A 467,833-nucleotide genomic window follows, 5' to 3' on the forward strand; every position below is an offset into this window, starting at 1 on the left:
TTATTAAGATCTTATAACGATTTTAGATTAGTCTTTTTTAGTTATTTAATTTTAAGTTTTGTCATTTAGCGTTTATAAATTGACCTAACTCTAACCATAAAAACGTTTAAAAGTCAGTTTTACAGTTGGGAAAATTTTTAAATATATTAAACTATTGAAGAATCTTCAAATGATTATTTTATTTAATTTAATGAAAAGGAAAAGAAAACGAGTTATAGAATAACTGTAGTTTACTATTTTGCTAGATTTAATAAAATACAATTTTAAATTCAAAACATTTATACTTGTTATTGATAGGTAATTTGTTATTTTACAAATAAAATATTTATTTTAAGACAAACTAATTTTTTTTTAATACGTGAAGTACATAGGGAAGTTTGACTGTACTTCTGCTGCAATGTCGTCGGCCTCTTGACATTCCCCTTCCCCTGCTCCTCCTGATTTTCCCCTCGAGTAGGTGTTGCAATAGTTATCGTTGCTGCTGTGGTTCCCCTCATTCCATTATTTTAAATTCGCTGGGGAAAAACTAACGTTTGGCTTGTGCCACTGCCACTGCCATTGAAACTGCAAGTTGACTTTGGCAGTGCAAAGTTTTAAATAAACATCGCTATCGGTTTGTTTGAGGGTAAATTTGCTTTAGCCAGGGCTGAACTTGGTTTTTAGTTTGCTTAGGTTTGGCAAAACTGCACTGCAAAACTGTACATTTTAATTGACGTAAAAACCACAAGCTGATTATTAAAGATAAAAACAATTAAAGAAAAAATCGTTGTATTTAGATATTATCGGGTTTAATTGTAAATATTACGTAATTTAATAATGGGAAAACAAAATGATTTTATAACAAGATCCAATTCGGTTTAATTTATTTTTATATAATAACGTTTTCCCATTAAGTTTGTCTATTGTTAGGAATAAGAGAAGAAATTATATTTTAGATTGTTAAAATAAACGGTATTTATGTTCTGAATTTTAATAAAATCAATTCGGGTTAGATACAGCTACTGTCACGTTACTTTTTGGGTAAAACAAATAAATATAAATGTTTTAATTCAGCGAATTAAATTCACAAGGACTTTTAAAATAAATATTTACATCTTTCATTTGGTAAAGCTGTGAAAATGATGTAGGCAATTCGATTTCAATTATTGATCCTTAATAAACTCAATCTCTCTCCGTTGTGTGCAGTGTAGATTTTCCTCAAAACTAATGCAACAAACAAATTACTCGAGGCGACGAAAAACTACACATCCCAAAGCGGTACGAAAATAGATCAGGGGGAAACGATCGGCGGAGGAAAACTAAGCGGCGCGACGTGGTTGCAGTTGTTGGAGTTGTATTTGTAGTTGTTTGTCGTGCGCCAAGGGGCGTGATGGAAAGGGGGCGTGCGGGGACCCAGGATCCCCAGCAAACTGCATTAAACTACTTTCCGTGCAGTTTATTGCTTCGTCTGCGCCCGTTTCTACTTTTAGCTATTTGAAAAAAGAAGTGCGTGTGTGTGAGTGCCGAGTATCTGTGAGAATCTTGAACTTGTGCTTCTTTCACTCTTTTTGTGTTGTTTACATTTGGTCGCCGCTTTTTTACTCATTTTAGAGCCGATGGGTAGCGCCCCATCGAACATGCGACATTTTTCAGTTGCTTCCCAATTTAAATTCAGCTGCCTTTGTTTCAGCTCGCCGCTCCAGACATTTCCCCACATTTCCACTTAAATGCTCTGGGATGTGGTCACCGAACGATGCTCCCTTTTTAGGACCCGATCCGCGATCGGGGAGATATTGCGCATTCCAGAAGCTACTTAGACGACATCGAATTACTTTGGCATTACTCATTTCTTGCGATTATTTTGAGTTTCAATAGAGGATTGAGTTCTAGTTAGTTTTTTAAACTTGGCAAGGGTTTTTACCCCGAAAAGTTTTTATAAGATAAATTCCACATTTTTATACCAAAATAAATTAAAAGTATCGTCGAACTCCAAAATTAAGAAATACTAAGCTAACAGCAATTCTTTATTTATTTTATGATATGCTATTGTTTATTTATTCTTATTGAAAGATATTTCCCGTTGTCTCAGTTCATCTTAGGGCATGTTAAAGCAAAAATTTTTTAAGATCTCTATTGATACCAAACCATTTTAACAGTTTCGTACATCCAATTTTTTTTTTAATTTGCGGGGCACCTTAATTATCTTATAAGTATGCTACAATATTAACATGGATTTTTAAGACAAACCTTAAATGAATTTTAGTATTCCTCTATTTGTACAAGATCTAAGAGTTCTAATTGGAACGATCTTGGAATTATAACATTCACAAATCCAACTTTACTTGCTGAATTCAGTCACAATTGCGGTGTTTAAATATTTAGTTTAGGAACTTCTTGCAATCACTGTTCAATGCTCACAATTGTATATGGCCACTTCTCATTGGGTATTCGTTCGCTTTCACTTTCACTTTTTCACTGATAATCCAATGTGGCAATTAATCCGATTGGCGCTGCTGTATCCGTATCTTTTGTCCGCCGTAACCGAAACCGTATCCGTACCGAACGCGCGCTGGAATGCAATTGAGACGTGCGGATCGCCGAGCAGGCGGCAACTGCATCCGATGGATGTGAGAAGTAGAAGTATCAGAAGTAAGGCAGCGCAGCCGCAACAGCCCTCGGCAACAGGAGGGTATATATGGAGCGCAGATACACAGATACGCAGATACATCCGTGCGTTCGGATGTACGTGTATCTGCCCCAATGCTAACTAGACGAAGAGCCAAAGACTGGGCTAAAAATAGTTGCGGACAGAACGTGCAGTCAGCGCCGGTCCATCACTTTTGTTAGATTCCGTTTCCAGAGCTGGGTTGCCCCATTAAGACATTTTCTAGCCAAATTTTAGATAGATTTAAAAATCTTTAAAAACAAATTTTTTCTACTTATTTGTACACTATTTGAAGCATCTCAAAGTGATGTCCTTTAATTAGTACTGTCTAATTTTTATAAAAGTCACAATTCGAAATGTAACTCAAATTTAAAATCTTTTGTTTTAGTTGTTTTTTGTTTAATTGGCAATTAAAAAAAAATATTTTTTTCCAAAAAAGTGGCATCTCTGATCCCCAAAAGCAGACGTTGCGTCTATTTCGTTGCACCCCGCGAAGCGTTCTCGCTTTCTAATGGGATGCGCTCCAAGGAAGAGGAAGAGAGCGAGGGGGGGTGAGGGGGGCCGGGATGGCAGTCGCCCAAAGTTTGCCAGCGGAACCAGAGTGTCGCTTGCTTGGTTGCCATTTAATTGCACTCCGATCTTAGCAGTCGGACTTCACTCGATGTTAAGAGGGTGAATGTTTGAAAGTATACCTCGAATGCAGACATGGAGCTTCTGAATTTAGGATTTATACTTGTACAAAACAATTAAGAGTTATTAATGCATTTCCTATGAAGTGCTAAGATTTAATGAAGATAAAAAACTACAAATTCCATTACCACTTTACAGTTTGAAATACCTAATAAACAAATGTAATTTGATTTAGTTTTAAGCAAAAACCAAAATATTAAATGTTGCTAAATAATTGCTAAATAAGTAAATTTAAAAATTAAATTCAATTGAGCAGATTCCTTAACACGACTTTTTAATCATATTCTCTGAAATTGCAACTGATTTTAGATAAATTAATAAATCTAATAAGTATATTCGATTATATTTCTAGAGTTTTAGACTTTTTTTCTTATTTTTATACCCTTGCAGAGGGTATTATAATTTCAGTCAGAAGTTTGCAACGCAGTGAAGGAGACATCTCCGACCCTATAAAGTATATATATTCTTGATCAGCATCACTAGGCGAGTCGATCTAGCCATGTCCGTCTGTCCGTCTGTCCGTCCGTCTGTCCGTCTGTCCGTCTGTCCGTCCGTTTATATGCAAACTAGTCTCTCAGTTTTAAAGCTATCTGCATGAAACTTTCCCAAAAGTTGTCTTTCTATTGCAGGTAGTATATAAGTCGGAACGAGCCGGATCGGACGACTATAGCATATAGCTCCCATAGGAACAATCGGAAAAATAAATGAAAAAAATTATAACTTTGCTGTTTTTTAATTTTTTGTTTAGTTCTTCGACATTTAGTAATGGTTAAATATTTCCGATTTACGGTTTAAATTTCATCAAAATCGGACGACTATAGCATATAGCTCCCATAGGAACAATCGGAAAAATAAATGAAAAAAATTATAACTTTGCTGTTTTTCAATTTTTTGTTTAGTTCTTCGACATTTAGTAATGGTTAAATATTTCCGATTTACGGTTTAAATTTCATCAAAATCGTACGACTATAGCATATAGCTCCCATAGGAACAATCGGAAAAATAAATGAAAAAAAATTATAACTTTTCTGTTTTTTATTTTTTTGTTTTGTTCTTTGACATTTAGTAATGGTTAAATATTTACGATTTACGGTTTAAATTTCATCCAAGTCGGACGACTATATCATATAGCTCTCATAGGAACAATCGGAAAAATAAATGAAAAAAATTATAACTTTTCTGTTTTTTAATTTTTTGTTTAGTTCTTCGACATATAGCAATGGTTAAATATTTCAGAATTATGGTTTAAATTTTATCAAAATCGGACGTCTATATCATATAGCTCCCTTAGAAATAATAAAAATATATAAAATAACTATCAAATAATTGAGCTGCAAATCATCATAGCTTCAATGTTTTTAAACATATACGAAAGTAAATCATAATTTTAATGTTTTCAAAAATGTTTATTTCTTGCAATAGCTGCAAGGGTATATGAACTTCGGCTTGCCGAAGTTTGCTTTCTTTCTTGTTATAGATGGTATGACAGAAATACCATATCGTTTTATTTTCAGTCTAGGTGGATCTATTTCCAATTAGCCTATATCCTGGTGACTGTACTCGCAGTCCAGCTTCACCGCAACCACAACCCCAATAAAACATCCTAAGCCCGAGTTCAATGCACCTAGGGTGGGATAACGCAACGGCAACAAGTCTGCCGTGCAGGACTGGATACAATTGCAGTTCGTTCAACCCGGGGCCAAGGATGGGGCGAGGTGAGCACATGGAGATGGCATCTATGCGACGGAAATGGACTAATTTTTCATGTTTTGAAATTGGATGACAGCAACAGGAGGACAAACTTCTTGCGAAGGCAGCGACGCATGCGCAGCGCGGAGTTTGTTCACCTCGCGGATCGAAGAACAAGATGCATCCGTGTACTAAGTAGTTATAGTTACGCACGGATTGTATTACACGTCGTCTGAATGCTTCGTTGGAACTGCTCCTCCTCGACCCCCCGAATTCGGCTGATTTTTCCAAGCAACTGTTTCAATTTCTCGCTTTCCCTGTATTTATCTTCGGCCGCTTTAATATCACTTCCACTTTCACCACGCGGCTCCTCTTTGGTTCCCCTGTCGTGTGAATGATTTGTGACACCTTCCTGATGACTTTTGATGGTGCGCCTGCGCGCGCTGAATCCCCTCAATCTTGGAAGAACATTTAAGCAGACCTCAATCTGCAGAGGCTTTTCATTTCAATGGCCGCTTGTCGTTTTGATAAATTATTGTGGGAACCACACATAAGTTTTCGAGTATTTGAGACCTTATTACAATATACCGGAGGACTATAATATGCAATTTTAATGTACTTTGACCCTAAGTGAGCCAAGCAAAATTTTGAAGTTTTTAAAAGTCGCTAAAAATCAACAAGAAATGGAAAGAATTTTAATAATAACCTTTAACCCTGTTTTTATACTCGTGCAATTTTATAATATTTTGCGACGAAGTAAAGGACCCAAGAAAGCATATATATTCTTGATCAGCATCACTAGGAGAGTCGATCTAGCCATGTCCGCTTCTATGCAAACTAGTCCCAGGTTACAAGCTATCTGTATAAAACTTTCCCAAAAGTTGTCTCCCTATTGCGCTTAGTATTAATATAACAAAAATTATAACTCCGGTGATTTTAAATTTGTTTAATATACTTTAAGATAAAGTGATGGTTAGATATTTTAGAATTAGGGTTTTAATTTTATTTAAATCGGGGAAATATATTATTTAGCTCCCAATGCATAAATATATACAAAAAAACCTTCGTTGTTTTTTCAATTTTCCTTTCTTGATTTAATTGAACTCGATACCTCCTCGAGAAGTAGCCTTGTAACTAAATGGACAAATTTAATCAGTGATACAACTAGGGCAGATATCTGTTATTCTGAACCACAAAGAAGTTTGGCCTGGTTGTAAATATAAAACGATGTATAAAACAAGCTTAGTCAGAGAGCTATTTACAGCAACGTTTACAGCAGTCAACACAAACATTTTTCAGTCTTGATTTTTCGAAATTTCTATTGAAAAAGGGTATTTCATGTCAAATTCGCCCTTCCCTTAAAATTTGATTGAAATATATGCTTGTGTGGACTTTATAAAATACCTTATTTACAGGGCGCCATTAAAATGTGTATTCTGTTCGTTTTCGGAACTATCAGAATTGGTTGCAGAGCTCGCCGATCGTTTGGTTTGTGTATTGGCTGAAGTGTACTAAATGTAATGTTATTATGTACTAAAATATTTTGTCGACAATTTTACAAAGAAACTTATTAACATTCTGAATTATTACTAGTTTCAGAAAAATATAAGATGGTAAAGCTGCTGAGATAAATTTTTAGTTATTCTGTGGCGCTATATTTTAAAAGTGTAGCAATTTCAGTATTGAATAATATCCTCTGTGATTGGTTGGTTTGTATATTGGCTAATGTGGATCTTTTGTATAGCAACATGCTGCTGGATTCATAAGTTGCAATATTTTATCGCTTAAGTTTCTCATGCTCATTTTAGAAGTTTAAATGCTGAAGGAATATAAAAATGTTATATGATACATTGTTGTTTTTGCTGATTTGACTGACATCAAAGTTTTAAAGTCTTAGAATAAGTTGGTCGAAATTTTTATGAGTTGAAAAGCACTCAACACATCTTTGAAAAAATGGATATTTAAAAAATAAATGGAGTTCATCTGTTTATGCAGTAAGTCTAAGTAAATATGAAAACACCATTTCATTCCATCGGTTAGTAAAACTGTCTTTATTTTATCGATTTATATATCTTTTTCTCCATACTTTACAGCATCGACTAAGTCACAATATGATAAGTTAAAAATACGGTACTAAGAATATTTATATTTAAATATATTTTTATAGCTGCATGGCATTCATTTTGGGAAATTTAGCAAATTTTCTAAACAAAAATTAACGATCAGTCTCGCTTGTTGGGCCATATTGTAAATTAAAACGATTTATACAATTTCAAAAGACGATATTACAGATCTAAATGCAAAAAAAAACTGTGAAATGAATGAATTCCGAATTTTGTAATTTTTGGAACGATTTGAAATACTTTTTGAACTTAACTTTAGGTAAACTAAACTCTTAATTATCTATGATTTACATGCTAAAACTACTTAGGTCCGAAACTACCTCAATAATCTTAAGTAAAACGACTCAATGTGAGTCAGGCAAGGAACATTTTGCATCTGCATCGATTTGGCGCAAAAAAAAAACTTGATTATCGTTTTAACATTTCCATAGACATCAGATAAGGCTGGTAATGTCGAATGATGGCACTAGGGGGTTTCGAGGATCCCAGAATCTCTAGAACTTCTCGTCGTCGATGTTGCTCCGGCAATTATTCAAAGCCGTCTGTCGTTTTAGCGTTCCAGTCTCGCAATCGTTATAGGTCTTGGCCAAAACCTTGGGCGTATTATTGTGGTGCATGTTGTTGCGGTTGATCGTGCCATTGCCGTTGCCCAAATTACTGGTCTTGGCCTGCACACGGAAGCTGGACTGCCGCTTTGGTCGCTGTTCGTAGTACTGAAATGAAAAATATTCATTAGACAAAGCCAAATGGGAATAAAAAAACACATCAACGTTATTTGTGAACTTTAAATTGAATTTCAAAATAATCAAACCAAAATCGCTCTTAAAATTGAGCTTTAATTTAATCAATTTGGTTTTTATTTTTCAATTTTTTAAATAATTTAAATCTATTTTTTGGTCTAGTAAAATGACTATAACCTATAAGTTCTAAGAGTTTTTTTTATATGTTAAGTTTCCAAAAATAATCGACGAACACTTAAGCTTTAAATGTATGTAATAGGACTTTTGACATATTCTTCTTTAATAATAGATTTTCGAATCGATTCAAGGTTTTAATCAAACAGCTTAATTACGATATTTATGATTTGTTGTTCGATTTTTTGTTTTGTTTACTTACATCCTTTGTAGGCAAGCTGGAATACTGATTGGGATATGTGTCGAAACTTGCCGTTGTCGTCGTGGTTTTATTTAAGGCCTCCTCGGCACTTAAAAGGAATCGCTTCTTAGCAAAATGGTAGGTAGCTAGACAACACGCCACAGTTATCAGCAAACAAAGGCAAATTACGATGGGCAGGGTGGCGCTTGAGGCAGTTTGAATTTCTGCAAGATTACAAATGGATTAGTATTTTCGTTAAAGACAGTGCCATTAGACATGTTTGCTATCTACTTTTGAAATTACATAATTCGAACAGCAGAACATGTCGCTATGGCATTTTAAGCGAGTGTCGGCAGAGCGCCGAACACTTTCCTATGCCAACTAGATAGGAAAGCCATTTAAAATAAGAAACTTACCCTCGCATTCGTTGGGCACACATGCAGTCTTCTCGAACTCGGCACCATGACACTCCTTCGAACCGGGCTGTTCCACCAGGCAACGGCGATGCCGCAGGCGTATGCCATCGCTGGAGCAGCTGGACCACTCGCTCCAAGCACTCCAGCCCAGGAAATCTTTGGTAAAATTAGACAGGAGTTTAGTACTTAATGTGGGAGAAGGAAACCGGGGGATGACCCACCTTCGCAAGGCACCATTTCGCACTTCTGCTCGTCGAGGGCGCGACCTTGGCACAACCGTTCGTGGCCTGCAAGGCAGCGGCGAGTCCTTCGGCGCAATCCCAATCCGCAGGTGACCGAACAGGCGGACCACTCCGACCAGCAGCTCCACTCTCCGTGTTCCACCTCGTTGTCCAGGCTGTTGCTTGCCAGCTGTTGGTCCTCCGCCGGACAGGCTTGCAGATTGCATACCCTGGTCTGGGTTCCACGTCCACGTTGTCGCTGCTGGGTTCCACCGCCGCAACTGGCGCTGCATGGTGACCAATCTGCCGCATCCGAATCCGCCGAGTCGTGGTCACCCTGCCGCTGGCAGCTTCCATCCGCATGACAATTGCGCGACTCCTCCTTGGCGAGGCCAACTCTTACGGAACTGGCATCCGGACTGGTGGCTCGGCACACGTACCGGAAGCGCCTCTCCGTGTGCGGTTCACTGTAGTTCCCGCTGCCCGGCACCGTCAACCAAGGCGTCCAGGCGCTGAGTTTGCGCACCTCCTGGCAGCTCTGCATGTTGCACTCCTCGTAGTCCAAGCGACAGCCCGGACACTCTGTTCCGCCATTGAGTGGAGCCGGATCGTTGCACTCGCGCCGCCGCATCCGGAATCCACCGCCGCACTGGGCACTGCACTCGCTCCACTCGCCCCACGGTCCCCATCCGCCGTCCACGGACTGCGGCTTGGCCACCGGACAAGGTGGCAAGTGGCGGCAGTACATCTCCGACTGCTCCGATCCCACACAGGTGCGTCCCCCATAGGCCGGACGAGGATTTCCGCAGGTGCGCCGCCGGATCTTCACAGCAATGCCGCACGTCTGGGAGCAGGGCGACCAGGCCGACCATTCCGTCCAACCGCCATGTTGGGTACAATTCGTCACCTGGGTGCTGTAATGAATATAACATATATATAAGTAATGGTTTAAAAGGAAACGCCCCCTAAAAGTTACAAAAGTTCTACAATTTTTCATCACTCAGTTTGTAATCACCATTAAGTTTGTGATCTAATTTAATTTGAATAAAGTATAAATATCGTCAAAATCATGTGTCCACAAGGAAGTTTTTTCTTGAAAAGCTAATATATAGCTTTTTTAAGTTTGGCTTAGTTTTTGTTACCTAAAATACTACGATATCTTTAACATTTCACTTCAATTTAGGTTTAACATATTTATTAATTAATATGTCTTAACTGAAGGATTCAAAATAAAACAAAGCATGCGAGTAGGGTCAGATTTATATTTTTGATATTCACTTATAAAGTCAATAGTTTTTTATAGGAGAGAAATTGAATGAAATCTCGCCATTTTATGTACCAATTAAATCTGTACACTATCAAACACATGCCTTAATTAAAAATAACTTTTCGTGATTAGATTCTAGAATTTGGTTTGAATTGAATATCAATATTAAGTACATGCTGTCAGACGAATATAATACAATATGGAGTAAGCCCTTTATAAATTAAAGTATATCAAAACACTATAAAAAATTATAAAATTAGGTTAACCCATAAGTAAAGTGTAACCACTCCATTGAGTTTATCATATTATTTAACATATTGTATAACATTTATTAACATACCTAATGCCCTCGCAACTGGAGCCTCCATGTTGCGGCTGAGGATTGTTGCAGCTGCGTTGCCGGCACTGGCAATTGCTATCCGGCTGCTCGTGCTGCTGGCAAACGGCCCAGGAACTCCAGGTGGACCAGCCGCCGTCGATGGGGGCATTCAGCACCGGGCAGGTGATCTGAGGGGCCTGGTGCCAGTGCTGCCACACGGAGGAGTCCTGCGGCTGGGGCATGCAGCGCTCCACCAGCTCGTTCCAGCCGCAATAGGGATCCATGGAGTTGAGGCAGCTGGACTGGGACACATGGCGACTGCAGTGCTGGGCGGGAATGCGGGTGAGGGCCAGGTCGGTGCCCAGATAGAGCGAATCGGTGACCTTGAGGTAAGCCATATTGAGCAGGGCACTGGTTCCAGTGTCATCTGCCTGCCAGAGCTCCACCAAGCAGGTTTGCGCTCCTTCGCGGCCGTACTTCACCGACAATTTCTTGATGTGATTACCACTGCTGGCCACGAATAGCACATGAACCTGTTCCGTCTTCGTGTTGATGATGTCCAGAGCCAAGCGGCCGAACTGCTCCAGTTTGGAGTGATACAGCGGCTGGGCTCCAATGGGCTGCACTGCCTCATCCATCAGCTGGTAGCGGGAGCTCTCCAGCCATTGGCTAACACTAGTTGTTGAGCCGCACTGGAACTGACTTCGCTGCTTCGCGTTCACCGTCTGCCAAGGCGCATCCGCGTGCTCCTGGTGCTTGAAGTGTCCGTCGAAGGCCTTGTTTATGGAGCTCAGATTGTACGCACAGACAGCCGACCCGTAAATACTTGATCTGCGGAAGAACATTTTCGTTAGTTATTTTTTAATAATTACAAAACATTTTCGAATCCGTTTTAGATTCATTAATTATAAAATTAACAAAATAATCAACATATTCTAAGCTTTAAGAATTTAGAATTTTCATTATTTTTAAAGCCTTAAAGGTTCACTCAGAGAACACCAAAAAACTAAAAGACCTATTAAAATTACCTCTATTTTAGAAAGTGTACAGATTAAGTTAAATGTGTAATTTTAATAGTTGTTAGGTCACTTGGTTTATTTGTGTTTTCTGAGTCAAGATGGTAAAACCACATGAATTTTGGCGAAAAGACTAAAGTCTGGCGATAATTTTGAAATATTTAAAATATTTTTCCACCCTTTATCTAAAAAGAATTTTTATTGACTTTTTAGCAGCTTGAAAGTATCTTAATTAAGATGTGCTTTAAATTTAGCAAACAAAATATACTTCATTTTGAAAATTCGCAATTAAATTATTAAATTCATTAAATTTATTTCATTTTTGGCATTTTAAATTTAAAATAATTTTTGTTTAATGTATGTCTGCATAAATTCTGTAAATAAAACATACCCCGAAGTTCTGAAGGTGGCGTAGAGAATGGACTCGGATTCGGCGTAGGTCATGCCCTGGATCTCGTCAAAGTAGTAAGGATATTCCCCTGGCAGCGAGCAGTTGAGGCGAGCCTTGAGGAACGAGGTCCAATTGTCCTTCAGCAGCTGACCACCGCCGCCAGCATCGTTTTTGCAGACCCGAGCAATCCTCGAGTAGATCACCTGAAAATGTATCCAAAATGTGTTGGTTTGGTAATGGTGTCATAGGAATTGAATGGTTTTCACTCACCTTGCCACAACTCATGTGCTCAGCGGCCGATTCGCGCAACAGAAAATAGACAAAGTTGCCAGCCTCGAAGCTTCCCACGAATTGGGCTCCACTTAACCAGTTGTTATTGTACTGCTTGGTGCGGAGGAAACGCTGAAAATTCGATAATAGAACCATTATATCTAAGTGTGGGCAGGGGTGTGGTTTTGCTTGGCCAGCAAATAAAATTTATAAAGTTTTTTTTAATTTTTCTTTTTATCTTGGAAACGAAAGAAATGTGAATAACAAAATTACTCATACGCAACGTGTACTATCGGTAAGCTCACAAGCTTCGATTTAAATGCGATTTTTATAATCTTTCGAAGACAAAAATAAACTTAAATTACTTAAATGCCTTTTTTATTAATCATGAAATTTAAAATAAAATATTTACTCATTTCCAATGTGTGCATTGAAAATGATATAAGCCTCTGATAAACCGAAGGAACTAAAATTAGTCATTTAAATATTTTTTTATTAAAACATTTGTAATATTAATTAATAATATTGAATTACTCAACCGCAAGGGGTATTACCGAAATATTCCTCTGTTGAAACTTAAAAACTAAAGTTCGTCATTCAAAACAGATATGAGATAGATCTTTACTTCTTTTGCCTGCTCTACCTAAATTACGCATCCGCAGTGTGGTCTGAGATAATATGAGTTATACCAATAACTGTGGCTTAAGAAGGGCGGGGTACTCACCTCATTGGACTGCACTCCTGTGCGCAGGATGGCCACATCGCTGCCCGAGAAGTCGGTGGCGATGCCCACGAACAGTTGGCCATTCGCCTGCAGCAGACTGGTGCTGTTCGCCTGCGGATGGAATGGACACTTGACCACGCCGCTGTCCACACCCGTGACGTTGAGGTTCTCCATCTGCAATAAAAGGGGCGGGGGTAAATGTAAATGGCGCGTCAGAGTGGCGACTCCAATGACTTGGAACAGCTTGGAACAGCTTGGACGACTTGGACGACCACTCACCTGGCGCCACGAGCAGCTCGGCTGGAAGGCGTTCGTCCCACACGCGTACAGCTGGTTCTCACCGTAGCTGTGGAGCACGCGTACGTAGTTGCGACACCATCGCTCCAACTGGCCTTTTGCCTGGCACATGGCAATCTCCGACGGCGTGGCCCCCCAGCTGGACCGCTCCAGCGGCTCCAGATCGAAAGACATGCGGTACAGGGTGTCCCTGCAAAGGAGCCAATCAAAAATTGCACATATTTAAAGACACAGCAAGAAATAAGCAGCATAAAAAAGTCAAATCCGTTTTAAAAATATATTTTAACTAAATTGTTTATTCGCTTTAAAAAACGTTGTAAAGTTAAAGTTGAATGATACGGTAAGTTTAAGTATTTATAGATTTTATTTAAGTATGTTTTTCTAAACAGTTGATCAAGTAAAAAGTTAAGTTAAATCAATAATATAACATAAGTATTGATGAGCACATCATCTTAACAGTTTGCGATTTGAAGAGGAATGCATCCTATTTAATGACATTTTTCTTCTCAGTGTAAGACTGTTGAAAGGCGGCCGATTGGCCAGCAATAACAGTTAGAGAGGCGGCCCACAATTGTTTACAAATAAGGCAGACTCCGGCTCCAGCTTCAGTTACGGCCGCCTCGATCCCCCTTTTGGCCATCAGCTGTCATAATTTTGAACTGGTTGGCCGCCAGTGCATTGAACTGCAAGGCAAACAGGTAACGAAACATGGCCCCGGTACAGTAATCCCCAATTGCAGTGGGCCATTGGGAAAAGCTCGGAAAAGTTCGAAAAATCTAGAGATTGTGGGCGATCTTGAAGGCTGAGATATCGACACAGACGCAGGCGAGTGTTAAGCATCGATAAGATTGACATGGGTAAATTAAGTCTAACCATTATTTTGGAGTAAGGGAAATTATAGTTTAAGAGTCCATGCTACAAGTTGCATGGTAAAATTTTCATGGTACAATTAAAAAAAAAATGTAGTACCACATTTGCTTTTATACTTATAAAACCTCAACTATTTAAGACTTAAGAAAAGTACCCAGCTGCAATCAAATAGTATGGTACTTTGAAAGAAAGTGTTTACAAATTTTAGAACTTTGTAATTTTTTTCAGTCGATTGTACACTTTGAAGTACTACTGTACATCTAGCAGTAATTCCAACACAGCCACTGTGCTACGCGCATTTGGCAAAACGAACACGAAGATCAATAGATCAAGTGCATTCGAATGCGCGAGAAGCAATTGCTAAATGGTTACATCTCGAGTTGGACAGCGGCATTTTTCCAGCTAAGAGGTGGCGACGGCAATGGCGATGGAGATCTGGCCGGAGCATTGGTATTGGAATTGGGATTGGGATTGGAATGGAGAACGCCGCCGTGCTTGGGCTTGAGAAGGAATGCCGCCGACCAGACGTCGCCAAAGAGGCGAGCAAAAAAGAAAAAGAGATCACTGCCCACAGTCCGACCATCTAATGGTCACTTGCGGCTGTTTAGCGGCCTTAGGATATAAATTGAATGCGGAGCTGGCCAAAGCCATTATACACTTGGATAAAAAAGTAAAATTTCAGTATTGCATGGCCATCTAAATTACTTCAAAACAAAGTGTTACAGAAATCTCTTTTAAATCTCTTTTTTAAAACTTTAAAGAAACAGAAAGTTTTATTAACATTAATATCTATTGAAGCCAAAAGTCATGCTTGAAGTGAGCTAAAATCCTATTATTCTGCCAAAAATAACAGTTTAGTCATATCAATTTCATCAAAAATCATTACTATCTGTATTTAGAACAGTTTTCCTAAAGATAGATCTTAAGCTCAGAAAATATATGACATTCCGAAACTTAAAAGTCGGTTAAGTGTTTTGTGGCTAACAAAAGTCTAAATCTATACTGACTTCTAAGGCACCTAGGGTAAATAAACTATTTTTCGATATATTATTACTTCTTTGGGACTGTGAACGCATTTTGCTCTGTGTAGATACTGGATCGTCAGCCAGCTCGCCCAATATCAATCATTTAGATTGCAGCTGGCGCAAGGCGCGTGGCACTTCGGCCCCCGTCCAGTTGCAACTCAGGTAAACTATATGTTTCGCTCAGGTGGTAACCAGAGCTCCACGCGATGCCTGTGCGTCTTAAGCGGTACGTGATGAGGTAATAAACACGCCAACATTTGCGAAAACGCAGCTCAGCCACCGGCAAACATCGTCGCCCTTTGCAAACATTCGAAGTGGGGACCCCAAACGCAGCTGTCAATAGCAAAGTGCAAAGGTATTGGCAGATGTAAATATCGTACGGCTACCACGGCTGTTTCACGCTTAAATTGGTAACTTTAATTAAGTGGTAATTAATTGCTCTGTCAAGATACTACAAGTTAAATGTGAGAGTTAATGGAAATATTTTTAAACCGTTTCATAACTGTCCAATATTTTTACCAAACATATTTTTGTAGATTTTAGAACATTTATATTTATGGCAACAATTGAGGCCTTGAAATGATCTTATACACTTTTTAATTGCCAACATCCTCTGTTTATTGAACCTTTGTTCTTTGCTTGTTTAATACTTCTCGGGTTCAAAGTATTAAAAAGTTTTCTAAGAAGTGAGCTTTATGGACTTTCGTTGTCAATATAGAAACATTCGTTTAAGTTTATAGTCCTATATAAGTCCGCGAGTGCACTTTTAAACGCCATATCGCTGCATTATAACCCAAGGCTTAGCTTTTATCACTCAATGGGTGGAGCGCAAGTGTTAGAGGAGTGTTTTTTTTTATAATCTAGCAGTGAGTCGTTACCGGAAATCGAATAACCTCTTCAGGCCCCCAGACACTAATTCATTCGAATATCCATGTGAAATTTACACGACAAAAGCCGGGGAATGTGAGTGCAAAAATGCAAAAAGAAAAAAGAAAAAAGCGTTTATTACTTGCATGTCGTGTGTAAATCTCGCCTAGACTTAACGGCTGCGAAAAATAATTACTGCTGATTGTGCTCGTCACAGTGTACAGTTCTTGGTAAGTTAAGTACCTCGACAAGTGCGGCCTCAAAGGTGTGATTACATTTGCTATGCCTGATTATAAGTGCAAAACGCAGGGCACAATTTTAGAAAAACATAAGGCACTGATTCTAAGAATAGTACATAAATCATAAATAGGTAACGCAAATCACCGACATTTTGCAAAGCGATATGCTTTTAAAGTTACATTTAATACTACCCTGACAAAATAAAAATTTTTTTAACTGCTAATAATACTATACAAATATTATAAAGTCTAAATCCCCAAACAAATAAACAAAACAAAATATTATTTAAGTACAGAGATAAATAACAAAATGTTATGTTATTGTTGTTATGAAAAATAAAATTTGTATTTTGAATACTTTGTTATTGCCAGAAAAATATGCAAGTCTTTTTTTTATTATTTAGGTCAAAATTGATTGACTAAACAAAAAGTATTAGTTGCTTTTATCATTAATTTAAAGTAAGGCCGTTACGGAATATTACGAGCACAGCAAACAATATTAAGGTATTTTAAAAGGGCATAACAAATTCAGAAACTTTCTGTTAAGTCTAGCACGATTCCTAAGTGCACTGGAAAATAATTTGTAGACTGCAATTTTTATTTGTGAAATAACATAATTTTTAATATGTCTATTTTATATTACTTTTTTTTATTTTACTTATATACATATAATAAAAAAATACCCCCATTTATATATTTTTAAATCGATTTAAAGAACTATCTACATTTGTTTTCTGTGCAGTTGGCAAGTTCAATGTGCTTTTTTTTTTAGCAAAGCCAACGAACACCACCCATCGAGCGATAAGCAACGGCCTTGTCAATTAGCATTGGCTTTCGTAAAACCTCCCCGCACCCCTTTTTTGAAGTCATCATCAGTCGCCTCACCTGATTTTATCTTTCGTTTCACCTGGCAGCAGCGAAAATTCCGCTTAGGTGTGAAAAAAGGCCGCTACACATGTATCGCTTTTCTTTCCCCGCTTTTATTTTTGTATTTTGACTTGGTTCTACTCGTATCTTGTTTACTGTTTTGGTTTGTTTTGTTAGTTGTTTAATTTGTATTTGTCATTATTCTTTGCCATTTGCTATCTTTGCCGAGCGCGTGCGTGCAAATATGCCGGCGGTGATACATGGAAATACCTGGATATTTGCTCGCTCGATCACCGCATGCAGGTATCAGTATCTTTCTCTAAGCTTCCTGTAGTCTTTTAGAAATTATCGCAAGTTTTTTGAAACAGCAAATAATGAGCCTTAAGTCCTGAACAATCAATATTTCGTGGGAAATTAATTAGGTGCCAAAATGTTTTTAAGAAACTTAAAAACCTGGTTTGCATTGCAAAGAAAATATACATGGAGTGAAAATTATTTATATATTAATAATATATACCACAAATATTCTTTCAATTTTAATTATAAAGTTATCTTAATCAAACGAAAGAAATACATTTAAGCATAAGTTAATAAAAAATATTTGTAAAAGCCTTAAGACAGCTTTTCCTAAACCAAACCTTTAAAATGATCAAGCGACTTTAATTGTGCTTTAGAAATATAAATGGTTTAAATATGAATTTGTAGTACCAAGACATAATGTGAATTAAATATTTTTGATTTAAAGTAGTTCTGTTTATTAAACGGAAGAATGAAATTCAAGAATAAATTTGGTTGGTGCAATAGTTTCTTAGACCCAGTTAGACCTTACTTATGCAGTCAACCGATACAATAAAAAACCTATAAAAATCGGGTAAACCGAAACGCTTTTAAATTCGCCATGACCCATTTACATCACCGACTTATTCACATAACAGACTAAAATAATGATCTACATGTGTATCCGAGAGTGTGTGCACCATTGAGCATTCGCATTTCGCATATTTCGCACACCTTGCGACGCCGTCGACTTTTATTTGAACGACAACCGCGACAAGATAACAAAAAGGCCTCTTTGTAAGCTCAGTGGAGCAAGTGGAGTTGGGGCTTGAGATACGGATATTGGTATGTATGTATATGCTGGGACTGGGGCTATTAAAAATGCGGCGACGCCGCCTGTCGCCTATTGCCATGGCAGTTACCTGGGAGTCGCTATATTTATAAGTTGCTCAAGTGGTCGCCGGTGCGCCAGGTGCGTGGGCGTTCTGTCTGCCGCTCCGGCGGCAAATCTCGCTGACCGGGCTTAAATGGGTTACTTGTAATTAAAATTGCCGTAGCACTGGCCGTCGCTAATCTCTGCTAAAACTACAGCAGTTACAGACGAACTTCAAAAAGGCTTTATCAACCATTTTTCAAAACTAAAATTTACATAAATATTTTGCATATACATTTAAAAAAAACAAAACAATTTGTATTTATATTAACAATGTAAGTGTCTTGTTCAGTGATCTTCTTTGTTAGTAAAATAAAAATCGTAACCAAGAACAAGAATATATAAGATTGTACTTTAAAATATTTTTTAAAAGAATACAAATGTTATAACAATTCTTGTATTATTTTCAGCAATAAGAAATTTGATTTGTAAGCCACCTTCAAGATTTTCGCTACTGAGGTTCGACTGTATCTATTTTCTGAGCTCCTCCTACGCTACCGCATTCCTAGCTCTCAATCTCAATCCGTGGTCGAATAGCTGTATGTCAGTCTGAAGCCGCTCAAGAGGTTTCTAATAGAAATATGCAAAATGCTTGCCAACAGTTCGCAAAACGCCCTGCTGCCCCCCTTCGGTACGCCCCTGCTTTTTAAATGGGACTGGTGCAACACGGTTTGATTAATTTTGATTTCAATTTCGGCATCCGTGTGCTCCAGTAGCCGTCGAGCTGACGTCGACTGTCACAGGTGCATTTTGGTATCTTGTAGTTCAGAGATTGAGTTACAAGTAATTTAAGCATTTTGGGTGGTTCCCAACCAACAAACATTGTGATTTATTATAGCTTTATTTATAAAAGCAATAGCCAGATAATATAAAGCATAAGTCTAGCTTTTACTTTTATTCTTAAGGAAATTGTTTGTCGTTTGCTTAGGTTTATTGTCTTTTGTACAGTCCTTTCGGTACCAAACAGTTCCATTGAAATCATATGCCGCCTGCCCATGAAGACCTCCTGACTTCGCCCACTAGGCGAAATTCGAGTGGAAAAACAATATTATGCTTAATGCACAACACATGAAAATAATTTCCTTGTTTATATTACTTTTTGTTTGGCCATATGTATAAACATTTCCAATGCTTCCCAGCAGGTCATTTGCATGCTCCATTTGCGACAAGGCACAACACAATGAGCAGCGCTTAGGCGACCCCTCCGAAAAATAATACATATAAATATGTACTGGTAATGCAGGAACTCACCAAAAGGTTGCTGCTCGAAGGCGAGCTAACGAAAGCGAAAACAAAATGCAATATTATTTTAATGCAGTCTATATCAAATTTCGGCCAGTTGCATGGGACTCCAAACCCAAATGCACTGCAACAAACACTACGATGTGGATTCATGCTGGCATTATAATATATTGTGAAGTTTTTCTTCCCTTACTGATTAGTTTTTATCTATAATATAAAAAATAAATATCTATCTATCTATAAAATAAAATAAAATAATATAAATTACATTACACTTTGAAATGAAGTTATACTTAAGCAGCCTTTATTCCTAAATAAGAATGTTTATTCAAAACTATTTATTTAATAATATCTAGCTACACTACTGCTTAAAATGGCTAATTAACTCAAATTTACATGTAGCATATAAAAATGTAATATAAGAAATGATATTAAACACAAGCCATACAAAATCAATGACTTCATGACTTTAAACTATAGTACAAAATATTGGATTTCCTACGTTTATTATTCAAAGTTATTCCTTTATTACATTTATAATTTTTTTTAATAATTAACAAAATTTGATCAAGATTTAGGAATTAATAGTTTTTCTAAGGGAAAAACTTCCAACTTAATAAAAGTTTTGGACTATTATGTTAATAATATTTTCTCAGTGTGCCCTAGCCTCTCTCCAGCCTTCCGTACATGACAGAAAATTACGCGATGGTTACCAACCAACCAAGTTGCCTCGTCACTCGTCATGGGACACGGGCAAAAGACTCGAGCAGTACCATTCCCATATTCATTCCCATTCCCAATCCAGTCCCGATTCCATGCCCATTCCACTCTCGATTGCATTCCCATATTCCAGAGCCCGTCAACAGGCGGCTGGCAGTAATCCGATCTTGCAGTCGTGTCAAGTGTGCTGCAGTCCAGATACAAGGAGCATGCACTCACCAGCACATCTGCACACGACAGCCCTCTCACAGATACTGTATTACCAACACCAGCACCCCAGCAGTTGCCCATCTTAACCACAGAAATCATAAAGACCATTGTATAACTAAAGGTTTAGATATGTTCGGGCGGATTGCCACAATTAAAATGCGGTCTGCGATTAGAGATAGTTTACGTTGCGGCCACTCCGAGGGTCATTCGGTGGCTTTCGACTTGCGGGACTTCAAAGTGCGCTCAACGCTTCTTTTTTATTTGAAAGAAGCCTTATCGCATCCACTTTAACAAGGATGATGGTTAACGTTAGCTGGTTTACTACAGATTAGAACTGAAATCGAGTAACCACCTTTGGCAGTTTTACCTATCACCTACCACACTGAAGCCAATCACGCAATCTTAACACTTAAATACAATTTTAAATTTGAGATTGTCCTTGTCTCATATTTTTTATCTAATGAAAAATTAAACATATAGATTTTGTTAATTTTGATTTCCAGGATCATCTATAAAACGGATCTAATATTCCTAAGAGTAATTAGCTCAGAAGTGAGTTCAAGCCTTCTTCTGTTCGTGTATTTTGAGACTTGCCAAACAGTAGGTTTCTCTATAATCATCCAAACAAAAAAGGTGATTGTTACAAAGCACTGATTAAATTTTGTGACAATCAGCTGCATTTTATTACCAATATTTTTAATCAAGCCCCACAAACTTTCACAATATAAAAATTTACTATCCATCGACCGATTAAAAGCATTAAACACAGTCTTAGGGCAAAAAAAAATCCCAGCGGCTGCTGCAATCTAAAAACCCGTCTAGGGCCCCATGATTAGTTGGCTTTATCAACTAAGCCCACACATTATAAAAATAAATTACGTTTTATGTGGTTAATAAAGCCCACTTGCCTATCTGCCCACCTACTTATAGGGAGCACCATAATTCTCTATATGGAGCAACTGGCCTTCGCTGGAATCGGTTTTTATATCGGGCCACTCTTATCATTGTACCACAATTCAGAGGTTGGTTAATATGAGTGTTAAAATGGTAGGGTAGAGTAGGAGTCGAAGTGAAATTCGTAAGTAATAAAGAATAGAAAGAAACTGAAAAACTCTGACAAATGATTGACGACAACGGGCATGATAAACGACTTCCCCTGGGGCAGCAATGGGTTAAGGGCCCGGCACGTATTGGTGGGTTTATCAACATGACGACGACGACACTATAGACATCTGCGTCCATGTGTGTATCTTATCGGGTTTTCCACTGGAGAGGTGTCGCATCTATGCGAAGCAGAAACAAATAAACTTCAAGTCCCGCGTTCTCAGCGCGTAAATGAAAAACAAACTACAAGAACAAACCAAGTAACCCGGCTACAGATACAGATACACGCGCACTCGTATATTAAATTGCTCAACAAATAAATGGAGTAAACTACTTCTCTCGCGGCCCTGCAATATTATTTGGTTACCTTTTCGTTCCTTTCGTTTTCCCCTCTTTTCTTAATTTTTTATTTTTATTTTTACACTCAATTATCTTTATTTATTCCCTTGCGTACAGCAGGTACTTCAGATAAGTTCTGTGCGAGGGTTTTTTTTCGAGCGAAGATACGTTCAAAATTTTTTTATAGCAGTGCGTGCACTTTCGTTTTTATACGCTTTTGTGTATGTTTTTTTTTAACTTGCGTAATATGACAAAAACCAGAAAAAGAACATTATCAGCACCGGTTTTACGTATGTGTTTTTTTTTTCGGATCGTTTAATTTTACGTAAGTGGTTTAGCTGATAACCCAAAACCAACAAACGCTCAGTGAAGATTTATTTTCGGGGGTATTTTCCCTTTCAGTCACTATCGCTATCAATGTTAAAAATAATGACCCACTTATCGGTGCTACTTATTAAAAAGTGACTCTTAAAAACAGTATCTTTGGGACTTTACTGCATAAAAACAGTCATAATGACTAGGTACACGGTTTAACAGTGACTCAATTGGCCGGAAACTAAATCAGTAATAACTATAATACCAAAAGGCTCCTGGTTTTTACCTGGCGCCGACTATCACTTGACTTCTGGCCACGTCGAACAGCATTTCCGAATACCAACTCGTTTCGGGATCGTAGAATCGTTTGGCCGTCGACATTAAATCTGAAAGTAAAAATAATATTATTATATTCAGTCGGTAATTAAGAAATAATAAAACAGCTGGGGAAGCGTAACTATTGGATGATTTATAAGAAAACTATAGTCCATTAACCATGAAATGATGGCAATAATTTTTATGGCTATACTAAATGTACCACAGTTTTACGGAGAGAAATTAATTGATCATAAATTTTCACGATTTTCGATTCCACCTGGTTCATTAGTAACATATTTATTTTGTAATGTTTAAGTATGACTAAATAGCTCTCACTTTTCACTGGTAAACAAAAAGTTTTCATGGAATATTTAACATTACCTTATGTTAACGCTATACAAAAAATTAAAATCATTGTCAACAAAACGTTGAGCTGAGCTCGCACTTTAAGGCAGACTTCGAAATACATTCCGTTGCAAAACCAGAAAAAAAAGAACAAATATTTAAACAAAATGCAAAACACGAAGCCTTTTCTGATTAAAAACAGCAGATATACTGATGTATAGGGGTGTCATAAAAGCGACTGGTTGGGGAATTCTTTTTAAACGCGATCATTGTCGACATCCCGGATAAATATACGAAATGGCGGATAGCTGGGCAGATGGGTGGATCAGGTAATGGCACCTGTTGATCGTCCATTGCGCAATCGAGTGCAGACTCTCAGAAGCCACTTAAAACTCTGACAGAAATCAACCCAATTTACAGTCTCACTCAAGTGGCCGACTTGATTGATTGCCTTTCAATTGACACAGTTTCGGGTAATATTTGATAATCCCCACCTCGAGAACCTACCTTGATATGAGATGTATCGCGAATCGTTTTCCAGCAACTCCACATTCGACAGCGTCTTGTAACCGCTGCCCGCTGATAACTGTGGGCCTTGTAGGGTTAAGAGTGATAAAAGCAATAGAAGCCACAGTTGGCCTAGCATTTTGGGAAGTTTCAATATTAACATGCTGGAAAGGTAAAAGTAAGAAACGTAATGGTTAAAAAAAAGTACAAAATAACATTTAAATTAGCAGGCATTTTTCTCTCACTGCTTTCCATAAAATTACAATTTTGATTTGATTTATCTTAGCATTAAGTCAAACTTTACAGTTAATCTTAATATTATCGATTCAAATAAACAAGAGAAAAGAGAGTTCAATTTTGCAATAAATGTATTTGTTTTGAACCAAAATAAAATAAACTAGAAAAGATAAACATATCTCAACCAATTGATTTTGATGCGAATTTTATATTAATATTTAATATTATTTATTATTTATAAAACACTTTTAAAAGAAAGAAGAAAATAACAAATTTTAACAAATAAACAATATGTTATTATCCTTATTATTATCTCCGGTGGAGGAATTTTATGTTATGTTTTTTAAGTTATTTTTTTCATATATCCTATTATTCTTTGTGGCTTGTAATGAAACAATACCTACAAAAATGTAGTTAACTACATTACGAAATTAACATATCAACATATTTTGATTTCGCTTTTGGTACATATCTGTTGTAACATTTTCCACTTCCTCAAAATATATTAAAAAATGTAAAACAGTAAAAATGCCGATTAAAAATGAGATTGTTAAAACTTACTTCATTTAGTGTCACGTATTGTGCAAAAAAGTAGATTAAAATTTATTCCATTCAACTTTTGCGGTGAGCAGATTGTAAAAGACTGTTGGTGGTAAATTGTATAGTATAGGCATGTGCTTGATAAGCAGGGGCAATTCGAGTAGGGCGCGTGTTTCTTATTATTCAGATGATCATTTCAGATCACAGATCTTCACTTTTCACACAACAAGCACTCACAATTTTTGAATTTTCAATTCGTTATTTGTATTTTCTTAAAGAAATTTTCAAAAGAAAGGCGAAATGGCTTCCCCTCGAGCTGGGTTAAAAACATTGACAAAAGACACAGATAGACACCAACAACAGCACAGTCGACGAATATAGCGAGACGGGTTTTTTGCTTCAGCCTTAATTTCCTACTCTTTTGATTTTTCAGATATATGGTCGTCGCGCATGCCCGGCGATCGGCGAAGTTAGCCGCGCAAAGAGTCACAAGAAACTGAACTATGGAGCGCACCGAGATCTCCAGTCAGCCGATATTATATTGCGCGAAGAGAGCGAGATAGGCAGAGCGAACGAAATGAAAACAAAAACGTAAAAACGAAGCCCGAACGCAAAACAAACAACAAACCTTGGAGCAAAGGAAAGAGCGGAGAACAGGCTAAAACGCCGACGCGTACTCGCTGCCCACGTCGCAGCGCAGTCGCAGCGCAGTCGCAGCGCAGCCGACGCAGAAAACCGGCTTCGAACGCGGACTCGACTTCGGCTCAACTTCGGCTGGGCTTCGACTGTACACTTGGGAAAAATAATACACACTTAACGCCAATCAAAAAACTTTTGAAATATATTTGAAGAACTTTTTAAAATAAAAAAAAAATTGGCACTATCTTAAAAAGTTAAGAATACCTTAAGAACTAAGAGTGCAAAACAAAATGTAACCAGTAATAATTAATTTTTTTTATAACTATTTTAATTGAAGCTATTGACACAAGCCGTTCTAGTGTTCAGGACAAAAGCCTTAAAAAGCAGAATTAAATGCAAAAATTACAAGAAATAGATGATAATTTAGACAAACAAGTAATTATAAATGATTAATAGGGGTTTGGAATCACTCAATAGACGTGTCTGAAAGTATGCAACAAAATATGTTTAAGAAACAATTCTGCTGCTTACTTTTCGAAACCTTCTAAAGTAATTTTAAAACCCAAGCACACTCTTTAAAAGTGCAATCAATTCTAGTTTATAACTTTATTTCTTAACTTCATTTAATTATTTAAACTAAATAAACTATTTTCCGAAAACCACTCCCAAACTTAAACATTTACTATATTTAATCTTTACCTAAACCACCAAGAAAAAACAGTTTTTTTTTCTGAGTGTCTACTTGGGAGTAAAGAGGCGCGGTTACGGCAGCCGCAGCGAAGCAGTGGAAGCAGCAACTGGGCAGGGCGCTCATATATCATGCGACAACGATAACGACAACGAGAACGACTCTTCAGAATCTGAATCTCCGGGATCGGGATCGGGATTGGGATCTGCGGTTCAGGCTAGCGGAAGAACCAACTGGAGGGTGGGACGGGCACTTGCTGTGCCTCGATTTGGTAGCCTGACAAATTGACATTAGTATTGCAGACGTCGCGGTTCGAGGACACGAGATATTCCCTCAGACCAGACACTAACTGATCCTATCTTTTTTGGTTTTCAAGATTTGTGCTCATCAGCAAAACAAAATTGATGAGCATTGAGCATTGATCATAGAAACGGCAACAAAAAAAATAAACTGAAATAGATCTGAGCGAATATTATATTTTATTTTATTTAATTTTCAAGACACATTTGGAACTAAACCATCAGTATTTTTTTGGGTGTATGAATTGAAAAATTGGGAGATTATGAACATTACTTATTTATTGGCAAATATGGTGTTTTTATCAAATGTATAAAAACACCATCATTCTTAAGTATTATAAAAGCATTATGTATTGTAGATGTGCATAAACTGTGGGTGAGATAACCAAATTGGTTTATGGTACTTGAAGCATTAATCCCCAGAACCAAAACACTTTAAATTAGGAAATCACAAAAGATATTAAGCGTTTTCTCGGGATTAGTTTTGCTCCTTTGCTGGGTAAAGATTTGTATTATTTTTTAGTGTTCTTGCCAAGGTTTCGCTTTTATTCAAGAAGTTTTAACTGCACGCGGCTTTGTTGTGAGCTGCAACAGCATCCCAAGCTGGGCTATTGAATTCATTGTCAACCTTGACTCGAGAGTGAGTGTGAAAACACAGCTGGCCTCGGGAACAAATACAAACCATCAAATGGACCGTCGCGTCGGTGCAGTAACCTCACGTTAAATGCAACTGCAACACGATCCTCCGATTTTGTTTATGCCACAGCACGAACCCGAGGGATACACAAACATGAAGAGCGACTCACAGGCAGACGGATCCCATTCGATCCGATCCGGGAGTTAAGTGTGGGCAGACAACGATCGACATTAGCATAGGCCCAAAACAACATTGCCAGCCCATGACAATTTACGGCTACGGCTACGGCTACCTAAGCCACTGCCGGGCTGGGTTTCTTGTCTTGGCCCACAAGACACAGTGGCCAAATATGCTAATTCTGTTGGTATCACAGCCGAAACCATTTTCCCCGGGACCCCTGATTATTTACAGCTTAACTTTCCGACCGACAATTGTAATGTTAATGTGGCATCGGCGGGATATATCAGGTAGGTCTAAGTGTGTTCCCTTTTATTAACCAAATATCTTCGGCAGCTACCGTGAGTCACTTGCCAAAAATCGAAAAGGGAAGTGTCCTTATCGAGGACAAATCCCTTAATCGCCAGACTTCCTTTTCCGGGACAGTTTATGGTTTTCACCTGTCAATATTGTTATTAACCCACAAAGGGTTTCATTTATGTATCAGCGTTTATGGCAAAGAAAGGGAGGGTTTTCAAATGGGGGAGATTGACAGTCAGTTGGTTCAGTTGGGACGGTTTGTCAATATTTGCATTTGTCATTCGTTTGAACCAAAAGTGAATTATTATGGCTTTGACAGAAGATAAGAAAGGGGTGAGCAGTAAGCTGAATGCACAGAAATAAAAATTGGGTCATGTTAGATAGAAAATTAAATTTTAATATCACTTAAAATAAAAGGAATATTTTTTTTTGAGTTAAACATTTGGACACCGTTTAAAAAAAAAAATGTTTGCCTCAATTAGTTTTTTTTACTAATTTTATTATTTTGTAGGCCCGTTAATAAACAAGTCGTTAGGTTTGATTAAAAATTTACATCCAAATGGTCTTTTTAATTAAAATAAAAAAAACAATATATTTTTCCGTGTGTTTCAGATTATTTGTAACCGAGTTTTTTCATTTTTGGGGTCCGAAACCCTTTAAATCAATTTTTGTTTGAAAATGCTTATGAATTGTCCAATTGTTACGAGAATTTATCAGGACAGTTAGAATAATGAATAAGAAAATGTCATTGTTCCTAAAAATACAACAAATGTATTAAGTTGTTTCAGTAATATGATCTACTTTGATATCCAATTATTAATAAATGAAAGTCTTTGTTGCATGTTTGGAAAGTATAAATAAATTAACTTTTACTGCATAGAATGCTCCACAGGATGTCCACACTTTCCAGCACTAAAATTCATCTCCCAGCCAATAAATTCATAAAATATTGAATGAGAAAACGCAGTCCAACTGCGAATGTCTGTCTGGACCAATCAAGCCCGCTGATGATCATCGATTGAGCATGCAAATTGAAAAGACCTTAAAATAGAATTGAATCCAATGAAGGAGGATTCAAATCAAAGTGAGAGTGCATTTCGATTTTTATTGGGGACACAAGGCAAAACATAAATTGTGGCTCGTTGGCAAACAATTAAAATGCGTTGGTGTTGCACAGTTAAGTTTGGGGTGATTAAAAACTGTCAGGGGGCGAGGCAGTGAAAGATGAAAGACCCAATACGAGTATGCTAAACAACTTTCCACGACCGAAGAAAATCATAAAATAAAGTAGAAATCTCTTTTATTGGCCTTCGACCAAATGTCATAAAATATTACAGGCCGTAACATAAATTCTGACACAATAAAAAGAATTCAATTGCGCGACCCTCTCGAATTGGAATTGAAAATTAAATCGACAGCGGCTGCCTCAGCTTATCAATAGCCGAAAACTATTATTAATATAAGGTTCAAGCTCAAGCCAAGCTACATTTCAGGAAATTTATGACATCGCACGAGGCGATAAGCGAATAGGTCACCAAAATATTCCAACTCGAGTTCAAAACACAGCGGCATCTTTGTAAGCAGTTTGATTCAAATTGGAATTACATTTTTCATTTCAAAATTGTGTAAATATTCCAAATCGATACAAATAATGTGTCGAAAATAAATAAATAAGCAAAATATGGTAATCATCAACAGCCAAGTGATCGAAATAACCATCTTAAAAGCTCAGTCATTAATTTGTGATTTTTTTTGGTCGTTTAACTTGTAAATTAAGCGAATAAAAAACGATAAATAAAATTTCATTAGGGGCATTCACATATAAACTTTTGACAAACATTTTCTTACAATATAATAAATATTTAAAAAAATATATATATTAATTAAAATATGTTACCAAAACTTATTGACAATACAGAAAATATTTGCAATAAATCCAATTGTTCAAGAAAAACATTTATCCAAATTGTATTATTAAAAAAAGTGAAGTGCTATATATTTTGTATGCCCGCTCAATCTTTTTTCAAAGATTTAAAAACAAACCCTTTAAAAAAATGGCTTTGAATTGATTTTCAAACAAAAACCATACATTAAACAGAATACCCCTTTTGTGCTCAAAAGTCCAATAATTTCCATATTATATAGCTTAAGCCGCGATTTCATTTAGATCTCGATTTATTGCAATAAAACAAATTTATTATAATCTTTGTATGTAAAACTTTTGACCAACTCCGCGTCTGCCAAGGAAAAATTAATAAGTTTTAACACAATTCCTACTGGATCGGTAGCAAGAGGCTGAAGGGGGGACCTATGCAAATGTTTCGCTTTAGCATTTGTAATTTATGAAAACATTCAATTCAACGAACTCCACCTGCTGTGGCTCTTAATGATCTCAGTTAGGAAATTATATATTCCGATCATGCTGCGAGCCAAAAAGAAAAACATTTCGAACACTTCGAAGCGGTTGGAATATTCGGAACTCCACCAAAATGGAAATATTGCGCCTAGATTTATTACCCAAATGATCCATGAGTGATATTTATGTATTTGTTTTATGTTTCTGCTGCTTTGGCAAATTTAAAAAATAACAAGAAATTTAGAGCGAGCTGTCTGCCATATTTGGAGGCAAATCAATTTACAACTTTTGCCTCGGCTTCAAAGCAAACAGAAATGTTTTTTTTGATTTCGCTCGGAACGTTCTTTATTTAGACAGATTAATGAGTGGCCTGGTCGAGCTGTCTGGTGTCATTTCATGCCTCTCAGTTGTCAAATTAAGGCCTATGCAATATGTGTTTATTATACTTATGTTTAAGTGTATTAAACTGCAAATGTCGCGTCGCCTTAATGGTCTCACTTCAGCTTTTCGCCTCATCTGACAACGTTACAATGGAAATTAGCTGCAAATTCTTTTAAGTGCAAATTAAACGATCTCAAGTGCTGAATGAGGCAATCGCATATGAAACAATATTTGTCTTTGGTTCTCAAGTAATGGCTGTCCATATAAAGTGGAGTATTTTATAGAACTCTCAATTATTTATTTTCTTGAAGACTTTTTTTGGGTTTGGGTTTGGGTTTGGGTTTTTTTTTAAGAGCTCGATATTGATTTGAAGAAGTAATGTGGCCCAAAAAGTATTTCATCAATATCTTTATGTACTTATGGCCTATGGATAATAATCGAATTTAATGAACAAAAAATAGCGAATGAACTAATCGCTAGACTCCAATTTAAAGTTACAGAAAACTGTATACTAGCAATTTACTGATTACCCATAATAAAATTTGTAATTGTATAATTGCAGCTATTTCCGTTTCAAGTTTAAAGTTAATTACCATTTTTATTTAATCCAGTTTACCAAGTTCATTAATCAAGGAAGTATTAAGTGCCTTAGAAAGTAAGTTAAATCCAGTTTAAGCCACATTCTATGGTGAGTGTTTAATTTTAGTGTAATAGCTCCCACTTTCTGGGGACATTTCATTTGGCTGCCCGGCTAATAGATTTGTGCCAGTTTTTAGCATTTGCCAGACCAACCGGTTGAACAGTAGCTCGACTTTTACATGGGTCTTGTAGTTCTCCTTTATGGTTTAGTTGTAAAAAAAACAATACGACACGAATGAGTGAAGGTAAGTTCTGAAAGATTGTAAAGGTTTTGCCCTTCTTAAAAGAAAAGAAAAGGCCACACACGCTGAGGTTTTTGCTTTTTATTTTTCAACTTACAAGTAAAACGAAATTAGAGAAATTTTCTGAAGAGCCATACAAATGTGTAAAGGTAAATAGAAAACTTTCGAGTGGTAAAAGCTCTGCACAAATCATATATTTAACAATGGCTACTTATTGCTAGGTCGAGCAAAAAATTGTACAACTTTTCAGAGGGCGTGGTGGGATCGACTAATCCAGAAGCCAAAAGAAGTTTATAAAGAAACGGATAGCAAAAATTTACATAAATTTCTGTTTGGCACACCTTGCCTCACATTTGAATGTCTTCATTTCGGTTTAATTTTCACTGCTGTGGGTGTCGCACTCCAGAAATTATATTTATGTGCGACAGTGAAAGCCATAGAAATATGATTCGCCCTGCGACCATATAAATCAACCTGAATGTCCCCTGCCACACGAATGCACACCCTTTTTTTTTGGGTTTCCGCTTCATGTAGTTGTTTTTGGTGTGGTGTTGGCTATTGTTGTGCTGCCCAAAAGGATTAAATGGTCGTAAATGGCACCCAAAACGCGTGTGGTCTTTTATGCGTTCGGTTATGTGAAATCAGAGAGCAGGAGAACTTGTTTCATAAAGCAAGTTCAAGCGTAATTCCATTGAAATGAACTGGGATAGTTCAAGGAACACTTGAGACACGCCGCTATAAAGCTTGATCATATGAACATACATAGTTTCAAGGGGAAAAGGTATTAAAGAGATCACCTTAAGGTGTTTAATTTTTTTTTGTTATTTATAACAAATATTTTGTATGCTTTTATAAGTTTTAGTTAACACGAAATCGATTGGAAAATAATCCATCTTTGCTAATTTTGAAATTCCTACTATATTAATATATAATTAGAAATAAAACTGATGTGCGAAGAAAACGTCTCAAATAAAAATAATTTTTGGTCTTGATGAATTCATATTTTTTAAAGACGATAACAAACTCAATTTTTAAATCATAAGAATATTCAAAAATAGCTTAAAATAATAAAAATAAAACTAACTTCATATATTATATTCAAATCGATACATTTTTTTTATTTAATTGTATTTATGAAAACTTTTAACAGACAAACGAATAGATTTGCTCAAGTGATTTTGCAATCAAAACCAATTCATAAATGCATTAAAAAATCATTTATATAAGACCCCTCCCCCTCTGATGTCAGCCAATTCCAACTAATTCACAATAGTCATAGAGTACGAAAAATTCCAATAAACTCGAGGAATTTGTACTGCCAGTTAGCATAGTGACAGAGTCAACAACAAAAGGCCATTAAAAATAATTTGAATAAATCAAGGGAGGGGAGAGAGAAAAATTAATGTTTAGCCACTGCAAATGTCCAGCCGTGAATAAGGCAAAAACAATTCCCCCAATAGAATATTTCATTTACACGAACACACGATCAAAATCAATAGACGCGAGGCTCCAACCGGAGGTGCGGATAATTTATTAATGTGATTAGCATTGCCATTGTGGACTCGACAGAAGATCTCATGGGCTGTCTTTGTTTCGCCCAGATGAAATCATAATAGTGGCTAAGCTTCACCTGAAAGGTGTGAAGAAACATAAAGAGATGTCGAAGAAATATGAATACATTAAGTTACAAATTGTGTGATACAAATATATTTGACAATGGACCTCCCGCATATCTGTGTTTTATGATAATTTAAAGTAATTCAAGTTTATTAAATCAGTATTATGATAAATCAGAGGCACAATCATAGAACCTTGCGTCAAAATCACTTCCGTATTGAAAACCAAAATTCCCTCGGTTATAAGCAAAATTCACGTATTGTGCAAAAAATGTCCGATGAAGAGATCTCGAATATGATCTCTAATATTCCCGATGAGGTGATAGACTACCTGGTGCAACAGCGGAGGCGGGAGCGTGATCTTAAGATCGAGAAGGAGGTGATCAGGAAGCGCCTTAAAAAGGTGCAGGACATGATGCAACTGCTGGAGGGACGCGACGATGGAATCACTTGTACAATATCTGCAGGAAATGTCTACCAAATGAGCACAGTGCAGCAGGTGAGGGACCATCTGGCTGCCAACCTTTCGAGCACCATGGTAGATTTCGTCAAGGCCCACCGGAAGCTCCTCCGACTTCAGAGCGATATTCGTCAGGATATGGAAACGGTCTGGCACAATGTCAATAATATTGAAACTGTCTAAATTTTGGTTTAAATAAAATGGTTTCTATATTATTTATATTTCTGTTAAATCTTTTCGGTTTTATAAAGTAACATTACCAAATTAATCTAATAGATAGAAACAATGTGGAAAATCGTTTTACCATAAGCCTCTAGAGTTTTTTAGATGTCATATTTATCAAAACCTTTAAGCTTCAATTCCCTGCTATATAATTTTCAATATAAACTTGATAATAAATAACAAACATGACAAATATAAAAATCACAAGAATGAAAAGGAATTCAATCGGCAAAATCTTAAACCACTTAAATAAACAAATACTGTATCTTGCAGCTTTAATCTTCATAAGTTATTTAATTATCAACATTTTCCACTCCTCTGACCTCATGTTTTCCAATTAATTCACGTAATGTTTCTCAGGGAAGTCGAGGAGTTTGGCGAGTCACTGATCGAGTTGATAGTGCTGACGACAGAGCTCAAAGACAATGGGGAGTCAAATGGCAGTTTTCAACTTGAGCGACAACATGGATCATTAAAGGCATTAGTGTCAGGCAGAAGTCAGCAAGCCAAGCAACCGTATAAAATTTCGACTGAATTTTCATAGTTGAATTTCCCTACGAGCTGATGCACTGGCGGGGTGGAGGGGCACGGAGAGGGGGTTAGGTGTTGCAGAGGTGGAGCAGAGGCGTAGCCGAGTCACCTTGTCATAATTAAATGTGTAATATTTGTCTTCGCTTTCGACACCTTTCTCTGTTCCACGAACTGTTCGCAGCCCCACTCTCATCTCATCTCCCCATTTTTCAATCAACGCCTCCACATATGATCGTGTGGTTGTTGTTTAACGAGCCATGCCCTTTAGAGTGGACCTTTGAATATTGAAGCAATATAACATACGACCAGAAAATGTAGCCTGTAGTTTTAAAACTTTCGCAGTAATTTCTGTAACTTAAATGCTTTATTTATAGTCATGACTCCTAAGACTAGGAACCTTTTACAAAAAATAAAAAAAAAATCATTTTTTACTATGGTGCCACATTGATGTAAAGATGCATAGTTGAAATTATTTCCCTCTATAACAAAGTGTTTCAATTCGAATTCTTAAACATAAGATATGTGGTATGATTCCCAATTTGGAATATAAAACCTAAATCTCTAATTTAAACCATTTTTTTTACTCAAGAAATATTAAGACATTTTACTTATGTTTTGAAGAAAAGTTCAACCTCAAAAGAAAGGGCAAGGGGGATTTTTCACCGGCTTTCTGGGGGATACACATGTAACACGATAGGCGTAAATTGGAAAAATCATGGGCATTTCATCAGTTTAAAAACTCTATTTCTTTTTTATATTTCCAAAACTGGTTTCGCTTCAGTCGTTTCAAAAGCGAAAAGTGCGTCGTCTTTGGAAAAACCCCCTCTGTATATTTTTCCCTCTCATCTGGAAGCCCATTTGGAGCCATTGTTGTTTGTGTTTTGTTCGACTTTCTTTTGTGTTGGAGTTGTTTTTATTGTTTGGTTGCATTTTGCTTTGCACTACGCTTCGTTGCTGCTATTGTTGTTGTTGTTCTGCAGATGAGGTTGTTTGTTGTTGTTGCGTTGGCACGTGCGTTAAAAGCATGCCCATGTGGAAATTTACTGCTCCATAAGCTTATTACTAAAGCTTATTACTCTAGGTATAATTAAAATTAAACGAGTTAAGGGCTTGCACCATTTTACGCTGTTAAATTATCTTTTTAAATTATCCACAAGAATTTTCAGGCATTTTTGGAGTCACTACAGAACTCCCCACAGAATGTAAAACAAATTTTTAAAGATTCACTACATATTTTGTATTTTGATTATTTATTTATGATATAGATAAAGTAATATATATATATATATATATCTCTGAGGTGTCTCTAAGGTATCTCTTAGTTTGAGATTCCTTATAAGGAATAGTATACTTTAATCTAAGCTGACTTCAGTTATATGTACGGTTATTTAATTAAAGCGAATATAATATATAATATAATATAATATAAAAACTATATAACAACTATATAACAACAGCTTCTCTTCTATTGATCATCTCGGATTTGCTATTGGGCATCCCAATTTATATGCCCAGGCATTGATTGTTTTGTTTGGGGGCTTTGTAATCTTTCGAACATTTTTCTCTCTTATTTAATAATCCATCAATTTAAGTTACGAAAAATGAAGTAATTTCGGTGCGACTGTTGATTTGTTTGGCATTTACGGCGGAGACGAAATCAGCGGCGACGGCGACCCCTTTGCGACTCGTGCTCAATGTTGTTAACAAGTCTGATTAATGTCCCCGATTAGCATAAGTAAACATTAAGCAAATTATGTATGGAGTACGGGTTCGGCTGCGGGTTCGTTTGCCGCCCGATTTCGTGGTTCAATATTAGATTTCTTGATTTGTTGTCTATTATTTCACTAGTGTTTTTTTTCGCTAATCAGTAAACAGCCAAGCGCCAACGAAATATAGGAACCGCCAGTGGGCCCCAAAGTTAAATAAGTGCTGGAAAAACTCCAACACCAATAACGGCTGTAAACAACCTTTAACGTTAATTAAAAGTGTACACAAAAATTTGCATTCACGACAAAATTGGTTAACGAAACGTTGATACAGTAAAACTTCTCTTTTCTAAAATATTATAATTAAGACGCAATAAGCTTTAAGCACTTAATTCTACTATATTTAATTATATTTTTCATAAACTTAAAAAAAATGTTGCTTATAAAAAAATAACCAAAATATTTCTGAAAACCACAGCGAATCTTTTTTGAACAACTGATATATTAAAAAATAACTGACAATATCTGTAAATAAATAATTTGGACCTGTCTTAACATAAAAAAAAAACAAATGATAACCTAATCGAAATGAACTTTCAGACAGTTAATTTATTTTATTATTGAATTTCATTTTAAAATCTAAATATGTGCATCTGCTATACCAATGCCTGATTTTTGGTTGGACAACTATTTAAGCATCAACAAATAAAGCTAAGTCTTTAAATTTAAAACAGAATGGAATCAAGTTTTAGTTTTTTTGATCTACACCTGTAATTGCATAGTTTTTGAACTAGTTTCTTTTAGCAAGAGTTGCCTGTACCCGTAGCATACACATAAAAAATGAGCTAGGCTGGCCAGCTCGCCTTTTTGATTGAGTTTGTCGGCGAATTTATGCGCTGACCGCTGCTGGCGGCGATTTGGCGGTTTTGGCGTTTTGGTGTTTTGGTGTTTTGGCGTGTTGAAGCTGAGCGCCGTCCCAACTGTCAGCCGTGATAAATGCCGCTGGATATCGGTATTCTGTATTGGCCGCATAAATAATTCGGATGTAATTGGAAAAAGCCGCTGTGATTATTTTGACATTCGTGCCAGCTCGCAGGTGAATAATTTCAGCATATGCCAGAATCCAAGAGTTTTCAATTAACATTTTTTCGAATTTCCCATCATGGCTGTGACCTTTCCGTTGATAATTGCAGTGGCAATTAGTTTCTTTATGATTGCAAAGCTTTTAGAAACTGTGATAAGATTATTGAATTAATTCAGTAATTGTAATTGCACACCATTTGCATTGCTTACGTTACTTAATGGAAGTAATTTTTTCTATCAGCCATGTTGTAGAATTAATTAAGCTCATATTAGCTCACAGAAAGACAATTACTGATTACTATTATATAGTAATACTTTGAAAATATGAATAAATTTTGAGCTTTAATTTAATAAGCTAGAATTGTAGTTAAACGAGTTCTGAGTTGGGGATTGTAAATACATTTAGATACAACATTAACTTGAAATTTCGATGGAAAAAAACTGATTTGCCCCATAAGAGCTCTTAATTAACCCACTAGACACATTTGCTTTATCGCACATTATTGTTGTCAATATTTCATATAAGATACTACCTATAAGGAAGTTGATTTCCCACTCACAAGTCAAGTTCAATGGCAAGCAGTAGTTCGTAGGCATTCGTTATGCTGTCACTCACCTTTCTCTACCGATTCATTCATTCATTAGTAAAATTAAATTGCTTTTTTTTCGGTTTGGCGGCGGCATGGAATTCCCCGCGAATTTGTTCGCTGTAACGAAATGAAACCAAAATAAAATGTAAAACTGTTTGATTAATGGCATTTACCAACTGGTGAGCAACATTTACGATAATGATTGTTCGACCGATTGCGGGTCGAGAATAGCCAAATAGGTGGACTGCTTTGCGGGCCATGGGCATTAATCAAAAATACAAAGCTTACGAAATCGAAAGAGGCCAACAAGACGGTCCGTCTTCGGATCGAAAGAAAAGTAGGCACGTTCTGTTCGTGCGACACTTGCCAAGCGCCCCCATATTGGGGAGAGCTTATATTTATGCCCATTATAATATGGCAACGATCCCACTCACATTATAATGATTGCCATGATACCGCAGAGGTGGCATTTTGATATGCGATGTGCTGCCAACGCCAATGACGCCCCCATCGCTCTCAAACCTGGCCTAATCTTTGTCTATGGATATGGCCAAAGCATATGGCTTTGTCTTAGTCTTCGATTCCGCATCGAAATCGAAATCCACAAGTTTTCACATCGCTCCGGTGGCGTTTTTCGTGCTAAGCGTGCGTCTGTGCTCATTAATAAAACCACTGCGATGCGATCCTATCCCCAGCTGATATATATCCATTCACACAGATATATTTGTATATCGAAATGGCACGGTGGGGCCAATGAACTGGAAAAGCGCACCGAGTTGCCTTGCATTGGAAATTCGATCCCAAATGCCTAAACAAATTCCTTTACAGTAAATGAAAGTGAAAACCCAGCTTGAAAGTTGGCCGATCTTGTTACAAAATTGTGAACCGTTGTTGAATAGAATTTCTAGGCTGGCAGACAGAACGATTGCAAATCAATTCTCCTAACATATTGTTGTAGTAACCAAAGAAAAGATATATTATTTCACAAAATAAAGTCTTATAAACAAATAAAAATTAATTAAAAATTCAAAAAAAAATTTCTAACTTAATAAGAAGAACCTCAATTTTGGGATTAAGGATTGTACTAGAATTTTAATCATTTGCTAATCGACTGTATTTTATTTATAAATATATCAAATTAAAATAGTAGCTTAATTCCTCTTTAATTTTCTTATAATTTCTTTAACTTTTTAAATCACTCACTTAACCTTTAATTAAATATATTTAGAATAAATAACAAAGAATTAAAATTATTTAACTGAATTCAATGAAGAAAATAAATAACTTTTACAAAATGAACAAAAAAATGAAGAAAGTTTTAAATCATTAGATTAAGGATAAGCTTAGCCTATCGATATCTGATACCCATATATCAAATGTATTAGTTATTAATTGCCATTAGCTTCCAGGAACTCACAAAAGCATAAGTCAACAGCTCCATTGTCTGTTGAATTTCACCCCATTTCCATTAGCCATGGATCCCACTGTGCCGCCCGCACAACTTCGCCGAAAAAAGACTTTAAAAATAAACCCCAACCTCGGGCCACTGCGTTGGTGTTGCAGTTTGCGATTCGAGTTTGAGTTTGAGTTAAAGATGGAGCCGAAGTTGGAGGTGCAGTTGCAGTTTCGGTGCTGGCCTGGCCAGCGATTTTAAACGGATTTATACGGCGAGTGCCGCCAGTTTTCGTGGCTTTTCAGTACGAATTTCCTAAAGGGTTTAGTTTTTGTTTCTGGCTGCACTGCAGTTGCGTGGGCCAGGCCATTGAGCAGCGTCTTTTTCCCCATTTTTTTTTTCCGTTGTGAGCCGGCTGCTGCTGTTGTGGCCATAAATTTGGTGGTTGAGGCTTTTTTTTCTTCATTTCTGTGGCTGGTTGGTGGCTGCCGTGAAAGTTGCGTAAATCAGCGTGAAGTAGAAGAAAAGTTCAATAGTATTGAAAATAATTGTAGAAAGTTTTTATTTTTTATTCGCCCCCACCTTCGCCCTCCCGGCCGCAAAGTGTTTATGCAACGACCAGATACATAGATAGATACGCCCGAAGGCGTGTTCCAGCCTCGGCGATCGAACCTTAATGACTTTCGTTTGTCTCGCGATATTTGTTCAATTTTAACATAAACCAATTGAGATTTCAACTGCCAACGTAGCACTCGAATCTTTTGTTCTATAGAAGAAAAATGTAATCGTAGTTGGTTATCAATTATGGGACATACATTTTAACATGACAACCTAACAAAGACCAGAAATAATTAAAAAATAATTAACATGAAATATGTTGATATGGTTAAATATGTTATATGATTTACAAAATTTGTTGTTAATGTATACAAGTTAGTTATTTTAAAATATATAAATATTTAAATATCGAATTGCAACTAATTTTATAGTTCTACTTTTAAAGAAGTACAGTAGAACCCCAAAGCTTAAAAGGTGTTGCAATAGAACTCAATGTCTTTTCCAGTTTGCCTCCATTTCTGTTGATATGTTAATAACTAAATTCTTTTCCAAGGCAATTAGCTTTGAGGCATATCAGATCAAGAGTTTTTACTTAGAACTTGTCTGGGGCAAGATCTAAATTCTAAACCTAGGCGCCATGTCAACCGGGAATCGTTTAACATGCATATATGGTTACGTAATTAGCATCAGGTTTATTTATTCTAAAATCGTTTCAAGTTAATGGCTCGCAGGCAGATATGATAATTTGTTAGTTGTCTTAATCAACTTTACTCACCTCTGACGAGGCTATGTTAAATTTAAATTTAAATCTAGGGTCAACTCAAAGATCTCAAGTAAGATATCCAAAGGTTTAAGGTTACAGTTATTTGTAATTGGATATGTTATTTTTGATTTTAATTAAAAACAAGACACAACTTGAGTTGCTCTGAAATTTTATTTTAAAGTCTTAAGTACTCATGTCCTTGTTATATACTAAAATTACCTTAAGCCCAAATGATCTTAAAAAAAGGTATTATTTTTTCAGCGGAATTTCTCCTTTTTTATAGCACACATGATTATGGGTTTGCCAAGATAAACTCATTAATAAACCAAGACTCTGATTCGAGCACATTAAGCTGTCCATTAGCGTAATACATCAGCCGTCAACAGTCTGTAATTTCGATCTGAAATTAATGTAGGACAGAAAGTTCCAGCGTGGTCGACTTATTTCGTATTCCCCAGCGATAACTGACACCTCTTATCCGAGCTGGTGGACCACAAAACCGGCAGCCACCATCGGGCATACGTGTCCGACATCCAGGCATTAACCGTGTAAGCTTTACTCACCGATCCAGTCCCAAGTGGCCCGATCCCAGGCCCAATTCAGCCACATCCGTGGCCAGCCAAGTGTCGCAGCTGACCCACATTCCTGGGGAAAAAACGAGCCACCAAACTACTACCCAAATGAAATGTTAATAAAATGAAATCAAAAAATAAATTACACAAAATGGCAAAAAGAAAATCTCAGCCTCGCCTCAACTGACTGACAGAAACGGTTCGTCGTCGTCGTCGATGCCAAAAAAAGGAAACCAGTCGACAACTTTATGATGGGAACAAACCGAAACCAAAATCGCCAGCAGAAATAACAACAAAAATGGTTTTTTAAAATCGAAAACTGCGTTGACGTCCGGTACAGGAGCAATTAGGCGGCGGTCTTATCAACGTCGCTCAGTTTCGTAAATAAATCTCAGCACCCAACTACCGTAAGTAAATTTCGTACCGAATTTCAAAGCAATTAAGGGGCGACAAGGTCGAAGTATTAATGCTCTTATGGCTTTGTAGTCAACATTAATGAAATAATGAAAACTAAACTAACTAGTCAATAATTATTTCAATGCTTAATTTATTCTTAGTCAATAAAAAAGGCTTTTATCCATTTAATAGTATACAATGTGGAATAATATTTTATAGCTGTATGAAATTCATTAAAAAAACAAAGATGATTAGAGATCAGCCAAAACATATTCAGCTTCATATCGATACGAAGTCTTTTCTGGAATTTAAAGTTTTTTATTTTATTTCAAGCTAGCAAGGATACCCAAAAAAAATCTCTCATCGGGTTTTAAAAAAGGAAACATCTGAGAACTAAAAAAGTAACGTTCAATAAAAAGACCAAAACACGATACCCCAAACAAAAAATGAAAACATAAAGTTTGCAGTGCCTTTGAACGACCTTCGCCATTATTTTTGTTTCTGTTGTTTTCTGATCGGTTACCTTTAAAAGTATTTCGCTGTTGTTGCTATTTTTTCCTTCAACATACAAGTGGCTTATATATACTGCTGTATATGTGTATATAAATTTGTTGCGGATGCATAAAACATGTTACCAATCTCCATGGAGTTGCCTTTGCCTCCAGGTAAACCCAACTCAATTTAACCCATTTTTCAGCGTTCGCAAACCGTTGGTCAATTTATACAAGTTTTTTTTTTATAAAAATTTATAGCTTTTATGGCAAAAAAAATATATTATATATAATAAATAATGGATTATAGTAAATAATTAACTATTGGTTAATCACATTTTTTGACTATATGATTTAAATTGAATATGACATAAATTAGACAAAGTTTTCTATTACTAGTAAACATGTAAAGGTTTGTTTTTAAACTATCAATACTAATTTATTCAGAGACCAACAAGTTTTGAATATTAATTCTGATTAAAAATATTTTAGTTTAATATATGTAATACATAAATTGTATTTTTTAAATACATTTTTAAATTGTGATTGTGTACTAATTTTATTTGGAGCATATCCTTTCCAAAACAGAATGTTTGGTTTTGGGAAATGCAAAGCTGATGGTCGTTTTCCGCCCAATGATCGCAAATGGGTTAAGCCGCCCCAAGTGAAACAAACTCAGCTGACGGTGCGTGCTCATCCGCTGGGCTAAGTTTCCATCAAGACGGGTTGGCAACATGAAGCCAAGAAGATTGGCAACAACGCTCCAATGTTGCAAGTTTCCAAGAGTGGCGTGATTTCTCTCCCCCGAAGGTCCATGTGTTTGTGAAGCATTTGAAGGTCGCACAAAGTTTGTCCGCTGGGAGAAGAGAGGACCATCCTCTCTCTTGGCACAGAAAAAAATATATAAAATATTTGTTAGCAAAATTTATTTTATTAAATCTAAAAAATTGCATACGAACAAAATATTAATGAAAATCCATTTTTATTATAAAACAACTTATTTGATCTTATAGTACCAAGAAGGTTTAAAATTTACTGATAAACGTTATCTTGTTTAAAATAAGTAATCTCTTCAAAATGATACAAATAAATAAATAAAAAATGAAAAGGTTTTTTAAAAATATTCCATACTTAGTATCGCCCATCAGATTTCTTTATGTGCATCAAAAACGCGCCAAAAAAGTTTGGGCGAGCCTGAAGCCGCTTTTAGTTCAATTTTCAGTTGCACCCAATGAATCTTGAGATTTATGGCCTTATGCTAGGCTATACATTTTTTCCGTTTTGGTGTTTGGCCGTTTTAGATCTAAGCCAAGTTTGGGATCTTTCAATCTGATGATTTATGGATTTGGAAACGCTTCCAGCGCTTTGGAAATTGCCTTGATTGATGCTGGCAACACTTTACTTGCAAGAAGTGCCAGGAGAAAAGCGTATTCGAAAGAAAATGCCTAATCTCGATGAATTATCTTGATCGGGAAAAGTGCGAAAATGTATTGTACAGGAAAAATTGAATACTCATGGTAAACTCAAAATTGTACAAAAGCTCTGAAGACATTTTGAAATTCCGTTAAAAAATAATGGTATCACTAGTTATTATTTATACTCCCTCTATACTTTAAACAAATATTTAATAAACAGCTTTTAAATACTAGTATACATTACTTTCAGTTTTCAACAAGTATTTAGGCGAAAAAAAAATGTCTTAATTAATTTCTTTATTAAAACTACACTTTTTACAAAATCAAGGTTTTCTGTATTTATTGGGATACATTTTTAAAGAACATTTCGAATTGAAACTTGCAACTTAGCCGCCAATAATGATTGATTTGGCCAATTTGTCATTTAAAACGTTGGAGCTGGGATATTTATGCGTTTATTTATTTGATTCGAGTGACAAGTGATATGCGTGTGATTGGAGTCCATCGCAATGCGAATTGACACCGCCTTTGCACTTGGCTGCCACAAAAAGTTGGTCGAGTGGCCAAAACCCCCCGATCTCCAATTCACATGGCCGCTGCATCTGAGCTTGGAAGGCGTATCGGGTTTCCACTTTGCCTTCGCTTTCAGCTGCAATCATTTTCAGCTCACTTCCAGTGTATCTCAGCTTGTCAATTTGTATCTCAACACGACTGGCTGATAAAATGTTAAACTAAGTGACAAGCTCCGGTCGAAAACCAATGACAGAAAAGATGAGAGGCAGAGGCGCCCAGGGCCGTTCACTTGTCTATCGTTTTTTGGTCATTTTTGGTAATCCAACAATGTTTCAGGTCTCAACACCAAAAGAGCCGGGCGGCCCTTCATTTGCCATTTAGGGCACAATTTAGTGGGCTTTTTGAAGGTCGCATCACAGCGCTTCCCATGTAAATAATGTCAATTACTTCGCTCGTTGGTCTTTAAGCTTTTGCATTACCTCAGTTGTCACGACCTTAGGTATCACCTCAACTGGCGCGGTAAAAAAGTGTTAAAAGTAAGTATTACCTTCTGGTTTAACTGTCTTTATTTCTGTACGACCTCTGCTGTCTGACGTGCATATTGTAAATTCTGCAAAAATACGGCAAAAAGTTACAAAAGAACAATTTGTTAAAACTGCCACTGAAATCACGAAAGTAACAAAAGTTAATCAACCGAAGGTCGGTAAAGGAAAAGTTCTAGACACAAGAAGTTGGCATTTGTTTTATGTAAATTATCGTGCGAAACAAAATGGTTGAAAACAGCTTAGTTTAAATTTAAATAATAAATTGATCTTGATATAAAGCGATTGGCTTAAGTTAGGGAAATTTAAATTTATAAAATGGGGAATTATTCTACTTATTTAAAATAAGTAGAAGTGATTTAAAGATTAAGTATTGTAAGTACTCAATTTAATTAATTTCATTTTATTAAGGTATTTAGTTAATGTATAAACAGTAATTTGTCATTTCGTATATATTAATATTTTTTCATAACCAACACCGGAAATAAAATTTCACATCTGTGGGATTACATGGCCTTATAAGCTCTACGGAACTCCAATCTTTGGCCAACATGTGCGATGGCTTTACTGTCGAGGGACTTTGACTGAGTTTAAAGATGTTTTGTTTTACATTCGAAACAAAGCTGAGGCATTCATTGAATAGCAAAACTGGCACATAGATGAGAAGTACATGCGCTATTTATACATATGATTGTGTTTATTCACAAGTTGAGTGTTATTGAAGCAGGAAGTGCAGAGTATGGCAACATTTTAGTCCATCTTCTCGTCTCTGTTGAGGCAGTAAATGTGAGGCATGCTGCCAGATGATTTAGTAGGCGTTGCAAACATTCGCCATATGCGTGCAGCATGCGGCCGGCAGCCACTTAAACATCTCTCATGCCACGGAAAACAAAAATAACAAAAACATAAACAGAAATCAACAGCAGAAGAACAGCGCGACTTTCCTCACTTCCCCCGACTGCTGAAAACTTTTCTTGCCAGCACTCTGAGAAAATGAAAAGCAAACCTTAAAGAACGTCAATAAAAAAATATTAAAAAAAATGTTTAAGCAAAAATAACACAGAAACTACAAAAAAGTTTTTTACTTAAAGGAAGGAATGATTATTATTAGAATGTAAATATAAACAGAGAACATTTTCTGTTAATTTGTATTCGATATTTTTGTCTTTAAATTATTATTGTATTTTTATAATATTTATAAAGGGACGTAATTAACTCTTTTTACTTTTGCTTCAACAATATACAAAAAATTAATTTTAAAAAAAATTGCAATTATTTACGGTACCGTTTTTTTTAAGATCATTACGTTCTTTAACATTAAATTAATTGTTAGTTGCTAACACATTTTTGTAAGTGTTCTTTCCTGTTGGATTATGAGGACTGTCCCCCTTTTGAATCCCTTTTAAGCCCCTTAACTTTTCAGTTCGGGCTCATTGGAGGCAACGCATGCGCAAATTGCTCGCCGACTGCTCTGGCAATAAATTCATAAAAAATCATTAAGCAGAATTTAAGCATCCACAAGATGCAAACTTCTTCGCGCGTATGAGCAGGGATTGGAAAAAGGGATCGGAACTGGGATCGGGATTGGGATCGGGATCGGAGTTGGGATGGGATGGGCTGTAAGAGCTCTGTAATATCGACGCCGGAGCTGCCGAGATGTCGCATTAATTTCAAGCTTAAGCAAAGCACTGTTGGACATTCCCTATATAAATGGTATCTCAAGCACATGGACCACTCGTAAATTTGGCTCAGCGGCAACGAAACGATCGACTTGAAAGAAAAACAAGGTGACTCAGGATGAAGACGTTAGACAAACCCATAAACTATATTAGATAAGTGCTTTTATCACCAATTCTGCCCGTTAATGGTATGGCTTTAAAATGTACATTTAAAGCTTTGTTTACTATCACAAGACACTTTAGCAAATATAAATGTTTTTTTAAGGTATGTGGGGTAGGTCGACACTTGCGACTTTATATTTCAGATTATATTGTCTAAAAAATAGAACAAACCAACATTTAGCTATATCTCATAAAAAACAAAGAGCTGATAAATAGTATACACATAGTTACCATTACATATTTAGCCAGAATTTTATGATGAACATAAATATTTTAAAATGTTTTATTGTGATAGATATGGATATGTAAGATTTAAGGGGAAACATCATCAAAAATGTAATTAATAATAAACACGATCTATATATTTCGAAACTTTGTTAATATAAAATCTTTTAGTTAAGTTGTTAATTATAAATGTTTTTATAATTTAAAAATCGTGTATTAATATAGTATTTTCGATATTGTTGGCAGTCGAGGTATTAATCCACCCGATTGTAGTGCCCATCCAAAGTCAGCAATACCGATTGAAGTTTTACAACTGAAGCGCGTGTATTTAAAAACAAGAAACAGAACAGAAAATTTGCATGCTGGGCGTGAAGAAGATTGGAGAAGAGTCAAGGTTCCGCAAGAGACAACAAATGACACCACAAAACAGAAACGGAGTGAAAATAAAAATTATTTTAATTTTATGCTGCGTTCTGTGACGGTTTTTTGGGTGTTTCTTTTCCTTCTTTTTTTTTTTTTTTGTTTTATTCTAAAGCCCAGCTTGGGAAGGCGTCAAGCGAATTGTTTGTTTATGCGAGTTGACAGACCAAACAAACCGAATATAAAATTTGAGATGAGCCGAGAGTCGAGGGAGTGGCAAATATGCCGAGCTCGATGCAGAAAAGATACCGACGTCGCGGACTGAAAAGATATAAGTTATAGAGATAAAAAATGTGCATATGAGAAATTTATGCGATATTCGCGTTGTGAATTAACATTCAGACATCTTCAAATTAATGTTGACACTTGTCTCCTCCCAAGATCACTTTGACCTTCCCCGCACCACTCGATTTTATCTGCCCCAAAGAACTCATTAGAATCCCCTTCCAATTTAACTCAAGGTTAAATTCGCTCGTCCTCAACCCTCAGCAAATTTATTATTTTTTTAATTTTTTCCTCTGTCTTCTCACTCCTGTTCTTCCTTTAGAATCCAGCGTTTTATATATACAGAAGCTTCTCTTTCAGATCAAAAACAAAAGAAAAATAATAAAACAAATCTGAATTCTGATAATTCTTTTCAGCTGCTGCTCCATTCAGTCAGCCGTATCGGCACTTAAGACATTTTTTCTTTTTAATTTAATTTGTTCTCAACTTCTATAATCCATTTTTCATAATATTTAACAAGTAAACAAGAATTTTAGTAGAAATATATATTTTTAAAATTGTATTTGCCATTTTAAAAAGCATTGTTCTTTTTGAATTAAAAGTTTTAAGTAAGAAATGAAAATAAATAACCCACGATCTGCCACTTTTCTTTTATTAAACTGATTCTTTCTCGTTTAGAGTTCAGAGTCTAATGTAAATCCTTTCATTTCAAGTACCTCCAACTCCCTGCTTTTCATTCCTTTAAAAAGCCATCCACCCGTTGGTTTGTTTATGTTACACCATTTAGGTTGAACCAGGCTTTCTGACGCAGATCTTGTTGCCTGCACTCTCTCTGGCTTAAGTGGCCGACGTCATCACTCCACTCCACTCCAATCCACTCCCATCCAACCGACCCCGACCCCAACCCATTCCATCTGATCCGATCCGATCCGATCCAATCCTATCCTATCCTATCCGACCCGACCACATGTGGAGTTTGTTGTGCACACACACACACCATGGCCAAGCTAAGATCTCCATGACTGTGGGGATTGCAACGCGGTTTTTTCGCTCTCACTGCACGGAGAAAAATATTTATATTTCATTTTTGCATTGTAACACTTTAAAAAAATTAAAGACCATGATTATATGAGAAATAATTATTTAAATCAGTGTATCTTGAAAAGGAACTACAGAAATTTATTTTCTATAGCAATGAGTCTAAGACTGCAGTCTAGTTTCATAACAATTTCTTTTTTGGGGATACCTTTTTTGGTATTTTCTTAATAAAAGCCTTTTGATTAAGTGTTTTGCAAGTTTTTAGGATAAGTACCTTTTCAAAAATATACATTTTAAGATCAATAGTACAGAAATGAAGTCTGTTTCAATCTTTGTGCAACACATTGACACATTTAAAATTGAATTCCCAGTCATTTTTCTTTAAGTGTATTCTGTATTCTCGCAAATGTTTCCCATTTGCAACCGCAGCTCCGGGGTCTTAAAAATGGCTCTCTGGAGTTAAATCGCGGCTGCCGATCTTCAGACTAAGACAACATTTCTATTATTTATACCCGTTCACAGGCTTTGCAGTTTTCTTCCAGTTTTCACACTTTCCTCAGGCGCTGTGAAAATGGTTGCTGCGGTGCATGTAGCAATTAAAAATAATTTGCTTAGCTTGTTTTGCGTCAAAAATCATGAAAATACATCATAATAAAAGTAATGTTGTTATCAAAGGTGCGGCTTTTACACTGATATACGCGATATCTATATCTTTATGTTTGTTGCATATTATTTGTTTTCATTTTTTAGCGTGTCCAGTGAATGAGCATCATTTGTTGAGAGAAATTCGCCTGGAGAAACTATTGAGAAATGGGGGAGATTGGCTGGAATTAACCTTTGATTGGGTGGATTACTATTTTCACATTAAAAATCGTATAAAAAATAGTAAACTTTTATATATATATATATTAAAAAAAAAGGAGAAATAGATTTTGTCTGTCATTAAAGACACCGTTTTGCAACAAATCATATAGATTCCTCTAATATGCATTAGATAACTTTTCGGACCACAGCCCAGACCTTCAATATAAAGTCCGGAACTGGTTTACTCTGAGACAAGGACGGATTGAAGTGGCTCTTGAAACAAAACAGCACAGAAAATATATCAGCAAATTCAGCCAAATGTAAACTTATTTCCTCCGCCCGAGTGGCTTTGATTGAAAGGCAAATAAGCTGCCGGATTCAATGAAAACAAAAACTACTCACCATCCATACACTGGGGCTGGAGCTGGAAGAAATGATGGAAATCCATTTGACGACGGCGCTGACAGCGGCAACAACAACCACATCGGGGAGCATAAATCATTTGCACAGACAGAAATGCAAATCTTTGCAGATTAAAACAAATACAAGGCGGCTGTATAAATAAACATCAGGCGAGCCAGACACAAAAACCTAAACCTGTCAAATCCGCGATATCGTGAAGATAAACCCCTGAGCCGGACAGTCCCCCCTTGAGTGCGTTTTCCCCACCCATAATATTTGTTTTAATTAAATGCCAATCGACGAACGTAATTGCGGCACATTAGGTAAAAAAAAAAAAAAACAAAAAAAAGATTTAAAAATCTCAGCAAATCACACGAAATATTTTTTAAAATATCTTTGACGTTTTATCTGCTCAAGTTGCAATCGAAGCGGACATTAATTGACCAGCAGAGATTAGCCTGGCGACTTGAGAGACTGAGATACCATCGACCATATAGAGATCATGGGGAGAATGGCCAATCGCTAAATTTGACAACTCTTAAAAGGTCAAAAAGATTGCACAGTTTTGAAGATAAACATAAAGAGGCTATTTTTGGCATTTACTAAATGCGTTTATTTTAGGAAAAAAGTTTGCAATAGTTTAAAGGTACATTTTAAAACGAAGTGTACGTTACAATTTACATCCATTAATATTAATGAAATGTAATGTAGTTTTTTAATATCAATAGCCCAAATTACCCTACTATGGACTATATTACTAGATTATAAATTTAAAGTTAATAATAAAAGAGATAATACAAAACATTTTACACTTCACCAAGACTTTCGTTGGGTAAATTGCATAATTCTCAGTCTAAAGTAATACAAAGTCTGCAGTACTATTACCTACAAAAAAATAATGACCAGTCATTACTGTTAATAATGGTTTAACTTAAAAAATAACTATATACAAATAGCACATATAAAAAACAAATAGCTGCCGCCCAATAAAAATACTTAATATCAAATAAAAGACAAGCTAAAAATACTGGTGAATAATGTCCTATAATATTCTATCAGTCATTACCATCAATAATAACCTGAAAATGTATTTTCGCTCTGTTATTAAATAATAATTAAAATAATTATTGTGAATGCTTTGACGGCATGAAAAACAAGCCGAATGCACCCACAAAACAAAATAAAAAAACTATAAGTAAATGAAACCTTGACTTTAAAAATGGTTGAACTTTTGCAATGTCTACCCAAAGGAATTGTGGCTTGATCCGCAACGATCATATTAAAATTGCCAATTGAAGGTCCACCGCACATAACTCCCCTCAAGACCACTAAAAGCCATATATCCATCGACTCACTTGCCATTGTGCCGACTTTTGTTTCGAGGCAATTAGGCGAGAATATTTTTATTTGTTATGGTAATTACATTTGCCGTATTTCATGCGCCCAGTAAAATAACAGCCAAGCCATGGCAAGCGATGGCAATATTTTGTTGATTTGAGCTTGAAAACTTGAACAACAGCGAATGCCGAAAAGGTCAATGATGACCAAAGCTTTGAAGTCGATTTTTTGGGGCGTCGCTAAGTGATTTCTAATAATCAGTTTCAATCGTGCCTATAGAAGGTTGAATCAGATTTTTCAAAAAAAAAGTTGAAAGGTCAATTTTTTCGAAAAAATTACTTATACCTGATTACAAATATACCATTTTAAATTCGGTTTATAAATTAGTATAATAATACTCATATAAAAATGTTCATAATTTATAAACTTTATTAGCAGTAAATAATTCTTTTATTTGGGACTTTTATAGTAAGGGCTTCAAAATGATTTTGAGAATAATATATTTTTGTGATAATGATTTGTATTCATTTCTCTGTAAATCAGAAATCTAATAAATCTTTATTCTCCAATGAAAAATGTACTTTTCCAGCCACACCAATTGAAGTAAAGTACTTTTAAAGCCCACACTCAATATTTCATTGTAACTAATGAACGTTTCGTGGTGCATTGACAATTAATCAAAATTTAATTAAATAGACAAAATGCCGCATTAAAGTATGCACTTTACATTGTTGCTTTTGCCATGGCAAACAATTTATTGTGCTTGCATATTCAGATGCAAATCTGTCGCCAACGTGCAAAATGTTAAATTGTTTTTCCAGCCACCGGGCAGGCAAGTGTGTACTCGTATTCGTACTCATACTCGTACTCGTACTTGTACTCGTACTCAAACCCGAACTCAGCCCCATACTGGTACTCAAACTCACACTTATCGGTATGGTTTTGGGCCAGGTTCAGTTTGTGTGTGGGCCGCAATTAGTGAAGAAGGTTGAATGTGTGCGGTCTTAGAACGGCTTCTAAGCTCCCAAGTTAACTTAAAATGTAGTACAACGCTCCTAGGAAAGTGGTAAAGTTGCTTGGGTGCTTTGTTTGGATTGTCGCTTATGCTTAGTTCTTGATTAACATACATTATTTCAACAAAATTGAAATTAAAACTCCGGTTATGTCCGCATAAAGATAATATATTACCTAAATTGTTATAGTAATGTATATATATATGCAGGGGTACTAGAAATCCATTTAAGCAAATTTCAAACCAAATCAAATGTTGGTGTTTTATTTCTGAGCTGTTCTGGCTACTTTTGATGAAAAGAAAAGAAAGAAAACTTTTAATTAACCAGAGTTAATTTTTAAAAAAAAATTCCCAAATCTACCATTGAATATGCTCTGAATTTTACACAATTTCTGTCATCTTAAAGTGCCTGTAAAAAAATACATCATTATTGAAAACAATTTTAATTTCTCTTGGAATCTACAGTCCACTCTGGGTGTTTTAATTCATAAGTATTCAAAAGGATATTTAATAAAATTGTTTAAAGCATTAAAATCAACATTTTTGTGTTTTTAAATTTCTTCTCAAACTTTACAAAATTACTATAATTCCAGTTGTAAATTTTTGAAACCGCGGAATTCTTAGCTGATGTAGACTTGTATGGGATTTCACTTATGAGCACCCAATTATTATGGAAAAGTACAAATGATTATTGGAATTTTTCTGCTGTGCATCTGTGTTATTAAATATGAAAAGTATAAAAAAATATGAAGAAATGGAACAAAATATATGTAAAAACTTTAATAGAGACCGTTTTTTATGAACCAAAAGACGAACCAAAACTTGAAATTTAAGCGGAATCAAATACATAGCAGGAAAAACTGAGTCAATCGCTGAGCTCAGCTGAAGCATATATTCAGACGTTAGTGATTCGAAATAACCCCTTCAAGCAAGGCACACTCATCCATGGCCACTGACTTAGAGCTAGAAGAGCATTTGGAACAGCGATCATTATCAACGACATGCGATCGAAGCGTGCAATTTGCGGATTTATCGATCTCCAATAGTCGAATGCGATCTGCATAAAAGGTGGGGACGGAAAGACGGTAAGACGGAAAGTTGGCTAGAGCATGCAACGTTTCATGCAAGAATTCTCAAACATGATTTCGTGCTCTCGGCCAGATGCATTCATTAATGCATAATTATAGACAATTAAGTGCCGGCCAAGTAGAAGATGCCGAAGAGTGGGGCTCGCTAATGGTGACGCGGGAAATTGCCGACCAGAGGAAATTGCAACAATTCGATCGTAGCCAAAAAAGTGTCTCAGATGAGCTGCAATCGATACTCGAACGAACGTATCTTTGGTTGGATAGCTTGTATCTCGTATCTATTGTGGTTTTCCTTTAGCATTTCATGCAACGCGTGAGCGATTTGCCTGTTGCAATGGCTCGATCGATGCACAGGAAAAAAAAACCACACCTATTTTCCATTTTAAGTGACCATGATTTAAATAAGAAATAAGAAATTATATAGTTTTATTGGTGAAAATATATTCTTCCAGCAGAAACTGATACAATGATACATATTTTTGTAGCGATATAATATCAGGATTAAACTAATCAATTTTCTTTCTGTGTCACTCGTTGTTTGTTTAAGCTTTTAACGCTTTTCAGCTTGACTTGATTTCGGGGCGATGTCGAACTCGTTTTCCCACGTTGGAAATTCTTCGATTTGCGTGCAATCGCAATCTCAACTGACACCTTTTCAGATTCCCCCCTCCTGACGTTCTCCTTTCCACTTGAGATAAATACCTTGCCACAGAGCAAAAGATATTTTGTAGCCACATATGAGCATAAAGGAAATTCTTTGCCAATTGCTTGATTGCCGAGTGCAGCGATTAGAGAAAAGAATTCTATGGAAATGCCTTATATGAAGGGTAAACCTGCTTTATGGGTAATTCCAGCTGAAATATCTAGTGAAATTTTGATAAGCCCCTCGTCAACTCTCTAATTTCTTCCCACACTCTTGCAAACTTTTACAAATTTTGCAATCCCACAAGCTATCCCACGTTCCATAAAAAATTAAAAACCAAATAGACAAAGTCCCAATGATTGAACAATGAGAATTCGATAAAAAAAAATGTACAAAATCATTAAGAAAACAACCAAGCAGATTTTTCACACATAAAACAAGCTCAAGACATAGAAATAACAAAAAAGAGGAATATAAAAAACAATTGCGAAAAATAAGTAAGGCCATTGATGAGAAATCTCAAAATGTGTGCCACTAAAATGACAAAATTTCTCAGTAAAATAGGTAAAAAAAAAAAAAAACAAACCAACAAAAGCAAGCGAAAAATTGGCATACATTTATAAGCCGAACATCCCACAGGCGATTAGATATGCCTAGATGAAAGATGCGATGGATAGTGGCAGAATAAATCTGCGCTATCGAAGCTAATCAATTTCGGAGGGCTTTCTAATATGTAAATTAGTTTATGGCTACCTTGAAACGACTTCCACCTCTGGTTTATCTAAATGCGATCAAATATTTCAACCAGCATAGGATTCTCATTTTCCGAGACAGCAGATATGAATGTATTTTGAGTCAAAGAACAAGCCAAAGTCGGTGACAACTGGTTCCCACTAAAGATCAACATCGCGTGCTTTCCGGTTCATTTTCTGGGTCCCCCCAAAAAACCGTGTTAGAAAAAGCACTACTAACTGACTCACTGCTGAATACATGAATACTAAATTAAAATTTGTACAAATTTCAAACGCGCTGCTTAATTAACGCGAGTGATTTTGCCTAGGCCCAAGGGTTCATATGTACCAAAATCACGAGCTCAGTCCGGGTTCACTCAACTCTGGCCAAACAAATTCATAATTTTCTGATGAATGTCTAGCGGCTCATTAAATCCATGCCCGTCTTTTCACCATACGTTTTTTAATGTTCAAAGTGAGAGTGACCGTGAATATTTGTATGTTTTTCGAGCATTTCGGCTTGTGGTTCGTATGATTAATGTTAATTAGTTGCCACGGGAAACCATGCAAATTATTACCGAAAAAAAGGTAATAATTAAGATGTATATTTGGTCTTTGCAGAAAAATTATGATTTCATTTGTAGATAATCCCATTTGCTGTAAGCTCTTCAGCGGTCTGAGGTCAGCTGGTGGCCATCTATCTTAAATGGGTCTCGCAGGGAGACAAAAGACTCGAAAGCAGATGATTTATGTTGGCATGCGAATTTGTTTGGTATTCGACATAGATTCAAAAGAAAAATGGGTTATGTTATTAATCAATGCTTAAATGTGGGTTAAATTATGAAAGTTTTCAAAATGGAATCGGCTAAGAAACTTGTGTAACTGTTTAATTAATTTCACTAAAATGTGGACATATTGGTGTTTGTTTTCAAGCTTACACAAAAGTAAGTCTGTAGCTTAACCTTAATCGCTTCGCAATCGATTAATTTCACTTTTAATTTAAAGGTGTTATAACACTTGGTGAATTTCTGAGCTCGGGTTTTATGAGTATTAACTTTTGTTCTTAAATAATTAAAAAAAAATTTTAATCGAAACCCACAAAATAAAACTCCGGACAGCTCTTCACAATTCAGACACAATATTCCATTTTAACTCAACAAATAGTGTGTATAAATAAGTTTCAAATGATGCTCCGCTACGCACAAAGATTTCGAAAATTGCCGCCCTGCAATTTGCAGAACAATAATAATTGTCAAAGCGAACTCATCAGCATAATTAAGCCGTCAATAAACGATGTGGAGGCTGGACAATTTATGTCATAACCCAGCGATCAAGAGTGGATAGAAAGACGGGGAGAAATACAAGTTGAGAGGGATAAAGATATTTAGAAGCTTGGTTTGCAGAGCTGCAGACGTAGATACTTACTAATATGTTTTTATTAAATAATTTGGGCCATTAAGAAATGTCCAACAAATTTTAAATGTTAAAGATATATATATTTTTAATTTAAGAAAGAACCATTTAGGATTGCGAATTACATTTAAATAAATAACATCTTTTCTAAATTACAAAACAAATGGGTAGAATCACTGCTTCTTAAAATTTTAAAAATATCTCATGAAAGTAAAAAATTAGTTTTCAGTTTTTTTTTTGTATCAAAATTTTTACACAATTAAAGTCGTAGATACATTTTCTGTGCAACTGAATATTTATAAGTATTTATTTGGGCTGGACCTTTAATTCTTTATCATGTTATTTATTTTTGAAGGTGTATATGTTTTTTTAAATTCCAAGTCTAACCACTTCTGTCAACTTTGAATATATATACACATGTATATAATTTAATAAGTTCAGATGGAATGGTTGTATTTAAATTTGTGACTGGACATCTATTATCTTGACCGGAACTGTTCCAGGGGGCACTGCCATCCTATATGGCGTTGCATAACCGACAACAATGTGCACCGTTACTCGACTTGCTAATGAGGAAAAGAAAGGTGGAGAAGAAAGGAGAAATGCTGCAAAGTAAGCAACGCACGTAGCAGTGCTCTTCTGAACCGGAGATCCAAAAGAACCAGAAGCACGAAGAAGAAATGTGTGCATATTAAGATAAGAATGCAATGGTCAGCCGGAGAACAGTCGCAGAATGAGAATGGAATACTCGGAGAGTTTCCAAGTGGCCCAGAAGAATGTTTCCAGGCATGTATCGGTTGTACCTACATGCACAAGTCAGTGCAACTGGTTGAAGTTTGGAGCTTGGAGCTCGAAGCTTGCCTCCCCCATTGCATCCCAAGATTCTGCTTCTAAGCCCGTCAGTCTGGTTTTCTTCTCCCATTTTCCTTGCCGCATCTTTTGCGGCATCGCCTTAAGCCCCGAAATGGGTCAATTTAGTGACAAGCGATGCCATGCGATGCCATGCGATGCCATGCGATGCTGTTCCACAAGTCCCAGTCTCTCGGGCAGTGACAAGTCGCCATCTCCGGACGATTGAACTGCACCACAGATGACATATGCCACACAGCGAGAAACTAGATCACTTAACTGAGATCAACACTAACCATCAAATCTTTCATATTGTATTTACACATTCATTATCAGAGTAATGGGCAGATACAGCCTTATTTAAAAATTAAATTTATTTTTATAACATTTTTATACGAAACTTAAAATTATTTTCTGTGCATATAGGCAGCAGAAGATGTCGAGTCATGTAACATGAGCTTTCTCTCATCGATAGCGAATAGCTCAAATAGGCGATGGAAACTCTACAGATTCTATGTTAGATGCACAAATAGGACACGTAATGATTTTTTTTATTGAAACAATTAATTTGATTGTGATTAAAGCACAGAATTTCTTGAAAAATAAAAATAAAAATATTAATTTGACTTTGAGATCACAAAAAAATGTATTATCTTTTGCAAAATTATTATTCATATAATTCCACAGCTATAAAACATTTTTTAATTTATTACATTTTGTGTCTCAAATAGTTTCGCGTTTCTACCAAGTTATTTCAAAAGAAACATAAATAGGCATTTTAAAATTATTTCATTATAAATTTTATTTTGACAAAAGTAGAGAAATTTGAAGCAAAGCTTCCTCAAGTACCAAATTTTTTCAGAACATACACATATACGAGTTTAACAAATATTTTTAAAAATTTTATTTCATTTTATTTTTTGTTTTTTTTTTAAATATATAGATAAATTTGGAATATAGAAAGACAATTTAACAAATTAATTTTAGATAAATGTACAAGTTTTTAGAAATTTGTTATCAACATGGCTAAGAAATTGTTTTTTAATTTGTTATAAAAATACCTAAAAAATTATGTCATTCTTCAAACATATAAATGTTTATTTTCCCCATCGGAGTAATAAGCTGCAGTTAATTTTCCCTAGCGGATATTCGCAAGACGATAAACTTTGTTTACAGGAAATAAAAATATTATATTATTTTTACTAGAACATCTTTAAGTTCAAGATCGCAGTTTTTTGAACAAAGAAACAGTTTCTTGATAGCAAGAAAGCGAGAGAAAAAACGAAATTTTAAAGTCGAGACTGCCGGGCTTTTTAGGAAGTCAAAAGATATATGCCATTATCAGAAGCAGATAGTGTGGGCACCAAGAAACAAAGCGAACGTAAAATATTTTACATACTGCCCAGCAACATTAATGCCACTCATCCACCCACCATTGGACCTGAAGGTAATCAATTAAGCACGGGAATTATGGGGTCAATACAAGTCCGACTACTGGTCGACGTGGGTGCCACTTTATTATAGGACTTACCGCATTTGACTTATTTGACTTTATTGCATTCTGCTGACCAAAAACAAAAGCCAACGATAATAGAGGGGCGGGAACTTCAAGGCGCAAATAAATTAGACCAACATGGCCGGGTCTCGGGTCTCGGGTCGCTGCCAGCTTTATCAATCGAACAATTATATCTTGAGCGGCGACGGTTTTCGGGGGCCCCACTTTTTTTCTTTCCTGCACGCAAAACGAGTCACGATCCGGGCCAGGAAAAAGGAACTATGGTAACAGCCAGAGATTGGCAACCAGCCCAAAAAGATGACGCCAATTCAACCCAAACTGAACCGAAACCGCCTTAACTTATTAATTTAACCCACTTTTCCGCTCGTGTCGCAGCCTAATAAAGCAGCCAAGAGAAAAGATTGTCTTAGTAGATCTGGAAAGCTTTCAAATAATGAAGACTAGAAAAGAAAGTTAGGTCATCGAAAAGAAAAAAAATAAGAATTTTATTTTAAACAAATTTTAAATTAATCTAACATAAATACATACAATCTGAAAAATAAGATTTGAATATATAGCCATAAAAAATATAGTTTACAAAAATATGACTGTAGAAAAAATGATTGAAACTTTTCTATTATCCAAACTGAGTATACAACGGACTTCAAGATTTTTATATATTGTTTTTAAATTTTTTAACATCGTTTCACTCGAATTCTCTTAATGGTCAACAAGTTTTGCCCGTTACCCAAGGGTAATATGCCTGTACTCTCTTGTGTACAAACCAGAAACTTTATTTGCTTGTTGTCTAGGTCACGTTTTGATATAGTAATATTCGTTTTAGATTGCAAAGTAAAAATTAACAACTTAAAAAATTTTAAATTCCTATTAAAAATAATTTTTAATTTCTAGAACTATTTAAAAATAAGCAGTAAGACAAATTTTTATTTGTAATTTGTCTGTTTTAATAATTAAAATAAAACAAACTATATCCTTTTGAAAATCGGACAGAATACCTTTTTGATTTGTTTTTATTTTCGGGTACCATTTTTCGCAAAACGTAAACAATAAGTTTTGTGGAAATCGAGAGAATCCGAAAGAGACGAGCTTAAAAGAGAAGCCTGAAAGAGTCGCAGAAAGAGTCTCTCAGAAGAGACTTTTCCTGCAAAAGAGAGCCTTCGGAGGTTTAAGCGTGTGTGAGTGGGAGTTTTTAAACCAGTTTGTTTGGCGGTGCTCCGTCTCTTTCGGTCTTTGGTTTGTTTTATGCGCTTTTGCTGTGCCAGCAACTTTTTAATTTAAAAGCCGTTGTCGCGTTTTCCATCGTTTTTCTTTCTCCTTCTTCGGCTCCTTCTTTCTTATGTCTTGTTTTGTGCCCCTCTGTCTTTGTCGCACAATCAAAACAAACGCGCTTTTCGATCGTTCTTTGTTTTTGTTTTCAGTTCTTCTGGTTCCTGTTGTTGTTGCGGTTGAAGTTGTGGTTGGTGTTGTTGCTGTTCTTCCTCTTCTCAGCTCATTAAACTTTTTACTGCTACTGTTTCCCTGTCGCCGACTAGGGGGATAGTCCACTCACACACACACATAAAAAAAAATTGTGTCCTTTTAAGCCAGATTTATTTAAAATAGTTTGCCAACATATGTATGATTTCTTATTTAAAAATATTTGTATATTTTTTTATTTTAAAAGCAATGTAATGTATAAATATACAATTTTTTGTAGCTTGGGTACAAAATGCCAATTTTTTTGCTATAAATGTCATTATTTTTTTTTGTATATTTTGTACATTTATAAGGCATTGCAAAAAATTTTTGCTATAAATTATCTATATAATTATTATAACTATCCTCAAAATAATAATTCACAAAATTATTTTCAGTGCACACACATAATTAATTTTCATTGCAGCGAACTGTTTGGGGCACGCTCAATCGTTCTGATAAGCCGTCCTATTGGTTTCGTGTTCTAAACGGGTTCCACAGTAATTGACTTTCCTCAAATCAAATTCGTTTTTACCCACCCTATTCGTACAGTTGAAGAGTATACTGAACTAATCTATAAGAACATTGAAGACCCCAAAAGGGTCTAATTCAATCTGGGTAGTATTTATTTTCTGCCATCCTCAATGTTTTTAACCGACCAGATAATAATGTAGGGACATGAAATTGTCAAAAATTTCCCTTTTATTCATTGTAATATTCCTAAGTCTTAAAAATCCGTCAAATTTCTTCACTGATATCTTTAGCCTTTCACTTAAATTCTGGGTATCTCAAAGTCGAGTTTCCTGTTCATCTGGGAAAATGGTCCCACATCCATTCAATCTCTGTTGGTTATCTTTGAACCTGGCTTTGTATGTTTAAGCCGGATAGTCTCATTTAATGTTGTTCACAGTAAGATTCAAACGATAGACGTTGGAAATTATTTGTTATTCTCTTCTTCTAAGAACTTTTGTGCCGCGGTGAGATGATGGTCGAGTAAATTAGGTTAAGCTCAGCCCACGGATTTAACAGTCTTTGTTGGGCTTGTCGGCCTAATTGATACATCTACGTATAAACAAAGTTTGGATGTAACTGCTATCTAAAAAACAACTTCTTCCCACTAGAATGAGTACCATAAAGTGCTGTTTGAAACCTATTTACGTTTGTGAAAAAACAATTTTCTAAGTTTAATGTCCAATCCTTCTCTATAAATTGTAAAACCATAGTAGTATCTTTTTTTTTAAACAAAATCAATTTATCTCTGCAAGAATGCAACCTTATTTTGTAATAAGCTCCCTTACTTGTTATATGTTTTAGGAAATCCCATATGTATTATATGTCTTTTAAAATTTCAAATGAAAAGAAATTAATAGTTAGCCATTGTGAAAGTAATATGCCAACTATCTAATTCTTGTGAAACTCGTTGGGTTTTCCAAAGTCTGAAGCTTTGGGTACTTCTTTAGGCCAAAAAATAACACTTATGCCTCGTTGGGAACGCTTCAGCTGTGGCACATTTATGCAGATTTTGTTCGGTTTAGGCAGGCATATGTATGATGTACATATGTACATACATATCTTATCTGGCTGTACCACCCACCCACATGGTGCTACACACCGTCCGCATAAGTTGTGTTACTTTATGGCCAGACTTGTGTCAATATAGTTATGAAGTGTTGCACAGAGAAAAATATTACATAATTTAATTAAATCTAGAATAATTGAGCTTAATAATGTTCAAGAGACAAAAATATATTTTATTTAAGGCTTAAGATATTAAACATATGTTTATAATAATATTAAAGTAATATATAAAGTAACATATATTTATAATAATAAGTTAAGAAGTATAAGGTTAAATTTGTATTCTTGCACTATATACTTTAATATTATATAAATATGTGTTATATATGGCTATAAGTCTATGTAGTTTTATAGGAAATAGAGGGTACAGAACGATTCGAAAATTCTATATCCCGAATGCTTCAATCCTTCATTTGCTTGGCAGATAATGGTTCAATTCATGGCACGTCGAATGTTTGTACAGTAAATGTATGTATTTTGTATTAAGAAAATATTCATAATATTATTTGTAGTTTTTCCATGTGCTTTGCCCGCCAGAGAAGCTCTGAGCGTGATCTGTAAGCGATTTAGAGATGGAAAATGCAATAATATAATACAATCTAACAATTGTGGGCACGCCACCCTGCTGCCAATTCTCCGATCTGAAAAACCAGTTGGGGAACTCATGTAAGAACCGAGCGACATCGACCCACGTCAAAAAAGGGACATGGCCAACCTAAATGCAATTGGAGAGACACGCTGGTCGTTGGTGATCCTCCAGGCATAGGATGTGGGGATATGTGCCGTCTGTCGCTCCTGACTGAATGGATGCGCGTCGAGTGCGCCGATCTCATGACAACCTGCAATCAAGCGCCAGCAGGCACTTCCAGAAAGGACTGGGATTGGGCCATGCCCCCAATACACACAAAACAATGCTAGCAGAGGTGAAGGTATAAATCTTAAAATATTTAAATATATCTTAAAACATTTGAAATGATTTATAAACGAATTAAAAGAAAGTATCGTTTTTACATTTTTGATTCGATTGTTTTTTGTTGTCATTAATTAATGTATATTATTCAAAAATATAGTGTCTAAATTTGAAGACAATTTTTTATACTTGTTAATTCAGTTTAACTTTTTTTGAAACGCTCCAAACCGATGGCTGCCATTGCAATATTACATTATAAAACAGAATATTAATTAAATGTCGCACTAATTTTAAAGAATAAAATTATAAAAGCTTGCTTTTGACACACGAATTAACATAATACACTCTTATTATTATTAATCATAATCATTATTTTAATCGGCCAGTGTTAAATTCTGATAACAACCATAAATAATAATTTGAAAAATTTTTATTTTGTTATAAGAGACTCAATAAGAATTCGAAATAACTGCAACCGTTATTGCTAATAAATATAAAACACACCAGTTGTTTTATCCAATCAAGTGAATCCTCATTTTATTTAATTTTCTTTTCTGGGCAACAGATGTATGCAACCAATCGCGTAGGCAACTGGCAACAAGCAACATGCAACTGGCAACATGCAACAGACGACGGAAAACATTCAACAATACGACATTTGCACGGGCTTTAACTTAAATTATGCGCCAAACAAATAAGGTCTCGCCCAGTCTCAACTTCGGAGCCAGTCCCATAATGATGCCATGAGGCCATCGGCAAGTTGTAAATGTTCCTGCACACAAAAAAAAATGGGTTAAGCAAAAAACGAACAAAAAAAAATCGTTAACAATTATTAACATTCATGTATGTATTATATAACCCTTACAAATTTTAATTGATAAATTAAATATTTTATTACTATTTAAGTTATTTGATTACTATTTTTAATGGATATTTTTCCGAGTGTGCGACAGTGGCTGTGATGTCGCCAGTTGCACAAAGTCATGGCCACAGTTGTCGGGTTTTTTAAGCTGCAATGGGGTTCCCGAGCGGATGGCAAAAAAGAAACAATGTCAGCAGCCACAAGAAACAATTAAGTTGGCTCGACACAATGAGGAAAGCTACGATCAGCAAGACAGTTGGATCAGCGTGTTTATGTGCTGCTGCCTGAATTGGGATTCAGAGGGAGCCATGGCATCATAATTGCAGCTCCAGTTGTAGTTTTCCTCTAGAGAAAATTATATGAAGACATATTTCTATAGAAAATTAAGTTTTTAAATTTTAAAATGTCTTTGTATGCAGTTAATAAATAATAATATAATATTTTTAATTATTCTTTGAAGCATAATTAAGATTTTTATAATTTATACTCAAACCATAGTTTTAAAATTAATCCTTTTTATGTAGTCAAGTTATTTAAGTAACAGAAGACATCTTTATAAGATTTCTTTTTAGCTTCAAGACACACACGAAATTATATTTAGTATTTTATTTTTCAATTAACAAAGGTCGAAATATTAATATAATTATATTATAATTAAACCACAATTTAAAACATTTATTCTTCCTCAAAACTGTTCAGTAAAATTATATTCATTAAGAAATAAATTTATATTATTAAATTTATAAAGGTTTATATTAGAGAGTATTTGGTAGGTTGCTTAAAGCTTTCAATATTGTCCAGATAGTGTTTCGTATCTGGAACATCTAACAGTGGGGAGCTGGAAAAAACGTCTTGCTCCAACAGCTGCTGCGGCACGAGCCAAGCGTCATTAAAAAACTTCTGGATGGCAGAGGGCAGTTTTTTTTTTCGATTAAGTGACAGGTTAAATGCTAAACCATAAGTTTTGGCCACAAGCACAGCCGGCAATCACCGAGCACGAGCCGAAAGTTTTGCAGCCGGCCAAAAGCAGGAGCCAGGAGTCAGCACAGAGAAAAAATAAATAATTAATAAATAAAATACGTTTTTAAATTTACTTTATGAAAAAAAAAATGATAAATTGTAGCGATCAAGTAGTTTCTTCCATAACTTATTTTTGAATAATTTGTATTTAAAAAATTAACAAAAAAAAAATTGTTTAACCTATTTTTGGTTTGACTTTTCTCCGTGTGAAGACAGGAATAGTCGGAAGACGGGTGAATCGAAACCGGTTGAAAAGCTCCCACAGGCACCTTCTGTCTGTTGCGACGACGTGCGTCGGCCAACCATTAGTCGCAATCTTTGGGCAATTGTCGCTGATTGTTGTCGTCCGCTTTGCCTTGGGCTTGTTCCCAGATGCAGATGCAGATGCCGTTTGCAGTTGCAGATGCAGATACATTTGCAGTGGCAAATACCGGCTGACCTAGCTTGATTAGCTAAAAGTGCGTGCGAATTTCCACATAGGAAAGCATCTAGAGCAATTGTAAGCACCATCAATTCGTTCAAATTAACTTATCTTCAATGTTTAAGGATTGTGTCTAAAAAATAACACTGAAAAATTCAAAGAAAAATTAAACATTAAATTATAACAAGAATAAACGCAATCTTTTTGTTACAAACAGACTTTAGAATTTTCTATTTCAGGCTTAATGAATTCTACTCAAAAAATGTAAAGCCTGAAAGCTGAAATTAGTTTTTCATCTCATTCACTGCAAACGCTGCTGTTTTTTATTTTTGTATATCAAAATATTCTAAAAAGATTAACAATTATAAAAAAAATGTAAGGTTTGTTTGGTTTTATTTCGCTAAATCGCTTTGTAAATTTAAAATTCCCGCCCAGCCTGAACCAGGGCTGCTTCTCTTCAGCTGACTATCGATTTCAACCTGAGTTTCGGTATATTCCTGAGTATTGTTGCTTTTTCTTTTTTGGTATATTTAGGTTGCTAAGCTCCGGTCACACTGATAAAAACAACGCGAGGATATTACAAAATAACATTTTAAGACAATTATAATAACAAAACAATAATAATTGACGTCACCAGCGAGAGGACAACGGAGAGCACAACGCAATGCCGTCGAGAACGAGTGCAAGTACCGCCAAAGCCAAGGAGGACTCCCTTAGTCCCCGGAAAACGGTCAGCGGGCCACGGAGCAAGCGAATTGCCCTAAACAGCCGCAATCGAAGTCTTGGTGGTGAAAAAAAACCCATAGCTGCACAACCGCAGCGCGCATTCCCGCCAAAATCCGAGTATGAGAAGTTTTACGAATCGGTGTTCCTGGCGGAGGAATCCCAGGCGGAGGAAGTGAGTTTCAAATTGAATAATCATTCCCATATCTCAAAAACAGAGGACCATTTTCTTAGGGGATGTATTTTTAATTCCCTTGCAGGCATATGTACATATGTATAGTTTTGCTTTTATGTTTATTAAAATCACATGGCAGAAAAGAAATGATTTTACCAAATTAGTTATACTAGGAGATATAAACTTGTAACTAACGTTTGTTATGATTTTTAAATTGTTTAAGTTTCATACCACTTGGGCGACTTTTATTTCGTGTATGCCCTAGAATATATTTAACCAGGTTATAAACTTTCCAGAGACTTAGGATTTTAAATATATTTTTTATCATTACAGGGACTTTCGTTTATTCAAAATAATTTCCTGTCCCTTATTAGTTTTAATTTAAGGTTTGTTATGAAGCTAAATGCCAAAAAGTCAATCATACATACATTTCTTACCAATTTGATACATTAATTCTATTTGGTCTGAATGATTCAACATATTTGACTTTGCAGCTTGGCAGTAAAATTCATGAAATGACATTTCCATTAAGTCAATATCATTCAACATAACAGTAATCTTATCAAAATCTGTGACGGATAGAAAGTCTTCAATTTTTGGGTTGCTTTTTCCATGCACTGAGAACACAACAACTCCAGTCACTTCGGGCATATTTTTGTTTACCCATTTCTCCAGCATATCAAAACGGTCCGCTACAGTCATCTCACCAGTCATCTCAAAATACTTCATGAAGCAGTCGATTCCCAATTTTAAGGCTTCCGGGCAGTCAATACTTCTTTTCTTATGTAAAATCTATAATCAATACATTATCAGCAACTCAAACGTTAATTATTAAGAGCAATGGTGCCTACCCCAATAATGCGCGAATACAAATATTCATTTCCCAGATGAAAGGAGACAGCAAAAAGTTGTACCAATTCCGCAGGCTCCATTGCATCAATTCGAATTAAACAAACTTGTTCGCAAATTTTCTCTACTTCGTATGCCAGCCACATATTCGCACACTTAAAAAGCGATAGCAGTAGTATTGTTTCAAGACAATCCAACGCTTCGGCGTCTTTTGTGTAGATGTAGTCAAGAAATATCTCAAAAATATCGGGCGTAGTGTCCTGCAATACGACTTCTCCGGTTTGCAAACCTTCTCTTTGAAATAGCATTTCAAAAAACTGCGAGGCACAGGCCAAAACGATCTTGTGGCATTGAAATTTGAAGCTCCCAATGCGGATGACTATATCCGAGAAGAGGCCATGTTTACGCAGATCCAAAATTCTATTAGACCTGCCGCAAATAAGAAAGAATACATTTTGGATTAAATACAAACGTATTTTGAATTTACCCTTTGGTGGAGAAAGGATTATTTGAAGGATTATTCATATCAAACGGTTGTCTAAATAATAAATAAATAATTTAACTTTCTTATCTTAAGACTCTGCAGTATTTGGAATAGAGTGGCCAAATTAAAATATCGAGAAAATATATCGCATATTACCGTCAAAGCACCCGCTCTACAGAAAGATCAGAAAGATAAAGTTATTGGATGCACACTGGCGGCCACTAGAAGTTTTTTTTTTTTTTTTTTAATATGGCCACACCGCTTCATAATCTGAAAAAGGGGAACTACCGTATATTTGAGCTTCTCATAATATTGTGCGTCGAATCACACAGTTAAGGAGCGATGAAACTAAGCCACATTTATTGGGAAATAATTATGAATGGAATAAACAACGCCCTTAAGAAAAGAATCCACGGTCCACAAAAAAAAAAAAAAAACAGTCCAACACAGAGGTGCTTACATTTTTCAAAGTACAAATAGAATGACAGCTAAGGAATACAAATGCTAACGAAATATACCTATAAAATTGAAAAGTATTAATTTTCAAAAAAGCAGAAGGCACGGTGCGCGTCGAAAAACTATGAAACTAGCCAGAACCTTGTTATGTTTACCTGTATACCTCTAAGTCAACTAATAAATTTTTAGAAATCAGAAAAAAAAATATTTATAATCAAAACAAACAAATTATTTTCATACTTCACTCAAAGTCTACTGAAAAGTCTTAAATCGTATCTGAAACTCAATTTGATCTCTTCTTTTACATGTTATTCAATCGTGACTATTTTATTGACACCAAATTCATAAAAAACAAATAAGGCCAATATAAAGTTGAAAATAATAAACAGTTATGTTTTCTGTTATTTAAAAAGGCCAAGTGGAAGGGTGCACCTATGATGATATGTTGTGTATGTGCTAAGAAAATCATGCTTTAGGTACATATATTGGTAGTAAATAAGGTTAAAAGCTACGAATAAAGCTACATATTTATTTCAGGAAGAGACTACGGATTGTCCAAAGCCAGGGCCGCGCTCAAAGCGACCATTGCATGCCCTTCTAAGCGATGATCAATCCCAGACGGAAACTGCGCGACCTGCTAAGATTCCCGCCCTGAAAAAAACCACTGAGTCAGTGGATCGAGTCAATGGCATTTCCCCAAAGCCCAAAGGCAAAGCCCGTCAATTCGAGGATTACTACACTAAAACGGAACGGCATGTCTGGAAAAAGGATGCAGAGCAAATGTTATTGCAGCTGTGGGCGCAAAACTTAAAGGAGATCCGCGGAGAATCAAAGAATGTCCCTATCTACCGAAAAATGGCTGAACAGATGTCCCAGTTTGGGCCAAGCCATACGGAGATCAAAACGAAAATCGACAATATGTCGCGAAAGTATCGGTAAGTTATTCAGAACTGCAGTGATAGTAGATAAATTGTTCTATTCCATTACTATTAACAGTATAGAAGCTGAGAAAGTCCGGGAAACCGGAGTTCCTTCTAAGTGGGACTACTTCCACAAGCTTCAAGCACTCCTAATTGGCACCAAATCCGTTGATGTCTTTGAAGACATTATGCACGACAATCCAGGTAAACATATGTTCTGTAAATACAACAATTCTCAAACCTATATTTTAACTTACAGCTGAGACCATAAACTACGGCCAGGATGCGGAATTTGAGGACGAAGAAATGAGTTTGATGAAAGATGAATCGATGGTTGATGACCAAAAGGATGAATCTGAAAGTGAATTGTGTGCCAAGGAAAGCATCAGAAGAGTGCGGGCTCCTCCCTCTCCAATTATCCCCGACTTCCAGGATGAAGTGGACGAAGAGCAGATGGAAGAAACAGCTCCATTGCCTGTTCCCAAATATCACACTAAAAGAAAGATGCCGATTAGCCATTCGAATAGACTCCTTCAAATAGAAGAGGAGAAACTGATGATCGAGCGTGAAAAGCTGCAGGTTATGAAGGAAGCGCTTCTTGAGCTAAACTCATTCCACAAAGACATAGTTAATTTGTTTAAGTACAAAAATCAGTGAAATAAACATTAAGTGTTATAGCCGGAAATGTTTTGTGCTCTCTAAACAAAATTCAAAATTTAAAGATGTCGACATTCTGAGTTTTTTTGTAATTCATCGGTTTGAACATATTTTGATAAAGTTTAAAAATCGAATAACTATGTCTTATACCGATCTGAAAACATTTGAATTATTTTTACTATTTTTGTTTTTAGATTTGCTGTGTATGTGCAAGTATCATTTTATGTAAAATAAATAAATACACATAAAAAAAAATGTTAAAAAAATGGTTTCGTTAATCTTGTTATATTAAAGCAAAGGTTTATTATTAAGTTTGTCACAAGTTTGTAACGCAGTTAAAGTTAGCTTAAATTAATCAGCTTTATTAGACGTTGATATGACCATGTCCGTTTTATTCCTTGGCGTTTGCGAAATCAGTTTAAAAGCAAGAGTCTTAAAACTTTGCATTCGTTTAAAAGATAGATTATTGAACCGCAACCATTATTTGTTTATATGTACACTGGTCATAATTTAAAAAATGGTACCGATTGGACGATTTTTTATGGAAAGTGATCTAAAACAACGTACCGATTTGACGATAATGTTATAGAAAATGATCTAAATTTGGTTTGTTTTGAAAACATGCGGAGATTTGACATTATTTGCCCTATATAAAACTTCGGCTTGTCGAAGCCTTCGATTTTGTTTTTTATATAGGTTTTAAAATTGTTGTGAATCGATCAATAAAATTTGTTTTAAATTATATTTATTCTAGAGTCAGAAATTCCACTTTTATAAATATTTTACATTAGATCTGATAATATCACTTTATAAACTTTTTTTATAAATATATTGCCCATACCGTAAAGCGCCAGAGCGGTTAAATTGGGAATCACCGAGATTGGTTGGAAACTCAACTAAATGTATTTATTCATCGACCTCGATAAGTTGGTTCCCCACGAACTAGTTCATCTCTAGAAACATCGATAGGCAGCGTTAATAATAACAAATTAGATTCAGACGAAATAAGACAAAATGATTGAGGCGCGCACGCTGCAGGACGAGTCGAAATACCAGGAGACGACAAAGGAGGTCGCGCAGAAGGTGCTCAGCGGCGAGTACCGGTTGCTCCGTCGGAAACAGGGCAGCACCGTGTGGAAGGTTTACCGGGAAATAGTGCGGTCCGACGGGGCCATCATCAATGGCCTCTACTTCTGTACCGGCTGCAAGCGTGTGATGCGATCCTTCAACACCTCGAATCTTCGCACCCACAAATGTCACGTGGATTTCCTGCGGCAGAGTCTGGATCCCAATGCCAGGACGTTCTCGGATGTGACGCCTTCAGTGCAAGAGGTATGCATGGGCACATGGGCCACTTCCTCGTCAGATGAACTCAACTATACGGGGTACCTTTCAGAATGCAAGTCCTCCGGCGCGGCGTCGCAATGGGAACTATCCCCAGCCGGCGGAATGGTCCTTCCACGCCACCGAACTGCTCCTTCAGTATTGGGCACAAAATGTCGCCGATCTGCGGGATACTAAAAAGCGGGTCAGGGTTATCTGGAAAATAACTGGCGAAATGAAGACCCTGGGGTTCACTTTCACGGAAATTAAAAACAAATTGGATGATGTTGCCCAACAATATCGGTAAGAAACACAAAACTTTAAGACTGTCTTAAAAAAATACTATTTTTTTACATTCAACCCTCTTTATGGTCTTATTACTGGTAGGGCATTTAATTGTGCACCGGTTTTCTAATAATTTAAGTGTCTTGAACATTATTAGTATATGCCTTTAATATCTAAAATTCATAACTTTATTTCAGGCGAGAAGTCCACATGGAAAAAACGACCGGAAAACCATCACAGTGGGAGTTTTTCGAGACCGTTAAGGGGATAATCGATTCCGACATTAAGCCCGTGGAAACCAAGCCTAGGGAATCGAACAAACCTGGAAATGGAACTATCATGATAACCATAAGTAAGATTGATGGCTCTTTGAAGGATAAAAAAGTGGATAACAGGCCTAGGAGATCGGATAACTCTGGAAATGGATCCATTCAGATAAACGCTCATAATAAATATTCGGAAAAACATATTACATCTTCGAAGGATAAAAAGTACTTTACGGAGTTAAACGATGAGCCAACGGAACCGGACGATGAATACTTATGCAATGACCTGGAACAATCACAGGAGGACATGGATGAACTAAGCGAACTAAAGGACAACATTATAAGGGAAATAGAGGAATCCTCTACTGTCCATTCCCAAGAGAACTACGAAGAAGAGCTCGACCAACAGAATGCGACGATCGAAGAAATGAAAAGAGCTAAGCGTAAAAGATCAGCTAGAATGTTGGAAATACAGGAGGAAAAGCTGTTAATAGAGAGGAAAAAATGTAAGCTAATGAAGTTTTTTGTGAACGAGATGTCGGCATTTCGGAACAGCTTGTATGGACTTCTTAATGATTCCAAAGAAGACTCCAAATCATGAGTACTTATCTGACGGTATATGGATCAGCTACACAATAAGTTTCTTAATGTCTTTAAATACATGTTTAATTAATCATAATATACATTTTTGATTACTTTCAAAATCATTTATCGAAAATAATAGGAGTTTTGAAATTTGCAACAAGTCAGAATATAAAGCTATTACATTTGGTAGAAATTGAAAAGAATTTATTTCACAACGTGCTCAAGAATTTTGTATTTTGGCAATCGCTTCATTTATTCATTTAAGACCAATTTGATTTATGCGAATAAAATACCTCAGAATTTGTTTAAAATAAAATGATTTTTCGATTTCTGTATCATAAGTAATTGAATGGGCATAATTTTTGGCCTGCATTTTTATTTTAATAGAAATATTAATTTGAGGCTCAAATTTAAAATGTTCGATAATTTTATATTTTTGGGATATCGATTTTGATCAAATCGAAAGGTCTACCAGTGATGCCACCTTGTTTTTCGCTCCGGCTGTTGTTTGTGCTATGACCATACGGATTGTAGGGAGAAATATGTTTGTTATAAACGCTCCCGAGGAAGAGGAGAAGTGCTCGGAAGCGCAGCTGGACATCCTGCTCAAGATTAACACCGGCGAGTACCGGCTAGTGAAGAAGAATAAGCGCAGCTCCGTGTGGAACGTGTACCGGGAAATAGCCCGTTCCGATGGAACCAAGCTGAAATGGAGGTACTACTGCATCGGGTGCAAGCGGGTCATGCAGTCCACAGGGGGCACAACCTCAAACCTCCGCATCCACAAGTGCCATGTGCGTTTCCTTAAACATAATGCCAATTCCACCGGTGGCAATGTCTCCTACAACCACGCCCCCGCGCCCACTGCCGCTGCTCAGGCGCCGCGCAACCAGAAATCGACAAGCAAGCGACGTCCAACCTATGCCACCAAGTGCGATCGGTTCTACGAGGCCTCCACGGATCCGCTCACCCAGTACAGCGACCTAGAGGACGAAATAGAGACCCATTTGGAGGAGGAGATCGCCGTGGAGGTGACCGTAAGTGGGTGGGATAGGGAAAGAGCTTGTCTGTTATTTTTGATACTATTTGGGTGATGACAATGGAAGATTCAAGAACTACAATGGCCTTTTTGTATTAAATTGGCTTAGAAAATCCATGTTAAGATGTACTAGAAGAATTTAAAGTATAGTTCCAAAATTGATCGGATCAAAACGTTTGGAAAGTTGCGCCCTTCTAGTCATTTCATCTCATCTTAACTCATTAAGATAATATATTTCTCTTTTAACATTTGAATTATTTATCTGGTTACCAAATGGTAGCTTTAGCAAAACAGATCCCATTCAAATGATTCAAAACCAAAAAAAAAAATCGTTTACATATATAAAAATGAACTTAAGAGTGAGTAGATTCGGAATAGGATAAATATTCTTCGAATTAGTTTTTACAGGATATATGAATATTTTGTTTGTTAAAATTTCTTAACTTATCCCAATCAAATTAAATGAAATTTTGTCTCAAATTTTATTAAATCGACTTTAACCTACAGGCAGAATTGGAGCGTGACTTCGAATCCACCAATTCCCGACCCCTGCTTAAATTGTTTTCCGAGGATAACTTGTCGGCTGAACCAGATTTGGAAGACGGTGAAACGGTGGAGATGGATGAGCAGGTGCCCATCGAGCTGGACCTAACAGACATCCAACAACCTGCGACGGACTTTAAAAATGAGAAAATCCAGCCCAAGTCAGCGGAAAACGGCGTCCAGTTCGACGCCAGCGCCCTGTCCGAAGCTGAATCCTATGCCAAGTCCTGGGCACACGCTTTCCTGCGGTTGAGCGAGGAGCAAAAGTTCTACGCCAAGCGATCCATAGATGAACTTCTCGTTTTGGGGCGGCTAGAGCGGCTCAACATTTCCACGGTTACATCCTTGACCACAGACCTGTAGCACCTAACCGTGTGCTTGTAAGATATCTTCTTAGTCTAACACACTTAATAATACAGAATAAATTATATGCTTAAGCCACTTTAACTGTGTTTTACATCTTAATTTCGTAGAAATCCAAAAGGGTCTCTGATAGCTTCTTGGATAACTTCACCTTTTGCTCCCAAAATCGTTTAATCTAATCTAATTTTCCAAATCAGATAAATATGCTAAACAGTGTTTTTCAATTTTTTTATTTTTTCCAATACGTTTTTAAAGTTTTTTTTTTTACTTTTCTTTTGTTGCCATCTTGCTTTTGTTTTATATTTTTTGCTTTGCTTTTAGTTTTTTTTTTTAGTTTGTTTGCTGTGAATTACATGATTTCATTCTCACTTGTTTGTTTGCTCTGCTTTGCTTTTATTTTTTGATACTTTTAATGGGGCCTTGCATCCGTTTGATTCTTGCATTTCTCGGTTTAAAATGATGTATAGATGGAACAAGGTTGTGTGTGGGTATACATTTTTAATGGTAATCTTCAAATACGAGAAACTTAGAATTAAAGGTTCGCTTAACGCACAACGTAACAACGTTCGAGAGAAGGATTTCAAAAATAAATACAATTTTAAATAATAATTAAGTTAAGGGGTATACAGGCGCTGGTGTCTTAATTGCTGAGCGTATTTGAATTTATTTTTGTTGATGTGGTTCATATAATACAATTCGACATTTATGCAATTTTCACCGGCCATGTTAGAAACTTGGTTTTTTGAATTTAATAGAAATTTTCATGTTACTGTTGTATGGATGCTTCTTCATTATTTAAACAATTCGATCTTCTGTGCCCTATGTAACAAAACAAAAAGCAAACAAACCGAAAAAAAAGCGGCTGCTCATTTAGCAAAGTGCTGCCTTATTTGCTGATGTTGTTGCTCCAATTTGCAGCGATTGCTGATGTTGATGTTGCTGCTGCTTCTGCTGCTGCGACGATTGTTATATGCTACTGCTAATGTTTTTTGACGGTTCGACAGTCCTCTTTATGCAGTGCTCTCTGTGGTGGTATTTTGCAGCTCTTGAGCGCCGTTCTAAGGATTTTGTGTGGTAATAGCGAGGGGTAGAAATCATAACGATAAGTTAACTTAAAAATTCAAATGTCAAAAGTAAAAAGCAGTTTTTGGTTTTACATTAATTGTGTGTGTGTGTTTGTTAGCCAATTAGTTACAGATAACTAAAATAAAAGAATGTTAGACCCAAAGCCTCTTAAGTTAAGTGTTAAGGTCCCTCCTCTTGATTGCTGTGTCTTTGCTTTTTGTGTGGGTGCGAGTGGCTGTTGATGTTAGTGGTTAATTATGAATACATCTGCAATGCATTTTAGTTAGTTTTTCAAGTGACCGCCACCTTGTTGTTATGGTTGCCGCCGGTTGTTGCCGATGTTTACTAGTTAGATGTTATCGTAGTTTTGCTTTGGCGAAGATGTTTCAACTGTTTTTGTTCTGGTGATTAGTTCATTACCTGCTGTGGCTGCTGCTCCAAACCACCGCCAGGGCCATTCGGTTTCCGATTCTGGCGACGTGGACGTGGCTGTTGAGGGCGTGGCGGTCCCTGACCTTGAACTGTAATGGAAAACAATGGATTAATCAAGGATCAAGTACAAATGAGTTTTATCGTAATTTATTGGACTATTTCATAGTTCAATTGGGCACTCCGAAAAATTATGTTTTCGCTTTAGCGCCCATTTAAATTTAAACACAACTCTTTGCTTTTCCAGAAAAATATATATACTTAATCTCATGTTGTTTGGCTAAAAATTAGGTAATGTTTGTAAACATTTTGTAAAAATTAACATTTTATTGAGAAAGCGAATTTCTGTTTTCATCAATTTGGTTTACGGCAACTTTCTCTGGCAGATTGCAACTAAAATCTTAACATTACATTGAGAAATTGAACCTAAATGGGTTACAAGCTATGACGATTTTCCAATTTAAAATGTGTTTTTAAAATTGCCAAAAATACTTCGTCAAATATCACTATTTCTTGAGAAATATACGTATGTATATGTTAAAATATGAAGGAAATTAGTTCGATTTTCCTATTACATTTTATCTTAAAACTTTTTGTTTTGCGCATGAAAAGTTATGAACATGTAAGAAAGATCTTTGAATGATTTTTCTATTAAATGCATGCGCCATTCCCAAATCGCTTATACTCACTGTATTCCCCGCCATCTCGGCGTGGTGGTGGTGGTCCGTTGTTGTAGTTGCGTCGGAAGAAGCGCCTCTGGGGTCCACCAGGCGGGCCGCCACCGCGACGCGGTCCCTGTCCTTCTCCCCGCTGCAGACCCTCGGGATTCTGATCGTGAACGCCGGGCTCGGCGCTGCCATCACCGCCACCCAGACCGCGACGTGGCTGACGCGTATAGTAGTGGTTGTAGCGCCGGGGGCCACCAGGGGGTCCGCCGGGGCCGCCTCGAGGGCCTCCACGAGGTCCGCCGGGCGGTCCACCGGGTGGGCCTCGGCGGAAGTTCTGGCGGGGCTGGCGCGGGCCGGACTGCAACTGCTGCTGCTGCCCGTCAACGGACGGCGGCGGCTGCTGCTGCTGCTGGGCCGGAGACTCCAGCTCCTCGCCTTCGACTTCGCCATCCTTGCGACGATTCTTCTTCATCCAGGGACGGAAGTTACGGCGCTTGTCTGCCGCAAACTGACTGCCTCGCACCGGCTCGCCGGACGGGCCCGTGACGTTGGCCGCCTCGTTTCCCTTCTCGCCAATGACCACGTCGAACTCAACGACCTCACCGTCGCCCACCGAGCGGACCGCCTTCTTGGGGTTGTTCCGGGCAATGGCGCTCTGGTGCACGAAGACATCCTCTTTGGTGTCGTTGCGGTTGATGAAGCCGTAGCCGCTCTTCACGTTGAACCACTTGACGGTGCCGGTGACTTTGGTGGCTGCAATGGTAAATGACGGTTACTCTATATGGCTAAAGGAACAGTTCGGTCGTATAGGTACCTCTAAGACACAATCCCTTTACATTTAAGTCAAAAGGGTATTGTATTCAAAGTAAAGAAAAATGATATAAAAACAATATTGGATTTCCCCTTTAAGATCTGCACTATAAAACTCATAAAATCAGAATTATTAATCGTTTAGAATCGGCTACATAGTATGCTGTTTTATGAAATAAACAAAACTTAAAAAAAAGTAAAAGTGATTAATAACTATTAAGCCCCTACGTTTAAGTGTTGTAAGAACACAACCAAATTGAACTAAAATTAAATACATTATAAAAAAAAGAACTGATTTGTATTATCCTTAGATTGATTATTGATTATAAAAGAACTAAATGTAAAATTAAACATTAGTATATGATTAGATGTGTAGGTTTTGAAAGAACTACGCAATAGTATAGTACCAGAACTAATCAAATACGTAGTACGTACTTTTTTAACTCATTAAAGCGTGACAAAATGCCAAAAACTAGACCGTGGAAGAATTTTACTATCAGAAACTTCGGGTTAGCAACAGATATTTATTATTTTTTAAGAACAGAATTGGATATTACCTATCGTTACTCAGGTTACCAAAATTTCGATCCTAAAGAGTTTTATTACTTTGAAAAACGGGAATATTTTTGAATATGTTATTATTATATTAACACCTCGGAATTCTGCACAGGAGCCAATTATTATTTAAAACCCTCAAATAAATTAAATGTTGGTTGCATTATAGTCTCGTGTTTTGGAATCGCCTTAAAGCCAGGCATGTGTGTGTGTGATGCGGTGTGTACAAATAGATGTACCAAAACAATGGACACACACACCCGCACCGGCTGTCTGCCATCTCGCTCGCACTCCTGCTGCGCGCGCATTAACAAATTGGGTTGCCCTGGCTGCCTGTGTGTGGGTGTACGTCTATGATGGGATTTTCGGGGGGAAGGAGGAATTTGAACGCCGGGGGGTGAAGATGGGTGGGTGGGTGGTTGTATAGACAGACGACCGGCAAAAGGCAGAATTTTCAATTTGGTTAGCCGGCGGCGTACATATGTATGTACATAAATACACGCTGCCTTTTAGCCGCACAAAATGGCCGACGCGCGTATATTTTAAGACCCAAACACACACACACACAAACGCAGGGAGGCATGTTTCTTCGTTTTTTTTTTCTCTCCTTATTTTTTTCCGTAGCTATTTTGGTAGCAGCCATGTGTTTGCGATATGAATGAAATGGGTTGGATTTTGGGATTTCCTCCTAGGTTCTCCTTACCAATGACTTCCTTGGGCGGCGGAGCGGGCTTGCCCTGCTGTCCCTGCAGCTGCTGCTCGTCCTGCGACTCCTGCTCGAGGTCCTGCTCCTGCAGATTCTGCTGCTCCTGCTGGTTTTGCTGCTGCTCAGCGGCCAGTGGCTTGTTCTCTGCATCGGCCATCGTTTATCTTTTGGATGTTATGTTAATAAACGAAAAGCGGGAAAATGAGCGAGGTTGTTGTTGTTGCTGCTGCTGTTGTTGCTGTTGGTGTCCGTTTTCCCTGCTGTTTTTCGGGGTCTCTGGCACTCTCTCAACTGCCACTAACCACTTTTGATGTTATTTGTGAGTGTGATCTTAAAACACTCGCCACTCGCAGGGTTTTCTTTGCCTTAGCGATTATATTTTGTTCGCAAGCTCCGGAAGTGAAACATGACAGCCGGAGACAGGGTTGCTCCACCAAGACCTATCGATAGCGGCTATCGATATGGACGGTCACCAGCGAGCTGTTAAGCGCAGGCTGTTAGCTCACAGCACCACTGTTAAAAATACGGTACATTTAAATAAATTAAATATGTTAACATTTGAATAACTTTAATTTAATTAATTAATACTCATTAATCATTATAAAAGTTATTTAAGTTGCAATACCTTTACTAAAACACTAGTTTTTTGGATTGCCACATTTTGTAACGCATTGCCGGTTTATAGATTTGGTATTCAATATAGTCACACAAGAGAGAGTCCCCCAGATTCCTGGTCTTAACTTAAGCCCTTAGACTCCGAAGCCTCCAGAGGTGATGGGCGTGCTCCAGGGTGAATCCCAGGCAGCTCATTCCAATGCCCACTGACCAAAGATAGAAGGCGCCCTGCAGAATGTCCAGGGTGAGCACCACCCGCTTGTTCCGCCGAACTGCCGCCTCGTTGGTGACCGGATCCGTGTCTGTCTGATCCCCCAGATCCTCGTAGAACTCCTCGGCATTCGGCGACGTTAAATCCCGGTTGATCAGATCCATTTGACGCCAGTGCTCGAAGAAACCGTGCTCGTGGAAGCCCGAGAAGAGCGACTCAAGCCGCTGCAAGAAGGGCGATCCTCTGGGCAGGATGTAGGTGCAGATCATGGAGCGCAGGTACTCCTTGACGATGTGATAGGCGGGTCGCTCCGCCTGCGAGTTGTAGGTGAGGGCCAGGAAGTCGCGGGCGTGAAAGTCGCGCATGATGAACGCCGACCGCCGATCGCGACGACTGATTACCAGTTGGTAGTAGGATGTGGTCAGTCCCAGGGGCAACTGGCGAATGCGGCTCTCCAGCAGACGGTACTGGTGCGCCGACAGGGCGGGCTTCACCGCCTCGTACATGGTGGTCACCGCATAGACGTGCACATCCAGGTGGGCCAGTTCCGCCACCCGGTCCACCTGTGCCGCATAACTGGGACGCACGAATGCGGACTCCAGCTTGGCAAAGTAGATGGTGGTCAGGACGTAGCTGAAGAGGATCCAGCCCATGAGGAAGGTGCGCATCGAGCTGAAGGATGAGAAACGTCCCGCCGGCTCGCCCACGTGCGTTTTGCCAAACATTTCGAGAATCTCGTACCAGGTGGCCTGGATGTGATTAACCTGGCGCCGGGGAATGCCCCTCTGAAGCCTCTGCATCAGCCAGAAGATCAGCACCACCGCCAACAGGGTGACCAGCAGCAGGTGCCACACGGATCGCCGGAATACACGCACGAAGATCAGGTACTCCGGCTGGATTTCGGAGGCGGGCACCACCAAGTACAGTACGCGACGTGTGTGCGGATACAGCACCTCCACCTCCGGCCAGATGCAGTCGAGCACGAAGCGGGAGTTGGGTCCGAAGTGGGTGAGCCCACCGACCAAATCCCTGACCACTCCGGTGAAGTTACCATCGGGCAGGCAGCGGCCGTAGGACTCGTTGTCCGCCGGCAGGACATAGGTTACGGAGGCATTCAACATCCGGGCGGCCACACGGGCGGCTACTCCATCCACCGCCTTGTAGCCGGCCCGCTCCACGGGATTCCTGGGCACCGCCATCAAGGGATCCGTGAACATGGAGAAACGCAGGGGATAGCCCCTCAGATCCTTCATTTTGTGAGGGAAATACGGATCGCCTCGCGACCGCCCAGTCACCTGAAGACCCCCCATCGCAAAGGGATCGAAGTCAAAGAAGCCACCATCCGCATGGGTAATGGCCAATCCGTAGAGCAACTGCTTGGCCCAACTGCCGCGGAAGAGAGTCAGTAGCTGATCCTGCCTGGCATCGGGCCACATGAATAGGTACTTGTGCAGATGTTTGCGTGGCTGGCGGGGATTCAGCATATCCAGGATGCGACGGACCAAGGAATCCCCCTTTTCGCCCGCCGGAATGTGGAAGATGCTCAGGCTGTCCGTGCGGCGCATGGGCTCCAGCTCATGGGCCTCGATGTTCCGTGTGACCACCGGCAGTCGACTGGCCACGCAGCAGTACAGCTCCAGTTCCACAGCGGAGTGTCCCGGATCAAATGCGGCCGGACAGCTGGCACAGCGGTACAGATAGGTCACCTGGACACTCTGCTCCACGGCAATGCGGCAGGCCATCTCGGCCAGGGAACGGATTCCGGGCAGGCAGAACAGGAGCAAAAAACCAACCGATGTCACCATTCTGTTGAAGGCAACTAACCAGGCAAATCTCTTTTTGGATGACCCCAACCCGTGCTTGTGGGGAAGGTTTTTCCCTGGGGTGCCGTAGTCCCCAATTAGGAAGTACGTTGCGTGAGAAGTTCATTAGTTGCCATACATTGGGGTGCATAACTTGTTTAAGAACCAGGATTTTAAATATGAAATATGATGAAAATAATCTTCTTTATGTCAACGAAACTATTAAATTCATAATAATTCCATTAACACTGGGCTTTAAACATTATTTTCTTAAATACAAAATAAATTGCATTTAAAATACAAATTCAAATTTAAAATATCTTTATTTTAAGAAAATTAAAATGAATTATAATAATATAAAAATAAATGAAGCAAACTTCGTCAAGCCGAAGTTTATATACCCTTGCAGCTATTGCGAAAATTAAACTTCCTTAAAACATCTAAATTTTTAATTACATGAGTACCCAAATAAGATTTTCACCTTACTTATTCGATCGTTCGTTTGGCAGCTAGAAAATGATATTCTGAATTATTAAACCATTCATATATCCAAAAGATTTAGAAAATATCTGGTATTAAGAGAAGTTACAACTATTTTTCATTTATTTTTTTAGTCCGTTTTTGATCAAATTGAAAACTTAATTCTAAATTAATAAATATCGAAAAACTAACAAAACCAAATTGTAAAACCAGCAAAGTAATAATTTAATTTAATTTTTTTTCCGATTGTTCCTATGGAAGCTATATGATATAGTCGTCCAATCCGGATTGTTAAGCGTTTCAATCAGATAGCTTTAAAACTGACAGTCTAGTTTGCGTAGAAACGGACGGACGGACAGGCGGACATGGCTAGATCGACTCTCCTAGTGATGCTGATCAAGAATATATATACTTTATAGGATCGGAAATGTCTCCTTCACTGCGTTGCAAACTTCTGATGAAAGTTATAATAGAGGGGTTGATAATCTAATCACCTGAACTTAATTATGGGTTAATGAATACGTATGCTGATAAGGTGTTGTTTGTTCTAAATCTGCATAATCGCGTCTAACATTTAAAGTCATTGTGAAAGACGCTGCAATATTCACTTTGACCCGACGAATCTTGAAATACCCTTGCGTTTAGAATTGCTTAAGAATCATTGGATAACACATTTTATTACTTGTGGAACACAACCGGAATCACAATTAGTTAATTTATGGTACATTAAGCAAACGAATTACATTTTATAATCAACTTAATAAAATTAACAAATCAAATCAAAGTAGACCTTGATTTGAACTTAAAGTAATATAAAAGAGTATAAACTAGTTTAGCATGAATTGTTTGAAGTAACGTGTCGTAAAAAAAAACGGGACGAAATTGTTTTTAAAATTTCTAAATTTACAGAAACAAATTGTTAAAAAGATTTTGTAAAGTAATTTTTAATGCAACTTTATTAACAGAGCTTTGAAATGAGTGACTCTTTCAATCCACCAGTAAGTTATTTGAATATATCTGAGGACTTATGGTTTATATCATCGTGCTGTAGTGTTTGAACACCTGCGAGATGTATCCACGTCGGAGGAACACGGAATTTTATAGATCTCCGGAGCCACGAGCCTCGTGCCAAAGCCACCAGGCGGAGCACCCACGAGATGTGCTGAATATAACCCCAGGCCAGAATCGGGAGGTCGCCCGTCGATTGCCACGAATACAGCCGCCAAATAACTCTGACAGTAATATGCTCCGCAATGGATATTTTTCATAAATTCATCAAAAGTTTTAGTTTTAAAAGGCTCTTAATACAAATTTGTTAATAAGAATACCAGAAACCAAAAATCAAAAGAAATGTAATAAAATTAAGGAATACAAATTATCAAAAGCCTATAACTCAGCTTTATTATACAACATAACAAACATATAAAAAAAAGGTCGATAATTTTTAAATATTTTTTTGTATTGAATCGTCCTTTTTCTCAGTTTGTGCAACGAGCCAAAGAGCGCTTGTCCGAAAAAAAAGGCATTTTTCACTTCTCATTTCCACCTCGTCTTGGAGAACCCAATGCATCTACAACGAGTGACTATTTCGTGCGGTATATGGTTTCTCTTTGATAACGAATCAGGAGCCGCCATAACCGTCAATGGTGACCGCTACTGCGGCATGTTGGAAGACTTTTTCCTCCCCCAAAAGGAAGGACAGCATACCACAATCCAAACTTCTCCGCAATGGTCGCCATTGAGGACCATACTATTCAAAAAGTGCTATAAAATTAAGTCGATCGGATGACACACTGCAATTTCTACCGATGAATTGTGGTGGTCTTGTGATCAGAAGTGTTCTAAATAAAAAATTATATTTTTTAGTTGTTACATACCTATTTAACTTTTCTAAATGCATGTGAATCCAACCGTAGAGAGTATTAGATTGCATCGTTATCTGTAGCTATATAGATGAGTCTAAGTGAAGACCTTTGAGCTGGGAGCCACAGGTGTAAGGGGGGATCTATATAACGATATGTTCTGGTTTGGACTATGGGTCTTTCGATGGCCCATTGTTCTTTGTTGTCTGCCCGATTTGTTGTCCCAGCAACATGAATAATGCTCCTTGTTTGCAATTTGGTATTCCATTTTTAGCATCGATTGATAAAGATGCGCCTGAACACTCGGCGACCCCGCAAAACAAAGCCGACTGCAAGCTTATCAAATATCTGCCTAGTAACACCTTAATTGCCAGGTGATCTTTTCACAACGTAATCCTTGAACACAACGTTGAACGGTGGAAAATCAAAAACATCGAGTCCGAATACCAACTTATAAAAATAAAAGTATTTACACAGTAAAAAAATGTGAACGGTATAAATATTAATTAAATTATTTAAGTCGTATACCTATTAAATCATGATTTAAATTTTTTTAAAACATATATATATAATATCAGGGCATCAAACCGGTTTCGTAACCGATATCCTTAACCGGTAAAACCGAATCAAATCCATAAACGTGAACCGAACCTATATAATATGTTTTTGCCTAACGTTTCCGGATAAATATACACCGAAATATATAATCAGAATAAGCGTTACCGATACATCTTAACTATTTAATATGCCAAATCCAGCAAGGAATTTTCTCTTAAAGGATTTTTTCACAATGCATATCATTGAAAAAAAGAAATAGAAAAATAAACAAAAAATGATTACCAAATACAAAATCGCAATTGAAATAGTTATATTGATTACAACCGTTACAGTAACCAAAACCGATATTAGATTCGGTTTTAAGCCCTGTATAAAACAGCTAAAGATGCATATAGTTATAATAAATTATAATATCAAAACCTTAACATTATTTTGTAAGCTAATAATATCAGCCGTTTTATCTTTATGGATTAAAAACACTTCAAATATTTTCAAATTTAAGTACCAACTAAAGAACGCCTGAGAGTTTGACTTTTCTTTGACTTCCATGAGTAAATTGAAATGCCATCGCCTAGTAAACAGCTTTAGCAACGAACCAAATGTTATTCTCGAATTTAGATAGTGTCTTTTGTTATGCGAATCTCTACCTAATCGGAGACCTTATCGCGTGCAATTTATGGAATGCAGCAATTGCGATTTTCGGCTCCAGGGGTCGATCAGATCCGGCGGAGTGTCAAGGCTACGGATGCGACCGGTCGTTGGCCGCATTGCAATCGTCGGATCTCGGTGGCCGGGGTATAAATACGGGCCCCAAGCACTGCAGCAGTATGATTCGACAAGATGAAGTCGTTGACGGCGATCGCATTACTAACGGTGGCTCTGCTGGCCACTCTCGGCCAGGCTAAGCACCTGGACTCCAAGGTGGCGGACAAGGACTTTCTGGTGAAGCAGCAGTTCGTCTTCCAGATCATGCAGCACATCTACCAGGACGACGTCTTTGTTAGCCCCTTTGCGGCCAGCTTCGTGGAGTACAAGCCGTGGGAGCACGTCACCGACTATGTGCACCCAGAGATGCTGGAGTTCTTCTTCGAGCTGTGGCAGCACGAGCCCTTCACCGATGACATGGCCTGGTCGGTGATGTACGAGAAGCACGAGGAGTACGCGGTGGGTCTGGTGCGCCTCTTCTACTTCGCCAAGAACTGGGAGACCTTCCAGCATGCCGTCTTCTGGGCCCGCCAGCATGTGAACAAGCAGCTGTTCGTGTACGCCTTCACCATCGCCAGTCTGTTCCGCGACGACATGCAGGGCGTGGTCCTGCCGGCCCACTACGAGATCCATCCGTGGAGCTACTTTGACAGCCAGGCCCTGGAGTGGGCCGAGCACTACAAGATGCACGGCTTCCATCACGTCAAGCAGATGGACAACATCTACAACGTGGTGATCAAGACCAACTACTCGAATGCCCACGGTGCCCTCAACTACGACCACGATCTGGCCTACTACCTGGAGGATGTGGGTTTCAACGCCTTCTACTACTACTTCAACCTGGACTATCCGTTCTGGACGAAGGGTGGCGAGGAGCACGTCCTCAATAAGGATCGTCGCGGTGAGCTCTACCTGTACGTCCACTGGCAACTGCTGGCCCGCTGGTACATGGAGCGTCTGTCCCATGATCTCGGCGAGGTGCCCGCCTTCAATATGTATGTGCCCACCGAGTCCGGTTATGCCAGCAACCTGCGCACCTACTACGGAGTGCCCCAGTGGCATCGTGAGAACCACCACAACTTCTACCATGGCGACAACTACGAGCACATCGAGTACGTGGAGATGTACACGCAGCGCGTGATGGATTGGATCCACAAGAACGACAAGTTCGACATGGAGACCATCAATGTGCTGGGCAACATCATCCAGGGAAATGCGGACAGCGTGGACAAGAAGTTCTATGGCAGTCTGGACAAGCTCTATCGGTACATCGTCAATGAGGGACACCACTACGGCAGCGGACACGAGAGCTTCCCGGGTCTGTTCATGCACTACGACACTTCGCTGCGCGATCCCATCTTCTACGAGGTGTACAAGACACTGGTCAGCCACTACTGGCACCTGATGGAGACATATCCGGAGTACACGAAGAAGGACTACACCTTCGAGGGCGTCAAGATCGACGGCGTGCACATGCCCGAGAGCCTGACCACCTACTTCGAGTACTTCGACTCGGACATCAGCAATGCCGTCAATGTGGAGACCTCGGTGGAGGGTGCCACCGATCCGCTGTACCTCTTCGGTCGCAACTCGCACTACAAGGGTGCCAGCTATGTGATCAAGGCACGCCAGCAGCGCCTTAACCACAAGCCCTTCGAGTTCACTTTGGACGTGAGCGCTGACAAGGCCCAGGATGCCGTGGTGAAGGTCTTCATTGGACCCAAGTACGATGAGCATGGACATGCCATTCCGCTGGAGTACAACTATCAGAACTTCTTCGAACTGGAGCACTTCAAGGTGCATCTGGAGGCCGGCGTTAATCACATCAAGCGGGCCAGCGGTGACTTCTCCTTCTGGGTGAACGACCGCACCACCTATCTGGAGCTCTACCAGAAGCTGATGGACGCCACCAACAGCGAGTACAAGTTCAAGCTGGACCAGTCGGAGGCCCACTGCGGTGTGCCCAACAGGATGATGCTGCCGCGCGGCAAGAAGGGCGGCCAGATGTTCCAGTTCTTCTACATGGTCTTCCCCTACCATCAGCCCGAGGTGGCCCAGTTCACCGGCTACGATCCGGTGGTCAGCTGCGGCGTGGGACACGGTTCCCGCTACGTGGACGCCCTGCCCTTCGGCTTCCCCTTCAACCGACCGGTGAAGCACGACTACTACTTCGATGTGCACAACTTCAAGTTCGTGGACGTCAAGATCTTCCACCGCGACGAGCACACCAATGTTGTCTAAATCGAAGATCCAAGATCCCAGATCTTAGACCCATCGGAAACGAATCGAATACGAATAGAAATATGAATACGAATACGATCATCAACGAACTAACGATCCTTATATGTTATATCTTTGTCTACATCCACTTCCCCCCATAGAAGCCGTAATTTAACTCAGTTTTCCCTTAACTTGTCAGTACACCTTGTGACCATTCAGAAATAAACGTATCCAAACAACAAGCTTACCTGTTTGCACTCCTTTTTTTTTATAATTTTGCAGTTTTCATTAAAGTTTGGAACCCGTAGTTCCTGTGGGTTGACTGCTTAGATCTCCACAAAGATCAAAGTGAAAATACAAAATAGTTTCAAAAACTACACTTACAGTTATATGTTTCAAAATACAACAAAAAACAATACTAGTTTATTGTACTCACAAAAACACAAGGATAATATTATTTAACATTTTCTCAAATATAATTAATTACACCGTTCGGAAGAAATGGGTACATCTATACAAATTTTGTAAGATTGTAAATATGAAAAATATATAAAACTAAACTACTACTACATTTACTATGTTACAATTCGAAAAAGAACGGAGGGAAATGTTGTAATGATTTTTGGCGAACACATTTTCAATCTATGTATATCAAATTAAAATTTTAAATTTTGTTTCTAAGACAACAGTGCGACCATCTTCGATTCTAAATTAATCGATATGTCGGCACCGCCAAGTGCGGAGTTATCGGCCTATCGTCAGCATCTGGCAACGCTCTTCACACAGCTGATAAGCTTAAAGCCCCAATTGTTCTTGTTTTCTCGTCGGGAGACGAGCACAATTGTTTATTAATTTTGCAAATATATTCGTGAAAAACAGAAAACAAACATGAACAACAACAAGTGTTAAACAATTACTTGTAAACATAAGGCACACCGGATTGCCAAGCACTAAATGCAGTAATGGATAAAACAAAAGCAAAAGTGAACTAAAAAAGATAAAAGGTGATAAAGGTTAGATTTTCGTTGTGGTGGTTAGGAAGATAGAAACACAAGTGATTCATTTTTCGCGAAAAGCGTTCGGAAAAGCGTTCCAGGCTGCGGAAATGCTCTTTTAAAGCGGCCAAAGACTGAGTGGCGTCACTAAAAACATCGTATGATCCGGTCGAGCCCTCTGATTGGCTGAAAGCGCTTACGCATGCTTTCCCGCTAGCGCGTGTGTGTGTGTACAGGGCACAGTGGGACACATTCAATGAAAAAAGCTTACAGGACTGAAATATATTAAAATTCACACATATTGTTATTTGTTTAACTAACTCAATTCTGAAAACTTTCGATTAAATTGATTTAAATAATTTCCATTTAAATTTAGAAATTTTTCAAATAGGATATAAAATTTTGTTTAACTTAAACTCGCGACTCGTCCCACTGTTGTTTTCGCTGTGTAATTGCGCCGCTTAGAAATTTAATAAACAAACCCATATGTACATACGTGGGCCCGCCAGTATTTAATTGCACAACGTTATTGTTGTTTTCATCAGCAGCATAAGCGATGGACACAAATCCGATGAACTTTATGGAGGCTCCGCTGGACGAATCGATGGATTTGTTCAAGCCGGAGGACGCCTTCGACATGATCAACGAGGTGCTGCACTCGGACATGCTGGACAGCTTCCTGAACGAAATGGACCTGCAGCCACAGATGTACGACATGCTGATGATTGACGAGACGCCGCCGCGAACGCATCCCCCAACGCAAACGCCGGCTGTGGAGCAGCAGCCGCCGCACGTGAAGAGCGAGCACTCCTCGCCAGTGCACATCAAGGAGGAGCTGCAGCAACAGCAGCAGCCTCCGTTGCTCGTCTACAAGCCGGATCCCCTCATGGCCTCCAACTACAATCTCCCCCAGCAACAGCAGCAGCTGCAGCCGGCTCTCCTGAAGGCCACCCAACCGACGGCCACCGTCCACCACATGGATACCCAGCGATTGCCGACGAACAGCACGGTTTACTCGCCAACTATGAGCAGTAGTTTTGTCTACCGCTCCATTTCCCCGCCCACGCCGCCAGCGGAGTCGTCGCCCCAGAGTGTGAATGTCATGCAACCCGTTGCTGCAGCCGCCACTCCCTTGACCCTGCAGTCGCATCCGCAACCCTTCATCATGTACGCCCAGCCAATGGCCACGAGTCCCGCACTAATGCCCTCCGCCTCAGCCATGCCCGTGATGATGGAATCCCCGACGACGACGACGACGACAACCGTGGCCAGTCCGAAGACCTCTCCACCTGTGGCTCCACCGTCGAGCAGGGCCAGCAAGGTGAGAGTGGCGCCCCTGGCACCATCTCCCGGCGCCATGGACCAGGTCCAGGGCAAGGTGCCCATCAACCGGGTGCAGCCCAAGGTGAAGGAGGTGAAGCGCTCCGCGCACAACGCCATCGAACGGCGGTACCGCACTTCGATCAACGACAAGATCAATGAGCTGAAGAACTTGGTGGTGGGCGAGCAGGCCAAGCTGAACAAATCCGCAGTGCTGCGGAAGTCCATAGACAAGATCCGGGATCTGCAGCGCCAGACGCACGATCTGAAGGCAGAGCTGCAGCGCCTGCAGCGGGAACTGATGGCCCGCGACGGCTCCAAGGTCAAGGATCTCCTGCAGCTGGGCACCCGGCCAGGACGAGCCTCCAAGAAGCGTCGCGTGAGTTGCTCAACCATCGCCACGGATGCTGGACTCACACCGCCGCGCAGCGACGTATCGGACCCTTCGCTTTCGCCCCTGCACTCGGACATCTCGCTGCCGCCGTCGCCCTACGGCGGATCCACCGCCAGCTGCAGCAGCGGTAGCAGCAGCAATGATGAACCGCTTGTGGTGCCCAGCTCCATGCGCGGCATGGCCACCCACTCCCGCCTGGGACTCTGTATGTTTATGTTTGCTATCCTGGCCGTCAATCCCTTCAAAACCTTCCTCCAACGTGGCCAGTTTGGCAGCAATGACGGCATGGGCGAGCTGAGCGGTCAGAGGCGCATTCTCTCGTACGACGTAGATGGTTAGTTAGGCTACTATATTTTATATTTCCCTAGCTATAGCTTTACTTTATTTGCATTAGGTGAAGGCTTTTCTGGCTGGCAGCAGAGCTCATGGATATGGCTTTTGAACTTGACACTGATGCTCGGCTGTCTGGTGAAGCTGCTGGTATACGGAGATCCGCAGTTGGACGCCCAAACGGATGCCTACTGGCAGCACAAGCAGCGGGCCGACTCCCACTTTGCCCAAGGACAAGCAGCCCAGGCGTACGCCAGTTACTTGAACTGTTTGCACATGTTCGGATTGAGTTTGCCTGCATCGCGATTGGAGTGTTACCTGCAGACCACATGGCAGTTCTTGCGGTTCCTCTTCCACCGCCTCTGGCTGGGCCGGGTACTGTCGCGTCGGACAGGAGGACTGTTCAGCAACGCCGCCAGCCGGAAACAGGCGCTGGCTTCAGCGCGGGAACTGGCACTGCTCTTCAATCGACTAAATCAACTGCAGTTGACTGGGAATGGAAGTCGCGGTGACGGCAACGGCATCATGATGGCGCTCTTTGCCAGCAACATGGCTGAGGTGGCTCACAATCTGCTGACACCGCGCGAGACCATCTGCATCCACGTGATGACGGCGCTGCGAATGAAGCGCAGCGCGCCCAAGTGGCTGCAGCAGCTCTTCGCCCGCTACTACATGAGTCGTGCGCGCCAGGAATGCGGTCGCACCCGGGCTGCCGAGCAAACGCAGGAGTTGCGTTGGGCCTTTAGTGCCTATGGATATCGCTACTGCAGCACGCACGTCTTCAGCTACGATCTGAGCGACTCCGGCGAGCAGGATGGCTTTTTCACGCGTCTTCGGAATCCCTGTGACCCCGCTGCCCACGTTATAAAGGTGCTCTTGCATTTAACTAAACCTTTAGACGTTTCAAAACTAACTAGTTTTTTCTATTCCCGCAGCAATACCGCGAGCATTTGCTCTTCAAGGCCATTCAGTGTCTGGTGGGAGCTGGTCACAAGTCGGGCGGGTTACCCGCATCTACAGCCGGTGGCGAGACGGAGCAACTGCAGCAACAGCAGCACAGCGGCACTATCGTCAGCAATGTTCTTAAGTACACGTCGCTGCTGAGGGACACCCTGTGGGCCGATGAGGATGAGCGCGATACCAATGTGGTGTGGTGGGCGAATGTCCTGGAGATCGCTGTGCACTGGCTCCTTGGCGAAGATACGTTGGCCGAGCAGCTGCACGACAGCATCAAGCAGATGCCCGTCCAGCTGCAGCAGTGCAGTGAAAACGATCATTTGCCCCGGGCCCTGCATGCGGTGCTCCGAGCCAAGATGATACTATTAATGTGAGTGAGAATAGTGAACTTGCAGAATGGTTGTTCAGTCAATAATGTACTGTGATTTTGTTCAGGAACAATGGTAACGCCCTGGACAAGAGCCTCAAGCACTCGGTGAACAACCTGTGCAACGAGTCAAGTGTTAAGCTTCAAGAGTGTCTTACTGTGAACAGGATCACCAACGCCAAGGGTATAAAGTTGGTAAGAAAGACTGCACCCTAATACACCAGCCAGTGGTGACCGGATGCCAGCAGACTCTTCCTCCAGAGATGACACGCAGGTGCATTGTAGTCGCATTGTCTGTCCCACTTGCCTCAGGCAATACAACTTCAGTGCAAGCTCTGTGCATTTCACAAACATCGTCGACCGTCGCTGGCAAAGGTCGCCTGGAATTCAATAACCCATATTCATTTTGTCCATTTCCCATTTCGCAGCTTTTCCAATTGCTCACCTGCGATTGGTTGCTCGAAACTCGGACTGCTTTGTGGGAACTGGAGCACATGAATATAGAGGATGATGGCTTCTACCAAGTGCCCGGTGATGTGCTCGAAAAGTTCCAGACCGATTTGAATTCTTTGCGCAGCATTGTGGAAAATATACCGGTACGTTATCTATACTTTTTCAAGTGGTTTTCGAAATTTGATACCCAATGGGTTTATTTTTAATTAATTTTAATTGTTCACGGTTTTGGGTATTATTCTTTAAGATTCAAAAGTAAATTTTAGTATCTTGCAAAATAGATTTTAAAATTTAATGTAAAAGTCAAAGAAAACGTTGGAAAAACGGCTTAGAAAACTGCCCATTTTCATCAATAGTTAGAAGATCGAAAGTGCTAAGTTTTTGAAAACATTTTTAGGAGCGACTAAAAGTATGCAATAAAATAATTATTTTAAATCCATATTGAGATGGGTACATTACGAAAAGCGACATTCCTATTTTTCATTGCATATTCTGGGACGCCATTATAAATATTGTTTTGGCGATTTCTGAAACATCCCCTTTTGCTTATGTTCCTATTAACACACTATTTATTAACTAAACATTGCAGAACGCCCAATCGAGGATATATTTGTACGAGGCGGTATGTCGTTTGATGGCCGGCGCCTCACCGTGTCCAACGCAACAGCTTCTGGACAGGAGTCTGCGGTCGCGCTACGCCAGCTCGTCCATCTTCTGCGGCAGCAAGGATCGGCGGCACCAGAACTTCGAGGGCGGGGAGCGGGAGCGGGCATCGGCCATGTACGTGGCCTGCAAGTATCTGCCGCCGGCACTTCTCAGTTCCCCGGGTGAGCGTGCTGGCATGCTGGCCGAGGCGGCCAAGACCCTGGAGAAGGTGGGCGATAAGCGGAAGCTGAAGGAGTGCTACCAGCTGATGAAGTCCCTGGGCAACGGCATTGGCAGCGTTAAGGCTTAGGACAGTCGTGGAATGCATAACCATAAGTGACAAGATCCTGGGATCAAAGCCCGAGCAAATCTACATTGGATATCCAGCTATTCGTATCTCTATTTACTCTCCCCAGGAAATGGGAGTTTTTAGGCCTCTTTACGCTTTTCCCCTTTTTTCCCCGCCCATTTATTCTTAGTTTGTAATTCAAAACTAATTTAATATGGAAATTAGTATTTGTTTAATATTTACCGTAAAGGATAAACATATTTATAACAATAAATATTTTAACAGTTTGACAATGCGTTTTACTAGTTGTGCATGCACTTAATTTGTTCAATAATAAATGTATGGAAGACCTATTATTATCAACTGCAAAACGTACACCTTTCCTTAATATTATTCCAAGACTTCGAGTCATTTTGCATCGCCTGTGGGCCCGTTTGGCAAGAAAAACTTTATCAGGTACTTACATAGGTAAAAGTGTTTAAATTAATTCATAAATCGTTAAAAAATTTAGAAAATACTGAAATTTGACCAAAAATCGAGTGATTTAAATATTTAAACAATTAACATGAAATTTAAATAATTCAGACTATCTACTATCTGCAAGTATATTGAATAATTCTTAGGTGTTTTTTCAAGGATTAAGATTATTTATAGGAAACTTTTTAAAAATTGTATTTTTCGGATAAAAAAAGCTGTTAAATGGGCGATTTATTGGTAGAGCCTAATTACTGGAGTACTGTTCTTAGTTTTCTTGGTAAGTTTTGATATATTGAACAATAAAAAAAACACTAATAATTACAATTAGCTCAGCAATACTTTACGGATTCTCATGCCACTTGTATTTTGTGGCATCCTGCATTCGACTTTCGTCTGGACACGGTTGAACCGCTACCATTAATCATGATGGACTCGCAGAGATGGTTAAACCATTCAGAAGACAAAGATGTGTATGACTACAAAAGAAAACGGGATGAGCTTGAGGGAAAGGGAATCGCCTATAACGATTGGACTCTTAGGCTGACTGTCGCCATAGAGAAGTCCCACTGTGAGGTGAGTTTTTAATGGAGACGATGACTAGTCAAAGATGGTATCGCATTTGGAGTGGGTGTCTGGCTGACAATGATGACAGGTGGCTCCATCAAAGGACACCCGCAAGTGGTCAAGATCCATTAAAATATTTTTCAACTAAGAAATTAGCGTAATATAGTAGATCCATTTAGTTTATAGTGAAATATGTATTACCTTTTTTTGAGAGTCCGCTGTCTTGACGAAGTCAAAGGTAAGCAGAAGCTTGTTGTTGGGATCCTTTCGTATGGCTGATAGTTTTTCTAGAAACCTATTTGCATCCGCGATGGGCATCTGCCATCTCTTACCCAGTTTTAGGTGGTTCAGCTTGAGGCAGCTTGTTAGCAGGGATGAGAGTTGACGACTTGCGTTCGCAGGCGAGTCAATGCAATCCAGGACCAGGCACTCGAGCTCCGTCAACTGACCCAACTGGTCCACCGACTGAGCCGGCCAATTGTCGCAGTCCAGAGCTCTCAGTCGGCTGAATGACAGAATATGATGCACTTGGTCGCCTCTCACACGAACCGACAAGAGCTGCAGCTTTTGGAGGCTACCAGCGCGTCTGGCTATCGATCTATAGAAGTCATTGCTAACTTCCGCCACTCCACGGGCGATCAGGCGCAGTGATTGCAGGGCTTTGAAGTCGCCCAGGTCGGAAAAGTTGACATCAAAATTATCCAGCGTGAGGTGCTCCAAGCTGGGTAACTTATCCGCCAACTGGGGCACCTGATGCGATCGTCTCCGATCTCGTCCGAAGTTCAGCAGGAGTCGTACCACGCTCTCCTTGTTCTCAAACATCTGCTGGAAGGCTACGTTACTCAGGTTCGGGTCGACGCCATCCAAGTCCAGGGTCTCCAGCTTAGTAAAATGCCGCAACTGCTCCTCTGCAATGTTTACTTAGACTTATTCTTTGTTGTAAAAAAGGGGAAAAACAGCTCCCTTAGGCGGTGTGTAAATTTGTCATATAAACTAAACTATTCTTACATAAATTTTAAACTATTGGGTACACAACATGTGTCAATAATAATACCACGAGTGTATTAAAGTGAAACTTATCTGGTTTAAAAATAGGCCCTTAGTCTACAATTTAAGACTTTTCGGTGTAGTAGTTAAACTAAAAATTATAGGGGTTACATTATTAAGTATTAATACTTTTTAATACTATTTGTAGTTTGATTTAAAAATACACTAATTAAACCTTTATTACAGTCTTTTTTGGGTGTACATATAATCTAAAATTTTCCTAATGAATTTTTACATTTACATTTTTGATTAGTTTTTAAAAATCCTAAGTTATTTAAATTTCTTAATGACTCATAAAAACAAATTAAATTTCTAAAAAGTAATAATAACGATTTAAACTTTTTTAACTTTAAATGTTGATAGGTTAATAGAAATACAAATTCAAGTTAATACCTTATTTTTTTAACTCGATATATTTAAGCTATAATTAATATAAAAAAAGCTAGTATAAGCTTCATGGAAAAAGCTATATTTTTTTAAGTTTTAATAGTCTTCTTTAGGGACCTTCCAAAGTTAATTTAAATTTTTGAGCAATTTTTAAAAATATTAAATTATTTTAATTTCTCACAGACTCATAGAAACAAATTAATTTTTCTAAAAACCGAAGTAATAATAACGATTCAAACTTTTATATTTTAAATTATGATAGGTTAAAAGAAATACAAACAAAAGTTAAAACCCTATGTTTTTAATTTGAATTATATAAGCTATAATTAAAAAAAAAAAAATAGTATACACTTCATGGAAAAAATGAAAACTTTTAAAAGTTTTAATAGTTTTCTTTAGAAACCTTCCAAAGTTATATTTTAAGTAGTGAATTTTGAGTTATGAAATGAGTTATGAGTTATGAAATTTATTATTTAAATGAAGAAGCTTGTACTAACTTAAGAGCTTTATATAGGTATACTCACGCTGTGCAGATCTGGCATCTATCAGAGTGAGATCGATCAGACTGGGCAGCTCCAGGAGCAGCTGCATGATGTTGCCCCTGTCCGGAATCTCCGGCGGCGTCGCTGTGACCGCGTGCATGAATATGATAACCGCCTGCCGCAGATTGGGGCAGTGGCGCCCGAGCAGGTCCAGGAAGGGGTAGGTGAAGGGCTCGTCCCAGCGGCCGTGGGGCACCTCACATCTGGACACTTCCGATCCGCACAGCCGTAGCAGGAACTCCCAGTCCGGGATGGTTTTCAGTATTCGTGCATTGATTTTTCCGTAGCGCGTTCGCAAAACGTCCCTTAGCACATCCCGGAAAAGAGGGTGGGCGCGGCCCAGATTTAGCCGATCCTCCAGCGCACTCAGATGTGCAAAAATCTCCAAGTAGCACTCGTAGTTCAGATCTAGGATGCTGGGGCCCTTACTCGTTTCCTGGGGTTTGCCGCCGAATAGACACCCCAACCCCAACTTTTCCATTATGTTTTAAGTTTTCTTATTTATTTATTTTACCGTTCGGCGGCAAACAGTTTTTCCATTTTCTTTTATTTGACTGGCTATCGATAACGGAGCAGCTGACGATATATTTTGCGCTGGAGTACTTTATGAAGATAAGCCCCCTACATTTATAAAACGATAGTTCCATATAAAACTCCCGCCCTGAAACAAAATAGGATAATTTCTGAATTTGATATTATTAACAAGTTTTTTATTTTGTAACAATATACACTTTTTTGTATATAAAACATTTTAGAAAAGTACGTTTTAGTATCTGAAGCATTGCCTTTAAAGCTTATCACTCATACGTTCTGTGTTTATTGACAAAAATTTAAATCAATAATTTAAAAAAAAAACTAAAAAATTTTTGCGCGAAGCCCTTAGGTTTTCTAAAAAAATAAACTGGTTTTCTGATTATAGCTTATAGTTCGCGAAAAAAATTTGTTGGCCTTTAAGTTTATCACTCATACGTACTGTTGCCTCTGATTAAAAATATATTCTTATCCAGGTTACAAAAAATAAATTCGGGTTTTCAACCAAAAAAAATTGTTTTGTTGTTATCCATATTTGGACTCATATTTAATCACGACCAATAAGTTGACATATTGACAATAGGTTGACAGATGGGAGAAAGATTTCTTCGCACAAAATTCAAGCTGGCTTACGTGTCGAATGAGTAATTTTTATAAAAGCTTTGACAACTTTGCGCATCGCCTATATCTTAATATAATACAATTAAGATATAGGCGATAGATTAATACAATTTTGTTGGTTTTCAAATACATTTTCTGTGGACAAAAACTGCTATAATTAAATTCACTTCTTTTTATCTAAGAACTTTTTAGCATTTCAGGAGCAGATTCCCGAGTTCACAAGATCTTTTTATTACGCCAGTATCTACTCCATTTGGCGATCTCTGCAAAATCGGTTTATTTTTGTTTACACTGAAGAGCTGGTAGAAAAAAAAGATGACTATCTGAATGGGTACATATTCCAAGGTTGTAAATATCCACTAAATTCAAAGAATTGGATTGCCATTATTAATTTATAATAGCAGATCAACCAAATATTTTACTGATAACCTCCGAAAACCTGAACTCAAGCACTTTCGATATTAAAACAAACCGATTTGTCGGTCCACGAGACTTTGGTCCAATCCCGGGACCTGTTGAATTTGATCTACTTCAAAAATATGATGCCGCGAAGGAGAAGATTACCAGGGACGTTGGGAAGAAGAGTACAATGTTGGGCAAGATGCGAAACCTTCAAGGGCGAGAGGTAGTCATTGGCATCTTTGACTATAAACCTTTCATGCTATTGGATTATGTGAGTTCTTAGTTTGTTTTTAAAGAGCATTTCAAGTGATATTGAATCGTTTTTCTTTGAGCCAGAAAAAACAGCCGTTTTATTATGATCGCTCCGAAAATACAACGGAAGTAACCATCGATGGTACAGAAGTGCGACTAATGATTATATTCTGCGAACTATATAACTGCACCATTCAGGTGGACACATGTAGGTGATAGAACTTAACTGAAGCAAAATTCGATTTAATATGTTTTCATACACAGCCGAAACTGCCGACTGGGGTGACATCTTTCCAAATGCCTCGGGTTATGGTCTTGTGGGGATGGTTCTTGATAGACGAAACGACTACGGCATAGGTGGCATGTACTTATGGTAAAATTTCTACATTTTTAAACAAGAATTAAACTATAATATTTACTTTTATTACTAGGTACGAGGCATATGAGTTTATGGATATGACCCACTTTCTAGGCCGATCTGGAGTCACCTGCCTAGTTCCCGCTCCCAATCGCCTAATCAGCTGGACCCTCCTGCTCCGACCTTTCCAGGCCGTCCTTTGGATGTGCGTGATGCTCTGTTTGCTGCTTGAAAGTGTGGCCCTTTGTGTGACCCGTCGTTGGGAGCACTCTTCAAGTAACTTTTTCAATTCGTGGATCGAAAGCCTGCGGTTCGGTTGCATTAGTATTCTAAAACTGTTCGTTAACCAGAGCACCAGCTACGTGACCAGCTCGTATGCTCTGAGAACAGTTCTGGTTGCAAGCTACATGATCGACATTATCTTAACAACCGTCTACAGCGGCGGACTGGCGGCCATTCTGACATTACCCACTCTGGAGGAGGCAGCAGACTCTCGGCAACGTCTCTTCGACCACAAGCTTATTTGGACAGGGACTTCACAGGCCTGGATAACCACCATTGACGAACGGTCAGCGGACGTAAGTAAAGAGTTAGAGGCTGGAAAAAGATCTGTCATATTAAATTATGTATATCAAATACTTACAGCCAGTTCTACTTGGTTTGATGGAGCAATACAGGGTGTATGATGCCGCTCAGATTTCCGCCTATTCGCACACGGAGCAAATGGGATTTGTGGTGGAGCGTATGCAGTTTGGCCATTTGGGAAACACAGAGCTCTTAGCCAACGACGCTTTGGATCACCTGAAGCTTATGGTAGATGACATTTACTTTGCCTTCACAGTAGCATTTGTTCCTAGGCTTTGGCCACATTTGAGTGCCTATAACGACTTTATCCTTGCCTGGCACTCATCAGGCCTTGACAAATTCTGGGAGTGGAAAATCGCCGCGGATTACATGAACGCACGTCGCCAAAATCGCATTGTGGCTTCGCAGAAACTGAACCTGGATATTGGACCCGTCAAACTGGGCATTGACAACATCATTGGCCTAATTCTGCTTTGGTGTTTCGGTATGATCTGCAGCCTTCTTACATTTTTAGTTGAGCTGTGGAGAGGTCATACAACGTCCGTACTTTAAGAGATTTTTATTTTCTTGAGCTAAAACCAATTGCAGAACAGAAAATATTTCTGGAAAATGAATATTAAATCGATGGCCGCCTAGCTAATCCTTGAAATTAGAGCTTTAAGCTTGCTGACCGCCAAGTATTTGGGCATCTTCAGTACTGCTATGTGTTTTAACCTAACTACTGCCCCTCAAGTGGAGCACCTGATCAGTAACGCGAGTAATCAGGGGATCGAGCTCATTGTCCCGCAACTCCTCGCCCCACAGATCGTACAGAGTGTCGGTGGCCAGTTTTACCGAGTTCGGAACGGCAGAAGTGTTGAATGTTCGGAGCGTTAGAAAGATGACGGTATCCTCCACGATTGGGCTGTAGGTATCACAGATTGTGTGCAAAGCCCGAGCTCCATTCGGTGCGATCTGTGAATTACATTGCGCTTAGATCATTTAAAAAACTACCCACACATTAAGACTTACTTCGTTAAGATTTGCTATTAGGAAAACCTTTCCGTCATTGACCTTTGCCTTAAACCGCTCAATTGCCAGGCCATAGTCATTCATATTCGAGCCGAAATCCTCCTTGTTCATGTGAATCAGTTGGCTAGGACCACCTGTTGAAGATTGTACGTGAAAAGTAAAGTGTAAGTAAATTAAATATATATTTTTAATACAAATATTAATAATACCCGTAAAATTCTAATAACAAAAGGATACAAATGTGAATAATTTCAAACCTAAAAATATAGTTATCCATTTCAACATGTGGTCTAAATGGTACATTTAGTAAGTCGAAAGCAAACTGTTCAAGTTCGTTTTTAACGAGGTTTTGTTAACTTACCAAAACACACAGAAGCCTCGGCAGCAATCGCATCGATCAGTGTTTGGAGCTTGGGGTCCTGATGCAGGAACAAAAACACACTGGGGTGCTTGTCCCTCTTGTTAATGAGTCCCTCGATCCCCATTTGTAGGGCTTTCCAGACCTTCTCTGGCTGTTGGGGCTTATTTCCACGAAGAGCTTCAAAGGCACATTGCTTTTCCGCCGCAAATACATTCGATCCGTAGACCAAAAATAAACCCACTAACACACCGGCTAAGGCTAACCAAATATAGAGTCCATTGCTTCCTTGGGCTTCGTTGCTGGGGTGGTGCTTCTCGTTTAAAATGGAACTGGGAGTTGGAATACTGCGTCTTCGGGACACATCGCCGGCATCATGAGACTCAGAATCTTCCTGGATCTCGTCGTCTTCTTCTTGCTCGCCGGCTGAAGATGTGCCTTCTTCGTAGCTGGCTGCCGACTCCTTCATGTACGACCTGTTTTTGTCCACTTCGTCCTTCGCCTGGGAGGCAGGGGGAGTCCTGGGCGTGTCGCCGTGCAGTGGTCGCCTCTTAAGATCACTCATTTTTTCAAAATTATACAAATAAATAAAATGGAAATGACAACAAAGGAAAGCTCAAAATAGGGATGACATTAAATATCGGCATTTCTCAAATAAATATCGATAGTATAAGACCTGAGGTATTAAATGTAATTTTTCTATGAAAATTTAAGGTGGATATAGAAAGTGTTATTTTAAAAATGAACCTCACCTTAAAGAGTCTTGTGATGCTGTTAAACCAAAGCTTATGATTCAACGAGTAATATATATATTTTTCTATGTTAAAAAGATCTTAAAATTTTATAACACAAAAACCGGAGATAACTTTCCATTTTGCACTTGCTTAGCCCGGAGCACCTACAAAAAATAATACATTACCAGTTTTAGAGATAATTTAATATGGCAGATTGAATTTTTAGTGTGCAATAAATAATACAATTTGTACAAAGTAATTAGGATTAGCTTAAATGGAAGCCTAGTTTAACCTGCTTAACTATTCCATTACGCTGTTGGGACCGTATTCAATGTAAGACGTCTTAACCTGCCCAAAACAAGGATTTCGTCTATTGCTTTTTTGGCATAGAACTTCTGGTCCTCGCTGAGTTTTCGATATTCGAGCGCCCAAGTCTTGGCGAATATGTCGGACTCCTCAGCACCGCTAACATCCAGGGGAAGCACTATGTGCGGAAGTTGGGCACGAGATGAAGCTGCGGGGGAGTCCTTGCCGCTAGCGACTCCAACGACAAAGGCGGCTATATCGGCAGCAGTAGGTTTCGATTCCATTTCATCCGATAGGGACAGCTGATTCTCCTGCTCCTCCATGGCCTTAGAGCGAACCTTCCTCTTTTTGCATTCAGATTCACTGGACGAATTGTAGTTGTAGCCGTCAAACGACTGATTCTTGAGATACTGAAGATGGCACCTGTGCCGTCTTAAATTCGTTGTGGTCTTGTGGGGGAAGGACATTAAACTCTGGCAGCCAACGCAGAATAATACATGCTCCAGGATGCTGCCATCGTCCTTCTCGATTTTGCGGTACACCCGCCACACGGTGCTACGAGTGCTTTTGTCATTAACAGCCAGTTTGTATTCACCTCTTTCAATTTTGTTGTGAATATCCTCAAATCTGAGCGCCATTCTGCTTATTTTATTAAGTTATGATTTGATTTGCTCAGAATCACTCAGCGATGATTCACAAGTAGCAGGAACACGACCTATTGATAACTCAGTTGATTTGAAAATTTCGGTTAGAAGCTGACTTGGTTTTGCCTTGTGTATTAAAGATGGGAAACTCAGTTAAAAAATAAAAGAACCAGAAAAATATCACTTTATATTTTAATGGTGATATCGGTTAATGTATTATATATTTCATTCATATAAATATATAACATATAAGCATTTAAGAAGGTCCTAATTCCTAGTGAGAAAATTAAATTCCTTGTTTTTGATTAATGTATTTTAATAATCGATAGTTAGTGATCGGTATATTTTCCCAGGTGGCAACGCCGCTGTGTGGCACATTGCGCCGGCAATTTACATACAGCAGTTTGTTTTTATTATTTTTAGAAGATTTTACTAGTTTCCTAACTGTTTTCAATGGCGGCTTTGTGCTTGGACTTTCTGGGCTTCCAGGTATGCTTTATTAATTGGTTAAAACAGTAAATAGCTGGCATATTACATGGACACAAGTTCCTAAACAGGAAGCGCTGAAGAAGATGCGAGATGTGGACGACAAGATTATATATGCATTGAATAATGCCCTGCCCACGGAGTCGTTCAAGGGTCAGGGTCAGGTGAACACCGAGGGCACCTGTCGCGATCTGTACTCGAAACTCCAGCAGTCGCACCTGTCCAGGGTAACTCGCCACTAAACGTTTCCTCCGCGGGTCAACCGATACTACATAAATACCTCCTTGCAGCAAGATAGCATACGCAGTTGCATAACCATATCGGCCAACAATCTGAAGCAGCTAAGGGAAAAGCGAGAGGCTCAGCCAGATGATGTGGATATTGATAGCCAGTTCAAAGCCGAGCAGCGCAAGGTAGGTGTTGGCTCAACATCCATAACAAACAACTGATCTCATATCCATTTTAGCTGCGTGTTCTTCAGGCCGAGCTGAATGTGGAGGACATTATCAAGGAGCGCACCTACAAGACCTTCAATGAGCGATGCCGATCCTATTTCCATGCTGGCCAGTAGGCCCTTAAACATGCAATAACTAGTTTTAGATGGATTTATTAGTGGTAGACTAATGGAACTGCCCAACCAGGAGGCATTTACATGCACTTGGCTGTATACTGAGTTATTTACAACAAGTACATAAGACTTCACTATTAATAACGCATTTTTATTCGTCGACGGGCAGGTTGTAGGTGGCATAAACCGATCGAATGGGAACGCTTTTAAGGGTCGCCAAGGCTCCCAATACTAGTTGCGTAGCATCCTTCAGATCGTTGTATTCGTGCAGCAGTTCTATGGTTTTCTTTTTCTCAGAATCCGAGACTTCCTTGTGCTTATTGGCTGTTTTGCGCACTTTTTTCTTGGAATCCTTCATATTTAAGTGAATTGCAATTGGATTGGAATGCTTGCAATCGGGGGATATCGTTATCGATTACGCATCAGCTGTGTGCACTGCATTCCCGACCGTCTGGTAGCTCTGTTCCTTAAAACGTGTGAAATTTTCAAGTTTCTTTGCATGATTAAATCGCGGAAAGGATTCGCAGGAACAGGTATGTTGCGCTCCAATCAGGTGTCGGTGGGAGGAATAATACTGGATTGGTGGTATCCTTGTAAAGGGCGTATCCAATAACTCGAGAAATTGGTAATGCTGACCTAAGCCCGCACCCATACACACGCACGCAAACCAGCCGTGTGCACACACAATGAAATGTGAAAGTGTTGTGATTGTGCATATTGCCAGGAAAACTGAAAAGTTCATTAAATGTGAATGCGCTAAATGCATAATATAAGCCAAACAACGTAATCTCGATTATCTCAGAGATGTAGGATTATTTAAGCGCAATCACCTAGTGAATGTGCAGTTTCAGTGTTTCAAAATCAAGTTCCGAATTGGATAGGAAAACCCAGTCATGAATGCCACTTTCCATGAGACCATTTCACCCTTTATAGCGACTACAAACCTTAGACTCTTATGTTAATCTATAGCTTTTTTGATCCATTTTTTTTCATTTTTTCAATTGCTAAGATATCCGGGTTTTAAAATTCATTTTGGGATTGGGTCCCGATCATAAACATTCACTTTCCATTCGAAAAATTCCCGATCTTTAACTGTTTCTTTTGTTTTTTTAGATTTTAAATTGCTAAGACGGCGAAATGTCAACCACCCACAAGCAGCGCTATAAAAATGCCGCCTTGGACTCCACCGAGATGAGGCGTCGTCGCGAGGAGGTGGGCATCCAGTTGCGAAAGACCAAACGCGAACAGCAACTCTTCAAGCGTCGCAATGTGGTCCTCGAGCCGGCCACATCCTCGACTTCAGCCGGAATGGAGAGCAGCACCAGCAACGATCTACAGGTGGGTAATTCTCTGTCCCAAATATGCAATAAGTCAAAGTATCATTCTTTCCAGGCTGGCGACATGCATATGGCTGACAGCAGCACTGGACCAACGCATTTTCCGGGCGGCCAGAGCGAACCAACTGGCGGAACCGGAGCACAGCCATCAGTTATAAACGAGGAGATGATCCAGATGCTGTACAGTGGACGCGAGAGCGACCAGCTGGAGGCCACGCAAAAGTTCCGCAAACTGTTGTCCCGCGATCCCAATCCACCCATCGAAGAGGTCATACAGAAGGGGATCGTGCCGCAGTTCGTTACTTTTCTGCGGAACAGCTCGAATGCCACGCTCCAATTTGAGGCCGCCTGGACGCTGACGAACATTGCCTCGGGCACCTCGCACCAGACCAAGATCGTAATCGAGGCCGGAGCAGTGCCCATCTTCATTGAGCTGCTCTCCAGTCCCCACGACGATGTCCAGGAGCAGGCTGTGTGGGCTCTGGGTAACATAGCCGGCGACTCGCCAATGTGCCGGGACCATCTGCTCGGCTCCGGCATTCTGATGCCTCTCCTCAAGTGAGTAATGATGGAGATTTCTTCCTAAATTGGTGTCACAATTTGTTCAATCTCTTGCAGCGTCTTGGGCAACTCAGATCGCATAACTATGATCCGGAATGCGGTGTGGACACTGTCTAATCTGTGCCGCGGCAAAAACCCGCCCGCAGATTTTGCCAAAATTGTGCATGGTCTGCCCATACTGGCACGATTACTGGACTACACCGATGCGGACGTGCTTAGCGATACTTGCTGGGCTATTAGCTACCTGTCGGATGGACCGAACGATAAAATCCAGGCTGTAATTGATGCGGGCGTTTGTCGTCGCCTAGTAGAGCTGCTACTGTGAGTGTTCTGGTTTCTGCTTTGAAAATTAACAAATCAATAATTGATTCTTTCTTTCTTTGTTGCAGACATCCGCAGCATAACGTTAGCACAGCCGCGTTGCGGGCTGTGGGCAACATAGTAACCGGCGACGATCAGCAGACCCAGGTGATACTGGGCTACAATGCCCTGCCTTGCATTAGCCACCTCCTGCGCTCGTCGGCGGAAACCATCAAGAAAGAGGCCTGCTGGACAATCTCGAACATTGCGGCCGGCAATCGGGAGCAGATCCAGGCCATAATCAGTGCCAACATATTCCCGCAGCTGATGATTATCATGCAGACGGCAGAATTCAAGACGCGCAAAGAGGCAGCTTGGGCCATTACCAATGCCACCAGCAGCGGAACCTCTGAGCAGATCAACTACTTGGTCCAGGTGGGCTGTGTGCCTCCAATGTGTGATTTTCTGACCGTCGTCGACTCGGACATCGTCCAGGTGGCACTGAATGCTCTGGAAAACATTTTAAAGGCGGGCGAAAAGTTCCAAACGCGACCAAATCCCTATGCCATTACCATCGAGGAATGCGGCGGTAAGTGAAATTATCAAAGCGAACAAAGGGATGTCAATTTAAAAACGTCTTTACTTTCGTTTTAGGTCTGGATAAGATCGAGTATCTGCAGGCTCACGAAAACCGAGACATCTACCACAAATCGTTTTACATAATCGAGCAGTACTTTGGCAACGAAGAGGAGGACAGCCGGGTTGCACCTGTGGCGGGCAGCCAGCAGTTCGAGTTTGATCCGGACACCATGCCCAGCAGCGGCTTTAACTTTTAGCACCACATTCGGCATGACACTATCAACACTATCGAAAAACGAATCCTACTGAGGTCCTGAACACACAGAAAACACAGAACACAGGCAACGGGAAACGATGGCTTGCCTTCTTGAATTTAAATGGAGGCCAGAGCACGGGCACGAAATATCGGCCGCAGGAGAAGTGCAGTCACTACTAGCATTTAAGTGAAGTTGGTCATTCAGTCGGCGCGTTTTTGTCCCTTTGTTATACATACTCGTCTGCGTGTTATTTCAGCGGTTAAAACTTTATCATTTTCGATGTGGTCCAGGACCAATCATGACCTTACTCGAGCATTTTCCGCAGCTGGCGAGGATCGCTTTCACCTAGTTCGTATGTACTAATTTAATGTGTTATACAAAATAATGTATATGATTTTGCTTTACTCAATTTGAGTTTGTAAATATTCTTCACTAAGCCCAATTACGTTGAGACCCCCAAAATGGTGTTGTTATACATTCATACAAACAAACAAACAAACAAACGTACTTTACGATAATGATAACAAATAACAAATAACTTGAAATGTTTTTATTTGATTTTGTTACGCAAATTGCCGCCTGTAAATTCGTTTAAATTATGAAACATTATTATTTAATTTTGAGGACACATCAATAAAGAACAACTAGACCACAACTATGCAGTATTCAGTATGTAAAAAGCCAAATACTTTTAAATCGAATCTTTAAATAGTTTGAGTTTTGTCCCATAGTTCCATCATAGCTTCAGATTTAAACTAATTTTTTGAACCCTCGGGAATTTCTCAGGGTAATACTACAAATCGAAATTTATCCTATATTCCCGACACCGTCAAATGTGGTAATGCACTTAAGCGCGCTTGACGAACTGCACCTTGTAGGGTTTCGGCGTAAGAGTAATCCCGGGCAGCAGGACCATCGATGGCGTCTCGCCCGCCGGCAGCACAATGCTGAAGTGCTGCACGATCCGGACCAGAAACGAGAAGATGCAGGCACGGGCCAGGGCATCGCCCAAGCAACGACGTCTGCCTATGCCGAAGGGCATAAAGTACTCGTCCTTGAAGCACTTGCCAGCTGGATCGATAAACCTTTCCGGACGGAACGCGAGCGGATCCTTCCAATGATCCTTGTCCAGATGCACCGAGCGCAGGCTGATCAGAATGGTGGCATTCTTGGGTATGTCGTAGCCACCCAGCTTGGTGGGCCACAAAGCCCTCCGCGGACCGGTAATCGGAGTGATGTGAAAGAAACGCTGCACCTCCATGATGAAGGCGTCCATATAGTCAAAGGATTCCCGCCGGCTCAAGTGAGGAAATGCATCCGAACTGGCGGCGGCCACACTGGCGGTCACCTCGGCGAAGAGCTTCGCCTGGACATCCGGCCGCATGGCCAGCACCATTAGGGCCAAGTTGATCGTATTGCTGGTGGTCTGCGAGCCGGCTATGAAGAAATCCAGGATGGTCATCACCAACTGCGTCTCGTTGAAGCTGCTGCTTTCGCCGCCAGCACTGCGATCGCTCATCTCCTGCAGGTAGGCATAGATAAGATCGCTTTCCGTCGGCGACGGATCCTTTGCCAGCTGCCGACGATGCTCCTCGATGGTGTCCATAAAGAAGCCATACAGTTCTGTGTTCAGCTGCTGGATGAGATTGTAGCCAGTGCGATCGGGGGCCACATGACGCAGCCATGGGAACTGGGCCAACAGGCCGCCGCAGATGTCAAAGAGCTTGGAACGTCTGTTCATCAGGTCGAGCAGTCGTCGCAGGGTGCCATCCTCCTGGCTGGCGATCCGCTTGCCGGCAATCAGGCACCACAGCACATTGAGCACACTTTGGGCCAACCAGGTGACCGGTTCGATTGGCTGCTCCCCCGTGCCCTCCAACTGGGTCAGCAGCTCCTCCGCCTCCAGTTCGATCTGATGCTCCATCTGGCTGCGGCCGTAGCCCACGTGGCGCATCTGCTTCATGGCGAAGTGGCGGTGCTCGTACCACAGCTGTCCGTCCGTGCAGGTGATTCCCTTCCGGGTTCCCATGGTGCGCAGGCGCAGGAAGAAGTTGTCCGGCCGTCCTTCGAACACCTCCTGCAGCTGCACCTCCTTGACCATCTCGTGACCCAGAGCCACCACCACGTACTCTCGTCCCAGTTTCATCCCCACCAGGTCACTCCGGAAGTCCTGCGCCCACCGCTCAAACAGGATGTGCTGGCCGCCAAGGGCACGGGCCTCCTTTCGGAACTGCAGAAAAATGGAGGATTAATCGGTATATATCCGAAAAGGTGCATATGTCAGCTTATACTATGTGAAATTACACTAGTCTACAAAATTAAATTTATTGCTTGTTGGCTTAAATCTTCAAGCAGAATCAAGTACATTACATTTATTGTTGCTGTTCTTGAGTTTGAGCAATTTGTTTTAATTTTAGCAAACTTAAGCATTTATATTTACCAACGAATCTCTAAAAACGTTTTAATTATAACAAAATTAACTCCAGATGACCTAAATAAGTCTACCAGAATTCGAAGTAAAATCAAATAAAATGAACATGATAAAACAAAACATCATAACTGACCTTTAATTTAAAAAAAAAATGTTTAAAAAAACTGTAATGCTCCACAAACTTAATTTTCATCTTTGAATAAAACTGTCAAATTAATTTAGCAAGTTAGTGCTGTAAATGAATTCCATAAATGATTTCAAATTTCATATTCATTACGTTTAACTTTATAGCTAATCATAAAATTGATTAAAAACCAAATTTTTAATTTTGTTTAATAATAATATACCCTTTTATCGGATATACGCTAAAGAATTGGATTAAAACATGTTGATTTTAAAGATGATATTTTAGTTCTTACCTGTATGGTGTTCCCAAGCCATGGCCAGAATCGAGGTCCTGTTGAGGAAAATAAATGTTAAGTAAATCGCTAAATAAATTTTAAATAATTTTAATATTTTGGACAAAGAATATTCATTGATTTATATATTATTCTCTAATATTTTATTATAATTCAATAGATTCAAATCTTCAGAATAAATTTTGACTTAATATGAATCATTGATTTAGTTGGAGATTCGGTTTCACTAAACCCTGAAACTGCCCACTTCAATTAAGTGATTTCTACCTTTTAGTTATCTTATCGGTTCTACAAAAATCTGTTGGGTTGTAAATCACGAAATCGAAAGTGAAAACTCTATCTTGTAATCTATTTCTTAAGCCCCTTAGTTATTAACTATCAATATGGCGTGCGTACAAAATTGCATTTCATAACTAAAAGGCAAACAAATTGTACTGTTTTTTTCAGAGTGCTAAAAAATCTCTAAGAAATATATATAACTCAATTTGAATTGCAAATTTTCGATAGTGACAAATAAAATTCAAACACTGCCTATATAAAGGAGTGACATCCATTGCACCCATAATCCCAGTCCAAATGCATAACAAACTGCATTTGTAAATGGAATAAATGAGCTCGGCCCTTGTTAATAGCGAATTCAGACCAGTTAGGCAAGGTGTCAGAAATGTGTGACGATTTTATCAATGAGATTTATTTGCAATGTGAGACGTGTGCCGTCTGGTTCTCCGCCGATTTATCCGATCACCATTACAAGTTGCTAATGAGCTCTCAAATTGGTGGTGGGGCAGGTCGCCTGTTCGTTGGCTAAATATCTATCAATATCCATAAACGTCTAAAAAAAATCTATTTGGTTAATTTACAAAAAGTAAAATATACAGAATGTCGTGAATATCTACATTTATTTAACCCTTACCTTTTGTAATAAATATCTTTTATTTATTTTAGAAATTAAATACTGGCATCTCAGTTCTTTGAAATTTGGAAAATTCCCCTATCTTTTAATATGCATGCTTCCTCACGTATCCCTAAATATTCTCACCTGGGGGAAAATTCTTGGGACGCCGCACAGAACTGATAAGTGAATAAATCACAAAACCAATTAGAATCGCGCACAGAAATATGAGGGCACTCATTTCAATATATACATATGTCTTTAGTGACCACAACCGCCGAAACCGTCACCGAATCAAGGCTTTTGTCCAAGTAATTGATATATTCACTAGGGAGCCAAAGTGTCAGAGCGTCCGTACGCCACGCCAGCTCTATGCCAACTGATTCCGAACCCGAATCCAACGAATAAGAGAGCCAGACCCAGAGACCCAGACAAACCCACGCGCCTGGGCTGCCGCCTTTTCATGTGGGTATATTGATAGTGCAAGCAAAAAAAAAAAAAAAAAAAAAAATGAAAATAAAAATAAAATGAAACTAAAAACGGGCGAAAAAGCCCGTCTCAGTTGATAAACCAAATACACACATGGCGGTATATAAATATTAGTAGTTGTGTGTCCGAAGAAATTCGAGCAACAATCACGTCCAAAACGTGCTTGGCCAAGAACTATTTGTTGTTTTTAATTTACTGCGACCTCTCTTTTCCAGAGAGCAATGTAGAAATCGAGATTAGTTAAAATTAAGATTATTCGAAACATTCTTATCTAGGCAAATATTTTTTTTTTTTTTTTAATTTGTACATTAATTTAATTGATGTGGTAGAAAAATGATGAGCTTATCCAATAAGTAGTGTTTGTACATCGGATATGAAATTTCAATCGCCGGCGCCAGCAACACGATACGATGGATTATCTTTGGAACTGTATCAAAATGTTGGATTATAGTAAATATTAAAGGAAGACCGAGTTCTTAGCAATTATGTAGTCAATCTCGCTCGTCCAGGGATTTTTAAAGGCCCGCCACTCGCTCTGCAGCTGAATATAGCTGTTGTCCTTGCACCGGAAGCGGTAGACCTGTGTGGTGACCTTTTCCGGCATCTGCATCACCATCTTGTGGGACTCCATCAGGGCGGCGATGTCTTCGTTGTGAAAGTACTCGTAGAAGCTTGTGCCTAGTATCTCCTGAGGCAGGAAGCCGATCACGAGGGTGGCACTGCATTCAGGAAATAGAAACGTTAATAGGGATTAATTTTCCAAAAATTCGAAGAAAAATTATAGGTATAGAGGGTTTAAATATTCTTATATTCACAAAAAAACCGATACTTTGATAAAAAGAAACCAGAGTTTTAAGTACTTTGATCGTTTCCTAATTTTCCATAAGAAATCAAAAGAAAAACATGCGACCTATAGGTGGGTTCAAAAATTCGCTTTTAAAAATTTTTATAAGTTAAAAAATATAGTTTTGTAGGAAAAAAAAAATTTCATATGCATACCAAATAATTTACTTGTATTTTGATCAAATTATTAAACTAAATTAATTTATAAATCAGTGCTAACAAAAAATGAAGAATAGCTATAGGCGAGTTCACCGACTATTAGATACCTGTTACTGAGCTTAGTAATTTTAATATAATAAATAAGCCCCCTAATAATAATACAGTGTTAGGTGGTCTGATTTGGAAAATGTTTTTATGATAGATTTCGATCGGATAATGTACATATACATAACTAGGATCTACATTTTAAATTCAAAATCTCTAGCTTTTATAGTTAACGATATCTCGACGTTCATACGGACAGACAGACGGACATGGCTAGATGGACTCCGATAATATTAATACTTTATAGGGTCGGAAATGCTTTCTTCTACCTGCTACATACAACAATTACTAATTTTGCTCAACGAGTAAGAAAAGTTCAGCTTTTCATCGTTTTTAAAGGGTCTTTACTGGGTTCTTACTCATTGTAAACTAAGCCTTTTTTGAAACGTCTTATTTTTATCTATAAACTTTAAACCAATCAATTTGACCTACCGCTGGTCGATGAACAGAAACTTTCCCTCGCCGGAGTGCCGCGAGATGAAGAGCAAGTGGCGAATGTTCGGATGATTGTCCAGCGAGGCGGGTAAGGTGGAGTTGCGGACGTTGGGGGGAATACGACCTATTGCCACCAAGCAGGAGAGGTTCGTTGTATGCTCGTCGCTGTCTCCGTCCTGATCTTCGTCCTTGATGGGTGTCCATGATTTGAGGTAGCCCGTGCACTGGATCACCCGGTACTTGTGGCCCGTACTCAGCCTGGACTTGCGTTTCGTAGAGCTACGAGAGCTGGAAGATGTGTCCGACTCCTCCTTGATCTGGTTGTTGTTCGCGGCGCGTAGCTTCATGCGGCAGAAGAAGGAACGTCGGGCACCGGGACACAGGCGGCACAAGCTCTGCGGAACGTCGGTCTTTACGGGCAACATGGCTATAAGGGGTACAAAATAATGCCTTCTTAATATCGTTTAAAAACTTAACCTTGTTGGTAACTAACTTTTCGCATCGATGAGCCTTTCCCTGGGACATTGCTCCAGCGACGACAGTTGCTCCTTGACCTTGCCAATATCCTTAGGGTGCAGGACATCGAACCAGCTCTGTCCCAGCAGATCCGCCGGGGTGCTGTTTAGCACACTGGAAACCGAGTCGGAGACGTACAGGATGCGTCCCCGGTCACAACCCACCACAAAGAGGAATCCCTCCGACGCCTGCAGAATGATCATCTTGAGCTCCTGGTCCGAGAGAAAGCTCGGTCTGTAGTCGGATCCGTTGAAGGGATGCAAGCTGCCGCTGCCACGGATGCCCCGTAGATGCTGTACTGCCATCCGGAGCACCGTCAGCTTGTCCAGTTTACGCTGCATCGCAAAGCACATGGGGATCATAGAGGAGAGCTCGTTGATGTACGTGTTCATCTTATCCCGCCGTCGCTTCTCTATTTCACTGTGGTTCTGTCTAAAAGAGAAAATTTTGATAATGCTGGACTTAATTGGGTTTCACAGAGTTACACAGAACAATATTGGGTTTTTAATTAAACTACGTTAGATAAAATCTGTGTTAATATTTAGTCAAGTACAAATTGTAATTTTTATATTCCTCTATATCTATGTATGAACAGTGTTGGCATCGTATAATAATTTAACTTGCTATGTTGGTTTAATATGATTTTACAAGTATTTTTAAAATAAATAAAAACTAATTTTATATTTTAAAATCCAATTTTGCTATTTTTTACTGTTTTTATTTTAAAGCTGGGGTCAAGATTCTGAAAAAAAAATATCCTTTCCGCGGACAAAAAAAGTTTACTTTTTGTAACGGTTATTTGTTTAAAAAACTCAATAAATTAATAAAAACAAATTAAATTAAAACAAACATGATTTTAAACCAACTATGTATGTAGGCTGTGAATCATTTACGTACTTGCGATTTTCATCTGAGGTTCTCGCGGACTTCTCCCCGTCGAAAGTCTCATCTTCGATCTCCTCCAGATTTTCGCTGAAAGTGGAAAATACATGAATGGATTAAAATCAACCCCGTTATTTTCCGTTATTCAGTGTTTTTGTGGGTGGCTTTCCCTTGTAAAAAGCGTCAACTGTTGCTTACTCTTCCCTTAACACAGACATACAAACTTACCTGGGCAATTTGTGTGTGTGTGTTGGTGTTTTGGTGTGGGTGCTTAACGCACACTCTCGCTTTTTTTTATATAATGTGTGTAATTTGCAATGCACTTTTCAATGGAACTTACCTAAACTCTTGACCTTCCATTGCGAATCAATAGCGCTTCTTTATGGCAAATTAAGTTCTTTCTGATGAAAACCCTTCAGTTTGTTTACTAACATTAACGTCCAATAATAACATTTATAACGGAAGTGTGTGCAGGCCGACGATTAATATTTATTGCAAGCTTTTCCTGCATCTTCAGCTTGGAAGCTCTAGTGTGAACGCGGCTGGAAAATATACCATCAAGCTTTCAGAAGTATTCTCGAAATATACCATTACTATAAACTTGCACAGAGTAATATAATTTTGATCGGATGTTTGTAACGCCAGGAAATATATGATCAGTTTCATTTTTGTTATTTTTGATACCATTTTTATTATTTATTTAAATATTCTGTATTGAATTAAAATCTGCAAGGGTATATATGTAAGCTTCGTCTAGCCCAAGTTGGTTTACCTCTCGATGTTCCTAAAATATACCTGTTTATGAAGAAAATATAAGGCGCGTATTTTTAACGGTATTACCATATTTAAATTTTACTAATATATTCAATTTCTCATATATTTTCAAAAATCGCTTCTTAAAAACACAGGTGTTAGGTACTTTTTAAATATTTTCGTGTATTTATAAAATATGATGTCATAAATACATACGTATAAGTTAAGACAAATTCAAACAAACAAAACATAATTACTAAGTACACAAAACAATTGCAAGTTTCTCGTTAACTCAACCACAGCTTAAATGTGATACATTTTATCCAGGCAAAGCGTAATGACCTGCATGTAGCGATCCCAAAGACATCGAGTCTCCTGATCCCTGCAAAGGAATTAAAATAATTTATCATTAAAAATCAGTAAGAAGTCTTGTTGACAAGATCTAACCTAGATATTTCTAGATCCAAGACGCTCTGCGTTATGGAGGCCAGGAACTTGTTTACTTGCTCGCGATTCCAACCATTTTGACGCCAAGGATCAATCAGTTTCTCACAGAGATCAACAAACAGGTCGCGCAACTCCCGATTGCGGTGCAAATTGCAGGCAATTGTGATTAAGGCGCGCCAGTACGAACTGAAAACAAACCGAATTACACAAAGGTAATGGTTGTATACTTTAAAGTCCTTACCGAAAGTTGCCATCCAGCTCGTGAAAAGCACGCTCTAAAAGAACAGGTTTGAGGCGCATGCAGACGAGACTAAATACAAATTAAACACTATATTAAAGCCTTTTGGGACTATTATTCTTTCTTACTGCTTAATTTCCTTTTCCTTATCCAGAAGACAACGCAATTCCCGCAAGTCCAAAAGAAACTCTTTGTCCATTTCGGTATCATAGTATTCCGGGCCAGTGTGCTGCAATCAATCAATTAGTTCCACAAAAAACAGGAAGAAATAAGTCATGCCTGATAAGTGTAGGTCCAGTAGATCATGATGGCATGGGAGCAGGTTAACAAATCACTGAAACTCAAGTATTGCAGCTTCTTTTTGGTGGTTTCAAAACGCAGGCAGGCCAGGAAAACAATGCAGGCATACTTTCTGTAACATTTAAGAAGTCGGTAGCTTAGCTAATGAAACTAAGTAGCGTGAAATGTGTTTCTCACTTGGCAAGATCGGTTGATATGAAAAAATGCTGTTTTATGTTGTTGGTCAGCGTGCCCGGCATTTCCTCCACTGCCTTAAATATTCGCTTCACGTTATCAAACTGCCGTCTGTTGATGAATGACAAATAACTTAGATCTTCTGTCTATACAATTTACCAATTTACCCACCGAACCGACTTTAGCTTGACGCACGTTTTCTCGGACACCTCGTCCAGATCCTTGCGGTAGCGCGAGGTCAGCTTCTTGCCGAGAATCTCACGGGCCACCACATCATCGATGGAGTAATACTTCTCGGTAATTAGGTCACGCATGTGCGGCTCCAACTGGAAACAGGATTGCTCCATAAGTTTTGTGGGTGCGTTGAGATAAAGCTCAATCAGGGAATAGGTGCGGTAGTGGTCCAGTACATCGGAGGCAATCAGATCGCTGGGAGCGCCCATGGAGTGGCCAAATCCTTTTTGCTTCAAATAGGACACTGCCTCGCTGGCTGGAAAGGCAAAACGAAGGATTTACTTTATGGGCAACCAGTTGGGAGCCAGGAGCTCTGAACTTACAAGAAAACCCCTCGATCCATAGCTGGTAAATCTCTGGATCCACAAGGGTATAGTTACTTATGAAGACGTCCACATCGGCCTAAACATGAGAAGTTTTTATCAGAGGGTGCGTGCATGAAAACAACAAATCGTTGCAGTTACCATTTTATTTGTAAAGTGACCGTTTACTGGAAATGCAGTTCAATGGTGTATCGATGTTAGAGATGGCATATCGGTAAAAAAAAAAACAACAATTTTTTTATATATATTACTTGTTTTATATTTTTAATTTTAAGACAAAGCAATTAACCAATGAATATTATTTTTTCTATTGATTTGAAGCAAAATGTATTCCTAGTTAATTTAAATCGTATATGTAATATTTAGGATTGGATTTTCCCGAAATATAAATTTAACATTAATATTTCAGTCTGGGACAAAACTGAAAATAGTTTGTAGAGAGCCATACAGTTTTAATTCCTAATTCTCATTTCATTTTCATAAAGAACAGGTGTAGATTGTAGTAAAAATAAAAGTTAAGCTTTTGAATTAAAAAATAAAGTAATGTGACAAAGCTATCATCACGAAGCGTCAAGATGGACTCCAACTGAACAAAAACAATTTTTGTTAAATTAAATTATCTTATTCCATTTCCTCGCATTTCATTGAAATATGTTGTAAGCTGTAGCACAAATAGCAGTTAAACTTTCGAATTACGAAATCCAGTGGTGGGACAAAGCTAATAAGCACGAAACGCTGCTATCGATAGCGCCGATAGCAAGCGATAGCTGCATCGCGCATGACAACTCTAGTTATCATGAGGAAGAAGAGGAGGATATCAACTTTTAGAGACGAATTTTAGTAAAGTTTAAGCTTAAAAAATGTAAATTGCAAAGAACCAAAAGCTGTAAATAGGGCAATGCAACGAGAACGCGACCAACGCGCAATTCGCATGTGAGTGGTGAGCGCGGGAAAAACGCGGATCGCGGCGGCAGCAGCAACAACAACAGACCGACCGACCGACTGTCCGTCGTCGGACGTCGAATATATATCGTATCCAATTGCAATTGTTGCAATTCGATGAACAATTCAACCGCATTAACATTATTGGCCCGAAGAATAAGTGAAAGTGAACTGGCATAACAATAATATGGAACAGGTCGACTCCTCCACCGAGCTGCACCTGAACAGGAAAGACCTGGCCGCGCTGGCCGATGATGTTGTGAAAGAAGAGGTGATATTAGAAAGCCCGGGCCATCACCATCATCATCATCACCATCAGGTAAAAAGGAGCAACAAACGAGGTGCATTTTGGCGCTGGCTTTGGCGGGGTGGTTTGGAATGCTTTTGGTTTTGGTTCCAGACTGTTCAACTGTTCAACTGTTCAGGTTCAGGTTCTGTATGTGAATCCGAAACCGAATCTGGCTCGACAAACCGCTCCGCTTCGCTCTGCGCAGTTGTGGAAAGTGGGTGGTTGGGCGGCTGGGTGGCCTGGGGGTGGCGCAACTTGCGCCCTACGAGCGCTCCATGCGACCCACTGGGCCACAGCCATCCCCCTGCCACCACCGCCTCCTTCCACCTCCTCCACCCACCGCATTTGTGGCGCACAAATGTTGTGTATACCGATTTTCATTTTTCCCATGCTGTGTTGTTTACTTACATTCGAATTTTCCTCTCCGATTCCTGTGCAAATCGCCACAAATTAAATCGCTAACGCCACCAATTGGCCGCTGGACACTCACCCACATACATGTGACGAACGTGGGAATATGTGCGCTATGGTAATGCAGTTGGACTCCAAGGTTCGCATGGTCACATCCTCCTCCAACGACAACAGCGGCAGCGGCGGCGCCAGTGGCGGAACGAGCGGAGCGGGCGGAGGCGGAGTGGTTTCGGTACCCGTATCCCTGCCTATCGGATCGATGATAACCGGCACCACCTTCAATGTGATCACGCCCGACCAGCTGCCCCACTTCAAGCCGATGCTGTGCGTCGACAACAATGGCTACCTGTCCGGCAGCACGGTCAGCATGGGCAACGACCTCAAGACGATCGTCATCCAGCAGCAGCAGCAGCAGACGCAACCGGGCGGCGGTGGTGGCGGCGCCAACAGTGCGGGCACCAACACGACCGCCACCAATACGATTGGACTGAACCACGATGGCTCCGGGAGCAATAATAGCCACGACAGCCTGGCCACCTTGGAGCACACCGCCGGCGGAGCGAGTGGCGTTGGTGGCGGCGGTGGCGGGACGGGCGGTGGCTCCTCGGGCTGGTCGGAGAATCCGTCCACCCAGCACATGGAGGTCTTCCAGATCCGCTGTAAAACCACCTGCGCCGAGCTGTATCGCAGCAAACTGGGCTCCGGCGGCCGCGGACGCTGCGTCAAGTACAAGGACAAGTGGCATACGCCCAGTGAATTTGAGCACGTGTGCGGCCGGGGCTCCAGTAAGGATTGGAAGCGCTCCATCAAGTACGGCGGCAAGTCGCTGCAGTCCCTCATCGACGAGGGCACGCTCACGCCGCACGCGACCAACTGCAGCTGCACGGTCTGCTGCGACGACGAAGCAGGTGAGTCAGGTGAGATGAACAACAATTATTACACTCTTTGAAATGGCGGACCTGTTCGCAGGTCCTCCATGGTGCCACAAGTACAGGGGGCTCGAGCATATCACAAGAATTTGATCACACTTCAATGCCCGTTTTCTCGACTTTAACTTATGACCAACTTTTTGCTACTTGCAAGGATTCTCTGACATTATTCTGTTAATTTCCCTTTTTTTAATAAATTTTGAAGCAATATAATCAAATCTAGATTAAAATAATTAATGTTATATAGACGTGGAAAATAATACCATCCTGGAATAGCACTTCTAAAAATCATTTACACTAATTAAAAAAAAAAAATGTTATGCAAGATTGCAAAATTTTCAGTTGACGAAAACTTTATTTTTCAATTAAATTTGCAATTCTAGAGAAAGTTCGAAATTAAACTTAAAAGTAAGAAAATATTTGTTTTAAAAAAAAATCATTAAATCATTACTTAAAAGATTTGTAATCCCACGGATATGTTAGCAAAGACTATTGGCCTTACATCTTGACAGTTAATTAAAAATAGTTTAAAACATTGTTATATCTTAAATAATTTAAAAAAGTCTCATAGCCTCAAATGTCTTTTAAAGTTATTAATTTGGTTGTTCGTTTTTGTTTTAATCACTTTGATCGGATCATTATTCTCGAAAGAGGTGCATATAGTATTTTCCATTCGGTATTCAGATTGAACTGCCCTTGTTTATGCTTTCTCCAGTTATGCCGAGCTCCATGTGCCCCACAATTGAATGTAAAACATTTGTTTAACCCCCTTACACGCTCGTCTTGCTTAGCTTCCGGCCCTGTCCGACTCTTCACGCCCTACAAGCGGCGGAAGCGGAATCAAACTGATCTCGATATGGAGCCAGGACCCAAACGCAAGCGTAATGCCCATCATAGTAACAACAACAATAGTAATACCAATAACAACAACACAAGCGGGAGTGGAGCCAACAATTGTGTAGATGTGACCGCCGCCGCTGTGGCCGCAGCAACAGCCAGCGTGGTGGACGAGAACAACATGTTCCTGACAGAAGAGAACATCACGTCCAAGGACGAACCGTGGGCAGCACTTAACGACAGCCTGGACACCTCCACCGAGCTGGTCGACCAGTCACAGATGGGCAACACCTACGAAAGGGAAACGTTTGTGGTAAACATCAACGATGGCTCCTCCATCGCCGTCCTGGACACCAGTCAATCGATGAAGAACATCGAGCATGTCTACTGCACCATGGTCAAGGCGACCAGTGACTTTAAGCGCCTGCTCAACGACATGAAGCAATCGTACGAGCGTCGCCTCGAGGTTCTGCAGAAGGAGCGAGATGCGGCGGTCAGTGCAATGCGTGTCCAGGTGCACGCGGACATCGACGACCCGAATATTTCCGGATCCCTGCATGGCAATGAGATCATTTCGGCCAAGAAGGTAAATGTTCATTGATTGCTGTCCACAAAACATAAGCCATTGGGATATAATTTCAACCGACATTTTACCAAAAGCTTGTTTATTTAAAGAAATACAACCTAACCTTAACCTTTGCTTGTATAAAACTTCATCTAAATCCACTCCATTCAAATTTAAAATAACACTAATCCTTATTATTTTCTTTTAAATAGTGCGCCAACTGTAACCGCGAAGCATTGGCCGAGTGCTCACTGTGCCGTAAGACGCCGTACTGTTCAGAGTTCTGCCAGCGCAAGGATTGGAATGCTCATCAGGTGGAGTGCACAAGGAATCCACAAACGACAACGCAACAGGTCATGCTGTTGATCGACGATCAGTCCTAAGCAACGTAACGAATTGTACATACAAATTTTACTACTAATTAATACGATTATAGGAAGTTCCCCCTAAAGTCCTCTCTGAACGGTCCAGGCCATCCACCTGTAGTCCACTCCCAATCCCAGTCCCAGTCCCACTCCCCTCGATTCCCATTAGCAAGCCTACATCCTCTTAGACTTATGTCCTATATTAATGTAATTCTTAACGTACATATAACTATATAAATATATATACATTTTACTATTGAACGTAGGGCAAGCCGGCAAAAAAAAAAAAAAAAACAAAAACAAAAACAAGCGAAACGAAAATAAAATTAATTAAAAAAAGAGAAAAATGTAGCAAGCTAAAATCAAAGCAAGTGCAAAGGCATAGATAATTAATTAAGCTACGATTTGAAAATAACAGAAAACTAAACCGATTACTTGTAATTCAATTTAAATTAAATTAAATTAATAATAGTTGCAAAGCGCATAGCATAACTAACAAGAAACCCCAAGCATCCAAATCCCCAGCACCCCATACAAAAAGAAAAAACACACACACACAATCACCCACAGTGAAAAAAAAACTAGAAGAACCTAAGCGAAGATAAAAAAAAATTCTGAATTACCATACATATTCGTCTATGTATACACTTTTCATTAGACTCTAAGCGCATAGTTAAACTTTTAACATTTTACCATTATAATTTTATGGATACTACTGCCCGTTACAAGCATCCAATAAAGATTTCAAAACAACAAAAACAAGCAAAAACATCCACAGTACGAAGTAAACGCAATCCGAATTCCAATTACATATACTCTATGTATGTATGCCCGCACAGTAATCGAACCGAAATGTAAACATATAGCTGAAAATCGAAAAACAACAATTTACAGTTTGTTAGCCGTGTGTAAATGTGTCTCGTAGGGTTTTCCCCGTTCGCCCGTTTGTAAAGTTTTTTGCCTTCGCCCCCCCTCCCAGCTGATGTAACAATTCTTATAGTCTGTAGTCTTCATATGCTAATACATTTATATATGTAGTTATATATATATAATGATATCTTTAAACGACTAGCTATATATTCCGATTCACGCACACACCCGACACCTACACACAGAGAAAAACCACAGTCGAAACACACACACACACACACACACATACACATTTCACTGGCGACTTGCGACATGTCGCAGATGCAAAGCAATTTACTTTCGATTTTGAGGCCCCCGCCTGAGCAAACCAATTTGAAATCTTTATTTTCATGTCTGTAATGGTTTCGGATGTTGCATTCAATTAAAACCAAACAACGCTGTTCAGCTACACTGAAACAAACAAAACTCACACAGAACACAAATCAAAACTTGAGCGCAAGTGCAGATAGAGAGATAGCGAGCGAGCGAGAGAAGTGCAGATGAAAAGATCAACAAAAATATATACATACATTTAAATGTACAAAGCCTACCTTTGTGTCGTGTTACTTTCTGGTTTCATCAGGCTTATTTATTTGTTTATTTTGGGCACTAAATACAATGCTTTCTTATATAGGCCAACGACCAAAGCTTCTTATCAACATTGTTACGGTGCTGCCAATTTTGAAAGCAATCCAAACTGGACTTTTTTCAAAATTTCTTAAGGAGTGTGATTTAATTGAAAACTGAACATCAGCATGGACATCACTGGAGTTGTTCTAGCTCCTTTTTTGCCCGAGAAAGAATGAATCCTTTAGCTCTTTATTAAATTTAAATAGGCATCACCCGTGTAAGCTATCCGATAAAGAATGACTTCTGGTAGTTATGGAAAACGTGGTTTAATATTTGACATAATTGACAAAAAGTTTTTAACCGTGTTGATATACCTAAAGGATTTATTGAAGGAATAGTAATCAAAGGCAAAATCTATAAATATTGCTTATAACATACGCATTGGTTTGAAAATACCCAGGCTTGGCTCTTGAAGAAAAGTTAAGTTAGGTTTCGGTGATTTTCTTATGGTGAGCTAAAAGTAACTTGATTTCTGTAGCAAAAATAAGAAAAATAATATAACTTTTAGGTGACATTAAAAATTATTTCCGTGAAATTTAAAGCTCATTAAATAAAATGGGTAACGTTTTTCGAAATTAAAAGAGCAAAAAGTTTATTTGTGGGCATCACCAAAAAGGATGGGGCGAAACTGAATTTTGACTTAAACAGAACAAAAAGCATTATGGATTTTTTTTATTCGTGTCTTAAAACAACACATACTAAATAAATTGAATGGCCTTCATAGTTCTTTATTGTTTTTTTATAAATATAATTAAATACGTATTGAAAAAAAGTAAACCCAAAGGAAATTATTTCCGACCCCAAACCAGAGATTGATAACAAATTCCATAAGGAATTATATCAATAAAATTAACTTGAACTTGTATATTCGGCTTTCTAAAACACAAGTTCCGTAAAGCTCAAAAAATTAGTAATGGTCATAATAATAACAAAAAGACAAAAACTTTTTCAACTCCGTAGTCAATACACAATGAATAGGAGCTGTCCTTTTTTTTATGCAACTAAATACTCTGCATGCAGCTCAATCTGGGGGATATAAGAATGAAATCGGGTTCGCCTCATTCGTTACCTTGATTTTTGCCAAATAAAACAAAACTTGATATACTTTATATGTAGTTGTTAGTTATTATGCACATGTTTCATTTATTATTGCATTTCATGTTGCTGTGTAGCGTTATTATCGAATTATCAGTATGCTTACTATTATTGTATTCTATTACCAAAAATAATTTCTTAAAACTTGTTTACTCGTTTAATTTATTTATAGGTATATTATCAATTATTTTAAGTTTGCGTTCTGCAACTGCTCGGGGTAGAGTGTTTGCTATGTAATTAGATTTATACTTGCCAGCGGTAACACGATAACTTGTTCAATATTTCACTTTTTGCTCAAACTACAATTACGTGGAACTCAAAACTCCAGCGGGAAGAGCTACAGTAGAATGTTTTAAATATATATTCGTATTCGTGGGAGTGGGTGGGATGGGGAAGGTGTACATAGAACGAAACCCATATTTCAACATACTGTTGTTTATTTTGCTGTCTAGATTTTCGTTTGTTGCTATTGGCATTAGTAACTAATTTGTGTGATAAATTTACGATTCGTTTTTGCGTATTTGCGATTGTGTTTTGTGTGGTTTTAGGTTTTACTATGTATTAAGACTTTGTTTCATAATAAATTGATACAAAACAAACGTATAATTAACGTGCCTAAAAGTTATAACATTTCTCAATTGACTAAATAATAAATGTATGGGTATTTTGCTGCTGCCCAATGAAGTAAACAATATATATATATAAAGAATTGCCAAATGGGTCCTTAATGGGATTCTGGTTTACAAACACAACGTTTAAACGGTTAAGATTAGGATCGAACAAAGCCAATGGAAGGACATGGGAGGATTAGTATAGCGTTTAAACCTAACCCGAGGCGCGGGTGACGCTTTAAGCAAATCTTTTTTTTTTTACATACAATACATCGTTTGTTCGCGTTATCATATTCTTCTTTTTGTTTGGAATCACAAATGTTAGCTAGTATTTAAATACACATGTAGGTAAGACATTCAAAAAGAAGAATTGGGGGTTTTCGTTTAGCGTGGAGTATGCTCTTGGTGATGGTGTTAGAGAGACGACGGCTGTGTTGGTGATAAAATGGGTGGCAAAGTGCGGCAACCTTCAAGCTGCTTCTGCTCCTTGATCTGCTCCGGATCTGTTTCTGATTCCTGCTTCAGCTCCTGCTCGAGTTTCACTCCAAATTTCGCACCTCGAATCGCTTGTACGTGTAGTTGATAAAGACCCAGTCCTTGGCAATCTCACCGCCCTGCGGTATGGGCGCCGATGCTGCAATCGAAAATCATTTACTTTCCGTCTACTCGTTCGGTTAGGAGTATGCTTACGTATCTCCAGCGACACATCGGGAAACTCGTCGAAGTTGGACGTATCGTCGATTGAGCGCACCTCAACGGGTATGGCTGCGGGACGTTCGCGTATGTGCTCCCAATCCACACCCCGGAAGAACGGCACTGACTTCAGATCCTCGAGACCGCGCTGGGAGCCCAGCCGGCGATCGGCCTCGCAGCAAAAGTTGATGATCGTCTCCTTGGCCTCCTCCGAAATGGGGATCTCTGGGGGAAATATCAGCGTCTCGCGCCAATTCATCACCTTGCGGTAGGTGTCCTGTGGATTGTCCGAGCAGAATGGGGGATACCCCATCAGCATTTCGTACATGATGACTCCCAGGGACCACCAGTCGCAGGCGGGCCCGTAGCCAGTCTGCAGGAATACTTCGGGTGCAATATAGTCCGGCGTTCCCACCGTGCTGTAGGCAAGAGCTCGTCGGTTTCGTTTCCATGACTCGGCACGTCTCTTCGAATCCATGGGACTGCAGGAGCCAAAAGCAAGATTACTTTAAAACCCAAAGTGTAGAAAGCTTTTCTTAGTTTACCTGGCACAAGTGCCTATGAAATCTGATGGTTTCGCCTGAGACAAATCCCGATAAAAGTCTGTTCGATGTGACTTCTTTAGGCCAGTGCAAAGTCCGAAGTCAGAAAGCTGAAAAATTCGTGTACTATTAGTAATCGCATCCGAGTGATCTGAACAAATTCCTGCTCACCTTGAGATGTCCTCGCGCATCCAGCAGCAAGTTATCTGGTTTGATATCCCTGTGTATGAAACCGAGTTTGTGAATCGAATCGATCGCCAATGCCGTCTCACTGATATAGAACTGTGTGCCTTCCTCAGATAGCGTATCCTTCTTCATCAAAAGCGTCATCATATCACCGCCAGGCAAAAACTCCATAATCAAATATAAATTGACCTGATCCTGTGAACCCAAAAAGATTATTTAGTTCTGGTTTTTCACTTATTCAAACTAAAAAAAATAATAAGTAAGGATACCACGAAACGTTAACCTTGATCCTACGGCGGCTTATTATATGCATAATTCTGTAGAAATCCTTTAGCTTTCCTTTCTGTATAAATCCTAGTTCAATGCAAACTATTTTCAAACTTTATATAGTTTTGTACAATATGTACACATAAGAAAAAAAAAATCGATTGAATAATACATTCGATACCAAGAGAGAAATTAAAAAAAAAAACTTTAAAACGGGACAGATAAAGGGACATGTCCATGACATGCTGCTGACTAAGAATATATATGTTTTCTTTTTACTGTCGGAGATATCTCCTGTTAATATACGGAAAATATAAATAGACTATGGTTCATCATAACCAGTATTTACTCTTTACTTAAAACCATTCTATTGTTCAACTCTGATTTATGTTATCTAACCATATGTATGTAACACGTTCATAGGTAAACAACAGTTTATTGTAGGCAGGTACGCCTGTGGCAAGAACTTTCACCGAGAAGGAGTGAAGAAAAAAGAAGAGAGAAAAACAACAACAATGACAACACAAGAAAGGGAGAGAGAGCGAGAGAGAAAGATAGACGTGACCATATGATTGGCAAGACGCTTTTGGCATTTGCACTTGTATTGGTTTATTGATTTTTTTGTCCGTGTTTTAACACAATTCTTTTGTTATGCGCGCTGCCCTCCGCCCCCTTTCTTCCACACACCGTTGTTGTTGCAGCTGACGTTCGTCACTCACCTGGAAACTGTAGTACATCTTGACCACCCACTGGTGATCCGCTTCGACGAGGACATCCCGCTCGGCGCGTACATGTGCAACCTGCTCCTTTTCGAGCATGTCGGCCTTGCGCAGCACCTTCATGGCGTACACATGTCCCGTGTCCTTTTTCTGAACCAGACGCACCTCGCCAAAAGCGCCGCGTCCAATGACTTTCAGCGCTTCGAAGTCCTCTACGCCGAGGCGCAATCGTTTGAGCCGGAGGTATTCCGTCTCCTTTTGGGCATGCTGCAGCCGCTTCTCCTGGCGCTGCGCCTCCGACAGGCTCTCGTCCTTCAGCTGGGCCTCCAGCTTCGCCAGGCGCTGCTTCCGTTCGCCATACTGCGTCACCAGGTTGCTGTAGTAGTTTTCCAACGTCACCTTGGCCTTGGTGGCCTTGTCCAGTGTGTGGTCGCTGAATCTGATCGAGGCACCGTCCGCGTCCTGCGTTCTGCTGCTCATCATCTAAGCTGGGGTTTCCGATCCTGGTCTCCGCGGTCGTGTAATTTGTGTGCCCTACTGTGTCGGTATTTTTGCCGTGTGTGTGTGGTGAGGAGTTATGCACTTGCCAAAGCACACACACTGCTTTTTTCGACCGTTTCTTGCCTTTTTCCTCGGTAATTTGTTGAAATTCCTCCCTCTGCTTCTTCTTCTTTAAGTGCCATTCGCATTTTGCACCCCCAACAAAGCAAAGTTGGCTGCGTTTCGGTGGGGGCTATCGATAGGTAATCGATACATTATAGTACTTTGGGGCTTTTGGGCAAATACTAGTGCTGACAAGTAAGCTTTTATGAGATTCTAGCTTGCTAGCTTTTTTTAACTGACTGTAGCGCGAATACGGTTTTTTTAAATCTTAAATTTGCGTTTTCACCTCTTTAATTTATTTAAGTCGTATGTAAAGCTTTTGTAACTTAAAAAAAGTGGTTGTTAGGTTTTACATCCCCTTGATTCCAAACAAACTTAGAAAATGCATGTGATTATCTTTCAGCTATCTTTCGTTAAAAAAAAAGCTTTTTATCTCTAAAAGTTGGCAGCACTTTCAGCTACCCAATTAGTAAATAAATAGAACCAACCGACTTGGCGGTGAATTTTCCATGTTAGAATTAATCCAATCAACTGACCTTAGCCATTTGGTCATTTATTGCCTGTGACAGTTCGAGACAATGACCAAAATCAGCTAATAATGGCCCGCATTACCAATATCCTGGACTTGGATCCCAGTAGTTTATTGTACATTTTCAAGCTCCTCAACTTGGAGGACCAGTTGCACTTGGCACGCTGCTGTCGCCTCTTTCGGGACGCCTTCCTCCACCTGCACCGCCACCATTTCCAGGAAGTCATCGACAAGGACACCAGTTTAAGGACTCTGGAGGATTGGCACACCTTTCTGTGGCTTTGTGGAGGTCGCATCCGTACCTTGGAGTCCCACTTCGACGATGATCATCCACTGCAACTGCTCCCGCTTATCAGTAGGCATTGCTTTCGACTGGAGGGTATATCCATACACAATGCAACGGTGGCCCGGACGCAACCTTTTCTGCTGAGGATGTGTTCTCTGAGGAAGGTGCATGTGCGCAACTACAAGAGCACCAGCAAGGACTTGATCCGGGCAATAAGGGTAAACCTGCCGCTCGTCACCAGCCTGAGCCTTGAAAGCTTCGATCGCCGGGAGTGTAAGAAAAACTATTTATTTCCAATTATGAAAGTACCAGTAATACCGTTTTCTTCCCTCGACAGTACAAGAAGTGCGCCACTTTAGCGAGCTATTGGAACTGGGATTGTACGACGAGGTCACCGCCTCGGAGTTCGCCACCATTGTGAAACCCATGCGGCAGCTGCGTTGCCTTCAGCTGCGCAATGCTAAACGCTTTCTAAACACCAGCAACCTCAGGATGCTGGCCACCAACTGCCGAAAGCTGGAAAAGCTGACGTTCCACGACTGCGAGGCTGATCTGTTGGTCCTGCCGCAGTTTGCGAACCTCAATTACCTGCAAATCTACTGCCCTGAAGAGATGAAGACGCGTTTTTTCAAGGCACTGGCCAAGAGCCACTGCTCCACGCAGCTGGAGTACCTCATCCTGCACCGCAAGCGCTGGATTGACGAGGAACAGGCGCAGTACATCAGTGTCTTGAAGTCGCTTCGGTGGCTTGTGTGCAAGCCGAGGGACGATCTCTGCGTTCGCCATTTGTCGGAGTTGAGACGACTAGAGTGCCTTTCCGTGCAGGCCGCTCGAGAAATCGGGGAAACGCAGCTCTCCCTGCTTGTGACCAACAACGAGCGGCTGCGGTATCTGAACATCTGCTATTGTCTGGGCATGACAGACGCCTTCGTCCTGGAGACTCTGGGCAGTTTGTCCAGACGTGCAGTTCAGCAACCCTTAGAGCTGTTTGCCGCGGCCACTGACATCAGGCATGACATCATGGAGCGGGTGAGTAATCCACTGATTGTATACGCAAAAGTCCTTTATTCAATGCGACATTTCGGGCATTCTTTTTCAGCTGCCGCATGATTTTCCACTGAAAATGCTCTGTTTGAACTTTGAGTGCAGCGAGGGAATGACCAGCAGCGAGCACTTTTATGCCGACGAACCGGAATTCGATCGCCAAGCTGTATGAGGCCTTTTCGTCCAACAACGAATGTTTTCTTCAATCATTACCAAAAAACCAAATTAATACTTCTTTATATGCAGCTTTATTCGTGATCTTATCACTTTAAGTGGTATATTTTTTGTTATTGCACAACGATGTATTCAACTTTTTCACTACAATATTAAAAAGTATATTATCCTTACTTAACTATGTGTACTATTCTGTCTGAAAGTAGGTAAATGTATTTCAAAGTTATTCGCAAGAAACTTAGAATCGTTTGAAAAAATTAAATGATTTTCGTTTTTTGTTGAACAAATGTTATCTATGTTATTTTAAATAGTTTTAAAACGTATAAACAAAAATCACTTAAACTTGTTTACTTTTTTAACTTCGATTGACCCGGCGACTTCACTCGCGCGCTGTTATCGAACCATCGATGACTCATCGCACATCGCATTGTTTTCGCCCCATCACTAATATTTATAGTCTTGTTTTGTGGCGAACAGAGGGATAAGTAAATTAGCTGAGAAAACTCGTGTGGAAAACGCAACTAGAGGGCCGCCAAGATGCTGTCCATGCTGCAGGAGAAACGTCCGCTGAAGCGCACCCGCCTGGGTCCGCCGGACATCTACCCGCAGGACGCGAAGCAGCGCGAGGACGAGCTGACGCCCACGAATGTGAAGCACGGCTTCACGACGACGCCGCCGCTGTCTGACGAATTTGGGACGGCCCACAACTCGAATGTGAATGCCAGCAAGGTGAGCGCCTTCTTCAGCGGCGTGCTGGCCAAGAAGGAGGAGCTAATGACCCTGCCGGACACGGGGCGCAAGAAGCAGCAGATCAACTGCAAGGACAACTTCTGGCCCGTCTCGCCGCGGCGCAAGTGCACTGTGGACGCCTGGTTCAAGGACCTGGCCGGCAACAAGCCACTGCTCAGCCTGGCCAAACGGGCGCCCTCGTTCAACAAGAAGGAGGAGATCTTCATCACGCTGTGCGAGAATCAGGTGAACATGCAGCGCGCCACCTGGTTCATCAAGCTGAGCGCCGCCTACACAGTGAGCTTCACGGAGTCCAAGAACAAGAAGCGCAGTATTTACGACCCAGCCGCCGAGTGGACCGGCAACATGATCAAGTTCATGAAGGAGCTGCTGCCCAAGCTGCAGGAGTACTATCAGCAGAGTGAGTTTAGTTGGTGGACCGTAGCATTTGACACTCCCCACTTGACACTTTTCGTTTCCTTACAGGCCACGACAAGTCTCCGGCAAACGGTGGCACTTTGGCCAGCTTGACTGCCTCTGGAAATGGTTCGGGTAGCAATGGGACCACCGGCCCCAACTCCATTAATTCCGTCGCCGGCAGCAGTGCTCCGTCGAACGTAATCCCCGTTCCCAGCATGGCCAGTCCCCTGCCTCCGATCCATAGTCCTGCAAATGGACAGCAGGTAGCAGCCGGCGTGGTGGGAGGAGTGGGTTCTGGCAGTGTGGTGCCGGCAGCGGGAACTCTGGGAGGAGTCGTCGGCGGGCCCGGGTCTTCAGTGGTTGGAGGCGCCCCTGGGCCGGGAGCTGCTGTGCCGCCAGGCTCCACCATTTCCGGGATCGGGAGCCAGTTCGAAGACAGTCGTAATGCGCTGAAGTACTGGAAGTACTGCCACCAGCTGAGCAAGTACATGTACGAGGAATCGCTGCTGGACCGGCAGGAGTTTCTAAACTGGATTCTCGACTTGCTGGATAAGATGCGCACCCAGGCGAGCTTTGACGAGCCGCTGAAAAAGCTGGTGCTCAGCTTTGCCCTTCAGTACATGCACGACTTTGTTCAATCGGAGCGTCTGTGCCGGAAGATGGCCTACATAGTGTCAAAGAAACTGGCGCAACTGCTCAACACTGTGGTCGAGCAGCAGGCCATCAAGGACCTGGACGAGCAGAAGCTGCAGCACGATCCCTACGAGCTGGCGTTGCAGGAGCAGATGAGCTGTCCCCATCACCGGGACATTGTGCTGTATTTGAGCACGATCCTGCAGATCATAACCATCGAGTGCCCCACGGCACTGGTCTGGAGCGGAATAGCGGCTAACCGAGCACCTTCCTCGCTGTTGGGCAGTCCACTGGACCATCTGCCGCTGGCGCCCTCAGTGCTGCCGATGCCCACGCGGTGTCCGCGAACCAACCAGGAGATCAGGCGTCAACTGCGTGCAGCCGAGTCGGACATTGTGCTGCGCACCCAGCACGCCGAGCAGCGCTGGTTCGCGGCCAAGTGGCTCAGTGCCGGCAAGAACCACTACACCAGTGTGCTGGCCACGCTGGACCACCTGGACACGCACTGTTTCGATCGCATGGAGCACAACAACAGCATAGACACGCTCTACGCCCACATATTTCCCAGTCCCAATGCCAGTCGTCGGCGCGAGGAGGATCAACTGGAACCGCGTCCAGCCTACGAGCCAAAGCAGGACAAGGACACGGTGCGCATCCTGTGCGAGTGGGCCGTGTCCGGTCAGCGCTGGGGTGAGCACCGGGCCATGGTGGTGGCCATACTGCTGGACAAGCGCCAGATAGACGTGACCAGCACGCCGGCGGATCAGCAGTCCAGTGATAAGGACGACAAGGACTCGCTGGCCTCTGGCGCCGGCTTGATCGATGGCCTGCCTGTGTTCCAGCACGTGCTGATGCACTTCCTCGATCATGACGCTCCCGTTCTGGACGAACATGCGAGCAGCAGCCAGCAACGCACCGAGTTCACCAATCTCGTCCAGCTGTTTAGCGCATTGATCCGTCACGATGTCTTCTCGCACAACGCCTACATGCACACACTCATCTCGCGGGGCGATCTTCTGCTGGAGTCCGTGCTGGTGATCAAGTCGGGAACGACGGCCACGAAGACATCGCCACCACCACCGGCGCCGCCACCGACGACAACGCACGGATTCGATGACGACGGCTTCGGCGGAGGCCTTGACTTCAAGCACAATGAGTTTGACGATTCGAATGTGGACGATGACCTGGACAAGCTGGTGCAGAACATCAAGGAGAAGGGCCAGCAGCACGAGGCGCCCGACAGCCCCAAGATCGGTGCGCCGAGCGACGGCGAAACCAGCTCAGGTGGAAGCATATCGCGCCACTATGTGTACACCAAACACTTTCCCATACCGCAGGACGATCCCAGTATGAGCAGCTACAGCAGCGAGAGCAACCAACGCTACATCCTGCTCTTTGGAGTGGGCAAGGAGCGGGACGAGAAGAAGCATGCCGTGAAGAAGATGTCCAAGGAGATCGGCAAGTTGTTTACCAAAAAGTTCAGCATCGATGTGGCCGCCGCTGGCCATGTGAAGAAGCATTCGCGCAACGAGTTCAATTTCGAGGCCACCACGTCCAAGTGCCAGCAGATGGCCTACTTCGACCAGCACGTGGTCACCGCTCAGTGTGCGGCCAATGTGCTGGAGCAGCTCAATGGCTTCGCCTTGGGTAACAACAACTACCTGCCGGTGCAGGAGCATGTGGCCTTCCTGTTCGACCTGATGGAGTTGGCCCTCAACATCTACAGTCTGCTGGAGCTGTGCGACAGTCTGCTGAAGGAGTTGCCCGAGGTGGAGCATCAGCTGCAGCTGAAGAAGTCGAACCTGGTGCGCAGCTACACCACCTCGCTGGCCCTCTACATTGTGAGCATCCTGCGGCGCTACCACAGTTGCCTGCTCCTTTCGCCCGAACAAACGCTGTCGGTTTTCGAGGGCGTCTGTCGCACCATCCGCCACGTGTCCAATCCAAGCGAATGCTCCTCGGCGGAACGCTGCATCATCGCCTATCTGAGCGATCTGCACGAGTCCTGCGTTCTGCTGCAGGGCAAGGAGCAGTCCACGGAGTACTACCAGCAGCTGCAGTGCATCAAGCGCTTCAAGGACATCTTCAACACACCCGAGCAGCTCAGGTGAGTTTAGATCGTGTTTTTAACTTAAAAAGGCTGTGATGGAGAAAGGATTGATTCTTGTCAAGAGCATCAGTACATATATATTTAGACAATTTATGGTAGAACTTAGATTCTCTTATTGCTTAAATATGTTTAGGTTTCTAGTAAGAAATAAGTTTTTATAGTAAATATAATTTAAAGCAGGAAATTAAGTTATAGCTTGTTTGAAATTTCTCTAGTTTAGACAACCAACTAACTTCGAATTCCTTTGTTTTCAGCCTGCCCCCGCAGGGCTATAATCCGCAGCTGCTGCAGGAGCTGTTTGTGGCTCCTCGCCGCGGTGGCAAACTGGATCCCCACTGGCTGGGAACGCTGCACGAGTCGCCGGCCAACGTGTACAGCTTCGTGTCGAACGCTTTGATTGCCGTCTGCCGAGAGACGGACAACGAGCGGCTGAACGACGTGGCATTGGCGTGTGCCGAACTCACAGCCAGCTGCAATGTGCTGTCCGAGGAGTGGATCGCCGCCCTGCAGAGCCTGTGCAGCGGCAGCAAGAGTCCGCGATACCCGCATCTGGGCGGGCAGGTGGACATTGGCCAGGGCAAGACGCACAACGCCCTGGCCGTCTTTGTTTGCATCCTGGTGGCGCGACACTGCTTCTCCCTGGCGGACTTTGTGAGTAAGTTTGCCCTGCCGACGTTGGCGCGATCGGTGAGCGCTGGCGGAGCCGAACTGAGCGTGGACGCGGAAGCGGGAGCTCGTCTCACCTGCCATCTGGTACTGAAGCTCTTCAAGACTTTGGAGATCCCACAGCCGGGCATGTACTCCGTGAGCACATCCCCCAATCCGTTGCACGCCGTGGGCAATGACTTTAGCATTCGATTGAGCTGCGATCGTCACCTGCTGGTGGGTGCCCACAAGACCATACCCATAGCCGCAGTGCTGGCCGTGCTCAAGGCAATCCTCATTGTGGTGGACAATGCGGCGCTCAAAACTCCCTTGGCCGTGGGCAGTGGATCTTCCTCCTCCGGCGGTGGTTTGGGCGGCGCCTTCGGGAGCGGCAAGCGCAGTGGCTTCAATACGCCAGTGCATCCGGGCAGCACGCCAAAAAGCAACGAACTGCGACCTGCGGACCTAAGCCAAATCCTGGGCACCAGTGACCTTCAGCTGGGCAGCAGCTTGACCAGCGAACCAGAAGCGCTGCAACAGCCGTCGGTTGGCGGCATGGAGCAGATCTCACTGCTGGAGTTCGCCCAGGCGGTGCTCAAGCAGATCTGCGCCCAGGAGCATGTGCTGGAGCGGTGCCTCAAGAACGCCGAGCAGCTGTGCGACATGATAATCGACGAGATGCTGACCGCCAAGCAAGCGCAGCGCGTCCTGCACATGATCTGCTATCCGGAGGCTGAGTTCAACATCATCTCCGAGCTGGACCAACGCTCGATGATCGTTCGCATCCTGGAGAATCTGGGCCAGTGGACATTGCGAATCTCGTGGCTGGACTTGCAGCTTATGTACCGCCAATCGTTGAGCAACAATGCGGAGTTGAATGTCTGGCTTGATACGGTGGCCCGAGCGGCCATCGATGTCTTCCACATGGAAGAGGTCGTTTTGCCGGGCGCCTTGAAGGCGACGCACAAACCCAAACCGTCCACCTGGTTGGTGGCGCCGCTGATCGCCAAGCTGACGCCCGCAGTGCAGGGCAGGATTCTGCGCGTGGCTGGTCAGGTTCTTGAGAGCATGAACTACTTCTCCAAGGTGCCCAAGTCGGATTGCAATAGTTCGGGCAGCGGTGATGAGCGGGAGAAGAGCAACAGTTGCCACAGTAGCAACAGCTATGGACTGGGTGGCGTTGCGGCTCGCAACAAGAAGATGCCGCTCAACTACCAGCCCTTCCTGGGACTCATTCTCACCTGCCTCAAGGGCCAGGATGAGTACAAGGAGAACCTACTGGTCTCCCTCTATGCTCAACTCTCCCAGTGTCTGCAGTCCTTTGCTGAGGTACGTCTTCTTCTTTGGCCTCACTTTCACGTATTATAACATTAATAATTTGCCCTTCAGCTGGACACAATCGGTGGCGTTGATGAGCCGCAGGCTCGGGAGGAGATTCTGGATGCCTTGCAGTTACGTTTCTCCCTGGTGGGCGGCATGTTCGAGGCCATTCAGAAGAACAGCACACCCACTACCGATTGGGCCATTCTCTTGGCCCAACTGGTGTGCCAGGGTGTGGTTGACCTCAGCTGCAATCGGGAACTCTTCACCACCGTGGTGGACATGCTGGCCACCCTGGTGCACTCGACACTGGTCTCGGATGACGAGCGGCACTACATGAACCTCATGAAGAAGCTGAAGAAGGAGATTGGCGAGAAGAACAACGCCTCCATTCGGGTCATCCGGCAGCTTCTTCCGCTGTACAAGCAACCCACCGAGGTGAGTGTTTCACCCGATTCATCACCATTTAATGCGTTTGTAAACTGATAAACTGATCACCTATGCCCAGGTAATTGCCTGTGAGCACGCCGGCATGGACACCAAGGGCAACAAGATCTGCGACATGGACAAGAAGCAGCTGCGCATATCGGACAAGCAGCGCATCAGTGTGTGGGACATCCTGGAGGGCCACAAGAACCCGGCGCCCCTCTCGTGGGTGTGGTTCGGGGCAGTGAAGCTGGAGCGCAAGCCGCTCACCTACGAGGAAGCGCACCGCAATCTCAAGTACCACACGCACAGTCTGGTCAAGCCCAGTAGCTACTACTATGAGCCACTGCCACTGCCGCCCGAAGACATTGAGCCCGTGCAGGAGAAGATTTGCATTGTAAGTCCTTCTATTATTTCTTTAAAACACTTACTAAACCACATTGTTTTCACTTCTCACAGAAGGACGAAATGAAGGCGGACACGCCTTCGTCGGTGGATCAGTCGCCCAGTGCTGTCCCTCCACCTGGAAGAGGTCGCGGCAAGGGAACGACGACGCGGAAACGCAAGCCCAAGAATCCCAAGACGCCGCCCGTGGTCAACACTCAGCAGCAACAACAGCCCCAGTTGGCGCCACAGCCGCAGCAGGCACAGAATGTGCAGCAACAGCAAATGCAGCAACAGCAGCAGCAGCAACAGCAGCAACACATGCAACAGCAGCAGATGCAGAACAATCCGATGGGTCAGATGCCAATGAACATGCCGGTAAGATATGTTATAAATATTACAAATTAGAAAATTTATAAGTTTAAACATAATAATTCAATTGTTGAATGCTACATATTAATTGTAATTGCAGCCTTGTAAATTCCAAAGAAATAACCAAGCAACCCAAAAATTAACAAAATAATAGCACAAAATTCAAAAGTTTTTAAATTTTATATACAAATTTTCTTGACCTTTTTTAGGTGCCAAACTAATCTTGTTAGATCCTTCGAATATCTAATAGTAAATATATAAAAATGATCTCTTTCACAGATGAACATGCAGCAGTTTGCACCCAATCCGAACAACATGATGCAGCAGAATGCCATGTTGCAGCAACAGCAGCAGATGCAGCAAATGGGCAACAATCCGCTGCAGCAGCAGCTAAATGTGGGCGGTGGCAACGGGCAGCAGAATCCCCAGATGAACTTCATGCAGCAGGGACCGGGTGGCGGCGGAGGCGGGCCACAGGGTATGCCTGGCCAGCAGCAGCAGCAGCAGTGGCACAATGCCCAGCAGCAGCAGCAGCAACCGCCCCAGCCGTACCACAATCAATACGCACCGCACCAACAGAATATGCAACGTAAGTGGAAATCACAAGACTCAAAAGCGTATCAAGATGGTTAATACTTGTAAACCATAATTGCAGCAAACCGCATCGAGAGGCCACCGCTGAATGCGAACTCCAAACAGGCTTTGTCGCAAATGCTTCGCCAGCGTCAGCCATTCCAGCAGCAGCAGGCACAACAGGGACCCGGCGGCAACTTCAATCCGATGCAGCAGCAACCGCAACCGGCGCAACAGCAGCCGGGTCCGCAGCAACAGATGAATCCCAATCAAATGCGACAGCAGCAAATGAATCCCCAGCAGAACCCACAGTCGGTGGCCGCCTTCAATGCCATGCAACAGCAACAGCAGCAGCAGCAGAATGCGCAGCAGCAACAGATGAACCCCAATCAGCAGACGCAGCAGCAGTTCTTGCGCGGCGGCAACATGCGACCCGGCATGGCGCCCAATCAGATGAATCAAATGAACATGGGCGGCCAGGGCATGCCGCAGAATCCCATGATGCAGCAACAGATGCCCCAAAACATGGTGGGCATGGTCAATCCGAATGCCAACCAAATGATGCAGTCTGCTGGCGGCCAGGGAGGCAATGGAGTCGGCGTTGGAGTTGGTGTCGGCGTGGGCGTTGGCGTGGGAGTGGGCGGTGCCGGCAACAATCCCAACATGGGCATGGGTGGCATGCCACAGCAGGGAATGATGCAGCAGCAGGCGCAGCAACAACCGCAGCAACAGGTGCAATTCCAGAACTTCCAGAATCAGTACCAGCAGCAGCAACAGCAGCAGCAGCAGGGAATGCAGCAACAAGGCGGCGGAGCAGGCGTTGGAGTGGGTGTTGGAGTGGGCGTGGGCGTGGGCATGGCGCCCAATCAGCAGCAACAGCAGCAGGCCAACATGATGGGCAACTTCAATCCGCAAATGCAGCAGGCGAATCGCAACAACCCCGACTTTATGGCGGTGGCAGCAGCCCAACAGCAGCAGCAGCAACAACAGCAGCAGCAACGCGTTGTTCCCGGCGGAATGATGGCCGGCAACCGCAACCAGTACATGAACCAGGCGCCCAACGTTACGATGACCAACATGATGGGTCCGGGTCCCGGCGGAGTGGTGGGTCAGGTGCCTCCATACGCCCGTCAGCAGTCGGCGGGCGGCGGCAAGCCAGGTGTCCTGAACACCCAGCAACAGTTCCAGCAGCAGCAGCAGCAACAACAGCAGCTGAGGCACCAGCAAATGATGCAGATGCAGGGCATGGGCGGTGGCGCCGGCGGGGGAATGGGCTCCGGACCGCAGCAGGCGGGCGGAGCAGTCGGCGGAGGCGGTGGGGGCGGGATGGTGCCGCAGCAGCAGAGCATGAACCAGCAGCAAACCCCGAACCTGGTGGCGCAGCTCCAGCGGCAGAACATGATGGGCCAGCAGCAGCAGTACCAACCGCCACAATATTAGATCGTAAACACTCCTTAGTTGTAAGCCTAGTCCTAATCATTTATTTATCAGATGTATTTGCAATAAACGTACATTCAAAACAAAAATAAAAATTAAACTATGGATATACAATAGATGGGGAGGGGGATCGGCTTGGGAAGCACAATTTTAAATTAATTAGATAAAAACATAATTTAAATTTAAAAAGGTGGTAAAAATATATTTTATGAAGTGAATATATTTAAAAAATATAATTTTTACATCCAAAAATGTATTCCATTAAAATAAAGAAAGCCCGACATGACTTCGAAGATATGTATATTTTATGACTTTAAAACTTTATAGCTATTTATTTTAAGCACATATAAGCATTATATTTTTGTTTTAGATGGCAAGGAAGTAATTTTTTGCTGTATTTATTATATGTTTCTAATAATGAATTTTCGTTTTGATATATATATAAAATTGTTTAAAATTATTTTAAATATTCATAAGAACTTAATAAATAATAAACATAAAAAATGCTGAAAAAGCTTTAGAATACAAAAATTACTTTTAATTTATGTAATAAATCCCAGATTTTTTTTGATAATTTCAAGTAAAAGCTGTTTTGCGCCCAAAGCGCAATCATCGGATTCTCGCCCATCTCTAATCAGCTGAGCGCCGATTGTTGCGCTGGTGTGCGTTGGCGTTTGTGTGCATGTGAATTAGAAATAATACATTTTTCGTACGCATATCTCAGACGTTTGGTCATTTAGAACTAAGGTTTAAACAAAACAGTGCAATAGTCCTGCTGCCGCGAGTGAAACACCTGCATATGTAGAAAACTAAGAAACGCCCGCAAATCGCTTCCGTGGCACATTTCATTCATCGATTGGATCGAAATTCGATTCGGAGTGTTACTTTTCGCAGTATTGTTTGCAAGTGCTCGCAAAGAGGACGTGTTTTTTTTAGTGGGTCATAGCCATATAGTACCGATCCAATTCCAATCCGGAAATGAGCGAAGTGCCGGAGAGCAGTAAAAAGCGTCAGAAGACGGTGAGTACGAGAAAAGTGACCCTGTCCCAAAAAAAAAATAAACTTAAGATACTCCAAAACCCTATTTGAACAAGTGCGCCGAATAAAAATAAAACTTTAGATGTGAAATATGTGGCTTAATTTAACACTCAATTTGAACAGCCGTTGGTTGTTTGACAATTTCTCCAGATCTCGTCACTCACGCTGTTCCCAATAAACCCCCTCTGTTTACGTTTTCCGTCCGCTCTTTCTATTTACCATTATGTTTTTCCATATGGCTCCGGAAGACACGTAATGCCAGAATTCCCCTCCCAATCTTATCTTCAACTGGGGGAGTATGTGCCTCCTAACCCAATTTCAATTCGAACTTGACTACCAAACAGCATCAAATTAAACAATTTATAAAGTCAATTGATAAGATTATGTGCATATCAATTTCCAGATGGTTCGGACTAAACACAAATGCAATTATTTTGCGCAATGTATGCAAATATTATAGGTTGATGAGACTTTTATAAATTGTTGATTCATCAAAAGCGTGTTCTACAAATGCGATTAAAAATGCAAGGGTTTCGTGTACCTATTTAAAGAGCTTTATTTTTCTGACATATAATATTTTTGTTACTTACTTTTACATACATTTTGTAGGCATTTTCTCTATTCCGATAAAACATTTTAATTAGTTTTAAAAATATACCACATGATCAAGTATAAGATGTTAACTTTGCTGTCTTTGAAAATGAATATGAATAGAATTTCAATTGTGGAAAAAATATTAGTTTTAAAAAATTAATGTGCTCCTTAAGTGTCTTATGCAACATGCATTTATTTCCGTGATAACAACTGGTTGCCACAGAAAATGTTATTGCTTTGGCTTGAACAGGTTTAAATTAGAAAGAAAGTCTTCCGAGACAACTAAAGTGGTACCAGCGAATTGTAAACAAGTCGCGCTTGAGACCTGAACTCGTATGGGCCACTTTGTTGGAGCTGGTCAAAAGTAGTTGAAAACTTGGTCAACAACCCGGCATCACTTGCAGGTTGAATGACCACAGTGATAACTTTTCGCTGTATCTTCATTCCGTGACATTGTGGTTTGACACACATATGAATAACACTTTTGCCGCAGACCAACACAGAAAAAAAAATATTATTGGGTGTGCTACGGAAATCTCTTTCAATCTTAATGATGATCCATATCAAATTTATAGCAATGTACAATGTAGGTTAATGTAAACAAACAAACAAACCAAATTGAAATAAACCCCATTATTAATTTTGTTTTATATAAATTTAATTTCTTAGCCCTTTATAAAATTAGTAATTTGCTTTTCACTTGTATTATTATTAATTTTGTTTTATATAAATTTAATTTCTTAACCCTTTGTAGAGTTAGTAATTTGCTTTTCACTCGTACATATAGCCACATTTGGTTTTAATGGTTATTACTTTTATCTGTCATTGCATTACGTGTTAGCTTACTGTAATCATTTATAGTGATTACCTAACTAAGTGACTCTTGAAACGTGTCTGCAGATAAAGTGAGCAGTACTTATCGAAAAGGAATTACTATCTAAAAAAAAAAAAACAGATAAGGTTGCATAACAAAAATGTTTATTTTGAAAACAATTTCTTAAGTTTGGAACTTAGCCATGTCAGAAGTTATAAACATTCAACTCAACTATTTTGACTGTTTATAAGGCTATTACTAATCTGAGTTAATTGCCAAATTGTATTATTTCAGTATACGTAAAAAGTAGTGTACTTAGCTGTTAAAACGACTGTTTGTTTGCCATAAAAACAAGGCAAATTTGAGGCTCACCAAGAGGAGTTTGTTATCTAAACACCTCCGTAAACAAGTTCCCATGTGGACCACCAGTTCCACTGCTCCACCCAGTGGATCCCTACCTCTGCCAAGTGCCAACGTAGCTGCCTGGGCCATCGTCTCGACTGCAGACCGTGGAATTTTAGTTGCAGTTTTGAGCTTCGACGAGAAAGTTCAGCGCTTTTGGCGTCTGCCTTCTGTTTCAGCTGTGTGCTGCTCTGCGGTGGGGTTCCAAAAACTCTCACTTGTTTAATTATCAAAGAGTACATTGTTCGACTCACGCTTTCTTTTCACCTGCCAAGAGTTCGTTTCGTTTTGAGGAAAAATGTTTACTCGATGTGCCAATTCGCTTGGCCACTATAATAATAATAACAATAACAATAACAATGGCTATGCTGTTTCCACGAAGTGCTTCCCCACAAGTGTGGAAAAATCTGAAGATGCGGTAAGTTCTATAGCGAAATGTTTTTTACTTCCCTTGCTACGATGAAATAAAGGTACTTTGTTTTCAAATTTTAACAAGTTTTTATTAAAATATATTTATTTCTAAAAGCTAACTTACAATTTTAGATGTTTAATAAAGGCATGTCTTTAAAGATTTGTCTGCCATCAGCAATAAAATTCTGTTTATAAAGTAAGAAACCGATGATATTTGCACATTTAAAATTACACAGGAATTACAAATAAATTGTTCAGCTAGTTCAGTGGGTACTATCAAAATAGTTGATAAGCATTTTAATCAACTATACACTTTTAATTTAACATTAACATTTAAAAAGAAGCAGATGTATGGATTTTTTAATATTTACTTAGAATTTCAATATTCTTTATGCCTTTAATCAGTTCTACTCGATTGGCATCTCAAATTTAAATAGTTTTATTTCCAGAACAATGACATTTGGCCTTTGGACATCAGAAAAATGAGAGATTATTAAGCAGTAGGGCTGAAAGGACTCAACGCCTGCTGAACTCCTTCAGAGTTTTATAAGTCCTTCTAATCTGATTCAGAAGGCCCTTCTTTTCTCCTAGTAAAACAAGGGGTTTTACTACTGCCACTCCTGTGTATTTTATATTTTAAACCAGAAGGGTAAAATTTGTAGAAGCTGGGGGCTTCATATACGAATAGTGCCGCAAAAAAGAATTGTGTACTAAATTGTTTGTGTAAATAAACAGTGTGCTGAAAAAGCTTACTTAAGAGACTGCCCAAAAAAGAGGCGAATTAATAATCAAACAAACGATGGACAGACTGTGCAAACATTTTCTCCATATGGATCCGGAGAAGGTAAATGATGCGTGCGTGAATCGCCGATCGAGAATTCAGAGCGAGATGAAATCGACGGACTGGAGGGCGATCTCTCCGCTTCTTGTACTCTCTGTGCGTTCCATTCTCCATTCCAGTAGCATTGGAGTCGCAGCGCTCCTCATACAATATAATACCGTAAATACTATTGAAAAGTTTCAGTTCGCTTTCGACGCTCGTCGCGTGTCTATGACGGAAACCGATTCGCATCCGTGAGCTCGTTTTAAACGCAATCTGAATATAGGACACGCACCGCTATCAGTGCTCTATTGCAAACAATTGAGCAACCAAAACAAATCGAATAAAATAGGGAATAACTCCCAGTAAATTGGAATATTACAAAAAAATCAAAAAACAATGCCTAATCCGCCCATTGGATTTTATCCCCACATTAAAAGAAGGGTAAGGCTAACAAAGCTTATACAAAAAGATAAATACAACTTAGTATTCGCAGAGATAAAAATGCAGATAGTAAAAAGATAGAGAGTGATATAACCTAAATCATTGTGCCACTAAAACCTTAATCTAAATTAAGTTGTAAACCCGAGATTGTTGCTTTATGAGAGTAAGATCAGCAACGGGGAAAGGAATATATATAAGTGAAAATCTAGCACAGTGACCCTTATCTCAGATTGTTATTCAAGACTATTGCGAATATAAAGAGAGAACCCCATCCCAATTTCAGTATCAAATTTCCACAATTTTCAATGAATAAAAACAAATAATTAAGACTTTTTCTTTTTTACTTTAATATCTTTGAAGAATATGGGTTTTCATATTAGCAAGAAGCACATTAAAGTATTTATGAAACCTAAGTCATGCACTCCGAAAAAGTATATTTTTTTCAAATTAGCAAAAAAAGAACTTGTGATGCATATGTACATAATTTGCATATATTGAAACCTATATCCGAACAATAAAAAAAAATCGTATACCGCACAGCAATGTGCTAAATCGACCAAGACAACGCAAGTGTGTGCAAACATTTCACTTTGAGATAGAGACCAGACCAGACCCTTGGGTTTTAACCATATCGCGTAATTCCATTCGCGATTCTGCACACACGAGCTCCAGCGGAAGGTCAACAAACTGAATGCTGGAGCTCAGCACGAATCGCCCTGGGGTCAAAGCGAACCATTTCGATGATGACTTGCCTTTGGCTCTGGATTCGGCTTTGCTTTTGGTCTTGGCTTTAGCTTTGTGGCCGCCTGAAAAGCTATAGCTGTATAGACACGCCAAGGGGCCCGAGGCGCAATCTATGGCCATCCCAACTTGACATGAATATTAATTTATGATAATTTCAAAAGCTAAACCCGATCCGTTCTTGTTCTCTCTTTGCAGTGCCTACAGGTGGCGACGAATGTGACCGAGCAGAAGCACCATGTCACCCGGGAGACGCGCGGCAAGAATCTGGGCCTGTGCCGGGGTTTCCGAGGATGCACCGTGTGGCTGACTGGTAAGTGCACCTTACTTTTGCTTTCCTTGCCATACGCACCCTAGTCCTTACATTAATAATATTGTTTTTTTTTTTTATTTCCAAAAGTGACTGTTGAAATAATTGCAGCACAAGCAAATTTACCACGGAATTAAAGCAAAATGGTTACATATTTAAATTAAAAATGCTTTGTTATTATTGATTCCATTTAAACGCCTTCAGATCCAACGAATAGTATATTTTTGGTCACTTGGTCAATTCGACTACGACTAGTAATACATTAAAAATAAAAACAAGAAGAAAAGCAAACATCGGCAAGCCGAAAAATTAAATATTCCTCGATTTTTATGAGTACATGTTTAAAAACATTGAATCTATTTTTATGTCAGCTATATTTTAATAAAATTAAAAGCCTAATTCTGAAATTTTAAACAATTACTATGCCCAAAAGAGTTAAAACAAAAAAATTTATAATTAGAAATGTTAAATTTTTTTAATTTAATTTTTGTAGTATATGCTACAGTCGGCCGATTTTAATGAAATTTAAATCGTAATTCTAAAGTTGATTTATTTCTTAAAAAATGGTTATGCTGAGCCCTAAATAATTTATTTTGAAATGTATTTAGGTTTCTAAAATAGCATTAAATTCTTGCCTATTTTAAGAAGTCCGTAATGTGCTTTCATTGAGTCTAAGTCTAATTCAGTCTTGGCTTGAAATTGAAAAGCACAAATTCATAAAGTTGGTCTGTTTCTAATTGATTTTTTTCAATAATACCTTATTGGGTTTGTATTGACGAAATTGGTTTTACTCCAAAGCGGAGTAAATTTTCTATTTAGGTATTAATATCTATATTAAATAAAATCGGGAAAATATTCGAGTATATGTATGGAACTTAAGTCAGAGATTTCTTATTTCTTTCGTATAATTAAAATAGTTACCCATTACTTAACACCTTTATGGCCATCGCTTTGCAGGGCTGAGTGGTGCTGGAAAGACCTCGATCGCCTTCGAGCTGGAGGCCTACCTGGTGTCGCGTGGCATTCCGGCTTACGGACTGGACGGCGACAACATCCGCACCGGACTGAACAAGAATCTGGGCTTTACGCCCGCCGAGCGCGAGGAGAACATCCGTCGCGTGGGCGAGGTGGCCAAGCTGTTCGCCGACAGCGGAGTAGTGGCCATCTGCAGCTTCGTCTCCCCTTTCGCCGATGATCGCGAGATGGCGCGTAAGATCCACAAGGATGCGGGCCTGAAGTTCTACGAGATATTCGTGGACACGCCGCTGGACGTGTGCGAAACACGCGACGTGAAGGGATTGTACAAGAAGGCACGCGAGGGCGTCATCAAGGGTTTTACGGGCATCACACAGGAGTACGAGCGACCGCAGATGCCGGAACTGGTGGTCAACACCCACGGCTACACCGTGCAGGAGTCCACACAGAAGCTGGTGGCTCTGCTCGAACAGGAGGGCATCATTCCGCGCTCGCTGCGCGACGTGGACCAGCTGCCGGAGTTGTATCCCAGCGAATCCATTGCCACGGAGGCACTGCGCCACGAGGCCAAGTCGCTGCAGGCCATCGAGATCAGCACCGTGGAGCTGCAGTGGGTGCAGGTGCTGGCCGAAGGATGGGCCTATCCACTGCGCGGATTTATGCGCGAGGACGAGTACCTGCAGACGCTGCACTTCAACACACTCCAGAGCGGTTTGGATGGTTCCTATCGCGAGAATCACTCGGTGCCCATTGTTCTGAGTGCCACGCAGGCGGACAAGGAACGTCTGGATGGCTGCTCCTCGCTTACGCTCCAATACAACGGCAAAGCGGTGGCGATTCTGCGACGTCCCGAGTTCTACTACCAGCGCAAGGAGGAGCGGCTGGCCCGCCAGTTCGGCACCAGCAATCCCAATCATCCGTACAGCAAGCAGGTGCTTGAGGCCGGAGATTATCTGGTCGGCGGCGATCTGGCCGTGATCGAACGGATTCGCTGGGAGGATGGACTGGACCAGTATAGGTTGACGCCCAACGAGCTGAGGCGCCGGTTCAAGGAGCTCAACGCCGACGCCATTTTCGCCTTCCAGCTGCGCAACCCCATCCACAACGGACATGCCCTCCTCATGCAGGACACTCGCCGGCAGCTGCTGGATCGCGGCTTCAAGCAGCCGGTGCTGCTGTTGCATCCGCTGGGTGGCTGGACCAAGGACGACGATGTGCCGCTGGATGTGCGCATGAAGCAGCACCAGGCCGTCCTCGATGCCGGCGTCCTGCGGCGCGAGGACACTGTGCTGGCCATCTTCCCCTCGCCAATGATGTACGCCGGTCCCACGGAGGTGCAGTGGCACGCAAAGGCGCGCATGAACGCCGGCGCCAACTTCTATATCGTGGGACGCGATCCGGCGGGCATGCCCCATCCGGACAAGGAGGCCTACCCGGATGGCAACCTCTACGACGCCACCCATGGAGCGCGAGTCCTGAAAATGGCTCAAGGACTGGACAGCATGGAGGTAAGTCGCAAACTCAACTATCATCACTCAAAGAAATCTTTAAAGTAAAATGTAATTGAATATGTGGTTCAAGTAAAGAGATCAAATTGGATTTATGAACTAATTGACTTATATTTAAGTCAATAAACCATCTTCCCTTAAAAAATATTTTTGTAAATAACGTTAACATGTATACCCAAAGGCGAGGAATCTGAAAAAATAATGACATACTTCTGGCTAAAAAGTAATGAATTATATTTGCTGTTTTTAATGTGTGCTTAATATGACATTGATTTTTATAAAATATGATATAGTTTAAACTAGGACAGGTAATACTCGAATGGTTGGAAAGTCTAACCAGTATAAATTCTCCAAATTGAATATTTTGTTATAGAACCCAAACTCCCAAACTTTTCTATGCCTAGGAAATGTAATCCATATTTTCGTGTCGAGTTAAAATAATGCATTTATAATAAACTAATAAATATTTCATTACGTATAGTCAAAATAATATATATATTTTATGTTCCCTACTATTTTTTTTTCCATTGTCAGTGTAAAGTCATGGTTTAAATGAAGATTAGTATGAAAATACCTCTGCTACTTGTGAAAAATATATCATTCACATAATTAGTTTTTAAAACTAATTGAGAAAATTAAAATTGAACTTTTATTACTACCACTTTATAGATCCTGCCGTTCCGGGTAGCTGCCTACGATAAAAGCTCCAGCAGTATGGCCTTCTTCGAACCTAAACGTAAGGACGAGTTCGAGTTTATCTCGGGGACCAAGATGCGAACCCTGGCCAAGACGGGAGCCAGTCCGCCGGATGGCTTCATGGAGCCCGAGGCGTGGAGAATCCTGGCTACCTACTACCAGAACCTGCCGCAGGCGTAACCCACTGCCAGGACCCGACCAGCAACGTGCAATTCCTCCTAGTTATAGCTTGTGTGCTTAGTATACATATTCCCACTTTATGGCCGCTTATCACTTACCACATTTTTCCATCTGTCCATCGTTATTAACCCAAATCCGGACCTGTCCTTGTGTGTGAATGTGGTGGTCCTGCTATTTAAATGTTCGTATCGTACAATCTACTTGTATCTACACATAAGTCGCCCAATTCTCTGTTTATCATAGGCTCAATTTCGTGCAGCTATTTTGTAAACTGTTTTTTAAATACATATATAAATAATTATCTAGTAGGAGCAATATTATTGAACTGATGGAATGGTATTGGAATATTGTTAAGAGATCATTTTCTCCAATAAAAGTTAAAAGTAAGTAAAACCGAGAAGATACTCTTGAAATTGGTATGCACAAGGACGTTCTGAATAAATATAATAATTCATAATAACCCATAGATGCTGAAAAACTCTCGAAAAGTAATCTTGACTTAAGCAACAAGGAAATCTAGACAAAAATAAAATACGTGTGCGGAAAAACAAAAATTTCCCACAACAAATCGCTATCGATAGCGATTTAAAACTAACTAGTTTCATTAAAGTAAAAAAAAGACCTTCCTTGAATCGTTTTAATCTTTGAAAAACTTTCTTAAGATCAGTTAAATATATTAAGCATGTAATGTGCTAACAGAGCTTTAGCAGCTGTTAATGTTGATCATTGACATAAGCTCCCCGCTACGAAACGTTTTAAAAAGCCTTCTTTAGTAAAAACCAGTTTTCTTTGGTTTTGCACATGATTTATTTTTATAAAATTGTATACGTTTAATAATTAATATTACAAGTAATTAATTAATATCAAATATGCATTTAGTTATCATTTAATTTCACATTATTTTACTGCGCTGTGTATGTGTTCATATTTGTTTATTGCTGCCGATCGATTTTACTCGATGGACTACCTTTAATTGGTGACCTCGTCTGCATATCTTCATTAATGTATATTTATTAGATGTTACGGTATTATTGACAGAGTTGTGTGGTGTGCGGCAAAGAACGAAATAAATAGAGTACAAACTAACCAAATGAAATGTGTGTGAAGATTATGAATATAATAAGCACCCTCTCATACTGTGCGATCCTACCACATTTGGGACGTAAAGTTAAAGTGACCGGATCGGGATTCGGGGAGTACAATTTGGGTAATTGTGCGTCTGGACATCCTCCGTATTCCTAAACATAATGGCATAAAGGGCTTGGTAAATCGATCGAAAGTACACATAAGCTATGAGCAAAACAAGGATAGGTGAACTAATCATATGCATACATAGTACATATATATTTGTTTTACAAGTAATAATTTACAAATCGACAACAACCATGGCTGCTAGAGAAAATCATAATTCCGTTAATACTAAAACCTCTTCGAGAAGGACGCGGGCGGGTTGGATTGGCTGCTCTTCGCTTTACGTTATCGCTGGATCTTTTTTTTTTTAACTTGAGTTATATACGTATATATATATATTATCATGCCTAGGTATATTTCGTACACGTGGTCGTCATATACTTTATTTAATAACTGTTTCATAATGCAATTTGTTTTCTATTCCATTATCGCGCTTATTCGGTTAGGGAGAGCCGGCTGTTGATGCTTAAGGTTGATTTAGATGTCAGTTAATGTTCGCTTGTTCGGGGTCCCGGTTGTATTCGAACCTAAGAGTTAAGAAAACTACTACTTCGTAGTTACCACCATAAACTACTGCCACGTAGCCGTTGCCACCATGCCGCATCAGTGCCGAGCGCACGTTGCCACGTCAAAGCAGACTGCACCTGGACAACCAACTGTCCTTCGTCCGACTGTCCATCGGTTTCAGCTGATGGCCGCCCTTGGGTGGGTTGTTCGCCTCCTGTGCACACAGAAATGAAATTTATAGTTAGCCACTTGCAAAAACTCTTTGTCCCCTCGAAACACTCACCATACGCTTTTCCGTTTTCGCTTTGATATCACTGGCTAGGGTGAGGAAGGCTTCTTCCACGTTGATGCTGGCTTTTGCGGAGGTTTCCATGAACTTTATGCCATACTCGATAGCCAATTGTTCACCGCGCTCCTTTGAAACCTATAATTGGTAGAAAATTGTTAAACTATCATTTAATTTATTTTTCAATCTAATTCTAACTCACTAGAATTAATGTCAGTTTTGAAATAAGCAATATTAAGAATTCAGAACAAGTGGTCAAATATTAATATACTTTAAAAATCAATATATAATACTTCAAACATTGTAGTGTATTTTTGGAGAACTTGGATCAAATCAAACAAATCAAAGTAATTATAAGCTTTTTAATATAAGTTTAGGGCAAACAACAAAAATAAAATTTACAAAAACTGTAATGGTAAAATCGAGCATTCTACAAAAAGTCATTAGTTCGTTAAATACAAAACATCAAACTTTGAAAGCTAATAAGGTCTACCAAATTTTGATTGAATTCTTTATGGACAACCAAAGAGTGACTGATAAAGCCCCTTTGGAGTCTAAGAATAGCCAGTGAATTCATTAATTTCCTTTTGCCATACCTGTCGCTTATCGGTCAATTCGCACTTGTTGCCCAGCAGCATTTTCTCGACGTCCGCGGAGGCGTTTTCCTCGATATTCCTAATCCAGTTTTTGATGTTCTCGAAGGACTTCTCCTGGGTAATGTCGTATACCAGCATGATGCCCATGGCACCTCTGTAATAGGCCGTGGTGATTGTGCGGAAACGCTCCTGGCCGGCAGTGTCCCTGGGAAATTCAATATTAATCAATATTAATAAACTTAAATCTCAGATTGCCCTTTTTTATTACTTACCATATTTGCAGCTTGATCTTCTTGTTATCCAATTCAATTGTTCTAATTTTAAAATCGATACCTGCAAAGAGAAAACAGATGAGAACACACACAAGCACGCACGCTAATTAATTTGAATAATTTGGCAGTCTGCTGAACCTGTTTGTACAGAACCCATGACGTCGCATTAAAGACGGACAAAGAGGGGCACAGAAATCGACAAACCACGCAATTGATTAAAACAATGTCGTTAAGTAAATGCCCCAAAATTGGAAGTGTCGCAAGAAAAACGTGCCAAAAACGAAAATAAACAATAATTGGCCACGAGCATTGATGGGAATCGTTCGACTTTTGTGCTTACGAGTACAGGAAATACAACGTACATGAGAAATAATAAGTAGATAGGTAGAGCTTTTCCCTTTTGGTATTTACATGATTGATGTACAAAAATAACGAGTTTTGTTAATGATTATTATTTGTTACTGTCATTATAAATTATGATGTTAAAAGGCATTTAAAAAGTTGACCATCGATAGCTGTTTTTAAAGTCCTAAACTAAATGTGTTCCTGGTCGATTTTGTACTTTAATAGGCCATAGTTTTCATAGTTATATTAAGAATTATTAATATCATCTGCGCGTTCAAAATACATTCGATAGTAATCAATTTAAACTTTATTGCGTAGCTGAATGCTTTGTTCTTGCTGTCGAATCGTTGATTAAAGACCAGTTTGAATGCATTCTTGAGAATATGGCAATCCGTTTATGTTTATTGTTGTACAATCAAATATTTACAAAGGGCCTGGTGTAGCTTGATAAATTTAATTTGAGATATGATGCTTGAGATATGATAGTTAAAGCAGCATATCTAATACATTTTTGGCTGACTTGTGAAAATGCTAATTAAACCAAATCTATGGCTTGGATTCCTTCCATCACTATGCACCGGCCTTTGGAATCAATGCGACACTCCCGATTAAGTGAGTTAATGGGTAAACCCCGGTATCACAACAATCCGGCTTCTTGGGCGATAAGAGCTCGGAAAATACAAAGAATCTGGGTGATTCTGGTAGTTATTTCTGTACGCTTTCCTATGCGGGTGTGAATTTCTGGCTGAGATAGCGAAACACTTCCGGAAGTCCATGCTTATGGGTCTGTTCCTTGCGGAACAATCTTTATAAATGAAAGGAGAGCCCCTCCCTCGAATACCACAATAATTATGACAAACACTTGGGGGCAGTAAAAAAGAAAACAGAGGAGAACGCTGGCAGATGAGTCACGGGCCTGGCTAAAGCTCGATTTCCGAATGAGTTCATGCGAACCAAGAGGTGTCATAATTATTTAAAAATCGGGGAGATGAGATGGCGTCGCCGCACTCACCTATTGTGGATATAAACGTCGTGTTGAAGGCGTCCTCGGAGAACCGGAACAGGATGCAGGTCTTGCCCACACCGGAGTCGCCGATCAGGAGCAGCTTGAACAGATAGTCGTAGGTCTTGGCCATTTTTTTGCGGTAGGATCACAGTTGCTGCACGTCACACACTGCCCGATGATGATGATGGTTGGGGTAAGGGTTAAGGGCGATGTGCTGTACTCCTTGATTAAGTGACTCTTCCCTTCCGATTCGTTGCTAATAACACTAATCACGACTATTCCCCATGCGTGCCGTTGAATGTTATTCGAATATTCCTAGACGTAATCGTATATAATCGTATATTTTTTTTTTTCTTCTCCTCTCAGCTCTTTTTGGGTGTGTTGGTGTTGTGTTTTCGATTTAGGAGCCGTGTCAAAAATGGCGACGTAGATTTAAGACTTTTTTGTCTGCGCCCGAGTGTTGTTCGCTTTCAACGCGACGGATTTTCCGGTGGGAAAATGCAAGGGCGCTCGCTTCGCAGGGCGAGTGTACGAAGTGTTGTTGTGGTTAGGACGTGGAAATTAACTCAATTACTGCTTTCTAATTACGCCCGTACAAAAAATATGATTCTTCGCAGTGTTGACTAACCAACTGGTGGTGTCAGAGGTGTTGCCCATCACTGGCTAACATGTATCGCCTATCGATAGGCCATCGGCTGAAAACAGCTGTTATGGACAGTGTTGCAAAACTCCCGCCAGAGGCAATAGAAACAGAAAATAGCACAAGACCCAAAAAGACAGGTGTATTATATATATAATCCTGATCCTGCACCTGATCCTTGACTGCCGCAAGTTATTCCGCCCGCGACTGTTAAGTGAAGTTAAACAAATGTGAACAGTGGCGTCGCCATCGACGCAGCAGCAGGAGCAGCCCCAGAAACCCAACGCAGTTGCACCCCCGCAAACAAAAAGTTCTGGGCCATGGGCACCAAGGAGTCCAAGCACTCCAATAGCATCAGCTATGAGGATTCGGTGAAGCGCGGTGAGTGAGTCCTCCGGATGGGTATTTTGGATAGTAACACCCCCGGTGGCCAGTGGAAAATGGAGTACTACTAATCAAGCAAACAAAATCCCCACTGCAATCGATTCCATTGTTGTTGCTCATACGATTTCTGACCAGTGCCTCCTCCACTGACCCCCACCCACGTCTCCCCCTCATCTTGTACTTCCTATCCCTTTTTTTTTTTTCTGCACTTGCAATTAACTTGCCATTCCAGTGGGCCTTTATTTGTGTTTGTGGGCTATGTGCATGGGTATTTGCGTCGCCGCCGCCAGTGACGTCACAATAGAAAAGCTCTATCGAATGGGGTGGTTTGTGTTTGTGGGTGCAAGTGGGAGGTGGGCGCTGGGTGGCTGGGAGACAACAAAGCAGTGACGCTCGGAAAAACAGTTAAAAAGCCAGCCAGTGCAGTGCATGCCTAGGGTGACTGGAATGCGCGGATGCGGATGTCGCTGCGGATGCGGTTCATTTCAAGTTCAGCATGTCGTTCCAGTGTTCATTTCAATTCGAACTTTGTATGTAAAAACGTTACAAAAGTAATTTAAAAAAGGCTGTAATGATTTGTAACATTAACATATGTGTGTAAATTTCAATTTTTTAAGCTTGGGTCTGTGGTTCTCTTTTATTTTTGCATGATATTCCTCTGTTGATTTTAGTTCTTATTTATGTGCTTAGACATTGTGAATAATAGTATTTTCCAAAGAAATCACTTTTAAGTGCTTTTCCCAGATAGGAATAGAAACATTTTGTATTTCAATAGCAGCAGATTAGGCAAGCTACAGTTGATCTTCAATAAATTAAACCCTCCTTTTTTAATTTAAAAACCTTTCAATATTTTATCTTACAACATGTTTTTTGCTTGATAAGTTTTAAAATTTTAAAAAAATTTTAGATTAAATAATTTTTAATATTTTTATAAATATTACTTTGTTTAACATTTTTTTTTGTTAATTATTAATTTAAATTCTTTATTAAAATCTAAAAAAGAAACCTTTTTAAAGAAAACTGAGCTCGAAGTCTAAAGGTTCGACTTTTCCCTCGTTTAACTTGCTTCACAACTGTAGAACCCCATATCAATTGTTAATCATGCAAAGAGTTAAGATTATTTTAGCCAAGGGGAACACTATTGCTTTTGACTTACTTCACTTTACGTTACCTTCCCTTTGCGCTGGCATTCATCTCCTACTGGTGTTGTTATGGTTATGGTGACTGATTTGCGGCCAGGCAGCTAGAGTTAAGAAGGCGAATGTTGCTGATAAGACCCTGCCTTGGCCCACCTGACCACCCCCTTTACCCATCCACCTTTGCCCACCTTGAGGCGTGCGACCAGGTGCGTGTGTTTCTTATTAGCCACATCGACAGACCGACCAACCGACCGAACGACCGGTTCCAATAAAACCAAGCCAGTGGAGAAATGAAAGAAACGATGGGGAAAAACAACTGCTGGCATGCAAGTGCGGCAGTCACAAATCGCAGACCCAAGTTGCAGTTGACATTCAATTAAATTCCGCTTCCATGACGTCGTGCATAATTCACCCAGCAATATTGCCCATTTAATTCCGGAATGTATTTTCACGCCCCGTTTGCGCTTATCAGTTGGCTCTCTTCTCAACCTGAGCGCTGAAATTAAAATGGTTTATTTATTGTCAATTCAATGACAACTCTTGTGGTCTTTCATATTCCACATTAATTAGTCAATATAATGAATTGTAAACAACGAGCAATGAATGAGAATTGTTGATTTAATTATGACTTTACAATTCATTGGATTTAAGTCTTTGTTATTAATACACTTTAATAACGATAAATTATTTTAGTATAGGTAATTACTTATAAAATATGTGGGACTTAATGTATATTTTTTAATGATCTTATTATCTTGTCTTAATATTAAATTGTTCTGAATTTTCTTCATTTTTCCTCTTGTTTGGTGACTTATATGCGTTTAGTTATCATTAGATGTATTTTATTGTCCTACAAACATATGGACTTGCACTTGTGATTCGTCCGCAGATGATTCACAATCAATTGTAAACTTTTACAAAAAAACACACAAAAGTCGACTATGGGATACCTTGCTACCCTGTTGTTTTTTTGAGAGAACCACATTATATGATTTAGTCTTAAAAAACATTTATTTACCTTACTTGATGATTTATAGTTTATGAAATTTACATTCAAAAGTGTACGAATCTAACTTATCATATTTTAAAAGTTCCTTCTGAACTCAAGCAACCTACACTTTTACTCTACAAATTAGAGCTATAAAATCAATTAGAGATAATGGTTAATTAGGTAACAGCAAACTGTAATCACAATCCCAAAAGTGATTGAATAGATAATGAATTTGGAAAATTATGTTAATTGCTGTTATAAGCGATTGCAGCAAGTGTATTTCGAATATTTCGTGTTTTGATTTTTGCTGCAAAAATCGGTTGATTATTGACGTCACACGCACGCTGGTGTGAAATCGAGCTCGTAAATCGTATTAAACACGGGGGCTCCCAGCACATCGCCTATCAATTAGAGGCATTTTGGGATAAGCCCCAACAGCAGAAGCGTTACTCATCCACTGATTTGGCATTCCAGTTAGCGATGTGGAACTGCGGCGCCTAAGAGATGCCTTTAAAAAGTCGGCGGGCGTTGGCCGCAACTTCCTTAGCCGAAATGCCTTCCAGCAGGACGTCCTCTGCGAGGGAGTGCCGCCAAAAATCACGGACATGCTATATGCCGCCTGTGGTGGCACCCAGCGCGGCATCTCCTTCAATGATCTGCTCTGCGGTCTGGTCCTGATCACACGTGGAACCCAGGGCGAGAAGACCAAGTAAGTGTTGCCATAAATTCCAAATTGTAATTGAGATTGAACGCTGTTTGCTGTTTGCTATTTGCTAGATTCCTGTGGAACCTCTACTGCAACGATGCCGGCACCTTTATCATCAAGTCGGACTATCTGCGCAACGTCAATTTGGCTCCCTTCGAGAGCGTCTCCCTGTTCGCCCAAAGCGAACGTGTCAATTTCGAGCAGTTCCAGGACTGGATCACCACGCATCGCAATGCCACTGTCCTCTCCAAATGGCTGCTGGCCGACAATTGTGTCAGCCTCACCTCGGAACTGGAGACGCCAACGTTCTACCAGAGTCTGGCAGGAGTGACTCATTTGGAGGAGAAGGTTAGATTTGTTTTTTACGTTACAAATGTGGCCTTAATCAATTTCTTATGAATTTCATTTTTAAAATATAGCAGGTGCATTATAACATCTGTTCCCTAATCCGCCAATTCCACTTACTAAAGACCCCTTTCTTTCCCCTTTCTTGTTCTGTTTTAATAACTAATCAGTGAAGGCAGCAATTGTTATAGAATTTTTAATGCATTTTCTTTACCATTTATTTGGTGCTCCTTTGCAAAAGGTGTATATGCTGTTCTTATGCAATTTGATTGCTCAGTTTGAGCATATAACCTCTGACTAATTAATTAAAGTACTGTTTTTGAGTACAAGCATTTTGGCTGTTTTCATATCTATTGTCAGAAAGTCATTAAATTTAAGAACCCCTATCATTTTCTCAGTATGTGCTAGTTCAAATTAATAGCGTCAGTTTCATTTTTGCAGGATATTGGTGATCTGGAAAAGGAGTTTTGGCGCCTGAAGAGCATTTCCCAAAACGGGCAAATTGATCTGCAGTTTCTGGGCCCGCTGATCAGCCCACCCATACCAAAGAATGCATTGGCGGGACTGTTTAATGCCTTCGATGAGAACCGCGACGGACACATTGACTTCAAGGAGCTGTGTTGCGGCGTGAGTGCCGCCTGCCGTGGACCAGGAGTTGAGAGAACCCGCTGTAAGCACTGATTTCCGCTACTTATAACTACAATATAACTCAACAACTTTCACCTTTATCACCTAATTTCCCTGCAGTTTGCTTCAAGATCTTCGATGTGGATCGCGATGGAGTTCTTAGCCACGAGGAGACGCTGCAAATGATCGATGTACTGCTGCTGGTGGCCAAGGAGAACCGCGAGGCGCAGCAGCATAAGGAGCTGACCAAGCAGCTGGTGATCAGTGACCTGCTGGAGTTTGGCCAGCGCCGAAGTCCCGACGGCACGCCCAGCAAACTAACCCGCGACAATGTCTCGCTGACCGCCGAGGACTTTATGCTGTGGACCGTGCAATGCGACCTGCGACTCATGCAGCCCCTGCTGGACCTGATCTTCGAGCTCTGCCACATCGTCTTTGGCCTCTGGCCGCAGTGCAAGCACATGGAGAACGACATTGTCCGTGGCTGGCTGCGACGCGAGGAACGCAGACCGTACCGCGTTGGTCAGTTCTGGTATTTGATCACGCGCGACTGGTGGCTCGGTTGGATGCAATACACCCAGCACACGGCCCACACCTGCGACTATTGCAAACGCACGGCCAACCAGCGGACCGCTGTGGACGAGGCGCTTGTCTGCGATGAGAGCTTTAATACCCACAGTCTGGAGCAGCACGACAGCTACTCGTTGGGCTCGGGCACTGGCTCTGCCTCTGGATCCGGATCGGGGTCGGCGAGCAGTGGAATCTCTGCCGGACGACACTGCGGACCCGTGCGACCGGGTCCCATCGACAATAGCAATCTGATCACGGCCAATCCGTTTCGCAATGTGCGCACCCTCACCGGCGAGGGCGGCCACCTCAAGCGGGACACGCCCCTGGTGCAAGGTCACGACTTCGAGCTGGTCCCCAAGTCCCTGTGGAAGGCCCTGAATCGGTGGTATGGCGACAATCTGCCACTGCCGCGACAGGTGAGAGACCAGCAGGAAACTCCATTACTAACAGCTAGAAGTTCCGATTCAAACAATTTACAAAAACCTTATGAACAAATTTTGTCTCCACATTTTAAACCCAAAACCCAAAAGCTTAATATTATTATTTATTTTTATGATGCTTTCATATTTGCTGAATCCAGAAACTTAATTATTTTTATTTTTTGAGATGCTATAATATCGGCTGATATAATTGGTAGATAGAAAGCAAATACAAATATAAAATATTATATAAAACGACTAAATTTCAAATTGTATGCTTAAAAACAATGAAGCTTTGTCCGTTTTCTGATGAATCTTTCGAACCTTCCTATGGCAGCTATATAATATTAAAAAAAAAATAATAAATGCAGTCACATTTTTATAAAATTAAAACCATAATTATAAATTAGTAAACCACCACAATATTTTGAATTACATTCATTTAAATCTAAAAACAACGAAGTTAGAATAAATTGTTTATTAATTTTTCCTGTAAAAGCTATATGATATAGTCGTCCGATCCGGCTCATTCCGACTTAAATACTATCTACAATACAAATCAGACTTTTGAAAAGATAGTTTTAAATCAGAGGGTCTAGTTTGCATTAAAACGGACAGACTACGGACAGACTACGTACAAAATACGGACAAAATACGGACAGACAACGGACGGACATCGACACTGATTAAGGTCGAAAACCTTAGTTGAGGGTTATAAAAATATGATTAATATAGGAACACTAGCAAACTTCTTAATATCTACTTACAATGATATAAACTAAAAAAATGTATTAATATTTGAAATAAATTATTTAACCAGGTCATTCAACCACCCAACTCGGATGTGGAACTCGAGCTGTACCCGCTAAACCTGCGCATCCTGCTCCACCAGGCGCAACCCTCGCAGACGGGCGTTGGCGGCGGCACTCAACTCGGCAGCTGGGGCTCCACGGTGAGCGGTGGCTACGGTGTGCTGGCCTCCGGCGGCGGATATGCGGCCATCGCGGCCAGCAGTGTGCTGCAGCCACCGAAGCGGTATCTGGCCTACACGGCTGCCTTCAGTCGACTGGCCACGGTGCGTCAGGTAGGCGAGTTCCTGTGCGAGCAGCTGCGTCTGAAGTCGGAGGACATACGGCTGTGGCACGTGCCGCAGTTGGACAACGGTGCCATATTGCTGGAGGAGGATGCCATGTGCCTGAAAGAGCTGCTAATTCGGGACAACGACCAGCTGCTGCTGGAGATCCGCAACAAAGATTTGACCTGGCCGGAGGAGCTTGGCTCTCTGGCCACCGCTCAGAGTGGCCAGGGTGCGGCGGCGCCTGGTGACCGTCGTCGCCTCACCCGCAGCTCGATTATGTCGGTACATGCACCGGGAGCCACTGGGCTGCACAATCTGGGCAACACCTGCTTCATGAACGCCGCCCTCCAGGTGCTGTTCAATACGCAACCGCTGGCCCAGTATTTCCAGCGCGAGATGCATCGGTTCGAGGTGAATGCGGCCAACAAGCTGGGCACAAGGGGTCAGTTGGCCATGCGCTACGCGGAGCTGCTGAAGGAGGTTTGGACCGCCACGACGCGCTCGGTGGCGCCGCTTAAGCTGCGCTTTTGCGTCAACAAGCATGCGCCGCAATTCGCCGGCGGCGGTCAGCATGATTCCCAGGAACTGCTCGAGTGGCTGCTGGACGCCCTGCACGAGGATCTCAATCGCGTCATGGAGAAGCCGTACAGCGAGCTGAAGGACTCCAACGGTCGCCCCGACAAGATCGTGGCCGCCGAGGCCTGGTCGCAGCATCATGCCCGCAACCAGTCCATCATCATCGACCTGTTCTACGGTCAACTGAAGTCGAAGGTCAGCTGCCTGGGCTGCGGACACGAGTCCGTGCGCTTCGATCCGTTCAGTCTGCTCAGTCTGCCGCTGCCCGTGGAGAACTATGTCTATTTGGAGGTCTTGGGTGAGTCACATCATGTAAATCATATAAAAACTAAGCACGAAAGTCTTTACATTGTCTAATGACTAGTTTATAAAAGGGTTGTTAATTCGACATTCTAAAATGTATATTACTATTAAATGTATTGTTACAAAACAAATGGAATTATATATATAGTATAAATATATAATTCATAAAAATACGAACTCTTTAGAAGATTAAGGCTGTAGTATAGAAGTACAACCGCATTATTTAATGAAATCGCGTTTTCTGTCCTTGCTTGTGTTACTGACCAACAAATAAATAAATAAATACGCGAATTCTTTAGAAGAATAAATGAAAATTCCAAAGAAATCGACCAATTTAAATCGACAAAATCCTTCTGAGATCAAACCTTGATTCCAGTGCAGTTAGACTCCGTAATTAAAAAATTTTTTGTATGGTACCATTTACGTATTTTCACCTTTATTTTCATGCCTGTTTGATTATTGTTGTCAGTAAAAACCGTCAAATTCATTGTACTCCAAAAACGATTATTTGAGATTTGAAAAAATATTTTTATTTTCCCAAGTAACGATTATCTGAGATTTATACACATATATACAAATCTTAAATAACGAATGGTTTAGATGTTCATAAGTCAAAATCTAAAAAACGATTTTTTCACAAACAAATCGAATTACAATTACTAATTTTCTTTTAAAACACAAGAACAAAAACCACATTTTTCGAAAATATAACTGACATGTAGGTCTATTGCCTCATGGTGATTTTTATATTTCCATAACGACTCTAACGACCATAACCTTTTAAAGTCTCATCTTAAATGTTGTTATTTCACCCAACTTTCTCTGCTTAATATTCGTTTGTTTGTAGTTATCCTTTTGGATGGGACAGTGCCCATTAAATATGGGTTTCGCCTGAACTCGGAGTGCAAGTACTCGCATTTGAAGCACAAGCTGTCCACCCTGTGCTCCCTGCAACCAAATCTGATGCTCGTCTGCGAGCTGTGGAACTCGCAAATACGCCAGGTGCTCGCCGACGAGGAAAAGTTGCGCACGCAGAGTGCCAAGGAGCTGTATGTCTACCAGTTGCCCGAGCAAAGTGTGCGCACGCGGTCCAACTCGGTCCTCAGCATGCACATTGAGCAGGGACTCAAGGACATTCAGCGCAGTTCGGGTAAGTCACTGAGGAAGTTCTTAAAACATATAGGTATTTATCATTACCCTACTCACTTTCAGCTCTTATCACCACGGCACAGGACTCGCTGTCCTCGCTGAGCACGCTGCAAACTTCAAGCCACCGCGCCTCGTCACGAGTCCTTTGCAACGGTCATGTGGCAGGACTGGATGTCGAAACGGAACTGGAGGCCACAGATGCCTCCCGCAATAATTACACTTCCATCAATAGCAATTTCAGCGGAAACGGAAGCGGGAACGGAAACGGGAACGGAAATGGGGACAATCAAGTGCACGAACTGCTGCCAGATGAGGCCGGAAAGGTAAGCCGGTGCTTTGGAAAGAGAGAGTGCATGCCCCACAGCCTATTTTGCTTCAAGGTATGGCTTCTAAACTATATTAACATACACGTATTTAATATCATAGATTTACGCCCCACTTATTTTGGGGCCAATTGAATTTTAAAATTCAGAGCTTCAGAACATCAGAACTTCCCTTGCCTAGGATATCGATATCGTCGGGTTGTCTTCAATTGCGAATGCGAAATGCGTATGCGAGATCAGAATCCGCTAAAGATTCCGCCTCCGTCTGCTTCTCGAGCGTCAGTTTACAAGCGTTTTAATCTAAATATATTAAATACCACTATGTTAAATGAACAGTTGCCGTTTGCCGCGTGGTTTGTGGGCTTCCCTCTACTATATACTATTCAAAACTACTCAAAACTACTAGCATACTTTGTATATTCTCCCTACTTTCGTATTCGCACACTGTTATCAAATTGATATCAATTATTTGTAATCTATATATATATCTCTTTCTACTAATCATTTAATTTGTTGCTGGCCTTATTCTATACAACTAATTCCAATTTTTTGCTTAAAACGAAAGATACATTTCGAATCACCTCTCTGCTATTCTTGAATATCTTTGTTGTTGCTGGTTATCAAGTTGGAAGTTTGTGAATTATAATTTTTATCTTGTAGTTTCTAGTCATTCTCATAGCTTTGCAATTACATTAAGAACTATTCATGTTGTCCATACTTTTGATTTGTTTATTAGAGCGTTTAGAGAGTATTCAAATGTCTAATGGATTTTTATAGACTAACTTGTAAACTATAACTATTTAGGTCAAATGTTGACTTTTAAATTTTTGTTTTTTAAAAGTTTACCGAAAATAAACATAGATTTTAAATCTTTTGTGTAGTCTCACATTAGAGCCCTTAAATGGCCCACACTTTTTCTGTAAAATTAAAAACTAACAAAGTTGAAAAACCTTACATATTTCGCAAACCTGTATAAAAACTAAATCATTATAATTTGATAACTACAAAATAACTAGAATAATTCGAAACCTAATTTAAACACCTGCCATAAACAATTTGTACATGTACAAGTAGATTTTGAATTTTAGTGTATACCCTTAATAGACATTTTGTACATTTACGAGTAGTTGGTTCCTTGGTTAATTGAGTTCCCAAAGCTTTAACACACGACCATGCCCACCATTCCCCCTGATAAACAAAAAAACCAACTCCCCGCCCAGCACAACCAAGTCTAATATCAACTCTCGGTGCAGGAGTCGCTCATCCTGAGCTCCAGCCCGGAGAACACATTCATGCACGGTGCGGCCGCCCAACAGAAGCGGGTGTCCTCCGCCAAGTTGCTGCACACGGAGAGCAACACCAGCTCCATGTCCTACACGAATCACTCCGGCGAGAACTCCATGGAGACCTCGCTGACGGAGCCCATTCCGTTGGCCGATGGCCGCCTGGCGCCGGTGAGTAGCCGCCATGGCAGTGGCAGCGGCAGCGGTAGCGATGACAGCTCCTTACGGACATCGCCAAACGAATCGAGTGGCCTGAGCACTGGCCACACACTGGGCGCCAGCCTGGATGTGGACGAACAGGCAGTGGAGGAGGGCAACGAGGAGGAGCATGATCAGCAGGATCAGATTACCACTTCGCAGCCGGAGACCAGCAGTGGTGTGTACTCGCGCCGCTCCTCTCAGCCGCCGCACAAGGCGGCCAAATATCTGGTGGCCGTGCACCGGAAGATCACGCGACACGACAGCTACTTCCTCTCCTACCACAAGACGCGGCCCAGCCTGTTCGGGGTGCCGCTGCTCATCCCCAACAGCGAGGGCGGCACCCACAAGGATCTCTACTGCGCCGTGTGGCTCCAGGTGAGCAGGCTGCTCAGTCCACTGCCCGCCACCACGGAACAGGCCAATCATGCCGCCGATTGGTAAGTTGGATATACTACTTACCCATCTGAGACACTTTAACTGACTGCATAATATTCCTTTTACCTCAGTGACGACAGCCTGGGCTACGACTTTCCCTTCACGTTGCGTGCCGTCAAGGCGGACGGACTCACCTGCGCCATCTGCCCCTGGTCCAGTTTCTGTCGGGGATGCGAGATCCGCTGCAACAACGACTACGTACTCCAGGGAGCCCTGCCGCCCATCAATGCCGTGGCCAGTGAGTAATGATTTCTCAAGTTGATGAATAGATGCCACAAAACAAACCAAACAAGCACGTTTTAGTATACTTTATTAAGGAATTTCTAGGACCTAAAACAAGCCCAACTACATTGTGCAATATTGTTAGGACTTAAAAGCGTAACTGCAATTTCGACTTCGGGTTCTAAAAACAACTGTTTGCAACTGGTTAAAATTTTTTTGAGGTTTATCTGTCTTAGCTTACGTTTCGATGTAAAAAGCGATTTAAGATATTGATTAAAATTTCACTTTACTTAAGGGCCTACCAAAGTGGCACTATTAGAACATTTTTTTTATCCTTTTACTTTTCCAATAGTTTATATTATTAAAAACATCCTCCGGCAAGGTCGATTTTCTCGAAAAGACATATTACAAAATTGCTGACATCATAACTCCACAAAAAATTGCCCTACCGATTTGATTAGATATTCTTGGTTGGGTGAAAATTGTTAATTTGGCAAAAAAACGTAAAATATAGTTGACAACAAGATATTTTTTCTTTATAACTTCAAAACATTCTTTCCAGTACTTTCCTAAAAATAAAAACCCAAAATCGTTTATTTTTATTTTTTAATTCACATTTTTAGCTTTATTATAAAAAAGAATTTTTTTGTTAATTATGCTTTTCTTTGACCACACCTTAAACAATGTTTAAGATATAAACGTTAAATTTGAATTATCTTAAGATAAATATCTTCAATGAATCAATTATTACTTTTCTATAATAACCAAAAGCGATCAGAGCCAGAAAATCAAAATCTGTACATGCAGAATTTTAAGGCTAACTACAGTTCTTAATGAATTTAGAAGAATTAAACACTTATTAACACTTCAAGTTACCATTTCCCCGGCAGGCAATACATCGACGCCAAAAATGAATGCTAAATTCCCATCGCTACCAAATCTGGAGGCCAAGCGGACGCCCGAGTACACCGCCTCGTTGTCCTACACACCGACAACGAAATATTTTGAAGACTTTACCATTGCCATCGACTGGGATCCGACCGCCTTGCATTTGCGCTACCAAAGCACCTTGGAGCGTGTAAGTGGAACTTGCTCCATCATATCTTTGAAGTCACTGTCATTTTGATTGAATTTAGCTTTGGGTGGATCATGAGACCATTGCCATAAGTCGGCGGGAGCAAGTGGAGCCCGTGGACCTGAATCATTGCCTGCGCGCCTTCACCTCCGAGGAGAAACTGGAGCAGTGGTATCACTGCAGTCACTGCAAGGGCAAGAAACCAGCCACCAAGAAGCTGCAGATCTGGAAACTGCCTCCGATATTGGTGAGCTGATCATTCCCCCCTCCCCCCCTTTTTATGCTGAGAGAATGCCACTAACTTATGGCTTTCCCTTTAGATTGTGCACTTGAAGCGTTTCAACTGCGTGAACGGCAAGTGGGTGAAGTCACAGAAAGTGGTTCACTTCCCCTTCGATGACTTCGATCCCACGCCGTACCTGGCCTCAGTGCCCCAGGAGACGATACTGCGGCACAAGGAGTTGCTGGAACTGCAAAAGGACGCCGAGTTGTCGATGGCAAGCAATGAAGTTGTTAGCGAGATGGACGAGATCGATGTGCCCGCCAGCCAGGACAAGGAGCAGGAGCAGACAACTCAGGCGGAGACAACTCCAGCAGCCACCGCCGCCGCTTCTACAGCACCCACCGCCAGCATCCTGCGCCAGAACAAGAACATCAAGGCTGCACGGCGTCAGCGGCTCATCTCGACGAGTCTCACCAAAACGCCCATTGTGGACGGCGAGTTCGAGGACTATCATCAGCACCGACTCAAGCCGGAGGTGGATAAGTTCGATCCCAGATACCGACTCTACGCTGTTGTGGTGGGTTTATCCTTTCGCACTTATTTAACTTGCTTTAACTTCTTTGCCCCTTTTTGCAGTCACATTCGGGCATGCTGAACGGAGGCCATTACATTTCCTATGCATCGAATGCAACTGGTTCCTGGTACTGCTACAACGACAGCTCCTGCCGTGAAATATCACAGAAGCCGGTCATCGATCCGAGTGCCGCCTATCTGCTGTTCTACGAGCGCAAGGGTCTCGACTACGAGCCCTATCTGCCGAACATCGAGGGACGGGCCCTGCCCAGCGCCTCCAGTGTGCCGCTCGAGGTGGACGAGACCGAGGGCGAGCTGAAGAAGCTGTGCTCAATTTCCTAACTGATGATGTCCACATCCTGGCACCTGGTGGACATCGTGGCTATGAAGATTATATTAACCATTCTTATCCATTCTGTTGTTTCACACCGCGTATGTTTTGTTATTTACTATTCTAAGCTTCTGATTCTGATTTTCTGCAGTAGTTGTGTTTAGCCCCTAGTTAGTTATAAGCCTACGCTCTATTTTCTTTGCCGAAAACTGTTTTTGCATGTAATATACAATATTCACGTTTAGCTTGTAAATAATACGTTACATTGGTTTGTCACGTCGAACAAATCTATTCTCAATTTTTTCCCGTTGCTTTGTTTTGTTTTGTTGTATATAATTTTTAAATTTTGTACTTGTATTAGGCCAGCAGTGCCAGCTTGTAATTATTTAGGCCAGACCATGTCGGGAAATTCCATTTAATTTGTAATTATTGCTGTAAATAACAAGCGGAAGTGAAGCCGCCCGAAAGGCGACAAGTTTTAGGCAGTTTTGATATTAATCGATGATCAGCAATATTAAGATGTTACGAATTTCATCCCAAGAACTCGCGGACTATTGTTGGTCTACTCATCCCGTATTTACATGTATTGATTGGCTTTGTGTGACGTGCCGAACGGACTCGGTTCGAAATTGTAGTATTGCGCTTATCAGATATGACTTAAATATGTCTAATGAATGTGTATTTGATATTTACAAATATATATATACACCCACAGATATATATACATATACATACAGAACTTAACTAATTTATATTAATATACATGAAACATGATGATATATTCGAAACGAAAAGCTATGAATAAAACAACTTTTGTCGCTTGATCCACACTGCATTTTTACTAAAATTTTACTTTTTTGACCGTGGAAAATAGGTCAACCCCTTTACCTTGGGCTTTAGTAATAAAAAAACATGTGAAAAAAAGTATAAATCTTTAAATTCTACGGATTGAAACCGAATCCTAATATCGGTTTCGGTAACAGCTACGGTTACAAGCAGTACAGCTATAATATATCGTATTTGTATTTCGCGGCAACGGTACCGTAACGATCAAATAAAAATAATATTTCCAACATTATAACTATCTATCTATGCAAAATATTAATGCTGAGATTGAAGATGATTTTTGCACGTAGAATGTGCGAGGTTTCTAAAAAAAAGCTTTGAAGTTTTGTACTTGTAATTATTTACTTATGAACGCTTTGCAACTTAAAATAAAAATATTAATATTATTTACTAATTAACACCATTTTCACACTAAGTACATCAACTTACATTTTTTGTAAGTAAAATGTAAATGTTAAATTTTCACTAGGTGTTTTTTTTTGGGTCGCAGCATTTTTGTATAAATGAAAATCATTTTTTTCGTTTCAATGATATATACTGTGACAAAATATTCTAAAAGAAAATAATTTGCATCTGACATATTAAATGGTAATAATTTTTCCGAAACGGTTATTCCGGTTGCTATATATTTCGGTTTCGGTTCCGGTTAGGCAAACAATGTTATACCGGTTTCGGTTTCGATTACGGTTTTGAATCGGCTTTACAGGTTAAGGATTACGGTTAGGAAACAGGTTGGATACCATACCCAGTTTGTTATAAATCATTCCTTGATCATTTTCCGACGTTGCACTCCCACCCCAAATAAATAAAACTCTTTTATTGCAATGGAATTCAATACATTTATATTTTGTATCTAGATTATGTAATCACGTAGTAAAGAAGTAAATAAGAACTATGTATTATACTTGTCGTATGTTTATTGGCCGCGAGTCGTGTTCCGCTGAGATCCGCCCCAGGAGCAGAATCCGAAGCCTGGAACAAAGCTCGCCATCCGCCAAATGTCAAACCGTTTGAATTAGTTATTTGTGTGAACGCGACATGGGTCCATTTTTTTTTTGTTTTTTGTTTGTTATCGGGGGGGTGTTTCATTGCAAATGATTATCATAAATATATAGGTAGTGGGTGTGCGGGTGTTTTCGTGTGAGGACATTTAAATTCTTAGCTTGAGTAAAGTATATTTGCATGGAATACGAATGCTCTTAACATAGATATTGAGGAGATGCCTAGACGCCGGAATTATTCGATAGCTGGCCGGGCACCGAAAACTGTGGCCGAAAGTTGGCAAAGTTTCCAGCCGGTCCGCTCGTGAATGCTGGCAATGTTGTGCCCTGGAATCCAGCCGGGAATTGTGCCATTAATTGAGCTAAAACAAAAAAGAACAAAGTTTATTATAACGATTGTTTTTAAACTTACTACATTTAGCAATTCTATTGCGTTCTATATTTATCAAATAGTTTTCTTACAAAAAAAATTAAAATAAATTCGATTTTAGAAAATATGAATCTGGCATTGTAAATACTTAACAAGATCTATTTCAAATATAAATTGAAATTAAAATCTATACCCTAATACAAGACATTCACTTTGTCCTAATTGAATTGCAAGACTTGTTATTAAAAAAAAATCAAAATTAGTTTTCTAAATTATTTTCAACATATTTTTTCACAACTTGGTGAGAGTACAAATCCAATATCGTTATATTTTTAAGAATTTTTTTATAAGTTAACAACCAAAAATTCTATTTGAGAAAATGTGAATCTTGATGCATTTTTTAACAAGTTACATTAGAAATTCGATAGCAAATAAAAATTAAAATTACAAACTAAACTTTAACTTTTTTATAAGTGAATTGCAACACTATTTTTACTTTACTTAATTATTTGTTAGTAATTTCCGATTGTAAAGAAAACATTTAAACGAGACTCACCAGCATTCGAGGCGTTTCCGGCGGTGGCCGCCAGGCGGGAGAGAATCGATCGCTCGGACATCTGGAGCCGCTGGGCCACCGGCGGGATGCGGGCCAGGGTGGCTGGCAGCCGGGACACATCGCTCTTCATGTCCGAGAGCAGCTCCTCCAGCTGGTTGAGCACCTTGTGGAGCACCGCGTTGGCGGGCTTGTTGCCCGCCAGCGATTCCTTGCTGAGATGCTGATGCGACTCGGCCAGGCACTCGACCTCGGCGAACCGGGCGTTCAGCGACATGGCCGGATGGCTGGGGTCCTGGGCGAGATTCAGATAGGCCGCCCGACGCAGCTGCTCCTCGATAACGAGCGCCTGTTCCAGCAGCTTGAAGCGGCGGGCCAGGAACTTGTTCTTGATCTCCAGGAAGTTGCCCTTGCCGACGTCCATCTTGAAGGGCTCGTTGATGATCGCAAAGCGAATGTCATTCTGGATGTCCTGCCAGCGTCCATAGCCGTGGGTCACGATCCCGGCCAGCAGCCAATAGTCGTGGCGACGGTGCCAGATCTCGTACTCCCTGCCGGGCACAGCGGCCTTCTCCTCGTTCAGCCACAAGGTGTGCAGTTCGGTGAAGCCGCCATCGGCAATGTTGAACATGAACTTGCGCTTCAGCACCTCCAGACTGTCCTCCACTCCTCCCTTGCCAGCGGCGGCTCCAGTGGCAGCGGCAGCGGCAGCAGCAGCAGCGGCGGCAGCAGCGGCCGCCTTGTGATCCTTGGGCGAACTGGCACTGGGCTTCTCCAGCTCACCGTCCTCCTTGACGATCATCACATCGTCGTCGTCGTCATCGATCACTGTTGTCGCCGGCATGGGCTTCTTGTCCTCGATCTTCTCCCTTTCCTTCTCCTCCGCCTTGGGCTCTTCCTTGAGGTCCGGATCCTTGGCCTCCTCCTTGGGCTCTGTCTTGGCCAGCTCGGATTTGATCTCCGCCGCCGCCGCCGCCGCCGCCTCGCTGGGCTTTGTGTCGCCGGCCGTTGATTCCTCCGCCGCGTTCTCCTGCTTCACATCACCCGGCTTCTTGTCCTCTTCAGCCTCTTGCTCCTGCTTCACCTCGCTCTTCTCAGCCGTGGTCTTCTCCTTCTCCTTGTCCTTCTCGGAGTCTTTGTCCTTGTCCTCGCCCTTCTCGGATGCTGGCGCCGGACTGGGTGCCGCACTGGTGGCTGGAGTGACGCTATTGCTGGTGGTGGCGCTCTTGTCCACATTGCCACCGGCAGGCGGAGCCTCTAGAGCGGCCACATCCTGCTTGAGGGCTGATCGCACGGGTTCGCAAGGCTTGAGGATTAGCTCCGGCATGCTGTAGTAGCCGTTGATGTGCTCGAACTCCTGCACCTTCTTGCGGATGAGCGACATCACACCGATTCGGGTTAGCACGTGCTGGCGGGACAGACCCTCGCGCGGCACACCATCGGCAAAGGTCTCCGCATTGTCGGCACCCGGTTCACAGAGATGCCGCATGAAGAGCGAGACGTAGGCCTTGAAGTTGCGCTCGGATTTGCCGCGCAAATCGCGCACCAACCACTGCGAATTGAAGGCATCCTGCGGCGGCATTCCGTACCGCATGATGGCATTGAGGAAGCTCTTGCGCTGGCGGGCATTGAAACCGAGCACCTCGATGTTGCCGCCAACGCGGGCCAAGAGTGGCGGCAAGGGACGATCGTCGCGTCGCTCCAAACGCCGCTTGGCCTTCCGCTCGCCGCCGTTCTGCTCATCGAAGTCATCGTCGCCGCCGTCCTCATCGGAGCCAGCCGAATACTCCGAGTTGTACTCGCTGCCATTGTCCTGCCAGTTGGAATCATCCCGTGTGGTGTCCGCAGCCACAACGCCGCCATCCGTATAGTTGACCTGCTTGCGCACGCGCTTGCCTTTGCCCAGGCTGCGACCCACATCCTCCTGGTGCTGCTCGTAGTGGTGGCGCAACAGCTTCACCCAGTAGGCTGGGTCAGAGTTCTCTGCATCCTGCTTAATGATCTCCGTCTCCTCCTCTTCCTCCTCCTCCTTGGTGGCATACGAGGCGACCTTGAACGAGGACAGATACTCGTTGGCCCACGACTCCTTCTCCTCGATGCCGCGATTGGTGCGATCCAGCAGCTCGGCCACAGCCTTGTCGTCATAGTGGATGGCCTCCTCTTTGTCGTCCTCCTTGAACAAATCCTCTGTGCCGAAGCGCAGGATGTCGTCCAGTTCCTGTTTGGTGAAATTGGCACCCTTGCCGCCCATTCCCGGACGCACCACCAGATGGGTGAGCATCATCTTGCGCTTGGCCACCTGCGTCACACGCTCCTCGACCGAATTGCGGGTGACAAAGCGATAGATCATCACCTTGTTGGCCTGCCCGATGCGATGGGCTCGCGAGAAGGCCTGTATATCGTTGTGCGGATTCCAGTCGGAGTCGTAAATAATGACAGTGTCGGCCGTGGCCAAATTGATGCCCAATCCACCGGCGCGAGTGCTCAGCAAAAAGACAAACTGCTGCGCTCCGGGAGCATTGAATCGGTCGATGGCCTCCTGACGCAATGTGCCCGTGATGCCGCCATCAATGCGCTCGTACTTGTACTGCTCGCCCTCGAGGAAATCCTCGAGAATGTCCAGCATTTTGGTCATCTGCGAGAAGATCAGCACACGATGGTTCTGCGACTTCAGTTGCTTCAGCATTTTGGAGAGCAGCACCAGCTTGCCAGCGGCCTTGGTCAGCGAATTGATCTCGTAGAGGCCGCCGGCGGCGGTGGTTGCCTCCTCGGCGGCCGACGGGAAGAGATACGGATGGTTGCAGCACTTCTTCAGGTCCATCATGATGTTGATCAGCGAACAGGAGCCGCCGCCACTTTTCGAATTCAAAGCCTCATAGTTCTTGGTCAAGATGAATTTGTAGAATTTCTTTTGCATGGCCGACAGCTCGACGCGCACAATGAACTCCGACTTGGACGGCATGTTCTTCAGCACGTCCGTCTTGAGACGACGCAGCATATGCGGTCCGAGCATCTCGTGCAGACGCTTCACCTGCTCCTCCTTCGAAACGTCCGCGAATTCGCCCTGGAAGGCCTGCAGATCGTTGAACTTGTCGCGGCTCAAGAAGTTGAGCAGATGGAACAGCTCCTCCAAATTGTTCTGCAGCGGTGTGCCCGTGAGCAGCAGCTTGTAGGCAATGGCATAGCTGTTCAGGATGCGGAAGAACTTGCTCTGGTTGCTCTTCAGCCGATGCGCTTCGTCCACCACCAGCACTGCCCAATCGATGCTGCCTAGACAGGCGGCATCCATGGAGATCAGCTCGTAGCTGGTCAGCAGCACATTGAACTTGTATTGGGTGGTCCGCAGTCGCGATACTTTGCTGCCACGAATGGCACCCTCTTCGAAGCTCAGCTCGTTCTCGCGGATAACCGCTCGCGAATCCTTGTCGCCGATGTACGTGATGCAGTAGAAGTCGGGGGCCCAGAGCTCAAACTCGCGCTCCCAGTTGACCAGCGTGGAGAGGGGCACGGCGACAAGGAAGGGTCCGCGGCAGTGGCCCTCCTTGTAGAGCGAGTAGAGAAACGTGACCGTCTGAATGGTCTTGCCCAGACCCATCTCATCGGCCAGGATGGTGTCGATGCCCTGGCCCCAGCTGTAGCGCAGCCAGTTGATGCCCTCGATCTGGTAGGGATGCAGCTGCATGCCAGTGCCCTCGAGGAAGGCCGGCTGATCCTCGTATTTCTTCTTCAAGTCCGTGGTTGGCTTCTCCGGCGGCGGTGTATAGTGCTTCACCGGACGATCCTCGTCATCCTCGACCTTGAGCTTCGATTTGCGACCCTTCTTGCTCTTCTTGCTGCGCGATTGTGTGGTCTCCGAGGTGCAGACGGCCCGCAGATCCTGGTAGTAGTCAATGGCCTGCCGCAAGCCCTGGATATCGTCGCCCTCCTCCTCCCAGGTGGACTTGTCGTAGGGCAGCTCGCGCCACTTCACCAGATACATGGTGCTGCCATCGCGTGCCGTCCGATGGTTGATCACACGCTGCACAATAAGCCACTCGGGCTTGACGCCATTCTTGTAGAACTTCTCCTCCAGCAGCTCGGTGTCGTCGTCGGCCTTCATGCCCACCTTGTCCTTGTGGCGCTGAATGCGCTTGAAACGCGTGTCCGCCTCATCCAGCGACTCCTCGAACTTGGGCGGCTCCTCCATGTCGTACTTGCGCTGAAACGAACGGATCATCAGCGGATGATGGACGTCCAGCTGCACCTCCGGCACCCATTCGCAGTGCCAGTAGGACATGTTGTGCCACTTGATGAAGTACTCGCGCACCCGTGCCGTGCCACTCTTCGACGATCCCTTGGAGGTGGAGGGTCCGTCATCGCTGCCGGCCACGGCCCAACGCCAGGTGATGATCTTCTCGGCCTTGCCGGTCAGCGGCGGGCAACTGCAGCGCGGACAGCGCCAGTCGCCGTCGGGTATGGTGTCCAGCGGCGGATTCAAGCAGAAGGTGTGGTACGCAGAGGGACACGAGTCGCAGCAGAGCAGCTCGCCGCCATCCTTGCACACGCGGCAGAATTCCTGATGCTCGTCGTCGTCCTCCTCCTCGGCAGCACCGCCATCCGCCTCGCAGTGCGGACACGACCACTTGCCCTCCGGCGGCTCGTCCAGCTCCGGCTCCAGGCACACCAGGTGATAGGCCCGCGGACAGGTGTCGCACAGGATGATTTCACCGCCCTGCTGGCACACCTCACAGTAGTCCTGGTGCTCGTGTTCGCCATCCTCGCCCTCCGGGAAGTTCTTGGTCTTCTTGAGTTTGTTCTTCTTCTTGAACTTGTTGCCAATCTTGGTCTTGGCCTTCTTGCGCACCACCGGAGCACCGGTGGCAGCGGCGTCGTCCTGGGCAGCGGCAGCGGATGATGCCGCGTTGTCCGCCTTGGCGGAGGCAGGCGTCTCCTTCTCATCGGCACTCTCGTCCGATTTCTGGAGCATGCGTTCAAACTCCAGATCCGAGTCACGTTCGGAGCCACCGCTGGCCTCTGGCTCCTCGTCCGAGCTGTCCCGTTTGCGCTTGCCCAGCAGCTTGATCTTCAGCGTGGGCACCTTGGCGGAGGGGCGGCGTCCCTTCTTGCCACGCCCACTGCGCTTGCGTCGCGGCTTCTTCTCCTCCTCCTCCTCCTCTTCCTCCTCCTCGACGGCCTCCTCGTAGATGTCGTCCGGTTTCTCGTTGCGCGATGAGCGCGAAGATCGCGGTTCCTCTGGCTCATCGCCGGTCACACTGCGCGCCTGTCCGGCGGATGTTCCCGAACCGGCGGCACCACCGCCCTCCTGCTGGATGTGCGGATTGCTCTCGCAGAACTCACGCCACTTGGCCGCCACCAGCATCATCAGCTTGGGCGCCGCGATCTTGGGGTTCTCCTTCTGCAGAATGGGTCGAACATGCTGCATGAACGCCTTGTAGGTGGTCAGGCTCTGCAGCTCCTCCTCGCTGTACTCGATCTCCACGTCGCACACGCTGAAAGCCGAGCATACGTCCTCCACGGAGGGCATACCTGGAAGCAAATGCAACGATAGTATATGAACATCTACTTCAATAATCGCCTTTATTAATCTCAACAGTTTAGAATATAAAAAAGGTTTTTATTTACCTAGATTAAGATTTTATTTGTAATTATTCTTCTATTTTTAAGTGTGTTTTTATTTTTACGAAAAGTTAAAAGCTTAAAATACATCTAGCTCAAGTCCAAAAATCACTTGGATCGGAATACTAAAATCTATATCTACCGCGATAAGTTAAGTTTCGTATTCTTACTTTATATAAATTAAAAAAAAAATTTTTTTTTAATTTTGAAAGTCTAGGCTTTTAAAAACTAGATGCTAAGAGGATTTTAAAAAATTCGTGTTATTTTGGGGGGCAGATCCAGTTCTGTGCCGTGGAGTCCGAGCTATTAGAATCTTTCCTTATCTTAAAACGCATTTTGTCGCAAAACTTTTGAACATTTCAACATTTAATTTTTTTTTCTTTGAGTGTGGTTAACCCGACAACGGCATCTTTACTAATGAAGAATTTATTTGATTTTTATTTAGATTTGTAAAACTGTTTCAAATGATTTGAATTAAAAACATTTCTTTAAACGTAAGCCAAATGGAGTACACGCCTAAGTGCTATAACGCCCATGGGGCAAGTGACTGGTTATTCTTGGAGGTACTCACAAATTATGTACATAGTATCAAAATATTAGCACTACAATTGATATTTAAATTTCAAAATCGAGGCCCATGAGGGCATTATCGCACCCGCCAAATGACGTCGAAACGTCGATTTTTAGACAGGCTTTGCTTACCAGATGATGCCGACTCCTTCTCCTTGGCGGCCTGCTTCTCCTCCTTGCGTTTCCGGCCGCGCTTCGAGGTGCTCGGGTACTCCACCTCCTCATCGTGCTGGACGAAGTCGCTGTCCTCCTCGCTCTCGTTCTTCTTGCGCTTCTTCTTCTTGCGACCCTTCTCCTCGCCCTTCCGGGTCTTCCGCTTCTTGCCCTTCTTCTTCTTGCGATTATCCTCGGGATCGTAGTCATCATCCTCGTCATTCTGTCGGGATATCGATGGGGTTTATTTGGGATTATATGTGATATAGTTGTATAAACAACTATGGTACTACTTACGTTCGGCTTTAGAGGCGCATCGGAATCGTTGGACAGCTCCGCTGGAGGTGCATTGTCCTCCTGGGCCTCTTCTTCTTCTAAATAGGGGATCAAAATGATGGAATATGATTAGTGCTGTCCCACAAATATATCGCTATGCTGGGCGATCTGGATTTACCGTGAGTCATGTTCAAAGAGCTTCAATCGATCGGAAAAAAAAAACCAAGATAAAATAAAACCAATGGCAACGTTTTTTTTTTTTTTCGATTCAATATTTTATTTGATTCTATTTTTTTGCTTTTTTTGTCAAGTTTTTTTCTTTCTTCTTTTGTTGTTTGTGGTCTTAATAATTACTAGTATATAACAATATCTCTTTTTTTGTAAGATTTTTCATTCTGCTGGTCTTGTCAGCGGTTTTGCTCTTAGATGTACAATAATAATAATAATATTTTTCTCATGTCTCTTGATCTGTTTTACTCTTCTTCTTTTCTCGGCTTACACAATCATTAATCGTTAATAAGTTCCTTTTCAATTGCTGTGTTATAGTTCATGTGTGTCTCTGTGTGTTTGTTTGTTGTGTGTTCTTTGTGGGTGTGTTGTCATATGTGGTTTATTTATGTATGAGGGCGTGGCATTTTATATAAAACTAGTAAGTTTCTTTTGTTGCTTATCAAATGTCAATGTTGTATATATATATATATATAGATATATATAGATACATATATACATATATATGTATATATTTAGTGGTTTTTTTTTTTTGTTGTTGTTGTATATAAATTGTATATATGATTTTGTTTTTGTTGTAATTGCTACGAATCGATTTTAAACGCTTGATTTTTTGCAACTTGATCTCAATGTTTCATTTGATTTTCCCTTTCGTTTGTTTTCCTTCCCCTACTACTTAAATATCATATATAAAAAATATTGCAACGAAATAGCTAAAATTTCATGGTTTTCTTCGATTTCGTGTTAGTTTTTTTTTTTTAACCTTCTTTGTTTAGGTTTTGGTTTTGTTTTGTTTTGTTTCGTTTCGTTTCGTTTCGTCTCCCCATCGTCTCCGTATTTTGGACACTAGAGTTTCAGCAAATAATTTGATAATTTTTAAGCGACTTTATCATCTCTCCTTTCACATTTGCTTGTATTTTGTTTAAGTTTGTTGTTATTATTATTATTTTTTTACTTAAGGAAGCTTCCGTAACATGCTTAGAGTTGTCCTAAAACTAAAAGCAAACAACTTAAGGGGTCGCCATAGCTGTGATACAACCATTAAGTATATCATTTCTATTAGTCCTCTCATAGTTTTGAGCAATAACTAGTCCAAAGCCGCAAATAATATAAATAAAGTCTCTGTCTTCGGTCAGTTCTGAAAATGTCCCTATTTGTTTAGTTTTGACACTGTTTACAGATTGGAAAGGTACGGTACGGTACGGTACAGAATAGTACAGTACAGTACAGTACGGTACGGTAATGGTACTGCTGGAGTTGGCTAAAAAAAAATATAAACGCTACGTACGCGAAACAAAAACCTGTGTATAATTAAACACAAAAATATATAACAAATTAACTAGTTATCGATAAAACAGAAGAATTTTTTTCTACACAAGCCGTTTAAAAGTTCAGTCTATTGTTTAGAGGCACGCCCGCATGCAACACCACCAAAGGGAAATATATAATTTACACACATAATCGCATATTTAATGGGGGTTGATAAGACCAACGAGGTATTTGAACTGGTTGTAAACGATGAAGCGACTGCACGATCTGAATGTATATCCTTGAAATTTGCTCAAGCAGCCACTTCATCGTTTACGACCAGCTTAAAATATTACGTTTTGTATAAAAACCAAAGCTGTAAATTGGTTCTGTTACAATTTTCACTTTTAAAAAAAAAATTTATTTTTTAAAATTTACAAATAGAAAACCCTTGGAATATTAGGAAGAAAAAAAACTAATTCTGGCCAAAAGAGAATATCTTAAAACAGAGTTCGGGTTCGGTATTACCAACTTTCCCAACAATATGCAATTGATTTTCTGGCTTGTTTCTGTGGTGCTCTCTTTTTCTCTCAGTGTGTATCTGTTGTCTGTTTGTTGGTTACGGTATTCAATTGTGGTCATCGTAGGCCTAGGCAAACATTGGCTCAATATCAGTTAACTCTACTCGCACCCAATCCCGATCCCGATTCCGATCCCGATTCCAATCCCAAACCCAAATCCCACTATAAACCTGGATCCTGGACTTTGGGCACGTGCAGTCGACAGCAGCGAGGACACTTTGTGCTGGCCTACTCGCTCGCTATATCTCTCTCAATCTCTCTCGTTCTCTACACAAATCTAAAACAAAAGCTATGCCCAAAAATGCAAAAAAATTTGTCGATGAGTGTGTACTATGTGTGTTTGTGTGTGTGAGTGTGTGTGTGTGTGTGTGTGTGTGTGATACATTTTGTTGATCCTTTTTCTTGTGTGAGGTGTGAGTGTTTGCCGTTTGTAACAAATGTTAAACAAAAATCAAGAATCAAAATAAGAAGAGTCTCTAGATTAAAAACGAAAAACATACACGCTATATTTAAAAGTTGATAATAATAATATAATAATAATAATAATTATTACACACAAAACGCAAGGAAAAACACATGTGTTTTCGGTTTTTGTTTTCATTTAGTTACTTATGCCTGCGCTTATTTAAGCTGCTCAATATGCTCAACAAAAAATTAAGTCTACAACTCGTTCGTATATAATTTTTTTTTGCTTTCGCCGTTGTTGTTTTTAAAAATATTGATTTTGTTTCCTCCTCATCATCTCGTCTTCTTCTGGCTTGTTGTTATGTATATAGTTCATATATGTATATATGTATATATTATATGTGTGTAGAAATCGGTGGCAGCAGAACTCGCCCGCCGCCTACCCTCGTTTTTAATGTAATAAAAATTATTTTACGCGAAAGTTTGTATTTTTTGTTTAGTTTTTGTTAACATAATTTCAACATTTTTTTGAAGGTTTTTTTTTTTTGCTTGTAGTACAATTTTCTTTTAGAACGTTTTTGTTGGTGTTTTTGTCGGTTTTGTTGATTTGTTTGTATGTTTTTTTTTTGCGTTTTTATTATAATAGTTTGTAGTATTTGTAATAGTTTCTTGCTTGTTTTTGCCTTTTTACATGGGGGATCAGCGGATGGTCATCAAAGTAGTCCCAGCAGCAGGATCAATAGCGTGCCTCATCGTCATCGGTATTGGAGTTGGAATCATCGCAGTCCTCGTCGTCATCATCGTTGGAGTCCGAGCTGTCCGAACTGTCATCCGAATCGCTTGCATTCTGCTGATGTTGCTCCTGTGCATGGTGCTGTTGCTGCAGCTGCTGCTGCTGCTGCTGCTGTAAATGATGTTGCTGCTGTAAATGATGTTGCTGCTGTGGATTGTGCTGCTGATGTTGCTGCTGCTGCTGGGGATGGTGGCGTTGCTTATGCTGCTTCTGTTCTATCGTCTCCACAGCATGGTGTTGCCTCCTCTGCTGGTCGGCTAGCCTGGCCGCCGCCTCCGCCATGGCCACCGCTGGATCGGGAGCTGGAGGCGCCACCACTTCCGTAGCCGTCGTGACCGCCACCGGCGTGGCACTCATCAAAGTCTTGTCATAGTCCATCACCAGCTGCTTGATGTGCGCCAGCTTGGCGTGCAGGTAATCAAAGCGCTGCTTGTCCTCTCCAATGGTGCGATCATTATTGATCCGCTCGTACTCGCACACAATCTGCCGCTTTATGTGATCGTAGTCCCCGTATCCGTTGTCGCAACGTCTTGCGCTCTCCAGACGCTCGGACAAGTCCTGGAAGCGGTTGCGCACATCCTCCACGCGCATCAGCAGCTTGCGGTACTCATCGTAGTCGCTCTCGAATTCAGTCTTGTAGCGCCGCCGCACCTCCAGCGTCTGGATGGGCACGTATTGGCTGAAGTCGTAGCGGGGCATCGAGGATGAGTCCGCATCCGCGGTGGCATGGGCATAGGCATGGGCAGCAGCCGCCAACTGTTGCGTGGGCGACGGATGCTTGGCCTGCTGATGGTAATGATTCTGCTGCTGCTGTTGCGCCTGATGCGGCTGCTGTTGCTGCGGCTGACGTTGCTGCTGCTGTTGCTGCTGCTGCTGATGTTGCTGCTGCTTTTGTGGGTGCTGTTGTTGATGTTGCTGTTGTTGCTGTTGCTGCTGCTGGAGGGACGAACGCGAGTTGGAGGAGGCTGAGGATGAGGGCGGCGGCACTTGCTGATAGCCAGAGTTCGAGGCACTGGAACTCCTCTGCCGCTGACCATTTGCTCCACCACTGGGACCACTACTACTCGTCCTTTTCTTGCTGTTAGAGGCGGCATGTTTCGTGTTATTGCTGTTGTACGAGTTGTAGTCGCTCTGCTGGGGCGGATTACGCTGCTTGCTGGTACCGGAACCGGAAGCGGATGCAGAGCCCGCTGCAGCAGGCACAAAACTGGCCGCCAGCTTGGGCGGCGTCGTCGCTGAGGCGGATGAAGATTTGCTGTTACTGCTGCTGCGGTTCGACGACATGGCCGCTGTTGTCCGCTGGCGATCCTGCTGCGTTTCGTAGCCACTGGAGCTGCTTGAATTGCTGCCCGTGGAGTTCCGCTTGTCCTTGTTGCCACCACTATTGCTGGCGCCCGCCATCGCAGAGCTGCCTCGCCTACTACTGCTACTGCTGCTGCTCCTTGGATGATGCTGTTGTTGTTGCTGCTGTTGCTGCTGCTGTTGCTGCTGCTGCTGCTGTTGCTCAATCGTTTGCTGCGTTGCTGCTGCCGTCGAGCTCATAAACTCCTCCATGTTGTCCAGCACATTGTAGCTGAGATCACTGGTGCTGTGATCGTCCAGCGGACCCGGCTGGCGTTGCGGCGGTGTATAACGATTACGACTGGAGGCGGACGAGCCCAGGGACATGGACACCGCAGCGGAGGAGTACGATGTGCCAGAGGGCGGAGTGTCCTTCTTGTAGTGACTGATGCGCTGCTTTTTGGGCTGCACAGTGCTGAACATGGTCTCGTCGTACTCGAGGCTTGTCCGCTTCAGGCTGCCGCCGCCCGCTCCACCGCCGCCGACTCCGCCAGGTCCGCCATTCATGGACGGCGGTGGTGGACTGCCCGTGTGCGTCGATGTGGGACTCTGGCCGGACGTCGAGCTGCCCGCATCCGAGCTCATCGGCGGCGTCAGGTTCTGTGGCTTGCGACGCTTCAGCTGCTGCACTTCCTGCTCGCTGAAGAAGGGCCAATTCTCGTCCACATCGTTCCACATCTGGCGGCGCAGATTGTACGTGTTTTGCGACATGGTGCTGATGTCCATGAGTATGTTGGTGATCTGATTGCGCTCCCGATCCCGAATGCCCTCGTTCTTGAGCCGCGCAAAGAGCTCTGGTTTCTTGAAAGCCTTCAGGGCCAGCAGGTGGATGAGCCGTTCGCGTATGTTACGCCTAGAGACATCCGACATCTTGTTGCCGCCCGACGACTTGTTATTGGCACTCCTGGAGGACGAGGAGGAGTTGGAGGAGGTGAGGCCTCCGCTTGGCATCTTGTTGCGTGAGGAAATGGCTGATGATGCTGGCGCACCTGATGCTGCTGCTGATGCTGGCATGGCATCCCTTGGCGAGCTGCCACTCAGGTTGTTGTAGCCCTGCGAGATGCCGTTGGCGAATGTGGAAGCTAGCGAGGAGGCGGCGCCTCCATTATAGCGACCACCACCACCAGAACCGGAGCCGGAGCCATTGACTGTGCCGCTGGCGCCCAGCGTGCTGGGATTGGGCGAACGCGAGGCAAACGCGCTGGAGGAGCTGCTGGATCCTACGCCTAGGCCATTAAATGGCGATGAACCTAACTTACGACTATGGTTGTTGCTATTAAAACTATTGCTGCTGCTGCTGTTGTTGTTGTTGCTGTTGTTGTTGTTGTTGTTGTTCCCACTGTTGTTGCTGTTGCTGTGATGATGAAATGCCGTCGTCGTCAAACCGGAGTTAGAGTTGGAGGAGGAGGAGGAGAAGGAAGAGGAGGAGAAGGCTGAGGCGGTAGAGGCGGATACGGAGGCTTGAACTGCAGATGGCGGCTTCTTCACCTTACGCCCGATATCCGACTGATTCGGTTTAATCTCCCTGATGCACTTGCTCTTCTCCGTCTCCTCGGCAATGGCCATTTTTGTGCGTGTCGTATCGTAGACATCGTCATTGGCATGGATCCGCATTCGCAGGGTGACCGCTCCGAGGACTCCGAGGTTCTGTTGCTGCTGCTGAACGCACTCCAGCGTTCCCTCCATATTGTTGATGGTGAAGCCAAATTTGCGACCACCACCACCACCACCGACTCCTCCTCCTCCGGCCGCGTCGCCGCCATTGCCATTAGCATTAGGGATGCCATTAGCATCCGTCGCTGGTCGCGGGAACTGGATGACGCCCGTGTTGCCCACAAACTGGATCTTGGCCCGCTGGCCGGGCTGCAGGCGTTTGGCGTTGTCATCGCGCTGATATTCCTCGATCGCACGGAACGCGGAATCGGTGAGCTTGACGATGATGTACTCCTTGCTATCATCGGTGTAACGGTGGCTCTGGGACATTCCATAATTGCCGGTCGATAGTGCATTGGGCAGGCATTTCGTTGACGCAATCGAATTGGTCATAACGTGCGCGCAGCTAGCCGCCAATTAGATAGCAATTAGATAGCCCCTCGATCGTTCCCGGATAATGGATAATGGGATCGGCGGTTGTTGGAAGGTTGCTGTCTGCTGCTTGTTGGTCCAGCTTGGAAACTGTGAAAAGGGGGCTGTGTTCGCTTGGAAGGTGACCGTTTGTGGACGGGAAGGACGGGAAGCACTTGTTGTGGAAGTTGTCGTCCTGGAAGCTGCCTTTTGAAAGTCCGTCTCTCCTGTTGTTGTTTTAGTTGTTAATTCTGTGCAAATATTGCTTCAATTTAGTATGTTGTAATCGTAACTGAAATTTACGTTGTTGCTAAGACGTGACACACATGCACATCGCTCTCTTTTACTCTCACACAAAAACACTAACTATAGACTTGATTTTTTTTTTTTTTTTCGTTTTTAAGCTGAGCTTACACACAAATATTTTTTTTTTGTTCAACGAATGCAGACTCTCTTTGTATTAGCTGTAAGAATTTCACTTCCGTATGGCAAAGGCAACAATATTTTATAAATTTACACTTTCAAAAAGTCATATTCTCTCTCGCTCTCGCTTGGTCTATCTGTATGTGTGTTGCTTGCAAATAACACAATTTCTTTTGTTAAATAATATGGTATTTTAATTGGGTTAAGGTAGGCATGTATGTTTGCTCTCTTGTCCCTGTTTTTGTTGCTTTTGATGTTACTGAGCAAGGGAGACGGGGGAGGAGGCTTTTGATCTACTGCTCTCTTCTGCCCCTTTGTTTTTGTTGCTGTTTATAGTTGAAAGTGCCGCAAGTAACGACTCCTGCGCCAGGTGTCAATATGTGTGTGCGTGCGTGTGTCGCGTGTCTCTCACTCGCTCGCACTCGCACTCGCTTGTATGCCTGGACGTTTGTATGTATGTAAGAGAGCACCTCAGGTCATAAGCAAAATCAAAGACAGCAAATCAATCCCCTGCACCGTTCGCACACGTCCGAGACTGGCCTCGCGTTCTCTCACTTGCTCAAACGACGATCGCAGGCAAGCGCGTTGAAGCGAGATGACTGCTGGGTTTGATTGGCTTCTCCGCGACTTGTTGTTGTTGCTGCTTGATCTTTTTTTTTTTTTCCTTTTCGCTTTTTTCGCTAAAAATCATCTGTGTTTGTACGCTGATTTTTATATATTTTACTGGCACTGGCTCTGCTTATTATATTTTTTAGTTGCACATAGATACATAAGTACGTTTTGGTCTATCGCAGTGTGCACTCACACACACTGAATCGTTTTTTTGCACACGCACACGAAATTAAAATTTAAATTTCAGCACTTGAAATATTGTTTAATTTTAATGCCTTTTACCACTTTTTGTGCTGCGATTGTATTGGGTGGCACTCACGCACACATAACCGTACGCTTTACGCGTTCGGGACACTTTTACTCAAGACATTTTTGGTTAGGTTAAATGTTGGTACTTTCATTTGAAACTGTTCTGAATTTGTCGTTTTCTTATTTGTAGTACTTTTATATATGTTTTTAAGTGCAGCTTAGTTGCCTTCTCTTTTTTTTTAGTGCGTCTGTGTGTGCCAAGGTATCTTAATCAACGTACAAAAGGTATCTGCTAAATGAAATCGAAACGAGTTGCTTTCAAGTGGTTGCCCGTCGCTAGCTGTTGTTGTTATTGCTGTTGCTCTCTTTGCACTCGTTTATTACAAGTGAGAGAGAGAGAGCGGAAGTAGCGAGTGATCTCTCTTAGTTAATCTCTTAGGCTCTCTCGCTTCTTTATTTTGTACGTGCCTTGTATCACTTGCCGTCTTTTTAGTTGTTTTTGTTATTGCCAGTTAAGCAAAGCAAAGCAGAAATGAAAACAAGTTTGCAATATTATAATGTGCGCACTTGGCACTCGTCAATCTCTTATTTTTTTACCTCTCTTTTGGAGCGTGTGTGTTTGTGATTTGGGCACGTCTTAGCAAATATTACAAAAAAAAAACCATGCTTACATTTGGTTGTGTGTATGTGTTTTAGCTGGAAAACTGCAGGCGGCACTATAAGAAATAGTTCAGCTTAGACGTGGATTAACAAGCAAACAATGCACGGTGTACTTACAATTGATTATGTATTCTACTAAAAAACAGATTGCTTTTGCTGTTGAAACAGCTGTTTTGCCACCTGTATGCCCCCACACCACGTCACACGTAGTTGTTTGTGCTGCTCTCTCCCTGCTCTCTTTCTCGCTGCAGCGAAAAAGTTCCAACAAAACAGAAAGAAAAAAACAGCGCAACTGCAACAACAAGCGTGTGCCAGTCGCAATCAGCTGTTCTGCGCTCACTCGCTCTGCACTCTCGCTCAGCAGTGTTGGTAAATGCGAGTGGGGTCGATTGGCTGGTGGTTAGGGTATCGGTCAATCGATAAAGGAAGCAACACACGGAAAAATGAGCTTTAAATTTGGACGTTGACTTCTGTGTTGCTGCAAAGTTGTGACCAGTTTTAGTATAAAATCACGCTTATGGATTTTTTTTTGCATACTTGTGGGTTGTGATTGTTGCCTTTCTGAGCATGTGTGTTGTATATTGGTGATTTCTGCTTCGTCGCCTTGTTGATGCTTTGTCTTATATTAACTCTACACTTTGGTAATAAAAAAAAGTTAAAACACTTTAGTATTTTATTTGCATTGCACTTGAGATTGTTTTTTCCACTCTCCCATTTCACTGCGTAACCGTTACTTGTGAGTTTTTCTTCTTTTTCTTGTTTGTTTTGCGTTACGCGATTCGCGATCATACGTTTTCGCGCTCAGCTGTTTTGTGTTTACGTTACTCGCTCTAGCCTCTCGCTGCTCTCTCTTACTCTCCCTCTTTATTCAAGGTTCTCTTAGCAAAAAGAGCAGCGCGCACGCGACATTCGCTCCGTCATAATTTTGACCCGTTGTTGTTGTTATGGTATTTTTTGTTCACTTTTGACATTTTTGCATACGAAAATTTTCCGCTTTCAGGTAGATTTACCGTAGCGCAGATCTTCTAACATTTATGGTTGAGTGTGTGTTTGTTTTGAGTGTTCGCATTTTCGTCGTGCCTGTTTTTCAGCCTTTACCGTTTTTTTTTTTTTGCCTGGCTTATCTCTGTTCTGTTTGTTTTTTCGCTAGGAATTTGAGCCGCACACACACGGTAACGCGTGCTTATATGTACGTAAGGTAAGTACTTGTTTGTATTCCACAATGAAACTATATTTCTATTTCGTTTTTCCCAACTTGCCAGTGGTTAAAAGTAAGGTAAAACAGACAAGGGCGCACACCTGCCCGTGGGAGGGAGGGAGAAAGCAACAAACTGCTATAGACTGGCCGGAGTGGAGAGGGAAGATGTAGTTTTGCCTCGGTGGAAAAACCCAGAGTACAACTTCCCCTTATTTTACCCAATGTCCCACGAGGAAAGGATGCCCATAAATGTGGTTTAAAGAAAAGCCTCTCAAACCCATATTTCGTCAAGGTTAAAACTCAGAGTTCATATATACACATAGATGTGCTTATTTATTTATGCATGTAAATTCATACAATTTTTAAAACTCTTAATAAGTTTATATTTATTTCAGTCAAATAATTTTTTAATGCTGTATCAATGTAAACAAGTTTTTGAAATTTTAATATTAAATTCATTAAAAAAAATTATTCACTAAAAATAATTCGATTTACAAATTCTTTTTTTGTAGAAATTTGTATTTGCTTTAAAAAACGTTTAGTTTGAAAAACCTTTTCTTACAACATTCTTCGAAATAAAACGACTTTTATATTCTAACAGCACGATAAACTCAATATTATACCTTAAATGTCAAAAGTCATAAAAAGTTAAATATATATTCTGAGGCTCTACAATTCTAATTTCAAATTTGAACTTTAAGTGAAGTATTATTTTCTTAACCTGAACTGTAAATACAATACTGTCCCTGAACGGTCTGCATGTGTGCGTGTGGTTGTGTACGCCTCGGTAACAAAAAATTCGCAGTCAACTTTAAACAAATTAGCTGAAATATACTCAACTGTGCATATAAAACAACAAAGAGTCGTAGCGCATTCACCAAGCAACCATAATAAAATTTCAAGTTTCGTTTTTGTTCAAATAGCATTGAGGGAAAAACGCCGAAAGGCCAATGCACTGATACAACACAAAGTGAGGTGAGGAGAGGGATGGGAATGAGAAAAGGAATAGGATGAGGATGAGGATGAGGAAGAGGTGACGGCACAATGTCAGGGGCAAAGGACAGACAAAAGGAAATGCGAGGATTTCGACAACAGCTGTTTGCCGCAGGAAACAGAAGCCATCAACCGCTAAGAACCCAATGAAAAGGAAAGAATATACAAGTAGGAAGGAAGTGCACGATCCAGACATTGAGATACTCAGCAATCAATACAGGAGGATTAGGAATTTTAAAGATTACGAAAAATGTATCTTAAGTAAATTTGGTTAGAATTAATCAAAGATTTTTGAGATGTGGTAAAGTCAAAAATTGAGTTGTATTTTAAGATACTATTAGAATTGACACATCGTTTGCAAGGTCAATTCAATAATAATCATTGGTATACTATTACATTTTATCTTTACGGACAATAGAGTATTCGATTAGATGGACTATTGAGGTGAATTTGGTTTCATTCTATCAAAACAATATACCCTCACTATGAGGTGCAATAAATGGAATCTTTTTGAGAAAGATAGACTAAAAACGTGTGCACTGGAATGCTCAAGAGAAGAGACAAACGCACACGCTCACGAACGTCGAAACACGCTTCCTAAACCCGCCGTACAATCCATTCCCCTAGGTGCATACAGATACAGATACAACCACATATATATGTGAAAATGTATAATCTCACGGGTGGAAAATAGATGACACACTCGTCGCTGTGGTTCTACATACATACATACATATACATATGTATGTAAGATACTTGTACTCGTAGAGCGTTGCAGCTGTCAGCTGTGCACGAGCAGTTTTCTTTGTGCTACACTTCTTTACAACAACAACAACAGCAACAGCAAAAGACACACGAGTGATAACAATGCCCAATGAGGAAATGGGGCAACAAGAAAAGCAACGGGGACGGGCCTCTCAGCAATGTTTGTATATTTGTTTATACTTAATCCATAGGTTAGGGTATGTGTTATAGGAAATCTTTGCAGTACACACTAGGGCAGTCGCCAGCTACGATCGCTTACAAATACCAGAACGATCGATCGGTAAAGCGACCGACGAGGGCTAGACTACAAAAAAGAAAATGCAAGCATTGCGTATCAAAAGAAATGAAATATGAGGTTCTTATCAGGAAGTTGAGAAAACTATGGGATACGTATAAATACTGCGCTTCTAGGAAAGGCATTCACTTGCAGAAATGAGTATTTTCCAGAACTAACTAGTATCATATTTAAGTCCCAAGTTATAAAGAATTGTCATATTATCTTATCAGTGCTTAGACAGTTTTTTTTTATTCAGTAGATGCAATTGGACTTAAATTTAATTTAAAATTGCTACAAATAATTATAATCAGATTTCTAAAAAAGAAGTACAATTCCAGTGAAAAGAGTTTGGGTAAATCTTGGCAGTTCTTTCAATAAACAATCATGAAATTAATATTTTTAATTAATGGTCATTATAAAAATATTTTTCTTAAGGAATGGTCGGAAAAATTCGTTTTTATTTTGAAATGTAAGTTGAGACATTAAATATATAGATTCGTAGGAAACGGAAAAATATGTGTGTATGTTTTGCACACATTGTTCAAACTGTTCAATCAAATTGCAAACTTTTTAAAGTATTCCACGTTAATGGATGGAATCAACAGACTTTGCACCTACTAATATCAAAGAAAAAACCGAAAGAAACCCAAGAGTGCTTGAAATGCAACCGACTGAGAGCAACAACAGCCATACACACGAAAGTAATCAGGCCAGTACATACGAGGTGTGCGAGTGTGCGGAGTGAATAATCAATTGCCGGAGCAACCCGATAATGATGGCAAACCGACTGGGGCTCTGGATCTGGGGACCGGACAGCCGCGAACGCCTTATTGGTAATTGCCCACACGGGAATCCCAAATGCCTTGGACGGACATTGTACGACCAAACATACAGACATTTTTCGTATTGTTTTTCCCCATATCGGTGCATTTTTCGTATTGAGAGAGGAAGAGCGCAGCGAGAGCCTAAACCTCATACACATCTATTTTATATGTATAATAAAATGGCAATATTTTAAATTTTATCTTCGGTGGTGGGCTATTTATAGTCGAGAAAAAACAACAAGAAAAACGCCAGAGAAGGCACCCACAACAAAATGAATACGCTCTCTACGCCAGCATTTATTTGTTCGAGTGTGTGAGTCACACATCAAGTGGGAAATATTTTACGATAAAAAGTAAAAATAAAAAGGTGCTAAATGCCGTCGCACCGCACTTGAGTTCAGATGCCGTTTGCCGGGGTTTATTTTCAACAGTGCTGCACCGCTTGTAAATGGCGTTTATCGAAATAATCGATAAATTATATCGAAAGCATAATCTTTAACATTTCCCCTTGTTAAATTAAATTTGTTCTACAATAAACTACCGTTGTTATGTTTATCAAACAGTTAAACCAAAATTCAAAGTATTTATGATATTTAAAATTTACCCACAAAGTGGACTTTCAAGGAACTAATTGTTCAATCAACTGAGTTAACTATAATAATGACTAATAGTTCATAAGAAAAAGCCATGAATTATAATGTTGACGTAAATCATTAACAGCGGCTCGGTAAATGGTTTCAAGAAATTTACTTCCACGTGGGAAATACTAAGCTTGTTTTGAGGGTGCAATTAACTAAGTGTTTAGAATTAACAAAACCTATGATGCACACAATTCATTCTAAGCTTATCTGAAGGCACTGAACTCTATAACGTCAGCAGCAACAAACGATATATCGAAAAAAAAAATAAGCAGAATAAGGCACATATAAAAAAGTGCGTACAATGAACTTGTAGCCCGTTCAAATTCTCGATCCAGAATGACAAAAACAAAAAGGAGCTAACAGCTGAAGAATCAAAACTGTTCGTTCAACGACCGATCATTGCATAATTCAGATTCGGTTTTTTATAGCAAAAAAGTGAAACGGAAATGCGTAAAGCTCTTAAATACTGATATGTGTTTGAAGGGTTACGGGTGATTCGGATTGGAAAAACATTGACCGTGAATTGGCATAAATCGGAATTTCAACATACGCCGACATAGGCAATCCAAGATTAGATTGGGGACTTTTTTGTGTGAGCTTATTTACGTGACATCGTTATCTCTACGTTGGAAGGCACGAAAACCAATGTACCAACCAATTCGATGGATAAAGAAAGCTTTTAGCAGCTGTTTGAAGCCTAGAGAATTTAAATAAAACAAAACGAGAAACCACTTTGAAATGTGTTTTCTACGAAGCCTGTATTAATGAGCATCTCTCGTAGAATCTGGTTTTTTTTTGGGTCCAGTCGTCAAACGAAAACAAATACAAATACAAATACAGCCCGACAATAAAAAGCAATTTAAATTTAATCAGAAAAACACACTAAGAGGAGGATATAAAAACAGAACTACCGGCACACGTTTTCAGTGATTTTATTTACGAAGCTTGCGGCTGTAACATGTTTTTAGTTAATATTAGAATCGAACTAGAAATTCACCATACATTTTAACATTTAAACATGATTTTTGCAAAATATAGGTCTTTTGGAATTCAAGTATGTAATTTGCCACTGTTCAAGTACTAATGACATTAAAAGAAATTAAAATGAAATAAAAATCCTGTAATTTGGTACTTAAATTATTTAACAGGTAATTATTTTCATTAGTTGTTTAAGAATATAATAAACTGTTAATTATGTTTTGGACTGTACATTATAAACTGTCAGCAAAATATTTCCATTAACTATTTGATTTGAATAAGCATTACTGTAAAACTACTATTTTTGAATGGTTTTTCGACTTCAGCTAATTTAAGCCCAAATCAACAGTCAGCGAATACATCTTTTGGGCCAGAAAAATATCACCCAAAACGCTTCTGGTTGCTAACTGGTATTCGTTAATCTCTTTGGCTCTATTCAATTTAAATAATAATTAAGCCTCTGATTTTCAAAAACAAAAAAAAAAGCCAAAAATAAATAAATAAAACACTTTGGAAGTGGCGCAGAGACAAAACTTCAATAAATTTCGAATAAAAACTTTTTATATGTGGTTTCGTAACGACAACTCTCGGCTGTGCGATATCTTCAGCACAAATACATATCCATGCTAATCAACGAAAAGCAAAAAACAGCAACAAACAACACCCAAAAAGCCCGAAACACTGGAAAACCCGATACGAAACATGGCCAACTGAAGTGGCGAAGTGGTGGAGTGGAGTGGAGTGGAGTGGGGTGGTGGTACTAGAAGGCTTTTGCCAGTAGAGAAAGAAACAACCAGACCAGAGATTCGGATTCGGATTCAGATTCGATCCGATACGAACCGCGACGAGAGTGAGCGGCATTGTGGCGATGGTGCGGTGCTCAAAACGTTTGCTTCGAAAACTTGTCTTCCCAGATTCAGTTTGGATTTCTTCTTCTTATTGGAGCAGCGGCAAGACGAGACCGACAACAACACCAAAACACAAAACATGAAGGAGGGCCCCCGAAAGCCGAAGTTGGCAATACACTTGGTATTAACATTATTGAATGTATGAAAGGAAGGCAAGCCGAATTTCAGCAACTAAAATAACAAATTTTTTTTTCATGAGAGCTTTAAGCCGTTATTTTCAATTATTTAACCATTACCACCATTTAAAAGAATATTTAAAAAAAAAATGTCAAACACCAATGTCATAATAATTTTTATGCAAAAGGCTTTAAAATTTAGAAAATAAACATAGTAAACTGTGTTTGGTATGGATGTTAATAAATTTAGGATTTATTATCTATTGACATTGAAGTGCATTTTTTTATTTTACATTTTTATGCTTTCCTAGATTTTGTTTTATTATTAACGCAACATCAACAACGCAACAAAAAAACAACCGTAGGCCAGTGAAGACTATACATACAATAGAAAAACATTTTTTTATAGAAAAACGTGAACTTTGACATGCAAAAAAAGTTTATTTATCTGGGTGCCACACTTACTATTCACCCAAAAGTACCCGATTTTAGAGTATATATAAAAAAAAAAAACAGCAGTAAGCAACAGTGTTGGCAATTTGGAACTGGACTACAAACGGACTTGAAAGAAACCAAATAACAACAATAACAACCACCAACGGAGCGAGTCGCGACTGCTGACTGGTATTTCCCTCTCTGGCTTGTTATGAATCTGTTGTATTTGCTGTTGTAGCCCCTGTCTTTCATTATAAAAAATGAATATACATTTTGTATATACTATATGCGTACAAACATACACATCGCACGGACGGACGGACACACTTTTAAATGTATCTGAGGCTATATCTTTAAAAATTACTGAAGGTCAGTCAAATTGAGCGTACAATCAACTTTTTAATATTTCATTAAACCAATTTTACTGCTGCTTTATTGGATGTATTAAAGTTATATCCCATTTATAACTTTGAATACAAAATGTATTGAAGGTGTTTTTAGGGTCGAAGAATATGACTTTGGAAATGTTTAAAATTTTTAAAACTACTTTATCATCGATTTACTAAATATTGAACATTTAATAACACTTATTTTTCGCTTAACAACTTGTATGCAAACGCAGGCAAATTATAGCTCCGAAATCTGTACAAATTAGCACTTGCTCGCTTGCTTTCGCTTCCTTTCTCTCTTTCCACCCAATAAGTAGGTTGCTAATTGAACTTCCGCAGAATACTCCACTTCTATGACAACCTATTGTGTGTCATATACACACACGCAAACATAAAAAGTAGCTTTTGAAGCGTCGATTTTGGCCATCACCTTGCCTTGTCTATATGTCGGAGTTTCCGGTGTCTGTTGCCATTATATTTAGCCGAAAATTAAGCCAAATCAGAGCAGTAGGCAATGTGTTCCCAAGAAACAAAGAAACGACCTTTGAATATAAATTAAAACAAACTAAGAGACTAGAACTTCGGGTGGAAGGCCCAGTTCTTTTGATAGCAAAAAAATGTTTCACTCTCAAGAATCAAATACAATTTTAATTATATTTCTAGATGACTCGTTTAAAAAGTGTGAGTAACCAAAATATTATTAAGCGATTTACATTTTAATTGTTAAAAATATATACTTTTTAATGTGTCACAGTATTCTTCACCCAAATGTTATTTTTTTTTAGTTTGTGCATGTGATCTAAAACTAGTCTTGAATCGAATGTAAGTTAGTGGCACCACTCATCTCAAAATATGTAAAAATACATTTAATACTTTTGCATAGACTTAATAACAAATAACTATTTCAATTTGCAAGCTACCAATTTATATGTTATTAATTAATGAATTTGTAGTTGAAGCAGACGGCAGCAATCGCTAATCGCTCAAGCCCTGCGATTTATGCTGTGTGGTTGGTTTTCTTATCAAGTACAATTTCTGAGCCATCGAAACGAAAGAGCGGGTTGGAAAAAATAACAAAGTCAGCCCTCGAGTTGCGTTTTTTGTAGAGTTGAGTGCACAAAACCCAAAACCCAACCCACAAACGAGCCATAAAAAAACCTCGCGCGGTATGCATGTGAAAAATAAAAGATACGAAAAATTATATAAACATTATAGGCGAGCGTGAGTATGACTAAACCGACCACAAGCAACAACTACACTGCATACTTACATATAACTACCGCCGCAAAAGCGAGAGCAACAACAACAACTACAACTGTAGCGATATGTAACAAGTCGGGTGGCAACAACTATAACAAAAACCAAAACAACAACTATAACAACGAAAACGAGGGCTTGCTGTCAACTACTTTTGTTTTTGTGTCTTGGGTTGGTAATTTTAATGTTGGTTTTTCTGGTTTCTCAGCTACACGAAACTATGCCAAAGTTAACGACAGATTACAATAATCACAAAATATTCAGGTGCGGTCAAAGAAGTCTCACTAATGTTCTTATTATTTGTATAAGTCAGGCTTATTTAGAAAAAAATAATATTTAACCCTTGAAAAGTTCTTATTTGTATGTAAAATCGTTTATTTTAAGTCTCAGAATAATTTAAATGTATTGGGGCTTGATTTTGAAGAAAAAATATTCAAAAGCAAAACAAAGTTTGAGTCACTATATTTAAAGGTTTTCTTTAATTCGTCATAATGGTATACATATTTAATAAGCTAATTTCAATCGTGACACATACATTAAAAACATGATGAATAAGTTACTGAAAATATGACCAATTGAATGTTAGCGTTAGATCTGATCCAAGCCATGAATTTTTTGATATCATGTCACTTAGAAATTTCACCAATAAATTTGAATAATGAATTAAAAACATAATTTTAAAACCCATTCTTTGGTTTAAGGAATTTTACTGTGGGTTTCATAAAATTTTTGTGAAGTAAACAATGCTAAGACTCTGACCGCCACTGTGAAAAACAAAAGCACATACAAAAAGTGGGCGATGGCAATGTCGTCTACAACAATTATGCACTTTGTTGGCAATGCTGAGCTAACAAGCTGTCGCTTTGGCTTAGCTATCGACTAAGTGGCTAATTAGACAACAGTAAAGCGCAAAAATAACCGATTGAAGCGATAATTTCGATTATATTAGTTAATTCGATAAAAGAACAGGAACGACAGAAATACGTTGAAATGACACAAATAGATTCGCGTGCTATTGATGTATCTGGTTGCACACCCAGTAAACATACATACATAGTTGTTACCATAAACCTATTTTCGGTGACAATCGAAGCACAAATTTGGCTTTGCTGTGGGCCGCAAGCGGAACCCGATAACAATTACAAAACTATTGAACCAATTAAGTTAAGGCTATTAAAAACAACAACAAATCAACATTTTGTGGCAAAACAAAAAGAGAGAAACAAGAGAGCCAAAGAGAAACAGAAACGGAAATCACAATGGCGACCGTACCGATGGCAAGCGAAAAACACTACGAAACGAGTCAACATGAAATGAAACGGCATTTGCCATATGACCATTTATGTTTCGGCATTTTCGCTGCGTAAACATTTCCATATGCAAATATTAATGACCTTCACTTTCACCTCCCGTCCTTAAAATCATTAAAATGCAAAAGATGCTACCGGAAAGTAGGCTGATATAAATGCTAATGAAATATTTCTTGCAAAGTAATTGTATAAAATTCCTTAATGTGTTACCCGTTAAAGACAAATTCATTTCTTTGTGCTGATAACGAAAAAATAGAGCTATCATAATTCATATTGAGTTCCACAGCGATGCAAGTTCAAATCGGGGTTATTATTAAAGAGCTGTTTGAATCTGACATTTCGTATTTTAAACAGTCTTAAAACTATCAACACAAAGGTTGGAAGTTCGCCAACGAGTTATAATTTATCATTGCAAAGATCGATCCAAAAGTGTGGCAACCCTCAAAACGAAAAAACCGATAAAAGTGATCAGTTCAACAGTTGATAAGCTTCGATTATTTTCACATTCCCACACTAGTACATTTAAGATTTTAAAAATAAATTAACTCGTACACAAGCTTTTGCATATGGCTTTGATTGCGGTGGCGGTGACTTCAAAAAAAAAAAAATCATTTGCTGCATGAAATTTGTGACAGTGTGCGAGAGTGATGTGTTTGCATCTGTGTTCGAATAATCTAAAACAAATAGCTGTGAAAGCAACAACAACAACAAATGAAACTCGGCCTTCTCTCCGAGCGACAAGACAATTACTGTAAATAGGTAAAATAACAAGACAACCAGCAGTTGCACAAATATTAAAAAGCACACAGACACAGCCAACCACACGAAGCCATAGGTATTACCGTAATCAATGTCAAATGCTTCCGATTTCGAATGTGTGCGTTGGTGTACTCCAACCGAAAGCAACAAAAACACCATTGGAAGAGCGACACACACGCTCCCATCAAAAAACGAGAGAGACAGAGCGAAGATACGCGTCAAATGTCAAAATCGAGAGGAGCAAAAAAAAAAAAAACAATCGACCTAGTGTTGTTCTATTTGAGAGAATGATTTTCAAGCGAAATGAACGTATTGAAAGCTAAAATAATATTTACTTTTCCTATTTGTGTTTCATAGTTTTGTGGATTTTAAGCGCAAGTAAACTTTTTGAAATGCCAGCACACATACATTTATATATGGATATATACATATATATATGGCGGATATAAAAAAGCACCACTTGTTGTTGGCTTGATTGAATGCAGTGCGTGCGAGCGGGATGGCATGTTGTAGTTCGCCAAAGCAAGGTAAGATCGCCACCAATACGGCGGCAAATGCACCTCACACTCGTATAATATACTTTCACTTCTTGTATTGAATTTTTGATTTTATTTGTGCTGGCGCCACGTTGTTGTTGCTAGATATGGGTCTTTAAGGCAGATTTATGCAGTCGATAACTGCAAAGCTTTTGGTTGAGAAAATTAAATACGAACAGGGAATTCTGAACATAAAGGGAAATCGAGAAGAATGTTCAGCTCACAAAAATAAATGAATACTACATATGTATGTACATTTACATTTAAATGGAGTATATAATATATTGCTTAATATTTTAATACCAAAATTTGAGTATTAAAAAACTCGAAACAGTTGCTACGTACCACAATAAAAATATATATAAATGAAAAAATATATATACGTCGCTTCAAATACTTTTCCTCCCTCTGACACCCTTTTATTGTTGCATTACTGCACAAATAGTGACAGTCACTAATACAAACACCGCCTCTTCATCGCTCCACCTCTCTTTAGTCTTTTGCAATTTATGCAATGTCGCATTACTCGCGATTGTTTACTTGTAGTAGAGTAACTGTGTTAGAATAAACACTTTCATCAACTTCTTAACATAGATCATAGAAAATTGAGCGCAGAACCGGCAAGTGGTGAAATCAAAGAGAAATGGACAAGAACAACTGTAAGCTGACGTCACAACCGTAAGAGTGAGGCTATAAAGTGAGCATCTTATCGATATATCGAAGGATAACGACAGCGGACCACAAATCCAATTAGAATGGACTGGGGGCGGGGAGACAAGTGTTAAAATTAGACACTGAAAGTTGCTCCCACGCTCATTCTCTAGGATAACTTCCACATACATATACATACACACGCCCACAGTGCAACAGCGTCGAATGGAAAAAAAAAAGAGAGGCGAAAATGGGCACAGGGACAGAAGAGAGCAGAACGTAGACAGAAGAGGAACAGCTGCGAACGAATTAACATAAATTGTATGCGAAATTGGGGTGGATAATGCTGTTTTTTGTTACACGGCGGCGGCATATTGTTTATCGGTTTTTGTACAAACTACTCTACATTCCAGCGATTTCCTTGCAGAGACAGAGACAGACACCCTTCCACTGTCACCCCTCTCTTTCCTACACTCTACGCTTTTCTTCTTCTTCGTCTTACTTGTGTGTTGGCATATTTTGGTTAACTCTTATAAAAATGCTTTTTCTTCTTTTTTTTTTTTGGTTGTTTAACAGGCACTTTTGTATGATTGTAATCTGGTTACTATATTTTGTACTAAATTAATTAAACCGCGTCGGGATTGGGGTTTTTTTTTCGTTAGATCGACAGAGACGGGACGACGGCGACGTTTTGCTGGAACGCGCGTGCATAACACGCACACATACAGATACACGCGAGAGAGTAGAGAAATCAATCAAGAGAGCACGTCGGCGAAGGGGGGAGTGGAAAAAAATCACATATGTATGTGCGTCAGTGGAAGTGCGACAAGATTTTCCACAATATTCCACGCATCTTTGTTTCGTTTCTTTGCATATGCACATTATTGCTTCGTTTTTTTCTCGCTTTGCTTTCTTACACAATACATATATATATATATATATTGTGGTAATTTCAGGTTTTTATTTTTTGCACACACTCATTTTTCTTTTTAATTATTGAATATATTACGCACTGGATTTCTGGATTTGCACTGGCAATATCGATAGGCGGTGACGAGTAATGCACGTATTTCCCTTAATTAACAGTTTTCGCTACAATTAATAGTGTAATCTGTTTAACAAAAACTCAGAAATCACGTCATGGCTGCCACGTCCAAGCAACAATGAATGTAAATGGTGGCATGCAAGGCTGTCTGGGGATTTTCGTTTAGCCCTGAAAGGGGCACACTTTTTTAATGAGATACCGTATAACGAAAAACAGTCATACCGCAAATACTGCCACACCATCGGAAAGGTAAAAACACCGTCATTTTCTTTGTTTCTAATTGACCACTTGACTAGATATAGGTAAAAACAGTACTTAATTTTTATATGATGACAGAGCTTAAATCTAAAACATAATTTATATATTTTCCCGACAATTCGACAACCAAAACAACCATGAAAACAGATGTTTTGCTGTGCGAGCGGGACGGATATAAGGCTGCATTCGCGAATCAAGAGAACACAAAAATGCAATAATAAATGTGTGTGGAATGGAGGAGGCGCAAAAGACCAGAAAAAAACGCGCCACACATGTAAAAATTTCACAATTTGCCGTAATATTTACAGTTACCTATGCGTGAAACAATGTCTTTCGCCAATTGGCATTATCAGCAAACAATAAACAATAGGAGAGGGACAAGCACGCTGCGCGGCTTTGCGGCTCTTGAACATGACCACGGTTCTCGACCGACCGACTGAATTTTTTCACGCCGACTTTTGGCCGACTAAAACAATGCACTCACCCTGGAAATTATCGTCATTCTCTTCCTCCGATGCCATGCTAGCAGTCGAATGCAACTTTTACGCTATTTAAGCACACGAAAATGGCTTAATTTTCACAACAAATAATTAAGCACACACAGACACGACGAGAAAAAAATAGACAGTTGTAAGCGGCTTCAACAAATATGGCGGAGCGGAGAGCGACAAAAAAATTGAGAGAGACAGAGCTGCAATTCGATAAAACGAAGCAAAACGGTCGCACTGGCCGTGTGTGTGTAGACAACGACAACCCTGTTTGAATTTTGTTTAACCAGCCTGTCTTGTCTCGAAGAATTTTTCACCGAAAAAAAACCTTGTGTCTTGTTTTCTTTTGCAAATTTGCTGTATAAAACGCACGAGGAATGTGCCAAGTTGTTGGTAAATAACCTTTACTTTTTAGTTCGACCCATTTAATTGCGAATTATGTCGTCCATTATCACGCGCAAGGATGGCGACGTCGACGACCAGAAGTTGTCCAAAAAGCGCGCTGCCGCCTCAGATTCCGGAGGCGGTAGTGGCGCCATCGAAGCGCCCAAGAAATCCCGCTTCGATGTCCTGGAAAAAAATGGCGGTGGTGACCAGAAAGAGGATGCGGCCATGTCCGCCTCGCTGAGTTCCACGCAGATCAAGCTAATGATGGCCCATGCCCAGAGAGAGATCGAGGAACGCAAGCGGGCGTTGAGCAATCTGCGCGACAAGGATCCCCTGCTGGCATCCGTTCCCTCGATTGGAATGCCCGTTGCCCTGGCCACCCAGGCCCTGTCCAAGAAACCCACGCCCGAGGATTCGGAGAAGGCCAGAAAGATAGCCGAATTGCAGGCGCAGATCAGGGCCAAGCTCACCGGCAATTTGGCCAACTTGATTCAACCCAATGCAGTGGCAGCCGCCGCTGCAGCTGCTGCACAGGCACAGGAGCGACCCAAGCCCCTGATCCTGGACGAGGAGGGACGCACTGTGGACAAGAGCGGTAGAACCATCAACATACCCACGGTGACACCCACTCTAAAGGCCAACATACGCGCCAAGAAGCGCGAGGTGTTCCAACGCCAAACGGGCTTGGGTGAACGCAGTGAATCCGGCACTTCTGCGCAAGAGGAGGCCATCAAGTACTTTGACGATCGCATAGCCCAGAAGCCCACGGTGAGGAACAAGCGGACACTGCGGTTCCATGAGCCCGGCAAATTTCAGCAGCTGGCCGAACGGATGCGAATGAAGAGCCAGTTGGAGCGGCTGCAGAACGAGATTTCGCAAATAGCCCGGAAAACGGGCATCTCGTCGGCCACCAAGCTGGCGTTGATTGCTCCCAAGCAGGACATGCCCGACGATGTGCCCGCCATGGAGTGGTGGGACTCAGTCATACTCACCCAGGACCTGGAGACGCTGGACGAGGAGAGCGGTAAGATAAGCATTCGCCAGACGGCCATTAGCAACCTCATAGAGCATCCCACACAAATGAAGCCACCAAGTAAGTGAATACCAAGCAATGCTTTCAATAGAAACTCAAAATCGTTCCCCTTTAGATGAGCCCATGAAGCCGGTGTATCTGCCCGTATTCCTTACCAAGAAGGAGCGCAAGAAGCTGCGTCGTCAGAACCGTCGCGAGGCCTGGAAGGAGGAGCAGGAGAAGATCCGCTTGGGATTGGTGGCCCCACCAGAGCCCAAGCTGCGCATCTCCAACCTAATGCGTGTTCTGGGCTCGGAGGCCGTGCAGGACCCCACAAAGATGGAGCAACATGTCCGCGAGCAGATGGCCAAGCGGCAAAAGGCGCACGAGGATGCCAACAATGCCCGCAAGCTGACCAGCGAGCAGAAGAGCGAGAAGAAGCAGCGCAAACTCAGGGAGGACACCAGCTGCGGCGTGCATGTGAGCGTGTATCGCATACGCGATCTGCAGGACAACCAGAGCAAGAAGTTTAAGGTGGAGACCAATGCCAAGCAACTGCAAATGACCGGCAGCGTTGTTTTGTTTCGCGATTGCTGTGTGGTTGTCGTTGAGGGTGGTCCCAAGCAACAGAAGAAATACCGCCGCCTCATGCTAACGCGCATCAAATGGGAGGAGGACCTGGCGAAAGGCAACGACGGGCAGGATGTGCCCAACTCGTGTGTGCTCGTTTGGGAGGGAACTAGTCAGCGTCGCCACTTTGGCGAAATCAAGTTCAAGATCTTTCCCATGGAAAAAATGGCCCGCGAGTTCTTTCAGAAGCACCAGGTTGAGCACTACTGGGATCTGGCCTACTCGGGCGCCGTCCTCGAGGCCTCCACGGATCAGCAGTAGAAGGAGTCGCTGGAGATGCGACGAAAAGCATTCTAGGAACTACAAAAAAAAAAAAAACTACGGTACTAAAAATTCACTTTCGAAAGGATAAGAAGTCTGAATTGATGTTTTAAAGCGCCATGCATTTAATATGTACTCTTTCTCGGAGCTTTTCGAAACCTTTGGAAGTGCAAAAAATATAAATAAAAGTTTTGTCAGGACTCAACACATTCGTTGTATTTGTTTCTAGGAAGCTACTGCCTGTAATTCTGCTTATTCAGAAATTTCTAATCTGTTTACTCCTTCTAGTAGAACAAATTTGTCCAAAATATCCTTAGATCCTTTTACCAATTAAGAGAAATTACTGAAAAATACGAACAAAATCGAAATTTTATTAGCTAATTCCTCTTAACATAAGGATCTTCCTTAATGTTGGACTGGATAAACTCGTCCAGTCCTTGCGTCTTTAGCTTCTCGATGATCTCCTCCAACCGCTGATCCTCCAGGGCGCTCTCGGCCTTCTCGCGCAGGTCCAGTTCGTGCTGCTCCTTGACCCGCTTGGTCAGGACACCTCTGACCAGCTGTCGCAGCGACTTGTTAATGGCTAGCGTGTAGTCCAGCAGTTTAACATAGGTCTCAGGACTCAGATATCCGCACTGTTGACACTGGGCGATCTGTTCAAAGGTGTCCATGCTGGCGGTGATGATCAGACCGTGCTCTTGGACAGACGGGGGCGTGGAGGTTTCACTGGTGCCGCTATTGCCGCGATGCTTCCACAACAGCTCCTCTACCTTGGCACTGGGATTAAGGAAGACGTGATCCCGAAAGATACAAGCCGTGGAGGCCGTTATCAGATCGTATGTGGAAATTCCGCACTCCACCAGGGCCACGCCGCAGCAGTTGATGGCCGTGCTAAGCAGACAGCCATCATCGTCTAGGATCAGCACCCGTATGTCCAGCTGAAAGTTGAGGAACTCCGTTCGGCAAACAACTGGCTCCAAGGCCTTGGTCAGCATGCTGCCTAAGTGTCGTTCGCGTTCCGCCACCGATTCCAGATCCCCCGTTGCAAAGGCCGCAAAGTTCACATAACAACTGAGCACGCCCATGTTCATCCGGCGGGCGCTGGCGCGGATTAACTCCTTGGGGGGAGCCACAATGGCAAGTACCTTGGTGTTTCCATACTCCATGTACGCGGAGCCCCTCACAGTGGTCAAAACCCCGGCCCGAATAACTGTAATTAGGGATATCTATTAGAACTGTAAGATTAATTAGGGAAGTGCTTTTAACCAACAGGTGTTCCTGGGCGCCAGTTTAGTGGGCTCCTTTGCCGGCTTGGACAGACTCTCAAAAAAATCATCGCCGTCCTTCGGCGTTGTGTAGAGCTCCTCCGCTATGGAGGCTCCATCGAGAAGGCTGTTCTTGGTTTGGGTCACTCTCAACATATTACTTAGTAGTCCTCTCAATTTAAACGAAACGTAAACAAACTAAATTCACATGTGAGCCAAAAAATATGGCTTTAGTTTTGTCTTTTGAGTAAAATACTTTTGTGGTATTATTAGTATTATTTAAGTTTTTTTCAGTATGTTAGAAACAGAGAAATTACCAATTTGGTAATGAATATCACAGAGGAGCAGGATTAAAATAGATGGAATATGCCAACATCAGTGGACACATCAAGAGCAGAAGAACAACTTTCTACTTGCGAATGTCAAAAATATATTTAGTAATAGTAATAGCTATTTTGTTAGCGGGAAAATTCAAATTTCTGTTCTCTTCCCATCAGTTTTGGTACTTTTAGATAAATGTAAGAAAAGCCGTCACAACCCAATTCCAAATTAAACTTAAGCTCCATATTAATAAAATAAAATAATTAAAATAATTATTATTATTATTATTTAAAAAGTCTATTAAAGCGCCAATGGAATAAGTCTATTTATTGCTATAAATATGTAACAAAAGCACAGTTCACACTATTTTTTGTAACAGCATAAATTTACACCCAAATGCTCAATGCGAATATAAACCATATGGGCGAGAAATAGCATAGTCTACCTCAGTGAGAAAAGCGCATTAATAGCAACCAAATATTTTCGATAATCGAAAACGACTATCGGTTGAAAAACGATATTTGTATATCACCATGTCGCTCTAATGTGACCAGTTCTTGATTTTTTGATTCAGAATATTAGTATTTTTGCATGACTACCGTGGTATATTTTGGCGTTCCCCATTTGGTCACACCCACAAAAAGCGCTGTGTAATTCTGCTGTTTCAACAACGAAAAAAGGAACAAAAGCGAACGCCGCATTACAGTTGAAACTAAAGTGTAACTATAATTAAATATAAAATTTGAAGTGGAGAAAGCAGACAGTGCATCGCAAAAATGACGGGCGAAACCAAGCAGGAGAAGAAGCAGCCCCAGCCGGCGGCCACGGGCGGCGATGCGAAGGATCCGAAGGCCAAGAAAGACGAGAAGAAGGACGGCAAGGATAAGGAGCAGCAGCCGGAGCTGTCGGACGAGGACCAGCAGCTGCAGGAGGAGCTGGAGCTGCTGGTGCAGCACCTGCAGGAGCCGGACGCGAAGCTCTACCAACCGACGCTGGAGATGATGGCCAAGTTGATCCGGGCCTCCACCACGTCAATGACCTCGGTGCCCAAGCCGCTGAAGTTCATGCGTCCGCACTACGACACCATGAAGACGGTCTACAAGCACATGCCGGACGAGCAGTCCCGCCAGCTGTGCGCCGACATCATCTCAGTGCTCTCCATGACCATGGGCAGCGGCAAGGATTGCCTGGCCTATCGATTCCTCTGCGATCGCAAGCAGCGCATCGGCGACTGGGGCCACGAGTATGTGCGTCATCTCTCCGGGGAGATATCCGCCCACTACCACGACACCACTGGCGATTTCCGTGTCCAACTCATCGAGCTGGTCAAACAGATCATACCCTACAACATGGAGCACAATGCCGAGGCGGATGCCTGCGATCTGCTCATCGAAATCGATCACCTGCATCTGCTGGGCGACTATGTGGACGAGTCGGCCTATCCGCGTGTCTGCCTCTATCTGCAGTCCTGCTATCCCTATGTCCCCGAGCCGGACAACACCATTATCTTGGAAACGGCCCTGCAGCTGTCGCGCAAGTTCACCCAGCACACACAGGCCATGCGATTGGCCCTGATGCTCAACGACATGGACAAGATCGGGGAGATCTTCAAGGAGCCCAAGGAGCCGGCCATGCAGAAGCAGCTGGCCTTCATGCTGGCACGCCAGCAGATTTGCCTGGAGCTGGACGAATCGGTGCCCGACTACGACGACCTGATGGAGATCATGTCCAATGCTAATCTGAACAAGCACTTCCTGAATCTGGCCCGCGAGCTGGACATCATGGAGCCCAAGACGCCGGAGGACATTTACAAATCGCATCTGGACAACTCGCGTTCCCGCTTCGCTTCGATCCAAGTGGACTCGGCCAAGCAGAATCTGGCGGCCAGTTTCGTCAATGGCTTCGTCAATGCCGGCTTTGGTGTCGATAAATTGCTGTCGGAGGATGGCAACAAGTGGCTGTACAAGAATAAGGAGCACGGCATGCTCTCGGCCACCGCCTCGTTGGGTCTCATCCTTCTGTGGGACGTCGATGGCGGCCTGACCATGATCGACAAGTACTTGTACTCCACCGACGACAACATCAAGTCCGGCGCCTTGCTGGCCTGCGGCATCGTTAACTGCGGCATTCGCAACGAGGTCGATCCGGCCCATGCCCTGCTCTCGGACTACATCGATAACCAGAACTCCTGCATGCGTGTTGGCGCCATCCTTGGCCTGGGCATCGCCTATGCCGGCTCCAACCGCTCCATTGTGATCGACACGTTGAAGACGGTCTTCTCCTTTGGCAGCAACAACAAGAGCTCGGCCAGCGTGGAGATCCTGGGCATCACGGCCCTGTCGCTGGGTCTGATCAGCGTAGGCTCCTGCAACGCGGAGATTACCGAGATCCTGCTGCAGACCATCATGGGACTGACCAAGTCGGACCTTAAGGACACCTACACTAGGTTCCTGTTCTTGGGACTCGGTTTGCTGTACTTGGGCCGCCAGAAGTCCACCGAGGCCGTCATGATGACCCTGGAGGTTCTGGAGGAGCCGCACCGCAGCATGGCCACCACCATGGTGGACATTTGTGCATATGCCGGCACCGGCAATGTCCTCAAGATCCAGCAGTTGCTCCACATCTGCTCCGATCACTATGAGACCACCAGTGCCGATGACGAGAAGGAAAAGAGCAAGAAGGACAAGGGCAAGGACAAGGTAATAATTTATTATATTTTATATTATATATATTATAATATTATCTTCACACTCGAACACTCTTTAGGACAAGGAGAAGGAGAAGGAGAAGGAAAAGGAGCGCGAGAAGGACTTGTCGGCCACTCAATCGATCGCCGTGCTGGGCATTGCCTTGATCGCCATGGGCGAGGACATTGGCGCCGAGATGGCATACCGCTCCTTTGGCAACCTGCTGCGCTATTGCGAGCCGGCTATCCGGCGGGCCGTCCCGCTGGCCTTGGGCCTGATCTCCGCCTCCAATCCCAAGCTGAACATCATCGACACGCTGAGCAAGTTCTCGCACGACAGCGATGCCGAGGTGGCCCACAATGCGATCTTTGCCATGGGCCTGGTGGGCGCCGGCACGAACAATGCCCGCCTCGCATCCATGCTGCGCCAGTTGGCGCAATACCATTCGAAGGATCCCAGCAATCTGTTCATGGTGCGCATTGCCCAGAGTCTGACGCACTTGGGCAAGGGCACCCTGTCGCTGAGTCCCTACCACAGTGATCGCCAGCTGATGAACCCCATGGCCGTTGCTGGCCTAATGGCCACGCTGGTATCCCTGCTGGATGTGAAGAACCTGATTCTGAACCGATCGCACTATCTGCTCTACACCCTGGTGCCGGCCATGCAGGCCCGCATGTTGATCACCTTCGACGAGGAGCTCAACCAGCTGCAGGTGCCCGTGCGCGTCGGCATTGCCATCGATGTGGTCGGACAGGCCGGCAAGCCGAAGACCATCACCGGTTTCCAGACCCACACCACGCCCGTCCTGCTGGCCATCGGCGAGCGTGCCGAGCTGGCCACCGACGAGTATCTGGCCCTCACTCCCGTCATGGAGGGATTCGTCATACTGAAAAAGAACCCCAACTTTGTTAAGTAGAGAGTGCATTCAAACATCTAACGTTTAAGATCATGCCTGAAATTTATGTTCAGCAACTAACTCCCAATAACTATTTGTTCCCCCATTGGCAGTTGATTCAAATGTCATTAATACAAAATATATATCTACTTATAAAAAATAAAAAACGTATTTATACTTTTAAACATCAAAGACAGATTGAATATGAATAAATTTTAGGCCAGTGAAATGGCAAAATATAAGTGTTGTTGGTCTTGTGAAGCGTACCACAGACATTTGCACATTGGACAGATTTTTCCCAATATTTTTTTTGTTAATTTTTTTCGATATTTATTGATGGCTTATTATTTTGAAATTACGGTTAAAATTTGATCAAATTCGGACCACTATATTAAATATCTCCCAAGGAAACAATCGGAATATTACAAACATAAATTATAACTTCTCTAATTTTCAATTTTTTTTTTAAAATTCTTTTGGACTTAGGAATGGTTTGATAATTCAGAATGACACTTTTAATTTTATTAAAATCGAAAAACGTTAGCATATAGCTGCCATAGGAACGATCGAATCATGGCTTCAAAGTCTTTTAATGAATACTCTCATAATTCGAAAATTAGATGTTTAATTTTTGCAATACCTGAAAGAATATGTAAACATCGGCTCTTCGAAGTTGCCTTCCTTTCGTGTTCTGTTTAGACAAAAGTTAACAATCAAATTGTTATTTAAATTTTTCAAAAAATTAAAAAAAAAATTTTTATATAATTTTTTTTTCCAGAGAGTACCGAAATCTCAATCCAAAAAGTGACATCCCAGTAGTAATGAAATAAACCATTTAAGACCATAGTTATGCACTGTAAAAATATATATGCATACTTTATTCAGTGGCTTTTAGCAATTTTACTGTGTGTGTGTTTTTTTTGTGTTTGAAGTGGATTTTTATTTATGCACGTATGTTTAAATGTAGGTGTGTATAGGCTCTAGTGATATTTGTATTTTTGTGTGATTTTGGAATTATGTTTTGCTTGTCAAGTACGCATTTCGCATTAAAAATAGATTTGCTTATTGCTGTAAATATATATTTGTATACACTCTGCACTAATTACATATAATAAATTTGTCTGTCTCATTTTCTCTGCCACAAAAGGTGAATTTACATGACCCGAACAAGATGAATAGTAAGCAAGTTGATTCAAATAAGTTTTGAATTCTGTTTTCCATTAGCCCTGTATGTTTGTTTATCTGTTTTTTTAAGTATCTGGCAAACTAAAGTTTTTCTGCTTTCGAGTTATTGGCCAACACAACTGAAGTGGCTTAAAGAATCGCTGTTTTGTTTATTTGAAACAACGAACCAAGTGAACGATTTTGAGGTCAATTTGAAATCCGACACAAGTTTTTTACAAAAATGTCCAACATCATAAATCGATTAAAATATAACACAACATAATAGAAATAAATCATTAATGATAGGTATGTAAAAATTGCCTGGCTTGGCTAAGCGTTTGCCAATCAAGCAAACTGAGCCCTGCGATGCATGTGGTCAACGGGAGGCGATGAGTGAGGACGAGGACGAGGTGGTGGTGGTGGTGGTGGTGATGGAGGAGCAGCAGCAACAGCGGCGGCGCCTGCGTCAGCGCCTCTCGTATTTGGCCGGCACCGATAGCCTGGTGCGCACTCCTCCGGCAGCTCCTCCTGATCCGCCCGCTCCTGATCCGCTCGACTTGGTCCGCTCTGATGTGGAGCGACGTCGGACGATTGGTCGTTTGTTGCTGCTGTTGTTGCTGCTGCTGCTGCTATTACTGTTGTTGTTACTGGTTGCTGGCAGTGTATGGTTATTGCTTTTGTTGCTCCTGGCTCCACTTCCGCTTCCTTGTCCATTTCCGGTTCCTGTTCCGCTTCCTGCCCCGGAATTTCCGTCGCTGTAGCGCTGCCGCTTGCCTGGCGCTATATTATCTGTACAAGGGCCCAAAAACGAAACACAATTAACTAAAGTAAATAATGTTTGTAGCTCCAGTAAACAATGTACTTAATTAATTGCCCACACAGTTGTCGTCAACTGGGTTTGCAATGCCATTAATTCCCATGGGTCTAACTTCATCACATTCATCCTCAATAATACCAACATCGACAGCATTATCGCTGTGGTCCACCACTTCTGGCACATCCGCCGCCTGCTCCACATCTGCCCACGACCGCGCGTTCACATTGAGAGGAAGAATTCAGTTAAAGTCCAAAGGAAAAAGTTCAAAAGAAAAAAAAAAGTCCAAAGGATCAATTTTGATTGGAATTTTGATTGGCTTTCATTGTGAACTCATGACGATGGTTAGATGCTTTGGTGTATTTGTATGTACATATGGAGATGCATGTACTGATTCATCTTTTTGTTTTTTATGATGTTAATTGTTGACATTTAGTTAATTAGTTAAAGTTAAGAGGTGAATATTTAAAATGGGTTTATAATCCTAATGTTTCTACAGCAGGTGTAAAGATTATTAAAACCTAAGATTACTAAAAAAATATATTTTCGAATTAAGTTTAATTAAAAAAAAGTTAATTTAATAAATAAAACTTTGATTAATTCTTGCATTTGTTAAAAAAATTGTTAAAATAAAATTATTCAAAACCGAAAACTATTTTCAAAATTCTTTATAATGAAGACAGAATGTTGAAAATATTTGTATCCTTTTATAAAAAGAGTTTTTTGAAAGTTCTCATTACTTTACTAGCAAGACATTTTTTTTAATAATTTAACGTAAACCGAAAGAAGAATAATATAAAAATGTAATTGTTAAGCTTTATAGTCTTTAAATATTTTTCCAGCTGATTCTGCTTTGTATTATTACCAGGTTTTAAATATATAATTCAAATTTCTTTTAGTCAATAATGAACTGATTTTATAAGGTTTCAAAGTGGCAATGTTGCTAGTTTACTAAACTGAACTCTAGAATATTCTACAATCTGTACAAAGTGTAGATGCTTTCCAGGAACCTGTCTATAGCCGCAACCCTCTCAGATTGCAGCATGTGATCCCAAGCCGTGACGGTGTCCAAATCAAATGACTACGATGGAGATGAGACTGGAATGCTGGCAGCTTTTCTGCATGCTGACGTGGCTCTTACCTTTGGCGCTCAGCTTGCGCTTTGAGGCGGGTGCTGCCGCAAGTCGCGTTCCGCTGACACTGCGTTTCTGGCCGGGATCGGAGCGACGCTCCCGTGTGTTGGCCAGGGTGGCCAGCGGCTGATCGGCGCTCTTCTTGGCCACGTTCTTGCTGTTGTTGGTGCCGCCGTTGCTGCCATTTTCCGTTGTCTTGCCCTGATTCCCAGTGGCGGCCGCTGCACTGGCTCGCTTCAGGTGTGCCGGCATCCGTTTGGGCGGCTGCATCGAGCTGGCCGCCGTCCCACTTCCGGACGTAGAAGCCGACGAGGTAGCTGCTTGGTCTGCGGGCGGTGCGGGCTTCTGCGGCGACTTGAGCGTCTTGGGATCCTCCTGCTTCTTGTGCATGCCCACGTCCAGCCAGAACTTGAGCTGCTCCTCGCGCTGGCGCTGCATCAGTTCCTGGCCGGCGGTGTACTTGCTCAGCAGTCCCTGGAGCTTTTGTACCGTCTTGTAGACCGTCTCGGCCGCAATCAAACCGTAGTCGAAGAGCGAGCACATGTGCAGGATGAAGTTGCGGTAGAGATTCTTGCGCACAATCTCGTTGCCCTTGGCGTCGAGGAACATCTCGCAGGCTATCGGCAGCTGGCAGTCGCCCACGAACCCGTGCCGCATCACGTGCAGGTTCCACAGTTTCATCAGCTCCTTTTCGCCCTCGTTTACGTCGGAGAACTCGTCGATCATCTGGATGGTCTTCTGGCGCAGCCACAACGGATCGCTCTCGCCCTCCGAGTCGATGTCCAGCTCCTTTGGATGCACTGGCAGGCAGGTTTCCGTGTGGTGGTAAAGTCTGCAAGTATTTTGTGGCGGTTCGTGGAGTTAACAAATTTCGATACCACTAATTAGATAGTTTACTTGAATGTTATCCTAACTTTTTAGTCTTTCGCTATCAATAGATTTTTAATTTATATTTATACGTTTTCAAAGATTTCCCCTAATATTTAATAACAAAATTAAAGTGTTACTAACATTTGTGAGGGAAATGCTGTTCAAATTTCTATCTAAATATTTGCTTTAATTTTCTATTTTAGATTTTGCGCTTTCCCTTAGATTATTTAATTTTACTGAGACTTTATATATTTTTTTCTTTGCTATATTTGACACCCAAATATGTACATCCAACAAAACTATTACAACGCATTTTTCCTAAGCATTTCTTATATTTTTTCAAAAAAAGTTTCAGTCTCATTAAAGAACACACATGAAAAACTCTAAAATAATGGAATCGTTCTGAATTTAAAAAGATAAAGCTTCTAAACTAATATTGCAATTCGACTTAATACATTCTTTCCAATCTTTTAGCCCCTACCTGTTGTGACCCGTGATGTACGAACGCTGGTTGCTGATCTCGTCCTCGTCCAGCTCCAGGAACTCATCCAGACAGGTCTTCTGGCGCCTTGGCCGGCACACCATCAGGCTGGTGACCGAGGTGCGTCGTACGGGGCCGCAGGTGCGGGCAAACGATGAGCCCGATGGTCCGGCCAGGTCGTATGGCGAACCGGCATACGAACCATCGTAGGCATCATTGATGGTGACATCGATTCGCGCCCCACTTCCAGCCGGCTGGTAGGTGAAATTAAAGCGGGCGTGGCACAGCTTCAGATGCTTGAGCAGGGCATAGAGACGCAGGCAGTCCAATCCGCACCACGGGCAGTTCAGTTCCTGTGTGTACTCCGTCTGCTGGCGCGTATTGTTGCTGTACATGAAGTTGTACACGATCTGGATGTGCTCCGGCGTGGATTTGGTGCATAAGGTGCTGCCTCCTATGCCGTTCTTCAATCCATTGCAGTTATTGTTGTTGCTGTAGTTATTGTTATTGTGGTGATTCATCTCGGCGGCCACCGCATCCAGATGCTGGACATATCGCTGCAGTTCCGGCCCCGAAATAATCTCCGGCAGCTGTTCGTTGGACAGTGTGAGATGGAACTTGAGCATGGGACTCTGCTGGTAGACATCGTAGGTCAGCGAGAGTGGAATGTAGCTGTCGGGCATCGTTTCCCATGTGCATTTCTTTGGTGAGAAGGACTTGATGCTGGTGGAATTCAGAGGCTGCAGCATGGCCTCGTACTCGCCTTCGGTAATGAAGCCGCTGGACTTCTCGTACAATATCAGCTCCGAGCCAAACATCTTCTCATTTCGACGCGTTCGCTTGTTCGGCGGGGTTTCTGCAGAAAAAGAAATTATGTAACTTTGGATGAAGACAGCGTAGGATCTGGGCCAACTCACCTGCATTCTCATCGTTGCACGTGCTTGGCGCCAGCACCTTGATGCGAAAGAGCAGCTTGTACAGTGTGTGCTGTTCACCCATCGGCCGCATCGCCTGCAAGGGAATGCTGATGGTGGCATGCTCTTCCACGCGATCCTTTGGGTTATAAACGATCTGGGAGCTCTTGCTGAGCAGCTCCTGGAAGTCCAGGGTGCTATCCTTGCGCTTGCTGCGTGTGATCTTGTAGAGCGTCGTCTCCACGCTCACAGGCTCACCCGCCTCGCAGAGCAGGTGCTCCTGCAGCACATCCTCGCCAGAATCGTTGGCCGTCGCCGAAGTCGCCGCCTGCAGTTTCTCGTGCAGCGAATCGTAGATGACGTGGAGGTAGTTTTGGCTCACCGCCTCCGATTTCTGTGTTATGCTGTCCAGCATGGAGTTCACCTGGAAACTGGCCCGCTTCTTGTTGTTCCGCGACATGCGTTCCTTCATGTAGCTGAGCGTGCGATTGAGGAAGATGGGCTGTGCATTTAGGGAGTAATATATTAGTAAAGGGGCTCAAGGGCTATCGAGGGTACACCAGAAATCTCTAACATGATGCTTGGTTGGTTGTCGTAAAACATGCAAAGTGGTTTTAAAATGAATATGGTTTTAAAAATCCTTCATATATAAAATTTTCATACATATGCTTGATGCAAAGGTTCTAATTTTGTTTTTAAAATCGTTTAATACAATGTGGAAGAGGTTTCTGGAAGGTTTGATCTTCGATTGGACAAGTTTTCTAGGAGTTTCGGGGACAATCCAAACATTTTATGACAATTATTTTTTAACTTTGTAATGGAAATTGAAGCGAAAACTGTTTGGAAATAGCTGACTTTAAACTATTTGCTGAAATGGTGTGTAAATTGGCCGAGAATTTGAACTCATAATAATGGGAAACCAATATTTGGCAACTGTTTGGTAGAGATTTCTTGGATATTCCCTCTAAAAGTTGGGACACCGGATATTCGGAAGAGATGTCTGGGACCTTATAAAACATACATTGGTCTCGTGTCGATTGCGCAGGTAGCGATAGATCTGCGTGGGCTCTGTAAAAAGGGTAAGGTAAAGATTTAACGTAGTGCATTTGGTGCCTCATAGGTAAGCCCATGGCTTTACTCACTCTCAAAGGCCTGCAAAAAGAGTTCCTGCTCCTGCTGGTGGCCATTGAGTTTGACCTGTCCCTCAGCCGCCGTCGGCGGTACAGTAGAGCCTGCATTGGACGCCTCCGCTGATCCATGGGATAGACAATTTAGGCCATTTGTGGTCGCGCCATCAGCATTATTGTCTTTCTCGCGTTTTTTCGCTGGTGCCATTGTGTGTGTGTGTTGTTGGCAGAAGGGGGGCGGGGGCGGGGTGGTGCGTGGGCGGTTCTGGGGGAGCGGTACGGGTGTTCTACGGATCACAATTACAACCGCACGCACTCGCTTTTAATTTGTGCACATTTTCCCCGCAAAAGAGTCCATTAAGAATCGAGTTTTCTTTGTTTTTCGCAGCGCTATGCGTGTTTTTGCTGTCTTCTTTTTCGGCGCGAAACCTTTTGCTTTTGTCTCAGCGTTATTATGGGCGTATTTGCAACGTTACGACAGTATGACGGTTAGATTTATAATTGCAACTCACTAAAACTATTTAATTATATTATCAACGTTTTATTTATTTGTAAAAAAATCGTATATTAAACACTTTTACACGTTGACAAACAATGCAATTGCTTTTTTTTTTGCATTCTTTCATGCCGCATGCATTTATGTATCATGCAACCTAATGACACTTTTTGCGTTAGCCAACACTGCAGTTTGGCATAAATTCATGTTTACAATTCTTTAAAAAAAAAGAAAAAGCCTGTGAATATTTGTTTGTGTTTTATTGACTATATATTAATAACCAAACTAGTTAAGCGCGAAGTTAACAACAAAAACTAGTAGAGTTCATAGACAGCTGTTTGCTTCCAGTGCCGAAAGTTTATCAATTGAAGCCATCTGGCAATGCCGTTTTTTTCTGGTATATTTTGTAAAATCATAAACGGGCACACTCCTCCCTTTTCACATGCATTTAGCCGAATTTTGTTGAAATTATTAACAATCGGTGAAACATTTGCTTAGCCTATATTCAGCAAAAACGCCTGCAGCAACTCAATCAAAATGGACAAGAACAGCGCAGCGTTGTACAAAAAGATGCAGACCGAGGTTGAGTCATACCAGAACCTGCAAAAATGTGAGTAGAATTGCAAGCCATCTGGTTGTAAATTGTCATTTATATGCAAAACACATGATCCTCGACAGCCTGCGTCAAGATGGTCAAACAGCGGGCCTTGCTGGAGAGCCAGCTGAACGAGAACAAGTGCGTCCTGGAGGAACTGAATCTTCTGGGACCCGACAACAAGGTCTACAAGCTTTTCGGACCAGTTTTGGTCAAACAGGAGCTGGAGGACTCGCGCCAGAATGTCGGAAAGCGCATCGAATACATCTCCAAGGAGCTAAAGAGTTCCAGCGACACCCTGGAGAATATGTAAGTGGCAATCTCTACGGTATGCCATCTTTATATTAACCGTTTGGCTTTCCAATTCCTATTTTTTCAGGGAAAAGGACATGCTAAAGCATCGGGAGGCCGTAGGCAAATACCAACAGCAATGGCAGGTGGCGGCGGCAATGAAGTAAAGGTGTCCTGGACACAAACTATTTATAACTTATTTTGGAATAGCTTAGTGGCTTTAATAAATCACCTGGCGCGACCGCTTCATTTTGAAATCAATAAACACATTGAAACATAGTTTATTTCCAATTTTATAGTTTTCTTTTGTGTACAAGGTAATTAAACATTTATGTATTAAAATCAATTGCACCATCTCGAAATCAGAAATGAAAAAACTTACATTTTAAAACAAACAAAAATTGAAGAACAATTGCCAACAGTATTAAACAGTTTTCATAATACTTATCCCTGATTTATTTTATAAAATGCTAAATATAATTTTTACAAAGTTTATTTGACCTTTTTAATAATAGGTTAAAGTCAAATTTATGCGGATTTTGCAGAAAATTTATTATATTATCAAAATTTTAAAAATAAATCAATCAAACTAAATAAATTATTTAAAATTTGAACAATGTGATCTTAACAAAATCAAGTTTAAGTAACTTGTAGGAATTCCCCTAATATTTAAGAACATTTCCGAACAGCTGTAAGTTTTAGCTCATCCACTGGCTGTTGCGGTATTTCAGCGCGTACGACCAGCTGCCACACTAAAGCCTACGACTGGAATTGCCACGAAGAACAGAACTTATTTGTTGGCACAATTAAAACGGGCTTTAAAAGCGCTGCAAAACTCAGTGTCCGGTTTTGGAATAGAGGTTGACGCAATCGAACGATGGGCTCGAGCCACAGCATCCATGTTCCCGGTGGCGGCACCGAAGGTAAGTGGTGGCCAACTTTTCCGATGCGGTTGCACGGACCACGTAAACGTAAACCTGCCGCTGGTCCAATCAGAAACAAGAACTCTGTAGCCGAGTAGTCGACTGTGGGATACCCATTGTTCAGTGCTCCATTGCAAAATGTTCCATTTTGAGTTTTTTTCTTTCTTTTTTAATGTATCTTGGTAAAACTGTATAGATGTTTTTCAACACAAACTTAATGAGCTTAATAAAAGTATACAATCAAAATGGAGAATAATCAAAAATCTTTTCACGCAGGATACCATGTACTCAAAGTGCAGGACAACTCACCTGGTCAAAAGGCAGGACTGGAGGCCTTTTTCGACTTCATTGTGGCTATTGCTGGGACACGTCTAGACCAGGATAACGACATGCTGAAGGAGCTTCTGCGCCAGAACGTGGACAAGCCGGTGCGGCTAACCGTGTATTCCAGCAAGACGCAGACGGTGCGCGAACTGACCCTTACGCCCAGTAACAACTGGGGTGGTCAGGGACTGCTGGGCGTCAGCATTCGGTTCTGCTCCTTCGAGGGCGCCAACGAGAGCGTCTGGCACATCCTCGAAGTCCATCCCAATTCACCCGCCGAGCTGGCTGGATTGAGGGCGTACAGCGACTATGTCATCGGAGCAGATGCCATTCGCCACGAGAACGACGACCTGTTCACCCTGATCGAAACGCACGAGCAACAGCCGCTGAAGATGTACGTCTACAATCTGGACGATGACGCCTGTCGCGAGGTCACCATCAAGCCGAACACCGCCTGGGGTGGCGAGGGAGCCCTGGGTTGTGGCATAGGCTTTGGCTATCTGCACCGCATCCCTGTGCAGGCAGATACCGTGGCCGGTGGCTCTGCTCCTTCTGCTGCCTCGACGGAGTCCACTGCTCCGTTGCTGACTGCTGGAGGAGCGACTCCAGCTGTTGCTCCTGTAGCTACTGCTGTGGTCTCACCAACGATGCCTTATATACCGCCACTGGCCAACACCTTTGGATCCACAAACGCGGAGGTCAGACCACCCACCATTGAGCCACCAGCACAGAGCCTGTTCAAGACCTACTTCAATCCGGATGAGGCCACCGATGCACTGACCGCAGCGCTGGAGACGCAGGCCCACATTGCCGAGCCCATTCCAGTGCCGGCTGCAGTCGCTGACGTGTCTGTGGCGCAAGTTCAGGTTCCCGCACCAGCGCAACCCTTGCCGCCGCCAACGAATATTATTATACCCAACGTTTTGGATCCAAGTACACCACAAAACGCTGCTTTGGGTGGAATACCCGCCGCCCAGCTGCCATTTCCACAGGCCACGGCAGCACCGGCGGCTGTGCCCATGTTCTCCGCACCGCAACAGGCTTACATGTCGGCCCCGGCTGTCCTCTCCTATCCAGCCGGCGCCCAGACAGTGCCGTCATATCCCCAGGTGCAGCCCTCCATGGGCGGACTGTTTCCCACGCAGCCAACGCCGTTGCCGCCGCAAATGGCCCATGTGTTTGCGCCACCAGTACCACCGCCCGCCAGTGCTGCTCCACCGGCAGACAATGAAACATCGGCACCGGCAACACACCAGGCCGGCAACTAAGACTTCAACTGGGCTAATTGACCAACTGCTAAACCTGGACAAATCGTCGTTAAGCTTATTTTGCGAGTATCATCTGATTGTTTTGAGTGATGATTGCGCTAGCAAGAATCACAAGTGGCGCGGAGGTGTGGGCCACAGCTGCATGCAAAAATGTGTACATTGCATTCATAACAATAATCTAAATTAATTATTATAATAAATAAACAAATATATATATATGTATTTTAAGTCTTTACACAATGTGCAACCATTTAATATTTTGTGTTTCACAACGCATTAGATCACTTTACAAAAATGATTTGTTCATAGTGGTTAAAATGATAACCTTTCGAAAAAAAAGAGACTTAACTTCTTATCCTTGGAGTTAAGACAAAACATAACATAATTCTTTGCAAAAGAAAGTCATAACTACTAATAGTATTCCTTAAATAACTTAATATAACTATGAAGAGCGTCGCTGATGCATGGGCTTGAGTGCATTTAAGAACTTTTCATGAAAACTGGAAAGGTCTTTTGCAATATTTCGCAGGACGTCGAGTGTTTCTCTTTGCAAGGCCAACATTTCTTCTCCCACAGCTTTGGTCCGTTTGCGCTTATAGCGCTTAGAGCTGAGTTCGGGGAAAACAAATTCCACTGACGAATCTGATTCAATTTCGGAATGGATGCTTTCAGTTGCTTTATCTTCATAGAGACTGCTATCTAAAAGGAATGTAAATAAAGAATAAAGTGGCAGATTATAAAAACTTGGTCATTACTTGTTTGTGCATTTTGCTTACCCAAACGCAAGTTTTTTGTTGGAATTTCATCTTTGCTGTCATCACTCATCTCAGCATGCGACCGTTTGCTGTTATAGCGATTAACTTCTGGCTCAGGGAACTCAAATTCAGTGGATGAATCTGAAGCTTCATTATCGGTTTGTAGTTCTTTAGGTGATTTCTTTTGAACTTGGCTGCTTTCTGAAATAAGTAATCGCATTAATAGTGTGGGTGATTTAATATAATTTACAGTATTTGCCATTTTGCGAGTTTATTGCTAATTCTTAAAGCTATTGACTTCATACTTGATGTATCTCTATGTACTCAAAATAGACTGAAAATCCTTTGATTTCAATTACGTTATCCAAATTTTATATTTACGATTCTTTCGCCAATCAGACAACTTTGTTGTTCTTAAAAATTACAGATACGTTTTCTTCATGTGTGTATACAAGAGATGTTTTTGATGATTTTCAAATTTTTGCATATTTACATACATAAATTAAACCTTATGATTACAACTTGTAACTTACCATTATAACTTGACTTTGGCATGCTATCTGCATCGCTTTCGAACTCATAGTCATTGTACTCCATAATAAGGCGCATTTGGCAAAAATACTCCCATTTAGAGCGTTTAGTATCTGATGTACTAAGCGTTTGTAATTCCTTGCTGTACGAAAACAATAGGCAAAAAGAATATGAAATCATGTACTACAATTCGGATTATACTCACGTTTCATTACATACCGGTATCTTTTCTTCATGTTGTCCATTTTTGCTTTAACCTCAACCATAGTAATTCCATCATCCTTCATGGAAGCCGCCATTTCTCTCATGATATGAGAGTTTTTGCGACTTCCATAAAAATCGGGAAGGTTTTCCATCCACATTTCCAAAAGGCATTCTGTAGCATGCGGCGTCCACACAAAATACGCTTTCTTTGAAACAGGTTCTTCATTGTCCCAATATGTTGTTATCAGTGCTGGCAAGTTATGTGTTCAAACATATATATAAATTTATTTGATTTTTTATTATTTTTATATTATTGGCGAGAAGTTACCTTTTTTATTCCGCGGCATTATTTCCTCCACAGCTGTTAATTTGTTTACATTAGTATTACAGGTGGGGAGACATCGATAACAACATCGATGTTATCAAAACTTCGATCCATCGATGTTTTTAAACCACAGCAAAATTTTGCCGTTACAAAAACCAAGATGATTTTTAAATTTGAACTTTTAACAAAACTGATAATTTAGTTCCGATAACTCCTTTAATGTATACCAGGTATAAAGCTATTTTGCAGTTTCAGTTCCGGTTAGCACAAAAAGCTCCAAACCAAATTTGTTTAAAAATAATACCGTAGGCATGGTAGTCGATGGCAAATAACCCGTACAAAACTAAGTTTTGTTTGTAACTTAACTTCAGTGTAATAGGGTAATATTCAGTACAATTTAATCTCTAAAACTTGCTTTTTATTTAAGTTTCGGTCAAAAGTGTGCGACTTATTAAAGAGACTTTTTAGACCCTATAAAGTACATAATCTTGATCAAACATAAAAACTTCAATAATTTTTTCCAGGGGATAAACAAACAATTTATTTTGAAGTATTTAACATAGCTAGAACTTATTTACACAATCCTTAACGTGTAAATGTACGACAATCTATTTGCTGAAAGTAAAATGTGTAGATCATTATTAGTTTTTGTTGAATATTTAGGAATTAAAAATATAAATTTGGGTGAGCTAAGAACCGTCTTCAAAAATTCATACGAAACACCTTTATAAAAACTTATTTACAAACTTTTGAAAATAAAGATGAAACTGCTGAAAGCCTTAGACAAAAGTTAGTGAAAACAGTTAGTAAATGCGGAAGCTGTCTACAAAAGCGTGTGATTTACAGTGCCAAGAATATCTTTGTCTGAAGCTTTAAAAGGATCCATATAGCAGCCTAAAGCGTTGGGCAGGAAATAAAAAGGAAAGTATAATTACATCTATAATTTGGTATTTATGCCAGCATATTTGTGCGATAACTATTACTAATTTGGGAGGCACCTGGTCTGAAAGTACTTCTCATCAACGAAGCGACAGAACTCGACCAGGTGCTTGAACTTTTGCACCGTCTGGGCCAGCGCCATGTTGGGCAGATTGGTGGTCAGAATGCTGAAGAGGTGGCCGAAGGCGATGGCGTCCAGCTCACAGGGCTGATCGCCATAGAAGAAGGGCGTATCTGGTGACTCCTTCAGCTTGTATTCGAGGGTCTCACAGCACTTGGCAACCTTCTCGATGACACTGTCGATGTCCAAGTCATCCCACTGGTAGACCTTCAGCAAACGCAGAGCGTTCCGCCGCTTGCCATAGTTCTGCATGTGGTTGAGTGGCCAGGGAAAGACGACACCATTCCTGGGGGCCGTGACCTCCTTGTAGACGCGCTCGTTCTTGAAGCTAATGTACAGTTCGGCCATGGTGAAGATGTTCTCCACCAGCGACACATAAGTGCGCATATCGGCCTTCTCGTCCTCGTCCTGCCAGCTGCCAATAGCCATGTCCTTTTGCTCCACAAAGTTCACAATTGGTTCGAACTCCGCAAAGATAAATGCCCCCGCGCGGATGAAGGGCAACTTCGTCATCCTGCCGCCCGGCGACATGTGCTCTGCATTGGCGCAGGATCGGATTCCAAAGGGCAGGTTGCACATCTTCAGGTAAGCCTTTACCGCCAGACAACTAGCGTTTTCCGGCAGCAGAATCTGCTCCGCCTCGTAGGGCTTTTAGTGCGAAATGCCATGAGAATAGAAGAATATAATTCAAGGAACTTTGTTTTTGTTGAACCTACTCACCTGGTAGAGGGTGGCGTCTTCGGGCCACGGCTCGGCGGCCAGTTTGTCGGCCGTGTTCAATTGGCTCAGTAGCTGGGATGTCATTTTCTAAATTTCCACACAAAATTCGACGATGAAGTAATAAACAGCTGTTTTGGCAGCGTTGCCAGACTGGGACGTCAGTACGGCCGTTTAAGTTCAACAGATGAATACCCCATATGTAATATGTAGTTATTTATTCTGCTAATTTAATCATTTACTAAGAAAATAAAAAATTAATGTTATTGTAATCATATATCTTGAAAATGAACTGTATGGTAGGTCAAAAGGAGTTGTATATCGTATATGCTAAAAATAAAATTAAAAACGTTTATATCTGTTTCACGTCCTTAACATTGTTGTTGCTGAAGACAGCTAAAGTAAATAACTAATAATAGTTTTGTACGCAATATAACAAGTAACAATATTTCAACGACATTGGTTAAATTTCTACCTCCAAGTTTAGTTGTCACCAAAATAATGGTTAATGCATAATTCAAATATAATGCTTACTTGTAGAGTGGACACATTTTTCGATATTTTCGTTAGAGATTGATAAACATCGATGATGCCAAACATCGACAAGTTCGATATTTTGAAAACATCGATGACATCAATGCTTCTCCACCTCTAATTCTTATTTCGTTTCGCCGAGTGTTTTTCGTTATATTTTGCTTTGTTTAAAAGTTCGTAAGCCACAAATTGTAAAAATATTAAAAATCGTTATTGTATTGCATAAACTGCTGCGGGTGCCCACACTACACAAAATAGTTTTCACAACAGCAAAGTTTTGGATAATTTTGCATATTTGAAAGGTGAGAGCGCGTCGTTGGTTTGCGAGTGTGTGTGAGTGCTGCGTTCCAATGCATGTTGTTAACAATATACTCGAATTTAACTATAGTTAGTTAATAGTAGCTAGCGTTGTTAGCAAATATTTGGTTATCTGCACGCCAAGGACCACTCCCAAAAAATTTTACTTGAAAATCAGTGACGATTCATGTGCCGGCCTTAGTGTGCATGTGTGTGAGTTACTGTGTGTGATTCATACGTCTGGGGTCTTAACATTCTTTATCAAAAAAAAAAGAAACTGGCATGGTTCGTACTTTTTCCCTGAAGTATCCCCACACTTTGGCGGGGGGTCGTCTATCTCTCTCTTCTTCTTGCTCTCTCTCCCCCTTCCCCTCTCCCGTCTTCCCGTCTTCTTCCGATTCTCGCATTTTTGTTTGGAATTTAAAATTTCTGTTTGGTTTGGTCAAGATTGTTCTTGAAATTGCCTTTTCTCACCCAACCTTAATTATTTCAATTGTATTTATTGGCCCAAACTTTCGTTGTTAGCCCGAAAATGTTTATTATCTTTTTGCAATTCCCACACATACACAGAAAAAAATTGTAAGTGATTTAAGTGTAGACTTGTTATAATACACAGTACAAATACACCTTATAAAATTTTTAAATTGCTGCAAGTTTATAAAAATCAAAAAAGCCATTTTAAAAAAATTTTTTACGTGTTTTTCACTTTCATAAATATAAATCTTTTTCAAAATTAATTTGATTTCTTGTATAATTTTCCTTGTTTTCCTTTGAGAGATAAAATATTCATAATCAGATAGAATATAACAAAAAATGAAAAATTATTAAATAATATATTTGGAAATACACTAAAAGGATATATAAACTGGACATTAGAAAAAAAAATAGTTTTTATTATTAATTTTCTGTGTACACATGTTCCTGCAAAATCGTTTGTATAGATACATTTTTATTATCTCACAACAACTTGATGTCAAGTAATAACATTTCAATTTGATGTACTTTTTTCGCTGACCGTATATACATACATACCTATAAAGCCAAATCTGGAGAACTGAGAACCATTATTGGCCCAACATTTGTTGAAAATAGACATAAAGCAAAAAAGAGACGTGTATTAAGATAATGAAAAACAAAGCAAGATAATAATAAAGGCGTTGGCGAGGGGCGGAGGGTTATCGGTTTTTGTCGCCCGTACTGGTCAATATTATTCAATGCCGATATCCGCTCTCTCTCTGTCTATCGTAAGCTCTGGCCTTATCTGCCACTCCGTATTTGGTTGGACCTTTTTTCATTTCCCAAGCGAACCAGCTGCACGCCGACCGCCCCTTTGCCACGCCCGCTGCCAATCAACACGTCAGTTCATCAATGCGTTAATAATTGAAATTTAATCAATATTATTGAACGGGTTGTGAAGTGGCTAACATTTGCTCGAAACAGAAGCGTTGATGTTGCCAAAAAATGAACAAATGCTCTCGAAGTGTACTTAATAATAACGTAATTAGCAATGAAATGTATTCCATTTGTTTTCTATTTAATCTGTTTTTTTTTCAATATTCTACAGTCTTGTGTTTTATCGTTATTTATAAACTTGTTTAACTTTTGAAAAATAGCCTAGAGCCTTTAAAAATTGTACTTTTGGGATAAAGAAGCAAGATTTCACCAAATAATTATGGTGTTTAATAATCTTACTTGTCAAATTCGGGAATATTTTCAAGTTGTTAAAAAATCAAAATTAGCACATCATGGAAAACTCCAGCATTCCTCATTGATTCGTCAACACATCTTCTAGGGGTAATAATCCAAAAAACGGTTTTCCCGCTTTTTTGATTCAGAAATATTTTAATACTTCCTGATACTATGTACAAACATGCAGGCCACATTCTTTTATATATATAACAATATCATTATCGTCAACATGTTACTCACACTACTAAAAATATGCCTGTGACCCACATGCTTCTCTCAGAGAGACTGAGAAATACTAAACAAAATCTTAAGCAGCAATTTAACAATAGCACTGGCACTAAGACTCATGTTTCTTATTTAAAAGTATTTGATTGATAAATAAACAATTGCAATTGGACAGTTCTAGGTTAGACGTCATGGCCGAAACGGAGACGAAGCACCATCCCGAGCACCACGATGAGGATGTTCATGATGCCAACTACCAGGCACCGCCGGAGAAGACCATCGAGGAGATAATGGCCGCCGATCAGGAGGATGAGAGCTTGCGGCGCTACAAGGAGGCCCTTTTGGGTGCCGCCCAGGCCGAGAAAATTATTGTTGGTAAGGCAGTACTGTTTCAAATATATAAAAGCAAGAGTTTAAAAGATCTTTCCTTGTTTCCAGAACCCAATGATCCCCGGAAAGTGATTGTTAAGAAACTAGCCCTCGTCGTAGAGGGTCGCCCCGATATGGAATTGGATCTTACCGGTGACCTTACTCAGCTCAAAAAGCAGGTATATATTTAAAAACCGTATAACCCATTAATGACATGCACTAACTACCTATTTCGACAGCTTTTTGTGATCAAGGAAGGTGTACAGTACAAGGTGCGCATCGATTTCATTGTGCAACGCGAAATTGTCCATGGCCTTAAGTATGTGCAAAAGACTTCTCGCTTGGGTGTTAATGGTAAGTGGGTCAAAATTGATTAGCCATTTTTTAAAGTATGGTTTTGGATATGGATAGTTCATTAAGCTATGTTCCTATTTTAAGCTAAGTAGGTTTTATTTAGTTCAGATTTTTTTAGCTCATTGTCTCATTGAAAATATCGGTTATTTAGGGGTGTAATAGAACAATCATAAGGAAATAAAGAAAACTTGTTTTCACAAACTCTTACTAAAAAGCCATAACTAAAATAAGCCTTTAAGTTCAAGTAGAATTAAGTTAAATCTAACCGTGACATACATGATATTGGTGTTTGTGAATACCGTACACGATTCCAGCACTTTTGGGACTTCAATTTTCCAGCGGCCGCAGCAGAATTGATAGTTTTACGCCTTAGTTCTTGATATACTTTTGAGCGGAACAGTCGCATCTTGTGCTTATAAATAAATATGGGAACTAGCTGGTTTAATGGCACGACCCTTTTGCTTGGATTTTGCAGTGCTGCTTATATTTTGTTTTTCACATTTGCAATATTAACCTTAGTCATGTGTTAACAATAACTTATATCAATATCCTATTGTCTCCAATGCCAAACCCTTATTTCGGATTGTTTAATTTTTTAAGTTGTGGGTAAGATGGCGCTGGATGTCCTAAAATATAATTCCTTGCTAAAGCAAATATTTTCGTATCATTCTGTAGTTGACAAAATGAAGCATATGGTTGGCTCTTACCCGCCAAAGAAGGAAATTCAATTTTATTTGACGCCAGCCGAGGAGGCCCCCTCTGGCACATTTTCCCGCGGCACCTACTCGGTCAGTTCGGTCTTCACGGATGATGACAAGCATATACACCTGGAGTGGGACTGGACCTTCGAGATTAAAAAGGACTGGGCCTAAGAAGCACATCAAACCGCACACACACACACACACGACATACGCTTTTTGTTTTCCCCAACAAGTCTTGTAAATGAGTTTATTTTTGTTCCAAAAGTGTAAGCGAGATTTTCCAAAATGCAATTGATCTTCAAGTATTTTTGTTAACGGTATTAAATTTGAACTATTTTTGTATCTAAAGTGTAATGTAAAGCCATGATAAGTATTTTTGATACCCATTGCTAATTGAATGTGTGCAGATGATGAGCACTTCTCGCCTAAGTCCTCGTTAATAAGACGTCAAGTTGATCAGTCAGTCAAGTCAAAACCAAGTCAAGTCACTAGGACAGTCAGTCAGTCGTTTGGTTCTAAATGCCATTGCCTATGTTTAACATACATTTTCAAACAGAATAACATTGAGTAATGAACTTTAAGAAAGTTGTGCGCATTTCGCTATGTATTTAAAATTAATGAACGGAAAGATTTATGTTTAAATGTAAGATCAAGTCCCCCGAACTAAAGGAAACAATACCCAAAGATGATTTCCGCATCGTGAGCATCCATTTAAAGTCAAGCAATTCTAATTGTTAAATGTAACTAAAGCTAATACTTTAAAATGCATTTGATGTTTGTGGAGCAGGCAAACACTGAAATCTACATTATTCTAACTATATACTGTCTCTATGTATTTTTTGTGTACAATAATGCGAATGCTGATTGAATGCAACCGAAGAGCAATAAAAAATAAAATATACATATTTTAAAATGAAAGTTGTACGTGTCTAGTTACATTGGGAAACATGAAATTAACTGAATATGAGTAAATAATTTATTTGTTAATGTAATAAATATCCATTTCACACTTCGTATTGCTTATCATTTGACGTTGCCAAGGGGTAAACGTAAACGTCACAAATTGTTGGCTGAAGGCAAAGCCACAACAAGAATTACTCATACGCCATGTGTGCCACTACTAACCATTTGTTCAAGGTATATAAGAGAGGAAAATCAGAAAACCAGAGAGCAATATTCAAGTTTACTTCTCTGTTTACGTTCGGCTCTATCAACATGTTTCACAACTTTTGTGGCCTGTTGCACTTGACTGTGGCAACTTGTTGGCCAACATTCGCTGCTTTAATAAAGAAAATAATAACCACATTTAAAATTCAAACGCACATTTGTCTTAGGAATCGCGAAAACCTGCATGAATAAGTAAAACTGCTTGTTCGGAAATTGAGTCTGTTGCCAGAAGGAAAATCGCGTAATTTAAGAAAAACAACAGCAATTTGTTTTGTTGGTGAGAACGCTTGGGGCATTCAGGTGTTCGACTAACCTTTGTGCCTGCCATTTTTCAGGATATGTTACATCAAAAACTAAAAGCGTTGTCTTGGGAGCAACATTCTTATTTATTTACTTGATTGTTTTTATTAGGTGAAAAACAATTACAAGATAAGGAACCTTCATAACTCGAAAAATCATAAAACGAACTTTTATAGTTAATATACATTTTAATAGTAACAGCAATAGGCATAAATATTCATAAAATAGTTAAAAAAAACTTTTCTGATCTTAAATATTTTTATTTAACCGCTTTCTAAAAAAAATCGTTTTTTTCAATCATTAAATTTTTATAAAATGAATGGGTTTGCAAACAAATTAAAATTTTCATTTGGGTTTTTAAAACAGCCTATTTGATCTTGCAATAAATCTAGCTGAATGTGTATATGTGTAAAAATGGGCAAATGTAATAACATATTTTCGGTCGCCAATCAAGCGATTGATGGGAGCACTTAAATTTTCAATTGATTTTTGATTCAGCATTCCAATAGTCGAGTCCGAATCGTTTCCTGCTAAATTCAGCTTTATAAAGTGCCAATATCTTTGCAACCAGCACTCCCGTCCATCTCTGTCCGTCGAGGATGTTTTGATTGACGGACGGGCCGTCGGACTTTAACCTTCGTCCGTATTGTTCATTCCGTCAGGGCATTGTGTGCCTATGTGGCCTTTTAGCCCGATGCTGGCAATTGTCCACCGCCTCCTTTATGGTCCATTGCATCCGGGGATAAAGTTCAATGAAATTTGCGGGAAAACCCAAATGAATGCAAAAAAAAAAACAAAAGCTGGTAGAGTGGGGATAATAAAGTAGAAATGAAATGAAATAAAAAGGAAACCAGAAAACGCAACAGGCTGGGTGCACACATGCACACTCAAACGAACACATGCATACGCAGGCGGAAATGCGATTGGCGGCCATTTTGCCCGCATATTGGGAAGAGTACCATTTGGTTATAAACACACAGTGGTCCAAAAAATGTATTGGTATTTTGAATGTATGTATGTACGTAAATTCATTTCATATTTCGGAAATTTGATTACATATTTTACAAGTTTATATAAAAAGAAAAAGAAGAAAAATTAAGAATATTAATTGAACAAATTTTTTAAATTACTTGTATTTACCTAGTTTTTTTTTTATCAGTAAACCTACTATCTTTTAAGAAGAAGAACATTTTTTTTTTTGTTTTCGTCAGGTTGGTAAAGTTAGATGTTTTTTCGTGATATGATTTCATAAATTGGCAATGCACTTTTTTGTGTATTTTAAGAACAATGTACTAAAAAAATAAGCGACTTATTGTATTGACAGCGCCCGTATTAAATATTGTGTTTTAAAATTTTCTATTTACCTTTTATACAACAGTTTTTTACGCACCTACTGCTTCCCTGACAATACACTTATTGGCATCTGTTGCACTGTCAAATGGCTGGGAATGCCATTAAATGCAACCGATGTCAACCCGCATAAGACTGGTTCGAATGGTTGTATGCTATGCCTGCTCACTAATGGGCTTTGGATGTTTGCATTTTGTCAGCTATTTAACAATTTAAAATAGTTTGACGTATTTTTATCAGCTACAATTATTTAACCAATTTTTTAATTGGATGGGGTAAAGTTCATAAATTAATAAAATACCAGAGGTTTTTAAGCTAAATAACAATATGCCAGAAAACAATGCATTTGTCCATAAAATATGCAAAATCTGACAATCAAATTAAGCCTGTTCATGTGGCAAAATGAAATTTATTTTCTTTGCGCAAAATTCAATTAGATTCATTTTGGATTTCCTCTGCCTCTATGGCAAGTTTTGCTAAGCCTATTTAAACATAATTAAATCTTCCAAAGATTTTAGCAACTTTTTGGTTTCTGCTGGTCTCTAATTTAGTATGCGGGTCAGCACACGGAGCAACGTGCGAAAGTTGTATCCTGTTTTCTGCCAGAGGCGCATACGTGGCGTATGATGAATTTTTATATAACATTTGCAGGGGACGTCCGTGGAACTAGATAAAAAGCAACTGGGAGCAACTTATTGTTTTCATTATTTCTTTAATAAAATGTTGGAGTTTAGAAGATGGAAAATGAAGCCTGAGTGTAAAAAAAGAAGCATGATGTTGAATAAACAAAACAAAATATGGTAACAAAATGTAAATCTTTAAAAACAAATTTAAAAATAAAAACATACAAATGTTTTACTCAATTTAAATAAAAAAGGCTCAATGAAGTCAATTACTTTTAATAAAATCCAGAGTTTTTACTTTGGACTCAATCTTCTTAGCTTAAAAAATGTATTTTCTTTTTTTTTGACATCGATTTTCGGTGCCTTAACTCGTAAATGTTTTCAATCGCTCTTTTTATTAGTTTAGTACTTAGTTTAGTATCAAAGTGAACACACGCAAGTTAAGCAACTTTAATGGGGAGTGTCTAGCACGTCAGAAAACTGTGGAGTTAGCCATCAGATTTATGCGTGGCCAGCAGGACATAAAAACCAAACACAAATACCCACAATTGGCATTTATTTTTTTTTAAAGCTCTCCTTTTTTATGCGTTTGCCCCCACCGGAAAACAAAAATAATTTGCGTATATATTGAATTTGTTTTTTTCTGTGCTTTTTCGAGGGAGATTCAGACGAGAGCCGGCAAAAAATTGCATGATTTGTGAATATATTTATTCAAACGTTCTTGCGATGGGGGTCTCATTTACATTCTGACATTGATTTTTGCTATTGGCTATCCACGTTAATATTAATATTATTCGTAATTTTTTTGTGTGAAAGAGCTGTGGGATCACGGAAAGTTTAATGAAAGATTGAACACAAAAACTTCGACTGGTGTGTACCCCAAATTTTTAATATTTATTGAATCTTAAAGCTATTAAAATTTTGTTTAATTTTGTATACACTTTAATGACAAAGAAGATTGCCTTTAAATAAGTGAATAATTTATTTAACCTGTGTTCATTATTGTTTATGGCGTGTACCCAAAAATATGAAATATTAATTCAAGCATTTAACCCTAATTTCAAACTTGTGAGACAGTTCTGCTCAAACTTGCAGGCGAATGTGTCAAATATCAAGGGAAAAAGTAGTCTTTCAGGCGCTTTAAAGGACGCTGTCAACAAGCTGTTGCCACAACACACAAAAACACATACAGTTTTCAGCAAGTTAATTGTCTACCAAAGGGCACAGATCCCGAGGCAGCCTGGGTTTGTTATCGTTGCGAATTCTGCTCTTGTTTCTGTTGACTCTGCAGTTATTTAATTAAGTCGAGCACTAATTAAAGAACATTTTGTAATTAGGCTTTATGTCGTAGCCAAGTGTCGACTCTTTAGCGACATGTCTTCCACCAAGTATGTGAGAAATCTAAACAATCTTTGTCCTAGCTGTGGCTAAAATTGATTTTCCTTCACAGGAATAGCTCAAGGAAGACCATTAAAAATGCAAAAAACTAGCTATATTGACTGTGACCCCCAGTAAATGGCATTGACTGACATTTAATAGCCGTTCATTTAATTATGATTTACTTGTTTTACTTTCACGGTATCCACCAATGCCGAAGAAGGCTGAACCTTCAAACTGATTTACTGAAAAGGAAAAAAGGACAGCTTAAAAAGGGTTATTTGTTTTAAAATTAAACATAAAACTGTTAATAAAAAATTGCTTAAATAATAAACTTTAATTTGCATAAATTTTTTGCTCATCGTTATCATAATGTCATTATCCAATAAAAAAAATATTTTCATAAAACTTATTTGTTAATGCTTAAAATATATATTTGGGCTTAAGAACAGAAACTGGCATTAAAATATATTATATTTTTTAACATGCAATATTTAAATCAGTCCGACTTTCTTTATAAGCCAATATTAATTAATAAATACTAAATAGTGTCTAGATCAAACGAATGTAATGTCGGTTAAAAGTCTACTCCGAGTGTCTGCAATCTTGAAGAAATTATTCGTTATAAATCATAGGATTTATTACAGATTCAGGCTTAAGTTGGCTAAATACCATCCATTACACTGCCAAGAAAATTGCCGAGGGACGAGCCTTTCGACTGGGCTACCTGTCGCTTTCCTGTCTGAAGTGGTCATCCTTGTGCCAGGACTAACTTTGCCGAGCGGCGTGCGAAAGTAAACATGTTTTGATTTCGATCTGGTCATGTATTATGCATGCCACCCACCGGGAGAGTCGTCGAATTCCACCATGACCTTGTGGGGTGGCTATTTCCATTGCTATCTTTAATCTATCGAGACAGACGAGACACCTTTATCGGGCACAAATATATGCAAAGTCCATTTGAGCCTTCAATTAGTTAATTTGCCTTGATCCCCGGGTATTTCGGTCGCCGGTGGCTTTACACATTTCAAATTGCCTTTTAATGGTGGCTGATGCTTGAAGCTGCTTTTATTTTTGTTTATTCACCAGTTGAAATTTCATTATTATTTATGCAAATTCAAAATTCCCCAACAGCTTCATGAAAATGTTGCCTACCAATATTATCTAAGGTGTGTGTCACATATATTCTGCGTGCTTTCGTCGTTAATAATTCAATGGTCTCCAAATGGATTTGCGGTAGAAAGTTAGCAATTAATGTTAATAAAATAAGGAATGTATGATATACATAGGCGTTCGAATTTTCAAAAGTATCAAAAAATAATATTGGGTTTCAACGAAAATTTAAGACCTTAAATGTTCTTGTAAAGCTTCAATTTTTATCAACGCCAGCAACAAATGGGTTTTCTATATTATCTATCTTTAGTTTCAAAAATTTGGAGAATCAAAAATTTCTCAACCAATCTAGTTGTACAATGGCTAACTTTGCGGACATCTGTTGCCCAGGCTATGTCAAAGTTCATTACGTATACGCCCCGTGCTGTCAGTCGGAAATTGCACAAGTCAGCAAACACACTGCAACCAAAGTACTTGTTTTGCGCAGGTGTTTGTGTGTCAACAGAGCAGTTCAAACATTTTCCTACACTCGGACAACAGGATCCAAGGGGTTGAAAACGAGTGCTGACAATATCCTGCTAAGCTAAAATTAACGGCGAACGAACTGAGCTGCCAGTAAGTAATTTAATTTCAGGAAATTGAGGTTCAAGTGGTGTGGGTGTCAATTGCACAAGGTATAAATCAAAGTTCTATTAACTGGATCCAGCAGATCCTGGCGATTAAATGGCATGACTTTAGTGTAACCCAATCGTATTGCCTTAACTTTTGCATTGGAATGTTTTTGATTAACTTTATACGGTTGTTTACAAATGATGAACATTAAAGTAATTCGCTCAACTGGTTATCTTCTACTATTAACAGAAAAATGTATTTTAAATGTGATATGTGTAATTAAACCAAATTTATTATTAATCACTATTGATAGTTTTGTTGTCATAAACAGTATGAGAAGCTTAAGTTTGTGGCAGATCAAAATCGTAAATATACGAAAGAATACTTTAAATATGTAATAGTCGCAAGCAATTTATTAGTTATACATTATCTTGATAACAGCGGCACAATTGCAAGTTGTATTGCACTCTCAAGAACATACTCGAAAAGATTAAAATAAATGAGTTAAAAGTTGGAACTGGCTTTTATTGTTTTTCTTATTGCTAACCGTCCGATTTTATAATGATTGATTCATTGACTAGTCCATATTATAAGCTGATTACAAACACGCCACTTGATAGGAACGCCTAACAAAAAAAATATGGTACCCTTTACAAACTATTTATTATTTAAATTATTTATTAATTTGTTTATGTCCCATGCAATTAATATACCTTAGCTATAACAATCGATCAGAATACTACATTAGCTGTAATGCATTCTATTGCATAGTTCAGTGCACATGCACTTCTGCAAGTATCTTCTTGAACACTTTAACTTATGGATTTTCGTTAGCCTTGAAAAAGGAAGTCAGTGAAACTCATTTAATAAGGTAATGAATCTATTTGCTTCTAAGAATTCTCAGTTGATTTCAAGTTGTTAGCATAAGATGACCTTAGTGATGAAAATGAATGCAGTTGAAAAAGCTAGTATTTTAATAGTTAGTTTGCACATTTTTTTTATTGTAAATATGTTAATATGTTTATAAATTTTCTAATTTTTTATACGGTTTTCTAATAAGCCAATCTTTTTGTGACTGAAGCAACAGATTATTTTAAAGATTAAACTTACTGTAAAGTTCCTTACGTCTTTTAATGATCTAATATTTATAATTGCTTTCAAAACTATGAAGAAGTTTAAGAAAAATATCTCTATAATAATATTCTCTATAGAAAATTTAATGTTCTTAGGCTTTAATTTTGTGTACTTTAAAAAAGTGTTAATGGCTAAACTCTGTTGATCAATAGTGCCGGCGCCACGAATTGTTGTTGTATTTTCAAAATGAAAACATGAAACCCAATCAGAGCATTCTCGCAAAGCCATTTTACTCTCTCTTTCGAAAAAGTTACGCTCTCGAAAATGATTTGACAAGGTCGGCAACATGTTGCTGTGTGGGTGAGTGCGGTTCAGCCTGTTGGAGTTTTGGTTGCTCAGTCTCAGTTCTGATTAGAACGTGCTCGGGTGCGGTTCGCTGGCGTTTTTGGAAGCGGTATACCAGCGCTTTTCATCGGACGCGTTTTTCGCGCGTTTCCTTGCCAGTCGTAAAAGCAAGTGTGCTAGTGTGTGCTAGTGTTAATGTGAATTTTTTAAACAAAGTGTGCCATTGGGAAATGTCTCCATATTGTATATGCACAAATATTTAAATAAATATATTCATTGATACATATGATTAGTAGTGAAACAGCAGCAACGAATCCAGCACCAAGCAATTAGGTATTTAGAAAAAATGTTTACTTAAGTAAAGGAAATAACCAACTTGATATTTAAAATTTATTGAACATGTGCAAACACATGAAAAACGAATGGAAACTTTTAAAACACAAATATGTGTTTATATAGTTTAGTGTTTTATATAGTTTGCATTCATAAACCTATTTACTCGCATCATTTAACTTTTTTAATTTGTAGTTAAATTATGAAAGACAATATGTGATTTCCTTACAATTCAAAACAAAAACTGATCCAACAACAAAGTGGAATGTGCGCAAAAATACAAACCGACAAAACTAAACATCGAACTTGGGGGACCGGCAAAGTGTTTACCCGCGATCTGCTTTCATATAATCAAGTGTAACTAATTGCCAAGCTCAATAGCAACTGAAATTAGCTAAAAATACAAAAATGCGATGCGGTACCGCGAGCTCACGAATCTGAATGGGTAGCGACAGATCGAAATATATTCACAACCCTCAACTCTCGCGCTTCTTGATAGTGCTAATCGCATCTGATTTCGGTTTTCTATAAAATATTTATTTGTTTTTTTTTGTTGAATTTCTGTTGGCTGTTTATTAATTAAAAGAGACCGCAGCAACAACAACAAGTGTCCCCGAATTAAAAGAAAAATTAATGCTGCTTTCAACTTGGCAGCTGGTAGCGAAATTCTGCGTCAGTTCTGGTTGTTATTGTTGCTTTTTCGTGCTTTTTTCAGTGGTTCTTTTTATTTGCAATTTTTTTCAACGGCCGAACGAGTTGATGATCGCCTATGTGTGAATGTCTGATGAAAGAAGTGATACGAAACATATACGAGTTCGTTTGTGTATTTATTTTCGTATACAGCTGCGTTCAAATATCTGTGGCAATGTATATTCATTTAAAAGCAACCATAGATGATATATTAGTTTTCCAGTAGAAAACTTATATTTTAAAAGTTTTAAAAACGTAAATAATTAAATATAAGTTTTGTAGAAATGCAGCACATATCGTTTACCTTTACGTTTTCCTGAATTTTAATATTTGTCAAGAAATCAAATGCTTAAAATAAATGTTAACCTACTACTATTATTTTGCAGACATCTGTACATTTATTTATTATTTGAATTGTTTGTCAGTTGACTTTGGCATTATTAGTATTTATAGTTGCATATCTTTTAAAACATTTTTGGCTCAATAATAAAGGCTTTATAGAGAAAAGTAAAATGTAGGAATTTGACAACTTAAGATTATCCCAAAATCTAAAAGTAAATACGAACATGCATAAATCACACTTCAAACAATGGTCAAATACAAACAAATAGTTTGAATTAAGTTGTTTTTAATATCAGCTTAAATAGTTTTACTGTTTTAAAATTCCTAAATGAATTGGAATGTTAACGCAAATTAATGTAATTTATTATGCAATTAAGTTCATTAATTTATGTTGCTAGTGTTTCTTAGTGTCAAAAATGACCTTTGCCAATGTCCTTCTGTTTATGTTTCATAATTTCGAATTATTTTTAAACCCTAACAACACCAACTCATCCAATTCGTTTGCCAAATGCCTTTGTCTTTAAATAAATCAAGTTATAAAAGTGTTCTCGCAGATTTTGTTTTGGCTCACGGCTCCGCATTAATAAATTAACGCCCCCACTCAACGTTCCTCATTTTTTCCAGCTTTTATTTTATCTTTATGGCAAAGAAGCGAGTTAAGATTCTATAAAAAAGTGTCATGCTTTGTATATAAATAAGTGGAAATAAAAACCAAATCAAAGCCACTTGGCATACATATGCTGCTTCGATAACGAAATGAAGAAGTGACCTGGGCGGAGTTATTTTCGGGGTTTTTGGGCAGGCCCATTATCAAATGGCGATACCGTCGATAAAATACTTTATTGAAGCCGGCAATAAGTCCAATGAGACAAATTATATTTTAAATTTTTGTTTGTCAATTTCATTTTTTTTATTTCCTTATCAGCAATTATGAAAATCAGCAAATTATGAAATTATTGGCCAAACTGCCTCAAAGTGTTTAACTAGGAATGAGTAATATTGGTGCCAATATATATTAAAACGAAATATGTACTTATTTGTTGTGTTCCTCACCAGTGAGTCATTATTCTTTAAAAAAAGTCTTATCTCCTTAACTCTCTTTAGTAGTCTACATTTTAAAGGCCTTATCTCGTTTTGTGTTTAAATATATATATTAATCTAATTTGTTAAATTTTGTATTTAGCTAATTTACGGCATTTACAAATCCCGCATTTTTCACAGGCCCTCTATTCGCTATACACTAGATAACAAACCTTTAGTCTATAACAAAGTTCCCCTATTAAATTTGGTTCAATATTAAAAACAATATATAAGTCAAATATATATTATTTTAAAGATACTTTAAATGTTGCCCTCTATTCGCTATACACTAGCTGACAAACCTTTAGACTATAACAAAGTTCCCCGATAAAATTTGGTTCCAATATTAAAAAAAATAAAAAAGTCAAATATATATTATTTTAAAGAGACTTTAAATGTTGGTAATTTATATTATCAGGGCTCTGCAAAGTTTGTCGCCTAGTGTTGATGTTTGTATGTTTTGCGTTTTCTTTGTGCACATTTCCTCTGTGACTTGACTTTGTCAAGTTTAAAAAAATTTGTGAAAATTGCGTTTTTATTTACGTACACAATTGCAGCGGCAAATGTGTTTGTTGTTTTTCCTTAGGTCACACAGTTTCTTATTTTCACAAGATCTCCGCCACTATATAGTATTACCCGTACATATGTGAACGAAGCTTATTTATATTTATTTCTCGTTTGAATTTAATTAAATTTGCACATTTGTGTTAAATTTTCAACACATGTGTCTCTGTCCGTCTCTCGTGCTTGATGTGAGTATGGGTGTCTATCTATGAGGGACTTTCTGTCGGTCGGCCGATCTGTCTATATGTCCGTCTGTCTGTGTTTGTGTGCCCCCTATGTGTCAACCTAGACGCCTAATCAAACAGCAACAACAAAGCTGTAACAGCCGAATTCCAAACCCTGCACTGCGAAAAAAAGCTGAGAAATCGGTTTATTTTTTAAAAGTAATAGTTTGTATAGTAAAGTTAATTTAAAATAAAATAAATAAATAGTTTGTTTATTTTTAAGCCTTATCTAATTCTTTCCTAGCATAATTGATTTCACACATTAATGTGGTATTTTAAGTCGTTTCGAATGTTATTAAATATGTATTGTAAATTGAGGGGACATTATATTTATAGAATAAAAACTTATTAATAATTTTATTTTTCTCTATGTAGAAGAGAGAAGGCTCGCAAAAAGAAGTATAATAAAATTATGTAATGATGGGGAACGAGAGCAAAGCAAGCCAAAATAAACACACAAACATTAAAAATTGTAACAAATTAAAGACAAAGGGGATGTATTAAAACATTTTCAAGGGAATCATTTGCAAACATCATAGATATTAAGAGTTTATAAATAACAAATACTAGTAAATGTTTCGTTTTAATTAAATGTAATTATTGTCTCGCAGCAAGACTAATGTGGGAAAGTGTTTTCGAATTGTACGAGGAAACGATCTATTTTAATTGATAAATTACAAAAAGTCGCAGATCATTCACATTAAATTAAGATAAAATGGCAAGAGCTGGTACATTTATGCATCAAACTCAATTGCATTCAATTAAAGGTTTTTTTTTTTGCTTTATTACACTTATTTATTTATTGAACAGTTTCCCTTAGTGTGAAATCTTAAAACATAAATAAAACTTATTCTTTCTATATTTTTATCACCTTAAAATGTTTAATGGTATTTGGAAAATATGTTGATTTAACACGTAGAACATTTGGTTATAATACCAAACTGTTCAAATTACAAACTGTTCAATTACATTGCAATTAGCTTTAGCTAATTTGAATATTCACAATTAAATTTAATTAAAATTTAAAATATGGATTTACGGCCTATTACGCTTAAACTAAAAGATGTATCGTAAATTTATAGCATAATTTGGTTAATATAGCCTTGTGATCCTTTTGGCTTATATTACTCATTTACAATTTTCATTGTGGCATCTATATTTATATGATTCTGACGACTTTTTGTGATCCTCTCCTCCCCTTATTTTCACTTAGCTATTTGCTGTTGGTGTGCAGTTCGCTTGCGTTAGTCGCCAATCGTTGACGTAAATAATTTGCAGCTTGAACTTTGCTGAAATATAGCCACTACACATTTAAATTAATGCAATCAATTTCAGAGTGCAACGAATTTGTCGAAAGTTCTTACAGATAGATTTGTAGGCATTTCCTTTCACACTTGTCCGACTAGAGAATGTCAAATGATCGGGCCACATTTTTCAACAGATTGCAAATTGATTTATTCGCCCAGGCTTTTTGGCCATAATGCAGAGGCCGCAGCCTCGCGATGCCAGAAGTCGAAAATTGATTTTATTCGAATAGCTGAGGCTGAGCATTTGCACAAATCTTTGGGCTGGGCCGCTTCACTGGTCCTCACCAAATCACCAAATGGGCGCGAAATTTAATTTTATGGCAAATCAAGTTTATCTTGCACATTGCGCAAATATTTCATTTTGACACACAATTCAAGTATTTTGGTAAATTAAAAAAAAACCAAATGAATAGCACTGCGCCGGCAATCTTATTCCAAAAGCCGCGTGAAAAGCGATTTTCTGCAATTCGCCAACTCACAATGTTTGCCATTGTTTATTTGCATTCTTAATTACCTGTTGTTTTGCTTTGGCAGCCGCTTGCCTTTTTTCATTCTTGGCTAAGAATATTTTTAGACTTTTGATGTCGACGACTTTAATGACCGGCGGTAGCTAATAAAATCGCTTAGCACATGTTTCAAACATTTCTTTTGAATCCATAAATGAGCAATTAAGACATATCTTAATGCGATCATCCCAGTTGCCAATGGTTTAGCGGGTGCTGGAGAGACATTTAATTAAATTGTCTTATCAAGGTCTTTTTGCTTTTGGAAATGTCGAGAATGTTCAGAAAATGCGCTCCCGAAAACTGTAAAAACTGGTATAGCCGGTTTAAATTGGTTTCGATATGCCGGTCATTTGGTTTTATGAGAATTGCACTCCAGACACTTGAATGCGTCTTTATTTAAATATTCAATTAATTACAAAATTGCTGTCAATTAAATGTGAGTATAATTTTGAAATACTGAAGTCCTTCAGCATTATATCATACATGTTTTGTACGTATAGAAATTACTTAATTGTATCAAGTCAAGATTTTAGTTTAAATACACAAAAAATGTTTGAAACATTTTAATATTCACAAAGAAACAAAATAACTGTCTTTGTAAAAGAGCTATGAAAGATGTTGCTGTGTAATTGCTTCTTGGGCTTGTTAAAATAAGTGGTTTTGTTATACATACATTTTACGATTTCATTAGCATCCTCTTGTAATGCCTCTTAATTAGCTCAACTACATGCCAAAACCTAATTGATGTTTTCCTTATAAGTAGTTTATGCATTCCCTGCCAAATCAAATCAAACACCATCCAGCAAAGCGGCAAGAGTCACGCATCCACCCACCAATTGCAATTGAAGGCAAGATGGGACGTGCCAAGGCAAAACCACAGAACTAGGGTCTTGAATCCACAAGAACCGCCCAAGCCACACCCCCTAACACACACACACACCGCCTACACAAACACACCCTTCACACACGCACACACCTCTTAGAGACACCCCTTACATACACCACCGCCCAAATATACACGCAACCGAAAGGCGGTTAGCCTAATTCGCATTTAAATGGCCCTCTGTCTGTGGACGGGAAGGTTTGGCTAATGAATCAGCATTCATGGGGCCAAGCGCAACAGAAATATACATACGTATGTATATATAATAGCTGCTCCTCATTTATTTTATTTATATTTCGTTTTTGGCCAGCAATTTGAGCTTAGAAAACAAAAATTAGCCCTCTATTGAAGAGTTTTGGGCAGCTGCGGTCCAACGTGGCGCATACTCGATGCCGTTGTTTCCGGCCACTTGGGTCTGTTTGCCAATGAAGAATGCAAGAGTGCACTCCATCTAATTGCATTGATATCAAAAACCCTGTGCACCCATTTTTTTTGTGGTGTTCAATTAAGAAAGTTTCCTATGAACCCGAAGTTTTGTTCGCACTTTTGTTTTCTTCGTGTAGCATCTCTAAGAAATTAATAATTTAGTGTTTAGCTTGTTATTTGGAAAAAAGTTTTGGAAAGTTTACGCAAAATTCAGTGGAATTTTTTTGACATTTAAAAACTGTCATAGAAATAAGAAAATCAACTTTTTAAATTAAATTCTTAAAGATAGTTGTTAAAGAAATTGTGGATCGGAAAGGGTATTCAAGGTTCTGGACCCTAGGATTCCTAAGTACTTAGTTTTGCTCATAAACAGATGCTCAGTTTTATGACCATTTCAACAAATGCTTTAACATAAGCAAATTTGCAGATGACCCTTTGTTGATAAGAACATAAAACAGAGATGATGAGAATGTGTGAAAGATTTAGATTTTTTAATCAAAATTAATGGTATTTACAAGAATTTGTATCTATTTTAATTAAACTGATTTGCGCAACGTATCTAACAATGATGAGTTATTCAGATGTTCTTCATTTTTAATCACCAACATCTTTTTGTATATATTCATCTTTAACACCTCCATCTTCAATGTGATGTATGTCGTGGGCCAAGATTGTCCAATTATATATAAATGATGACAAACGAACGGATATAATACTTCCCATTCCCATCAGCCCACCGGGAGGAGGTGTTCGAGTTGAAATATGAGAGACACGCTGGGCATCGAAAGCGGCGGAAAGAAAACTTTTATCACCCCCAACTCATCGAAACCCGATGGCAATAAACACAGGCGTAATCATTAATCATGCGCGATCAAAGTCAAAGATACAAAAAACAGACACACAAACGTATGAACGGACACTGAAAAAACCCATTGACACACTAACACTTGCAAAGACGCTTATTCAATAAAGCATACAGCTAGAAAAAATGTATAGAGAATTGTTCTCTTAATTTCTTTAGATTTAAAAAAGTTTCCAATATTGCATAATAATAGTATTTGACTTATTTTCTATTTGACTTGCGAAAAAATTTTGTTATTAAATATTTTGTTTCAAATTTTTGTTTTGGTCAAAAGTTTGTGAAAATTTAGTGAAAAGTTTTTTAAAAAGGCAGAGGACTTGAATTTCTAAAAATATCGCAATTATTATTTGACAGCAGAAAACAATTAAATTAACAAATTAATAATATTTTTTAATAAACTAGGCGATTGTAAAGGCAATATCACATTAACTTTAAATATTAATGTATCAAGAAGGTTTAAAAAAAATGATATCTACATCACAATAGTTATTTAGGCTAGTGATGTTTTTTCTGTGTACAATTGTTTGGGCAATAAGCGTCGTTTTTATGGATTGATGGTTGGGGGTTACTTTAATCAATTTCAAACAACAAACACAGAACTGGAAGCTCATCGTTCAAAGAACACGAGGTTCTTTGGGCAAATGCTATAGTACATATATAAATATTTATTAAAGGAAAAAAAAAATAAAATAGCTGCGGGCTTGAATGGGAATATGGGGAATTTTTGTGTGATAAATGCCCGCGGCTAGCAAACAGACGACGTCACAGAAAATATTAACACACATTTTTATATACTGCGGATGAAAACGCATAAAAATTGGTGTACCTTTAAAATTGCAATAAACGTGGCGATCGAAAGGCACAAATAAAAATAAAAAAAAAAATAGGGGGCAAATTTATGAGTTTCCGTTCGTCCCAGTCTGTTGCCTCACCAGTTCAGAAGATGATAATTATGATAATGAGTTAAGTGCAAAAATTATGATAATTGGCTGACGAGAAAGATACGCCCTCGCTTTCAGTGCATTCTCCAGAGAACGAGAGCGAAGTATTAGCAAGTGCGAATGAGATTGCTCATCCGCCACGTTCGCCGGCTAGCTATAAAAATATGGCAATGCAGATTTTCAAGGAAATGCACATTACACAGCCATATTTATGGCTTATGGCTGCAGATAATTTATAAAATGTTTACTCAGGGAAATTAGAAGCTGGTTGCTAAAGGCTTGTGGAACAAGCATTTGAGCAAAGTTCGTTTACAAAATTTTAAAGGAAACTACAAAACTTTATGTTCTTATAATTTTATTTAATAGTTTCAAAAAAACATTTTTCGGTCAGTGGTTTTCCTTTGAAGGAAAATACCTTAAAATGAAGAAATATATCGTTGTATTTTATAAATATGCTCTTTGCGCTATTTAAACCTGTTTCTTATACTCTATTTTGTTCGTTTCATGATTTTTTTTATATTTAGCTTAAAATTAAAAGACTAAAACTGATATGATGATATACTTATAACCAAAATCAAACTTCAACTAATTATATAAAATAAGTATGCTTTAAAGAATAAAATGTAAACAAAGCAACTTTTATGCAAATTTAAGATTCCCAGAAATAGTTTTGTTTGTCTTATCAGTTTCCTTTTTTTCTGTTCAAAATAAACAAAACTAAAACTAAACTAAAACCAGGAATAATAGTATAGATAAAAAATTAAATTTTCTTAAACATCAAAAGTATTGTGAGTTGAGCCAACTGCAGTTGAAAATTTGCAAAAATCATATACCAAACTCAACCTAATCTTTATTTGAATTTAAGCAGACTGCAAAACGGTTTTGTTTATTTATTTCCATTTCGTTTTATTTTCCCACCACGGCTGCACTAAACTGAAGCACCCCTCTCGGCAATGGCAAAGCGTAAACAAACCCTCTTAAACTAAAAAAAAAAAAAGGAAAACAGAAAGCGTACACACGAACCGGCGAGCAAAGCCAAACAAAACAATTCAAAAAAGAAATGAGAACCCATCCGAGTCCGGTAAAATGCGACTGAGCACAACAATGGAATGGATCTCCGTATATTTATTTATGAGTAGTTTTTCAGCGAATGCCCCCGTCGCTTTTTGTGCTCCGTTGTCAGGGGTCAAACGCGTGGTCGCCTCTGCCTGGTTTCCCTGGCTGCCCGCTTACAAATGCGAAATTCCACAAGTGTCCACAACAAAATTAAAGCGGGACTGAGGTGAAAATGACAATGAATTGGGGTTGGACTTGAGGCTTATCAGTGGCGCTATTATATGCCACATCTAAGGTCTTTGAGCAAGGCCAAATTAAATGAAAATAGCTTACGAATTATAGAAGTAGTCTCTGCAGCTTTTGACCTATGAAATAGACATTAAATATACCGATTAGTTGTTCGAAAGAAAATATAAATTTCAGAAGTACAATTGCTAATATCAATATGATAGGTATAGTTATCAAAAATTTTTAAAATTTTAAGGCTTTTAAATAAAGAACCATTCAAAATAGTACATGACTTTAAAAGATTGCTAAAAGTAAACAAAAAGTCTAGATAATTATGGGTCGAGATTAAAAATTATTATAAGAAATAGTTAAGCTAACCGGTTATCCAAGTAAAAAGTTATATTAAGATCTGTTGATCCACAAAAACGTGTGTATAAGTACTTATGTTTAATTATATTCCTAAAAATATGTGTATAAGTAAAACCTTTCAGTTCCCGTTAAAGTATTTTTCCGAAATTAAATGTATTTTTAATAACAAGTATTAATGATTTCCGTTTGACATTAATATATTTTTTTAAAACTTACTCATACCTAGACCTCACTGCTTAGTTTAACCCAGCTGTCTTAAAAGTGCAATAATAATAAATAATGTTTGACTTTTGTTTATAATAATTATATGTTTGTATAATTGTAAGCGATTTCCATTTAAAGAAAGCAGATACTAAAGAGTACGTGTTTAATTTCTAAAACGTTAAGTTCAGCGAAGTAATTTAATTCTGTTTTTGCTTTGGTTGACTTTAGTAGTCGATTCTTGCAATCCAGAGTTTATTTACGTTCCACTTCGCTCCACTTCGAATTAAACTGACACAATTTAACTTGGCCGAAAGAAGCTACCGTAAACTGCCAAGCAAAAACGTTGAGCAATTCTGAGTAGGAGAAACTTTTACCAACTTGAATGAACAACGGTGGCGCCAAAGTGTAGTTAGTTTCGTAGCTTGACAAAAGAAAAAAACTTTTTTCCCAGTCGTTGGAAAACGTGAAAAGAGGAAAAACGAAGGGACGAAGGGAATGTCGCATGTCGCATGCCTTAAGGATATGAGAGAACTTCTCCCGAATCGACTTGACATACTGACATTTGCTGAACAGTGCACAGATGTTAAGAAAATCTAAATCCAAAAAGAAATAAAATTTATTTTCAAAATATTGAAAAATCAATTACCAAATTGTTCTTTATATATTTCTTAAAATGTTCTTCAAAAAATATTACTTTAATTATTCAACATTTTGAAATTTTGCATATTTTAACTAGAGTGTTTTACGACTTAAAATTACTCATTCTGAAAAGAGGTTTACTTAAATTATTAAAGTTTTTTACACTCCTTTTAAATAACATAAAATTTTAGAAATTCACTTTCTTTTAAGTGTAATATTATCTTCTTAAGCTGGGCTAAAGAAAAAGTTACTTTTGTTGTGTTCTGAAGTGCCTTGGCTGAGAACTTTTCTAATTGCTGCATAGACACTTTCAAGCGAAGCCCACAAAAGCAAAACATATTTACATACAGAGGCATACACGGTTTCTTTGTACAAACAACTGCCAATAGAAGCGACGTTGAAATACGTTAGGAAAATGAAAATGCTGGGGTCTAGAAACAACATTTAACAACATCAAACAAAATGAACAATAAGTTCGAAGCTGTCACTTGTTCTTACTGCCAGCATCTTGCAATTCCTTTTGAGTTTATATAGCTAACAGTATAGTAAGCAACTGAGATTTATTTTAATTGGAAGAGGGAAATCTTGGGATACCTTTAGTTAAGGTACAGACAAGTTATATATGTCATTAAAAAGTTATTGTCAAATGCTAATCACGGAGCCTTAACATAATTGGTCACAAAATTTGGTATCAAATATTTTATATGTTGAAGGTGCGATCGTCACGAATTTTTTACCTTGTTTAGTGGTGTTTTTGTTATTCAAACATGGTAATTCATTATTTTAAAGAAAATCTTTCTTTACCAATAACCAGCTATGCACCTAATATAATATCCATCTTACAAGTTCCTTGGTTTTTTTTTGTTTATATATGTAAATTCACCTTAAATACAACCCATTTAATAACAAATTTATTTTACACAACTTCACTTATGTTTCGGAAGGAAAGCACTCAAACTGAACCAAAACTCTCGTTTTCCGCTCCTTTTCGCTTCAGTTTGCTTTCTCGATTTCCATTTCCGCACGGAAGCAAGCTGGGCGGCAACAAGTGTTGGATGCCCAGGAACACAAATCAGTAGGACTTTCAGCCGGGGTGAGGCAATCAGGACGCGCAGCTGGCGGCTGTGAGGAGTGCCACTGCCGCTTTCCCGCCCACCGAGTTCCGCCATGGTAAATCGCAATGCGGAATCTGCGAAAACGGAAAATGGCACAAATGCAACGAATCTGATTGTTAAGGCCGGTGGAAATGCAGCGCAACCAAAGACGATGACATCATCGGCGGCTAAGATGGCGGAGGCCCTTTCGGCGTCACTGGCCGATTTGAGCGAGCAAGAAAATGGAACCACGGGTGAGTGTGAAAAGCACTGCTAATCCTTGAATGGGAAAAGCTTCTTTAAATCAAATTAGTTTCACAAAGCGAACATTCTGTACACAGTGGAACTTCCTTAGCAGAGCTATCACGATTACATTTCATATATATTAATATATTAAAAAAACTATTTGTATCATTTATTCTCTTTTGAATAAAAAAATGTTTAGCAAAAACAAAGGCTGTGTCAAAGTCCGACTTTGGGTGTGATCCTTTTCGGTTTTCTTTTAATGACATTCACACTTAATTCGAAATAACTATTGCCTACTTTTCAGAGCTAGGAAATAATTTTAAAATTACCGTTTTAATATTTTATGTAAACGAATGGCTTAAAAATGAATAAAATGATTTGAGGTGAAACACAGGAACATTTTCGAGGCCAGTTTAAATACATATCTTTTTAAAAATACATTTGCATTGTAACACATCATTTTTCAAAGTTTTTCCCAAAAAGTGTAAAACAATTCTTTTGAGTTATTTTATTTATTTTGTTGGTCAGTACTTCTGTCATCCTTTCCTAAGCTTTTTGTCGAACGTACCTAAAATAAATGTATTTTATTGGTTGCGATGAAGTGCCTTTTCGAATGTCGACTGTATTATAATTTTTGGTTCTGGTCTATTAAATGAGCCTCGGGCTCAGTTGCCGTTCATATTTTGGTCAGCTCAAGGTCGTGTTCGTTTTCGCTGGTTGCCTTGGTTTGGTCTTTAAATTGAATTGCCCAACCCCGATTCCTTGCGTACCCCGCCCATTTTATCCCCTGGCTGGCTGATGTAACCCCGTGCGCTACTTAATTTGGGCTTGTCACGATAACATCAGGCTCTGCCCATTTCCACTTCCAATTTCCACCCGATGGCTGCTTTTCTTGGCCCATCGCGCGTTTGTTGTTTTAATTAAATTTACCCCGCTCTGGCTTAGTTCATAATGACAGCAATAATAATGATGACAAAACAGTTACTTTTACTATTAATTTTTGATTAGCTTGTACTTGGATAAGTTGAAAAGTCTAAAGTCAAACTTAAGTAGAGTTTGTACTTTGAGTTTGAAGACTGTAATTATCAAGAAATACTTTCAACATTATATTGGAATTTAAGTCCTACGTCTGAAAGTAAATAAAAGTGAAGACAACCAGCGAAAGTCCGATTATGAAATTATGTCTAAAGTTCATATTCCTTGCACCACTCCTTTCCTTATAACAATCACTTCACTGAAAACATCCTACTTTATTATTTAAATCCTTTCCTCTGAGTAGAATTGTACTCTCATTTTCTCTGGCTGCAAGGTGCAAAATTACCAGCACAAACTGCAGGCCCAATTTCCTTTATAATTAGCTTATTTCACCTAAAACTAAACTGAGGGCAAGTTTTCCATTGCAAACTTACGTGATAACTTACACTTGTTTGGCACGCATTTCGGTAATACATTTTCACTAGATCCAAATTTTTTTCTAACTGCTGAACCATCTTCAAAAGACACTGGCATCCTGTTGAACAGCCGTGATCATTTCCTATAAATGAATAATTTTCAAACCCTATGGTGTGTTGCTTATATTAAGAATATTGTTTAAGCAAATAAACAAATTAAGAAAAGTAGCACGAGTATATACAATTTCATTAGATAAAATTTTGAAAATCTGTTCGACATATTTTGAGAGAAAGGACTTTAATTTTTTAGATGTCAAAGTTGTTTTTTTCAATTTTTGGGGTAGCAAAAGTTTTTTATTGTTTTTGCTTTGTTTATTACATTACAATTCGAAAATAATTACATTTCAATAAAATTCCATTGCAACATCCCATTTAGGAGAAAAATTGATAAAGTGAGAAGTAGCAAAACAACCGCCATGTCCATTGATCTAACGTGTCCTGAATTCTTATGTATTTTGTCTTCGCCATCATGGTTATTTGGCCCAAAGCAATACGCACGACACCGAGTGCAGGCCTTTAAATGATCTTCACCCAATTTTGCTGCAAATAGTACTGAACAGCCCAATTCCGGCGACCAAAAGCAGCAGTATTCAGTGATTCCTCCTGAAACAGGAGAGTCTATATATATATTCATATATAAGATTGCAGACCTACCATTTATCTCATACTCATTTGGCACGCATTGCGGAAATTCATTTTGAAACATTTTGGAATTGTCGGTTATGGCCAATTGATCAGCATGATGACACTGGTGACCAGTGTGCTGGCCGTGATTGTTTTTGATCATTGAACAAGATATACAACCTGGAAAACTTTATATGGCTATTTTGTTCAAAATAAGCAAGTTTATTGCGCATACTATTATTTAAAGCGTTTAGTCCTTGAACCAAACTCGAGAATAAAAGTAGTATTAGCAGTTTCATTTCATTCTAGGAAATTTGAAAAAACAGTTTGACGAATTTTGAGAGAAATAGCTTTGGGTACCTAGAGTTGTCAAAGGTTTCTGTTTTTCATTATATACTTTGAAATTAAAGCTTTCTAAAAGGTATATAGGATTTTATTTAAACAAGATACTGTCACTACAAATACATAGTAATTGATTTGTTAATTAGTGCATATCAGGAGTACAAAAATAGCTAGCGCAGTTAAAAAGACACATCCCGATATCTTGTTAACTTTATTTCCGTCGTCGTCATGATTAGCAAGATCACTCTTATATCCACCGCAATATTCTTGGCAGTATTCGCAGTTGTATAGCTTTCTGTCGTAGTATTTTCTACCAATTAGCGCTGTACATCCCAACTCAGGCGACCAAAAGCAACAATACTGTCTTATTTTTCCTATTATTGAATGGTCAAGGTTGAAAACTAATGTTGTCGTATACTTTGCATACTCACTAGTTACGTTAATTTTAGGTGGCACACATCTGGAAATTGTATTTGCTGGTTTTCCGATTGCGTATTCAACGGCTGACCCATCTTCGGAATGGCAATAGAAACCAGTAGTGCTTTGAAATAGAAAGTTTTCTGTATCTGAACATTTTCCACAGACAGGAAACTTTAATTTGGCTTGAGCTTTGTAATAAAATGTCATTGGCCTGAATCTGACTAAGATTTTATTAATTTACCTCTATAGTAATCCGGGTTACCAATTGTAGACGCGACGATTTCTCCCGAAACAGAAGAAATGTATAGTAATATAACAAGAATACATATCATTTTGTGAATTTATTTTAAACTGATTGAAAAGTGACATGAAATTTTTTCTTAGCCTACTTGAAAATCTTCCAATATGTATTTACATGGCTAAAGCTAAAGTCCGAATTGAAACGTTTTAAAAGCGTATTTGATAATAATAATTTTAACTGTTGAGAGGTTTGAAAGAATATGATTAAAATAGTTTTTTATATTTAGTTACTGAATTTCCTTATACATGGTGACTTGCAGCAATGAGTTGTTGCCTTTTTAGTAAATAATATGAACTTACAACATAAAGGAAATATGTTATTATTACTATTAAAAGAGTTTTATGATTAGCATCACTGGGCCTCATAGATATTGTCTAACTTACCGAACGTTAAGACAATTAAACTCCAGTACGTAATACAGTAATTCAGGCCTAGGTTCGCATATGTGTTTGTCTTCAGAGCACACGACACTGATGCATAAATGATCACGTAAATCAAGTAAATTACCTCGATAATTATGTAAACCCAAATAGGAATAAGTGACCCCTACAAATTTACAATATGTGAATGAACTTTCATGTAAATAGCTTACTTCTTAGTACTTACCACCAGGACAGAATATGATAAACACATTGAAGCCAGCAAATGCAAAATTCCCCAAAGAAGGTTTAACCAGTCTGAAAAACAGCAAAAATTAGAAAATCAAATAAAAACATTGGTTGGGTTTTGGTACTTGCTTAAACAAACAAATAACACTTTTTCAATAGTTGATTACCTGATGGATGAGTATAATCATTATGTTCTTTAAATCCTGCAATAAATAACTGGGTATTTAATAACAGAAATTATATTAATAAAGGCTAAGATAGGATATTTACGAAAGAATTCTACCAGGTGAACGGCAAAAAGGCAAAGGGTAAAAAAAGATATAATAGTACAGCCGATTTGTAAATTTATACAACAGCAAAACTTATTGGCAAGCCACATTTCATTTACTAATTTTTTAAAATGTTTATTTTTATTTTTAATTTCCGTGTATGTGAAAATGACGACACATTCAATGAAATATAGTTACAGATATAAATTTAGCTAGTCTTTTTAGGTTTTACAAATTACATGTTGAGCAAGCCAAATATTACAAAATATAAGGCATAAATCATTCTATAGCATTTTCAATTTCTCCCTCCTTTAGTTGTCGATAATACGAATAGATTATGTACATGAAATATAATGTCAGTGCTAAATAAAGAAAAAATTAATTATTTATATATGGTCATAAAACGATAATCTTACCCAGCCAAAGTATCACATACACCCAATAAGTTATGTTGTGCCAAAAGCTCTCATTTATTATTAAATTTGATCCGATTAAAGAAGAAACAATACTAAATGTAACCAGATATATTGCCTGAAGAGTTTGGAAAAACAGAGTGATCCAAAACAGCCATAAATATTGCTAAATATATTTATTTTATTACCAAGTGGCTATATTTTTCAGGAGTACATACCGAGATGATTGCAAATATCAGCAAACACGATGCCAAGACAGACAAACAATCCGGAATTATTTGTAAAGATGTGTAGAGTACTTCCGCTTTATTTTAAATGTAATTAACAAAACCAAATTAAGTCAATTCAATTCATATAATATTTTTGTATGTTACCTGGAAATTTATATTGGGTTTCTCGGGTATGAGTGCCTATTAAATTAATAGAATTAGTACAAAAAAATATATTATTTATGTTGGTGGCTATTACTATTCAAGAGGTATAGAGTATAGTCAATGTTCATGCCGGACAAAAATAATCCAAGCAGTGCAATTATGATACATCCCGTTTGCAAAGATATACAGAAGCAACATTTTTTGGCCCAAAACATGTTTTGAAATGTTTTTGACAGTAAATGCAAAATTAACTTATCAAAAAATTTATTTATTTATGCAAATGCACAATTGTATTTTGGAGATTTTATGATACATAAGCTGTAGAAATGTTTTCAAGTGAAAAAATATTTTTTGAGTACCACATGGCGTATACGTTATTTATTTACATTGAGGAAGTTTCAGGCAAACACTGTTGGATTTATTGAGCAGCTGTTGGTGTCAAACTCAAGCGAAATTGCCTCCCTCTCATTTTCCGCCATATCCATTTGAACGAGATGAGTATTAACTTTTTTGCATAATTTCAATTTAAGCAATTTGTATTATGGCCTCATTAGCATTAGCCTAGAATTTTCTGGTCTGTGTGTGCTTGTGTGTGACAGGCACGCGTGGAATCGTTTTCAGTTCTCATCAAGATGCTAATGAAATTATAAAGAAAATTGAGTCTGCCATATTAGCACAGCAAAATCATTATCCACACGGTCTTCTCACTTGCTGAACATGTGGTTAAGGGCACAAATCTAAATATTATTATATTTTATAACCTTTAAAAACAAATTTGCTGTACATAATTTCAAATCGATAGTAAGGTTGTTTTTAATGCGGTTTATTTGTCAATGCATGGCGGTCTGAATTCTTCAGGATGTTTCTTTACATAATAATATGAATATACTATGATCAGCCAAAATATATCTATTGCTAGAAAGTTTGACAATTAGAGGGGGCTAGGGATATTATATATACACTTTACCAAGGGTCAAAACATTAACCAAGACATAGATGGATGCAGATAGAGGAGTCCGGAGAAACGGGTTGCGAACGTTTATCATTGCATTGAAGACGATGTAGTACGATACCATGTGAATGATATACATAGTCATCCATACGAAAACGATCTTTGTGTGTTTCTAAAACGAGTTAAGAAATTAATAGTAATCGATGAATGGATATTCGCCTCACCATCATAACAGATATTAGCAGCAGAACAGCAGCTGCAATCATCAGACCAATATGAAACACATTAAACCATTTCGCCCGTATGTCAGTTTTAAATGCTGTCATTTTGGAAAACTTTAAATTGTTTCTTATGGCATTTTCTAACTTACATTTTTTGTATATATCTTCATCAACAAAGGTGCCCGCATTAAGAAATCCGAAAAACAAGGTGTAGAACGAAATTACAATGCATCCAGAACTCAAAGAGAGACAGAAACAAAATTTTCGTCTAACTAGCTTCCTTAAAAATGGCATCAAAAAAACAAATTCGTAGCTATAAATTTCCAAAAACAATTTCATATTTGACAAATAATTCGTACCACTTTTAAAGTTGAATACTATTTAATATGAAGTAAGCCCCCCAACAGCTGGTGAAACTCAATCGTTGCATCTCCTCTGGTTTTAGGTCACTGCAGTCCATCTTTCTCAACAAAGTTTCAAACGACCTCAACCTTCTTCACCCAGAAACTTTTGCTTGACAGAAAGTTGGCCAAAGTCCCTTGGCCTTTTTTGTTCATCCTCCACAGAGTAAAGCCAAACGTCTGACTTTCTTCTTTTGTTTCTAACCTAATGCGATAATTGAAAGCAGCAGCCGTTTTTGCATAATTATGCTTAAAATCGACTTGAACATGAATAAAGTAAACTTTAATTGTAAAGTTACTCAATTATTAAAGTATTAAGGAGGTTTTTTTAAGGGATTTAGCATACAAAAATTGGTATAAAAATAGATAGATATAAGAGTAAATTGTTATTTTAAATAACAAATTATAATTAAAATTTTTAAACATCAATAGTTAAGTTTTAAAATTAAATTTTTTTTAAAGTATCTCGGGAGGTTGTCAAACTTTCCGTTTCCGCTCAAGTGACATTACGGAATATAAATTACTGATTTATTTTTAAAACTTTTCCACTTAGCTTGCCGTTCTTTAACGTACAAGTTTTTAATAACGATATTGATTATGATCCCCAAAGACAATATTTGATGAAAATAATAATGCCCAGTATGACATTATTATATTGTTGTCCACTAATGAGGCTAATCAGATTAGTGTATTGTGCACCCAGACTTCATCATCTTCGTGCACCATATGGTAGCTCCAATTTATGATTGATTGCAGCATCAATTTATATGTCATTAATACCCAGATATCAAATTGCGTAAGCAACGTGTTGATGGCCCATTAAATGTCAGGAAAAAGAACAGACAAAAGAGTAAGTTAAAATAAAACAAAAATGGTATGTGGCACATCATAAGCCTCGTTTCCTCTTCCTAGCCAACACATCGATCGATTGGGCAGGGCCATGGTGAATCTCTTCCATCCACATCCACATCCACATCCACATCCACATTCACATCCGCCATTGGCAGCTCATCTATCATCATTGGTGTGAGTCCTTTCTATCCGAGAATGCTTTTACTGTATCCTGTATCGTCTCTGCGCCCGTTTGACACCCTAACACCCTAACACCCTAGCCCACTCCATCTGCCGTATTTATAGCATCTTAATTGAATTTCAATTTTCAATTTCGCTTTTAATTGAATTCAATGAAAAAGTGTCGATGAAACGGTATTCAGCACGGCCACATTCCCCATCCGATCCCTTGCAGTTGTTGTTGATGCTGTTTATTCAGCTGCCAGTCTGCCAGTCGAGCACCTCCACCGCCTGGCTGGCTCTTCACGGCGCCGTCCAGGCCACAAAATGTCCCAAGTGAGCCTCTGTCCCAGCACTGAGAAAAAATCTACTCAGAACTTCTTTTCCAACAATTTGCAGTTTATGTTTAGATATAGTGTCCCGAACACATATGCATATCGTTATTAATACTGCAATTTTTAAACATATAAAATATTTGCTGTAGCTAATGAGAAATAAATAAAACAAGAGAAAAATTTGTAACTACTAAAATATAACAAGACTCATCTACCTATACTCATTTTACAAATAAATCCAGTACAAATTTTTAGCAAATGCTAAGCTGTTGCCTTAAACTAAATTGTTGTTAACAATATTAAAAAAACATAAGCCAATCATTGGTATTAGGCAACATTTTTTGTACTCTTCTCAGCTAACTAAATTTCTATTTATCTGAAATTGATTTAAAAGCATTAGTTTAACTTTTTTTTAAATGTATTTTGTGTTGAAGCTATGATAAGTTTATGAGCAAATTCCCTCACTGGTAAGGACTCTTCTAAGAGTATTATACTCACCCATTTTCGCTTAGTGCACTCGTAAGTGTACTAAAACGACCCACAATTGGCCTGGTGTGATTGCGCTCATATTTTGAACTGATTGGTTTGTGATTGACAGAAAAGTTGTAAATTGATTCGACTGTGAATAAGTGTAGGCCAATGCAAGATAAACAAACCAATTTTGCTGGTTTGTGGGCTAAACAATAAAGCACAAAATTGGATCCTCGCACTATAGGAGCAATAATTGTGGTCGGTTGTGTTTCATGTTTTATGATGTTCACTCACAGGTAAATTGGGAACATAAATCAAATCACAGATTCTTAAAGAGGGAAATATACAAAAATACGATTGTACGGTTTTTCAAAACAAACAATAAAGTGTCGGGCCATGCATTTTCATTAAGAATTCTACCGGCGGAAAAAATTCTGTCCTCACCGAAGCGAACCAGTCAAATAGGAATTCAAATGAATGCAACTTGCATGCAAAATGAGAATCTCCGTGCACACACTGCTGAGAAATGGAATCGCAGCATGTGAATATCTGTATCTGTATCTGTATCTGGCGGTGAATCTGCATTTTGCCAGCTGTCTGGCTTATTATGCGGATACCATTCCTCAGTATTGCCTCCTCGACCAAGCCGTCTGTTTATGAGTTGGCATTCATAATGCCGAAATATGTGTATTTTCGAGGCTCAGCCGATATGAGATTTATGCCACTCAACGCAAGACGAAATATCAACGACAATAGACATCCTCGTACATTTGCATTCTGGGGTTGAAGGTGACAACATAGTCCCCTTTACTCCCCCATTTTGCTTTAAACGAATATTTCGCGAAATTGGCCCCCAACGATAAAGGCGACCAAAAATAGCAAGCAACAAAAAATATGTATGCAAATTACTTTGACAGTAAATTTGCGCCTGGAGCAGTGTCAGCGTTTTATTGCTAAAATATGCACATTACGAATCCAGATTTGTGGGATCTGCCTCTTGATTGCACTGCCCTGGGGGGAAGGTTAGACTTCACTTTGCATAGCTGAAATAAATCATCGTTTAATAGCAAATTGATAGCGACTCGTACCCAAATCAATATACATGTCAGCAAGAGATTTATCTTAATCGATTTGTGAGTTTAGTGTATTATGGGATCAAAACGAGTCCTGCGTGACTATAAAATGATTAAGATACATTATAAATACAACAATGCTACAGATTTATTATATTCAAGACACCAGGAATTGACCAAAAATGTGTGAGAATTGTAATAGGACAATAAACTCCTTGTAATCGATTAATTTTCTTAAAAAATATGCCTAAAAATAGCATACTTTTTTGGTTTCCAGTTGCTTATTCAAGCAGCCCAAAAAAGGGACAGCTCAAAGACACCTATCGAAATTTCGCACACTATTCGGCCATTACGAAAATTGAAAGCTTAAGCGTTTTGGGTCTTATAGCTTATTGGCTTGCGTGCCTTAGAACTGAAATGAAGGTAACAAGAAGCCAAAAGATACATGGAGAAACGAAAGCAAAATGCAATCAAAAAGTTATTTTACTCAACGATAAGCTACCTGGTACTTGCTAAAGATTTAAAAAAAAATACCATAACGTTTATTTGAAAAATATATAAATTCCAACAAAAATCAATGGTCAAATAAAGTAAATTCAAATAATATTATATTATGTTACAACTTAACATATGTATCCTTTTTTGATTATGACTTTTCAACCAATAAACTTTAGAAGCTATCAGTAATGCAAATAGCTAGAATAAAGATATGTAGCAGCTTATTTTTAACTTTTTTTGCTTGCCTTCAACCTGTTACATGCCTATCAGCCAAACAAATATACTCTCTAAGCTTTGATTACCCTGTAGAAAAAGTGTCAGCCCAAGCGAAGGATAACTAAAAGAGCTGGCTGGAAAATAAGTTCTCGATGTCAACGGCAGACTGTTGACTGGCCATGGCTTTTGTCTTAGCCGTGCCATTATTTACGAGCATCGTGCCAGTGACACGCGCAGAAAACCAAATAAGCAGCTGCGTTCTCCGCCAGAAGAACTACATGAGAGAATACGTGCCCCACAGGGTCGACATCGTTGGCACGTCTTTTACCTTAAGCGTCTGGTGCCAATTTGGCTTCCTTTTTGCCACCGCATGGCCAAAGGCTCCGTTCGCATCGACTGCACCTTGATTAATGCGCTGCCAGAACGCTCCTTTTCTTTATTTTATTTTTGACCCATTCCAGGCTCCATCTCTTTCAGTTTCGCCATTAGCAAATGCGGTGGCTACGAGTATTTTCATTGTTTCCGTTTCCTTTGTTGGCTTGTGACCAATTTGTTCAGATGTGACTGCCTTTCTTCTGCCCGATGGTCTCTTATTTATTCGAACTAAGCTGTTGACGAATCGTGTCCCAGAAGTTGATTTATCTGCGGCTCGTGGTAATGGAAGTAAGATGAAACTGTTCCTTAATAAGCAGGAAACAGTTGCTAAATATTTTGGTAACCGTCTTTAAAAATCACACAGTCTAGAAATTATAAAAACAAAAATGAAAAGTTTGTGATTAAGGCAATAAAATAAAATAAAGTGTCTTTAAACTTATAAATACTTTTAAATAAAGTAAAATAAACATTCCGTTACCTGTCATTGATCTTACTATCCATTTGGTGTTATTTGAGGCTAAAAAAATGTAAGGCCTTCAATGAAAGTCCTCCAAAATCAAAGCGAATTTAAGTTGCTAAGTCTTGAACACATGTATCAACAAAATCTTTAGAAAAATAATTCGGTCACGCCTGGCTGTGCAGTTTAAAAATGTGTTGAATAGCCGGAGTTATGTGGTGCTAAAAATTTGTTTTCCAAACAGACTAAGGGCCACATAACATGTGCGAGTGTGGCGTTTGGATAAATATGAATACCTCTCAAACATATATCCTATTGAATGGGCTCTAAAATCAAAGTGAATGCAAACACATCGCCTTTTCGAGTGGATCGTCGGACTAGGCCCCACAGAATGTGAATATAGCGGCAATCCACTTCGAGGCATCGCGCTTAAATCGCCAACGTTGAAATCCCTGGGGAAACCATGTGCCACTGGTGTCTGCCATTTGCCAGCTGCCATCTGCTTGCCATTCGGTACACGATCCAGCGCAAAAAGCTTGTAATTCCTGTCTCAGCCAGGAGGATGAAATTTACAATGTTGCAGCAGGTGGCGGTTGCGACGTGGAGGGGCTTGCAGTTTGGTCGGCTGTCAGGCATGTGCGGCATTTGCAGCTTGCATTTTGTTTCATTTTATGTTGTCGGTCTGGGCCGACGGGTCGTATGTGCAATATCTTGGCATCTCCATTGCCACTGGCCAATGGTGTTGCATACTTTCAGGCAGCCTTTCAACCGAAGAGTGAAATATTTTGAAAATTACGCAGCAGGGGGTTGTATTTTAGTTAGACAGATAAATAGTGGCAGGAGGTTAAAGGCCAGAGATAAAATACATATACCAGAAGTACATAAATATTAATAAATTAATAGTTATGGAAAAACTGTCAAAACCGCAAAACATAAATCATTTAAATGTGCAATGGAAAGCCATAACTTGTTTAACTTTCCATTAGTGTTAAAAAAAACTTCAGGAAAAATAAATGAATTTAAGAGTACTTTTTAGACCACATATTCCCAACAAACTGTACTATTAATGACACGATTTCTTTATAAATCTAAATACATATGTCAAAATTATTATAATTAATATAGATATATCCGGAATATATGTTTTCTCAACAGCCGTTTTTTGCATACAGGACACTTTTGGGCGAATTTAAGAGCAGTTTGGATGCATTGTCTACAGAAAATGTGGCCACACCTAGTCGACATGGGCTTTCGCTGTTGGAGATTCACCAGACACAAAGGACACTTAAAACTGGGCAAATCCTCTTCAGATTCCGATGGCTTTTGCTCTTGAATCGAAGTGGATTCGTCCAGAAGAGCCTGATTACCCTGAAAAACGCTCCCAAGATTCGGATTTAAATTCATCTCCCTTGTCCTAAGGTCTGGAAAAAGCAAATAAGAAAAAAGGAATTACATCAACTAATGTTGTACTTACCTAAACTCTTTTCAATGTTAATCAGGACGCGATGTAAGAGCTGACAAAATCGATAGCCGAAATCGATATTTGTAACAATAGAAGAACCAAATGTTGTTTGGGGACCAACATTAAATCTCTTAATCATTGAATTCATGTATTTTATTAGGTTAGACTGTAGATCGAATAACAAATAAGAATTCCAGATCTTAGACGGATTAAAATTACCTCATGAAAGCATTTTGGTGTCTGAGCCCCATAGGTTCTATATTTGGACATCCCGTATTTTATAGGAGCAGGAAACAGCAATGACTATGACATAAAATGTACTACAATTTGGATTATCTTATTTTTTTTTTTTACTTAAAAATCAAAACGAATCGAATTTTTAGCTCACACTTGAGTTTTGCTTACCGCCTACTGGGATGTGTTATCCTTGTGGTTCTAGGATGCAGTTTCATGGGCGCCGGTCTAAAAGCAGCTTCACCACTAAGCCGGTTACCCAGTAGCTTAACCCGAGGCATGGTTCTAAGCCATCTTGTGCTTTTTGTTCAGGGCTGCTCTGCATCTTTAATGCGATGCCAGCCCACATGAAAATTCGTTAGCAACGAACTCAATCTCCCTAATCGCCTGCCCCTCGTCTCAACGACTGCTTGCCAGGATGGAGATGCCTTGACAATCTGTCCGCACATACTTAATCACATGGGAAGCCAAGGGGAGGCCGTGGCAGATTTCATCGCTTCAGCCCCGGAATGAAATAAAATCTATGCCAAAAGCTTCGGCAATGTCGCTGTCGTCTAGGTTGTCTGCAACTGTTTCACTTTAGCCGCTTTATTTTTTATGAGCCAGCTCGCAGATACGAGGACTAGGGTGATTCGGTTTGATTGAACAGAAAACTAACTAATCTTGCATTAGAAAGTCGACTTTGTAAAGCTATTTTACAATCACAAATTCGTGGTATCTACAAAAACTATTATATTCTTGAACATGTTTACACAATTACTATCATGTTATTAAAAAAACTTTTATTTTATGCAAACAATAACCGATTTATTTTTACTCCACAAGATATTTATTCGTAAAAAATGATTTATCTTTTACTCAGCTCTTAGCTCTTAGATAACAAGTTAGTACACCCTAATTCACAAAATCACACCGAAATGCTTACACACACACACTCACACAAGAGCATCTGTCACTCTGCACTAGTGTTTGTGCTGGCGCTTATAAAAACACTGACGCACACACTCACATTTTCAGGACCTCGGTTCGTGTCAAAAGAATTTCTGTTTGATTGCAGAGAATAAACAAGTGAGGGCAGCTCCTTTTCCCCAACACCATACGTTACATAGTATGTGCTGGTGTCCTCTGGTGTTTGCCTCTCGACTTATTTTCTTTTCTCCTGCCTGTGGCTTTTCCTGAATTTTTCGCTTCGACTGCGGTGCAGCAATGGGCGAATCCTTAACTTAATGCGATGTCGACAAGGCGGCTAAATACGGTTTCCATTTTTATAACCCGCCCAAAAGTTGTATTATTTACTTTATACCTTAACCCCTACCTATAAATAATAACACATTTCAAGCGCATTTATTGCCTTTGAGTTTCTTAACGTGTTCTTTGTGGTTTGCGATTGTTCAGTGAAAAATGTTTGCAATAAATATTATGCGGAGCGGTAAAAATTCTATTCTTCAAAATCCGATTTAAAGCATCCTGAAAGGATAAACCAAGCTTATCTAAAGCTACAATGGCTTTATTTCTCTCGACCCTTTCATAAAAATGCATCTTGGGCGAATTTATTGCCTTGGATTTTATTTATGGCTTATGCTGTGGTTTCCTTACTTAAAAATGTAGAATGTGTAAATTATAATCAACACTTTCATAAAAGGGTTATCATATTTCAGCTGAAGCTGTTCAAGCGAATGAGTCTTAATTTTTGATGGCATTTGTTATTTATATGAGACTCTTATGGTTTTAATTCTTGGGTAAAACCATATTCACTTAATCAGCAAAGCAAACTTAACCAAAATTAGTCATCAGAATTGTGCTAATAATTTGCAGGATTTTCCCTCATTAATTAACCAGACATTCGACCACTGGACAAACACACTTGACCTTACCACTCAGACTTGGGTTCATTCCTGCTTTTAAGGGCTCTCAGACTGGCCATCTATTGATTTTTTGGCTTGGCTTGTTAGAGCCGTTAAATAGGGCCAGTGCGTGGTGGAAAAAATCAATTCAGCCGGCAGACAAAAAATCAAGTTACCAGAACACATCTATAAATAGGCTGACCACAACGAAAATCAGACTAATGTGTTACCAAATATCCACTGGGCTGGGCTTATCTGGCATGTCTGCGACCATAAATAAATCAAACACTTTAAACGCCCCTCAGTCAATTATCGAGCTATAAATCCGTGCGTATCGATTTACAAATTGTACAAAGAGTAAAATATCAATGCAATATGCTAATTTTGATGTTTGAGTGCGTGCACAACACTTTTGTGGGATACTGTGATGATTTTTGCTTGCTTACCTACGAAAGCGATGTGCGTGTTTTGAATATATATGTTTTCCCTTAATTGCAGCTATATAAATGTTGATATGCCTACATGTTCGACTGTCTCGATTCTGATTTGCTGGTGCAATTAAAGCTCCGTAAAATCTGTACTTTTAATCCACTTGCTTCTATTTGTCGCACAAAATAAATTCATTACTGTTTTTATAAATCGATGAAGTTATTTCTGTATCACCTTCGGGAAACAGACATTATTCATTCACCTTTGGGTAAATATATACATGTATGTATTTGAATCCATTTGTATATGTGCTTCATATATCCAAATCCGACCACACCCTCTGGCCCCTGACAGCTCAATTAAGTTGCTTTTCAAAGACAATTGTCTGTGAAATACAATTTCTTTGTGTGAGCGCCAGTGAAATGTATGCCGTTGTTAAATGTCAAATTTAAATGCCAGACAAGCCATGTTCTTTCGGTGGGCGGTCAATTAAATGGCTGTGAGTCCCCATCACGTACGAATCCAGGAACCGCCAGGAGGCTGGTGAACTTTGGCTCAGAATGATCCAATTATGATTATAGATATGCTAATTTTAATATAGTTAAGAAATCAGGAGGCGTATCTTAAATCACGATTTACAATTGGTGTAAATAAGCATTTATTGTTAATTATATAAATTGCCATGACTCATAATTTATTTTTTTTTTATTTATAGAAATTACTTGGCTTTGAAATGAGTCAAAAATAAATTCTATTTTAAATATATACTATACATAGTTTGATACCCCTTTATAACTTCTTTAGTGCTTCCTTTTACCCCCAGTTTACATTAATTTTATGTTAATTTGATCTGTAGAGAGTTTTTATGTATAATTTCCCTTAGATACTGCCAGTTTTGGATGTAAATATGGTATAAGCGAGCTCTAGCCAGGTGTGGGAGAAGAAGGTGGCCGAAAACGAGTGCCTGAGTCACTGCAAGCTGTGTGCGCTGCCGCACGACAAGAATCCATAGAGGTTTTCGGGAAATCCCCACATTAAAGCAACTTACCCCACATAATTACCGCCTCTCTCGTTTGCCCCACTTTTCTTGAAAGAATATGATTACCTAATGGATGCTAATACACCCAACTTCTGTTTCCCCTTGCAGCTGAAGACATCCACCTAAACGATTTATATACCCGCTACCGCCAGAGGCTCCGCAAGTCGCTTTTCAGATCGGGACTCTTAACTTCGCTGCTGGCATGTGTGGTGTCCATAATAATTGGCATCGTTTACGAGCAGGTGAGCACTTACTACACTTAAATTTGCAGCGTATGGTTAACCAGCTTTCACACAGAAAACTATTTTCTCTTCAAATTTAAGAATAAACTTTAAAATGTACAATTATTAAGAACGTATTTTAGAAAGGCAACGAAGTGTTCCATAAATTTCATAATTTCTTAGATGAAAGTATTACAAACAATATTTTAATTTCAATAGCTATAAAGTATTTGATTACAACTCAAAGATGAAATATTACAAAAAATCTTTAAATTTCAATAGCTTAATTTTAAATTCTAAAATTGCTTAAACAGAGTTTAATGGAGAAAATGTTAAACTTATGCACCAAAAAACTATAAAAATGACTTAAAAAATATCAACATGAGCAGTCTACATTCAACGAATAAGACTGAAAAATAGATCAATGAGTTATTTTTTCCGAAATGTAGTTTTTAGGTCAATTCTTCTGAAAGGTTCATAAATCATTTTGATCAGGTCATGTTCCTCTGTTGTTAAAAAAAAGTTTTAAAATTAGTTTTAATAGTAAAGTATTTAATTTGTAATTGTATAAATTTTGTATTTAACCTCAAACATTTTTTTTAAGTGATTCTATCTATTCCAAGCTAACTACATTTCGTTTTGTTTATGTGTGGAATTGGCAGCACCTGGTGCAGACGCTGCTGCTGGTGCTGGCGGCCCTAATCTCGGGATCCATTCTGACGGCTCTGCAGTTTCCGGCGGTGCTGAGCTCGCCGGCCGCCGCCTTGGCCTTCGCCATCGTCACCACCTTCTCGCTGGGCACCATTGCGGCCATTACCGGGGACGAACTGGCTCCCCTGCCCATGTACGCCCTGTTCCTGGTAAGCCCTCTGCAGTCGCACTCCTTTTAGGGGGATTATAATACTCGAGCGACTGTTTGCAGTGCATCCACTCCATGCTGCCCATTTCCTGGCCCGTCTCTGTGGTGCTGGCTTTGTTCATGACCGCCATCCACATCGTTTACCGGATCGGCACAAGTCCCGACTATGCGCCCAATTTGCCAATGGTAAGTCCCTCATTCATTTGCATTTGCATTTGCGTTGGCCGTGCAGCTAGAGCCCCATTAATGCTGGCCATACACCAACAATTGGATTAGTTCCAATGTGATTGGCATTTACAAATGTGTCGAGAGCAACGCGAAAAATGGATTACCGCGGATCAGGGAGCACCATTAATTTGAGGGACTCTTATGTGCACACACATTTGTTTTATGACTGTTCGTTCTAAAAGCCAAACGGAATATATAACCTAATGTTATTTAAAATGGGCTTGTGTAAACACAGCGTAAAAACATTCGATAAATAAAAAAGATAACATATTTGTATAAACTTTATTTTTTTATAGGAACCATTTGAGGCGTGGCAAAGATAATATATTTTTGTAAACTTATTTTACAGGCAACATTTTAAACATATTTACAACATGTTAGCTAATCATTGGACAATTTTACGATATTTTTAAAAGCTAGTTTCAGTTTGATTGAATAAATCATTAGATAAGCAAGGTTTAAGAAATGTATACTTTCTTGTGTATAAGTTTTTTTTTCAAATGAATATAAATATATATTGTTTGGTTTAACACTTTAAGTTGCCTGCCGGCTTGCCAAGACATATTTAATTAATAGCAAAATGGTTTGGGTTTTTATGGGCCACTTTTTGGTAAAAAACTAATTTTCCCTCACCATGCATAAATTATGATTAACCAAGACCGCAGAAATGGCTGAAGATTATTTTAAGTGAAATATAACACTCATAGACAAACAGAGTCCATCTCTTAAGCGTAGTTTTTCACTTAACCCATTTTGTGCAACTATTTAATTTCTTTTACGCCAGCCCGGTGAGAAATAATTTGTTTCCCAGCTCGTTTCAATTCCCCCAACTCTCCTAATGGCTTTCCTGCCAATCCGCCATCCGCCATCCGCCCGCTCCGAGATTTGTTAATTAGGTTGCAGCAGGTTCTGTTTTTTTTTTTTTTTCGCTCGACGCGCTGCAAGGACATAGCGATGCGCTATGTGCGCCGGCTGGTAATTGCCATTCCCCATCCCGGGTTACTCATTCATTATTTATGGAACGTGCCTTAACCGCTCTCGTTTCTATTCCTTCCCGCGCACTTAGCTCTTCGGGGAGATTGTGATGCTGGCCAGTGCCTCCGTTTCCGGGCTCTATTACCGCATCATGTCGGATGCGGCCCACAACCGGACCGTGGACGGTACACGCACCGGAATCGAGCAGCGCGTGAAGCTCGAATGCGAGCGCGAGCAGCAGGAGCAGCTGCTCCTCAGCGTCATTCCCGCCTACATCGCCGCCGAGGTGAGTACACTCAGAGCTTTGACATTTGGCTATGAAAAAAGTAAACAAAATAAAATAAAGGCAAGCGCGAATTCTTCAGCATGCCTATTTCTCAGAGATATTTGTTTCTTCCCTTCGCAAGTTAAAAAAATAGTAATAGGAAACAGAAAAAATGCTTTTTAAAAAAAATCAATATAAAAAGTCTTTGTAGGTTCTTTATAGATAATTTTCCATAATTATGTTAAATCATTCGATTAAGTATTGAAAAAGTTAAGTTTTGAAAACCGTCGAGAAACTTATTTAGTTAACAACTTACAGACATTTTAAGTAAAATATGAAAAATAAAGGTTTTTAAAAGACCTGAATTATTACAACTCCCAAATTATATTTAGTTAAGCCATAGGCTCGGATAAGAAATGCATTAAGTGATTATAATAATAACAATAATCCCGATGGTGTTTTGTCCCCTGTGCAGGTGAAGCGCAGCATCATGTTGAAGATGGCTGACGCCTGTCAGAGAGCTGGAGGACAGGCGTCCACGTCGGCCACCAGATTCCACGAGCTGCACGTCCAGCGTCACACAAACGTCACCATCCTCTTTGCGGATATCGTCAACTTCACACCACTTTCAAGTTCCCTGACGGCCAGCGATTTGGTCAAGACGCTCAACGATCTGTTTGGACGCTTCGATCAGATAGCTCAGGTAAAGTTAACAATTTAAATGTATCCATAAATGTATTTTAATTTACCTAAGATTGAATTATATTTTACCATTTTTGAACAATAATATGGGAAACTTATTTATTTGAATAATTATTAGTTAATGTAAAACAAACCTTTAAAATTGTTTTTTCTTACCATTTCTTACGAATTTCTATTTACAAGTAGTATGATATTATGACATAAACAAAATTTTTACTAAACTATTTATATTTATTTTAATGAGCTAAGATTACAAACAAAATATATTAAAGTATCTATATCAGTACATTAGTCTTCTTCGAAACTTTAAACTCCTTTTGTTATTTAATATATATCATCTCATATTGATGACATGTCCCTTATTAAGGTTGCTTTTAGATGAACATGAACAACATTCTGAAATAATAAACAGTATGAGACATGTGCCCAATGTCCTGTCTAAATACTAATTAATTGCTGTATCCCCGCAGGAGAACCAGTGTCTTCGCATCAAGATCCTTGGGGATTGTTATTACTGTGTGTCCGGTCTGCCCATTTCCCGGCCCCAACATGCAACCAATTGTGTCAACATGGGCCTGCAGATGATCGATGCCATCAGGTGAGTGTACTTTGTACTTTGCGTTGGCCGTCGCCTTTGGCCCTTTTACCTAGGCTTCGACTGGACTGGACTGGACTGAACTGGTTGGTTATGCAAACATTTGCATTGGACCCGTCATCGGACGTACGTCTTTGTTTGTCTTTCGCTCCTGGCCAGCATTTGGCTTTCAGTCGAAGCTCCTTTTGGCCAAGGCCATTTGACACCGTGATTGTTGGCATTGCGAAAATCTTTGGTGCATTCACAGTTAACTGAGCCATAAAGCGTCCTTTGTTTGCTTAGTCTTGGACTTGGTTTGAGGTGCAATGCATAAGAGTGTTAAAAATGATCACCACTAGAATAAATGTACCATTTATTGAACTAAATTAAAATTCATTTTCATTTTTAAAGTGTTTTGAATAAGCTACAGCTTTCTCATTTATCGAAAAATGAAGATTGATTTATTTTAAACATGAAAAAAAATTGACAACTTTATTAAAATTTGAGTAACACTTATTTTTCGGTTCGCGCTTAGCGATTTCCCCTACAAAAGTTGAAAAAGCCACGCAAACAAGACGGTATTAAAAACGAAAGAAAACAAACTAGAATGTAAATAAATAAAAACGCATAAACAATTAACGTATTGCCTTACATTTGTTTCCAATTAAAAGCGTGACAGAGCATGGAATCTGTTATTTGCAACTGTGACCGATTTCAAAGCTTTAATTGCCGCCAGATATATTCTCGTATTTCCACTGAAGTCAGTCCCTCAAACCCTTGGTTTTATGGAAGACCATTAAAAACGTATTATCCAATAAAACCTCACGAACGAGATGAGAAACAAAGAATGGCAAACAGAAACATCATAAAATACAATAAACAATATCGACACAAAGGCCATTTTATTACACGCGAGAATATATGCACAAGTGGCCTCAGCACCACAAAACCTCTTATTTCGACTTTTTGGCTTGGCTTTTTTCATGCTTTTTATTGGACTCTGTGCTCATTTCTATTGTTTATTTTTGTCCGCTGGCCTTCCTTTATTTCGTCGCTTTTCGCAGCCGTGGCCTTTTAATCTTAGCGCCGGCCCATGCCCCACAAGTTGCCCCAGAGTCTGGCTTTGTTCCTGCCACAAACACGCCGAAAAAAAAAGATACTCGTTGACTGTTGACTTTTGGGCTGGCTAACAAGCGGCCAGGGAAAACGCCAAAAGTTTTCAACAGCCAAGGAAACAATATTTAATTATGAATTGCATTGCCTTTATTGTCGAAAAGCCACACAAATGGGGAAGCTTTAACTTTCGTTAGCGATTCGCCCAAAACAGTATGCTATGGATTTTTGTTGCTAAGTCACTTGATTTGATCTCTTTTAGTTTGAAAATATTTACATTATTTATGCAGTTCAATCAGAATTTAGCAACTTTTTGTTTGGCACTCAGAAATTCAAAAGACCCAAATCCGGATCAAAAATCCGTTACACTGTTTGCCTTTGTGGCCATATCCATATCCCTGCTAACCAAATGACCAGGAAGGGCAAAGGCAAATAAAACCCTGAAGGGCTCCCAAGTGATTTGGCCTTCGATGCGGCTCATTTGACCCCGACGGCATTCAGGCCAAAGAAAATGCTGGTTAACGTTAATAACTCAAGAACTTGATGTTGGCCGGCCTTCGCTTTCTAGCCACTTTCTGGGGCAAGGGACTAACAAGGAACTAAAGTTTCTCGAAAGGCAATACAAGACTTGCACTTAAAAAAAAAACATTGGTTAAATACTTTTTATGTTTTACTTTAAGCACTTTTAAAATATCAGGATTTTATGAAATCTAAATTATGATATATTTTAGCAACAGAAATTATGAAATACTAATTTTTTAAAAAGATTAATAATACATAAAGTTTTAAATAAGCATAAGTCTATATTTTATTAAATTTTAAAACAAGACATCTTTTAGAAACAAAAGTTATATAATTATCTTGAAGAATTTTAAAGATTTTATTAAAGTTTTCTTTAACATTAATAAAAATGTTATTTTATTTGTAGTCCTCGTAAATTTTTTAATAACGCAACCAAAAATTTCAATTTATAATAACAAAAGTAAATGTAGGTTTTGGATGTATATTTTTTATTTTCTCTTAAAATTCCTTAAGTTTCGTCTCAATTTTCTTACCAAATCAAACATTTTTCTATGTGCACTGTTAAGTAGTGCTTTGTCCCGATTCGCTGTCCGATTCCCGCCCATATCATACTCGTACATCAGGCTGAAGTCGACCTGGTCCGCTTGTGTTTTATGGCCCATAAAATTGTTAATACGACGGCAGCAACTAGCCTGTAGTTGTGTACATATATCCCTAATAATACATCTGCGAGTGTGCGCTGCTTTGTGCTCCTTTCATTTCATTGTTTGTCCTTCGTTTATTCCGGCAGACACGTGCGTGAGGCGACCGGCATAAATGTTGACATGCGAATCGGCATCCACACTGGCAACGTTCTCTGCGGCGTCCTTGGCCTCCGCAAGTGGCAATTTGATGTTTGGAGCGACGATGTAACTTTGGCCAACCACATGGAGAGCGGCGGTGTCGCCGGGTAAGTGTGTGAATACACTGCGAAAAAGTATTAACAAAATAGGAAAATCGAAAGAGCCTAATTCTAATATCCAATAAGTTTACAATTGCAAATATCTAATATTGAATGAGTACATCACTCTCACCTTTTAAAATGACCAATTTTGGTGTCCATAAATGCAAAATAAATTTTAGGCGTAGCGCAAAATTAATGATCGATTTAACAATTTGTTTGATCAATCACCACTTTAGGAAAGAATAAACGACTTTAAAAATAATTCGCACACCATAATACACCTATTTTGAAAAAAAATTCTTCTAGAAGGATGTCCATAAATAAGACTTAAATCAATATCAACAACTAAAATATGCCAATCTGCACAAGCTCTTTATACTTCTTCTTTCTATCGATATACAGGAACCAATTAGTATTTTAATATTTTGTTTTTTAAGTATAGTAATCTATAAAATATTAACTCATTTTGAGTTTTAAAATCTAATTAAATTCCGTACTAAATTACCACGCTTAAAAATGTTAAAAATTATACAAAGATTCAATGGAATGTATATGGAAATTTATGACATTTTTTCATTTTTTTTGTACGGTGTAGGCAAGAGTTTTGCCTCATTTCCACATTATGCTTGAACGAATGACAACGATGACGAGCGAGGCGAACAAAAATAAATAAACAAAACGCGAGGCCCGCGGGTGGGAAAAATGGGGTTGGCAGAGGTGCCTCTGATGGCAGTGGCATCACAAAGCGAGTCAAGCAGTCGTAATGGCAATTTAAATTAGCCTCGGTGTAGTCCCAATTAAACGGCCTTCGGTTCAAGTCTGCATAACATTCGACTGCAAAGGTTACGAAGGGAGCTGCAATGCGAATCGAAACCGAAAGTATAAGAAGGAATTCCTAATTAAAGAATTCCTACATATGCTAAAATTAATTATACCCTATTGTCAAGGTTTGGCTTTGAGAACCTAAGTAGGGGTTGTATTGTTAGGTTGAAGTAAACATTGCATTATAAAAAATTCCATATTAACGCTGTGTTACTTGGATTTTAATTTGACTTTTAATTGGATTTTAATTTGAGGAGAATATCACAAAATAATCCAATTATAGTCCAATTAAAATGTCTGGAAAATGCAAAAGATTTAAAAACAGGAGTTTCTTTTTAATCCGATTTGCATATATATTTAAAACCTTTTGAATGAATGGTTTTTTGTACAATTAAATTACAAAAATGTTAATGCTCTTTCAGCTTTATACTGCGAAACTCCGAATGTTTGCTTTGCAAATATCAAAGTCTTAAGCTCTCTTGCCCTTCTCAACAGTTTAACTTTTATACTTTACAAACAAACAATTTCCTTTTGGTTTATTCATTTCGCATACTCTAGCCGCACTTAAGTCTTTCAGATAAATGGCAGCTGAGCGTGTTGAAATGTTTTTCTTTTCTTTTATCTTACCTGCGGTCACATACGCAGACTTCAATTATTTTGAATTGAATTGAAATGCTACACTCAATGAGCCGGAAAACACTCAGGCGCCTCAATTCCGACTTCACGCACGAATTCCGCTTCCTGAGTAAAAGTATAAACGAAATTACGTAGGAACCAGATAAATAAACATAGACAGCGGCAGCCTAAATTATTTTGCATAAGCCTGTGTGGGTACACTGGGGATAAAGTCGTAGACATTTAATTTGTTGCCTTGGATAAATAAATTTAACTTTCTATATAAATATCATATATACTGTTGCACATCTTCATATTAAATAACTTTACATACTTTACTTTTAATACAATGTGTTTAAAAATTACAAAATAAAAAAAAGGAAAATAATTGTTGTAATGTATTGTTAAACCGCCAATATAATATAATCTAAAATTTGATATACACTTTCCGAAAAAACATCATTATAACATAGATCTTTTATTTCTCTGTAATTGTGTGAGTGTGAAAACGTATGAAATGCGCTTTAAGGTAGATTGCTCATACGACATGTCGGCCCACAAGCATTCATCATCATTTCTCATGAGTACGTTTCTCCGGCAGGCGCGTTCACATCACCAAACAGACTTTGGACTTCCTGGGTGAAAAGTTCGAGGTTGAGCAGGGCGAGGGTGGAAATCGAGATGCGTATCTGGCGGATCACAAGATAGAAACGTATCTCATAGTGCCACCCAAGCCGGCCTACACCTACAGCGTTCCGCGAGTGGTGGAGTGCATCGAGCACAACGATCCCAGTCCCACGGAGGAGACGAAGGAGCTCAAGGAGTTGGAACACTCCCATGAGGCAGCTGATGTCACCGATAATCTACTCCCCGTTACGGTGGATCCACCTCCTCTACTTGTCGACGAGAAGATGTCACCCACTTCGACGAACAGCCAAGAGGTTCCCCTACACGCTCCCCTTGCCTCCGCCGCCTCTATGTCCATTAAGGAGTTGTCCGAGGAGGAGGACGAGGCCGACGAGGCCACCGCGGTAACCGAACCGCTGATGGTCAAGGATCCGGACCACAAGGACGGCCAGGAGGTCAAGGCCAACGGCGCCCATCGCGGCAGTGGCGATTCCGCCGCCTCGGAGTCGGCGGCCAAGTCCACTGCCCTCTCCCTGCCCGCCGAGGATCTGCTCAGCATTAGCGGTTCGGAGAGCGGCATATCGAATAGCGGCACCCCAGCACCATCTTCGAATCCAGCCAGTGTCACGCCCACCACTGCCGCCCCCGCCGGAGCAGTCTCCTCCGGAAACAACAGCCTCACGGTGGCCGAGGCCCCGGAGCGATCACGCCGGAAGTTGTCCGTTCAAGGTGAGAACTGGGTGCACATTGGGTGAAAGTATGCTTTCTTAGCTCATAAAAAAACTACTTAAACTGCATTGCAACAGTACTTAACCATCAATATAATTAAATGAAGTTTAAAAGCTTAAAAAAAATTTGAACTATAAATAAATATGCAGAAATTTGTTTAAAAAAAAGTACTTCTTTTAAGTAAACTCAATATTAGATTTGCAGATAACTTCTTTTAATCGGTTTTATGTTTTATAGTTTGTGGTAAGGCATTTTTAAATTTATGTAGAGCAGACCCCTTTGATTCAAAACTACCAAACTATTTTATTTGACTAGAAGCATAAGAGATTAAAAATAATCTCTGAAATTTGTGTGCATCTCTTTTTGATCTTTTTTAGTTTTCTTGTCTGTGAGCACTTTAATTCTATTTTTGTTAAAAATACATGTAAAACTGCTATTAATTTTCATGCATGTTTATTTATTTAAATAGTAGTTCGCCTGTTAATTTTATCAATTTAACTATTGTTAGTTTTGAATTTTTAACTTTTACGGAGTTTTTATAAATTGTTTATAAATTTTATATTTGACTTTATTTAGGCAGAAAAAAAAAAGTTTTTAATTCCTAAACCATTTTAATCAAAATAGATAATGGCTTAGAATCGCTTTAATCTTTATAAAGTTTATTATGAATTTAAGTTCAGCGAAACAAAATACAAATTATGGAAAACTGTCTTTCGTATATGAATCTGCTTGGACAGAAAAATAATTGATTAAATTTTTAAATCGTTTTAATCGAAATAGCTAATGGCTTTACAATCCTCCTTATCTTTTAAACGATACGAATATTTTGAATTTAAGTTAAGCAAACCCCTTTAATTTAATTTTCCTTAAAAATTGCACGCAAAAAACTCATATTCAATTTCATGCTTGTTGCTCCCAGTAATTGCCATTATTATCCTTTTAAATAGTAGTTCGCCCGCAAGCGTTCATCCGCATGCCATCAATCACAACCTGTAATGGGCATTTACACTTCGGTGTTGCCGGCGAAGGTCTTTATTTATGTGAACCCCCCTTAATGCCTCCCACCTCTGTCCACCAGGTCTGATGTCCTTCGCCGACAGACGCCGCTCCTCCGGAGCCTTCATCGAGGGACGCAAGCTGTCCATTCACAGTGGCGAAAGTTTCCGCAGTCATGCGGGTAAGTTGGTGGACTCACTCACTGCCCCCTCGTAAAACGCAACAGTTGAAAATCACTTTCACAAATGAGCTCAGGTTCAGGTTATGCATAATTTTATCGCTGGCAGGGCAACTTTTGCATCGTAAATTTATCGCAGGCTTGCATTTGTTTGCGGATTGGCCTTTGTGAAAACTTTAGCCATGGACCGAGGTTCGTGGACCAGAACCAGAAGAACCAGGGGCAATTAAGCTCCTTTGACAGCCAGCTGGGTATATTTTTAGTAGAATACTTTTTGGTTTAGGTTGGGGTTGGGTTATTCGGCTACTGCACGCGGAGCCATGAGGTTTTTGTGTTGGTTTATGAGTTTTAATTTGCCAAGGACAGCGAGTAGGGCATGTGCGGCATGTGGCAAAGTCACTTTAATGCCATTTTTAATGCGAATGGGTGACTTTTAATGAGCTTGTCTGGCTGGCCCCCCAACTATTATAGCTCATCTGTAAAAACTCCGCAGCTTTTGAAGTGTTTTGAGCCAAGTGATTTGGGAGAGATTTTTCCTTATTAATGGTATCTTACTGGACCGAAAAGTAGTCGTAAAATTCTTCAGACATTTGGAATATCTTAGCTACTCATATAAAAACTATCACAATGTTGTATGGTACTTAAACTACTTCCAAATTGTGACTTTGTAAGTTGTTTAACTTGAGACATAAACTGTGGGAACTCTTATTTCATGTATTTATCGATTTTATCACTAGTTTGTGCTACTAAACTCAAATAATCAATTCCAGACACTGTTCATAAATTGATTAGGTAGTTAAACATTTATTTTCATAGGAAAGTATTGCGCTACTATTTTTTAACTTTGAGATTAGATATCAGGTAATTTTTACGCAATTACAATTTGATTTCAACTCGTTAATTATTGAGCAAGATTGGGTTACAGATATTCCATTTATTCATGAAATGCCATTTAGCCATATATGTTTAATATTTTATTTATCTAAGCAACTTTTGCGACATGGTCACTGAACTAAACTTTAATTTTATATTGAACCCTTTCAGGTCATGTCACACGCAATCGTCCTTCATCGAAGATGACCAAATATGTGGAGTGCTGGGGGGCAGATCGACCGTTTGCCAATATTGCCGAATCCAAACTAGTGAAGAACATCGGACTGGCGGTGAGTTGATACCAAAACAGTTCGAAAAGAGGGTTATTTCACAGCAGTCTAGGGTCTGGAATACAAAATTAAATTGACTAGGAAACATAAGCAAATTTGAGAGGGCTAGGCAGACAATTTTCTTATGTTGCTTGCTTGCTGTAAACTCAATACAGTAGATATCTATTATATGCAACGTAACGTGTATATATAAATTAAATTTAAATTTAAACTTTATATTCTTTTTGTTTAAAGATTAAACAGATTTTTGTTTCTGACACCTTCACTAAAATATTTGCACGTTAAAATGGGTTTAAATTCTTTAAATTGAATTTATTTTGCTTTCTTAGAATTTGACTTTCATTTAAAAAAAAATTGAAATAATCAATAGAGGACAGCAACATTTTTATAATGTTGGAAGGGTGCAAGGTTTTTATTTAAAATTTATTTTGAAAAGGTATATGTGGCCCACCAAAACTACTTTGTTTTATGGTACATATGGCAAGCACCCTTTTTAACACCTGTTCTAATAAAATAATTGTTTTAATGTATGTAAATTTTTAAAGCTTAGCATATACACAGTGTATACTGTAATAAATTTATGCTCCAGCAAGCAACTCTATTATTATGTATCCTTTTCGATTTCTCCACCCTTTTCTGGCCGCAGAGCATCGCCATGATTGAATCAAATTTACTGCCGCCCGAGCGTAAATGTTTCAATTTTAATTTCTTCGGACCGCCCACGGAGCTGAAGCCGTTCACCATGTGGTACCGCAATACGCCCCGGGAGGGAATGTACCGTGCCCAGCCGGACACGCACTTCCGGTTCGACCTGATATGCGCCTTCGTCCTCTTCCTCTCGCTGGCCATCGTCCAATTGATTGTAATCAAATTGTAGGTGAGATCAACTCGCATTAACGAGCCCATTGTCTTACCTTTGGCTTCTTCCCCCAAAAAAAAAAAAAAAAAAACAGGAACCTGGCCCTCCTTGGATCCCTTTTGGCCAGCTTTGTGTCTTTGGCCCTGTTCCTCTACCTGAGCAACATGTCCGTGCCGGATGTCCATGCCTCGGCGACGGAGCGAAATGGTCCTGGTCAGGTGGTGGCCAGCAGTCGCTACCTGCGGCTGGCCATGTTCGTCATAGTCAACATCCTCATCTCGTCCTGCGCCGTGTTCAGTGTGGTGAGTCCAACAAAAGCTCACTATAACAACCAACTGTATTGCATTTTATTAATATATATTTTTCTTATTTTGTTGGTCAAATATATATAAAACGAAATCTTGTAAATCTTGTGTAATTGTTACGTGACTACAACAGAAATGGTTGGACATAAAAAAGCTTAAATTATTAATGTATTTCAATAAGGAGCAAACAATAAAGGTTTGCTGTATAAAATTAAATAAAAAGTTGTGTGTCCCGAATACAATATACAATTTTTTATATAATCCCTATTAAACAATAATAAATAAAATCGCAGTGTTAAAAGATATACATTTTTTGTGTGACGTAGACTGGACATTTCATTCACTAATATTAAAAGCTTAAAATTTCTTTTTTAGATCAACTTCTCAGTACCAGACGGAGTACGCAATGACCCACCATCTAATGGCACCTTTTGGTACAGCAATTCTTCGCTCGAATTTCTGAATTCCACCCTGGAGGATATGGAGGATATGCAGCCGTTTAAAATGACCCATGCCTTGCCCATTGCGCCCGTTTTTCTATATTGCTGCGCCATTAGTCTGGCTGCAATTTCGGCCTTTCTTCGATCTGGTTTTATCCTCAAGTTAATTGCCATGCTGGTAGCTGTGATTGCACAGGTCACAGTACTCGGCTACAGCGATTTGTTTGTGAAATATAACCTGGTATACATCGACAATGGGTAAGTTAACATGTCTATGGCAAAATATACTTGCAAATTGTTAAAATAAAGAGAGATTTTAGATTTAAATTTTAGATTTAAGAAGCGACAACCGAATTTGTTTGATGAAGCGTTAATTTCTAACTTGATTATTTAAAAACTAAAAACTTAAACACAAAAATGTTACACCACAATTAACATACAATAAAAAACATTTTTGTAAAACTCCAAATATTTGAAGATAAACGCTCATATAAATAAAGTTTTATAAAAAAGAATACTAATTCTTTAAAATCATATAATTACATTGTGCAACAAATTGAGGTCGATTAAAAAATGCATTGCCTACTTTTAGGGACCACCGTTTGGTGGTACACATTAGATCTTTTAATGTGTTTGCATTCTTTTTTTAAATAAAAAATTAGTTGCCAGTTAGTTGCACTATAGCAAAATCATCAAAAGTTCAGGCAGTAAACTTAGAACCGAACTACCCGTAAAATCGACCTTTTTGGCTCTTAGAGATCATTTTTCTCAAAAACTGAGGGTGGTGGATAAATTCCAAGGATGAGGTCGTGTTCAGCACACCGAAATTCATAAGACCTATATAGTCGCACCAATTTTAAGGCTGTTGCACAATGTTATTTGTAGTCTTAAACAGGGCACTATTTAAAAAAACTAAAATGGTACTAATTTTCTTTCATAGCTTACCGCTCGAGATCAAGGGATTCCTGTTGCTCCTGGTAATTATTGTGGTGCTGCACACTCTGGATCGCCAGGGTGAATATGTGGCCCGCACCGATTTCCTGTGGAAGGCCAAGCTAAAGGTGGAACAGGAGGAGGTCGAAACCATGCGAGGCATTAACAAGGCATGAATAATACTTGAATGCATGAAAGCAATTCGATGCTAAGGGAAATTGTGCTTTATTTTTAGATTCTGCTGGAGAACATCCTGCCGGCCCACGTGGCCACGCACTTCCTGCACCTGGAACGCTCCACGGAACTCTACCACGAGAGCTACTCCTGCGTGGCCGTGATGTTCGCCTCCATTCCCAACTACAAGGAGTTCTACGACGAGACGGATGTCAACAAACAGGGTCTGGAGTGCCTGCGCCTGTTGAACGAAATCATCTGTGATTTCGATAAGGTATGTTTATTATATCTTTTAATGTAGAAAATCACTTAAATACCTACACACAAAAAATAAACTGAAAGTTTATTACTTAATAAGTCTGTCTTGAAAATGAACTACTATAAGCATTAGTTCAAAACCTTATAATATAACCCCTATACTTTATACTTATATTTCAATAGTTAAGGGATGAAACTGTAGTCTATGGCCTTTCTTAAACCACATAAGTTTTATTTTTTGAGCTTTGAATGAGAACTAAATACTCTTGAATGTTATTATTCGATAATAATTATAATATAATACTGTTTTGATACATTCCGATTTAAGCTGTTAAAATAACTAATGTAGCTAGCTGGAAATAGTTTTTTAACTTTAATCTGAGACGAAAATAATTTGTAATTTGTCTTATTATTTTTTTTTTATTTTTTTAAATACTTTAGACAAACATTTGTTTTAAAAATTGCTTTAAGACTTATAGTAAAGCTTAATACATGTTTATTTGCAGTTACTGTTGAAACCAAAGTTCAGTGGAATCGAGAAGATTAAAACCATCGCCAGCACATACATGTGTGCTTCGGGACTGAGGCCCGGAAAAGAGGACGGCGCTACGGTAAGTGGTTTTTATTTGCATTTTCTGGAGTCTTATTCTATAATGTCTGTGTCTATCTTGTCTAATTTATATCTTTCCAATGCTTTCACTAATCCTGTAAATAACAACATTGTTAAAACCTGACTTGATTGCTCAATCTAGTCACGTAGTTTTGCGGTAAGTCTTTAAATTTGTCTGCTTAAAGTTGTCACATTCTCTGTTCGAAACGATGAGAGATTTGCTATCATTATTAGAACCCATCAGCTTCAAATTAAATGTTTCCAACTCAAACCAGCAAAAAATGCCAAAATTCAGTTTAAATTCCAACCTTTTCCCCAGTTTTCCCCCAATAAATTCCAATCGACCGAATGTTATTTACTGTTCAAATGCCTTTTAATCGCTGCTTAGCACTTTAATTAAATTTTTACAACTACCAAACAAAGAGGAAATCAAATCACATTGGCTCAACAAAGGCCAAGGAGAGACCAATAAAAAAAAGGGTCGCCAAATGAGGGTCGAATTGGGGCGGTGGCAGGGGCGGAGGTTGGGATTAGCTGGGATTCTAGGAAGAGGGCAATGAGGACTAAATCGAATCGGGACTAACGCAGTTCTCCTTTTTTGTGTCCCCCCAAAAGGACGAGAAGCGAACGGAGGAACACAACGTGGTCATATTGGTCGAGTTTGCGATTGCTTTGATGTCCATATTGGATTCGATTAATCGCGAGTCCTTCCAACGATTCCGCCTCCGCATAGGACTCAATCACGGTCCGGTGATTGCCGGCGTGATTGGTGCCCAGAAGCCGCAATACGATATCTGGAGTAATACTGTGAATGTGGCCTCACGCATGGACTCCTGCGGCGTGATGGGTCGACTTCAGGTGAGTTCTGGATCCTGGAGATCCCCAAAATGGAGTTCAAAAAACTTTCAAAAGCTTAGGAAACCTTTTTAAATACTTTTTTTCTAGAAACTTCAAATAACAGTCAAATTTTGAAATTCGCCAAAGAAATAAACTTTTTGCAAGGTTTTTACATTTTTGAAGCTCTTTTCTTGTGTTCAGAAAATTTTGCAAAGTAAGAGTGCGTTTTACCTTTACAAGAACAAGAAATTTATAATTTTTAAAAGTTGATTTTTTATGGCGGGGTTCTGAAATTCATGGCGGCTTGCTATTTTAGTTGTATACCTGAAATCCGTTTTGGTGTACAAATGAGGAGCTGAATTGCAATGAAAGATGAGTGAAAGTTTTTGCTCTTACCTAGACAGATTTTATATAACAAAGCAAACAGTATTTAAAGGCAGCAACAAGTTAAGTTAGAGCAAAATGCAAACATATAGTTTAAAGAACAATTGTTATCGTTAGTAGAAGCTATTGCTCTATTTATGAATTCATAGTGTCCATAGGCATTTGATAATGGGATCGCTTTTCTTTTATTACAAAATTAATTTTAGAAAACAGTTTTATATAAAAGTAGTCTTACAGAAAATCGCGTATGAAAACCCCAAAAATTAACCTTATACATTTTTCTCTCCACAGACGACGGAAAACACGGCAAAGATATTGATGGCAGCCGGCTATGAGTGCGAGTGCCGAGGCCTCACTTATGTGAAGGGGAAGGGAAATCTAGTCACCTACTTTGTAAAGACACCTTTCGATGGGAAATTGTAAATCACCCAGTTGCTGTTGATACTATTTAATGGATATTTATGATCATGTACACGTAGCGTAGGCCAAAAGTCACTTCAAAGCATCTTCTTATTTATTTTGAGCTTTTCATTTTAGTTGTAATGAATTTGCAAGCATTTAAGGTACGTTGCTCATCACACGCACATGTTAAGTATTTGTTAGCAAACAATTTGTTTTTTAGTTAGTTAGTAGAATTTAAATGTTATTGACTATTACGTACAATTTGTTAGCTAATCTTATGCGTAGCCATCACTTAAACAGCGAATAATTATATACGATTCGAATTACACTTATGATAGACGAAAAAATGCAAAAAGCCCACCTTAGCCCAAAAACCACCCAATAAATAAATATAGCTAAAAAGCATATCTATCTATCAATTTTTTAACTGCTCTGTTAAATTCTTATCTGAGGCTCTCAAGAAATTTTTTTTTTTGTCGATTTCCTTTCCTTTTTGAGCACTATATAAATGAATTTGTTATAATTCTAATACCTTTTTGGTAAGACACTAGTTAAATTCTGTATAAAGAATCAATTAAAATTCTATATATTTTTTTACTCAAATGTTTTGTACTGTTATTAAACTATTCTCTACATCATATTTTGATATATGTATATAACTTTATAAGATAAAAGCCACCAAAGCGAACTACTTTTTAAGGCAATTCTAAGCTCAACAACCGCATCTGTGTACCTAATATATCCCAACAAATTACACAATACCTCCGATCAAAACTGACCTGCTTAAATGTGCAAATTGTAGCCCCAATGGTTTTCAATCGAACTCTCTAAATTTGAAAACTGAATATGAAAATCTATGCTGGAATACAATAAAGAAATAAAATGTCTATAGGCACTCTCTGAACGCGCTGCAGAAGTTCTTAAAGTAGGTTCATTGAACAATATTTGATATTATTAAACAATTTAATTGGTTTTTATTAAATAATTAATAAAGGAAAACAATAAAATATTATGATGTACTCAATGAAAGTGTATGATTCTTAATAAATCTAAATGGTTCTCAGATCTCTGTAAGTAATACTCTTTGAACTCTTATCCTAAGATATTTGATCCATCTCCAAATATAAAATTGGACTTCAGACTGAGGACAAAGATAAGGAGAAAAAATACTTCCGTTTAAACACAAAATATATATTTTAGATACACTTTTTTTTTGGAAATGTTATATTTTATGTCATAATGCTCTTGAATTGCAAATAATTCGATCTTTAGGTTTTAATTGAATATCAAGTAGCAGTGTTTTGAAAATTATAAGAAGTTTGTTTATGTGGTCGTCTGGTGAGAAAGAATTTGTGAAGTGCTTCGGCCTGGGATCTCAGTTTACAAACAAAATTTTGTAAGCAATGCAGAAACGATAACGTGCCAGGCCGATCTTGAATGCTGCTGGGGTCAGCAGTGTTCTCCAACCAGCAGAATTCGATTCGAATGTCGCAGCCCTTGTTAGAATCGGTTCGTCATGGAGCTTGGTCAGCATTCTCGGATCTCGGATGGCCAAAAGTACACAAACACAACGCATGCGCAGACCCCGATATTCCGTCGATGTCCCAACTCGAGTCTGCCTTGACTTTCAGTTGCCGTCGCGGCCTTCCAAACGACAGTGTCTCGAGATTTTCAAGTTCCTCGCTTGGACTTTCTCCTTTTTTTTCTGTGGGAAAAACAAGTGTTTCGCTGGTGTAATTTAACTTAATAAAAGCCTGCAAGAACCATAAGATTTTAGTTATTTTGTTGGAATACTTTGAAATACTCCCTAACGCAGAAATCCGAGTTCACAGATCACATGTTTTTTGTGTCTTCGTCGTGTAAGTTCAATTACAATTTACACATGGACTTTTACTATTTAAAAAATAAATTAAGTGTTCTTATACAATTGTGTAAATTTCGATTTAAAATTAATTATCATTAAAAAATTATCTTGTTACAAACATTTCGATTTGAAATTCGGAACGATTCATTCCAAAATATACCTGTTTTCGCTGTTGTCATACTAAATGAATACTTGTTTAAAAAATATAACTTACTAAATGGTCGCTTACTTCTATTGGCAGTTTGATGATTCTTGATTTTCCTAGGCAATTGGAGAGTTCGGTGAAACATTACTTGCAAACAAAAATATATGATCAAAATTAAGTCAATAAAGAATTTTGTTTCTGGCCAAAAAAAAACTTAATCGCTCGGAAGTTTTGCTCATTAAAAAGTAAGCCCAACAAATAAATGTTTCTTCAGTGTATATTATATTAACAAAATTGTACTAACTAAATGGTTACAAAACTACGCTTATTTTAAGAGATTTTTTACACACAGATTCAATGTTTTTGAGCTGCAATCCTTAAATCATATTGTTTCTAAAAATAGTTTGAAAATAAGGTTTATAAAAGTGATCTTAACACTTACAATATTCAAAAGAATATGAAGGGGAATAGCTTTAATTTATAAGGATGATGTTGATCATCTTGGGAGCCTGATAGCACATGATATAGCACATATGCGCGACATTTCACTAACAGGACTTACAATAACTAAGATATGGAGTTGGGTCTCGACTCTACTGATTGAGAGCGAGAAAAATCAGGGAGAAACAAAAGGTATAACAAATCACAGAGCAAACTGCAAAGAAAACTAGGAATCTAGCGATGCCGTGGTCGCGTCTCTAGAAATGCGGTAGGCAGACCTTGCCGGCGAAGAGCTCGGAGACCACGGTGATCCAGAGGGCCAGGACGAACATGATGTAGGATATGCCGATCTTAAAGGTGTTGGGCAGCTGGTAGGCCTGTCCGCCGATCTCCTCGACATGGAATCCCAGCGGGAAGACGACGGCCGCCATGCAAAACAGCACCATGGCGGTGAATCCCACCCAGCGGGCATAGGGAATCACATTGCGATTGCAGGACGACGAGGCCAGCAGGATCACGGTGGTGGTCACGCAGATGCAGCCCACGAAGATGCAGATCAAGGCGATCAGCCACTCCGGCTGCAGGTCGGGGGTGTAGCACACCTGGGGCCGGTTATATAGCGTCATGCAGGTCCACATCAGCCCCAGTCGAATGTCACCTGGAACAACAACATCCAACATTTGAGATACATCCCGCACTAGATACTTCCGTGTTCTCCGCCTTTTACCCGTTCCCGACTCCGTGATGATCCAATCCGGCAATGCCAGGCTCACTATCGCAAACACATCGGCCGCCATGAACAGTGTTGCGCTAATTGTCGTCAGTTTATCCATTTCAGTCCGGAATTTATGTTTTTATTCGCTTGTTTTTGTTTTGTACGTCTTTTTGCTACCAGCAATGCACTAAAAAATACCATACGGCGATAACTCTTGCCAATTGTATCGGTGGAACCGGTTCTTTTGTTCATTCGTTCGAAAGAACCAACATGCGCGCCAACACTTGAAATCGAAATTCAAAAATGGTCCAACAATCATTTATCATTTAAATCATTTAAAAACGGAGTACATGCTTCAAGAAAAAAAAAACATTTGTTTTGGTCAATGAGCGATAATTATTTTTATAGACCTCTCCAGTTTATTTTAACACTCAAAATGAAGAATATTGGGTACAACAAGTCTAAATAAAAATTAATTTTAAACAAAATTTGAGTTACTCTACAAATTTTGATTTTACTCTTATTTAAAAGTAATATTAAAAACAAATTTGAGATGAGAGGGCTCATTAGGTATCAGAATTTTTAGTTGCTCTTTACCATTTAAAAAGGGCTGGAAATGAATGTATGTTAGAAAGCAAGAAAACAAATTTAATATATTTCAGAAGTTAAGTTTAACCAAAAAGAAAAACATGTTCCATGGATAAATGTTAGCAACTTTCAGCACGAACATGTTTACGGCTTGTACCATTACCAAGCTTTGCAAGCTGGTAAGGAACAATAAGCTGAAACTGCAATTGCAATTATAAAGGCAATTAAAACGCAGACAGTGTATCATACAACTCCCTTTGCTACCAATAGATATCTGAACGATATGCACTGGCATTTGAGGCAGTCTGGCATATAAAAATAAAGCTACCATTCCAATTATAGGTGAGGGAATTGTATGTGGCCACGTCACATGAGCGCCGCTGACGTGTCCTTAGTGTACTTAGTGTCCGACCAGGTTGACCCAGGTTATGTGGACGGTCAGAACTACCAAGGGGTGGGTTCGGCACCAGCGATATCTGTTGGGGAAACCCCTTCAATGCCCCATAATTGCCGGTCAGGACCTCGCCAGGGACTGGCGCTCTTATCGGCCTGCGGGCCATGTAATTCTCGTATTATTATTAGCAAATTCATTTGCATTCATTCACATTTCGGATGTGCAACTCAACACTTGCGCACTTTTCCGCCGCGCCGGAATTGAATTTCGTCGCGACGCCGAGGAGCCTAAACACGAAATCAAAACCACCGCGAAATCCTGTGGAAAGGGGTTGCCGACTAATGGAGATTTGTTTCTATTGATAAATTCGATCTCTGTTTACAAATGTATCTAAATTATGCTGAGCTGTGTGATATCTGCAAATTGGATTCATTTCAAATTGATTGGACAGAGGCCGAGTAAGCTTGCACAGCAAAAAAGTGTAATTTTTTTACTATATACTAAAGATTTCATATAATTAGTTAATGGAATAGTTTAAAAAAAAATATACAATCGGTCTAACTTAATATTATAAATATTTTCTGCATTTTACATTTTAAACGCCTCCTTCTGTAATATTTTCCACGGTCTTTATGCTAATTAAAATTTTATCAAAATAAATGGATCTTTTATATTTAATACAATAAAATAAAATTTCATTTCATTTAAAAATTTCATTATAAGTCAAGAGCTCTTTAAAACAATATATTAGAAAATAACAGATTTTTTATTATGCTTCAAGGCATTTATATTTTTTTTAACTATAAATCTTAATTTTTATTTACCTTAAACTTTTCCCATGTATACTCAATTTTCGTCTCCATTTTCTATTTGCAGTAACGCATTTTTGACCCAAGTCAATAAAAGCTAACTCCGCGCAATCTGAACCTGGCATTCGATAGCACAGCCTAACAACAACTAGGCCTTTGTATACACATTATTCCATTTATAATTAGGAAACGGATAGCTGCCTGCTGGCAGTTCTTGGCACGACATGGTCGTGTCCGAATCAGAATCAGAGTTTCTGTCTGAATCTGGGACCCAACCGGCGAGTGAGCACCAGGAATCCAACGTGGGGTATGATTAAAAATTATAATTAGTATATCAATTCCGTATTTTGATCATTTTATCTTCTTCCCAATAGAAATCTGGAAAATTTGCTTGGAACACATGAACATGAACAAGTGATAGATTTGAATCCTGAGTGCCCGAATAAACAGAAAGATTCCAAACAAGAAGTGAAAATCGCCGAGCCAAAGGAGCTGAAGAAAAACCAACCAGACGAAAGTAGTCCCACAAAGGAAGACACAACTAGACCTCTTGTTCTAGAGGAAAGGCACTCACTGTCCATGTAAGCTTTATCAAAAATGTTTCATTTTTCGTGAATTTAAATTGGAAATTGTATGTTCCTAGAGCCGAAACAAAAAAGCGCAGAGAAAGTGTGTATTCCAACGAACTGCTCTTCATACCCAAAGAACTCGCTCGCAGTGAGCTTCAGCAGCGGACGAGGACTCGTAGTAGATACGCCAAGCATCGGGAATACCACCTGCGTATGTTGAGATTCCCCGTGGGATCCGGTCGACCCCGATTCGTGGCCAAGCAAATGAAGGAAGGCCGGGTGGATAGTCATCCGCACTTCAACTCTCAACCCGAAGATGGGTCTGAATCCAACGATTTCCTTGCGAACGTCAAACAGGAAGAGTTCATTGAGGAGCCACTCGAAGGATTTCAAAATCCAAAGGACTTGCCCCTAAGCATGCCCGATTTGAGGGCAGAAACGGCAGTGAAGCCTCCACTTCCCGACGATGAAGAAACCAGCATTTCTTTATACGATCTGGTGAAAAAGGAAGTCGATGCCAACAATGCCTCGGAGGAAGAGAACCGAAAAATCCTTCAAAGTCAGCGCCAAAGTGTGATTATGTCCAGCAGCACAAAACATCAGCATTATCCCTATTTATGCTGGCACTATCCAGATCAAGAGGTCCTGGACTCTAAGATGGGACCCTGGAAGCCGTGGAAACCCAAAAGTGAGCCGGATATTCAAGTGGGCTATTGTGAGGTGAATAATGTAGATTCCTCAGAAGGCGGAAATGAACTTGATCAAGTGCAGAATCAAGAGGAACATAATCAAGAACTAGCAAATTCTGAGCAGCCATCAACTATAGAACCTCCGTTGCAGCGACTGCATGCAATCAGTAGTCCATATCCCCAGATTGAGTCAAGCCACGAAGATCCAGTCCCCCAGCAAGTTTTTGAAGAGTCAGTTAATGATTTAACGCCGGCAATATCAGAACCCTCTGGTGATTCCGAGCAGACAACAAATTCAGCACTTCGTCAGCAGTTAATACATCACATTGTCCAACCAAATTTGCTCAACGCGGAAATTTGTCAATCCCACAGCTGCAATAACAACGCCGTCGATCGAGTCAATCAAAACATCAGACAACCCCAGCATGCAGAGACTTCCATGGCCAATGAGCTTAGTCATCAGTGGAACCACTCCTATGCAGATCAGACATTCCACCAGCAACAGCAATTGCACATTCAGCAGCAATATGTGTACCAGCAACTCAATCAGGCATCCAGCCAGCAGCAACAGGAGTCCATTTACCAGCAACATCAGCTCGAGGCCGAGGACAAGTTGCAGCAAATGAGGGCCATGTATCAGCGCATCAAGTGCCGGGAAGAGGAGCAACTGCGTCTGATGGGCAGATCCCTGAAGAAGCTCCTGGACGAGCGACTGAACTGTGAGCGCCAGCATGAGGAGGAGAAGCGATTGTTTCTGCTCAAAATGGAGCAAATCAGAAAGATGGAGGAAAAACTGCGGCTGGACAAGGAGCAGCTGCAGCGACAACTGAGATCGGATCTCCGTACCCTGGAGCTGCGAATTGCTGATCAGCAACGGCAGCAGAATGAGAAGGCATTAGCCTGGTCCTGGCAGCAACAGCAGCAGCAGCAGCAGCAACAGCAGCAACAACAACAATTGCTGGTGCAACAGCAATCTCAGCATTTTATGCATCATCCGCACAACCACGAATCCCAGCCAAACCAAGAGCAACACACATATGTGCAGCAACATTCGTTTCTGTACGATCCGCCACCTTATATATATCCACTTGGCTATCAGGAATCGATGGCATATCAACAGCGCATACAAGCCTATCACGATCAGCAGCATTTCAATCCGGCAGAGACTCAAAGTCAAGCCATTGAAATGCAGAGAAGACTAATGCTGCCGCCACCGCCTCCATATTGCCAGTCCAACAGCAGGATCCTAATGGAAGCCAGTTCAAAGTCCAGAAAGGTGAAACATCGTCGTCCAGCTGCCGACCCAAGGTCAGATCCATATGCTGTCCAAATGAGACCCCCTTTGCCACCAGCTGCAGCTCAGGTCATGCACACTCAGGATAACACACAAATCATTCAACCCGCAGCAGCACAAACTCATGACCCGAGAAGCGAACCAATAGGAATCACCTCTATCATGACTAATTTTGTGGCTAACTTTATGAATATGCATGCTGAGAGATAATTGAACTGTCAATTAAAATTAATAATAATAATAGTTATTATTACACTTGTTTTTAATAGTTCTAAGAGGTTTTTTGTGATTTTGGTGGAAATGGTTTGAGAGTGCATAAACTTAACTTTTAGATCAAACAACAGGAATTTCACATTTATGTTAAGTTGTTTGCTATAAAGTGATTATAAAGTAAATTAATTTTAAAGAAAAAAATTGTTAAGTTTTCGAATCCTAGTGCACCTAATTCACATATAAAGACGTTTAATCATGTTTTTCTACAATCAGAAAAATAAATACCACGAAAAGCTAGGACCGAAATTCGTATGTTCTGTTTTTTTTTTAAAGACCATTTTCTTAAATTAAGACAATTAGTTTATAAATGAAGTCGATTATTAAAAAAAAAAAATACAGAACATTAGAATGCTTATACCGTATGAATTAAATACCATTTTTTTTATATTTATTCAATAGAAAATAGACTTTTGTTGTCAAGTAAGACAGGTATGAAGTCAATAGCATTTTTAAGACTGTCGTAAATCGGAAGTTTGAAAAAAAATGTATATATTTAATAAATTATTAATTTTGTACTTCTAATAATTAATAAAATCTTAATCATTAAATAATAACATTAAGTAAAATAATTTTTAAAAGAAAATTTCAGAAATATAACTTTTTGGTCTTAAGTCGAGTAAAACTATGTTTAATGAATGACAGCATTTTCTTTTTGAAACAAATTCAAAGGGTAATTAGCTATCATTTGTTCTTTAAAGTTGAGACCGTTCTGTTCTTAGATTAGGAAAAAACAGCATTTAAATTTTGTTTTTTAATTGATATTTTTATAGTTCTGAATTGAAGAAATGTTATAACCGCTTACTTGTAAGAAACAAAAATTACAAGTTTTCGGGACTAAAGTATATTATTTCGCTTTTAAAAGGACCAAGTATAAGTTATCCAGGTGAACTTACTTGTTTTTTTTTTATGAGATCATTGTTGCCTGAGTGTACAAACTTTGATGGACTTAACGATAAATAGATAGCAATCGTTTAATGGAGTTTCAGGGACTTCAGCAACTAGTGCATATAGTTTTAATAAAATTAAACTGAAAATATAATTTGTACCCATAAATAAACTATATGTTGTTCCTATCTAGTGTCCCTGGGGGGCGTTCTCCCCAAACCCGGATGCCAGAAGCAATTTGAGCAGTTGCAGCGCGGGCAGTGCCAGCAGTGGCCGCACTTCATGCACACATTCCCCGCTCCATGCTGAGCGGGCGAGGGGTAGGGGGCGTGGCTGGGGGCGGCGCTGGCGGTGGGGCCACCACTGGCCCACAGATCCTTACTTCGGAGGCAGGATCGGCTACGTTTCGGGCTGACCGAACGAGCTCTGGGCAATCTGTCGGAGGACGAAGATGTTGCTACTGGTGCCTGTGCTGCTGGTACTGGTGTTGCTGGTGGTGGTGGTGATGGTGGCGATGGAGTTCCCTGTGGATCGGGTGGATGCGCCCCCTTCACAGGACTTGAACTTGGCGGTTCGCAAAACCTAACCGTGGGCGCAAAGAGCTGGAAGGAAAGGGGCGTCTGGAGCTGGAGTTGGCAACAGGATCTGGAATGGGAATAGGGCAGGTCGTACCGCACCAGCTGCTGCGGCGGCAGCTGCGAGTCCTGAGCCGGACTCGTCATCAGCTGCTGCTGCGGCGGCTGCTGCGATGGAGCCATCGGGACCACCACTGGCATCAGGCTGCAAAAGTAAACGGGCTGCTGATCCGGCTGTTGGATGCTGCCTTCCGAAGTGGGTCCTGTAAGGCAGAAGATCTGCGGCATTGCAGCAGGTGCTGAAATCGTTTGAGCCATTGCCATTCCCTGTTCCGGTCGATTAGTCCTTGGTGGTTTCGGCAAAGGACATACTTGAGCCTTGGGAGCGGACTGCGAATCGTGGGCAGGACAAGCTCCTCCGAATGGACAGCACTGGCACTGAAAACTGCAAGCAGGCGGCGTCTGGATGGGGTTTGGATTGGAATTGGTAATGGGATTTGGACAGGCTGTCACCGCTTGTGGCGAGCGGTAGGTATCCAAGCATCCCCCATTGCACTGTGAACAGCAGGAGCAGATCAGCTGTTTATTGTACTCATCCAAATTAAAGGAACTGGGCAGGGGCACGTTGCAGTCAATGCTACAAAGGACGACAGGTGAGATGATGTATAGAAATTTTTGAAAAATTTGATATATATACTGAACTGTTGAGAGAATATTTAAACCCTCATAAAGTCCTTATTTAGATATAGTAATAGGGGTAGTCACATAAATAGTGACAACCAGATTTAGAATAAATGGGTATTCATATTTATAATAAACTCTATCTACTAATTTTTGATAATCCCACTAAATCCCTGTTATGATCAAAAACAAGAAGTAATACCCGTTACTATGTTTTTTAATTTCAAAGCAAATATGCCCCTAAAAACAAACGGGTGGCGCCATCTGCCGAACAACTACATTTGTTTTAATATGTTCTAAAATAATAGTTCAATTCGGAACATTTTTGTTTGAGTCGATAGATATTGACCGCGTAGACATATAAAGCTTAACAACTCGCCTTTATCATAACCTAAAGTGATATGGCAGAATTTCACAATTTGTGGTTTTTAGGAAAGAACTTACCACTTTATTATAGTTTTTGAGAACTCGTCTCGTTTTTACAGACAGACGAATATGGTTAGAACACTAAAGTTCCTTCATTTTAGGAATAATTGATATAAATTTGGGAATAATGGCCTTAAATTTGAGCCTTCTATACAAAAGTTTCAAAAACATGACCTAAAACGACAATTAAATTATTATTTTAAACATACTTTATGGGTCGAAAACGCTTTTTTCCACCCGTAACATTCTTTTCAACGAACACAATATACCCTTTTACTCTACACATAACGGGTATCAAAATGGAATTATTTTCTTTCCAAAAATGCCATTTCTTACACAAAACATCGAATTTTGGGGCTCTAATTACAATTAATTTTTTACAATGTGGTGACTTGAAATAAATTTTGTTGCATATATCTGGGTAACTAGCAGTATGCATACCTCAGACCCTCCGGGCATTCGGTGACCAGGCACATTCCCACCCGCGGTGGCTCCACCTCGGACTTGCTGCCCAAATCGTTGGTCGACTGCATCGACAGTGGAGCATAGCTCATGTTGAACTGCTGCTGTGGAGTGACTGTGACCGACTGTGCCTGTGCCGATCCATTTCCAGGGGCGATCACCTTTCCCGAGGATGTTGCATTGCAGCCATTGCAGCCAAGCTCACAGCTCTCTGTGCAGAACATCCTCGAAACACACTAGGATTTTAACCCACTTATCACCACCGAAAGCGGTTAGCTATGGGGAATTACAATTTTGTACATGTTAAGCCAGAAATAGTAGTGGAAGTTTTGACAATATTGAATTGGAATATACTGATTGCTGGGTCTGTAAACCCCTTATGTTCGAAATAGTTATACATTACCTTTCATTATTTGCTATTATTTTATCTACTTACTTAAGAAATAATTGTGTGATCTATGAAATATTGTAGAGATTATTAATATAAGAAGCTTTATAGTTAGAAGGCGTACTATCCAGTAAATGTTACACAAAGCTAGTAACAACAATTCGTTAGGAATTGCTGTCAAAATTTGCAATAAAATGTTGTTTTTTTTTAAAGAAAAAAAATGCTGTTGAAACGTTTGCCTTAAAAATTGCCCAACCCCAGGATTAACATCAAAATTCGTGGTCAAAAATGGAGTCTCAAACTGAAGAAAAACTGGCAAAGTGCTGTTTTGTTATCACCGTAGGGTCTAATGGTCACATCGAAATTAGTTCTCATAAACCAGACAATGTGGCAAATACACCAGAAGATGGGAAACATGGTGATAATTCCACATTGACTGACAAGGCTTTAAACCAAAGATTAAGCATAGATGTGCTGAAAGATTTTGCGAATGGAATCAATGATCTACAAGCAAACCAAGCCGATGATCAAGAACTTAAAACTCTGAGGGAGAATAAAATAAATGTGGAATCGCAAAAAACTTTAGTTCCACCACGGTTCGTTAAAATTTGCAACAAAGACCTGACGAACAGGCCTTCCTTTGTGGTTCTTGAGGATGCTTTGTCGCGAAATCGAGTTAAACAGGATATTGGCCATTCAAGATCAGAACAATTAGTTCCCTGCGACGTCCAACAGCAGACTTCACAGTCACATATTAGCACCCACGCTGGCTCTCAAACAGATCAGTATTGTGCCCAAAAGAGTGTGGCATGCAACAACAATAGCACCCAGAAAGGTAATCTAGACAGTCAAAAATATTCTTGAATACATACGTAACGTAAAATCTTCATTTGATAACCAGTTATTTGACCCAGTTATACCCCTTACTCATAGAGTAAAAAGGTATATTGTATTCATTGAAAAGTATGTAACAGGTAGAAGGCAGCGTTTCCGACCATATAAAGTATATGCATTTTTTGTAGGGATCAATAGCCGAGTCGATCTAGCCATGTCCGTCTTGCTGTCCGTCTGTCTGTCCGTCTGTATGAAAATCAACGTCAAAAACTGTCAAAAGATAAAAAAAAAAAAGTAATATTATCATATTTAAAATAACTTTAAAACGCAATGAATGAAAAGCAAAGCGAAAAATATTTGAATTCATTTTTTTCATTTTTCATTTATTAGGTCATTCAAAACTATATACGCAAATCGCAGCCCAGGTCCGTCAAAAACTGAATAGTTTAAATAATAAATCAACACAATTGGTTCCTGAAACAAGGAAAAAAGCTGGCAGCTCTTCATTTTCTCAGAAGCAACAGCAACATCAGAAATTGTCAGAGCAGATACAGCAGCAACATCAACTTCAGACACAAAATGAGCACAACCAAAAGCTTATCGAAATACAGGAGGAACTGCGTAAGGAGGCACAGCAGCAACATCAGACAATGCAGCAACTTCAGCAGTCTTTCAGCAACACTTCTTCACATATGTCCTTCGGTTTCTTACCAATGACCCAGACAGGAGCAACGACAGGCAGACCTATGATGTATCCTGGCCAGCAATTCCTGAGTTCGGCACCGGGCAACTTGTCGAGTTGTTCCTGTTGCAGCTGTAGCAATTGCTGGTCGCCAAGGACTCCTCAAGTCTGCCAAATGCCCCTGAGCAAGTGTTGCAGCCAGGCTCAAAATCTGGGTCACGGAAGCAACTGCAGCATGCTGAAGCCGGAAAACTATGCTAACTGCCTCTGCAGTGGCTATGCTTCGTGCTGTCCACTTCCGAATCTGCAACCACATTCTTCTTTGGCATTTGATGGTCATGCTAATTCCATTCATCAGTACACTCAGCATTTGATGCCACCCGTTATGGGAACTTCGACTTCTACGCTGCAGAACCAACAATTAAATATTCCCATTGCCACTGGGTTTTACTCTGGCTGCCCTTGCCAGCCATTGTGTACTTGCCACCAAAGCTCGCATTTCAGGATGCAAGCCCATCAGCAATATTGTTGCCATTACCCATGGTTTTTCAACAACCAACAGATGTATCAATCGCAGTTGCAGCAGCAACAGTTGCAGCAGCAACAATTGCAACAGCAACAATTGCAACAGCAACAGTTGCAGCAGCAACAGTTGCAGCAGCAACAATTGCAACAGCAACATTTGCAGCAGCAACAACAACAATGTGTCTGCTGCCCCATAAATCTTAATAAACGACGTCAAAATTTATCCAAAGGAGCCGATGATGAAGTAAAGGAAATATTTAGCAAGAAGCCAGCTGAGATTCCGAAACAGGAAAACAAGCAGCAAGCCGTGGAGCTTAATAATCAACCAATCAGCAAGAAGTCACACAAGATACAAAATCGATTGATTGGTGGTTCTGCCCATATCAAGAGGAATTCCAACATATCCCCATTGTATATAGCTCGATTCGGAAGAAGTTGCCTGGTTCTGAGACCCACTGCTCTAATGCCACGTCTCTTGACCAAGCGAATCACTAGCTATTCCTTAAACAGAGACACAACTTGAAATGTTATTTTCAAAATATTCATTATAAGCCAAACAATAAATTGATACCCATTAAAATGTGATTTCGTTTGACTTTATTAACATTTTTGATTTACACGATTTAGGGGCTGGTAAATAATTTACATTTAAAATTCTTTGCGTAAAAGTTCTAGGAACTTTATCAAAGAAATAAAGCTAATATGCGAAAACAATAAAAAAAAATTTTGTTTCTTTAAAACGATTTAAACGATTTATTTTTTCATACAGTACTAGGATACAATATTTGATTTCCACAAGAAATGATCTTCAAAATATAATGAATTAGTAATTCTGCCAACAAACAAGAACATAAGTTCTAATGTTTATAAATCCGTTTTGGTTTCACTACTTAAAATATATTTGGCCAATGTAAGATCATGGCTTGAGTCAATTTCTAAGCCGTCTTTGACATCGATTTCCACAATGGAGCACCTAAAAGTTCAAAATATTGTTAGCTTACCGCGGATTGCAAAACAATAGTTCTAAACTAAATATTACCTGTTATTCTGTAGAAGACCACTATTTATTAGATGTCTTCTTGAAAAATAAAACATCCCGGTTTCCACAATATCACCCTTCCAGTCCTGACGTCTTGGTCTAGCATTTAAATCAAACTCCGCTGGAACCAAAATATCATCAACTATTTTCCATCGTAAATAGTGCGACCTAAATTATGAAGTGCAATTAAACAAACGTTTTCCTAGTTACTTTAAAACTGAATAAAATTGCCTACCTCTTAGCAGCAAAAACACAGTCATGTGACTCAAATTTTTGAACAGCTTCTTGAATGTATTTCGTTTTTAGAAAAACGGATGTGCACTGAAATAAGGCAAAGTCTTCAATACTCTTATGAACATCCAGGAATTCCGTAATTGCATGAATTGAAGGGGTATCATCTCTAGCGAATTTCTCAGGGCGACGATGTACAATGGCACCGTCTGCAAGTTGAAATTAAGTAATTAATTACTGATTAATTATTTAATCCAAAATCAAAGTGGTCCGATTTAAACTCACACTTCTGCGCCTCGATGGCTATTCGTTTGTCATCTGTGGAAACCCAAATGTGTTTGAAGCAAGACGAATTTTGAATTGTTTTGATTGTACGGGCCAAAAGTGACAATCCTCCAACTTCAGCTAAGTTTTTCAGCTTAATGCCTTTGCTTCCTCCGCGGGCTAAAATTAATGCGTGCATATCATTTCTTAAACTGAAGAAATAACATTGATTTATTTCTTATTTTTGTTCAGGTCATTTATATATTTCTCACCAAAATTCTGTACACCCAGTTTCAAAAAGAAACACTAGTAAAATAAGACAGCTAATCGGTTTAAATTGTATCATTGCGCTGTGCTTTATATCTCAGGTCTGAATAAAAAAGAAAAAAAAATAGTAGCCCATATAGAGAATTTTCGTTAGGGTGAACCAGTGAACTAAACATGAAGTCTTGAAATATTTTATAAGAAAACGCCACGCATAATAAAATTATTATTATTATTATTATAATTTATTGTCTTCAATTTTTGTTTTATTTACATTTTTGCATTTGAAATTAAAAACCCAGCAAAAAGTTATTGACTTGTCCACCCTAAATATATTTACTAATCAAACGCACACAATAGCTTAATTTACTATACTGTGAGTTATTAGGGTGAGTATGAGTATAAGCGCTGGATTATATATCCGGACTTTGGACTATTCTGATTTATTATTTGTAGTACCGAATGGACAGTTCATCGAAGTGGGTGTTATTTCGTGTTTACTTCCAGATGAAAGTTTAAATAAAACAATGTATTTTTATAATAACGAGTAACTTAAATTTTATTTACAACATGTAATAGTTTTAGGACATGTTTAAATTTAGATCAACACGATTGATTTCTATTGAAATTGATTACTTAACAATTCGAATAAGTATACGTTTTTTTTTAGGACCATCGATGACCTAATTGTATAAAATGTCAATCGGAAATGTTCCTATTTCCACTTAGGTGTCTTCAATTTAAGCTATGGATACATTTCTCGATTTGTAAACCATAAACCTTTCATACAGATAAATAAAACGACGATGTTTGTTTATTTTTATTTATTGCACAGTTTTTTATTTTAAGCTTTAAAATATAAATATGTTTTTTAATTTATTTACTTTGCTAAAAATGAAGTAAATAATCTTAAAAATACCATGTATTGAGAGGTAAGTTGTGTTAATATATATAAATATATATAAAAATATATTAACAGAAATTACGCTTGTAAGAAAATATACAAAATATATATTTGGTTTCTTGAAAAGTGTTACCGAGCGTTATCAACCTCATTACATTAGATTATGTAAGGTCAATACCGAGTGTGGAGATGCGCAGATATACAAACGCTTACTGACTGACTATAATGTATAGATCATTTAAAATGTTTATCTTTTCTATAACTACGAGTATTCATCTTTTATAACGCTTCTATTATTCTATTTAAGTGCACTTACTAAAGTACACTAGCATACCTCTGGTTAATGTATGCCTTGGTATGATAATTATAAGTTCTTATTGAGGCAGCCAGTGTTTGAATTAATTGTTTGTCCCTCTTTGCTGGTGCATAAGAATCAATGTCACTGCCACTGAAATAAATCAATATGAATATTTTATTTTGAAATTAATTTAAAAAAAATCTTTTACCTGATATTTCGTGTGCGCAGGACACGTTCCGCCCACGTCTGAGGTCTTGGTATTTCCCGTGCCACTCCAGTTTGTTTTTTGTCAATATAGTCAATTACATCATCATAATAGTTGGTTCTGTAGTTGTACATATATTTGTATTGGAGAAATTTGGGCCTGAAAATGTTGGATTGCATAAGAACACGGGGATTCGTTTCGTAAATTTCGTGGTATACCAACCTGACCCAGTGTCGGTACAATTGAACGGGTTTCCTATATCCATCATCTTCTGGCGGAGGTGGAGGCGCTTTGATTTCCTCGATTTCTTCGGCCGGAACCTCCTCGTTGGCCGGAGTGCCAGCCACCACGCTGTCAGCCTTGTGATCGGACGCCACACTAGGTGCCTTGGAGGGCACGGCCGGAGTGCCCTGATTGGATGCCTGGGTCGATTGCTCCGCCTCGCCGCCGTCGTCGAAACCCCATGGATCTTCTTCGTCTGCCATATTACTGGGATCACAGGTGGGTTTATTAGTCAAAAGTCTTCTGCAGAATGTTACACCTAAGTAGGCTTTAGTCCCTGAATGCTAAGTGCTTAAAATCAATATTTTATTCGAAATCTTTCTTGTATAGTAATCTCTTAGAAGCTTCACTTATTAAAGAACCTATCATCTCCCCATTTTCATCAGACGACGTACATTTTCAATAATTGCGTAACATTGTATTGTATTTCTCTTGGGAAATTATTCTTATGTTTTATAATTTCAGGACGCTTTTTAATTTAGGTCGATTTAAATAGTTTAGTGCATATAATCTATATTTAAATAGTTACATCACTCAACGAACTTAAAGCTATTTTAATTAGATTAAATTGATTTGCTTTATCTTTTAAGGCAAGTAATATAAAACCACTAAAATCACAGATACATTTGGAAAGGACTATTTGTCAGATAAATCCTTGTTATTGATTAATAGGCAAATATATATTTGTATGTTATGGGCAAGGGTATCACATTGGTTTTCTATTACCAAGTCCAGCTAACTAGGATACTGGGTTCACTAGAAAATCAAGCGACTATACCTTTACTATAGTGTTTATACTGATATAAAAGAAAAAAGACTAATTGATCGATCTGCTGCTCGAAGCAAATGCACTTAGAAAACCTAATCTATATATATCGAGAAGCAGAAACTATATACATTGTTTGACATACATACACACATACTAAATTTAATTGGCCAAATCACTATTAACACCTATGTACGCTAACGATTAGCCAAATGGGATCTCTTGCTTAAATTTGAATTTAAAGAAAAACAACACCTTTTAAACACATTTTGCATCCTACTTAAAAAACATACATATTTTTTTATAACTAAAAGACCTGGAAATTAATATTTTTTAAAAGGAAAACTATGATTGCAATAACAGAAAATAAACTAAATAAAAAATAAAAACTAATCAGAATTTCTGAAAGTGATTACATCCGCAGCACAAAATTTGTTTGTGTATAAAAAGTACAAAGAGGCAACAAGGCAAATATATCAAATCGGAACTGAACACAGTTATTAACTTAGGTTAAAAAGTAACAATAGAATTGAAAAAGATTTGTAAGTAATTTATTTGTTTATGCTAAAAATTGTTTTTACAAAAGAAAGTAAAACACTTTTAAGTAACGTCCAGATATAAATTTAATAATTAAATTGATAATATTATGACTGATATTATTTGGTTTATTTTTTTAAATTAAATGTGGAACGATTTTGTTTCACCCTCGAAATGGCCACCTTAAATTTGTTGTTGTTTATTGTGCTTGGTATCGATATATTGAGAACAACAACAATAATTTATCGATATAATTCTAATTCAATATATATCGTCTTAATTTAAGCCACCCCTAAATTTGTTGTATTGATTGTTTATTGCATTTGCAAAAAGTGGTACTGTTTTAATTTAGCAGGCAGTAGAAATGTGCCTAAAATCTATGTGTAATAGTTTTTCTTCAGGTAAAAATGGCTTACCGCCCATAAAGGCATCAAAAATCCGAGTAACCAGAAATATATACACATTTTGTTCATTTTGCGTGCATATATTGTGTGTACATATGTATATATGCATTCAAGTACATATATAAATATCAAAAATAACAATTTAGGACGAATTTATATAGGATATAAAAATGCGTATTTAAAATTGTGTTAAATATGAATATTTTGAGGGCATGTGGCCCATGTGACATACAAATTCAATACATACGCACATACATATGGACAAACAACAAACTACTTTATTTAAATTGGAAGCCCCCCACTATACGAGCCGGTTATATTAATGCATTAAGTTCTCGAGCGAAATAGTATCAATTTATGTAAGACGGTGTACCGAGTATTCCCATTGGGAGTCAGAACGCGTAGTTAATTGAACCACACAGCCATCGAAAGTAAACCCAGCTTAAGCTATACTATACGGAAAATTTGGATCGGAAGTGCTATTTTTTGTATCTATAGCCTAGCCCGATTTGGTGTGAAAATGTAGCAGATAAAAAAGCCATAACACAAAACCCTCGGTCAGAAAAATTATAGGCGCGGGCCGTGTTTTCCCCACGTGACACGCAGGCGTATGCGTGTGCCAAAAATTCCATTTCGTTCAGCGTATTCATCATGAAAGGGGTTTTGAAAATGTATTGGCTTCGCATATTCCGGAATAAAGAGTAGTAACTAGCTAAACCAAAGCTTTAACAAGTGACCTTAATACTGTATAGCCTTGGCCGCAATCTAATTTTCAAAATACGTGTTCGAAAGCGGAACGGAATTGTGTCATAGGAAACAAAATAAAATATCTTAAATCAACTCATTATTTTCCCATTGACCATGACCTTAAAGATTTGTAATATATTTCTGAGTCCTAACCAATAAGCCTTTGATAAATTATCTTAAAAACAAGATTATGTTTTGAACTGATTTTGGATTAATAAATATGTCAAAATCATCGGTTCAAAATCGATATTTAATCGCTGGAATTGTCTTCAATTTTGTTCGAGCAAAATTCAGAAAATTTACTGAACTTTAAAAAAAAAAAGCCTAATTTTCGAAAAATTTTAAAAATAAGTCTAATCAAATTAATATTCCTTTGACTTTTAAAATTTTATTCCTAACAAAATCATCATTGAAATCGAAAAATATATTTTATTTATCAGCTGTTTTATTTCTATTTTCAGCTTATTAGCCTCATGAGGGAAATAATGCTACTTGACTTAGTCGACGGAAAATAATCTCATGTAAGTTTAAGATCTCAAATAAAACAAATTTTAAATTCTACCAATAATATTCGTGCCTAGCCTAATTGTAGCCCAATATGCATGACTAACTCAATACTTAAGCAGCCAATTAAACAGATACGATTTGTATTAAATACTTTCCAAAATGTGTGTGTCAACCTTTAAATTAGTCAATAGTATTAACTAATCATGTTTAATACCCATTTGGATTCATTTAAACCACCAATAAAATTATGATACAAAAAAAAGTAAAAAAATACCCTTGCAGATAATTTTTAAAATTGATAAAACAGCAGAATGTGTGTTGTAAAAAAAACATTCTCTATAAGAATGGAGTACCTAATTATATTATTGTAGAACATTCGTCGTTCAATATATATTAATCCTACTGTATTTTCGGTAAAAATATACAGAAAAATTAAAGAGATGAAACAAAGACTCTAAACTAAAAGTAATTGTTTCGTGGTTGTGCGAAACTAAATAATTGTTTATCGCTTGCACTATTAGATTATTGATCTTCGCTTTCTCCAGAATGGCATTTAGCTTTTTCTGACGGAATCGCAATTTGTGGGACTGTTTGTTTTGAGGGTGAGGTAACCATTCTACGTGGGAGTCGACTGATACAATTTATAATTTGCAGCTCTGCATCGCTTTTTGTACATTTTTATAAATAATCTTTAATATCAATAAAAAGTGATATATTAATTAAAATATGCCTAAAATATAATAGATTTTTATTCTAAATAACTTAAAGAGCGGAAAGCAGCCCATTTCTTTTTTGCTATTAAAATAAAAAGCTTCAGCGCTGGAAATAGCCTTACTAGAGGGAACTTAATTTGAAAATATTAATTTGTTTTTCTTATTCAACCTATTTTACTTTTTAGCATTTAGCATTTTTTGTAATTCAATATAAATGTTGTAGGTGAACGTGGCAACCCTGTTTCCTTTTTTAAAAAAGTCCTACCGTGTACAGAAAATATGGTTAACCAATAATCGTCATGTATAGAGACAATTTCCGCGCATGCGCCTCAACCATTTGATTAGTCCTTCGGTACACATCAGGTTTGAAATATACAAGTTAATAGTCAAGTACATTTTTGCTTATTATTATCAAGAAAAATTTATAAATGAAGTCGCTCGTTCAATCATCATTTGTTCGTGCCACAATTCATACATATCGTTAACGTAATGCTATACAAGCACAATTATTGATTTGGAGTTTTTCTGTCCACAAATAAACATTAAGTCAAATGTTCAGACCAGGCAAAGCAATTTAAACAAAGAAAAAAAAACAACTAAATAGAAACAAATTAGCTCCTAAAAAGTTATAAACAGTGAAAACATGGGGTGCTTAAGTAGTAAAGACCGTTTAACCAAAGAAGACATGGAGTTTTTAAAAACGCATACGAGATATGACGAAGCCACAATTAAAGAGTGGTATAAAGGATTTAAGGTGAGTACAAATATTACCACACCAAGGAAAAGTCTCAAATTTGGTTCGTTCGTCTCTTTTTGTACAGCAAGATTGTCCCAACGGCCGATTGACGCCAGCAAAATTTGTCGATATGTATAAAATGTTTTTTCCATCCGGAAATGCGGAAGAGTTTTGCGACCATGTTTTTCGTACATTCGATATGGACAAAAATGGATATATTGACTTTAAGGTAATTTCTTTTTAAACTATAATTTTATTTCTTCCGATACAGAATTCAATTTGCAAGTTTTCTTTTGGAGTTTGGTTGGTGTTGCTTTCTATTTACCAACTGTCGTTTAGGATTGTTAAAAAAAAATATACAAATTACAATTCAATTTTAATTTCTTGGTCATTTAAACATTTGTACAACTATCTGTAGAAATTGTTCAAAGAATATTAGGACAAGCTAGGAACATGTTTTAGAGCCAAACGTGTTTAAAAATTCACCGACAGTTGACTTTGGGGGTATTTTGTGATTTTTTTTTAATCCAATGTACATATTTGGATGTTCCTTACTTGTGTATTGTATGTGTGATGAGAATGCATATTGTGTTATTATTTATTGTATAGCTATGTCAGTTTGTGGGCCCCCTTTCGCGCATGTTACTTTAAGTATTAAATCAACTAAATTAACAGATCTATCTAAAACAACGATATTATTAAGTATCTCAAAAATTAAATTCTTTTAAAATTGTGATTTCAGGAATTTTTACTCGCAATAGATGTTACTTCAAGCGGAACACCGGAAGAAAAGTTGAAGTGGGCCTTTCGAATGTATGATGTCGATGGCAACGGTGTCATAGACATACAAGAAATGACCAAAATTGTTCAGGTAGGAACTAAAATATTTTACCTAATCAGTTTCTGAATATTGCTGCGTATTGAAACGTTTTAAAAGGCTATCTTAAGTTTTCATTTATGGAAAATTAATGTATTGTTTGTCTTTCTAGGCAATTTATGACATGCTAGGAGCGTGCTCATCTAATCGTCCAGCTGATTCAGCAGAAGAAAGGGCAAAAAATATATTTGCAAAAATGGACGAAAATAACGATGGTCAATTAACCCAAGATGAGTTCTTGAAAGGATGTTTGCAAGATGAGGAGTTGTCAAAAATGTTGGCACCATAAACAATTATATCCTACAATATGTGTGTATTTGATGAAATCAGTAATGAAATGTATAAATATTTAATTTATATTTCTTATACTAAAATTAAACTACTATAAAACTATGAAATCATTAAACTATTTTCAGTGTGTCATTAAAATTAATACATTAAAAATTATCATCAGATTTAAAAAATATTAAGTCTGCGTCATTGTGTTGTTTGTTCATTTAAAGTTTTTAATTTTCCATTATTTCAAAAGTATTTTCCTCAGCTTGGTCAAGAAATAATGTGTTTTAACAAATAGCTGCATATTGACGATTTGAATATTACTAGCTTTTCGAAAAGGCTAAACAAATGAAGAACCTTTTCTATACTACGAAAAGAATTGTAACTTATATAAAGTTATTGTATGCTTCTTATTTGTTTTTACTACTTTAATAAGTAGTTTTGCCTTTAGCTTACTGTACTACACTGATTAGATATTAGACGTATTTTTAGCTGTCATCTTATTGTCATAATTAAATGGAAACCATACGGATTTTCTTCTGATCCTGTAGTACTCATTTTCTTAGTCTCCCACAGTTTCATTAGAACTATAATTAGGAACATATCTACCTTTATTTAGTTTTATCTTGCTACTTTGAGATGGATATGAATTGTTAATCCATATATATAGTTTTTAGTTCGCTATATTTACATATATTCTTATGTGGTATTTAAAAGTTTTATATTTCGGAATAACATGGCTATAAAGGTTTTCACAACGGAGGAATCGTAAAATATTCTCGATTGGCAATCTGCTTAATTTGGCTATTCATAATAAATCGGTCTGCAAGGGTATTCAAACTTCGGTTCCCGATGAAAACTTTTTTATGTTTGTCCAATATACAGTTGTTAATTATAAATAATTATATTGCATTTTAAGATAACTGTATAATGAAATTGTTCTGCAACAATGGGAAAGCAAAATAGTAAACTAAAACCGGAAGTTTTGGAGGATCTGAAACAAAACACAGAGTTCACAGGTAAGTTAAAAACTTTATATTTATTTAAATCAAATAAAAATAAATTGAGTGTTAAATCAACTTAAATTACAAAATATTTTTTAGATGCCGAAATCCAAGAATGGTATAAAGGCTTTCTTAAGGATTGCCCTAGTGGGCATTTGTCAGTAGAAGAGTTCAAGAAAATATATGGGAACTTCTTCCCATATGGTGATGCCAGCAAGGTAAAAACTTTTTATTTTTTAAGTTTTTAGAGTTAGTTTTTATTTGTCATTATTAATTTATTCTAACTTACACCTCTTTCAGTTTGCAGAACATGTTTTTCGGACATTCGACGCAAACGGCGATGGCACTATAGACTTTAGAGAGTTTTTGTGTGCACTAAGTGTCACATCTCGAGGAAAACTCGAACAAAAACTTAAATGGGCGTTCTCAATGTATGATCTAGACGGAAACGGATACATATCGCGGCAGGAAATGCTGGAAATTGTTACGGTAAGTTTTGTTGTTTTTTCCTTACAAGCCGTTGAATTAATACGATTTGGAAATCCTTTGGTTATTATGTTCGTCTTAGGCAATATACAAAATGGTCGGGTCGGTGATGAAAATGCCAGAAGACGAAAGTACTCCTGAGAAACGAACCGATAAGATTTTTCGGCAAATGGATCGAAACAAAGATGGAAAATTAAGCTTGGAAGAGTTCATAGAAGGAGCCAAAAGTGATCCATCAATAGTACGATTATTACAGTGTGATCCACAGTCTCATTAACTTAATTACTATTGAAAAGCAAGCAATAATCATTTAAACGTGTATAGAGTAATTGCGAATTAAATTGTTTTGTTTCAGTATGGCCATTATGTATATTTCTTTCTAATAATAAACAATTCTTATAATATTAAATTATAATATTAAATAATATCTATTATGACCGTTCCAAAACACCCATGTTGAGGTTTTAAATTTTTCATAATAAAATGATCATAAAGGAAGCGTTTTTTTTAACAAAATACATATGGAAATAAAAAAGTAAGTACGCCAAGCATTTTATTACAGCATTTAAAAGTTTGCCACCACCACACACAAGAAGGCGCAGACGAAATTTCTTTTTGTTTCATATTTTCTAGTAGGCTCTTCTTTTGATAAATTTAAAACCAAAGTTCTATATTTAGTAGAATTAATAATAATATTTATTTAAGACTTTATCAGCTGTCTCTGGATTCAAAGCTCATCTCAGCGAACAATTTCATCGGCAACAAAATTTATTAAGCCCATAATAAACTTTTATTTCTATATATGTTCGGTTTGTGCGGGGGAAACTCAAAAAGATTAGATTACTCTATCGGCTTTCATTTAATGGTGCGACTGCTTTATCTATATTCCAACCAATAAAGAGCATAATAAAGAAGGATAAAATAAATTCACTTTATTATTCATTTTTGTAACATATATATATATACTGCATGCAGTGGCAATTTTCAGAGCACATTCGTATTTGGTTTTCATTATATTGTTCTTAAATAGATTGAAGAACTTTGCGGAAGCGATCTAGGACGATGTTAGCGTGATATTCTTGGAATATCAAAGCTGGGCGGAATCTAATGGAAATATCGCCACATCCTCCAGTCTGAATGCCGTGCAACTTAAGGGCGCCGATTATTTGATCTCGCACTTTGGTGTTGGTGCAATTGATGGCCAAAAATGTTCCACGACCGCGAGTAGAGTTCAAGATATGCGGGAATTCTTTCTCCAAGCTCAGCAAACCATTCTTCAGAACCCTTCCGGCCACATCGACATTGGCCAAGAGCTTCTCCTCCTGAATGACTTTCACAACCTCCTCCAGGAGCAGCACTTTTCCCGGATCGCCCATCCAAGTGTTGAAGATTCTGTACGGCTCGTTGGGTAGAAAGTCTTCGTTGTGGAAATAGCCACCCAACTGCAACTTCTTGCTGAAGGTAACCACATCGGGGGGACCATCCAGGCCGAAGTGCTCATGGGCCCAGAATTTTCCAGTGCTACCACCTCCGGTTTGCACTTCGTCGATCAAGAGGGCGATGCCGTTCTTCTTGCAAATTGCCTGCAGGCTTCTGAAGAATTCGGGCGATGCTTCGTTGTCACCTCCTTCACTTTGAATGGGCTCTACAACAATTCCGGCCACAGGATTCTTGCTGGCATACTGCTGAATGAGGTCCTGCACTTCGCTAAGGCACTTTTCATCCTCCTTTTTGTTGTGCTGCACATTTTCGTCCAAAGGATATTTGTATTCAGGAAACGAGGCGATTGGCCAGTCGAACGACGGAACATCCAGCTTATGGATATACTTTGAATGTGTTGTGGATAGAGCGCCCAAAGTGCGTCCATGGAAGGCTCCCTTGAATGAGAGAATACTTAATTTTGGAGCTCCAGGTGGAATGTTAATCATGCAGGAGGTTTTCTCTTGCTCGGTAAGCGGCTTATTTCCGCGTAGTTTGTTTTGGTACCTACAGAGGAAAAGTAATCGTAAGTATTCGTTTTTGATCCTTTACATTTTCTATGCAAATCTCGAAGTAAGATCTATACACTTAAAAAACCTACCAGATAAAGATGCTCTTATATGCATTTTCATTTGAACACGAACCACACATCATCGTTGTGATTTTGTTAAGTCCTTTGGGAGCAATACTCGATAGAACTGAATGTAGTTTATCTGGCCATTCTTTGCCAGGGAAGACACCAAGTGCAGGTCTATTAATCAAAGCTGAAAATTGTAAAAAAAAAAGAAATCGTTTTTAAACAATCACTAGACTTACATATTGATTATTATTTATCATAATGTTATATTAATTATTACATGATCCGGCTTACTTTTCAGGTTTTGCTCATTGTTAAAGACCTTAAAAAGTCTCGGGTGATTGTAGCCTAAGGGAACTGAGGAAATTTGAGTGTAGACATCTAGTAAAATATTTCCATCAACGTCGTAGATGTAATTTCCAATGGACTTTTCGTAATCAGCAAAAAATTGGATTGTTCCGGTGGCCTATAAAAAAGCAATTCGTTTTAATTAATAAACGGACAATAGAAGACACTTTGGGTGGTCTAAAAAGTTATCTTTAAGTGGACATGGCCTGGTGTCCAGATAAAATTAAAAATAAATTTATTTGATACCTGTACCCTTGATAACGAAAAATAAAACTCACCTGAACAGAATCCAGTTGTTTTTTAAGCTCAATTGATTTCGGGCCAGGTATTGATTTAGTTTTCACCACAGGTTCCTTGGGCTCATTGTTGGTGGAGTACCTTTTGGTGCTCAACCGATATAGGCCTTAAACAATCACTTATCAGTTTTTTTTTTTTTTTCAAAATTAAAGTATTCTTTTTGCTTACTTTGCTTGGTCAACGTGTTTAGCCACAAGCTCCGCATGGTTACTATCGACTGAGTGCTCCGGGGTTAAGTGAAGGAATTGTTCAATAGAAAGGCTAACAACGAGCCAGCCACTAACACTTATTTATTTAAGAGAAATGTATATTTACAGAATACAAACATAAAGGCTCTTATGTATGCGGGTATATATACATATCCATAGTCTTGGGCACAACCACACACTCGCAATTTGGAACTTATCAATTTATTTTTTGGAATTCATCATGGTTCTGCGTCAATTACATATTCTCAGGGGAAAGTAACGTACAACTTATTCAAATTTTTAATAAAGCTCTACTAGCACATAACTCTTAATTAACAACAAGGAATAAGTACTTATTTTTAAAATAAAATGAAAGAAATTTATTATAATAAATGAAAATAAGCTTAAGTTTTGAAAAACCAAGTTAACAAAATATAGCTTTATATACTCTTTGCCGAAAAAATTAAGAAACCAATTTAACAATAAAGTAAAAAAAATATATTTAACGCAAAAGAAAAAGTTTTCTTTAATTATAATAAAATTGGACAATAATTTGGAACACGACTACACTCTGTTAATAACGTAAGGTACTACTTTATAAACATCCAGGTACAATTTTGTTCAATAATATGATAGTAGGTTAAGGAAAAACTTAACATTTTAAAATTTTGGGTATTCCCTAAACAATTAAATATCTGAATTAATGAAACTCGGTCAGCTGGTCTATTCAAATTCAACTGGCAAATTGGAAATTTCAGCAACTTGTCAACTTATTATGTCAGTTTATTGCATATTAATAAATTCAAAAAATTCGTCTTTTTGCTTTTCCTCAAATTTATACCAAAGCTAAGTCAAACAAAGCTTGGGCAAACGATTATTTGAAAATTTGAGCAGGACGGTTTCTCTTTTCCTGAAAATTTCTGCTGAATTTCTTCTGAGTTTTCAGCAGCTCAGAGATTTAGTCGTTAAGGGAATACCAATATTATCTATTTTTGACAAGCCTTAAAGATTGCATTCTTTTTCAGGCGCCTATTCCATATTAGAGCAGCAGGAATTGTTATTTGAAAAATTTGTATTAAGAGAGTTAATCTCTCTTATAATTACTTCGTTAGAAAACAACAACACTTTTATAAGTTTATTAAATCTTAAATCAGCATATATAGGTTTGAAAGTGGGTTTTTGTAGATTCTAGGCAGATCAGCTGCCTGCATTCAAAATAAAATGTTCGTTTCAGTTCAAAAAGGGCCCTGCAAGTAATTTGCTTATAAGTTTAAAAAAGTTTCTATCGGTTATTTATAGTACATTTTAAAAATTGTTTTTTCAAGTTTTTTTTAACGGATTTTTTATGCCAAACTAAACTAACTATATGGTTTTTATATGATTTTTTTTTATTTTGTACTTCATTGATTATTATACCTTTTTTTTGGATATATATAAATAAGCTAATCTTTTTATTTATTGTACAATTTTTTTTTTTTGTGTTCACAAAAACCTTCCTTTTTTGTTTGCTTGTATTCACAAAAACATGGCAATTTTGCTTTATTTTTAAGTGAACTTTTTTTCTTAACCAAACCGCTAAATTGCCATTAAGATTAAATACATTTAATTTAATTTTAATCCAAAACCTAAAATATTCCAAAAAAGATGTTCCATTACCAGCGTTTCAATATCGTCAAAATCAAATGTTGAGCATGACAAATATAGAATCCGATGATATCGATTTTTGTTTCATGTAAATCGATGGCACATGCGGAATGTAAAATAAGATACAGTTGAAGCGAAGAGAGTTTTCATAATATGATTGAAATGAACAAAACTGCAATTGGAATTGCAGCGGGAGTGGCCGGAACTCTGTTCATAGGATACTGCATCTACTTCGACAAGAAGCGCCGCAATGACCCCGAGTACAAGAAGAAAGTCCGTGAGCGTAAGAGTCTACATGGGAGCAAAGTTAATTATGAAAGAAACTGAGCGTTTCATCACATTTCAGGTCGTCGTCGCAACCGGAAAAGCGGCACTGCCAAGCCTGGAATTCCAAACCTGAACGACCATGAAGCCATCGAAAGGTAGGATTCCCATTCTCCGACGCGAAAACCATTATATAATGCGGCACGTGTAGTTGTGCCGATTCATTACACCTTCATTCATACACGCAAGTCCATGTTTTTCCAACCAAATGTATGTACATATGTATGTACATACATATGTTCGGATTAACTAAGCCAATGGTTGTATAAAACCAAAAACTTGTATTACAATCTATTAAGTTTTCCGCATAGACTTGCATATTTAAAGTTAGCAGTCGCATTGGTAAATAATTCAGTTTTAATAATAATATTGCAGTGTTGTTTTAAACAAACCGTTTATATTTAATGGTGTAGTGAAATAGGTTCAAAAACATAAACTGAAATGTGCTAAAGTTTAACCAAAAACTAGTTTAATTCTTTTTAACCAAAATCTTTGTGTGTCCAGCATTGTTTGAACGCCCAAGGTTTTTCTTTCATGACTCACACGTTAAATTTTAAACAAAAAACTTAGCTGCGTGATAAATAATTTGGCTACGTTAAAAAAAATATTAAAAGATTACAATTGAAAAAAAAGAAATAAATTAACATCTTTATGCGCTCTGTATCCATTAAAGCTGTCAAAATTTGTTTGTCATTGCACACATATTAAAGAAATTTTATAAAAATATAAAGCTGTGTACATTTCCTTTAATTTTTTGACATCTAAGAACTTATTAAAAGTGTTTATAATAATATGAACCATTAAATAGAAATTTAATTCAAAAGCGCACTGGTTTTAGTTTTTTTTAGTTGACATCTAAAAACTTATTGAAAGATTTTATAATAATGTGAACCATTAAATAGAAATTTAATCCAAAAGCGCCCTGGTTTTAGTTCAGAAACCATTTTCTCTAATCAAAGTTAATTATTTTTTCAATAAAAATTTGCATAACATTAACGCTTCAGTTTAAGTCATCTCATTAGTTGGATCGAGAGTAAGTTGTTTTTTATTTTTAAAAAAGGTCCAATTCTTAAACCCATTGCTGCTTTATGCATTTCGATTTAAATTAAACATATTTTTTTCCATGTTTTTTTTCCATTTAATACCAAAAATTAAAAAATTTAAAATTACTTATCAAGGTTTAAGTCGCCCCAACTAATCAATCTGTTTGGATCTTTTCAGATACTTCCTACAAGAAATCCAGATGGGTGAGACCCTGATCGCTCGCGGAGACTTCGAGAGTGGCGTTGAGCACTTGGCAAATGCCATCGTGGTGTGTGGCCAGCCGGCTCGTCTGCTGCAGGTGCTGCAATCCTCCCTTCCAGCTCAAGTATTCGCGATGCTGATTGTGAAAATGCAAGAGTTCGGGAACCGGGCCGCCGAGGGGAACGACGGGCCAATCACATTGGGTCAGAGTTCGGGGCAACAGCTGGACGGCGCCAAAATTATAGAGTGTTCATCTGGAAACGCAAGTATCGACGACCTTGAATAATACTTGGAGATGGCCACTGAAGTTGAAATGCAAATTTCAATAGTAGAAATTAAGGGCTTCATATATAAACATCATATTTTTTTTATATATTGATTTCTCTGGATGTTCCCAATACATAAAAATAAATATGCGTAAACTGTTAACACTTAACCATTGTGCTCTTTTTTTGTTTCTTGCGATAATGACGTTAAAGGAATATTAAAGATCAACTCTACAAAGCTATATTTTGTCAATCATTTTCATAAAGTAAAGTTATCTACAATAAAAGATTATGAAAATGTTGTAAATCTCAAAAATAAATTTTGTTTTGGGAAATGGGGCTTTTATTAGGAGTAGTAATTTGGCATTATATTAATTACAATTCTATGCAAATGAAGTCCCCTTTTCATTTTCTGCCAACTTTAAGTATCTTTAACAGCACCACTAAAACACAGGTTTTTTTTCCATAATTATAAATAGGGTAATATGCTTAAAATAAAAGTTTAACTTCTTTAAAACGACTAGTTTATAATTTTTTTTCCAATTTTAAGAAAAAAAAATACTTTGAAAATTTAGTTCTGTCATTCAAGCCGATAAACACTATTTATTTATCTGAGGATTTATTTACTTTTGATTTTGTTAACTTTTACCTATTTAGTTAAAACTTTTTTTATGGCAAAAACTAGATTTAGCTTAGATGATTTTGATTTTGTTTGATAAAAGATTTCTGTGGTCAATGTTGCGTGATTCTCGCTAAGTTAAAAAAACCCGTTGTTTGATTATTTTTTTATGCAGAGAAGATGGAATTTGGTAGGTTAGTTTCGATATGGGAAAAAGATATTCTCTCAAATCGTGTAAAATGCCTGATATGCAAACCCTTTTATTAGAAACAAGTCAGATTGTCTTCAATCATAGACTTAATTTTCTCAAAAATGCTGGAAAGTCTTGTTTATTCTTTTGCAAGATGTGCATCTAATTTAAGGATATACATGAAATGCGTGTCAAAACCATTACAAAACAAATTTAATTATTTTCATAATAATTTGAAAAATAAACATTAAACCATTACGTGTTTTGAAAAAAAAAGAAACCCACTTTATGTTCTACAATTGAAACCATCTATGTGCTATGACCGAAACCATTTAAACATTTTATGCAGTAGTGATATACTTTTGAACCATTTAGCTTTTTGCGTAGAGTATTCTTGTATGAATCCCACGGTCGGAAATCTTGAAACTCTTTAAGTTGGATCACGAGTCACCCTAATGAATTGATAATCCATACCGGCTTGAAGAGTAAAACAGTGGAATCCATATCTGGTAATACTGGCATCTAAAGATTAGAACCCTTATAGTATTGTTATATTTTTCCATATTTTTTAATAGCCTATAGCTTAACTTGTCGAAGTTGTATTCACATATGTTATGTCCATTGCATAAAAGTGAATCTGTCTGTTTACATTGCACATTTAATTAATCGCCATGAAACCTGTGAACCTAAACAATCTTTCGCAGAAACCTCGAGGATCATTAGATGACTCAACCACTGAAAACAATTCGGTGAGGGTTAAAATAGGTACACTTCACCTTTAACAAATGCTAAAAAATGTTTTATTGCAGGTCAGTAGCGGTTCGGATGTTGAGGATATGAGTGGTGGGACAAGCGATCAAAAAAGGATCGTGCAAGGCTTGAAAAAAACAATTAAAAGGAATAAAACCAAAATAAATGAACTCGTTGCCAAGTTGACAATTTCCGAAATGCAATTAGCAAGTGAAAAGGAAAAGTGCAATCATAAGGACAGTTTAATCAAGTCCTTGCACTTTTCAATCGATTTAGTTAATCAAACCAAAGAATTAAGCATACAGAAAACCCAAAATCAAATCCTAGATTTGCAAAATGCTCTCGATTTGAGAAAGAGTAACTCAATAGAGCCTAACGATCAGATCACAATTGACAAGTTAAATGCCAAAATTGAGAAATTGGAATGCATGGTTCAAGAGAAGGATGATAAATGTGTGGAGCTGGAGGAGAAGACCCAAAAGTATGAAAATGATCTGCAAGAAAGAGATGAGCAAATAGCCAGGCTAGAAGCCGAACTTAAAACATATGAGGACAAATTGAAAGAAAAGGATGACAAACTTGCTATGTTTTCTAAAACTACTGAAAATAATCTGCAAGAAAGAGACGAGCAAATTGCCAGGCTAAAAGCCGAACTTAAAACATATGAGGTTAAATTGAAAGAAAAGGATGACAAACTTGCTATGTTTTCTAAAACTACTGAAAATAATCTGCAAGAAAGAGACGAGCAAATTGCCAGGCTAAAAGCCGAACTTAAAACATATGAGGTTAAATTGAAAGAAAAGGATGACAAACTTGCTATGTTTTCTAAAACTACTGAAAATAATCTGCAAGAAAGAGACGAGCAAATTGCCAGGCTAAAAGCCGAACTTAAAACATATGAGGTCAAATTGAAAGAAAAGGATGACAAACTTGCTATGTTTTCTATAACTACTGTAAGGGGACACGAAAATAGTGAACCACACGTGCTCCTTAACTGCACTAAGGTTTCCTCAATTAAATTCGTAACGCCTCATAATTTCATAGAACCCTTCGCAGCAGTATTTGAGGATATCCCTTCAGCCGGTCCTGACTGGATGGTCATACAGCGCCGTGTCGATGGAAGTGTCGACTTTAATAAACGTATTGGCAGTTTTTGGAAAGGTTTTGGCGACTTGAGTAGAGAGTTCTGGATTGGTTGTGAGAAATTGCACAAGTTGACATCAGGTCGACGGCATGAACTATACATCCAGCTGGTCGATTTTGATGATGCTACTGCTTTCGCCAGATACGATCACTTTGTTATTGGAAGCTGGGATGAGCAATACAAGTTGTTGTGCCTAGGTGCATACTCGGGAAATGCTGGCGATTATATGCGAAGCAGTCATGACTCGATATTTAACAAGTATTGGGATTACAACCTGCAAACAGTGTACAGCTTTTGGCATCCGATTGACTGGTATGAGAAAATTTTAAAAGTTCTTCAGAAATCTTTTCATACCGATAAAATCCCTTCTAACGTATTATTATATCAACAAAAATCAAAAAAAGGTCGTAATTATTCTGTCTTTTCCATACATTTCTACATTATTTTATTACATTTCTACATTCTACATTATATTATCAATTTGAAGAGTTTCTGAAAACCCACGGCTTGTAAGAGTTAATGATCAAAAGAAAGTTACATGATATTTTTTTTCCTTTTTAGCAATTTAAATGGAAAATACTACGGATCTAAAGTTGTGTTGAAGAACGAAAATGGAATTTTTTGGGGTCGTTGGAACTTTGGGGAAAAACATTCTCTCAAATCGTGTAAAATGCTGATCAGGCCGAAGCCATAAAAGGATTTACTGAAGATGATTATCAGCATTTCCAATTCTCGGACTTTTGAATTAGGATGTGCTAAAAGTTTCAAAAATTAAAAATAAGAAACAATATATAAAAACTCTGTTAAAAACTTATCGTCTGTATTAGTTGAAATAAAACGAATAGACAAGTAACAAATAACCATTTGACTAAACTGAAGTTTCAGAAAATTTATTTCTTCTATCTATTTTATGTTTTTTAACAGGTCTTCTTCACTTATCCAGGATAAGTGTAATTCAATACAAACAAAAATAAAAAAGAAACGAATTAACTCTCGCAGTTCTAAGTCTGCGTAGCTCAATTTACATTAGTTAACAAATTTTAACTCTTAAATTGTGTCAATGGAACTTATAATATAAGTTTTACGAATAATTTTTCACATTTTCTTGACCATCATTTGAAGCTTAGCGCACTTTTTCAAAACTGGCAAATTTTTCAATTATTGCCTGGTCACACTGGATTTCGTTTGGATTTGTTTGGGATTACACTTTATACATATGTATGTATATATTTATGCTTTATTCAAAGGTATGAAGTGCATTTAAATGACATAAATTTGCCCCACATTCAATAAAGTGACACTCACGTGCATCGCTGATCATCTTCGACCTTATCCCACCTTAGTTTTTAGATTATCAAAGCACCATCCTGAAGAATACCCCAAAATGGACCAACAGCTCTGCCTGAGTTGGAGCCACAAGCAGTCCGAATTGGCCGGCGTGTTCGATAATCTGCTGGAGAACGAATTCCTGACCGACTGCACCCTCGGTTTTTAGTCCTTACTTTGCCGTGCGTATACCTATGTATATATATATGTATATATCTTTGCCTTCAAGCGCTTTTAAGATCATACCCAACAGGCCCTGCTGCAGGAGCAGTACGACAAGCACCCCATTTTCATACTCAAGGATGTCAAGTACCAGGAACTGCGCCCCACTATTATAATTCGATTTGAAGCTATGTTGATTTTCCGCCGTTTCCGTTCGTACTTATACATATCTATCTATATCTACCTAATATAAAAAAAAAATGAAAAGGGGAAAGTTGTTAGCATTAGAACTGAAAAAATAATAGAAAATAGATGGACAAGACTAGATCGAAACTAAAAGTACTCCATATCAATAACAGAACTATATTTCTAATGATAAAATAAGAAGTTAAAATAACTTATATAATGTAATAATTTAAAACACACTATAATGTATATTTAATTTTAAATTTCTAACGTAATTTTTCGTTATTCTACATATACTTCCGACAGCGAAAAAAACTTTCAAGTAAACAAATCACAAAATTTGTCAACCCAGGATTTCAGAGTTCGAAATGGAATGCCATAAGCGAGCAGGCCATGCCGATCCAGAACGATAGATCTCAGGCTGAACTTGTTTCCATTAATCGATGTATCAGAAAATTCAACTTTGAATATTGGAATAACACTTTAATTTTCATTGTTGCTCACAATATCCTTAAAAAAAATTCTGCTGTTTTATTGCATTTTATTTAAGTGGGAAATTCGCAGAAAAATCTCACGGGATGGCGCCACATAATGACAGATTGCTAAGGGCTATGTCACCTAATATAATTCCTTAACAGAAATCCTGTTTTATAGCATTTTATTAAAGTGGGCATTTTTTATACCATATCAATAATCAGAATTTCCGCACCATTTTTCCTCCGAGGAAAATTCGCAGAAAAATGTCGCAGGATGACGCAACTTAATGACAGATTGCTAGGGACTACTCCACTTAATATTATTTGCCAAAGATATTTTGGTAAATATTTTCAGCTTTTAAAATGAAATTTTTTTTTTGTTACGAAAAACTGCTGCTTATTGAAATTTAAAGGAAAAAAAGATTATTTATAAAAATATGAGAGGTCCCACGTGAAAGACAAAATGACAATCCTTAATACATTGCTTTACCATATTAAAAAGTTAATAACATACAATACGATATTGTTTTAATGGCTAAAATGTAAAGTAAAACATTTTACTAGAAAAACGTTTTAAGCCTGGGGAAATTGGGAAACATTGTTAGTTCTAACAGAGACCCAGACCTTCTTCTGTAAAAACGTTGGGATGTTTTCCGAGATAACATAGGGGTGTGACTGTAGTTGTCAGCAAAAATAGGGCTGTTGCCACCGTTAGGAGGGGATGGATGTTTTGTGTGGGTTCGAGGTTCCAGTTCGAGGTTGCAACCGGAAGTCGTCGAACATGAAAGGACCTGCGATGGCCAGGAGAGTTGCGAATGCGGAAAGTCCAATCAGTTGACTTTCTGTTCTCATTGACTGCGGTTTATGTTGGTTTTGAGTCGCGGTGTACTGCGTGCGTCGGTAGCTGGCCATTGAATGAAGACAGTATGTTTCAATCAAAAGTCGCGCTGTTCTTTTAATATGAGTACGAGTGAAATCGACGACATGCGATTCAACAAATATATCCACGCCAATACTCATTCTCAGTGCTAGTGATGTTAAGCGGTATAATGATAAAATATGTACGTACCTATTGTGTGCCACCAGTTCGTTTAACGATACAAATATTGTTTAATAAATACGTGTAACAGTGATTAAGAGTTGCATAACCCCTTGTAGTGAAAAGGATTTCAATAAACGGAATATATCCAACAAATGTCAGTGGAATAAGCCAAAAAATACTCTCTTGAAAAGGCAACTTCCCCAATCGAATGGAATTCATTTCTTAAATTGCGAAGCCATTGCAATACGGATTATGGGGAATGCAGGGTTTGCGGTTTTTGGGACTTTCTTAGGGTTTAACTTTTAACGCATTGAAAGCAAAATTATTCAAACACGCTTGCAAATTTTGAAATTCTACCCCCAAATGAGAGAAGTACCCCAATTGTCATTACGTCCTTTGATTTCTAGCAATATATGTTTTTTTTCCTTTGCTACTATTTACTATTTCTGCAAGCCTTTTTTAGACAATTTTTTTTTAAATTGTGTGCTCTTAGGTACAAAATATTGTTATGAAATGCAGTTTTAAATTGGAAAGGGCCGCTTTCAGAGACATAAGTTTCACTTAAGTTGTCCGATAACTTGGAAAAAAACAAGAAACATAAAAAAATATTAATTGCTCATTCGTGGCCTTTAAAAAAACAAACGATTGAATGCAATTTGAAAGTGAACAAAAAAAATAGAAACCTGTTTACAGATTCATTTAAATAATGATGTAAAGTAATAGAGAATATTGATTTTTCTCTAGTTGTTAAATTGCTTCCAGTTACATTTGTAGGAAACTTTTTAAGGAAATGGGAACAGTAGGAGCAGAACACTTTACTTACCGTAAAACAATTATTAATACTCTTTTAAAATGTTACTCATAAATTTTTTTTGACTTCATTTAGTTTGTTTTGAAAGGGAACACAGCTTTTGGTCGACAGCAAAGCTAATTTGCAGCACCTATAGTTTTTAAACAATAAAAATAAATGTATGTTAAATAATTATTAGCTTATCTGAACAAAGTAATAATTATTAGCTTATCTGAACAAAGTAAGGATACAACTGAAGCGTTAAATATTTGGTTGTTGTAGCAATTTAAATGTTTTTAAAGAATATGTGCTGATTATTTTGTGCTTTACTTAAGCAAAATACACATTTTATTATTTTTTTGTATAAGTTTTTGATAGTAAGTGGCTCTTTGATAAACATTATCTTCTTTTTGGGGCGCTTGAATACTTTAATTGTATGTTTCACAAAGTAAAATAGGGCTTCAAAGTGCGATCGTAGTGTATTTGTAAATAAACACTGTGTGATACCTGTGACATCTAAAACTCTTATAACCTTGGGTTTAATTCAAATATAATGTAATTCGCGCCAAGTTACTGATCCGTTTATCGATCAAATCGTTTGTTCGGAATTGGGCTATCGATGATTGGAGAGTGACCATAATCGAAACCTGACCAGTGCTGCGAAGCGAGGAGGATTGAGTTGTTTGATTTCATGGAAGAGAGCGGGCGGGGAGATCGTTGTTTAGTTTTTAGTGAATACATGCAGCTGGCCATTTATATTTTAACACAATATAATATTGCGTTGAAAAAATTACAAACTTGAACTGACCTCGATCATGGAGCCGAAATCCATTGCCTTGATCAGTTTGGTTTAAAGTTCGAAATTCAAAATCGTCGATTTTGTAACGGAAATGTTAAATTGTCGTTTCCCTAACATTCCAATGTAAGATCATGTAAGGGCAACGCTGCGGCAGAGGAGAAGCAGAGTAGTGTTGGAAAACCATCGATGTTGCCCCGCCAAACATCGATGAAACCGAGGTTTTGAAAACATCAATGTTGGCATCGATGTTTTTCCACCTCTAGAAGCGGGGAAGTTGATTTTGTTTGATTGAAGAGAGCGGGGGGAGATCGTGCATACAATTAATGTGCAGTTAATGTGTAATTCCAATTGATGATCCAGAAAACGGTCATGAATGAAACTACAATCCGATGAAAGTGTGCTCCGCTAAATTAACGAACAACCAACGAAAACATCGAGTATTAGTCACTTCCAGCGAAGTGGTTTGCGCAGTGGGATCAACTTTAAATTATAAAGGTATACACACATACCTACATATGTACCTTCGTTTGTATGTTGGCCAAACATTTTCGAAAAGATTTGTGCATTTCTATTTATTTTATACCACTAAAGTGCTGCCTACACGGATTTTATCGCGGTGGTTGAGTGTGTGTTTATTTACCTTATCGGAAAATTAGGCCCACGGAAAAAGAGACACATGTTATCTGTGTACACCGATGTATAATATATATGTATGCATTACATACCTATGTAAATGCTGCATTTCTATATAAAAAGTGGAGTTTGTGGTGGTAATTGTGACTTTGTGGATTCATTTTCTGAGTGAGAAAATAGTTAAAGAGGGTTTGGATTATTGCGACACCTTAGAAAACACGGGCGTAGTTGTAAGTAAACATTAACATTTAGATCAGTCCATCGACTGATTCACATTTTCTCTGCTAGCTAACAGACATAGCTCGTTTTGACTTCTTTATTTTTTGTATATTACGGGCTTTATTACTCATAATTACCTACACGCCGCAACAATTTCGCAACCCTCGCATTTTCATGAATCGTTTCGAAATTTCTTCTGACAACAAGTGGTTCTTCAATCAAGTAATTATGGTGACTTTAATTAATCAACAGTTGAATCTTTAGAAATGAGATCAATTTAAAATTGATTTTGTTTTGTGGCCTTTTTAAGTTTTAACAACAATAAAATATATATAATAAATTTACGAAAAACGTTCCAACCACTTCTTTTCTCTGAATTTATAATGAAAGAAAATGAAACCCTGTTTTTCACACATTTGGTTTATTAGTTTTTCTTATCTGTTAAAAAGGTGTCAGTTAAAGGCATTGTTACTGGCTAGAATGTTTGAATTTCGAGTAATAGGAAAATTTAGATTTTGGGCAACAAATTTAGTGTGCTTAAATTGTTAACACAAAACGTTCGCCTTGTTGAGATCCATAGGATCCCTTTACATGTTTTTAATTATGGAATATAAAAACATAGGTAAATCCCTTTTAAACGAAATGGGGCTAAAAAAATGTATCTTGTGTAAATGTTATAACCAATTAAATTGGGCGTTGTTGAAAAATGATAAACACAAGTTTATGACTTTGTAGACTTAAAATATTAAATAAATGTTTATTTTAATTAATTTATAATTTATTAAAGTTTATTCATGAATAGCTGTTATTTCTAATACCTTAAAAATGGATGCACCTAAAATTATTAATATATTTAATTATTGACTTGGACTCTTTTGGTGTTCATTTGTAAAACTTTTAATTCTAGTATTTATTGTATAGAAACAAATCATTTTTTAAAATAGAGTATTATGTTTTATTTTAAAAACCTTATATTTAAATAGCATCAAGCTAGTGAAATTTTTTCGCATTTATTAATTTAATTATGCTTTCAATTTTTAAATAATAGATTTAAAACTTTTAATAAACAATATTTGTTTTTGGCCCTCATGCCTTTCGCCTAATGTAACACTTCTATAACTTTCAGTTTTAATTTAAACGAAAGAGTTGTAAAGAATATCACATTTTCTTATTTAATCCACTAAACCTTAATATTTAATTACATATAGAAAAGTAATGAACAAAAGTTAGAGCAGACTTTGGTTGCTAAAATATACAAAAGCATATGAGCAAACTTAAAAATTAAAGCTATTACTTATAGCTACAGAGCAATATGATGGCTGATAAGGTGGTCTAATGCCCCTTTAATTTAAAATCTAGGTCAAATCGATTTCGGCAAGACAGCTTGCAACACTTATATGGTGTTTTAAACATACATTTATAATTCGTAATATAATATTTTGTCTAAACAATATTTACACTACAATTTGATTTGTTATCTACTTACATATATATACAATGTAAGCATTGACAAAATTTAAAAAAAAAACTAGAAAATTTCACAAATTAGAATTATTAAAAGGGAAAACAAAATAAAATTTTTACTTCTAAATTTGGCATTATATTTTGTTATTAATTATTCTACTAAATCAATTTCCTTCTATTAACTTTTTATTATTTGTATAATCATTTTTATACATTTTTATTCATATTCATATACATATTTGTTTTGATTCAGAAAAAACCTTTGTTTACAATTTGTTATAAAAGAACAACATCGAAAAAATCTTCCAAATATAGTCAGCAGTAAGGCTTTGTCCCTTCCATTAAAAAAATAAAATTATTGGCCAATTGGCGAAATGACCAGTCTAAAGTAAAATGTTCTTCAGTAAATAAACAATAAAGTGCTGTATGCCCTAGAGTACAAATATTTTAATGATAAAATTAAGTGTGCGTGTGGGTTCTTTGAAAAATAAAATGGACGACGGCTAATATAATCGCATATGATCCACCGAATTTAATTTTTTTTAAAAGTTATAAATGTTTATTATAAATTTGAATGTTGACTAACTTTTTTGACACTATGGGAAAATAAGAAGAGAAACCTGTTCTAAAAAAAGACCAATTAAATTAATTTTTGGTCTGGTGGATATTTCGTGCCTATACTTTATTTAGATACTATTTACATATAACTTTTTATATCCTTACAGAAGGTATTATAATTTCAGTAAGAAGTTTGCAACGCAGTGAAGGAGAAATCCCGACCCTATAAAGTACACATATTCTTGATCAGCATCACTAAAGTTGTATTTTTTTTATTGACTTTGCTGTATTTAAATTTTTGTTAAGTTCTTCGAGATTACACAATTACGGTTTAAATTTCATCAAAATTGGATGACTATATTATATGGCTCCCATAGAAATAATCGAAATATTAAAAAAAAATCGTACTTTTATATTTTTTAGTTTTTTTTTTTTGTTCTTTTTGAAGAGATCAGATCAAGAGCATTTCTTTTTAAAAGCCGTGTTTCATCCTTACCTAGGATATGTATTTTCCTGGCTGATGACATCTTTTTGTGTCCCTGATTTAAATTAGAAATACTTTATTAATTCGAGCTACAGTTAATGGAAAATGATATTCTTTATTATCTTAATCTTTAATTGATCTTTGACCTCAATTAATTATTTGTTAAAACAATTTCAGTACTCGTTATCTAATAAAATGATTACTATTTATTGCAGGATATTATGTGAAATAAGAGCAGTATATGTTTACTATGAAGAATAAAAAATATGTAACTCCTGTAAAAAGAAAAGCTTTCAACATATTCCAATGGATTTCACTACTGTGTAGTCTTTGGTTAATCCCAACTGTACAAAGTAAACCCGATGACAAGCACACAGCGACCCTCGAACATAGACTAGAAAATCAATTGGAGAATCTATATCGGTTTAGCCATAATGTATATAATGTTACCATACCAGAAAATAGTATGGGCAAGACATACGCTAAGGGAGTACTGCATGAAAGACTGGCCGGCATGAGAGTTGGCTTGAACTCAGAAGTTAAGTATAGGATAATAAGTGGCGACAAGGAGAAGCTATTTAAAGCTGAGGAGAAACTGGTTGGAGACTTTGCCTTCTTAGCCATTCGAACGCGAACAAATAACGTTGTGCTAAACAGAGAAAAAACTGAGGAATACGTAATTCGAGTTAAAGCACATGTACACTTGCACAACCGAAATGTATCGAGCTATGATACAGAGACGAATATTCACATTAAAGTACTGGATCGCAACGACCTGAGTCCGCTGTTTTATCCAACCCAGTACACCGTAGTTATTCCAGAGGACACGCCAAAGTATCAAAGTATCCTGAAAGTCACAGCAGACGATGCTGATCTGGGCATCAATGGGGAAATCTACTACAGTCTTCTCATCGATAGTGAGTACTTTGCTGTCCACCCCACCACAGGTGAAATTACCCTACTGCAGCAGCTACATTATGCGGAGAACTCACACTTTGAGCTTACGGTGTTGGCCTACGATCGGGGATCCTGGGTCAATCACCAGAACCATCAGGCGAGCAAGGCCAAGGTCAGCATTTCGGTGAAGCAGGTTAACTTTTACGCTCCGGAAATTTTCACAAAAACCTTTTCGAGCGTGACGCCAACGTCGAATCCTCTAATTTATGGAATTGTCCGCGTTAACGACAAAGACACTGGGATTGATGGTAACATTGGACGGTTGGAAATAGTCGATGGTAATCCAGATGGCACTTTTCTTTTGAAAGCGGCAGAGACCAAAGACGAGTACTACATCGAACTGAACAAGTTTGCGCACTTGAATGAACAACATTTTATTTACAACTTAACTCTACGGGCAGAGGACCTCGGAACTCCCCGTAGATTCGCCTATAAATCCGTTCCGATACAGATAAAGCCAGAGAGCAAAAACATACCCATATTTACGCAGGAAATTTACGAAGTTTCGATTCCGGAAACGGCCCCCATCAACATGCCCGTGATAAGGCTGAAAGTGAGCGATCCGGATTTGGGTAAAAACGCATTGGTCTACTTGGAAATCGTGGGTGGCAATGAGGGCGACGAGTTCCGCATTAATCCCGATTCCGGGATGTTGTACACAGCCAAGCAGCTGGATGCTGAAAAGAAGTCAAGCTATACGCTTACCGTTTCCGCCATTGATCAAGCGAATGTTGGTTCGCGAAAACAATCCTCTGCCAAGGTGAAAATAAGCGTGCAGGATATGAACGACAATGATCCCATCTTCGAGAATGTGAACAAAATGATCAGTATCAATGAAAACAATTTGGCTGGATCGTTTGTGGTTAAACTGACGGCCAAAGACAGGGATTCTGGTGAAAATTCGTACATATCGTATAGTATTGCCAATCTAAATACGGTTCCATTCGAAATCGATCACTTTAGCGGCATCGTTAAGACCACATCTCAAATTGACTACGAAACGATGAAGCGCAACTACGAACTTATAATACGTGCATCGGACTGGGGTTTGCCGTACCGAAGGCAGACGGAAATAAAACTGTCCATCGTGGTTAATGACATTAACGATAATAGGCCCCAGTTTGAGCGGGTTAACTGCTATGGCAAAGTCACCAAGTCGGCACCGATGGGTACTGAAGTTTTCGTCACGTCAGCCATTGATTTCGATGCTGGCGACATCATTTCCTATCGGTTGAGCGATGGCAACGAAGACGGTTGCTTCAATCTGGACCCCACATCCGGTTCCCTGTCCATTTCCTGCGACCTGACGAAGACCTCCCTAACCAATCGCATCCTCAAAGTGTCGGCCACGGATGGCACTCACTTTTCCGATGACCTAATCGTCAATGTACACCTGATGCCTGAGGATTTGGGTGGAGATGCCAGCATTCCTCACGGCTACGGATCTTTCGAGTGTCGCGAAACCGGAGTCGCCAGGAGGTTGGCGGAAACATTGACCCTGGCCGAAAAGAACAACGTGCGGAGTGTGTCGCCATCGGTTTTCAGCGACCTATCGCTTACACCCAGTCGATATGGTCAAAATGTGCACCGACCTGAGTTCGTTAACTTCCCGCAGCAGCTGTCCATCAATGAAAGTGTTCAGTTGGGCGAAACGGTGGCTTGGATAGATGCCAAGGACCGGGACCTGGGCTACAATGGCAAACTGGTGTTTGCCATCTCCGATGGGGACTACGACTCTGTTTTTCGGATCGATCCCGATCGTGGTGAACTGCAGATAATTGGGTATTTGGATAGAGAGCGTCAGAGTGAATATGTCCTCAATATAACCGTCTATGATCTGGGTAATCCCACCAAATCGACATCGAAAATGCTGCCCATAACAATCCTCGATGTGAACGACAATCGCCCAGTTATTCAGAAGACATTGGCCACATTTCGATTGACAGAAAGCGCCAGGGTCGGAACTGTGGTGCACTGCATTCATGCCACGGATGCGGATACGGGAGAAAATGCTCAGGTGACCTATGCACTGTCGGTGGAGTGCAGTGATTTCACAGTCAATGCGACTACGGGGTGCATTCGTCTAAACAGGCCACTGGATCGGGAGCAACAGGATAACTATGCTCTCCATCTAACGGCCAAGGATGGGGGCAATCCCGTGCTCTCCTCGGAGGCACTGGTTTACATACTGGTCGACGATGTCAACGATAACGCCCCCGTGTTCGGTGTGCAAGAGTACATATTCAAAGTGCGTGAAGATCTGCCCCGCGGCACAGTTCTGGCCGTGATCGAGGCAGTGGACGAAGACATTGGTCCCAATGCCGAGATCCTCTTCTCGCTCAAAGAGGAGACCCAGGACGAGGAATTGTTCCGGATCGACAAGCACACTGGTGCCATACGGACGCAAGGACAGCTGGACTACGAGAACAAACAGGTGCATAATCTTGTTGTCAGCGCCATTGATGGCGGAGATCCGTCGCTGACATCGGACATGCCCATCGTGATAATGATCATCGATGTCAACGAGAACCGATTCGCTCCCGAATTCGATGACTTTGTGTATGAGGGAAGAATCAAAGAGAACAAGCCGAAGGGGACGTTTGTAATGAATGTCACCGCCCGGGACATGGATACGGTTGATCTGAACTCGAAAATCACTTACTCCATCACAGGTGGCGATGGACTGGGCATTTTTGCGGTTAACGACCAAGGTTTGCACTCACTCTTTATTACATTTTCGATTGGATTAATGTCAATGCACGTGTCGCAGGTTCAATAACTTCCTTATCCCAACTCGATGCGGAGACGAAGAACTTTTACTGGCTGACACTGTGTGCACAGGATTGCGCCATAGTTCCTCTCAGCATTTGTGTCGAAGTAAGTGCTTCCAGATTAGTCCAAACTAATTAATAAAAACAAAAACACTTTATGATTAGGTTTACATCGAAGTCGAAAACGAAAATGATAACATTCCGCTGACGAGCAAGCCCGTGTACTATGTCAATGTTACGGAAGCAAGTGCGGAAAACGTAGAGATCATTACCCTGAATGCAGTAGATCCCGATATAGATCCCACACAGTCTATTACTTACAATATCGTTTCCGGAAATCTCGTCGGCTACTTCGAGATCGATTCGAAAACAGGTAATTATATTCAAAAAATTACATTTAATTTGAAATAACATGAACTTGCTTATGATTTTAGGAGTAATCAAAACAACTGAACGCAAATTGGACAGAGAAAATCAAGCGGAACACATTTTGGAGGTAATATAGGCTTAAAACTATGGCTTGTTAGTGTTATTCTATTTATTAACTTAACCTTTTTTTCCAGGTTGCTATATCTGACAATGGATCGCCAGTGTTATCTTCTACCTCGAGAATTGTTGTGTCAGTCCTAGATATTAACGATAATAGCCCGGAGTTTGATCAACGGGTCTACAAAGTGCAAGTTCCATCCTCAGCCACTGTCAATCAATCTATTTTTCAGGTATGTTGTCCTTTGATAATATAGTTAAAAAAACTAAAATACAATTAAATCAATTTACAATACGATGTCATCTGTTATAGGTTCATGCCATCGACAGCGATAGTGGTGAGAATGGCCGAATTACCTATTCAATCAAGTCCGGAAAGGGTAAAAACAAATTCCGCATCGATAGTCAAAGGGGCCACATACATATAGCGAAGCCATTGGAATCCGACAATGAGTTTGAGATTCACATTAAGGCTGAAGACAATGGAATTCCTAAAAAGAGTCAAACTGCTAGAGTTAATATAGTCGTAATTCCTGTTAATCCGAATTCGCAAAACGCACCGTTAATAGTGAAAAAGTCGTTAGATAATGTCGTTGATCTGACGGAGAATGACAAGCCAGGATTTTTGGTTACTCAAATATTGGCTGTCGATGATGAAAACGATCAGCTGTGGTTCAATATCTCCAGTAAGTTCATTAAATACACTCAAATGCACTACATTTAGTTCAATTTTCGAATCGTTTCCACAGATGGCAATGATGAAAACACCTTTTATATTGGCCAAGACAACGGAAACATTTTGCTTTCAAAATACTTGGATTATGAAACTAAAAAGTCTTATAATCTGACCATTGGTGTAACTGATGGCACATTTACGTCGTACACTAACCTCTTGGTTCAAGTGATCGATATAAATGACAACCCTCCGCAATTCGCCAAAGATGTCTACCATGTCAATATATCGGAGAACATTGAAGAGGAGTCGGTTATCATGCAGCTTCATGCCACTGACAGAGATGAGGATAAGAAACTGTTCTATCACCTCCACGCCACTCAGGATCCCTCATCACTGGCCTTGTTTCGGATCGACTCCATTAGCGGAAATGTCATTGTTACCCAGAGATTGGATTTCGAGAAGACCGCGCAACACATTCTCATCGTTTTCGTTAAGGATCAGGGAGCGCCCGGGAAAAGAAACTATGCCAAGATTATTGTAAACGTGCATGACCACAACGATCACCATCCGGAGTTCACGGCGAAAATAATTCAAAGTAAGGTGCCCGAAAGTGCAGCAATTGGCTCCAAGTTGGCCGAGGTGCGGGCCATAGACCGCGATAGTGGCCGCAATGCCGAGATTCAGTACTCCATCATCACGGGCAATGTGGGAAGTGTCTTCGAGATCGACCCCACCTTTGGTGTGATCACCTTGGCGGGCAGCTTGAACATCAACAAGATCCAGGAGTACATGCTGCAGGTGAAGGCAGTAGACCTGGGCAGCCCACCGCTGTCCTCGCAGATCCCTGTGCACATCATTGTTACCATGTCCGAGAACGATCCGCCAAAATTCCCGACCAACAACATTGCCATCGAAATATTCGAAAACCTAAGCATCGGAACGTTCGTAACTCAAGTCACCGCTCGCTCATCCTCATCCATATTCTTCAACATTGTTTCCGGCAACATAAACGATAGCTTCCGCATTAACCCCTCCACTGGAGTTATTGTTATCAATGGCAATATCGATTACGAAACAATCAAGTAAGTTATACAATGGATTTATATATAATAAAATGTAGTTACTCAATATATTTCTATCCATTTTTTAGAGTATTCAACCTTACGGTTAAGGGAACCAATATGGCAGCCGAGTCTTCCTGCCAGAATATAATAATACATATCCTAGATGCCAACGACAATATTCCGTATTTCGTTCAGAATGAATATGTGGGAGCTTTATCTGAATCGACCGCCATTGGATCTTACGTACTCAAAGTACATGATTCATCGAAAGAGTATGTGTTTTAAATTCGAAATTATGAATGCCAACAGTAATATTATTTTTTATTCTTCAGTCATTTAACATTACAAGTAAAGGATGCTGATGTCGGAGTAAACGGAATGGTTGAGTACCACATAAATGATGATCTGGCCAAAAATGTTTTCAAAATAGATTCGACCACCGGCGCCATTGAACTTTTACGACACTTGGATTATGAAACGAACGCTGGCTATACTTTCGATGTTACGGTAAGTGAAACAACAACATATTGTAGCATTATTCTTAAAAATAATACCTATTTCAGGTTAGTGATATGGGAAAACCCAAACTACATTCCACTACAACAGCACATGTGACAATTCGTGTGATTAATGTCAACGATTGTCCTCCAGTATTTAATGAAAGAGAACTTAATGTGACCTTGTTCCTGCCAACATTCGAAAACGTGTTTGTTGCACAAGTCAATGCAAAGGATGCTGATAACGATACCTTGCGGTTTGACATTGTGGATGGCAACACCAATGAATGCTTTCAAATCGAAAAATACACAGGCATTATAACAACGAGGTAAGTTTAATAATCTTTCAAATAAGCTTCAATAAAACCGAAAATGATTTTCAGAAATTTCGAAATTTTAAACAATGAAAATGATCAGGACTATACGCTACACGTCCGTGCCTCCGACGGAATATTCTCTGCTATATTAATAGTGAAGATTAAAGTTTTGTCAGCCATAGACTCAAATTTCGCATTCCAACGAGAATCGTACCGATTTTCTGCATTTGAAAACAACACAAAAGTGGTTACAATTGGATTGGTTAATGTGGTGGGAAACTCGCTGAACGAAAATGTCGAGTATCGCATCTTGAATCCAACCCAATTGTTCGATATTGGAATCAGCTCTGGAGCCCTCAAAACAACTGGAGTAATTTTCGATCGTGAAGTTCGCGATTTGTACCGACTCTTTGTGGAAGCAAAGTCAGTTTTGTTCGACGGAGCTAATGCTAATGTGCGCCGGGCAGTTACCTCTGTATATATATCCGTTTTGGATGTTAATGATAACTGCCCCTTATTTGTCAATATGCCATATTATGCCACTGTTTCCATAGACGATCCCAGAGGCACTATCATAATGCAGGTCAAGGCCATTGACTTGGATAGCGGCGAAAATGGTGAGGTTCGGTACGAATTGAAAAAGGGAAATGGAGAACTGTTCAAATTGGATCGCAAGTCGGGAGAACTATCCATCAAGCAGCATGTGGAGGGGCACAACCGAAACTACGAACTCACGGTTGCTGCTTACGATGGGGCCATAACACCCTGCTCTTCAGAAGCTCCACTGCAAGTAAAGGTGGGTTTTAAGTTATAAAACAAATTCAAACAAAATCTATTAACAAGTATCGCTACATTTTTAGGTAATTGACCGTTCGATGCCCGTTTTTGAGAAACAGTTTTACACTGTCAGCGTCAAAGAGGATGTAGAAATGTACTCGGCCCTTTCCGTATCCATTGAGGCCGAAAGTCCCTTGGGCAGGAGTTTAATTTACACCATATCTTCTGACAGTCAGTCCTTTGAAATTGATTACAATACAGGTACATTCATTTTGTGTTTTTCTTTATCTTTTTGCCATTTATTGTATATCATTTATTTATTTCAGGATCAATTTACGTTGTAAATGAACTGGACTATGAGCAAATGAATAGCCATGACGTTTCTATCCGGGCAACCGATAGCCTTTCTGGAGTTTACGCCGAAGTCGTTCTATCTGTTTCCATTATTGATGTCAACGACTGTTATCCAGAGATTGAAAGTGATATCTACAACATAACCATTCCAGAAAATACATCGTTTGGAACCCAGATTTTAAAAATTAACGCAACTGATAAAGACTCTGGAGCAAACGCAAAACTTTCCTATTACATTGAGTCCATAAATGGACAAAATAATTCCGAACTGTTCTACATTGATGTCACTGATGGCAATCTATATTTAAAGACACCCTTGGACTATGAGCAAATAAAATACCATCATGTTGTCGTCAATGTAAAAGACCATGGTTCGCCATCATTAAGTTCCCGATCAAACATATTTATAACAGGTAGCTACTTGATTTATTATTAAGGAAAGAAGTATTTAAATACTATAAATTTATATTTATTTTCCAGTTAAAGACCTGAACGATAATCCTCCATGCTTTGTTGAGCCTTCCTACTTCACCAAACTATCAGTCGCCGCTGTCCGTGGACAATTTGTTGCCCTACCTAAAGCTTACGATAAGGATATTTCCGACACTGATTTGCTGGAGTATAAAATTGTTTACGGAAACGAATTGCAAACCTATAGTATTGATAAGCTAACAGGAGTGATATCCCTTCAAAACATGTTGAATTTTACCGACAAAAGTAGCACAGTCTTGAATATTTCGGTTTCGGATGGAGTGCATACGGCATATGCACGTTTGAAAATATCTTTACTGCCGGAAAATGTATATAGTCCACAATTTGATAAGAGCTCTTACGAGGCGAACATTTCCGAAAATTTGTTGCACGGCCATAATATAATTACGGTATGTTATTGCCTAAACTTAATGGATTTATCTAACAAGAATTTGCAATCCTAGGTTAAAGCATCGGATGGAGACTTTGGAGCGTACTCAAGCCTTTACTACGAAATAGTTTCCGAGGAAATGAAAAAATTCTTTCTCATCGATCAAACGACAGGTGTAATAACCTCTAAAGTAACGTTTGACCGTGAAAAAAGGGACGAGTACGTGGTGCTCTTGAAAGTCTCAGATGGTGGCGGTAAATTTGGTTTTGCATCCCTCAAGGTTATAATAGCTGACGTAAACGATAACGTTCCTTACTTCCTGATAAAAGAATACAAAATTGTTGTAAGCACAACAACGGAAGCGAACAGGACTATTTTAACGGTAAGGATAATGATTTTTCAATTCTTTGAATGTCTCTAAAGATTTTGGTAACTAAAATACTGCACACAATCAATTTATTTCAAGGTCAAGGCCAAGGACGACGATATAAACGACAATGGCTCGGTGAACTACCAAATTGTGCAAAAGTCTAAAGACGAGTCCTCAAAAGATGTGGTTGAAATAAACGAGAACTCTGGAGATATTGTCCTCAAGCGGGATGCTCTAACCTTCGGTGTGGGATCCTATCAGTTCTTTGTACGCGCTGCTGACCGTGGTGAACCTCAATTTCACTCGGAAGTGCCAGTGTCAATCGAAATAATTGAAACAGATTCAAGCATTCCCGTTTTCGACAAGTCGTCAATCCAACTTAAGATTATAGAGTCAACGTCACCGGGAACCGTGCTCACAAAGCTGCACACGATTGGAAACTTTACGTTTAAATTTTCGATAGCCGCTGATCAGGAGCATTTCATGATATCCGACAGTGGCGAACTCATCCTTCAGCAGACCTTAGACCGCGAACAACAGGAGTCGCACAATTTGATTGTGGTGGCAGAAACCGCCACGGTTCCGGTTCTGTTTGCCTACGCTGATGTCTTTATCGATGTCAGGGACGAAAATGATAACTACCCCAAGTTTGACAACACGTTCTACAGTGCCAGTGTAGCGGAAAACAGTGAAAAGGTTATTTCGCTAGTGAAAGTATCAGCGACTGATGCCGACACCGGACCAAATGGCGACATTCGATACTATCTGGAAAGTGAAGCCGAAAACATTCAGAACATTTTCGATATCGACATCTACTCTGGCTGGATCACCCTACTAACCTCCCTGGATAGAGAAGTTCAATCGGAATATAATTTCAAAGTAATTGCTGCCGATAATGGTCACCCGAAGCATGATGCGAAAGTACCTGTTACTATTAAAATTGTAGACTATAATGACAATGCACCTGCATTTAAGTTACCTATCGAAAGACTTTCGGTTCTCGAGAACGCACTGCCTGGCACAGTTTTAATCAACTTGCTTTTAATTGATCCGGACATTGAGAAACAGGAAATGGACTTCTTCATCGTTTCTGGGGACAAACAAGCTCAGTTCCAGATCGGTAAGAGTGGGGAGCTATTTATTGCCAAACCATTGGATCGCGAACAAATCAAGTTCTACAACTTGAGCATAATTGCAACTGATGGAAAATTCACTGCCAAAGCCAACGTTGAAGTAGATGTAAAGGACATAAACGACAATACGCCCTACTGCCTGAAACCTCGCTATCATATCACCACTAATGAATCCATCTCGGTTGGAACTGCACTAGTTGAAGTCAAGGCGGTTGACTTTGATTTGCAAAGCAAACTTCGCTTCTATCTGTCGGGCAAAGGGGCAGACGACTTCACAATTGGAAAGGAAAGTGGCATTTTGAAGGTGGCGAATGCACTAGACCGGGAAACTACTCCAAGGTATAAACTGGTGGCGCACGTCCAGGACGGCAAGGACTTCACCCAGGAATGCTTCTCCGAAATAATCATCACAGTCAGTGACATAAATGACAACAAACCCGTTTTCTCGATGGCCCAATACAGAGTGAGCATTCCCGAGGATGCTCAACTGAATACGCTGATCACGAAAGTGCATGCGATGGACAAGGACTTTGGGGTCAACAGACAAATCAAGTACTCCTTAATGGGCGAAAATCATGATTACTTTAAAATTTCGAAGTCGACTGGTATTATTAGGCTGGACAAAAATCTTGATCGCGAAACTATTTCTCTGTTTAACCTGACGGTCAAAGCGGAGGACTGCGGTATTCCCAAATTGCATTCCATTGCAACGGTGGCCGTAAACATATTGGACATCAACGACAACCCGCCTGAGTTCAGTATGCGGCAGTACTCCTGCCAAATCCTTGAGAACGCCACCCATGGCACCGAGGTCTGCAAGGTCTATGCTGCCTCCATAGACATTGGTGTAAATGCGGACATCCACTACTTCATCATGAGTGGCAACGAGCAGGGAAAATTCAAAATGGATTCCATGACCGGCGAACTGTCGCTGAATGCGACTTTGGACTATGAAATGTCCAAGTTTTACTTCCTAACCGTTCAAGCCATCGACGGAGGCACTCCACCGCTCAGCAACAATGCCTATGTGAACGTGTCCATACTGGACATTAATGACAACAGTCCCAAGTTTCTGCAGAACTTGTACCGCATTAATGTTAACGAAGATATAGCCGTGGGAACCAAGATTCTGGATGTCAAGGCCACAGATGAGGACTCTGATATCAATGGTCTTGTCACGTACAACATCGAAAAGGGTGACCCCATAGGCCAGTTCTCGATAGATCAGAAAAACGGAACGATAAGCGTGTCGAGACCCTTGGATCGGGAGACAATTTCGCACTATAACCTGGAAATTCAGGCCTGCGACCATGGAACTCCCAATAACTGCAACAGTGTGCCAGTGAATGTGAATATATTGGACACAAACGACAATGCGCCCCTCTTTTCCAGCGCCAACTACAGTGTTGTGCTGCAAGAAAACCGACCCCTGGGCTACATATTCCTCACATTCAAAATATCAGACGCAGACGAATCACCCAATACCACTCCCTACACATTCGACATTCGGTCGGGCAACGAGGGCGGACTATTCCGCCTGGAGCAAGATGGATCGCTGAGCACTGCCTCGCGGTTCAATCACAACCTTCAGGATGAGTTCGTGATTCAGGTTCGGGTGTTTGACAACGGCACACCGCCACTGTATTCCGATGCCTGGGTGGTGGTGAAAGTAATCGAGGAAAGTCAATACCCTCCAATAGTCACTCCTTTGGAGGTGACAATCAACTCGTTTGAGGACGATTTCTCTGGCGCCTTCATTGGAACACTTCACGCCTCCGATCAGGACAAGTATGACGAACTGAACTTCAGTTTGGTATCCGGTCCCGAGGACATGTATCAGAGCTCCAAGCTGTTTAACGTCTCCAACAAAACGGGAAAGATCTACGCCATATCCAACCTCGACATTGGCCTGTATAAGCTTAATGTGTCCGTTTCGGATGGCAAATTCCAGGTCTTCTCGATGGTCAAGATCAATGTGGAGCTGGTCACCAACGACATGCTCAAGGAATCAGTTGTCATTCGCTTCAGCAGGATTTCACCATCGGAGTTCCTGCTCAGTCACAGGAAAACGTTCATGCGCTCCATTCGCAACATCATGCGTTGTCGCCAAAAGGATGTGATCCTCATTACCTTGCAAACGGAAGCCACGCATCACTCTGTGGCCACTCGACATGCCAGATCGATTGAGTCCAATTTAAATGTGGTGTTTGCAGTGCGAAAACAGCAAATTATTCCCGACTCCGATGAGTTCTTCACCAGCGATGAGATTCGACAAACGCTGATCGACAAGAAGAACGAGATCGAGAACGAAACCAACTTGGTTGTGGAGGAGATACTGCCCTCCACCTGCCAGAGCAATCAAAACTCCTGTGTTCACGGGGAGTGCAAGCAGATCTTGCGGATCCAGAAGAACAATGTCACGACCACCTTTACGGATGTGATAAGTTTCGCTGCTCCATCGTACAATCGGGTGAACAGATGCGTCTGCAGGCCAGGTTTCGATGGGAAGCACTGTAACGAGACGGTAAATGCCTGCTCCACGGATCCGTGCTCGCCGCAGAGGATCTGCATGCCATCGGGATCGGTGCTGGGCTACCAATGCGTGTGTCCCAAGGGCTTTTCGGGAACGTACTGCGAGAGAAAGTCATCGAAGTGCAGCAATGAATCCTGTGACATTGGTCTGTTCACTGCGGTTTCGTTCGGCGGAAAGAGCTATGCCCACTACAAGATCAACAAAATCAAGGCCAAGTTCACGCTGGAAAATGAATTCTCGTATTCGCTGCAGATAAGAACTGTGCAGCAAACTGGCACCCTGCTATACGCCAGCGGCAAAGTGGACTACAACATTCTGGAGATCATAAACGGAGCCGTGCAGTACCGATTCGATCTGGGCTCCGGTGAGGGAGTCATTAGCGTTTCGAGCATCAACATCTCCGATGGGGAATGGCACCTGATCAGTCTGGAGCGATCGCTCAACAGTGCCAAGCTGATGGTGGACAACAAGCACGTCTCACACGGCAGTGCGCCGGGTGTGAATGGGATCCTGAACATCCAGTCGAACGACATCTTTGTGGGCGCCGAAGTGCGACCACATCCATCGATCATCGGCTACGAGGACATTCAGCGTGGCTTCATCGGTTGCATGGCGAACATAAAGATAGCCAAGGAGTCACTGCCCCTGTACATTTCCGGCGGCAGCACCATTGCTGCCCTCAAGCGGTTCACGAACGTGGAGTTCAAGTGCGATCCGTCCAATGTGCTGGTCCGCCTGGGCATTTGCGGATCGCAGCCGTGTGCGAATAGTGGCATCTGCAAGGAACTTGGTGCTGATGCATTTGAGTGTGCCTGCCAGCCGCGATATTCGGGCAGGCACTGCGAGATCGATCTCGATCCGTGCTCGTCGGGACCTTGTTTGTTCGGCGGACGGTGCGACTACCACGGACCCAACAACTACAGCTGCACGTGTCCGATTCACTTGTCTGGTCGCAGGTGCGAGTACGGCAAGTTCTGCACCCCGAATCCGTGCAAGAATGGCGGGATTTGCGAGGAGGGCGATGGCATATCGCACTGCATGTGCCGGGGCTACACTGGTCCCACCTGTGAGATCGATGTGGACGAGTGCGAGAACCAGCCGTGTGGTAATGGAGCAACCTGCATCAACGAGCCGGGCAGTTTTCGGTGCATTTGTCCCTCGTATCTCACAGGTGCCAGCTGCGGAGATCCACTGTACTCGAACTCGATTTCCACAAAGCTGAAGAACTTTTCGATAGAGCACATTAGTGGTATCATATCGGGAGTGGCCGTGGTGCTGGTGATCATTAGTTGCGTCCTGTGCTGTGTGGTAATTCGGAGGAATTCATCCTCGAAGCGAAGGAACCGACTTGAAAAGGACAAGAACAAGCCGTCCTACAAGGAGGCGAACCTAAACTCGTTGGTCGACAAGGACAACTACTGCAAGCCGAATGTTAAGTTGAGTAACTTGGAGGTGAACCAGCGACCCATTAGCTACACCGCTGCCCCCAATGATAACCTGTTCATGAGCAACAGGAATTTCGTCAACAATTTGGATATACTGCGAAGCTACGGTTCGGCTGGCGATGAACTGGAAAATGTGCCATTTGAGTACCAGAAGGTGAATCGAAACAAACAGCATGTTAACATAAACACCTGCCATTCCGCCGATGCCGATAATGCCTACAAACAAGAGTGGTGTGAGCAGATGCATTTAAGAACATTCAGTGAAAACAAACTGAACAATGGTTAGTACTCATGTGTAAACTTTTAAATTTTGGTATAATATAATGATAAATACTTCCTGCCTTCCTTTTCAGAACTTAAACGTGATTTCGGACCCTCAGTAAGTCGCTTTTCAACGGGCAAACTAATCCAAGTTGAAATGCCCAACGTGTGCCACTCCTCCAGTGCGAATTTCGTTGATTACTCAGCTCTTGCCAATGGTCAGTACCATTGGGACTGCTCCGACTGGGTTCGCAAAAGCCATAATCCCTTGCCAGACATAACCGAAGTTCCTGGAGCAGAAATAGCCGACTCGTCGAGCCTACACAGCAATGATAGCAACGAGTCCAAGTCGAAGAAGGCCTTTTTCGTTCACAGTGAGTGTAGTTTTATTAACATATATTCTAGTTTATGTATAATCAAATACTTACTTAACCACTAAGGAGAAGACGGAGATGTCGATCCGACTAGGGATATAGCTGCACTGAACGAGGATATCGGATCGGAGTATTTGGATTCGGAAGCGGAGAGCTGTTTGGAGCCGTTTATGTTGCCGAGATCAAGTAATCAGCCACTTTCAAGACTGAGTTCTTTTAATAATATCGAGAATGAAGACTATAAATCAAATACAGGTAATGTAAATTGAGTTCTATTGAAATCAAGCTCCCTCTATGTTTTATAAGAAAACTTTGATCCTTGGTTAAAGAGACTAGAAAGCACATCATCATCCATTGTTTTCAACTTTATATTAAATGATTAAACTAACCGGAAGTTTTTTGTTCATATAATTTATATAGCTCTAATTACTTAGCGCAACTATTTATTATTTTATTTCCTACATTTCATAGCCCTACCACTTGTTATTTTCTTGAACTATTTAGCACTAGCATAACATCTATGTTTACTAATCTATTTAACTACTTCATTTCATGCAATCAGTGCCTTTACCGTCGAAAGTTAGTCATTTGTGTAAGTTTTGATCAAACATAAGAAATAATCAAATTTTTGTATCAATACTCAATTTGTTTCCTTTGCTAAGCTACATTTTAAAAAACTATTACCGAGGGAATAACACTCTCAATAAATTTTTAAAATAGTAATCTGATTTTAATTATTCTGCTAAAGTTTAGTCTGGATTAAGTTAAAATTTATTATGTATAAGTAACAATATAAAATAATTAAAACTGAAATATATACATATATATGTTTGACAAACGCCTTTTTTAGGATTGTCTAAAAGTATAACAACATAAAATAATTTAAACTAAAATATAAATGTTTTAAAATAAAACGAATGCTTATTTGATTCAATCAACAGGCAAAGTATATTTAAGACATCCTGATTCGTATTTACCCACGATGCATTTTCCAAGTGAAACGGATGGGGAAAGCTCTATGACCGATGGGCCGATTTCAAGGAAGGAAATTAAGACCAGAAGGACGATAAGTGGTAGGCACACAAATAATATTTTTCCATACTTTACAAATATTACAAATCTGTATATTTTGCAGAAAATTCAGAGGAGGCATATCTATTTCCATGCGCTGTCGGAGAAATTGGTTCCAACAGTAATATTTCGGTTCGACTGTGTGAAATTGAAGATTCTGAGTTGGAAGAGTTTTTACCACAACAACAAACAAACAATTAAATGACATGCTAAATATATAAGAACTACATTTTACACAAATTATTTGATTTCGTTAGATACTATTTTCCATAGGAAAAACTTTGGTTATATATTTTCAATAAAAAATACATAAACTAAAACAAAGGTAATTCGTGTAGTTTCAAGGTAAGTTTACATTAACTTATTTATTACTTATTATATTATTAAATTATGACAGTGTATATTAATTTTGTAAAAGCGATTTCTGAAAAAAGTTGCGCTCTCTACTTTCTTTTGCTTGCTTTCGCCAACTTTTGGGCCATATAACTATTTCTCAATTTTTGCAGCTTGTTTGACTTGCCAAACCATTTGTTGAACTTTGCCATCAGCTGAAATTAAAATACGTTAAATCATTATTATTTCGGATAAACTTTTGTAACTGTATACCTTCTCCTCTGGAGGAAAAATTGGAGGTTCATTCTTGCTGATAAAATATTCTAAGAACTCATTGGGGTCCAATGCCTCATTTTTAAGGCGCATTTTTCGGTCGATACTTAAGGTCTGATTTATGTTGTCATTGATATCACCGGAGTTATAAGCTTGCAAGACTCTTGCCAGTGCAGAGTATGCGTACTCCGGCATATCATCCGGGGCGTTTTCGGTCATAAGCTCTAGCCAAAGCAGGAAACTAGTGCCGTAATCGCACTTCGGGATTAGCAGAACTTTTTGGAACGCTTTTTTAATGCCCGCCTTCGCCGCCCAGGGCATAGAACTTGTGCCGACGAGGACAATTTTATCGTTTTTCTTGAGAGGCTTCAAAATTTTACTGGCTATGGAAGATCCCAGAAGTCTTGGTTTTATATCTACTGCCTCAGGGGGTATCTTCTTCCAAAATAATCGATGAGCTTCATCGAAAAACATTATGGTGGGTTGAAACTCCCGCGCCACCTTTACAACAACATGTAAAAAGTACTTCAAGTCATCGGCGTACTTATAAGTCTTCTCAGGACTTAGATTCATAAAAACTGCGTCTGAATTATAAATGGTGAATAAAAGCTACAAATAATTAAAATTTGTATATAACCTACCTAGTTCTGATGCAATGATTTGACACAACAATTTCTTTCCGGAATTTAGCGGTCCAATAAGTAAAAGAGACTTCGGTTTTGGAATATTAAATTCGCCCATTCCTAGCATTGACTCTTGAATAACCATTTTAATATCCCCTTTGGCTGGACCCAATGTTCTAGAATAAAACACAAAATTCATTAAAATTAGGGGGTGTAATATGAAGAAATGATGCGAATTGATCTTGTACAATACGCTTTAAATAATTTAAATTACATACGTCAAGTCATCTTCATTCCTAGTGTCGTCTGCCACAAAATTAAAGTCCGCAATAAATTCATCGAAATCTTTATGAGAAACTTCCTCTATTATTCCTCCATCCTTTAGTTCGTGGTACAAGGACTCAAGAGTTCTATCGCCTGTCATATCCTTTGGCTTTTTCTTCTTCTTATTTTTCTTCTTTTTTGGATACTTTACTTTCAGAGCTTTATATTTCTCATTTTTATCCTTTGCTAAAGCCTCCCGAAGCAATTCGTACTCTACCCTAAAAATTAACATTTTAAATGTTTCAAAATATTCTTAGGGATTATGATTATTAACAAGAGATTGACTTAACCTCATGTATTCGTCGACTAGGCCTCTAACTTCCTGATGTATCTTTACAAGTTCATCCTCTGTCACCCACTCTTTTATGGGATCATGATTTTTGTTAAGATATTCATCAACGTTCCTCCAGTCCTTAGCATATGTCTTCATTGTTTCTTCGATTCTTTCTAAAAGTTGTTAATATTTGGAAACGTAATAGCTAAACATCTAAACTCGATTTTCTTTAGTAAGTTACCTATAGGCTTGCTTGCAGTTAGCTCATAGCCAATATCTATGATTCCGGCATCTCTCAGTTTCTTTCGGCGTTTGGCTTCCTTCATTTTTATTAATTTAAGCTTTTCCTTCTTTTTCTTTTTTTCTTTTTTTTCCTTGTCTCGAAGTTTCTTTTTCTCTTCTTTTGTCATCGGCTTTTTACCTAACGTCTGCTGAAATTCCATTGGAGTCATTGTTTCATCGATTACAACTAATACCGTGCCTTTTTTCACAGGATCAGGATACGGATGAAAGTTTTGCGTCTTTTCGTAACTGTGAAGTATGTGTTACTTTTTTTTTTTTTTTTTTTTTTTTTTTTTTAAGGTAACTTACAATTCCCTGAACCAATCCCGAATGTGGTCGGATATATCTTCCATCATCCATGGGCTTCGGACTTGCAATAGCCTAGTGCGTTCATCATTAATCAGGTTAATGAAGTCTTCATCTAGCTTTTTTTTTAGCATTTCGTTTTTGTACATTTCCATAATTGAGTTTGCATTCTGGTTTGGTCGCTTCAGTTTTCTTATTTTCTTCATACCGTACAATTCCTCCTTAAACCTTTTCCTTATTTTAACTACTTTCCGTGTTCTGTAACCTCGCCACCAGCATTGGATTTTACAAGCAGCATTATTTCGTATTCTATTAATGGAATCTTCATCTAAAAGGATTTTCATTATATACAATAGCAGTTGACTTTTTTTAAGCTAGTGCAATTTTATTTAACAAAACGAGTGTTTAGTGAAAATCGACTTTCGATGCATGTATCATTTGTTATTTGATACCCAACTGCACATAAAAATTTTATTTAAACGTTTTTTAATATTTACCATCCTCTGCTGTCTCCACAACATCGTCCTTTTTTCGCAAGTTTTCACAGGATTCATCAGGTTTCAAGAAATCAGCTGCAAATATAGTTCTCTTAACGGGAATACTCATCGTCTGATCCGGTTTAAACGTAAATTTATAATTGATTTTTTTTCTTTGATGGACCTTGAGGAACTTCTTCTTGTCATACTTTATGTTCGACTTGTATACCCGAGCCTGGCGTGCCCGCTCATGAGCTTGGATGAGCTCCACGGCCTCACTGATAGGAACCCAATCCTGTGCCGCCTTCTCTTCCTTTTCCTCCTCGTTCATGTACAGCCGATTGTCGGCTATGATATTTTGTATATCAAGTGGACGGCGGTACAGAAACTGTGGCGATCTCCATATGACCAAATCCCGGGGAGTTAGCTTCCTGGCGATCAATGCTTTGTCTATATATATATATTCGCTCATTTCCAAATCCTTTAACTCCTCCTTGAGTTTCATCAGCTGCTGAGTCGCACTTTCTACCAAAACACGAACTAAGGCCCGCTTTTGGACTTGGAAAGTATTGTGGTAAATGAAACCTAACTTTTCTACCAACTCCACATATAAAACGTAGAGTTCTGCGAAAATTTTAAATGATACTGCTTTTTCCTGGGGAGGCTCTATCTTCTTTAAGCGGTTCTGTTTTTTGATTAGTTGCCCAATTTCCTTTCGTGTGGACACCCAAAATTTATGATTCAAATCGAAAGACATTATGGATTTTATCTTAACGTTTGGCTTGCAAAATAAAAAATAAAAATGGGGCACGTTAAGAATATAGACTGTATTTATTTGTTTCTGTACACTAAATAAAAATAGGTCGACTACCTGATTTTTCAAGGGTTACTTAGTACCAATATAGTTTTTGATTTTATATAAATTTATCACTGTATTTCACTTATGGCAAGGTAATCAGGGAATCCTGAAAGGTACAACCACAGCCTCTTTGTGGTCGATTTGTATGTGCGAAACGCTGATGTGCGCTTTCTCAGTGAAGAGTTTCATCTGAAAGTAGACAAAATGTACGCTTTTTAAAATAACAAAGTTTGGTCATAGCCTTATTTGGTAATAAATTCTATATAAATTAATCAATGATCTTTTTATTTTTTTTAATTAAAAGGTTTTTCGCAGAAATAAATATTGATAGTTTCGTTTCTTTTTTAAAAGGTCATTGATTGCCATATAGACAACATTTTTAAATTGTTTGCAATATTGTGATACTTACTTGAGCAGTATCCTCGGGTGAAATTGGCTTAGACAAATAGAATTGATGACTGGGCACATCTTTAAGGAGCCCTGTAGTCAACAAATATTAGTAATTAATGAAATAATCATATTGCTTTTTAAGTTAAACCTTTTAGTGAGATACTGGGGTGCTGAACGTTGTTCCACTGCTGATGCAACCGCTGCGAGTACAGTCTAATTCTGTCGGCGTACTCCTGGTGCTCCAAACTATGGCAGTCCATGGCCCCAACGTTTATCATGTTTCTGGAAATCGAAATTGTGAAAACATGAGATTATCCGTTTTGTTATCAGTAAGGGACCCCCGGTTTCCAGATGTTCGCTAACCAAGAACTATTAAATTTCTTCATTAATGTCACAACTACATATTAACATATACCTATGCAATTTTTATAAAATTGCGGATTATACAGGCAAGGTCTATATTGTTTTAGGAGATTTAGAAGGAAAAATGCCACATAAATTTGACTACACTCTTAGTGCAGACAGACATTCGGTAATTGGTAAAATGGAAGGTTCATATTGTTCCAGATATGGTGCACTATAAGGGAAAAAGGTCCTATCCTCTGCCCTATAAGTATTCAACTTTAAAGGGGTATTATATTAATTTTATAAACCTGCAGATATTACAGACAGACAATCGAAAATGTGTAGGATGGAAGGTCTTTAGTACTTAGGCTGGGATGCCATAACTAACATCATGTAAAAAACTGAATTCCTGTCCTATTAGCAAAGGTAGTACTCATGTTATTGCACTAAAGAATGTTGATAGCACCTTCCATTGCCTTCGTATGTTATATTGTTATTGTTATACTTTATGTGTGTACTCTGGTGTCGGACGATGAAAGACCATATCAAAACACGCCCATGCGGGTGACATACATCGCAGTGTTCTGCACCAATCTGGAGAGAGCGGTTTGGTCATCCTTCTTGGGAAGGGAGTGGGCATAGTCGTTGCTGAGGCCATCGGAATTGCTCCTCCGAAGGGCAGGACTGTGGTTCACGGGGTCCACCAGAAGGTGTGTCCTCTCGTTCGGCTCGTTGGGCTGCAGGTAAGACGCAATACTGTAGTCGATTCTCGGACAAAGTAGGATCTATGGGTTACCTGGGCACCCGTGTCCTCGGTGCATTGCCAGCAGTTGCAGATCGAGGCAAAGTAGCTCCAAACCGAGTGAACGTAATCCATTCTAAATGCAATTGTTCTTTATGCAAGTTATTATGTTAGAGATGGTTGAAACTTCGAGTCGATATCGATACATCGATGCTTCTAATGTTATGTTCGAGGTTGTTATGTTAATTTACACGTACAATAGTTATTAAAGTCAATTGGAAGATTAAATATATGCATTCAGACATTTATAATTATTTTTTAAATGGACTTCATGCGTAAAAATCGTTTAAAGTTCATCGATAAATTTGTTTATTGTCCAAAAAATATCGATAATCATTTTTGTTGCTCCATCTTTACTGCAAGTGTGCCCGACTTCGGTGGTGTAGAAATAACAGAAAATATTTGGCGCAATAATATCAAACAACCTTTTAATAGGGATATTCCAAGCCTCTACAATAAAAACATATTTCCTATTAATAATTTATATATTTCCTATTAAATTTATTTTGTATTTTATATTTAGAAGTTATAAATAATTTATATGACAATCCCCAATTATAAATTGTTGTTTTTCATTATACAAACAAAATAAAGCTTCCAAAACAAAATATCCATTAGGGCACTATATTTGTATACCCCTTCAGAAATTATTATAAGGAGGCATTTGCTATCCTATAAAGTATATATACTCTAGATATTATTTATATTTTTTAATAAATTTAATTAATTATAAAAAGATGTGTAATTTTTTTTTTTTGATTACAAAAAAACTCTCGCTGTTTCTAAAATAAAAAACAAACTAGCAACAAACTCTGAGGATAAATGATGGTGCCCGTAATAATCAGATGCCTACAACTCTAACACTTCTGGCGAAACTCCTTTTTTGTATTGTTTCTGTCAACAGTTTATTAAAGAAAAGTAAAAATATTAATTTATAATATAACTACCAAAAACAGCAAAAACTGCTACGGGCGTCTGAAAAATATCCTTTTACTCGTTTTATATATTTTAGCTTAAAGCTTCTTTGGGAGTTTACTATTAAAATTGATTTTGGTTTGTAAAGCTAAATTCACAGAAGCACCGAAATCCTTGAGGGATTTGACTTTGCATTTCAATTTTCTACGCAAACTAGTCTTTCAGCTTTAAAGGAATCTGCATAAAACTATCCCAAAAGCTGTCATTCTGTTGCAGGTTGTATGTAAATTGGAACGAGTCGGTTCAGATGACTATATCCTAAAGCTCCAATAGGAACAATAGGGAAAAAAATTAAAAATTATATAACTTTGCAGTTTTATAAAAGTCGGACTTCAGATGCAAGGGTACATACATAAACTTTGGCTTGCCGAAGTTTGCTTCCTTTTTGTTTTTAGTAGATTAGATTAGAAGAAATGTCTTTAAAGCTCGTGGTAAAACTTTAACATAGTTTCCGAAAACATATAAAAAATATATTTTAAATATTCTTTTTGGCTATATTTAAAAAAAAATAAATATATGAAATATTTCCTTTACCATTTCTTGTCCATATCCGCAGAACGGAAGCAAATCAAATTATATACATTGCAGATTAATGAAGATGTCTCTCTTGCAGGCAACGGATGAAGCTTATCTCGATTCGTCCTTCGTGCCAATCAAATGAATTGGGCTGCACATTTTTAATTGTGTCGCTCGCTTCAAAAGGACGAAGGAGCGGAATACAGCAGCCCCACGCACGGCACGCCCTTAAATCAACGACGCGGTTAACCATGATGGCGAAGGCAGCGAGGCGAAAACGCGAATTCATTGCCGAGGTTGCAAGACAAGGGAACAAGGGTGCCAGTGCTGTCAGTTTGTCCTTTCTCAAACACTTTCAGTTTTTATTTTTTTAGCAAAATATATAAGTCATTGAATAAATTTAGTGCATGTAGCCTAAATTGCATGTTAACTCTTGTATTGAAAAACATTTTTCCACGGAACGATACGAACTTTGTACTTTTTGATTTTAGTACTTACCATTTCCCCTTCTTAATTTATATACCAGCTACTCATAACAAGTAAAATATATATTCAAGTTTTGATAAGTATCAAAAACCTAGCCATGTCCGTCTGTGCCAGACTTGGCAGAGGTCAAAGCTGTATATGATTATTTCCAAATCTCCATTACTTTAGAAATTATGATGGCGTCACCTTAAACACGATTATTTTCAAAGTTTGTATTTTGTTTAGGATTTGGGTTTGGCTTGCAAAATAGGCTCTCAGCACCTCTGATGTGTGCCGCGATGATATCTCTCATCGCATCCCGAATCCGTGCTCCACCTCGCAACTGACACCACACATCCATCCATTGCGGCTAACGCACTCTCACACTCGCCTGTAACTTGTAACTTCATTTTGCCTCGCTTTTGTTTCCTTTCCGTTTCTTGGCAGCGGAAGCCGGGCCAGAAATTTCATAACTGCCACAAGGAGCAGCTTCACTTCAAATTCAATTATCCTCCGCATGTACTCGGTCCCCAAAGGATATCGATCAGGACATCCAAAGACGTACATATGTCTGTGGTTTGTTGTCTGCGAATCGCTGACATCTATTGTAAATTTCCTATACGCTATTACTTTGCAGTTGGGTACACTGGGATGAAAATATCAATAAAAACGAACGTTAATGTCTTTTACCTGAGTGAGTAATTTCCTGACCAATCTTATAAAGAAGAAAAAGCATTTATAGAAATGTTAGCATATTAATCTTCACAACGCTTAAAATATCTCACCTTCTATTGATAATGAACTAAATATCTTATTTATTAATTATTATTGCCAGTTGTTGGATACAATTTTTTATTTTTCAAAACCCTGAACAGCTCAATTGCCATTTCTACCTACTTTCCACTCACGGATTCGTTTAATTTCATGGCTCGGCACAGTTTAATTTCTGCTAGCTCAATTGGACTGGATGGGCTTCCTCCACTCTAGGAACTCTGGGCGAAAAACCTCAACCACATTAGCGATTTAATGAACCCCACGAAGCAGTTTGCCACTTGATTGCCAGCGGCCTGGCTCAAGAACCTGCCTGATTGGATTCAGCTGGTGTTTTATCTACGCCTCAGACTTGCAGCGCCAACGCGCGCCCATTGGGCCACGCCTTGGGTTCGGGTTCAGGATCCTCCGGCTCATTGTTGCATCGACAAAGAAAACCCAATTTACATAGAATAACTGCGGATTATCGGAGCAACTCCCTCGTCGAACCCCGCAGTCCAGCCGCAAAAATGCGCGCTGGCAGCTTTTTTAATATGCAAAGCGGGCAGCATCCGGATGCCACATCATCCTCCGACCACGTCCACGACCACCTTCACCTTAACTTCACGTCTCCGGATAAACAGAGCGGCGCAAACTTACAGCAGGAAAAACCACATTTTTATGCACAACACTTTTCCTTTTCACTTGATGGCCTGCGCCTGCATCTTGCACTGATATTATATATTATTATTAAAGATATTTTGAGTTCCAAAATTTTAAAAAGGATTTTATATATGTATTAATTAATATTTTTTTTTTTAGTTTTAGTTAAATTTGAAAAATTAATACAAAAGTATGTCGTACAGCCGGATAGTTCATTAAAAAGCTATTCCCAACTTTTTCCCGTGTAATTTGTGCATCCTACAACTTCACTAACTTTCTTTGCCCTAGATTGTTTGTGTTGACTTTGTTGGCTCTTAGCCCGTTGGCGAGCCGTTGCATCTGGCCATAAACGTCGACCGAGGCGATTAAGTTGGACCTGATTATGCAGCTTTATTTAAGGTACACTATCAACTTGGAATGGGCTAGAAAAATAGTGTAAACGAGGGCTTGCAGTCAATGAATATATGAATACACATATAATATATATACACACAATAAAAAAAAGAATTTCGGCATTTAATATTACTTTTATCTTTATTATTGTTAAAATAAAAAACAGTTATTTTTAGACAAATTAAGAACAATTCTTTGTTTACAAAGTAAAGTTTAATAACATTTGTTGATTATTTTTACGTACTTTCTTTTGAACTGCACCTTGAATTTATGTAGGGAAATAGAAAAAATATCGATTCCAACTCACTGATACATATACATTCGCGTACATTTCTCCCGTTTCACTTTAAGCTGTCATAAATCCCTGGAAAATCCATAAACTCGGTGTTACATCGGGTCTAAGCTGCAGCTGAACTCCGACATCTGCGACTGCGACAAATGCATTTGGAATGCAATTCAATTTCCTTTTTGGCCCACTCGCGTCCTTGTTGGTGGCTTCGAATGCTCTCGATTCTGTTATCGCTGGATTGTGGGCCTTAATTTACCAAAAACGTTTCTCCGAGCAATTTTTTATTTTACTGTGTGACATTTCACTTAGCTTGGCTTAATTTCCAAATTACACCGGTGGATTACATTCGATACTGCAGTTGTTCCCGATTTGGCTCGTAAATCGATTCTTTTCAGAGGGGGTTGCAGTCTTTGCACCTGTCGGGACTTTAGTAAATATGGTAAATTCTATTTACTCAGAGCTTGCGAATAAATTACAGAGTCGGATTTCCCGTTGAGCAGTTAATTCGCGGAAAAGCGAGATGGGGAAAAGCTTTATTCATTTAAATGGGAGAAGATGCAAATAACTGCAACATAAATTAAGGCATGCATTTAATCCCAATTAAAAACCTTAACATTTTTAATAACAACATTTTTAATATGTAGCAGAGGTGATTAGTTTAAGCAGAAATCTAAAATAATATTATAAACTTAGAAATCCAAAAAAGAAAAGGTTTTTAGTGGCCTTTAGTGGTCAAATAAAACCTTTGAACCTGGCATGATATTACACTTCCCCACATCAATGGAGACAAACCGCATGCTAAATTTACAGAAACAACTTAATAGCCGACCTGTTCCTTCAATGTACAAGGACCAGATCAAATCACTTAAAAACTGTCTAAGTTACAAAGAACTTTCACCACAAAAGCCGAAGGATTCAGCAAGGGAAAGGAAACCACGTGTCGGGTTTTAGTCAAATTGCGAACTGTTTGTTTTTTTGGGGCAGGTGAAAAGTAATTGAACTTGTTGCCAAACTTTGGCCATCAAACAAGCCGACAGCTGTTGGCCATCCTCCTGTCCTCCTGTCCTCCTATCTTCCTGTTTTCCTATCTTCCTGTTTTCCTGTCTTCCGATCCGATCCCTCGGTGTCATCACACGCTTCGTTTGCGCTTTGATGTATGCTATGATTTGTTTTATTGCCCCCCTCCTACACCCCTGACCACGACTATTTGGGGAATTTTTGAGCAAAACTTTTTCGAAGAAAGTTTCGGTGCTCCACCCACTTCCATTATCTCAGCCGGCGGTTTGTCTGGTCTGTTTGTTCAGTTTGCCGCAAATTATTTGAATTTACCTCCCCCGATCCACTTGAATTCCTGCCGATTAATCTTTGGGGTATCCGAGTATCCGAGTTTGGGACTTGTCTTTGCTGGTCGCCTTGTTTGTTTTCAGTTTTCAGAACACAGAGATTCTCCGGCACTTACAAGCTTTTATAGTTTGCTTTGATAATGTGTCCGGATTTTCTCCTTTTCTCGCCAGTGTTTGTTTTACTTTTCGATTTGCGCCCCTAGTCAAATCAATGTCGTGTGTGTGGGTTATATTTTAAGGGTCTGAGTAAATATTGAAGTCCATAACTTGTAACACAACCTAAAACGAAACCTGAAACAGGTTTGATGAGAAAAAATATACTTGCATACTTTTAACATTTTTAAGAAGAAAAAATATATTTTATTACATGCGTTCAGGCGCTTACAAATTAATTAATTTCTTAAAGAAGCTTTCGGTATATAATACACCAAAATAATTTCTCTGAGAAGAAACATTCTTTTCCCTAAGCTCAATTATACGTTGTGGTTTTTAAACAGACTTCAAGCCATTTTTATTTTTTCAGATTTTTGTGAATTTTTGCTAAAACATACAACAAACATACAATTAAACTGGCTAACGTGATCTCAAATGTCAAAATCTCAAATAAGAAATCAGAATGTTTAAAGAGGCCTCTAGCTCATGAGATTTGAGAGAAAACAAATGGAGCTTTAATTTCCTTAATGTTGCTGTCCTGCAATAAAGTCAGTGCGATAGTTTCGCAATCATATCCCTCCCGTGGCTTGGCTTTCACATCACGTCCTTCCGACCAGGTGATTAGGGCTATCAGCACTTGGGGCAGGGTGAATGAGTCCATTTGAGGGTACGACCACAACCAACCTCCTTGTTTGTACAGTGCGCATGTATATTTGAAGTTCGTGAGTGCATTGTGATCGAAGTTCGCCCCCGAATCAATGGGAGCCACGGGTTCTGACCAAAAGCATGGGCATGGCGTTGGTAGGCAACCGTGTAAATGCAATTTCCGTTTGCTGCAACCGGAATTTCTTGCGAACCGGGTGCCACCCACCTGGCTTGAATTCCCGGCTGACTGATGGACTGACTGGCTGACAAGCCCAATGTTCATAACAGGAGCTCAACTGAAGCACCGCTGATATGGTTGATGTGCTGTTTACTGACCCAGCGGGTCTCAATTTCACTCAGCAAACAATGGCAAAGTAATATTTTAAAATGAGAGCTCCTCGTTTTTAACAATATCATAATTGGGTTTTAAAAAAACTTAGAAATGTGTCTAAGGGAGTGAGCATCAAACAAGTGAAAATCGTGAACCGAAAATAATAGTTTCTTGAGACGTTTATTTTTAAATGTCCACTGTTTTTATTTGTAAACTTCACAAATAAAACAATTTTTATTCTTGTCCACAAAATGTTTACAAATTGAAAATCAATCAAAACTCTAGCTATTATTGTTAGAAAAGGGGAAAAACATCAACCAAAATTGATTTACACCGTACTTGCGAATAAATTAGAGAAAAAATTAGATGAAAAGAGGTTTTTCAACCTTGCTATTTTAGTTATTATATAGTAAAATGTTTTATTTTTATAAAATTTAAATGAAAGCACTTTGTCCTTTATAAAACATTAAATCTATTAAACAATTCAAATTAAAGAAAGTGTTCAGCTTTCGAAAATAAAGACTAAAAAACAATAATCGCTTAATAAAACTTGTAAGTGATTTCAGTGAAGTCTCCATGTTTTTATACGGAACTCGTTGATGGCGTCCTTAACTTCTGGCAAGTGCAGCATTATTACAGCACTCAGTCCCGCCCATTCCGCCATCCGCCTTCACACCACCCTTCTCCTCCTTCTGCCCCTTCACCCCCACCGCCCCCCACTGGCCATTTCGCTTTATTGCTTTCTGTATATTGATGCTTCATATGACTGCATGCCCTTGCGATCTCATTTTATGCGAATTTATTTTTATGGACCGTTGGCTTCTGAATCTTTTTCTGTTGTGTGCTGAATATGTTTTATAATAATTTTATGAGCGTTTATGTGACGCCCTCGTTTTATTTGCTTTAACAAGAAATTGGAATTCAGTTTGGAATGCAGTTCAAGAGGTTTAAGCTGGATAAAATGTTCCGGTTGTCTGTGCATTGCATTGATGATATTAAGTACTAAAAGCTAGGTTTTTACCATAAATTCCTTTGTCTTATTTAGACTAGAAAAGTATAATAATAATTTATGACTTTATAAAGATATGTTATCAGAATTTTATTTATTTATGTATTTGTTTACAACTTACATATTTTACCCTACAATTTCTGTATAAGATGAGGAAACAATTCAATGTTACCGCAAAATGAATTTGCGCAATCGTTGCATTTGTTAAAGGGGTTTGCCCTTTAACTTCAACCGAAGACTTACATATATGCCTTTACAATTTCGCTTTACAGAAATAATTCTGAAAATTCCTTGTACCCCCTCACATGGCAATAAGCAATTAAAAAAATATGAAAGCTCCAGCCACTTGTACAGAAGTAATTTGTCTTGCAATTAACTGCCGGGGGAAGGAAGCATTTTGGGGTGGCATGTTGGCATCCTCTTCCCCTCGGAATTAAAGGATGAGGTTACACACCTGGAAAAAATAGGGACTTGGGAACTCTAACAGAGACGGAAAGGTTCGAAACTCACGCATGGTGAATCTTAAGGGCTTATATACTGATAGATGGCAGAAAAAAAGAGAATTTTCCAGAATTTTATATGATATTGATCTAAAAACTTGTTGACATTTAATGGTACCTCTTAACTATATTTTAAGACTAATACTTAGTAAAAATATTTATTTGGAAAGGAGCTGCAGCCGTTTTGCGGTGACCACTTATCTCTGATCCGGATCTTTTGAAATTAAAAAAACCAAACAGATTTCTAGTAACTAGTCGAACAAATAAGCTAAATAAAACTTATTGAAAAAATTGCGGTATCACAAAAAAAACGATCTGAAATGACTTTTAAAATTTGTTTACTTTAGATTAAAAACTGCAGGGTATAGTCCATAATATAGTATAGTATAGAATTAACCCTACTGGGTATGGGTTTAATACTATTTAGAAAATAAATAAAAAATATATTTTTTTTTAATTTTAACTGTAAATATATAATCTCTTATGATAAGTAATAAACTACATATTATTCTTTCACTTTATACTCTGTGATTGGCATTTATAATAGCCAACTCAAAAACAAACTAAAGATAAAAATAAAATATCCAAATATATATTTAAAGCACATTTATGCAAATACATTGATGAAAAAAACATTAAGAGTCGTTAAAATACTTTTTTTTTATTATTTTTGACAAACTTCAAGTTATTGTTAAGTAACGCCCTTTTTTTACAATTAGTAAGTATTCGAAAATGGACATTTTGTATTGATTTAGGAGAAGAAATACATTTTTTATATATTCTGGCATTAATATTATGTATATATATATTAATATTATATTAATATATATATATATATATATATATATATATATATTACCTTTTCCGTTGAATACCCTTTTAGCTAATAGTTTCGGTAACGTTCCAAAAATTAGTATTAAACACTTTGCACTTTTTGTGCTTGTTCCGAGTATTGGAATTCTTTATTTATTTGAGTGGGGAAATTCTAAGTCGCGTACGTAAATGAAATAAAAGCTGGTGCTCCGTTGACTGAATCGACAAAGTCGTACTTATATTAATGGCTTGGCAGTGCATCTGAGAAGAATCGCACACACTGCGCATCTGTGGGGGTTCACCTTTGATTGTTCGCCTTGTGGGTGCTTGAGCTTGAAATGTCGTCGCGACATCGCTTGACACTCGAGCAATATTCTAGAGGGGTTAGAGTGGAGGGGACTGAAAGCAAACAACAGCAAACAATGCACAATTCCAGTGGCAGCAACAACAATGAAATCCGGCTAAAAGCAGCAGCGCCAAATAAATACGTTGCAGAGAAAAGTCAATTTAAGGTTAAGGAAAATTCTTTATAAAAAATATTGTTTTTTTATTTTATTTAAAAGAGTTTAATTTCGATTATTTAAAATACATCTTAACATATGTATTCCTTTTATTATTTTTCGTAAAGATAAGATAATTGCATATTCAAAATTATTTAAGTTCTTTGTCTTGTTTAAAATGAAACACATTGTTTATAGATATTATTTTATTATAAATAAATTTATTTAAATTTTTGGATACCTACGGAATGTAGTACGAAATTAATACCTTGTTTGATACTTGACGCATCTCTAAAAAAACATAGCTGATTACTCTAAACGATTTCTATGTGGATTGACTTTTAAATTATTATTGCTTTAATTTGTGATCACAGTGTTCAATCAAAGCATTCAGATCGAACAATAAGTTAAGGAAGGCACTTACAATGAAAAGCGCAAAGCGAGTCATGTAGCCTAATTGGCGCAACTATCAATTCGCAATACTCCTGGCTGCCTTGAAAATGGCCGATGTATTGGAAATTAAGGGGGAGTACTTTGCAAACCAGAGAAGGAGGTCCTGGGCTAATGCTTCCGCTTCCTGGACGCCACCGGCAGCCAAACCGGAGAAAAGGAACAGTCGAATGGTGTCCTTTTATTATCCACTTCCTGCAGTTTGGCAGTCGCATCCGATTGTTTGGCTCAAGTGCAATCATATTATAAGGCACATTTAATTTAATTTCTTGCGGAAATATAAAAGAAATAAAAATCAAACGAAACATGCCAAGTGACCACCTTTTGGTCAACTTTTTGGGTCCATTTAGGTTATTTAATGGGGCGGAAACCAATATCAGTGCCAACATTGCAGCAAAATCTTAAGCTCACTCATTAATGGAGTTCGGATCCCGATTTTGAGTGAGCTTAATGGGCGCATGCGTTCATTTTGACTCCGTTTTTTGGGAACCACAGCCTTGAAAATTTTTGAGATATTTCGTTAACTGGCAAACCTGTTGCATGTTCTCGGCCTCATTAAAGTAACAGCGATGTGATTGCGGTTTGTTAAAATATGCAGACATTAAACTGTTTGCCCAACATTTATTTGTTTTAATTTGTATAAAAAAAAGAATATTTTCAATCATTGTTGTGCTTTGGCCTTTGCCGGCCGATTGCAAAGGATTTTGTTTGATCAGCTCTTTTGCCAAGGGCTAAAAACTGGACAAGGAGGATTTCCACTCTGGCCACCCACGCGGATTTATTTTCTTTTTTTCTTGGCTTTTCCAGGGAATTCGCTCTGCTCAAGTGGCAAGCTGCCTGGTGGCTTGCAACTTGTTGCTTTGATCAGCTTTTGGCTTAAAGTGGCGATTTCCACGTTTCAATTTATTTTGCACTTCTCTGGCACAGAATTTTCCCAGACTTCACTGCCTTTGTGGCTAATATGGCTTTAATTCAATAATTCAGTGCTGCAAGCATAATTATTTTATGAAGGCCAACTTGTAGCAACTGCAACTGGAATTCTCGGAAATTTCACTCGAAGTGAGCAGGGAAAACTAACTTAAATGTTTGCAACAGAAAAAACTAATGTTTAGCTACAAATGTGAATTAAAAAACAAATTTCTTTATTGTCAAAAAATGTAACTAAAATATGTAAGATAAAAAAAAAAAACACTTCTGATTTCGACTTTACAAATTTGTAATAACATTGTTATAAGTGAATGTAATGTAATTAATGTATTTTATTTTATTTGTAAATTTGTTTAATTTTAAAAGCCAATATTATTTTGTTCCGTGCAGATTTTGACATTTCGAATTTTAATAACATTGTCATTAACATTACGTTATTGGTTTAAATTTTTTAAATACAATAACTAATTATGCCAACTCCCAGAAATTCAATATAGTATCAGTGCTCGAGAACCTGCAGGTTAATTAATTAATATGTTGTACAACACGTAAATAACGCAATCATTTACATTGGAAAATAAGAAAAATACAATTTCATTTAAGTACTTCAGATTGCATATTATTTTTGTTGCAATTCGAAATAAACAGTTTGCTGTTTTTATGAAACAAAAATATTTATCCAAGTTGTGACCCGCTTTTACAGCTTTTGGCATTGCCCCGGACCATTTTTATTCAAATTTGTTTGACTTAATTGTTTTTGCGGACCTGTAAGCGCATCAGCTTAAAAACGACCACGGCAAACACAATAGTCCGCTTGACTATTTTTTCACAATACATAATAGCTGTTTCCATCGAATGCTTTTGTAATGAAGTGGAAAACAGTCGGGGCATTGTGGAAATTCAGGCAGGCCAAAGGCAAAGCACGAACAAGGCGAGCCGTTCAATTTGCATTGCATTACCATGTGAAGGACCCTCCATTTGGGTCCTGGGAAGGTCCTGGCCATCGATAGGTGCAATTATATTTGTGGTCTGCCGGCACGTGTTCGCCGGCAGCAATTATCGTGGGCTTTGGCTGATTAAAACGGGATTGCCGTGGATGAGCCCGTGTTCCATGCCCGGATTCCACCTCCACCGCACTCCCAATCTGGATGGCATCCTATCTCAGCCCCATAATTGCATAATAATGGCGAAATGATAGTTAATTTCCCACAGTCCCAGTCATGATTAATTTTTGATCATTTAATTCTGCAAACAGTGCCACCATGAGTTATTTTTATGGTGTTTCCAAATTGTATGCGGAATCCATGTAAATAAATAATATTTGGAAAACAATCGTAAATTCCGGACGGTTGAGATATGAACTTTAATATACAGTTTAAAATTTGCAAAGCGATTAAAATACTACACTAATTTATATTAATTATGTAAAAAGTATTATCATTAAATATTAAAATGAAATGGAATACACATTGACAGTTTGCAAATAACTAACATTAAATATGTAAACCAAAATCTAAAGTACTGTTGCGTAAATCTGTATAATCATTGCGTAAACCAAAGAAAAAACTTCTTTTAAAATAAAAAAAAGGATATTTACCGACAGCTGACCAATATTGTTCATCGCAAAGAAAATACAGGAGTGTATTTTATAAAATGCAAGCCTTAAAGGGCATTAAACTTTCGTTCTGGCTTTTGGAAACAGCTTGGCAGCTTAATTAAGCCAGCTTGGCAGCCGAGGTGCATGGCGACCTGCAGTCCTGGTACCTTTTATACCTTTTTTCTTTGGCCTCTCCTTTTTTCCTGTTTGGGGGGCGCTGCTCAACTTTTGTCGGACACCTGTCAAAGTCAGGGGGAATTGAAACGAGGACCCAGATGGCCGTCAGGAAGAAGCAGGAAAGGGTCCGGAGCACAAGCTCCTTCGGGTTTCTCTCCAGCAGGGCCGTCTTTGTTTTCATTGCCAGACCGAAGGCACTCAGGGACTCCTTGTGTTGCTCGATAGTGGTGTCAATCAAAGGTGATCAAATGGTAGCTAGATATGGTACAAATGTTACTTAACGAATTAAAAAAATTTGTAAAAATAGTTTTTGTTTCAAAAAATGTATCATTTTACTGTATACTACACTACAGTTTTTAAAATAACAATATTGGCTAGAATCGCTATAAATGTAAACACATCAATTTTTTAACCAGGTTATTGTCTGTTTTAAATTTTTAATAGTTTTCATGTGCTTTCATTTTAACTTTAAAATTACTTTTCTCTTTGAAAAAATAATGTTTAACAGTTTTATTGTTAAATGTCAAAATATTTAAAAACATGTTTGTTTATCGATGCCGTTGTGCTTTAACTGTTTGAAATTGTTTTCTACGGTATATATATTGCTTAAATTGTTTTAGGCAAACATAATTAGCTCAGATTAACTTTAATTAAACTTAAACTACTTTTAAAGTGCTTATTTTATATTTTAAACATTTTTTTCTCACTCAGAAGTGGCTTAGAAAACAGGCCATGTGGTAAAGAAAAGGGTTATGCTCTCAACACAGTTTGTGAGTGGCTGTTGTTGCTGTTGATGTTGTTTGTCACGTGCGAGTTGCTTACACACACAAACTCAAACGCAAGCCCAAACACATACACCTCAGATAATGGTGCTGTCAGAAGCGCATTGAACAACATCAATCATACGCACCGTTGTACACTTCGTACATCGCGTCCCCGTCTTGCGACTTGACGTGACTTGAGGCGGGCCTTTCACTCCAATCTCTTTGCTGTGGACTCCTCTGTCATTTCCCTGAGGGATGGGGCTGGATCTGGACTTGGACTTGGACTTGGATCCTGGTTGGGTTTGCTTTGGGGTGTGGATTCTGGCCATTTGCCTGTTGCCACTTTGTTTTTTTATGCTTTGATTAATGGCAGCCGAAGTGACCTTGATTTCGAAGCAACCCACGCCCAACGCACCCACCATATAGTAGTGCAATTAATTACTTATTCTCTGGATGAACACATGACAGAGTTATGCGAGTTCTTTCTGCTCCAAGAGACACTGGGTTCATGCGAACACAGTATTGTGAAATCTGACCATGCATTTTGTATATTTTATTCTACTCAAGTATTTTTATTTTAAATTCAGAATAATTTAGTTACAACATTATCACAATTTACTTAGTACCACAAATGTTAAAATTGACCTTTTAAACTGAATCAACGAATGCTAAGTTTGTTTGTTCTTGAAAAAAAAAATAATTCTTGAATTGCAAGCCATAACCATTGTAATAGTTTGCTTTAATTAATGTTTTACTTGAGCCTGAATAATTGATGCATGCGATGGGCCCTTTTAGTATCTAATTCTCGGACACCTCGACGTGTTTATCCAGCAGGCATTGCCCGCTTTCATCAAGTTAATAAGTCCTCGTAAGCTGATAGCCATCATCAGGTGTGTGGGCTGGGCCGTTGGACAGTGCCTGGGGCAAATTGCGTCGACGTTTCTAATAATAACTGTGCGCACTTTCTAATTGCTTGCTGAAACGACAGACGGCTAAGGACAATGCCAGGACAAAGCAAATAGCCACATTATCGCAATTCGGACACGTCAACACGGCCAGTGGGGTTTGACAAAGGCCACAAGCAAACAAATTATGTTGGTAATTATCAGCGAGAGCACGAACACAAAAGTGAAAGTCAAGAAGTGACAGAGCGAAAATAGAAACGATACTCTGGCATCTTTAAGGCTCTGTCGAGATTTTTCAAGGATATTTAATAAAAAAATACAAAAAGCCTTAAAATAATAATGAGTAATAGCAATAAAAAAAAGCCTTTTAAGTGCAACAAAATTGATTTATTAATTTATATTTTTATATTGGGGCTTGGCCAAATTAAGTTATTTTCCGGTAAAATCATATTAAATAAACGAATAAATAAAAAACAAAAATGAATCATTAAATAAGAAACATAACCAATTGATGCAAATAAAAGCCGCTAAAATGCCTTATAACACTGAAAAAATGTGGTTAATTAATAGTTTATAATATTAAATTGGTATAATTAAAAAATTATCGTGAAATACTGTAGCAAGTCTCACATTAAGCTCATTAACAATTAGTTTAAGAATAACATAATTAATTTCTTATGTTACAAGCAAAACCTTCCTTTTACCTCTAAAATAAAAGTTTATTCTTATAATATATATTTTCAAAGAATTTATATACTCCATAATTTAATGCCTAAATTCGGCAAGTCCTTCTTGAGTTCCGATTAATATTTACCCTCACACCTATCCTACTTGTATCTCTATCAGCTTTCAATCTGCGCTGGTCCGGCTTTTGTAATTAGAAATCCGTGGAATTCATGGTCAGGGAACCCCGAAGCTCTGATTTATGGGTTCATGAGCCAAGACAAGGAACGCGAGCCTAATATCCCGTCATCTGATTACTCAATACGATTCGAGGGAAGAGCAGTCAAGTGGGGCGCACGGCTCACCACTTCCGGCTGTCTTGTTAGGCCGCCTCGCATCGCTTCGCATCCCGCCTACTAATTGAGTAATTTATGCGTGTTTGTCGTTACGCATCCGCCACCGGAGCCAAGTGAAGACCCTTTGCATTTCTGCCTTGGAGACCCGAAGACTTCGACCCCCTGCGAAAGCCATTTAAGCCTGCCGTCGCGTTATCTATGCCGAATGCCGAGGACATTTTCACCAGTCAGCTGGATATTGCGTACACCCAGCGTAAAAAGCCTTAACATCCTTTAAATCGGCGAAAAAATGGCTTTCTTAAAACGGTATACTAGCAATATATACAGGTTTCCAAAACTTAAACAATTTTTTTTGCATACCCATAATATTTAGAGTTTTCAATTTATTTTCAGAATATATTTCTGTATATTAGAAAGCTATTTGTGGAATTCATCATTAAATAAACTAAAAAACTGTGTTCTCAAAAATAAAAAAATATATTATTAGGCTTTAAAAAAAATATATCCAATGCTTTTACAGCATACCCATAATATTTGTTTATTCAACACATTCCCACAATATATATTTTTGTATTAGAAAACTAGTTGTGATCTAAATAATAATAGTCCTAAGGCCTTTTTTTCAAACCCCATAAGCTTTATTTTCATTCTTTTGTGGTATTAATTTAATAATCTTATAAAGACATTTTTCATACCCAATAGTTTAAATTTTATGTAACAATATGACAACTTTATTTTTGTGTGTAACTGTAAAAGACTTTGTTTTAAAATTCAGTTTTGCAATTTATAAATGATTTGTACACTTTGGAAATAAAATATCTGTGATTGTTGCAAGATGCTTTTGGCTGTTCCTTAAGTAAATTTTTTTTGAGCTGTTACTTTTCTGAGTGTAAGCGGCTTGTTTACTCGGTCCCAGCCACTTTCTCTGAGGATGGCACGGCATTTGTGTGCCGCAGCAAATTCATAAAACGTGACAAGAAATGCAAAATGATTCCACAGCGTCTACCTTGATTGAAAAAGGCAAAAGCGACGGGCTCGAGTGGTAGAGGTAAAGTTAGAGGTCTGCTAAATTAATTTGACATTTCTTGTGGCGGGTATCCGGTGGCGGTATCCCCTTCGGCGCAGATTCCCGGATTCCCGTCCGTGATTTATGCGAAAAGAGTTCAGCCCAAAGAGGCCAAAATGATTCTCTGCCACGGATCTTTCACACTTTTCGAGCTGATTAGCCCGAGGACTTGAAGCCAGTTGGGGATTTTGTGATTTGTCGTTTACCTTAAATTTAAAGTTTGTTTAAAGCATAACGCCGATGGCTGCTACATAATTCACATTTTTAATACAGCTATTAAAAACCTTCCTGTCATATTTATTATTTACTGTTGTCATTTGGAACTCACAGTTTAATGCACATTAATAACTGCCCACTTGATTGGTTGCCCATTAAATTAATTAAATGTATCCCTTTTGTTTTATCTTCTCCCTGTTATATTTTTTTTCAGGGGCTTAAAATAATTTAGTGTATTGGTTTGAGTGCTGTTGTTGCGGAAAACAATACTATTAAAGCGCAATGTTTTTCTTTGAATCTAAAATTAAAATTATAAATTATAAAAAAAATAATAAATTTTTTTTATATTTGTCTTGTTTATTTTTTGTTATAAGTAATAAGGTTTGGAATCCATAATATGTATGTTTGTATATAACATAACTTTATAGTAAATGTACAAATTGTGCAACTCAGTTAAAATGTTTTTGGTCTTAGTTTTTTTTTAAATACTTCAACTTCGTGAAAAGAGATCCCGCAAAGCAAGCTCAATGGATAGTTAATCTTGAAAAATGTAAAACTGCTGCGGTTCAATACCTAAACATTTATCACAGTAAAAAAAAGAACAATAATAAAAGAGAGGGCTGTCATAGTCTTGTTGTTTTTGGTCATTTCGTTCTTCACTGAGAAATTGAGCTGACTTTAAAGGAAATGTTATTGTTTTCTGGGCACCAATGCGTTGGCTTAAGCATTCGAATTCTATGCTTAAAGTAAGGAGAAAAAAGAATTTTCCTCCCAATAAATTTGCCATAGATTGGTGATGTTCTATGCAAAACTTTTAGCATCCTGTCGGTAATGTTCTGTCCAGCATTTGGCTTATTATTCTGCTGCATCAGCTCTTTGTTTGTTCCTTTTTTGTGTGGGTCTGAGTCGGTATCCTTTTTGCTTTATTATTGTGCTCCACTTTCGGAAAATACTTTATAAAGTTTTTAATGCATTTTATGACTTTTTTAACTGCATAAGTAAGCAGTTGTCTACGATGACGAAGCTAAATTCCTATATTTTTTCTTTCATTCGAAACTATTCAATTAGTTACTTGTTCATGCTTCGTTATTTTCTCATTTGGGTATTCTTTTTCTGTTAAAATTTTCTTGTGCAAATGACACTTTTCCTTTTTTTTGTGTTTTTTTGTTGGCAGGGTAGAACGCAATTTTATGAGAGTTTTTTTAGATGGGCGTGGCAACTTTGGAGTTAAGGCATTTTAATTCAAGGCATTTGTCAGGCAACAAAGTTGTTGGTCAAAAAAAACCTAAGGCTAAAAACAAATGGCCAACACAAAAGGGTAGGGATAAAAGGGTTATATTTCCTTCCTTTATGTTACATTCACCCACTCCCTTGTTTTGATATTCATTAGGAAGTAACTCTTTGGATGTCTTAAGCTTCTCGCTGACAAATTGCTTTAGTCAGGTGATGGTTTTGTTTTTTTTCGCCTTTTAGTGGAATTTCTGGTTTCCAGATATTATAGTGCCTTTTACTGTTGATGAAAGGGATTCAGTTTCGATTATATTATTAGCCTACAAACAAATCTTTTCAAGCATAGTAAAGTTATTGTTCTTTATTTAAGATTTAATGGAAAAATAAGTTTCAGTCACTATCATCACGTATTCCGCGCCCTGACTTTGATTTTGAAATTAGTTTGAATAGGTATTGGATTGCCAACCAGTTTTACTCAGCATTTCTCCCTTTTCCACGGCTAAAAAGCAATTTGCAGTATCTAAAATCAAATTGCAATCAATCATTTGAAATGCAAGACACACACACACACAGAGGTGCTTAATCAACAGATGGTGTTGGTGTATTGGGCAGAAAAATTATTTGGTCGTTTCATCGTGAGGAGGAAAGACGGGGGAAAAGCGGCAAAATGTGTTTTCACGCTGAATGCCCGTCAGGTGGAGGCTTCAATGATGGCTGTATAATGAACAAACAAACATTTCCATCGATATCGGTTCACCATGGCATAGTCGAACAGTTTTCGGTAACTTAATTCATCGAATTAAAGTTAATTAACGAAAATTATATAATAAACACAAGGTACCAATTCAAAAAGCATGCTCAAAATATCAGTTTTGCTAATTCAACTGACAAGTTAAAAAAAGTCTAAAATTGAATTTACGATTTATAAAATATTTTTTAATCGATGATTAACCATAAATAGTATGCCTTTCCTAAATTGAAGACTGAAAAATATAGCTAATTCTAAGGGCATTGACAATCTTTACGCAGAGCCGTAAATAATTGGAAACACCTTGGCAATGGCAGGTAGGAAATGAAATTCGATTTGTTGACGATGTTTCAGTTTTTTTTTTAAGGGTGGGCACACGAGATCCTGAACTTTGTCCACGCCGCACAAAGTCGTTTACAATTTAAGTTTTTTTTTGGCTGGCAAATATTTCATTTCATACATACAAAACATTTTGAGCTTGTTAAAATGTTATCAGCACTTTGACGGCCAGACCAAAGCCACTTCCACCTCCAAAGCCCGGGCCAAAAACAGCACTTAGAGGGCAAATATTTGTTTGCAATTTAAATACGCCTTAAGCGACTTGTCAAGACCGGGTCCAGATCCCAGCTCCTGGTCCTAGACTCATTTGCATAGCTTACAAAACTCATGAGCACACGCCCCATTTCAACGCTAAGCCATAAATCCACACAACATGTCAGGAGCTGAGAGTCCAGAATTGAAAAACCAAACAGCTAAAGGCGGCATAATATAAATATAACACACCAAAGTTACTTATTTTGAGTGGCTAAATACAGATATAGTTATCAAAGCTGGTAGTTAAAGTCCCATGAGGCAGAACTGGCCTTGTTTATTGTAAAAAATCGATTGGTAAATAATAAGTAAGCCACTAAAAGTGCTAGTGCGTATCAGTCCATCTTAATCTTACCTATGCGACCCTTAATAAAAGCATCCTTAAGATGCAGTCCTGTTTAATTTATTCAGCTTTGTCGAAATAGCTTTAAGACTGCAAAATAAAAATATAAGATTCCAAAGATATTTATTTTTATTGAGACAGTATACTATAGCATGAAAAGCTTTGAGATCCCTTATGGGAAAACTGATTATAGTTTATTATGAAAAATTCGGTTGGATAGTAAGAACATTGTTTTAAGCAGCTTACTGTATAATGTGTCCAGCTCAGTTATAGTAATCGAGAAATATATTTATATTTGCGAGAACTGAGTATTGTTTATTACGAAAAATTCGATGGGTGGATGATAAGAATATGTTTTTAAGCTTCTTATAAGAATGTGAAACGAATTTGCGGGTAGCACAATCAGTCCATCTTATTCTTACCTACCGTTTAAATTATCCAGCTCGGGCAAAGTAACTCTTCTTCCAATCCTTGCCATGATTCAGAAGCAACTGGTTGTGCTTTGCAGCCACCTGACGTGCCTCGGGGCAATCAAATTGAAATTTATCGGTTGACCTTATTTGGCTCCTTATTTATGCCGCAGGACAAAGGACACAGGACACAGGACGTGTGTGAGCACAGGGATACGAGTATTTAATGCTGGGCGACAGCTTTACACGACTCCAATGGGCCAGGGCCACGAAACCGACATTTATAACCGCGACAAAGACAAAGGGAAAGGCAATGGCCACTTGGCGGATGGCACATCCTCGGAACGCGGCGCTCCGCAGCAATTTTTTCAATCTCCACTAATTTATGTCAATTTGGATATTTATGTGCCGCACTGCGGTCGCAGCGGAAACTCCATTAGCCCCAACCTCCACGGATCCGGGTCGAGAATGGGACAGCAAGTGCTTTCGCGCTGCGCCACATGCTGCGTAATTACAATTTGTTATCGCTTTAATTTAATATTGACGCATGTCGCATGTGATATAGCGCACCGAGAAGTTTGTACATATATACGGATCCTATACTCCTTGGGGAAATAAAATGAAGAACACTGAATAATGGCCAGCGCACCAAAAAGTTATTTTTGCCACAATTTAAAAGTGAACCCCGCTGATTTAGATGTGCTTGTTTTATTAGAAATGTTTATGTTTGCGGTTTGTAGTTCTGCACTAAGTTAAATGAAATCTAACAGGGGCAGAAAGCATTTCCGAACACTCTGTTATTATGTAATGAAAAATGCTGAAAAATATTTTACACTTGAAGTTTGATTGTTTATATGCAGTTATATTTAATTTAATCTCCCAATTTTTCCATTTGCTCGGCAATTAAGTGAAGATATCGGCTCGATCGATATATGTGATTTCAAATGGCTTTTCTTTTTATACCCTTGCAGAGGGTATTATAATTTCAGTCAGAAGTTTGCAACGCAGTGAAGGAGACGTTTCCGACCCTATAAAGTATATATATTCTTGATCAGCATCACTAGTAGAGTCGATCTAGCCATGTCCGTCTGTCCGTCCGTCTGTCCGTCTGTCCGTCTGTCCGTCCGTTTATATGCAAACTAGTCTCTCAGTTTTAAAGCTATCTGCATGAAACTTTCCCAAAAGTTGTCTTTCTATTGCAGGTAGTATATAAGTCGGAACGAGCCGGATCGGACGACTATAGCATATAGCTCCCATAGGAACAATCGGAAAAATAAATGAAAAAAATTATAACTTTGCTGTTTTTTAATTTTTTGTTTAGTTCTTCGACATATAGTAATGGTTAAATATTTCCGATTTACGGTTTAAATTTCATCAAAATCGGTCGACTATAGCATATAGCTCCCATAGGAACAATCGGAAAAATAAATGAAAAAAATTATAACTTTGCTGTTTTTTAATTTTTTGTTTCGTTCTTCGAGATATAGTAATGGTTAAATATTTCAGAATTATGTTTTAAATTTCATCAAAATCGGACGACTATAGCATATAGCTCCCATAGGAACAATCGGAAAAATAAATGAAAAAAACAAGAAAGAAAGCAAACTTCGGCAAGCCGAAGTTCATATACCCTTGCAGCTATCGCAAGAATTAAATATTTTTGAAAACATTAAAATTATGATTTACTTGCGTATATGTTTAAAAACATTGAAGCTATGACGATTTGCAGCTTAATTATTTGATTGTTCTTTTATATATTTTTATTATTTGTATGGGAGCTATATGATATAGTCGTCCGATTTTGATGAAATTTAAACCATAATTCTGAAATATTTAACCATTGCTGTATGTCGAAGAACTAAAAAAAAATTAAAAAACATATACTCAAGTAAATCATAATTTAAATGTTTTCAAAAGTATTTAATTCATGCAATAGCTGCAAGGGTATATGAACTTCGGCTTGCCGAAGTTTGCTTTCTTTCTTGTTTTAAATTTATTTAAATAAATAAAATTTTATTTTATCAAAGCAAAATTTAGCGTGTTACAGGTTTCCAAATTAGCTGTTAAAATGGTAATTTTTTGGCTAAGCGTTAAACTGCTTTAAGATATATCCACTTGGCATTTGCATTTCTTGTACCTAACGAATTAGACGCCAGTTAAGAGGCACGTGTACTGAACGCCAAGTGCATCAGCATGTCTCACTAATTGTGAAAGGCGGGAAATGGGGACTGCCTGCGATGAGCCAAATGCTGCGATGTAATATGCATTGGTTTAATAACATTTCGGTGTCAGCGGAGATATATTGAAATGCTGTGCTCTTGTTCGCCCGGCAATTAAGTGCAAGCTGCCATCCGGCCAAGACCCTTGACATTTTCAGCCATTCAAAAGCAGCCTCACAACGCCAATATTGAATGTGGAGCCACATCCAACGGCTCGGCAATATTAGCGGTATAGAACAAACAGCGAGGACTAAGCCAACAAAGTACCACGTTCATGTGGTGTTTGGCACAACACAGCACACAAGACAGCAGTTGGAGTTGCTCTCCGCCCAAGAATGTTGAGGATGCACTGAGAAAAATTATATCATAAAATGATTAGCCAACCAAACATGGTTACTTTCTGAAAATAGATTTGGAACTGTAATCTCAAAATCTTCGGCCTCAGACTGAACAATAATACAGTTGAACTTTTACTTTATCAGAAACGAAAATGGAAGCTCGCTTCGGCAATCCCAAGTTTTAATTGCCTTGCAGTCTTGCAAAAAAATATATATATATAGAATACAACCAACCAAATAACAAACCAGCTATAGTATATATATATATATAGATTTGTTGTAACATGGTGTAACAGTGTACATATGAGAAATACAATTTGGAAAGTTTCAAGAATCTATGTTTTATACTACTGTAGTTATCCGCCAAAATTGGCATTGAACCAATTAAAAAACATATGACAGCTATGCTACACAGTCGATCAATATTGAAAAAATCTCATGGGATTGGTTCTAAGCACAATGAAAACATAACTTAAGACTAAAACTTGTGATGGACAACTCATCTAGTCATGCTGATTAGAAATATATATATATACCATAACTGCGTTACAAGCTTCTGCACAATTTTATAATAGTTTAGTATTAAAAGGTAACCGCCCAATGATAAATTGTGTCTTAAGATTTTCAAGCCCAGCAAAACGACAAATTCTAAACAGAAAACATTAATGAGTATGATTAACACTTCCAAATATTCTTGTTAAGAGTATCAATGTACTAAAGTGTGTAGCTAAATAAACAACAATTTTAGTTTAATAAACAATAGCTAAGCACCGAATTGTTGTCACGTTAAAATACAAATGTAAACGAAGCACAACCACAACGGCAAATGAAAAAGAAAAATTCAACGGGAAAACGCAACCCAAATTTTTCTGTTCGTGTAATTATATTTTCCCTGAAGCATTATGTGCTTTTGTTGGCATTTAATTTTAATTACTCTACGTGTACTGTGTGTATAGAGACAAGGAAGTGTTAGACGTCGCGGGAATGCTTTTGAAGGTGAAGCAATTGAGTTCTCGATTCGGTTTTGTGGTTGCGACAGCAAGCGATTATGAATGTACAAACGTAGCCAAGCTTGTTAAGCCATTCGGAGGGAAAATTAGGGCCTAACAACCCTTTGACTTGTGTCGTCTCCAAAGAGTAACATTAACTTACTTACTGCCTTTGATTTAAGACACCTGCAAAGAACCTTTCGATATTTCTTTTATTCATATCACATAACTCAAGCTGTCATCTTCAGAAGAAGATAACATAAATTTATAATGTCCTTTAATTGAAGCTGAGGACATTGTGAATTGGAAATTGCAAACGGGCCACTGACTTCTTCTTTGGGGAGAAGGAATTCCCCTTGAAGTTGCCTGCGTGCCTGCGTGCCATGCATTTATGACATTTTTCCTAGCCACTGTGGCATTGATTGCACTTATGCAATTAATGTCATCGCTCGACGCAAAAGCGGCGAACGCCGAGCGAAGTGGATGTCGCACAGGAAATCCATTTAGATATATAGTCATGTCTTTCATTCCATCCGCAGACCGACAAAGCTGCACTTAAGGATGCTGGCGGGTTGTTGGCTGGTGTTTTTATGGCCAAATCGAGGGAGCTGAAAATGCTGCTTACTTGTACGTGTTTGTTGGCAAGCGGCGAAGCTTTGCGCCAAAATGGCGCTGGGGCGTCAGCTTTCGGCTTCCGTTTCCGGGTGCTCGGTAATCGGAATGCAGGCGGCACTGTGTGCCATTAATGGCCAGGTGCATATCGTGTGCACTTCCCCGCCCTCCCCTTTCGCCCTCTATAATCGTGCGGACACATAAATTTCGCAAGCTTTCTGTTTATTTGGGCACTCGCATGAAAAAACACTCGAATATTACGTATACGACAGCACAAAAAAATACTTGTAACTCAACTGTCACGGCTCCATGCTGATATATTAATAAATGGAACATAAAATTGCAATAGTATATTTAAAATTTTGATTAAAAAATTTTAATTGTAATTGTACTCAAATTAAGTCTTGTGGAAATTAAAAAAACTCGATTAGGGCTTAATAACTAATAATGTAGCTAATATATATAGTAATAAAGTCGTTTGCCTGCTGAATTGAATATGTAATTTTATAAATTTATTTAAGTCCTTTTTTTTTAATTTGTAACCTTTTGATTGAAGCGGTTTCGATTTCATTTGCGATGGGGAAGGCTACTGCTATTTTTTTGCATTTTTTCCCACAGTCAGATTGTCATGATGAATTGCGGCTGTCCCTGTCAACTGTCGGCAAAAAAACTATTAAACATTTTTAATTAAAAATTGTGTCAAAACTTTTTAATGAAACATTTCTGCTTTATTTCGTTGTTTTTAGCCCTTTTATGGCTGTCTCTCTCAATTGCTTAACTTTGGCTTTAGCCTTGGGTATTTTTTTTCCTTTCAATAATGGTTACAATTTCATTTCGTTGTTTGACATATAAAGGTTTGTTTTGTTCAGCAAGAATTTTAACGAATTTGTCCGAGTAATTAATAAGTCGGGCCACGTTTCGGCCTTGATCTAGTGTTAAATGGTAATCGCCTTGATTTACTTTTCCATTTGGCCAACATCCCAAACGGAGCGGAACATCAAATAAAACCAAACCGGAAGTTCAGTTAAGTATTGAACCATGTCGGTCCCAAAAGTTTGCCAAACTTTTTCACTGTCGATTTCCAAAAAGGAGGTTATCCCTACATATTTTAATGAAAATGAGTTTGTACTACAGCTGGGGTGAATCCATTTAAAATCACTTGGACACATTTTGTTACATTTATGCAACTTACAACTGAACAGGAATTAAAGTGTATAAAGTGTAAAATCTATTCAATTTATCAATTTCCTCGTTTTTCCCTTTTTGAAAGTATTTCCCTTTCGAGTTCAGAATTTTATTATACCAAATTTTGCCTTCGTCCTTTTAAGTAAATTCGGCTTGACTTTCTTTTCCCTTTGCTTAATTAGCACAAAAAGGCTAGCGACTGCCAACAGCTTTTGGCAATAAGGGAGAAACTCAAACAAATTGGTTTTAAATTTCAACAAAATTCAACGAATTTCTAAAAGAAAAAAAAGTGACTGTCCAACATCTCCAAAGTAATTATGCGCAGAAAAGTAGGCAGCGTTTTTATTTTCCACTTTCTTCAAGTCACGCTCTTCGCTGCTTCGGCATCCGTGCATTGAAAAGTCAATTTTGAAAATTGAAATATAAATTATTGAAGCGTAAAACGAAGTGAATAGGGGAAGTGAATAGGGGTGTGGGTGGGCCGGGTCAAAGGTGACAGACAATGGAATGGGCCAATGGTCGATGTCCAGCACAGACAGGCGTCTGAATAATATTTATACAAAACATAAATTGTAAATGGCAAATGCATTTACTGTTGACGGTTCGTCGCCAGTATTGAATAACTTTGGCACTGGCGAAAAGCGAAAAGTTCAAGGCAGAAGAAAATTGCAGAGTGCCGAATTTGGCCACAAGTGTCAGATTAATTTTGCTGATGAAATGTAAAGTCTCAGTTGAGTTTGACTTGTACAACAACTTAAAGTCGGGACATTACCGTCTACTCAGTTGCAGGATTTGATTTGAAATCAACATTATCAGAATGTTAATCGAACTCTGGTCTGTGCAATCAGGTGTTAATTTCATTTCGACAGGTAATCAGTTTCCCATCCTCATTTTCACTCAAATACATGTTTGGATGAATTCATTTTCACATTGTTCGTCGCAGTATCTGGCGTTTAATTAGTTTGCCGCTGTCCGTGTTAATCTCAATTAAAGTTCAACAATTTAAGCAGATCAATTCCGCTTTCCGTAGTTTTCTTTTTTATTCATGGCTCAAGAGGGTAAAATTATTTAAAAATGCGGTCATCGTTTCTTGCGAAATTGAATTTGTAATTTATGCATTTTATGACACAATATTTCTTCAGTCGGCAGCCAAGGGGGTGATGGGGGTATATGAGAACAAATATACAATATATATTTAATATTTTGTAGTCAGTCCCTACAAACTAGAAATTTATATTGTATATCAAATGTAATTCATTGGGAGTTAGTTATACTAAAAGGTTAATATCTTAAATAAATGTTATAAAACATAAAAGGCAATATGATTTTATTAATTACGAATAAAAAATCGAAAGCGTTTTTTGTAGAATGTCTGTTTATATTTGCACATAAAGAAAGTATTGTTTTTATAACCTAAAACATGTAAGTAAATTCGTAATGTATGAACTTCGCAGATGTAAGCAAGCATTTTATGGAATACTACTATTTAAGAACAAAATAAATTGTTTTTAATTAATTTAAACTGGTACACCGCCAATAGCGAGCTTGCTAAGCGATGCTTACATGGAGCTCTCTTTTGACGTCCTTCACCCGAAATCACAAACCAAACTTTCAGTGTTTCGAAAACATTTGCTTAGGTATCATAAAGTCTGTAGCTGGCGGCAGTAGTTTGGTTATTTGCCATAGCACAAGCCACAAAACAAGAGGCATCCGCAAACCAACAACAATGACAGCGGCAGAGAAATGCGAAGGCCACGGCAACACCAGAGCCAACGCCACCGACACCGCCATCCCCTTTTCCCTTTTCCACAAATATAAATATTTGCTTATGCGGCATGCGGGTGGGTGGGAATTCGCACCACCCAGTTACCCAGTAACCCAGCCTGCAAAACACCCAACCAACAGAAAATACTCAAACTCAAACAGCCACGATGCTTATGAATATTGCGAAGGGAACCACGCATATGGAAAGCGGGATGGCGAAGTGGGCCAGCCCGTGCTAACGCCTTTCCTATAGACAGTCATCGTAAATAAATATTTTGATTTATTGTCTTCCCTGGAATTTCCGCACAATTTACAGCCAGCCAATGTCGAGAGCGTATAATTAATATGTTTACTCGGCGTATGCGTAATGTGTCTCATACATTTTCGTGCTAGGTTTAATTTTCATTTGCTGAAAATTGTTCGATCTAACTTGTCACTAACCCGCATCTTAATTTCATGAAAATAACATTTTCAGTACTTTTCCTCTTTCTTTACTGTGTGAAAAGTGTCACGGCTCTCAATCATCGGGAGCCAAACATTCGGAGTGACAGCCAGTGCCCGCAAGTGCAAAATGCAATCAATATTAGAAACTGCCAGTAACCATTGGCATTTTCAGACTGTTTCACTGCTGTCCATGTTCATTACGGTTAGGAAACCAGCAAGACTGAAGCTCAAGAATATGCATTACTTTTTGGACAGCATTCTCAGAGGATGAAGTTGTACACTTTAAATTCGAATATTCGAAGCAATCGAAAGGCATTGCTTAAAGACTTAAGGTTTAGGTTTGGGAGAAAAAGAGGTAAAAATTACATAAATGAAGCAGTTCTCGGAGTTATTTGAATTCCGGAAACCGTTAACTTATTTGGCGGCTAAATAGAAGGCAACCAATTCTTATTAGGTTCCGAATCTCAAGTATTAGTTCTCTTTTGAGAACTATCTCTTTTGGGGAACAGCATAACCTTCGAGTATGGCCCCATGGTGCAACTATACAAGGTGGTCATAACGCACGAGCTGCTCTCTCTTGAGGATGTTACTTGTACCGGTCGTTTGTCAAACGTGCGCCATAAAACGGTTGATATCTCTTTCTAGCGCTTGTCTCTGAGCTGATGAGACCACCTTGCATAGTTCCACCATGGGTCACACACTTGGATTTGAACTCTTGCCGCGATCAGGACTCGCTTCGCTATGGAAAATACCGAAAATATTTTGTGTATAAAAATATTTGTCAAAATTAAATCTAAAGTTTTATATATTATACAAATTGCTAGTAAAAAAAAAACAAAATATATATTAGTTAAATCAATGACAATGCTATGTATAAGATACGCTATTTAAATTGTCTTTATGTAAATTTTCCTCAGAAAAAGTATTAAAAAGTCCGGACTTGTCTGTTACTTCACCTGGATTGACAGGTTGCTTTTTGAATTGAAAGTGAAGCAGTCAAATTCAATGAAGCATACGCGATATAGACAACTTGGTTGACTGAGCAAGTGAGGGATGGCAGGAGCAACTGCCCCAAGGAACCCGGGCACCTAAGCTAAAGCCATCAACAGGTCAGGATTGGAGTTCGGCGAGCTTTAAGATTAGCCCAGATGTCTCCTGGCCTTATGCTTAGCCTCCGTTTTTTTTTTTTTTTTTTTTTTTTTTTTGTGACAGATTCAGAGACTGGGATATACATAAGTAAGCCAGAAAAAGAACGCAAAACACAAACCGCAGAGCAGGCCGCAAATGGACGGCAATCAATGGCAGAGGGGATTTGTTTTTAGCCTTTTCTTGTTGTAAAACCAGTAGCCAAGTTAGCAGTTACACACAGAGGAAAAAAGAGAAATCCTCTGCACGTTTCCCGTTCGTTTATCAAATCAGATCTTTTTTTTTTGGCACAGTCTTCCTTTTGTGACACTCGTCGCACCCAAAAATGTTTTGCACTTGATGAAGGGTTTCATTTGATTTGCTTGTTCTGCCATTTCTCTGGTTTCGCTGTCGTGGCTGCCTTTTCCATTGTCCTTCGTATTGTCCCCGTCGCATTTTCCTCGGATTTCCCTCTGATTTCCCTCGGATTTCCCTCGGATTTCCATCCCTTCGCACATCCTTCGGCAATGGCAAATGAAAAATCAACATTTAACATATGTTCGTGTTAAACAAATCGCTTAAATTTCCATATGGCAATGAGTTGGCACTTGACGTTAGAAAAATGTCCACCAACTTAACTCAGCTTCTAAATCTGATTCCGAAACTGGGGACTAAATGGGTGGAATAGTTGGCCGAGTAAAAAGATGTTTTTGCATTTATCTGCCACGTCTGGCTGCGATTGCGCAAGTGTAAACTCAAAGCAAAACTTTGCTCTCGACTTGAGCATTAAGTTTCACTAATTACCCAGCAGCTTATACAATTTAAAAGTTTCTTTATTTAAGTCAATTCTGCTTATGCTGCGTAGCTACAAACACAAACCAACCGAAGTTAGTTAGAATCGGAGTAACAGGAAGTTCCAGCCGTCGTCTCCTTCCGGCAATTCCCTCTATTGTTTCTGACTGTCTATGCAAATATTTGCAGCAGTTGCTTTGCTTTAAGTGTATCCCTAGAGGAATTGATGCGGCAAACATTATAAAACGTTCCTAAGGGTACGAATGAGCTTAAATTTGTCTTTATTGTATTGCAAAAGATGAATATTTTAAATAACAATTAAATTATAAACAAAACTAATTTGTTATTACATTTTTTTTCTTTTATAAAATCATAAGGATATTTACATACAGAAGTCGGCACTTATCAATGTTATGTTGAGGTTAGGTTTAATAATTCTTGGATGACATTGAGAAACTGAAACTCAACGACTTAAATATGACTTAACACATTTATATTAGTACCTTTTTTTAAAAACTACGTTTTTTTACTATGCCAAATCGGAAGAAGCAAACGCATTAAGGCTGTTCCAAGAAAAACACGAAGTCAGCGGAGTATGGGGTCATTAGAACGGGTTCAAATGCTTATGCATGGGCATCTGCCAGAAGAACATTGCACGTCGCCTTGGACCAGCCAGTTTAATGAACCGGAAGTGTTTTATACGGGAGAAATGCAATTACTTATGTGTTGGTCTCCGGTTGCCTCTGTGTTTCCCCCATTTCTCTTCATTCCATCGCCTTTTTCTGTCTCTTTTTGGGTATGCACACAGCTTTTGGTTCGGCCAAAACGTCAAATATGAGTAACAACTGTTGGCCACTTTTTTTACCCAGTCATCGAAAATTGCAGGGGCTATTTATTTTCGTAAATATTTTTAGTAAATAGGAAAAACCCTTTCTTTAAAAATTAAATTAAATTAAATTGATCTAGTTTTACTCGCAATAACAAACAGTCCAATTTAGTTTCCAAGATTGGCCAATTGCACTTAAAACAAACAATATGTTTCAAGGGCGATTTCTCAATTTCAAGATAGGATTTTAAAAGAAAACACAACTTTTCTTTCACACAATTATATTAATTGATTCGAACGGCAAATCTTTTAAGGGTTTTTCGGTGAAAAATTCGGCAGAATTAAAAGTTAAAGTTGGCGAACTTTTTCACTAGATGGCCTTCGGTCAAGAGTTTTTATTTATGATAATTTAAACAATTTAATTCAATTTCAAAATGAGAACTGGGTACCTAAGAGTTGAGCTGCTTTTCTGATGATTTTTTTCTGCTGTTTGTCCCGTCCTTTTGGGGACAGTCATTGCATTGCTCTTAAGTGCTGGAACTCTTTGTTCCCTTGACAGAGACAGCGGCAGCCTCCAGCCAAAAGTCATTAGATACTGCAAAAGTAAACACAGGGCTGGCCGCCAGCAGACACCGGACAGGATGGGGAAGTGGCAGAGTTGTGGGTTCAAGCCAGAGCGCCACGTGAGGGAATTTCCCTATGGCGATTTTGCTGAATGCGCTTCCTCTGGACACTTTATGTGAACACTCTGTCTGGGATTTGTTTAGAAAACTGTTGATATATTATTAGCAATGGCATGGCATATTCTTGAATAAAAAACTTTCTGTTAAAATGTTATCATGATTACAGGGTAAATGGAAATGGTTGAAGCCTGAGTTGTTGTGCTAGAGTTGAAGTTATTATGTTGCCCCTGCTTTTCTGCTTACTTTTTATATTCTTGCTCGCTTGATTTAATTTGCTAATGCATTTCTCATTTCATAAAATATATTATTTCACTCTAAATATATTACGACCCTATCAGTTAATTAACATCGAGTACTATCTGCAGTAAACGTTAAAATCAGTGCTTTTGAGATGTTACAAAACAAAAAAGCGAATACGCGGAAACAGGAAGCCAAATAATTTAATTCAATTGAGGGTGAAGTTTTTAGTAGCGCACTTTCCGGGGCACACACGACATTGGCAATCGTGGTCCTCTATTGCAAGCTGCAACGTTTGCTGAGCGGTCCACTGGCAGCTTTTGCCAGTTTAACTAGTTTGAAAGCCATTTGGGAGTGCCAGGACCAAACTCTCTGCAGGGACACAGCCCCGACAACAGATCTCGAGCACAACAGTCAAACGGCTTGACTGGCATGCACTTGTCAGCCATTTAGCCTTGCTTTTTTCCCCAGACCGACGCGTCGGTTTGGTAACAGCTACTGCAGCAGCAACAACCTGCCATGGCCATGGCCGTAAGTGGAAACCATTTTCAAAACTTAATTTGCCATTTGTTCGGCGAGTGTTTTGCAACCGTGCCGTAGACAATTTCATTACATTTCCTCGAGGCGTCGGCAATTGGCTTGCAAGTTCACTGCGCACGGGAATTCGGCTGAATTACTTTGTAAGTACTTAAGCTACTCATTACCTGCATTTCTCGCAGTAGTTGTCTTTTATTTAATAGTGTTTTAATGAAGACGGACCTATGAGTATTCAGCAATTTCTTGGAAAAATAACGAACTGAAAACTTGCTTTATACGGGTAAAACTAAAAGTCATAGCAAGGCGTTTTATTCAAGTAAATAAATTATTAGACTAAAACCTTAAAATAAATTTTTAAAATGCTATTACTTTTCTACATAAATTAAAATCTTATTTTCCGTATCAATTTAAAATGTTAAAAAAAATGATTGTTAAAAATATTTAGAATAAACAATAATGTTTTAAAACAAACAAAAAATTTTATTATTGTCATGGTTTTCAGTTATGCAAAAATGTATCCTAAGTACTTATAGTATTTAAACAAAAATAAAACAAAAAATAATAAAATGTTAACTTGCTTACCATAGCAGAAGCATCAATCGTTTGGCTTTGAGATATTATATTCTAAATTCGAAAGAGATAATAATAATCTTAAAAGATAATAATTAAAACTTACCGTAATTATCAAAATAAGTCAACAATTTCATTTTGATTAAAATAACTCATCCAGAAAATATCAACCATCAGTTAATTTTCTATTTTTCCGTTGATTAAATTTTGTCTAAAACGCGGAACCCGCGAAACTCGACTGTTTGACTTGGCACAAGTTCTGTTGTCATTGTGCTGCTGCTTTTGAGTGACACATTTCACGCCGAAAGTTTTCGAAACCGCCAGACACATTGACAAAGGAAACTTTCGGGCCTCTGCGGGATGCTCCCATTGTTTTCCGAGGTCGGAATGTGTTTGAAAGTGGTTTAGACCCCCTTGCCTAGACCAAAACTGAAGTGCCTGCTTACATGTGTCACAATGTCGCTCAATTTTAATTGAATTTATTTGCTTTCTGGTTACACTTTATTAAAGTTTTTCATTCCTCCCGAAGTTTGCTTTTGACCGTCTTCACTTCTCAAGCATTTCAAGAACTCTATTTAAACCTGTTTGGCAGTTGTCCTAACTAGTTGGCTCTTCCATCATCCTCAGCTTGCCATAAAACTGCAATTTGTAAACTATTCTTGGCTGACGTTTCATTTGCTGTATCGTTCTGCTTTTGGGTTTTTTTCCCTCTGCTCCTCCTCTCTCATATAATTCATGTCACACAAAAATTTTATTACTATGAAAAAGAAGGAAAAGAAACCCCACAACAAATAACTTTTGCTTGCCAGTGGCCAGAGCCACAAATAGTTTCCAGTACTTGACCATTTCAAAAGGACCAGGACACACACTGCTGTACAACGAAACCAGTGAACAGCAAATAACAGATCTGCTTTTTTATCCTACAACGCAAATACATAATGACAATTTATGTAGTCGAAATACTGGCTCAGGTGGAGATAAGGGGAATTTTACAACTTAGTTTGCTGAAGTAAGTTTTTGAATTCAGTATGCACTGTATTGTTTATTGAATTGTTTTTGCTAGCTTTAATTTTAAATTGTTATGCTTATATTATTTTCACGTGCTTAAGACAATTGAAAAGTTTATTTTGATAAGGTTTACTAAAAACAGGGCAATTACTTTTAATTGATTGCATTTATTTAGATTAAAATTAAATCCACATAAGGCAAGCAAATAAAGTAATTAGTGTTATTGGTTTCCTTTAATAAGTTTAAATAAAATAATTGCGTAGGCATCAGCCAAAAATCGGTAGCTGGCTATACAATACGGAATGTGTAACCAAATAATGTCACTTCAATTCAATGCTCCTACTGCTTTGTGGTCTTTTAACATTCTGGGGTAGAGTAAGTCGAAGGACTATGACTTACGACCGCACATTCGTAACGATTAAATTGCAGGCCAGGTAGGACCGACTTGACAGGGGCCTCCGGCTTGATGAAGTGCTCTGGTCCGGACGGTTTATTAGTTTGCTTTCTTAAAATCTACTTTGAAATGGGTCCCGGTAAGTCGCCACAAGATGTCAGGAAAATGTAACAATCTTATTTTGAGTATGACAGGTCACAATTGGCATCGGATTGCCCTGAAGACTTATGTGTAATTCAGAACGAAAAGGCTAAGAAAAATATAAATTAAACGCATATGCTTCTGTTCTATTTAAATACCTTAATTCACATAATGCAAAATCGTTATGCGGTGCTATGGTAGATAATTCGATTAGCAATGTAATCAAATTTGCCCATTGCCCATTTTAATTTTTCGCTGTGTTAACTACTACCTACCATTGATTTATCATGATTTCAATTGCCTAGTGGCTGCCCATTGGCAATATTTGTAAAATTGTGGTGCCGCCATGGTGGCTGTGGTTTACCAGGGCTTAAAGCACGAATGCCAAACAGTAGTCATCAAAATCAAAGGGCCATTCAGTTGATAATTGCGCAATAAATGCACAAGCATAAGCATTAATGCAAATTAATCTTTAACTGGTTGTCGTTGAGTTTTGCTTTTTTTTTTAATTATAACGTTAGGTTGATAATGAAAATTAACTTTTGAAGGCTGGTATAATGTTTTTATAAACCCTTAACTGTATATGTATTATATATATATTACTCATTTTACGCATTTAAATGCCCAGAATATGGTAGCAGAAAATTCTTGAGTATTTATACAGGAACTTATCGCAAAGTTATTTGCAATACCTTGCGCAGGCATAACTTTTTGGGGGGGAAAAACAAAAGTTTTCCTTCATATTGTCTTCTTGTTCTGAACTGTTCGATCCGGTTATGAACTTTCTCGTCGAACTTTTCGCATGCCAGCGTTTTAATTGAAGCCCAATGGAACTCACCTCGCAATCCCCTATAGCTGTTGATGCACTGACCTGCGGAGTGGGTTGCATGTTGGCCTGTCGGGTGTTGTTGACCCAGTTGAGGGTTAATTCGCTCGCCCACACAAAGACGCTCAACTGGGTACATAAATTACCTAGTGACAAATCGCCTGTCCGCACATTCGTCCCTATTTGTCATCTGTTTGTTTATTTGATCAAAGCATGCCAGCAGGACAGGCTACTTTGTCACATGCTGACAAGATGGAGCCATCCCTTTCCTAGTAAAATTGGTTTATTATAGAAATACTTGATACTGCACACATTTAAACAGCCTGCATCTTTGTTTCAACATCCATTATTTATTCGTGTGTAGTAATGCTTCTTAAAAACATCCTTTTCGTCTACTTGCGAATAGTTGTTATTTAATGTTTAATACTCAGCTGTGTCTCATTGGTGATATTAACATGCATTTTAACTGAAGCTTCAATATTTTTGTTAATTTTCACATTGATTTGTTTACATTTTTGCTATTTATACATAATTTTTATATTTGTTATTTCCAATTGTGCATTTTTTCTTGTACAATATTTTTCCAATTAACTTTTACTTGCTACAAACACAACCCTTAACTAGTGGTAAGTTGAAACAACAACATTTTCCTTAACTTACGCCTGTTTTAAATTACGATTTCGCTTTGATGAATTTCTTAAGACATATATTATAGTGAGTTTCACGTTTACAATTAAGTTTTTGGTATGATCTTGCCTTAAATAGTTTTATAATTTCATTAGTCTACATATATAATAACCTTTTACTTATAAAAATGCCTTTCCAAGTTTCCATAACTTATCTTAATCGTTCGTAATACATTGATACAACAGCCAACATTCAATTGTAGCTAAGAGTTCAGTAAAGTATCCTAAATTAATTTATTTATATTATTTTATTTCTTATTTAAATTTCTTAATCCTTTGATGAGACCCTTTCGTACTTTAATGCCTTTCTTAATTACCTTTAGTTTATCAATGAGTATTCTCATGCACTTCAGCAATTAAACATTCTTCGCTGTCTAACTTATTAGCGTTAAAATCGCTGACTAACACTATCAATAATTACGTATACGCAGTGGAAACTTGTGATCAAAGTAGAGAAAACCAAAAGTACACCAAAGCATGTGACATGTTTTTGAAAGCCTAATTCAAGCCAGACTTAAACTTTCAAAAGCGGGGCTCATGGTCAGCACAATTTTGCGTAATTTTGGTTTTGGCCCTACACTTTTGTCATCCCATTTCCTTACCCAATTTATTTTTAGCATTTGATGCTATTAACCGACATTCTTACAGCTTAGTGCCTAGATATATACTTTATATATTATATATAGTATGTCTATGCTCGAAAACACTTTACAAGCTTGTCGAGTAGCTTACCCATAAGAAAATGCCTTCGTGGCTGTCTTAGACCTGACACATTTTATTAGCTATGAAAATTTCGTGATAAAATAGTTTTACTTTTATGTGCACGACTGCCAGCTAGTTATTTATTATGCTCACACACAAAATGCATTCTCACGTTTCCATTTACCTATAAACGCACTGATATTGCTGGAACTTTAGTGAAAAGGGGGAAAAGCTTAAGGACGTTTTGTTATATTTTAGCATATGAACTCAGAAATGTTTTCCTTGAATTAAATATTAATATTTTACAAAGTTATAATATTGGCAATCCATTGTGATACTGCACTAAGAATGTAATACAAAAATAATCATATCAGGAAGGGACTTTAATGCGATTCCAGTTAAATTCCAGTTGAATGCCTGCTGCCGGTGTTTTGGCCAATGCCAACTGTCAGTCAGCCTCAATACTCGTGATTTCACCGATCCGATTCTGTTGGCCCTGCAAATCTCATCAATGTCAGCTTACACATGGCTTTTTTTTTTGGCCTTATAGTTGCTCCATCAGCCGTGGAAATGTTTGCTTTTTTGAAGTCGAGAAAATTATTTTTCTTCTGTTCTGCAGGGCAAACAACGAGTTCGAGGGGGAGGCCTTGCGTTGACATATTTCCACACAATTGGGCCAAAAAGCGTCGCTCGAAATTTAATTCCGTGTGACTGGCGAAAGCCAAACCAAAACGACAAATGTCTGACAGTTGTTAGGTACAAATTGAAAGCGACAAAGGCAAACTGTTCTTCGGAGAGCGGCTGAAATCACCCTTCGAGGCATTGTAAATATGCGAAATGGCCCGGCAATTGTCGCGACTTGAATGGCAACGAAAAATTCGGGAAAAAATAGCTTTATAAAGAGGCCGTTCTGCCTTTGGGCCCAGTCACACCCCACACACACACACTCCATTACCCCACCCAGTCACACCCATAAAATATATACACCACACACACAAACACACACACACACACACCTCTGATATCAATGACTTGTGTAGCTGTTTCAGCCAATTGCTAGACAACCAACCTCCTTGCCACCACTTTCCACATCGTTGTCACTTGATTTGCCATTTATCAGCATTTCTCTACTCATCCATGCGGAGAAGTGTTTCTTACAAAAGGACCTCCGAGATCCAGCTGACATTTCCCTGCATTATTTTGGCTTGAATTACTGGCACAATTCAATAGAAGTCCGTCCAAGAAGATGCTTAGAAATGCGTTTCGAAAATCTGTAAAAAAAACACAAATAGAAAAGAGTTAAAATTGGGCCAAAGTCGGACAGATTGATTGACTGTCACACTTAGAAATACAATAAGGCGTATTTAGATTCGTAAAATTGTCAAGTTTATGCTTTTTTAATATCCCACACACTCGCTTGCGAACAGCAGTCCTGCTACTTAGTGCGTATACGTCGCCCACGTTTAACAAGCCCGAAAGAATGTCGTAATACTTCTTCACGTTCAAGCAGCTTATGCCAATTTGTTTGCCATCTTGCCTCTACAAATCGTCTTTGAATTGCAAATAAAAACAGCAGAGGTCGAATGTGGTAAGGAAATGTTTCCAAATAGTGTAGCATAATGTATTTAGTGCTGAGTATGCTGAATAAAAATATAAAAACAGCAAATTTTTCCATAATTTTTCCGATTGTACCTATGGAAGCTATATGCTATTGTCGTCCGATCGGGCTCGTTTCGTCTTATGTGCGAGCTGCAATAGGAAGTCAACTTTTGGGAAAGTTTTAATACTGAAAGAGTAGTTTAAAGACAAACGGACATGGCTAGATCAACTCTCCTAGTGATACTGATCAAGAATATAAGTACTTAATAGGGTCGGACATGTCTCCTTCACTGCGTTGCAAACTTCTGACTGAAATTATAATACCCTCTGCCAGGGTATACAAATAAGTGTAATCCGTAACTCCTGTATAGCAACAACGGTTCGCCCAGATGCCGTAGTCATCGTCAGCAGGCTCCAGTCGTCTGCCCAATTAAACGAGCATCGGATTGCAAGTTGATTCTGCTTTCGTTATTGTTTGCCCAGGCTTGTTGACATCGGCATCGACTTCGTTATTGTTGTCGTGATGGGCATATCCTTGTTTTATACCCACCCCGGGAAGTCCTAATTAGCATTAACCACTTGTTGCACAAGAGCTAACGGCCCCTTATTTTCTCGTTTTCCTCTTCACAATAATATGCATTACGTATACGCAGCGGTGACGTGTGGCAGTTTACAGGTCTTTATTATTTAATCAATTTAATTATAAAGTGTGAAGTGAGAAACAGTTTTATTAATCCCTTCGTTTACAATATGTGAAATATGTGATATAAAATAGGTAATTTTGAAAACGAACTAATCGATTTAAAATCCAATTAAAAAATACTTCCTAATTGAATGCCCACTATTCTAATAATTTTTCCGCAAACTGCATTTTGTATTTGTTTTACTCGTATGCGCATATTTTGCCTACTATGTATTTTAATATTTTGGCTTTTTGACTTCCGCTTCCAAAGCCCCTTTGACATTTATAAATATTAATTAAAATTACAATTCAAACTCTTCAAAATTTGACACAAAAATAACGAACAAACTGCGGTTGTCGACCCATATAGTGAGAGTATCGATTTATTATTGTGATGAGGCTATCATTTTGCACTCTGTGCGTGGGAGAAGTACGTGCGTAAAAAATTATTAATAAATTTAAAAGTCGAACTTCGTAGTGGGCTTATGAATGCCTTTTATTTTTTAAATACTATTATGTATTATAATACTAATACTATTATTATGTATTTATACTCTTGAAAATTGTATTATATTTTAATGCACAGTGTGCACAGCCTTAAAAAGTTTATAATATTAAATGTATTATATACTGTTTCGCTAAAGAAATCCCCTTCATTTTGTAAGCTGTAATACATTCCAGTAAAAAATACTTCAAAGTAAACGGCTTAAATTTTTGTGTTGTGTAAATGGTTTTCAACGAGAACCAAATTGTTTAATGATTTTAATCACTTCGATTTGCTGAGGTTTCATCTATTAAGGTACTCAGCTGGTTTTATAAGTTTGTAGTCCATGTCAAATGAGAACAAATAATCGACCCATCTGGTTTTTGTGCCTTTAACGACAGGTTTGCTGCCGACAAATTAAATCAACTTGAATCCTAAATACCGACCGCTTGGGTGTTGATAATTGAAATAAAACTTGCCGCCTAACAAGGAGAAAAATAACAAAAACAGCTCAAAAGTGGCAGAACGGGAACGCAGGAGTAGAAGGGCTGGAGGTGGACAAGTAGGTCCCAACAAAGGTAAACTTTGCCCGCAGCCTTAGCCCTGGTCTTTGGCCTGCTGGTCGCCTTTGTTTGTCGTCGACCGAGAGTCCGACCACCTTGAACGCCGCTTTATTAAGTATTCATTATTGTCGACTGTGATTGTGTGTGTCTTGTGGGCGATCTGCGTGTAGCATTGTGTGCGTAAGTGCACAGAGACAAAAAAACAAAGCCCGCACATAGGTCATTTTAAAAATTTTTAAAAATTAATTGCGACTTGGGTTTTCTTTAATTTTAAATTCACGTTTTTCCTGATTTTGTACCAAAACTTACTCAATGTTTGTAACAGGTACAGGCATATCAGTACAAAATGGTAACGGAGACTCATTTGTGTATACTTTGCTCGAAAAAATTTAAGATATTTTCGAGAGTGGTATTAAGAGATAGCAAAACGGGTCCATCTTCACGCATGCTAAATAATTAAATTCACACATTATTCTTTGCATTTTTAAAAGCCTGCTCACCACGTCAAATGCCTTGGGAGTAGAGGTGAAAACGTTTAAAAGTTGAAATTAAAGTCAAAGAAAAGACACACAGTTTAAAATGTAGCATTTTGTGAAGACTTTTCTGTGAGTGTTTGGAGTGCGTGAGGGAACTACTTGGTTGTGGTCTGCCAATGGGAGTCCTTGACAGGAAGAAGGCGGAAACTGTAGAATCTCGGGTGAGCGGAGGTTTACCTCATTCACTTGGGACCCTATTTGCCAGCGGCACATTAATGTTTGTGTAATTAATTTTAATGATTGTACTTTAGATGTTCCCGAAAAGTGTCCCCCAAAAACAAAAGTTTTCATTTATTGCTTTGCTATTGTTCTTATTGGTGCTGAGATAAGTTTGTTTTTTTGTGTTGTTTTATTTCGCCTAGTTCCGAAAAGTTCTTTAATCGAAATAAATACGGAATGGCAAATATATGTTGAGCAAAACAAAGCAATAAAAAATCAATAAGAGAAATGGGACTGAAAGTGCAAAACAAAAAGTAAAAACATGATTTGGTATTTAAATTACTTATGAAAATAAATAAAATATAAAATTAAGTTTTTCAAATTTGCAGAAAAAATGTAATTTGCTGGTGATATCCATTATTCAGAAAAATAAGTGACTGCCATTTATTATGACCACACTTTAATTTATAAATGTTGTGACTACTAAAAGCAGAAAACTAGCAAAACAAAGCAAAGAAAAATGAACAGGAGAAAAGACACACTTATGAGTTTGTAAAAAAAAAAAAATGAGAAAATATATTAAAGTAAAATTAAACAATTGTTAATTAATTGAAGTTTTTACCTTTTGCAGAATCTAAAACAAAATTGATTTGAAAGTGGTATTAATTATTCAGATTTTAATGTGGGTACCGTTTAGTTTATTAATGTTATAACTATTTAAAGTAAAAACATTAAAAATCAATAATTTAAATCCCTATTTTCTTTTGTCAGCTAATCGCCATTTGCTTACTTGTCGTGTTTGACATCGCCTGAGAACTTTATACATTAACTGCTCATATCTTGTAGCTGCAGCCACATGCAATTGTCCCTTAGGACTTCTCATGCCTCGAGTGGATTTTAAGTTGGCCGCAATTGGATGGCGGCAGAAAACAAACTCTGCGGCTCCAGTACATATGTCAAGTTGGTGGAGTGGATGCCATGGGCACCACACAGTCAGACAACTACACAGATTCCAAGGACTCGGCTCAACAACTCGACGAGGAGGATGTTCTTTTTAATGAATTGCGATGCGGTCTAAATTTAGCCCTCAGATAGAGACAAACAGCGAGACAGCCGGCTGATTAGGGTGTCGTGGCATTTAATGAATTTTGCACAGGCAGTAATTAGGCAAAACAGGAAGTGCCCGAGATGGAAGAGGGGGAGGGGAGGGACAAGGACTCGAATCGGGATCGGATGACAGTTCAATGACAGTCGCCGACACGTGTTGGTCTTTATGTAAATGAAGGTGTCGCACTGACATCACCGTTTAATGGAATGTTATCAACTCCGAGCCGGAGCCTCTCGACACCTCATTACTTTTATTTGATGTTTAAATTATGCCGAGAGACGAAAAGTGCTTTAAATATTGCAAAAAATTACTCAATGTATGCATGTCATGGGAACATTTAACGCAATGAAATTTAATGAGCCCAAAATGGCGCATTAAATGACAGCACCAGGATCACATCCAGGAAGTGGGTGATGTCAAGTGGGCCCGAAAGTAAACTGATGTATTTTTAATTGCTGCATAAATTAAAATAGATTTACATTACAAGAGCGGCCGAAAGAAGAGCTGCCTTTCTTCCGAAAATGGGTGGAAAATCCCAGCCCCGAAAAAAGGATTCCCAAGTGAGTGTGTGGACAGCTCGCATGCAAATATTTGCTGCCGTCAGGAAGAGGCCCTTCTTTTCAGGCCGGGTCGACAGAGTTCAATACCGGTTAAGTCCATGCAAATCTGGCTGGAAATTCTGCTTACTCAAATCAAACACATGGACAGTGAACTTATGCCGCGTCTACAAGTCGCCGGGTTAAGTGAGGTCTGAGCACTTGAGCCGTCGACTTATTATAATATTCCACCTAGGGCATCGCACTTTTAATATAATTCTATTTCGGGGTAATCCCGCTTATAAATTATTTCTGAATAATGAGTAAATGAATATTTTTCGAGAGAAATATACATATTTCGGCACTATGTTTAATCAATGTATTTATTTTTGGAGCACTTAAAAATTTAAATTGGCTTGGACCAAATTATACTTTTTAGCAATTGCGATGTTTCACATATTTTATTAAACTAAAATAATATTTTGGTTTGTTTTGCTTTGCAATGTAAGCCAGCTTTAAATTTACTTTTTACTTTAAAAACCCCTTTTACCTTCTTGCTGAAAAAGTTGTCAAACACCCATTTGTGACCCTGGTTTTGCAACTTGTTTTCGGTGCTTTTCACGCCACATTGCTAACAATAATGGACAAAAGGCGCGACTTAAGGCCAAGAGAAATGAGGAACCATTTCAAAAGGGCTCCTGAAAATGTGCTGCGGAGTCTACAAAGGCTGCTGTTGGCGCTGATGTATCTGTAGTCATAAATATCCGGCGAATGGGGACTCACTTAGACGGCCAAACGATGTGGCATTATTCAACATATTAACTTGAACTTAGACAATATTATGAGAGCAATAAGCGGAGAAAGAAATTCGAGGGGGGAGAACTTTTACACATTTGCATTGTCTGCTTGCCGCATTTTAGACAAAATTAAATTTTTCAAATTTTTTGCCCCTTATGCAATACCCACTGCGGTGCCCCGAGGGAATTGTGAAGGACTTTGGCTTTCTGTGGTTTGTCATCGAGTTTATAAAAGTAATTTGCCTGTGGCGGGATTTCTGGGGAGGAGTGATACACGCGCGTGCAAACAAACAGAAAATTTAATTTTAATTCACTTTCGCCGTTTAAATAATGTATTAGTTGGGAGAGTCGGAAATTGTCAAACGACAATCGCTTTCTGGTTTAGAAGTTCAATAAATACACATATTTTATTGATATTCTGGGCACGTAGGGTGGTGAATGTTATGGCTTTTAGACACGCGAATCAAAACAAAACGACATGCCAGTCTGGATGCGGAAAAATGGGGGAAAGTCAAGTTCAGTAAATACTCGCAGCAATAGAATAAATAGGAACCCACGATAACAAAATAATTGGAACTTGTCTGGGCAATTGTTTTATGGAAATTTAGAAAATATATGATTGTTTGTTTATGCCTTAGACTAACATTTCGTGGCAAATAACATTCAAATACCAAAAGAAAATTTACATACGAATGAATAACAGTTTGTCAGTCGGATTTTCTTTAAATTATTCCAGGCCCAGCTAACAACATTTTTTAAATACTTGCATATTTGACTGATAAGGGGTTTACAAGTGTATTATTTTATTGAAAAGTAATGAGAAAAATTTAATTCAGAGCAATTTATTTATTTTTTATCTTACCTATGTAAATAAAGATTCTAAAAATAATTTCAAAACAAAAATCAATAAGATTTTTCGCAAAAAAATTTTAAAATCCCTTCGAAAAAATGTACGACAAATTAATAAATGTACTTTGGTTATTTAAATCAGTGGCATATTGTAAAACAAAAAGTTGTCAAACCTTTTTCAGTACCGTTCCCTAATTAAACCCCAGTAATCCATCAAAGCTGCCACATAATCATCCATCTCGCTTTAAGGTTCTGAATTACATCTGATTTAAGACCCGCATTTGTTCAAACTGGCCGCGCAGCGATTGATTTGGATACGTGCCGCCCGCTCGTCAACCATCAGCCCAATTTCACAACCCACTCAGCTTGATTGTCATTGACGGAAGCCCGGACGAAATGATGAATGATGATTTTTCCTGCCACTTGTAAGGACGAGATGCCTGTGGCTTAATGACATGCAGGTCGTCCCCATGTTGTCTCAGAAAAGAACAAGAAAAAAACCAGCTTTTGTGGCACGAGTGGGAGTTTGTCTGGGAGCGATAGCAATCTGAATCGCAACACAAGGTGCAGCTCCCTTGATTAAAATAATGTTAATGTGCATGGTTTTTCCCTTCTCTTTTCATCTCGGCTATTCATACATTTTTTTTCCGGCTTGATTTGCTTCGCACGTCTGTTGGTTTAATGTGATTGATTTTGGCCAAGGCTTTAATTATAATTTTCCCTGGAAAAAAAGCCGTTAATGACCCGAAACTGTGTTGCGAAACACACAGTTTTCGGTAGATTCTCTATTCGTTGGCCTTCCAAAAAAAAAAATCGATGGAAAAAACAGAACATTTTTGAAGCCAAGCTTTTCAGGTGACATGTTTTTTTTCTGGAATTTGTATGCCTTGTGGCAGGTTTCTGTTTTTACCTGTGCTCCATGAATTATGGGGCAGAAATTTGTCAGGATTTTTGTCTCGTGCAGACAGGTTTGGACCATAACAAGCTGCGGGCTGGGTCAGAAATATGGCAAAATGCTGGCAATATGATAAGCCCAAATTATACTATTCTTAACATTATTTATGTTGTGACATATTTCCCGCAGTCCATTCTTCTTTCTTTTATGTTGACCGTCTTAATCATTTAACGCATTGCTGGCGATACATATATTGTTATAGATCTCTTGTCTGGGATAACCAAATGCCACTAAACAGAAATATAGTTTCACATTCAAAAATAATTATGTTTTTCTACATTTTTTAATACTTTTACCAGAGCATCAAAAAGCCGCATGCAGGATGCGCTCACATTTATGATAATATTTTAGACGTCTTTTGAAATTGTCTTGCGAGGATTTCCTTTTCTTTTACGGTTTTTTGGTTTTTTTGTTTGGTTGCTTTTTTCTCTCACATGAAAGTTTTTCGAGGCTTTTACTACTTTTTCCAAGGAGGGGTTTCAAATACGTGCGTTTTTTTTCTGCTCTGCCAAAACATTAAAGAACAAATTCTTGCTGAGAAAACATTTCGGTGCGGCCCACCTGCATTGTTTATTTTTGAGCATTAAAAATTTTGTTTGCCTTCGCCGGCACATAAATTAAGAAGTGGCTGAAAAAATGGCCTTGTCTGTTGCCCGCTGATGACAGGCTCTCAGGCCAAGCAAACTTTTTCTTGACGCCCTTTAAGTCCCTGGCAACGCCACCTGCTGACAGGAGGAGTGCTCCTAGACACTCCCGGCTATTCGCAGGATCCGCCAGGTACTCCTTGGGCTCAACTCCCCGACTCCGACCCAATTACCACGCCTGGCTGACTGCGCTCGGTTTGTTTGCCTGTTTGCCTGTTTGCCTCTGTCGACCTGTTTTCCCTGTTTTTTTTTTTCCACTGGGGCTACATGTTTTTACACGGTTGTCATTCGAGATTCTGAGCTGCATAATTATGTATTTCAGCATTTTGAAAGGCATAAGCCCACTCCTCCTTGAGGAATGTAAGAGTGAATTCCAATCCGGTAACATGCGAGAAACTCTGTGCTGCGCAGAATGTGTAATTAGAATTCAGATGTTTTGAAAGGGATTTTAAGGGCCATGTCTTGACAGTCTTAAGCAGAAACCAAGGGGTCAGCTACATCGCAGGCCCATGCCCATCAAAAACAATTTCCTGCTCTATTATCCCGAAAATTACTCGTGCCCAAAACTGTTTGTTGGCTTGTGTTTTGGTGTTTTTGCTTGGCCAATTATTATAAAAGGCATTTCTCGTTTCATTAAACTCGTAATTGCCGGCTTGGCAACGCATTCCGTTTTCCTAGCCGAAATTGCCTTTTTGGGAACTTTAATAAATGCCAAGCCGCAAGCATTTTTAATATTAGCTTTACACCCCGCCCCCTCGACGTTTGTCTGGCCAATCATTAAACACAAAATTTAATTAACTGTTAATAAAGTAGCTAATGAAGACAGCTCCGGAGGACACACCCGTCCCGATTTCCCAGTTGGATGAGCCACTGTCAAGTTAATATTGCCTTTGGCTCATATTAAGTGGCGCTAAGCTCCGCTGTCAACACGGGCAACTAAAGTGGATGGGGCAGGGGCAGGACCCTCCGCCATTCCCACAAAGAGTCAGGGATCAAACGGAAAACTTCAAGCATAAATTAGATGTATATAATATATATATATATATATAGTACGTTTGCTTCTGTTAAAGCTGCACAACCTGACCACTGGCTGCCACGTCCCTCACATATAAGTCATGGCAAACGCCTTTTATGGCATTTAATGGAGCATAAACTTGGCTCGCTTTTATAGACAATTTTCATCAATAACAAAGACAGAATGCAGGCAGACATTAAGCCGTCACACACTCTGACGCACTTTCCTTCGATTAGGCAGGACACTGGGCGAAATTAATTTGATTAAATGCATAAATGTCCTCAATCTGCATTTGTTTTCTTATAATAACTTAATGTTATTATCTTAAAATGTTAACACTGTTTCATAAAAAAAAAAGGTAAAGAAAAATGTTTCACAATGCTTTTTATTAAATTATTCTCAAAGTCCTCTGTCAAAAATTGGACAAAATATGGCTTTGTTAAAGAAAATTTAATTGAATGGGAAATTTCTTACAAAGTTCAGTTGGATTTAATCATTTTTACTTGAATTACTTTAATTGATATGTGTCAATAATTTATGGCTTATGAAACACAAATTCTGTCTTGAGTTTTATTAATTGATCGGTGTCGAATAACATTTTGTTAAGAATAGATTAAGAAACAATTATTTAAATTCAACATAATTCAATGGCAAATACGGAGTACTTAAATCAATTTAATTTATGCGATTTCCAGAAGCCCGGCAGGCAATAAGTCTAAACAATATCTTATTGAATTTCCCCCCAGTTAAATTAGTGTTCTAATAAAATTGTTTTCCTTTTCACTTGTTCGCCAATCGCTTTTGTCGGCAACTCACTGCGTTTAAATTGAAATATGAATATTGAAAGTCCTTTAATTTGATCAAACCCGCTCCAGTCAGTGTAAACCGAACGGCTGCCAAGTCAGACAGAAATTCCAGCGGATGCTTCTGCTGGGCAAAACTTTACGTGCCGGACATGACTTTGTGTATATAGTACATCTATATACACATCCCCTTTGGCCAGTCGTAATTGTCGGGGGCACTTTGGATGAGTGAGTTAAACGCTGGGACTGTTTAACTAAGCCTAGTTCAACATGTCTGGGTGCCTCATAATCGTTTGCCACATAAAAAGCGGCAACAAACTGATGGCAACTGCCATATATACATATACATAGAGCATTTTACTGAGCAGCCACTCTAGCAGCCCGACAACAAGTCAATAAAATTTATGACCATCAATTTCAATGTGTCGAAAGTTTTCCGTCTTTTCTTGTTTTCCTCTGCGGACAGGCAACTCCTTGGGGGTTCGCCGGAAGGTCCCTTGTTTTCAATAATTTATGCCGACGGGCGAGCAGGAGAAATAAACTTTTCGCTCATAAATTTCCCGCAGGCTGTTCTTAGCACCTAATCTGGCCCACTTTAAATTCCGACTTGTCTTGGCCCAGACTCCGATTAGACTCCAACTAGAACCGGAATCGGGACGCCATCCTTCTGCTGTCTTTTGTCCTTTGCGCTTTCCGTTTTAATTGTTTGCTCAACACCTTGGCTAGTTTCCTGGGTGGATGGGTCAGTGGCCATTGTTGGTTTCAGCCCTGCTGGCCCAACATAATAAAGCTTGTTAGCGTAATTGCTTAATTGGCCAAGTCCGAGTCCAGGGCTCTTTCTCTTCTCCGCCCACCGCTCTAATGGCCGTGTTTGTTGTTTGTTTTTACCCGATGACCATGTGGGTTCCAGCACTCCAACGGCCAAACAAAGGCCATCCATATATGGCTGGATTTCCGCCCAAACACTTTGAGTTGAGTGCAAAAGCGTAGGCGTAATTGCAATGGTCAGATAAGTTTCATCATGGTATCGGCCAAATAAGGCTATACAGTCTAAGAAATATTCTCATTAAAATTAAAAAAAAATCGTCTTTAAAGGGAAATAAATATGATTACGTTCCCTATTAAAGTGATTCAAGTATGACCGCCGTGTTGAAATAATTGAAAAATAAATAAATAGATATTAATTTAAAAAATAACAAAACTCTATAATTCTCACTTCAATATAGATTTTAATAATGGTTATTATTATTGCTTTATACCCAAATACGATACAGATAGAAAATTAATAAGATCATTGTATAATTGTATATAAATCTAATTTTGTTTTAATTCTCTGTCTGAAATAATCTGATTTAACTAGTCTAATAAAGTATCTTTTTATTGAATAAATTGAGTAAACGATTTAAAAGCTTTAAATTACTTTAAATTTGTTAAAAGGCTTTAATGACGTTTCGACCTGAATATCAATTACAAACATCTCAGCAAAATATCTCTCTTGGATTTGCCTTTTTTTCTAGCTTAAGCCAATCAGATAAATGGAAAATCTGTGGCAAATCTGTGAGGCAGCTGCCACACTATCACTTATCACATGAAGAGGCGGCCAACAAGGATACGTTTCAGGCATCAATTAGAGGCTTCCTGTTGTGCCATTTGGCCAAAGGGAACTTCATTAAACGTATTTATTTCCGCACAGGCAGACATTCACGTCAAATATCTGTCTGTCATTCGAGTGGGCTTATTCAGCATCTGCCGACAGCATAAATACGATTTGATGTACCAATCCTTAAGTGCCCAAGCCCGGGGGCAAAGATATTTTATTTAGCCTGTCAGAGGTGTGGACTAAAGGGGGAATCTTAATAAAAACTAAAGACAAAATAAAATATATTTTAAAATTTTTAAATATTTCAACAATTAACTAAAGCTTTATATTTAATTATTTTTAAATTTGTTTATTCACTATCTCAAACATAGTGATTATATAAGAAGTTATATATTAAGCAATGGTTCTTTTGAGAGAAATAAATTAATAATAAATATTTAAAGAAAAATGTAAGTATGATTTTTTATAAAAACCTTGCTCAGGCATTGCATTAGCTCCCTCCTTAACTTCTCGTGATATTGCCCAAGAGAACACATGCTTCATAACACTTTAAATCCCCGTTTTCGAGGACTGCGACGATCGCGTGAACAAGTTAATGCCAGGCAATAATTTTTTTATTGCCAGCCAATGCCAAAAACATTTCGCATCGAGTGTAAGTACATATTGAAATAATGTTATTCCTCTTTATGCGGGAGTGTGGGTGTCTGTCTGATAAGCAGCCAAAGTCCTTGTTATTGTAGCCGTTAAATCCACACCCTCACACACACACACACTCACGCACATGTACATTTCACCGCCCCCTCTAAATGGATGGGGGCGTGGCATGTTTGCCAAACTCTCGATATTTATGCCCTTGGTATCGCTTTAGTATCGGTTTAATCAGACTCTTTGATTTTACAACACCATTATGCACTTTTAGTGTGATTGATTGAGGGGCCTGGAAAATGGGAAATGCATTGCTATTCGGTCGAAATGCGGATTGCGAATTCAAATTCGATTGGAGAATAAAACAAAGTAAATAAAAGGTTAACGAGTAGCAATAAAGCCCAATGGCAAACGGCATTCCGAAAAATAGAGGAATTTAATTATATTTGCTGTTTTATTTAAGAGAAATATCTGTTGGAATATGCAATAACCGAAGTTAGTTATCAATTTTCATTTTCAAATTCAGTTTTAAATCTCCTCGAAGCCATAAATATTAAGCCACTTAAATGCACTCTCACGTTTGCTTGCCAAACTTTTATATTGATAAACAGTTTTGATATTGAGCAAATATAAAATTGGGCAAAAATGGAATTTTTAAGTTATCAAATTCTTAAACAAATACGTTTTGTTACCTCATGTCTAAAACGAGCGAAAAATTGGTTTGCACTTAACCATTCGCAGTTCTGTGCCAGAGCCACAACAATTTCAATTGCTGCCGTGTGGTGGCGGCAGAAAACTTACTGCGGTGAGTGTTTCAAATTTTTGCAAATTTAAACTAAATACAAGCAGAAAACTTTCTGACCAACACTTTTAGTCTGAAAACTTTCCAGCAGTTATCAGTTGCTGTCCGGCTTACATTGTTCTCAATCGAAGTCACAAGAACTTTTTGCAACCATTTGCCATTAGCAGACATGCAGCTGGCTGCACTGAGAAAAATCAGTTGGAGAAATTAGCTTCTAAAAAATGATTGCTTCAGTACTCAGTACTAAATTATCCTTGGTTGGGGGTGCCAAACAAGTCTCTAGCCTTTTGAATCTAATAATAATGGTGTGTAAAAGTATGCTACAATTAATATTCATTCGAAATTCGAAAGACGAAATAAATCAGTGATTTCTAACACAATTGTTTTAAAATTCAGACTAAAACGTTTTTTCTTTATTTTTATTTTAATAAACAACATGATAGCATAACTATTTAAAATAAAACGTTTTTATGACATTTTCTTGTTCTAAGGGTAAATTAAAGATAGGCTTTAAACGGCTTGTTTCCATCCGTTTTCTCATTGTAAAAACAACTCTTGTCATACCGTTCTCTTATCATATGTACTCAGTATTACAACAAAATATAGAAATTCCCTGTTAATTTTTTGTTAGTGTGGCCACATACAGAAAAAAATCAAGTTGTTAAATAAAGTTTCTCACTTGCTTACAGAACGAGTCTTGGAGTCCGGCGCAGACTGTTCTAAATGCGGAGCAGTGAACCTCATGCATAATGCAGATAGGCGGACATGCAACTATCTCGGTGAGGAGATTGGAGTCGGTCTCAGCTTGCAGAGATACCTATTTGAGATATGCCGGGCATTCTTCGTTGATTCATTCATTCATTCATTCATTCATTCATTCATTCGTTGAGACCCATTCTGCCACTCTATGGCCCAGTGGTCCTGGCCACAGGAGCTGCGCTTATTTACTGTCCAGCCAGCCTCTCAGTCTCCCAGGCAGGCAGGGTAATTAGGCAGAGTCGTGGGGTTTGTGCTCTGCTAACGACCCGCCTGAATAATTCATTAGCCGGAGGTCCTTCGCCACTCACACATCCTGGTCTCGTTGGGCATCTGGGCATCTGGGCATCTGGCTGTGTCGGTGCTTTCGAAAACCCACCGCAAACATAACCCAAATGCAAACAAGCACATCCTCTGGCTAGTTGATATTTCACTGAGTGCATACGTTGTGCCAGATTGAGGAAAGCCACTAAAATGTACACACATATTATAGTGCTTTAGGCGCCATGTGATATCTCATCCATTTACTATATTTTCTCACTTTATTAACTCTCAAGGATAGCTATTTTTCAGAGATTTGGTCGAGTGTTGCAAACTGCATTAATAATACATTAGCAAATATCTTTTTGCTTGCGAATTTGTTTTTCACTCTTAAAAACTATTAGAAGATTGCATGTGAGTGGCAAAAAAAAAACCTGCGTCAAACTACAGAAATGTTGTATAAATAAAAAAAAAAAAATATTTCATTCAATTTCTAAAATGAAAACAAATTATAATCTTGAGCGGAATTCTTGTTGTTTTAAACAATTTCAAATTACTTGCTGCCGTCAACTCTTCGCTTTAATCGCACTAAAAGTATTTATAAACTTTATGGCCCCTTTCGTTGGCTAGACATCTGTATAACATTGGATCCAAAGACTATAAATTAGCATTGGGTCCAATTTAGTTGGTAATTTGTGTACATATATTAGGAACGTATATTTATGTTAGTGCACCTGACCACTTTTGGCAGAGAAACTTAAGGCGGAGACGTTAAAGGGTCGCTTTATTGTCGGCACGTTTTTCATATTTCTGCAATCCATTACCAAGTCCTGGCCATCAGTCACGGACTCACAGCCTCCGGCGGACTTCAAAAGTTCTTCTGCTGGCCATTTGAATAAGAAACTTTATGCGTAACGATTTCTGCTGCTTTCTAAGAAGCTTATGTCGAAGTAGAAATGCTCTTGAAAATTATTTGTGTATGTTTCCTCAATGGGAACGAAACTCAAGACCAAGTTAAATGTATATAAAATTCCTAGGAAAATTTGTGCAGCATGAAGCTTTAGATATTTTTTATGGGATTTATGATACAAGATTCATTGTAACGGATTATGTTTCGTTTTGATTGATTCTTACTAAACTGATGCCATTAAAAATATATATATATATTTTTTTTTTAAAGAGCAAAGTTTTGTATTTATATTTGTTTCTATTTCTGCGCTTTACAAATACCTTTAAAATTGGGAAATTGTGCTGAATCCTTAACATTCTTCGTTGTTGTTTTTCATTTGCTTAAAATGCAATTATGGTGTACATTTTCCCATAAATTTCAATAGAGTATCAAACTGTCAGAAATTTCGCCCTGCTAACCAGTCGTTCCCCTTCAGAAATATTCTAAATATATACTTTTTATTACCTCCTCGAGGAGCGAAACTTCTGGAGGTTGAGATTTGTGCGCTGACAGGAAGCAACTTTTGGCTGACTCATGGCAGTTGATTTACTGCTCAACGGGGTACGAGTAATGCTATGCAGGTAAGTGTTTTTCCCAGACTGCAGCTCGACAAACGAAATTTGGCCCGAACACTGGCAAAACTGGAAAATCCTGCTGCCAGATGCTGGCCTTTGTGGCCGGGGGACGAATGTGGGAAATGCTGCAAGTTCGCCCTGCTTTTACTGCAAATTTTATAAAACCCATGCAGGCTTGCTCCGATTTCGCTCCCACTAATGGGCTGCTCTTTGTCCGGGAAGAAAAAGCATGGATGATTCCTTCATCAAAATTCTCTGTGATTCGGTAAGCAATTTTCGTTCCGGCACAATCGCAATCAAGCCATGAGCTGGCAATCCACTCGACTCTCTTCTTGTGACTAAAAGGATATGGAATTTGGGCGGATTCTTTTGTGATAGGGATCGATGTAGCTGCTGCTCCTGCTGCTGCTGTTGGCTTGATATGAGCAAACTTTCAGTTAACTTCGAACGAATGTTTTAAACTTATAACTCAAATTGGTCAAAAAATGAACTTTTTGGCTGTTTTGACTCGGTCCATAATTATAAAAATAAATTGGATTGTAGTTTTTTAAACTTGTAGATAAGTAACTTGCAAATTTTAATCTACCTACTGATTTAAATAAAGTAAAATTATTAAACCATCACAGCATTTGCTAAAATAGGTAGCTTATTCAATTTACGAAATGGTATTAAAACTATATTATTTCTATGGTCTTGCCTTTGCCTTTTTATGTAAAAACGCAAAATACTAAACTTCTGAAAAATAAATATTTTGTTTTAAGTGGTTCACCCTAGGCTATTTGCCGAATGATTTCACTAAATAATATTTCTGTGCAAATTTCACCAAAAATTACTATATAAGTAATAACATGGCATACGTTCATTGTTATTGTTTTAGAGTTTTACCTTTAGGCGAAAATTGGCCAAAGACATCTTTGAATGCCAATCGATGGGACTTTTTAAACGAGTTTAACAAGATACAAAATATCCTATTAAATAAAAGATATGACCGAAACACTGATTTTTTGTTTGGTCGAAGAGGTTGAGATTTGGATTAATATTTTAATAATTTTCTAGACAAATTGAAAATTGGATGTTTTATTTTGTTAACTAACAATGCCTTGAGTGTTACCCTCATAGAAATGATTATGTTGTGTCCATCCAATTTGTGTGAATCATGAGACTTTGGAACTCCCATTAAACCAAATACTCCCCGCAGTTACTCACCCTGTCTCAGTTGAACCGCCGCCCGAGCTGCCCTCCGCCTGCGCCGGTTGCCTCGCCCAGCTCGACCATCACGTCGGAGGCCTGGCAGTGGCTCGTGCTGGTCTCCAGGATGCTGATCCCGGTGGTGTTGTCCGTACTGACGAAGGGCGTCTCGCTGAAGCGCACCTCCACGGTCTGCTCGTCGCCGGAGTCCAGGTAGTCGCCGTCCGTCTCGTCCGTGCGCCGGCGTATCCTTCGCGTCAGCTCCAAGTTCTGGTGGTGCGACGGCTGCAGCTGGAGCTGGTGCATCTGATGGTCGCCGCCGTGGACCAGGGCGGCATTGATGCCCCGCCCACTGAGGATGGGCGAGACGGCGCCAGTGCCATTGCCATATGTGGGCTCGCGCGGGATGATCAGCAGCTTCTCCTTGGGCAGACACGTCTCCTGGGTGATGCCGTTCTCGTCCTGGTCGTCGGCATCCAGGCCTCCATCCCCTTTGCCGTGGTGCAGGCGCGGACCGCAGGTGTTGCGATCACTGCGGTTGTAGCCCCTGGTGATGTTGATCAGGTTGTTGTTCGAGGGATTGAAACAGGGCAGCACGTGCTTGAACTCCTTGCGGAAGTTCTCGTTCAGCCAGGCGTAGAGGAAGGGATTGTAGCAGGTGGAGCTCATGGCTATCGAGTGGGCCACAAAGAAGAACAGGATGTAGAAGCGCCACTCGATGGTGCGGTCGTTGAAGTCCTCGAATATGTTCACCACATTGATGGGCAGCCAGCTGAGTCCGAACACGCCCACCATGGCGATGAGCATGCGATTGGTGCGCTTCTTGCGGTCCCGGTCCGCCTCCTCCCGCCGCGACGACTTCGAGCCCGGCTTGGCCCTGGCCCGCTGGTTCAGCTTCACCGAGATCCACACATAGCAGATGGAGATGATGAAGAACGGCAGCACGAACTGCAGCGTGGTGGTGATGGCCCCGAACACCTTACGGTACTGCTCCGACGGCCAGTTCTCCTCGCAGTACACCCGCACGTAGGGCATCTGCGCCCCCGCTCCGCCCGCTGTCATCACCTGCATGTAGGCCTGGGCCGCCGACGTGGCGTCCGGCTCTTCCACGTACCCCGAGCTGCCGTTCAGCATGAGTGTGGCCTGCACCAGCGTCTCGTTGGCCAGTTGCGTGCCGTTGACCACCTCGTTGGTCATCTTCATGTACATGCCGTAGGGCACGGTGGCCAGCAGGGCTATCACCCAAATGCTCACAATGATCCCGATGCACGTGGAGAGTTTCATGCGCGGATGGAAGGGATAGATGATCACGAAGTACCTGTCGATGGCGATGGAGGTCAGCGTCAGTGTGGATATGTAGATGCTGCAGCCCTGGGCGAAGGACACCAGGTGGCACAGGCTGCGGCCGAAGGCCCAGCGGCCCATGAACGTGTAGAGCGGCGTGAAGGGCACCGCCAGCACGCACAGCAGGATGTCCGAGAGGGCCAGGTTCGTGATGAATATGTTCGTCACCGTCTGCATGGCCCGATTGCGCAGCACCACGTAGCAGACCAGCACGTTGCCAAAGACGCCCAGCACGAAGACGGTGGCGTACAGGACGTAGAAGAAGATCTGCACGAACTGGTTGCCGATGATCCCGCCGCTCCGGTCCTCCTCTGCCGCCGCCGCCGCAGCCGCCGCAGCTGCAGCAGCGGCCACATCCGCCAGGATGGTCGAGCTAGTGGTTCCCGGCGGAGTCAGGCTCCAGTTGGTCGGACTGGCCAGGGGAATCTGGGTGGTGGTGATGGTGATGGTGCTGTTCGTGCTGCTGCTGCTGCTGCTGCTGCTGGAAGTGCTCATCCAGCTCAAGTTGGCCATCTTTGTGGGCCCGGCTAATGGGTTGAGTGGCGGTTGTGTGCTCGACTGCCGGTGGTTCCGGTTCGGATGCGCACCACTTAAGCAGCCATTTCCGTCGTCGCCGGAACTGAGCTCCTTATTCGATGGCCTGGCCAAAAACCTCGTTCTCAGCCGCTCACAGAGCCGTCATTGCTAATTGACTGAGCCTTTGAGTTCTGAAAGCAAAAAGTAATAAAGGAGATTTAAGTTAAGATGTGGAATTGGGAAAAAGAAGACCAGTAAAAATGTAACTCAAGCTAAGAACATTGAAACTTTAATGAAAATGCACTATTTTCATTAATATAAATTAGTAAACCATTTAAAAAAATGCATTTACTTTAAATATTTAACAATAAAGTTTATTTTAATTAGTTAACAATTCAGTTTATTAAAATTATTTTATTTTTATTTATTTACAATATTTTGCAAGTATGGGATGAAACGTCTTCATTCGCATTAAGTCTATGGGAATTTCAGTTTTTTTATTCTATATTGCCTTCTTTTAGACACCTTTAAAAGTAATTAATTACTTAATTTAAAATATTTGTTTATAAAGTTCAGAACTTCCCGCCAAAAGTATGCAACTTATTTAAGTTACCTTACTATCTTTAGTTTAAGTGCAATTGCCAGAAAAAGCTAGCGTTGCATCGCTACACATTACAGATTTTTAGAGAAGTTCATTTAAAACGATTATTCTAAAAGCTTTATAGCCATGTAACATCATTGTAAAAATCGCCATAAAATGAACTACTAAAGCCCAACTTATTTCAAAGTTTTCAGCAGGGAACATATCTTAAACGGACTTAAAAACTAAGTTTTCTGCCGTACATCCACCCTTCGACCTTTCTTCCACCCCAAGAACTTGGTTTCACTTGTTCTGTTCTGCCTTTTGTTCGTCTGCTTTTTGGCCAAAAGGGATTAAGTTGTTGCCCCGACTGGCTTTTATTTTTAGTTGCTGTCAGAAGAGCTCCCAGCTTGGTTCCTATTATTAAAAACAATGCCAAAGTGACAGTTGCTGTCGCTAACTGGCCAAGTTTGATACTACTTTTATACTCTTCGGACATCTTTGAGCCGGCAATTTTCATTTCTGTGCACAGAAAATAATTTTAAATCAACAAACAGCCACAAAGCTTTTGTATTTAACACCTTTAGTTGTGCTATTTTGAGAACATAAAGCTCCAAAAGGAATTATACATCTTAGTGCCTAAGTAGAGCTGTTCCTTCTGAGAACTGAAAGCTTAGAGATGTGGAAACTGGTCAAGGCCAAATCGTGGTCAGAAGTAAACAGGGCTGGAATTTCTAAGGGTTTGGCAATTAGCCGCTGCAACCAATCGGAACAATCGTTAATTGCCTGATACAAGTAGGCCCAAACAACTGGTAAGCCCACCATTGTACCATCATTGAGGAGCCTGACCATGGGCGGCATTTAAACTCGTGTTTACAATAGGAAGTTCATGGAATTTTATTGCTTCCACCGAAGGCCAAAAGTTTTGGCAACTAACCAAGCAAACAGAAACCAACGATGCAAATATGCAGATAGATGATGGCTTCTGATCACGTACAGCAACTAAATGCAAATTTAATTGGATTTCGCCCAACAACAGTCCGGAAAAGTTTTGCCAAAAATGCAGGTGCATTTGAGAGCCCCCCGAATGCTGTTAGTTAATCCGTAGAATATTCGGGCCAAAGCCGGATAATGCAACGCCCCAGAATCACAGACTTTCGGGGGAGTTTGGGGAAACTTTACAAGGCAGCAAATTGAATTTCTGAGTTTAATGAACACATGTTTAATGAACACCCTGGGTCACAGCTAAGAAGCCTGTTATAGTCAACTGAAACCGGGGAAATACTTTGACAAGGCAAAATTTAATTACAACTCTAGAGCATTGTGTCATTAGAGGTAAGAAAAAGTTTCTACAATATCCTTCAGAGAGTTTGTAACAACTTGTTGAAAGAAAGTTTGCAAAACTAATAAAAAAAAAAAATTAATAAAATGGCATATATAATTTATGACACTTGCAATGCATTACTAGTAAATTGGTCAAATGAATTTAAAACAAATCATCAATCATTAAAAATTCATCACAAGGAAAAACCATACTAAAGTGACAACTTAATATGCTCTTGCTGGTTTATTATTTTTTTTCAATAATATAAAAGACAATTTATCAAAGAGAATGAAAACAGGAGAAATTGTTAAGAATTACTCAAGATATTAGCGAAAGTTATGCAATGCCCGGAGGTTCTGCAATCCGGTTAACAGGAAGAATGTCAAAAGAATTCAACGCCGCGGGTAATCATTTTGATAAATTAATAGAACGCTGGCCCAGGTTATGGCAACGGAAAAGAAGCCGCGAATGCCGGATATTGTGTAAGGAAAGTACAATAACGTGGGAAACAAGAAAAATTGCCAGTTAACAATTTTTTGTTTTGTCTTTCTTCTTATGAACGCATTTATCCAGGGCTGGGCTGGCTGGAGCCATAAACTCCATCAAAATCATTACCAGCAGCCGGCATTGAAAAGCCCCGAGTGTCGACGACATAATCATCGCCATCATCCGCATCATTCTGGCTCCTGGTTCTTGGTCCTTGGTTCCTGGTCCTTCGCCTGGCCCATTGTCCGTCCTTCTGCTGGGATCACGCGCCGCACTCCCATTATCATTACTAACAAGCAGCACAAAGCAGCTTGAGTGTGTCATCCTGCTGATGGCCAATCCTGCCCCGCCCTCAAAACTCCTGATCTGCGGCACTTCGTAATTTTAATTTTGATGCATTTGTCACCTTTTTTATCTTGCTTTTATGTCCTACACTAAGGACAAAAAGTACTTCTGAAGGTAAAGAAGTTCCATCTATATATTTGATCTATCACTTGGACATTTAAAAATGTAACCGACATTTGAGTTATAGAAAGTTTTAAACAAAATTATATGCAAAACCAAAATACAAGAAAATAATTGAATTTTTATGATTTAAATATTTAAAAAAGTAATTTTTCAACTGAAAACTAAAATACTAAAAATAAATGTTTGTGTTTTATAAAAATTCTAAATTAGTTCAGTAACCGAGTTTATTGTTCTATAAAGTTCAATGATTATTACCAATTAAATATATTAAGAAAACAAAGTTTAACTTAACAAGGACTGAACAGAAATGGTTTTATTTAAACATTTATTTATCCCAAAATTATTAATTTCAAAAATAGTTAAATGTACCAGAATGCTTATGTTGTATAAAATATTTCTATAACTAAAAAATTAAGAACAAAATATTTTACTCAAAATTGACCATTTTTGCTCAGTGTATGGGCTCCCTGTCGCTTCATCGTCTTTTGCGGTAACGATTTATCTTTGAGCCCGTGACGTAATGAAACAAGGCGATATGGCCGGGACGAGAACAAACGCTCACTTTAATGGGATTTTGTTTTGGCGCCGCAGTACCGAGGGCAAAAACGGCCACAACAAACTGTTCGACTCCTCCAATAAGTGCTAGTATATGGCCTACTTATAGTCGCTTGGGGAATTTTATGGCGACAAGGTGCAACAGCCATCCAGAGGGCAAAAACCATTAATGAATTTCCATCGCTTCGGGCTTAAAGATGCAGTTAAAGCGTATCTCAATGGACTGTCGAGGAAGTTTATGGGTGCGCAGGATAGTCAAACCCAGTGCTAAATAAAAAGGGAGGGAATAAAAAGGACAACAGCTCTCTTCTTTTATTCGCCCAAAGCCTTTTTGATTTCTCATTTATAGGCAGCTCAAAGACAGGCCAGGCAAAATTAAATAGAAAACAAATTGAATGTGTTAGAATATTTAATTTTTGCAATAGCTGCAAGGGTATGTTTGCTTCCTTTCTTGTAAACTATGCTTTAATTATAAGCAAAATTGTTCATCATTAAATAATGGAATTTTTATTACCAAAGTTAGTCTTTATACTTTAAATAAGGAACCGTGAACGGAAATCATTCAAAATCCATTTGCTTAATCACTTGCAAACGCCAATCCAGATACACTTATTTGAATATCAATCGTATGACATAAGAGCAACAATCAGATTGTGTTGAAAACAATAGATATATCATAATGTCTAAACCAAAGAGAAGTTATACTGACTATTCAATTAATTTTATTCATTTTGATTCTATCAGACATTTGTGTATATTTTCTCCAGCGTGGTAGTCAAAAGTAAAGTTGTTCAAGCTCTTTTGCGTGCCGGCTTTAGTTGGCATCAACTACTTTTTGGCATTTTTGGTCTGGAGAAACTTCCGGGAAACCTCGAATACCTGCCGCTCCGGCCAACAGATGGAAACTATGCGCTTAGCAGGGCACGAGATTTTCCTCCGCTAATGATTTGGTCGCATTGGCCAGTGATCAATGCCGCAGAGCGCCTTGAAGCAGCTTTTTCCTCTAATTAACATGGCTATTTTTATGATAATCAATTACAAAGTTCGCGCACAACTTTGACGTTAGTTTTGCTTCAAAAAAAAACTGCGAAGAAGAGAAAGTTTTGTCCGCCGTCAAGGAAATTACTCAGCAGATTAGAGATCCAGACAGATGAACGGACCCAATCCGTTGAGGCCGCGATGGGAACATGTGTTCAGTGTCTGTGTCAGTGTCAGTGTCAGTGTCAGTGTCATGGATCGATTGATGACGCGGAATTTAATTAAAATTGTGCTCGAATTTGTTCAATTTTGTTTTTTCTATTCTGCCCTTGCCATTCGCTGGCACTTTAAATTTTTGCCGCACTCGTAAGCAGCCACTTTGCATATCGCTGAAATGTCGGGCTGAGAATAATTCATACGCATATGACTCTTAGGCAAAAATATAAATTCATTCGAATAAGCGCTGCGGCGTACTAATTTATTTGTTTGATTTATATGCCCGGCAACTAATTAGAGAGTTATTTCCATTTGGGCTCACATTGCACTCGAATCGAGGGCAAGTCGTTCACTCAGTGACTCACTCAAAGCGAGTGCTTGCCACATTTACGATAGACACATAAATGCCGAATATATATTTGCACAAACCGATTCGCATATATCAAAATCCAAATATATCTGCATCAAAATAATAGTCATAAATGGGCGAAAAATAAAAGAGAACTTCATTCAGCGGGGAAACTTAAATACTCTTTGTCTGGTGATTTATTATGATGCCTGCTGAATTTTGATTTGTATAAGCACACCCCTTTTATTTAAATCTCTCTAGTCACTACCAATTGAGAAGTTGAAAATAATACATTTAGGTATTAATTAAAACATTTTGCTAGCCAGCAAATTAAAATCGTCAAATTATTCATAGGTGAACAAGTTTTCCTGTGCAGTTGAACTCCCTGATTAAGAAATTAAAACTTTGCAATTTTTTTATCTTTTTATGCCAATTTTATTTTTTATTTCGAGTTCTTGTAAGTCGGGACTCATTTTATATTTAATGAAATGTTCTTCAACTTGCACATGGACGTCATAAAGATTTTTTCATCAACATGGATGCTAAAGCTGTAACAAAACAAAAACTAGACAACTTAAAAGTTATTATAACTTTAATTTTTATAAAATTAACATAGGTAATGATATTGTTGATGATTAAACCTAATCTGCAATAAAAACTAAATTAAGATGTTATGCTGAACTTCCTTTGACTTAATCTATGCTCCGCCAATACCCTGACCAAATGCTAATGCTAAATAAAAACGGCAAAAATAGCCAATTGTTTCGACACGAGAGGAGCTCCTCTCCAGAATGTGGCCCCAAATCCTCCCAACCCCGATTCCCGTCCCAATCCCAATGCGACCGGGCTAAGCCCATTAAGGTCTGTGTGGACAAAACCGGCGATAAGCGTCAGCGGCACTCGCATAAAGATAACACCGAAATCAAACTAAATGGCTAAAATTGGCAGGCAACAACAAACCGGCAACGGCAACAGGAAATCCAGGCGGTAATATTTTATCAAAAAACAGAAATCGCATATAAAAATCGCAGTTAAACATTATTAGAAAGATTGGGGCAGGAAGAGCCCTTATAGCCATTAATAAGATTGTTTTAGCATGAATTTACGGCCAAGGGCGGGCCAGTCCGACTCCGTTTTTCCTTTTTTTTTCACCGCCTCTCTGATGCCAATGCAAACACGGCCAGTCGAGCCAAAATGTAAACAAGTCAGCCTACCGATGGCCCCGTTTCGATGGCTTCGCCTCCAGTTGGGCGTGTTTTCCCCCAGTTTTTTTTTCCTCCCCGTACAGCTGACAGTCTATTCGAAAATTGAAATGTTTGCTAACACGAGCCACTTAAAGTAGAGAAGCGAAAAATAAAAACGTAGGAAACCAAAACGAATTTCATACAAATTACACGGCCACTTTTGGCTAAAGTTCAACGAGGCGTGCGGCCAAAGAGCCATCAGATCCAGAGACCAAAAGTCCCTCACAACGGACTGTTGGCTGTGTGTATGTGTGTGTGTGTATGTGTGTGTGTGTGTGTGTGGGTGGTAAGTGCCTCCTCGACGACCTTTAAAATGCCTCGAAAAAATACAATTTGAATATGGCGAGCAATTACAATTTCCACGGGTCCACCACGCGCACTCACAAAAAGTGGTCAGGCCAATTATGATCTGTGGAAAATTGAGCTCGACAATGAAAACAACAATGAGGGGCGACTTCTTTTGATTGCCAGCAATCTAAGCTTTTCGAGTGCCATATTTGGCCTGGATGACTGTTTAGCTTTGTTTACAACACCAAAATATTCTGAAGCCCACACTGCTGAAACGTTGGTAAACAATTTAATCCCTATAAATATGCTAAATTTTCTAGGCCTAATTATTGTTGTTTGATTTGGCATTCAATTAAAAAAAAACGAAAAAATCTTTATGGTATTTTTTTTTTAATAAACATAAATAAACAGAGTGGTCCGAAAAAAAACCGTTGTTTTTGGTCTCAAATTTTCCATAGAAATTACTTATACGACACGTAAGTCAGTCTTTACTATTTCCAACCCTGTCAACTTTTTGATCTCGCTTAAATTGAAGTGCAAATATGGAGAGTAATAAAACTATTTTTTTGGAAAGCAGATTTAGGAATTTGATAACACAAATGGTAACAAACGATAACTTTGAAACCATAAAAGACCCAAACGTGAGAGGAAGACCTTAAAACTTTCATACAAATTTGGACCACCCCAATTTCGTAAATTAAAATTTTTGAGAATTTTAATAATTTAATATATTTTTACGATGAGGAAAAATTTTAATAATTTAACCGTTGTAGCGCGAAAAAATAAAGTACTTATGTGTTTTTTTTTTAAGCACTATTAATTATTAACTTATATATTTATATTAAAACGCCACGTATAACGATGGTTTCCAAATAATTTAATTAAAACATTCACTCGAACTTCTTTACACTCGAGCTTCTTTACACTCGAATTTCAACTATCCTTCGAAGGCCCGTGTTTATCAACACGTGTAATGGCCAAAAGACACGGGTTCAAGAAAACTAACGAAGCAATTTTCCTGTTTGGCCTGCAACCTTAAGATAAGGATAACTGGACGGGTTTAGCTCAGCAGTACAGCGACAGGACATTTTCTGGTCATTTCCCTGTTGGGGGCGTGGGCTGAATGTTTAACAATTTCGCACAAGCTTTTTGGCAGGCGAGTGCCTGCTGCAGCAGCTGAAACTTCTGAGAATTATATGCACTCGCAGTTGTCACGGTCTGGCAGTCCGCCCACTTCCCATCCCAGTTGTAATAACCGAAACGCAAGCCGGAGCTGAAATAAAAATGCAAATGCCAAGGACACAGCAGCGTTGAACTTTCGAGTGAGCGGCATATGGGGAGCTTTGGCCAGAGGGCGTGCCGACCACAGCCTTAGTTTCCAGGACTAAAACCATTGGCAGGAGGTGTGCCTTACGAGGACACTCGGTACCCCGCTCCTCTCTCCACTCTCCTTTCTCCGTCTGAATGTCTGTCTGTTTGCCCCTCTGTCAGCATTTCCTTTCTTCGGCTTGTTTACTCACAATTTTCATTTGGCATATGCAAGGACAATAATAATTTCATTTACCACTCGCAGTTCGAGCCCACAAAGACTAGACGTATTTTCCGATTATCTTCCGAGCCTTGAAGTATGTTTTCTTTCTTGGGCATTGACGTGGAAATGAATCAGTTTCTTGGCCAAAATATACTCGTGGCAGCTGTGCCCTGCCCAGAAGTGAAAGCAAACCACTTTTAAAAACCATTAAAAATAAATAATTTCAGAGAGGTAAAAACCCTTCATGGAAAAGAAGACTTTAATCTCTTAGCTTTTTCATTCATTACTCTTTTTGTGGACTTAAGCTGAAAACTACATTTACTGTGGAATACATTATTTCTACTTCTCATTCAGTACGACTTGTATTATTCATTTAATATAAAGTTTTCGTCAACAATTCAACGGTAGAGTATCTCTTTGCGGATCTCTAAGCCTTTCTGTGTAAAGTTCCGTGATGGACTTTCATATTCCACTTCAAGGATAATCAGTAGATTTCAAAGTTTCACCCCCTCCACCCCTCGGTTAACCCTTTTTTGCCAAATTCCTTTATCGCTTGTTTGTATGGCTCATTTTGTGCCTTTGCTTGTTTGGCATTGCTCACTTGTTTAGGCGTTTAACCTTTTCCAGGCTGCCACAGCAACAATAACAGAACCAATTTCCCTTGTCTTTTGACGCCATTTGTTTGCTCAACCTTGGTCCTGCCCGTGTCCTGGGCTCCATCCTCTGTGTGCTCGAATGTCCTTGCATAACACGCGGCGACATCGGCGGCTCGCACACATATGGCGAGTCCAACCAATATCCGACCGAATGAAAATCAATGAATTTTATTGCGACTACACATGGAGCCCCCAGTCCTCCGTCAAAGCGTCCTTAAGTTGTTTTCTCTGGTTTCTATTGCACACTTTGCTGCACTTCAGGGATGGACTAAACAATCGATCCGAAACTATCGAGGCTGTATTGTTCGTAAAGCTGTCTTTGAAATAAGTTCTTAAACAAAACAAAAGGTATTGATTTAAATGGTTTACAAAAATTGATCTGGATTGCATTTGCTATTATGCACTAAATGTATTTTTTAATGGCATGACAAGATAATTATGCAAATGAATACCAATAGCTATTGAAAGCATTTAAATATATTTTTTGTTTAAAATTGTTATTATTTTTTGTTTACATTTAACAATATACACAACTCGAAATTTTCTAACTTGAAGTCATTTTAAATTAAGTTTCTTTTATTGGCAATAAAGAGTTTAAATGCTCATTAAATAAGACGTTAACGACTTAAAGCCATAGTTTGATTTAGTTAATTGTGATTTTTTTTTTAATATAATATTTATGTACATCGCTATTGCACATTGTGAGCATGTGTGCGCGGCTGGTTCAAGGGGCAGTGACCATAATTAATTGACCATTTACTGCAGCTTCCCTGCAAGTCGTTTGCGGTTAAGCAGGAGACAATGGCTTCATAAATTCAGCTCTAGGAGAACCTTCTCAGCCGGCTAAGTGCCACTCCACGGGTTTGTTGTCCTGCCCCGCCCACCGAGATGAAGCGCCTCCCTTTTCCATTGTCTTTATCACTGTCCTTATCAGAAGGCAGTGCACTGGAAAATGTATTCGCCCGTCGTCAGTCATAATGAGGGATAGGGATCCACGACCATTTGGCAGACAACGCTCCCGAAACCCAAAACCCACAACAATTGGCTCCTATTATGGTCAGCTGAAGACTGAGAATCTTTAGTATAACCGAAAAATTGCCTTGAAATGCTGGGGAATATTTTTAAAGGGAAAATTTCACATCGAGCCAGCTTTAAATTCGTAAAAAAAAGAGCAAAAGAAGGTAAAGCAAGGCGGAAATCATCTACATTATAAATCATAACAAAGTGTGAGGGCGTACATTTTTTATAGCGTCTGGGGAGAACATGAAACCCCAAGAAGTTCACGAATTTTATGTTCGTGGAATTCTAAATAAGAGTAAAGTTTGTTTACTTCTTGCTATGAACATAATTCTCTTCTCAAAAAACCATGCGTTATATGCTAGTGCATTTTGAGAATCTCTTTAAATTTTGCGTGCAAATTATATTTAACAGCACTTTTCTTAGGAAATAATATCATGAAACGTTAATTAACCTTAGAGAGTTAACTTAGAGTGCACAAATTTAAACTGAAAGGGAAACTTCTTCGGAATTGTTCAAGACTAATCTGTAAGCTAAGCCCCCAATAATCTGAAATGAAAAGCACCTCTTGGAAAATGAAAACTTGACCTTTTCCTGGGCAGCTGCCTTACAGCGATTAAGTTATCCTGGGTTGCTAAGCTACAACCCAGATGTTGGCCCGAAACGGGATTATACCCTGGCTCGTCTCAATTTCCATTTATCATTATGCAGATTCACGTCTACAATATGTTCATTTATAAATACATGAAAAAAAACGAGCACACAAGAGCAGTGCAGCCGAGCGGGGAAGCACTTTGGCACAGTCTATGCAAATTAATAAGCAACTCACTTAGCTCTGACTTAAATGCAGGCAAACTGTTGTAAATGGCGTTTTAATCAACGTACCAAGACAACAAACGAAATTAATTAAATGTTCACTTCATGGCCGGGATCTCCGCTAAACCAGAAAACGGAAAACCCACTACCACCCCCCCGCCCACTTATTATCTCGGGTTTTTGTGGGTCCCATCCTTCAAACCTCCTCCACCACGTAGCACGTCAATTTTTGCATTTTAATGATATTTGAACCGCGGTGTGGACGCTGTCTGTTCGACCCCCGATATGGGGTTGCACCAGGCGATTGGACAAGGGATTGGGTTGGGGTTTGGGGTTTGGGGAAACGGAGAAACGGAGAAACCGGAGTGTGGGGAGTGGAGAAGGTTTCGCATTGTCCACACTGCGATGATGACGATGACGATGGCAAAGACCCTGACCAGTTGTTAGCGATATGATAATGAATCGATAAATACTCTTCCACCCAGCGCCACAGAAAAACTTTGGCGTCGAATAGATTATTCTAAATAGGTTATGTTTCGGGGAAATGACAAAGCGTAAAGTTCATTCGGAACTTTGTAAAAGAATTTCTTGTACATTTATATTTAAATGAGGGGCTTTTCATGAATTATTTAGACACAAACTTTACACTCTATTAACTTGCAAAGTAAGAAACTTCCTTGTGATGAGTAGAGATCTTTTTAAGTTTTTAAAGGCTTTTAAGGACTCACATATTAATACATTTTGCTCAAGAGCAAATAATTTATAAGTTCGAAAAAATACGCTAAATAATCTGTACACTTTGACATGAATTCCAGCCATTAATCTGTTATCCCTGGAAATCTTTCCCCACCAATAATCAAATAGCCCCAAAGACTCCATTATGAATAGAGAATTAATTACGTTGCTGGCCACTGGGTTTGGGCCTCAGTGTGCAGTAATGGTCCTTGCTTCAATCCAAATCCCCGGACCCCCAGTTGCGGTTTTCTGAATCCATGAAGCTCCAACGAAGTGATTTTTTTTTTCGCTTGGCCTCCCTATTTCGTTTTCCGTCCGTCGTTTAATTGAAAAGCAATTAATTTTTTGGCCTGCATTAGGATGCCTGCCACCCAGCTTGTTTCCCAGTGGGCCCTGAATTATTGACAAAAGTTAAGTGAGCAGCTGCACGGACCGAAATCATAACCAGACATCGAGGTAAATTGAAAGGCAGCATCGAGTGGGGCCCACTCGGTTGATGGTCTCTGGAGAAATTTGAAAATCCTAGCCACAAACGTCTGACTGACTGTCAATGGGAGGCCACCACTTGCTCCGCCCCTTTGGAGCCGAGATTACATTGCGGCAAAGGGAACTTAGACCAAAGACCAAGTCAAAGGCAATGGTAATGCCAATGGCAACCGCTGCTGGCCTTGAGAATGGCAATCGTTTTACGGTCGTGTTGTGGTCTGAGTTTCCCAGTTTCCTCAGCTTCCCTGGACTCGATGTTATTCTAGTTTGGGATGTAGAAAAGTAGGGATGTAGGGATCGAGGCCCCCATCGCTCAGATGGGCCGTAAAAGTGTCACCTGTGACTTGCGACTGTGAGAAATCAAATAAATTCAAGCAGCTGGCCGCCGCTACCCACCTCTACGCATTTCTTATCAAGTCATTTCCCTCGTAAACACACGAACATATAATGTATACTTGGTGTACTCACCCGGGCACCATCAGCCTTTTGCATAATTCATGCAAAACTTAGTTGCCAATAAAAATGGCAAGCGGTATAAAAAAGCACACAAAACATGTACTTGTGAGAGGAACAATCATGTTTACCGGCCAACGTTTCGACTGATTAATACTCTAAATTATACATTATACTTATTTACTGCACACAAAGTTATTTAAAATGTAATTTTCTTATTTAGGGAGTTATTATTTTTTAAAGTAATTCTTTGTGAAAATGAATGCTTCGAAAATTAAATTTATTGTGTAATTTTATGAACAAAATCAAAAATTATTAATCGCAATCATAAATGGCCGAATTTTCAGCTCAAAAACTTATAAAATAAATATTTTGTTAGTTTGAATATAGCCACTTTTTAAATAACAAGCTTTTCCCAGCTCAAAGTCAATGTTTGCCTTTTCTTGACTTTTCACTGAAAACATGTAAATATTTTCATCCGAATGTGCATATGGCCTTAAGAAAATACTAGTGATTGCAATATAACGAGAAAAATTCCAGAATTGGCACAAGTTAACCAAAACTTCAGTGAACCATAAAAATTTGAGTTTTATTTTTTAAACAATTAAACATTTTCAATGTTAAATAAATCCATTTTACCTAAAAACTGACACTTACTATTGCATTCAAATTGACTTACAAATGGTAAACATACCTTGTTCCAGCTTGCCTTTTGACCTCCAACTGCGGCAATTTGTCACCACTTCCTACCTCTAAGGTTGATTTAAATGCAAATTGAAAGGAAAGCGAACGCATCTTAATCGAGTGACGACAGCCAAGCGACCATCTCAGCAATTTTCGCCTCGGTTGCGAGATTTCGGCAACCTGAAATTGCCTTGCAGAGCAGTTTCACTGGCCATCAGCGAGCGTTGGCGCGGTCTGATATGCAAATTGAAATGCGTTTTCCTTTTACCCGCTCTCACTCCCCCTCTTTTTTGAGACATCTTTGGATTCTGGAATACCCAACAAACTGCTAGAGGCTTTTGGAATCCTTGACATGTACACGCATATCACGTATACGCAGTGGGCGTCTCGAAAGGCAGATGGTTATGTGATTGAGCGGATTAAGTTGGATAAGCTTAATGTTTGTTAAGCTGCAAACGAGTTTCACTAATAAGTGAAGCAAAACCATCAATCATCTGAGAACTAGTTATCACTTATTCAAGCCTCGACCTTAGACAATAATGATTAACATTACGTATACGCCGCGCAAACTTGACCAATTCCCACCTGAACAGCATGCTCATTAGTATTCGGCCCTAGTTGGGGCAGAGCAATCAATGCATTTGTTTATCGAGTCGTCAATTGATGAATGACTGGATGACTGGCATTCATGTCAGAGGGGATCAATTAGAATCAATCGAATGTTGTTCAGACTGTGCTCAGCTTGTTCTTCCTCCTCGAGGGCCCATTAAAATTAAAGGGAAATTTGCATTTTTAATTAAGGAACAGTCACGGCCAAGCCATTTGATTTGGTCATAAAAAGTAAACTGAGTACGTGCCTTCCCTCCCCGCACCGCTTTTGTTTTCTTTTAAATGCAATTGGGTTTTCCTTAATGTTATCTCCTTTACCCGCATCACTCTTTTCGCTTTTGGTTTCTTTTTAACATTTTTTTTGTTGCTTTTTTTGCTAACTTATTTGTTTTGTCGCAAAACAAAATAAAAGTTGAATGCTTTTTTCGGGACTCCGGCCTCCGGCCCGGTCTTTTGGCAGCGGAACAAAACTTTTCTTTGTGGCAGCCAAGAAAAAAGGCCGCAAGAAAAGTTGACTGGAATTCAATTTGTTCGGATCGTAATGAATATACTCGGGGATGATATACTTTGGCTTGCCCCAACAAACATGTCAAACTTATTAACAAATACATTTTTGTGTTCCTTCGCCCAACTCAACTCACCTTCCACTTCCACTCGCACTCCCGTTAAATATTATTGTTGGGTCGGGGCCATAGGCGAAAAGTTTTTGGCTCGGCTAAGCACGGGAAAAGAGTACAAGCAAGTGTATAAATAAAAACCGAAAACTGGCGACCGCCGACGTGTCAACACGGCGTATACGGGATATTTGGATATAAATACGGGGAGGAGCGGCTCGAGACACAAAAACCAAAAACCAAACCCACAAGGATGGCGGCACTCGAGCACGTTCCGGCACTTGTTTGGTCTCCTCTGCACTTCCTCACTCTCACTTTCGCTATCAGTTGTTCTTCACCGCACAATGAAAATATTTCAGCCTTCCGTCGAAGACAGCTTTTCCTCTGTTTGAAAATCTCTTCAGGGATTTTCCTCCGGTTTTCTGCCGATTTTCACGTCCGCCGTCGACGAAGAATCACAGGCAACTGAACGGTCCAACTTCGGGCGGCTGAGCGGCCGACCAACAGGTTAGCCGCTGATAAGAACTCGTGCCCAGCCGAGCGACTTGAGTGGTTTTGCTCGCTGCGTATACGTAATGTGCCGAAGCCGATGCACATCGCGTATACGCAGCGTTTCGCTCACTCAATTGCAGGGGAGTTGAGTGACCCAGCCAAAATTGAGTGAGTCTCACCATGTCTTTCAATTATGTGCGAGGCAGGGAGATGAGCGAAAATAACTTTTTGCCTTTAAATGAGCCGTAAACTGAGGAATTCGGTAAAGTGAACTTCATAAATCCATCGCAAAAAAAATTGTGATGCAATGTTAAAGTTTTAAAAGAATAAAGTTTTTGCCCAACCCTTTATGCCCGTTAAAATGTCCTTGGGTAACATTTTATACTTATTCGAGGCAGATTATGAGATGAATTTACTCGCATTTATAAATAATAACATATTTAACTTTAAAAAAGCATTATATTTATTGTGAATATGGTAAGCAAAGCTTAATGAAATATTTACCATATTATAAATAAAAAAGTTATAAAAATTAAAATGTGTGACAAATAATAATTGAATAATACCAAATATGTAATCAATTTTTTTTTATAAAGGGTTTCAAATCCGCAGACAATTAGCTAATCAGGCTTTAAGTTTTTTACTCTGCCACTCAACCAGATGGACCATAAATTTATCTCATCCAATCATCGCCTGCTTTCCTTTCTTTACGTCCTCATATATGTCTAACTTAGGTGTGCCGCCTCTTTCCGTCACTTTTCGCAATTAAATACCCTGTAATTGCAAGAATACAAAAGTAATCATGGCAAGTTACCGGTACTTTTAAGTTCCCAACTGTAATCGAATATTTGCAAGTAGAAAATATAAATACAAGATCAACTTTTTCTTGCAAAGCGCTGTTTTTCAGCTTTCTTTAAAAGTAATCCGCAAAAAATGCAAACACCTGGAAGCTAATCTTTTTCTGGGGAAAAACGCCTTTTTAATGGGTATACACTAGTCCAAAGCCCAACTCGCATGTTCTTATTTGTTTTGTTATCTGTCGCCAGGAAGTTCCACAGGAAATCACGAGCAGTCAAGGACATGCTGAGAGGGCTACAGGGATGTGACAACTGATGCAGCTGCGATTTATTTATTAAAGCCAAGTCGACAAACAGTTTCCACTTCGGGCGAGACTCCTTCAGAGCCATTGATTCTCTTCCCCTTTTCCCCACCGCTTTTGGAATTACGCTTCATATTTTTTAAGCACCTCGCCTGACACATTTATGCTCTGGCAAAAGTGAAGTGAATAGTGGCCGCCTTTGCAGAATCTTACCTGTTTTCTCCGCTCTACTTTCTCGCCCCTTTAGCCGATTACCATAAACAATGGCAACTTTATACCTGAGACGGCTCATCCTTATTTTCAGCCTGGGCCTCATCCTCTTAGTGGAAATTTGTGTAACATATTCAAGCGTTGCTTTCATGAATTTTTATTTACTTACCAGGCATCTTCACCTAAACGCACACCATATACGAACATATAAGCAGGGCACGCGAACGCTCCGTTGACATTGTAAAGTAAATCCGTGTTGCGCATACGCCCCATATGCTAGGCGGCATTCTGAAGAAAAAATGACAACGCCCGACGAATCACAGCCTCATTTCGGACGAGTGTATGCTGCTTTATAGGCTATTTACTCTTAAGACCAAGATCTCCGCATAGTTATCAATTAAAATGTAATTAAAATTAAAAAGCAATACAATGTAATAGTTTTCCCTTGCTTTTATTGATAGTAATGACATGTCATGCTAATATTACAAAGATAATTTTATAAGTCAAGTATCAATATTTGGGTAATTAATACTTTTTTTTTATTATTATTAAAACACCAAAACAACAATGTACAATTGATGTACGATTGAAATAGCATAACTTTATAACATTTTAAACTAAGAATAAAAAATAATAGTATGAATATCAATGTACTTTCACTAATGAATATTAATATTAAATATTCTTTATTAAAAAATTAAACTTTGTAAGTTGCTCATAGTCACAGCAAACAAGAAGGCAAATTCCATTTTGCTTTATTTTGCCATCTCCCTAAAATTCTTACCGTTTTTCTCTCTCAGCTGCTCAGTTGTCGCTGACCTTTGCTGTGATTCTATATTTATAAGTATATTTATATACATATGCTCTTATGTATATACATCATGTTCTCATCTGTTGAACTTATTTTTAGCATTTAATTTAAAAGTTTGGACCATCTTTTCGTAAAATGTCTTTGATGCCTCAAAGTCTAGAAGGGAGCGTTACTTAAAAATTAAATGAAATGTCTTGGAAATCAGCAGATATACATATGTATTTGCTCAATTATTTTTAGTGCTGAGAAGGTTAATTTTTCTCATTTTTCTCTTTTATGCCACAAATGTTACTTAACTTAAGCACGTTAAATTGAAGACCTTGTGGAATGTAAGGGGCAGCCGAAAATTGGGTTTAATTAAAGTTAATTAATTCATCTTACACATATAAATGTTTAAAAGGTTTAAAGATAATTAACTTGAATTGCAAGAAACGGAACAAATGTCTCATCTCAATTTGCAGTCTTGCATTCTGCAGATGTTTTCTAGTTTTTCCATCCAAGTCAAATAAAAATGTTGGTTCAACAAACTTCTTGCTTTTAATTCTTTGGAAAAAAGATTAATGACTCTTTTCAACACTTACTTTTGTCAATTCAAATGAAAAGCAATTTCTTAGCTTTGATTTATTTTAATAGATAAAAAACTTTTATGTTTAATTTTTAACGAGCCGTTTCATTCATATATAATGGCCAAGTTTTAGTTATCATGGTTCGTTGGACTCCATTTATGACAAGGCTGAACTATGCGAGATTCAAAGAAAATCACACCAAAGCACAGGGTAAGCTTTTAATATTAAGAAAAGTAATTTGAAGGAGTAGAAAGCATGTTAATAACAATATAGAAGCCACAAAATTTCGATATACAAAATATAGGAGGGGGAGTAACCACTACAATTGTAAGACGCTCGGCACGAACAATACTTGGCACTTATATTGGCAACTTTTTCTATTGAAATAATATTTATAGTGGCAGCTGCTGCTGGAGGAGTTCGATACGAGACCAAATTATAGTCCAGACTACCTGAGTTGTGCATTCTGGAAGCAATGGGACACGGATACGTGCTCGTTGCGGGGTCCCCATCTCGCCGGCTTATTAGAGCCAACATATTGGGGAGCCATGGTTATGCTTTGCATATAAATGACCCACATGCATACATACTTCTTAACTTGGCCCACATGCGGCGTTAAAGTTACTGCCTAAGCCTATTCTCCTTCAAGCGGGACGAGTCCTTCTTGGTCCGGTCACTTTAAGAAGCCACTCCCGTCGAATTTCCTTTTCAGGGCTCATTGACTGCACGCCGACCATTGGACACTGGGAGATAAAAAATATTAATCTCTATAGATATGAATTAAACCCAGATAAGGATTTTTCGTAATAACCGTTGACGAACAACAAATAAATAAAAAACAAACATAAAAAAACAACACCCCATTTTATAATGCATATTTTTTCAAAATAATCCTTCAATAGACTTTTATCTAAGCACATTTAAAGTGAAGCCTATAACATTTTAAGCATTTCAAAGCTTCTTATATTGTCTATATTCTTTAGTACCTTAAGATTTAATGGGTTCATTAAAGTTTCCGAGCTTATCGATATTTTTAAGCTATATAATTATGTAGGCCTTTAGGAAATTTAAATTAAATCAACTAAAATAAATATTCCTATCTAAAACGAGTGCGCCTAATTTTGGAGAAACAGGAAATGGGTTTTTACGAAAGGATTCGACTTATCTTACATTTAAAATTAATTTCGTGCAGTGTGCATTGCGAGGAGACCGAAAGACACCAAATTTGAATCCCTTCGCTTTATGGGCTTTCTCATTCTTATATTTTTGGACCAGACCCAGCTGCACTCTGTCTTCATAAAAGTCGCTTTGTGGACCAATGTGAAATTTACATAAATTCGCCTCGGTTTCTGGACAAGTTTTCATCCTTTGCTGTTTTTCTCCCGTTCGGCAATCAATAAACGCACATAAATTTCCCTCTATCCGTTTGCAGTTCTTTTTCCATTATTTTGGCATCTTTCGTGTCTGCGTTTTCTTTTTTTTTTGTGGGCCAAAAGTTCTTATCGCCGGCTTAGCTGGCCGCCCTTCGTTGAAGTTGTCAATGCGAAACTCTGGTCGGGGGTCATAATTTATTTCCCATAAAACATGAAATGAAACATTTCGGCTCGTAAATTATGAAAGAGAAACACGTTGAGGCATCAAAGTCAATGCTGTTGAACCCACGTCGAGGTAGAGAATCGAGAATAATTGGCATGTAGTAAACCAGTTGAAAGGTTTCGACTGTTTGCCATTTGTGAATCCTTATTTTAAAGCCACAGGCAACTATACTTCATTAAAATGGGGTATAAATTACGTTTATGAAATGAAAATTGCTAAATTAAATTTTAAAAATCTAATATCTTATTGGCTCCACTTTGTCTGTAGCCTGAAACTTGATAGGAATTGCATCTAGTCCGTAAAATATATAAGCGTCTGTACTTTTTTGCTTTTAGATATATATAATATATTTACTTAAATTTTAATTTAAATGATTTGTAAATTCCAGCATTAAAGATAATAGCTCATAAGTAAAATGTTTTCATACATTGCCTGAATGGCAATTTGCAGACAACCAAGTGATTTTCATTTCAAAATAATTTCTGCCCTTTAGGCCAGCTTATTGCAATATTCTTTCTTTTTTTACGACTAAAATGGAATTGGCGGGAAAAGTGGCTGCTGAAACGGAAGTGAGCAGTAAATTTCGGTTAAAGAATTTCTATTTAGGACATGCCTCAATAATTTTGAGCCGAAATCGTAAAATCTTTAATAGCCAGTTCCGCTGCATAATGTGCTGCCAAAAATACAAACAATAAAGCAGGTCGTTTTCCGATCCAATTCCTGGACCGCCGAATGTGGCTTATCTCTTCTATCCAAAGTTTGCTGACGATTTGGGAGCTGGGTATCTGTCACATGGACTTGGACCATCAGGTATACGAGGATTTGTGGTTGCCTGATTTTGTCGTATACGCATGGTGCGACACTGATGTTGGCGGCAGGATACCCTCTGAAAATATGGTCTACATTTTGAAAGGAGTAGACGACTGCTTCGTGAAAGGTAATGAATTGACTTAGCTTCTTTTTATTTACATTTTTGTAAATGTAGCAACACAAGACTATAAGTCCAAGTTCCATAAATGTTCCGAGTACTAAAATCGTTATTTTAAAGCTACGAATTAATTTTTCTTTTAATAGGCTTATTAATATGTACATGAAATAACTTATATGTACCAGTTATTTTTGAAATATTATAAATAAATAATGGACTCCTAAATACAACTTACAAATTTTTAACTTTTAATATAATACGAATGAATGTAAATATTTCTTAAGAGCGCTAAGTAATATAAATTAAAAATGATATAAACCACATGATTTGTTGAATGCTATCAAACTTCTTTATATTTCAACAAAACCAATTTTATGAAGCATAAAATATATTTCTGTTAGAAAAGTAAACCATTATAAGGTCTCTTTGTTCTAAACGAAGGCATTGTTGATTCCCCTTAAAAAGAAAAATTTGTATTATATCCTGAAAGAATTTCTACAATATATAAAGAGAAGTATACAATTTTAAATACTGTTCCACAGCTTAGGTTCGGCTATTGTATATAAGAATTCAGTCTAATTACTATACTTTAAGGGTCATCTCGTGGCCGCTGCCTTGAGTCCGAAGAGCTTCTGGGTCTTGGCAAGTGTCATGTTTGACCAGCAGCAACAACAACAAGGGTCAGCACACACATGCGGACGCATTGCGCTTTAAAGCCAATGTAATTCGATGCTGGCTGGAATGTGGTCTACTGGCAAACTGGCAACTGGCTTCGGGCCTTGCCCCTCTTTTCGCCAGAGGAGCGGCAACATCGATGACAATGACGCCAAATGGCAGGAAAGCTGCAGATGTCGCCCGTCCACAGTTGGTGCTCATATTTCCCTGATCCTGGCCAAAGGACATCCCAGTTGGTGCGTGTGTGTGTGTGCCCTGTCAGCGTGTTGTGGCATAATTTATACGCTTATTTGTTAATTTCGCACACACTCTCTAGAAGCAGTGTAGTACGCACGGCCAGATACATTACACAAACTCTTGGCTTAATTAAAAGTTAAGGCAACAAGTTTTTGTCCAGCCTCAAGGAAGTTCCAGCGACACGATGATACCCTTCTTGGTCAGTTTTAAATATCTATCTGTATATATCTCTTAAGCATTGCCAAAAAATTGATTTAAATTTTCATTTAAGAAGCATATGAACTCAAAAAACATGAAATTAATATTAAATCGAAATAATAATCTTAGGCTAAGAAATATTAGAAGAAATTGGTAAGAACATATATGTTTGATTCTTGATTTTAGGACTGTTCTTATCATGAAAGCACTTTCTAAAAATGTATATTGCAACGGCAGAGCTAAAAAGTAATCTTTAAAAAATGTTTAACATTTTAGTAAATCGTTCAAAATTAATTTAATTTTAAATTAAATAGATTTTTATCTGTAGATGTTTTGCAAATAGTATTTTTCATGGTTAGCCAAGAAAATAAGCACTAGCTACATCTGCTGGTAGATTGGTGATTGGTGGAAAACACTTTCCTGCTCATAATGCATTATGATACTAGCAATGATATTATCTATATTGAATACCCCGGTGACGGGCCAACATATGCTCCCAATGAGCTATCCGTTTACTCAGTTTTCCCTCCGCATTCGATGGCTCGGAGTACTACATTTCAATTAATCAACTCATCTCGGAACAGCCAGCTCGATGGGCATTTCGATAAGCAGCGACGCTCAAGTAGGGCACTGCGGTGGCTGATGGCTAAGCCGAGATGTTGGCGAGAGCAACAGGATAATTACTCGACCATATGCTCGAATGTCCAGCCCAGGAGCCGCAACAACAGGAGCCAAAGGAGTCAAAGGAGCAGGAGCAGGAGCAGCCCACCCAAGGCCAGTTGGGCGACTTGAGTGCTCTGGCTTTTGCTGCGATGTAATTGTAATTTAGACACCACAAACTCAAACGAGTTAACAGTGCCGTAGGCAGGCTACTATCAGAGGGGGTATTGGCATTCACTTTACTAGTCCTGAAAAAATGAACTTAGGACACATTGTTAAATATTTAAATATCAATAGATAATACTTACAGGTTTTGGATCGCTTCAAAATATATATTCTTAGGGCTTAAACAGATTTTCAAATTCCAAAATATATAACATAACCAATTTTTGTACAACTAATAATTAAATTCAAATACAAGTTTTTTGGAGACCTCTAAATATACAAAAAATAAAGAAAATCTTAATTCTAATACAACTGACTATGTGATATTTATAACGCAATTTAAATGTTTGTTTTTCTTTCGAGCGCGCCAACATAAATAAAAAACAAATAAACCATACAATTTGTTTAATAACATTTGACTCTTAAAAAAGAATTAAACTCTTTATATTTCAAATAATTAAATTTTATAAAGCTTAAATATAGTTCCTTCCAATTATTGTTTATTTTTTCTATACGAAAGAAATTATTCAAGAAAAGGTTCATTTTGGGTGTTAGTTTCCTTTAAAACGCCACTGCCAGGATGTATACGTGTTTGTGACTTTGTCTATTGTGCATGGGTTGCGTAATTTTTTCGCTGTCATGCGGTTAAACGTGCAAATTACGCGCCATTTTTATTCGTTGTGCCAGCCGTTGGTTGTTTTATTTCATTTTCTCACCTCATTTTTGCGGGGTTTTATCTCCAGCCTGGCCACACACTCGCACACACGCAGAACGGCACTTGGAGCCACGTGTGTGTTTAACCTAATTACAGGAGACTCGTCCTTTTCACTCAGAGCTGACTAGGACCAGGATTCTTGGGCTTGGGCCTTATTGGGTTTCCGGCTGGGTTTGTAACTCAAATCAAGGTAAAGGATGTTGAAAACTTAACTCATATTTTTGGTTAGACTTTCCATTTAGAAATGGAAAGTGGAAAATTGTGGGATGAACCTTGCGTAATATTAAATGTTGATTAAAAATAAACGCTTTGTTAAAAATATGAATTCCCGATACCAAAGCATTAAAAAATTATAATATTTTAATAAAATTCATTTACCAAATTATTATGATAATTTTCTGATAATAATGTTAATTTTAAATGCTTTAGTATCGGGAATTGACACTTATAAATATTTTAATAACAAAAGACCTGTATCGTAACAACATATTTAAAGGCCATATAAATTTTTAGATTCTATAGAACGGAGTGAAATAAAGTTGACGTCGTCGAGGTTATAACATAATTTGTGCTAATGTTAATTTTGCCCTTAATACTAAGAAGTAATTACCTCAAAAATATATGAAAAAATATGTATAATTTAATGCCTTTAAAGGGCATACGAGAGTCGTTCCTTAATGACAATTACATTTATAATTTCCACGGCCCCGTAAAGGAGATGCTAGGCCACAAAGCAACGTACATGTATGTACATATATTCTGGCCTATTGTGCTGCGCTCGCGCTTGTTTTTGTTCCTGTCGAGTCATTATATTCATTTAGAAATTCAATTAGCTCCATAATTGCAGCAAGTGTTTAATGATGATAATGCGTTTACTCCGATAACGTTGGCGATTGTGATAATGATGACAGTGACTTGTGTTATATCCCGAGAACATCTAATTAAGAGACAATTTCCTCGGGAAAAACATGATTTACATGTTAAATACCCAACATGGCCCTGGGCTTTATAAAATTGTATTTAAAATTGGTTAAACAAGCTTGCAAATACATCAGTGTTATGTATACGAAGTTTGGACCCATTTTCGAGATTTACATAGTTTGTATTTTGTAAAATTATACGCTCGCTTAGCCAAGAAAAAAAATACTTTTTGGTCTGCGCCCATCATAACTTTACCATGGACACAAAAAATGCTTAAAAATCATTTATGCAAATTCTGACATGGCCCAGAAAAACGTTTACTAGACTTCTATCAAATTTGGTAAGCAGCCTTGGTTAATTATGAATTTTACATTATAAATTTACATGACAAAGATCGTTCGGCAACATTTTTGAATGCAAAAGAGCAACGAAAAATTAATTGCTAATAGAGTGGAACATTTAGATTTGAAATTGGAGTAGCATGTGTTTGCAGACGCCTCCTGTGAATCGGCTTAAATTGGACGAGGTGGGTTGTGCTCATTTTAATAGCTTTGTTTTCGCTTTGAAGTCATTTAGCGACCCATTCAAAGTTTTATTGGTTGCCGAGTTGCTGTCGACAGGAGCATACAGATCCAATACGCACTCAAGCTCAGTTCTGGATTTTATTGAGCTTTTCTGCTGGTTTTGTTTGTCATGTCAAATCAACATACCAAGCTGACAATAACAAATAAATCAAATTACAACCAATGGGGCTCTGAATAAATGTGAAACAGAAGAAATGATGATTAAATAAAATAAGTTTAATTAAAACCCATACGTTTACTAAAAAGCTTGTGATCTTTTAACCTTAAGGTTAAAATTAAATCAAACAAAAACACCTCTTAACGACGTAAAGAAGTCGTGACGATCGCATTCTCAACCTACAAAATAAAATAGTTTTAAGTTTAGGTTTTTAAAAATAATTCTTATTTTTCAAATATTAAGTGTTTCTTTCTTTAACCTGAAACCATTTTTTTTCCGCTCCAAATAGATGAATATTGTTGGGAGGAAATTCTTGCCAAGGCAGCTTTAGCTGCTCTAAACTGAAAAAAGTTGCAGTTTAATTTTCGAAAACAATAATGTTATATACAATTCCTATCCTATCTTTACCTCCTCATCTAACATATAAAGAACCATATTTTACAGTGGTTTTTAAAATAAACATCTTTGGACTGTTTTTTTTAAACCGTTTCACAACGGTTCCCATTAAAATAAATATCCTTGACTTAAAAAACATTGCGTTTTTCGTCTTGGTATTTATTTTTCTATATGAGAGAAAAAAAAAGAAAAATGAGTGAAAATAAAATGTTCTTGTTTTGTAAACTACTCGTCTTATTCAAAACTAGAATATGGTTTTTTTAAAATTTTGTAAGTCGTTTAAGAATATCGTTATTCTCATACATCTGAACATCCCACCAAGGATAGTATTCATCACTTATTTGGTCATAAATTATAATGGTAATTATAATTCCTAATAAATAGTCAAAACGAATAGTTTCAAAGTACCTATAATGTATTTAAACGTACCCAATCCAATATTTAGTCATCTAGCAAAAAGCAAAGCAATAAGCAATATAAGCACCTTAAATATTTTTATCTTATCCGCTTCTATGGCAACAATATATTAAAGCCTCATTTTTATACCCTCGCAGAGGATATTATTAAATTTTTTAGAGTACTACCACTATGTGTCCTAGTTATTTTTTATATACTAAAGTCATGTCCTTAACCTCGCACAATATTAAAAAAAAAAAACGTTGATCTTTTTTTCGGCGACATTTGGATTTATTATTTGACATTAAATCTGATCCGATACAGTTCGGTTATGGTTATTTGAACACATTTAAATGGTCATACATAAAAAACACAAAACTTTTACATTATTTTCTACATTAACTTTTTGCAGTCTTGTTTTTTATGCAGTTTTACAATAATATTAATTTTTAACATTAAAAGAAAAAATAAACAAGTGTTCGCATGTTCGCATTTGATGTAGTAATTCAAAACCAAGCCAGAACTCTTTGTTAAGGTCACCGAAGCCATTTTCAAATTTCGATTTCCCACCAACTTGATTAAATTTCAGCGCTCCATCGATGCGGCGCTGAATCACAAGCCAATTCGAACCAGCAGATGGAATATCTTCGAATAGTGCCATATAGGGTTCAAATCCAATTCATTCAACCACCTTTATTTTGCTGTTTTTTTATAGTTAACTCACAAAATTTGTTCTTCGATAATGCTAACCCTATATTCTAGCTCAGATATTCGAGCTCTCAAACAATCGTCATTTTTTTTTAAATCCTCCATTTTAGCATCCTTTTCCTTTATTTTCAATTCAATTTCAGCGTTTTCGACTTTAATTTTTGATTCCAACTCGGCAATAAGTTCCTTATCTTTTTTATTAGTTATCTCGAGTGATTCCATTTTATTTTGCAACGCTTGCAGTTCATTATGATTGGATTTTTGATTAATAGAATTATTGCCCTCATCTTTTGGGCCAGAACATGTAGTTACTCCTTGAGCAATGTTTAAATTTAATGAGTTTTTAAAGTCAATTGCATTCTGCAAATCATAAATTTGACTTTTCATTTGCTTAATGCTGAATTCCTTTGTTTCAGTGATCAAGTCAATTGAGAATCGAAGTGATTTTATAACATCGTCTTTCTCCCTTATTAAAGCTTCATAAAGCCTGATCTTGTCTTTCTCAGAATTTGCTAGCCTTTCCTCCAAATCTGAGATCTTTCTCTGCTCATACATTTGCACCCTTTTATTTTGATCGCTGGCTGAACACACTTCTCCCGAGTCCAAGTCGCCGTTAAACTGCAATGCGTTGAAATAATAAACATTATAAGGAGATGTAATTGAACATGTGTATTTTTGGCTCACAGATTGATTGTCATCAAATGATTCTAGCGAAGACTCGCGGGAATCCTCCGTTAGATCGGTCAGCTTTGGCGTCTTCATGCTTATATTCTTCGCTTATATTCCTCAGTTGATTGCCTGCAGTACTTAATTGTATTAAACTTAACATATATATAATGTATTATATTTAACAAAACCTTGAATACCTTTCTTGTTTATTAAGAGAAACTGCGTAATTTATCCGAAAACCTAAAGTAAGATCTGGAACAAATTAAAAATGACGCCAAGCGTGGGATAAATCTATTGTTGCAAAATCTCCGAGCTAAAAGTGCCTAATTTAAACATCAATTTTAAGTAAAATACTAAACAGCCACGAAATACGAAAAAAAAAAACAATATAAAAGTGTTACCATAAAAGAAAAACCGTTTAATTCGAATATGTAAAATAAAATAAATATTTGATGGTTTAAAAAAAGTTATCACGATACTACTATACATTTATTAGAGATTTAGAAAAAAATGTAAAGTTCTATGATAAGTAAATTATTTTCAGCCTGCAAGAAATAAATAAATATTAAAGACAGATATTATCCCGATCTGTTAATAAAAAAAGGTTGTTATTTTCTTGCCTTTATACAATATTTTTGTTTATTTGCGTTTATATTTTTTATATACAAGTTTACAATGAGATTTGCTTTTCCATTCCCTTTGATCGATTCGTTAGCTCATTTTTCCATATACTTATTACATTTGCCTCTGTATATTGGTTAGTGTATAATAAAACTTTAATATTCGTTAATTTATTGCACTCGGTTTATATACAGCTCAGGTAAAATTTCAAATTGTCTTTCTAATGCAATAAAGAATCAAGTAACCTGAAACAATTTCATATTAATCAAAAAAACAGGCAAAATAGAAATGTTTAAAGGAAAATAAAGTCTCTAAAGCCTGAATACTGAATTTATATTAAGGTATGTATATAACTGTGTAAATAATTTCTATTTACAATCATATTTTCGCTGCATAGCAAAACTTTTTACAAATGACATTCGCCTAAATTATTACTAATGTAGTCGGTATTCAACTTTTATTGACTGTGGATCTAATTTGGGGAAGCCCCTGGTTGTAAAACTGCCGCAACGCTCAATAAACAAAGGATTCGGTTTCTTTAGACGATATGTGTAAGGAAAATTATTCAAGTATTGTAAATATTTCTATATTCGCATATATAATGTATATCAGCATGTGTATATCTATATAGGTAACATATTGTATATATGCATAAGTACACGGATACATCGATCTGGTAAATATAGGTATTTCATATTTTTCCTTCTTTATATTGCATCTACATCCAGCGTTTACTATATTTGCTTAGTTAACTAAATCGAAGGTTAACCATTAGGTTCTTTGGTTGTCATTTAATTGGTTTTCCCCTTGGGTTTGGTTTGTCCTAGCGGCCTGTGAAGGGCATCAACGTGAATCCTTAAGAGACGACATTAAAGCTTAAGATTGGGTATACATAAGAGTCCTATTGCGTTTCGATTATGTCGTACATATAAAAAGCCAATAACCGAACAACAGCTGCTACGAGTTCAACTACAAAACTATTTACACGTGTCGAAATGTCGCGATCGCCTTAAATTCAATTATTTGTCAACTGATATTTGGTTAGGTCCACCAGGTGCTCATACAGCATGTCCTCCTGCGGCGTCAGTCCGATCATGATCCATCCCGATATGGCGGCAATACTCCTTGTCACCGACAGACTGCTCCAAACGCTCTGCACACTGTTGCTCAGCTGCTCGAAATGGGATGGGTTGAGTGGGTAAAGTAATCCTACTTTCGATCGAACAGATTAGATCTTACCATCTCCTGCTGGGTCAGCGTAATGTTAGCATTGTTGTTGAACAGGTACAGCTTCTCGTCTATGGAATCGGAGCAAATTGTTAGGATTATTGTCGCCACATATATCATGGTGATGATCAGCCAGCGAAAAGAGATCAGTTCACTGGCATTCGAGAAGCTCCAGCGACATATGTCCATGCTAATGAAAATGACAAGAATATTTTTCAATTTCGGTAGGTAATTGATTGTTTTTATCTCTTAATTAATTAGTTGCTTAATTGTATTGATTCATTTTGACTTATTATCTTCCGATGAGTTTAAAAAATAATCACCTTTTCATACAGTACAACATTAAATGAACTTGGGCTGACCTAAGAGCTTATTGTCGGTAGCATTACCATATTACTGATAAGAAAGTGCAAGTGAGGTGATGGGAAGAGAAATAGAAAGTGTGACGTCAGAAGCCAAAAGTCGCAAAATGGAAATACTTAAGGTTGCCATACAAACATTTTTTCTTAGCTGTTTTTAAGAAGCAAATAAATGTCTCAAATGGACAATACCGGTAATTGGATTACCCACGGAATAATGTTATTTGAAATAGGTTTTAAAATAAATATAAAGTATTGAGTTGAACTAATGGCCAATTGCCTTTGTAATAGCTTATAAGCAGTGGCAAGCAGACTTTTTAAAGTTTATTAGCTCCAGGGAGTTTGAGTAACCTTCTTGCCTGCAAGTTCCTAAATGTCCTGACATTTATTCGCATACATATTAATTGAAAGCAAATCCTCGGCCAGCACTGTGTTTGGCAAGGATCAAAGGTCAGGACACAGACTCCGCTGCCGGGAGATACTTAACATTTAGCACAGCGACAGCCGCACATAAATCAACTGGCGCTGGGATAACGAAGCGAAATGTCATACACAGTTTCACACTTTTGCCAGCCGAAAACGGTACAATTCGAATGGCAGACATTTCCGGACCGTTTCGACCGCTTCATCCACCCAATCGACCACCCATCCACCCATCCAACCAACCACCCGACCACCCGACCACCCAAAACCACCCACACACTTGTGCCATCGACTGGCGCAGCCTTTAAAGGTCAAGAGTGCAGCCAGAGTGGCTTGCTTGTGTGTGGGCAGCGACTTTGGCATGCAAAAAGAGCAAAGTTTAAGGGCATTAAAATATTCTGTGGCTGATGAAAGCGACCACGCAATGCGAGCCACACAAATTATTTCTATGCGACCGCGAAGCCGAACAAGTTCCCAATTCCCGAATTGAGGTCGCATTCTAATTAAGACCAAGAAACGCGCACACTTCCAGAGTCTAGACTCTCTACGCCAAAAATAAAAAACGGCGAGAAATCGGGAGGTTTACCCACATCCGGCTGGCTTATGGCTCAATGAAACTCGCACCTGAGGTCAATGAGTTCTTGAGCCGAACTCCTTGGACGGGGAAAGGCTTTCCATTTTAAGCCGAGTGCTGACGAAGGTTGCGCGTAGGCCAAATCGACTTTTAATCAAGCCAAAGGACATCGAAAGACTCTAAGGACACATTGAGAAACGGCGAAGCCGCTCAATTGGTGGCAGGTATTTGTTCTATTAAGTTAGAACTCATGCGTGACTATATCCTTTGAAAAACTAGAACCGCAAATTATGATAAGAAACCAGTTACAAACCAGTTGCTTAGAACTCACACGTCGAATAGGACTACTTGAATTTTCACTACTTTAAGTTGCAACGTGTTCCTGATTTTACACTTAAGCCACAATCTAATTTAATCTTAACTATTTTAAGTCCTCCTCTTACTCACCGATCGAATACAGAAACCAGACAGATTATGGCCAAGCAGTAGAAGGTATTCAAGTAGATCTCCGCGAAGCCCGCATAATCGGTTATCAGGGCCAAGGCGTCACTGCCTCCTGCGCCGGATGCTGATGAGGCTGAGGATGAGGATGGGGATGGGGATGGGGATCCATCCGACTCCGACTCCGCTCCTCGATCGCCAGGATTGAGGTTGAGGTCCATGGCCGACGGTGTCGATGCGGATGGGGTTGGTGCTGTCGAGGACATCGTCTCGCCCGCGAGACTCATCCCATTGATGACCTTGGCCCAGTCCATGGGGTGGCTGCTCAGCACGAAGAGAAGGTGGGCCAGGGCTAGACCGGCTAGCAGGCCGTGGCAAATGTTCGAGATGAGCAGCCAGATTCGTTGAACTACACAGGCTAGTTGTATGTTGCTGGTGATGCCATTGCTGCAAGGGAAAGTATTTTCGGATTAGAACATGGATCACAAATGCAGGGTGTCTAGGGATAATTTTGGTCCTTCGCTCATTTTTTTTTTACTATGTAAGTAACATTTATGTTGTTTCTAGATTAAAAATTGCCTCCAACTAATGCCTAGTTTGTTAAGCACCAAAGTGGTGTTAAAAATGTGTTAAATATAAAAATCTCTTTTCACTTAATTACGTATAACGTATTTCAAAATAACACAATCGTTGTTAATATCAATATTTCACGTTTTAACTATATTCAAAATTTTATCGTAGGAAATAAACTAAGGGCAAACCTCAAGATTCAAATGAAACATTGCAATTGAAATTTAAATGTAGTGACAATAGTGCTCACCGATTGAAGTCGGCATCGAGCAGGCAGCGGGTATCCCCGTAACTGCCACGCCCACTCCCCGAGCCACCGGCAGTTCCGCCCATTCCGGCACCGCCGTGGGCGAGGCTGCCGCCGGAGCGGAAGAGGCGACCGGCGCCCCCCAGCTCCGCGGCAGAGATGCCGTCGAGGCCACCACCTCCTCCGCCGGACGCCGAAAGTCCGCCGGAGCCGCGGACTGCGGCCCCCAGGAAGGAGCGCTTGTAGTAGCTGTGCTCCACGGGTCGATATCCGGATGACGTCTGCAGGAACATCTTGTCGATGTGCGCGGGCGCATCGTCCGTGGGCGAGACGACCGGCGTGAATGGGTTGTAGATCTCCTCGCCGTCGGCCGGAGCGATGTCGTCGGCCAGCTCCTTCAGAATCGAGGATATCCCGCCAGCCGAGTACAGTTTGCCTGAGGGAGGAAAGAGCGACACAAATGGGATTATGTGGCTGCACTGAAAAAAATGAGTACCATGATGGTACAAGTTTAAGGCTGCTCTAAGGCAATATTTGTTAATAGATGGCTAGTTATTATCTTGCCCTTATCGTTTTATACCTTTTGCACAACTAACTATATTTATTGTATTTCAAAATTAAATCCTTATAAGAAGATACTAATTTCTAAACATGTTTCTGCAGACCCAGCTCTAAAAAAAAATTAAACGGAAATTTAAATGGAAACAACTAAAAATTTGATTTAAACTTTCAACTTTACTTGGCATGAGATAGTAAATATCATTATGAAACACCCTAACATCATATTATTGTATGTATAAATGTATTTTATTTGTAAAATATCTTTTTGTTAATCTTATATTTTAAATATGTTCAGTTGGATTTAAGAAAAAGTGCTCCTTAGCATTAATGAATGACATAGCATAATCAGCATGCGGTACTAAATTGAGTAAACCAAACACCCATAAGCTCAGCAAACATCCCATGGCTTTCTTCGAGTGGTACAAAATCTTCAGTGCGCAGAATCGAGAGTACAGTCAGTGGGCGACCAAGTGGAAGGGTGGAGCTTTTGCCCCAGCTGGTTTTACTCAATGGCCACTGCCACATGGACGTGGGCAACACGGGGGCTACACAGAGAAATAAAACCGAACTTGGGCTTTAATTAGCTACCTTTACATATTGATGAGGCTATTTGTCCTATTTTTAAATATCAAAATTAAATATTTAACTAATGTTACGCTGACATTTATACAGAAAAGCTGCTAGGAAATATGAATCAATAACTGAAATACTACAAACAATTTGCCTTTACATCTCATTGGCCATTTAGCTTAAATATTAAAAAAATACTTTATCGCTAGTAAATAGATTATCACGAAACCAATTATATGTTTTTACGAATACTACAAGAAGAAGAGGCAAGCTTAAAGGCAGGAACAGTGACCGTAAAAGGATTGTATTAATTTAAACTAATGATAGGAGTGGGGGTATAATTCAATTACAATTCAATTTAAAACGTTTAAACTTAAGAGTTTCCAAAACCGATGGTGACGAGACTACTCACTGATTAGCTGGCCCCGCTTGTCCCTCTGCGACTTGGTCTTCCGGTGGACGCGGCGCTCCTCGAGACTCTGGTCGATCTCCAGTTCGCCGGAGAGCGAGGCGTCGTGCATATCGGAGCACTGTTTGAGGTACCGCATCAGGGTCTCGTTGGCCTGGCGCACCTCCATCTCGCCGGCGGCGATCAGCTTCCGCTCGCGTCTCCTGCGGGACTCCGACTTGCTTCGCTTGCGCCGCGGACTCTTGTCGAAACTGCTCCTCGACCGCAGGGATCGCTGGGCGGGACTGGCCTGAGGATCGGACAGCGATTGCTGTTTGCGGGAGGCGCCTGTGCCATTGCCATTTCCTATTCCTATTCCGTTTCCAGTCCCGGTTCCGATTCCGGCGGGGGCGGACGGCGTCGGCGAGCTCTGTTTGAGCTCACGGTCCATATAGCCGAGTATGCCGCGATGAAAGGAGGCGTCCGGATCCGCCGGCGAGTGGGTGCGCCTGGAGCGATGGTGGTGCGTGGCCGGTAGCTGCTGCAGGGTCTCCCGCAGGCTCATCGCATCGCCGGACGAATTGCGGCTGCCGTCGCTCTGCTTGGGCGGTGGCGGCGATTCCCGTGCATTGCCAGCGCCCAGAGGTGACTCCTCCTCCCCCTCCCCCTCCCCCTGGCCGGGGGGAGCGTGACCGTTGATCAGGACCACCGTCTGCTGCGACGTCTGGCTGGGCGAGCCCACCAGCTCGATGCTGTCCGCCGAGCTCTGGGCACTGATGCGACCCGCACTGCTGGGCGTGCCGCCGCTGCCGCCCGGTTCCGCAGCCACGCCCTCGTTGAGAGCGGTGGCACAGTCCAAGGCCTCCGCCCGCTCGGGCGTGGTGGGCGGTGGTGGCCCCGTGGCGGCCGCCTCGCGCTCCAGACGCCGCTGGCGCGCTTCCGTGCGACGATGTCGCTGGTGCTGGCGGTGCACCTTCGCCTCCATGGCTGGCTGGACTATTTGGACTATCTGGACTACCGACTATCCAACTCCGAATCCGAATCCAACTCCGACTCCGACGCCAATCCAATCCGATCCAATCCGATGCGATGCGATCCTAGGCCAGCTGCATAACAGGTGGACGACAACGACAACACCCCCTGGGAACTTTGTGCTGCTGCAGCTTTTGACCCAAATAGCACTGCACTGCACCCACACACCCACACACCCGCGACGAAGCACACTACCACTACCACTACCACTGCGACAACGACAACGTCAACGGCTCGACGGAATGCAGCTCAGCTGCGAGCGGGTGGCATGTCGTCAAGGACCTACTGTACTGAGTGTATCACCAGTGCCCAAAAAACATTTCCGAATATCAATCTTTTCGTTACGATATCGCTTGATTCTTTCACTCGTCGCTATCCATGGCTTTTCTCTGATATTCCTTGATATTTCTCGGGGCGAACGGAGCCGAAACCGATGCAATGCGTTCGAAAGACTGCTTCTGCAATAACAACGATTGGGGCTTTGCGAGGGCCTTAAATAGACTTGGCTCTCACCATCCTGGAGCTTCGGTCTCTCTTTGGCGTCGACTTCGCTGCCGCTGTTAACAGTGGGGAAAACTGCAAAAATTGTTCGGCTTGAGTCGGGAAAATGTTTATAATAAGTATAGACTCTCTACATTGGTTTGTGTACGCGTTAAAGATAATCGACGTGGCAGAGATATAAGCCACACTGAACACTTTAATAGCTGGGAGGTGGATAAATATAAAATGACAATATTCTCGTCTTTTGTCCACTTTTGAAGTCTACAACTCATTACTTAATTGTCAAAGCCACCGAAGGACCTAAATTAGTCAGAACAGACCCCTAAATTGTCATATTGATTTACAATAGAATTTAGAGTTATGACAAGAAGTATTAAAGTAAATGAAATGATTTTTCCAGCTACAATTAGATGTATGTTTATAAATATAAATTTTGATTAAAAGTTCTACTCCACGTTCGTCTTTTGGTGCCAATTCATTGGGAAGACTGAATATTTCATACATCTGTTAGCTTCTGCTGTATTTCGCCTGTCAAATATATTCAGCTAAGATATAAGCCACTGTTAAGATTGTTGCACTGTTAACTGCGACAGCGACGACTTCGCCGACGGCGAAGTCGAAGAGAGAATTCGAAAGACGAATGGTATTTTTAAGGAGAGATTGGGAGAGAGTTGTCGTAACGTAGTAACGGGACGAAAGGAGAGCGCGAGAGCTTTAAGGACAATGACGTCAACAGTGCGTGTTCGTGCACCCACACATTACGAGAGTGTTTGTTCGTGTGAGTGTGTTTGGACTGGTGTTTGTTGGTATTATTGACAAATTCTATTTTTAGGCATCTATAAAAATGTGCGAGCTGAATATGGGATTTTATTTGCAACACCTGAACCCACACTTAAAAACCAGCTGTTCTACACTGAGAGAAAAAGTCGTTTCACTTTTGATTTAATTTTGTCAAATATTATAAGCTCTGTAGGCTTGAAAACGTGTTACTGTTTTTTTTTTCTTTAAAAATTTGCATTTTTGACATTTTGGTGTGGCATTCAAATTAGTTTTTTGCCTCCATTTCACCCCCACTGTAGTGTCATGTTTTGCGAAAACTGAATTCGCCCACACGTACGTCCTGACTCCCCCGCTCTCTCCTACTTTCTCCCACTCTCTTTCGTCTGTGTAATCGATAAATGCGTGGTAGGATGTCAGCTCACTGCGCAGCTTTCGCCTCTGATGACGTCAATGGAAAAAGCTTCACCCAAAAACCAAAACAACAACAGTGCCTTCCCTAGGAGCCACCCCCCTACCCCCGGAAAATTCACAAAAGCCGGCAAAAGCTTGACAGCAGGCGTCAGAAAAATTTGATTATAGTAAAGCCAAAGAGAGAGGGGTAGAACAGAGAGAAGGAGACAGACGGAGAATCCTTCTGGCGTTGCTGTTAGCTAATGGCCCTTGAAATGGCAAAGTCTTTGATGGGGCGGTTCCTGCAAATATCACTGGGGGTATAAGAAAGGTACAGTTTAGAAAACTCGCTTTAAAAATATTCGACTCAATAAATATTTGTCTTGAAATCCATTTTTAGAACTAGTGTTACATGTTGATGAGGCAACCAGGAAATAAAAGACATTATACTAAGTTATATTATCTTTTGTGTTACACTTCTTTAACAGTTGTAAATGCAATTTAGAAAGTAAAAAAAAATTGACTTATTTATTAATACCAATGTTAAAAAAATTAAATAATTTTTGGTTGTATTAAAATTAAATAAATAAATAAATAATAAATAAATATTTAGTTTTTATAAATCTCATCCGAAAAACACCTTTAGATCCGCCACTGGATTAAGCGATTTGAGAACTCCCCTCGGAGAGAGAGTGAAAGAAAGCCCGAGAGAGAGAAAGAGAGAGATAGAAAGAGAGAGAAAGAGAGAGATAGAAAGAGAGAGAGTGTCTGTGCAAAAAGCGAACGTCATGACCATGACGTCACACTGACGTCAGCGGGCATGTTGCCAAAATAAAATGCGGTTGAGGAGTAATAAAGGCGAGCAACGTAATGCTGCAAAAAAATTGGTCGATATCCATACACATTTATGTACACATACGCGAAAAACTAAGACCTTTCTCTAGGTTTATAGTGCGAATGCCTTGCCACTCGTAAAGTTTATTCACCCAACAATAACTTCAAGTTTAAAGTTTAAACACAAACACTTTTTTTGTCTAGCGTTTGGAAATTAATAACACCAATCAAGCCATTATTAAAAAACTAGTCTTATAGAGGATTAAAACTATATAATTCCAAAGAAATAGCTAATTAATTAAAAATTTTAAATAAATGTATTTCTGTTGTCCTGGGCTAGCTTTATTTCGAATAAACATTCATTTATTTGGAGTTACATGTATTCATTTGAAAACTTAAAAGGCGGTAAATTCAAGGTTTTTTTTTTTCATTTACTGAGAATATAGATAAAGCATGTAGGTTTTGAAATACTTTATTGGTAACAGAGTGACACCCTTTCCATCACTAAGCGTTGCCCATGGCAACCTTTGTGTTGTTATGTCAATGGAGACAGTCAAAATACAGCCGGCCACTAGCAAAGGAGTGAAAAGACCAAATATTTCTGACCATGCCACTGCTGGAGGCACCTGCCGAGTATCTGGAGTCCTCGCCAGACCACTCCCTTCAGGCGGAGCTGCCGCTCCTTTTGGCTCCCCCAGGTCCGGCGGCCTTGGCCCAGGTATTTCATAATATACCAGTGCAATTGCATCGTTACAAAATATGTTATAATATATGCCAGGTCCGGATGCCTCCACCTGAGGTTCGACTCAACCAACAGAATCGCGCCCAGCAGCAGCAAAGGACGCCGTTCAATCGTCGGCCACTGGGCCGCCGGAACTCCTTCGACCGGGATGTCCCCATCACCGAGGAGACACAGCACCTTCCGGCCTTCGTACACCTGCTGCCCGTGGTTTTGCCCCAGCAGGCACCGGAACCGACCTTGGACGAGCTACTGGTAGGCCAAAACAACTGTATGCCTTCCGTCAAACATATCCGAATCAAATCCTATGTCAGATATGCCCGGCTTAGATTGGGCAGGAGCTTTAATACCCTTGCAGACGGTATTCTAATTTCAAACCAAACTTTGCAACGCAATGAAATATAAGCTTAAATATTCTTAATTAGCATCACTTGGGGAGGCGATTTAGCCATTTCGGTCTCAGTATTAAACTGGCAGTTACCAAGAAAGCTTACCCGCTTAACTAATCAAAATAAGACTATAAGATACCCGTTACTCAGCTTACCAATTTTAAAACGATAATATTGATTATTTAAAAATAGTTTACCTGCTACATACCTGTCAACGACAACAATATACCATTTTACTTTACGAGTTAGGGATGTAATCATTAGTGATAAAAAAAACTTACTTAGCTTCCTTTTAAATTTAAAAATCGATTTTCTGGCAATTTAGTGATGTTTAATCAATGCTTATTTATATATTCATTTTGTTTAGCGTGGCTCATGTGGTTAGGCTTTCAGGCTTCCAAAATTGCTCCCAAAACAAAAAACTTCATATAATTGAGCTGAAAATCGTCATAGCTTAAATGATTTTAGACATATTAGCAAATAAATCCAATTTTAAATGGGATCAAATGGGTATATGAACTTTGTTTTGTTTTGGGAGCAATTTTGGTAGCCTGAATTGGTATTGGCCTTAATTCAAATTCTTAAAACTATTTCTTTAGACATTTATTTAGTATTATTTAACTTTAAAGTTTCACTAGGATTGACACTAGCTGTATCTTAAATTTAAGCCTTATTTCGTTGGTGGTGTATGTAACTAACTAAACAGTCAGGATTAATCCAGTAACGTCCTTTCAGCGCCGCGTGACCCAGCGAACAGACCTCGAGGCGGTGGAATCGGTGCGCCTGCGCGTGATCTCCTACACGATCAGCCTGTCCCGCCTGTCGCTCTTCCTGCCGCGGCTCCAAAGCCTCGACCTGAGCGGCAGTGTGCTGAGCTCGCTGCGAGACCTGGGCTACGGACTGCTCCAGCTGACCCGGCTGGACATCAGCAACTGCGGCCTGAACAGTTTCGATGGCACCAGCGGGCTGCCGGCCATCCGGGTGCTGATCGCCGACGGAAACATGATCCAGCGGGTGGATCCCCTGGCCGAACTGGTCCACCTGAGGGTGCTGAAGGCGAGGAACAACCGGATCAGCGAGCTGGGCCTGCTCTCCTTTCTGGGCATGTGTCCGCAGCTCCAGGAGGTGGAGTTGCAGGGGAATCCTGTGTGCCGGCTTCCGCTTTACCGTTCGCTTCTGGCGCGCAGTGTGCCCACGTTGCAACTGCTGGACGAAAGGGTTTTGAACGCCCCCGCGACTCCGGCGGAGATCGAAGCGGGTCCATCGCCGGGCTCCAGCGACATGGAGTCCGGTTCAGAGGGGGCACTCGCACTCCCACGTCCGGCCACTGCACCCGCTCCAGAGCCCGTTCAGATCACCCTTAACCCCGGCATCCGGCGGCAAATGTCGGCCAGTTCCGCCTCCACTCCAGTGGCCGGATCTGTGCTGGGTCTGGTCCGCCAGCGTCGGCGGCGCAGTGGCCACGCCTGGGTCAGTTCTTCCTCCTCCTCCTCGTCCTCCAGCGGTTCATCCTCCGCCTCGTCGGCCAGGTCAACACGGGCCCCTTCGATGAGCTCGTGCTCCTCCAACAGCAGCCTCGACATCCAGTCATCCACTTATGCCTTCAGCCCACAATCAACGCTGGACTAGATTGAGTAGATCTATTCAAAAACTTTTATAATCGTATAAAATTATATACAAATATGTATAACATAAGTACGTAAGTTCGGATTTTAAATCCTCACCCTTGCAAGCTTAATAGATTGTTAAATATATATACATTTCGGATTAAAATTAAGGATGTCACAACTATCACGATCAATTAAAAGCAGCAAATCCTTTCAATATATTGCAAAAATCTTATTATTAAGCTATATCATAATTTTCAGAAGTTTTTTTGTAAACGTTTGATATTTTGCAAAATTTGTAGATTCTTGTCAAGGAAATACCTTCAAAATATTTTTGACTTGGCCTATTCGGGCAATACCAAGTATCACAACAAGCAATTTTGTTTGATTTTTGAAATCCTTTTTTTAATGTTCTATATTTCGCATGTATTATAACTTTCAATGGAGGTCCATTTAAATAATGCAAGTTTCCAATAAAGAAATGCTAATTTGTCTTTGTTATTAACCCCACAAAAGTCAATTTTGTTTTAGTTAGTGAATTTTATTTTAGTATTTCTATAAAATGATTAAGTATTGGATGTCTACGTCTTGAGTGCGTTGGTTAGAGATTTGGTTTTGCAAGTGCATATAATCAGTGATGGGAATTATACTTGTACTTTGTATACAAACTCTTACTTTTGGAATTATACTGAGCCTTGAAGTATGGACTCTGGTGATATTTAGAGATGGCCAGTTAATTTAGATCTTAATTAAAATAAAAATAGTTAAAAACGTAACTCTTGTGAAAACAAAATTACCTAGAATTTAGAAATCATTTCGATACGTTTTCAAACATTTAAAAAAAATAATTAAAAATCAAATCTTATTTTGATATAGAATACATATTCGTTATAAACTGTTCATGTATTCTAATCCACAAAGTACATTCCCATCACTGCCTACCATCTACGATCCTATCTCTACTCGGTGTAGCTGTATTGAAAGAGGGCCGCCGAGGGCGATCGAACGGGGATGAGCTGGCTCTGGCCGTTGGGATTCCGGAATACCAGGTAGTCGCGTCCGTTGATCAATCGCCGCACCCCGTTCTCCGAATTGCCGCCCAAAAGGATTCCATTGCCGATGGCGTTTCCGTTTCCATTTCCGAGGGGACGTCGCCAGCGGTTCAGTGGATCCCCTTGGCCGCCGCCCTGGAAAATACTTTGGTACGGCGGCGGTGGTGTGACGTTCTGGGCGTGGGTGGAGGCACCCAGGAGCTGGCCGTGTCCGCTCTCCGGTCGCCGCCAGGCGCGGAGCCAGCGGGATGGAGCCACCGACTGGCCATTGGGCGTGCGTCCGATCCCGTGGCGCGCCCACTTGTTCGCCTCCTGGCGACTGTTGACGTAGCGGAACACCAGCTCCGTGCTGAAGACGGCCAAAGCGGTGGCAAAGCCGGCCAGCATGATGTAGTAGGTCATCATCAGGTCGCCGTTCCGCAGCTGCCGCTCCGTGCCGCCAAGATCCTGCGGACAGATCTCCGCACTGGGCAGGTCCCTGTTGGACAGGTGCTTCACGATGCCCGACTCGACCAGGTTGAGGAGTCTGCAAAGTGCGAAACGCGATTATCCATGTGAAGCTACCCATCCGCTCACCCACTCACTCCGGATCGAAGAGCTGGCTGAGATTGGAGCCAATCGGGTAGGCAAAGGTGCGCTTCTTCTTCAGGAACGGCTCCTTGGCCATGGCGAACGGACAGTGGACCTTCTCGTCGTTGAAGCTGATGGACTTGCGGTACAGGTAGTCCTGGTACAGCATTATGTTGATCGCCGGCCGATCCCGCACGAACACATAGCCATTCCGCTCCACGTAGTTCTGCAGGTTGTAGGTGTCGTTGGTCTCGTCCGAGAACACGGCGTAGTTGTTCTGGATCATCCGGTTCAGCATGGACAGGGATTCGTTGGTCTGAAATGGCAAAAAGTGGCAGGGTAAGCATAACCATATTCTCTTATCATTAGATTTTTAAAATGTAAAAGTTATGTGTAGATAAATAAAATTTAAAGATGAGTACATCCAGTTTCGTAATATTTGATTAATTAGATGGTTAATCCAAGTCTATAAAAAGCATAAAGCAATCTATACCCATATAGAACAACTTTTGTTTTAAGTTATCAAAAAGCTTACTAACCAATAAAATAAATTCCACTAAAAACACTTTGCTATTACTTTAGTTTTCAAGAAAATTAAAAACCGTGTTAATTCCTTACTTTTTAGTATTTATACTGTAGTAAGTGATTTTTATAAAAAGGTTAAACAAAAAACAACCATTTATCTGCACTTTGGAATATAAATTTCATTTTTAATATCTGACATTTTAAAAAAAATATTTTCTGGACCAATTATAATTAAGAATATAGGTATTTGGTTTATAGTAAATAATAAATATTTCAAAAGTTGCTATTAAACTTTTTTGATTGGCAAATCCCTGGGCAAAAATGGGCAAAAAACGAACTAAATTATTATTATTAAGTGCCTCATTAATTTTACAAACTCTATCTAAATTAATTTAAACTAATATTAATGTTTTAAATGAAAAGAAATTGTAACGTAGAATAAAAATATAGCAACTCCATGTCCTAACACAACGTGACTAGCAGTTAAGTTAAGAAATAATAATAATTATAATAATTAGCCTTAAAGAGTCCTTTGTTTTTTTCACATATGGACAAACTGTGCCATTTGTATGTATTAATAAAAAGTATCTTTAATTTTACGGATTTGCTTCAATTTACAAACTTTATACTTGAATAAATTAATTCTTGATAAAATCGCTTTCGACTATTAAATATTTTGTAAAATAATAATAATAATTTTGATAATTTCTACATACTCCATTGACAAACTATGTCAAATTGTAGTTATTAGACTCTTTTTTTCCCTGAAGAGGGACTGTAGAGTTTTGTCGAATTAAAAACAATGCTGTATTAAATTAAATTGAAAGTGTAATTTTCTCTTATCTGTTCTGCATCTGTTCTGACCAATTTGTTTTCCCACCCAGGGAATCCCGCTCACCGTCCGAATGGCGTACTCGACACCGCCGCCCCGCATGGACACGAAGTGCTTGTTCTTGGACAGGATGTCGTCCACCGTGTTGTAGGGCAGCGTGAACTTGGATAGGGTCAGGAAGGCGGTCAGGTTGGCCGTGTAGAAGGACGTCAGTATCGTGATGAAAATCCACCAGGTGGCGAAGAGCAGCCGGGTCGAGTCTGTAATGGTTTGTAATGGGTTGTAATGGCAATGGGTTTGCAATGACAATGGGTCTAATTAGTCGACAAAGCGCCTGTACACGCGTTCAAAAGGGGCCCATTAGCGCCTGCCGATGGCTATCTGGGGCCACCCGCTTGCACTTTGGCCTAATTGCACCCACCTGCGATGGGCGACAGGGTGCTGCCCTGCTTCATCAGCGCCCCGTACACAAACCAGGCGCAGTGGCCCAGGGAGTAGGGCGTCTGCTGGCCGTCGCCCGTCAGCCGGTTGCGCAGGATGATCAGTACGTAGATGATCGGCCCCACCGCCAGCAGCGAGACGAGGATCAGGATCCACACCCAGAATTCGAACGGCGCCAGTAGACCGGACCCGCTGGCCGACTCCCTTGGCCGCTGCATCACCATGATCCACTCGCCCTCGTCCAGCGTCGTCGTCGAGTAGTAAACGAAGCTCCGCTGGTCGGAAAGTGAGGGTATGAAGGCCGCAGCCAAGTCCACAACCTGCGGGGTATTCAAATGTTTTTTAAGTTATTATAGCAAAAAGTTCCCAAAAAGTTTTGATAAATAAGTAAAAAAAAAACATTTTATGTATTTCGATAAAGCACAAATCTCAAATTAAAAAAAAATGAAAATAAAATTTTTTTTTAAAGTTTCCTTCTGGGCTTTAATTTTTAAAAAAAAAATTATTTTTGTTTTAAAAAATAATCCAATTAATAAAAATCAAAACTATAACTCAAACCAATTTGCAGTCAAGGGTTAAATTCAAAATTATATAAAATTATAAACAAAAAACTTTATATTACTCCCAAATTATTAAGAAGGCAATTTCTATGGTACCATTACTTCGAAGCACCCTAGTTTCATGGAAAATTGTTGGCTGTATTTGTATGGGTCGAACACTTAAAATGTATGCTTAATTGCCTACAAGGATAACTTATCTTAAACTGTATACATATATTTGTATATATTCAAACTATATACCTATTTTATATACATATCCATGTGAAATGATCCCTTAATCGATTTATAACCATTGACTAATCCAACTTAGTAGGCAGCATTAAAAATTAATCAGTATTCCATCCCCGCCCGTCTACTCACACTGCTGTTGACCATCTCGATGAGGCTGCGATCGAAGTCCTTGGGCGAGCCGATGATGTTCTCCTGGGGGACGAAGACCTCGTAGGTGAAGTTGAACTTCTTCTTGAGGAAGTCGATGATCTGGAAGGAGACGCCGTGGCCGATGCGGGTGCCGTTCTCGAGGAGCTCCGTGTAGCTGAGCGGGAAGTCCTCCAAAGTGGCGATGCGCAGGTGCTTGCCCCCGATCCACTCGCGCATCTCGCGGAGCTTCAGCTTCTTGGCGATGAGGGTCTCCAGCGTCTCCACGGATGCGTCCTCGTCCAGTCCTGCCTCGAGGGGCAGCTGGGGGTTGGTTGGGCTGCCATCCTCGCCCAACAGGATGAGATTCGCGGGCAGCGACTCGTTCAGCGCTGGACAGGCGGCGCAAAGGGCGGCGGCCACCAGCAGCTCAATGCCAGTGACCATCGGGGCGGATGAGTGCTATATGTTAAGTAATCCCTTTCCGGTTGCTTCTTCAGATGTGGTTGCGCTTCCGGCGCTTCCTGGTCATGCTGTTGCGTTCCCTTCAACGCCGCGTAAGCCACTGAAACGGAAAGTGCCAACTTTGAATTACACCTGTACCGCCTCGGCCATTCGGACTGCTATGTAAATATATAGTCCATGCATGCTCGGTCGCCCCGCAAATACAATTAACAATAATGACAAGTGCAAACATGACAGTGGGTCATGGGTTGGGGGGTTTTCGATGGGAAACAGCACCCCAACCACCCACACCAGCCCCCCACATGCAGATTCGAGCACTTGATTAGGCTCCATTCTGTCCAAAGCCATGCAGGTTGTGAGTATTCCCAGGGGTCTGGCTAATAAGTCGGGCTAATGGCTTAAGAAAATACCAGAAAATATACAAAAGTGTAGTAGTATGTCCAAGTAGTATGCTCAAGTCCAGCCAAAGTGGATTACGAATGTCTTGCATAGTCATTGTCTAACCAATTTTCTCATTTCAAGGGCATGGAAGACATTCACAGAAGTGTCCCCAATCCAGTGCCCCGAATTGATTTTCTTATTGGGTAAGTATATCACAAAGTCATTGGCAAACAAATAAATCATTTTTGTGCTGGCTGCAAATTGTCGATAGTTTCGCTTAATGACTATGAATTAATAATTGTTGCATGTTCTTTTATTTTCGGCTTAACTACATATTATATTGAAATGATTTTACCTGAAAGCCGATTAAGTCCTAAAGCATTTTGTGTTAGAAATTAAGAAACTTAAGAAATCATTTTCCTTGGATTTTTTAAAAGCATATTAAAAGCATACATTAAAATATAAAAAAATAATTTGTTTGCAAGACCTGTGTGAATCTGAACTTTGTTTACTCTAGTACTTTAAGCTTATATTGGATTCAAATTCCAATATAAATGTGAAGCCTATTTCCTGCTCATGCGAGATATTTGATAACTTCACTATCTGCTGAGTGGCTCTTAAGTTGTTTGTAAGCATTACTTCAGCTGAAAAAAAAATGAAATTTTTAATAATTGTTTTTAAAGATTTCCAGTTTATTAGTGGTGTGGCATATGTACAGTATCTACAGTGGTGGTGACTCTGCTCCCAATTCGGGTCAACCGAATCGACTACTAGTGTTAATGTCCGAAAGTTCACCGCTTGTCAGTCCATTCGAGCTGCACTTGCAGTCCTCGCCATCGACTCGTCCTTTGCCGGACGTCAGGATGCGTACTCCCTCGGCGAATTTGGGGAATCCGGACATGGTCTCCTTCAGCGTGGTCATCATGACGGGCAGGTACATGAAAAAGTCCTTGAAGTGGCCCACAACTGTGTGATAATCCACTGGTCGTCCGCCTGCTGAGTTTTGGTAGTTCCCATCGATGTCTATGTCATTACCCGAAGAAGAACCATAGGGCAGGGCTAGGCAGAGCTGTAAAACTGTAAGAAAAAAATTAATTAATTAGTTTAAAAAAAGAAACTGCAACCTCCTCTTCTGTCCTCATTAATTTTTTGGTTTACAAGATATTTTGAACCGTTTTTACCGTGATTTTTTCGAGGAAAACAAAACCTTACCCAACAAGAAAACTATTGCCACTGCTTGGAGTTTGGATCGTTGATTGTCGTCTCTCATGGCTTGAAATTTTCGCAATTGCGCAGCTCGGGTTAAGGTGCATCGCAATTTATAACATTCACAGTGCGAGGTAAGCAGAAAAATTCAAGAACTCTTTGTCAACTGTTTTCTTGTTCACCTGTTACGGCCATTCGTTTCATTACCAAAATACCTGAAACCACTTTTTTTAAACTGTGCTATGCCAAAGACCTTATGAATAAAACTGCTATCACATGTTCATTGTTTGTAAACAATATTATTATATTATTTAAAATATATGTTTTTTCCACCCCTAATACTTACTGCTAATACATACAAAAATATAAATCAAACAAAAAACATTCAAAGTTATGTACAATAGCGATTTTGAAAAAAATAATAAAGTTACAAGTTACAATCCGTAAAGCAAAGCAAAACAACTTCGTCAAAATTCCAATTTACCCTTTGTCAAACTTTACCGCCAAATTTGAAATAAGTGTACTAAAAATCGGAGATCATATTTAAGCAATTGATATTTTAAAAACAATCGATACTCTTGACATAGCTGGAAAACTTATCGGTGTGTGTCCTTGCTTTATTGCGTCTCGGCTATTAGATCACGTTTTTTAGTTGGCGGCAAAGCAAGCAAGTTTAAATAATACACAAAAAAGTCGTAGGCAAAACAGGTAATAATACTTTGATACCTTCGATATTTGCAGCCTGTGACTTAATCTAATCATTATTTGTTGATTGGCACTTGACTGGTAAACAGTGTCCGGGTTCCACTGCACAATACCCATCCCACAGAGCAAAGCTCAATTTGCATGAGCACTCATTAAAATGAGGCACCAGTACCACATTTAATTGATTTCATTGAAATTAGATCTTTACGAGAGGAGAATCAATTGAAGCAACGCAAATTTAAATATGCTAGCAGGTTTTGCTTAGTTTACGGGACATTGAATCAATATGTAAAATATTCATATTGCTATTTTAAATTGTTGTCTTTCCATTACTAGTTTAATATTAACTTTATGAAGGGTATTTGCTGAATACTAGTTTCCCATGGGAGCTATATGATATACTCGTCCGATATTAATACAATTTGCATGCTAACCAGTTTGTTCAGATTGATACAAAGTTGCCATGTGCAATTTAAAACTTTTATTTTTTTAATAAATGAAACCCTACATTTTATGGCAGGTAGCTTTATTATACTTATTTAAAGAAATAATGTATAAATTTATTATTTATTGTATTTTACGATAACCAGTGAAACTAATTAGTTAAAATTAGATTTCAAAGTGTAAAAAGGATAAACAACAAAAAACCAGCAGCCAGTTTGGGAGTTTTCAAACCTTGTGTTTTAAATGGAAAAAATACGAGAAACTCGTCGACCAAACCTCGCACAAACGCATGTGTAAAGCCGAGAAATTGGAGACGGAGACCCAAAAATGTGCTGACCGATATGCGGGGGTTTCGGGGCTCAAGTTCAAAGTCAATGACAATGCGCCGGTTTTGAAATGCTGCAATAAGCTCTCGAAATAAATGCGATAATTGATGTTGTCCCCTGGCTGTTATTTTTTTTTTTTTTTGCTATTTACTGGCAGTGTTTGTTGCTAGATTTTAGCACCGGCAAGCGAAACCGTTGAGCGGTTGATTTTGGAGGCGGAGCTGTGTTGTCGCTCGAAAACACGTACTACTCAGGCGAGCAATTCGTTTTTTATACCCAGCCACCGAATTAAACTACAATTATAGTCCGGCTTTATTGATGTCCGCTGATGCGTGCGCCTCGCTGGCTGGAAAAATAAATTGTAACAGGTTTTATGACGCGCCCATCAACGGATTGTTTGTCGTGTGTCACCGGGGCAGCTCTTATCGCTTATCACGGGGTGATTTGCGACTTTTTAACAAGCTGGGAGATGTACTAAAGAAAATATGACTGCCTTATTGCCGGCACTTAATGGGTTATTAATTTTGTTTTAACTCTACTCGAACGGGTGAGTGATTTACTCCGTTTGAGGCACAAAAGAAGCGATTTGTTAAGGCGATTATAATAACAGCCAACTCATAATTAACATTATTATTACGGTCTCGTTTCCAACATGCTCATTAGGTTTATCTCTTTATTTGGGAGCTGCCATTATTTTGGGATTAAACTAATATTTAATGAATAATTTACACTTTTTTTTCTGTGTACCAGAGCCAGTTTTTTTTTCTAAATATTAATGTTTAGCTGTAAACCTTTCTATATTTTCAATATATTTGAGTTAAACGATCTTTTAAATATCCATGACTACCTTATAGCTGCCACTTTATGGGTAATAAATTTTTTACACTTTATTTGTATAGTTGAGGAAAATACGGCGATATGAGTTTGTAACTTCCGCGGCAAATTTACAACAGTATAAAATACTTGTATATTTATAGCCCATTTGTAATAAGGCTATTTTGATCTCAGACACTTCTTTGTTAAACACTCTTTGAGTCAATTATTATTTCAAAACACAAGTTGTTTCGTCAAGTAACAAATAATTTTCATTATTTATTCTATTCTGTTTTTTTTTTTTTGTATTATAAATAAAAGTTGGCCCAATTTATTGTAGATTTATCGTTGTTTATAGACGGAAACTTTATGAATTTTTTTTTGAACTGAGCATATTAATAACTATTCAGGCGGGATGTTGCCTCATTATTATGGATCCCTTGTAATCGATGTCAACAGCCATCCAAAACTCTGCCAAAAAAGTTGACGTGCCCACCGTTACGATAGAAACATGAAAACCCGCCATGCAAAATTCACTCACGTAATTCAAGAATCTCATTTTATTTGACTTTCTGATTCTCATCGAATCTTTACACTTAGCATGTGGCTAATTAAAACTACAAATAAACAAATAGCAAACTTGGAAAGACTTAGGCGCGATATCACAGGGGGTAATTCACAGAGGAGAACAGACCCGACTTTGTCTCAGATCACAAACTCCGGACGACTGTTCTCCCGGGTGACGATGAAAGGACGCTGCTCACTGGGACAGCGGAAGGTTTCAAAGAGCTGGGTGGCGAACCCACTCTTCTCGCCGGGCAGCTCCAGCATGTTGTTCCATATGGAGTTGGCCGCCGCGGCATGTCCTCGCTGGCTGAGATGGAAGCAGTCCTCCGAGAAGAACCGAGTGTCCGTCTGGCCGGAACGCGTGCGCGGAAAGTCCTCGAACTGCGAGAACGGCTGCACGTTTATCGTAAAAGTCTGAAACAGAAGAAAGTACTTTTAAATGGTAGGAACTCAACGAAAAGAAGAGGCTGATAAATCTGGATGGCTACATAAATCTGTATGTGGATTGTACAGGGTATCTGAATTTATTCTGATTTCTTAGTAAATGTCCCGATGTTTTATAACAGTCTACTCCTTGGTAGGTTTTTTAAGGTCTTAACAGTATATATCTTGTAATCTTATGAAAATTATTTCTTATAATTGTTTCTGAATAATGTAAATGAAGGTATAAATTGTATATAAATACACCGTTTATATTATAAAAATTATTAATCTTAAATAGATAAATTATGTCTTCTAACTGTAATTTTAACTATAAAATTCAAATCATTATGTTAAACTAATACCAAAAAAATTAAAAAATATTATTTAAATATATGCATAAATCAAAGTTCAAGTTTGACAATTTTCAATCCACTTGCACTCACTGTGGATAGAACATTGTAGGGAGTGATTATTAACATAGTTCTAACATATCATTTCATCAATAACGCCTACCTCTGTGTTGAACTCGTCCCTATTGGCAATCTCATAGTCCTTGGCTATCCAGCGCTTCATGATGCCCTCCAGATAGTCGAGCTGCCCCTTGCCCTTGCCCACCAGGCAGGGGCACTCGAAGCGGAGCGTACTGTAGCAGATGGGCGGCAGTCCGGAGAGGTTGGTGAGGAAGCGCAGGTTGGGTGCGGGCACCACGTTGAGGATTAGGCGAGGCACATGGTCCCGCAGGTAGCGGTAGGTCTTCAGCATGTTCCGCTCGTGCCAGTCGACCGTCTTCTCCGGCTCCGGATAGTAGCAGATGTCCGTGCAGAAGTCGTTGTTGCCGATGAAGAGGGTGATCAGCTTCCAGTCGGTGGTCATGTTCACCTTGGGATCCCGCTGCATGCGCCGCACCAGAACTTTGGCCATGTACGGCATGTCCCGCGACATGGCGGCCAGTTCGGCCACGTCGAAGCGGGAAGAGCGGTCCGTGGAGATGCCGTCCTTAATGGCATATCCGTAGAGGTTGGGGTTGAACTCCTTGAGGATGTTCGGCAGCGTGAGGTACTTCCGCCAGTCGTACTGTCCCCCGATGGACCACACGACGCCCCTGTTCTCCACGGTCACGTGGAGCAGATTCGTGGCGAAGATCCCGTTCCCGGCGGTCAGCGAATCGCCCATCGCCCCAATCACATCGATGTCTCCAGGTCGCAGGCGGTGCACACTGGTGGGCCGCTCCTGGCTGCGTTTTCCCGGCCCGTGCTCCGCATCGCAGAACTCCAGCAGGGCTCGGGTGCGGGGATTCGACTTTTGCGTTTTCTGGCACAGAACAAAATTAAAATGTTGGTATTAACAATTAAGAGACTTAATGACACGCTAATAATGGAACAATATCTTAGAAAGTTCAATTTCTGTATTTACGAATTCAGAGTTAGAAAACACCTATCATTGTGAACAGGCATATTCTTTCTAGATCTTGAAAATTGTAAACAGCATTAAATTCTACTCAATAATTATACAAAGACAAAAAGTAACTTTCAAAAATTGGTGGTCTTTTAATTAGATAACTAACTACTATTAACCGTATTTATTTATGGACTATTCACAAGGTGTTATAAAAAATTTTAATTACAAAAGAAAGAGTTTTTCATTTATTAAAAATGAAAAACAACACTTTTGTTTAATTTGTTAGATTTGTACATTTAAAATGTAAAAACTGAATATTTTTTTTAAATTTGTTTTCACCAGTTTTCGTAAGAAATTTGTTAGCCTAACTTTTTTTTAATTTGTATATTTGAAATGTTTTAGCTTATCTAACAAACATATAAAACGAAAATGACTATGATAAAAGTATCGTTAAAATAAACATTACTATATAGGTCATATAAGAAATTAGGAAAGCATATTTAACCAAACCGCTAAAACTTCCAAAAAAAAAACATAAATAAAATAAAATTTTGTTTATCAATTTAAGATTTAAATGGTTTCAAATAACTTAGATCAAATAGTTAAATGGCTTTTATTATTTTAAAAATAAACCCTTTACTTATAATACTTTCTTTTAATGAACGATGTGTCACTTCACGTATTAATGGCCCATCCAACTGATCAATTAAAATGAAATAACAGTACATTGGCCGCATTTCGAATGAGGCCTCGATTCCGTGTGGAAGGGAAATGCTGATCAATCGAATCCGGATCAATGATTGCATTATCCGCTGGACTTACCCCTGCGATTTGCACGCGCTGCACGTTTTGTGGATCGTCGCCAGATCTACCGGTGAAGGCCAGGCCCAGGAGTCGCAGTGGTCGGTAGACGTTCTTCAGAGCCACATCCAGTGACGTCCGCTGTGACGTCACGTGGCCGAAAGTGACCAGGAAGAGCAGGCCAAAGATAATCAGGCGATTCGATGACATCTCGAACAGCGGCTGAGGCGAGAGATAAGGTAATGAGAGCCATGTAAAGTCTTAACCAGGTCTGAGGGCCCGCCCTGTCCACACTTTCGGTTTCGTTGATGACGTCCTCGACTTTGAACCAGTTTCAGTAGCCCAAGAGCTTGGCCAAGACAGCTTACACAGAAGCCGAGCTCAGGCCTCTTCAGTTTATTCACCTTTGGCTGTTTTTGGCTTTTGTTTTGGCTTCGTCGGCATGGCGACGACTAATTTTAACATTTTAGCATTAAATAATATTGACCATATTATGCTAATTTATCGCTGTCGGAGCCAAATGACTAATCAATTTGGAGAGGTGAGAATTGTGTTTTGATGAAATACCTCCGCATTGCGTTGAAACTAAATTTTTGGAATTATAATGGAATTGATTTTATGAACAATTAATTCCTTGCTAAACTCTGAAATTATATATACACATCAAGTTTTTTGCTAAATTACTTTAGGCTTACAAATCGTCGCTAGACAGATTAATTTATTTAATTTATTGCTGATATTAAAATGATAAAATCTATTCCTATTTAACACAATTATTAACAAAATAAGAAGAGACCAACTTGGTTTAATTGCTTTTGAAAGTTATTCCACTTGTTTCATTATTTATTACTACAGCTTGTTCAGATTTAAATCAACACCATATCTTATGCATACAGCTCTTAAGTCGTTCATTAAAATGGCAAAAAATTGTTCAGTTCACAAAGTTGCCGAAAATGGTTAGCTCTATCCAAATTATACTGGACTGCATGCGGAAGTTTTCGAGGAAGAGGGAAACCGAAGCGGCGCTAAACATATAAGACATCTAGAGAGCGTGCCAAATCCAGTTGTGATAAAGATTGATTTAAATTTCGATTTCATTCAGCCAAGCGAATTTGCTTTTTTTTTCAGCGCCGCACGAAACAAAAGACTTAGGAAGCGAACACGGATAAATAGAACAACGCGAAATCATACCTTCTTATGTATACTTATGTAGATGCGAAGAACGGAGTATGATATTATATCACTTCACTTTCAGTGGGTAAATCTTGCAAATTTGCTATTTTCACACATGAACTGCACAATTACTTGAGGTCGAAGGGCGTAGAAAATTGCGCACCGATCAACTATTTCATTCCAGACCGAAAGCGCATTGAGCGACCGGCTCCGTCGATGGCTTAGAACCAACTGTTGGGTAGAATTTCCGATTATGCTGATTTTATACGTGGAGTGGAGTCCCAGCGGGCAGCGGTCGACGACTACGCATAGAATAAATCGGAATACAACTAAAAACAAGAAAGAAAGCAAACTTCGGCAAGCCGAAGTTCATATACCCTTGCAGCTATTGCATGAATTAAATACTTTTGAAAACATTTAAATTATGATTTACTTCAGTATATACTGAAAAACAGTGAAGCTATGATGATTTGCAGCTCAATTATTAGATAGTTATTTTATATATTTTTATTAGTTCTATGGGAGCTATATGATATAGACGTCCGATTTTGATAAAATTTAAACCATAATTCTGAAATAATTAAACATTGCCATATGTCGAAGAACTAAACAAAAAATTAAAAAACAGAAAAGTTATAATTATTTTTCATTTATTTCTCCGATTGTTCCTATGGGAGTTATATGCTATAGTCGTCCGATTTTGATAAAATTTAAACCGTAAATCGGAAATATTTAACCATTACTAAATGTCGAAGAAGTAAACAAAACATTAAAAAACAGAAAAGTTATAATTTTTTATACCCTTGCAGAGGGTATTATAATTTCAGTCAGAAGTTTGCAACGCAGTGAAGGAGACATCTCCGACCCTATAAAGTATATATATTCTTGATCAGCATCACTAGGCGAGTCGATCTAGCCATGTCCGTCTGTCCGTCCGTCTGTCCGTCTGTCCGTCTGTCCGTCTGTCCGTCTGTCCGTCTGTCCGTCCGTTTATATGCAAACTAGTCTCTCAGTTTTAAAGCTATCTGCATGAAACTTTCCCAAAAGTTGTCTTTCTATTGCAGGTAGTATATAAGTCGGAACGAGCCGGATCGGACGACTATAGCATATAGCTCCCATAGGAACAATCGGAAAAATAAATGAAAAAAATTATAACTTTGCTGTTTTTTAATTTTTTGTTTAGTTCTTCGACATTTAGTAATGGTTAAATATTTCCGATTTACGGTTTAAATTTCATCAAAATCGGACGACTATAGCATATAGCTCCCATAGGAACAATCGGAAAAATAAATGAAAAAAATTATAACTTTTTCTTTTTTTTTTTTTGTTTTGTTCTTCGACATTTAGTAATGGTTAAATATTTCCGATTTACGGTTTAAATTTCATCAAAGTCGGACGACTATATCATATAGCTCTCATAGGAACAATCGGAAAAATAAATGAAAAAAATTATAACTTTTCTGTTTTTTAATTTTATGTTTAGTTCTTCGACATATAGCAATGGTTAAATATTTCAGAATTATGGTTTAAATTTTATCAAAATCGGTCGTCTATATCATATAGCTCCCTTAAAAATAATAAAAATATATAAAATAACTATCAAATAATTGAGCTGCAAATCATCATAGCTTCAATGTTTTTAAACATATACGAAAGTAAATCATAATTTTAATGTTTTCAAAAATGTTTAATTCTTGCAATAGCTGCAAGGGTATATGAACTTCGGCTTGCCGAAGTTTGCTTTCTTTCTTGTTTTCATTTATTTTTCCGATTGTTCCTATGGGAGCTATATGCTATAGTCGTCCGATTTTGATGAAATTTAAACCGTAAATCGGAAATATTTAACCATTACTAAATGTCGAAGAACTAAACATAAAATTAAAAAACAGCAAAGTTATAATTTTTTTTCCTTTATTTTTCCGATTGTTCCTATGGGAGCTATATGCTATAGTCGTCCGATCCGGCTCGTTCCGACTTATATACTACCTGCAATAGAAAGACAACTTTTGGGAAAGTTTCATGCAGATAGCTTTAAAACTGAGAGACTAGTTTGCATATAAACGGACGGACAGACGGACAGACGGACGGACAGACGGACATGGCTAGATCGACTCGCCTAGTGATGCTGATCAAGAATATATATACTTTATAGGGTCGGAGATGTCTCCTTCACTGCGTTGCAAACTTCTGACTGAAATTATAATACCCTCTGCAAGGGTATAACAAAGCCACAATAATCGCATATGCGAGACTGGCGAAACAGAACAAAAGTACAAAATATATATGGGCTGTCAGAGACTCATACTCAGACTCAGACTCAGACTCGGACTCAGACTCAAACACATACCGGTTGAAGCCGCGACTGCGAGGCTATAAATGTGATGTTCACTTTCGTTGGGCCGATAAAAATAGTCTCCAGACACAGATTGGCGGCTATTACACCTGTCATGCGTGGAAATCGCGATCGCCGTTCTAACTAGCCAGTCATTGGGCCTTGCGGACCGGGATAAAATCAGGCCCTCGATATAAATAGAAGAGCTCAGACTTTGGTTTATGGACGCTAATTGGCAAATGGGCAGAGTTTTTAATAGCCGGGAGGCAGGGCCATAAAAGAACACAGCGATTAATTGACATTTGCATTGGCAGGGAACCAATGATCCAAAGTCGCAAATAACACTTCCTATACAAGACCCTGTGCCCATGTGCCTAGTGCAATTGACTAACCTTGTATCAATACAGACCTAACGGCCAGAAGCAATTAAAGCCAAACAGCGAATCCGGAGAAGAAGCAGCAGCAACTTGTTATAAATCAACGAGCCCAATCGACACGAAGGAACCGTCAAAGCACAACAAAATACAGCCACATCAAGTCAAGTCAGCTTCTTGGCTGATTTATGACGTAGGCAGACAGCCCGGAGAACGCTCTAACTTATATATGGTGTACTAGACGTCACTTTGGAGGATGATACGATCCAAGTGTCTGCCGGCGATAAACCCACAAGAGCTTCGCACCTGATATCACTCAATTTGGGGGATTTGTCTCTGCGTTTTCGACAATGGCCTATAGCATTGTAATTTTCTGCCTGGATTATCCTAATTTTCCAGTAATTAGATCACTTTTCAAATTACTATTCGCTTTGAAGTTAGAGCTTAACATCACATTTTATTCACAACTTAATAATGAGTTTAAACAGCTCTTTAAAATTGAAAATAAACAAGGAATAATAAAGTTCATAATTTATTAAAATATAATAAAATTTTTAAAAGAGATAATAAAAGAAACAATGTAATCAATGTCACTTGCGCATTAAAGAACTAGTACTGTTAGCGCTAGGATACTGAAATAATAAAATAAAATAAAATAAAGGCAAATCGAGAAAGAAAGCTATATTAGGGGGAATTAGAGAATTCAAGCCGATCGATCGCTTTCAAAAAAACTAGGCACTGAGATTTCAAACTCGTTCAGAGCTTAACGGATAACCCAAATATATCTGTTTCCAATTGCAATTCTGGATTGGCTTATATTAAAAAATAGATGTTTATTTAATTAATTATCCGAAGAAAAACTAACTGAACTGAATGAGAAAGCACAATCTAATAGAGAAAAACGTGCAAATTGCTATGTTAGAGTCCCAAGATAAATTAGATGCAGTCAAGCTCAAAGAAAAGGATGCAAAACTGGATGAGTTAACCAGAAGAGATAAAAGTTTCCCAAAAAACTTTGATGCGTTGGTACTTCTAAACTTAATACTTGTCGCAAAAGTACGACTTAATTCCAGAAGGGAAATTAAATAGAGTAGAATCCTGTTGATATTGGCATTTTAAAACCCACTCTTTGCAGTTCCAAAGCTATTTTCTAAAAAATAATGTTTTCTTAAATTTGGTTGATTTCCACTTCTGAGACTTTTGAATTACTCAATGAAATAAAAATATACTCCGAAGTATAGACTACATTCATTGAAATTACAATTTTATTCCCACTTCTGATTTAGAATTAAAATTGCATTTTATTTAAATTTGGCGGGCTTTTGATATATTGATAGTATCGATAACAGCAGCGCCATGAGGCATCGATACCACGGCACGTGCCATCGCTGGCTAGTGGGCCACCTCTAGGGCCAGCTGTTTTGCTCTGATTTCCTCTGTTCTGTGCTGTGTATAAATTGTTATTAGGACCTAGGCTAGGAATTACTGGTTGCACCTGCACTCTCACCGCCACTGCTCCACCGACCACCGCCCCTTGCAAGGACCCACCACCATGAGCTCCAAGGACAAGTCCAAGTTCAAGCTCTTCCTCAAATCGCTGCCGGCAGGTAACAAAAAATCATCTGGGGAGCTTGACCCTCCTGGTCAAGAGATTTCAAGTGGCGCATTCACGATTCACAGGTTACGTGGGCGAGCGGACCTTGCGGCCGGAGTTCGAGAGGGAATTGCGACCGGAGCAGCCGGTGGCCCAGCGCTGCAGGATGCTGAAGGAGCTGGGCGACATGCAGCTGCACAACTTCAATCTGGACGAGGTGCGTTCAGTCGGTTTTGGTTCGATGTGAATGTTGCCTTACTTATAGCGCCTCCATTGCAGACCGCCATCACCATTCTGTTCAATCTCACCAGCGATCTCATCGTGCCCAACAAGCCGGCCGAAACGCGCCAGATCGCCCTGAGCTTCTATAAGCGGCTCATTCACACACAGTACAAGAACCTGACCATCATGCGGGAGAAGTTCTTCCTGGTCATCCAGAACCACGAGGCACGCGAGGATCTGCGCCACCTGCTCGAGCTGCTCGACACACTCACCGACAACGGGAAGGACATCACCAACTTCGAGGAGAAAGTAAGTCCTCCATTGATCAAAGCTGGGCCAACTTCTGCATCGCCATTCTGCGCTGCTCTTACAGATTGGCAAGTTCATGCTGCTCTGGATCCCAGCTATCACGGAGGCCAATCTGCTCAGCCCCTATCTTGACATGCTGGTCAACCTGATCAAGTTCAATGCCGCCCATCTGGACAAGGACATCTTGGTCGGCATCGTGCAGTGGGTGACGCTATCTCCAGCACACATGAATGTTGTCTAAGCCTCGTTTACTCTTTACCCAGGAACGCCTGCGACCTGAGCTGCAGCGTCACCGTCAACGAAATCGGACTGCAGTGCCTGACAATTCTCGAGATGGTCATCGGGTACACCATCTTCCCCAGCGAGCCGCTGCCGCAGTGCATCACCACCCTGTGCCGGACTGTTAATTATGCCCCCTATTGCCCGTCCTCATTCAAGGTGAGTTTTGAAGTCATACTTTTGATATGGTATAAAGCATATAATTATAAAGATATATTGGTTAAAAGAATCTGCCAATGTTACCCACATTGACTGTTATTGATGTGATTTACTTATTGGTTAGACTATTATTTAAAAACAATGTATTAAATTGGTCGCTTAAATGTAAATGTGACTCCAATCAGAGTAAAATTCCAATAGATCATTTTGTATGCTCGAAGAATATTTATTCCTGAATTAAATTTCAGGATATATTGTAAGCCAAATAGATTTTGGTAAAAAATGTATCTATCTAGCTTACTCCATAAATGGTAGAGGTTAGATATGGTTTTATTTCATTGATTAGTCGCTTAATATGAACAGTTTAAAATGAAATGAACTTGGACGAGAATTTGTCGTAGTTGCCAACTGCCTCCAGTGGCTGTTTGGCATTCACTTCATAACTTTCTTGGGGTTCCTTCTCCATCTTTTCCTTCTCGATCAGAACCTGCTTCTGCACCTCTTTTTTGACCGTATTTGTCACTTGCGTTGCCACAACCTCTTTTTCCGGCTGCTGCTCCAGTTTCTCCAGCTGCTGCTCCAGTTTCTCCGGCTCTTGGTCCTTTTTCTCCTCCTGTACCTGGCATTGGTTCCTCAGATCCAGACTGCAGTACCGCTGCACTGCATCGAAGTACTGACCCCGGGGACAGCGCATCTCCAGCACCCGTTTCCTGGCACACACGAAATATCGCTGGCAATCACGGCTGTGCGGAGCCAATCGACTGCCCGTCCGGATGCACTCGTTCATGGCGAGGGCCTGAACCGTCAGCGTCGGTGGCATTGTGGGCTTCTCCAGGCAGATGCCCGTGTGATCCGGAAGGCAGCTGCCCACTCGCTCATCGAAGTAATCCCCCGATGGGCACTGCACCAGCTCAGCATGTCCCGAATGGCAGCGGAAATAGGTCTCGCAATCGCTCGGATTGGCCAGTGTGGCATTATCCGGCAGCACACAGCTGCACTGATGGCCAGCTGTTATGGCCACGGGCAGGCAGGCCTTGCGACCGGGATCAAAGTAGTTTCCGGCCGAACACTTGGCCACGGTGTAGGCTCCTCCCTGCAGGCAATGTCTGTATCGCAAGCAATCGTTTGCTATCCGCTCCACACTGTTCGTTGTTCCGCAAAATAAGGAACCATTAGAGCAGGCTCCGGGCACACATATACTCAGCTTCTTGCTGAAATGATACTCCGCCGGACAGTTGAACTCCTGGAAGGGCAGCTCCTCGTCGCCAGTGCAGACATAGAACCTTTGGCAGTGGTTCCCATCGGGCAGCGTTCGCCAGGCATCGGAATTCCTGCAGATGGAGGCTATATCTGCATGCGCTGTTACCCATGCGGCGGTGCTTAAGAGCAGTGAAAAAGCCAGTAGGCGACCTGGAAACACCCGGAAGTCTTTTGATTAAACTGAAGCCATCTGTTTGTTCTGTTCCCCTACTCACTCTCCATTGCCGTTCGATGTGCGTTTATTAAGTGAATCCGTCGAATGCGGTGTTGATTGGAAGTGACTTCGACTTTTATGTCCTCGCCTTTGCGAGGGATCCATCAGATCGTTTTCTCATTTGGCAATCGCTGGCGGAGATTGCTCCGACATTTGTTTATTAATACTAATGAGTATTCTGCTCAATGCTTTATCTGGCTCGATATTTCCACCAATTATCGGTGGCTCTGCTGACTTCAGCGCCTCTTATCTCGCAACATGTTTCGGCTGATGATGACGATGATTAGCCCTAGAACCCAAATAATAAGTGATCATTGAGTCAGTGAATTCTTGTTAGGGAGAAAATGCTATTTCAAGGTCTTTAAGATACGGATGGTATCTTATTAAGGGCGCTGACCCAGTTTCCTTCAGCTGACCTTACTCCGAAGTTTTCCACTTGTGGTTCGCCAATGGTTTATGACCCTGAACCCCTTCAAAAATAATACGATTAATACGAACTTTTTAGTGTAGAAACAAATTCATTTATGTGGTGATGTCACATGATTGTTCTAAGCATAATAACAACCGATGAGATCCTTGGGCATGCAGCGCATCACATCGAATCCGTTCGCGGTCAGTTTGAGCGCCGATGCCCGGGTGCCGTACTCGAGGGCATCCCGCAATCGCATCTTGACCTTGTGCAGGGCATAGATCACGGCAGCGGAGAATGTGTCATTCACGGAGTTGACGTCCACGATTTTATCTGGGATATGGGAGCCCACCTTGAAATAGGTGTCGTCGGCCATTAGGCAACTGGCGCCCAGCATGTAGTTGTTGTATATGACAATGGGTGTATCCAGGGGCGCACCACGACACTTCTCGTCGGCCGGCGGATCGGGCGGCAGGTAGGGCATCTTCCGGGGCTGCGACTTCTCCCACTGGGCCCGCGCCGAACGCATTTCATCCCTGAGCGCCCAAACGACCTCGCGTCCGTTCATGAAAGCGTACGTGCGCATCATCGTCTTGCGGGCAAAGACATAGTCCACCAGACTGGCCATCAGCATGGTGGCCGGCCGCAGGTTGTCCAGGTCCACGGAGAGCATGATCCGCGATTCGGGGCAACGCTCGTTGAAGTCGCGCACCTTGAGGATCATGCGCTGCATCTCGACGGGATTGCGACCCTCGAAGTGCATCCACGAGTACTTCTGATAGTCGACGGCGCCCACGAACTGCTGGTAGGTTAGCTCCTGGTCGGCGCTGGAGAACTCCAGGATGATGCGTGCGTCCTCGTTCCGCTGGACAATGATGCTGCGGTGGGCAGGACGGTGATTCGTCAGTGGGCAGTGCGAGATGTCGATGCCCTGCGACTGGAATCCGGACAGGAGGCTCTCGAATGCCCGCACCTTGCTCAAGACGCCCAGGAACTCGCACTCCATGCCCAGGCGACGCCACACGGTGCAGATGTTGGCGGCGGGACCGCCACGTCGCCAGCTACCCTCCTTGGTGCGCTGCACCTGGCCAGGGGTGAGTGGCATGTCCACGATGGTGATCATGTCCAGCGTGCACGAGCCAACGGCGAGTACGTGCCGCTTTGGCGGCGGCGGCGGTGGCGGTGGCTCCGGCGGCAGGTGGCGCACCTTCTTCACGGTTATGAACTCCTTAACGATTTGTCTCTTCATTTCATGGGGACTTCTGAATTTTGACACCTTCCAAATGTGCTTGTGAACTGATTGAAATTTCTAAGAAACTAAAATAGAGCTTCTAAAAACATGCTAACCAAGTAATTTGTGGGGGGGAAATCCCAGTATCAACTTGATTAATTGTTTAGTATATGGGTTTTTATGTCCTATGGTATCTAATATTCTTTACCGTTTGTTCGATTAGATCGAAGATTTTACCCTTCTTAAGTTGCCAATTTTAATTTAGTTTACTTGGAACTAAGTTTAGTTTAAATTATAGAAATATAAGTTTAAAATGTTATTATCTGTATGCCAAGTTAGGCATAGACTTGAAATAAATCTGAGACGTGACTTTATGCATTTATCAACGTACATGCACGTTTCACCAAATAGCCAATCCGGATCTTTGTGAGGAACTTTAGAGTAAGGTCATTTTTTTATTAAAACACAACCAAACACGTGAATATAGTGATTAGATGACTTGAATAGACCGTGTTAGTAAATCTCCAAAATTCTTAGTAGATCTCTTTAAACTAACTAAGACATTTAAACATTTAAACTTTCCCCCCATTTTCAGATAATGAAGAATCTGTTGGGCACCCAGCTGGGCTACCATTCCATGAAGATGATGTGCAGCATCCTCAATGACCCGGCTCTCTACGATGACGCGCACCTCTTGCGTGGCGCTGTGTTCCACCTGAACATGAACATCTTTGGATCCAACATTATTTTCCAGGTTTCACCCATGACCTATGCAACGAATGTGCTGACAGCCTTCCTGCGGGTATGCATGCAATCATCGATTGAACCTTGAACCATGAGAATACAAAGTTTTATGATCCTAGGCACTGGACAGTCGTCAGGTGATCGTTACGTTCGAGGTGATCCTCAGCGTTCGCATGGTGATCAACAAGCGGCAGCTTTCGGAGATCATTTGGGACCGCATCTGCGACATAATGTCCTCCATCGTTAGCAACATCGAGTACTACGAGGCGACGAACATAAACAAGGATCGCCTGCATCATCTGCAGATCAATTTCCACGAGAACATCGACTGCATCGAAAAGCTGCTGCAGACGGACAGATCCCAGATTCTGGGCAATGTCGAGCGTATCTACGATCTCATCGAGCGAGTGGCGGACCGTCGGCCGGAGGCCTCCGTGCTCGCCCTCATCGAGTACCGATCCCGTCGAGTGACGGCCACGCGGCCAGAGTGGCTCCAGGTCTTGGCCCAGTTCGTCCGCCGGTACTACCGCATGTCCAATGTGAGCGTGCGCATCAAGACAATCGAGGCCCTGGTGCGAATCATGGATCAGAATCGCGCCTGCTACGAGGAGGAGATCCTAAGCCGCGTCGTGCTGGTGCACCTGTCGCAGATCCACCAGGAGCCAAGTGTCCAGGTGCGCGTGGCAGTGGCCCGTGCCCTGTCCAACTTTGCCACCCACTGCGACACGAAGCGCTGCATGGACATCCTGGACATCCTGGAGGCGCTCATCAATCGTCCCTTCGAGCACACCCGCCATGGATCGTCTGGCGACGCCTCCCTTCCCGACGTGGCAGTGGGCCTGGTCAGCAATGAGTCGGAGATCGCGGACATCATTGCCGCCGTCGATGGTTTGGTCAAGGTGTTCGCCATCAAATTGCACCGCCTGCCAGCGGTGCATGCCCTCAAAATATTCAACATTCTGATGGATCACCTGGAACTGCACTACGACCGACCCAAGATTTTCGAGCACACCAGCGTTGTGCGCCACAAAGTGAGTACTATTGTTTACTTAAATAAAAAAAGGTACACAGCTAAAAAAAATTAAAAAAAAACAATTGTACTTTTCCATGGTAATTGGGCGCTCAATCATAGCAATATTCTAAAATTTATGTTTTGACCTGTATTTTATTTTCATGAAATTATGTTAAGATGTAGGCTTTAGATTTTTGATATCCGTTTTAAAAACGAACATGTAATAATTGCCGATTTTTGCATTGAAAATAGGCAATAAAAAAACGGTGTCATAACTTTTTTAAAATTGGAAAAAAATAGTACATAGTATTTAATATTCAAAAGTAGTTATTTTAGTGCTATAAGAAATCCAACTTAATATTCTTATGAATACTTATTAAACCGAAATTAAAAAGTGTTGTCCCCGTGTAAACTGTTGATTCCAAAAGATATTAAAATTGTTTCCATTGAAGATATATATTTTAGAAATTGGAGAAATTGGGTAAAATCTGAAATTTCAAACCGGGGACTCTTTTTTACAAATTCGGTGGTGCAGTACAATAGGTAATTCCATTTACTATTTATGTGCTACATAACTAAAATGTCGCCATATAGTATATCCAAATTCCGCATTCTAAGCCGAACCTTGGCTGATAGAGCATAAGTCTGTATGGAAATTTGACTGAAGAGCAACTAATTACCATGAAAAACTACAATTGGTTCGTAGTGTTTTTCTAAAGCTTGATTTTTGTGTTCCTGTCGAGTTTATGATTAATATTACAAACATTTATAGTTCCAATTCAAACCCCAACTTGTCTTACCATAAATTAATGCCTCATTATTCGCCCCTCTAGATATTTGCCTGGTTGCTGAAGGCGAGAGCCAATGGCTCGTTCCATATCGGCTATCCGATAGCCGAGGGCAGCAACGAGGTGGTCAAGTTCAGCCACTATTTGGGCATTGATTCACCGCTGCTGGCGCAGCCACACACCACTGCCATCTCGATTCGGCGAATGTGCAAGCTGATAGTGCGGTGCCTGGAGCACGACACCGACTACCAGGTGTTTCAGCTGGTCATCAGGGAGCTGCCCAAGGTGCTGCAGAACAAGGCGCTCGTCCAGGGCAACGACATCGAGGAGCTGGCCAACTCGCTGCTCAAGATCAACTTGGTCAGCAACAACAAGTTCAAGCGTCCCTCTGACGAGTTCCACGCCCTCGTCCTTCCGGCCGTCGCCTCGCTGGTCATCTACCACGAAAGCCTGCAGCCGCAGCAGCACTACGGCATCATCACGGCCCTCAACTCGCGGGTGCTCACTGGCATTGCCAGCGTCTGCATCAACACCATGACCATTCTGATTCTGGAGATGCCGGAGGCCCTCATGCGCAAGCTGCCGGACGTCCTGTTGCAGATGAGCAAGATGTCGGACACCAATGCGCTGGCCACTCCGGTTCTGGAATTTCTTTCGTGTGAGTATATCTAAGAGGAAGTAGTATATAATATAATATATATAATATATAAGTAGAGCTCAAAACACTGCGTTAGAGCAGTCAAAGGGCCTTTTGACTCACATCAAAGAAAAAGGATTCCAATAAATTATGTTGGAAATATTTTTCATTCAAATTGGTCAGGTCATGGACAACAAACAAGATTTACTTGATATGATCTATAACGGATTAGCTCGTGATTCCTATGTCTTCTATGACTCATGACTCCAATGGCTCATGGATAAACAAACACCGAAACGCAAAGAACGATTCTCACAGAAGTAATAGAAAGAAATATCCGATTGGATCAAAAGTCAAAGCAAAAACCGCGAATTCTTTAGAACAATAAGCTAACTCTTTCTTTTTTGAGTTTTTGTTAGTCTTTTTAAAAAGAGTTATTTCGTTGAGCGAGGAAACTATGAAACCAATCTTGCACGGCACTAAATGAAGTTAATTAAATTATATTTTAATGCATAGTCAAAAAATGTTAGTCGTAAGTGTGCTAAGTCTGCTATTTACTTCACATAATACTTTGGACTTCTTAAAAAGAAATGCCCAATTATGCCCAATGCCCAATTTAATCTTTCAAATTTAAACCCCCTTTTTTAATAACAAATTAATATTGTTTCTCTGTTTCTGTTAGTGCTTATCCATTTGTCCAAGCATCTGTTTGCAAACTTCACTTTGATGCACAACATGTACGTGTTTGCCATCACGCTTCCGTATACAAAACCGCATCGCTACGATCACTACACAGTTTCCCTGGCCCACCACGTCATCGCCGGGTGGTTCCTCAAGTGCAAGCTGGAGCTGCGCAAGAACTGTGTGTCCTATATAAAGAGCGTAAGTATGCGAAACCTATTTATTACTGGACATGGACTAACTGAATCTGTACAATTCTAGTCGATTCAGTCGAATGCCAAGATGCTGTCCAGCGACATTGTCAACCTGAACTCCCTGAACGAGGACTCGTCCAACCGGAAACGGAGCACCAGTCTCACGGAGCGCGGCAGTCGCAACAATGCCAATGCCTGGAACGACCTAGAGATGCGGCCGCAGATGAACAACGGCCTGCGGACCTTCCACGCCGAGTTGGCAGAGACCTGCTTTGACTTCCTGGCCCGCCACACCTACTCGCCCTGTCCGTCGATGCCCAAACGGTGGGTGATCTCTGGCTGGAATTTAAATCTTTACGAAACTTTTTCATTATATTTTTATCCCCGTTGCTCGTAGAGAAACAGTCTTTATTTGATAATGGTTGAAATGTATGTAACAGGTTAACCCAGCCATGTCCGTCTGTCTGTCCGTTTGTTTGTCCGTATGAATGTCGAGTTCTCGGAAACTAGAAAAGCTAGAGATTTGGGATTTAATATGCAGTTTCCAATTATAACTAAGCAGCGCAAGTTTCTTTTTAAAGTGGCCCACAAATCACAAACGTCTGTGGTGCCTCTCTGAGAAATGGTAGATCCCAGTTATTAAACTTAATATGTTTATTTGGTCAATAATTATTGACACATACTAACGTCTTCCAAATCGAACTATTGTTTCAGAAGTTATTGGCATTATTAAAAATATTTGGTAGATGGCGGCACCTAAAATTAGATTATTTTCTGGTGTCTAATTAACTTTAAAATTGGTTAGCTGAGTAGAGGGTATCTAATAGTCGGGAGATTCGAATTTAGCTTTCCATATTGTTCAAATCTAACTTTAACTTTGTGCTAATGTCTCTCGCTTTGCAGTCTTCCGGCCGCGGAGTTTCTGCTAAAGGATGGCGTCTCGCAGACCTGGCTGGTGGGCCACAACCTGGTGACGATCACCACCTCCGGCTGCCCGTCGGCGCCCACGCGCAGCGGCCTCTGCGAGCGATGTGCCCAGCTGGGCAAGACGCCCAGCATTAGCCTGAACTCGAAGAGCCTCAGCGATGCGGCTGCTCCACTCTCGCCGGAGCGGGAGAGACGCTACACGAAGGTGAGCCTGCAGCACAGCAGTGGCAACGATTCGGCGGGCAGCACGGAGCTGACCTCCTCCTCCTCCTCGAACTCGGCGGCCACGGGTGGCCATCCGCATCGGCAGATCTCCAACAGTTCGACTGCCTCGCTGGACGCATTGTCGCGCCGTGGCTCCAATCCCGAGGCATTGGGCAGTGGCCTGGGCGAGGGTCCGCACACCGGCAGCAACACCTCGCTGCTGGGCAACTCCTTGTCGCAGTCGTCCGTGAGCATGAGTCCGTCGTCGGGATCCGTGGTGCAGCAGCCGGTTTGCGTGCGCGCCTGCACTGGCTGGGCGGAGATCCTCATCCGCCGGCCCACGGGCAACATCTCGTGGATAACCCGGATTCAGAACCCCATCACCAACGATTGCTTTGGCCAGGATCTGCCGTTCAACAATGTGGTCTCCCTCTTTCTGCCCACTGCCCATGGCGGAGTGTTTGGCCCGGACAATGCCATCCAGGTGCCGCCACATCCTCTCGTCGATCCAGAACCCGAGCCGGAGGTCAGTGCCAATCCAGCTGCCGCGCCACAGGCCAGTGCTCTGCGCAGCCGGATGGTGGCCAAGGCTCGAGCTCTCCAGCGTCAGGAGGAGATTCACTCGGTTGGCGGAGGCAATGGGAATGGAAACGGGAATGGCAATGGCAATGGCAATGGCAGCGGAAATGGCAATGGAAATGCATCCAGCAGTGGAGCAGCAGCTGCCATACCCATTCCACGCGTTTCAACCGGAAAGCGGGGCAAGGAGGCGGCTCTCTGCGGGAGTGTGAGTGATGGCGAGGCAGATGACGACTCGTTGGCCTTCGAGGATGCCCAGAGTCGGGCCCGGAACCCGGTGCGCCGGGTGAACTCTAGCCCGGAGATGAGCTCCAGCTGGCGGCAGTCGTTCCTCACCAACAAACCGATGCCGCTGTCCCAGGAGCCGGTGAAAGCCACCGCCGAGGAGCCGCAGTCCATGCTAACGCTGAAGAAGAAGAGTGTGCAGTACAGCACCAAGGATATGCGCGTGAGCTGCGAGGCCATTCCGGAGGAGATAGCCGGCTCCACGCCGCCCTCACAGCCTGCTGTTTTGGCCCTGCATCCGGAAGCTGGCACCCTGCCGCCCAAACAGCACTCGGCGGACGATGTAAGCAGCCATGTGGCTGCCGGCGGCACCCTGCAGGCAGCCGGATCCACCCTCAAGCTGGGCAAACCGCCGCTCTCGCCGGGGCAGCCGCCCCTGCTGGCAACGGGCAGGATGACCAGCTTTGGCGGCACCTCTGTCCCGCAGCCCGGTGCACTGGCCAAGTCCAGCAGCAGCGGGAGTAATGGTGCCAATGTGGGCGTGATCACCTCGGACTACGACAACGGGAACAATGGCAACGGCGACATGATGCGAGGACGCTCGAAAACCATTTCGGTGGTGCGGGAGGTGAACAACGGCAATGCACGTCCGCCGCCGGCCAGCAGTTTCCGGAACTTTGGGCCCGCCAAGCCGCCCATAAACACCAAGCTGTGCATGAATCCCAGCTTCATGTTCCTGCAGCTCTACAGCACCGGCCAGCTGGGCGTGACCGATGAGCCACTGAAGGTGGGGCCGGAGAACAACAGTGCCGTCACCCTGATCGACCTGGTGCCGCCGTTCGAGACGCACAAGATCGGCGTGCTGTATGTGGGCCAGGGGCAGTGCAACAACGAGGTGGAGATCTTGCGCAATTCGCACGGCAGTCCGAGGTACGTGGAGTTCCTCCGCAACATCGGAACACTGGTCAGCCTGAAGGAAGCGGAGCAGAACAACCTGTTCATCATGCTGGACAGGAACGGGGCCGATGGCAAGTTCGCCTATATCTGGAAGGACGACATACTGCAGGTGAGCTGTAACTCCTCTTGAGTTTGGTTTGATTCTTGCTAACCCCGATGGCCTTTGGTAGGTTACTTTCCATGTGGCCACGCTGATGCCCACCAATCTGCAGGATGATCCCAACTGCAACGAGAAGAAGAGCCACATTGGCAACGACTTTGTGAAGATCATCTACAACGAGAGCGGCGAGGAATACAATCTGAACACAATATCCGTAAGTAGCCATCATCAGTCTGCTACAATTACAATACAATTATTTCCATTACATGTAGTCATAATGACTAATGGCAATTAAACGTTTAAGGAACTAAAACATTTCAAAGTTCTTTTATCAGATTAATATATTATTTATTTTAAATTCAAGATCTATTCTTATCTACTTTATAGTATATAGTTTTCATACAATTTATTGCATGTATACAAGTGTTTACCATTTAAAAAAACATTTAATTCAATTTATTAAATTTCAGGGCCAATTCAACTATGCCTGCGTGATCGTGGAGCCACTCGAACTCAACTCGAACAGGGTGTATGTGAAGGCCCGATCGGAGATATCGAAGTTCGTGTGCCATGCGGAGCACCGAATAGTCTCGGATCGCAGTGCTCCTCTGCTGGCTCGTCAGATGGCCCTGCATGCCAATGTGAGTAGAGTTTAGAGTTGGAAATATGTAACCAAACTAATAAGAGCCATACCTTGCAGCTCGCCTCGCTAGTCTACCAAAGTGTGCAGAAAAAGCATCCTTATGCTTCGAATTGGCTAGAACGATTGCGCAAACTCAAGCGCCTGAGATCGAAGGTGGGTACACAGTTTTTTTATAATAAACATAGAATATCCTATTAAACATATCACTAAACAGCTTCTTGAGGGACTGAACAGTCAACAAAAATCCGGAAGTGCATCGAGCGGCATTGGGATTAATGCCTCGGCCATTGGCTCGGATATGGAGGACCAACGGGGTGACTTCATCAAATTTACGTAGACAACAATGAGAGGCTCCGAACTGAACAACCACGAAAGAGCAGGGGACCTGCAGACTCATCCTGCCATGACTCCTCTTGATTTCCGATTTGGATATTACCTAACTTACTGGCAGAGCGGAAGATTTGATAATGTCGAGCACCAGCAGACCAAGAACACAAGTCTCTGCCTTACCAATAATCACGAACATAATTATAATATAATAACCATAATGAATTTGACAAGTTTATAAAATTTGTGAGAATACATAAGCGCTGTTCATTTCCAAACTGACTGCCTTTTTCACTACTTTGCCGACGTTACAAGCAACTTTCTAAAAATGTTCTTAATGTTTATTAAACAATTTGTAACACAATTTCCTTATGTTAAGTAACAAAAATATATATTAGACTCTGCTAAAAATTAATAATATTTGTTGAGTAATGCGCTTACAAATGCTAAAACAAACATATTTTTTACGTCACTGGTGTTTTTAAGTTAATAAATTCTTCCAAAGAGTGTTAAGCAAATAATCTCAGATAGAATTAAGTTTAGTTTTAGCTTAAGCTAAGTTGTGCAATGTGATCGTAGCCGAATCCGGTGATCTTGTGGCTGGCCACTCGGTTGGCAAAGTCCACAGCATCCGATAGACTTCTTTGACCCTCGAGAGTGGCGTGAATGAATCCGGCCATAAAGCTGTCTCCGGCACCCAGCGTGTCCACCACTTTCTGCTGCTTGTAGGAAGCCAACTCGTGGTAGTTCCCATTGGCATCCAGTGCTCCGGCGCCGGCACTGCCCCAAGGGCATATGAAGGTCGGCTTGGGACCGCTTCCGGTTAGGCGGGCCGCCAATTCCTCACACGTTTGCCGCGGCGTCTGCCAACCCAACTGGGCGGCCAGCTCCTTGGAGAAGACCACATAGTCGCAAGGTGCACACAGTTCCCGGTTCTGTTCGTACCGCGTTTCCAAGTCCAACGAGATGAGGATGCGTTGTCCGGTTCTTTCGCTGTGATCCCGGATGCTCTGCATCATTTTCAAGGTGTGCGGCGTGTTGCGCGCCTCGAAGTGCACCCATGCATACGGAGAGAGATCGATCTTGCTGAAGTCCTCCCAGGTGGTCTGCGGATAGTCCTTGTTGCAGTGGATAATAGTGCGGGTGCCGGCATCCTGCGCCAAAATGACCGACGAGAAGGGCGGATCCCTGTCCGTCTGAGGGCAATTCTTAATGCCGATTTCCCGTCTTCGCAGATCCTCGAGCAGCACACGAAACGCATCCGATCTGCTGAGCATTCCGAAGAAGTCCACCCTGGAGCCAAGCACCCGGAGAACAGTGCTCACATTGGAGGCATTCCCGCCACGTTGCCAGAAGCCATCCAGACATCGTCGATCGGTGTCCTCCTTGGGATAACTGCCACAGATGGTCACAAAGTCGATCACCGTGCAGCCCACGCAAAGTACGGATTTCACTTGGCTCATCTCTGCCAACTTATATTTGTTCTTATATTATATCCTACACACTTAAAGGTTTATTAGCTGCTAGATTTTATTAGATTTTATGGGTACCAATTACTCTCTTTGAACTCAATCAAATCCAAATTACAAGCTGACCTATTTTCCTTACAATCTAGCAATAATTAGATTAAGTATTGTTATTTGAAAATTTGAATAGGTTTGCTGCAGCCTGCCTTAGTTTGCTCTAGTTTCTCAGCTCAATCTAATCAAAATGTCGATTTTTACCTGCTAATAGTATTTACTGTCGATCGGGTGTTACAGCTGTTTTTGTTTTTAACTTTTCTTATCGCATATAGAGAGAGAGCTGCGACCGATTGAGAATTAAGTAACGCCTCAGCCGTTGATCGCGCTCTTTGGTACGCTCTCCAAAGTAGTGTGACCGATATTCGGAACCGATATAATATTATATTACTTATAAAATATAACGTTAGAAAATAAGAAACAACTTTAATAAAACTAATTTAATATAAGGTCTATCTTGACCAGGAATGATTGTATTCTACGTATACGCATAACAGAAAATGATATATTTTTGACCGGAGAAGTAAAAGCATTGCATTTCAAATTTAGGAAACAAGTTTTTACCAAGTTAATAGAAAAATAAATACCCTATACTTTTTAGTTTCATTTCTATATTGAAGAGTCTAAAACTTTTGTCTAAGGACCTATTTTTAAGACACATAAGTTTAATTTTTATACTTTCGAGGTTTTATTAAAAAATATTTTTTTAAACCCAATAGTTTAAAATTGATGTATTAATAGTTTAGTTCCTATGACAACTTTTATTTGGTTGACCTATTAACATGGAGAGTAACCATTAGGTGGAATAGCATTTATCAAACAAAGAATTTAATTAACGCGATTGATTTAACCATTTCGGCACAAAGTACAAGTACTTAACCAATCCTAAATAATATAACCCTTATAATTTTTAGTTTCATTTCTATATCGAAAAGTCCTAAACACACAAACTTTATTTTGATACTTTTAAGGTAATAATTTAATAATCATCTTAGTAAAAAATTTGTATTACCAATAGGCTTAAATACCTTTAACAAAAGTTTTTATCACAATTTTGTTTTAATACTAACATCGGAAATAACTATTTATCAAAAAAAGCGCAACTAATTTAAGCAATCATAAGTTTTCTATGAAACCCTTTTTGAGTGAAAAATGAATATGCCTTAAAGGAAAATTATAACTTTTTCAATTAAAAGCATGTTTGTCTTAAAAATTTCGTAGTTTCTGGCGCAGCTTTCAATGCAAATAAGAACAATTTATCTAGGTTGTTTTAGCCACATACCAACGAAAGTGAGTCGTGCCTCAATGACACAACCGTGCAGCATGACGGGGCACAAATGAAAGGATGCCACGGCAAATGTCCTGACTAGACACAAATAGCATAGAATACCAGACGCATGTGGCAGCTTCGTCAACCGCAACAGTCAGCTCAGCACAGTCAGCGGCAAAAAGCTGTCACCCGGGAGGCGGGATTGATGCCCCATGACTGTCTGTCTGTCTGTCTGTCTGTCTGTCAGGCCAGTAGCTACAAATTAAATGTTCATTTAATTTGTTTGCAAATCTAGGTAAAACATGGCTGACCTCTTTTGTAAATGAAGCGATGAATAGTAAGCAAGAGCAAATATTTCAGAAATTACTCATACGCCATGTTAACCATTGCTTAAAGTTGCATGTTCATTTTGGCTTGAAAGTGTAAGGAATGCTGACAGAATAATAAATAATACAAACAATTTACTACAATTTTACACAATCTATGTAAAATTCTTGGGCAAACCAAATGAAAAGGAAAACGTGAAGAGATGTTCAACATTTAGGCTACTTAGCACCCCCTTTCACCGCCATCTAACCCTTGTTTAAAGTGCCTTTGGGGGAGGGGCAGGCCAACTTAAAGCGGTCACAGCCAAAATTTTCAAATTAATGCAAAGCGTGTCGGGCCTGGCCTAAATACACTCCCTCGATCCCGCCACAAATCGATAGCTCGACATTTGGTTGCGCCGCCATCGTGGGGTAAGCACAAACACCTTCTTGGGGCACCATTTTGCGGCAAGGAATTATGGCCGGAAATTGCCTTAAAGTGTCAATCAGTGTAAGCGTTCTTAATAGGTATTTATTTTTGCCATTTTAATTACCCCGCCCACTACGTCGGCACCTTGTCGGCGGACAACGAACTGCTGAAATCGACTGATGATGCCTTTATTATTTTCTCGAGAAAAATAACTCATTTCCGACTGAATTTTTCATCGCGAATTTTTGGGCTGCTTATTAAAGATTTACTGGTAAGCGATTTATAATCGATTCTTAAATGATCAGTCGACAGTGATAAATCCAAGTATTTAGTAATTTTCGCATTGCGGTTTTTAGTTTTTTTTTATACCCTTGCAGAGGGTATTATAATTTCAGTCAGAAGTTTGCAACGCAGTGAAGGAGACGTTTCCGACCCTATAAAGTATATATATTCTTGATCAGCATCACTAGTAGAGTCGATCTAGCCATGTCCGTCTGTCCGTCCGTCTGTCCGTCCGTCTGTCCGTCTGTCCGTCTGTCCGTCCGTTTATATGCAAACTAGTCTCTCAGTTTTAAAGCTATCTGCATGAAACTTTTCCAAAAGTTGTCATTCTATTGCAGGTAGTATATAAGTCGGAACGAGCCGGATCGGACGACTATAGCATATAGCTCCCATAGGAACAATCGGAAAAATAAATGAAAAAAATTATAACTTTGCTGTTTTTTAATTTTTTGTTTAGTTCTTCGACATATAATAATGGTTAAATATTTCCGATTTACGGTTTAAATTTCATTAAAATCGGTCGACTATAGCATATAGCTCCCATAGGAACAATCGGAAAAATAATTGAAAAAAAATTATAACTTTGCTGTTTTTTAATTTTTTGTTTTGTTCTTCGACATAAAGCAATGGTTAAATATTTCAGAGTTATGGTTAAAATTTCATCAAAATCGGACGACTATAGCAATAAGCTCCCATAGGAACAATCGGAAAAATAATTGAAAAAAAATTATAACTTTGCTGCTTTTTAATTTTTTGTTTAGTTCTTCGACATATAGCAATGGTTAAATATTTCAGAATTATGATTAAAATTTCATCAAAATCGGACGACTATAGCATATAGCTCCCATAGGAACAATCGGAAAAATAATTGAAAAAAATTATAACTTTGCTGTTTTTTAATTTGTTTTTTAGTTCTTCGACATATAGCAATGGTTAAATATTTCAGAATTATGGTTTAAATTTCATCAAAATCGGACGACTATATCATATAGCTCCTATACAAATAATGAAAATATATAAAAGAACAATCAAATAATTAAGCTGCAAATCTTCATAGCTTCAATGTTTTTAAACATATACGCAAGTAAATCATAATTTTAATGTTTTCAAAAATATTTAATTCTTGCGATAGCTGCAAGGGTATATGAACTTCGGCTTGCCGAAGTTTGCTTTCTTTCTTGTTTAATATGAAAATTTTAACTTTTTTTGTTATTCTTCATTTGGATTCATAATGATTGGTATTTAATTAGTAGCTAAAAACTAATTTTAAACTTAAAACATACTTAACTTAAAATAAATTAATTTAAATCTAAAAGGAACTATTTTATTTTTCTATTATTCATGCGATTAAATCATGCGATTCAATTTAAATATTAAAATTAAGGTTTTTTATTCAATATTTGGATATTTTATTTTACTGTACCATTTTTTTATCAGTGTATTTGTCGAAGTATGTTATTTTTCTGCACTATTTAAAAATAAAAAAAAATGCGAAAGAAAACTTGTTTATACTTTAATACTGCGACTCTTTCCTTTGCTGATTTTCTCATTCAGCCTGCTGGCACCTTTGGAATTTCTATTCCTGCAAGGCAATCATAAGTACAATGGAAAAATCTGTGTTTGCCATAAATTAATGATTTTTAGTTAAAAAAATTGATATGTTTCTTATTTATTAAAAAATTATAAGAGGAGTATAAGATAGTTGGTTAATATTTTTTAAGATATGATTCGAATTAGAGTTATTTGTAAAACGTAACGTGTAGAAAAATGTTTTTGATATAAAATTATATCTAATTCTATACCTTATGGTCCTAGAGTTGAAAATTACTAATTTTTATAGACTATATTTTATTTGATAGGTAATGCCCACTGTGTAGCGATTGGGGGATTATCGAGTGCGTGCTGGTTTAAGTTAACGAATTCAACATTTTCCATTGAATGGCAAGTGGCAGTGGCGCAAACTTTGGAGGCACAGAGATCCCAGAGCAACTGTTAGCACAGACCAACTAGCAGTAATCGCACTCCGGAGAATCTCCAACAGCCCCCACAAAAAGTGAAAGCGTGCAAGAGGGTATATCCAATACATATATATATGTCTCAGATATATGTTGCAAGGCGCCACATCCCCCACAATTTCCTCATACCAGGTGTAAAAGTGTTTCCATTCAACGCATGAATACTTGTTTTTGTTTCGACTGGGGACTTTGCGCTTGTTTTTGTTACTTGTTAACTGCAGAGCTAAGCCCTTGGCCCCTGAATTTCCAAAGCAAGTATATTTTATGCTTCCAATTTATTCGAATATATGAAAATTTAAAGAAAGTCATAGTCGGGGTAATTCAAAAACTAAATTAAACTGGAAGCCTAGCCTTACAAATTGAATATGTCGAATACTTTAAAATTTAAGCATCAAAACCTTAGTAATTATTTTTCTTAATTTAATAAATGGTTATAAGGAGTTCTTAACTCAGTTGGATTTTGAATAACTTCAATTGTTTACCATTAGCTGAAATCCATTTCAGCTAAAAATTAAATCCCTGCTGCAAACTATAATCATTTGTATTTAACATTGCTTGACATACGATAAAAGTGTATGAACAAACCACTGCAAAAATAAAGATGGTATTGTTATTTTTATACCATGCATAAATACTGGTTATCACGAGTGATTAGTCTTTTCCTCAAAACAAATGTTTTATGGTGCTCGCAATCTAGCCATATGAAAACACGCTTGTTTATGAAACCATTTCATCTGCATCGTTATGAGCCATTGCAACTGATTGGGGTAATGTATTCAAGAACATCAGCATGCCCACTCGACTCATAAATATTCGCACCATTCGCACCGTTGGCCACACCAGGTCCCAATCCTTTTCCTTTTGCCAATAAAAATATATGACTGTGGATTATGTTTCAGTAAGGGATGAACCAGCAAATAAAACGGCTTTTGCTTATGATGAATAATTTTAATTCACGCTCTGGGGAACAACAAAATGAAATTGAATTGTGTCCCAGACTTTTTCCTCACGTACCAACGCAGGAATCATAACTCATTTCAAGAGTGTTTAATGCACTTCAAGAATAAACGCCAATGGAGCGGAGTTTTTCCATCGACGATACACCCTAATGGGTGCACGGTGAGTCGTAAATTTTTCAAGGTTGAGTTTAAAGTGATGCTGCTACTCAATGGCCCTTTTGAATTTATTTAAGAATTAACCAATAAGATTTGTATTGAACAAGTATGAAGAATCTTTAATTTTAGTCTTTTAACCAAATATATTTTAGGTTTAACGGAGTTTAATTTGATTAGCAGATGAATATCCGTAACACTTATTTATAGGCCACATATTTAATTCAATAATTCAACCGTTGTCACCTACGTTTTCCAAGAGGAATGGGGGCTACTAAAAACGCAGGATTGCTAGCATATAGGAAATTCCCATGGTATAAATTAGAGAAATAAATTATATTTATCAATGGAACCCATAAATAATATTTATTTTCGCCTGTGACAGGGGATGCCAACCGCACACCTTGCTGACGTCGATTTTCGTGCTCGTGTGCCAGTTTCTCTACTTTGCGGTTGGGTGGGAAATGCGCCTTCGTGAAAAGCCCACAAAGCATCAATCAAAGGAATTAAATACAATTATAATTGTCTGTCACCGTATCGAGATGAAAAGACAGCCGCTAAGGATTTTCCGAGACGCGATAACATTTCGTGCCAACCTACCCTAAATATATTTTGAAGTATGTCGTTCTTTGGAGTGAACCTTAAGTAGCACTTTAATATATTATATATTATATAACAACCAACATATTTAAATTTCAAAATTAATATATTTTTTATAAAAACATAAGACTACATTTTAGACAAATATATATTTTAATATTATAACGTTGATCCTTTTTATCCTTTAGAGGTTCACCCAATTTTATTTACGCCCATATTATACGTTTGTCATCTCATTTCATGTCATGACATTCATATTCATATATCAGCATGTTGTTAATCTTCTTAATACTACCTTGATACTTCTTTACAATACGAATTGAATCAAATATTTTCAATCCAGACAAGCACCTCTAGATCATGTATGGATTATAAAATTATGATTCTTGTTTTATTTCATATGTTTTGCATTTCTATAGAAAACAATAGGTTGTTAAATTCGCCGTGGATTGCATCGAAATGTGACAGGATTTATTTTTTTGAGCACAGTAAGTTAACTGAAAGGAAGTATTAAGAATATGCTAAGAATTTCATATGTCCAAAGCAAACCTGATATAAAAGCTAAGTGCAACTGACCATTTTTATGTTTGACTTCCTTTCCACATTTGTACGTTGGTGGGACAATGGAAAGGCCAAAAGTGAAATGGAAATTTGAAAGCTTTTCTCCAAAGGTGCATCCTACGACTTTGAACCCCTCTCTCCAAGTATCCTTTTTTTGGCATTTGGCATTCCCACTAAGTGAATTGAATTGAAAACAAGCGCAGAATGGCTGCACACTCGGGCACAGAGACGACGACCGCAGGGCTTGAGAAAGTACCAGCAAAATGTTTAATTTCCGGATGCACAGGCCGTTGAATTTAAAGGAGGCGGCGTCGAATTGAATGCAGGGAATATCATGCAGATGCTTCCGCACTTGGCAACATGCAAAAGGTCGACGGGTGGGTGGCCAGTGGGGTGGCAGTGGGCGTCGGTGGCCTAGAGGTCACCACTCGGACAAAGTGTGTGCAGCTGAAAGTGAAGCCCAATTTCCGGCACTCCGCCCCCTCTTGTGTCCGATATGAGCACTTGAAGAAAATAGAGAAAATAATTAAGGAAGTATATAAATATAAAAGCAAATTTATTGGGACACATTAGTTGGATTTCAGTTCTTAAACGGATTTCTTTAGTTCTTTTTACAGATTTGAGATTTTGACTGATTTGTTTTTAAAAGAAGTAAGCACTTGACGTATTTTTTAAATGTTACATGCAACGGAATTGGCCTGTACTTAAATGAAAACAATGACGAAAAAGTTTTATATCTCAAGAACTCAAGAAGTAAAAATACTTAAATATTTCAATAGCCTGTTTTTATATATATAATCGTAAAGTAAAATGAAAAAAATGATTTTTAAAATGTACAAAAGATTCAAAATGTTTAAAGAAAATTGAAAATAATTTTAAATTGAAATTTATTTGTTTTTAAATATTAATACTATTTCTTTTTTAAGTGCAGTGTTTGCGCAGGTGCCGCCAAAACTATTTGGAGCCTCATCCAGAGAAATTGCCGTCGAATGCAGTGGCGCTGGACAAACTCATGACACTTCCTGCTCCATTCAACTGGCCAAGAGCTCATTCGAATCGACGACATCGAGGGCCATTCGGTGACAAAGTTTGAGCGGTAATTAGGCATGAACAATTGAGCCGAGCAATGGGCAAACAATAAACACTTAATGCATTGGCACGAGTTTAATGACACTTCGCATCGGTGGCGATGACTCCTCTCGGGTAACAACAATTGGAAAATTAAACAAAGCCATCGCCAGTTCAGATGGGAGGGCAAACGCCCCTCACACGCTTTCACCCAGACAAAATGGGCCAGAGGAAAACAAATAAAGGATGGAGGATGGGTGTAGAAAATGGACACTGTAAGAAAAACTAGCGCTGAATGTAGTCTCTGTCCAAAAGAGGCCATTAGATTTGACTACCGTGCATTCAAAATAAAACTTGTTGTATTCGTTTGGGTTCATTGTACGCTGCCTCAGTTGTGTTAAAATTTTGCAACTTCTTTCTGTTTTTAGAAATAAAATATCTTGCTTTGTTGTCGGTGAGGAAAATATATTTAATATGTATCTGCAACGACGAATGTATTTTAAGGGCTGAAATTAGGTAATATTATTTCTTAAATTTTTAAACGACATTTTTTGACATTTGTAAAAATTACATTACTTTTTCTAAAATACATAAATCTTAATTAATGATGAAAAAATTAATTAAGATATATTTATTTTAGAAAAAGTAATGTAATTTATATAAATGTCAAAAAATGTCGTTTTAAAATTTAAGAAATAATATTACTTAAAATTTTATTCACTCTTGCAAATAAAGAACAATTTCAAAACAAAAAAGTGAAAAAAATACCACTGGTTTTTCAAAATGAAACGTTTATTATAACGATTACTTGGTACCAAAATCAAGGTACCAATGAAAATATACTTCTTAGTTTCTTAAAAATTTAAGGCTAATGATTTTTAAATATTTGTTTTCTTTTAAGTTTAGTCCTGTGTTTTTCAGTATCCTTACTCCGTTTTTATTTTAGTGGGGAACTCGATTTGTGGCCGGCATTTTGGATTGAGCGGCGGCCACGAGGTGTCTACACAACAATTTATAATGGTCGACTGGCAGTACACGACCACAGCCGACTAACAAACAAACAAACAGCCAAACAGCCAAACGGCGGGAACGAAAGGACGAAGGTGGCGAGAAAAAATACTGGATAATAGCACCAGACGGCTGCAGTGCCATTTCTCAAGCTCAAGCACCGGACCAAAGTGACCAAACGACCCATCGACCGACAGCCCGTCAAGTCGAGAACTCGGAGACATTTGGACACTGGGACATGGCCATCGGGCAGGCCACTGAGTTGGGTCTTTTGGTGGAAGGACGACGATGGGAGACGAAGACCCCCACAACCACCACCACCAAGTGTCCAGGTGAGTGACCAGTTGTTGTCCACTTTCCGCAGTCTCTTAGCAAACTTGGCTTGTCCATATTGATGGTTTGCGATGGAGGGTGCACACTCAACTGTATCACTTCCGAACTTACTGAAATCGATATGGCTGCAGGGAAAATTAAATTTGCATTTAATTGATAGTATCAGGTTACCTACTCCATATTTTACTGCCTTTACCTGTTAAAAGAATTTGTTGCTTGATTTCTTTAATAAAAGTTTAAAGAATGCACAAAAAAATATAATTAAGTTATGGTTGAACTCTGTAAAATATATATAGCCCAAAAACAGTGTCAAACAAAATACATTCTAAGAGTTTTAGATACCTTTATTATGTTAAAGTATTTTTCAGAGCCATCGATTTTAATATAAGGTGTTTTCTAAATAGTTGTCTATATATCTTTATGTGCTATCCTATCTGCAGTTGTCACTTTTAACTTATGTCCCATGCTATCAATTAAGTTTCTTTTTTGATGGCATTTGGGTTCATTTGATTGTTAAATAGGTATTGAAAGACAGTCGAGCCGAAATATTCTATACTCTTGTATGTTCTGGTGACGTGGACCCATAAATATCCAAACGGATTTGTCCTTGGATGGATGCAGTGGAGGAGAAACCATCGACATCAATGATATTTATTATGGGATGCTATTGATATTTTAAATAAATGTTCCGGGGCATAGAGAAAAACATTTCAGCAGATACACAAGCGAGTGCATCGATGCCAGCATGTTGCTATGGTCGATGTGTGTTGTTTTTGCGCTGCGAATTGAAC

The 467,833-nt window shown here is 39.3% G+C and overlaps 71 protein-coding genes and 2 long non-coding RNA genes across 104 annotated transcripts; 33 read left to right on the forward strand and 40 right to left on the reverse strand.

The window, feature by feature from the left end:
* Nucleotides 1-7,050: 7,050 nt before the first annotated feature.
* Nucleotides 7,051-24,616, reverse strand: LOC108142634 (semaphorin-5B). Its single transcript, XM_017266625.1, has 12 exons — nt 24,139-24,616; nt 23,341-23,504; nt 22,457-22,556; nt 13,145-13,352; nt 12,866-13,039; nt 12,142-12,273; nt 11,872-12,074; nt 10,486-11,295; nt 8,879-9,792; nt 8,658-8,813; nt 8,263-8,465; nt 7,051-7,859 (listed from the first exon to the last, which is right to left on the reverse strand). Exons 1-12 carry the CDS (start codon nt 24,141-24,143, stop codon nt 7,641-7,643), a joined length of 3,288 nt encoding a protein of 1,095 aa, XP_017122114.1. The 5' UTR covers nt 24,144-24,616; the 3' UTR covers nt 7,051-7,640.
* Nucleotides 24,617-32,272: 7,656 nt separating this feature from the next.
* LOC108142326 lies at nt 32,273-32,766 on the forward strand. Its single transcript, XM_017266079.2, has one exon. It carries the CDS (start codon nt 32,363-32,365, stop codon nt 32,732-32,734), a length of 372 nt encoding a protein of 123 aa, XP_017121568.1. The 5' UTR covers nt 32,273-32,362; the 3' UTR covers nt 32,735-32,766.
* Nucleotides 32,767-50,594: 17,828 nt separating this feature from the next.
* LOC121467118 lies at nt 50,595-61,642 on the forward strand. 6 transcript variants are annotated; one of them, XR_005977246.1, is made up of 4 exons: nt 50,595-50,685; nt 60,329-60,372; nt 60,417-60,833; nt 61,380-61,641. It is a non-coding gene; the product is annotated as an uncharacterized LOC121467118 (long non-coding RNA). The 6 variants fall into 6 exon arrangements; XR_005977248.1 differs by lacking the exon at nt 60,329-60,372; XR_005977249.1 differs by lacking the exon at nt 60,329-60,372 and having other exon boundaries at nt 60,558-60,833; nt 61,380-61,640.
* Nucleotides 61,643-63,660: 2,018 nt separating this feature from the next.
* Nucleotides 63,661-67,598, forward strand: LOC108142878 (trihelix transcription factor ASIL1). Its single transcript, XM_017266952.2, has 4 exons — nt 63,661-64,015; nt 66,342-66,739; nt 66,801-66,928; nt 66,984-67,598. The coding sequence occupies exons 1-4, from the start codon at nt 63,782-63,784 to the stop codon at nt 67,379-67,381; spliced, it is 1,158 nt and encodes a 385-aa protein (XP_017122441.1). The 5' UTR covers nt 63,661-63,781; the 3' UTR covers nt 67,382-67,598.
* LOC108142879 (kelch-like protein 7) lies at nt 64,230-65,486 on the reverse strand. The gene is made up of 3 exons (XM_017266954.2): nt 65,352-65,486; nt 64,867-65,293; nt 64,230-64,807 (listed from the first exon to the last, which is right to left on the reverse strand). Exons 1-3 carry the CDS (start codon nt 65,387-65,389, stop codon nt 64,430-64,432), a joined length of 843 nt encoding a protein of 280 aa, XP_017122443.1. The 5' UTR covers nt 65,390-65,486; the 3' UTR covers nt 64,230-64,429.
* A 749-nt stretch (nt 67,599-68,347) lies between the features above and the next one.
* Nucleotides 68,348-70,156, forward strand: LOC108142870. Its single transcript, XM_017266943.2, has 3 exons — nt 68,348-68,713; nt 68,778-69,007; nt 69,187-70,156. The coding sequence occupies exons 1-3, from the start codon at nt 68,396-68,398 to the stop codon at nt 69,854-69,856; spliced, it is 1,218 nt and encodes a 405-aa protein (XP_017122432.1). The 5' UTR covers nt 68,348-68,395; the 3' UTR covers nt 69,857-70,156.
* Nucleotides 70,157-70,318: 162 nt separating this feature from the next.
* On the forward strand, nt 70,319-71,863 carry LOC108142670. Its single transcript, XM_017266674.2, has 2 exons — nt 70,319-70,877; nt 71,387-71,863. Exons 1-2 carry the CDS (start codon nt 70,356-70,358, stop codon nt 71,783-71,785), a joined length of 921 nt encoding a protein of 306 aa, XP_017122163.1. The 5' UTR covers nt 70,319-70,355; the 3' UTR covers nt 71,786-71,863.
* A 400-nt stretch (nt 71,864-72,263) lies between these two features.
* On the reverse strand, nt 72,264-76,432 carry LOC108142669 (Y-box-binding protein 1). The gene is made up of 4 exons (XM_017266673.2): nt 76,016-76,432; nt 73,969-74,700; nt 73,271-73,371; nt 72,264-72,843 (listed from the first exon to the last, which is right to left on the reverse strand). The coding sequence occupies exons 1-4, from the start codon at nt 76,173-76,175 to the stop codon at nt 72,796-72,798; spliced, it is 1,041 nt and encodes a 346-aa protein (XP_017122162.1). The 5' UTR covers nt 76,176-76,432; the 3' UTR covers nt 72,264-72,795.
* A 327-nt stretch (nt 76,433-76,759) lies between these two features.
* On the reverse strand, nt 76,760-78,737 carry LOC108142327. Its single transcript, XM_017266080.2, has one exon. It carries the CDS (start codon nt 78,647-78,649, stop codon nt 76,760-76,762), a length of 1,890 nt encoding a protein of 629 aa, XP_017121569.1. The 5' UTR covers nt 78,650-78,737.
* Nucleotides 78,738-79,952: 1,215 nt separating this feature from the next.
* Nucleotides 79,953-80,573, forward strand: LOC108142325. Its single transcript, XM_017266078.2, has 2 exons — nt 79,953-80,124; nt 80,178-80,573. Exons 1-2 carry the CDS (start codon nt 80,101-80,103, stop codon nt 80,394-80,396), a joined length of 243 nt encoding a protein of 80 aa, XP_017121567.1. The 5' UTR covers nt 79,953-80,100; the 3' UTR covers nt 80,397-80,573.
* Nucleotides 80,574-82,370: 1,797 nt separating this feature from the next.
* Nucleotides 82,371-84,713, forward strand: LOC108142195 (larval serum protein 2). The gene has a single exon (XM_017265880.2). The coding sequence runs from the start codon at nt 82,387-82,389 to the stop codon at nt 84,490-84,492; it is 2,106 nt and encodes a 701-aa protein (XP_017121369.1). The 5' UTR covers nt 82,371-82,386; the 3' UTR covers nt 84,493-84,713.
* A 551-nt stretch (nt 84,714-85,264) lies between these two features.
* Nucleotides 85,265-90,508, forward strand: LOC108142543 (sterol regulatory element-binding protein 1). 3 transcript variants are annotated; one of them, XM_017266470.2, is made up of 7 exons: nt 85,265-85,484; nt 86,015-87,514; nt 87,575-88,380; nt 88,446-88,837; nt 88,903-89,029; nt 89,263-89,430; nt 89,877-90,508. In XM_017266470.2, exons 2-7 carry the CDS (start codon nt 86,023-86,025, stop codon nt 90,240-90,242), a joined length of 3,351 nt encoding a protein of 1,116 aa, XP_017121959.1. In that variant the 5' UTR covers nt 85,265-85,484; nt 86,015-86,022; the 3' UTR covers nt 90,243-90,508. The 3 variants fall into 3 exon arrangements, with proteins under 3 accessions (XP_017121959.1, XP_017121960.1, XP_017121958.1); XM_017266471.2 differs by having other exon boundaries at nt 85,265-85,475; nt 86,012-87,514; XM_017266469.2 differs by having other exon boundaries at nt 85,265-85,475.
* Nucleotides 90,509-90,618: 110 nt separating this feature from the next.
* LOC108142544 lies at nt 90,619-96,539 on the forward strand. Its single transcript, XM_017266472.2, has 8 exons — nt 90,619-90,975; nt 91,027-91,271; nt 94,573-94,735; nt 94,795-95,063; nt 95,129-95,252; nt 95,309-95,417; nt 95,476-95,980; nt 96,048-96,539. Exons 1-8 carry the CDS (start codon nt 90,921-90,923, stop codon nt 96,537-96,539), a joined length of 1,962 nt encoding a protein of 653 aa, XP_017121961.1. The 5' UTR covers nt 90,619-90,920.
* On the reverse strand, nt 90,935-93,825 carry LOC108142545 (volume-regulated anion channel subunit LRRC8B). Its single transcript, XM_017266473.2, has 3 exons — nt 93,221-93,825; nt 91,464-92,170; nt 90,935-91,406 (listed from the first exon to the last, which is right to left on the reverse strand). The coding sequence occupies exons 1-3, from the start codon at nt 93,717-93,719 to the stop codon at nt 91,296-91,298; spliced, it is 1,317 nt and encodes a 438-aa protein (XP_017121962.1). The 5' UTR covers nt 93,720-93,825; the 3' UTR covers nt 90,935-91,295.
* On the reverse strand, nt 96,532-97,991 carry LOC108142546. Its single transcript, XM_017266474.2, has 3 exons — nt 97,360-97,991; nt 96,999-97,132; nt 96,532-96,941 (listed from the first exon to the last, which is right to left on the reverse strand). The coding sequence occupies exons 1-3, from the start codon at nt 97,919-97,921 to the stop codon at nt 96,702-96,704; spliced, it is 936 nt and encodes a 311-aa protein (XP_017121963.1). The 5' UTR covers nt 97,922-97,991; the 3' UTR covers nt 96,532-96,701.
* A 208-nt stretch (nt 97,992-98,199) lies between these two features.
* On the reverse strand, nt 98,200-99,134 carry LOC108142309. Its single transcript, XM_017266061.2, has 2 exons — nt 98,383-99,134; nt 98,200-98,254 (listed from the first exon to the last, which is right to left on the reverse strand). Exon 1 carries the CDS (start codon nt 99,032-99,034, stop codon nt 98,399-98,401), a length of 636 nt encoding a protein of 211 aa, XP_017121550.1. The 5' UTR covers nt 99,035-99,134; the 3' UTR covers nt 98,200-98,254; nt 98,383-98,398.
* A 259-nt stretch (nt 99,135-99,393) lies between these two features.
* LOC108142615 (protein MIX23) lies at nt 99,394-100,235 on the forward strand. Its single transcript, XM_017266597.2, has 4 exons — nt 99,394-99,529; nt 99,598-99,753; nt 99,817-99,939; nt 99,993-100,235. The coding sequence occupies exons 1-4, from the start codon at nt 99,494-99,496 to the stop codon at nt 100,095-100,097; spliced, it is 420 nt and encodes a 139-aa protein (XP_017122086.1). The 5' UTR covers nt 99,394-99,493; the 3' UTR covers nt 100,098-100,235.
* Nucleotides 100,118-100,499, reverse strand: LOC108142617 (DNA repair protein SWI5 homolog). Its single transcript, XM_017266600.2, has one exon. The coding sequence runs from the start codon at nt 100,450-100,452 to the stop codon at nt 100,246-100,248; it is 207 nt and encodes a 68-aa protein (XP_017122089.1). The 5' UTR covers nt 100,453-100,499; the 3' UTR covers nt 100,118-100,245.
* Nucleotides 100,500-100,518: 19 nt separating this feature from the next.
* LOC108142613 (importin subunit alpha-7) lies at nt 100,519-103,783 on the forward strand. Its single transcript, XM_017266595.2, has 6 exons — nt 100,519-100,627; nt 101,208-101,432; nt 101,487-101,989; nt 102,050-102,313; nt 102,382-102,881; nt 102,947-103,783. The coding sequence occupies exons 2-6, from the start codon at nt 101,232-101,234 to the stop codon at nt 103,126-103,128; spliced, it is 1,650 nt and encodes a 549-aa protein (XP_017122084.1). The 5' UTR covers nt 100,519-100,627; nt 101,208-101,231; the 3' UTR covers nt 103,129-103,783.
* On the reverse strand, nt 103,664-107,249 carry LOC108142614 (probable cytochrome P450 305a1). The gene is made up of 3 exons (XM_017266596.2): nt 107,018-107,249; nt 105,979-106,016; nt 103,664-105,358 (listed from the first exon to the last, which is right to left on the reverse strand). The coding sequence occupies exons 1-3, from the start codon at nt 107,109-107,111 to the stop codon at nt 103,976-103,978; spliced, it is 1,515 nt and encodes a 504-aa protein (XP_017122085.1). The 5' UTR covers nt 107,112-107,249; the 3' UTR covers nt 103,664-103,975.
* A 393-nt stretch (nt 107,250-107,642) lies between these two features.
* On the reverse strand, nt 107,643-110,815 carry LOC108142844 (protein cycle). The gene is made up of 5 exons (XM_017266913.2): nt 110,640-110,815; nt 110,315-110,389; nt 109,395-109,849; nt 108,899-109,328; nt 107,643-108,078 (listed from the first exon to the last, which is right to left on the reverse strand). Exons 1-5 carry the CDS (start codon nt 110,657-110,659, stop codon nt 107,817-107,819), a joined length of 1,242 nt encoding a protein of 413 aa, XP_017122402.1. The 5' UTR covers nt 110,660-110,815; the 3' UTR covers nt 107,643-107,816.
* Nucleotides 110,816-111,215: 400 nt separating this feature from the next.
* On the reverse strand, nt 111,216-112,949 carry LOC108142271 (acidic fibroblast growth factor intracellular-binding protein). Its single transcript, XM_017265994.2, has 9 exons — nt 112,910-112,949; nt 112,769-112,847; nt 112,383-112,701; nt 112,215-112,322; nt 112,017-112,149; nt 111,866-111,966; nt 111,741-111,809; nt 111,500-111,685; nt 111,216-111,434 (listed from the first exon to the last, which is right to left on the reverse strand). Exons 1-9 carry the CDS (start codon nt 112,910-112,912, stop codon nt 111,356-111,358), a joined length of 1,077 nt encoding a protein of 358 aa, XP_017121483.1. The 5' UTR covers nt 112,913-112,949; the 3' UTR covers nt 111,216-111,355.
* A 602-nt stretch (nt 112,950-113,551) lies between these two features.
* LOC108142584 (deformed epidermal autoregulatory factor 1) lies at nt 113,552-118,556 on the forward strand. Of its 2 annotated transcripts, none has more exons than XM_017266542.2 (4): nt 113,552-114,029; nt 114,538-115,327; nt 116,131-116,762; nt 116,954-118,556. In XM_017266542.2, the coding sequence occupies exons 1-4, from the start codon at nt 113,898-113,900 to the stop codon at nt 117,122-117,124; spliced, it is 1,725 nt and encodes a 574-aa protein (XP_017122031.1). In that variant the 5' UTR covers nt 113,552-113,897; the 3' UTR covers nt 117,125-118,556. The 2 variants fall into 2 exon arrangements, with proteins under 2 accessions (XP_017122031.1, XP_017122032.1); XM_017266543.2 differs by having other exon boundaries at nt 114,538-115,318.
* Nucleotides 118,557-119,747: 1,191 nt separating this feature from the next.
* Nucleotides 119,748-123,453, reverse strand: LOC108142585 (serine/threonine-protein kinase tricornered). Its single transcript, XM_017266544.2, has 5 exons — nt 122,759-123,453; nt 121,758-121,967; nt 121,590-121,696; nt 121,042-121,526; nt 119,748-120,985 (listed from the first exon to the last, which is right to left on the reverse strand). The coding sequence occupies exons 1-5, from the start codon at nt 123,239-123,241 to the stop codon at nt 120,891-120,893; spliced, it is 1,380 nt and encodes a 459-aa protein (XP_017122033.1). The 5' UTR covers nt 123,242-123,453; the 3' UTR covers nt 119,748-120,890.
* Nucleotides 123,454-123,832: 379 nt separating this feature from the next.
* On the forward strand, nt 123,833-125,567 carry LOC108142875. Its single transcript, XM_017266949.2, has 3 exons — nt 123,833-124,449; nt 124,514-125,205; nt 125,276-125,567. Exons 1-3 carry the CDS (start codon nt 123,960-123,962, stop codon nt 125,390-125,392), a joined length of 1,299 nt encoding a protein of 432 aa, XP_017122438.1. The 5' UTR covers nt 123,833-123,959; the 3' UTR covers nt 125,393-125,567.
* A 281-nt stretch (nt 125,568-125,848) lies between these two features.
* Nucleotides 125,849-134,538, forward strand: LOC108142572 (mediator of RNA polymerase II transcription subunit 12). Of its 2 annotated transcripts, XM_017266522.2 has the most exons (8): nt 125,849-126,544; nt 126,610-129,283; nt 129,541-131,260; nt 131,321-131,689; nt 131,760-132,074; nt 132,137-132,439; nt 132,713-133,022; nt 133,089-134,538. In XM_017266522.2, the coding sequence occupies exons 1-8, from the start codon at nt 125,932-125,934 to the stop codon at nt 134,444-134,446; spliced, it is 7,662 nt and encodes a 2,553-aa protein (XP_017122011.1). In that variant the 5' UTR covers nt 125,849-125,931; the 3' UTR covers nt 134,447-134,538. The 2 variants fall into 2 exon arrangements, with proteins under 2 accessions (XP_017122011.1, XP_017122012.1); XM_017266523.2 differs by lacking the exons at nt 125,849-126,544; nt 126,610-129,283; nt 129,541-131,260; ... (1 more) ...; nt 131,760-132,074; nt 132,137-132,439 and adding an exon at nt 132,562-132,658.
* A 581-nt stretch (nt 134,539-135,119) lies between these two features.
* Nucleotides 135,120-143,677, forward strand: LOC108142378 (bifunctional 3'-phosphoadenosine 5'-phosphosulfate synthase). Of its 3 annotated transcripts, none has more exons than XM_017266213.2 (4): nt 135,120-135,463; nt 139,906-140,020; nt 140,975-142,500; nt 143,170-143,677. In XM_017266213.2, the coding sequence occupies exons 1-4, from the start codon at nt 135,422-135,424 to the stop codon at nt 143,374-143,376; spliced, it is 1,890 nt and encodes a 629-aa protein (XP_017121702.1). In that variant the 5' UTR covers nt 135,120-135,421; the 3' UTR covers nt 143,377-143,677. The 3 variants fall into 3 exon arrangements, with proteins under 3 accessions (XP_017121702.1, XP_017121700.1, XP_017121701.1); XM_017266211.2 differs by lacking the exon at nt 135,120-135,463 and adding an exon at nt 137,404-137,709; XM_017266212.2 differs by lacking the exon at nt 135,120-135,463 and adding an exon at nt 138,727-138,966.
* A 1,011-nt stretch (nt 143,678-144,688) lies between these two features.
* Nucleotides 144,689-148,209, reverse strand: LOC108142379 (ras-related protein Rab-8A). The gene is made up of 5 exons (XM_017266214.2): nt 147,586-148,209; nt 146,229-146,289; nt 145,957-146,161; nt 145,358-145,498; nt 144,689-145,288 (listed from the first exon to the last, which is right to left on the reverse strand). Exons 1-5 carry the CDS (start codon nt 147,707-147,709, stop codon nt 145,196-145,198), a joined length of 624 nt encoding a protein of 207 aa, XP_017121703.1. The 5' UTR covers nt 147,710-148,209; the 3' UTR covers nt 144,689-145,195.
* A 102-nt stretch (nt 148,210-148,311) lies between these two features.
* LOC108142377 (ubiquitin carboxyl-terminal hydrolase 32) lies at nt 148,312-161,996 on the forward strand. Of its 2 annotated transcripts, none has more exons than XM_017266209.2 (14): nt 148,312-148,600; nt 151,208-151,442; nt 151,511-151,787; nt 152,226-152,454; nt 152,532-153,397; nt 154,221-155,352; nt 156,205-156,507; nt 156,570-156,886; nt 158,083-158,750; nt 158,820-158,986; nt 159,861-160,048; nt 160,107-160,292; nt 160,366-160,845; nt 160,905-161,996. In XM_017266209.2, exons 1-14 carry the CDS (start codon nt 148,540-148,542, stop codon nt 161,181-161,183), a joined length of 5,388 nt encoding a protein of 1,795 aa, XP_017121698.1. In that variant the 5' UTR covers nt 148,312-148,539; the 3' UTR covers nt 161,184-161,996. The 2 variants fall into 2 exon arrangements, with proteins under 2 accessions (XP_017121698.1, XP_017121699.1); XM_017266210.2 differs by having other exon boundaries at nt 156,570-156,829.
* Nucleotides 161,997-162,837: 841 nt separating this feature from the next.
* Nucleotides 162,838-193,129, reverse strand: LOC108142339 (chromodomain-helicase-DNA-binding protein Mi-2 homolog). Its single transcript, XM_017266094.2, has 5 exons — nt 192,986-193,129; nt 170,579-170,655; nt 170,261-170,504; nt 163,946-169,468; nt 162,838-163,381 (listed from the first exon to the last, which is right to left on the reverse strand). The coding sequence occupies exons 1-5, from the start codon at nt 193,020-193,022 to the stop codon at nt 163,242-163,244; spliced, it is 6,021 nt and encodes a 2,006-aa protein (XP_017121583.1). The 5' UTR covers nt 193,023-193,129; the 3' UTR covers nt 162,838-163,241.
* LOC108142340 (RNA polymerase II elongation factor Ell) lies at nt 173,593-192,364 on the reverse strand. 2 transcript variants are annotated; one of them, XM_017266096.2, is made up of 5 exons: nt 192,212-192,364; nt 179,699-179,792; nt 179,279-179,639; nt 179,173-179,217; nt 173,593-177,468 (listed from the first exon to the last, which is right to left on the reverse strand). In XM_017266096.2, exon 5 carries the CDS (start codon nt 177,197-177,199, stop codon nt 173,756-173,758), a length of 3,444 nt encoding a protein of 1,147 aa, XP_017121585.1. In that variant the 5' UTR covers nt 177,200-177,468; nt 179,173-179,217; nt 179,279-179,639; nt 179,699-179,792; nt 192,212-192,364; the 3' UTR covers nt 173,593-173,755. The 2 variants fall into 2 exon arrangements, with proteins under 2 accessions (XP_017121585.1, XP_041564388.1); XM_041708454.1 differs by having other exon boundaries at nt 179,699-179,797.
* A 106-nt stretch (nt 193,130-193,235) lies between the features above and the next one.
* LOC108142341 (U4/U6 small nuclear ribonucleoprotein Prp3) lies at nt 193,236-195,484 on the forward strand. Of its 3 annotated transcripts, none has more exons than XM_017266099.2 (3): nt 193,236-193,382; nt 193,452-194,469; nt 194,525-195,484. In XM_017266099.2, exons 2-3 carry the CDS (start codon nt 193,602-193,604, stop codon nt 195,277-195,279), a joined length of 1,623 nt encoding a protein of 540 aa, XP_017121588.1. In that variant the 5' UTR covers nt 193,236-193,382; nt 193,452-193,601; the 3' UTR covers nt 195,280-195,484. The 3 variants fall into 3 exon arrangements, with proteins under 3 accessions (XP_017121588.1, XP_017121587.1, XP_017121586.1); XM_017266098.2 differs by having other exon boundaries at nt 193,236-193,378; XM_017266097.2 differs by having other exon boundaries at nt 193,236-194,469.
* Nucleotides 195,485-195,630: 146 nt separating this feature from the next.
* On the reverse strand, nt 195,631-196,792 carry LOC108142342 (exosome complex component MTR3). The gene is made up of 2 exons (XM_017266100.1): nt 196,550-196,792; nt 195,631-196,489 (listed from the first exon to the last, which is right to left on the reverse strand). The coding sequence occupies exons 1-2, from the start codon at nt 196,698-196,700 to the stop codon at nt 195,657-195,659; spliced, it is 984 nt and encodes a 327-aa protein (XP_017121589.1). The 5' UTR covers nt 196,701-196,792; the 3' UTR covers nt 195,631-195,656.
* A 712-nt stretch (nt 196,793-197,504) lies between these two features.
* On the forward strand, nt 197,505-200,689 carry LOC108142486 (26S proteasome non-ATPase regulatory subunit 2). Its single transcript, XM_017266372.2, has 2 exons — nt 197,505-199,564; nt 199,632-200,689. The coding sequence occupies exons 1-2, from the start codon at nt 197,642-197,644 to the stop codon at nt 200,466-200,468; spliced, it is 2,760 nt and encodes a 919-aa protein (XP_017121861.1). The 5' UTR covers nt 197,505-197,641; the 3' UTR covers nt 200,469-200,689.
* Nucleotides 200,690-201,297: 608 nt separating this feature from the next.
* Nucleotides 201,298-207,578, reverse strand: LOC108142672 (polycomb protein Su(z)12). 2 transcript variants are annotated; one of them, XM_017266678.2, is made up of 7 exons: nt 206,966-207,578; nt 206,845-206,891; nt 205,827-206,325; nt 204,910-205,765; nt 203,567-204,390; nt 202,474-202,629; nt 202,289-202,400 (listed from the first exon to the last, which is right to left on the reverse strand). In XM_017266678.2, exons 1-6 carry the CDS (start codon nt 207,156-207,158, stop codon nt 202,478-202,480), a joined length of 2,571 nt encoding a protein of 856 aa, XP_017122167.1. In that variant the 5' UTR covers nt 207,159-207,578; the 3' UTR covers nt 202,289-202,400; nt 202,474-202,477. The 2 variants fall into 2 exon arrangements, with proteins under 2 accessions (XP_017122166.1, XP_017122167.1); XM_017266677.2 differs by lacking the exon at nt 202,474-202,629 and having other exon boundaries at nt 201,298-202,400.
* Nucleotides 207,579-207,849: 271 nt separating this feature from the next.
* On the forward strand, nt 207,850-208,611 carry LOC108142673 (probable prefoldin subunit 6). Its single transcript, XM_017266679.2, has 3 exons — nt 207,850-208,056; nt 208,125-208,350; nt 208,421-208,611. The coding sequence occupies exons 1-3, from the start codon at nt 207,984-207,986 to the stop codon at nt 208,497-208,499; spliced, it is 378 nt and encodes a 125-aa protein (XP_017122168.1). The 5' UTR covers nt 207,850-207,983; the 3' UTR covers nt 208,500-208,611.
* Nucleotides 208,612-209,068: 457 nt separating this feature from the next.
* Nucleotides 209,069-211,069, forward strand: LOC108142792 (Golgi reassembly-stacking protein 2). The gene is made up of 2 exons (XM_017266841.2): nt 209,069-209,255; nt 209,532-211,069. Exons 1-2 carry the CDS (start codon nt 209,210-209,212, stop codon nt 210,845-210,847), a joined length of 1,362 nt encoding a protein of 453 aa, XP_017122330.1. The 5' UTR covers nt 209,069-209,209; the 3' UTR covers nt 210,848-211,069.
* On the reverse strand, nt 211,066-212,773 carry LOC108142793. 2 transcript variants are annotated; one of them, XM_017266843.2, is made up of 5 exons: nt 212,666-212,773; nt 212,353-212,587; nt 212,136-212,275; nt 211,624-211,803; nt 211,066-211,542 (listed from the first exon to the last, which is right to left on the reverse strand). In XM_017266843.2, exons 1-5 carry the CDS (start codon nt 212,682-212,684, stop codon nt 211,328-211,330), a joined length of 789 nt encoding a protein of 262 aa, XP_017122332.1. In that variant the 5' UTR covers nt 212,685-212,773; the 3' UTR covers nt 211,066-211,327. The 2 variants fall into 2 exon arrangements, with proteins under 2 accessions (XP_017122332.1, XP_017122331.1); XM_017266842.2 differs by having other exon boundaries at nt 211,066-211,546.
* A 403-nt stretch (nt 212,774-213,176) lies between these two features.
* LOC108142862 (metaxin-2) lies at nt 213,177-214,599 on the reverse strand. 2 transcript variants are annotated; one of them, XM_017266935.2, is made up of 3 exons: nt 214,443-214,599; nt 213,661-214,370; nt 213,177-213,277 (listed from the first exon to the last, which is right to left on the reverse strand). In XM_017266935.2, exons 1-3 carry the CDS (start codon nt 214,524-214,526, stop codon nt 213,271-213,273), a joined length of 801 nt encoding a protein of 266 aa, XP_017122424.1. In that variant the 5' UTR covers nt 214,527-214,599; the 3' UTR covers nt 213,177-213,270. The 2 variants fall into 2 exon arrangements, with proteins under 2 accessions (XP_017122424.1, XP_017122422.1); XM_017266933.2 differs by having other exon boundaries at nt 213,598-214,370.
* A 485-nt stretch (nt 214,600-215,084) lies between these two features.
* On the forward strand, nt 215,085-219,526 carry LOC108142823 (rho GDP-dissociation inhibitor 1). Of its 3 annotated transcripts, none has more exons than XM_017266885.2 (6): nt 215,085-215,275; nt 217,360-217,559; nt 217,623-217,732; nt 217,793-217,907; nt 218,508-218,513; nt 218,583-219,526. In XM_017266885.2, exons 2-6 carry the CDS (start codon nt 217,376-217,378, stop codon nt 218,777-218,779), a joined length of 612 nt encoding a protein of 203 aa, XP_017122374.1. In that variant the 5' UTR covers nt 215,085-215,275; nt 217,360-217,375; the 3' UTR covers nt 218,780-219,526. The 3 variants fall into 3 exon arrangements, with proteins under 3 accessions (XP_017122374.1, XP_017122376.1, XP_017122375.1); XM_017266886.2 differs by having other exon boundaries at nt 215,132-215,146; XM_017266887.2 differs by lacking the exon at nt 218,508-218,513 and having other exon boundaries at nt 215,089-215,275.
* LOC121467070 lies at nt 217,914-218,500 on the forward strand. The gene has a single exon (XM_041707988.1). It carries the CDS (start codon nt 218,333-218,335, stop codon nt 218,435-218,437), a length of 105 nt encoding a protein of 34 aa, XP_041563922.1. The 5' UTR covers nt 217,914-218,332; the 3' UTR covers nt 218,438-218,500.
* Nucleotides 219,527-226,641: 7,115 nt separating the features above from the next.
* On the forward strand, nt 226,642-272,108 carry LOC108142620 (adenylate cyclase type 2). 3 transcript variants are annotated; one of them, XM_017266604.2, is made up of 21 exons: nt 226,642-226,902; nt 238,221-238,571; nt 254,492-254,625; nt 255,267-255,464; nt 255,527-255,649; nt 256,758-256,952; nt 257,407-257,634; nt 258,104-258,231; nt 260,633-260,791; nt 262,824-263,578; nt 264,657-264,755; nt 265,797-265,915; nt 266,562-266,788; nt 266,869-267,076; nt 267,455-267,777; nt 268,460-268,622; nt 268,688-268,900; nt 269,391-269,495; nt 269,637-269,651; nt 270,110-270,352; nt 271,007-272,108. In XM_017266604.2, exons 2-21 carry the CDS (start codon nt 238,391-238,393, stop codon nt 271,136-271,138), a joined length of 3,948 nt encoding a protein of 1,315 aa, XP_017122093.1. In that variant the 5' UTR covers nt 226,642-226,902; nt 238,221-238,390; the 3' UTR covers nt 271,139-272,108. The 3 variants fall into 3 exon arrangements, with proteins under 3 accessions (XP_017122093.1, XP_017122094.1, XP_017122095.1); XM_017266605.2 differs by lacking the exon at nt 269,637-269,651; XM_017266606.1 differs by lacking the exons at nt 267,455-267,777; nt 268,460-268,622; nt 268,688-268,900; ... (2 more) ...; nt 270,110-270,352; nt 271,007-272,108 and having other exon boundaries at nt 266,562-266,792; nt 266,869-266,883.
* Nucleotides 240,310-241,017, reverse strand: LOC108142625. Its single transcript, XM_017266614.2, has 3 exons — nt 240,874-241,017; nt 240,669-240,818; nt 240,310-240,617 (listed from the first exon to the last, which is right to left on the reverse strand). Exons 1-3 carry the CDS (start codon nt 240,935-240,937, stop codon nt 240,352-240,354), a joined length of 480 nt encoding a protein of 159 aa, XP_017122103.1. The 5' UTR covers nt 240,938-241,017; the 3' UTR covers nt 240,310-240,351.
* Nucleotides 241,920-242,728, reverse strand: LOC121467072. Its single transcript, XM_041708021.1, has 5 exons — nt 242,580-242,728; nt 242,477-242,512; nt 242,308-242,378; nt 242,085-242,247; nt 241,920-242,026 (listed from the first exon to the last, which is right to left on the reverse strand). Exons 1-5 carry the CDS (start codon nt 242,686-242,688, stop codon nt 241,941-241,943), a joined length of 465 nt encoding a protein of 154 aa, XP_041563955.1. The 5' UTR covers nt 242,689-242,728; the 3' UTR covers nt 241,920-241,940.
* LOC108142623 lies at nt 242,731-243,688 on the reverse strand. Of its 2 annotated transcripts, none has more exons than XM_017266613.2 (5): nt 243,460-243,688; nt 243,366-243,401; nt 243,210-243,295; nt 242,995-243,109; nt 242,731-242,940 (listed from the first exon to the last, which is right to left on the reverse strand). In XM_017266613.2, the coding sequence occupies exons 1-5, from the start codon at nt 243,578-243,580 to the stop codon at nt 242,858-242,860; spliced, it is 441 nt and encodes a 146-aa protein (XP_017122102.1). In that variant the 5' UTR covers nt 243,581-243,688; the 3' UTR covers nt 242,731-242,857. The 2 variants fall into 2 exon arrangements, with proteins under 2 accessions (XP_017122102.1, XP_017122101.1); XM_017266612.2 differs by having other exon boundaries at nt 242,733-242,940; nt 242,995-243,157; nt 243,460-243,682.
* On the reverse strand, nt 244,104-244,891 carry LOC108142621. 3 transcript variants are annotated; one of them, XM_017266609.2, is made up of 4 exons: nt 244,688-244,891; nt 244,542-244,573; nt 244,333-244,489; nt 244,104-244,280 (listed from the first exon to the last, which is right to left on the reverse strand). In XM_017266609.2, the coding sequence occupies exons 1-4, from the start codon at nt 244,875-244,877 to the stop codon at nt 244,189-244,191; spliced, it is 471 nt and encodes a 156-aa protein (XP_017122098.1). In that variant the 5' UTR covers nt 244,878-244,891; the 3' UTR covers nt 244,104-244,188. The 3 variants fall into 3 exon arrangements, with proteins under 3 accessions (XP_017122098.1, XP_017122097.1, XP_017122096.1); XM_017266608.1 differs by having other exon boundaries at nt 244,104-244,274; nt 244,542-244,636; XM_017266607.1 differs by having other exon boundaries at nt 244,542-244,636.
* LOC108142622 (E3 ubiquitin-protein ligase complex slx8-rfp subunit slx8-like) lies at nt 250,439-251,246 on the reverse strand. 2 transcript variants are annotated; one of them, XM_017266611.2, is made up of 3 exons: nt 251,057-251,246; nt 250,850-250,967; nt 250,439-250,796 (listed from the first exon to the last, which is right to left on the reverse strand). In XM_017266611.2, exons 1-3 carry the CDS (start codon nt 251,105-251,107, stop codon nt 250,492-250,494), a joined length of 474 nt encoding a protein of 157 aa, XP_017122100.1. In that variant the 5' UTR covers nt 251,108-251,246; the 3' UTR covers nt 250,439-250,491. The 2 variants fall into 2 exon arrangements, with proteins under 2 accessions (XP_017122100.1, XP_017122099.1); XM_017266610.2 differs by having other exon boundaries at nt 250,850-251,003.
* A 518-nt stretch (nt 272,109-272,626) lies between the features above and the next one.
* On the forward strand, nt 272,627-278,835 carry LOC108142192 (putative uncharacterized protein DDB_G0271606). The gene is made up of 4 exons (XM_017265877.2): nt 272,627-272,976; nt 276,141-276,380; nt 276,448-276,654; nt 276,717-278,835. Exons 2-4 carry the CDS (start codon nt 276,298-276,300, stop codon nt 278,833-278,835), a joined length of 2,409 nt encoding a protein of 802 aa, XP_017121366.1. The 5' UTR covers nt 272,627-272,976; nt 276,141-276,297.
* LOC108142207 (uncharacterized protein C16orf52 homolog A) lies at nt 273,388-274,456 on the reverse strand. Its single transcript, XM_017265896.1, has 2 exons — nt 274,295-274,456; nt 273,388-274,225 (listed from the first exon to the last, which is right to left on the reverse strand). Exons 1-2 carry the CDS (start codon nt 274,398-274,400, stop codon nt 273,825-273,827), a joined length of 507 nt encoding a protein of 168 aa, XP_017121385.1. The 5' UTR covers nt 274,401-274,456; the 3' UTR covers nt 273,388-273,824.
* A 1,038-nt stretch (nt 278,836-279,873) lies between the features above and the next one.
* LOC108142280 (vegetative cell wall protein gp1) lies at nt 279,874-282,272 on the reverse strand. The gene is made up of 2 exons (XM_017266009.2): nt 281,907-282,272; nt 279,874-280,995 (listed from the first exon to the last, which is right to left on the reverse strand). Exons 1-2 carry the CDS (start codon nt 282,149-282,151, stop codon nt 279,969-279,971), a joined length of 1,272 nt encoding a protein of 423 aa, XP_017121498.1. The 5' UTR covers nt 282,152-282,272; the 3' UTR covers nt 279,874-279,968.
* A 204-nt stretch (nt 282,273-282,476) lies between these two features.
* On the forward strand, nt 282,477-284,913 carry LOC108142193 (ras-interacting protein RIP3). The gene is made up of 2 exons (XM_041708109.1): nt 282,477-283,150; nt 283,540-284,913. Exons 1-2 carry the CDS (start codon nt 282,604-282,606, stop codon nt 284,877-284,879), a joined length of 1,887 nt encoding a protein of 628 aa, XP_041564043.1. The 5' UTR covers nt 282,477-282,603; the 3' UTR covers nt 284,880-284,913.
* Nucleotides 284,914-285,085: 172 nt separating this feature from the next.
* Nucleotides 285,086-286,246, reverse strand: LOC108142293 (N-acylneuraminate cytidylyltransferase). The gene is made up of 5 exons (XM_017266042.1): nt 286,163-286,246; nt 285,912-286,102; nt 285,631-285,835; nt 285,396-285,563; nt 285,086-285,329 (listed from the first exon to the last, which is right to left on the reverse strand). Exons 1-5 carry the CDS (start codon nt 286,234-286,236, stop codon nt 285,221-285,223), a joined length of 747 nt encoding a protein of 248 aa, XP_017121531.1. The 5' UTR covers nt 286,237-286,246; the 3' UTR covers nt 285,086-285,220.
* A 387-nt stretch (nt 286,247-286,633) lies between these two features.
* On the reverse strand, nt 286,634-288,674 carry LOC108142255 (flightin). The gene is made up of 4 exons (XM_017265975.1): nt 288,622-288,674; nt 287,784-288,050; nt 287,565-287,720; nt 286,634-287,506 (listed from the first exon to the last, which is right to left on the reverse strand). Exons 2-4 carry the CDS (start codon nt 288,044-288,046, stop codon nt 287,374-287,376), a joined length of 552 nt encoding a protein of 183 aa, XP_017121464.1. The 5' UTR covers nt 288,047-288,050; nt 288,622-288,674; the 3' UTR covers nt 286,634-287,373.
* An 818-nt stretch (nt 288,675-289,492) lies between these two features.
* LOC108142784 (neuronal calcium sensor 2) lies at nt 289,493-293,596 on the forward strand. Of its 2 annotated transcripts, XM_017266829.2 has the most exons (5): nt 290,759-290,818; nt 291,703-292,271; nt 292,339-292,482; nt 292,996-293,124; nt 293,243-293,596. In XM_017266829.2, the coding sequence occupies exons 2-5, from the start codon at nt 292,161-292,163 to the stop codon at nt 293,417-293,419; spliced, it is 561 nt and encodes a 186-aa protein (XP_017122318.1). In that variant the 5' UTR covers nt 290,759-290,818; nt 291,703-292,160; the 3' UTR covers nt 293,420-293,596. The 2 variants fall into 2 exon arrangements, with proteins under 2 accessions (XP_017122319.1, XP_017122318.1); XM_017266830.2 differs by lacking the exons at nt 291,703-292,271; nt 292,339-292,482 and adding an exon at nt 289,493-289,547.
* On the forward strand, nt 289,498-295,394 carry LOC108142783 (neurocalcin homolog). Its single transcript, XM_017266828.2, has 6 exons — nt 289,498-289,547; nt 290,759-290,818; nt 294,326-294,425; nt 294,510-294,628; nt 294,711-294,899; nt 294,979-295,394. The coding sequence occupies exons 3-6, from the start codon at nt 294,356-294,358 to the stop codon at nt 295,171-295,173; spliced, it is 573 nt and encodes a 190-aa protein (XP_017122317.1). The 5' UTR covers nt 289,498-289,547; nt 290,759-290,818; nt 294,326-294,355; the 3' UTR covers nt 295,174-295,394.
* Nucleotides 295,395-295,808: 414 nt separating this feature from the next.
* LOC108142841 (4-aminobutyrate aminotransferase, mitochondrial) lies at nt 295,809-297,899 on the reverse strand. The gene is made up of 5 exons (XM_017266909.2): nt 297,766-297,899; nt 297,579-297,703; nt 297,247-297,418; nt 296,977-297,139; nt 295,809-296,882 (listed from the first exon to the last, which is right to left on the reverse strand). The coding sequence occupies exons 1-5, from the start codon at nt 297,800-297,802 to the stop codon at nt 295,919-295,921; spliced, it is 1,461 nt and encodes a 486-aa protein (XP_017122398.1). The 5' UTR covers nt 297,803-297,899; the 3' UTR covers nt 295,809-295,918.
* A 1,609-nt stretch (nt 297,900-299,508) lies between these two features.
* Nucleotides 299,509-301,434, forward strand: LOC108142203 (mitochondrial import receptor subunit TOM20 homolog). Its single transcript, XM_017265893.2, has 3 exons — nt 299,509-299,712; nt 299,776-299,851; nt 300,975-301,434. The coding sequence occupies exons 1-3, from the start codon at nt 299,583-299,585 to the stop codon at nt 301,282-301,284; spliced, it is 516 nt and encodes a 171-aa protein (XP_017121382.1). The 5' UTR covers nt 299,509-299,582; the 3' UTR covers nt 301,285-301,434.
* A 491-nt stretch (nt 301,435-301,925) lies between these two features.
* Nucleotides 301,926-304,758, forward strand: LOC108142258 (fibroleukin). Of its 2 annotated transcripts, XM_017265978.2 has the most exons (4): nt 301,926-302,582; nt 302,649-302,822; nt 302,883-304,279; nt 304,529-304,758. In XM_017265978.2, the coding sequence occupies exons 2-4, from the start codon at nt 302,745-302,747 to the stop codon at nt 304,659-304,661; spliced, it is 1,608 nt and encodes a 535-aa protein (XP_017121467.2). In that variant the 5' UTR covers nt 301,926-302,582; nt 302,649-302,744; the 3' UTR covers nt 304,662-304,758. The 2 variants fall into 2 exon arrangements, with proteins under 2 accessions (XP_017121467.2, XP_017121466.2); XM_017265977.2 differs by having other exon boundaries at nt 301,926-302,822.
* A 393-nt stretch (nt 304,759-305,151) lies between these two features.
* On the forward strand, nt 305,152-305,842 carry LOC121467106. The gene is made up of 3 exons (XR_005977226.1): nt 305,152-305,214; nt 305,311-305,475; nt 305,547-305,842. It is a non-coding gene; the product is annotated as an uncharacterized LOC121467106 (long non-coding RNA).
* A 3,174-nt stretch (nt 305,843-309,016) lies between these two features.
* On the forward strand, nt 309,017-328,374 carry LOC108142503 (fat-like cadherin-related tumor suppressor homolog). Of its 2 annotated transcripts, XM_017266405.2 has the most exons (22): nt 309,017-309,243; nt 312,322-315,774; nt 315,834-315,940; nt 316,000-316,207; nt 316,269-316,330; nt 316,398-316,553; nt 316,634-317,006; nt 317,070-318,078; nt 318,147-318,332; nt 318,393-318,567; nt 318,624-318,886; nt 318,941-319,670; nt 319,735-319,912; nt 319,978-320,418; nt 320,486-320,886; nt 320,941-321,249; nt 321,334-326,629; nt 326,702-326,983; nt 327,050-327,238; nt 327,546-327,575; nt 327,925-328,056; nt 328,119-328,374. In XM_017266405.2, exons 2-22 carry the CDS (start codon nt 312,348-312,350, stop codon nt 328,253-328,255), a joined length of 14,091 nt encoding a protein of 4,696 aa, XP_017121894.1. In that variant the 5' UTR covers nt 309,017-309,243; nt 312,322-312,347; the 3' UTR covers nt 328,256-328,374. The 2 variants fall into 2 exon arrangements, with proteins under 2 accessions (XP_017121894.1, XP_017121898.1); XM_017266409.2 differs by lacking the exon at nt 327,546-327,575.
* A 30-nt stretch (nt 328,375-328,404) lies between these two features.
* Nucleotides 328,405-331,702, reverse strand: LOC108142504 (dynein regulatory complex protein 11). Its single transcript, XM_017266410.2, has 8 exons — nt 330,967-331,702; nt 330,473-330,797; nt 330,123-330,412; nt 329,898-330,054; nt 329,562-329,825; nt 329,302-329,459; nt 328,661-329,244; nt 328,405-328,602 (listed from the first exon to the last, which is right to left on the reverse strand). Exons 1-8 carry the CDS (start codon nt 331,700-331,702, stop codon nt 328,498-328,500), a joined length of 2,619 nt encoding a protein of 872 aa, XP_017121899.2. The 3' UTR covers nt 328,405-328,497.
* Nucleotides 331,703-331,757: 55 nt separating this feature from the next.
* Nucleotides 331,758-333,468, reverse strand: LOC108142505. The gene is made up of 5 exons (XM_017266411.2): nt 333,336-333,468; nt 333,113-333,276; nt 332,343-332,476; nt 332,214-332,284; nt 331,758-331,993 (listed from the first exon to the last, which is right to left on the reverse strand). The coding sequence occupies exons 1-5, from the start codon at nt 333,414-333,416 to the stop codon at nt 331,901-331,903; spliced, it is 543 nt and encodes a 180-aa protein (XP_017121900.1). The 5' UTR covers nt 333,417-333,468; the 3' UTR covers nt 331,758-331,900.
* Nucleotides 333,469-368,149: 34,681 nt separating this feature from the next.
* LOC108142805 (prolactin-releasing peptide receptor) lies at nt 368,150-403,109 on the reverse strand. The gene is made up of 4 exons (XM_041708260.1): nt 402,978-403,109; nt 402,690-402,763; nt 386,732-388,764; nt 368,150-370,478 (listed from the first exon to the last, which is right to left on the reverse strand). Exon 3 carries the CDS (start codon nt 388,568-388,570, stop codon nt 386,738-386,740), a length of 1,833 nt encoding a protein of 610 aa, XP_041564194.1. The 5' UTR covers nt 388,571-388,764; nt 402,690-402,763; nt 402,978-403,109; the 3' UTR covers nt 368,150-370,478; nt 386,732-386,737.
* A 10,925-nt stretch (nt 403,110-414,034) lies between these two features.
* LOC121467100 lies at nt 414,035-415,332 on the reverse strand. Its single transcript, XM_041708212.1, has one exon. The coding sequence runs from the start codon at nt 414,936-414,938 to the stop codon at nt 414,189-414,191; it is 750 nt and encodes a 249-aa protein (XP_041564146.1). The 5' UTR covers nt 414,939-415,332; the 3' UTR covers nt 414,035-414,188.
* A 124-nt stretch (nt 415,333-415,456) lies between these two features.
* Nucleotides 415,457-422,305, reverse strand: LOC108142647. The gene is made up of 5 exons (XM_017266645.1): nt 420,851-422,305; nt 419,311-419,743; nt 418,497-418,937; nt 416,706-416,883; nt 415,457-416,637 (listed from the first exon to the last, which is right to left on the reverse strand). Exons 1-5 carry the CDS (start codon nt 421,809-421,811, stop codon nt 416,482-416,484), a joined length of 2,169 nt encoding a protein of 722 aa, XP_017122134.1. The 5' UTR covers nt 421,812-422,305; the 3' UTR covers nt 415,457-416,481.
* Nucleotides 422,306-424,768: 2,463 nt separating this feature from the next.
* LOC108142649 (leucine-rich repeat-containing protein 56) lies at nt 424,769-427,445 on the forward strand. Of its 3 annotated transcripts, XM_017266648.2 has the most exons (4): nt 424,769-424,818; nt 424,873-425,081; nt 425,142-425,357; nt 426,227-427,445. In XM_017266648.2, exons 2-4 carry the CDS (start codon nt 424,971-424,973, stop codon nt 427,118-427,120), a joined length of 1,221 nt encoding a protein of 406 aa, XP_017122137.1. In that variant the 5' UTR covers nt 424,769-424,818; nt 424,873-424,970; the 3' UTR covers nt 427,121-427,445. The 3 variants fall into 3 exon arrangements, with proteins under 3 accessions (XP_017122137.1, XP_017122136.1, XP_041564091.1); XM_017266647.2 differs by having other exon boundaries at nt 424,814-425,081; XM_041708157.1 differs by having other exon boundaries at nt 424,814-425,081; nt 425,142-425,463; nt 426,227-426,976.
* A 178-nt stretch (nt 427,446-427,623) lies between these two features.
* Nucleotides 427,624-431,985, reverse strand: LOC108142648 (glutamate receptor ionotropic, delta-1). The gene is made up of 5 exons (XM_017266646.2): nt 431,439-431,985; nt 430,499-430,838; nt 430,144-430,337; nt 428,735-429,036; nt 427,624-428,676 (listed from the first exon to the last, which is right to left on the reverse strand). Exons 1-5 carry the CDS (start codon nt 431,880-431,882, stop codon nt 428,058-428,060), a joined length of 1,899 nt encoding a protein of 632 aa, XP_017122135.1. The 5' UTR covers nt 431,883-431,985; the 3' UTR covers nt 427,624-428,057.
* A 967-nt stretch (nt 431,986-432,952) lies between these two features.
* LOC108142328 lies at nt 432,953-433,559 on the reverse strand. Its single transcript, XM_017266082.1, has 2 exons — nt 433,494-433,559; nt 432,953-433,358 (listed from the first exon to the last, which is right to left on the reverse strand). Exons 1-2 carry the CDS (start codon nt 433,549-433,551, stop codon nt 433,036-433,038), a joined length of 381 nt encoding a protein of 126 aa, XP_017121571.1. The 5' UTR covers nt 433,552-433,559; the 3' UTR covers nt 432,953-433,035.
* A 2,758-nt stretch (nt 433,560-436,317) lies between these two features.
* Nucleotides 436,318-440,381, reverse strand: LOC108142853 (phospholipase B1, membrane-associated). The gene is made up of 4 exons (XM_017266921.2): nt 440,156-440,381; nt 438,986-439,186; nt 437,279-438,076; nt 436,318-436,756 (listed from the first exon to the last, which is right to left on the reverse strand). Exons 2-4 carry the CDS (start codon nt 439,172-439,174, stop codon nt 436,481-436,483), a joined length of 1,263 nt encoding a protein of 420 aa, XP_017122410.1. The 5' UTR covers nt 439,175-439,186; nt 440,156-440,381; the 3' UTR covers nt 436,318-436,480.
* A 3,873-nt stretch (nt 440,382-444,254) lies between these two features.
* Nucleotides 444,255-456,816, forward strand: LOC108142533 (tuberin). Its single transcript, XM_017266459.2, has 15 exons — nt 444,255-444,450; nt 444,524-444,654; nt 444,717-444,968; nt 445,033-445,169; nt 445,232-445,406; nt 449,116-449,322; nt 449,384-450,295; nt 451,110-451,722; nt 452,384-452,583; nt 452,644-452,900; nt 453,480-455,577; nt 455,639-455,782; nt 456,039-456,209; nt 456,269-456,364; nt 456,426-456,816. The coding sequence occupies exons 1-15, from the start codon at nt 444,396-444,398 to the stop codon at nt 456,546-456,548; spliced, it is 5,571 nt and encodes a 1,856-aa protein (XP_017121948.1). The 5' UTR covers nt 444,255-444,395; the 3' UTR covers nt 456,549-456,816.
* LOC108142535 (peritrophin-48) lies at nt 445,609-446,992 on the reverse strand. Its single transcript, XM_017266461.1, has 2 exons — nt 446,882-446,992; nt 445,609-446,816 (listed from the first exon to the last, which is right to left on the reverse strand). Exons 1-2 carry the CDS (start codon nt 446,886-446,888, stop codon nt 445,771-445,773), a joined length of 1,053 nt encoding a protein of 350 aa, XP_017121950.1. The 5' UTR covers nt 446,889-446,992; the 3' UTR covers nt 445,609-445,770.
* Nucleotides 447,379-448,610, reverse strand: LOC108142534 (ketohexokinase). Its single transcript, XM_017266460.2, has one exon. The coding sequence runs from the start codon at nt 448,536-448,538 to the stop codon at nt 447,429-447,431; it is 1,110 nt and encodes a 369-aa protein (XP_017121949.1). The 5' UTR covers nt 448,539-448,610; the 3' UTR covers nt 447,379-447,428.
* A 50-nt stretch (nt 456,817-456,866) lies between the features above and the next one.
* LOC108142536 (ketohexokinase) lies at nt 456,867-458,379 on the reverse strand. The gene has a single exon (XM_017266462.2). The coding sequence runs from the start codon at nt 457,999-458,001 to the stop codon at nt 457,084-457,086; it is 918 nt and encodes a 305-aa protein (XP_017121951.1). The 5' UTR covers nt 458,002-458,379; the 3' UTR covers nt 456,867-457,083.
* Between the last annotated feature and the right edge of the window lie 9,454 nt (nt 458,380-467,833).

This window comes from Drosophila elegans, unplaced genomic scaffold (genome assembly GCF_018152505.1).
Source record: "Drosophila elegans isolate 14027-0461.03 unplaced genomic scaffold, ASM1815250v1 contig_208, whole genome shotgun sequence".
NCBI classification, from domain to species: Eukaryota; Metazoa; Arthropoda; class Insecta; order Diptera; family Drosophilidae; genus Drosophila; species Drosophila elegans.

What these genes read in the sequence shown, in the direction of transcription:
- LOC108142634 (XM_017266625.1), bottom strand. An exon ending in AGCACATGAGTTGTGGCAAG is followed by an intron (nt 12,075 to 12,141) that starts GTGAGTGAAAAC and finishes ATACATTTTCAG; the next exon opens with GTGATCTACTCGAGGATTGC. An exon ending in TCCAGTTGCGAGGGCATTAG is followed by an intron (nt 9,793 to 10,485) that starts GTATGTTAATAA and finishes TATTCATTACAG; the next exon opens with CACCCAGGTGACGAATTGTA.
- LOC108142326 (XM_017266079.2), top strand. Translation starts at nt 32,363, where the DNA reads ATGTCCGATGAAGAGATCTCGAATATGATCTCTAATATTCCCGATGAG.
- LOC108142878 (XM_017266952.2), top strand. Translation starts at nt 63,782, where the DNA reads ATGCCGTCGAGAACGAGTGCAAGTACCGCCAAAGCCAAGGAGGACTCC. An exon ending in AGGAATCCCAGGCGGAGGAA is followed by an intron (nt 64,016 to 66,341) that starts GTGAGTTTCAAA and finishes TATTTATTTCAG; the next exon opens with GAAGAGACTACGGATTGTCC. An exon ending in CATTATGCACGACAATCCAG is followed by an intron (nt 66,929 to 66,983) that starts GTAAACATATGT and finishes TTTAACTTACAG; the next exon opens with CTGAGACCATAAACTACGGC.
- LOC108142879 (XM_017266954.2), bottom strand. Translation starts at nt 65,389, where the DNA reads ATGAATAATCCTTCAAATAATCCTTTCTCCACCAAAGG. An exon ending in AATCCTTTCTCCACCAAAGG is followed by an intron (nt 65,294 to 65,351) that starts GTAAATTCAAAA and finishes TATTTGCGGCAG; the next exon opens with GTCTAATAGAATTTTGGATC. An exon ending in TGTATTCGCGCATTATTGGG is followed by an intron (nt 64,808 to 64,866) that starts GTAGGCACCATT and finishes TATTGATTATAG; the next exon opens with ATTTTACATAAGAAAAGAAG.
- LOC108142870 (XM_017266943.2), top strand. Translation starts at nt 68,396, where the DNA reads ATGATTGAGGCGCGCACGCTGCAGGACGAGTCGAAATACCAGGAGACG. An exon ending in TGACGCCTTCAGTGCAAGAG is followed by an intron (nt 68,714 to 68,777) that starts GTATGCATGGGC and finishes GGTACCTTTCAG; the next exon opens with AATGCAAGTCCTCCGGCGCG. An exon ending in GATGTTGCCCAACAATATCG is followed by an intron (nt 69,008 to 69,186) that starts GTAAGAAACACA and finishes ACTTTATTTCAG; the next exon opens with GCGAGAAGTCCACATGGAAA.
- LOC108142670 (XM_017266674.2), top strand. Translation starts at nt 70,356, where the DNA reads ATGACCATACGGATTGTAGGGAGAAATATGTTTGTTATAAACGCTCCC. An exon ending in AGATCGCCGTGGAGGTGACC is followed by an intron (nt 70,878 to 71,386) that starts GTAAGTGGGTGG and finishes TTTAACCTACAG; the next exon opens with GCAGAATTGGAGCGTGACTT.
- LOC108142669 (XM_017266673.2), bottom strand. Translation starts at nt 76,175, where the DNA reads ATGGCCGATGCAGAGAACAAGCCACTGGCCGCTGAGCAGCAGCAAAAC. An exon ending in GCCGCCCAAGGAAGTCATTG is followed by an intron (nt 74,701 to 76,015) that starts GTAAGGAGAACC and finishes TTACCATTGCAG; the next exon opens with CCACCAAAGTCACCGGCACC. An exon ending in CCGAGATGGCGGGGAATACA is followed by an intron (nt 73,372 to 73,968) that starts GTGAGTATAAGC and finishes TTTCCATTACAG; the next exon opens with TTCAAGGTCAGGGACCGCCA.
- LOC108142327 (XM_017266080.2), bottom strand. Translation starts at nt 78,649, where the DNA reads ATGGTGACATCGGTTGGTTTTTTGCTCCTGTTCTGCCTGCCCGGAATC.
- LOC108142325 (XM_017266078.2), top strand. Translation starts at nt 80,101, where the DNA reads ATGAGTGACTCTTTCAATCCACCA. An exon ending in GTGACTCTTTCAATCCACCA is followed by an intron (nt 80,125 to 80,177) that starts GTAAGTTATTTG and finishes ATCGTGCTGTAG; the next exon opens with TGTTTGAACACCTGCGAGAT.
- LOC108142195 (XM_017265880.2), top strand. Translation starts at nt 82,387, where the DNA reads ATGAAGTCGTTGACGGCGATCGCATTACTAACGGTGGCTCTGCTGGCC.
- LOC108142543 (XM_017266470.2), top strand. Translation starts at nt 86,023, where the DNA reads ATGGACACAAATCCGATGAACTTTATGGAGGCTCCGCTGGACGAATCG. An exon ending in GCCAAGATGATACTATTAAT is followed by an intron (nt 88,838 to 88,902) that starts GTGAGTGAGAAT and finishes GATTTTGTTCAG; the next exon opens with GAACAATGGTAACGCCCTGG. An exon ending in ACGCCAAGGGTATAAAGTTG is followed by an intron (nt 89,030 to 89,262) that starts GTAAGAAAGACT and finishes CCCATTTCGCAG; the next exon opens with CTTTTCCAATTGCTCACCTG.
- LOC108142544 (XM_017266472.2), top strand. Translation starts at nt 90,921, where the DNA reads ATGGGCGATTTATTGGTAGAGCCTAATTACTGGAGTACTGTTCTTAGT. An exon ending in CACCATTCAGGTGGACACAT is followed by an intron (nt 95,253 to 95,308) that starts GTAGGTGATAGA and finishes TTTCATACACAG; the next exon opens with CCGAAACTGCCGACTGGGGT. An exon ending in ATAGGTGGCATGTACTTATG is followed by an intron (nt 95,418 to 95,475) that starts GTAAAATTTCTA and finishes TTTTATTACTAG; the next exon opens with GTACGAGGCATATGAGTTTA.
- LOC108142545 (XM_017266473.2), bottom strand. Translation starts at nt 93,719, where the DNA reads ATGGAAAAGTTGGGGTTGGGGTGTCTATTCGGCGGCAAACCCCAGGAA. An exon ending in AGATGCCAGATCTGCACAGC is followed by an intron (nt 92,171 to 93,220) that starts GTGAGTATACCT and finishes TAAACATTGCAG; the next exon opens with AGGAGCAGTTGCGGCATTTT. An exon ending in CAGCGGACTCTCAAAAAAAG is followed by an intron (nt 91,407 to 91,463) that starts GTAATACATATT and finishes CTAATTTCTTAG; the next exon opens with TTGAAAAATATTTTAATGGA.
- LOC108142546 (XM_017266474.2), bottom strand. Translation starts at nt 97,921, where the DNA reads ATGAGTGATCTTAAGAGGCGACCACTGCACGGCGACACGCCCAGGACT. An exon ending in CGAGGCTTCTGTGTGTTTTG is followed by an intron (nt 97,133 to 97,359) that starts GTAAGTTAACAA and finishes AATCTTCAACAG; the next exon opens with GTGGTCCTAGCCAACTGATT. An exon ending in TAATAGCAAATCTTAACGAA is followed by an intron (nt 96,942 to 96,998) that starts GTAAGTCTTAAT and finishes TGTAATTCACAG; the next exon opens with ATCGCACCGAATGGAGCTCG.
- LOC108142309 (XM_017266061.2), bottom strand. Translation starts at nt 99,034, where the DNA reads ATGGCGCTCAGATTTGAGGATATTCACAACAAAATTGAAAGAGGTGAA.
- LOC108142615 (XM_017266597.2), top strand. Translation starts at nt 99,494, where the DNA reads ATGGCGGCTTTGTGCTTGGACTTTCTGGGCTTCCAG. An exon ending in TGGACTTTCTGGGCTTCCAG is followed by an intron (nt 99,530 to 99,597) that starts GTATGCTTTATT and finishes GTTCCTAAACAG; the next exon opens with GAAGCGCTGAAGAAGATGCG. An exon ending in TCAAAGCCGAGCAGCGCAAG is followed by an intron (nt 99,940 to 99,992) that starts GTAGGTGTTGGC and finishes TATCCATTTTAG; the next exon opens with CTGCGTGTTCTTCAGGCCGA.
- LOC108142617 (XM_017266600.2), bottom strand. Translation starts at nt 100,452, where the DNA reads ATGAAGGATTCCAAGAAAAAAGTGCGCAAAACAGCCAATAAGCACAAG.
- LOC108142613 (XM_017266595.2), top strand. Translation starts at nt 101,232, where the DNA reads ATGTCAACCACCCACAAGCAGCGCTATAAAAATGCCGCCTTGGACTCC. An exon ending in GCACCAGCAACGATCTACAG is followed by an intron (nt 101,433 to 101,486) that starts GTGGGTAATTCT and finishes CATTCTTTCCAG; the next exon opens with GCTGGCGACATGCATATGGC. An exon ending in TACCATCGAGGAATGCGGCG is followed by an intron (nt 102,882 to 102,946) that starts GTAAGTGAAATT and finishes CTTTCGTTTTAG; the next exon opens with GTCTGGATAAGATCGAGTAT.
- LOC108142614 (XM_017266596.2), bottom strand. Translation starts at nt 107,111, where the DNA reads ATGAGTGCCCTCATATTTCTGTGCGCGATTCTAATTGGTTTTGTGATT. An exon ending in TCCCAAGAATTTTCCCCCAG is followed by an intron (nt 106,017 to 107,017) that starts GTGAGAATATTT and finishes TTTCCTCAACAG; the next exon opens with GACCTCGATTCTGGCCATGG. An exon ending in GGCTTGGGAACACCATACAG is followed by an intron (nt 105,359 to 105,978) that starts GTAAGAACTAAA and finishes ATTTTTCTGCAG; the next exon opens with TTCCGAAAGGAGGCCCGTGC.
- LOC108142844 (XM_017266913.2), bottom strand. Translation starts at nt 110,659, where the DNA reads ATGGAAGGTCAAGAGTTTAG. An exon ending in AAGGCTCATCGATGCGAAAA is followed by an intron (nt 109,329 to 109,394) that starts GTTAGTTACCAA and finishes TACCCCTTATAG; the next exon opens with CCATGTTGCCCGTAAAGACC. An exon ending in TTTCTGTTCATCGACCAGCG is followed by an intron (nt 108,079 to 108,898) that starts GTAGGTCAAATT and finishes TCCTGAATGCAG; the next exon opens with TGCCACCCTCGTGATCGGCT.
- LOC108142271 (XM_017265994.2), bottom strand. An exon ending in ATATCAACCGATCTTGCCAA is followed by an intron (nt 112,150 to 112,214) that starts GTGAGAAACACA and finishes TAAATGTTACAG; the next exon opens with AAAGTATGCCTGCATTGTTT. An exon ending in ACTGGACCTACACTTATCAG is followed by an intron (nt 111,967 to 112,016) that starts GCATGACTTATT and finishes GATTGATTGCAG; the next exon opens with CACACTGGCCCGGAATACTA.
- LOC108142584 (XM_017266542.2), top strand. Translation starts at nt 113,898, where the DNA reads ATGGAACAGGTCGACTCCTCCACCGAGCTGCACCTGAACAGGAAAGAC. An exon ending in ATCATCATCATCACCATCAG is followed by an intron (nt 114,030 to 114,537) that starts GTAAAAAGGAGC and finishes ATGGTAATGCAG; the next exon opens with TTGGACTCCAAGGTTCGCAT. An exon ending in AGATCATTTCGGCCAAGAAG is followed by an intron (nt 116,763 to 116,953) that starts GTAAATGTTCAT and finishes TCTTTTAAATAG; the next exon opens with TGCGCCAACTGTAACCGCGA.
- LOC108142585 (XM_017266544.2), bottom strand. Translation starts at nt 123,241, where the DNA reads ATGATGAGCAGCAGAACGCAGGACGCGGACGGTGCCTCGATCAGATTC. An exon ending in ATGCGCGAGGACATCTCAAG is followed by an intron (nt 121,697 to 121,757) that starts GTGAGCAGGAAT and finishes CGAATTTTTCAG; the next exon opens with CTTTCTGACTTCGGACTTTG. An exon ending in CGATGTGTCGCTGGAGATAC is followed by an intron (nt 120,986 to 121,041) that starts GTAAGCATACTC and finishes TTTCGATTGCAG; the next exon opens with CATCGGCGCCCATACCGCAG.
- LOC108142875 (XM_017266949.2), top strand. Translation starts at nt 123,960, where the DNA reads ATGGCCCGCATTACCAATATCCTGGACTTGGATCCCAGTAGTTTATTG. An exon ending in AAGCTTCGATCGCCGGGAGT is followed by an intron (nt 124,450 to 124,513) that starts GTAAGAAAAACT and finishes TTCCCTCGACAG; the next exon opens with TACAAGAAGTGCGCCACTTT. An exon ending in GGCATGACATCATGGAGCGG is followed by an intron (nt 125,206 to 125,275) that starts GTGAGTAATCCA and finishes ATTCTTTTTCAG; the next exon opens with CTGCCGCATGATTTTCCACT.
- LOC108142572 (XM_017266522.2), top strand. Translation starts at nt 125,932, where the DNA reads ATGCTGTCCATGCTGCAGGAGAAACGTCCGCTGAAGCGCACCCGCCTG. An exon ending in AACACACCCGAGCAGCTCAG is followed by an intron (nt 129,284 to 129,540) that starts GTGAGTTTAGAT and finishes CTTTGTTTTCAG; the next exon opens with CCTGCCCCCGCAGGGCTATA. An exon ending in TGCAGGAGAAGATTTGCATT is followed by an intron (nt 132,075 to 132,136) that starts GTAAGTCCTTCT and finishes CACTTCTCACAG; the next exon opens with AAGGACGAAATGAAGGCGGA.
- LOC108142378 (XM_017266211.2), top strand. Translation starts at nt 137,590, where the DNA reads ATGTTTACTCGATGTGCCAATTCGCTTGGCCACTATAATAATAATAAC. An exon ending in TGGAAAAATCTGAAGATGCG is followed by an intron (nt 137,710 to 139,905) that starts GTAAGTTCTATA and finishes CTCTCTTTGCAG; the next exon opens with TGCCTACAGGTGGCGACGAA. An exon ending in AAGGACTGGACAGCATGGAG is followed by an intron (nt 142,501 to 143,169) that starts GTAAGTCGCAAA and finishes ACCACTTTATAG; the next exon opens with ATCCTGCCGTTCCGGGTAGC.
- LOC108142379 (XM_017266214.2), bottom strand. Translation starts at nt 147,709, where the DNA reads ATGGCCAAGACCTACGACTATCTGTTCAAGCTGCTCCTGATCGGCGAC. An exon ending in AAGATCAAGCTGCAAATATG is followed by an intron (nt 146,162 to 146,228) that starts GTAAGTAATAAA and finishes TGAATTTCCCAG; the next exon opens with GGACACTGCCGGCCAGGAGC. An exon ending in AATTGACCGATAAGCGACAG is followed by an intron (nt 145,499 to 145,956) that starts GTATGGCAAAAG and finishes TACCAATTATAG; the next exon opens with GTTTCAAAGGAGCGCGGTGA.
- LOC108142377 (XM_017266209.2), top strand. Translation starts at nt 148,540, where the DNA reads ATGGGCACCAAGGAGTCCAAGCACTCCAATAGCATCAGCTATGAGGAT. An exon ending in TGACTCATTTGGAGGAGAAG is followed by an intron (nt 151,788 to 152,225) that starts GTTAGATTTGTT and finishes TCATTTTTGCAG; the next exon opens with GATATTGGTGATCTGGAAAA. An exon ending in TGTCTATTTGGAGGTCTTGG is followed by an intron (nt 155,353 to 156,204) that starts GTGAGTCACATC and finishes GTTTGTTTGTAG; the next exon opens with TTATCCTTTTGGATGGGACA.
- LOC108142340 (XM_017266096.2), bottom strand. Translation starts at nt 177,199, where the DNA reads ATGACCAATTCGATTGCGTCAACGAAATGCCTGCCCAATGCACTATCG.
- LOC108142339 (XM_017266094.2), bottom strand. Translation starts at nt 193,022, where the DNA reads ATGGCATCGGAGGAAGAGAATGACGATAATTTCCAGG. An exon ending in GAATGACGATAATTTCCAGG is followed by an intron (nt 170,656 to 192,985) that starts GTGAGTGCATTG and finishes TCCCCTATTTAG; the next exon opens with AAGAAGAAGAGGCCCAGGAG. An exon ending in CGGAAACGCCTCGAATGCTG is followed by an intron (nt 163,382 to 163,945) that starts GTGAGTCTCGTT and finishes TTTTTGTTTTAG; the next exon opens with CTCAATTAATGGCACAATTC.
- LOC108142341 (XM_017266097.2), top strand. Translation starts at nt 193,428, where the DNA reads ATGTCGTCCATTATCACGCGCAAGGATGGCGACGTCGACGACCAGAAG. An exon ending in CACACAAATGAAGCCACCAA is followed by an intron (nt 194,470 to 194,524) that starts GTAAGTGAATAC and finishes GTTCCCCTTTAG; the next exon opens with ATGAGCCCATGAAGCCGGTG.
- LOC108142342 (XM_017266100.1), bottom strand. Translation starts at nt 196,700, where the DNA reads ATGTTGAGAGTGACCCAAACCAAGAACAGCCTTCTCGATGGAGCCTCC. An exon ending in ACTGGCGCCCAGGAACACCT is followed by an intron (nt 196,490 to 196,549) that starts GTTGGTTAAAAG and finishes CCCTAATTACAG; the next exon opens with TTATTCGGGCCGGGGTTTTG.
- LOC108142486 (XM_017266372.2), top strand. Translation starts at nt 197,642, where the DNA reads ATGACGGGCGAAACCAAGCAGGAGAAGAAGCAGCCCCAGCCGGCGGCC. An exon ending in AGGACAAGGGCAAGGACAAG is followed by an intron (nt 199,565 to 199,631) that starts GTAATAATTTAT and finishes AACACTCTTTAG; the next exon opens with GACAAGGAGAAGGAGAAGGA.
- LOC108142672 (XM_017266677.2), bottom strand. Translation starts at nt 207,158, where the DNA reads ATGGCACCAGCGAAAAAACGCGAGAAAGACAATAATGCTGATGGCGCG. An exon ending in CTTTTTGCAGGCCTTTGAGA is followed by an intron (nt 206,892 to 206,965) that starts GTGAGTAAAGCC and finishes CCCTTTTTACAG; the next exon opens with AGCCCACGCAGATCTATCGC. An exon ending in GCGCAAGCTGAGCGCCAAAG is followed by an intron (nt 202,401 to 203,566) that starts GTAAGAGCCACG and finishes GCCCTTGTACAG; the next exon opens with ATAATATAGCGCCAGGCAAG.
- LOC108142673 (XM_017266679.2), top strand. Translation starts at nt 207,984, where the DNA reads ATGGACAAGAACAGCGCAGCGTTGTACAAAAAGATGCAGACCGAGGTT. An exon ending in ATACCAGAACCTGCAAAAAT is followed by an intron (nt 208,057 to 208,124) that starts GTGAGTAGAATT and finishes GATCCTCGACAG; the next exon opens with CCTGCGTCAAGATGGTCAAA. An exon ending in AGCGACACCCTGGAGAATAT is followed by an intron (nt 208,351 to 208,420) that starts GTAAGTGGCAAT and finishes CTATTTTTTCAG; the next exon opens with GGAAAAGGACATGCTAAAGC.
- LOC108142792 (XM_017266841.2), top strand. Translation starts at nt 209,210, where the DNA reads ATGGGCTCGAGCCACAGCATCCATGTTCCCGGTGGCGGCACCGAAG. An exon ending in TCCCGGTGGCGGCACCGAAG is followed by an intron (nt 209,256 to 209,531) that starts GTAAGTGGTGGC and finishes CTTTTCACGCAG; the next exon opens with GATACCATGTACTCAAAGTG.
- LOC108142793 (XM_017266842.2), bottom strand. An exon ending in AACATGAAGAAAAGATACCG is followed by an intron (nt 212,276 to 212,352) that starts GTATGTAATGAA and finishes GTTTTCGTACAG; the next exon opens with CAAGGAATTACAAACGCTTA. An exon ending in AACAAAAAACTTGCGTTTGG is followed by an intron (nt 211,547 to 211,623) that starts GTAAGCAAAATG and finishes CATTCCTTTTAG; the next exon opens with ATAGCAGTCTCTATGAAGAT.
- LOC108142862 (XM_017266933.2), bottom strand. Translation starts at nt 214,526, where the DNA reads ATGACATCCCAGCTACTGAGCCAATTGAACACGGCCGACAAACTGGCC. An exon ending in AAGACGCCACCCTCTACCAG is followed by an intron (nt 214,371 to 214,442) that starts GTGAGTAGGTTC and finishes TCGCACTAAAAG; the next exon opens with CCCTACGAGGCGGAGCAGAT.
- LOC108142823 (XM_017266885.2), top strand. Translation starts at nt 217,376, where the DNA reads ATGGCCGAAACGGAGACGAAGCACCATCCCGAGCACCACGATGAGGAT. An exon ending in GGCCGAGAAAATTATTGTTG is followed by an intron (nt 217,560 to 217,622) that starts GTAAGGCAGTAC and finishes CCTTGTTTCCAG; the next exon opens with AACCCAATGATCCCCGGAAA. An exon ending in TTACTCAGCTCAAAAAGCAG is followed by an intron (nt 217,733 to 217,792) that starts GTATATATTTAA and finishes CTATTTCGACAG; the next exon opens with CTTTTTGTGATCAAGGAAGG.
- LOC121467070 (XM_041707988.1), top strand. Translation starts at nt 218,333, where the DNA reads ATGGGAACTAGCTGGTTTAATGGCACGACCCTTTTGCTTGGATTTTGC.
- LOC108142620 (XM_017266604.2), top strand. Translation starts at nt 238,391, where the DNA reads ATGGTAAATCGCAATGCGGAATCTGCGAAAACGGAAAATGGCACAAAT. An exon ending in GCTTCGATCAGATAGCTCAG is followed by an intron (nt 257,635 to 258,103) that starts GTAAAGTTAACA and finishes GTATCCCCGCAG; the next exon opens with GAGAACCAGTGTCTTCGCAT. An exon ending in CAATTGATTGTAATCAAATT is followed by an intron (nt 266,789 to 266,868) that starts GTAGGTGAGATC and finishes AAAAAAAAACAG; the next exon opens with GAACCTGGCCCTCCTTGGAT.
- LOC108142625 (XM_017266614.2), bottom strand. Translation starts at nt 240,937, where the DNA reads ATGAAACTGCTAATACTACTTTTATTCTCGAGTTTGGTTCAAGGACTA. An exon ending in ACTAAACGCTTTAAATAATA is followed by an intron (nt 240,819 to 240,873) that starts GTATGCGCAATA and finishes AAAGTTTTCCAG; the next exon opens with GTTGTATATCTTGTTCAATG. An exon ending in AAATGAGTATGAGATAAATG is followed by an intron (nt 240,618 to 240,668) that starts GTAGGTCTGCAA and finishes CTCCTGTTTCAG; the next exon opens with GAGGAATCACTGAATACTGC.
- LOC121467072 (XM_041708021.1), bottom strand. Translation starts at nt 242,688, where the DNA reads ATGTGGCTTGCCAATAAGTTTTGCTGTTGTATAAATTTACAAATCGGC. An exon ending in TCACCTGGTAGAATTCTTTC is followed by an intron (nt 242,513 to 242,579) that starts GTAAATATCCTA and finishes TATTTATTGCAG; the next exon opens with GATTTAAAGAACATAATGAT. An exon ending in TTTAATTGTCTTAACGTTCG is followed by an intron (nt 242,027 to 242,084) that starts GTAAGTTAGACA and finishes CTCTTTTAATAG; the next exon opens with TAATAATAACATATTTCCTT.
- LOC108142623 (XM_017266612.2), bottom strand. Translation starts at nt 243,580, where the DNA reads ATGTTTTGGGCCAAAAAATGTTGCTTCTGTATATCTTTGCAAACGGGA. An exon ending in AACCCAATATAAATTTCCAG is followed by an intron (nt 243,296 to 243,365) that starts GTAACATACAAA and finishes TTTAAAATAAAG; the next exon opens with CGGAAGTACTCTACACATCT. An exon ending in TGATATTTGCAATCATCTCG is followed by an intron (nt 243,158 to 243,209) that starts GTATGTACTCCT and finishes AAATATATTTAG; the next exon opens with CAATATTTATGGCTGTTTTG.
- LOC108142621 (XM_017266607.1), bottom strand. Translation starts at nt 244,877, where the DNA reads ATGAAATTGTTTTTGGAAATTTATAGCTACGAATTTGTTTTTTTGATG. An exon ending in TGAAGATATATACAAAAAAT is followed by an intron (nt 244,637 to 244,687) that starts GTAAGTTAGAAA and finishes CCAAAATGACAG; the next exon opens with CATTTAAAACTGACATACGG. An exon ending in TGCTAATATCTGTTATGATG is followed by an intron (nt 244,490 to 244,541) that starts GTGAGGCGAATA and finishes AACTCGTTTTAG; the next exon opens with AAACACACAAAGATCGTTTT.
- LOC108142622 (XM_017266610.2), bottom strand. Translation starts at nt 251,107, where the DNA reads ATGTCCAAATATAGAACCTATGGGGCTCAGACACCAAAATGCTTTCAT. An exon ending in CACCAAAATGCTTTCATGAG is followed by an intron (nt 251,004 to 251,056) that starts GTAATTTTAATC and finishes TTCGATCTACAG; the next exon opens with TCTAACCTAATAAAATACAT. An exon ending in TAACATTGAAAAGAGTTTAG is followed by an intron (nt 250,797 to 250,849) that starts GTAAGTACAACA and finishes TGCTTTTTCCAG; the next exon opens with ACCTTAGGACAAGGGAGATG.
- LOC108142207 (XM_017265896.1), bottom strand. Translation starts at nt 274,400, where the DNA reads ATGGATAAACTGACGACAATTAGCGCAACACTGTTCATGGCGGCCGAT. An exon ending in CATCACGGAGTCGGGAACGG is followed by an intron (nt 274,226 to 274,294) that starts GTAAAAGGCGGA and finishes TTGTTGTTCCAG; the next exon opens with GTGACATTCGACTGGGGCTG.
- LOC108142192 (XM_017265877.2), top strand. Translation starts at nt 276,298, where the DNA reads ATGGTCGTGTCCGAATCAGAATCAGAGTTTCTGTCTGAATCTGGGACC. An exon ending in CACCAGGAATCCAACGTGGG is followed by an intron (nt 276,381 to 276,447) that starts GTATGATTAAAA and finishes TCTTCCCAATAG; the next exon opens with AAATCTGGAAAATTTGCTTG. An exon ending in GAAAGGCACTCACTGTCCAT is followed by an intron (nt 276,655 to 276,716) that starts GTAAGCTTTATC and finishes GTATGTTCCTAG; the next exon opens with AGCCGAAACAAAAAAGCGCA.
- LOC108142280 (XM_017266009.2), bottom strand. Translation starts at nt 282,151, where the DNA reads ATGTTCTGCACAGAGAGCTGTGAGCTTGGCTGCAATGGCTGCAATGCA. An exon ending in GAATGCCCGGAGGGTCTGAG is followed by an intron (nt 280,996 to 281,906) that starts GTATGCATACTG and finishes CGTCCTTTGTAG; the next exon opens with CATTGACTGCAACGTGCCCC.
- LOC108142193 (XM_041708109.1), top strand. Translation starts at nt 282,604, where the DNA reads ATGGAGTCTCAAACTGAAGAAAAACTGGCAAAGTGCTGTTTTGTTATC. An exon ending in CAACAATAGCACCCAGAAAG is followed by an intron (nt 283,151 to 283,539) that starts GTAATCTAGACA and finishes TTCATTTATTAG; the next exon opens with GTCATTCAAAACTATATACG.
- LOC108142293 (XM_017266042.1), bottom strand. Translation starts at nt 286,236, where the DNA reads ATGATACAATTTAAACCGATTAGCTGTCTTATTTTACTAGTGTTTCTT. An exon ending in AGCCATCGAGGCGCAGAAGT is followed by an intron (nt 285,836 to 285,911) that starts GTGAGTTTAAAT and finishes TTCAACTTGCAG; the next exon opens with ACGGTGCCATTGTACATCGT. An exon ending in GGTCTTCTACAGAATAACAG is followed by an intron (nt 285,330 to 285,395) that starts GTAATATTTAGT and finishes TTGAACTTTTAG; the next exon opens with GTGCTCCATTGTGGAAATCG.
- LOC108142255 (XM_017265975.1), bottom strand. Translation starts at nt 288,046, where the DNA reads ATGGCAGACGAAGAAGATCCATGGGGTTTCGACGACGGCGGCGAGGCG. An exon ending in TTGTACCGACACTGGGTCAG is followed by an intron (nt 287,721 to 287,783) that starts GTTGGTATACCA and finishes CAACATTTTCAG; the next exon opens with GCCCAAATTTCTCCAATACA. An exon ending in CTGCGCACACGAAATATCAG is followed by an intron (nt 287,507 to 287,564) that starts GTAAAAGATTTT and finishes GATTTATTTCAG; the next exon opens with TGGCAGTGACATTGATTCTT.
- LOC108142784 (XM_017266829.2), top strand. Translation starts at nt 292,161, where the DNA reads ATGGGGTGCTTAAGTAGTAAAGACCGTTTAACCAAAGAAGACATGGAG. An exon ending in AGTGGTATAAAGGATTTAAG is followed by an intron (nt 292,272 to 292,338) that starts GTGAGTACAAAT and finishes CTTTTTGTACAG; the next exon opens with CAAGATTGTCCCAACGGCCG. An exon ending in AAATGACCAAAATTGTTCAG is followed by an intron (nt 293,125 to 293,242) that starts GTAGGAACTAAA and finishes TTGTCTTTCTAG; the next exon opens with GCAATTTATGACATGCTAGG.
- LOC108142783 (XM_017266828.2), top strand. Translation starts at nt 294,356, where the DNA reads ATGGGAAAGCAAAATAGTAAACTAAAACCGGAAGTTTTGGAGGATCTG. An exon ending in CATATGGTGATGCCAGCAAG is followed by an intron (nt 294,629 to 294,710) that starts GTAAAAACTTTT and finishes CACCTCTTTCAG; the next exon opens with TTTGCAGAACATGTTTTTCG. An exon ending in AAATGCTGGAAATTGTTACG is followed by an intron (nt 294,900 to 294,978) that starts GTAAGTTTTGTT and finishes TGTTCGTCTTAG; the next exon opens with GCAATATACAAAATGGTCGG.
- LOC108142841 (XM_017266909.2), bottom strand. Translation starts at nt 297,802, where the DNA reads ATGCGGAGCTTGTGGCTAAACACGTTGACCAAGCAAA. An exon ending in CAATGAGCAAAACCTGAAAA is followed by an intron (nt 297,140 to 297,246) that starts GTAAGCCGGATC and finishes TACAATTTTCAG; the next exon opens with CTTTGATTAATAGACCTGCA. An exon ending in TATAAGAGCATCTTTATCTG is followed by an intron (nt 296,883 to 296,976) that starts GTAGGTTTTTTA and finishes TTTCCTCTGTAG; the next exon opens with GTACCAAAACAAACTACGCG.
- LOC108142203 (XM_017265893.2), top strand. Translation starts at nt 299,583, where the DNA reads ATGATTGAAATGAACAAAACTGCAATTGGAATTGCAGCGGGAGTGGCC. An exon ending in CAAGAAGAAAGTCCGTGAGC is followed by an intron (nt 299,713 to 299,775) that starts GTAAGAGTCTAC and finishes ATCACATTTCAG; the next exon opens with GTCGTCGTCGCAACCGGAAA. An exon ending in GACCATGAAGCCATCGAAAG is followed by an intron (nt 299,852 to 300,974) that starts GTAGGATTCCCA and finishes GGATCTTTTCAG; the next exon opens with ATACTTCCTACAAGAAATCC.
- LOC108142258 (XM_017265977.2), top strand. Translation starts at nt 302,745, where the DNA reads ATGAAACCTGTGAACCTAAACAATCTTTCGCAGAAACCTCGAGGATCA. An exon ending in CAACCACTGAAAACAATTCG is followed by an intron (nt 302,823 to 302,882) that starts GTGAGGGTTAAA and finishes GTTTTATTGCAG; the next exon opens with GTCAGTAGCGGTTCGGATGT. An exon ending in TTTTGGCATCCGATTGACTG is followed by an intron (nt 304,280 to 304,528) that starts GTATGAGAAAAT and finishes TTTCCTTTTTAG; the next exon opens with CAATTTAAATGGAAAATACT.
- LOC108142503 (XM_017266405.2), top strand. Translation starts at nt 312,348, where the DNA reads ATGTTTACTATGAAGAATAAAAAATATGTAACTCCTGTAAAAAGAAAA. An exon ending in CTCTCAGCATTTGTGTCGAA is followed by an intron (nt 315,941 to 315,999) that starts GTAAGTGCTTCC and finishes CTTTATGATTAG; the next exon opens with GTTTACATCGAAGTCGAAAA. An exon ending in AAGCGGAACACATTTTGGAG is followed by an intron (nt 316,331 to 316,397) that starts GTAATATAGGCT and finishes CTTTTTTTCCAG; the next exon opens with GTTGCTATATCTGACAATGG.
- LOC108142504 (XM_017266410.2), bottom strand. Translation starts at nt 331,702, where the DNA reads ATGTCTTTCGATTTGAATCATAAATTTTGGGTGTCCACACGAAAGGAA. An exon ending in TGTGGAGACAGCAGAGGATG is followed by an intron (nt 330,798 to 330,966) that starts GTAAATATTAAA and finishes AAATCCTTTTAG; the next exon opens with ATGAAGATTCCATTAATAGA. An exon ending in TTTTTCCTCCAGAGGAGAAG is followed by an intron (nt 328,603 to 328,660) that starts GTATACAGTTAC and finishes TTTTAATTTCAG; the next exon opens with CTGATGGCAAAGTTCAACAA.
- LOC108142505 (XM_017266411.2), bottom strand. Translation starts at nt 333,416, where the DNA reads ATGGATTACGTTCACTCGGTTTGGAGCTACTTTGCCTCGATCTGCAAC. An exon ending in CCGAGGACACGGGTGCCCAG is followed by an intron (nt 333,277 to 333,335) that starts GTAACCCATAGA and finishes TCTTACCTGCAG; the next exon opens with CCCAACGAGCCGAACGAGAG. An exon ending in CCCCAGTATCTCACTAAAAG is followed by an intron (nt 332,285 to 332,342) that starts GTTTAACTTAAA and finishes TGTTGACTACAG; the next exon opens with GGCTCCTTAAAGATGTGCCC.
- LOC108142805 (XM_041708260.1), bottom strand. Translation starts at nt 388,570, where the DNA reads ATGGCCAACTTGAGCTGGATGAGCACTTCCAGCAGCAGCAGCAGCAGC.
- LOC121467100 (XM_041708212.1), bottom strand. Translation starts at nt 414,938, where the DNA reads ATGAAGACGCCAAAGCTGACCGATCTAACGGAGGATTCCCGCGAGTCT.
- LOC108142647 (XM_017266645.1), bottom strand. Translation starts at nt 421,811, where the DNA reads ATGGAGGCGAAGGTGCACCGCCAGCACCAGCGACATCGTCGCACGGAA. An exon ending in CAAGCGGGGCCAGCTAATCA is followed by an intron (nt 419,744 to 420,850) that starts GTGAGTAGTCTC and finishes TTCCTCCCTCAG; the next exon opens with GCAAACTGTACTCGGCTGGC. An exon ending in CTGGTTTCTGTATTCGATCG is followed by an intron (nt 416,884 to 418,496) that starts GTGAGTAAGAGG and finishes CATTTTCATTAG; the next exon opens with CATGGACATATGTCGCTGGA.
- LOC108142649 (XM_017266648.2), top strand. Translation starts at nt 424,971, where the DNA reads ATGCCACTGCTGGAGGCACCTGCCGAGTATCTGGAGTCCTCGCCAGAC. An exon ending in GTCCGGCGGCCTTGGCCCAG is followed by an intron (nt 425,082 to 425,141) that starts GTATTTCATAAT and finishes AATATATGCCAG; the next exon opens with GTCCGGATGCCTCCACCTGA. An exon ending in CGACCTTGGACGAGCTACTG is followed by an intron (nt 425,358 to 426,226) that starts GTAGGCCAAAAC and finishes ACGTCCTTTCAG; the next exon opens with CGCCGCGTGACCCAGCGAAC.
- LOC108142648 (XM_017266646.2), bottom strand. Translation starts at nt 431,882, where the DNA reads ATGGTCACTGGCATTGAGCTGCTGGTGGCCGCCGCCCTTTGCGCCGCC. An exon ending in TCGAGATGGTCAACAGCAGT is followed by an intron (nt 430,839 to 431,438) that starts GTGAGTAGACGG and finishes AATACCCCGCAG; the next exon opens with GTTGTGGACTTGGCTGCGGC. An exon ending in AGCCAGCTCTTCGATCCGGA is followed by an intron (nt 428,677 to 428,734) that starts GTGAGTGGGTGA and finishes CGCACTTTGCAG; the next exon opens with ACTCCTCAACCTGGTCGAGT.
- LOC108142328 (XM_017266082.1), bottom strand. Translation starts at nt 433,551, where the DNA reads ATGAGAGACGACAATCAACGATCCAAACTCCAAGCAGTGGCAATAGTT. An exon ending in GGCAATAGTTTTCTTGTTGG is followed by an intron (nt 433,359 to 433,493) that starts GTAAGGTTTTGT and finishes TTTTTCTTACAG; the next exon opens with TTTTACAGCTCTGCCTAGCC.
- LOC108142853 (XM_017266921.2), bottom strand. Translation starts at nt 439,174, where the DNA reads ATGTCATCGAATCGCCTGATTATCTTTGGCCTGCTCTTCCTGGTCACT. An exon ending in AGCGCGTGCAAATCGCAGGG is followed by an intron (nt 438,077 to 438,985) that starts GTAAGTCCAGCG and finishes GTTCTGTGCCAG; the next exon opens with AAAACGCAAAAGTCGAATCC. An exon ending in GGGACGAGTTCAACACAGAG is followed by an intron (nt 436,757 to 437,278) that starts GTAGGCGTTATT and finishes CTTCTGTTTCAG; the next exon opens with ACTTTTACGATAAACGTGCA.
- LOC108142533 (XM_017266459.2), top strand. Translation starts at nt 444,396, where the DNA reads ATGAGCTCCAAGGACAAGTCCAAGTTCAAGCTCTTCCTCAAATCGCTG. An exon ending in CCTCAAATCGCTGCCGGCAG is followed by an intron (nt 444,451 to 444,523) that starts GTAACAAAAAAT and finishes CACGATTCACAG; the next exon opens with GTTACGTGGGCGAGCGGACC. An exon ending in GGTTCTGGAATTTCTTTCGT is followed by an intron (nt 451,723 to 452,383) that starts GTGAGTATATCT and finishes TGTTTCTGTTAG; the next exon opens with TGCTTATCCATTTGTCCAAG.
- LOC108142534 (XM_017266460.2), bottom strand. Translation starts at nt 448,538, where the DNA reads ATGAAGAGACAAATCGTTAAGGAGTTCATAACCGTGAAGAAGGTGCGC.
- LOC108142536 (XM_017266462.2), bottom strand. Translation starts at nt 458,001, where the DNA reads ATGAGCCAAGTGAAATCCGTACTTTGCGTGGGCTGCACGGTGATCGAC.